The sequence below is a fragment of the Schistocerca gregaria genome, chromosome 10, assembly GCF_023897955.1.
Source record: "Schistocerca gregaria isolate iqSchGreg1 chromosome 10, iqSchGreg1.2, whole genome shotgun sequence".
NCBI classification, from domain to species: domain Eukaryota; kingdom Metazoa; phylum Arthropoda; class Insecta; order Orthoptera; family Acrididae; genus Schistocerca; species Schistocerca gregaria.
In genome coordinates, this window is record NC_064929.1 from 82,790,026 (window position 1) to 83,366,741 (window position 576,716).

The following is a 576,716-nucleotide window of genomic DNA, read 5'->3' on the forward strand; positions in this document are numbered from 1 at the left end:
ATATGGGGGAGGGGACCAAACAGCGAGGTCATCAGACCCATCGGATTTGGGAAGGATGGGGAAGGAAATCAACCGTGCCCTTTGACAGGAAACATCCCGGAAAACCTAAATCAGGATAGCCAGACGCGGGGACCTCTCTCCGTGAACCGCCCTTGGCGAAGTAAAAAGAATTAAGTGTCTAAATCAACGTAGTAACAAGACGCAGCCATTTACGCCGCATATGTTGATATTCGCAACGTCACTCACCAAAACCTATAGATGAACTGTGTATATACATACTAAAGTTTCCACGGAGTCCTCAGAGCACGAGCCCTATCCGCATTTGTCCGGTTTTTTAAAGAGCAGAATAACTTCAACATTTTTCTGTGAGTCTGGAATTTCCTATTACTCGAGGCATTAATTTAAAATTCATTAAATCGCTTAAATGGTTCCTTCGAAATGAGGCGGCCGGTATCCTTCCCAATCGTACCCCAATACGGGCTGTACTCTCGTTCAGAGTGTAACATTACGGATACGGTATCGGTAGATTCATTAAATCTTTCTAGTTCAGCTTTACAATCTGTTCAAACTGTTCACACAGTATTTCGACGGATAACATTTGTAGACACCCCATATGTTCTGTAGAGAAGAAATATAGGAGGGATTTTACAGCTCATCGAAAAAGATCTGCAATGTAGACTTAGAACCATATTTACAAGTACACAGTTATCAAGAAAACATAAATTTTTGCAACAGACAAAATATCATATTACATGTAAAGAAACCTCTGAGCACTGACATCATAGAGACAGACATGTTAATTTCAATAACGAAACAAAAGACGAAAATTACAAATTGTGCAATATTGTTAAATAGTTAATTAAATCATCCTCTGGAACTTTATAGCTCATCCGAAAACTTAGGAGATAGACACACTGAAATACTTCCTGGTTTTTGTCAGTTGCATCCCAAATAGAAAACAGCTAAATTTGACATATGAAAATTGCGTCGTAATTTTGAATTTAAAACCATCTTTGATTCACGAAACTGTTCACACCAAAGTTACTTTTATTATTTGTAATTCCTGATATGGAACATAAAACAGATGTAACCAATTTGCAGAAAAAGACAGAACTGCAAAACATCTGTTTGTGCAAAACAAGCCGAAAACAATTAAAATATATCCAGAATGAGATTTTCACTGTGCAGCGGAGTGTGCGCTGATATGAAACTTCCTGGCAGATTAAAACTGTGTTCCCGACCGAGACTCGAACTCGGGACCTTTGCCTTTCGCGGGCAAGTGCTCTACCAACTTTTTTTTTTTTTTTATTATCAGATTGACTTGGTATATTTCACGAGAATTCAGACAACCATAGTCAAATCATCATGTAATATTAGCTGCAAAAAGAAAATCAACAAATTAGGTGAAACACAAATAAAACATTTCTTCTGAAGGGGAAGACCAACCCGTTACCCCACCCGTATGAATTTTGGGTGTATATATATACATGCAAAAGAGAGAGAGAAAAAAAAATTACGAAAAAATACAACAAGGGAGGGGACTCGAGCTCAGGGAAGAAACAGGAATCACAGGGGAACTTAACCAACCCCTTGACGGTTAAACACAAGAAAAAGCATATTCGCAAAAAGCGTTCGGTATTGTGGTAACCGCTGCCATTTCCAATGCGCAGTTGACAAATAATGGTGAAAAACGCGGGGATCTGGGTCATTACCGCCTTCAATGACGTAATGGACATAGTAACCCAAGAGCCAGACAATCGTGTTCGTTTTCGTCTGAGGAAAATAAGAGATGTCCGGATGTAAGAAGATATCGTCTGGAAATGCGGTTTCAGGCCCTCTAGTAAGAAAAGCTAATTGACGGCGGACCCAGAGCCAATGATCCCGTCCGCAAGCAACTAGCCTGTGAAGTAAGGTGTCAGTTTGATGACATTCCTCACACTGATCAGTCGGACGAAGGCCAATACGAAAAAGACGATCACCAGTAGGTATCAGATGGTAAATGACCTTATACCACGTTGAAACAATCTCCATCGGCAAAATGGGAAGACTAAGATGAGACCAGACCGTTTTCCATGACGTTGACGGGGAAGCAAGTTCAACAGAAGAAGGGAAACATGCTGTACCCCAACGGATTTGTAACATGTTGGTAGTAATATGCGTCATAGAAAGTATATCAGCACCCAGAATACCGACAAGTACAAAGTATTCACGAATGTGCCGCAATTTAGGATTAATCCGTCCAACATCAACAGGAGGGGTCGGACTGGCCGGCCGGAGGCGGAAAAGTAAACGAGAGGTGACTGAATGCGGAGCCCGCGTACAGGTTAAAACATTGCGGCGGGCAAATAAGATGGACGTCTTCACTTTGATATCTGAAAGACCCAATCCTCCAAGCTTCCGAGGCCTGGCCACAACTTCATACCGGACACGGAAGACATGGCGGCGCCACAGAAATCGACTAGACAGCTGTTTCAGCCTGCGGGCCATCATCGCGGGAAGCGGGAAGACCTGCGCAACGTAGTATATTTTACTGAAGACATAGGTCTCTAAAACCCGTGCCTTGTGAAGGAGGCTAAGGGAACGGCGGTCATGTTCAAGGATCGCCCCGTGAACACGAACCGTAACCTCACGCCAATTTAGTGCCGCCATTTTGATCGGATTACGATCCACTATGATCCCCAAGGTCTTATGGCGATCGACAGCCGTCGCCCAAGGAATGACGACATGATCAAAGCCTCTCAACGGCAGGAACGTGCATTTGCGATCATTAATGCGAGCACCAGCAAGACCACAAAATGAATCCAAGGTATCCTTAAGCCGCGGTATATCCTCGGCATGTCGTACTAATACCATGACGTCATCGGCGTATGCACGGACTGCAAAAATTTCCCCCAATATATTCCAGCCACGTAAGTGCATGGTGAGATGGCGAAGTAAGGGCTCTAAGGATAGAACAAAAAGTGACATGGATAAGGGGCTTCCCTGGGGTAACCCCCGTCTGATCGATATCCGGGGGGTAGGGTGACCGTTCACAATCACCGAGACACTGATACCGGTAAAAAGATTAGTTAAGACTTGTCGAGCATCATTATTAAAGCCGACAGCGGTGAGCACTCTCGATAAAAAATCATGGCTGACGCGATCGAACGCTTTTTGGAAATCAAGAAAAAGCAAAGCCCCTGGGATATTAGCGGCAGCCGCCACCGAGATTACATCGCGACATTCGAGAACGGAAGTCAGTATCGTGCGTCCAGGCACACAGCTTTGGTGGGCGGCAATAATGGTATCGAGCAGCTTAGAGAGACGGATATTAATTGCTCGAGCGACAAGTTTATAATCAAAGTTAAGGAGAGTAATAGGACGGAGGGAATCAATTGCAGGTCGACCTGTGGATTTCGGGAGGAGGACCATTCTGCCTTCCTGAAAAGGAGCAGGAAGTGAGACTCCCCGCATCACTTCATTTACCATTGACGTTAAGGTGTCACCAATGAGCGGCCAAAATTGAACATAGAACTCCTTAGGAATACCATCTAATCCAGGCGACTTGCGGGACTGCGATCCTGCAACAACATCATATATGTCATCCTTCTGAAAGGGACGCAGAAAGGCGTCGTTTAATTGAGGAGTGACGACGCGAGGCAGCAAGGAGGTAAAGTCGTCAAGAGAGGTTTCCGCCGGGACATGAGTATCGTACAGATCAGTAAAATATGTGTAAACGAAGTCAGAAATGTCACGGTGAGAGGTGAACACGCGGCCGTCAGCGGTTGTGAGGGAGGCAAGGCACCCACGTTTCCGGCGCGACTGTAAACGGACTAGATGGTAGAGTGACGTCAGTTCCTCTTGTAGAAGGGAACGTGGTTGAGACCTCGTCCGCAGGCCCTCCATTTGAATGCGTTTGAGCTGCAGCAATTTGGCTTTGATGCGCTGTATATCAGTAACCCGGAGGGGAGCATGCGTAGCACTATCGTACAGTTGACGTAAGACAGAATAGTAAAATTCTTGCGTTCGTCGATCTTCTGCCACCTTCGCAGCCCCAAAACGCATGAGAGCCCTACGGATGTGTGGTTTTGCATACAGTGTCCACCATGCCACGATAGACGGGTACCGGTCCATAGTACGAGAACAACGAGTCCAAATGTCCTCCAGGACGATACCAAGGGAGGTATCTTGCAAATACGCGATATTGAGCATCCAAGGAGGACGAAACAATTTCACCGGTTGTCGCTCGTAATTAAACGTAACGGCTACAGCGCAATGATCAGTAAAACAGGCTGGTATCACATCAACAGCCAGAAGTTGCCCACACAAGGAATCGGAAAGGTAAAAGCGATCGAGGCGACTGCTAGACGTGGGAGTAAAGTAGGTATGTCGCACAAGTGTAGGATACCGAGAAACCCACACGTCACGCAGGTGCAAGGAGCGCACAAGGTCGTCGAGTTCTTTACTGAAATTAAAATTAGGAGACTGATCTACCGGCCGTAGAACACAATTGAAGTCCCCACCTAAAATTATCTTTGTCGGGGATTTACGAAGGAGGTAAATGACTTCTTCTTTATAGAAACTCGAGCGTGCGGTAGTACAACCCGAACCAGAAGGGGCATAAAGAAGGAGTAAACTGAGATCATAAAACGTGCACCCGATCCCCCTTCCACTGTCGAGTACTTCGAAATTCATCAACGGAATGCCTTCTCTATAAAACAAGGCAGTGCCCGTAGAAAGTTCGGAAGCGACATTAAAAAACGTCGAGAACCCAGGAATGGAAAACTGGTCGAATAGAACTTCCTGTAAAAAAACAACATCTGCCCCAGACTGATAGATAAACTGTCGCAAAGCGGCGAGCCGAAGCTCAGAACATATTCTGTTAATATTCAGAGTAAGAAATGTATATGCTTGCATGGAACTTCAACCCAGAAAGAAGAACAAAGATCGGTAGAGAGCCGTCAGCTGACGGAGCAGCATACAAGTAATCATACCAGAAACAAGCGCTGAACCACAGAGAGAAAAACTACGAAACAGAACCCTCATCTTCCCACTGCTTTTTCTTCGGCCGTGACGCGGCTCTCCGTGGCTGTTTACGGATTCGACTGCGGCTCCGCGGTGCCGACGCTGCAGCGTTCGGCTGCGTAGGAGCATCATGTAGACATTCCGTGTCAGATTGCGAGAGAGAGGCCTCTACATCCCACTCGTCCGCAGACATGGGTTCACGGTGGGACAGTTGGTGAATAACAACGGGATCCACTGGCTCTGGAGAATCAATCGGTTGTTTGATGGGAGGAGGCTGTGACCCAGAGGGGGCGACAGAAATTCCAGAAGGGGGATGCGAAACAGAGTCAATAGGAGAAGTGTCAGAGAGAACCGGAGAAGACACGTGGCAACCAGAAGCAGGTTCCGTCACGGGCGTCTCCGAAGAGGCTGCCGCGGTAGCAGGAACAACGTCAGATAAGGTGTCAGGGAGCTTCTGCAAAGGCGTGACAGCACCTGTGGCTTCCTCATCCACGATTTCCGACTGGGAAAGAGAGTCCTTTACCGGAGACCCATCGGAAGGGCGAGCCAATAAGGAAGATTCATCAGCCGCATCATCCTGTGTTCGCCGACGCTTGTTGTGAGAAATCAGCGCGGGAACATCGGTTAAGGGCAGCAACATCCCTACTCAAGGACAACGGGGGAAAATCACGGCCGTTGTCGGGCAACGGATCACTGCGTCCCTCAGTAACAGTGAGCGATTCAGTCCGAGATCCTTGCGGGAGAAGATCAGCTAAAGTCAATTTTTTACGCTGTTCGTATGTAGGTTTTAATACCACCACACGCCGCGGACAATTAGTACGGAAATGACCAGTTTCATTACAATAATAACATGTTCCTTCCTGGCCACTGTACGTGATATGGACCCTATAACCACATACCTGTAGGTGAGAAGGAATAGGTTTTTTGACCACCATTTCCACCGACCGAATACCACTATATACCTGTAAGCGGTGCTGAGCAGACCAGCGTTCCTTTCGAATATGGCGTACGTCACCATAAGGAAGCAAAACGGACTTCAGAAAAGAGTCGTCAACCTCGGGCGGAAGGTTAAATACCCGAACATTCGTATATATCACTTCTGCATTTGCCAAGAGAACCATACTAGTGGAACCATCACGGTGCGTAAAGGGTACCTGAGAACCATGACGAGAAAGTAGCCTATCAACCTGGAGCGGGTCAAGAAACTTAACAAAAAACACATATAATTCGCTGTCGAAATATGCGGTATGCACCTGATCAGTAGTGACCTTAACTGTATCGACTAACCAGTCATGTATCTCCAAAGAACGCGTGGATTTGTCAAAGGTAAAACTGACTGTACCTGTACGCGGAACTTTCGTGGGAACCATGGTGGACATCACGGCGAGAGACGACGCCGCGACAGGAAGGGCCGCACGAACACCAAACACCAGCCGACAACCAGCGATGCGACGCGCACGGAGACCAACACGGCACTAAACTGACAGGAGGAAAACACGCTGCGCTACGGTAGAGGCGGAACTAAGAGCACGACCTAGTCGCCCGACGCGCGAAGCGAGAATGTCACAAACTGAGCTACCGAAGCACGACTCACGCCCGCTACTCACAGCTTGGAAGGTATGAGACGGATACTGGCAGAAGTAAAGCTGTGAGTACCGGGCGTGAGTCGTGCTTCGGTAGCTCAGTTGGTAGAGCACTTGCCCGCGAAAGGCAAAGGTCCCGAGTTCGAGTCTCGGTCGGGCACACAGTTTTAATCTGCCAGGAAGTTTAATTATAATATATCATTGTCAACACAATATAAACATCATATTCTCGTAAGTAATTGTAGTTGTAGTAAGAATTGTTTTCAGCCTATGAATTTTACATTTTTCTAGTTTTTATAGTAGTATTAACCTGTGCCAAAAGCTTGCAAACAAAATCCAGAGCAATACAACTCCAATCTGAACCAGGAGGTTTTATGAGGTCTTATATGTTCGAGGCAGACGACGCACTTGGTTGTGAGGGATCGTAGGAAGTGGACGTGTTTTGAGGGTGGTTCTAAAAACTCCTGTCACTAATACGTGTGACTATTGCAACCAGTAGTGAAAGTGTAATCAGAATTTGGAAGTAAACCGTCTGCTGGAAAATGAAATCATGGCCAAGACTTTTTATTTAAAGACGAATGCCAGATCTCTTACCAGAACCCACTTTTATTCAGCTTCCACAAGAAGCAGCAGCAGCAGCGTGGAAAACATCGTCCAAAACATAAACGACATGAAAAAGCTAAGTCGAAATTAATTCACCTACGCCTTCCTGAGTCTGTCCTAATTTAAATACCTTAGGGCAGAAGATGAGCATTGGAATCTGGTGAAACCCAAACGGGAAGGTGGATGAAGTGGCGTTAGAAGAGGTCGTTGTATGCTCGAGGAATCGCCCAGAGAGAAGTTTCAAAATATATCTTGAGGGTGGATTCCGACTGCAGGGGCGTTGCCGGCGGGCCACGTGCGACGACAAAGAACCCGCTAACGGAGGGTTTATCCCCGTACGTAGGTAGCAGCGGCAGATGGCCAGCCTGGTCTACAATGCGTGTCCGTTACAATGATGGCTTTCGCTACTGTACGAAACATCTACATCTACGTCTACGTGATTACTCTGCTATTCACAATGAAGAGGGTTCAGTGAACCACCATCAAGCTGTCTCTCTACCGTTCCACTCTGAAACGGCGCGCGGGAAAAACGAGCACTTAAATTTTTCTCTGTGAGCCCTGGTTTCTCTCATTTTATCGTGATGGTCATTTCTCCCTATGTAGATAGGTGCTAACAGAATCTTTTGGCAATCGGAGGAGAAAGCTGGTGACTGAAATTTCATGAGAAGATCCAGACGCAACGAAAAACGCCTTTGTTTTAATGATTACCACTGCGATTCACGTATCATGTCTGTGGCACTATCACCTCTATTTCGCGATAGTAAAAAACGAGCCGCCCTTCTTTGTACTTTTTCGATGTCCTCCGTCAGTCCCCCATGATGCGGATCCCAGTGGCACAGCAGTACTCCAGAACAGGGCGGACAAGCGTGGTTTAAGCAGTCTCTTTAGTAGACCTTTGCACCTTCTAAGTGTTCTGCCAGTGAATCGCAGTCTTTTCTTTTCTCTATCCACAACACTATTTGTGTGATCGTTCCAATTTAGGTTTTTGTAATTGTAATCCATAAGTATTTAGTCGAATTTACAGCCTTAAGGTTTGTGTGACTCATCACATAATCGAAATTTAGCGATTTTCTTTTAGTACTCATGCGAATAATTTCATACTTTTCTTTATTCAGGGTCAACTGGCACTTTTTGCACCATGCAGATACCTTATCTAAATCATTTTTCAATTCGTTTTGGTCATCTGATGACTTTACAAGACAGAAAATGACAGCATCATCTGCAAACAATCTAAGAGGGCTACTCAGATTGTCTCTTATGTCGTTAATATAGTTCAGGAACAATAGAGGGCCTATAACACTTCCTTGCGGAACGCCGGATACTACCTCTGTTTTACTCGATGACTTTCCGTCTATTACTACGAACTGTGACCTTACTGACAGCAAATCTCCAGTTCAGTCGCACAACTGAGTCGATATTCCATAGGCATGCAATTTGGATAGAAGACGCCTGTGAGGAACGGTGGCGAAAGCCTTCTGGAAATCTAAAAATAAGGAATGAATCTGACATCCCCTGTCGATAGCACTCATTACTTCACGAGTATAAAGAGCTATTTGTGGTTCACAAGAACGATATGTTCTGAATCCGTGCTGACTACGTGTCAATAAATCGTTTTCTTTTAGATACTTCATAATGTTCGAATACAGTATATGTTCCAAAACCCTACTGCAAATCGACATTAGTGATATGGGCCTGTAATTCAGCGGATTGCTTCTACTTCCCTTTTAGGGTATTGATATGACTTAGCAATTTTCGAGTCTTTAGGTGCGGATCTTTCTGTGGGCGAGCGGTTGTATGTAATCACTAAATATGGAGCTATTTTATCGGCATACTCTTAGAGGAACCTGACTGCTGTGCAATCTGGACAGGAGGCCCTGTCTTTATTAAGTGATTTAAGCTGCTTTGCTGCACCGAGGATATCTACTTCTATGTTTTTCATCTTGGCAGTTGTTCTTTACTGGAATTTAGGAATATTTACTTCGTCCTCTTTGGTGAAGGAGTTTCGGAAAAATGTGTCTAATAATTCTGCTTTAGTGGCACTGTCATCATTGACTTCACCGTTGTTATTGCGCAGTCAAGGTATTGATTGCGTCTTGCCACTGGTGTGCTTTATGTATGACCAGAATCTCTTTGGGTTTTCTGCCAGATTTCGAGACAGAATTTCGTTGTGAAAATTATTAAAAGCATTGAACCACGCGCTATATTTCTAACTTCTGCAAACTTTGCCAATCTTGCTGATTTGCGTTCTTTTAAATTTGGCAAGCCATTTTCTACAACAGCGATCTAACCCATCTGTGTACCATGGGGGACCAGTACAATCACTTATTAATTTATGCGGTATGTATCTCTCAATTGCCGTCGACACTATCTCTTTGAAATCACTCCACATCTTTTCTATGCTTACATGATCAGATCGGTAGGATTGGGACTGTTTAAATGGTTCAAATGGCTCTGAGCACTATGGGACTTAACTTCTGAGGTTATCAGTCCCCTAGAACGTAGAACTACTTAAACCTAACAAACCTAAGGACATCACACACATCCATGCCCGAGACAGGATTCGAACCTGCGACCGCAGCGGTCACGCGGTGCCTGACTGTAGCGCCTAGAACCGCTCAGCCACTCCAGCCGGCTGCGACTGTCTCTTAAAAAGACGTTAAGAGCATTTTATCTGCTTTTTTAAATATGTGTACTTTGGGTTTCCTTTTGATGGAGGAACGGAGCGAGCTGACTTTCGCACCATCCCTGGAGAATCCATGTTGATTTTTATACAGCAGATTTTCGTTCTACAAAGAGGTTTCGCGAGATGTTTGGGAATGTGTGGTTACAAGTCTTCGACATCAGTATAAAAATATTTTTCTGGTAACCGCAAATGTATTGTAAAGGTAAACTTTCTGATAAGGTCCACTACATTTGGGCTCAAATTTATCCAAAAGGTCCGGATGGCTGCGGAATGTCGTACATGCACAACGGACTGCTGGCACATTTTGCTTCTGATGTGAGACGACATCCAATGCGACACTGTGGCTGAACGTGGACAGGTCGAACAGAGTTACGACCAATGTGTGTGTGATGAGGCAGTGTAGCTCACGGCGTGCAAATTACCCAGATTGTATTCACCTAGTCTTTGACGATGAGAGCAATTAGCTACATGCAACAAACTTTACACATAACTTCAAACCTTCGCGAAACTTTTCCTCGCTGACACGACTCCGCTAAATAATGAAAGGAAAAACGTTCATCGCTTTTACATTTTCATGCAGTGAAACTTCGACATCAACATGATGTTTTAATCTACCACTTCTTTGCTATTAACTCTATTCGTGATAAATTTTACAGGAGTGGGGTGGTTGACAGGTATGTAGTAACTAGGACAGTATTCCATACTGAAGTCAGCGGCAGATCGTAATCAAACATTCGCAATTACCTCACGAAAGTCCAGTTTGTTGGACCATGCGTGTTGCATCGTTTTTATGTTTCTGCACCTCAATCTGTAAAAATGAAACCCTGAGAGGACGTCTGTTGTCCATCAGTTAAGACTCCTTTCTCTCAGGAACGGGTAGACATATCAAGTTGAAAATTCTGTCAGATACTAGTGTATAGTCCCCAGGCGATGTACAATATTTGACCTTCCAGATCAATGCAATCAAAAGATATGGCCTATTATTTAACATATTTTGATATCTTGCCAACAACGACATTGGTAACAGGCAGAAATAGACAAAATTCTCGATTCACGGGATGGGTAAACTATCTATATAGGCAATTACGTTTCTGCGAAATCCACTCACACTTATCCGGATTCTTTAATTTCTACACTCCTGGAAATGGAAGAAAGAACACATTGACCCCGGTGTGTCAGACCCACCATACTTGCTCCGGACACTGCGAAAGGGCTGTACAAACAATGATCACACGCACGGCACAGCGGACACACCAGGAACCGCGGTGTTGGCCGTCGAATGGCGCTAGCTGCGCAGCATTTGTGCACCGCCGCCGTCAGTGTCAGCCAGTTTGCCGTGGCATACGGAGCTCCATCGCAGTCTTTAACACTGCTAGCATGCCACGACAGCGTGGACGTGAACCGTATGTGCAGTTGACGGACTTTGAGCGAGGGCGTAAAGTGGGCATGCGGGAGGCCGGGTGGACGTACCGCCGAATTGCTCAACACGTGGGGCGTGAGGTCTCCACAGTACATCGATGTTGTCGCCAGTGGTCGGCGGAAGGTGCACGTGCCCGTCGACCTGGGACCGGACCGCAGCGACGCACGGATGCACGCCAACACCGTAGGATCCTACGCAGTGCCGTAGGGAACCGCACCGCCACTTCCCAGCAAATTAGGGACACTGTTGCTCCTGGGGTATCGGCGAGGACTATTCGCAACCGGCTCCATGAAGCTGGGTTCCGTTCCCGCACACCGTTAGGCCGTCTTCCGCTCACGCCCCAACATCGTGCAGCCCGCCTCCAGTGGTGTCGCGACAGGCGTGAATGGAGGGACGAATGGAGACGTGTCGTCTTCAGCGATGAGAGTCGCTTCTGCCTTGGTGTCAGTGACGGTCGTATGCGTGTTTGGCACCGTGCAGGTGAGCGCCACAATCAGGACTGCATACGACCGAGGCACACAGGGCCAACACCCGGCATCATGGTGTGGGGAGCGATCTCCTACACTGGCTGTACACCTCTGGTGATCGTCGAGGGGACACTGAATAGTGCACGGTACATCCAAACCGTCATCGAACCCATCGTTCTACCATTCCTAGACCGGCAAGGGAACTTGCTGTTCCAACAGGACAATGCACGTCCGCATGTATCCCGTGCCACCCAACGTGCTCTAGAAGGTGTAAGTCAACTACCCTGGCCAGCAAGATCTCCGGATCTGTCCCCCATTGAGCATGTTTGGGACTGGATGAAGCGTCGTCTCACGCGGTCTGCACGTCCAGCACAAACGCTGGTCCAACTGAGGCGCCAGGTGGAAATGGCATGGCAAGCCGTTCCACAGGACTACATCCAGCATCTCTACGATCGTCTCCATGGGAGAATAGCAGCCTGCATTGCTGCGAAAGGTGGATATACACTGTACTAGTGCCGACATTGTGCATGCTCTGTTGCCTGTGTCTATGTGCCTGTGGTTCTGACGCCAGGAATGTGTCAATAAAGTTTCCCCTTCCTGGGACAATGAATTCACGGTGTTCTTATTTCAATTTCCAGGAGTGTATTATCGTACCTTTCTTTCTCGTAAGTTTTCACCGTGCAATCCCGCATATCTTTTGTGTGTCTCGGCAGGGATAAAATAGCGAGACGAGCAGATAATGTAGCTGAGTGTCACCTCTTGGCAGGGTAGTTGTGGCGGCCACAGTAACATTTGCTCTGCTGGTCTGTGCGCTATCGGGTGGTGGGACAGCAGCACAAAGCGTCGGCCGCCTTTGTCCGGCGTCCATCAGGCGGCAGCTGGCCGCGATAGCAGCGCCTCTGCCGGCCGCGGCTGCAAGTGTCGCCCACAGTGCACGGACCGCGAGGCTTTTACAACCTCCCACGGACACTGTTGGCGTGGGCAAAGGCAGGCGACGCTCCAGGAAGGGGACTCGGCGCCTGACGTGTAGAGTATTTATTTTCGCAGATATTAATTTCCAAATTCCGCATCTAATTTTCCGGAAAATAAAGTAGACTGAAAAATAACAAGGGCAACAAAAATTTTATATCATGTAATTATTGACCCAGTTTATAAATTTTAAATGCTATCATAAACTGCTCATTAAGAGGGGAAATGTTTCCTTAAGGTTTAACACAGCAAATCACGTATTAAAATTAGAAACTGTATTTAACTTGAAGTGGCGATAGTCGTGCCTTGTAAGATACCGAACCCATACTCATACACTAACGAAGAATTAGCTCACTTTGCGAGGTTCCGGGGCTAGCAGTGTATTTAACACTAAATTCTTCTCGAATCTTCATATCGAAATGATGCTCTAACCCCACCCTTTTCTCTCCGACTTTTGCTGTTGCACATGGATTCAGAAGAAATGCGAACTGACTGTAATCGACCCTGCAAGTGGAGTAGAAAAGAGTTTGGCACCTGCAATAATTTAATTTGATACATAAGTTGAATAAAGGAAAGTTTCAGTAACGTAGTGAGAAACGAAAGGGTTGCTCTACCTGTAACACCATAGCTCTAATGCTGTACTGATTTATTTTGCTTTTGTTTCACTTAATGTTAAATCATTGAGCTTCTGTAAATGTGTTTGTTTGAATCGCTATCATAAATATCATAAAATTGTATACTTCTATCTTTGTAAGAACTTTGATGTCGTGATATGATTCGATGCAATGTAGTGTATCTGTCATTTAAATTCTTTGTTCCATTTGGAGGGAACAAAACTTACTGTATATAATTGTAATTTTTTTGTGAATAATTTTTGGTAGAAATGTTAATATGTGCAAATGTTCTGTTTTATTTATTGTATTTGTTTGCTGTTATGTAAACTGCTGGTCCTCACTTAGGGTTCCTAGTTTGGTTGTATGTGAAAGGTGTAGTGGTTCCCCTTGGGAACGGAACTGTGTAGCGTGCGCAAATTGTGGTTGGCCTAGGTAGGAAAGGTGGAACAAGAGTCAGTCGGGGACGTGCTACCAAACTGTGAACTGCAATGTAACAGTGCATATTGTGCTGGTTCTGGGAGAGGCATTTCCTGCTCCTTTCCAATGCCTCGGATGGACGGATAAATAGCTGGAACTATTCTGGAATTTGTATCTATCATCGCCACCAAGAAAGGCCAGAGTCCAGCAATTCTACCTGCAATTCCACCTACCGACATGCAATCGCCACCACATTGCACAATCACTGTAATGGAGCACTATAGCAATGTACTGTGAAGGATCAGCTTAATGGATGTGTTAGTGTGCTCAAATATAAGGTAATTTATAACTGAGTTTATGTACCTACCTTATTTTCCTCCATATCATAACACCTCTCAGGTTCCTCTCCGTTTGAACTAAAGTGATTTCCGGGTGTCTTTACTGAAAGAACATTAAAGCCCTGTGTTTTGCTAATTGATGCTTCTTGAACATAGCAAAAAGAAAGTTAAAGCGGCAAGAGAATGAATTAAAGTTAACGATGCTTGCTGAAAATAATTTTCCTAGTAAAACTGCTTATTAATGTGTGTTGCCAACTTCAAATTAAAAGTTCTTAAGACTGAGGCTTATAAAGTTTTCCTTAGTAAATGATCACATTACTGCCTGTTGTAAATCGCAGAAGGTGAGTCAGCATCTTACATGAAGGTTAATTTTGTGTCTCAATGTAGTAAAAGTGGAAAACTGCAGTGTGGAACGTTATATACTCATGTTTGCTAAGTGTTTCTCTCTTGTGTATTGGATGTGGATATTAATAATATAACAGAATCCACAGTTCGTCTATTGTGTTAATGCTAGATAACAAGCAATGGGAAGACCACTAATTATGAAAAACATTATTTCTTTATTCAAATGATAGTGAGAAGCAACCTGTTAGTGGATTCCAATTAGCTTTGATTTTAAATAGTAAAGTATTTAACTGAAAGAGACTTAACCTATATCCAGTTAATGATTCTGTAGTGAATAGTAATAATAACGTTATAAAGACAATTCAGTTCGTGTAAGCCCTGAAAGTAATAGTGTGTTTCGGTATCCATTATAGTTTTGCAAATAGTTTGTGCTGCTCTAGGTGTTAGCTACAATCTTAAAACATACGTATGTGTCAAGAGTTCACTGCACTCGCGTGTGACAAAGTATAGGTTGTGTTTATCCATTAAAGTTACTACTAACTATTTCTTGAACAAGAATGTTAATCATTCTCTTGTCTAGTTAGGCTGGCGACCGTTTTCTTTACCCGTTAAACAGTGCAGATAGGCAAAATTTTGTTTGTTACTGTTCAAATATTTCTGTAATTCTGACTTTCACTTCCGATAAGCCACCTCCGTTAGGTACAAGACGGTCAACACAACAAAATTCCTCTCAGAGGGTAACATTGCTCTGTTGCATTATACCATAATTGCTTTAATAAGATTGTTTTATTTCACAACCTGCTGTAAGGTTATGGTACAACCGCAGTAGCAAATTGCAGCAGACGGTAGTGTTATACACCGATTAACAGAATGAAAGTTCTGTCCAAAATAACAATTTGATTGATCATGACTGAACTCAAAATCATAAACAAAACACATGAAATATTTACAATGCATCAAATTGGCTCAAATTGGATACTCAAATGAATGCTGTGAAGGTGAAGTTGTCCATAAACTAGATTGTGACATTGATGACGAAGTGATATGTGGAGCCAATTCCTTGCAACTCAAATCTTAAGAGAGACACACAGCCAACCCAACATTAATTGCTGCTACAGTAGTGAGAACTCAGACAATGAACACCCAAGACACAACAAAGTTAGAAAAGACAAACAGGCGCGCCCTGCTGAGCTCTGATTATCACCTAGCCTGCTTTGCCGGTGCTGCGGACGAACATCACCAAGCTGTCTTCTTAACTGCACGGACACGATCTGGCATACCAGAGGCGATAGCTGGCTGCATCGACGTCCCGTCGTGGTGATGATAATGTCGCGAGTATAGTCCGAAACAAATCATCCTGGTCTGGTTGTTCCAGACTAAAGACTTCCTAGCAATACAAATGCGCCTCCGAGGGAGACGAAGAAGGCTCGCCACACAATCACTGATGGAACAGTGATTGATTTTAACAAGCGAAGCCACACGGTAGCGCTGATACAGTCAACTTTAGCCAAAACTGCCCAAGACAGATAAATAGGCCGCTTGTACGCAGAACGGTCAATTGCCTACTGTACTCGGAAAGTTACATTGAAGTCGAAACTTCAGCAACTTCGTTAAACAGTTACAATCAAATAACAGTATATTAGACAGCCAACAGAAGGCAGGCTGTCCAGAGCAGCGAGAGCTCAGTCTTGTAACCTACTCCGGCCGAAAGGCGAGAGCCGACCACCACAAGAGCACCCGTACAAACCGAACACAGAACATTCCCGCCCCCACGACAGTGGCCGTGGTTAAACGTTCCAATCAGCAACTCGAAAACCGGCGGAAAATTCCACCCTGTTGCCGAAGCACTACCGTTCCACCAATGGAGATACTTGGCGCCAATTTCCCCGCCGATTTTACTACGTCACGGAGCTATGCCCTGAGCAAGCCAATCACACTTACGATTTTGCAGGAAACGCGGGAATTTGCCCGCCAAGGCTGCCTTGGAACACGAGTCATTCCCACGCGTCGCTGGTAGCCCGCCAGAAAGTGTTTTCGCTAAGTTTCTGCGAAGTAACGGAACCTCTAGCCCACCCGCTCCTTCAGGCCCCTGGGCGTGTCTCCGCCGCTCTTATGACAATGTAGGCGTCTGGAAAGCATTTACTCGACTCCCTCACACCTGTCGGCTTAACCCTTTCAAGATCAGCAGAGCCCGCCTGTCACCGGACCACCCGGGTCACGGGAGACTCTGCGTGGGAAGTCCACGTGTGAAGGAATAGCGACTTTTCACAGCATGCAGTTAGAGAGGAAAATCGAATTACTCAGAGTAAGATAGAAATATGAGAGGGGGCTTCTGCCACCTATCAACTTAGTGACTTCCAACAAACTTTTCAGATAATTTCAAACTTTGCAAAACTTTTTCTCGCTAACAATCTATCACAAAATAATTAAGTCATTAAAGTTTATCCCTTACTCCATATTGCATGATGATGCAGTAAAACTTAACGATGAGGTAGACGTTTCAGTATGTTACATCTTTACTTTTGCGACACATTTGCAGACAACATCAAGCTGCCACTCCTGCAGTCGCTTTCCGCACCCCACAATATTATAGCTGGCCTTCACTTCACAAACAAAGCGCTAAGCTTTCATAATCTCTCGTTCGTCGCGCACAGCCTGTTCTACAGATAAAACAAGGAGAATCTTTTTGTAGGAAATGCAATGTAGTTAAATTTTCCACCGTACTGCTTAATTGTCACCAGTCGTGGTTTTCGAGTTCTCCAAGAAAAATGTTCGACAATCAACTTCAAACGAATCCCCACTCCCACACTCAGCTCCCACTGGTCAGTATTTCTAGCATGTTGTTCATGGCACACCCACAAACTTTTGCGAGTGCTCGAATTACTTCCCGTATTTTTTGGTCTCGACTGACTGGCCTTATTGTGTAAGCTTTATGTAACAGTGTTTTGAATTCTAACAGCATAAAATAAACAATTACATCGTCATATGTTTCAGGCCTTCTGACTACGAAACTAATGTGCTTGTGATGGTTAAGTTTTGATAGAATTGTCAACGTCACTAGTTTTAACAAAACATTTACAAAAGTCGATTTTCATTCATTACCCTCACAGGCACGTTTACATTAACAATGTTAAGGAAATATCTGCGTATGCTGGCGTCGTAGTAGCTCATTCAAGAGAGACAGGAAAAGATCGCATATTGGGAACAGTTGGTCTAGTCGAAAATTTTTGTATAATGGTAGCAGGGAGTGCCACGTACAGTATACTATAAAACCCCACAGGTGAGGAATGAGTGTAGGGTGGAGGTGCGCTTGAAGAACACTTTTATACGTTTTCTAGAATCAATCTAAAACAGTGACCTCCAGTGAAAACGTATCCCAGTACAAAATTTAGCTACATTAAATTTCCTACAAAAAGGTGCTGCTCATTTTTTTCTGAAGGACTAATAGTTTACGCGTAGCAAGAGAAAAAATATGAAAATTTCGCACGTGCCTTAAGCGAACTATAATGTTGTGGATTGCATAAAACGACGGCGGTAGGGGCTGCAGAATCACACTGTGAAGCACTTAGTTACACTACTGGCCATTAAGATTGCTACACGAGAAAGAAATGCAGATGATAAACGGGTATGCATTGGACAATATATATTATACTACAACTAACATGTGATTATATTTTCGCCCAATTGGGGTGCATAGATCCTGAGAAATCAGTACCCAGAACAACCACCTCTGGCCGTAATAACGGCCTTGTTACTCCTGGCCATTGACTCAAACAAAGCTTGGATGGCGTGTACAGGTACACCTGACCATGCAGCTTCAACGCGATACCACAGTTCAAGAGTAGTGATTGGCGTATTGTGACGAGCCAGTTGCTCGGCCACCATTGATCAGACGTTTTCAATTGGTGACAGATCTGGAGAATGTGCTGGCCAGGGCAGCAGTCGAATATTTTCTGTATGGAGAAAGCCTGTACAGGACCTGCAACATGCGGTCGTGCATTATCCTGCTGAAATGTAGGGTTTCGCAGGGATCGAATGAAGGGTAGAGCCACGGATCGCAACACATCTGAAATGTATCTTCCACTGTTGAAAGTGCCGTCAATGCGAACAAAATTTGACCGAAACTTGTAACCAATGGCACCCCATACCAGCACACCGGGTGATACGACAGTATGGCGATGGCGAATACACGCTTCCAGTGTGCGTTGACCGCATGTCGCGAAACACGGATGCGACCATCATGATGCTGTAAACAGAACCTGGATTCATCGGAAGAAAATGACGTTTTGCTATTTGTTGTTGGTTGGTCGTTTAGTACACCATCGCAGGCGCTCCTGTGTGTGATGCAGCGTCAACGGTAACCGCAGCCACGGTCTCCGAGCTGATAGTCCATGCTGCTGCAAACGTCGTCGAACTGTTCGTGCAGATGGTTGTTGTCTTGTAAACGTCCCCATCTGTGGACTTAGGTATCGACACGTGGCTGCGCGATCCGTTACAGCCATGCGGATAAGATGCCTGTCATCTCGACGAGGCCGTTGGGATCCAGCACAGCGTTCCGTATTACCCTCCTGAACCCACCGATTCCATATTCTGCTAACAGTCATTGCATCTCGACCAAAGCGAGCAGCAACGTCGCGATACGCTACAATCCGACCTTTATCAAAGTTAGAAACGTGATGGTACGCACTTCTCCTCCTTACACGAGGCATCACAACAACGATTCACCAGGCAACGCCGCTCAACTGCTGTTTGTGTATGAGAAATCAGTTGGAAACTTTCCTCATGTCAGCACGTTGTAGGTGTCGCCACCGGCGCCGACCTTGTGTGAATGCTCTGAAAAACTAATCATTTGCATATCACAGCATCTCCTTCCTGTCGGTTAAATTTCGCGTCTGTAACACGTCATCATGCGTATGAGTAGGAAGGACAAACCCCTAACGTTCGGATACAGCTTAGTACTGTGCTGCCTGGTAGACTCACGTTACTTAAATATCTAGGCGTAAGGTTGCAAAGCGATATGAAATGGTACGAGCGCCAGAGGATTGTGGTAGGGAAGACGTATTCTTGAGTACTCTTGGAGTGTTTGGGATCCTGCACCTGGTCGGATTGAAAGAAGACATCGAAGCAATTCAGAGGTGAGCTGCTAGATTTTCCTGGAGGAAAGATGACATTCATTTCGAAGAACACTACTGAGAAAGTTTAGGGAACCGGCATTTGAAGCTGACTGCAGAACGATCCAACTGCTACCAACATACATTTCGGATAAGGAGCACGAAGATAGATACGAGAAATTAGGGCTCTACCTGCAAGTGGAACAGGATAGGAAAGGACCAGTTGTGGTACAGGGTACCCTCCGCCAAGCTCTGTCGGTGGCTTGTGGAGTATGTATGTAGACGTAGATGTAGAACCGCATGCCGGACAAGCCGGTCTCGATAACGTGCAGACATCACAATATACCTGGCAGGTACTCTGGGTGTATTCTCTTCAAAACAGAATAGACCGAGGTAGGCGGCGCTGGATTAGCTGAGCGGTCTAGGGCGCTGCAGTCATCATGGACTGTGCGGCGTAGGTTCGAGTCCTCTCTCCGGCATGGGTGTGCGTGTTTGTCGTTAGGATAATTTAGGTTAAGTAGCGTGTAAGCTTAGGGACTGATGACCTTAGCAGTTAAGTCCCATAAGATTTCACATACATTTTTGGACCGAGGTGCCTGTGTATCCACTGCATACAGTAACATACGTGCACCAGCCGGTAGTAGAGATGGCACCTTCAGCTGCCTTAGCAGGATCTTATTTTATTTGTAGTCCAATTCGGTCTTATGTTACACCAGCTTCAGGCCCCTCAATCATCATTTGGTATAAGACATACTAATACAGCTGAATGTGTCACCCTACTACATAAAGCTACAGTAACTGCGCTGGTTCCATGAAGTATCGGATAGTGAATGTACGGAGAGACGTGAGGTCTGTCTTCCAACAAAGGCATAATTTGACATACACGTGAAACAGAAAACTGGACGTGTACATTGGGTTCACTGACAGGTACGCACAGGAGTAAATGTGTGTAACAAGCCAAACTGAGGTTTTGCCTGAAGTATGTGTTGTGTGTAATTGAAATGTAATTGCAATATTGCGCTAAACGTACGTACGATTACACGCCAAAGACGTTACAGGCTGCAGAAGTGAGTCAGTTATCCACCTTGTGGTCACATCTATCTACTACGCATGGAAGTCAACAAGTAATTCGAACTAAGTCACAAGCTTCTGCTGAGTCACTTGATCTGACTATGTCTGATCCAACACGTACGTTATGTGCGTTATTAACATTTCGCATTGCAGCGACTGCCACAGAGGTAATGTCACAAATAGCTCAAATGGCTCTGAGCACTATGGGACTTAACATCTGTGGTCATCAGTCCCCTAGAACTTAGAACTACTTAAACCCAACTAACCTAAGGACATCACACACATCCATGCCCGAGGCAGGATTCGAAACTGCGACCGTAGCGGTCACGCGGTTCCAGAACCGCACGGCCACACCGGCCGGCAATGTCACAAGATAGAATAATGCAACTCATCTTCGTATTCAATACAGGAATTAATTACTGTCCGCATGATATCACCGATTTCAATATCATTTTCATTTAGCACGAAAAAATTTGCAAAAAGAACGGGACTCTAGGATGCAGGATGTGGCGAAACGCATCAAGGCGAAATGGTTTGCAACGGTTTTACGGTTTTGCATTCAATTTCTACGTTTTACAGCACATTCTCGACTCTGCAGGTAAATAACCTGTAAAGAAAAGCTTAGCCGGACACCCTTTGCTTGAAAGAACAAATGGGGCCTATGTTGTATGGGATACAGAATAAACGTTATATCTTAACTCTGTGAGGTTTAGATATTCTCAAGCCTACTTGTAATTTTTTTAAGGGAATCTGATACTGTAGGGAGTACATTTTGCTCATGTGGGAGCGATGTAGATGCCTGTAAAACAATAAACTGGTAGCCAAGATCGCAGGAATTCTTTTCATTCCATGATTACCGGTTTCGGCGAAACTAAAGCCACCATCATCGGATCTTAGGACACGTACGGGTTACAACATCAAGGCAAACAATAGTGATATTAATAGTTGCCTGCGTGTTATAGGCAACTAGTAACATCACCATTGTTTGCCTTGATGTTGTAACCTGTATGTGTCTTAAGATTCGGTGATGGCGGCTTTAGTTTCGCCGAAACCGGTAATCATGGAATAAATCTTGGCTACCAGTTTATTGTTTTACAAGCAGTCTGATAATGTCGCAAACGTGGCTGACATTCCAGGCTGAGCTCTGTCTCTACGTGCCCTTTGCCGCTACTCTCTCATGGAAGGTCATTCGCTTTCGGGAGGACTGCCACGTGAGGTGGCCACGTGAGCCATGGCGGATGAAGGGAAAGGGGAGTACCTCCCCCGCACCCCGCTGGCGTTATTGATTTAATAAGCAGCTTACCCCGAGCAGCCTTCTCTAACTGAGAAGCAGGCAGCGAACAAGGGAGGGACGGATATTAGGGGCTGTCAGGAGAGACAGGAAAACGAAGGCATCGGGGAGAGGAGTGTGGTGGAAGACGTAACCGAGACTATGTGAAAAATACTCGTAGCATGCGGGGACTTAACGGACCAAGTCTCACAGGAGGCATGCAAGTCAGTAGCATGACGACCAGAACAATACATACGTGAAGGAAAAAATGAGGCATTCAATTCGCAGAATCAGTTGACGAGTTCTTGTATTATGGGAAGATGAAGACAACTGGACGAGAAAAGACATAACGCGAGCACGAAATAGGTGTGGAGTGGTTGTAGCAAACTAAATATGGCTTCCGAAACGTTCCTATCGATCTGTGTGAAGTGGAAAGTTTACAGTTATTGCGTACTGAAAATTTCTCCTTGTTGCATTGAAATATGAAATTTTTACGCGACAGCCATTAAAAAACACAGCGAGCTATGAGAGAAAACATTAGATACACGCTCCCCGGTAGATGCCATTTTCCTTGACTTCCGGAAGGTGTTCGATACAATTCCGCACTGTCGCCTGGTAAAGTAAGAGCCTACGGAATATTAGACCAGCTGTGTAGCTGGAGTGAAGAGCTTTTAGCAAACAGAACACAGCATGTTGTTCTCAATGGAGAGACGACGTTAAAGTAACCTCTGGCGTGCCACAGGGGGGTGTTATGGGACCATTGCTTTTCAAAATATATAGAAATGACCTAGTAGATAGTGTCGGAAGTTCCATGCGGCTTTTCGTGGATGATGCTGTAGTATACAGAGAAGTTGCAGTATTAGAAAATTGGAGCGAAAAGCAGGAAGATATGCAGCGGATAGGCACTTGGTGCAGGGAGTGGCAACTGACCTTTAACATAGACAAATGTAATGTATTGGGAATACATAGAAAGAAGGATCCTTTATTGTATGATTATATGATAGCGGAACAAACACTGGTAGCAGTTACTTCTGTAGAATATCTGAGAGTATGCGTACGGAACGATTTGAAGTGGAATGATCATATAAAATTGATTGTTGGTAAGGCGGGTGCCAGGTTGACATTCATTGGGAGAGTACTTAGAAAATGTAGTCCATCAACAAAGGAGGTGGAGTACAAAACACTCGTTCGACCTGTACTTGAGTATTGCTCATCAGTGTGGGATACGTACTATGTCGGGTTGACGGAGGAGATAGAGAAGATCCAAAGAAGAGCGGCGTGTTTCGTCACAGGGTTATTTGGTAACCGTGATAGCGTTACGGAGATGTTTAACAAACTCAAGTGGCAGACACTGCAAGAGAGGCGCTCTGCATCGCGGTGTAGATTGCTGTCCAGGATTCGAGAGGGTGCGTTTCTGGATGAGGTATCGAATATATTGCTTCCCGCTACTTATACCTCCCGAGAAGATCACGAATATAAAACTAGAGAGATTCGAGCGCGCACGGAGGCTTTCCGGCAGTCGTTCTTCCCGCGAACCATACGCGACTGGATCAGGAAAGGGAGGTAATGACAGTGGCACGTAAAGTGCCCTCCGCCACACACCGTTGGGTGGCTTGCGGGGACTTAACGGACCAAGTCTCACAGGAGGCATCAAAGTCAGTAGCAAGACGACCAGAACAATACATACGTGAAGGAAAAAATGAGGCATTCAATTCGCAGAATCAGTTGACGAGTTCTTGTATTATGGGAAGATGAAGACAACTGGACGAGAAAAGACATAACGCGAGTACGAAATAGGTGTGGAGTGGTTGTAGCAAACTAAATATGGCTTCCGAAACGTTCCTATCGATCTGTGTGAAGTGGAAAGTTTACAGTTATTGCGTACTGAAAATTTCTCCTTGTTGCATTGAGATATGAAATTTTTACGCGACAGCCATTAAAAAACACAGCGAGCTATGAGAGAAAACATTAGATACACGCTCCCCGGTAGATGCTATTTTCCTTGACTTCCGGAAGGTGTTCGATACAATTCGTCACTGTCGCCTGGTAAAGTAAGAGCCTACGGAATATTACACCAGCTGTGTAGCTGGAGTGAAGAGCTTTTAGCAAACAGAACACAGCATGTTGTTCTCAATGGAGAGACGTCTACAGACGTTAAAGTAACCTCTGGCGTGTCACAGGGGGGTGTTATGGGACCATTGCTTTTCAAAATATATAGAAATGACCTAGTAGATAGTGTCGGAAGTTCCATGCGGCTTTTCGTGGATGATGCTGTAGTATACAGAGAAGTTACAGTAATAGAAAATTGGAGCGAACTGCAGGAAGATCTGCCAGCGGATAGGCACTTGGTGCAGGGAGTGACAAGTGACCCTTAACATAGACAAATGTAATGTATTGCGAATACATAGAAAGAAGGATCCTTTATTGTACGATTGTATGATAGCGGAACAAACACTGGTAGCAGTTACTTCTGTAAAATATCTGGGAGTATGCGTACGGAACGATTTGAAGTGGAATGATCATACACAATTAATTGTTGGTAAGGCGGGTGCCAGGTTGAGATTCATTGGGAGAGTCCTTAGAAAATGTAGTCCATCAACAAAGGAAGTGGCGTACAAAACACTCGTTCGACCCATACTTGAGTATTGCTCATCAGTGTGGGATACGTACTATGTCGGGTTGACGGAGGAGATAGAGAAGATCCAAAGAAGAGCGGCGTGTTTCGTCACAGGGTTATTTGGTAACCGTGATAGCGTTACGGAGATGTTTAGCAAACTCGAGTAGCAGACTCTGCAAGAGGGGCGCTCTGCATCGCGATGTAGCTTGCTGTCCAGGTTTCGAGAGGGTGCGTTTCTGGATGAGGAATATATTGCTTCCCCCTACTTATACCGCCCGAGGAGATCACGAATACAAAGTAGAGAAATTCGAGCGCGCACGGAGGCTTTCCGGCAGTCGTTCTTCCCGCGAACCGTACGCGACTGGAACAGGAAAGGGAGGTAATGACAGTGGCACGAAAGTGCTCTCCGCCACACACCGTTGGGTGGCTTGCGGAGTATAAATGTAGATGTAGTTGTAGATGTGCTGGCATGTGGTAGGAGATAAGAGAACACAGCAGCGGATGAAGGAACGAACCCGATTAGTAAACGTAACTGGGATTGTAATAAAAATGAAATGTATATGGTCTGGAACGGTAGGCAGACAGACGAAGCATTTCTAGGCTGTCTACCTAGAGATAAGAAGCTGACTAACTAAACACAGACAGATGAGAGAAAAGGTGTGCGAGTGACATGGATAGGTGCAGATGAAGCTTGCAAATCATGGAGAAATCAGGATGAGGCCTTTATCCATCACTGGATGTTGAATGAATGGTGGTGTGGATTAAGCTTTCCTTTATTTTCATTTATGTGTAGATCGTGCGAAGAATGTTTGCGTATATGCTTTTCTGACTGTCTATGGGAAAGATCGTAAGCAGACTTCATAACAGTATTAGATTACATACAAGAAATCTTTTCCACCAATTTCTGAGTAGTTTTACAGCAGACGGTATGTCTTTGTCAGATCAGGATGTTTTAACACACAAATTCTGACTTTTGTCCTCTTAGGTGTGTAACTTTCTCTTCGTTCGAACAGGCCTCGAAAGACCCAACGGTAGCAACCGACCGCCATGTCATCCTCAGTAGACGTGTCAGTGTATGTCGATACAGACGGGCACATGGACAGCACACTGCTCACCCAGTCGTTGTCAGTTTTCTTGGCCGGAACCGCTACTTTTCCACCAAGTAGGTCCTCAGTTGATCTCACTACGGCTGAGTGCACCCCACTTGGCAACGCTCGGCGACTTGGACGGTCACCCATCCAAGATGTATCCAAACCCGTTAGCGCTTAACTTCGGTGATCTGATGTGAACCTGTGTTACCACTGCGACGCGGCCGTTGACTAAGATGTGTAAGGATGTGTGTTATCGTGGTGGAGGACGTAGGCCACGTGTGAAAGGACATACGATTTTTTTCGAATTAATGGGCTGTGAGAGTAGCTTAGTGCGCTTCGGAATTTGCAGCATGTGGAAACAACTGCAAACCGGGACGGAGGGCGCATCTGCTTTATTTTGCCCTAAGGCATTGGAGCCTCATTCCATCTCATTCTCATCTCATATGAGAAACCATACAGATGTTGACAGGAATACACTCTTTAGAATCCTAAAGTTATCAGGTATTAAATACAGAAGGAAGGGCAGGCGAAAGTTATAAAACACATGTACTGAAACCAGATTGCTGTTATAAGGGTCGAAGAATATGAAAATGAGACGATAGTTAACAAAGGAGTCAAACAGGTTTGTAATCGATCCCTCATCCTCGTAGGGTGTTACAATCGTGCTCCACGTACTGCAAGCAGTGAAGGTAACGAAGGACAAATTCGGAAAGGATTTACAGTCCACGGAGAAGAAATTAAATGTTTATGGTTTGCCAATAAGATAGTATTTCTTCCAGAATCGGCAAAAGATATGGAAGAGTAGCTGAAGGGAATGGACAGTGTCCTAAAATTAAGTTAAAAGACGAACAACAACAAAAGCAAAAGAAGGGTAATGGTGTGGCCTGCCGGAGTGGCCGTGCGGTTCTAGGCACTACAGTCTAGAACCGAGCGACCCCTACGGTCGCAGGTTTTAACCCTGGCTCGGGCATGGACGTGTGTGATGTCCTTAGGTTAGTTAGGTTTAAGTAGTTCTAAGTTGTAGGGTACTGATGACCTCAGAAGTTAAGTCGCATAGTGCTCAGAGCTATTTGAACCATTTGGCGTGCAGCAGAATTAAATCAGCCGATGCTGAGGGAATTAGATAAGGAAGTGAGACACTTGACGTAGTAGAGGAGTTTTGCTATTTGGGCTACAAAGTAGCTGACGAAAACACAAGTGAGGGGATATAAACGCATAATGGCAACAGCCCGATAAGGTTTCGTGAAAAAGAATAGTGTTAACACCTAATATGAGTTAAAGGGTTAGGTCATTTATTCTCAAAGACTGCTAAGCTCCTACGAACTACAGCCGTGTCTTTAGTTGTAAGGGGAACAGCGACGAATGGCTTAATACGTTTGACAGATCACAACAAATGGTTGTGAGTGAAGTTGTTGCCAGCCACAATACATTACTTGTGTTATGTGGCTTGCTTCTATTTGGCACGGTATTGATATGTCAGTCTGGCAGGGCAAGGGCGAATTCTGTCTGGTAATACCATTCTTTTTTGTGCAGGGTTGGTATTTGGGTTATCTGCCCATTCGTGTCCCTTAAAGGGTACGCCCTCGTTGCGGAATATATTTACTCACATCTGTTGCCCTGGCCATGCGAGTTGACGAGTGGATCATCGACAAGTTACCACGTTTAAGTATTCAGGGTACAGTATTAGATAAGGAGCGATTAAAGAAACACAGACTATTTCTGTGTATCTAAATGCACAACGTCAGGATAGAAAGTCCACATATACGCGACTGAAGGTCTATAAAGTAACAGATGTACCTGTTCTGCTCTACAGATGCGAAAACTGGGCCCTTAAGAAGAGAGGTGCTTGCTTACATACGTCGCTAGATATAGTTTACAGAATAAAAAAGAGAAACTATGGCATTCGACCTGAACTTTAATGAGCGATAGGCCTACATACAGGGTGTTTAAAAAATGACCGGTATATTTGAAACGGCAATACAAACTAAACGAGCAGCGATAGAAATACACCGTTTGTTGCAATATGCTTGGGACAACAGTACATTTTCAGGCAGACAAACTTTCGAAATTACAGCAGTTACAATTGTCAACAACAGATGGCGCTGCGGTCTGGGAAACTCTATAGTACGATATTTTCGACATATCCACCATGCGTAGCAATAATATGGCGTAGTCTCTGAATGAAATTACCCGAAACCTTTGACAACGTGTCTGGCGGAATGGCTTCACATGCAGATGAGATGTACTGCTTCAGCTGTTTAATTGTTTCTGGATTCTGGCGGTACACCTGGTCTTTCAAGTGTCCCCACAGAAAGAAGTCACAGGGGTTCATGTCTGGCGAATAGGGAGGCCAATCCACGCCGCCTCCTGTATGTTTCGGATAGCCCAAAGCAATCACACGATCATCGAAATATTCATTTAGGAAATTAAAGACGTTGGCCGTGCGATGTGGCCGGGTACCATCTTGCATAAACCGCGAGGTGTTCGCAGTGTCGTCTAAGGCAGTTTGTACCGCCACGAATTCACGAAGAATGTCCAGATACCGTGATGCATTAATCGTTTCCGATCTGAAAAATGGGCCAATGATTCCTTTGGAAGAAATGGCGGCCCAGACCAGTACTTTTTGAGGATGCAGGGACCATGGAACTGCAAAATGGGGCTTTTCGGTTCCCCATATGCGCCAGTTCTGTTTATTGACGAAGCCGTCCAGGTAAAAATAAGCTTCGTCAGTAAACCAAATGCTGCCCACATGCATATCGTCGTCATCAATACTGTGCACTATATCGTTAGCGAATGTCTCTCGTGCAGCAAGAACACATTGACTCCGGTGTGTCAGACCCACCATACTTGCTCCGGACACTGCGAGAGGGCTGTACAAGCAATGATCACACGCACGGCACAGCGGACACACCAGGAACCGCGGTGTTGGCCGTCGAATGGCGCTAGCTGCGCAGCATTTGTGCACCGCCGCCGTCAGTGTCAGCCAGTTTGCCGTGGCATACGGAGCTCCATCGCAGTCTTTAACACTGGTAGCATGCCGCGACAGCGTGGACGTGAACCGTATGTGCAGTTGACGGACTTTGAGCGAGGGCGTATAGTGGGCATGCGGGAGGCCGGGTGGACGTACCGCCGAATTGCTCAACACGTGGGGCGTGAGGTCTCCACAGTACATCGATGTTGTCGCCAGTGGTCGGCGGAAGGTGCACGTGCCCGTCGACCTGGGACCGGACCGCAGCGACGCACGGATGCACGCCAAGACCGTAGGATCCTAAGCAGTGCCGTAGGGGACCGCACCGCCACTTCCCAGCAAATTAGGGACACTGTTGCTCGTGGGGTATCGGCGAGGACCATTCGCAACCGTCTCCATGAAGCTGGGCTACGGTCCCGCACACCGTTAGGCCGTCTTCCGCTCACGCCCCAACATCGTGCAGCCCGCCTCCAGTGGTGTCGCGACAGGCGTGAATGGAGGGACGAATGGAGACGTGTCGTCTTCAGCGATGAGAGTCGCTTCGGCCTTGGTGCCAATGATGGTCGTATGCGTGTTTGGCGCCGTGCAGGTGAGCGCCACAATCAGGACTGCATACGACCGAGGCACACAGGGCCAACACCCGGCATCATGGTGTGGGGAGCGATCTCCTACACTGGCCGTACACCTCTGGTGATGGTCGAGGGGACACTGAATAGTGCACGGTACATCCAAACCGTCATCGAACCCATTGTTCTACCATTCCTAGACCGGCAAGGGAACTTGCTGTTCCAACAGGACAATGCACGTCCGCATGAATCCCGTGCCACCCAACGTGCTCTAGAAGGTGTAAGTCAACTACCCTGGCCAGCAAGATCTCCGGATCTGTCCCCCATTGAGCATGTTTGGGACTGGATGAAGCGTCGTCTCACGCGGTCTGCACGTCCAGCACGAACGCTGGTCCAACTGAGGCGCCAGGTGGAAATGGCATGGCAAGCCGTTCCACAGGACTACATCCAGCATCTCTACGATCGTCTCCATGGGAGAATAGCAACCTGCATTGCTGCGAAAGGTGGATATACACTGTACTAGTGCCGACATTGTTCATGCTCTGTTGCCTGTGTCTATGTGCCTGTGGTTCTGTCAGTGTGATCATGTGATGTATCTGACCCCAGGAATGTGTCATTAAAGTTTCCCCTTCCTGGGACAATGAATTCACGGTGTTCTTATTGGAGTGTATTTCCAATAACACTAAACATGTATCGCCGTTATATTTTAAATGTATTGAAAAGCATGTTATTATGACCGATCAAATCGCAACAAATCGCGCGGCGTGCGTTTTTAACGAAAGCTTTACACTCGCCCAGCCTTTATTCACGCAATATTATATATAAATATACATACAGGACCGGAAGATCGATCTCTCTGCCGTAACCAATAGAGGCAAATACGCTAATCCAGATCCGTTACATACATCTGCACTCGTATTGTTACACGTCGTCCTCCCGAATGCGAGCCCAGACTGTTTACCAGTGCACTGCCCCACTCGGTCGGAAGCGTTACAGGTCTCTGTGTTGTCTGCCCTCTGTCTGTCTGTCTGTTTGACATTTAACGGGGAAAGGACGTCAAACAGGCCGACTTTGAGCAGGAGAGGCACCACAGGACATTTTAATTTCCACTGTCTATACTTTTACAAATAAATTCATGAAACTTTAACGGCATGACCAGGAAGGATTCAGGACTCATACTCATAGCAGTGGGAGGTCAAAAACGTAACAACACACTTTTTTTTACATGTGAAATTTCATCATTTTTTCACTTACTACTGGCTGCATTTGTTGCTATAGGTACACTTTCCTTACTAAGTAACATGACTTTAGCACAGCATACAAACCATAATTACAGGTGTATGAAACTCTAGAAGTTATTTAATTTATGAAAAATTCAATGAACTGTTACATTTGAGTCGCTTAGATGCAAAACTGTCCATGTAAAAAAAAATTGAGTTGGCAACTCTGGATTGTAGAGCATGACATTTTACACATGCTTGAAATGCTATTTATGCTCAAAGCTCTCCATGTCCTATAGAAAACAGCTCACGAAAAGTGTGGTTAGATTCAAAACTGTCTATGTCCATCAGTAAGTTAGGTGCAAAACTTGCCTTGTCCCTTTTGACAAATCGCATTGAAGGCTGGGGTCATGTGACTGAAATGCAAGATCGGTACCATAAGCATGTAAACACTTTACTTGTGTGGTCTCTTACAGATGCTTATTCTGAAAGTTATACACATTTTTCATCCAAATAAATTATAAATTATGTAACATAATCAAGGCATGACAGAAAGACAAAAAAAAATGGCTCTGAGCACTATGCGACTTAACATCTGTGGTCATCAGTCGCCTAGAACTTAGAACTAATTAAACCTAACTAACCTAAGGACATCACACACATCCATGCCCGAGGCAGGATTCGAACCTGCGACCGTAGCAGTCCCGCGGTTGCGGACTGAGCGCCCAGAACCGCGAGACCACCGCGGCCGGCACAGAAAGACAATCTGACCGTTTTAGGAAGCAGGTACGCCGTGAAGACCAGTGGAAACGAAATATGGTATAACTGAAGATGATTCCAGTTTGTCAGTTGTTACACCATGTACCATCAGAAATATTAACAGAAATTAAAACTGAATACACAGTTTTATGTTCACCCCATATCTTCTTCTCATTTACAACTAGTCAGGTTCAGAACTGTCCATGCCATTTCAGTTGCATTGAAAAGTTGCCATCTGCAAAGTCAGGTGCAAAACTGTCCAAGTCCATTTTTATTTAGCTTATATCTTACATGCATTGAGTTCCTGATTTTTTTTTTCAATAGCCCAAATGGTTTTGTACTAATCCATACTTATGTATACAACATATAGTGTAGGGCAGTGTGTAATTACCCAGTGAAAACAGTTTTTCCACTTTTTCTCAAAACTGGTTATGGAGGACATGGTCAGTTTTGAATCCAGGCGACTCATTTTAAACTTCATGTTTAGAAACAAATTCAATTTTTTCCACAGGTTTTTAATAGATTTGGAAAATTCTAGAGTTTCATACACCTTTAACGACGGTTTCTATGCTATGAAAAATTCATCCAAAAATCTCTCTTTCGAAGAAAAGTGTACCTACAGCAACAAATGCAGCCAGTAATAAGTGAAAAAATGATGAAATTTCACATGTAAAAAAAAAGGTATTTTGCTACGTTGTTGAAATTCCACTGCGATGAGTGTGAGTTCTCAATTCTTCCTGGACATGATGACAAAGTTTTATGAATTTACTTGCAAAAGTACACACAGTAGAAATTAAAATGTCCTGTGGTCACTCTCCTGCTCCAAAGTCGGTCCGTTTGACGTCCTACCCCCCTTAAAAATAGTTTTTCTCAGGAACGGGTAGATGTATCAAGCTGAAATTTATGTCACGTACAAAGGCCTATGATGTGTTGGTGCTGTACCAAACTGAAGCATGTTCCAGAAAGTTTGGAAGGTAGGAGACCAGGTACTGGCAGAAGTAAAGCTGTGAGGACGGGGCGTGAGTCGTGCTTGGGTACCTCAGTTGGTAGAGCGCTTGCCGGCGAAAGGCAAAAGTCCCGAGTTCGAGTCTCGGTCCGGCACACAGTTTTAATCTGCCAGGAAGTTTCAAATTTACTACTTTAAGCGTCTCATTTCCTAATCTGCTAGGAAGTTTCACATCAGCGCACACTCCGCTGCAGAATGAAAATTCATTCTGAAGCTTCTAAGTCAGTGCAACCGCGAGAAACGGCCTTTTGTACAACATATTTTGTGTCTATATCCGAACCCCGCTCCAGCGACTGCCCGGTGCGGGTCGTTACTACGGAGTTTGCCAATGTTAGTTTGAGAGGGTGGCCGGATGCCCTCCCTGTCGCCACCCCGCACCCTCCAGCGTGGAAGGAGTGTACCCCAGCTGTCTGCGACTAGTGTAAAGCTTGAAATAGTGCGAACGGTTTTGCAAATGTCTGCGAGTCCTGTAAATGAGGTGGGGCGTGGGGCTCAGCCCCATATTCACCTACAGGGATGAGGAAAACCGCCTAAAAACCACAACCAGGCTGGGTGGCACAGCGGCCCCTTTTTTCTGTACTACTTGTTTTTTTTCTCCCCCTGGACAGGAAAGTGAAAACTACAATGAAATTCTACTTGCCACCACCATTTGTGTCCTAAAAAAAAAAAAAAGCTAAAATGCACCCCTTCAGACTTTGGCGCCTATTTAGGCCTGTCCCAAAACAACTACTACAAGGGTTGGGAAAGGATGAAAATAGGGGGAAGAACACAGAAAGTAGCGATGACAATGAAAGTAGCCGTGAAAGGGCTTTTGTTTTTTCTAGTTTTTGAGGCATTTTTTGCCTTTTTGTTTGTTTTTTTGCGTTTTTGTATATATGTATATATGTATTTTTATTTTCTTTTATTTAGTTATTTATTTATTACTTTTTTAATATCTTCATTTAAAAAAATTAAATTAAATTAGTGTATGTACCAGAATTCCAAGAATCTCTAGCGCTTTCCGATTGGCATAAGATCCAAACGTTTCTTCTCGAAACTTTAATGCAGATTACGTTTTTAGTGCGTTCAGAACGTGATGTCGGCAAAAAAGTATCGTCATGTCATGGTTTGGACGTTCCAGCTGCAAGGCATGTCACGAAAGGCGCTCCGTAGAAAATTGGAAAAGAACTGCTTGTACCTCGGATTGCGAACAAGTGCACAGTGTCGATCGCTAAGGTACGTCCAATAACCTACACTTCTGGCTACACCAAGAAGAAATGCAGACGATAAGCGGGTATTCGTTGGACAAATATATTATACCAGAACTGAAATGAAATGTTGTGTGACGAGGGCCTCCTGTCGGGTAGACCGTTCGCCTGGTGAAAGTCTTTCGATTTGACGCCACTTCGGCGACTTGAGCGTCGATGGGGATGAAATGATAATGATTAGGACAGCACAACACCCAGTCCCTGAGCGGAGAAAATCTCCTACCCAGCCGGAAATCGAACCCGGGCCCTTTGTATTGACAGTCTGTCGCGCTGACCACTCAGCTACCGGGGGCGGACACATACCAGAACTGACATGTTATTACACTTTCGCCGGCCGGAGTTGCCGAGAGCTTCTAGGCGCTACAGTATGGAGCCGCGCGACCGCTACGGTCGCAGGTTCGAATCCTGCCTCGGGCATGAATGTGTGTGATGTCCTTAGCTTAGTTAGATTTAAGTAGTTCTAAGTTTTAGGGGACTGATGACCTCAGAAGTTAGGTTCCATAGTGCTCAGAGCTATTTGATTACATTTTCACGCAATTTGGGTGCATAGGTCCTGAGATCTGAGCACTATGGGACTTAAATTATGAAGTCATCAGTCCCCTAGAACTTAGAACTACTTAAACTTAACTAACCTACGGACATCACACACATCCATGCTCGAGGCAGGATTCGAACCTACGACCGTAGCGGTCGCGCGGCTCCATACTGTAGCGCCTAGAAGCTCTCCGCCACTCCGGCCTGCCGATCCTTAGAAATCAGTACCCAGAACAACCACCTCTGGCCGTGATAACAGCCTTGATACGCCTGGGCACTGAGTTAAACAGAGCTTGGATGGCTTGTACAGGTACACCTGCCAAAGCAATTTGAACACTATACCACAGTTCACCAAGAGGAGTGACTGGCGTATTGTGACGAGACAGTTGCTCGGCCACCATTGACCAGACGTTTTCAATTGGTGAGAGATATGAAGGATGTGCTGGCCAGGGAAGCAGTTGAATATTTTCTGTATCCAGAAAGGCCCGTACAGGACCTGCAAAATGCGGTCGTGCATTATCCTGCTGAAATGTAGGGTTTCGCGGGGATCGAATGATGGGTAGAGCCACGGGTCGTAACGCAACGTCCAATATTGAAAGTGCAATCAATGAGAACAAGAGGTGATCGAGACGTGTAACCAATGGCACCCCATACCTTTAAGCCGGGTGATACGCCAGTATGGCGACGACGAATACACGCTTCCATGTGCGTTCACCGCGATGTCGCCAAACACGGATGCGACCATCATGATGCTGTAAACAGAACCTGGATTCATCCGAAAAATGACGTTTTGCCATTCGTGCATCCAGGTTCGTCGTCGAGTACACAATCGAGACGTGGCTGCACGATCCGTGACAGTCATGCGGATAAGATGCCTGCCATCTCAACTGCTAGTGATACGAGGCCGTTGGGATCCAGCACGGTGTTCCGTATTACCCTCCCGAACCCACCGATTCCATATTCTGCTATGAGTCATTGGATCTCGACCAACGCGAGCAGCAATGTCGCGATACGATAAACCGCAATCGCGATAGGCTACAATCCGACCTTTATCAAAGTCGGAAACGTGATGGTACGCATTTCTCCTCCTTACACGAGGTATCACAACAACGTTTCACCAGGCAACGCCGGTCCACTGCTGTAGGTGTCGCCACCGGCGCCAACCTTGTGTGATTGCTCTGAAAAGCTAATCATTTGCATATAACAGCATCTTCTTGCTGTCGCTGAAATTTCGCGTCTGTAGCACTTCATCTTTGTGGTGTAGCAATGGCCAGCAATGGCCAGTAGTGTAGTTCTGATTTCTCGTCGGGCCAAAAAGGTAGCGGACGGTATGACCACGTATCCAATTCACAGCATTAGTTATTTTGTGTGGGTTAATGAATGACATCCGGGAATAAACGCGTCAGGAAAGTGATCTGAGCAGGTGTGTGTCAGGTAAGGAAAGTCAACATATGCTGCGTGAGCCTCCAGATGTCAGACGACGGACCACATGAGAATCTATGAGTGTCCGTGTCCTCTACACCACAGCGGACACAAAGTGGTGTGTCAGCGAGGCGGATGCGGTGCAAACGAAACTGGTTGCCCTGTTTGCCATTGACGATGATATACCAGGTGGACTGGACGCTGGTGTCGAGATAACCAGCATGCACCGCTTTCCACACACGACGCCATATGATCTGGGAAAACGTGTGGTCGATGGGGTTGGAGATTCGACACATTTGAAATGTGTTGTGTACAGTCTTTGTCTGGAGTACACGTGAAAGGGGCAAGGACTGCAGGATGTAACGTAATTCAAGAAAGAAGTGCCGAAAGTGATAAAAGTGGGGTGGAATGTCTCATAACGTGACTGGGGCTGACTTGGAGACTGGTGCATATTCATGCAAAAGCAGTTCGGTCAGGTTCGTCGGGCATCGATGCCAGACTTTCGGTTGGGAGCTAACAAAAAGTGCCGTAACTCTGTCTGGTACATGCAATAAGTCCACTGCACCACGCTCCCGCGGGAAGGCAAGGGAGGAATATTGAATAATTAAATAACATCCCAGTACAGACAAAGGATCGCATCGCCATCAACATACTACAAGCGAGAGTAATCGCGAGTGGGAACACTTGTGCCACACGGGGGATGCGTGAGGCGTGGTAAACATTCACATATTGCACACACTGTACAACGTCGAGGCATCTAAGCTGGTGGTCCACAAGGCCAGCCCTGGTCGTTTGGAGGAGAAGTCTACTGTTGGTTGCCGCTGAACGACGGAGGGCATTCATAACATCAATGCCCAAACAGCAGATGCTGGTGGGCACACTTAGAGGAGCGACATATCTGAAACGTCCCCTTAGAAAAATTGTACACGACTGTGCTTAAACTGACACACAGTGCTTTTAGCGCAACGCAATCTGACTTTCAATAATCCCTACAAAAGAATGGCCCTGACTAACAATAACCTATACCTTTCATGAATCACTTACCTCACAAAAATCTTCGTTACTCGAACTACTGCAATACAGCGAGCGCCAATACTGCCAGCTGAATAAGAGATTCAAACTACTGAAGGCACTAACTACTGATAGGCATAGTTAGCAAATCAAAGATTTTGATAGCGAACAAACAATGTATTTACCTTAATAATGTTCAAAAGATCAGTTCATGATATCCAGTATTACAAATTTACTGTCTGTGTCCAGATCATCCGCTCTCAAAGCTCCGCCATCTCTCTCCCCACATCCACCACTGCTGGTGGCTCACCTCCAACTGCGCAACGCTACGCGCTTTAACAGCCAAGTGCCCAACACTACAATAGCGAACAAGAATTCAAACCAGCCACAGACTGCACACAGCACAGTCAGTGATTTTCATACAGAGCGCTACGTGGCGTTACCAGTATAAAAACCTAAACAGGCTACTTACATATCGCTCAAGTAGACCCTCACCAATGAGCATAACCTTATATTTGGAAATGTTAACTGCCCGATGACTCCCCATATGTCGCCACCCAAGTCAGAGATGCAAGAACATCGTCTTCATTGCAGAGGTAGTGGACTACATCGCCAGCATAGGCTATACAACACAAACGGTGCCCATGCAATGTCAGGCCCATCAGGCGTTGGCGAAGCCCCTGGAGTAGGGGCTCTTAATGCCAAAGCTTCCAGTATAGTGGAAAGTGGGAAACCCTGTCGGACCGAGCGCTCGATTGCTAGAGGTGCAGTGAGGCGACCATTACAGAGTATTCATGAAGTCACGCAGCATTATCACTGTTTCTATACGAGCCAGAAAACCCATGTGTAGGAGGACCGATTTCAGAAAGGCATGATCAACAAGGTCAACTGCCTGACTGAAGTCAAGCGATGCTAATGCGCCAGGCAAATGTTGCGAACACACGAGCGCGATCATGTCCTTGTAACGGCAAAGGGCCGTATGGATGTTGTTGTCAATGCCCAGGAAAGTCTGATCAAGGAGAGTGACGTATCTTGCTGCCTTCTTGAGTCATGAGTCCAGCAAATGGGTAAAAATTGAGCAGGGCGATGGGCCGGTAATCACAGATCCGTGATCGCCTATGTGGCTTAGGGACCAGGGGAAGACCGCATCAAGGAGCGTGGCTGGGATCGTCGTTGTGGATGACATCAGTTCGCGACAGATGAATGTCCAAGATGGTATCAAAAGACAGCTAAAACACCTGTAAAATTCGCGGGGGAGGCCGTCAGGCCCTGGGGACCCTGTTGGCAGCTCCCACCTTGATAGCATCTAGGACTTCATCGGAGGTCGCTTGTTCCTGAAGTTCTTGAGCCACATCCTCTGGCATGGTGTTGACAGTGCTGCTGTCTCCTGTATTAGGGTGAGAGGATGTGGGACGGCAGTGTACAGCCAGCGGAAATGAGAATAGAAAGCATGACCAATGGTGCACTGCATAGTGTATCGTCAACCTTCCGCATCAGTGAGATGATGGATGAGAGCTCGGCGACGACTTCAGCGTTCTGTGAGGTGGTGGTACATTGATGGCGTTCTGTGAGGCACGTGGTCACGGGTGCAGTTCTGACAAGGGCCCCTTCCAAGCGTCGTTGCACGAGTGAAGTGATCTGTGCTTTAGCGCGGTGCGCTATTGTCTGATGGACAGTGGGGATGCCATCGAAGTGCAGTCACGAAGCACTGCTCGCTTGCCAAGCTTTGAAGCCTTTACCATATCCCATCAGTGGCCTGTGTAGAGCTGGTTTCGTGCAGGATAGCCACCAGGACAAGGTGGATGTGTATGTGGGGCGACGTCGACGATAGGGAGCCCACGATCCGTCGGCAATCGGGGACAGTCAGGTGGGAAACGTTTAACTTCCACAGGCCATGGCTATGCCACACCTCTTTGCAGGCGAGTACGACATCGCAGATGTAGGTGTCGTGGTCAGAGAAAGCCAGAGGCCATACTTCGGCATGTCGAGTGTCAACAGCAAGTGAACGTGTGAGGTATATAAGGTTGAGGCGACTGGACGGGTGCGTTGTATAATACGTAAAACCTGCGTGGGTGCCATGAATCTTTGTCCATGTGTCAACAAGCTGAAGCCTGTGATGATGACAGAGAAGGCCGCACATGGGGAATGATGTGGGAGTTGGTCATCAGGCCCTTGTGTGGAGTTGAAATCGCCGCCGAGGACCAATTCATCCAGAGGACCCTTGAAAAGCGGCGTTACCTCGTCAGCAAAGAAGGAGTCTCGGTCGCGACGTCGCCTGGAGGCGGATAGCGCATATACACTCCTGGAAATGGAAAAAAGAACACATTGACACCGGTGTGTCAGACCCACCATACTTGCTCCGGACACTGCGAGAGGGCTGTACAAGCAATGATCACACGCACGGCACAGCGGACACACCAGGAACCGCGGTGTTGGCCGTCGAATGGCGCTAGCTGCGCAGCATTTGTGCACCGCCGCCGTCAGTGTCAGCCAGTTTGCCGTGGCATACGGAGCTCCATCGCAGTCTTTAACACTGGTAGCATGCCGCGACAGCGTGGACGTGAACCGTATGTGCAGTTGACGGACTTTGAGCGAGGGCGTATAGTGGGCATGCGGGAGGCCGGGTGGACGTACCGCCGAATTGCTCAACACGTGGGGCGTGAGGTCTCCACAGTACATCGATGTTGTCGCCAATGGTCGGCGGAAGGTGCACGTGCCCGTCGACCTGGGACCGGACCGCAGCGACGCACGGATGCACGCCAAGACCGTAGGATCCTACGCAGTGCCGTAGGGGACCGCACCGCCACTTCCCAGCAAATTAGTGACACTGTTGCTCCTGGGGTATCGGCGAGGACAATTCGCAACCGTCTCCATGAAGCTGGGCTACGGTCCCGCACACCGTTAGGCCGTCTTCCGCTCACGCCCCAACATCGTGCAGCCCGCCTCCAGTTGTGTCGCGACAGGCGTGAATGGAGGGACGAATGGAAACGTGTCGTCTTCAGCGATGAGAGTTGCTTCGGCCTTGGTGCCAATGATGGTCGTATGCGTGTTTGGCGCCGTGCAGGTGAGCGCCACAATCAGGACTGCATACGACCGAGGCACACAGGGCCAACACCCGGCATCATGGTGTGGGGAGCGATCTCCTACACTGGCCGTACACCTCTGGTGATCGTCGAGGGGACACTGAATAGTGCACGGTACATCCAAACCGTCATCGAACCCATCGTTCTACCATTCCTAGACCGGCAAGGGTACTTGCTGTTCCAACAGGACAATGCATGTCCGCATGTATCCCGTCCCACCCAACGTGCTCTAGAAGGTGTAAGTCAACTACCCTGGCCAGCAAGATCTCTGGATCTGTCACCCATTGTGCATGTTTGGGACTGGATGAAGCGTCGTCTCACGCGGTCTGCACGTGCAGCACGAACGCTGGTCCAACTGAGGCGCCAGGTGGAAATGGCATGGCAAGCCGTTCCACAGGACTACATCCAGCATCTCTACGATCGTCTCCATGGGAGAATAGCAGCCTGCATTGCTGCGAAAGGTGGATATACACTGTACTAGTGCCGACATTGTGCATGCTCTGTTGCCTGTGTCTATGTGCCTGTGGTTCTGTCAGTGTGATCATGTGATGTATCTGACCCCAGGAATGTGTCAATGAAGTTTCCTCTTCCTGGGACAAAGAATTCACGGTGTTCTTATTTCAATTTCCAGGAGTGTACACTGAAGATGCAGACGCCGAACAATACCTCTAGCATTAGGAAGGTACACTACATCTTCAGCAGGGAGTCCAGAATGGAGGACGATGACGACTCCACTACCTTTGTCAATGGCATGGGAGATGTGTGCCGCATAGCCAGTGGGGACGTCGAAATCAGCGACGAACATTTGTTGGAGGTGGGCAATGTCGACATCAGCAGCATATATGGTCTCTCGAAACAGTGCCAGTTTGTGGGAAGACCAAATGGTGGCCAGATTCATCATCGCGATGATTGCAGTAGTGTTGTGGGTGTGCTCCCGTCATCGGTACAGATGTTCCGGCAGAGACGTACGGCTGCCGTGTAACATCCGGCGCAGCCAGTTTTCGCTGGCTCTCAGCTTTGTTATTGCTTGCGTCACAACTAATATATGAGGTAAAATATGTTGCTACGAGAAGAGCCCTGAAATACTTTTAGGGATGCTGTGCTGTGACTTTCTCTGGATCATTAATTTTGAACAAAACAGAATATATTATGTTCTTATTATTCTGGACATGGCTTTCTATTAAAGGAACATTGTTTCGTTACTGTAACTCGCTCTGAAGTTCAAATTATCTTCCTTACTTTACAGTTATTGAAAAGGTTACTGAAAATTATTTTGTCACCAATACTGATGTTACAGTACGCAATGTTTGTTCAACATCAAAATTTTGCAGTGGATTTTTTATTAACAGTAAAATACCGGTAAGTACCACGCATAACACGAGAACATGAGACTATTATCAAAGAAAAATATGATTTTACTATAACATTTGCCAGACCAGAACTACGCACAGCAAGATTTCTTTTATGTTATGAAGGTAAATTATCTTTTCGCGCTGTTAATATTATCAGCGGCCAGCGTCTACCTGTAAAACACATCATAAAATCTGCTGCTCTGCCCTGCAATTCCGAAAGCTGAAAGAAATAATTTTAGCTCACTATTATATAGCGTCACAAGCTCATCCTACTCACGTAACTCGAAGAAGACGACGGAGAAATTAATGCTCGGTCACTAATATTAATACTCGTCGTGACATATTCTCAGCTTCGTTTGATGTTTAATAAGTATCGTCTGTGGCGGTTTCAGCACTCGCTGACACAGATATTGTATTTAAAAAAAATTGGTACATAATTATAGACAAGTGTAAAATATAACACATAATGCTTTCTCTTTATTACAAAAAGAGCCTCAAATGATGGATCTCTAAATTTCCTCAGTAGCGATTCACGAAAAGAACGCCTCCTTTCCTCCAGAGAAATCTCACCAGACTTCCTCAAGCATTTCCGTAACGCTCGCGTGATGACCAAACCTAATAGTAACAAATCTAGCAGCCCGCCTCTGAACTGCTTCTATGCCCTCCCTCAATGCGACCTGATAGGGATCCCAAACGCTCGAGCAGTACTCAAGAATAGGTGGTATTAGTGTTTCATAAACGGTCTCCTTTACAGATGAACCACATCTTCCCAAAATTCTACCAACGAACCGAAGACTATCTGCCTTCCCCAGAACTCCATTACATGCTTGTCCCACTTCATATCGCCCTGCAGTGTTACGCCCAAATATTTAATCGACGTGATGTGTCAAGCGCTACACTACTAATGGAGTATTCAGACATTACGGGATTCTTTTCCCTATTCATTTGCATCAATTTACATTTATCTATATTTAGAGTTAGCTGCCATTCTTTACACTCATCACAAATCCTGTCCAAGTCATCTGCAGTCACTCAACGACGACACCTTCCCATACACCACACCACAGCCGCACATTGCTATCCACCCTATCCAAAAGATCATTAATGTAGATAGAAAACAACACCGGACCTTCCACACTTCCCTGGGGCACTCCAGATGATACCCTCACCCCCGATGAACACTCACCATCGAGGACAACGTACTGGGTTCTATTACTCAAGAAGTCTTCGAGCCACTCACATACTTTGGAACCAATCCCATATGCTCGTACCTTAGTTAGGAGCCTGCAGTGGGACACCGAGTTAAACGCTTTCCGGAAGTCAAGGAATATGGCATCCGTCTGATCGTCTATGTTTCGTAAGACATCATGGGAAAAAAGGGTGAGTTGCGTTTCGCAGGAGCGAGGGTCGGAAAGCTTCGATGACCGCGTCTTGCGGTAGTTCGAAAGAGAGCTCAAAGACCAGAATTGTACGAAGACCGAAATCAGCGTGATCTGCCGTCACCTCTCCAATATGCCATTCAGAATCCTTGAACTTGAGTCCGTGTGCGTGCTGTCGAACTGCCTCAGCACGTGTGTCCTCCGTCGTCATTTCAATATAGACGATACTGCCAGTGATAGAGAAGTGAATACCTACCTGGGGGGTCTAGACGTAGCTCTTCGCGAATGAATTGTTCAGTTTCATAAGCGCGTGGGCGTGCAAGTTCGGCTTGCAGCCGGTCGTCGTTCAATACTTTGCACGATATTTCAACTGGGCACCTGCCAGCCATCTTCAGGTGAGCCGTCGCAGACTGGCGAAAACGTCCTCCGTTCCGCAGTATATACCGTACTGTAACAATTCTGCGCATGCGTGGAAAAGTTGATAGATGAACCAGACTGCCCGCCGGCAGCGCCCTCGCTGGTGGAATAGCGGAACTCAGTCGCCCTCTGCGCTGCTGTTTGCCACGGCCGTCGACGCACTCTGTCGTCTTCGATTTGATGAAATGGTGGAGATGGGATTCCGTGCACTGTCCAGCTGGTAGCCGCTGTCACGGTTTAACAGATTTTCCGCCAGTCGCATTTCTACGGATTCTTTAATAATGGTGTCCCAGAAAGACGTTGCTGTGGACAGAATCATTGTTTTCTCATACTCCATTGAATGCCCAGTAGAAATGCAATGTTCAGCAATAGCGGACTTGCTTGGCTGCAAAAGGCGGGTGTAACGTCGATGTTCAGTGCACCGTTCTTTCACGGTGCGCGTGGTTTGACCCGTGTAAGCCATACCACATTGGGACGGTATCTTGTAAATTCCGGCCTTTCGTAGTAACAGATTGTCCTTAACTGATCCCACAAGGTCCGCAATCTTCGATGGTGGGCGGAAAACCACTCTTACCTGAAATTTTCGGAGGATTCTTGGTATTTTAAACGAAGTGTTGCCAACGAAAGGAAGAAAAGCTAAAGATTCTTCCGGCATGTTCTCCTCTTTATTCACTTCCTGCTTCTTAGTTTTAACTTTTAGTGCCCTGTTAATCTGCCGGATGGAATACCCATTTTCGCTGAATATTGTCTTTAGATGGGCGAGTTCTTGAGGTAAGCTATATACATCTGAGACAGTATGAGCTCTATGAACAAGTGTTTTAAGCAAACTCATGGTTTGGGTGATGGCAACTCGATGCTTGCAGGTACAAATCAGTATGAGTCCGGTAAACTGAATGCCCTAGAGAACCATCATTCTTCCTTCGAACCAGGACATCCAAGAAAGGCAAACAACCAACTTTCTCTGTTTCCATGGTGAACAGGATGTTGCTATGAATGGAGTTGAGGTGATGTAGAAACTCCTTCAATTTATCTTCTCCATGAGGCCACACTTTCATCCACATACCGCCAAAAAACTGTTGGCTTCAGGGCAGCTAATTCAAGCGCTCTCTCTTCAAAATCCTCCATAAAAAGGTTGGCCACCAAAGGAGACAGGGAGCTACCCATGGCGACACCGTCAGTCTGTTCAAAATATTCTTGATTAAACATAAAATAAGTTGAGGAAAGTGCGTGCCTGAACAAAGCAGTGATATCAACAGGAAACATGTTACCAATCAGTGTCAAAGAATCTGCAAGAGGGACTTTTGTAAGAAGTGAGGCCACATCAAGACTTACTAGAAGGTCTACACTGCTAAGACGAAGAGCCCCCAGTCTATTGATAAAATCAGCTGAGTTACGTATGTGATGTGAGCACTTGCCTACGGAAGTTACTTTAAGTGTCGCTCGGCGGTAACAATGCGCCATGGGGTGCAGTAGTAATCGACGCTACACAACACGAAATACCGCGACGCGGAAGTAAACAACTGCGGTAGGCTGCCCGGCGTGCAGAGCCGGTCCGTGACCGAGCATGGCCGAAATTCGACTATTTTTATTTAACTTAAACTAACTTACGCTAAGGACGACACACACACACACACACACACACACACACACACACACACACACAAAATCACACGCATGCCCAAGGGAGGACTCGAACCTCCGAAGGGGGGAGCCGTGTGAACCGTGACAAGACACCTAAGACCGCGCGGTTACCCGGCGCGGCCTTTCTAAAATAAACGTCGTTAATCCGCCTGGCGGATTCGACCCGGGGCTGGCGCGCCTACCCCAGACCAGGAAGCAGCGCGTTGCCGCTTTCGGCTAACCTGCCAGTTCGTATCACATACTTTGATACTCGCGAAGTGACTTGTCGAAACCTGTAACGTACTACACGTTGACATAAATTTGGCCATAAGCAAGATTTCGCAGTATAGGTAACGGAAAAAAAATCAGGAAATAGTTTGTCTGTAATTATATAATGTTGTTGTTGTCTTCAGTCCTGAGACTGGTTTTATGCAGCTCTCCATGCAACCCTATCCTGTGCAAACTTCTTCATCTCCCAGTACCACCTGCAACCTACATCCTTCTGAATCTGCTTAGTGTATTCATCTCTTGCTCTCCCTCTACGATTTTTACCCTCCACGCTGCCCTCCAATGCTAACTTTGTGATCCCTTGAAGCCTCAGAACATGTCCTACCAACCGATCCCTTCTTCTAGTCAAGTTGTGCCACAAGCTTCTCTTCTCTCCAATCCGATTCAATACCTCCTCATTAGCTAGGTGATCTACCCGCCTAATCTTCAGCATTCTTCTGTAGCACCACATTTCGGAAGCTTCTGTTCTCTTCTTGTCCAAACTACTTATCGTCCATGCTTCACTTCCATACATGGCTACACTCCATACAAATACTTTCAGAAACGACTTCCTGACACTTAAATCTATGCTCGATATTAACAAATTTATCTTCTTCAGAAACGCTTTTCTTGCCATTGCCAGTCTACATTTTATATCCTCTCTACTTCGACCATCATCAGTTATTTTGCTCCCCAAATAGCAAAACTCCTTTACTACTTTAAGTCTCTCATTTCCTAATCTAATTCCCTCAATCCCCGGACTTAATTCGACTACATTCCATTCATCTTATACCTTCCTTTCAAGACACTGTACGTTCCGTTCACCTGCTCTTTCAAGTCCTTTGCTGTCTCTGACAGAATTACTATGTCATCGGCGAATCTCAACGTTTTTATTTCTTCTCAATGGATTTTAATACCTACACCGAATTTTATTTTATTTTTTTTTTTTTTTTTGTTTCCTTTACTGCTTGCTCAATATACAGATTGAATAACATCGGGGAGAGGCTACAACCCTGTCTCACTCCCTTCCCAACCGCTGCTTCCCTTTCATCTGTCTCGACTCTTATAACTGCCACCTGGTTTCTGTACGAATTGTAAATAACCTTTCGCTCGCTGTATTTTACCCCAGCCACTTTCAGAATTTGAAAGAGAGTATTCCAGTCAACATTGTCAAAAGCTTTCTCTAAGTCTACAATTGCTAGAAACGTAGGTTTGCTCTCCTTAATCTTTCTTCTGAGATAAGTCGTAGGGTCAGTATTGCCTCACGTGTTCCAATATTTCTACGAAGTCCAAACTGATCTTCCTCGAGGTGGGCTTCTACTAGTTTTTCCATTCGTCTGTAAAGAATTCGCGTTAGTATTTTGCAGCTGTGACTTAGCAAACTGATAGTTCGGCAATTTTCACATCTGTCAACACCTGCTTTCTTTGGGATTGGAATTATTATATTCTTCTTGAAGTCTGAGGGTATTTGACCTGTCACATACATCTTCCTCACCAGATGGTAGAGTTTTGTCAGGACTGGCTCTCCCAAGGCCGTCAGTAGTTCTAATGGAATGTTGTCTACTCCGGGGGCCTTGTTTCGACTCAGGTCTTTCAGTGCTCTGTCAAACTCTTCACGCAGTATCGTATCTCCCATTTCGTCTTCATCTACATCCTCTTCCATTTCCATGATATTGTACTCAAGTACATCGTCCTTGTATAGACCCTCTATGTACTCCTTCCACCTTTCTGCTTTCCCCTCTTTGCTTAGAACTGGGTTTCCATCTGAGCTCTTGATATTCATACAAGTGGTTCTCTTTTCTCCAAACGTCTCTTTAATTTTCCTGCAGGCAGTATCTATCTTACCCCTAGTGAGATAAGCCTCTAAATCCTTACATTTGTCCTCTAGCCGTCCCTGCTTAACCATTTTGCACTTCCTGTCGATCTCATTTTTGAGAAGTTTGTATTCCTTGTTGACTGCTTCATTTACTGCATTTTTATATTTTCTCCTTTCATCAATTATATTCAATATTTCTACTGTTACCCAAGGATTTCTACTAGCCCTCGTCTTTTTACCTACTTGATCCTCTGCTGCCTTCACTACTTCATCTCTCAGAGCTACCCATTCTTCTTCTACTGTATTTCTTTCCCCCATTTGTGACAGTTATATAATACGAAAAAAAATTTCTTTTGTTATATGACTGCATTTATAATTGCGTAGGCTTCGGCGGCCAGAGTCAGTCGACATAAAAGTTTTCTGGGTATAGTACCGCGTCATAATGTAAAAACTACTGCTGGTGGATAAAAACCATGTTTCGGCCACGACTGCAGCGGTCTTCTTCTGGGTGTAATGGTGCGTTTTAGCTACGCAGTGTCCTTTATATTTTGTTGTTAGTGTTCACTGTGCATGCCATTACGTCATAATAAAGTTCCCTGTCCTTCTTCCGTGAGTGATCAATTAAGCTACCTTTTTAAAGGTAGTTAGTTTAATTGTTCACTTAAGGAAGAAGGAGAGGGAACTTATTTTGATAGCTTATTGCGGTGGACGGAGAACGTGGCCTCTGTTGTCTATTGGCTCTTGTGTTATGTACCATGATCGGTGGTCACCGTCGAATGAGAAGTTGGCTGCTGTTTACCAACTGCTGGACGTCGGCAGCTACTCGCCGGTGGCGCTCGTACCTCGTGTTGACAGCTCGGTCTGTTGGGCTCTGATTGCTGGCAGCCGAGATGGGGCAAGCCTGAGCCCATCCTCCCTGTTCATGTTGTTAGGGCGTTTCAGTATTTAGATGGTCTCTCTGATTTTGAGTTTCGTCATAATTGGGTGCTTGGCCAACACACAGGCTTCGCCGGATTTTATTTCTTTTCCGCAGTCTTGCTGGTGTTCTGCCACTGCATATTTGTTGTGTTGCCCTAGACGGATACAGCGCTCGTGTTCCCGAGTGCACGTTGCTACTGGCCTACCAGTCTCGCCGATGTGCGCCTCTCCACATTCGCATTCCGCCTTGTAAACGCCTGCAGTGTGTAAAGCATTCACCTTGTCCAGAAGAAGGCCGCTGCAATCGTGGCCGAAACGTTGGTTTTTCTCCAGCAGCAGTAGTTTTATACATCATGACGCGGTACCATACCCAGAAAACTTTTACATATTCAGGCATTTATGTCACATATTTTGCTACTTGCAAACTCACTCGTCGAACTCCATAGGGTACACTTCCTGTTGACCTAAAGTCATGAAAGTTGCCGAGAAGCAACGTTCCACAGTACAAGTAGAGGAAAAAGAATCAGTAAATTTAAAACTTTGAACATAGCTGCTAAGGTTCAGTGACCATGTCAGAGTTATATTGTAACAAATAAGCCCTCGGTCACAAATATTAAGTAAAAAATTGACCTGGTTTCGACGTTACTATGAGCGTCATCTTCAGAATTAGACTAACTGTACTAAAAACAAGAAAAAAAGACTCTGTGCACTATGGGACTTCTCAGGTCATCAGTTCCCTAGAACTTTAAACTACTTAACCTAACTAAACTAACTACATCACACACATCCATGCCCGAGGCAGGCTTCCAACCTGCGACTGTTGCGGTCGCACGGTTGCAGACTGTAGCGCCTAGAACCGCTTCGCCACAGAACGAGCAGCCCGTAGCGTCTCGCCATCTGACAACTGTTCATGACGTCGCCTTTCCGACTGAGATCTTTTTTAACATGTCACTCGTAAGTACTGCATCTTTTCGAGTCAGCACAAACTTTAATTTTATTAATGTACTATATACATAATGTTTTAGTCTAATTCTGAAGACGACGCTCATAGTAGCGTCGAAACCAGGTCAATTATTTACTTAATATTTGCGACCGAGGGCTCATTTGTTGCAATATAATCAGTAAATTGTTAATTTGTAATTATATCATACTAAAAAAAATATTCCGTCATTTGTTGTCCTATTTCGAACATGAAATAAAAACATTCTTTACAGTCTTGTCAGCATCAGTACTGATAACAGGCATAAATAGTAAAGAATTTCGATTCCTGGAATGGATGAACTGTCTATATCAATAATTAAATTAGTACGCAACCCTCGCAGTACGAATCTTTATTTTTTTTTAAATAGATCATGACAGCAGATAAAATAAACATGTTGGAAACACCAACTTAAAGAAAAATAAAACACTGTTAAACGACAACACTATACAAAAAATTGTGAAATAACAGCATGTAAACAAATATTACAGAGCACGATGTCTTTCTTTGGGAAGAGGCGATACGCTTCTTGGGACAGCGTATGCGGGGAGATAATGGCTGCAGCGTCTCTTTCTTTCCTCGATACTCCTCTGGATCGACTTCAAGAACACAGCGACGAGGCCGAATGATCGACAGTCGCAAAAATTACGACCGCGACTGCAGCGCTCGTTGCTGCCACAGCAAGAAGCGCGCACAGCGGAGCCTCGCGCTAGCGCCCCTCGCAGCAGACGCCAGAACTACGTGCGCTCGGCCGGCTCCGCGCTGCGCTGACGGATCAGTGGCGACCGGGCGCAGGTGGAAGAAGCTGACCGCCCGCTCCCTATTTCCGTCGGTGCGCGGTGCTGCAGGCGCACACACCCCCGTCTGTTCCCAAGCGCGACAGGATGCGCCCGTCCCTGCTCTAGGAGACCGCGTCGCGTCTACACCAGTTACCCCGTCGCCTCGACAGCGCGCATCCCGTCTGCACACGGAATTTCCGTCACCTTTCCCCGTTTGACACCTTTTCCGCCGATTCTCAGCCATGTCGAAGCCGGAGAAGCTGATCATCATGTCGTCCGACGAGGAGGAAGTGGACGAGTAAGTACTGCCCCTGGCCGTACCTGTTTTGTTTGCCGCCTTTGCTTTCAGATCGCAGAGCGTTTCGGCGCTCCCGCCCCCATGGAAACGACGGTATCGACCCAGCAGAAACAAGCGGAAATTACTCAGCCTTCGTCCAAAGAGGAATCAGGAATATTGATATCTCGCAGTGGATCGTGTGAATTCGGATTCCGAAGTATGAGAAAGAAAAGAAGGATATCGTTGCTCCTGTGAGGTGGGCGGGGCTTACACTTTGTGTGTGTGTGTGTGTGTGTGTGTGTGTGTGTGTGTAAATACGTGCCCGCATTTTGAAGTGGCGGACATCTGTAACTCTAACTTAAAACCGGCTGAACGTCTTTTTTTTGTAAATTACTCTACTTGCACTTTCAAGCAACCAACGTTTTATGGATTGTGTGTCACATTCTGTTGATTAATAGCTGAGTTCCGTGGTTGTTCAGCCGTTTCACCCAACCTCGCTGTTAGACAGGAAGAGCGATTGAAGTTAACATCGCGTAGACGACGAAGTCATTAGAGTTGAGTCAGAAGTTCGGATAGCGGAGAGAAATCGGTCCCTTTGAAAGCAATCATTCCAGCACTCGCCTTACAAATTTTAGTGAAACCTTGAAAAACCTAAAAATAATTGACTGCGCGAGAATTCGAACCGCGGAGCCAGTGACTTACCACTGCTCCACATCGCTTGGTTATTGATTTCAAAAAGGAATTACATCTGCTTATAGTCTAAAAGCAAGCTGACTTTATCCACACGTTTCCAAAAAGAGTACTTGACGCTTCTTTTCTATGTAGTAAGTCATAAGCATACCATGTTCGGCTGAAATTGTTGGAAGCGTTCCAGACTTATTCTTTGCTTTTCACGCTCCCTACTGCCACACCCACTCCCACGAATTAAATGCCGTGATTTACCAAGAAACGTAGCCGCAAAACTATAGACTCGGCATGCATTCTTTTTCCTAGACAGTAAGCTGTATATGTACTAAGTTGGTTGACATTTTTCGATGGATTTGGCAATTATTGTGTTTTGTTCCGTAACACACAGATGTTTGTTAACAAAGTACGACTAAATGGGATTGCGGACGAGATTTGTTACCCGATTGAGGATTTCTTGGTATGGGTGATGCAGCATATTTTCTCGTATGGAGAATCGTTGACAGAAATGGAAGACACTTTAGTCGTGTCCTAAGGGAGTGTGTTGTCGCCGTTGTTCTTATTAATCACATGGCAGTCAATATTAATTACTAACAACAGACTTTTTCCAAATGATATTTATCTCTATATACCAAATGACATGTTTTGACTGATTCAGTCTCTCATCATCGCCCACCCCAAACTGCTGAGGGAAGAAACTTAAGATTTCGGAAGGGTATTGAACTTGTTTTGTAAGATTTTTCGAAATTCCACCAGTAAGGGGGTGAAATAGGGGATAAAGATTTTTCGAAAATATGTTGCTATTGAGGCAATTTTGAAGTTCGAACTATGGAAAATGGTATTTGGTTTTTTGGCCAGAAAAGAAAATACGTGTTTCAGTGTCTTTGGAGAAAAACTACGTCTATAAAAACTGGTATTTGACTTCTCGTTTATAAATTTAAAAAATACATGTTTCAGAGTTTTTTGCAAATTCAACCCGTAAGGGAGTGAAATAAACGATAAACAGAGTTATGAAAGCAGAATCGCTTTTTGGTCAGAAGTGCGTTCGGAAAAGAGGAAGTTCTATGCGCTTAATTAGTGTGAAAAATTTAGAAGATGCAATTTGTAAATTGAATCAAAGGAATCTGTTCAACAGTCACCGCGACAAATCGGCTTTTTTAGGAAGTGCTTAGAAAAAGAAACGGATCTTTAATACGCTGATTTTTCAGTACGTCTAACATCTAAAGTAGTAACTGTAAAGTCAAGAAAATTAATTATTTTGCGTAAAGAAAACTTATGTTAAAGTGACACGTTCCACATCATTACGAAATGTCGTATTCATTATCTATGTAACAAGGATTGATGTATGTATATATAGCTCCAAAATAATTATTGTTGAATAATACGGAAACTAATTATTACTGATGACAAAACGGGTGACATATTTAAATGCTATTCCATGTACAGGAATATCCGTTTGAGATGAGAGAATTCAGTACCAGCTGGAAGACTGGTTCTATTAATTACGGAAGCACTTATCCAGTTTGTCTCTTTTAACTCGCTGTATGAAAGTAAATTAAATCCATTGTAACGTTTTAATTGTGCAAATCCGCGTAAAGGATCACTAACTCTTTCACAGTGCACACGAGCAACAGGGATAACAACATACTAATTTGATTAAAGAAAAACAAAAAAGGTATGCACAGACCACACATCTACGCAAGTGAAGCAGCGGACGCTAACCTAGTCTATAGAAACGTACTAGCTGAGAACAGCTGCCCAAATATCCAGTCGGATCTAGGTAAGAATTGCACACAGTGCTCTGTGACATTCCTCAGAGTTTTTATCATTTATTTGATCAGTTAACATTTTGCAACAAGGTTTTATCATCAGGAGCACCGTGTGAGAAGTAGTGCAAAGGTTGGCGATTTGGTCCTGAGACTAAGACACCAGTGAGTCACAGCCTGGTTTCGGTCGACTCACAAATACCTGCGTGTAAGGAGGTCTGTAGGGATACGAAATGGAACACTCAGCTAGGCTCAACCGCAGGTAAAACAGGCTGCACGCCTCTCTGCTGGAAAAATGCGGTTGGTCTGCAACCCATGTCGCTAACACTTCACTCGAACGTGCCGTCTTATGATCTTGCTCTCATGAGTGTGGACCCCGTACCAAATAGGTGTAACAAGGAACTCTGAATACGTACAAAGGAGGACAGCACAGGTTGTCACAGCTTCGACTCACGGGAAAGTATAGCACACACGTTGAAGATGGTGAATTTTCTCACGAAAGCCTATGTACAAATCCTCGAGAACTAGAACTAAATGCAGAATCTAGAAACATTCTTCAACCTTGAATGTTTCAGTGACCACAAAGGCAAGGTTAGATTAACAGAGGCATTTAAATAATCATTCTTCTCGCGCTCCGTGCGCGACCGGAGAATGCAGAAAGTTGTACTTAATAGCTCAACCAATGTAGTCTGAGAATATCTAATATACACTATCGGGAAAAAAATTAATGCCCACCTCTAGAGCTTTTCAATGAACTCGAGCTTTATTGTAGCAACAGCTCATATGGAGTATGTGAACTGATTACAGTTCAATAGCACAAGCGGTTACGAGGTACCAGGAATTGACAAAAGCTGAAACACCCATGTTCGCATGTGGTACAGCGTCAAATGGTTCAAATGGCTCTATGGGACTTAACATCTGTGGTCATCAGTCCCCTAGAACTTAGAACTACTTAAACCTAACTAACCTAAGAACATCACACACATCCATGCCCGAGGCAGGATTCGAACCTGCGACCGTAGCAGCAGCGCGGTTCCGGACTGAAGCTTCTAGAACCGCTCGGCCACAGCGGCCGGCCGGTACAGCTTTCATGGGCAGCAATGCAGGTATCCCGTCGATCGTACAGATGAACACTCTCCTGGGATACGCTACGCTACGCCTCTTCGACCTGTCCACGCAGTTCTGTAAGTCTTGTTGGCTGACGTGTCGGGCGACTCACTTCTCCTCCCGTCGTATCCGACACCTGCCCAACTGGGGACAAGTCTGCAGATCTTGATGGCCAGGGAAGTTTCTGCAAGCTGAGTTTCAGGGGCAGTGTGTGGACGAGCATTGTCCAGCTGGAACATACCATCACGTTGCTGTCGCAAAAGAACGTGTCTGACAACATTCTGCACCTACCGAGCGCTGGTTAGCGTCCCCTCCAGAAACACCAAAGGTGAACGAGGGCTGTAGCTTATCGCAGCGCAGACCATGAGGCCAAGTGCGGGGCCAGTGTGTCACAGACCAACGCACTCTACGGGGCAGCGCTCACCAGGGCTGCGTCATACAAGCGAAAGGTTATCAACTGCGTGCACGCAGTCGAACTCTACATAATTATACGAGAAGAAAAAGTTATATTCATGGCTCTACATTAAGGCTGTTTTACCACAAAAAGGGTGCACAATACTGTAACGAAAATTTCTGACCACCGATTCCATTTTATTTTACATTCCATATTCCACAGGACCATATTCACGAGCAAGTCTCATGGAACGAGTCAGTACATGAAGAATAACAAGAAGAAGAATAGTTACGTAAAATATCCGACAGAGAGAAAGGGAAAATTTGAAAAGAAATTTAGAAAGTTTCTCTGTAAGAACTCCTTCTATTCAGTACAAGAATTTCAGTTATTATCACGTGTGAAAGATAGTGGATAGGAGTTACTAACTCAGACCTGTATATTAAAAAAAAACTTAAAAGTTCAGCATGTAGCCACATTAACAAATTAATCTGAGATGCGAATGTTAAATCACAACTGCAGCATTCTGCATTACCATTTATTGTCCAGGTGGTCCATGGAACCTGAAATTAATGAACGAAACTCTGGTAAAAGGCGTTAACCGGCCGAAGTGACCGAGCTGTTCTAGGCGCTACAGCCTGGAACCGCCCGACCGCTACGGTGGCAGGTTGGATCCTGCCTCGGGTATGGATGTGTGTGATGCCCTTAGGTTCGTTAGGTTTAAGTAGTTTTAAGTTCAAGTGGACTGATGACATCAGAAGTTAAGTCCCATAGTGCTCAGAGCCATTTTAACCATTTGAACCAAAAGGCGTTCCAAAACAACCCAAAGGTGTTTCGTAGGATTCAGGCCAGGACTCTGTGCAGGCCAGTCCGTTACAGGGATGTTGTTATCGTGTAACAACTTACCCACAGGCCGTGCATTATGAACAGGTGCTCGATCGTGTTGAAAGATGCAGTCGCCACCCCGAATTGCTCTTCAAGAGCGAAAGCGCTTGAAACATCAATGTAGTCTTGCGCTGTGATAGTGCCACGCAAAACAACGAGGGGTGCAAGCCTCCTGCATGAAAAACACGACCACACCATAACACCACCGCCTCCGAATTTAACTGTTGGCACTACACGCTGGCAGATGACGTTCACCGGGCATTCGCCACACCCACACCCTGCCATCGGATCGCCAAATTGTGTACCGTGATTCGTCACTCCACACAACATTTTTCCACTGTTCAATCATCCAATGTTTACGCTCCTTACAACAAGTGAGGCGTTGTTTGGCATTTACCGGCATGGTGTGTGGCTTATGAGCAGCCGCTCGGCCATGAAATCCAAGTTTTCCCACCTCCCGCCTAACTGTCATAGTACTTGCAGTGAATGCTGATGCAGTTTGGAATTCCTGTGTGATGGTCTGGATAGATGTCCGCCTATTGCACGTTACGACCCTCTTCACGTGTCAGCTGTCTCCGTCAGTCGACATACGAGGTCGGCCTGTACGCTTTTGTGCTCTACGTGTCCCTTCACGTTTCCACTTCAGTATCACATCGGAAACAGTGGAGCTAGGGATGTTTATGAGTGTGGGAATCTCGTGTACAGAAATATGACAAGTGACACCCAATCACCTGACCACTTTCGAAGTTTGTGATTTCCGCGGAGCGCCCCATTCTGCTCTCTCACGATGTCTAATGAGTGCTGAGGTCGCTGATATGGAGTACCTGGCAGTAGGTGGCAGCACAATGCACCTAATATGAAAAGCTTATGTTTTTGGGGGTGTCCGGATACTATTGATCACGTAGTGTACGTGGGGCTAGATACAAGATTTCCTTGCATACAGAATCCAAGATGCACTCTTAATGGAACAAAATCGACAGATTTACAATTAATTCCCAGGAGTGTGGAGGACCGTTTCTGTGTACAGTGCATGTAAGTGATCTAGTAAAAAGCGTCGGACGGTGCTTAAGGATGTTCGCAGATGATGCGGTTGTTTACAACGAAGTAGCAAAGCCAGAAGACAGTTACGATTTGCGGAAGGATCTACAGAGGATTGATGAATGGTGCAGGCTGATGCATTTGTCGCTAAACGTAAATAAATGCAACATAACACGTGCACAAAGGAAAAGAAATCCACTACTGTACAATTGCACTTTTGACGACAAACCACTGGGAACAGTATCTATAAAAAAATGCCTAGGAGTATCTATTAGGATCGACCTTAACTGGAATGATCACACAAAACTGAAGGAAAAGCAGATACCAAACTGGGGTTCGTACGAAGAATCTTAAGAAAATGCAATTTGTCCACCATAAAAGTGGCTCACCAGAGGGGACTGATAGAAGACCTGTGCGTTTCGTCACGGCATCGTTTAGTCAGCGAGAGAACGTTACAGGGATGCTCGGCGAATTCCGGTGGCGGACATTTCAAGACGCGTGTTGTGCATCACGGACAGATTTGCTATTCAAATTTCGGGAGAGTACTTTCCGGGAAGTGTCGTGCAACATACTACTTAATCGCACATACACCTCGCAAAATGATCACTACGGGAAAATTTGAGAAATTAAAGCTAATACAGTGGTTTGTCGACAGCCGTTCTTCCCAGAGTGACAGGAGCGCTGATGTTCTTTGAATACATAAATTGTCTGGCGGTCAGAGTCAGCAGCAATTTACCGTTGTTGACTGACGACACTGCCGTGTACGAGAAATCGTCGTTCTTGAGCGATGTTCTAAATGAAGAAAAGTGTAAGTTATGCGAATGAGTAGGAAATACAACCCTGTAACGTTGCAGTACAGCGGTAGTGGTGTGCTGTTTGAGCCAGTCACATCGATTAAATATCCAGGCGTAACGTTGTAAAGCGATCTGAAATAGAATGAGCACGTCAGGTTGCTTGTAGGGAAGGTGAAGTCTCCACTTGTGTTTATTGGGAGAATTTTGGGAAAGTGTAGCTCATTTGTATAGGAGACAACATATGGGACACTAGTGCGACCCATTCTTGAGTATTATTCGAGAGTTTGGGAAGAAACTGAAGCGATTAAGAGGCGGGCTGTGACTGGTACGTCCGATAGGTTCGAAGGACACGCGAGTAGTACAGTCATGTTTCAGAACTTAAATGGCAATTGGTGTAGGGAAGGCGGCGTTCTTTACGCATAACACAACTGGGAAAATCTGAGAGAACCGGAACCTGACTGCAGAACGATCCTACTGCCGACCACGAAATAAGATGCGAAAAATTGGGGCAGTCGCTTTTCCCTCGCTCTCTTTGTGCGTGGAACACAAAAGAAAATGACTAGTAGAGGTGCGTGGTACCCTCCGCCATGGACCGTATGGTGCGTTTGATAGAATGTGTGTAGTTGTAGATCACATAGTGGTACCAGAAGTAGGCTCAGCCACACAGCGTCAGGTGGCGTGCGCAGTGTGGATGTAGATGCTGTAGCTAAAATCCAACCCACATTCTACACTTTGTTGCTTCCAAGCAGTATGGATGTAGATGCTTTAGCTACAATCCAACCTTCCACATTCTACGCATTGTTGCTTCCAAGCAGTATGGATGTAGATGCTTTAGCTACAATCCAACCTTCCACATTCTACTCTTTGTTGCTTCCAAGCAGTATGGATGTAGATGCTTTAGCTACAATCCAACCTTCCACATTCTACGCTTTGTTGCTTCCAAGCAGTATGGATGTAGATGCTTTACCTACAGTCCAACCTTCCACATTCTACGCTTTGTTGCTTCCAAGCAGTATGGATGTAGCTGCTTTAGCTACAGTCCAACCTTCCACATTCTACGCTTTGTTGCTTCCAAGCAGTATGGATGTAGCTGCTTTAGCTACAATCCAACCTTCCACATTCTACACATTGTTGCTTCCAAGCAGAATGGATGTAGATGCTTTAGCTACAGTCCAACCTTCCACATTCTACGCTTTGTTGCTTCCAAGCAGTATGGATGTAGCTGCTTTAGCTACAATCCAACGTTCCACATTCTATGCGTTGTTGCTTCCAAGCAGTATGGATGTAGATGCTTTAGCTACAGTCCAACGTTCCACATTCTACACGTTGTTGCTTCCAAGCAGTATGGTTGTAGATGCTTTAGCTACAATCCAACTTTCCACATTCTACACATTGTTGCTTCCAAGCAGTATGGATGTAGATGCTTTAGCTACAATCCGACCTTCCACATTCTACGCATTGTTGCTTCCAAGCAGTATGGATGTAGATGCTTTAGCTACAATCCAACCTTCCACATTTTATGCATTGTTGCTTCCAAGTAGTGCGGATGTAGAAGCAGTTAATTCCATAAATTATCTGGGAGTACGCTTTAGGAGTGATTTAAAATGGAATGTTCATATAAAGTTGATCGTCGGTAAAGGAGATGCCAGACTGAGATTTATTGGAAGAACCCTAAGGAAATTCAATTCGAAAATAAAGGAAGTAGGTTACAGTACGCTTGTTCGCCCACTGCTTGAATACTGCTCAGCAGTGTGGGATCCGTACCACATAGGGTTGATAGAAGAGAGAGAGAAGATCCAACGGAGAGCAGCGTGCTTCCTTACAGGATCATCTAGTAATCGCGAAAGCGTTACGGAGATGATAGATAAACTCCAATGGAAGGCTCTGCAGGAGAGACGCTCAGTAGCTCGGTACAGGCTTTTGTTAAAGTTTTGGAGAACATACCTTAACCGAGGAGTCAAGTAGTATATTGCTCCCTCGTACGTATATCTCGCGAAGAGCCCATGAGGATAAAATCAGAGAGATTAGAGCCTACACGGAGGCATACCGACACTCCTTCTTTCCACGAACAATACGAGACTGGAATAGAAGGGAGAACCGATAGAAGTACTCGAGGTACCCTCCGCCACACACCGTCAGTTGGCTTGCGGAGTATGGATGTAGATGTAGATGCTTTAGCTACAATCCAGACTTCCACATTCTACGCATTATTACTTCCAAATACAGTGGCGAGCAAAAAACATTTTGGTTATCTACTTAATATCTCGTTGGAAGGCAATACAGCAGCTGTTATGAGTAGTTTGGATTCAACAAATAAATAGTAGCAGTATGTGGCTCAGATATCTAAGCACAGTTCACTCAATAGCCTGCTTTGTGAATGCGGAACTGGCGCACGATGGAGTCTGGGATGTCTTCCATAGGGTACAGACCAGGCCAATTTGGTGGTCAAGACAACAACGTGAGTTAGCTGTCACGTCTCTCTAACCAGTGTTATCACGATTCTGGCCTTGGGACATGGAGAGTTATCCTGCTGGAAGGTACGCTTGCTGTCAGGGAAGACCTCAAGCATGAAGGAATGCAGTTCGTATGTAATAATTTTCATGCAGTCGACAGTTGCAATGATGCCGATTACCATCTCAGGTAGTAAACCCAAGTGAATGTCCCCCATAGCGTAATTCCCCCCCCCCCCCCCCCCCCCCCCCTCCATCCGCACCGGTCAGTATCTGACAGCTGTTCGCCTGGATATCGGCGTATCCGGACACGATAAACACTCTTGCTGATACCCCATTATCGTCGCTGTGTGACGAAGGCAGTGAAACAGCATGGCCGGCCGGGGTGGCCGAGCGGTTCTAGGCGCTACAGTCTGGAACCGCGTGACCGCTACGGTCGCAGGTTCGAATCGTGCCTCGGGCATGGATGTGTGTGATGCCCTTAGGTTAGTTAGGTTTAAGTAGTTCTTAGTTCTAGGGGACTGTTGACCTCAGCAGTTAAGTCCCATAGTGCTCAGAGCCATTTGAAACAGCATGAAGGGGAAAAAACTGGGATGTTTGCGAGTAGGACTTGCGCACCAAGGGTACCGTTCGAAGTACTAAACAGATGATCCCCCATCCCGCGAAATCGACAATTTCGACGATTTCTGCCTGTTATCGATGTCGAAACAGCCGACATATCAAACAATGTGACATAAATATCAGTATCTTCGGGCTGGATTGACTTACAGGTTTCAGTTTTTTTTCCCACAAAGCGACTGTACATGTCAGTATATGACAGTTTCGAAATTCGTCACCCATTGCTGAGAAAAAGACCTCCTTAAACGAAGACTCACGGACGGTCGGATAACATCTACATCTACAAGATTACTCTGCAATTCACATTTAAGTGATTGGCAGAGGGTTCATCGAACCACAATCATACTCTCTACCATTCCACTCCCGAACAGCGCGCGGGAAAAACGAACACCTAAACCTTTCTGTTCGAACTCTGATTTCTCTTATTTTATTTTGATGATCATTCCTAGCTATGTAGGTTGAGATCAACAAAATATTTTCGCATTCGGAAGAGAAAGTTGGTGACTGAAATTTCGTAAATAGATCTCGCCACGACGAAAAAGTCTTTGCTTTAATGACTTCCATCCCAACTCGCGTATCATATCTGCCACACTCTCTCCCCTATTACGTGATAATACAAAACGAGCTGCCCTTTTTTGCACCCTTTCGATGTCCTCCGTCAATCCCACCTGGTAAGGATCCCACACCGCGCAGCAATATTCTAACAGAGGACAAAAGAAATATTTTTCCGTGTGATGTAGCTACATATTAACAATTTGATTTTTTCCTTTACTTGTACTGTAAAACGTTGTTTCCTGTCAAATTTCATGTGTCAACGGGGAGGGCACTATAGGTTTTGGTGTGTGAGTTTGTGTCAGAATATGTGACATAATGACATTAAAAGATACCGCCGGTTGTCTTACATTCTTAAATTTTTTATTCCGCAAAGGGTGCCGTGCACCTTATTATGTGACATATATTTCAACTTGATATGTCCAACCGTTCCTGACCAAAATTGTTCTGTCAGGCAGACAGACGACAAAGTGATCCTGCAATGGTTCCGCTTTTACCGACCAAGGTACAGAGCCGTAGAAAGGTTACTTGGTCCAGCTTCCGTAACAGGCAGTCGCTTAACACCTCAACGATGTGACACGTGCCACTCTAATGCCTGTAAGATATCCACGAATCTGCTACAAGGTCCCGGCACAGCCGTATATCTGTCCAGCCGTTGTGATAAGCGCCTGCTACCTTATCACGTGCTGCGTTTTGAGCACACGTTGACGGAATCTGTTGTCTGTCTCCCATCTGGTTACCACAGAGGAAATTACTGTACGGACAATATGTCTTCCAGTGTGTAGCCAGGATATAGTTACATTAGTGCCCAAAAATACAGTGGAAATAGATTTTTTAAAGGGTTCTTCTAAAGTGCACTAAATCTGTTTTCGAAAGCGCATACGAAAGTATGTCCCTTTCAGAGTACGCTGACAAAATAGCCCCATACTTAGCAATCATATACAACCTCTTGCTCGACCAATGATCCATACAGAAAAGGACAAAAAAGCTGCACACGTTACATCAACACGCAAGAAAGCAAATAATAGTAATCCAGTGAATTATAGGCCTATATCACTAACGTCGATTTGCAGTAGGATTTTGGAACATACTGTGATTGTCAATTACTTCGAAGAAACTCGAACAAAACGATGTCTTCACAAGCAGTCAGCACGGATTCAGAAAATATCGATCTTACGAAATACAACTAGCTCATTATTCGCAAAAAGTAGTGACTGGAGGGGATCTCAAATCGATTCCATGTTTTTGTTTTTCCATAAAGCTGTCGATACCCTTCCACAGAAGCGAATTCTTGTCAAATTGCGTGCCTACTGAGTATCGCTTCAGTTGGGCGACTGGATTTCCTGTCAAAGAAGTCACACTTCGAAGTAACTGACGGAAAGTCGTCCAGTAAAACGGAAGTGATTTCTGGCGTCCCCGAAAGAGCTGTTGCAGGCCCTCTGTTGTGTCTAATCTGCATAAAAGATTTACGAGACAATCTGAGCAACTCTCTTACATTGTTTGCAGATGATGCTGTCATTCGCTGCCTCTTAAAGTCAGCAGAAGATTCAGACCAATTGGAAAATTTTTTAGCTATCTCATGGACTGAAAAGTCGCATTCCATTGCAATGCGAGATCATCCACAAAAGCACTAAAACGAATCCGCTGAATTTCGGTTACATGACAAATCATACACATCTAAAGGCTTTCAGATCAACTAAACGCCTGGGATTACAATTACAAATAACTTAAAGTGGAACGATCATATAGTTAATAATGTGAAGAAAGTGAACGAAAGACTGCGATTTAGTGGCAGAACACTTAGAAGACGCGGCAGGTCTACTAGAGAGAGTGCCTACACTAGCCCGCTATGCTCAATGGGATCCTTACAAGACTGCACTGGAGGAGGACATCGAAAAAGTCCAAAGAAGAGCAGCTTGTTCTGTAATTCTAGATTTCCAGAAGGCTTTTGACACTGTGCCACACAAGCGGCTTGTAGTAAAATTGCGTGTTTATTAAATATCATTTCACTTGTGTGACCGGATTCGTGATTTCCTGTCAGTTCGTACTAATTGACGGAAAGGCACCGAATAAAACAGAAGTCATTTATGCCGTTCCACGAGGTAGTGTCATACGCTCTCTGCTGTATCTTACGTATATAAACGATTTACGAGACAATCTGAGCAGCCGTCTTAGGTTGTTTGTAGACAATGCTGCCGTTTATCGTCTTGTAAAGTCATCAGAAGATCAAAACAAATTTGCAAAAGGAGTTAGAAAAGATAGTATGGTGTGAAAATTGTCAATTGAAAGAAAGTAATAAAAAGTGTGAGGCCATTCACATGAGTGCTACAAGGAATCAGTTAAACTTCGGTTACACGATAAATCAGTCAAATCTAAAGGCCGCAAATTCAACTAAATACCTAGGAATTACAATTACGAACAACTTAAATTGGAAAGAACACACAGAAAATGTTGTGGGGAAGGCAAACCAAATACTGCGTTTTATTGCCAGGACACTTAGAAAATGTAAGGTATTACTAAAGAGATTGCCTACACTATGCTTGTCCACTGTCTGTTCGAGTACTGCTGGGCGATGTGGGATCCTTACCAGATAAGATTGGCGGAGTACATCGAGAAAGTTAACAAATGAGCAGCATGTTTTCTATTATCGAAAACAGGGGAGAGATTGTCACTGACATGATACAGGATTTGGGCTAGGCATCATTAAAAGAAAGGCGTTTTTCGTTGCGAGGGAATCTCCTCAGGAAATTTCAACCGCCAACTTTGTCCGAATGCGACGGCGACCTACATAGGGAAATCAGAGCTCGCACGGAAAACACTTTAACTTACAGTCTTCTTCTAGTTCATGCAACTGAAATGTTAATTTCTTCATGGCTGTACTCATTTGCCCTCCTACTTGCCTTTTCCTGAGACTGTTAGACTCTGAAGGACACTATCTTTCAGCCTCAGATGAAGTACTCATCAACCAGTACAAATACACTCCAGGAAATGGAAAAAAGAACACATTGACACCGGTGTGTCAGACCCACCATACTTGCTCCGGACACTGCGAGAGGGCTGTACAAGCAATGATCACACGCACAGCACAGCGGACACACCAGGAACCGCGATGTTGGCCGTCGAATGGCGCTAGCTGCGCAGCATTTGTGCACCGCCGCCGTCAGTGTCAGCCAGTTTGCCGTGGCATACGGAGCTCCATCGCAGTCTTTAACACTGGTAGCATGCCGCGACAGCGTGGACGTGAACCGTATGTGCAGTTGACGGACTTTGAGCGAGGGCGTATAGTGGGCATGCGGGAGGCCGGGTGGACGTACCGCCGAATTGCTCAACACGTGGTGCGTGAGGTCTCCACAGTACATCGATGTTGTCGCCAGTGGTCGGCGGAAGGTGCACGTGCCCGTCGACCTGGGACCGGACCGCAGCGACACACGGATGCACGCTAAGACCGTAGGATCCTACGCAGTGCCGTGGGGGACCGCACCGCCACTTCCCAGCAAATTAGGTTCACTGTTGCTCCTGGGGTATCGGCGAGGACCATTCGCAACCGTCTCCATGAAGCTGGGCTACCGTCCCGCACACCGTTAGGCCGTCTTCCGCTCACGCCCCAACATCGTGCAGCCCGCCTCCAGTGGTGTCGCGACAGGCGTGAATGGAGGGACGTATGGAGACGTGTCGTCTTCAGCGATGAGAGTCGCTTCTGCCTTGGTGCCAATGATGATCGTATGCGTGTTTGGCGCCGTACAGGTGAGCGCCACAATCAGGACTGCATACGACCGAGGCACACAGGGCCAACACCCGGCATCATGGTGTGGGGAGCGATCTCCTACACTGGCTGTACACCTCTGGTGATTGTCGAGGGGACACTGAATAGTGCACCGTACATCCAAACCGTCATCGAACCCATCGTTCTACCATTCCTAGACCGGCAAGGGAACTTGCTGTTCCAACAGGACAATGCACGTCCGCATGTATCCCGTGCCACCCAACGTGCTCTAGAAGGTGTAAGTCAACTACCCTGGCCAGCAAGATCTCCGGATCTGTCCCCCATTGAGCATGTTTGGGACTGGATGAAGCGTCGTCTCACGCGGTCTGCACGTCCAGCACAAACGCTGGTCCAACTGAGGCGCCAGGTGGAAATGGCATGGCAAGCCGTTCCACAGGACTACATGCAGCATCTCTACGATCGCCTCCATGGGAGAATAGCAGCCTGCATTGCTGCGAAAGGTGGATATACACTGTACTAGTGCCGACATTGTGCATGCTCTGTTGCCTGTGTCTATGTGCCTGTGGTTCTGTCAGTGTGATCATGTGATGTATCTGACCCCAGGAATGTGTCAATAAAGTTTCCCCTTCCTGGGACAATGAATTCACGGTGTTCTTATTTCAGTTTCCAGGAGTGTAATAAACTATTCGAGATAATAAACTGTTCGAGATTGGAACAATAAGGAATTATTGTCAAGGTGGTTCGATGAACCCTTTGCCAGGCACTTAATTGTGAATTACGTAGTATGCATGTAGTGTATTGTATTGTATGGAACTGGGGACCTAGAAACGACGGAGAGGCTTCGTCCCCGCCGTAGCCCTCAGTGTCAGTGGTTCACAACCCCGCAACAGGCTCCAGCAGTCCACTTACCCCATCCGCCGACCCATACCCAACCCAGGGTTAATTTTCGGTTTTTCATGGAGGGGCCGTACACCCCTTCTTTTACGTGGCACTACCACAGCACAGGCCTACATTGATGTTTTAAGCATCGTCTTACTTCCCAATGTTGAAGAGCAATACGGGGATGGCGACTGCATCTTTCATCAACTCGATCGAGCACCTGTTCATAATGAGCGGCCTGTGGCGGAGTGGTTACACGACAATAACGTACCTGTAATGGACTGGCCTGCACAGAGTCCTGACCTGAATCCTACAGAACACCTTTGGGATGTTTCGGAACGCCAACTTCGTGCCGGGCCTCACCGACCGACATCGATACCTCTCCTCAGTGCAGCACTCCGTGAAGAATGGGCTGCCATTCCCCAAGAAACCTTGCAGCACCTGGTTGAACGTTTGCCTGAGAGAGTGGAAGCTGTCATCAAGGCTAAGGGTGCGCCAACACCATTCTGAATTCCACCATTGCCGGTGGAGGCAACCAGGAACTTGTAAGTCGTTTTCAGCCAGGCGACCGGATACTTTTGATCACACAGTCTATTTTTTAAAAATAAACCCCAACTTTTTCAGAGCTGTTCAATTAATTCTGTGAGATGGCAAGAACTATGGCCCTTACATGAAGTCATTCAAGATCACCTAACTCACGTTGAGCGAACAGTAGGGCTGAACAAAAATGACTGACAAGGCACAATGCATCATGTAGAGGGTATAGTATGGACGTATTGGAATAACTAATGTCGGGTGATGGTTTTAAAGTAAGTCGCACGACATGAAACTTTGTGGAAACGAGTCGATTTACTGGACGCTAGTTTACCCCAGGGAAGCGTTTAGAGTTGACCGTGGCCGGCTGGGGAACGGCGAAGGGAAGTGACAATAGGTGGCTTAGGGCAGCTCAAGTTCTGAGAAAGCGGTAAAGCGGCGCCACCTCCAGCCACCTTAAGATGAGTGACAGTGAGTGGGTGGTTGAACACAACTCCATGCTGGTGTACCGGGAAACAAACGGAGAACTTGTACGCCTGTTGATAAATGTCTGTCGTCCCATTTTCTGTGAAACATGCGAGAAAGCCGCGCAAAGCTACTGTGGAGCGGTCAACAGAGGTCAAAATATGCGTGTTCGTGACTATGGCAACTTCACGCTGAATTCACAATCTGCAGAGTCTGAAGTAAATCAGGTGAAGAGCAACAGAATGAAATACGCCAGCCTCCGATGGGAACGTAGGACCGAGGAATTTGAAGTACTCTTCTGGGAGTCGGAATTTCGGAAAATATGTTTTATGCAGATGCTAACCTTGATGGGTTGGCCTAGGAGGAGCTAAATAGCAGAATTTGAGAGGAAGGGAAATTTTGTGGGAATTTGTTTACTTCCCAGAGCAGGCATTGGTCGGCGCTGGGAAGCAACGCAAAATTAACGCGACTTGCGCTGGAATTGGCGTAAGTGATTTTGCTGGAGGGGAAAGCGAGGCGAAGAGCGGACTGTGAGAAGTCTCCGTAGTGGTCTTCCGTTCCCAGCTTGCCTAGAGTGCGGACGTGGCGTTCTTTACTCAGCTTGCCTGAGAAAGAGTGAGCATCTCTGCAGTTTAGGACTTAGCAAATGGAACGATTGAGCTTGGAGATAGGAAGTTTCGGTTCAGCTACGTAATAAGCAGGATAGCTAGGAGTGAATAGACGAGCGCTGCCTTGCAGCACCACGAGGTCGGCCGACGTCCACACAGCGACGCCGCGCCGCCACGCTGTATTCGGTGATATTGCGCCCGCTCCGGCCACTCATTAATTTGTTGGATCACGTGGGCAAGGTTTCCTTGAGGGGTTCATGGGCTATGTATTGTAGAATTCTTCTCGCACTTCGCATTACACCTGGGTCTGTCGATAGGAATTGCTTTTGATTTATCGCGCTTTACTCCACGCAAACGCAATTTATTACCACTGCCTGTTAGGAGAGTCATGTAATGTGATGATTGAAGGTCGTGAGTTAAAATAAATCTGTGCTAATCGACTGCATCTGTTTTCAATCAAGTAGTTGAAATTCCAAGTCGCTTTCTTAATTAATTTTATGTTCAACTTTTGCATCTGGTGTTCAATAGCTGAATATAACATCAATGTGCACCCCTTTTTAATTAAAAGGGATAATTTCTGAATCAATTAATGTCAACACTGCCACCGCAGTTCAATCAGGAGTCACAGGGCCGTATTACTTTCTTTCCGTTATCCGACATTGCGGCAGTTTTGCACTCTCTGTTGATCTGTTAGTCAATTAGCTGGGGTGAACACACACCAAAAGCAGATAAGTGACGGGTGGTGTGTTACAATTCAGCAATGACACGTTGGTCTGTCGAGAAAGAAATTGGGATGTGGGTGAGAGAGCGTGTTGTTATTGTTTCCCTGTCGGCAACGCGCTATCTGGCCAGCTTCCTCCCCGCAGCTTTAAATCACGCAGCTGCCAGCGGCTACTTCCTCTTCCCCCTCCGCCAACTGTGCGAGTCTCTTCCTCATACGGCGCGATCCGCTCGTGCGAGGCGCAGCAATTAGTGCAACGGCCCTTGCCGACTCACGAACGACAAGTGTTGCCTTTCGTGACCTTCGGTTTCGAAAGAGAGTGCTGCTTGCTAAAGGAAACCAATAAGCAAGAGATGACGTCGCATTTTGAGGCACAACACCGTGATTTTCTAATTGCCTAGCACTAGTTACGTGCGTGATGAATCGAAATTTCGTTTGAATGTACACAATGTGTACGAAATATCCAGGTTATCTAGTGTTCTTCTTTCGGATGACTAAAAGTTGTCAACTACATTGAGTTCAGAATCTAAGATGACAACATATTTGCCAAAATTAATACGATTTCAAATATGATAGAGAGTAGGGAGACGCTATGTGTGTTCCACGTAAAGAACCGTACAACATATTTAAATTTAAAACTATCGAGGCACAAAATTAAACACCATCGTCATCATCTGCATGTAGCGGTGCACAACCACTGCCGTCGCCGTCGTCGTCGGCATAATCATTGTTATCATTCATACAATGTAAGCTTTCACGGCCGTTATTGACTTCACTTAAAACTTCCGGGCTGATAGGCCGTGGTCGAAGTATAAAACTCTCTCCTGACGTTTCGTCTCCGACTGCGGGAGACATCCTCGTAGGTAAAGCGGCGAACTGCTACGAGAACTCGAGGCAGCACTGGTTATATAGGCAGTACAGAGGGCTCCACTGTGGATCACATGGCGTCGCTATGATGTTGTCTCTGGTAATGCCAACATTCTCGATTGAAAGTAATCGATCGTCACGCTTGCGGTGCAACGCTGACATTCAAATTTTATCCAGTTTAACACCTTCGTCTTTCCTGTTAAAATTATTACGATGTTTATCAATCTCGATAGCCTCTCTATACAAGCGTGCATAATAATTTGAGGTTCTTGGTATGACGCTCGTCTCGCTGAATTTTATTTCATGATCACCTTCCTGGTAAACATGTTCCGCTACGGCCGATTTATCCATGAGACCCAGGCGGCCATTCCTCTTATGTTCAACAAGACGGGTGTTCACACTTCTCTTTGTGGTACCGATGTAAACTTGTCCAGAACTACAAGGAATGTTATATACCCCCGGTGTAGGCAAATTAAATTTTCCTGGTGGGTCTGAAAATAGTTTCCACTCCATACTTGCCTAAAATTTTCCCAATGCGATGCGTGACCTTACTAACGAACGGAAGAAAAACTTTGCCCTTGGGCGACTGTTGTTCGTCGTAACTCCTGATTTTGTGCCTAGAGCGAAGTGCTCGATCTATATCCTTGCTAGAATAGCCATTCATCACGAAAGTTGACCGTAGATGTTCAATCTCATCCTTTAAATAAACAGGTTCACAAAGTTTGTGAGCCCTGTCTACCAAAGTTTTCATTACACCTCTTTCTTGTCTAGGGTGGTGGTTTGAATCTTCGTGTAGATAACGATCAGTATGTGTGGCCTTTCTATACACCTTATGGCCCAACGTTCCGTCCCGTCGTTTAATCACAGACACATCCAGGAAGTTCAATTGCCCATTCCTTTCCGTCTCCATAGTGAACTGGATTTTCGGATTAATGCCGTTTAAATGTGCCAGGAAGGCATCCAATTCCTCTGCTTCGTGTGTCCATACTACGAACGTGTCATCGACATAGCGATACCATCCGGCTGGTCTCTTATCGACAGTCTGCAACGCCCGTTGTTCAAAAGCCTCCATAAATACGTTAGCCACAGCAGGACTGAGAGGACTGCCCATAGCCATCCAGTCAATCTGTTCATAAAAGTTATTATTGTACTGAAAGCAGGTTGTGGTGAGACAGTGTCGGAATAATGCCACATTATCGGTAGGAAAAATATGCGCTATGCATCAGACAGCTTCGTTTACCGGAATCATGGTAAATAACGACACAACGTCAAAACTGACAAGGATATCATCCAGGCCCACGCTCGTTTCCTTTAACTTGTCAATGAAATGAGCTGAAATTTTAATATGACTGTCTGTCCTACCAACAATAATGACTTTTCGATTGCTTTCAATCGAGAATGTTGGTATTACCAGAGACAGCCTCATAGCAGACGCCACGTGATGGACAGTGGCGCCCTCTGTGCTGCCTCGAGTTCTCTTCGCAGTTCGCCGCTTTACCTCCGAGGATGTCTCCCGCAGTCGGAGACGAAACGTCAGGAGAGTTTTATACTTCGACCACGACCTATCAACCCGGAAGTTTTAAGTGAAGACATTGTTATCATTGTTGGTCTTATTACACTCTCCGATCACAATGTGACCACCTGCCAGAAGCCCTTTGCAGCACGGAATGCTGCGAGACCCGTACGGAGTGTCAGAGCGGTTCAGCGGTGTGGACGCATGGCGACTCCAGGTTTCTCGTGGCGCGACCAGTCCGATAACCGTCGTCTCACCGACTCGCGATTGGGTTTAACCCTTCATTTGGCAAATGGTGAAAATAAAAACAAAACAAAATTTCAGTGCCTGAAGAAATACAATTAGTCAGTTTTAGACATTTTTGACAAAAATTATGATAACAATGAAATGCTGCTTACAAACACACATTTATATATATATAACAGAAAAAAAGTGTTTGCCAATAACCTCAAGCAAAAGGTTTCCTGTTCGTGAATAACTTAATTTATAACCACATTTATGTATTCCTGCTGTGTAATAGAACTGTTTCATTTTCCCTTCTAGTTCTTCTTGCAATGGAATTTTTGGAAACAGTTCCTCTTTGGCACGAAGCACAATACTAAACTAGATTGCATTTCGAACACATGACTGCAGAATATCCAGATGTTCAATAATGACGATCTTTGGGACCGTATACAGGCCAATGCTCCATATTATACAAATCGGACATCTTGTGTAACAGTCGGAGCTGTTGGCTTCCTCCTCTTCTTTTGTGATGGAGTTACGTCTGTTGGGGGCCTTCCTACTTTCCTTTTCCCTGAAAACATCAAACCATTGGCAATATCTGCCCTGAATGACTTCAATGAGGTCATCTTGTCCAGAGATTTTCTTCGAAATACCAGCCAGGCATTTACAACACTCAGATCTAGCACAAATCGGAACAAGCTCATGTACCAACGCCTAGTTTTCATTGGTACTCTGTAGAGTATGTCGACATACCAGCAAGATCAACTCCTCCCATACGCTGCCACTTGCACTACAAGGATTCACTGCAGAAGGTCCTTGCACGTGTTCAGCTTCTGAGATCAGAATCAGTTTCTGCTATAACTAGGTTATGGAACTGAGATTGACGATCTGGAATGTAGTCTGGATCATCATCACTACAGTCTGTCAAAACAGAGTTCAGAGTCTTCAGATTCGCTTAGATCAGACAAAGCCGGGTTTTCTCGTGGAACTACTATTCCTCTCGCTTTTTTTTAATTCCATAAAATATTCTGGAATCCATAGCTAAAAAGCCCATGAAAATAAAAATGTCTACTCTGTCACGCCGTAAGCATATGTAATATACTAATGGCACATGTCCCAACTATGGGCAATGTTGCTCACAGGCAACATAAAAGTTTTATACTATTTACGTAATTCAAAACAATATTAGATTGAAATATTTCTGCTGTAAACTCACGTCTGGGTATTTCTTGAAGAAAATCTGCTAATTTATTGAAATCCACTCTTTCAGAACCAAAATAAGACACCCCTGCTGCTCACACGAGGAGATCTCTGTAACACCGCTGCACAGACTGCCATCTTGTGTGGAAAACCTTGAACTACACTTGGCCACTGTTTCTATGTTTCGATACAGTGTATCGATACGTGGAACTGTTTCAGTGTTTCGGAACGGCTGTAATTCACTGTTTCGCAACAGTGGTGTTTCATTCCGCCCCTGTCCCGGATAACCGGAGCAGATTCGATCGAGGCCCAGACACAGAAACTGTATCGTTGTTTCTAAATAAGGCTGTTTCAGTCCACCTGTGCTTGGAACGGACTAATTGTATTGAAACAGTGGTGTTTCATTCCGCTCTGTGTCGGACGAGGCGTAGAGTGACAGTTATTAGACATATATACAAATTTGATGTAGGTATAATTGCAAGCAATCTGTTTGATGTATCATTGATAGTGTACTGGTGAACGGGAAGAGCTGGGAAGCATGGTGAATTTATAGTAACGGTTCGAAACACCTTGAAAGACAAAAATTTTTTCTGTTATATTTTGTTATTTATTCGAATTATTTGGCATCATTTGTGAGGCTATACTCACTGTGCCTATTATCCACAATGATTCCCTTTGTGTGCATGGAAATTAGCAGGATGGGTATATTACCCATACGGAATGTTGGAATCCCGGAAGCATATCCGTTGTTTCTGCAGTTTGCTCCCACCTCCAGTTCCGTTCGTGGTGGTTCTTCTGTCTTCAGCTATGGCTGTCCTCAGCCAATTGAAAAGTATGAAAGTCACACGACACGAAAGCAGCGCATTTGCTGCATGAAATACGAAACTGCCAAGACGCCTAAGTGATAGTTTCATACTTTCTGCGATATGATTAGCGCTCTCGCACCTCATTCGTGTTTATATGGACATACTTATACAGTAGACATTCAAGATGATAAAATGTGTAGGTTTATTAAATTACAAAACACAAACTGTTTCACTGTTTCGAAACAGTTACGTGTTTCAGTTTGCCCATCTCTACCTTCAACTATTACAACAACTGACATTCGCAGTGTGTAAAGGAACGTTGCCTGGAGGCAACAATACCAGTAAAAGGCACTGGGAAATTTGTTGTTGCTTGAGATCAACACTGCCAAATAAAGGGTTAAATATGGGCAGTTTTGTGGCCACAGGAATACACAAATTCGCTCATGTGTTTGCAGTACATCACCTCTGAGCTTTAACATTACTCCTTTTACCATTAACGAAAACATTACTTCACACAAAGACCACGCAGCACGTAACTCGAGGATCTTCCTCTCGTTGCATCGGCAACTGATTTCCTTCCAGACGAATGTGGAACGAAACGAAAGCTCATTCCTCCATTATGACCCTCCAGTTTCGTCGTTGTCAGCTCCTCAACAAACAGCGCTGCCTCTGCAATCGCGTGAGTATGGTTTACAGGCCGTTTGTCACAGCCTCTGGTAGACAAGACTGTGGGGAAACAACAGTTCCTCAGACGTACAAATTTGGAAATTTTTGGTAAGTTGCTATGGGTCCAAACAGCTGAGGTCATCGGTCACTAGGCTTACACACTACTTCATCTAAGTCAAACGAACTTCCTCTAAGGACAACACACACACACACATACACGCCCTAGGGGGGACTCCAACCTCCGACGCGGGCAGCCGAGCGAACCGCGGCAAGGCGCCTTGGACCACGCGGCTACGCCGCACGGCCTTGAGTCGTACACTGATAACCTAAGATACTGTGGTCATCTGCTTAGGAGCGCAATATATCAGCATTCTGTCTGGCGTGGATTTAACAAGTACGTTGCCGGTTTGCGGAGGTATGTGGCCCAAGATGGTTACGCATATATCACGAATTCTATGTCTGCCAGCTATACCGCGCAAGCCAACTTACGGTGTGTGGCGGTGGATACTGTATGTAAAAGCGTCTGTTCTACTTTTGCTGTTCCAGTCGCGAATAGTTCGCGAGAAATAACGATTACTAGTAACCCTCTGCGTGGACTAGAATGTCTATAAAACTTCCTGGCAGATTAAAACTGTGTGCCTGACCGAGACTCGAACTCGGGGCCTTTGCCTTTCGCGGGCAAGTGCTCTACCATCTGAGCTACCCAAGCACGACTCACGCCCCGTCCCAACAGCTTTACTTCTGCCAGTACCTCGTCTCCTACCTTTCAAACTTTACAGAAGATATTCTGCTCAGTTGGTAGAGCACTTGCCCGCGAAAGGCAAAGGTCCTGAGTTCGAGTCTCGGTCCGACACAGTGTTTTAAACTGCCAGGAAGTTTCATATAAGGGCACACTCCGCTGCAGAGTGAATATCTCATTCTAGAATGTCTGTAGTTGTATCCTCACGGTGTAGTCGAGAGGTATACCTAGGGGAGAGCAATACACTAACTGACTCTCTGACTCTTCGAGGAACGTGCGCTGTGTAACTTTAACAGCAGACCATACCGTGATGCAGAACGCCTCTCCTGTAGCGTCTGCCACTCGAGTTGGCTGAGCATCTGCGTGACTCTTTAGCTCTTACTAAATAAACCTGTAACGAAACGCACTGCTCTTCTTCGGACCTTCTCTATTTCCTCTATCTCTCCTAACTAATGCGAATCGACACATTGACGAGCAATATTCCACTATTGGTCGAACTCCCATTGTTGACGCACTACATTTCCTGAGGCTTCTTCCAGCGAATCTCAGTGTGGCATCTACCTCACACGCGATTAATTTTATCCGGCCATTCCACTTCAAATAGCTCCATCCGCAGACTTGTAGATATTTTATGAAATTAGCTAGTAGAAGCCGACCTCGGGGAAGATCAGTTTGGATTCTGTAGAAATGTTTGAACACGTGAGGCAATACTGACGCTAAGATTTATCTTAGAAAATAGATTAAGGAAAGATAAACCTACGTTTCTAGGATTTGTAGACTTAGAGAAAGCTTTTGGTAATGTTGAGTGGACTACTCTCTTTCAAATCCTGAAGGTGGCAGGGGTACAAAACAGGGAGCGAAAGGCTATTTACAGTTTGTACAGAAACCCGATGGCAGTTATAAGAGTCGAGGGGCATGAAAGGGAAGCAGTGGTTGGGAAGGGAGTGAGACAGGGTTGTAGCCTATCCCCGATGTTATTCAATCTGTATATTGAGCAAGCATTAAAGGAAACAAAAGACAAATACGTAGTAGGTGTTAAAATCCATTGAGAAGAAATAAAAACTTTGAGGTTCAAAAAATGTTTCAAATGGCTCTGAGCATTATAGGACTTAACATCTCAGGTCATCAGTCCCCTAGAACTTACAACTACTTAAACCTAACTAACCTAAAGACATCACACACATCCATGCCCGAGCAGCATCGAAGCTGCGACCGTAGCGGTCGCGCGGTTCCAGACTGAAGCGCCTAGAACCGCCGGCCTTTGAGGTTCACAGATGACATTGTAATTCCGTCAGAGACAGCAAAGGACCTGGAAGAGCAGTTGAACGGAATGGACAATGTCTTGAAAGGAGGATATAAGATGAACATCAACAAAAGCATAACGAGGATAATGGAATGTTATAGAATTAAGTCGGGTGATGCTGAGGGAATTAGACTGGGAAATCAGACACTTACAGTAGTAAAGGAGTTTTGCTATTTGGAGAGCAAAATAACTGAGCATTGTCGAAGCAGGGAGGATATAAAACGTAGACTGGCAATGGCAAGGAAAGCGTTTCTGAAGAAGAGAAATTTGTTAACACTGAATATAGATTTAAATGCCAGGAACTCGTTTCTGAAAGTATTTGTATTTTTACCTCTATGTCTACATTATTCCGTGGTTTATTAAGTTTGAAAATTTATTCTGACTTTTGATCATCCGGTACATTGCGGTCGGAGTTTAGAAATTCCCGTAGATTTCAGATGGGTAACCAGGGGGCAAGTTGCAAGGGATCCATAGCGTCCATTGGGTACAGATTAGAGGAATATAGCCGGCCGCGGTGGTCTCGCGGTTCTAGGCGCGCAATCCGGAACCGTGCGACTGCTACGGTCGCAGGTTCGAATCCTGCCTCAGGCATGGATGTCTGTGATGTCCTTAGTTAGGTTTAAGTAGTTCTAAGTTCTAGGGGACTGATGACCAGAGCAGTTGAGTCCCATAGTGCTCAGAGCCATTTTTTTGGAGGAATATAATGGGTGCCTTCCATTACTACTTCGGTACTCAGGGAAGTCCAGATCAATATCTGCCTAATAATTATCCAGCTCCCACCGGCCTGCGTCTGTGGCGTTAACCAGATGTTCATCTGCATGACGGCGCACCCAGACGCGATTTGATGTAACGAGAACCAGGTGACAACTTTCCATTGATCCACGGACCAACTTCCACGATCGTGTGCGACACTGCAATCTTAATCGGCATTGTTGTTGTGTCAACATCCGAAAGGGTCGACTGCTGCGCAGAACCGTGTTCAACAATATACACTGAACGGTGTGCACAAGGACTGTACTCTATGGCTAGGCGCAAATTGAGACGCGTGTGGCGCGACGCAGCGCAGCGCGCCTCTTTGTGACATCGCAGGTTCAAATGGGGCCACAGCGCAAACTGCGACGCGACGCGACCGGGACGCGACACGCGCCTGCGCCAGGTCGCGCGCCGTTGAGGTTGAGGCACAGTTTCTCGCGCCGCGCGTCGCGGTTACCTCGCTAGCACCGTGGGAAATTTGAGGCGGGGAGCGGAAAACTAGCCCGGCCATATGCTCACATCGGAACGGCGCATACCAGCAGTGGTAGCATTGCCTATACGATAAATATTGCCTTACTGTGGACTAAATTTTATTGCCTCTGGGTAGTGTTTCGTTTTTCGCCATTTTAACGCTCCATCTTTTTTCGTTAGTACATTATACTTTTCCGTTATTTATATCTGTGTAGTTTTGTTTTGTTTTGCCAAGAAAAATGCATATTTCAGTAACTGATGAGCCATTGGCCGCAGGAATTGTATCAAATGCCTCCGCGATGTTTTTAGATCGCAAGAAAGGACAGAGGGTAGTGAATAAGGGAGCAAGGAATATTGTAAAATCATGTGATCAAGAATCAAGGTAGGAAAGTAAAACAAGGTTATCTTCTCGCTGACCAGTACGCTGGTGTATCTGTACGATCTGTTACAAAAATTTAGAAAGGGATAATCTCTACAGGTATGATACCTTTCTGCTCCTGCTAAATGCGTCCAAGATCTGAAGTATAGAAGTCTCACTGTGATTACTCTGATATGGATGTAATAATTTAATACGACACACTGTACTACATGCATGTGAACATCACATTTCCACTGCAAGCTAGAAACAGTCGAAAAACAGTCACAAGTAACAATGCTTTAATTGGTTCGCCGTGATGAGAAAAAGCATTTCAATTGTTGCATGGAGATTATCAGCATTAATAAACTAATTATACAACAAGAGGCTACAAAAATGAAGAAAATGGTCGGTATTATTACGAAAGTAGGAATATCCTAAAAGAGTTTTATTATTAGATATATTTAATTTGTTGATATGTACTACTGACAAAAGGCAGATCTACTTTCATGACAATATTTTTCGAACTCCAAATCACAAGGCACACACGGCTAGCTTGTGCATCCCTGTCGCGTGCATTATCCTCTGCTGCTGACAATACACTGACCATTGTGTTGTGGGACAGATCAGTTTTTTATTTTTCTCAGTAACAACTATTTTATTCGCGATCTCACATTGTCAGTTCGGCTAGCCGTAGGTGAGTAACCAGTATCTGGCATGTGCCTATCATTCCGCCTGAAGGATCGTTCGTCGTTATTTTAATACTGCTCAGATCAAGAGAAGGAATAAAATCCTTTGGTAAGTTTCCATTCCAGTCGCTCAGTGTTAAAAATACGATGGGTTACGTGGATTCCACCAACATCCCAACGGAATTGGCAATCTGTTTTTGTGTGACTTGCTAATCTTTCCTCATTCGAAGAAGCATCACCGTTTGTAACAGCCACATTTCTCTTAGTGAATGGTTTAATTGTACTTACTTTGTATTTGCCAAACTCATCTCACAGCAGCTATTGAGATGGAACTCTGAAACAGACTGCCTCATTAAACTAGTAATTGGGAATTACAGAGCTCAATAGCTTACGAAAAACCTCATAGTGTCGGTTTGCAGTAACATAAAAGGAGAAATTTCATGTTTATTATCATACTAGGAAGCTCTTGTTTCGCTAGCTGTCGATAACTCCTAAAAAATTTACAGTCACTGGAGTGAAATAAATAAATAAAAGAAGTGTAAGTAGTGAGATATCGCCTTAGATAAGAAAGTTCCGTGTGTTTAAGAATTGGCAAAACACACTCCTCCTTGTGTGCAATCATTCGCCAAACTTTCGTTTCGATGTCTCGGGCGGTTTAGGAGATGCGAGAGATGCTGCGAGTATTTCATTCTCGCGGGCGTGAGATCGTAAGTGAGCGCGCTACATGGGATCCATTTTCTCGATATCGGAGGCAGGTAGAGATCTCCCAAGTCTAAACAAAAATTCAGCATGTTAGCTAAATTTCATATGGTGTAATACGCACCAAACGCAAAATCATAGTGACCCCTAATTTTCGTTGCAAACGTTTTGAGTTTTGCGTAGTGTCTTACTAAAGTGTGTACATCACAATAAGAATGATCATTAGCGAGGTGATGGGCAGTTTGTCACGAAGCTGACATATAACGCTACAAGTAAGGCAAAAATCAGAGAATAGTTTCCGTAAAATCGTTTGAGAAAGATAACATGTTGCGCGCGCGCTTCGGTTTATCAGAGCAGAGCGTCGCCAGTTGGCGCGTGCGAAGTACGGTGTACGCGTCGCAATATGCGCTGCACCTGCGCGACTCGTTTTCACGTGCGTGTTGCGGTGTAGTCTCGTGTCACGTCACACGTGCTATACGCGTCTCAAGTTGCGCCTGGCCTGTGTCACGAATCACCACCTTTCCTGCTCTACAGAGCGAGCAGGCCTCTGACCTCCACGATCTGTAATGAGACGTGCACGTCCAACCCCTTGTCGTCTGATCGTGATTTCACCGTCCTTGATCAACTTCGCACACGTGCTCAGGAGAGGTAACATGCGGTCAGCCGACGAGATTCGGCGTCTCCGAGATGTTGATTCGCAGACGCCGCGCCGTACAATCTTCCTTTTACCAAAGTCGCTAATGTTACTGAGTTTCCTCACTTGCGGCTCGTATCGCCGCCAGAGTGATTGGTCACTCGTCTTTGCTCCTCTTCTGCACTCTTAATTTTTTTTTACCGCGTCATGTGCCTACAACATCGCCAGACGGCAATTGGGAGCACTGCTCGTAACGTTTTGGCTCATCAATGCGTGTAAGCTTCATGCAGACATCGTTGAATTTCAGCCTCTTCTCCTCAGTATCGCCGTGTTGCGTTTGTAACCTCTGAAACAGTATGCCGTTCCAACACTCTGACATGAACCTTGCTTTTCAGGTTTTTTCGTTTTTACCGAGCTGCCCCGGCACACCTCGCAACCCACCATCTCGGCTTCACTTCTGCGAGTAACTCTGTCTCATTTCCAAATTTTGGTTCTCATGTGGTATTACGTCACCATCTACTGATGGCTTTAAGACGCACAGGAACCCGATTTTCTCTGCACATTCTGGTTAAGCTGCATTAGGAGCCTAGCTCTGATGACCTTGATACTACGGGACACTTTAATTCCAAACTACTTGTTCTCTTACGTCCTCTCCATTTCCTGGACCCGGACAGAGACTTGCGGTCTCTGAGTGGGCTGGGTCAAGTGGCCGCGAAGGGCAGTACTCGCACAGTTACTACCGGATGATGCAAGCAGCCGCGGATGACATCAGGTTACGTGTTCAGTTGCATTAGTTAGCTTTGCATGGCGTAGCGTAAGGCGCAAAGTTGCTGCTCCCTAGCTCGTGGTACACGAGACAGCCAAACCACCCACAAACTCGCTATAATCAACTGCTACGCCGTAAATAAAAAGTAACTTACTTGACCTTTGACTTTGACACAGATAAGACAGGTACTGCGTTTAAACTCTTGATTTTTTGCCTAGATACACTCCTGGAAATGGAAAAAAAAAACAAATTGACACCGGTGTGTCAGACCCACCATACTTGCTCCGGACACTGCGAGAGGGCTGTACAAGCAATGATCACACGCACGGCACAGCGGACACACCAGGAACCGCGGTGTTGGCCGTCGAATGGCGCTAGCTGCGCAGCATTTATGCACCGCCGCCGTCAGTGTCAGCCAGTTTTCCGTGACATACGGAGCTCCATCGCAGTCTTTAACACTGGTAGCATGCCGCGGCAGCGTGGACATGAACCGTATGTGCAGTTGACGGACTTTGAGCGAGGGCGTATAGTGGGCATGCGGGAGGCCGGGTGGACGTACCGCCGAATTGCTCAACACGTGGGGCGTGAGGTCTCCACAGTACATCGATGTTGTCGCCAGTGGTCGGCGGAAGGTGCACGTGCCCGTCGACCTGGGACCGGACCCCAGCAACGCACGGATGCACGCAAAGACCGTAGGATCCTACGCAGTGCCGTAGGGGACCGCACCGCCACTTCCCAGCAAATTAGGGACACTGTTGCTCCTGGGGTATCGGCGAGAACCATTCGCAACCGTCTCCATAAAGCTGGGCTACGGTCCCGCACACCGTTAGGCCGTCTCCCGCTCACGCCCCAACATCGTGCAGCCCGCCTCCAGTGGTGTCGCGACAGGCGTGAATGGAGGGACGAATGGAGACGTGTCGTCTTCAGCGATGAGAATCGCTTCTGCCTTGGTGTCAATGATGGTCGTATGCGTGTTTGGCGCCGTGCAGGTGAGCGCCACAATCAGGACTGCATACGACCGAGGCACACAGGGCCAACACCCGGCATCATGGTGTGGGGAGCGATCTCCTACACTGGCCGTACACCTCTGGTGATCGTCGAGGGGACACTGAATAGTGCACGGTACATCCAAACCGTCATCGAACCCATCGTTCTACCATTCCTAGACTGGCAAGAGAACTTACTGTTCCAACAGAACAATGGACGTCCGCATGTATCCCGTGCCACCCAACGTGCTCTAGAAGGTGTAAGTCAACTACCCTGGCCAGCAAGATCTCCGGATCTGTCCCCCATTGAGCATGTTTGGGACTGGATGAAGCGTCGTCTCACGCGGTCTGCACGTCCAGCACGAACGCTGGTCCAACTGAGGCGCCAGGTGGAAATGGCATGGCAAGCCGTTCCACAGGACTACATCCAGCATCTCTACGATCGTCTCCATGGGAGAATAGCAGCCTGCATTGCTGCGAAAGGTGGATATACACTGTACTAGTGCCGACATTGTGCATGCTCTGTTGCCTGTGTCTATGTGGCTGTGGTTCTGTCAGTGTGTTCATGTGATGTATCTGACGCCAGGAATGTGTCAATAAAGTTTCCCCTTCCTGGGACAATGAATTGACGGTGTTCTTATTTCAATTTCCAGGAGTGTATTAAAATTTTGATCTGTCTAATATAAAATGTGAAAAAGTTTCCTATAGATGAATATGTTTTCTTCGTGGCTGCTGTAAGGAGAGAATGGATGAGGTTTCCTTTTTTCCGATTCTCAGAGAACGCCAGGCAAATTCGGAGGGAACTGCTCTAACTCGCGATGAAGACTCCGTCTCTCGTGGCAGCCGAAGTATTCACAGTCGCCGTAAGATTTTCTGGAAACACTTTCAGATTGAGAACTTTGAACAACAGTGGCAGTATGATATCTTCTTACTACCAAACTGGTCGCATAGGGACCGTCTTTAACACACAAGCTGACGGCGAAATATTGCGCGTCGCTTGAACCGTGATGGTAGCAGATTCCCCCCAGTATTGTTAATGTGCGAAGAAATCACCATGCACTGGATTGCTAAAACACTAATCGTTTTATGAAGGTCCGGGGTCCAACATCGAATAAAAGGTCGTAGACGATATTTCCTTTAATGTTCACAAAATAAATTTTTTATTCTTCATTACTAAGATTACAATTTCTCCTCTGCACTTCAAATTACGTCTATAGCAAACTACGTATCTGACTCCAAAAAAACAATACCCAATAGCCATTCCTGATCTCCAAAATAACCAAAAGCCATAGGTTCTCCTTTTACACAGCAAAGAACGTTGTCGTCTCAATTACGTTAGGGCATCATCGCTGGTACACGCAGCCGGAATATTAGAATAATATTACTTAATCGCTACGCTGCGGTATTAAGATTCCCGTAAAATTTTCCATTCACAACTGAATGTGTATTACATGCCTACTTTCCCTGAATTAACATAAGCAGAAAGCTACACATCATAAAGCCGACAGTTCACATTACGTAAGGACGTGACATCAGCGTGTTGTATTGTCTGATGAAAAAGCCTTCTTGCAAAGTAATCTGAGGCGCAAGCTCGATTTATGCGACGTAAAACTAGATCTTTGCAACTGTGCCCTTCACAACCTTTGCGTAGTGTTTGTCTTCTTTCTTTCCTCTTTCTAGCTTTCGGTAGTAGCGTTGTAGTCTCTCTCTTTCCAAGCATTGATCGCGACGTTGCGGGGTCCGCTGTTAAGGTTAAACGGACGTGTCATGTTTATTTAAGGGGTCGCCAATAGCACGGTAGTGTAAGATAATCTTATTTCCCAGTGTCGCTATCGTCTTGTCACGTCTAAGGATCCAGCTACTGGGCTTCCTCGTTTTGATCTCTCTCCCGCTTTCTCTCCTACAAGACCAGTGCACCAAGAGTTCTTTCCATTTTCATTTAGGTTTGTCCCTCTTCCAATATCCTCCAGGGCATGCGCAGGATCAGCGCATGTTTCAGATCTGCACTACCCCCAGCTGTTGTTGTGTGGTACGAAACTTTTTTTTTCGTTGGGTGTGCCAGTGACGTTATGATTTAAAATACTGTTGCCTATATTGCGGTATATGTTTATCTGACGCAGGAACAGTTCACACTCCGAATGTGTCCTACTACTTTCTCCCTCGATAATCTATTTGCCGCAGTAATGGAGATTCTATCGCTGGGTAATTTTCCATACTGATATTTTATTTGTATGTAACCTATAAGTCGGAGTCTATTTTCCATTGATACTGGAGGGTACGAAAGTATAGATGGAATCGACCAATATCTCTGTGAAGTGATACACACGCATTTGCCTTCTGCCGTCACTACTTGTAATTTTACAGTTCGTGTTCCTATATTTGCCTCTGTACTCTGCAAGCCAACTTACGGTGCGCGAGAGAGGCTATCTCTGTTACCACTTTTATTCCTTCACCGTCTCATTCGAGAACTGAAAGTAGGAAGAACCATTGTGTATCATCCCCCCTATGAGCTCTAATTCCTCTGATTTTCTGGTCGTTGTTATTTCGCGAGACATATGGGGGAGGAAGTAACGTGTTGCCCGACTCTTGTCCGAAAAATATGACTTACAGGGTCGTGGCGTCCTCCATCGGCAATGCTGGAATTCAAAATGGTGTTGGCCCATCCTTAGCCTTGACGACAACTTCCACTCTCGTAGGCAAACGTTCACTCAGGTGCTGGAAGGTTTCTTGGGGAATAGTTGCCAATTCTTCACGGAGTGCTGCATTGAGGAGAAGCAACGATGTCGGTCGGTGAGGCCTGGCGCGCAGACGGCGTTCCAAAACATCCCAGAGGTGTTCTCTAGGATTCGTGTCACCTCTTACGGGGATGTTATCGTCGTGTAACCACTCTGCCACAGGCCGTGCATTATGAGCAGGTGCTCGATCATGTTGAAAGATGCAGTCGCCATCTCCGAATTGCTCTTCAACAGTGGGATGCAATAAGGTGCTTCAAACATCAGTGTAGTCCTGTGATAGTGCCACGCAAAAAAACAAGGGGTGCAAGCCCCCTCCATGAAAAACAGGGCCACACTATAACACCACAGCCTCCGAATATTACTGTCGGCACTACACACGCTGGCAGATGACGTTCACCGGGCATTCGCCACACCCACACCCTGCCATCGGATCGCCGCATTCTGTACCGTGATTCATCACTCTACACAAAGTTGATTCACTGTTCAATCGTCCAATGTTTATGGCCCTTACACCAAGCGAGGCGCCGTTTGGCATTTACCCGCGTGATGTGTGAATTATGAGCAGCCGCTCGGCCATGAAATCCTAGTTCCCTCACCTCCCGCCCAACTGTCACAGTACTTGCTGTGGATCATGATGCAGTTTGCAATTCCCCTGTGATGGCCTGGATAGATGTCTGCCTATTACACATTACGACCCTCTTCAACTGTTGGCGGTGTCTGTCAGTCAACAGACGAGATCGGCCTGTACGCTTTTGTGTTGTACGTGTCCCTTCACGTTTCCACTTCACTATCAGATCGGAAACAGTGGACCTAGGGATGTTTAGAAGTGTAGAAGTCTCGCGTACAGACTTTTGATACAAGTGACGCCCAGTCACCTGACCACATTTTAAGTTCGTGAGTTCCGCGGAGCTTCTATTCTGCTCTCTCACGATGTTTAACTGAGGTCGGTGATATGGAGTACCTGGCAGTAGGTGCCAGTACAATGCACCTAATGTGGAAAATGCATGTTTTGCGGGACGTCCGGATACTTTTGATCACATCGTGTATATTCTCGGAATTTTGAATTGCGCCCTCCTCAGTGACGCATAGCGCGTCCTTTGTAGCATCTGTCATTGCACGGTGTTGGCTATCTCCGTAACGCTCCTACAAAACGATCCAGCGACTAAACTCTCCGCTACTCTTAGCTTCTTCTTTCAATCGTACACGATAAGAGTCGCAAACCGACACAGTACTCAAGATTAGCTGGAAGAGGTTCTTTGTAAGCCACTTCCTTCGTGAGTGAATCGGATTTCCTTTAGACTTTTCCTGTTAATCTCAGCATGATATTCGCTTTCACGACAATTAGTTTTACGTGGTCATTCCGCTTACGTACCTATCTATGGTGATGTTGTGTACAGAGTTTCGCGTAGTCAGCGCGTACACAACTCTCCCACTAGAGCGCGCCCCGCTAAGCACAACAGTGCAGGCGCAGCGCTCGTCCGTCTCCGCACAACGAGATGGCGCTGCCTTAGAGACGGACCAAATTCTGCTTCCGCCGATCCACGTATTAATATTTAACGCAGCCAATGAGATTGCTGCTAACGTAGAACCTTTTCTCCTCGCGGATAACACGCAGTGATACCTGAACGCTCGAGGTATTATAAGTAGTGTACAGACCTCCGATTAGTCAGTCTGCATTAGTCTATAGTCAAGTTTCAGTCTGCGCCTAATAAGATTACCATATTCCTGTACATAACCATGAAGAGAAACGTGTAGACACTTTGTTAAGTATCAGAGATATGTAAGAATAAGACTAACGAACGAAGACCAAAGGAACTTCAGATTGTCAATTGTAAATAGCATCCAGAATCAAGTTAAGTAAGGTTTATGATTATTATTATTTTAATAAATGTGTGTGGAAATTAATCAAGTTCTGTTTAAAGTTGGTCACCGTCAATCTGCTACTCTAAGCGTGCAAGTGGCATTTCTATCGTCTGACCTAACGGCAGAAGATAAACACGCCACGATAAGACCACGAGACATATTGCTGACACTCGCCTACTTCGTTAGAGCGACAAGTCAAATAATCTGAGGGTGTGTGTACCAAAGGTCTTATAGTACGCACACCACAGGCAGTTACTCCTAGACATTTGACACTTGTTATTTCTAGTGAGTTTTCGTCAATACCGAAATTGAATAGCGACGTTAACATTTATTTGCGTTTAGTGTCGAGCGAGTCGCTGATATTCCTCCGTTTAGCTGCAGTCTTTGGCGAACGTTCCCACCTTCCTGTAGACAACGGAACTATCAGCAAAAAGTTTCATGCAGCTTCCGACGTTATCCACTATATTCACGTTCGTTTGGTCAAAATCTTGAATGTCTAATGCTTTGTTATTCCAGTCTCTGATCACAAATGAATTCTTTAGACGATGGCCGGTTTCAGTCTGTAATGACCATCTTCAGATCTTTTTTACACCATGTCCTAAAGTGATGTCTGATAGCTCTACACCGACTACTTTGTAATTTTCACACAACGTTGCATGTGAACATGCCCGTGTACCTATTTTTAGTGTATGTAATATGTAAATAAATGTAACATACAGAACGGGAACGTTGTTACCAAAACGTTCTTGTCTGATTTACTTAATTTTACACGAAATTCTAATAACATTCAGGCGGACAGTAGGTAACATACTTTTTAAATATGTATGAATAATCGCTATATATCGTTAATCTATGAAGGGGATCAGTGCTACAAAGAATCTAAAAACGATCTTGCGCGATTTACGTCAAAATTTAAACGAGATTCTGTTAAACATTATGACGGGCGGAGACTAGATATTTGTGTAAACAGCAATGTACAGATTTTGTTAAAACCGATTGCCACGAAGAAAGTGCTCTGCTGTAAAAATATCAGGTTTTGTTTTATTTGTCGCAGGAAGTTTTAACTACGATAGAGGGCATTCAAACCATTAGACAGATTATTTTTCCCCATCTGTGTTCTTCCTCATTATACACATTTTTAAACATAAATTTTATACACAACAATGTGCTGCTTTGACGGCCGGAGTGGCCGAGCGGTTCTAGACGCTACAGTCTGGAACCGCGAGACCGATACGGTCGCAGGTTCGAATCCTGCCTCCGGCATGGGTGTGTGTGATGTCCTTAGGTTAGTTAGCTTTAAGTAGTTCTAAGTTCCAGGGGACTGATGACCCTAGCAGTTAAGTCCCATAGTGCTCAGAACCATTAATTTTTTTGATGCTGTTTTGTTTTCTTCCTGGCAGCCGGTTTTCCGCAGAAAATAAGACTGTTGTGTTGCTGGATCACCTGCTTTGTATTTAAATATTACTATAGCTGAATATGGATTTGCAACAACAACGAAGAAGGCTGGAGGTAAGACAGGGGTGAGGAGAAAGAGAAAGAAGGGTAGAGATAGAAAAACCGGTGGGAGGAAATGAACATGTAGAACGCGAAGGAGGAGATGAACAAAGGCAGGGAGCAGGAGGAGAGGGAGATGGACGGAAGGAAGGAGGAGAAGATGGACAAAGACAGAGGGAGGAGAAGATGGATATAGACTGGGGAGAGGAGGATGTTAGGAGATTTTAGGACGTATATCCAATTTCCAGGCATGTCAGAAACATGTCGTCTCTTTTCTTTCTTTTCCATTTAACCAGACTCAGCCATAGCAACACATGGTGGAGTAGAGCTAGTATATGTACACTCCTGGAAATGGAAAAAAGAACACATTGACACCTGTGTGTCAGACCCACCATACTTGCTCCGGACACTGCGAGAGGGCTGTACAAGCAATGATCACACGCACGGCACAGCGGACACACCAGGAACCGCGGTGTTGGCCGTCGAATGGTGCTAGCTGCGCAGCATTTGTGCACCGCCGTCGTCAGTGTCAGCCAGTTTGCCGTGGCATACGGAGCTCCATCGCAGTCTTTAACACTGGTAGCATGCCGCGACAGCGTGGACGTGAACCGTATGTGCAGTTGACGGACTTTGAGCGAGGGCATATAGTGGGCATGCGGGAGGCCGGGTGGACGTACAGCCGAATTGCTCAACACGTGGGGCGTGAGGTCTCCACAGTACATCGATGTTGTCGCCAGTGGTCGGCGGAAGGTGCACGTGCCCGTCGACCTGGGACCGGACCGTAGCAACGCACGGATGCACGCCAAGACCGTAGGATCCTACGCAGTGCTGTAGGGGACCGCACCGCCACTTCCCAGCAAATTAGGGACACTGTTGCTCCTGGGGTATCGGCGAGGACCATTCGCAACCGTCTCCATGAAGCTGGGCTACGGTCCCGCACACCGTTAGGCCGTCTTCCGCTCACGCCCCAACATCGTGCAGCCCGCCTCCAGTGGTGTCGCGACAGGTGTGAATGGAGGGATGAATGGAGACGTGTCGTCTTCAGCGATGGGAGTCGCTTCTGCCTTGGTGCCAATGATGGTCGTATGCGTGTTTGGCGCCGTGCAGGTGAGCGCCACAATCAGGACTGCATACGACCGAGGCACACAGGGCCAACACCCGGCATTATGGTGTGGGGAGCGATCTCCTACACTGGCCGTACACCTCTGGTGATCGTCGAGGGGACACTGAATAGTGCACGGTACATCCAAACCGTCATCGAACCCATCGTTCTACCATTCCTAGACCGGCAAGGGAACTTGCTGTTCCAACAGGACAATGCACGTCCGCATGTATCCCGTGCCACCCAACGTGCTCTAGAAGGTGTAAGTCAACTACCCTGGCCAGCAAGATCTCCAGATCTGTCCCCCATTGAGCATGTTTGGGACTGGATGAAGCGTCGTCTCACGCGGTCTGCACGTCCAGCACGAACGCTGGTCCAACTGAGGCGCCAGGTGGAAATGGCATGGCAAGCCGTTCCACAGGACTACATCCAGCATCTCTACGATCGTCTCCATGGGACAATAGCAACCTGCATTGCTGCGAAAGGTGGATATACACTGTACTAGTGCCGACATTGTGCATGCTTTGTTGCCTGTGTCTACGTGCCTGTGGTTCTGTCAGTGTGATCATGTGATGTATCTGACCCCAGGAATGTGTCACTAAAGTTTCCCCTTCCTGGGACAATGAATGCACGGTGTTCTTATTTCAATTTCCAGGAGTGTATTTGTAAACAATAATGCTGTTATAACACTCGCATGGAGTACTTCAGAATTACCTTTACATCTGCCGACTTCGTCACGCACCATGTCCTCTCTCTCAGGGAGTCCTGAATCCTGACGCTTCTATTTTATTCACTAGTCGACAGTGCGGAACTGCAGCGAATACCTTCGGCAGTCACGGAACACGGCATCAGCGAGGCCGCTTTGCCTACGTGGCTGCGCACTTCATGGATGAACGCAGTGAGGTGTATTTCGCAAGGCCTCCTCTGTTTACATAATCCGTCTTGCTTTTTGTAGAGGAGAGTTTCTTTCTCCAGAGACGTCCTATACCAGGAGCATAGAAGATGTTCGATAGTTCTACAACAGGTTGACGGCAGCGATACTGGGACTATACCTAATGCATCAATTCGACGGCACTTCTTGATTGGTTGGTTGATTCGGGGGAGGGACAGATGTCATCGGTCCCGTCGGCTTAGCGATGGATGGAGGAGGAAGTCAGCCGTGCCCTTTTATAGGAACCACCCCGGCATTTGCCTGAAGCGATTTAGAGAAATGACGGATAACCTAAATCAGGTTGGCCGGACGCGGGTTTGAACCGTCGTCCTCCCGAATGGGAATCCAATATAGTAACCACTGCGCCACCTCGCGGTGACACTTCTTGACAACGGTTATGACTTGCCTTTTTTTCATACGCTTCGTTCCGTCTGTTGTTCCGGCAATCTTCGATAAACTTCTGCTGAAAGACGGTCTAGTTGTTTCGCAGAATCTGTGTACAATTTCGCAGGTATCTCATCCGTTCCAAATGCCTTTCCGCTGTTGAGTGATGTTACTCTACTGGCCATTAAAATTGCTGCACCACGAAGATGACGTGCTACAGACGCGAAATTTAACCGACGATGCTGTCATATGCAAATGATTAGCTTTTCGGAGCATTCACACAAGGTTGGCGCCGGTGGCGACACCTACAACTTGCTGACATGAGGAAAGTTTCCAACCGATTTCTCATACACAAACAGCAGTTGACAGGCGTTGCCTGGTGAAACGTTCTTATGATGCCTCGTGTAAGGAGGAGAAATGCGTACCATCACGTTTCCGACTTTGATAAAGGTCGGATTCTAGCCTATCGCCATTGCGGTTCATCATATCGCGACATTGCTGCTCGCTTTGGTCGAGATCCAATGACTGTTAGTCCCGTTAATATATGCTAAGCAGTGCTGCATAGTGGATCTGTGGAAAAAGCGCCATTTTTGGTTCGATTCGTCATAATAAAATGGCGGGAAACGAAATATTGGTAGTTAAAGGCTGCCGGAATTTGTTGTTTGGTTTAAGGGGGGGGTGGGGGGGGGGGGGGGGGAGAGACATTACTGCTTGGTCGTCCGTCCCTTGTTCCTATGAAGCAAGTCCACAAGGAAAAGAATATAACCAACGAGGCTTACTGCATAAAACCATGAGAAAAAAAGAACCAGAAGAACACGCTACGGTCGCAGGTTCGAATCGTGCCTCGGGCATGGATGTGTGTGATGTCCTTAGGTTTAATTAGTTCTAAGTCGAATTGTGTTCAGAGCCATTTGAACTATTTTGAACCATAAGAACAACAGAAGAGCAACAAACACTACAGTGAACAAAACAGGACAAGAAAACCGGAGAGAGACGCAAGAAGCAGTCAGAAGATGTTAACACAAGAGAGCAGATGACCGTGGCTGGCTGATCACGAAAATAAAAAAGGATTTGGTGCTATTCGTATTATCGCTAGTGCGTTATGAAAGTATGTCGTATGAAAGCTGTTGTTTGTTGAGGATTTATAAGTCACTGCGTCGTTTTTGGCAAGTGGTCTTCATAATTAAATGTCCCTTAATAACACAGAGGCAGTTTAAGCCTTCAGGATGTTATAGATCAGACACCGACACGAGGAACAATTCTGAACAATAGTGTACTATGTAGAAGTGTGAATGGCTAACAGAAAGGATGCTGGTTCCCGTTGTACTTTTTGCAAATGAATTTTTTCACTTTCTTCTTTTCTAAAAGATTTTAGGTCTGACTTACTAATTTGATATAAGTATTTTAGGGAATATTCATCCTTCAAGTCTATTACGATAACTGTCTGTGTTGCAAAGTCAGAATCGTACTACAGTGTTTTGACAAGTATTATAGTGAACTCACATTGATGTCTTGGCGAGCAAATGTGATAATCTGTACCTGATGGAGCACACATCACCGTACATCCCCACCTCGTCATTTGCGGGAATTGCTTCACCTGTGCGTAGACATCTGGTGCCACATGCTTCAGGACTCCTGTCAAGGACTTGTAGAATCCATGCCAAGCAGAATCTCTGCCATATTGTGTTTGCATAGTGAACCAACACGCTATTAAACGGGTGGTCATAATACTTTGGCTCATGGGTGTATATGGCCTGTGCAAATACTGGCCTTAGGTACGTCTGCAACTTCTTCTACGAGAAACGAGGGCACTTTACGTGCCACTGTCATTACCTCCCTTTCCTGTTCCAGTCGCGTATGGTTCGCGGGAAGAACGACTGCCGGAAAGCCTCCGTGCGCGCTCGAATCTCTCTAATTGTACATTCGTGATCTCCTCGGGAGGTATAAGTAGGGGGAAGTAATATATTCGATACCTCATCCAAAAACGCACCCTCTCGAAACCTGGACAGCAAGCTAGACCGCGATGCAGAGCGCCTCTCTTGCAGAGTCTGCCACTCGACTTTGCTACACATCTCCGTAACGCTATCACACTTACCAAATAACCCTGTGACGAAACGCGCCGCTCTTATTTGGATCTTCTCTATCTCCTCTGTCAACCCGATCTGGTACGGATCCGACACTGATGAGCAATACTCGAGTATAGGTCGAACGAGTGTTTTGTAAGGCACCTCCTTTCTTGATGGACTACATTTTCTAAGTACTGTCCCAATGAATCTCAACCTGGCACCCGCCTTACCAACAATTAATGATCATTCCACTTCAAATCGTTCCGCACGCATACTCCCAGATATTTAGCAGAAGTAACTGATACCAGTGTTTGTACCGCTATCATATAATCATACAATAAAGGATCCTTCTTTCTATGTATTCGCAATACATTGCATTTGTCTATGTTAAGGGTCAGTTGCCACATCCTGCACCAAGTGCCTATCCGCTGCAGATCTTCCTGCATTTCGCTGCAATTTTCTAATACTGCAACTTCCGTTGGGACTGCTTGTGCGAAATTCGAAACTACGATGCTACCTCATAGCGAATTGCGTTGTTGCAGTCCTCGAAGTTTCAACACCAGCTGCGTAGAAAGGCAAAGCGTGAACTTCGCTGCAGCAGGCGCCCTGGGCGCGAATGTAACAGTACCAGTCTGGCAATGATCGGAAAATCGGCAGGCAGGTTCGCGGTCGCTCTTTCACGACAACGCCCCAGCGCACAAGGAGAAGATCGAGCGCAAACGAATCGCAAGTCCTGGCTCACGCGCCATATTTGGTCACAGTCGGCATCTGCTTCTTCTCGAAATTAAAGTTCGCTATAAAAGGACATCGTTGGGACGCAGCTAAGAACATCCATAAAAACTTCTGTAGTAGTAAATGAAATTCTAAAAAAAGAGGACTGCTTTGACTGTTTCGTAACACATAAAACTGATTCGGGGGGGGGGGGGGGGGATATTACACTACTGACCATTAAAATTGCTACACCAAGAAATGGAGATGATAAACGGGTAATCATTGGACAAATATATTATACTAGAACTGACATGTCAATACATTTTCACACAATTTGGGTGCATAGATCGTGAGGAATCAGTACCCCGGACAACCACCTCTGCCATAATAACAGCCTTGATACGTCTGGGCATTGAGTCAAACAGACCTTGGATGGCGTGTACAGGTACAGCTGCTCATCCAGCTTCAACACGACGCCACAGTTCATCAAGAGTAGTGACTGGCGTATTGAGACGAGCCAGTTGCTCGGCCACCATTCACCAGACGTTTTCAATTGGCGAGAGATGTGGAGAATGGGGTGACCAGGGCAGCAGTCGAACATTTTCTGTATCCAGAAAGGCCCGTACAGAACTTGCAACATGCGGTCGTGCATTATCCTGCTGAAATGTACGGTATCGCAGCGATCGAATGAATGGTAGAAATGGCCGCGGTGGTCTAGCGGTTCTAGGCGCGCAGTCCGGAACCGCGCGACTCCTACGATCGCAGGTTCGAATCCTGCCTCGGGGATGGATGTGTGTGATGTCCTTAGATAAGTTAGGTTTAAGTAGTTCTAAGTTCTATGGGACTGATGGCCACAGTAGTTAAGTCCCATAGTGCTCAGAGCCATTTTTTGAACGGTAGAGCCTCGGGTCGTAACACATGTGAAATGTAACGTCCACTGTTCAATGTGAGGTCAATGCCAACAAGAGGTGACCGAGACCTGTAACCAATGGCACTCCATACCATCAAGCCATCGCCAGTATGGCGATAACGAATACACGGTTCCAATGTGAGTTCGCCGCTATGTCGCCAAACACGGATGCGGCCATCATTATGCTGTGAACACAACCTGGATTCATCCGAAAAAATGACGTTTTGCCATTCGTGCACCCAGGTTCGTCGTCGAGTACACCATCGCAGGCGCTCCTGTCTGTGATGCAGCGTCGAGGGTGACCACAGCCACGGTCTCCGAGCTGATAGTCCGTGCAGCTGCAAACGTCGTCGAACTGTTCGTGCACATGGTTGTTGTCTTGCAAACGTCCCCATCTGTTGACTCAGGGATCGAGACGTGGCTGCACGATCCGTTACAGCCATGAGGATAAGATGCCTGTCATCTCTACTGCTAGTGATACGAGGCCGTTGGGATCCAGCACGGCGTTCTGTATTACCCTCCTCAACCCACCGATTCCATATTCTGCTAACAGTCATTGGATGTCGACCAACGCGAGCAGCAATGTCGCGATGGGATAAACCGCAATCGCGATAGGCTACAATCCGACCTTTATCAAAGTCGGAAACGTGACGGTACTCATTTCTTGTCCTTACACGAGGCATCACAATAACGTTTCACCAGGCAACGCCGGTCAACTGCTGTATGGCAAATCGGTTGGAAAATTCCCTCATGTCAGCGCGTTGTAGGAGTCGCCACCGGCGCCAACCTTGTGTGAATGCTCTGAAAAGCTAATCATTTGCATATCACAGCATCTTCTTCCTGTCGGTTAAATTTCGCGTCTGTAGCACTTCACCTTCGTGGTGTAGCAATTTTAGTAGCCAGTAATATATTTTCAATAGATCCGGTGCTTTTGTGAACACTACTCAACTTTCACAGCCACAGTCCAGAAGTGGGTCGCACTGCATAAGTCAAAATGGAGAAACCACAATCGTCATAAATTATTTTTTCAGCGCTTCTGCCATGTTTGACCTCAAGATACTTTAATGTCTTCCAAATACTTGGCACCCTTGGTTGATGCGTCGAACGACCTCCGATCTTGTCTAGCTAGCTCTAAATATCGATAAATGTAAATTATTGCAGATGAATAGGAAAAGGAATCCAGTAATGTATCAACATTCCATTTGTAGTGAAGCGCTTGACACAGTCACGTCGATTAAATATTTGGGCGTAACATTGCAGAGAGATATGAAGTGGGACAAGCATGTAATGGCAGTTGTGGGGAAGGCGGATAGTCGTCTTCGGTTCATTGGTAGAATTTTGGGAAGATGTGGTTCACCTGTAAAGGAGACCGCTTATAAAACACGTATTCTTGAGTACTGCTCGAGCGTTTGGGATCCCTATCAAGTCGGATTGAGGGAGGACATAGAAGCAATTCAGAGGCGGGCTGCTAGATTTGTTAGTATTAGGTTTGATCATCACGCGAGTGTTACGGAAATGCTTGAGGAACTCTGGTGAGATTTCTCTGGAGGAAAGGAGGCGTTCTTTTCGTGGATCGCTACTGAGGAAATTTAGAGAACCAGCATTTGAGGCTGACTGTAGTACAATTTTACTGCCGCCAACTTATATTCCGCGGAAAGATCACAAAGATAAGAGAGATTAGGGCTCGCACAGAGGCATATAGGCCGTCATTTTTCCCTCGTTGTGTTTGGGAGTGGAACAGGGAGAGAAGATGCTAGTTGTGGTACGAGGTACCCTCCGCCACGCACCGTATGGTGTATTGCGGAGCATGTATGTAGATGTAGAAGTACTGTCGTCGCAAGCTGGGGGAAACTTCCAGCAGGGCCGCAGCACGTTGCGAAAAGCGCAACAGCGGTACCGTGGCAGGCAGCCAAAGAGGACGCGTGGAGGGGATGTGCCCTTGGCGTGCGTATCTGGCTGGCAGTAGCTCAGTGCGAAACGCTCTCCTCTGGCCTACGCCAGCCGCGCTTACGTCACACTCTGAGCGCAGCCGCAGACAAGCAAGCAGCACGAGGTCAGTTCCGGCGGCCGCGCAGACAGCGGGTAAAGTCCCAGCTGGAGCTGTGTGCGGTCAGCACGGCGCTCCCTCGGCCGTCGCCGTCGCCGGCTTCACGGGTCTCCACGTCACAGCTTCTCACTCAAGTTGCTTCTCGGCCGGCATCACTTGTCTGGGTGGACCACCCTCCAGCCCTCGTACCAACGAAACATCCCTGCCGCTACCGGTAATTGCACGCGGATCCCCCGACTGTAGCCATGCACACACCGGCCATTCAGGCACGGAGGATGACAGACTAGAGGCCCAAGTGCTAAATCTCTTTTTCTAAAACCGTTTCACAGAGGAAGACTGCACTGAAGTTCCTTTTCTAGATTGTCGCACAGATTACAAAATGGTAGATATCGAAATAGATGACAGAGGGATAGAAAAACAATTAAAATCTATGTTCTTGGACCACAGCCCACATGTTTGTATGTAAACATAGTGTATTTCACGAGTGCACGTCATAATAGTGTAATATACAGCTATTCTTGGTTCAAATGGCTCTGAGCACTATGGGACTTAACTACTGTGGCCATCAGTCCCCTAGAAATTAGAACTACTTAAACCTAACTAACCTAAGGACATCACACACATCCGTGCCCGAGGCAGGATTCGAACCTGCGACCGTAGCAGTCGCGCGGTTCCGGACTGCGCGCCTAGAACCGCTAGACCACCGCGGCCGGCATCTATTCTTGTTAAAACTGATATGTGGACGTGAAAATGACCATAAGTGTGTAACTAAGTGGTAAAGCCGTCACCACAGCATAACTGTAATAATGGTGCTTCATCTTTTTGTAAGTACTGACATATTTCCGTCAAATGCTGCCTTACCACTTACAACTGTCTCACTTGTATTTGTGTAGTCACTAGCAAATAATTTTTTTTGTATTTATACAGTGATCTCCAAAAGTACAAACATGTACATCACCGTATAAACACCTGAAGATGGGCGCAAGCCCGAAACCGGTCGTGTAACGAATAAACAACCTTTTATTGTAACTGGTAGCGGATATTTTTCTACAACACCATAAAGAAACAGTCACGGAGTACAGCATCCAGTATGGATAAAATTCAATTAAAAGCACTCAAAAGAGGAAAGGCCGCTGGAACTGATGGGATACCAGTTCGATTTTACACAGAGTACGCGAAGGAACTTGTCCCCCTTCTTGCAGCGGTGTACCTTAGGTCTCCAGAAGAGCGTAGCGTTCCAAAAGATTGGAAAAGGGCACAGGTCATCCCCGTTTTCAAGAAGAACGTCGAACAGATGTGCAGAACTGCAGACCTACATCTCTAACGTCGATCTGTTGTAGAATTTTAGAACACGTATTATAATCCAGTTGGTTCAAATGGCTCTGAGCAATGTGGGACTTAACTTGTGAGGTCATCAGTCCCCTAGAACTTAGAACTACTTAAACCTAACTAACCTAAGGACATCACACACATCCATGCCCCAGGCAGGATTCGAACCTGCGACCTTACCGGTCGCGCGGTTCCAGACTGTAGCGCCTACAACCGGTATGTTTTTTGGAGACTAGTACTCTGTAGGAATCAGCATGTGTTTCGAGAAAGACGGTCGTGTGAAACCCAGCTCGCGCTATTGGTCCACGAGACTCAGAGGGCCATAGACACGGGTTCGCACGTAGATGCCGTGTTTCTCGACTTCCGCAAGGCGTTTGATACAGTTCCCCACAATCGTTTAACGAACAAAGTAAGAGCATATGGACTATCAGACCAATTGTGAGATTGTATTGAAGAGTTCCTGGATAACAGAACGCAGCGTGTCATTCTCAATGGAGAGAAATCTTCCGAAGCAAGAGTGATTTCAAGTGTGCCGCAGGGAAATGTAGTAGGACCGTTGCTGCTCACAATATATATAAATGACCATGTGAATAACATCGGAAGTTGACTGAGGCTTTTTGCCGATGATGCTGTGGTGTATCGAGAGGCTGTATCAATGGAAAATTGTACTGAAATGCTGGAGGATCTGCAACGAATTGACGCATGGTGCAGGGAATGGCAATTGAATCTCAATGTAGACAAGTGTAATGTGCTGCAAATACATAATAAGAAAGATCCCTTAGCATTTAACTGCAATATAGCAGGTCAGCAGCTGGAAGCAGTTAATTGCATAAATTATCTGGGAGTAGACGTTAGGAGTGATTTAAAATGGAATGACCATATAAAATTAATCGTGGGTGAAGCTGATGCCAGACTGAGACTCATTGGACGCATCCTAGGGAAATGCAATCCGAAAACAAAGGAAGTAGGTTACAGTACGCTTGTTGGACCACTGCTCGAATACTGCTCAGCAGTGTGGGTTCCGTACCAGATAGGGTTGATAGAAGAGATAGAGAAGATCCAACGGAGAGCAGCGCGCTTCGTTACAGGATCATTTAGCAATCACGAAAGTGTTACGGAGATGATAGATAAACTCCAGTGGAAGACTCTTCAAGAGAGACGCTCAGTAGCTCGGTACGGGCTTTTGTTGAAGTTTCGAGAACATACCTTCACCGAGGAGTCGAGCAGCATATTGCTCCCTCCTACGTATATCTCGCGAAGAGAGCACGAGGATAAAATCAGAGCCCACACCGAGGCATACCGACAATATTTCGTTCCACGAACAATACGAGACTGGAATAGAAGGGAGAACCGATAGAGGTACTCAGGGTACCGTCCGCCACACACCGTCAGGTGGCTTGCAGAGTATGTATGTAGATGCAGATGTAGATCTCTTCACTGCCGGATGGAGTATTTTGGTGTTGGAGTGTGGCTGCAGATTTCTGTCGCCTGCATCGTCAGTGTGTGGTGGGAGCCCTCGAACGAGCTACTCGCCTGACTGAAGGCACGGTGCAGCCTTTGTTCGCCGTGAGCTCGGATGGAAAGGGGTGTCAGGTCTACACATGGAGGTAAAAATGAGTTCTCATGACGTCACAAACTTGAATCCGACCCAACTGATTCCGTGTAGTCGTGAAGTGTTTTGATAAAAAATATGCCGGCTTGCTTCGCTTACGGGTGTACTAATCATTCTGATTGTAGTCTAAAGTGTAAACAAAACACATTTCATTCGTAATTGGACTTATTTAAGCGCTATTGTCTTATATATACATGAAATTCTGATGTACTATAAAGTTTTACTGTATGGTTTTATTTCTGTGATTTGACTTTAGATTTCCTATCGATCCAACGTGAAGAGCTCTCTGGGTGAACGCCTGTTACAGTGATTGAATTATAAGTACTAAAAGCTTTACGTATTTGCTAACGGAAAGTGCCCTATCTAAGTCCAGGCTATTTAGATTATGACATTAATGACTGTGCTGTCGTGTTACCCTGTAAATTGCTGTTATCTGCCACACTGAATGTCAATTGGTAGGTACAATTTAAAAACAAAGCAGATGTGTAAACTACAATGTACCTGACAATCTTAAATTCAGTTCTTTTCCTTCGTAATTCAACGAATCTTTCACATTGTTGACATGAAAGCTGGCTTGTTTATATCATCCCTGCATATATTTACGGGACACCAAAGGAAATAAGGTAAGTTTCTTGCACACTTGAACATTTAAAATTTGCATTTGACTTGAAAAGGCAACGAATGCAAATCGGTTCCTCTGAACTATCAATCACTGCTTTTGGAGTTCTGCCTTTATCAATTATCGACACGAACACAATGAAAGCGAATAGAAATGGATTGCGAAAGCACGCTTTTCATAGGACATACTTCTCTTCTAGGTTATTCCAAGTGTATAAACAAAAAGGATTTAAAGTACTGAGGCGAGAGGCGTCATTCTTCCTGTTGTATTACTGTATCGAATACGCACTGGGAAAAACGTTTCAAGTTGCGTTTCTTATGCTGTGTTGTTCACTAAAACATTGTAATATTTACTATATAAAACAAATATCGTGTGCACACGACAGAAGTAACGAACAAGAAGCAATTGTAATGTTTTGGGGGATCCAAGATGGCGGGAGACCCCGGCCAATGGCTTCAAAACAACGTGCAGCGTATGTCTGTAGCGCCGTCTCCCCTTATTCTACCTCCATGGGTCTACAGCCCCGGCCGCCCTTTACCTGCAGGGAAAGTCCAAGGCACTTGACTTGACAGCAGGTTAAGTGGACTGGGGGCAATCCTGGGGGGACTGAAACGATGAAACACTCCCGTGCGGTATGGAGCCGGGAACCTCCAAGTCCGGACTCTAGGGGTCTGTTCGCTAGACAATCACGGCCGCCTGCAGTGTTGCAGTTAGGCAAGAAGATTAAGGCGGCCTACACGTGATTAATGATTATTTACTCAACGCTCATTATAAATCTCACTTCACTGACACTAGCAAAGTGTAAAGCAGGAAACAATTAAAAAAATGGTTCAAATGGCTCTGAGCACCATGGGACTTAACATCTGTGGTCATCAGTCCCCTAGAACTTAGGACTACTTAAACCTGACTAACCTAAGGATATCACACACATCCATGCCCGAGGCAGGATTCGAACCTGCGACCGTAGCGGTCAAGCGGTTCCAGACTGAAGCGCCTAGAACCGCTCGGCCACACAGGCCGGCAGGAAACAATCATTTCACTATAAAATTGCAGTAATCCATTATAATATGGCCGCATAATGAGAGTAACTCCTTCATTCAGGCGCAGTTTCTCAAACTCTCTTGCGATTTTCTTTTTCCAGAAAACGGTAACAGATAATTTAGTTCTCCATAACTGTTGAGTGCAACGTGTAACACTACAGTACGAAGCGGGGGTGTCACTAACTTCTGTAATTTTAAAATGGAAAGGGGTAACGTGTAATATCAGACAGAGAAAGTAGTGAGAAAGACCCTTTCACTTCAGAATAGCTTTATGCGTTGACAGGTTACGCCATATTTAGTGCAGAACAAAGAAAATATACTCTATGTGGTGTTCAGCCTGTTATAAGGTATTTTATCCATTTCATTCATTTCTGACACACTCCAAGCAGCTGACATGTAATTAATAGTGTGCTTCTAGGTGTTCAACATTTTGCAAAACATGGAAACAACTGAGTTGATCACTCAGTAGAAGACTATTTATCAGTCACGCCAAGACAATCTAAGAGAGATCAACGCACGTACCAGACTGCGAGTACATGCATCAACAGTCTTCTCCCTGGTGTGTTTAAGGTTTCTGATCTTCACCACATACTGAATTATCTTCGCATGATCGCGCAGATAGAAATTTAATGACTTGAATCCTCGATATTTCTGCCTCTGAGAACATGTGAGGGCAGCTGTATGTCTGAAACCTTGCCCAAATCAGGCAGCGGACTATTGACGCTTGCTCTCGAATTCAGTTACATGTTTTGTTCACAGTACGTGACTAATCGGTGAAGCGCATAACAACGTGCTGAAGAACACGTCAAGCACAATCTTCAGCCATTGTGTGTAATCACGAAAACTTAGTTTTTTTAATTTCGTGGCTGATAAAAAGAGTGTACTGGAGTAGGACCCGAACTTGGGGCCCTTACTGTTCGTGGGCTGGTGCACTGTAGAGGTAGCTACCCGAGCACCACTCACCACACACCACCACAGCATTACTCCTGCCATCACCTCTTTTCCTACCTTCCCAACTTCACAGGAGTTCTCCTGCGTACCTTGTGAGACTTTCACACCTCAAAGAAAGAATATCAATGAGAAATAACGTAGCAATTCCGTAGGAGGCTGCTTCCAGGATAAATTTTCTCCACAGCTGAAGGTACAGTAATCAAAGCATGCAGGAGAAATTTGGAAATTAGTGGTAAGTTCCTGTGGGACCAAACTGCTGAAGTCATCGGTTCCTAGGTGTTGTGTACATAGTTCCGCGTAGTCAGCGCGTACACAACTTTCCCACTAGAACGCGCCCCGCTAAGCTCAACAGTGCAGGCGCAGCGCTCGTCCGTCTACACACTACGAGATGGCGCTGCCTTAGAGACGGACCAAATTCTGCTTCCGCCGATCCGCGTATTAATATGTAACGCAGCCAATGAGATTGCTGCTAATGTAGAACCTTTTCTCCTTGCGGATAACACTTGCGCGGTGATACCTGAATGTGCGAGGTATTACGACAAGTGCCAGTCTGCATTAGTCTGCACCAGTCTGTACAAGTCTGCCTTAGTCTGTACCAGTCTATAGTCAGGTTTCAGTCTGCGCCTAATAAGATTATCATATTCCTGTACATAGCCTTGAAGATAAATGTATAGACAGTTTCTCAAGTATCAGAGATATGTGAGAATAAGACTAACGTACCAAGACCAAAGGAACTTCAGATTGTCAATTGTAAATAGCATCCAGAATCAAGTTAAGTAAGGTCTATGCTTTTTATTATTTTAATAAATGTGTGAGAAAATTAATCAAGTTCTGTTTAAAGTTGGTCACCGTCAAACTGCTACTCTAAGCGTGCAAGTGGCACTTCTATCGTCCGACCTAAGGGCAGAAGATAAACACGCCACGATAAGACACGAGACATATTGCTGACACTCGCCTACTTGGTTAGAGCGACAAGTCAAATAATCTGAGGGTGTGTGTACCGAAGGTCTTACAGTACACACACCACACTAGGCTTACACACTAAATCTAACTTAAAGTAACTTTTGCTAAGGACAACACACACAACTGTACCCGAACCTCCGACGGGGGGAGCCGCGCGAACCGTGGCAAAGCGCCTAAGACCGCGCGGCAGTAGAACTTCTTTGAAGTCCGGAAGGTAGGAAGAGAGGTGATGGCGGAAGTACAGCTGTGAGGCCCGGTCGTGAATCGTACCTGGGTAGCTCAGTCCTACAGTGGATTTCTGCAGGAGAGGCGAAAGTCACAGTGCAGTATACATTTTTGATCTGCCATTAAGTTCCAAAGAATCCTACACTCCGACGCAGAGTAAGAATTCGTTCCTAAGCATTTCCCCTTCTTCTGCACAAAATGCGACATAACGCGGGAATCAATAAAGCGGTGCTCGAGAGAAAGTCACCATGGTTTTCCTCGTGTAACACTGTGTGAAAACCACAGATCGCGTCCAATGTGGCGGCTTCAAATTGGCCGCCATACTACATCACTTTAAATTTCTGTTCGTGCATCTCTTCTTATTTTGTAAGAGTGGTTGCACGCTTATGGGCGCCTAATGGCGTTTGTGGTGAGGGGCACCCACATGCCTTTCTCATACTGTGGCATCAAGCAGTCAGGCCTGCAAGGTGAGTGGTCTGCCAAGCGAGTGGACTCATTCTTATTTATTAGGTAACATGAACTCTAGTACTCACAATTAAGCTGCAAATTATTCTAATGTTTGAATATTACGCAACCGAAACGGATAACGCACATCTGACTAGTAGTAATTTACACAACTCTGACTGTTCACTACGCACTGGCAATACCACATTTTCTTTCTTACCCAACGGCTTTGATCAACACGTGGCCATCGCACTGAATATGAATGGCGCACACATTATACATTCTGGGTATCATGATAACATACTATTCGAAGGAAAAGGCCACCAATATTTTTCTTTTTACTATCTTATTTATTCTGATAAATTCTATAACCTAAACACACAAATTCTATAACCCATAACAATAACACATGATAAATCCCACCCAGTGGGCATGGCTTTACATTGGTGATTCTCTATCTTATGGTCTCGTAATTATCTAACGCTACATTGCACTTTCTGGATAGGATGGTGGATCTTTTGCTGTATCTCACACTTCGACTCTCACAACCATCATCACGAAACCTACCTCCAGACCGAGCGGTACAAAAGGAACACGCATAACCCACTGCCTCTGGAACTATCTTGCTACTCTCCCATGAAAACCACACATACTTAAATTACATTACATACCCCACACTGTAACATGGAATACAACACAAGGAATAGTCACAACATTATAATCACATCACTTTCAGCTTTCCCACTTCAGTTAGTATTCATCCCAGTTTCACACGACACTGACCCACTTCGTAACTTTTCTTTCCTACTACGAACTCTGGAGCATATATGCGCGTCTTTCTTTGCGATGCAAGCCAAGTGCCGTTGCTGGATAGACGGCTTGCTTCACTCTCAAAGTATTATAGTTTGAATCAAGCGTCACATGGAAATATAACACGCAAAGTAATATTAACAACATATTCATCACACACGCGAGTCCTCAACTGATACCATGGACGAGTACTTCTCTTTATCCTTTATCTCACACACAGATTGAGATTTACACAGTACTCACCTCGTGGAAGCACTCGTCTCTAATTTCAAGTCCTGCACACGGAAATATTTCAACTTAGTGCTAGACGTGGTTTCATTGTGACCGTTGGTCACTTCCGTAGATTACTACGATCTCCTTACTATTACCTGCCTGTCATTTAATTCTCCCCACAAAAGTTCCTCAAATAGAGAAATAATTATTCGAAACTACTCTTAAGTATTTCACATGCATACCATGTCTCCACTATTTTGTCTTTATGGAGCACACCTAAGACAGGTCTTACCAACACAAGATCCATCGGCAGAGTGGTGAAACAAGGCCGTTCTTCAGGTCATCTCACACCTCTGTCGAAGTGGGGGAGCACCTTGCTACCGTATTGGTCAGCCACATTTCAGGCGCTCAAAGCTCCGGTAAATTTCATCTCTTTGGTTATACCAAAGGCGGCCAAAGGACCGGCTGAAAGATGATCATATATTGCACATTCACTATCTGTGGTTAGCACACGACCATACATTCATTCATTTCACAGATCTCACCAAATTGGATGTAGGGATTTATTTTGTGGGAGTGCGCATGTATCAATTAAATAAATAAATTGTCATTCTTTGCTACACTGGTATCTGGCTTCGGTGTATTAAGTGAAACTGAGTTATTATTACAAAAAATTTGTTGTTCTGACAAGAATAACGAAGAATGTTGTACCTATTTTCAGTGTCGGGCGGTACTGTACCCTTTCAGTGGAGAATCGTATTCGTGTTAGAGGCCACTCGGTGCGCTGCTGCCACAGTGTGTAACAGACGTGGGCAGAGATGTACGTGCTGGATTGCACTTGGAAGCGGCAGGCGGCGTCTGTGTCGGCCGCTGACGTCACGGCTCCCGCCGCCCTCATCTGGCACGGACCGGCGCGGCGCTAGCTGCCAACCCTCGCCGCTAACGGCCCTCTCCGGCCCCCGGTGGAGCAGGGCGCCCCCTCTAAAAGGGACGCGGCTCCCGTTACCGCACCCGTGCCACCTCGTTACTCTCGCAGAAGCACCGGTCTGGTTACCGAGTCGCTCAGCCGGAAACCGCCGAAGGCAGCCACGTCACTGTTGTGCCGTTCAGTCCGAAGAGTGGTCAGGTGCAGTTCTCCCTGCTCGGCCGAGCTTTCAAAGTATCTCAATTTCACGTAACTCCACTTCAGCAAGATTACTGTATTCGAGACTTGGTCTCCCTCTAAAATTTTTACCCCCCAGACTTCTTGCATTACCAACCTGATGATTCCTCGTATCCCACAACCAGTCCCTTCCGTTACTCAAGTTGCACCACATTGTCGCTAGTTCTATTCAGTGCCCCCACATTAGTTATTAGATCGACATATCTCAAATTCAGCATTCTCCTGTAGCCCCAAGTCAAAAGTTCCTTACTTTCTTGTCTCAATACCAGAGAAGGAAAGTTGGTTCCAAAATGGTTCAAATGACTCTGAGCACCATGCCATTTAACTTCTGAGGTCATCAGTCGCCTAGAACTTGGAACTAATTAAATCTAACTAACCTAATGACATCACACACAACCATGCGCGAGGCAGGATTCGGACGTGTAACCCTAGTGGTCGTTCGGTTCCATACTGCAGCGCCTAGAACCGCACAGCCACACTGTTTCGGCCATTAAGGCCTTTGTCAGCAGTAGACACACACACACAGACACACACACACACACACACACACACACACACACACACACACACACACAAACGCGCGCGCGCGCGCGCGCACATACACATGTAAACGCAACTTGTACACACATCTACAGCCTCAGAGAGCTGAAACCACACTGCGGACAGCAGCACCAGTGCATGGTGGGAGTGGCGACTGGGTGGGGGTAAGGAGGAGGCTGGGAGGGGAGGGGGAGGGATGGTAAGGTAGGAGTGGCGGACAGTGAAGTGTTGCAGTTTAGACGGAGGGCAGGAGAGAAGGTGCAGGCAGGGAGGCGGTAAGTAGTGGAAAGGAGAGAAGTAAAAGAAAGAAAATGAAATTAAAGACTGGGTGTGGCAGTGTGTAGTGCTGGAACAGGGAGGAGACTGGATAGGTGAAGATAGTGACTAACGAATGTTGAGGCCAGTACGGTTACGGGAACATAGGTTGTATTGCAGGGAAAGTTCCCACCTGCGCAATTCAGAAAAGCTGCTGTTGGTGGGAAGGATCCATATGGCACACTGGATTCTTTTACTTCTCTCCTTTCCGCTACCTACCCCCTCCCCCCTCTGCACCTTCTCTCCTGCCCTCCGTCTAAACTGCAACACTTCACTGTCCGCCACTCACACCTTACCATCCCTCCCCCTCCCCACCCCAGCCTCCTCCTTATCCCCACCCAGTCGCCACTCCCATCATGCACTGGTGCTGCTGTTCACATAGTGGTTTCAGCTCTCTGAGACTGCAGATAAGTGTGTGTGTGTGTGTCTACTGTTGGCAAAGGCCTTAATGGCCGAAAGCTTTAATTCTGTGAATCTTTTCGTTGTGCCTATCGTGACTCAGCATCTCCGCTAGATGATGAGTTGCAACTTTCCTTCTGTGGTATTATTACATTCCATCCTGGATTTCCCATTATTTGATTACTTTCTTGTCTGAACCATATATCGCCCACGTTCTACCGCTGTACAATGCTACAGTCCACAGAAATACCTTCACAAAAGGCTTCCGACAGTTGATGATGCTTTGTAGGGTCCTCAACATTGTGGTCGTCCAAGCCTGTACTAGTTCCAATATTCCCATTTCCAATTCCGCCACTAACCGAATGATGATGATGATGATGTTGATATGATAAGGACGACACAAACACCCAATCCCTGGGCGGAGAAAATCCCCTAACCGGCCAGGAACCGACGCTAGGACCCCGTGGTCCAGAGGTAGCAACGCTATCCACTATACCACGAGATGCGGACTTCCTAACAGTCATACTCTGTGTCAACTAATTTCTCTTTTTCAGGAATACTTTTCAGGTACTCCCAGTCGGCATTTTAAGTTATCTCAGCCTCGCCCATCGTCACTTATTTATCTATCCAAATAGGAAAATGCATCTATTACTTACCTTATAAATCCTTCAGCATGCTTGACTTAATTCGACTACAATGCGTTACCATTGTTTTGGTTATGTTGATGCTCATCTTATGACCTCCTTTCATATCTAACAGTTCCTTTCAAATGCTCTCCCAGGTCTGACTGCCCGTAAGACAAATGTCATCGGCAAACCTCAAAGTTTTTATTTCTTTTCTCTCAACTGTCTTTCTCCCTTACTGCTTGTTCAGCGCACAGATTGAAAAACATCGAGGATGGGCTACAGCCCTTCTCAAGCACTGCTTCACTTTGGTGCCTCTTGACTCGAGTAACTGCAGTCTGGTTCCTGTGTAATTTGTGAACAACCTTTTGCTCCGCGCTTTTTATCCGAGTTACCTTCAAAATTTGCAAGAAGGTAGTCCAGTCGACATTGACAAAAGTTTTCTCTAAGTGTACATGTTCCTACATTTCTCTAGGACACAAAATTATCTTAATCGAGGTCGGCTTCTACCGGACTTCCCATTCTCCTGTAAAGAATTCCTGTCAGCATTTTGCATGACGGACATAGTAAACTGATGCAATGCTAATGTTCACACCCTACCTCTCTTTGATTTGCGATTATTAGATTCTTCTTTATGTCTAACGATATTTCGTCTCTCTCTTACATCTTGACTTTCAGGTGGAATACTTTTTGATGACTGGCTCTGATAAATATCTCAGCTGTTTTGAGGAAATGTCGCCTATTTCGCAGCTATTAGAGCCAAAGTAACAAGTAATATATCATTCTGAATTACTTAGTATGTGAAACTATCATCAACACGAAGGCTGAGCAGTGCTCTACTGGGCATAGTCCCAGTACAGGTGTTATGCATTGACTGAGTCCTACCTTTGATCTGGCTCACCCAGCCAGTTGTAGGGACACTTACGTTTCTACATGAACTTCAAACCGTGGTGCAATTTGAGATTTCCCACATTCACAGACCATCGCCACAAAAAAAATCCTAGCAACCACTATTTCCCTCATGGCTGCTGGAGGTGTGTAGCAGCGGAAACTGCACCTGTTTTGGTACTAAAACTTGAGCCGTCTAGAAAAAGGATACATAGATCTTCTTGAAAGACTAAAAATCTTTCATATCAGCTTCTAATAATTCTACTTCGTAAGTAAACAACGAAAGTTATCTTGAAAACTAAAAATCTGCGAATAACAGAATTCTGCAGCCAGAATCGTGCAACCCCGTTTTTAACTCCTCAAATGGTTCAAATGGCTCTGAGCACTATGGGACTCAACTGCTGTGGTCATCAGTCCCCTAGAACTTAGAACTACTTAAACCTCAGGACATCACACACATCCATGCCCGAGGCAGGATTCGAACCTGCGACCGTAGCAGTCGCACGGTTCCGGACTGCGCGCGTAGAACCGCGAGACCACCGCGGCCGGCTTTAACTCCTCTTCTCATTGCTGTTTTTGTATATTTTCCTGGACACCAGGAGTTAGTCCGTAAATTGTAGCTCTTGCTGCACATAGAAGAACATGTTCTCGTAACAAGATTCTAGAACTACAAGTTTTGTTGAAACGAAATGTCAAAAGAAATCTCAAATGAAACATGCGCTGGCCCCCTGTACGCTTATTGGCGAAAGCAAACTTGGCAGAGCACGTGATATAGACCATTCTAATTTAAAATAAAATTCCGGCTCCCTAAAAAGCTGACGATGCAGAAGTATTACACCTATTACCACCACGGTTTGCGTAAACTAGGGCAACTGCACACTGGGGATAAGATTTACCAATAGGCCCCGTTATAGTAAAATGGTGGACGCTTTCGCGATTGATAATATAACAAAAGGCCGTTCCAGTGCACTGCTCTGATTGCGCTTTTTTAATTATGAAACTTGCTGAAGAGGAAGACGGGTGGAAGACGCTTTTTGCCAAATTTCAGCCTGTCTTCCTATGGTACCTATAGTTTTATGAAATGAATGTTAGCAAACGCCACATTCCATTCATCACCATCGTGCACATGGGATACGTATGTTACCAAAGTTAAGACTTAGCTCTTCAGATAGGACCATGCTTAATTGAGAAACTTTTCAAACCTCGGATCTCAGTTACATTACTCTGGAATGTAGGAAATGTAGGAAAGAACGCGAATAACTGGGCAAACAGCCAGGCATACAATGACTCATATTCCCCCACCTTAGTGTTTGGTTTTGTTCATAGAAACAATAGCACCACGTATCAAACATCCTAAGTGTCTAAGCCAAACATAGTTTTATAAATTCGTAAATGACCAAGGCACTACTCAAATATGCAACCATGTAAAGTGAATGTAAAGGAGCATGGAACACAATGTTTTAGCAAATCTCTCTCTTCTAACATACCGTCTGTCCACTATAGAGCTACTGTTATATTTCATGTGTACTACATCAGTAATTGCAATTCTAGTGGCTATCAGTGTACTATGCGAATATTGTTAGTCACAGTTCAGAGAAAATTTGAGTCTTGTAACAAATAAATACCCCACTCATACGGTTATAGTTGGTGGGGACTTCATCCTACCATCGGTATATTGGCAAAAATACTTGTTCAAAACCGGTGGTAGGCACAAAACGTCTTCCGAGATTGTCCTAAATGCTTTCTCCGAAAATTATTTCGAGCAGTTAGTCCACGAACCCACGCGAATTGTAAATGGTTGCGAAAACACACTTGACCTCTTAGCCACAAACAATCCAGAGCTGATAGAGAGCATCATGACTGATACAGGGATTAGTGATCACAAGGTCGTTGTAGCTAGGCTCAATACCATTTCTTCCAAATCCATCAGAAACAAACGCAAAATAATTTTATTTAAAAAAGCGGATAAAGTGTCACTAGAAGCCTTCCTAAAAGACAATTTCCATTCCTTCCGAACTGACTATGCGAATGTAGACGAGATGTGGCTCAAATTCAAAGATTTAGTAGCAACAGCAATTGAGATATTCATACCTCATAAATTGCTAAGAGATGGAACGGATCCCCCGTGGTACACAAAAAAGGTCCGAACGCTGTTTCAGAGGCAACGGAAAAAGCATGCGAAGTTCAGAAGAACGCGAAATCCCGAAGATGGGCTAAAATTTACAGACGCGCGAAATTTGGCACGTACTTCGATGCGAAATGCCTTTAATAGGTTCCACAACGAAACATTGTCTCGAAATTTGGTAGAAAATCCGAAGAAATTCTGGTCGTATGTAAAGTACACAAGCGGCAAGACGCATTCAATACCTTCGCTGTGCAGTGCCCATGGTACTGTTATCGACGACTGTGCCGCTAAAGCGGAGTTATTGAACGCAGTTTTCCGAAATTCCTTCACCAGGGAAGGCGAATGGAATATTCCAGAATTTGAAACATGAACATCTGCTAGCATGAGTTTCTTAGAAGTAGATACCTTAGGGGTTGCGAAGCAACTCAAATCGCTTGATACGGGTAAGTCTTCAGGTCCAGATTGTATACCGATTAGGTTCCTTTCAGATTACGCTGATACTATAGCTCCCTACTTAGCACTCATACACAACCGCTCGCTCACCGATAGATCTGTACCTACAGATTGGAAAATTGCGCAGGTCGCACCAGTGTTCAAGTAGGGTAGTAGGAGTAATCCATTTAACTACAGACCTATATCATTGACGTCGGTTTGCAGTAGGGTTTTGGAGCATATACTGTATTCAAACATTATGAATCACCTCGAAGGGAACGATCTATTGACACGTAATCAGCATGGCTTCAGAAAACATAGCTCTTGTGCAACGCAGCTAGCTCTTCATTCGCACGAAGTAATGGACGCTATCGACAGGGGATCTCAAGTTGATTCCGTATTTCTAGATTTCCGGAAAGCTTTTGACACCGTTCCTCAGAAGCGACTTCTAATCAAGCTGCGGAGCTATGGGGTATCGTCTCAGTTGTGCGACTGGATTCGTGATTTCCTGTCAGGAAGGTCGCAGTTCGTAGTAATAGACGGCAAATCGTCGAGTAAAACTGAAGTGATATCAGGTGTTCCCCAGGGAAGCGTCCTGGGACCTCTGCTGTTCCTGATCTATATAAATGACCTGGGTGACAATCTGAGCAGTTCTCTTAGATAGTTCGCAGATGATGCTGTAATTTACCGTCTAGTAAGGTCATCCGAAGACCAGTATCAGTTGCAAAGCGATTTAGAAAGGATTGCTGTATGGTGTGTCAGGTGGCAGTTGACGCTAAATAACGAAAAGTGTGAGATGATCCACATGAGTTCCAAAAGAAATCCGTTGGAATTCGATTACTCGATAAACAGTACAATTCTCAAGGCTGTCAATTCAACTAAGTACCTGGGTGTTAAAATTACGAACAACCTCAGTTGGAAGGACCACATAGATAATATTGTCGGGAAGGCGAGCCAAAGGTTGCGTTTCATTGGCAGGACACTTAGAAGATGCAACAAGTCCACTAAAGAGACAGCTTACACTACACTCGTTCGTCCTCTGTTAGAATATTGATGCGCGGTGTGGGATCCTTACCAGGTGGGATTGACGGAGGACATCGAAAGGGTGCAAAAAAGGGCACCTCGTTTTGTATTATCACGTAATAGGGGAGAGAGAGTGGCAGATATGATACACAAGTTGGGATGGAAGTCATTACAGCATAGACGTTTTTCGTCGCGGCGAGATGTATTTACGAAATTTCAGTCACCAACTTTCTCTTCCGAATGCGAAAATATTTTGTTGAGCCCAATCTACATAGGTAGGAATGATCATCAAACTAAAATAAGATAAATCAGAGCTCGAACAGAAAGGTTTAGGTGTTCGTTTTTCCCTCTCGCTGTTCGGGAGTGGAATAGTAGAGAGATAGTACGATTGTGGTTCGATGAACCCTCTGCCAAGCACTTAAATGTGACCTGCAGAGTAGTCATGTAGATGTAGATGTAGATTACACTTCCTCGGAGCATGGCCGATGTTAGTTTCCTTTGCGATGAACGTCACCCGTGCAATGAAATCACGGAGCCTGCCACACGCTTGTGAACGTCGTCGGTGTGCGCACGTCTTTCATATGTATTTGTTTTTCGGATTCGTCCTTTACGACGATCAATTATTTTTTGTCCATAACTTGGTGTCAATTATTGTTTACTGAAACAGTAACAACTGTTCTGTTCGTTTCGACCATCCCGTAAAAGTAACGGTGTTCAGCGTGTAAAACAATCCTGACACGTTACTCAAAACTAATTAGGCGGTGTACCAGTCACCCCATCCTCTGTAAAGAACACTACAACCATATCACCGTCCTTCTTCTTCTTCTTCTTCTTCTTCTCCTGCTCCTCGTCCTCCTCCGACTTTCCCAGTTCCTCCACGGGGTCGTCTTTCTTATATGAATTTTGCAGTGTTACCGATAGCTGGTGCCAAGATGCCCTTCCTGACTCATCCAGGATAGGATTTTTGTACTTCATCTCCGTCTGGTGTATATCTCATGCTCCGGATGAGAACTACTTTTCCGAAACGTTTCCGTAGCGTCTATGTGGGGAGGCACGTGGGTACCGTATGTCGGTATGCACCTAGTGTGGTGTGGAAAACGCCAGTCTGGACGCCTCAGCAACCCTCGCCGTTAAATCGCGGGGCGGACTTGAGCCGGGGCAGGATGACCTCCCCGAATCCCTGAAGCGACCTGTTAACGCTCTCGGCTATACAGGTGGATCACAAATTTTGCTATTGTATACTCTGTTATTGTTTAGGAAGCGATATGATTTACGAGTAGCGGGCTCACGTCAGCAGATCGCATTTGTCGCTAACAATTATCGTTTGTCTTTACACGTTCGATCACGGTTTGATTTCCTGAGTCGCGTATTATCAAAATCTTATAATAAAAACGGCTTAAGTACGGAATTTCAATGTTCCTCGAGTTTATTTTGCAAATAGACTCCTGTGTGGTCCATAACTCGCGACGTCAAACTACTAGTCAAAATGGCTCTTAGCACTATCTATATCTACATCTACATGATTACTCTGCAATTCACATTTAAGTGCTTGGCAGAGGGTTCATCGAACCAGAATCATACTATCTCTCTACCATTCTACTCCCGAATAGCGCACGGAAAAAGGAACCCCTAAACGTTTCTCTTCGAGCTCTGATTTCTCTTATTTTATTTTCATGATCATTCATACCTTTGTAGGTTGGGCTCAACAAAATATTTTCCCATTCGGAAGAGAAAGTTGGTGACTGAAATTTCGTAAATACATCTCGCCGCGACGAAAAACTTCTTTGCTTTAATGACTTCCATCCCAACTCGCGTATCATATCTGCCACACTCTCTCCCCTATTACGTGGTAATACAAAACGAGCTGCCCTTTTTTGCACCCTTTCGATGTGCTCCGTCAGCCCCACCTGGTAAGGATCCCACACCGCGCAGCAGTATTCTAACAGAGGACGAACGAGTGTAGTGAAAGCTGTCTCTTTAGTGGACTTGTTGCATCTTCTAAGTGTCCTGCCAATGAAACGCAACCTTTGGCTCGCCTTCCCCACAATATTATCTATGTGGTCTTTCCAACTGAAGTTGTTCGTAATTTTAACACCCAGGTGTTTACTTGAATTGACAGCCTTGAGAATTCTACTATTTATCGAGTAATCGAATTCCAACGGATTTCTTTTGGAATTCAAGTGGATCATCTCACACTTTTCGTTATTTAGCGTCAACTGCCACCTGCCACACCATAGAGAAATCTTTTCTAAATCGCTTTGCAACTGATACTGGTCTTCAGATGACCATACTAGACGGTAAATTACAGCATCATCTGCCAACAACCTAAGAGAACTGCTCAGATTGTCACCCAGGTCATTTATGCAGATCAGGAACAGCAGAGGTCCCAGGACGCTTCCCTGAGGAACACCTGATATCACTTCAGTTTTACTCGACGATTTGCCGTCTATTACTACGAACTACGACCTTCCTGACAGGAAATCACGAATCCAGTCGCACAACAGATACCCCATAGCTCCGCAGCTTGATTAGAAGTCGCTTGTGAGGAACGGTGTCAAAAGCTTTCCGGAAATCTAGAAATACGGAATCAACTTGAGATCCCCTGTCGATAGCGGCCATTACTTCGTGGGAATAAAGAGCTAGCTGCGTTGCACAAGAACGATGTTTTCTGAAACCGTGCTGATTACGTATCAATAGATCGTTCCCTTCGAGGTGATTCATAATGTTTGAATACAGTATGAGACTCAACTGCTGATGTCATCAGTGCCCTAGAACTTAGAACTACTGGAACCTAACTAACCTACGGACATTACATACATCCATGTCCGAGGCAGGATTCGAACCTGCGTCCGTAGCGCCTAGAACTGCTCGGCCACTCCGGCTGGCGACTAGTAGTCCGCCCAGAGTTAAAGTGAGTTCGGTTTGCTGCTCCAGTCACTCGCTGTCACAAACCTTTTGTAGTCAACGTCCTAATCCTTTGACGCCCAACATTCACAAAATTGGTCTTTATCGTCATAGCAAGCAATTAGTAGAACAAAATACTGCAAAAAGTAAACAATCGACTGTTTTGAAACTGTGGTTTCATTCTGAAACCACTGGGACCTACAGTGTTCAACCACCAATTACTTCATAACTTGTATTTGTAAGCAATTATTGTTAGACACAATCCTATATCTCAAAATTTACGTAAACTCGTAGTGCCAACGCCACTGATACTTAAAAAAAATATATAAATAAAGTATTCTAAAACTTAAAAAAAGGTTGTTTCAGGCAGAAGTCACAATCAATATAGCGCTTTTATAAGAGTGCACGAATCAATGAGAAGTTTCAATTAAATCCACTGAAACTCCTCTAAGTGTGATACACTCGAAGTCATCGTAAGATAAACTTTCAGCACGATCAAATCACGGTAAAAATCCTTACGACTTACTCCCCGCATCTCACGTACACCGACCTCACATTTCAAGAAATAAGGTGACGGCCTTACCGCTCTAATGCTACCACGTGCCTCCCTCTCAATGGAATGCGACAAATGGAACGTAACATTGTCGTCATTCCGCAACCTCGCTTGCTCCAGCCATGAGGCAGCTCGAAGGCAATCACCAGCTGGAGAAAAGTAGACCGTCACGGTTAGGTACGACCGTACACGCCACACTTACGAGCCATTGAACCAGAAAGAGAGAACCACCAAGAGCAAAGTGATCGGATTAAAATGGGCACAAGGCAAAGATACATGTAACTTCCTAGCAGATTAAAACTGTGTGCCCGACCGAGACTCGAACTCGGGATCTTTGCCTTTCGCGGGCAAGACGAGATACTCGCAGAAGTAAAGCTGTGAGGACCAGGGGTGAGTCGTGCTTCGGTAGCTCAGTTGGTAGAGCACTTGCCCGCTAAAGGCAAAGGTCCCGAGTGCGAGTCTCAATCCGGAACACAGTTTTAATCTGCCAGGAAGTTTCATATCAGCGCACACTCCGCTGCAGAGTGAAAATCTCATTCTGGAAACATCCCCCAGTCTGTGGATAAGCAATGTCTGCGCAATATCCTTTCTTTCAGGAATGCTAGTTCTGCAAGGTTCGCAGGAGAGAGCTTCTGTAAAGTTTGAAAGGTAGGAGACGAGGCACTGGCAGAAGTAAAGCTGTGAGGACGGGGCGTGAGTCGTGCTTCGGTAGCTCAGTTGGTAGAGCACTTGCCCGCTAAAGGCAAAGGTCCCGAGTGCGAGTCTCAATCCGGAACACAGTTTTAATCTGCCAGGAAGTTTCATATCAGCGCACACTCCGCTGCAGAGTGAAAATCTCATTCTGGAAACATCCCCCAGTCTGTGGATAAGCAATGTCTGCGCAATATCCTTTCTTTCAGGAATGCTAGTTCTGCAAGGTTCGCAGGAGAGAGCTTCTGTAAAGTTTGAAAGGTAGGAGACGAGGCACTGGCAGAAGTAAAGCTGTGAGGACGGGGCGTGAGTCGTGCTTCGGTAGCTCAGATGGTAGAGCACTTGCCCCCGAAAGGCAAAGGTCTCGATTTCGAGTCTGGGTCCGGTACACAGTTTTAACCTTCCAGGAAGTTTCATGTCAGCGCACACTCCGCTGCAGAGTGAAAATCTCATTCCCAAAAATACATGCGCTGCCCACCCTGTACATCGAAAATACAAAGGCGAAAATAAAAGCAAGGATGAGGAGTGGGATTAAAACTCCAAGTGAATGATTACATTCCTGAAATTTCGCCTTACCATCTGAGAAGTTACATAGATTCAGAAATGAGGTTAAAATTTAGGATGAAACAGTATCAGTGATAAAGATTCGCTGATGGCATTGCTATCGTCAGTGAAAGTAAGCAAGAAATGCAGGATGTGTTGAATGGTTAACGGTGTAATGAGCGCAGTATAGGGGTTTCGAGTAAAACTGAAGGAAGACGAATGATACTAGGAACGGCAGAGAATATTATCAAAATTAGCGTCATAAGTAGACTAAGTGAAGGAATTTTGCTACCTCTGAAGCAAAACAATGGACGAAGGAAGGAAGGAAGAAGTAAGAAGCAGACCAGCGTAGACAGAGAGAAGAAACGAGGGTATTGTCAGGAGTGTCCCAGGGAAGTGTGATAGCATCGCCATTATTTTCTGTATACATAAGTGACCTGGCGGACAGGGTTGATTGTACTGCGCGGTTGTTTGCTGCTGCTCCTGATGATGCCTGATGATGATGATGACATGTGGTGTACGGGAAGGTGCCTAAGTTCAGTGAGTGTAGGAAGAATCAAGTAGACTCAGGGAGAGTTTCTAGTTGATGTGATCAATGAAATGATGTATGGTTAGCGGGTAGACCTGAGTGTCTGGTGCAAGTCTTTTGGGGGGACTCCACTTCGGAGAAGTGTGCGTCGATGAGGATGAAATGATGATCATGATTAAGACGACACAAACAGCCAGTCGCTGAGCGGAGAAAACCTCCAGCCCAGACGGGGATCGAACCCGGGTCCCCCGGCATGACGAGCCGGCGCGCTCGCCACACAGCTACGTTGGCGGACAGTTGATGTGATGAATGACAGCTTGCTCCAAGAGTAGAAGAATGCAACTTAATGTGAATGAGTAGGAAAAACTATCTTATAACGTTCGAATAAGCTTTAACTATGTGCTGCCTGACACGTCTTCTAAATATCAGGGCGTGTAACGTTCCAAAGCATGTGAGAATTATGGTAGGGAAGGCGAATGGTCAACTTCAGTCTTTTCAGAGAATTTTGGGGAGATGTGGTTCTTATGTGGGCAGTTCAGAGCAATTCTGTCGTAACTACCATATCGTAAACTTCATCGTATGGCAAAATGAATGTGTCCAGGATTACCCATAAATCACCCAGGAAACGACCACTTGCGGATGCTGCTTAGAATGCCCTGTTGTTCCACTGTTGTTATGTACTTACAGCAAAAATGTTCCACAAGTTATTTTAGAGAAGGACTTACTAATCAAGGCATTGATATCTGACATTAATGTCACTTATGATCATATTTCACTGAAACTGTACAACATCAGCGTGCGGCTACAAATGTGAATATTATTAAGTTCTATTGGCAGAAAAAATTCTTATTTACAGAACTTTCTAGCCCATGAATATGAATGTAACCACAACACAACAACATAAAAATAGTTCCCAGAAAAAAGTAAAGACTGTATGTTGAAATTGGTATTAACACTTCATTCATCTTCCTCTACAATATTATGAGCTTCCTCACGCCTCAGATTGTAATACAATTCATGGTAAACTTTACGAATAATATTGTTCTGGGAGAAGAGCATGAGATCAGAAAATTTTTCCTCTGTAATTGGCTTTGAGGAATATGCATGCGGTAAGTCTTCTGCAGTATGTTGTACATACAATAAAGGATCCTTCTTTCTATGTATTCGCAATACATTACATTTGTCTATGTCCAGGGTTACTTGCCACTCCCTGCACCAACTGCCTATCCGCTGCAGATCTTCCTGCATTTCGCTGCAATTTTGTAATGCTGCAACTTCTCTGTATACTACAGCATCATCCGCGAAAAGCCGCATGGAACTTCCGGCACTATCTACTAGGTCATATATATATATTGTGAAAAGCAATGAGCCGGCCACGGTGGTCTCGCGGTTCTAGGCGCTCAGTCCGGAACCGCGCGACTGCTGCGGTCGCAGGTTCGAATCCTGCCTCCGACATGGATGTGATTGATGTCCTTAGGTTAGTTAGGTTTAAGTAGTTCTAAGTTCTAGGGGACTGATGACCACAGATGTTAAGTCCCATAGTGCTCAGAGCTATTTGAACAATTTTTTGAAAAGCAATGGTCCCATAACACTCCCCTGTGGCACGCCAGAGGTTACATTAACGTCTGTAAACGTCTCTGCATTGAGAACCACATGCTGTGTTCTGTTTGCTAAAAGCTCTTCAATCCAGCCACACAACTGGTCTGATATTCTGTAAGCTCTTACTTTGTTTATCAGGCGACGGTGTGGAACTGTATCGCACTGTATCTTGATGTCCTTAGATTAGTTAGGTGTAAGTAGTTCTAAGTTCTAGGGGATTGATGACCTCAGATGATAAGCCATTTGAGCCATAGACCTCAATCTGAGGAGGAAATTTATGTGATTCTACGTGTGAAGCACAGCATTGCATGGTAGTGAATCATGGAACCGCAAAAGAAGAGAAACGAAGCATTTGAGATGTTGTGCGCAGAAGGATATCGAAAATTAGGTAGACTGGTATGGTAAGGAATGAAGAGGTCCTCTCCCTTCTGCAAAGAAAGACCATATGGAAAACTCTGACGAGGAGTAGAGACAGAGTGATAGGTTAGTTTTAAGATATGAAGGAATAGCTTCCATGGTATCAAAAGGAGTTGCAGAGGGTAAAAACGAAGGAAGAGACAGAGTTTGGAATATACAGGGTGTTACAAAAAGGTACGGCGAAACTTTCAGGAAAAATTGCTCACACACAAATAAAGAAAAGATGTTATGTGGGCATGTGTCCGGAAACGCTTACTTTCCATGTTAGAGCTCATTTTATTACTTCTCTTCAAATCACATTAATCATGGAATGGAAACACACAGCAGCAGAACTTCAAACACTTTGTTACAGGAAATGTTCAAAATGGCCTCCGTTAGCGAGAATACTTGCATCCACCCTCCGTCGCATGGAAACCCTGATGCGCTAATGCAGCCCTGGAGAATGGCATATTGTATCACAGCCGTACACAATACGAACACGAAGAGTCTCTACATTTGGTACCGGGGTTGCGTAGACAAGAGCTTTCAAATACCCCCATAAATGAAAGTCAAGAGGGTTGAGGTCAGGAGAGCGTGGAGGCCACGGAATTAGTCCGCCTCTACCAATCCATCGCTCACCGAATCTGTTGTTGAGAAGCGTACGAACACTTCGACAGAAATGTGCAGGAGCTCTATCGTGCATGAACCACATGTTGTGTCGTACTTGTAAAGGCACATGTTCTAGCAGCACAGGTAGAGTATCCCGTATGAGATCATGATAACGTGCTCCACTGAGCGTAGGTGGAAGAACATGGGGCCCAATCGAGACATCACCAACAATGCCTGCCCAAACGTTCACAGAAAATCTGTGTCGATGACGTGATTGCACAATTGCATGCGAATTCTCGTCAGCCCACACATGTGGCGGTGAATCGGGAAGTACAGTACATACTGAGGAAACTAAAATGAGCTCCAACATTGGAATTAAGCGTTTCCGGACACATGTCCACATAACATCTTTTCTTTATTTGTGTGTGAGGAATGTTTCCTGAAAGTCTGGCCGTATCTTTTTGTAACACCCTGTATTCGTCAAATAACTGAGGACTTTGAATGTAAACGCTACTCTGAACGGATTGTTACAGAAGATAAATTCGTGCAGGCCAGAAGGCTGATGAAAGATTACTGTGTGTGTATGTGTGTGTGTGTGTGTGAGAGAGAGAGAGAGAGGGAGAGAGAGAGAGAGAGAGGGAGGGAGGGAGAGGGAGCCAGTAGGGTTAACGTCATTACGTGCTGCCTCGTCCGGCAGCCGGCAGAGTCCATCTTGCGGCCTTTTGCTCCTCCACGCGCGATCCCATTCCATCTCGCCACCACCGCCGCCGCCTGGCATTCCGCCCGATATGAGCATAGCTGCAGAGAGAGGGGAAGTCCCTCTCTTCATAACGGCGGGGCGAGTGAGTGCGGTAGCGGGCGAGGTATCGACCGCGCCCGCAGTCGATTCGGAACGCAATTAATGGGGGCGCGGGAACAGCTGGTGCGGCGCGTCGCAGTCTGCTGCCGCGGCTGACCTGCCAGTCGCCACGGAAAGCGAGTCGTCGGCGCCAGCTGGGACCCAGACTCAAACGGCGCAACAGCTGCGACCCAGTGATGAATCACACCCGCAGTTAACACTGCGGGCTATCTGGGACCGCACTACGAAAATCAATACATAAAAATGGATGCACCTGTTTATATCTGTATGGGTGTACGTTTGTCCCACCTCTTCTCCTAAACCACTGTACCGATTTCAACCTTGGTATACATATCACTTGCTGAAACTTCCTGGCAGATTAAAACTGTGTGCCGGACCGAGACTCGAACTCGGGACCTTGGCCTTTCGCGGGCAAGTGCTCTACCAGGAGGAGAGCTTCCGTAAAGTTTGGAAAGTAGGAGACGAGGTACTGGCAGAAGTAAGGCTGTGAGGAGGGGGCGTGAGTCCTGCCTCGGTAGCTCAGTTGGTAGAGCACTTGCCCGCGAAAGGCAAAGGTCCCGTGTACGAGTCTCGGTCCGGCACACAGTTTTAATCTGCCAGGGAGTTTCATATCAGCGCACACTCCGCTGTAGAGCGAAAATTTCATTCTAGTAATATCACTTGCCGTCTGCAAATCACAGCTGCGGAGGAAGGGGGATGGTGTGCGGACGGTAAAGACCATATACACATGAAAGTGGCTGGGGTTGAGGTGAGAAAGAATATCCGGAATAGCCGGAGAATGAGAGCACTTCGTGATTTGCGACAAGCTTTACGCGTAGTTTCAAACGTTTACGAACCATTTTGCCGCTGACAGCCCGCACAAAATGTTGAAGGGAAAGAAAATCTTCCGACATTTTCGCCGCATGAAGTACACTACTGGCCATTAAAATTGCTACACCAAGATGAAATGCAGATGATAAACGGGTATTCATTGGACAAATATATTATACTAGAACTGACATGTGATTACATTTTCACGCAGTTTGGGTGCATAGATCCTGAGAAATTAGTACCCAGAACAACCACCTCTGGCCGCAACAACGGCCTTCGTACGCCTGGCCATTGAGTCAAACAGAGCTTGGATGGCGTGTACAGGTACATCTGCCCATGCAACTTCAACACGATACAACACTTCATCAAGAGTAGAGACTGGCGTATTGTGACGAGCCAGTTGCTCGGCCACCATTGACCAGACGTTTTCAGTTGGTGAGAGATCTGGAGAATGTGCTGGCCAGGGCAGCAGTCGAACATTTTCTGTATCCAGAAAGGCCCGTACAGGACCTGCAACATGCGGTCGTGCATTATCCTCCTGAAATGTAGGGTTTCGCAGGTACCGAATCAAGGGTAGAGCCACGGGTCGCAACACATGTGAAATGTAACGTCCACTGTTCAAAGTGCCGTCAGTGTGAACAAGAGGTGACCGAGACGTGTAACCGATGGCACCCCATACCACCACGCCGGGTGATACGCCAGTATGGCGATGACGAATAAACGCTACCAATGTGAGTTCACCGCGATGTCGCGGATGCGACCGTCGTGATGCTGTAAACAGAACCTGGATTCATCCGAAAAAATGACGTTTTGCCATTCGTGCACCCAGGTTCGTCGTCGAATACACCATCGCAGGTGGTCCTGTGTGTGATGCAGCGTCGGGGGTAACCGCCGCCACGGTCTCCGAGCTGATAGTCCGTGATGCTGCAAACGTCGTCGAACTGTTCGTGCAGATGGTTGTTGTCTTGCGAACATCCCATCTGTTGACTCAGGGATCGAGACGTGGCTGCACGATCCGTTACAGCCACGCTGATAAGATGCCTGTCATCTCGACTGCTAGTGATGCGAGGCCGTTGGGATCCAGCACGGTGTTCCGTATTACCCTCCTGAACCCACCGATTCGATATTCTGCTAACAGTCTCTGTATCTTGACCAAAGAGGGCAGTAATGTCGCGATACGATAAACCGCAATCGCGATAGGCTACAATCCGACCTTTTTCAAAGTCGGAAACGTGATGGTACTCACTTCTCCTCCTTAGAAGAGGCATTGCAACAACCTTTCACCAGGCAACGCCGGTCACCTGCTGTTTGTGTATGAGAAATCAGTCGGAAACTTTCCTCATGTCAGCACGCTGTAGGTGTCGCCAACGGCGCCATCCTTGTGGGAATGCTCTGAAAAGCTAATCATTTGCATATCACGGCGTCTTCTTCCTGTCGGTTAAATTTCGAGTCTGTAGCACGTCATCTTCGTGGTAGTGCAATTCTTTACTGCTAACTCTATCCACGATACATTTTGCAGACAGCATTCATATGTGCCCCAGAATTTAGCAAAAAATTATGTCATCATGCAACACAGGATATATGGAATCAAATACTGAGATGAAAACTCGCATCATGCACGACATTTTAATTCCGTACTTCTTCACTCCTAATTCTAATCTCAAACTGGTGCCACATATACCACTGAATGAGTCGAGAAAATTGTATCGTAGTACGAGACATAGTTCAGGAGATAGGCGTCATAAAAACTGAGCTGCGTGAAAATGAAAGTATAGGACAGGATCGAGTTGTGGTAGAGGTGAAATATGGGTACAAATACATGTGTTATATTTTAAATGTATGTGGAATATAAGTGGCATGTGCGTATGGGGCCGCTCCTTCTAAACCCGTGAATAGATTTCAGTCAACCCTGCTACACATATTTGTTAATATTTGGAAAGAAACACTGTTGGCGTAAGAACCTCGAGCCTGGTACTGTGGCTAGTCTGACAACATGGAGAGAGAAGGTGAAGTAGTAGATGGACAGACAGATAAGGTGAGAAGGAGGAGATGGACAGACAGATAAGGTGAGAAGGAGTAGATGGACAGACAGATAAGGTGAGAAGGAGGAGATGGACAGACAGATAAGGTGAGAAGGAGGAGATGGACAGACAGATAAGGTGAGAAGGAGTAGATGGACAGACAGATAAGGTGAGAAGGAGTAGATAGACAGACAGATAAGGTGAGAAGGAGGAGATGGACAGATAGATAAGGTGAGGAGGAGGAGACGGACAGACAGATAAGGTGAGAAGAAGGAGATGGACAGACAGATAAGGTGAGAAGGAGGAGATGGACAGACAGATAAGGTGAGGAGGAGGAGACGGACAGACAGATAAGGTGAGAAGGAGGAGATGGACAGACAGATAAGGTGAGAAGGAGGAGATGGACAGACAGATAAGGTGAGAAGGAGGAGATGGACAGACAGATAAGGTGAGAAGGAGGAGATGGACAGACAGATAAGGTGAGAAGGAGGAGATGGACAGACAGATAAGGTGAGAAGGAGTAGATGGACAGACAGATAAGGTGAGAAGGAGGAGATGGACAGACAGATAAGGTGAGAAGGAGGAGATGGACAGACAGATAAGGTGAGAAGGAGGAGATGGACAGACAGATAAGGTGAGAAGGAGGAGATGGACAGACAGATAAGGTGAGAAGGAGGAGACGGACAGACAGATAAGGTGAGAAGGAGGAGATGGACAGACAGATAAGGTGAGAAGGAGGAGATGGACAGACAGATAAGGTGAGAAGGAGGAGACGGACAGACAGATAAGGTGAGAAGGAGGAGATGGACAGACAGATAAGGTGAGAAGGAGGAGATGGACAGACAGATAAGGTGAGAAGGAGTAGATGGACAGACAGATAAGGTGAGAAGGAGTAGATGGACAGACAGATAAGGTGAGAAGGAGGAGACGGACAGACAGATGAGGTGAGGAGGAGGAGACGGGCAGACAGATAAGGTGAGAAGGAGGAGACGGTCAGACAGATAAGGTGAGAAGGAGGAGATGGACAGACAGATAAGGTGAGAAGGAGGAGATGGACAGACAGATAAGGTGAGAAGGAGGAGATGGACAGACAGATAAGGTGAGAAGGAGGAGATGGACAGACAGATAAGGTGAGAAGGAGGAGACGGACAGACAGATAAGGTGAGAAGGAGGAGATGGACAGACAGATAAGGTGAGAAGGAGGAGATGGACAGACAGATAAGGTGAGAAGGAGGAGATGGACAGACAGATAAGGTGAGAAGGAGTAGATGGACAGACAGATAAGGTGAGAAGGAGGAGATGGACAGACAGATGAGGTGAGGAGGAGGAGACGGGCAGACAGATAAGGTGAGAAGGAGGAGACGGTCAGACAGATAAGGTGAGAAGGAGGAGATGGACAGACAGATAAGGTGAGAAGGAGGAGATGGACAGACAGATAAGGTGAGAAGGAGGAGATGGACAGACAGATAAGGTGAGAAGGAGGAGATGGACAGACAGATAAGGTGAGAAGATGGACAGACAGATAAGGTGAGAAGGAGGAGATGGACAGACAGACAAGGTGAGAAGGAGTAGATGGATAGACAGATAAGGTGAGAAGGAGGAGATGGACCAATCCGAGAATGGAATACTTACCTACCCGGTTAACGCCGGGTACTCTGCTAGTTTAAAATAAAAAAAGGCTGTTTTATTGCGGTGGTGCGCACGCCATTACAATCTTAAAAGACATAGAAATAATTTATACGGCCTTATATTGTTCACCAAACAGTTGACATGAATTGAGTCAGCATTCACCCTCCAAATGAAATGCCAACTCGTGGCAAGTTACTAATAACGTTCGGTTAAATGCGTGCTACTTCATATGGCAAAACCGTTAACGCTGTTTTGGCAGTTTGAACTAAGTTTAAGTCCACAGGAAACTGATTTCCTCCATACCTCGTCTATATTACTAAAAGGCTAACCTAGGGCAAGATCAGTTGCAGGGTGGATCCAGGAGCAACCAATATTTGACTTTCAGGATTATTCATCCACAATTTTTGTATGACAACACGTAACGATTTGCAGCAAACTTTACACATAATTTTAAACAATCACGGAAATTTTTCTCCCTGACATCCTCGTCATATGATGAAAAGAGAAGAAAATACGAGTAGTTCATCACTTACTACATTATCCGCTGTTCACGCAGCAAAAAGGCATTGTTCAGAACAATCTTCGGACTTATGACTGCATTACTGTCACTTTATAGAACATGTAAAAACAAGCGAAATAAATGAGGATTGAGGTAATCTTTTGGAACAGTACCTAATATGTATAAATAAGTATAATTAATCGCTTCAGACGTCCTAGGGTGGGAGAATGTGGTGACACAAATTTGCTTTTCGCGGAGCAGACGCACAGTCCCAGTCACAAGCTCACACTGCTCCACTTGATCGCTCACAACCTTTTATCCTTCCTTAACCGTGGTCCGTATTATTTTTCTCCGAGGTATGAAAGCTTCTCACCAGATGACAGCACCACACGGATATGGGACATACATCTCGCAACTCCTAAAACTACATAGTACTTTCGTGGAGCGTATGTGTCCCATCAACCGCCAAGGGGTTAGGATCCATTGGGTCTGACAGACAGCTTACGGATTTGTAACGTTATAGAAAGTTTAGGCATCCACAGTGAGTGCTTCCGCTAAATTTCCCCTGATGGGGCACGTAACACAGGCTCAACCTAGAGGTATATAGATAGTAAATACGCCGCTGGTCCGCGTATGTTCATCTTGAAGTCTCGGCGGATGTGCATGCTTTGTTTAGAGGAAAGCTCCTCTAAACGGACAAGAAATGATCTACTCAATTATTTAAAAACCGGCACATGGTAGCCACTCATTAAAAATTAGGGACTAATTACGAATCCCTCATTTGGTGTAACGTTTGCAGTCCGTTAATAGCGAACCTGATCTTGACAATCCCTGTAGTATCTAAAGTCCTCCTAGACGCACAGTTAGAAACCTCTTTCGTGGATGTATGTTCCGTCTACGCAACTAATTGCACTTTGTTTACTGCCATATGCGTTACGCTTGATTTATTTGTGTAGCATTCTCAGTGGCTTGACGTGAAATGACTGACGCGCCTGTATTATCATCATACTGCCTTCAATTAGTTGCATAGACAGAACATATTCCCACGAATTTTAAAGCAACTAAGGAAAGACAGAAAACCGAAAAAGTTACGAGAAGCATCTTCGTTTGTCTGTCATTAGCGACTCGCTTCTTTTATTTTGGCACCACCTTTGCTCTGTAACAGCTATGTTGTTTTTAAACTCTGTATATCGCAAATGTAACTTATATACACTGAAGAGCCAAAGCAGGTCCGTCAGAATGCACAATGAACACGAATGGATGCAGGTGATCAGACAGGACGCTTACCTACGTGTCACCTTCCAGAGTCGTATCTAGACGTATCAGGGGTCCCATATCATTCCAACTGCACACGACGCCACCATTACAGAGGCTCCACCAGCTTGAACAGTCCCCTGCTGACTTGCAGGATCCATGGATTCAGGAGCTTGTCTCCATACCTGTACACGTCCATCCGCTCGATACAATTTTAAACGAGACTCGTCCGACCAGGCAACATGTTTCCAGTCATCAACAGTCCAACGTCGGTGTTGACGGGCCCAGACAAGGCGCAAATCTTTGTGTCACACAGTCATCAATGGTACACGAGAGTGCCTTCGGCTTCGAAAGCCCACATCGATGATGTTTCGTAGAATGGTTCGCACGCTGACACTTGTTGATGGCCCAGCACTGAAATCTGCATTATTTTGCGGAAGGGTTGCACTTCCCGATTCTCTTCAGGCGTCGTTGTTCCGGTTCTTGCAGGAACTTTTTCCGGCCGTAGCGATGTCGGAGATTTGATATTTTACCGGATTCCTGATATTCGCGGTGCACTCGCGAAATCGTCGTACGGGAAAATCCCCACTTATCGCTACCTAGGAAATGCAGTTCTCCATCGCTCGTGCACCAACTATAACACCACTCTAGAACTCGCTTAAATCTTGATAACCTCCCTTGTAGCAGCAGTAACCGATCTAAACACTGTACCAGACACTTGTATAGGCCGTAGTCTGCCTGTTTACATATCTCTGTATTTGAATACGCTTCAGTGTATCTGTTGGTAATTTAGCTCAGCAAGAAGTTGTTTTTCACCTGACGATAATAGGCCAGCAACACGAAAAACACCTGCAATATGCACTGCACAACAGAATGAAAGTGTCACTTTTTCGAAACCAATTAATTGTTTTTCATTGTTACGACGCATAAGATTGATTCAAAATGGTTCAAATGAACTATGGGACTTAACAGCTATGGTCATCAGTCCCCTTGAACTTAGAACTACTTAAACCTAACTAACCTAAGGACATCACACAACACCCAGTCATCACGAGGCAGAGAAAATCCCTGACCCCGCCGGGAATCAAACCCGGGCGCGGGAAGCGAGAACGCTACCGCACGACCACGAGCTGAGGACGCATAAGATTTAAATTTGGCTCCAAGGTGCCTACATCCTTCCTCTGTAACGGTGCAAAAGCACGGCACCGTGCGACGTCACCATCGGGCACGACGCTTCGCACAGCAAGGCGAGTCTCGGGCGCAAAACAGGCCACAGCTGAGAAGTTCAGAACTGGAGCCAAAACTCACCACTACTCTGCCCGACGCCATCGCGCACGTGTCAAGCGATACGAAGGTCGTCACAGCCGCTCTTATCGACATTCCGCACTTTGTTTCGACACCGCTTCGATGGAGGACAGAACCGCGACGCCCAGCGCTAAAATCACGCCGTTTTCTTTTGGGTGGCCGAGGAAAGCACTCCACACAAACGGCCAGAGTTGACACAAAAAGGCAACTGGAATCTAGGCAGACACCTGGAACTACTTCGCAGGTCATATACACTCCTGGAAATTGAAATAAGAACACCGTGAATTCATTGTCCCAGGAAGGGGAAACTTTATTGACACATTCCTCGGGTCAGATACATCACATGATCACACTGACAGAACCATAGGCACATAGACACAGGCAACAGAGCATGCACAATGTCGGCACTAGTACAGTGTATATCCACCTTTCGCAGCAATGGAGGCTGCTATTCTCCCATGGAGACGATCGTAGAGATGCTGGATGTAGTCCTGTGGAACGGCTTGCCATGCCATTTCCACCTGGCGCCTCAGTTGGACCAGCGTTCGTGCTGGACGTGCAGACCGCGTGAGACGACGCTTCATACAGTCCCAAACATGCTCAATGGGGGACAGATCCGGAGATCTTGCTGGCCAGGGTAGTTGACTTACACCTTCTAGAGCACGTTGGGTGGCACGGGATACATGCGGACGTGCATTGTCCTGTTGGAACAGCAAGTTCCCTTGCCGGTCTAGGAATGGTAGAACGATGGGTTCCATGACGGTTTCGATGTACCGTGCACTATTCAGTGTCCCCTCGACGATCACCAGAGGTGTACGGCCAGTGTAGGAGATCGCTCCCCACACCATGATGCCGGGTGTTGGCCCTGTGTGCCTCGGTCGTATACAGTCCTGATTGTGGCGCTCACCTGCACGGCGCCAAACACGCATACGACCATCATTGGCACCAAGGCAGAAGCGACTCTCATCGCTGAAGACGACACGTCTCCATTCGTCCCTCCATTCACGCCTGTCGCGACACCACTGGAGGCGGGCTGCACGATGTTGGGGCGTGAGCGGAAGACGGCCTAACGGTGTGCGGGACCGTAGCCCAGCTTCATGGAGACGGTTGCGAATGGTCCTCGCCGATACCCCAGGAGCAACAGTGTCCCTAATTGACTGGAAAGTGCCGGTGCGGTCCCCTACGGCACTGCGTAGGATCCTACGGTCTTAGCGTGCATCCGTGCGTCGCTGCGGTCCGGTCCCAGGTCGACGGGCACGTGCACCTTCCGCCGACCACTGGCGACAACATCGATGTACTGTGGAGACCTCACGCCCCACGTGTTGAGCAATTCGGCGGTACGTCCACCCGGCCTCCCGCATGCCCACTATACGCCCTCACTCAAAGTCCGTCAACTGCACATGCGGTTCACGTCCACGCTGTCGCGGCATACTACCAGTGTTAAAGACTGCGATGGAGCTCCGTATGCCACGTCAAACTGGCTGAGACTGACGGCGGCGGTGCACAAATGCTGCGCAGCTAGCGCCATTCGACGGCCAACACCGCGGTTCCTGGTGTGTCCGCTGTGCCGTGCGTGTGATCATTGCTTGTACAGCCCTCTCGCAGTGTCCGGAGCAAGTATGGTGGGTCGGACACACCGGTGTCAATGTGTTCTTTTTTCCATTTCCAGGAGTGTATGTTCATTTCTAAAATTTTCAGTAAAAGTGGGCGGCTGCCACCGAGTGTTTCGCCCATTTGGAGCGTCTTCGAGGGACCCTTTGCCATTTTATTCAGGCGTGTGTCAGTGTCGCGAAGCGCAGGATCACGCCACAGGAGAAGCGGAACAGGAGTGCTTCCAGTCTGTACACGAGATCAAAAACTGCGGTTCAATCTGGATGCTGCCCCATGGCGCCCTAAAAAAAGGGTTGAAGCTTTGGAGATGTCAGCAGTGTCAAAGGTCGTTTACGCCACCCCTTGAAGTTTTCCTCGGCCTCCCACAAGGAAAGCACAGTACGTCAAACCTGTGCATCGCGGCCAGTAGAAGGGATGGAATTTGGGTAAGAGGGGTTGCGACGCTTTTTTTCGCATGTGTCGACACATTTCTGTTTGAAACGTCGCAGAACGCCACGCTGCCACACTTTTGCACAATTGCAGATAAGGATATATGCACCTTTGAGCCAAATCGCAAACCTGTGCGAGAAATTACTGGGTACAAACACGTTCAAAAGTATCGCTTGAGTATACGAGCATACCAGATGCAGAAGTACGAAACAGGACTTTGGTTGCAATAATTACACTTCTGTTGCTTGAAACTCATAAACAATTTTTATTCAAAATAATCTCAATTACTATTTATATATTTCTCCCATCTCTCCGGCAGGCTATGAATGCCGCGCCAAAAATACACTTGCTCTTTCGAAGCGAACCAGAGAGCCATTTTCGTACATGTTCACACGAATTAAGCGTTATTCAGCAAGAGCGTGTCCCAGTGATGCAAATAGTTAATAATCGGACGGAGCCAAGCAGCATGCCCTAGTATTTCCTAACTGAAATCCTCTTTCCTTCCCCTGACCCGTTTTGCTGTGTGTGGTGGGGCGTTATGACGGAGCAATATGACTTCGTGTTGCCTTTTTCCATACTCCGGTCGTTATTCACGTAATGCTTGATTTAAATCGGTCACTTGCTGTTGGTAGCGGTGTTAATGTTTCACCAGGTTTTCGCACCTCATAATAGATGACACCCTTCTGATTCCACCAAACACAGGGCAGTGGATATCGATGGTATGCCTGGATTCACCCATGATTTACGACGCTTAGGATTCTCAAAATACATCCATTTTTCATCACCTGTCACTAACCGATGGAGAAACTGCTTTCTTTTGTATCCGGTGAGCAGCATTTCACAAGTGGTCTTTCGAATTGCTTGTTCATGCGGAACCCATTTTTCCCACTTTCTGCCCCTTTCCCATAGCTTTCAAACGAAGAGAAAAGACCTTCTGCGTCACATTCAATTGTTCCGCGAGTTCCTGTTGACTCTGGGTAACATCTTCATGTGAGTATCATCTTCATCCAATAAGGCTTGCAGTTCGTTGTTTTGGAACTTTTTCGGTGGTTTCCCGCGCACTAAACACAGTATTTAGAATGGTTAAAAACATTCAAAAGTGGTGATTTTGACGTCACAAGTGTTTACCACTCTAAACATTGTGTTTTCCCAAAAGCATGTTCGCCGAAAGCTTCGACCAGCATTCGATGGGATTCTGCAGTTTTCTTCAAATGATTGTAGTTCGCAGGCTCAAAAGTCGTCATGTTTACGGATTTGAAACAGATACCGATGTACGGAACTTGGGTTACTGTGTGTTGACATTCGTCGTCAGCCGTTACAGGAAGCAGATGGCGCCGCAGACACGGTCTCACGGGCACTACACTTACGGCTAGCACCGTCTACAGGGAAATTCCGGTTTCATACTTCTACACCTGCGTGGCGAAAAGACGTGGTTGCATGTCAACGTAACTCCCCACACGTACACACCATCGGCGAGTACGTAAATCAGCAGAATGTCAATTCTCTGCGACTAGTAGACCCCCAGAGAGCATTAGTGTGGTTCGTGTTTATAGTGTTGCTACCCGGCCTGAGAGGGTGGTCACTGTTAAAAACAGAGATGTCATTCGCCCATTTGAGACAGCATTATCAGCACCTCACAGAGTTCAAAAGTGGCCTGATTGTGGGTCTCCATTCGGCTGGCTGATCGCATCTTGCGATATCCAAATTTTTGACAGTGGCCGGATGTTTCTGTGCACGGAAACGCGAGGGCAGACATACTCATCGTCAAGTTACTAGTTGATCACATCTGACCACCATAAGGGAAGGACCCGGGAATAGACAACATTCCATCAGAACTACTGACGGCCTTGGGAGAGCCAGTCCTGACAAAACTCTACCATCTGGTGAGCAAGATGTATGAGACACGTGAAATACCCTCAGACTTCAAGAAGAATATAATAATTCCAATCCCAAAGAAAGCAGCTGTTGACAGATTACCGAACAATCAGTTTAATAACTCACGGATGCAATATACTAATGCGAATTCTTTACAGACGAGTGCATAAACTGCTAGAAGCCGACCTCGGGGAAGATCAGTTTGGATTCCGTAGAAATGTTAGAACACGTGAGGCAATACTGACCCTAGACTTATCTTAGAAAATAGATTAAGGAAAGACAAACCTACGTTTCTAACATTTGTAGACTTAGAGAAAGCTTTTGACAATGTTGACTGGAATACTTTCTTTCAAATTCTGAAGGTGGCAGGTGTAAAATGCAGGGAATGAAAGGCTATTTACAATTTCTACACAAACCAGATGGCAGTTATAAGAGTCGAGGGACATGAAAGGGAAGCAGTGGTTGGGAAGAGCGGGAGACAGGGTTGTAGCCTCTCCCCAATGTAATTCAATCTGTATATTGAGCAAGCAGTGAAGGAAACAGAAGAAAAATTCGGAGTAGGTATTAAAATCCATGGAGAAGAAATAAAAACTTTGAGGTTCGCCGATGACATTGTAATTCTGTCAGAGACAGCAAAGGACTTGGAAGAGCAGTTGAACGGAATGGCCAGTGTCTTGAAGGAAGGATATAAGATGAACATCAACAAAAGCAAAACGAGGATAATGAAATGTAGTCGAATTAAGCCGGTGATGCAGAGGGAATCAGATTAGGAAATGAGACACTTGAAGTAGTAAAGGAGTTTTGCTATTTGGGGAGCAAAATAACTAATGATCGTCGAAGTAGAGAGGATATAAAATGTAGACTGGCAATGGCAAGGAAATCGTTTCTGAGGACGAGAAATTTGTTAACATCCAGTATTGATTTAAGTGTCAAGAAGTCGTTTCTGAAAGTATTTGTATGGAGTGTAGCCATGTTTGGAAGCGAAAAATGGACAATAAATAGTTTGGACAAGAAGAGAATAGAAGCTTTCGAAATGTGGTGCTACAGAAGAATGCTGAAGATTAGGTGGGTAGATCATATAACTAATGAGGAGGTATTGAATCGGATTGGGGAGAAGAGAAGCTTGTGGCACAACTTGACTAGAAGAAAGGATCGGTTGGTAGGACATGTTCTGAGGTATCAAGAGATCACCAATTTGGTATTGGAGGGCAGCGTGGAGGGTAAAAATCGTAGAGGGAGGCCAAGAGATGAATACAATAAACAGATACAGAAGGATGTAGGTTGCAGTAGGTTCTGGGAGATGAAGAAGCTTGCACAGGCTAGAGTAGCATGGAGAGCTGCATCAAACCAGTCTCAAGACTGAAGACCACAACAACAACAACAACAACAAGGGAAGCCGGCCGCGGTGGTCTAGCGGTTCTAGGCGCTCAGTCCGGAGCCGCTCGACTGCTACGGTCGCAGGTTCGAATCCTGCCTCGGGCATGGATGTGTGTGATGTCCTTAGGTTAGTTAGGTTTAAGTAGTTCCAAGTTCTAGAGGACTGATGACCACAAGGTCCCATAGTGCTCAGAGCCATGTGAACCATTTTTGAACAGGGGAAGATCGCGGTATTGTGCACCAAAGATACGGTAACCTTTTCAAGTCGGCGTCAACCACTCGAGAAGAACTAAGGAACTCCTTGCAATATTCTGCGTCCGGAGATTAGCAGCAGTCAGACTAGGAAATTACCGTTCCATGTGTAGGCTGCCACTAACACTACAACACAAGCGGCTGAGTTTAGAGTGGTGCCGTAACCGGGAAGCATGGACTGCTGACGAATGCCAGCACACTGTGTTCAGCGATAAATCGCTGTTCTCCACCACCGAGACGCATAGCAATCATGGTGTGCTGAGCCATCGGCTACGATACTGGGCCACGAAAAGAGTGGCTCTGAGCACTATGGGACTTAACATCTATGGTCATCAGTCCCCTAGAACTTAGAACTACTTAAACCTAACTAACCTAAGGACAAGACACAACACCCAGCCATCACGAGGCAGAGAAAATCCCTGACCCCGCCGAGAATCGAACCCGGGAACCCGGGCGCGGGAATACTGGACCACGGCCGGTAGTGACTGAGGTATGTATGTATCTATTGAACTGGGGATGTAGAAAAGATGGAGAGGCTTCGACCCGCCGCATCTCTCAGTGGTTCACAACAGGCCACAGCAGTCCACCCACCCCACCGCCGCACCAAGCCGAGCGCAGTGTTATTGTGCGGTTCGGCCCCCAGTGGAGCCCCCCCCCCCCTCCCATCCCCACCCGGAGACGTCTCATACCAGACGAGTGTAAATCCAATGGGTGCGTGGTAGAATAATTATACGTCGAAACGGTGTTTGTGCTGCAATCGCTGACACAGTGTAACTGAGGCGGAATAAGGGGAAGCAGCCAGCATTCGCCGAGGTAGATGGGAAATCGCCTGAAAAACCATCCACAGGCTGGCCTGCACACCGGACCTCGACACCAATCCGCAGGGCGGATTCGCACCGGGGACTTGCATGCCGTCCCGCTCGGTTAGCAGCGCGTTGGACCGCACGGCTAAAGCCGTCGGCACACAGTCCGTGCTGCCGAACGTTAACGCTGAGCATGCCGAGTTCAGCGTGCTGCTGAACGCTCAGGAGCGATGCGACTCGTTCACACGGTACGTGGGCCCCAACGTGGTGTACGCGATCGCAACACTTTCCAGCGGCAGTTGAGGGATGTTTCTGGTTCGTAAATCGCACCGTTCACTCAACTGGCGCGCGTAAAATTCCCACGTTAGCTCTATCAATACGCACATTTCCTCCATCGTCGACGAAGAGGAAAGTACCATGTCCAACCAATAAGGACACAGGCTCATAAAAATTCCATTGCAAACAGTGCGGTACAAATTTGGAATACTTCTCCGCATAAGATAAACTTTTCTTTCATGATTCCCACATTTTAGTGAAACCCCAAGGTTGGCCGTCATTCATAAGCAAAACTTGTAGTCGAGGGACAATGTTGTGAACATACCATACAGTATACCAGCAGATATTGAGAAATTGCCATTGAATGTTTTGTCTTTTGGCATCCATAATGAAGCCGACGACTGCAGTAGACTTTTGACTTCAAAGTAATCCCACACTCAATAATCATACGGATTGAGATCTGGGGACCTGGGAGGCCAAGCATAATGCAAGCAATTGCTCAGCGCGCGATCCTCGTCAAAAATGTTCAGAAGACATCTTTCGCAGGTGTACCAACATAGGGTGGAGCACCATCCATTATAAAAATTCGTGATTTCCAGTGTTCATCGCCCATGCTAATGATGATCTGACTCCCTTTCTAACAGCTGCCTATTTTATACACGATTATCATGCGGCATTACTGACGTGTTGCTGTCCGGCGCCATCCGGTGGCCATTTTTTGTTTCAGTGAAGGTCCGTATTATTTCAGGCATGTGTGTCAATTTTTACCTCTCTACCTACATTATTCCGTGCATTGGGCATTGTAGAATGCTAACGGTCGTTTGGGTTACCTTATATTGCACATACACATTATATAGTGTTACGTGTATAGGCATAGATACAGTGATCATTCGTACCATAATATGTAACCATTTCATTCTGTTCGATGTGCCTCTCTCAGTCTTCCGGTAAGCAAGTCACATAATTTACTACCTGATATTTTCTGGATACTCTAACTGCGCAGCGAAGTGGACTGCGCCTGTCTGTGTAGACCTCCCGTTTTACGTCGACGCGTTACACTTCCGTACCTGATTGCTGATCAGGGGAAAATGAACATTAACTGCAGCGATCCCAATTTTGGGATCGACTAAAACATAACGTTTTACTTCAAGGTTATTTCATTTTTTTGTTTCATTTTCATTTTCTCAGTCTCTATGTCAATCACGTAACTCAAAAATAAATGCAGGCACGTAATAGGTTAATGGCCAGCTTGTGTCACATGTACTCGGACGCACTAACCAATGTAAGAACGTGCTACTCGTAATAGCTACAACTATTAGTCAGCAAATGAAGTAAATAGTGATGTAATGTTGTTGAATACATTATACTCTCTCAGCAGTAGAAATATCTGCACTTATACCCCTAACACCCGGTACATACAGGGTGGTCCATTGACCGTGACCGGGCCAAATATCTCACAAAATAAGCATCAAACGAAAAGAAACTATAAAGAACGAAACTCGTCTAGCTTGAAGAGGGAAACCAGATGACGCTATGGTTGGCCTGCTAGATGGCGCTGCCATAGGTCAAACGGATATCAATTGCGTTTTTTTAAAATAGGAATCCCCATTTTCACTACATATTAACGTCTTTCATCTACAATCGTGCTTTGGTGTAAAGAACAAAGCAATATCACACTTTTGTCCCATTTTGCCACACAGCATACAATTGCTAAATTGTTTTTCATACCAAAATCATGGTTGTCAATCTCCTCTGGACGTGAAAATCTTCATTTGGAGTTCAATGTTCTTTTTGGTTTATTACACTACCTCTTACTGGACGAGGCGGGATTTTCATAATATTACGTGCTCGTATCCTGCTTATTGGTAACAGTGATTTATTGTATTAAGTGACAACATGACCAATAACGAAACCAGCAGTTCTCTAGTGTGTATCATTTATTTCTTGGCTGCGTGATTCATTTGGCATGTTAGTACACGTGGGTTCGTTATCTGGAGACCATCAGTGTCTCGATATGCACTATCTTCGTGATGAGAGAGAGTGTCACATTCAAGCGATTCAGTTGATTTAGAATTTTGGCCACTTGCGCTGACAATAGCTAATGTTCTTTTATCACTTACAGGTAGTTCGCCACCTTACTTACTACCTCTATTTATGAAACGAAACGTGGTCATCTGATTACTGTGTTTTTGCTTTTTCAGTACTTCTGAGCTGTCACCAAAGAGTGAAATTGTGCCAAACTGATAACGGTTCTCAGTAATGTAGCTGCTTAAACGTACCATGCAGATTAAAGATAAATAAACTGATTCGCTAAAGGATGTGTTATGCATTAAACGTTTAGAATTACAAAACTAATAAAACAAAATAATTAATTGGACCTGCAATAAATCTTTCTCTTGAGAAGAAAGTCTCTTGTGTTTCCAAGGACTACACAAGACGTCAACTAAAAACAAACAACTTTTAGGACAAATTACTGAGAAAATTAAATGTTGTGGGGCCTAAAAAGAACATTAGCAGTCTTATTATCCTTCCTTGCTGCACGCTCGATGTTACTTTCACTTTTATCCGTGCAGGATAACGGACTGGGTTCTGTTAGTGAAAAACCAGTGAACTCAGATTATGTAAAGAATCTAACTCCCATAAAGAAATAAGCTTCCAACGTCTAATTACACTACAAATGAGTTAATGTGTTAAATATTTGCAGTTAAGCATAAAACCGACAAATCGTTTAGCAAAAGATTTGAAACTGTGCTTAATGTTTGTTGGAAGTCGCTCTCATGATATAAACTGGATAATTTGAACTTATCCATTAATTTGAAGTTATCCATTATGGATGACGAACACTGCGACTGCGATGAGAAAATGTTTCTTGAAATTACTGCAAGCAGTCGCCTTTTGTTTTGTTCTTCAGTTTTTTTTAAATATTTGATTACCGATTTCCAACCGCCTAGCGTTTCATCATCAGATGGTACATATATTAATTGTGTGCAGCAGTGTGGGAGACCTGTAGAGTGTTAGTGTACACAGTATTCTGGAAAACATAATGAAACTTTTCCAGTGACGTTAATTGTACTGCATTTTACACAATCAGCCACAAACATGTGGAATGTGTTACCTGTGGCTAACTGTGTAAAGTGCAGTACAATTAACATCACTGGAAAAGTTTCATTATGTTTTCCAGAATACTGTGTACACCAACATCCAACCAACGGATTCTAATCACTCTACGTTTTTCCCACACTGCTGGAGACAATTAATGAATGTACCATCTGATGATTAATCGCTAGGTGGTTCGAAACCTGTAATCAAATAATAAAAAGATTGAAGAACAAAACGAAAGGAGACTGGTTGCAGTAATTTCAAGAAAAATTGGACAATTTGACCTTTATTTCGTGCAAAAGCTCATTTGTCACGTATGTGAATGTTTAAGACGTCGTATCTTCTGAACTACGTCTTGTACATCGAGAAAATTTTGCAGCTACATTAAATGATACATGTAGATACTGTGTGCTAACTGTGTAGTGAAGGGGGTCGGTACTAAAGAAGTAATAAATCAAAACGTCATGCCTGATACAGGCGATTTACTGCATGAACAGAGAAAATGTACTAAATGATTATATTTCTTCCTTTCATCGTTTTGTGGGGGGATGTCAGCGACAAAATGTTTCGTAAAATTTCAGACTAAACTTTGTTGGAAGACATTAAGTGCTCTCAGTTTCAAATTCTGGGTAATTTGGTGCCGCGAGTTACGCTGCCTCCAGATATATAGAAAGTCTCTAACTGTAATCCTAGTATTACTGTATGTGAAAACTCTTCATGTAGGATTACAGCACTTAATCACAATATTATGATAGCATTTCAACTGTAAATTCGGTCAATAATCACGCAAATTTTGAAAATCTAATTTTTGTTGTCCCTACGGTGCAAATTCTTCCGGGTTCCGGGGTAGCGTAGTAGTAATATAGATTAACCGAACATATAACATTCACGTTAACATTCATACGATCTTACTTTAGCAGTCGGCGATACGGCACGCTGACAAGAGCCTGTCTGAAGTATTTGATTTTCGCATTAGTTCTTTAAAATACGCGATTCTTTTGTTGCGCATAACATGGTATTAACTGTTTTGTACCGAAACGTCGCATTACTTTCCTGTTACGTTTCGTCCATCCTCTCGAATTCATTTCGTTCATCGAGAAAACCAATCCTGAATACATTAGCCAACATTACTTTGGGGGACTGGTGGAACCCCCTGTGCAATGAACTCGACAATTAATTTGCTGCTGAAAATTGTCACCATTTGCATAGCTTTCCGCGTGCGAGATTGTAAGTGCGCGCGCGCGAATCGTTACGGGGGCGAAAAAAACCGCTTGAAACGGAAGCCCTCGAAGAATTAAAATTTGGAGCGCTGAAATGAGATTAAAGCAGCAGTACAGTGGATACTAAACTGTGTCAGTTTGATTTTTATGTGTGGCGAGATTTGCACTAATTTGTAATACGAACGCATACAAGAGTCGTTAAACCATGAGGGCTCACAGTTGCGCCACGATTTATGCAACCTACCAGCAGTCTCCGTCACGCGGGTTGCGACGTCGGCAGGGGCTGCAAGGCACGCCCTGCGCTGCGCGGGCTATTTGCATAATTAATACGACACTTGTCCGGCTAAACGTTCCTGGAAGTCATTAACTACCACCAGAGGACGTTGTACTCGGCGTGGCCATGAATAATTTTCTCCGCTCTTCTACAAAACTGTCGTCATCGAAACAGACACTGAACGATGATATCTTGGAAAGGTAAACTGAGCTGGGAGGAAATTCGGATGCTTAATTTGCCAACATTTCTAAACCATATGAATTAGTGTATTAGTTTTTGACTAGTCTTGCGAAGGACGAATCAAAAGAGCTATCACTACGATCAACTTTTAATATACTTTACATTTTTTGATTGTTCCTTGAACATAGTACAAAGGAGGCGGGGGGGGGGGGGGGGGGGGTATTCAGACAGCACACTATAAAGGTAACAAACTCTAAAAGAAATCAAATGGAAATATGGGAAAATTTAAAGTTTGCCAATGAAATTTTAATTTTGTCAGATACTGCGTTGGACACGGGAGAATATTTGAACGGAATGTATAGTTTCTTGAGAGTATGTTTTAAGATGAATATCTTTAAACAAGGTTACACTATGAACATCAACAAAAGTAGGCGTAATGAAATTTAATCGAATTAAATCAACTGATGCTGAGCCGGCCGAGGTGGCCGAGCGGTTCTAGGCGCTACAGTCTCTAACCGCGCGACCGCTACGGTCGCAGGTTCGAATGCTGCCTCGGGCATGGATGTGTGTGATGTCCTTAGGTTAGTTAGGTTTACGTAGTTCTAAGTATAGGGGACCGATGGCCTCAGAAGTTAAGTCCCATAGTGCTTAGAGCCATTTGAACGATTTTGATCTGATGATGAGGGAATTTTAGTATGAAATGAGACATTGACAATACTTACTAAATGATTTGCAAATTGCAATTACGGTTCTGCTTCAGCTCTGGAATATTTAAAACAAATAAAAACTTGTGCCGAACCCAGATTCCGAAGGAGCACTGCTTCGTAATATATGGTATAACACAGATACTGCACTACAGTATAAAATAGTCTACTGACAATAGTTGCCGAGTTTTGCTATTCTGGGGGCAAAAAAAAAAAAAAATGATGGCAGAAGTAGAAGCGGGTCATGTCTCTAAGTAAGCTGATTCAGAAGCATGTAGGTTGCAGTAGGTACTGGGAGATGATGAAGCTTACACAGGACAGAGTAGCGTGGAGAGCTGCATCAAAGCAGTCTCTGGACTGAAGACCACAACAAGAACAACTGAAAACTAAATGTGTAGGTTGCAAAGCACATTTCAATAGGGATTTTGTTGGAGTGCATTTTCTACCATGTATACAGGTTATTTGTCTATAAACCAAGGAGACACACCGTTACAAATGTTGTCCCAGTTAATGTTCGAATATTTTCCGTGCATTCTGTTTCGTCTTACTTCCTCTATCTCCTCTGCGTGGCAGGTCGTCGCGTACCTCTGGTATCCAAGGATGAAAATGGTAGATGATCCGAAACAGATTACTGCCAAATGAGGACCTAATGATCGGTAATCAATAGTGTTTAATGACATACCGTACAGCAACAAGCTCGTCGCAAGAGTTCTAAGTGACTACAAAGGCACAACATCGGCACATAAAATATTGCCGGACACTTTCAAATATCCCTCTTGTCTTCTGCACATCTACATTTATGCTCCGCAAGCCACCTTATGGTGCGTGACAGAGGGCACTTCGTGTACCATTGTCGCTCTATGCCCCTCTTTTTCTTGTCACATTTATGGTCTGCGAGAGGAATGATTATTAGTAAGACTCCGTGTGAACTCGAAATTCACCACTTTTACCTGGATGGTCTTTCTGTGAGATACTCTTAGATTCTTGTAGGAATCTTCTCTATTTTCTTCATCAATACGGTCTCGTTCGGATCCCAAGATAACGAGCAATATTCAACTATTTGTCGAACAATGTCTTTGCAAGCCACCTTGTTTGTGAGTGTGCTACACTTCCTGAGGATTCATCATTTGACTGTCAGCCTGACATCTGCATTACCTGTGATTAGTTCTATAGGCCGCTCCACATTGAATCCCTCCGTACCCATACTACCAGACTGGTGGAAACATCCGGACATTGCTCAGTAACATTTTGATCATACGATAATGGGTCTCTTTGCTTATTTGAAGGCAATACACTACACTTGTTTAAGTGAAGGGTCAATTGCCAGTCCCTTCACCTAGCATCCGTCCTTTGCAGATCTTCCAGCACTTCGCTGCAATCTTGTCTGTATAAAACAACATCATCGATGAAAAGCCTCAGAGTTCCCGGCGCTATTCACTAGGTCGTTCGCGTACACACATCAAAAAAGTTTTGCATCACCCCAGTTCCCAGAACTCCTGAAGATAGACGTTCACTGTGGACATTGTACCACAGACACAGTCTCTTTGTCTGCCCAGAGATGTCACTAAACCCTCCCAAATATGTAAACGACCATGCTTGCAGCTCCTATTAGACGAAGGAGGTCCCACAGCCGGTCAGTTCCAGTCATTCCACCAGGAAGGAGGTACACGGCTCGTGCTGTCTGTAGTTCACCCATGCCTAGGCAGTCAATACCGCGGTTCGATCGCGTCCGCATTGTTACTCTGTGCCAGGAAGGGCTCTCTAGCGTCCAGGCATCTCGGAGCGAACCAAAGCGATGGTGTTCGGACATGGAGGAGATACAGAGAGACAGGAACTGTCGATGACATGCCTCGCTCAGGCCGCCCAAGGGCTACTACTGCAGTGGATGACCGCTACCTACGGATTATGGCTCAAAGGAACCCTGACAGCAACGCCACCATGTTGAATAATGCTTTTCGTGCAGTCGCAGGACATCGTGTTACGACTCAAACTATGCAAAATATGCTACGTGATGCGCAACTTCACTCCCGACGTCCATGGCGAGGTCCATCTTCGCAACCTAGACACCATGCAGCGCGGTACAGATGGGCCCAACAATGGACCGCTCAGAATTGGCAGCACGTTCTCTTCACCGATGAGTGCCGCATATGCCTTCAACCAGACAATCGTCGGAGACTTTGGAGGCAACTCGGTCAAGCTGAACGCCTTAGACACACTGTCAAGCGAGTGCAGGAAAGTGGAGGTTCCCTGTTGTTTTGGGGTGGCATTATGTGTGGCCGATGTACGCCGCTGGTGGTAATGGAAGGAGCCGTAACGTCTGTACGATACATGAATGCCATCCTCCGACCGATAGTGCAACCATATCGGCAGCATATTGGCGAGGCATTCGTCTTCATGGACGACAATTTGCACCCCCATCGTGCACATCTTGTGAATGACTTCCTTCAGGATAACGACATCGCTCGACTAGAGTGGCCAGCATGTTCTCCAGACATGAACCCTATCGAACATGCCTGGGATAGATTGAAAAGGTTTATGGATGACGTGACCCACCAACCACTCTGAGCGATCTACGCCGAATCGCTGTTGAGGAGTGGGACAGTCTGGACCAACAGTACCTAGATAGTATGCCACGACGAATACAGGCATGCACCGATGCAAGAGGACATGCTACCGGGTATTAGAGGTACCGGTGTGTACAGCAATCTGGACGACCGCCTCTGAAGGTCTCGCTGTATGGTGGTTCAACATGCAATGTGTGGTTTTCATGAGCACTAAAAAGGGCATGTTTATGTTGATCTCTATTGTAATTTTCTGTACAGGTTACGGAACTCACGGAAGCGACATCATGCAAAACTTTTTTTTCTCATGTGTGTATATTGTGAAAAGCAGTGGCCGCATACGCACTCCACTGGGGCATTCCCGAAGTTACTTTAAAGTCTGACGAATTCTCTCCGTTATAAACCCCACCAACGAAATACTGGTTAGTCTCTTAATTAGATTCATACACCAAGTACTGTATGTAACTCGACAGGAAAAATGTCCTTGAACACAGCATACACGATTGAGAACTGTGTTTCAAAGTAGCACAACGAAAGTCGATTCAAAATCATAATCAGTTACAGACATGGCACCAAATGAAATATTCATTTCTTAACACTGATTCCTCAAAATACCCAGTTCAGCATCCTCTACCGCCAGTATGATTTTGATGCTGTAGATACTAAGGACCGTATAAACCATAGATACGAAGGACCGTATAAACCATAGTGCAGAGAGTTCTTTTTTCTGGGTGGTTTTAAGCAGGTAGCCACGAATTCCTATTCTGCATTATTCTCTTTATTTTCAGGTAGCACGTGTATCATTCGTCCTCAATTATTTATCGGACGCTGTCCAATCAACTTGTTCTACAGCTTTTCTTCTTCCTCTAGTCTCATCGACGTTATCGCCCGATATCTTAATAATATATCCCTTGTTTCCGGGCAGTAATTTCTACGTATTACCTTTCATCGCCGAGTCTCCAGAGAACCACCTCATTTTCCAAAAAATGGTCTACCTCAGGGAGGCGTCTTGGCTCCACTTCTCTTCAACATTTATACCAGTGACCCCAGGCACAAGGAGATTCTTATATGCAGATGACCTAGCCCTTGCTACGCAGATCTCAAGGTCTTTTGAAAGAGTGGAAAGAAACCTGACAACAGCACTGTCAAGCTACTACAATCGGAACCAACTCAGACCAAACCCTTCGAAGACACAAGTGTGTGCCTTTCATTTAAGGAACAGGGAAGCTAATCGCGAGCTACATACTGCATGGTCAGGCATCCAACTCCAGCATCATCACGCACCTAAATACTTGGGAGTCATTCTCGATGGAAGTCTGACATTCAAAACTCACAGCAAGAACACCAAAATGAAAATCTCCGCTCGAAACAACCTAATTCGCAAACTAGTGGGGACACAGTGGGGATCACACCCACAAACTGTTCGATTTTCTGCAATGGCACTGTGCTTTTCTACTGCCGAATACGCTTCTCCAGTCTGGTACAGGTCATCTCATGCCAGACAAGTAGACACTGCTCTCAACGAAACCTGCAGGTTGATCACAGGTTGCTTAAGACCTACCCAACTGATTAGCTCTACTGCCTGGCTGGAACAGCGCCACCGTGGGTACGCAGAACAGTGGCTGCCAACGAGGAGAGACTGAAAGTGGAACAGGACAGCGCCCATCCACTGCACGGACATAATCCACCACAGCAACGGCTGAGATCGCGAAAGAGCTTCCTGAGAACATCCGAGAAGCTCACCATTTTACCAGAGAAGGCGAGGCTGGAGTTATGGAAGAAGTCGACGCCTGACCTGCAGACGACAGAAGCTGAAGAACTACCACCTGGACACGACGAGAGCTGGCTGGTGTGGAAATCTTTAAACAGATTACGATCAGGAGTTGGACGATCCAGAGACAACTTGGAGAGATGGGGCTTACTAACAGAAGACACGACCTGTGATTGTGGACAAGAACAAACCACACGCTCCAGTGCCTTTTGTGCCCTACATCCTGCATGAAGATTGATCTCCTGCAAGCCATTCCAAGCGCCTTGGAGATTGCAAAGTACTTGGTACAAGTAATATAAATACAATTTGTGTATATATATGTACATATTTATTGATGTGTATGGCTACTGTAAATCTGTATGTTTTTGACTCGAGAATAAATAAATTTTCAACATTATTCTGTGACAGTACATCTGAATGGGGACGTTTTTCTGTTTCTTTGTTCGGTTTCCTCACAGTCTTGTAACCCAAAACGTAAATTCTCAGATGTTTCTTCCTCAAATTGTTTATGTTTGATACCAACAGACTTCTTTTGGCTAGGAATGAGCTCTTTCCCTGCTCTAGTCGGCTTCTTATGTTCTCTTTGCTTCGTTCGTCGCGTGTTATTCTGCTTCCAACGTAGCGCGGTTATTTAAATACAATTACGAGGTGGGAGCTAAATTTTATGTTAAGTTTGTCGCTAATTTCATTTGTGTTGTTTCTGAGAAATTTCGTCCTTTTTCTGTTTACTCTCAATCCAACTTCCGTGGTCAGTAAACTGTTCGTTTCTTTCAACAAGTCCTGCAATCATTCACAAAGGATATCGATGTTTTAGTATAAGGAGCAGTGAAACAAAAACGATCGAAAAAAGTAAGAAAACTTCATTATTTCAAAATTATCGCCATAATTGTTAATACATCTATTACAGTGTGAGAGAAGACAGTTAGTGCCTCCACGGAAAATCTTTGCAGGGGCACGTCGCCAAGATTTTTGGACTACGATACACAAGTTTCGCTGGGAAGCCCTACACATCCTCCGTAAAGTCCCGATCTTTCCCCACGCGATTTTCGTATTTTTGGTACCCTGTGGAGAGACGTCCGTGGCTGTCGATTTATTTCGGAACCAAATTTGTACGGGCAGGTAACTCATGGTTCCACAACCACCCACAAACATTTTTTCATGAAGACAGTAACCGTCATGTCTCACAGTGGGGTAAACGTATTAACAGGTACGGCGATTGCTTCCGAAATAGGCGGCCGCGGTGGCCGAGCGGTTCTAGGCGCTTCAGTCCGGAACCACGCGGCTGCTACGGTCGCAGGTTCGAATCCTGCTTCGGGCATGGATGTGTGTGATGTCCTTAGGTTAGTGAGGTTCACTTAGTTCTAAACCTAGGGGACTGATGACCTCAGATGTTAAGTTCCATAATTCTTAGAGCCAGTTGAACCATTTGAGCTTCTGAAATAATAAATAGTTTACTTACTTTTTCCATCTATATTTTATTTGATTGCCCCTTATACATCACATAACTCATATCCGTCCGCAATGAATTTTGGTATCCGTTCCGAAACTTTCGTTTATTTCCTCGATTGCTTTTTAGGTACGTATGTTGAACAGTAGAGGCCTTGCGCCCTTTTGAATCCGAGAACTTCTCTCTCGGTCTTCCATTCGCTGATTAAACTGTAGCAAATACACGCTGGAAAGGCTCCGACAGAGTATCTCCAGCGAAAAAATTGCTCTCGGAATGGTGAGGTACATTGTGCGTTGCACAGATTGAAATATTCTGCAACAGTGCGTTACACAGACAAATACGCACCCTTTTTCACACTATGAGAACGTTCCCGTTTGCTTTGATGACATTTCACAGTGAACTACCTCGGCGAATGCGATGGAATGATATGTTTAAGTTCTGACGAGACCGAAATAGATGGAAGTGAACTTGTGTGTTCAGTGTCTGTACTCCAAGTAATGGCTCCTGCGGAAGCGGTACGAGCCAATATTCATTTAGGCCATGCGATACTCTCGCTGGCAACTGCAGTAGCGTTTGAAATGGAAACAGCGGCAGCGCGGTCGGACAGTAATCAGCTAATGGAAACGCCGCCGCGCTAACGAAAGCCCGGCTCCAGTCTCCCGTGTATGAGGCACATGGAAACCCGCGGGCTGGCATTTAGCGGACTGCCGCGCTAATGCACGGTGTTCAGCGAAGCGCGGTGCCATTCTCCACTGCGGTATTTAGTCTGTACGTGGGTTTTTCCCGAGAATTTTAAGTAAACTCCAAGTCGGTATGTTGAACTTTCTCCAAGAATTAAATTACCATGAAATGAACACCCTTAGCTGCTTAAAGCCGTTGACATACGTCAACGGGGACAGATAAAAATGTGTGCTCCGACCGGCACTCGAACCTGGGATCTCCTGCTTACGTGGCAGACGCTCTATCCATCTGAGCCACCATTCTCCAAGAATGACTGTGGTTTACAGATGCTCGAAACGTCGTGCCGACTTCAATTCGAGAGGCTTTTTTTTTTTTTTTTTTTTACTGTCCACAATGAAACTCTGTCTCCAAATCTGACAGCAATCCCAGAGGGGTACTGATCGCGTGTAAAATATATCAGGCGCAGCTAGTCAATACAGTCACTACATGACACAAATGGTTTTGCCACCGACTGCACTTACACTCAAGTGGACTTACTAAACACAGTCTTCCGAAATTTTTCCACCAACTAAGATTCAATAAGTATTCCAGGATTCGAAACAGCAACAACTACCGGCATAAGTAACTTGAAAGTAGCTAAACAAGTAAGGGGAGTAGGACGTCAAAAGTATTTTAAAAAAATCGAGTTTTGAAGAATATGCTTATTTTGTAGCACAAATCTTCCTGAATAGTTTGATGTATAAAACTTATATTTGAGAGATTATAAGGCACGTTGTTCGGTCTTCAGCGTACCAAGATGCATCGCCACTCCCCTTTTCATAGCATTCTTCTGTCATATGTAAGTAAAGAATACCATCACAGGAATTCTCTACCAACTGCTGTCATGGAAGCCATCAAACCTATATTCAGGGACCTTGCAAATGAAAACTTACTTATTGAAGAAATGTCCTCATGGGGATACCCCAAACCCAAATTAAAGTTTTAACCAATGTGTATCAGAAAAATTGCCAAAAAGCATTTTTTTTTAAAATAAATGCACTTGCAATTGGTGTTTATGATACAGTTTCGTTTTTTCATGATGGTGTGCAAAGCAGGAAATAAGTTATAGAGAAAATGGGAATTAAGCCCGGAGTGAGCTGTATCACTGTTTTGTATGCAATAGACAGATCTGGTAGTGAAAGCAGATAAATAATTTTTCGTGGTGATAAAATCAATAACAGTGCATCATAGGAATGTGAAAAGGAAAAAAAACTGATTAAGAAAATGAAAAAGCACCTGCTTATGGTGCTGGACACTTTTTAAAAAATGCCGAATACAAGCAGAAACTTTAACGGCCATTTTCCGCAAAACACAAATTTCCATACTTAGCTACATGTAACGTTCAAAATGAATATCCTATTACTTTCAAACTTAGTATGCTTATTAGACACAAACTCCTTAATGCAAAACTCTAGAATTTTCCAATTCTATTCAAAACTATGTTGAAAATTGAAATAACTAACTACAAAATTTAAGTTTTTTCTAAACATGAAGTGTAAAATTTAACAGGTCAATCATTTTTTCATAAATTAAATATAATATAGAGTTTCATACACCTGTCAGTGTGGTTTGTGTGCTGTGCAAAATACACCGAAAAATCTCTTTTACATATGAAAAAAAGTACCTATAACAACAAATGCAGCCAATAGTAAGTGAAAAAAAAGGATTAAATGTCACATGTAGGAAAAAATTATTTTGTTATGTTTTTGAACTTTTACTGCGAAGAGTGTGAATCCTGATTCCTTCCTGGTCATGCTGACAACGTTATATGAATTTATTTGTATAGACAGTGGAAATTAAAATGTCCTGTGGTACCTCTCCTGCTCCAAGGCGGCCCGTTTGACGTCCTACCCCCCCCCCCCCCCCCCCCCCCCACCCCACCCTTCCAGTCGCTTGATAAAGGAAATGACTGAGCGAGGTTGCGCAGTGGATACCACACTGGACTCACATTCGGGAGGACGACGGTTCAAACCCCCGTCCGACCGTTCTGACAGGTTTTCCGCGATTTCCCTAAAACGCTTCATACAAATGCCGGAATGGTTTATTCGAAATAGCCGAGCCGACGTCCTTGTCCATCCTTCCCTTCTCCGTTGGGACCGATGACCGAGTGTTTGGTCCACCTCCCTCAAATCGACTAACCAAACTAGAGGAAAGACTGGACGTAGACGCAGAGGCAGAGCATTGCACGGTCTGATGAACCCCGATAGCTTCTTAGCGTGCCGATGGGAGGGCGTGAATCCGTCGCCTTCCTGGGGAACAGCTCCTTGACACCTGTGCTGCGGGACAGAGACAAGCTGGCGCCGGCCGGTGTGACCGAGCGGTTCCAGGCGCTTCAGCCTAGAACTGCGCGACCGCTACGGTCGCAGGTTTGAATCCTGCATCGGGATGTCCTTAGGTTACTTAGGTTTAAGTAGTTCTAAGTTCTAGGGGACTGATGACCTCAGATGTTAAATCCCATAATGCTCAGAGCCATTTGAACAAGGAGGCGGCGGCTCCAGTATGCTCTGGTGAACATTCACGTGGGCATCCATGAGTCCAATGGAGCTCGTGCGAGACATCATGATGGCCACGGATTATCATACACTGGTTGCAGATCTCATACACCGCTTCATGGCGATCGTGTTTCCCGAAGGCAGTGGCGTTTTTCAGCAAGATGACGCTCATGTCACAAGGCCCGGAGTGTGACAGAGTCGCTTGTTGAACACAGTGGCGAGTTCCAATTGATGTGCTGACCCGCCAACTCGTCAGATCTGAACCCGATCGAACACATCTTGGATGTGACTGAACGTGACGTCAGAGCTCACCGCCCCCCTCCCCGGAATTTACGGGAATCGGGTGACTTGTGTGTGCAGATGCGGTACCAACTCCATCCACGGGTCCGCAGTTCGTGGTCTCGCGGTCGCGATCTCGCTTCCCGAGCACGGGGTCGCGGGTTCGATTCGCGGCGGGGTCAGCGATTTTCACCTGCCTCGAGATGACTGGGTGTTTGTGTTGTCCTCATCATTTCGTCATCATTCAAGAAAGTGGCGAGATTGGACGGAGCAAAGGTTGGGAATATGTACGCGCGCTCATAACTGCGCAGTTGAGCGCCCCACGAACCAAACATCATCATCATCATCATCATCATTATCCATACAGGGACCTACCAAGGCCCGTTGCTTCCATGCCGCGACGCGTCGCCGCTGTTATCTGTCCCAAAGGTAGACATACCGGCTACTACGTAAGTGGTCATAATGTTTCGTGGTGCTTTATTCCCCGCAAGTTAGCTGGAAATTGGTGTATACGTAAAGCTATAAAATCTTGTAGTAAAATTTTCTTTGGGGGGTGGACGAAGGTAGGGAGGCCTCAAGACTCCCACGAACACACCCACGTATAAGCGTCTATGTGTTCGTCAATAAGACCCAGGAGTCACTAGATACCGGAAGACAGTTTGAAGTGCAGTTACTTGACTTCCAGAAGACGTTCGCTACTGTTCCGCACTCTCACGAAATATCAGAGCACTTTTATCCTAGCGGATAGAATATACACTACTGACCATTAAAATTCCTACACCACGAAGATGTGCTACAGACGCGAAATTTAACCGACAGGAAGAAGATCCTGTGATATATGCAAATGATTAGCTTTTCAGAGCATTCACACAAGGTTAGCGCCGGTGGCGACACCTACAACGTGCTCACATGAAGAAAGTTTCCAACCGATTTTTCATTCACAAACAGCAGTTGACCGGCGTTACCTGGTGAAACGTTGTGTAAGGAAGAGAAATGCGTACCGTCACGTTTCCGGCTTTGATAGAGGTCGGATTGTAACCTATGGCGATTGCGGTTTGTCGTATCGCGACATTGCTGCTCGCGTTGGTCGACATCAAATGACTGTTAGCAGAATATGGAATCGGTGGGTTCAGGAGGGTAATACGGAACGCCGTGCTGAATCCCAACGGCCTCGTATCACTAGCAGTCGAGATGACAGGCATCTTATCCGAATGGCTGTAACGGATCGTGCAGCCACGTCTCGATACCTGAGTCAACAGATGGGGACGTTCGAAAGACAACAACCATCTGCACGAACAGTTTGACGACGTTTACAGCAGCATGGACTATCAGCTCGGAGACCGTGGCTGCGGTTACCCTTAACGCTGCATCACAGACAGGAGCGCCTGCGATGGTGTACTCAAAGACGAACCTGGGTGCAAGAATGGCAAAAAGTCATTTTTTCCGATGAATCCAGGTTCTGTTTACAGTATCATGATGGTCTCAACCATGTTTGGCGACATCGCGGTGTACGGACCTTGGAAGCGTGTATTCGTCGCCATACTGGCGTATCACCCCGGCGTGATGGTATGAGGTGCCATTGGTTACACGTCTCGGTCACCTCTTGTTCGCACTGACGGCACTTTGAACAGTGGACATTACATTTCACATGTGTTGCGACCCGTGGCTCTACCCTTCATTCGATACCTGCGAAACCTTACATTTCAGCAGGATAACGCACGACCGCATGTTGCAGGTCCTGTACGGGCCTTTCTCCATACAGAAAATGTTCGACTGCTGCCCTGGCCAGCACATTCTCCAGATCTCTCACCAACTGAAAACGGCTGGTCAATGGTGGCCGAGCAACTGGCACGTCACAATACGCCAGTCTCTACTCTTGATGAACTGTGGTATAGTGTTGAAGTTGCATGGGCAGCTGTACCTGTACACGCCATCCAAGCTCTGTTTGACTCAATGGCCAGGCGTACCAAGGCCGTTATTACAGCCAGAGGTGGTTGTTCTGGGTACTGATTTCTCAGGATCTATGCACCCAAATTGCGTGAAAATGTAATCACATGTCAGTTCTAGTATAATATATTTTTCCAATGAATGCCCGTATATCATCTGCATTTCTTCTTGGTGTAGCAATTTTAATGGCCAGTAGTGTACTATGTTACTCTTAACAGAATAAAATCTTGAGACGGACGTTACACACAGGGAAATGTACGGATACCTGTTATAGATCGACACTTGCTACAGGTACTGGCAATTACCCTCTACATCTAAAAAAAAAGTAACGTAGTGCGCGTGAGTAGGCACCAAGACCCATTACTGGTTACACGACTGCCGGAGAATCAGTAGTTTGCCTACTGAGAGTTTTAAAGTGGGACGGCTATATAAAACTAATGCCAGTCGAAGATCAGTCCTCAGGACGTGCAGTCCATCCACGTAGGAGGTACATGTAAAGAAAACCGTTCAACGGATACCATTACTGGATTAGACTGACAGAGGAAACAGGAAAAGAAGACCAGCACGTTGCGTCCCATACGCTATGGTTTACAGTTAAAATTGCGAGAGCGTACGTTCCTAGAAGAAACATCCAACGCATTGCTTCCTCTTACGTATTCATCGGAAAATGATTGTGCAAATAAATTTAGAGTTTCGAGCTCACACGGAGGCTTACCAACAACCCTGCCTCACGCAACCCATTCGCGGCTGGAAAAGGAAGGAGGGGGGGGGGGGGGGGGGGGGGAAGAGGGCAAGAGGTCACACAGGTTCACGAAGAACTCCTCGCCACGCTCCGTAACGTGGCTTGCGGAATATAGGTGCAGATTTTTGAACAGATCTCGGTGGGAGGAGACAGGTCACGGTTAAGAGAGCTGCCACGGGGCGTCGTGTACGGCCACCAGGGGTCCAGTATTTCACTGCATAGTCCCTTACTCACCATATATGTCTCCTTGTCCCAACAAAATACATACGGAACCTGTATTGTCCCGTTCTTCATTACCGTCCGGTTTGTTTTGCAATTGTGTATTATTAAGTAACCACAGTAGCATAACCAAATGGAGAACAAATCTACATCTACATCCATACTCCGCAAGCCACCTGACGGTGTGTAGCGGAGGGTACCTTGAGTACCTCTATCGGTTCTCCCTTCTATTCCAGTCTCGTATTGTTCGTGGAAAGAAGGATTGTCGGTATGCCTCTGTGTGGGCTCTAATCTCTCTGATTTTATCCTCACGGTCTCTTCGGGAGATATGCGTAGAAGGGAGCAATACACTGCTCGACTCTTCGGTGAAGGTATGTTCTCGAAACTTCAACAAAAGTCCGTACCGATCTGCTGTGGTCATTCGCAAAAGAAACTGAACGACGTTCATCACTTTTAACTTTCCTGCATACCACGATATCTGCTGCACGAATTTGTACCTCATTATTGCGTTTGCCCAAGCTCTACCTGCCACTAATGCTTATGCAGAAAGTGTTCTCTATTATAAATGCTTTATGGACTCATGAAAACTACACGTTTAGTGTCGGAACTGTTAAGGAAATAATTATAGCTAAGACCCTTTTTCAGGAGACTTTGTTGATTTTTATAAAATCCTGTTTGAAAATGCCAAACTCCTGAATGACATATTCTTCTTACTTACTTACTTACTTACTGGTCATACTGGACTCCAGAGTCCATGACCGCAGCAGCGTATTTTCGCCACCTGTTCCTGTCTTGGGCTATTTCCTTCAATACCTAGGCTCCTCAAATCGGCCTTCACATTGTCCTCCCATCTACGCCTCGGTCTCCCCACAGGACGTTTTCCCTCTAAGTGCCCTACCAGTACTCTGCGCGCTGCCCTACCCTCATCCATTCGAGCTACGTGACCCGCCCATAGCAGCCTACGTGATTTAATAATACTGATTATGTCAGGGCTCGAATAGAGTTCGTGAAACTCTTCGTTATGCAGTTTTCGCCACTCTCCGCTAATGTCATCCCTTTTTGCTCCGAAAATTTTCCTGAAAATTTTGTTTTCAAATGTTCGAAACGGCTTTTCATTTTGCACAGTGAGAGACCAAGCACGACTCTTATAATAATAGTTTTGTATATTCTAATATTTAAATTCCTAGACAATATCCGTGATGAAAGTGATCTATTCAGTGAGAAGTAGCACGCATTTCCCGCCCTTAAACTCTTCTTCAGTTCGGAATCAATCTCATTTCTCGAAGTGATGTCCACGCCTAGATACTTAAATGTGTTCACTTTTTCAAACTGCGTGTCTCCAACTCTCAACTTTTCCTGATCTACTGCTGTTGGCATTCTAGTAGTATCCAGGTATTTAGTTTTGTCTTCACTTATCCTTAGACCTACATCTTCACTAGCCTTGATTAACGCATTCGCATTTGCTGTTGTAGATCATTCCTATCGCTAATGATGTTTAGATCATCTGCATACCCTAATATCTTAATATTTCCATTTAACTCCACACCGACTGAACTATCTGCTGCCATTCGTACAATATATTCTAGGACTAAATTAAAAAGTAGCGGAGACAGGGCATCTCCGTGCTTAAGTCCGTTCTTTATTACATATTATTCTGCAAAACGTAATAAAGATTTTTCAGAAACTACTCACTGTGAACTTCCTGGTAAATTTAAAGCGAGAAATTAGTAAGCTAGGTAAATAATAATCATTTTCTATCCTAGTTAAAGACCTAATGATGTATTGTGTTTCCATGTGGCAACAACAAAAATTATTTACACGGTTAGTAATGCAAGTTCTTGTACTTTTTTTTTTTTTTTTTTTTTTTTTTTACAGCGAGTACTAGCGAAAACATGCACCGATCTCTGTAATTGTAACATAAACCACATAACCCGATACTTTAACTCGGGACCTTTGCCGTTTGCAAGCAAGTCCTCTACCGACCGGGTTACGCAAGCACACTCACGACCCGTCCTCACAGCTTTACTTCCAAACTTCACAGAAGTTCTCCTGCGAAACTTACAGGACTAGCACATCTGGCCCGGCACACAGCTTTAATCTGCCGGGAACTTTCATATCAGCGCACACCCCGCGCTCTTTCTGGAAACATCCCGCAGGCTGTGGCCAAGCTGTGTGTCCCCAGTATTCTCTCTTCCGGCATCGCTAGTCTGGAAGTTTCACAGGAGAGCTTCTGTGAAGTCTGCAAAGTAGGAGACGAGGTACTGGCAAAGTAAGGCTGTGAGGACGGGTCATGAACAGTGCTTGGGTAGTTCAGTTAGTAGGGCACTCGCCCGCCAAAGGCAAAAGCTGCGAGTTCAAATGTCGGTCTGGCACACGGTTTTAATCTGCCTAGCCGTTTTATAAATCCAATACTTTAACACAAATCTACTATATAGATGTAACATTAATGAAAGTTTCCGCTGTTATGTCTTCCTTATACGCTGTGTGTTTCTTTAGTGGTTATAGGAACGAGGAACAGATACCGTTCCTGAACAGAGAATTCAGATATTAATTTCAGCTATATCAAATAATAAAAATAATACATCTACACCTACATCGATACTCCGCAAATCAAATTTAAGTGCCTGGCAGAGCGTTCATCGAACCACCTTCACAATTTTCTTTTATTCCAATCTCGTATAGCGCGCGGAAAGAACGAACGCCTATATCTTTCCGTGCCATCTCTGATTTCTCTTATTCCTATGTAGCTCGGTGTCAACAAAATATTTTCGGATTCGGAGGAGAAAGTTGGTAATCGGAATTTCGTGAGGAGATTCCGTCGCAACGAAAAACACCTTTCTTTCAATGATTTCCAGCCCAAATCTTGTACCATTTCAGTGACGCTCTCTCCCAGATTTAGTGACACAGCAAAACTTCTTCGAGTGCTCCGTCAGCCCTATCTGGTAAGGATCCCACACCGCGCAGCAGTATTCTAAAAGAGGACGGACAAGATTAGTGTAGGCAGTCTCCTTAGTAGATCTGTTACATTTTTCTAAGTGTCCTGCAAGTAAAACGCAGTCTTTGGTTAGCTTTGTCCACAACATTTACTATGTGTTCCTTCCAATTTAAGTTTTTCGTAATTGTAATCCACAGGTATTTAGTTGAATTTACGGCCTTTAGATTTGACTGATTTATCTTATAACCGAAGTTTAACAGATTATCTTATAACCGAAGTTAAACAGATTCATTTTTTCTGTTATGTGGATGACCTCACACTTTTCGTTATTTAGGGTCAAATGCCAATTTTCTGACCATTCTGATATCTTTCCTAAATCGTTTTGCAATTTGTTTTGATCTTCTGATAACTTTATTAGTCGATAAATGACAGACGGCTGATTAGATTGTCTCCCCAATCGTTTATATAGGTAAGGAACAGCAAAGGACCTAAAACACTACGCCAGAAATCATTTCTGTTTTACTCGATGACTTTTCGTCAATTACTACGAATTGCGACCTCTCTGACAGGAAATCACAAATCTAGTTACATAACTAAGACGATATTCCATGGGCATGCAAGTTCAGTACAAGCCGCTTGTCTGGTACAGTGTGAAAGGCCTACTGGAAGCCCAGAAATACAGAATTGATCTGAAATAGCACTTAACACTTCATGCGAATAAATAGCTACTTGTGTTTCACAAGAACAATGTTTTCTAAACCCATGTTGACTGTGTGTCAATACACCGTTTTCTTCGAGGTAATTCATAATGTTCGAACACAATATATGTTCCAGAATCCTGCTGCATATCGACGTTAATGATATGGGATTACTCCTACCTTCCTTGAATATTCATGTGACCTGTGTAAGTTTCCAGTCGTTGGGTAGGGATCATTCGTCGAGCGAACGGTTGTAAATGATTGTTAAGTATGGAGCTAATGCACTAGATTGCTCTGAAAGGAACCTAATTGGTGTACGATCTGGACCAGAAGACTTGCTTTTATTAAGTGATTTAAGTTGCTTCACTACTCCGAGGATATTTACTTCTACGTTTCTCATGTTGGCAGCTGTTCTTGAATCGACTTCTGGAATATTACACGTCTTCTTTTGTGAAGGCATTCCGGAAGACTCTATTTAGCAACTCTGCTTTGGCAGCAATGTCTTCGACAGTATCTCCCCGCTAACATACTTCACATACGACCAGAATCTCTTTGGATTTTCTGCCAGGTTTCGAGACAAAGTTTCGTTGGAGTCTGCGCTAAATTTCGTGCGTCTGTAAAAGATCGTCAGTCTTGGGGATTTTGCGTCTGTTTAAATGTGGCATGTTTGTTTCGTTGTTTCCGCAACAGTGTTCTGACCCGTTTTGCCGACCGCTGTGGCCGAGCGGTTCTAGGCGCTTCAGTACGGAATCGCGCGAGTGCTACGGTCGCAGGTTCGAATCCTGCCTCGGGCATGGATGAGAGTGATGTCCTTAGGTTAGTTAGGTTTAAGTAGTTCTAAGTTCTAGGGGACTGATGACCTCAGATGTTAAGTCCCATAGTGCTCAGAGGCATTTAAACCATTTCTGACCCGTTTTGTGTACCAAGGAGGATCGGCTCCGTCGTTTGTCAAATTATTTGGTATAAATATTTCAAATGCTGCATATACTAATTCTCTGAATTCAAACCGCATCTGGTCTACACTTATATTATTAATTAGGAAAGAGTGGAGACCGTCTCTCAGGAAGGCGTCAAGTGAATTTTTATTTGCTTTTTTGAATAGGTATATTTTTGGTTTATTTTTGAACGAGTTGGGGGTTACAATATTCAATACATAACGTTGTTGTTGTATTGGCAGCGTCAGTTGCTAACAGTAGTTTTGAATACAGAAATATACACAGACGTAAAGGATTTTTAAATCTTCACTGTTCGATACAGTGTCTAGAAGACGTCGCGCCCTGGCCACAATGGAAGTACGTAAATGTTATTCAGCTGGCACACACGCCCGTGCACGAATGTTCGAACTTTTAGTACAGCCGCCGCTATGCTTTTATGTCATTAGCAGCGGAGTAATCGTTCGTGGCAGGCAGCGCCCTGGTGCCGCGGTGGCGGCCGTAGGAAACACGGCGGCATAACTGGAAGCGAGCGCATTTGAAAGTGCGGCCGACCGTGTATCAGTCGACACCACACCCACAACATTCATTGTAACGCAACTTAGGACCCCTCCGGAGGGGTGAAGTGGATCACTGCGGCTGCGGCGGGGACGGAGCCTCTCCGTCGTTTCTACAACGTACAACATTGGCCTGACACAGATGAAACGTTTCTGCTGCTTCATCGACGGGTCACTCCGTTTCCTTGTGCCTCCTCTAGAGCCGCGGGGATTTCATTGTGAACCATTGCTGAAGAAAGGTAAACAAAAATGTACTTACATAACTCCGTCCTCTGGAGTTGACAATTTATACTCTCATAAGGTGTGGGCACAAGATGACGCTGCCTGTAGAGCAGCGATCGTCACTTTTTTCCGAGAGACAATACTGACATCGAGGAGCGAAGCCGCGGGCCACATACTTTTTTTTTGGGGGGGGGGGGGGCGGTCATCAGTCTATTGACTGGTTTGATGCGGCCCGCCACTAATTCCTTTCCTGTGCTAACCTCTTCGTCTCACAGCAGCACTTACAACCTTTTTGCTTGACGTATTCCAATCTCTGTCTTCCTCTACAGTTTTTGCCCTCTACAGCTCCCTCTAGTACAATGGAAGTCATTCCCTCATGTCTTAGCAGATGTCCTATCATCCTGTCCCTTCTCCTTATCAGTGTTTTCCACATATTCCTTTCCTCTCCGATTCTGCGCAGAACCTCCTCATTCCATACCTTATCAGTCCGCCTAATTTTCAACATTCGTCTATAGCACCACATCTCAAATGCTTCGATTCTCTTCTGTTCCGGTTTTCCCACAGTCCATGTTTCACTACCATAGAATACATCCTCAGAAATTTCTTCCTCAGATTAAGGCCGGTATCTGATATTAGTAGACTTCTCTTGGCCAGAAATGCCTTTTTTGCCATGGCGAGTCTGCTGTTGATGTCCTCCTTGCTCCGTCCGTCATTGGTTATTTTACTGCCTAAGTAGCAGAATTCCTTAACTTCATTGACTTCGTGACCATCAATCCTGATGTTAAGTTTCTCGATGTTCTCATTTCTACCACTTCTCATTACCTTCGTCTTTCTCCGATTTACTCTCAAAGCATACTGTGTACTCATTAGACTGTTCATTCCGTTCAGCAGATCATTTAATTCTTCTTCACTTTCACTCAGGATAGCAATGTCATCAGCGAATCGTATCATTGATATCCTTTCACCTTGTATTTTAATTCCAGTCCTGAAACTTTCTTTTATTTCCATCAATGCTTCCTCCCTCCCCATGAACCATGGACCTTGCCGTTGGTGGGGAGGCTTGCGTGCCTCAGCGATACAGATGGCCGTACCGTAGGTGCAACCACAACGGAGGGGTATCTGTTGAGAGGCCAGACAAACGTGTGGTTCCTGAAAAGGGGCAGCAGCCTTTTCAGTAGTTGCAGGGGCAACAGTCTGGATGATTGACTGATCTGGCCTTGCAACATTAACCAAAACGGCCTTGCTGTGCTGGTACTGCGAACGGCTGAAAGCAAGGGGAAACTACAGCCGTAATTCTTCCCGAGGACATGCAGCTTTACTGTATGATTAAATGATGATGGCATCCTCTTGGGTAAAATACTCCGGAGGTAAAATAGTCCCCCATTCGGATCTCCGGGCGGGGACTACTCAGGAGGATGTCGTTATCAGGAGAAAGAAAACTGGCGTTCTACGGATCGGAGCGTGGAATGTCAGATCCCTTAATCGGGCAGGTAGGTTAGAAAATTTAAAAAGGGAAATGGATAGGTTAAAGTTAGATATAGTGGGAATTAGTGAAGTTCGGTGGCAGGAGGAACAAGACTTCTGGTCAGGTGACTACAGGGTTATAAACACAAAATCAAATAGGGGTAATGCAGGAGTAGGTTTAATAATGAATAGGAAAATAGGAATGCGGGTAAGCTACTACAAACAGCATAGTGAACGCATTATTGTGGCCAAGATAGATACGAAGCCCACACCTACTACAGTAGTACAAGTTTATATGCCAACTAGCTCTGCAGATGATGAAGAAATAGAAGAAAAGTACGATGAAATAAAAGAAATTGTTCAGATAGTGAAGGGAGACGAAAATTTAATAGTAATGGGTGACTGGAATTCGAGTGTAGGAAAAGGGAGAGAAGGAAACATAGTAGGTAAATATGGATTGGGGCTAAGAAATGAAAGAGGAAGCCGCCTAGTAGAATTTTGCACAGAGCACAGCTTAATCATAGCTAACACTTGGTTTAAAAATCATGAAAGAAGGTTGTATACGTGGAAGAACCCTGGAGATACTAAAAGGTATCAGATAGATTATATAATGGTAAGACAGAGATTTAGGAACCAGGTTTTAAGTTGTAAGACATTTCCAGGGGCAGATGTGGACTCTGACCACAATCTATTGGTTATGACCTGTAGATTAAAACTGAAGAAACTGCAAAAATGTGGGAAATTAAGGAGATGGGACCTGGATAAACTGAAAGAACCAGAGGTTGTACAGAGTTTCAGGGAGAGCATAGGGGAACAATTGACAGGAATAGGGGAAAGAAATACAGTAGAAGAAGAATGGGTAGCTCTGAGGGATGTAGTAGTGAAGGCAGCAGAGGATAAAGTAGGTACAAAGACGAGGGCTGCTAGAAATCCTTGGGTAACAGAAGAAATATTGAATTTAATTGATGAAAGGAGAAAATATAAAAATGCAGTAAATGAAGCAGGCAAAAAGGAATACAAACGTCTCAAAAATGAGATCGACAGGAAGTGCAAAATGGCTAAGCAGGGATGGCTAGAGGACAAATGTAAGGATGTAGAAGCTTATCTCACTAGGGGTAAGATAGATACTGCCTACAGGAAAATCAAAGAGACCTTTGGAGAGAAGAGAACCAAGTGTATGAATATCAAGAGCTCAGATGGCAGCCCAGTTCTAAGCAAAGAAGGGAAGGCAGAAAGGTGGAAGGAGTATATAGAAGGTTTATACAAGGGTGATGTACTTGAGGACAATATTATGGAAATGGAAGAGGATGTAGATGAAGACGAAATGGGAGATACGATACTGCGTGAAGAGTTTGACAGAGCACTGAAAGACCTGAGTCGAAACAAGGCCCCCGGAGTAGACAACATTCCATTAGAACTACTGACGGCCTTGGGAGAGCCAGTCCTCACTACACTCTTCCATCTGGTGAGCAAGATGTATGAGACAGGCGAAATACCCTCAGACTTCAAGAAGAATATAATAATTCCAATCCCAAAGAAAGCAGGTGCTGACAGATGTGAAAATTACCGAACTATCAGTTTAATAAGCCACGGCTGCAAAATACTAACGCGAATTCTTTACAGACGAATGGAAAAACTGGTAGATGCAGACCTCGGGGAGGATCAGTTTGGATTCCGTCGAAATGTTGGAACACGTGAGGCAATACTGACCTTACGACTTATCTTAGAAGAAAGATTAAGAAAAGGCAAACCTACGTTTCTAGCATTTGTAGACTTAGAGAAAGCTTTTGACAATGTTGACTGGAATACTCTTTTTCAAATTCTAAAGGTGGCAGGGGTAAAATACAGGGAGCGAAAGGCTATTTATAATTTGTACAGAAACCAGATGGCAGTCATAAGAGTCGAGGGGCATGAAAGGGAAGCAGTGGTTGGGAAAGGAGTGAGACAGGGTTGTAGCCTCTCCCCGATGTTATTCAATCTGTATATTGAGCAAGCAGTAAAGGAAACAAAAGAAAAATTTGGAGTAGGTATTAAAATTCATGGAGACGAAGTAAAAACTTTGAGGTTCGCCGATGACATTGTAATTCTGTCAGAGACGGCAAAGGACTTGGAAGAGCAGTTGAACGGAATGGACAGTGTCTTGAAAGGAGGATATAAGATGAACATTAACAAAAGCAAAACGAGGATAATGGAATGTAGTCAAATTAAATCGGGTGATGCTGAGGGAATTAGATTAGGAAATGAGACACTTAAAGTAGTAAAGGAGTTTTGCTATTTAGGAAGTAAAATAACTGATGATGGTCGAAGTAGAGAGGATATAAAATGTAGACTGGCAATGGCAAGGAAAGCGTTTCTGAAGAAGAGAAATTTGTTAACATCGAATATAGATTTATGTATCAGGAAGTCGTTTCTGAAAGTATTTGTTTGGAGTGTAGCCATGTATGGAAGTGAAACATGGACGATAACTAGTTTGGACAAGAAGAGAATAGAAGCTTTCGAAATGTGGTGCTACAGAAGAATACTGAAGATAAGGTGGATAGATCACGTAACTAATGAGGAGGTATTGAATAGGATTGGGGAGAAGAGAAGTTTGTGGCACAACTTGACTAGAAGAAGGGATCGGTTGGTAGGACATGTTTTGATGCATCAAGGGATCACAAATTTAGCATTGGAGGGCAGCGTGGAGGGTAAAAATCGTAGAGGGAGAACGAGAGATGAGTACACTAAGCAGATTCAGAAGGATGTAGGTTGCAGTAGGTACTGGGAGATGAAGCAGCTTGCACAGGATAGAGTAGCATGGAGAGCTGCATCAAACCAGTCTCAGGACTGAAGACAACAACAACAACAATGCTTCCTCGATGTACAGATTGAAGAGTAGGGGCGAAAGGCTACAGCCTTGTCTTACTCCTTAATACGAGCACTTCGTTCTTGATCGTCCACTCTTATTATTCCCTCTTGGTTGTTGTACATATTGTATATGACCCGTCTCTCCCTATAGCTTACCCCTACTTTTTTCACTGTCTCGAACAGCTTGCACCATTTTATATTGTCGAACGCTTTTTCCAGGTCGACAAATCCTATGAACGTGTCTTGATTTTTCTTTAGCCTTGCTTCCAATATTAGCCGTAACTTCAGAACTGCCTCTCTCGTGCCTTTACTTTTCCTAAAGCCAAACTGATCGTCACCTAGCGCATTCGCAATTTTATTTTCCATTGTGCGATAATTCTCGCACTTGTCAGCTCTTGCCCTCTTCGGAATTGTGCGGATGATGCTTTTCCGAAAGTCAGATATGTCGCCAGACTCATATATTCTACACACCAACGTGAATAATCGTTTTGTTTCCACTTCCCCTAATGATTTTAGAAATTCTGATGGAATGTTATCTATCCCTTCTGCCTTATTTCACCGTAAGTCCACGAAAGCTCTTTTAAATTCCGATTCTAATACTGGATCTATCACATCAGACAAATCTTCACCCTCATAGAGGATTTTAATGTATTCTTTCCACCTATCTGCTCTCTCCTCTGCATTTAACAGTGGAATTCCCGTTGCTCTCTTAATGTTACCACTGTTGCTTTTAGTGTCACCAAAGGTTGTTTTGACTTCCCTGTATGCTGAGTCTGTCCTTCCGACAATCATATCTTTTTCGATGTCTTCACATTTTTCTGCAGCCATTTCGTCTTAGCTTCCCTGCACTTCTTATTTATTTCATTCCTCAGCGACTTGTATTTCTGTATTCCTGATTTTCCCGGAACATGTTTGTACTTCCTCCTTTCATCAACCAACTGAAGTATTTCTTCTGTTACCCATGGCTTCTTCGCAGCTACCTTCTTTGTACCTATGTTTTCCTTCCCAACTTCTGTGATGGCCCTTTTTAGAGACGTCCATTCCTCTTCAACTGTGCTGCCTACTGCGCTATTCCTTATTGCTGTATCTATAGCGTTAGAGAACTTCAAACGTATCTCGTCATTCCTTAGAACTTCCGTATCCCACTTCTTAGCGTATTGATTCTTCCTGACTAATGTCTTGAACTTCAGCCTACTCTTCATCACTACTATATTGTGATCTGAGTCTATATCTGCTCCTGGGTACGCCTTACAATCCAGCATCTGATTTCGGAATCATGTCTGACCATGATGTAATCTAATTGAAATCTTCCTGTATCTCCCGGCCTTTTCCAAGTATACCTCCTCCTCTTGTGATTCTTGTACAGAGTATTCGCTATTACTAGCTGAAACTTGTTACAGAACTCAATTAGTCTTTCTCCTCTTTCAATCCTTGTCTGAAGCCCATATTCTCCTGTAACCTTTTCTTCTACTCCATCCCCTACAACTGCATTCCAGTCGCCCATGACTATTAGATTTTCGTCCCCCTTTACATACTACATTACCCTTTCAATATCCTCATACACTTTCTCTATCTGTTCATCTTCAGCTTGTCTTTAATGCAGTGGTTTCCATTGCCTTCTGCATCCTCATGTCGTTGATCATTGCTGATTCTTCCGCCTTTAGGGGCCATTTCCCACCCCTAGGACAAGAGAGTGCCCTGAACCTCTATCCGCTCCTCCGCCCTCTTTGACAAGGCCGTTGGCAGAATGAGGCCACTCCTTATGCCGGAAGTCTTCGGCCGCCGCCAATGCTGATTATTTATCAAAATTTAGGCACTGGCGGGGATTGAACCCGGGACCGAAGGCGTTTTGATTATGAATCAAAGACGCATACCTACAGATTTTATTATTAATATCGTGAACTAAAAAAGTTCATCGTTTACAATATTCTCGTTAGTCATGCAGTAAAAGTTCAGCATAGAGCTTGACGCTTTAGTTTTTTGCTCCTTCATTACTAACTCTACGCACACCGTTTTTTCCAGACAGTACCCACTGAATACCAATTATGTCATTACACGACACACAGTTCAGGAAATACGACGCTGTAAACGTTGACATGCGTGAGAAAATAGCTTGCTTAAAAGTGATTGCAAATTATGTAGACTGCACTCTTCCAGTGTTTCATAATGAGAGCACTTAAGAGATTTCCAATAAACTTCAAACGTTGATGGTGTTAGGACAGCAACCAGCCACAAACTTACTTTGAGTTCCTTTATTCAAAGGAAACCGTTACCGGTTTCGAATCGTTGTGATTCATCATCAGACGGTTTACACGCTTTCTTTATGACATTCGGTGTGTTTTTATAGGTTAATTGTCCTAAAATATAAATAAAACATATTTATAAACACGCCACCCACAGATGGTTGCGTTACAGATTTTCGTTGCATGTGACTTACGTGAAACGTCGGTTTCGAGTGTTCGTTTTCATAACGTTCATCCAATCGATGTAAATGGAATCCCACTGCATCCTAGTTGTTGCACACGTAAATAGTTCTCACTGTACACTTTAGATTTGTCGCTGAGATCATTTCAACCACGCACCACATGTTTTGATACATACACTACGGTCGCAGGTTCGAATCCTGCCTCGGGCATGGATGTGTGTGATGTCCTTAAGTTAGCTAGGTTTCAGTAGTTCTAAGTTCTAGGGGACTTATGACCACAGATGTTGAATCCCATTGTGCTCAGAGCCACTTTTTTTATACATACAAAGAGCTTACAAACATATGGGTATCACAGATGCTTTTACTAATGTAAAAGGCATTACAGTTTTGTAATTGAATATATGTTGCTTTCCAAGCGTAGGACATCATCGTCAAATGTTACGATATATCATAGCATCTGTGATACTTATATGTTTGTAAGTTCGTTATATGTATCAAAACATGTGGTGCGTGGTTGAAATGATCTCAGCGACAAATCTAAAGTGTACAGTGAGAACTATTTACGTATGCAACTACGAGGATGCAGTGGGAATGCATTTACATCGGTTGGGCGAATGTTATGAAAACGAACAGTCGAAACCGACGTTTCACGCAAGTCACATCCAACGAAAATCTGTAACGCAACCATCTGTGTGTGGCGTGTTTATAATTATGTTTTATTTATATTTTAAGACAATTAATCTATAAAAGCACGCCAAATGTCATAAAGAAACCGTGTAAACCGTCTGATGATGAATCACAACGATTCGAAACCGGTAACGGTACCCTTTGAAAAAAAGGTACTGAAAGTAAATTTGTGGCTGGTTGCTGTCCTAACACCATTTGTCTTCAAACAACAGCCACGGTCTCGATCATGTCATCATGTGACAAAACTGCAACTTCAAACGTAATTTCACACCATTGCTTAACTTTTCCTCGCCTGCATGCTCAACGTGATATACTGAGCACATTAACTCATTAGGAGTGTGAGAGAGTGTTGTGCTCGGGAGCTGAATTCCGTACAGAACCGGGTGTTCTCCGGTTAGCAGATTGACGGCCGGCGCTCTGGAGCCGGGCGTGCTGTCTGTCTGGCCGGGTGGTATCGGTAAGCCCGCCCCCACAGCCGCCCCCGGCGTATTGATCTCCGCCGATGCCCGCGGGCGGCGCGCATTGCTCCCTGTGACGTCACCGGGGGGCGTGCCGCATCGAGACAGCCTAGCGGTCGCCCAGGCGACGGGGGGAACACAGCACGCTGCAGCCCTAGGGAACGCGCTAACACAGTTTGGCTTCACATCGAAAAACTATTTCTCTCACAAGCTGCAAATAAAACAGTGATCCGTGTACACAATAACTTTAATTTACGTCTATGGTCACAAACTTTTTGTTTAGCGGTTTCGGTCTATAGTGACCATCATCAGATCTGCAGCAAAAAATGGGAAAAAACATAAATACACTCGCAGAGTGTCTTGAAAGGAGTATACAAGATGAACATCGACAAAAGCAAAACCAGGATAATGGAATGTAGTTGAATTAAGTCGGGTGATGCTGAGGGAATTAGATTAGGAAATGAGACACTTAAAGTAGTAAAGGAGTTTTGCTATTTGGGGAGCAAAATAACTAATGATGGTCGAAGTAGAGAGGATATAAAATGTAGACTGGCAATGGCAAGGAAAGCGTTTCTGAAGAAGAGAAATTTGTTAACATTTTTGTATGTAAACACAGTGTATTTCACGAGTGCACATCGTAACAGTGAAATATGCAGCTAAACTTTATAAAACTGAAATATGGACGTGAAAATGATAATAAATGTGTAACTAAGTGGAAAAACTGTCACCACAGCGTAACTATAATAATGATGCTTCATCTTTATTGATCTCCAGCAATATAAACATGTACATGAATGTACAAACATCTGAGGATGGGCGCAAGCCCGAAACCGGTCGGCCGGCCGGAGTGGTCGAGCGGTTCTAGGCGCTACAGTCTGGAACCGCGCGACGGCTGCGGTCGCAGGTTCGAATCCTGCCTCGGGCATGAATGTGTGTGATGTCCTTAGGTTAGTTAGGTTTAAGTAGTTCTAAGTTCTAGGGGACTGATGACCTCAGAAGTTAAGTCCCATAGTGCTCAGAGCCGTATATATGAAACCGAACGTGTGACAAATAACCTTGTGACTGATAGCGGAAATTTTTCTAAAGCCTATTCCACCAGAGACTGATTCATATTGTAGTCATAGGTGCTACGTTCTTTCGCTTTCCGAAGTACACAATGTTACATTTCTGCTGAATTAAAACCAGTTGGCAGTCTTCGTACAATTGTGAAATCTCACAGAATACTAATGCACGATCCGTCAGACGTATTTATTATAGAACTGCATCATCTACAGTCTGAGGTTATTGTTAGTGTGACGTAACACCAGCTGCCTAGCGCGACACACACCGTGAACGCTCGGTTTCGTCCGAGGTCAGGCAGAAATCAATATGTCAATGAAAAGATACCCATTCATAACCATATGTTATTTACAGCATGCGTCTACGTAAACGCACAGCTACGAAGCACATACAGGGCTAAAATACTAACTCACTCCCCACTGGAGATGGTTGCTGCAGCTCATAAGACATTTAGTGTCACGTGCTGTGTGTGACATCCGCCACATTTTAGGGTTCGGTACCTTAATCGGTAAAAACGGAGCCCTTTTAAGATCACTTTTGACACGTTATTCCTTAGTCGTACAACACTTACATACCACATCTTAAATACCATGAAAGAGGAAGCGGGATGGCATCGTGGTTGGTAGTCACAATTTATAATTAAGACAGCTTATTGACATTGCCCCTTTAAAAAATTTGACAATTACGAATTGTGGACGAGCCACTAGATAAAACTTTGCAGTTACAAACCCAACGTACTCAGTACTCCTACAAACAACTCCAAATTAAGAAAACAGGGTTACTAGCAAACTTCAAACTCCCATATAAGACTTCCCTCAAAATAGATAGAATGAAACAGTTACAAGTGAAGGGTGACTTAATAACATTTGAACACTAGTGCTAAGTTAAGATGCCATTACATAACTTGATAGAATCACTTATATAAAAAAAACTACAACAGAGACACTGATCTTTAAAAAATAAACGTTTTCTTGATCAGACGTGTTAATAAAAAATTACTGCACAAGGAAATCAGCAGACGCCATGCACTTTAAGGTTTAGCCAGTTCCCAGACCCTAATATTTAAGAAAACAAGTTCATATACAAACAGGTTACATACAATTTATGTATCTACCAGCTTGACGGAAGGAAGATAATACTAAACTTTGGGAGGCGATATGTGAACAATCCCAGTACTGGCCAGGTTCTTAAACACTGACAGCCCTAGACCTCGGATGATATTTCACTCCCCGCCAAAGCGGTGGCACAGTCAAAAGTTTCTGCCCGAATCACAAAGACATTCCGATAACTCTGAAACATACAAATACTCGGCAGAACCTTTGACTCACTCACGCATGGACCACTGTATTAATAGAGTACAGGCTTTAAAAACGGCAACATAAAATCATTTGATTGCTAGAGACACAAAGCACTAGTAAAACACCTGAGAAAATTTTCAAATAACGTCCACCATTTAACTAAGGCAACTGAACTCTTCCACACAGTCTTATGGTTCGACTATGACAGTTGAAAATACCTGAGTGCGTCGGTGAACAAAGAATTACGACTTACTCCATATCATGTACACAATACGAGGCAGCGGGTTCCACAGCTTCACCGCTTAGCTTCAAACTTCGTTCCCAGCGAAGTCACGGAACTTTTATCTCCAAGCTGCTCATGACGGCGAAACTCCCAACCACTTTCACACCACAACGTGTTACCGTCATCACGCTCGTTCGGCAGCCGTTGAAACTCGTCTCCCCCGCGAATGATACCAGATCTAGAGGGTTCCCGTCGAAGACTTACAACCAACTCGCTTCGCCTGCGAAGCCGCAAGATAAGACACGCGAAAAGCAAAGATAGCTTAGCTCAACCACAATCGATCTCAACGATTGTCCGTCGATCTGTCTGTCTGTCTGTCCGGCTGTTAAAAAACGTTTTCCTCAAGAACGGACAGACATACAAAGCTCAACTTTGTGTCATGTATTACTGTCCGCGGTCCCTTGGCGGTGCATTTACCGTTGCCCCAGAATCATGAAATTTGGGAAGAAGCAAGATTTAACAGTACAAATAAAGGGAAAAAACCGGAAAGTTAATTTGTGATTATTGTTGTTGTTGTGGTCTTCAGTCTTGAGACTGGTTTGATGCAGCTCTCCATGCTACTCTACCCTGTTCAAGCTTCTTCATATCCCCAGTACCTACTCCAACCTACATCCTTCTGAATCTACTTATTGTATTCATCTCCTGGTCTTCCTCTACGATTTTTACCCTCCACACTGCCCTCCAATACTAAATTTTCATCCCTGGATGCCTCAGAACATGTCCTACGAACCTATCCCTTCTTCTAGTCAAGTTGCGCCACAAACTCCTCTTCTCCCCAATCCTATTCAATACCTCCTCATTAGTTATGTGATCTACCCATCTAACCTTTAGCATTCTTCTGTAGCATCACATTTCGAAAGCTTCTGTTCTCTTCCTGTCCAAACTATTTATCGTCCACATTTCACTTCCATACATGGCTACACTCCATACAAATCCTTTCAGGGACGACTTCCAGACACTTAAATCTATACTCGATGTTAACCAATTTCTCTTCTTCAGAAAAGCTTTCCTTGCCATTGCCAGTCTACATTTTATATCCTCTCTACTTCGACCATCATCAGTTATTTTTCTCCCCAAATAGCAAAACTCCTTTACTACTTTAAGTGTCTCATTTCCTAATCTAATTCCCACAGCATCACCCGACTTAGTTCCACTACATTCCATTATCCTCGTTTTGCTTTTGTTGATATTCATCTTATATCCTCCTTTCAAGACACTGTCCATTCCGTTCAACTGCTCTTCCAAGTCCTTTGCTGTCTCTGATAGAATTACAATGTCATCGGCGAACCTCAAAGTTTTTATTTCTTCTCCATGGATTTTAAAACCTACACCAAATTTTTCTTTTGTTTCCTTTACTGCTTGCTCAATATACAGATTGAATAACATCGGGGAGAGGCTACAACGCTGTCTCACTCCCTTCCCAACCACTGCTTCCCTCTCATGTCCCTCGACTCTTATAACTGCCTTCTGGTTTCTGTACAAATTGTAAATAGCCTTTCGCTCCCTGTATTTTACCCCTGCCACCTTCAGAATTTGAAACAGAGTATTACATTCAACATTGTCAAACACAAAAAAATATTTTTTGTCATGTGTTATCGGACTTTAAACTTAAAATTAACACATTCTCAAAGTTTACGCGTGAGCAATATCTTGCCAGTATCAGCGTCGATGACAGGCAGAAATCGTCAAACATTCTGGGGATGGGTGAACAGTTTATATAGGTACGTAATTATGTTTTTACCGAATGGTCGGTGCGCATCTGATCAGCTATTATTCTACGATGTCGGGTTTTGAAACCAGTTAGTCCACTTCGCGCGACGTCACTGAACCTCTGAAGGCAGAGCAAATTTAACATTTCCAGTTGGCGAGCGAGCATGTGTGAGTACCAGGCGCCGGGCTCGGTTCCAATTTCCAGTACTAGCGCGAAATGTTCCTTGGTAAACGGTCTAGAATGTTACATATTCCTGATGTGTTTACTCTGGGGACGATCTGCCATATATGGTAAGTAAGGAACACTTCACAAACCAAGATCGCTAAGAAAGCATTTTACTGGATGAGCGGTTTCGGCAGAGCTATGGTATCATCATCGGACCTTATAGTTGGATGAAGAACAGATCGAAAAAAAATTTAAACCATAAGGGGCGACGATGTGTATCAGACGGATGTCATATTTCTTGACTTCCGGGAAGCGTTTGACTCGGTGCCCCACTGCAGACTCCTAACTAAGGTACGAGCATATGGGATTGGTTCCCAAGTATGTGAGTGGCTCGAAGACTTCTTAAGTAACAGAACCCAGTACGTTGTCTTCGATGATGAGTGTTCATCGGGGGTGATGGTATCATCTGGAGTACCCCAGGGAAGTGTGGTAGGTCCGCTGTTGTTTTCTATCTACATAAATGATCTTTTGGATAGGGTGGATAGCAATGTGCCGCTGTTTGCTGATGATGCTGTGGTGTACGGGAAGGTGTCGTCGGTGAGTGACTGTAGGAGGATACAACATGACTCCGACAGGATTTGTGATTGGTGTAAAGAATGGCAGCTAACTCTAAATATAGATAAATGTAAAATAATGCAGATGAATAGGATAAAGAATCGCGTAATGTTTGAATACTCCATTAGTAGTGCAGTCACGTCGATTAAATATTTGGGCGTAACATTGGAGAGCGATATGAAGTGGGACAAGCATGTAATGGCAGTTGTGCGGAAGGCGGATAGTCGTCTTCGGTTCATTGGCAGAATTTTGGGAAGATGTGGTTCATCTGTAAAGGAGACCGCTTATAAAACACTAATACGACCTATTCTTGAGTACTGCTCGAGCGTTTGGGATCCCTATCGGGTCGGATTGAGGGAGGACATAGAAGCAATTCAGAAGCAGGCTGCTAGGTTTGTTACTGGTAGGTTTGATCATCACGCGAGTGTTACGGAAATGCTTCAGGAACTCGGGTGGGAGTCTCTGGAGGAAAGGAGGCGTTCTTTTCGTGAATCGCTAATGAGGAAATTCAGACAACCAGCATTTGAGGCTGACTGCAGTACAATTTTACTGCCGCCTACTTCCATTTCACTGAATGACCGCAAAGATAAGATAAGAGAGACTAGGGCTCGTACAGAGGCATATAGGTAGTCATTTTTCCCTCGTTCTGTTTGGGAGTGGAACAGGGAGAGAAGATGCTAGTTGTGGTACGAGGTACCCTCCGCCACGCACCGTATGGTGGATTGTTGAGTATGTATGTAGATGTAGCACAAAGCTCTGTCGAAACCGGCCTTCCAACAAAGTGATTTTTAGCGATCTTTGCTTGCGAAGTTTTCTTCGCTCATCGGACGAGAATGTGGTGGAGTCAGTCCCTTGCAGCCAAGAGGGGAGCTACCTCTCTGAGAGGTAACGGCTGCGAGGCCTAGAAAGCCAGCAACGGCCGGGACAGCTGTGTGCTGCCCCCTGTGTCCTTCCAGTGGCGTGGCAGTGAACGACACGGCAGCCGCGCTCCATCATGATAGCGGAATTTCTCTTCTTTAAAAAAAAAAAAAAAAACAATCCGGCCGTTCTGTTTTCCTCCGAACGGTCTCCGTGTACTGCTGGTCAGTGCAGACTCGTTTTGTCTCTTTTAAATACGGATTGCGTTGTGCTGCCTTTCATAATTCCGGCGCGATCGACTATTTTCTGGTAGATGAAAAACAAACGCACGAAACCAGAATGAATTTTAGCTCTGCATCGGGGCGTGTGCTGATATGAAACTTCCTAGCAGATTAGAACTGTGTGCCGGAGCAGAATTGGTGCTGGCTGAAGTAGAGCTGTGAGGCGGGTCGTGAGTTATGCTTGCATAGCACTACACCACGTCTACATCTACATCCATACTCCGCAAGCCACCTGACGGTGTGTGGCAGAGGGTACCTTGAGTACCTCTATCGGTTTCCCTTCTAGTCCAGTCTCGTATTGTTCGTGGAAAGGACTGTCGATATGCCTCTGTGTGGGCTCTAATCTCTCTCATTTTATCCTCATGGTCTCTTCGCGAGGTATTCGTAGGAGGGAGCAATATACTGCTTGACGGTTAAGGTATGTTCTCGAAACTTCAACAAAAGCCCGTACCGAGCTATTGAGCGTCTCTCCTGCAGAGTCTTCCACTGGAGCTTATCTATCATCTCCGTAACGCTTTAGCGATTACTAAATGATCCTGTAACGAAGCGCGCTGCTCTCCGTTGGATCTTCTCTCTTCCATCAACCCTATCTGGTAAGGATCCCACACTGCTGAGCAGTATTCAAGCAAAGGCGAACAAGCGTACTGTAACCTACTTCCTTTGTTTTCGGATTGCGTTTCCTTGGGATTCTTCTGGCATCTCCTTTACCGACGATCAACTTTATATGCGCATTCCATTTTAAATCACTCCTAATGCATATGTCGTTTGCTTCTGAAGGACTGTCCTCAAAAGCAGGATATGTATGCTCCCTGTCAACAACGCAACAGACTGGAGGCGAAATTTCTCTTAAAAATTACACTTTTATAGCCTGTATACAGAAAGTTTTGGGATATGTAATGTTAAGTATTGCTGCGCTTTTTAATTAACTAGCGAACCCAACCGTGCTCCACAACTGCTAAATATGTATGGGAATCGTACGTACGTGCTAACCTCTGTTACCACCTCTCTCTGCCCATTTTCTCCGTCCCAGTCTCCATTTCCTCTACTCCCCTCTGTCTGACTTTGAGCCTTGTTTATTGTTGTTACACACTCGACCGTGATGAAAAATCTAAGCCGCTTAAGATGAGTGGTTAAATCGGTCCGAATCATTGTATGAGAGCTGCTGGATCTGTGTAGACAGCAGCTTCAGTGACAGTATTTTCCATAGTTTTAATTTGCGAATTTCTCACGTTTCAGATTCCGTAGTAGTGTTCTAAAATAAGCCGGTAAGTTGTAAATACTGCAGTCCTGTTTTCTGTTAAAACGGGCTGCAGTGAATAAACCGGAAGAACACATAGTTATGCATGCAAATTTTGTTTAAAATTATAAGGAGAAAGAATGTATACTTTTTTGAGTCATGTCTTCTGACGGACTTGATGGAACCTACCATGAAACAATCAGTCTACTTACTTAAATGTACAAACATGATATTTAGAATTCGCTGCAAAAAAGAAAAGTAAACCAAAAATTTTCGCAGCACGACAAAATACATCAGTCACTTTTAACGTGAAACCTTGTAAGTTGGCTGTTAAGGTTTTCTTATTGGTAACGCCACATACCGCTCGGTATGAAAAATGACTGGCTGCGCTGTGCGCAGTCTGTGTTTAGTTTTCATTGTTGTAATACTCGCCATTGTAGTATTGGGCAGTTAGCTGTTAACAGCTCGTAGCGTTGCGCAGTTGGAGGTGAGTCGCCAGCAGTGGTGGATGTGCGGAGAGAGATGGCGGAGTTTTCAAATTTGTAAGAATTGGTGTCATGAACTGCTATATATATTATGACTAGTGAGGTAAATACATTGTTTGTTCTCTATTAAAATCTTTCATTTGCTAACTATGCCTATCAGTAGTTAGTGCCTTCAGTCGTTTGAATCTTTCATTTAGCTGGCAGTAGTGGCGCTCGCTGTATTGCAGTAGCTTGAGTAACGAAGATTTTTGTGAGGTAAGTGATTTGTGAAACGTATAGGTTAATGTTAGTCAGGGCCATTCTTTCGTAGGGATTTTTGGAAGTCAGATTGCGTTGCGCCAAAAATATTGTGTTTCAGTTTAAGCACAATCGTGTATAATTTTTCTAAGGGGACGTTTCAACCAGTACAGTGTTCCTCAAAAAACGTACAGTCTATGTTCGTCTGAATGGTTAATAGACGTTTTCGATACTTTTGCCAACAACTTATCCCCTTTTAAAGTATACCGATATTTACGTATCACATATTAAAAGATATAGGCGGCCGGGGTGACCGAGCGGTTCTAGGCGCTACTGTCTGGAGCCGCGCTGTACTGTAAACAACACACTACGCCAATCCTGAAGCGTCCACTCTGCATGATCTCTTGCCCACCGCCGGCCGCGGTTGTCTCGCGGTTCCAGGCGCGCAGTCCGGAACCGTGCGACTGCTAAGGTCGCAGGTTCGAATCCTGCCTCGGGCATGGATGTGTGTGATGTCCTTAGGTTTAAGTAGTTCTAAGTTGTAGGGGACTGATGACCACAGCAGTTGAGTCCCATAGTGCTCAGAGCCATTTGAACCATTTTGCCCACCTGTAACCAAGTCCGGGGTGTGGCGTGCGACGTGGTGTTCACCATCGTCGTCGGGAATGGAGATTCGCGTCATGCAACCATCTCATAATAGTTTGATGCGATACAAGACGTCTTGCCGCTCTTTCGAACGGCGAATTCGGTTCTGGAGCACTCAGCCCACGGTTCCTTTCACTCAAAAGTCGTACCTATCGTACTGGTTCAAAAATGGTTCAAATGGCTCTGAGCACTATGGGACTCAACTGCTCTGGTCATCAGTCCCCTAGAACTTAGAACTACTTAAACCTAACTAACCTAAAGACATCACACACATCCATGCCCGAGGCAGGATTCGAACCTGCGACCGTAGCAGTCGCACGGTTCCGGACTGCGCGCCTAGAACCGCGAGACCACCGCGGCCGGCAATATCTATCATACTGTGCAGCTGACGAGCGTAGACGGCTTGTGGAGTCCTCAACACTACCTGACAACTGAAACCGATTCCGTGTCTGCTCCACATCACTTTGACTCCAGTCTAGCAGCCTCCATGGTTGACAAGCCTGCTTCGCCTAACGTGTGGATGCGGACCCGATGAATGGTTGCGACTGTCTCTCGTGACATGACGTATGTTGACCCTAGTGTTGTTTTACAGATGTCCCTGGTGAGTCCCTAATGGTGCTTTACTTTCAATTACAATGCTGCAGACCATTCGAGTGCAGCTTTCTGCCCGTAGGTGGCGTTTATGGTGTACTTGTGGATGTTTACGAACATCAGGAGTGAGCTACCTATCGGGACAGGAACAGTCACAATAGCAGCACACCTGTATAACGCAGCCGAGTGATGCAGAACTTTTGTTGATGTGTGTACAACAGCGCTCAAGTAGTTGAATCGTACGGTTCGAAGTAACTATGGGTGCTTAGGTTCGTTACGTCAGTAACATCCGGCTGTTTGGCTCGGCCACGCCAGCAGTTCGCACGCCCGGTTAGGCCGACGGCTTACGTGGCCCGCCGCCGTACACCGTGCCTACCACCACGCCGTCTCCTCAGCGTGCACGCAGCCCATTATTTCGCATCACTGACCAAGCTGCTATGAGTATCATCTCCTGATAATCGCGAAACAGTGTTTCCCTTACCAAGAATCAAAGCTGTGCCTGTCCCCCCCAAAAAAAGAATATTGTCAATGCACTTCTTAATTGCTGCTTTTCTCCTATTCCTGCACAATACGCACAATGCAGTAAGCGTATTAGGAATTAAGAAAAATATGAAGCACTTTGCATTGCCTTCTTCATAGCTTTATCTCTAAAAAATAATATCCAGAATGAGATTTTCACTCTGCAGCGGAGTGTGCGCTGATATGGAACTTCCTGGCAGATTAAAACTGTGTGCCCGACCGAGACTCGAACTCGGGACCTTTGCCTTTCGCGGGCAAGTGCTCTACCATCTGAGCTACCGAAGCACGACTCACGCCCGGTAGAGCACTTGCCCGCGAAAGGCAAAGGTCCCGAGTTCGAGTCTCGGTCGGGCACACAGTTTTAATCTGCCAGGAAGTTTCATATCAGCGCACACTCCGCTGTAGAGTGAAAATCTCATTCTGGAAACATCCCCCAGGCTGTGGCTAAGCCATGTCTCCGCAATATCCTTTCTTTCAGGAGTGTTAGTTCTGCAAGGTTCGCAGGAGAGCTTCTGTAAAGTTTGGAAGGTAGGAGGCGGATACTGGCAGAATTAAAGCTGTGAGTACCGGGCGTGAGTCGTGCTTCGGTAGCTCAGATGGTAGAGCACTTGCCCGCGAAAGGCAAAGGTCCCGAGTTCGAGTCTCGGTCGGGCACACAGTTTTAATCTGCCAGGAAGTTTCATATCAGCGCACACTCCGCTGCAGAGTGAAAATCTCATTCTGGAAACATCCCCCAGGCTGTGGCTAAGCCATGTCTCCGCTATATCCATTCTTTCAGGAGTGTTAGTTCTGCAAGGTTCGCAGGAGAGCTTCTGTAAAGTTTGGAAGGTAGGAGACGAGGTACTGGCAGAAGTAAAGCTGTGAGTACCGGGCGTGAGTCGTGCTTCGGTAGCTCAGATGGTAGAGCACTTGCCCGCGAAAGACAAAGGTCCCGAGTTCGAGTCTCGGTCGGGTACACAGTTTTAATCTGCCAGGAAGTTTCATATCAGCGCACACTCCGCTGCAGAGTGAAAATCTCATTCTGGAAACATCCCCAGGCTGTGGCTAAGCCATGTCTCCGCAATATCCTTTCTTTCAGGAGTGCTAGTTCTGCAAGGTTCGCAGGAGAGCTTCTGTAAAGTTTGGAAGGTAGGAAGCGGATACTGGCAGAAGTAAAGCTGTGAGTACCGGGCGTGAGTCGTGCTTCGGTAGCTCAGATGGTAGAGCACTTGCCTGTGAAAGGCAAAGGTCCCGAGTTCGAGTCTCGGTCGGGCACACAGTTTTAATCTGCCAGTAAGTTTCAAAAAATAGTATGTAAATCCATCTTTCTCACTCACACACTGAAGAAAGTACTTACTTCGCTCAGTTACGCTGCTTCCTACAATAATTTATTACTTCAAGATCGCTTAATAATTGGAATGTTCACATCACCAGTTTCCGCAAATGATTGCTATCTTCAGATGTGATTAATCCACTAACAGCTTCGTTATTATGTACACGATAGTTCCGTAATGATGATACAAAACTTCACGAACGATGGAAAAGGGTAAATTCCTCAATTTTATGTAAGGGGCACTGGTCAGGAAACGATCTAGTCTGAAGTTTTCAGTGAAAATCATTCTGATACCTTTGACGGTGCACCGCTTCTACCGCAAGCTGTTTGCTTGCACATTTTGGGAGGAGGTAGTATGGACCAAAACAATAAAAAGTTGCCTGGTAAATATGGACTCTAAAATCCATATGTTAAGAGCTATGAGCAGTGTTGACAGGGGTTTCACAGTAGCGGAGGTGAACAAGTGCTCATAGCTCATTAACGTATGGATTTGACAGCCAATGTTTACTTGAGAATTTTTCTTGTTTCCAGAATGAAATTTTCACTCTGCCTTTCGAAAGGCAAAAGTCCCGATTTCGAGAATCGGTCCGCCACACAGTTTTAATCTGACAGGAAGTTTCGTTTTCTTGTTTTGGTCCATACCACCACCTCTCAAAATATGGGCATCAGCCTGCAATAGAAGTATTCCATTGTCTGGTGTATCAACGATTTTCGTTTATAAGTTTCTACTCTGTCGACTCAAGACCAAGGTCCCTTACCTCAAAACTGTACATTTACCCATTTTTTCATCCCTGAAAGCTTGTAACATCATCACGAAATCACCTGCTATAACAATTCCGTCTACGTACTCTGGACATTGCTAACTAGTATAAAATGTGTCAACTAATTACTGCACATCGTGTTGTTGCACAGTAAGAGAGACTGATATTAAAATATTGCATTGTGCTATTTATGTAGGGATTATCGCTACTTTCGGACGTCTATAAACGTCGAATTTTTGTAATGAGGGACATGGGAGCATTATAGCGAAAATCGGACAGATAGGTGGGTGCTGTGCGATCTCTGAAGCACTAGTGCCGACCTATGGACCCAAGACAACAGAGGACGAACAACAACAGGCACGGGCGCTCCCAGAAATATAACACCGCCAAAATATCGTTGGACTTTTCAGCTGTCTCTGACGGCTAGACAGATGACGACAACTGGAATTCGGAAAGATGAAACAGGCAGTGTGTTACCACGAACTGTCGACTAGAACATTGGAAGCTGGGCTGTGTCGTTCACCGCTGACACCATGCCGCAGACATCAGAGACTTGCATCGTGTGAAACCACAGTCAGCTGGGAAATTGAGTGACATTCTATGGTGTTCAGCGATGAGTCTCACTTTCGTTTGTCGCGCTGAGACATGTCCGCAGACGACGTAGTGAAGTGGCAGAGAAAGCAGCAACTGTAGAGACGTATGCCTCTCAAACTCTTGAAATCAATGTGTAGAGAGGTATTGGATGTAACGGGAGGACTGATTTACTACCTTTTGAAGAGAGGCTGTATTCCCGCCAGTATGTGGTAAACTTGCTGTTTAACACTTCATGACCAGGGTACTGTTGTGAATATACTAACTGAATCCTACTATTAATTCAGCCAGGCATCAAGAGTGAGCAGAAAACTACTATAGTTTGTGAAAGATAGCCATTGCACGCTTGCTACTTAAGATTTGTTTGAGAGAGCGCTCTCTAACAGAAATGTGGCAACGCAATATGAAATAACAAGTTCAAGTGGTTCAAATGGCTCTGAGCACTATGGGACTTAACATCTATGGTCATCAGTCCCCTAGAACTTAGAACTACTTAAACCTAACTAACCTAGGGACATCACACAACACCCAGCCATCACGAGGCAGAGAAAATCCCTGACACCGCAGGGAATCGAACCCAGGAACCCGGGCGTGGGAAGCGAGAACGCTACCGCACGACCACGAGATGCGGGCGAAGTAACAAGCAACATTTATTAAGAGTGTGTGAAAATTATACTTAACCGTGGTACAATTTGATGCATGGCACTTGAAGTCTTAAACCTAATATAGTAATACAGAATATAGGGTTTTTATAAATGAATTTAGGGGTTTTAACGCTTTATAATATTTATTTTATTAAACTTACAGTTATAAATGATATGTCAAATCAAAGAGCAACTCAGTTTAACCAAGAACGTTATAAATGTTCAATGTGAGCACCATTTGTCACACGGCACACAGCAAGTCTACAGCCTAGTTCTTCCCAAACATTGATAAGTGTGTCTTCAGTTATTGTAGCAACAGCTGCTTCAATCCAGTTTCGGGGAGGTCTGCTGGTGGCGGAGGCACGTACACACGATCCTCGATGAAGCCCCAAAGGAAAAAACCGCATGGCGTTAGGTCGGGCGAATGTGGAGGCCATGCACAGCAAGCCCTGCCATTGGGCCCCTTGCGGCCTGTCCAGTGCTTGGGTACACTGAAGTTCAACCAATCGCGTACTTCGCTATGCCAGTGAAGTGATGCACCATCTTGCTGGAAAATGAAGTTCTCTGGCTCATCTTCTTCCAACTGAGAGAAGAGCCATTGTTCTAGAGTGTCAAGGTACAGTGCCAGTGTAAGAAGTGCCAGTTACGGTAGGTTCACCAAAAAAGAAAGGCCCATAAACTTTCCGCCGGGATACGGCAAAAAAAAAAAGCCACTTTGAGGGAATCTCGTTGCATTTGTACCATCTCGTGAGGATTTTCTGAGCCCCAGATGCGCACATTGTGAGTGTTAACATGTCCACTAAGGTGAAAGGTCGATTCGTGATCCAGAAAATCTTCATCGTCATGAAACAACATTTCGTTTTCGAAGATGGCACATAATCCATGGTCTGCCGGCTTTAGAGTCTTTAATAACTAAATGGTAAGGACGTAGCTGTAGGCGTTTTCTTAGAGCTTTCCAAACAGTCGACGCGGGAAATTTTAATTCACAACTAGTCTTCTGAACTGATTTCTTTGGGCTACGAGTGAACGACTCTCTCACTCGCTCAACAGTCTCTTCACTAACTCTTGTTCGTCCTGTGTTGTTCCCTTTACAAACGCAGCCGGAATCTTCAAATTGATGATACCATCTACGAGCGTTGTTATCAATTGGAGGATCCCAACCGAACTTCACCCCGGACGCAGGTTGCACAGTAACTACAGATTCGAACAGCAAAACACAAAACGCTACTGCCGCTGTTTAGCGGATTCCGGCGGAAAGCGGCGGAAACGTTGCGCGCTGCACATGCGCACTGGTGCCAAACACAACCGTTTGCGTTGTTCTTTCATTTGAAATATCATTTATAACTGTAAGTTTAACGTAATAAATATTAAAAAGCGGTAAAACACCGATATTCGTTTGTAAAGACCCTGTACTTTGCTGTCTCTTGGCAGACTATTGTACTCACACAATAACAGAGTGGGCTAATACTGCAGAGACTCTGTTAACGGTTCAAGTTCTCAGTAAACAGAGACTGCTAAGTCGGAAGACATTCTTCAAACTACTGTGCTGATGCAATGGAACTGTACGAGCGTCCGCAGTGCGCCGAGATTGGCGCCTGTCGGTGGAGGGTTTCCAGGTCCAGCAGTACAAGGCAGAAGCAATGCGTCTGCACTTTGCAGCGTTTCCTGCACTATTGGTAGACATATATGACGTGCTGAAAGCAAGTGATGCGAAAGCGGGAAGGTCCGCACCTGCTACCACCACCTGGAGGCTAGTGTGCAAACTTGAGAGACGCCAGGCCGGTGTTTGTACCTGTGTAGTGGTGGCTCCTCGCTGTATTGGTTGGGTACCTGTTGTTTGGTACACAACACGTACCAAATGGCGTATTCCAGCAGGATAATGCAAGATCCCACACTAACTCACAACAAAAATGCCTTGAGGAGTATACGGATGGTTGATTGGCCTGCCAAATCTACTGGTTTGTCAGTCAATAGTATTTTTCTCGGATATGATGGGAAGATCTCTGATTTCATACCGGCCTCCTGCAACAGACCTTGATGAACTGATACAGTCATGTGTTTCAGGCACGGAAGAAATTCCTCAAGATGTCGTTCGGAATCTTGTTTTGTTCCATGACGCAACACTCTTGGTACCTGTGGGCATCACATCCTATACTGATGTATGTTCTGCAGAGAATAAACGTTATGTGATGAACATCTCAAAGTTTTAAAATGTCGTACTGCTATTTATTGGCGTAACACTTCCCATTTCGTCCGTCCCTGGTAGCTGAGTGGTCAGCGCAAAGAAATGCCATGCCTAACGGCCCGGGTTCTATACCCGGCTGGATCGGAGATTTTCTCCGCTCAGGGACTATTGTACTGTCCTAATCATCATCATTTCATCCCCATCGACACGTAAGTCGCCTAAGTAGCATCAAATCGAAAGACTTGCAGCAGGCGAACGGTCTACCCGACGGGAGGCCCTCGTCACACGACATTTCCATTTTTTCTTTCCATTTCCATCAGTGTATTGTATCCGGCATTTCTTCTGTCTCAGTTTTATAAATAGGGCGGAAACACATTTTCCATCATTCCAGGATCTATGTTTCTGTGCCTTGTGTGATTTAAACATCAGTCCTAAGGTAGGATTAATGTCGCTCCCGCCGGCGGCTGTGACCGAGTGGTTCTAGGCGCTTCATTCGGGAACCGCGCTGCTGCTACGGTCGCAGGATGTTTGTGATGTCCTTAGCTTGTTTAGGTTTAAGTAGTTCTAAGTCTAGGGGACTGATGACCTCAGATGTTGAGTCCCATAGTGCTTAGAGCCATTTGAACGATGTCGCTCCCCATTCCTCACCTTCCTACCTTTGTTCTTCTTCAGTGTAACTGCTGCATCGACAACGTGCCTTATGTACTCATGTCTAGGCCTGCACCAACGATTAGCTGGGTATTCGAACGGGGTTCTCGTCTTACTCTAAAATGTCAGAATACCTATATTTTACTTTATTCCATGGCCAGCGCAGTGGTAACATCGGTTCTCGTCAGGTCACCTAAATTAAGCGCTGTCGGTCTCTGCTAGCAATTGCATGGCTGACCGTGAGGGACGAGCGGTGTTGGCAAAGCGGGGTGCACTCAGTCCTTCACTGGTCATGAAAACTGACAACGACCGTTTGCGATGTGTTCGTTCAGACAAGAATATGGCAGAAACCTTGCTCCAACACGATAACGTCTGAGTACCCGGGAACACATCGCCAAATTGGGTTGGACATCATTGCCTCATGCACCCTACAGCCCAGACCTGGCACCGTCGTACTTCCATCTCTTTAGGCCGCTTAAAAATTCTCTACAGGGAACACACTTTGAAGATGACGAGTCGTGCAGTGAAAACATGGCTACCGCTACAGAGCAAGAGCTTTTACCAGCAGGAAATACATGCTCTTCCAGAACGCGTACTGCCATACAATGCGATGGAGTACGTAGAAAAATAGGACACGGACAAGACATGTTGGTGTACATTGTCACCACATCCTGATACTTAACAATAAATATGTACTGAGAAAATAAAATGGGGCATTAGTTATTGAACGACCCTCGTATATTTCACAGGCACACGTGCTGGTGAGTATTTCTGGAGACAGGCTGAGACAGACAGAGGATGGGACAAGGAGAGTGAGGGGGAGGACGAAATGGAGAGAGATGAGGGAGGAGAGGATGGTGCATGAGGCAAGCTGAAGGCTCAGAGAGGTATTGGGCAGGTGGAAAAGGAAGAGGGGGAGATGGAGAGAAAGGGGAAGGAGGATATAGCCAGAGGGAGAGTGGAGGAAGACGTGGTCAGAGAGTGGCGGTGGAGGAAATTGACAAAGGGAGGGTGTGTGGCGTGCCCCCGGACTCTAACCGCGTGCTGGTCCTGTCGACGCCGTAGAGCTGCTACTGCCACAGCTCTCGCGGCAGAGTACAGACACGATGACACGATGCGATATGACGTCAACCCCCGTAGATTAAGGGGAGAAAAAAAACCTGAAAAAATTCCGAAAAGGCGTTCCTCGCGTAGTCGTTGTATCTCGAATACAAGTCCGCAGCGTTTCCACTTATGCGAACTCGTATAATTGGTGCTTTTTATTATTAATATTGCATTGTTAATTGCCCGGATTTGCAGTAGTTATTAATTCTCCTCTCGTTCGCATAGCACACACCACTGATTGCGAAGAAATATTTTAGTTAACAGTTTTTTCTTTCGCTGTTGTCTCGTTGCTATGGAATTGTTGTGCTGGTATGCAGCGAGATCCAGAGATACTCTTTGATTCAGTCTTTGTAACATTGAGTCGTAATACGAAAATATTTTAAAGTTCACTGCTCAACTAATAACGTGAATATTTGCACTTCAATGGAATAGTCTTTCATGAGTAGTCGTTCATTTAGCCATTTATCAAACCGTTTATTGTTATTTTGTCACTAAATACTTATAACTCCCGCACCACACGCACACGGAATAGTTTAGTTAAGTCAGTCCGATTGAGTTATAGTTTCTTGGCAATTACCGCAACTCAGCACTTTGGCGTAATTGTTTTATCTTCATGATGTCGTCTACGTGGGTCCCACTCAAGACTAATTGCGTGTATTCTTTCACATGATGTTCACTTCTCCTGAAGGTCCAACTAATTTAAAGTCAAGTCCAATGTTCACTGATTCCGTTATTAGATTTCAATTAACCCGTAGTGCACGGTTAAATGAGTCTATCTGTTCCTGTCTCAGTTCATTGAATTAGTTTCTTAAGCCGTGAATCCCGTCACGCAACAAACACTTCTAAACTCGAAAACAATCTCGTTACGATTCGCAATCTCAATAATTCAGATCAGAACTGCTCTCGTACGTCTGCACTGGATGAGTTCTAGCAAGCGACTTCTTTTGTGGAAGAGCATCGTAGGCGCATTGAATTTCTGCGTTGCGCTTACAACTCTCTTCCACATAATAGTTACCTCTGATGACATTACTTTGGACTTAACTTTTGAGATATTAATTTCACATTCGTCACATGGATATTTGTCCATTGCTGAAATACGATGTTTCTTCTTTCTATTTCTCTAACAAATATGCTCACTGGTGTACAATGTCGTTGTTGACGAAACTCTTTCGTGTCAGCTCATCGGAAACTGCGAAGACAACTTTCTCTGCTTCATGTTCTTTCTTAATTGACTTTGAGGTGGTCGTTGGGGAGTTACAAGGGGGAAGAACTGAAGAGACAGAGTGGGTAAGAGGGTAAGGTGGACTGACAGGTAGGAAGAGGAGGAGGAGGTGTGTTAATTATACGGGTGAAGTGGTAAATAAAGGATGGGTTAATCCTAACAACAGCAGCCATTTCGGCATATTGGCACGATTCGAAAAAGACCTGTAACACATTTCGGAAGGAAACGTTAGCGACAGCCCTGGACGTTTGCACAAGCCCCGCCCATTTACCCCCCTCCACACCTCCCCCCCCCCCCCCGCCACACCCGCCAAGAGCGCATCATAATGATCTTTGGTAGCCCTCGTCGCTGTCGTGTTTTTGTTCGTCGTTTTTTGTTTTACCACAGTTGTTCATACTAGCAGTGTTGTGCTGTTAGTAATTCTTAGCAGTTTGTGTAATACTGTCAAAATGAAATATGAATATGCACTCTCAAAAAAGTTATCATACACAAAGTACCTAATCTTGACTGTTGTGGCCAACTGCTGTCAAAACTGATATCTAACAGACATTGAAGTACGATAAGATGTGTTGAAATGACACTGGCGAAATTATGTACATATGTTTAACAATAGGCAGCTCTAAAGCTCTCAAACACTGAAGAAGAACTCAAAGTAATCTCTTGTCTGATATAAGCAAGCAGTCACAAGAGTTGACAAGTAACAATTCACCCATTACACACGCAAATATTAATGAAGAATTTTACTGTATAAATATCTCACTGCTTGCACTAATCATTTCTACATTATCCCACTCTTAATGACGTAATCAGAAACAAACCAAGATATCGACTTTGCCTTGTTTATGCGCAACATTGACTTGAGACAATCGAGATAATGGACAACATCCTTGGCGATACTACCAATTAATATTTCCCAACTGAGTTTCTTACACAACGTGACGTGACGTGACGGAAATTTGCATTCATTGCAGTTAACAAATATCAGATTTTTTGATATAGTGCAGATGAAAGCTCATGAAACAAAAAAGACAGTGTGGATAACATTTTTATTTTTCATTCTTATTGATGTTTTTTCAACTCGCATATTCAATGAACATCTTTCTAATTCTTTTCACAATGGTACCGGAAAAACTGTATTTCATACTAACTACTGATTTCCTCTCTTGTTATGACTGGCATATCTGTGATACCAAGATACTATCTCACTAGAGGTAAGATAGATACTGTCTACAGGAAAATTAAAGAGACGTTTGGAGAAAAGAGAACCACTTGTATGAATATTAAGAGCTCAGATGGAAATCCAGTTGTAAGCAAAGAAGGGAAAGCAGAAAGGTGGAAGGAGTATATAGAGGGTCTATACAAGGGCGATGTACTTGAGGACAATATTGGAAATGGAAGAGGATGTAGATGAAGATGAAATGGGCGATAAGATACTGTGTGAAGAGTTTGAAAGAGCACTGAAAGACTTGAGTCGAAACAAGGCCCCGGGAGTAGACAACATTCCATTAGATCTACTGACGGCCTTGGGAGAGCCAGTCCTGACAAAACTCTACCATCTGGTGAGCAAGATGTATGAGACAGGGGAAATACCCTCAAACTCCAAGAAAAATATAATAATTCCAATCCCAAAGAAAGCAGGTGTTGACAGATGTGGAAATTATCGAATTATCTGTTTAATAAGCCATGGCTGCAAAATACTAACGCGAATTCTTTACAGACGAATGGAAAAACTACTAGAAGCCGACCTAGGGGAAGATCAGTTTGGATTTTGTAGAAATATTGGAACACGTGAGGCAATACTGACCCTACGACTTATCTTAGAAGGTAGATTAAGACAGGGCAAACCTATGTTTCTAGCATTTGTAGACTTAGAGAAAGCTTTTGACAATGTTGACTGGAATACTCTCTTTCAAATTCTGAAGGTGAGAGGGGTAGAATACAAGGAGAGAAAGGCTATTTACAATTTGTACAGAAACCAGATGGCAGTTATAAGTGTTGAGGGACATGAAAGAGGAGCAGTGGTTGGGGAGGGAGTGAGACAGGGTTGCAGCCTCTCCCCGATGTTATTCAATCTGTATATTGAGCAAGCAGTGAGGGAAACAACAGAAAAATTCGGAGTAGGTATTAAAATCCATGGAGAAGAAATAAAAACTTTGAGGTTCGCCGATGAGATTGTAATTCTGTCAGAGACAGCAATGGACTTGGAAGAACAGTTGAACGGAATGGACAGTGCCTTGAAAGGAGGATATAAGATGAACATCAACAAAAGCAAAACCAGGATAATGGAATATAGTCGATTTAGTCGGGTGATGCTGAGGGAATTAGACAAAGTAGTAAAGGAGTTTTGCTATTTAGGGAGCAAAATAACTGATGATGGTCGAAGTAGAGAGGATATAAATTGTAGACTGGCAATGGCAAGGAAAGCGTTTCTGAAGAGGAGAAATTTGTTAACATCGAGTATAGATGTAAGTGTCAGGAAGTCATTTCTGAAAGTATATTTATGGAGTGTATATGTATGGAAGTGAAACATGGACGATAACTAGTTTGGACAAGATGAGAATAGAAGCTATCGAATTGTGGTGCTACAGAAGAATGCTGAAGATTAGATGGGTAAACTAATGTGGAGGATTGAAGAGAATAGGAGCTTGTGGCACAACTTGACTGGTAGAAGGGATCGGTTGGTAGGATATGTACTAAGACATCAAGGGAGCACCAATTTAGTATTGGAGGGTAGCGTGGAGGGTAAAATCGTAGAGGGAGACCGAGAGACGAATACAGCTAGCAGATTCAGAAGGATGTAGGTAGCAGTAGGTACTGGGAGGTGAAGAAGCTGGCACAGGATAGAGTAGCATGGAGAGCTGCATCAAACCAGTCTCAGGACTGAAGATCACAACAACAACATCTGTGCTACGAACAGCTATGATGTTGGAACATGCGGCAGAACATGGGCGGAGCTTAGGATATGGATTGGTGTGGAGGGGAGTGATTGGGCGGGACTTGTGCACCGTCCGGGGCTGTCGCTAACGTTACGTCATTTCGGAGGATCTTAATCGTTAAATTTCTGTCTTCGCCGATGTCATGTACATACATTGCGCCAGACCTATCGATAAATTGGCCATGCGGGCGAACAGTTCCCGCCTGCCTCCCCCCCCCCCCCTCCCCCCCGTCCTTGGGACGGCAGGCGAGTGTGGCAGCTGTCTGCTGTCGGCTGGCAGCTGGTGGTGGCTGGGGCCGAGCGGCCTACATCGACCCGCTGGGTTGGCCTGCGGCGAGGCTCGGCGCGCCCCCGTATTGAACGACGGGACGCCGCGGCTGCACGAGACGCGTGCGTGCCGAGCAGACACACGCGTGCACCTCACCCCTCCTCCCGTCCCAGCCGGCAACCCGTACACTGCTCACGGCTGCCAACTGCGTGCCACACTACTAGACTTTTATTCTCGAATCAGAAACGTACAAATTTACACTAGCCACACACATCAATAAATATGTACATATATATATACACAAATTGTATTTATATTACTTGTGACCAGTACTTTGCAACCTCCAAGGCGCTTGGAGTGGCTTGCAGGAGATCAATCTTCGTGCATCATGTACATCTACATGACTACTCTGCAATTCACATTTAAGTGCTTGGCAGAGAGTTCATCGAACCACAATCATACTATCTCTCTACTATTCCACTCCCGAACAGCGATCGGGAAAAACGAACACCTAAACCTTTCTGTTCGTGCTCTGATTTCTCTTATTTTATTCTGATGATCATTCCTACCTATGTAGGTTGGGCTCAACAAAATATTTTCGCATTCGGAAGAGAGAGTTGGTGACTGAAATTTCGTAAAAAGGTCTCGCCGCGACGAAAAGCGTCTTTGCTGTAATGACTTCCATCCCAACTCGTGTATCATATCTGACACACTCTCTCCCGTATAACGTGATAATACAAAACGAGCTGCCCTTTTTTGCACCCTTTCGATGTCCTCCGTCAATCCCACCTGGTAAGGATCCCACACCGCGTAGCAATATTCTAACAGAGGACGAACGACTGTAGTGTAAGCTGTCTCTTTAGTGGACTTGTTGCATCTTCTAAGTGTCCTCCCAATGAAACGCAACCTTTGGCTCGCCTTCCCCACAATATTATCTATGTGGTCCTTCCAACTGAAGTTGTTCGTAATTTTAACACCCAGGTACTTAGTTGAATTGACAGCCTTGAGAATTGTACTGTTTATCGAGTAATCGAATTCCAACGGATTTCTTTTGGAACTCATGTGGATCATCTCACACTTTTCGTTATTTAGCGTCAACTGCCACCTGACACACCACACAGCAATCTTTTCTAAATCGCTTTGCAACTGATACTGGTCTTCGGATGAGCTTACTAGACGGTAAATTACAGCATCATCTGCGAACAATCTAAGAGAACTGCTCAGATTGTCACCCAGGTCATTTATATAGATCACGAACAGCAGAGGTCCCAGGACGCTTCCCTGGGGAACACCTGATATCTTCAGTTTTACTCGATGATTTGCCGTCTATTACTACGAACTGCGATCTTCCTGACAGGAAATCACGAATCCAGTCGCACAACTGAGACGATACCCCATAGCTCCGCAGCTTGATTAGAAGTCGCTTGTGAGGAACGGTGTCAAAAGCTTTCCGGAAATCTAGAAATACGGAATCAACTTGAGATCCCCTGTCGATAGCGGCCATTACTTCGTGCGAATAAAGAGCTAGCTGCGTTGCACAAGAGCGATGTTTTCTGAAGCCATGCTGATTACGTGTCAATAGATCGTTCCCTTCGAGGTGATTCATAATGTTTGAATACAGTATATGCTCCAAAGGTATTGGAGCATGTGGCTTGTGGTTTGTTCTTGTCCACAATCACAGGACGTGTCTTCTGTTACGAAGCCCCATCTCTCCAAGTTGTCTCTGGATCGTCCAACTCCTGATCGTAATCTATTTACACATTTCCACAGCAGCCAACTCTCGTTGTATCCAGGTGGTAGTTCTTCAGCTTCTGGTGTCTGCAGGTGGGGCGTCGACCTCTTCCATAGCTCCAGCATCGCCTTCTCTGGTGAAATGGTGAGCTTCTCGGATGTTCTCAGGAAGCTCTTTCGCGGTCTCAGCCGTTGCTGTGGTGGATTATGTCCGAGCAGTGGATGGGCACTGTCCTGTTCCACTTTCAATCTCTCCTTGTTTCCCGCGCCCGCGTTCCCGGGATCGATTCCCGGCGGGGTCAGGGATTTTCTCTGCCTCGTGATGACTGGGTGTTGTGTGATGTCCTTAGGTTAGTTGGGTTTAAGTAGTTCTAAGTTCTAGGTGACTGATGACCTCAGAAGTTAAGTTCCATAGTGATCAGAGCCATTGGAACCATTTTTCTCTCCCTGTTAGGAGCCACTGTTCTGCGTACCCACGGTGGCGCTATTCCAGCCAGGCAGTAGAGCTTATCAGTTGGGGTAGGTCTTAAGCAACCTGTGATCAAGCAGCAGGTTTCGTTGAGAGCAGTGTCTACTTGTCTGGCATGAGATGACCTGTACCAGACTGGAGAAGCATATTCAGCAGTAGAAAAGCACAGTGCCATTGCAGAACAGCGAATAGTTCGTGGATGTGATCCCCACTGTGTTCCCGCTAGTTTGCGAATTAGGGTGTTTCGAGCGGAGATTTTCATTTTGGTGTTCTTGCAGTGACTTTTGAATGTAAGAGTTCTATCGAGAGTGACTCCCAAGTATTTAGGTGCGTGATGATGCTGGAGTTGGGTGCGTCACAATGCAATATGTAGCTCACAATTAGCTTCTCTGTTCCTTAAATGAAAGGCACACACTTGTGTCTTCGAAGGGTTTGGTCCGAGTTGGTTCCGATTGTAGTAGCTTGACAGTGTTCTAAGTGCTGTTGTCAGGTTTCTCTCCACTCTTTCAAAGCATAAGCTCTGTGTAGCAAGGGCTAGGTCATCTGCATATAAGAATCTCCTTGTGCCTGGAGTCAATTAGATGGAGCACGGGAACAATAGCTGTTTGGCGCCCTGTGTCTAACTTCGTCACCGCAGTACCTGTAGGAGCGATACTTAGATCGCCTCTAGTATATTCCTATACTCCTCACTGAACACCGGATCTCGGAATGATGTAAGCAGGCTTTCGCGCAGTGCGTCGGCGTTAATTTTCCGGCGTCTGCCAGTTCAGTTTCTTCAGCATCTGCTTGACGCTCCCACCGTGGATCAGGAAAAACCTGCTAGCATTCGTATTGCCGTTCTCTGCGTATGTCCAATGTCCCCTGTCGGACCTATCTGCAACGCATCAACCATATGTGAATAGTATTCTAGAATCGGCTGCACGCGCATTTGTAAACGATCTCCTATGCAGACTCATCGCATTTCCTCAGTATTCTCCAATACAGCAATGTTTGCCACTTGCCTTACCCACGACTGAGCGTATATGAGTATTCCGTTGTGTTGGGAGAAGAGCCAACACCGTGTTGGTAATGGAGGCCGAAATGCACGCGTTGCAGCTCACGCAGGCTGGTGTGAGGAGGGAAGAACTATACTGACGTGAGGTCTGGAAATGACAAGGAATTAGAATTCAGGAAGAGCACGTAATTAGTTTGATACTTAACTTTATTCCTTTAATGATGAACGTCGCTCTTGACGGTACACGATTCAGAATTTTATCTGTTCAGAATTCATTCTAATTACTGAATATGGCGCCTGGCTGCGTCGTAGCAAATGACGTAGCTGAAGGCTATGCTAAACTGTCGTCTCTGAAAATGAGAGCGTATGTAGTCAGTGAACTATCGCTAGCAAAGTCGGCTGTACAACTGGGGCGAGTGCTCGGGAGTCTCTCTAGACCTGCCGTGTGGCGGCGCTCGGTCTGCAATCACTGATAGTGGCGACACGCGGGTCCGACGTATACTAACGGACCGCGGCCGATTTAAAGGCTACCACCTAGCAAGTGTGATGTCTGGCGGTGACACCACACAGTCCATTTCAAATCTTGTGTATAAATAACATAAAAACACTAGACGAGTCCGTCATCATCACCATCAGTCTACGTCTACATACATACTCCGCAATCCACCTTACGGTGCGTGGTGGAGAGTATCCCGTACCAATACTAATCATTTCCTTTCCTATTTCACTCGCATATAGAGCGAGGGATAAACGTCTATGTGTATGCCTCCGTATGAGCTCTAAATTCCCATATCTTACCTGCGTTGTCCTTACGCGCAATGTATTTTGGAGGCAACAGAATCATTCTGCAATCAACTTCAAAGGCCGGTCCCCTAAATTTTCTTAACACTTGTTCCTCAGTAGTTAGAATCTTTTATTCTGCTGGCAGTATTGGCGCTCGCTGTATTGCAGTAGTTCGAGTAACGAAGATTTTCGTGAGGTAAGGGATTCACGTCAGGTATAGGTTATTGTTAGTCAGGGCCATTCTTTTGTGGGGATTATTGAAAGTCAGATTTCGTTGGGCTAAAAATATTGTGTCAATTTAGTGAATGTCTGAGTACGTTCAGTTTTGCTTAGCTGTATGAAAATCAAGTAACGTAGAGGTTTACCAGCACAGTAAGTCGTAAATTTTCCAAAGGGGACTTTTCAAAGACAGTATACAGAAAATGGAAGATGATCTTCACATTGTACAGCTTGCAAATTCAAAATAAACGAGTCAGAAAGAGGCCTCAAATAATAACGAATTAAGCAACACAAGTCCTGAAGGGAAACAAGTAAGTAACGAGTTGCTCAGAACACGGATCACAGCACCACAGCTGGCGACGCTTGTATTTCCATTGATGCCGGCGTGCATCAGTCGGCACCAGACGGCAGCTACAGATCGTTCCCTCTCAACAACAGCCTGGAGACCAATCATCGGGATCTACCTTCACAGCCCTTCTGTGTCTGTATTCAAGCTTTTAGCAGTTACATGTTCCAACATTTTACATGCATCGACAGGTTGGATGCATTGCATCGTTGATGCATGACACCTTCCGAACAATGCTCCTCCGCCGGTCAGGAGGTTTGCGCCAAGTGTGGCGGTATGGTGAATATTCAATCAGATAACCAGCCCTCCTAAAACTCTGTCATCTGGTGAGCTAGATGTATGAGACAGGCAAAGTGCCATCAGCCTACTGCTTTTACCAGTAATATTGACCCTTAGACAATGTGTCTAATAGTGTAGTTTAAATACGACAGTATGTCATCTTAAGCACTGTATAACATTAAAACACTTGATAATGGCACTTTAAAGCCAAAACCATGATCGTGTGAATGTAACACTGCAAACAAAAAACAGTCTAATGGCGGTACTGAGTTTAAAGAAATGCATCAAGCCAGTCTGTGGACCGGAGACCACAACAACAACAAGAATATCAATAATAATAATCACCACTAAAATTCTGGAGGGAATGCAACCATCTTCCTCACACTGACCAGGTGGTGCTGTTATTTCCCAAACTTCGATGTTCATGCGGAAAAGGTAAAAATGTCGAACAGAATCATTCTCTAGGACGGGCAATGGCAGCACAGTAGCCCCTGTCTTCGGCAATGCTAAGCGTCGGCTCTGCCGACAAAAGCATGGAGCAGGTAGCAGCCTCACTTCCGTGATGACTGCCAATCTGCCTGAGGAGGCTCGCCTCTCCTAACGAGATTCAGTGACTGCCTTCTGCCAGCCGGCCGGAGTGGCCGTGCGGTTCTAGGCGCTTCAGTCTGGAACCGCGTGACCGCTACGGTCGCAGGTTAGAATCCTGCCTCGGGCATGGGTGTGTGTGATGTCCTTAGGTTAGGTTAGGTTTAAATAGTTCTAGGGGACTGATGACCACAGATGTTAGGTCCAATAGTGCTCAGAACCATTTTAACCATTTTTGCCCTCTGCCAACCAACAGGACCCTGATACCATACCGAGAGCACAGCCTCCCAGCGCGTAAACGAAACGTTTTTCTCTGAAGCACACAAGTCCAGTACTCACAACATGGTAACCACAACGTAGTGGCAGGAAATGTAACAATATGGCTTAATGGTGTTTGGCAGTAATGTCACAAATCTGAATTTGAGTTCAGTGTGAGCAACTCGGAAAGCATTCGCTTTAAAAAGTTTGTTTCTTGCGTGTGGAATACGTTCGTTGTGGAATATGAGTTACATAAGCGAAGGAGAGATTAGAGGTGAATTTAAGGTTATAATAGAAGAATATAAATGAGATAGCAAGGGTCTAATTAGTTTCCGACACAAGCTGTAGAACAGTCAGCAGTGATTCAAGCTTCTAGCAGTTACGTGTTCCAACATTTTACAAGTATCCAGAGGGTGGATGCGTTGTATTATTGATACATCACACCTTCTGAATAATTTTAAACTTTTATGTATCGGCTTGTGACAATTTTGCGTTTATGACCTTATGTACTGTGTGTTTCAGTTTCTCATATGTACCCACCAGAAAAAACGAGGTGTAGGTCTCTTATTTATTTTTGTCTTCTTGGGAAGCGTTAAGAACTCATAAGTTACTTGGTATTGGCAGACGGTCTTTGAATAATAATATCAGTCGCTAGCGAAATATGCATCATACTGCACGGACTTTTACTGTATTCGCCACTCGTTGCTAGGCGACATTATGCTTGGTTACAGTGAAAACAGTTTTATAACAAATTTTCGGAAGCATGTACGTTGCGGACGAAGTTCCCTCTAATTTTTTTTGTATATACAGTGAGTAAGTAGGAAACACGGAGGATATGATATAGAGAACGTGTACTCACCGTACAGCCAAGCCCCTGGACCGAGCGGCAGAGATGCATTGAGCTGCAGCCTGACCTTATGGCGTCCCTTTGCGGCCACATCGCATTTGACCTGTTGGCAGTTAATGTCACTGGTTAATTAGACAGGTATCAGCATTGTTTAGGAAAGTTATCATCCTGCATACACACTACCACTGTAGTCTCTATCCTGTGCAAATCTCATCATGTCCATAGTCAAGCTACGATTTCGCTCTACAATTTTTATCTTCCCCCTTTGTTCCCCATCATTATTCAATTAAGTATTCACAGACACTTCAGGATGTATCCTTTCAATTTATATCCAAATCGGGTCAAATTCTCTTTATCCTCAGTATATCTTCGTTAATTACCCAATCTACTCATTCTATATTCGGCATTCTTCTGTAGAACCACATTTCGAAGCCTTTTGTTCTAGTCTAAAGTTTATTGTCCATGTTTCCAGAGTCTCATTTCGTTATCTAATTCCCTGAGATTCACTCTATTTAATTCGAATATATAACGTACACGTTAGCCTTACTTTACTTGATGTTCGTCTTAGAATCTGTGTTTAGGACACTACCCATTTCGTTCAACTGGTCATCCAAGGCCTTTGCCTTCTCTGCCAAATTGTGTGTCGTCGCAAGGAGTATAGGTTTCCATTCACCTACTTTAATATAGGTTTCAGCCCTTTCTCCGCTTCACAGCTACTTCCTACCTTTCCTATCCTTACATTCTTGTAACTGTCGTCTGTTTTCTGTACACAATAGGTACGGCCAAATTGTAAGTTCGGTCTGTATTTATTTCCGTGGCAGCGCGGCATTAGCGGTTCGGCGCCCAGCGAAGCTGACTCAGAGTCTCGTCAGTTGTTGTATCAGATCTGTAATACCTTTTCTGAACGCGAAGAACACTAAACCAGCAGACACCCATAGACAGATTTGGGAGATTAACGGAGAAAATACGATGAACAATTTAGTGGTAAAGAGGTGACTCCGACAATTAAATGACGGGCAGTATCAGACTGAACGATGACGTACGATGTGTGTGTCCACGTTAAGTTAATAAAGAATTGGTTCGTGCAGTTAAGGAATATAAGTAGTAGTGCTATCTTTGATGCTATGACAGTGATATTTTACTCCCTCCCCATCGCTGAGTTCCCGAATTTTCTGAGCTGAGAGCGCTTTTTTTCCTGGAGGGGGGACCACTGTCTTGCTTCTAACGTCGCCAACCCCCAAGCGGTGTTAGTAAGGAGCGGTGGCGCGGAGCCGTTTGCACATAAATGGTTGTAACAACGTGTTAGAAAGTATGATTAAAAGTTGAGAACATTTAGTCGGTTCAGACCGTTGGTTAGTAGTCCTTTCAGTAATCCGGCTTATTTATATATAAATAAAATAATACATTGTCCATTGTAGGCTGTATTGAGCTTCATTAAAATCTTGCTACTAACTAATTTCGGCCGTGAGACATTATCAAGCACATTTGCTACGTCATGTATTACATATCGTGCTCATCACATTCTTTTATGTCACATGTATGTAACCACAAGTCGTACCACTCCTGGTTTTGTGTATATGACATAAAAGAATATGATGAGACGATATGTAATACATGACATTGCAAATGTACTTGATTATGTTTATCGTTCGAAATGAGATAATACGGACATTTTAATAAAGCACAATACGGCCTACAACGGGCAATGTATTCTTTTACTAAACACTTAGAAGCTGTGGGGCATCACGGAGGCAAAATATTTATAAAATTTGTGGACGAAATATCATCCTGCTTACGAATTTCCAGCATGCTGGAACAGCTGCACGTCAGCAACTTCTGTTAATCAGTAGCACGAAATATCAGTCCAAAGTTCCAAATTTTACTTTTTTGTTTACTCGATGACTAGTTTCGGGCCCAGACCCTATTTTCAAATCAACCTACAGAGCAGAAAACCAAATTTACACTCACGTATAATACGGGTATTACCAAAGTTTTAACCATACGCCAAAAATACGGAACATATCGTTTCAAGACTTACATAACATCGTCGAAAATGGCATCTATGTCAAAAATATGCAACGAACTGTTACAGTGCATACAGATAACTGGCAGTTTAACTCCTTCTGCTGCCGTAAGGAAACCTCGGGAAGGTGGCGCCCTGTCAGGCAGTAGGAACCGTTCTTTTATTTTTTATAATGTTCTCCAAACATCAATAATACAATAAACGTACAAGTCAACGATAAAATTAATATCTTTTATAGTCGTTACCAAAAACAAATGCTTAAAAATCACTTCACAGTAATACACAGCAGCGCCACATACGGCGTGTATTACAAAGTTGTATCCCGTGTTGGAACGTAAAAAATCATTACATGTGAACTGCAACATCAGAATTAAAAGAAAAGTAGTACGACGATTTAGAAGGATAAAACCTTTATCACAACAATCTTTACAACTTTTTCCAACACGTCTCACGGAAACACAGATTTTAAACCAAAGCACCGAAAAAGTATTTGCCATCCTGAGGAAGACTTATGATAACCATACTCATGGGCATATAGGGTGGAGAGTGGTTGTAGCGGGGTGGGGGAGGGGCCAGGATGAAGGGCTAGGAAATGGGAAAGGGGGTTAGGAAAGCATCTTTGAAAAATATCCCAGAAATTTTACCATGCGAACGCATTAGCGCTTTTCTATGCTGAGAGAGAGGAGGAGACAGTGGCAATGGGAAAGATATGGAAAAGTAATAAATACTGCAACATAGACGGCGGTTGTGGCACAGAAAGAGCGAAAGAGAGAATGGCAGTGTGAGAGAACGCAGTGGCAGTGAAACACAGCTGATGTGAGCGACAGAGCAGTGCTAGGAAAAGAGTAAAAGAGATAGTGCACGGGGAGGAATAAGCGGGAGGAAAGTGGAAGTAGGTGAGAGCCAGTGACAATGAGAGTGTCTTCAGCCTTTGACAATGAAAACAAGGGGAGAGAGAGAGAGAGAGAGAGAGAGAGAGAGAGAGCAGCAGCAGTGAGAAGGAATAAATGACATAAAGGAGACTGGCTGTGATCGAGGAGACAATGAGAGGCACAGAGAGATAATGACGATGAGTTGGGCTTAATAAGCGAGTGACAGTGGAGAAGAGGGAGTATGAACGATGTACAGTTATGGACCAGTGAGTTACAGTGAGAGGAGCTTGCAGGAACCAGAGGTGGGTTGCGTCTTAAAACGAGGGCGAGTATGCATGGATACCAACAAAAAGAGGGCTAGTATGCATGCATACCAATATTTTTGGGAAAATTTTTAATGCTGCCGAAGAACATAGAATCAGTCGGCTGTTATCCCGCTTTTCAGCCAGTGTGTTTTAAACAGCAGCATATTCGCCTTTTTTCTGCTCCGATAGGGCATTTTTTTGTGAATATAATCTTCCACACAGCTGTTAAAATATTTGTATCGGGAAGCCACGATCGGTTTCCAAAATATTTTTATTAGAAGGTCGCGACCGGTTTTGATCATTGGAGATGGAGTGATAAGTTTATTTTTTCGAACAGTCATGGCACGGCAAAGTAAATGCTACGGACTGAGTCCCGTCGTTCATCGTCAAGATAAAACCAATAGCCCGCTAAAAGCGGTTGTCTGTGATGAAACGGGCTGGTATCGCGCAACACCATGCCGTAGACATCACAGAAGCGTGCACGGCACCAGCCTAAACAATAAATACTGCGTTGGTTAGTACACAATTGAAAAAGGCCACCGTGATCAGAGAGTACCTGTTAAATTAACGTGGAAGATGTAAAGCAGCAGTGGTTACTTCAGTATAAGTATGAAACGAGCATAATTGTTAAAAGGTGTGGACTCACCTAGACTATCTTCGGGAGTGATTTGTACTGTTGTCATTTCTGAGTGGCATGTACGTCTTTTTACTGAGAGACTTTAACATAAGGAAAGCGTATGAGGTACGCACGTCTGTTAGGTACGTGATCAGGTCTCTGACTCTCTCTCTCTCTCTCTCTCTCTCTCTCTCTCTCCCCCTTTCTTGTTGTGATTGTCATAGGCTGTCTCTTTATCACTGGCTCTCACCCACTTCCACTTTGTTTCCGTTTATACCTCTCCCCTGCACTAACTCTTTCATTCTTTTCCTAGCACTATTCCGTCAATTTCGTGTCGCTGTGAGACGGAGAGACATCTAACAGAACTGGCAAAGGGAAGCCGTAAGTGTACAATTTCGGGTCCTTCTAAGAACTTTCCAAAAATATTCATATCACTTCCTAATGAAATTGTTTCTGAAAAACAGAATTTTCGAAAACGGTGCGCTCGTTGGTCGCCAGAGATTCTTACAGAACAACACAAAAACAGTGTCTGCAAAATAAGCTTGACTGTATGACACATCACAAAAAAGCTGCTGATTATCTTCTTAGGTCATTCATGACATCTCTGAGTCGATACGACAGTCAATCGGATGGGGACACACTGCGTCACGGGTGAAAGCTAAAGCCAAGCAGATCTTGGCACCTCGGAAACTCATGTGCACAGTCTTCTGCAATTCGTTCTTCGAACGGATGACACTATTGCTCAAGCGGCCGTCACTCGAAACACAAACTGCAGGGCGGGAGAAGGCTGGTGTTAAGTGGATTCAACGTGTTGTGCGTTTAAGTCTTTGTAACTTCTTAGCTAAAAAGAGTAGTTTAACGACTGAAAAGGCACTCTTCCAGGAGTTGGAGGGCATATTTCACGCTCAGCAGAGTTTCCTTCGTCCTTTGCAAGAAGGAAGACTTGCTATGAATGATATTTGTGAACATAGATGTGAAGAGCTGTAGGGGTAACGAAGTACTGACATTCAGGAAAAGGCAGTGACAGTAAATATTACCGATATGTATCAATAAGCCGCAGTGGATAAAAGAATTAAGTAAGAGAGTTGTACTGCAGGTGCATGTAAAACCCATTGCTGCAAGCACGCAATGGCAGTGATGAGCACTTGTAGAGGTAGGAGCCACTGCTTATTCTTAACTGATTTACCCTCGAAATGGGTTCACGATAAGTTTAAGTGGTGTCTCTCTGTGTTGTAGAAGGAAGATAGAAATTCCCACATTGACTGAAATTTGAAGAAGATTTGATCCTGCTCCTGTCACAGTTTTGCCACTCCCCTAGAACCACCATTGTTTACCGGCGACGCGTAAGTGATGTTAGTGACGAAATGGCTTTTTCGCTCCAGGACCGGTCACAATTATAGGTAACAATACTTTAGAGCGGGCAGAAAGAGCACACGACTACTCGTTCAGTGGAATGGGCAGGCCAGATCCTATAAATATTGATTTCTACAAGGGCGCTGGAAATAACCCTCATCATCTCATCAGGAAATTCCCCAGCTAAGCCAGGAGCTCTAGCCACTCGAGTATTATGGCAATAAAATCGTGGTGTCTGCAAGTGACGCCCAGCAGTTTGGGCAGCGAAGGGCAAGGTAATGATATTTGGGATGGGGCTCGGTTTGGAAGGATAACTGGTAGCTTATATTAGCAGCTGTTCGCTGAGGAACACAGTGTTTCCTTCTGAGGTTCTAGGCCACGTGACAGTCACGATCTAATCCTGTCTTCGCAAATTAAACAAGTTTTTACACACTTTCTACGTTTTGTTTCATACCTCAAAGGCAAAGTTCCCATCGCACCCCCTCATATTTAGTGGTAAGAGGGCCCAGTGGACAGCCCGTCAAAGACTGAACACAGATCAAGCATGAAAACAGGAAGAAGGTGTACTGAAGCGTGGAGAATATCATCAACGTAAAAACCTTGGTGAACTCCCAGGGGGAAGCGGCACGCCTGTGAATTTTTTTTCACACGTGAAGTGTTTCTCTTTATCTCCTCTGAACACTCTAAAATTTCATATATGTAGTTTAGTTTCTACGCTGTATAGCGGTGTGTGGTGGGGAGGGGGCACGGAGGGGGGAGGGGGGAGGGGAGGCTGAGTGCCCTCACACCTTCCAGTCCCGGCGTGACGACACGGTCGCTGCCTCAGAGGCACAGGCTGGGTTACACGCTGCTGGTCCGGATGCGCGGAGTCACGCAAGGCCAAGGAGACAGCCTACAGCAGGCAAGCCTAAGTGACAAAGTCGCGCTGTAAAGCGTGTGACGTCACACATGTCGTCATATCGTGACTCGCATACACCAGCATCAAACGGTGGACGAAGAGCAGAAGGCAGACTGCCCACTCCTAGAATGTCCGATGGTGATGATGATGATGATGATGATGATGATGATGATGATGATGATTGGTTTGTGGGGCGCTCAACTGCGCCGTCATCAGCGCCCGTACAAAATCCCCATTTTCTTACAGTCAAATTTGACACAGTCTGTCAAGAATGATGATGATGAAATTCTGGGGACAACAGAAACACTCAGTCTCTGGGCAGAGAAAGTCACAAACCCGGCCGGGAATCGAACCCGGGACCCCGTGATCCAGAGGCAGCAACGCTAGCCACAAGACCACGAGCTGCGGACACGAATCTCCGGGTATCCGGAAAAGGTTCAGAGATATGTGAGTGGCTTGAAGGCTCAACTAACAGAACTCCGTAAGTTGTCGTCGACGGCGAGTGTTGCTCGGGCCGAGGGTATCGTCAAGAGCGCCCCAGAGAAGTGTGGTAGCGTCGCTCTTGTCCTTCATATGCATAAACGATTTGACGGACTGCGTGAGAAATAATCTGCTGCTCTTTTCTGATGAAGCTGCAGTGTACGGCAAAATGCCGTCGATGAGTGACTAAGAGGATATAAGGCGACTCCAGAGTATCTGTTTGGTATGATGAGCAACAACTTGCTGTACTACTACTACCACCACTACTACAACGTGATCAGGCCCAGTGGACCGCACGCATCTACAAGTTTCCTCCTCCACTGTATTCTGTCCATTGCTGCTATCCGCCATCCGTTCACATCTATTGACACTCCCTCCAACGCTTCTTGGGTCTCCCTGGGGGTCTCTTTTCTGTGGGTGTGAAATCCAGCCGTCTGTGATCCTCCATCCGGGCTACATGGCCGGCCCGCAGCATTCGTTTGGCTTTGCCAGCTCCTGCTATGTTGGGCTGCTGGTGTAGTGCCTCAAGCTCCTGGTTGTATCTGATCCTCAATTCCGCTGTATCAACCGGTCCGAAGACCTTCGAAGCACTTTTCTCACAAAAACCAGGAGCTTATGGAAGTCCTGTTTCCGGATACTCCATGTCTCACAGCCATATAGAACAACAGGCTGGATCAGCGTTTTGTACAGTCGAATCTTGAGCTGTCTGGAGAGAGATTTGGACCGAAGCAGTTGTGCTAAGGCCGTGGTGAAATCGGTTTCGTGCTTGTATTCTGCCATTGACCTCTGCTTCACATGACGAGTTCTCAGTGAAATATGCGTCTAGGTATTTGAATTCTTGCACTCTCTTGTAGGACTGGTCCCCAACCTGCAGTGATTGTAGATGATCAGCAGTGTGACAAAGATCACGCATCATAACGAGGTACTCTGTCTTGGCTTCGTTTATGTTTAGCTGTAAATGTAGAAAAGTGTGAATGCAATTCAGTAGGCAAGACAATCCTGTAATATTTCAATACAGCATTGGTGGTGTGCTGCTTGAAATAGTAACGTCAATTAAATTTCAGGGCGTAACGTTGCGAAGTGACGTGAATTGGACTAAGCACGTAAGGTCGATAGTAGGAAAGACGAACGCTCCACTCCACTTTATTGAGAGAATTATAGGAAAGTGTGACTCGTCTATAAGGGAGACCGCCTGAGGAACATTTGTGCGACCGTTTGCTGAATAGTGCTCGAGTGTTCGGCATCTACCTCAGCACAGATTGAAGTATGACATCGAGCCAGTTCAGAGGCGCGCTGCTACATATGTTACCGCTAGCTTCGATCAACGCGCGAAATCGTAAACTCAAGCGAGAATGCCCGTAGGAGAGACTGATTTCTTTTTGTGAAACAATATTGGGAACGTTTAGACAACCGGCATCTGCGACGGGCAACAGAATGATTCTACGCTCACCAAGGTACATCTTGTAAGGACCGCGAAACCAAGGTGAGAGAACTCAGGGTTGTTACGGAAGCATACAGACAAATGATCGACCATCTGCGGCCCGAGTATTCGTGCGCCTCGCGGCTTTCAGCCACTTTTATAACGACATGCATCTAGTCAAACACGTCTGCTGGGTGTTTTTATTTACATTTCTGGAATTTGTACATACTTCGGAAGTCACTAACGCTAAGCAACAACTCTGAATTGTTTATTATTCGGGCGCAGCCTTTGGTCAGAGTAGCTGTGTCGCTGCAAGATGTGCTTGCTTTTGTCATCGCTGTTTGGCAACAATGAGCGCGATATTTCTACCGTTAGAGGAGTAGGGAGTCGGACCCCGAGCTGAGGACGCGTAGCAATGTAGACGTAAATGATTTGTGTTTGAATATTGTGAAACAGGGCAGAAAGATTCAATTAGTGATTTAAAATAAAATGAGATTAGTAAAGCGTATGAAGAAGAAAGAAGTAATTTTTTTTTTCTTGCATTGCAGTCGCGCGTAGTGCAGGCATCCACATCAAGGAACTTAAGATTCTTCATTGCGTGATGTTCACTGCAGGGTATATTTCACGTTTATTAATTATTTGTCTAGCATTTGTAAGAGTAATAGTTAGATATCAATGCCGCCGTTTGTCAACGTTAATGAGTGCCGTAACGTGAATTTCATACAAGTAATAATACGAGGGCTGTTCAAAAAGTAAAGCGACTTTTCGAATTGCACGGGCAACGTAGTTCGATTATCGATCTTTTTTCAATTATATTCGTACACATGTCCCGAACATATGTTCACAGTTTCAAGTGTACAGCATACTTCCTTTATTTTTTACACAAAGATTAGACGTGTTTTAGTGTGCTCGGCGATTTTCGATTATTATAAAGATGGAGAAAAGATTTCGCGTCAAATTTTGTGTGAAAAATGGAATCAAGTGCTCTAAAACACAGTCTGCTCTAAGCAAAAAAAAAGTTTACAAGTGGTACAAGCTCTTCCAGGATGGCAGAGGAGATGCCAATGACGGACCTCGTTCTGGACACCACAGCACAGCAACAACAGATGGCAACGCCGAAGCTGTGAAGAAATCTTTTGGAAAATCGTCGAATTACCGTAAGAAAAGTTGCTGAGGATGTTGGCGTATCGGTCGGCTCGTATCACGCAATTGTATCAGATGTTTGCAGCATGAGACGTGTGTTAGCGAAGTTTGTTCCAAAACTTCTCAATTTTGATCAGAAGAACCGTCGCATGAGCTCAGGAGCTCTTCAATGACGTCAGTGATTCGCCTCATTTGCTCAAAATGCTCATGATGACAAGACGTGGGTTTACAATCATGACGTCCAAACCAAAGCCCAATCGTCCGAATTATCATGACGTAGTGATTCATAAATTTTTGCCTCAAGCTCGTACCGTCAATAAGGAGTATTACCTTGACGTTATGCGCCGTTTGCGAGAAGCAGTACTCCAAAAAACTTCCGGAATTGTGGAAAAACAATTCATGGCTTTTGTATCACGACAATGCTCCTTCATTGTTGCTTGTGAGCAATTTTTTGGGCAAGAACAACACAATCATGGCGCAGCCACCATATTCACCGGATTTGGCCGCCGGCGACGTTTTCCTGTAACCAAAACTGCAGAGACCTATGAAAGGACGAAGATTTTCAACGATTGAGGAAATAGAAAATGCATCGCTGGAAGTACTCAAGGCCGTACCAAAAAGTGCTTACGAGAAGTGATTCGAAGCTCGGAGGAAGCGTTGGCATAAGTGTATTGTATCTGAGGAGGATTAATTTGAATGGGACAACATGAATATTGATGAATAAAGAAATATTTTTTCGTAAAAATATAGGGTCACCTTACTTTTTGAACACACCTCGTACATCAGATAATTTAAAAACTGTTTGTTAAAGAAATACTGCAGTTAAGAGCATTGTCCACATCCTCGATCCAACCCATTTCTATTTAAGGAGTGTCACAGTCGATGACGTGTATAAAGTAGCTTACTTGTTCTACATCTACATCCATACTCCGCAAGCCACCTGACGGAGGGTACCTTGAGTACCTCTATCGGTTCTCCCTTCTATTCCAGTCTCGTTCGTGGAAAGAAGGATTCTCGGTATGCCTCTGTGTGGGCTCTAATCTCTCTGATTTTATCCTCATGGTATCTTCGCGAGATATACGTAGGAGGGAGCAATATACTGCTTGACGGTTAAGGTATGTTCTCGAAACTTTAACAAAAGCCCGTACCGAGCTACTGAGCGTCTCTCCTGCAGAGTCTTCCACTGGAGTTTATCTATCATCTCCGTAACGCTTTCGCGATTACTAAATGATTCTGTAACGAAGCGCGCTGCTCTCCGTTGGATCTTCTCCATCTCCTCTATCAAACCCTATCTGGTACGGATCCAACACTGCTGAGCAATATTCAAGCAGTGCAGTGTTGTCCGGATTTGGAGCACTGCACACTGCAGCAAGCACCGCGTTTCCTAGAATTGGGACACGAGATTAGATTTTTCATTTCAGGATCAGTTCGCTCCTACGAAAATTAACAGCGCACTGCGACCATTTCGTGAATTGCACTATTAAGCAGACCATTAATGCACAGGGACAATTTTGTTTAATTAAAGAGATTAATAATTAAGTTCAGCATTTAATGAATAACAGGCAAATTCATGTTGTATTCCTGTAGAAAGATACATTTGTTTTCTCTCGCTGTTGGAATCCACAAAGCCACCGCCAGCCGTTGTGACCGTTCGGTTCTAGGCGCTTCAGTCAGGAACCGCGCTGCTGCTACGGTCGCAGGTTCGAATCCTGCCTCGGGCATGGATGTCTGTGACGTCCTTAGGTTAGTTAGGTTTAAGTAGCTCTAAGTCTAGGGGACTGATTTCATCAGATGTTAAGTCCCATAGTGCTTAGAGCCATTTGAAGCACAAAGCCACCCAAAGCTAACCAGCAGCAACGTTACAACCGAGTACGAGTTCAAAACCTAATGAAAATAAAATTTTTAACGGAAACTTTCGCTAGAAACTAACAGCCGAATCCAAATAGTGAATAGCCTCAGAAAATGAATTAAACAAGAGTTGCGAACAAAATACCTTTAGTGGCCTACAGAGTAATCAGCTTTACCTACAACATACTTCTGAGATTTTTTTTTAATGTGGACAAACGCCTCTCGTGCTATCGGTCGAAGCACGGTGGCCACGCCTTGCCTGATACCCGCCACGACTGCGCGCACCGCTTTCTCAGTCAGCGCAAGGTCACTGCTCTTCGCCACTCCCCTTATTCTCTAGATTTGGTGGCGGCAGACTTGGCCGCCCCAAAATTAGCCGTGGAAGGCTTACACTCCGCAGGCTCTGCGCGTGATCACGGTGCTTCGAGCAACTCCACAAGAATAGTTTTCTGGCATTCTACTTCACAGCCGATGTCAGATCAGTGGCGTCCTGGGACCTCTGCTGTTCCTGATCTATATAAATGACCTGGGTGACAATCTGAGCAGTTCTCTTAGACTGTTCGCAGATGCTGCTGTAATTTACCGTCTAGTAAGGTCATCCGAAGACCAGTATCAGCTGCAAAGCGATATAGAAAAGATTGCTGTATGGTGTGGCAGGTGGCAGTTGACGCTAAATAACGAAAAGTGTGAGGTGATCCACATGAGTTCCAAAAGAAATCCGTTGGAATTCGATTACTCGATAAATAGTACAATTCTCAAGGCTGTCAATTCAACTAAGTACCTGGGTGTTAAAATTACGAACAACTTCAGTTGGAAGGACCACATAGATAATACTGTCGGGAAGGCGAGCCAAAGGCTGCGTTTCATTGGCAGGACGCTTAGAAGATGCAACAAGTCCACTAAAGAGACAGCTTACACTACACTCGTTCGTCCTCTGTTAGAATATTGCTGCGCGATGTGGGATCCTTACCAGGTGGGATTGACGGAGGACATCGAAAGGGTGCAAAAAAGGGCAGCTCGTTTTGTATTATCGCGTTATAGGGGAGAGAGTGTGGCAGATATGATACCCGAGTTGGGATGGAAGTCATTACAGCATAGACATTATTCGTCGCGGCGAGACCTTTTTACGAAATTTCAGTCACCAACTTTCTCTTCCGAATGCGAAAATATTTTGTTGAGCCCAACCTACATAGGTAGGAATGATCATCAAAATAAAATAAGAGAAATCAGAGCTCGAACAGAAAGGTTTAGGTGTTCGTTTTTCCCGCTCGCTGTTCGGGAGTGGAATAGTAGAGAGATAGTATGATTGTGGTTCGATGAACCCTCTGCCAAGCACTTAAATGTGAATTGCAGAGTAGTCATGTAGATGTAGATGTAGATGGTATGAAATTTGGCATGGAAGTAATATGTTGATGGTGTTGGGACAGCAACCAGACACAAATTTACTTTCAGTTCCATTACTCAAAGGGTACCGTTCCCGGTTTCGAATCGTTGTGATTCATCCTTAGACGGTTTACACGCTTTCTTTATGACACGTGGTGCGTCTTTTTACAGATTAATTGTCGTGACACGTCGGTTTGGAGTGTTTGTTTTCATAACATTCGTCCAACAGATTCCCGCGTGGTGCCTGGTAAAAATCTTCTCAGTGACAAATCTAAAGTGTTCAGTGAGAACAATGTACGTGTGCAACAATAAGTATGCAGAGGGAATGTATTCACATCTGTTGGAGGAATGTTATGAAAACAAACACTCCAAACCGACGTGTCATGACAACTAATCTATAAAAAACACACCACGTGTCATAAAGAAAGCGTGTAAACCGTCTAAGGGTGAATCACAACGATTCCAAACCGGTAACGGTACCCTTTGAGTAAAGGAGCTGAAAGTAAATTTGTGGCTGGTTGCTGTCCTAACACCATCAACATTTGTCTTCAAACAACAGCCACGGTCTCCATCGTGGCATCATCTGACAAAATTGCATGAAGTAATACGGTTTCGTGAACGGGCATTACAGAGGCGCTCGTCTTCAAATACGGTACCTTTTTGTAGCGACGAAAGTGAAATTACATTAATGCTGTTGCAATATAACGGAATGCGTAGGAAAAAAGACATTCAGAACATTTACAAAAACATATAAATCATTTAAATACAGGGTGACAATTATCCAAGTATACGAAAGGAAATCGTAATAACTTCTGAACGGTTTGCGTTGTGACGTTCAAACTGCACCGTTGGCCGCGGGGCGTGATGGCATTGTTAATGGAGTTTTTTGCTTTGAATGGTCGTTCGTGTCACATACCAGAATGTTGGTCCTTTCTCAAATGGTTCAAATGGCTCTGAGCACTATGGGACTTAACATCTGAGGTCATCAGTCCCCTAGACTTAAAAATACTTAAACCTAACTAACCTAAGGACATCACACACATCGCCGCGCGGGATTAGCCGAGCGGTCTAGGGCGCTGCAGTCATAGACTGTGCGGCTGGTCCCTGCAGAGGTTCGAGTCCTCCCTCGGGCATGGGAGTGTGTGTTTATCCTTAGGGTAGTTTAGGTTAAGTAGTGTGTAAGCTTAGGGACTGATGACCTTAGCAGGTAAGTCCCATAAGATTTCACACACATTTGAATATTTCTGCACATCACACACATTCATGCCCGAGGCAGGATTCTAACCTGCTACCGTAACAGCAGCGCGGTTCCGCACCAAAGCGCCTAGAACCGCTAGGCCACAGCGGCCGATGATCATTCGTCCTAGAACACCCAACATACTAGCGTGATATAACGTTAGCCATGTTTACATCGTTGCACCGTCTTATCGCGGTCCAGACTAAAACCGTGTCGATCACCCCCGTTGATGGTGTGCTTATTTTGTGGTTAGGAGCTGAAGAGGTTCATGGACCACGACCTTACATCCCGGAAGGTTTACCAGAAGATATGCCATCCGGCCGTGAAAGCCTTCATACTATGATATGGTAACTATAGTTGCGTTCCGTTGGCGATCGGTAAGAATACTGCCACCTGAAATGCACTGAGGGATTTTCTGCCGCATCATTCCGTCGACACGAGTGATGCACTGAATGTTTCGCCGTTCCGTTTCGATTATTTCATTCTGTAGAGTGTGCCCTTGCGGTGTGCAGAAGTGGCACAGCGTCACCGTTGGGTGAGCCGGCGCGCGGTGCGGCAGTACCTGTGCCGAGTCACGCACGCCACGTGTTCCCCGGACTCTCCAGCTGGAGTACGAGCTGCCGGTCACGTGCGCGCTCCTCCAGGGTGGCTCAGGCTGGGCTGCCTTTCCTCGGCTCGCCCCGGCCGCTACGTGACTCTCCGCCTCTCGTGCCGCCTGAGTCTCCGCTGCCGCCTTTTCCTTCTGCACCAGGCGAGCGCGGCGGTGTGCGGACATTTGCCACGCCGGACGTTTGCCACGGGTTTGCCTGCTCCGAAGGGCTGGGTCCCTTGTCTCTCCCCCCCCTCCTCATCACTGCCGCGCAGTAAAGGTGCTTACTGAGCCTTTCCGCTGGTTTACTTAACATAGGACCAGAATCTCTATCGATTTTCCGCCACATTCCTAGAGAGAGTTTCGTTTTGGAAACTATTAAATGCATCTCGCATTCAAATCCGCTCCAAATTTCGAGCCGCAGTAAAACTTCACCAGTCTTGGAGATTTTGCGCTCGTCTAAATTATGCGTGCCTTTTTTCGGTGCTCCTGCAGCAGCTTTCTGTCGTGTTTTGTGTACCATGGGGTATCAGTTCCGTCTTTTATTAATTTATTTGGTATGAATCTTTCGAATGCTGTTGATACTATTTCTTTGAACTTAAGCCGCATATGGTCTTCGGAAGGATTGGAGACGGTCTCTTAGAAGGAAGTCAACCGAATTTTTAGTTGCTTTTATAAATAGATATATTTCGCGTTTAGTTTAATTGAATTTCTCTGTTACGGAATTGAGCCTCGTTACGACTGTGTGTTCACTAATCCCTGTATCCGTCGTGATGCTAAGGGTTATTTGTGGCTAAGAGGTCAAGTGTGTTTTCGTAACCATTTACAATTTGAATGGCCTCGTGAACTAATTGTTCAAAATAATTTAAGAAAAGGATTTAGAACAATTACGGAAGTTGCTTCTTTTGTGTTAGCAGAACAGCCAACACCGTGTTACTAATGGAGGCCGAAATGCACGCGTTTTCGCTCACGCAGGCTGGCGTGAGGAGGGAAGAACTATACTGACGTGAGGTCTGGAACATGACAAGGAATGAGAATTCAGAAAGCGGACGTAATTAGTTTGATACTTAACTTTCATCCATTAATGATGAACGTCGCTCTTGACGGCACATGAGTCACAATATTATCTGTTCAGGATACATAGTAACTGAATATGGCGCCTTGCAAGGTCGTAGCAAATGACGTAGCTGAAGGCTATGGTAAACTGTCTTCTCTGCAAATGAGAGCGTATGTAGACAGTGAACCATCGCTAGCAAAGTCGGCTGTACAACTGGGGCGAGTGCTAGGGAGTCTCTCTAGACTAGACCTGCCGTGTGGCGGCGCTCGGTCTGCAATCACTGATAGTGGCGACACGCGGGTCCGACGTATACTAACGGACCGCGGCCGATTTAAAGGCTACTACCTAGCAAATGTGGTGTCTGGCGGTGACACCAAACTTTCTATCTACAATAGGGTGTGAAAATGTATTTTTGACAACATACGGAACGTACATTGAAGTCACTGACGATTATAATTGTATGAGTAGCGTACCTATTTGTGATGAGACTCAAGTTTTCTTTGAACTGTTCAGCAACTGTTTCATCTGAGACGGGGGGTCGGTAAAAGGAACCAGTTATTAATTTATTCCGGTTGTCGAATATAACCTCTGCCCATAGTAAGTCACAGGAAATATCTGCTTCAATGTCGCTTGTGAGCTGGAACACACATTACATTATTTTTCCTTAAGTTGTGCTTCTTGTTTCTGTTGTAGTGTAAATCATTACAATTAGGGCTTTTCCCTCCGAAACCTAGGATGCTTTCTCTGGAACCCCGTAAATACCAAAGCTAAACAATGTAGAACAACAACGTACGTTACATGCATAGTATTCTGTATTACTTCACTTCGTTATTTCTAACATTTTCAAATTATACGTCGATACGTCGACTTTAGACGACATGTCAATCATAGATGTTCTTATCTCTATTAAGTCAACGTATTTTCAGTCATGTTTTGAACATTGTCCCGCTACACTTTATTAACTAATTTTTAGCCGCAAGGGATATCGGATTTTAGAGAGTAAATTAATATCGAGTATGTCGTTCTTCTTTTCAAACATTCACATTTCCGTTTCTTCTTTCGTTATTGTCTTTTGGGCATGCAGTTTTAGCAATTAAAGTAGGCACAAATGCAGTGATCAAAAAGAAATGATTAGCGTACATTCGCATTCTCTTTACATCGTTCCTATCTCGTTTCTCCCATGGCGATCGACTGTTTCTATCGCAATCAGTAAGCGTGAAAGGAAGCTACCGTACAGATAGAGGGATCTATATTTATAAGTGACAGAACTAATTACATACTCACATAATTGTCGGTATTGCTCTCGTTTCCCAAAAGGTATAAATATTTCGATTTCGAAAAAGAATCTATGTATTTCGCCAAGATGTCGAAGAGGAAGTTCTCTTACGTACTGGTTGTATCGAGTAGGATGTGGAGACGGCGACTTGAAAGCGGACAGAAGTAGTACGAGGAAGGTCGTCCCTTACCTGAGGGATCGCTACTCAAGCTACTTGGCGAAGGGGCAAGTGTGGCGAATGTCCGGCGTGGCAAATGTCCGGCATTCGAGCGTGGCACTGCCTCTCCGCTCTGACGTAGCCCGGAGAAAGAAGTAGGAAGGGAAAGAGTCCTGCTGTTAGGCAGCGATCACGGGAGAGGTGTCGGCGGAATGCGACAGGAAGCAGCCAGGTGTAGAGTAGCAGGTCATAAGCATCGTGAAAGGTAGTGTGAGGCTTAACCAGGTGACAAAGAACATATGATGAAAAAGTTCAGGTACTTGTAGGAGGAGCAGGAAACAGCCTAGCTAGCAACTTCTAGTATTGTAAAGGATTTCAGTATGTCGCATCATGCAGGTCTCAAATATTGAAGGAAAGACTTCTTAAAGCTGCTAATTATTTACTGGCTGACTAATTTTAGTCTTTGCTCATTTTTACAGCTCACGTATTTTGTATTTGGGAAAAGTTTGGCGTGGACAGCTCTATTTGCGTCACCCCACTTAAATGTGTTGTGGACTACTTCCTTTTTTTCCGGGTCATCAGTCATCTGGTTTGATGCGGCCCGTCACGAGTTCCTCTCCTGTGCTAACCTCTTCATCTCAGACTAGCAACCTACGTCCTCAATTATTTGCTTGACGTATTCCAATCTCTGTCTTCCTCTACAGTTTTTGCCCTCTACAGCTCCCTCTAGTACCATGGAAGTCATTCCCTCATGTCTTAGCAGATGTCCTATCATCCTACCCCTTCTCCTTAACAGTGTTTTCCACATATTCCTTTCCTCTCCGATTCTGTGCAGAATCTCCTCATTCCCTACCTTATCAGTCCACTAATTTTCAACATTCCTCTGTAGCACCGCATCTCTACTCCTTCTATTCTGTTCCAGTTTCCCCACAGCCCATGTTTAAATACCATACAATGCTGTACTCCAGACGAAGGTTCTCAGAAATTTCTCCTCAAATTAAGGCCTATGTTTGATACTAGGAGGGTTCTCTTGACCAAGACAGTTCTTTTTGCCATTGCTAGTCTACTTTTAATGCCCTCCTTACTCCGTCCATCATTAGTTATTTTACTGCCTAGGTAGCTGAGTTCCTTAACTTCATCGACTTCGTGACCATCAATCCTGAGGGGTCGGCGGCACGTTTCAAACAGCCGCTCCAGCCTCCCTACAACCGCCGAGCCTTCGTCGTTTATTTCTTTCGACGTCGAAAGCCCTCACCGATGCCCTACTGAATAAGTAACCCTGGTGTCTGTTAAAACTGATGCTGTTTATCCATATTTCGTTCGTTCGTTTTATAACAGCATCCCAATATTAATGCTGGGACCTAAGGAAGGGGGGGGGAGGGGGGTTGGGTTGTTTGGGGGAAGAGACCAAACAGCGAGATCATCGGTCTCATCGGATGAGGGAAGGATGAGGTAGAAAGTCGGCCGTGCCCTTCCAAAGGAACCATCCCTGAATTTGCCTGGAGCCATTTAGGGAAATCACGGAAAACCTGAATCAGGATGGGATTGAATCGTCAGGAAGGGACTGGCAAAGTGTTTTATATGGAGTGTGGCATTATACGGAGCTGAGACATGGGCGCTGAGGAAAGAAGAAGAATAAAAACATTTGAGACGTGTATTTGGAAGAGAATCGAAGAGATAAAGTGAGCAGACAACGAATTTAGGAGGTATTCAGGAGAGTGGGAGAAGAAAGAGACATTTCAGACGTAATCAGAAAAACAGAACACAATTGGATACTGAGAGAAGAGAAGAGACTGTTTAGTGATGGATGCTATGGAAGGAACGGCGAATGGAAGAGGACGTAGGAGATACGAGGTGGTGGATAGTAAAAGGATAGCAAACAATTCCGAGGAAACGAAGACAGTGACAAACGACTGGTATGCATTGGGAGCTGCATGTGAAGATCTGTCCTAGGGCAGATCACTGATGCTGATAAATACGATTACGTCTGTGGCATAACTCTCGTCTTTTCAAAATGCATTTCATGCTCTCTTCCCTTTACTTAATATGTCGTGTGTGCTCTGCAGAACGCTCAGCAGCATTGCGAATAGTTTGACCTATCTACATGCTGCCGCAGTCACAGGGGCACCGTGTGTGGTGTCCCACACACGCCAGGAACTCTAAGAGCTACGTTGTCTTTAACGGGACGAAACACGTCTCTTCTCATGGAAACGGGGCCGGTACTCTGGCCTGTCCGTGTCTCTTCAGCACACGCTCCATTTGCTCCACAGCAGTATGCAACTGGCTTGGCCTCTTCCGCCGATTCTCGAGGTGTCTTTCGTCGGCTGCACATTGATTTGAAGCTTTTGTGATTTCTCCCTTCCTGCAACCTTTTTCCGTGAACACGTGCTTCAAATGCTGAAATTCAGACTGTAGACTGTCGTCGTCAGAAATAATTTTTTCCCTGTGCGAAAAGTGTTCGAGACCACTTTCTTGTCTACAGGGCTGGGAAACGTGTTGGCGTTCAAGTACCGGCCAGTGGGCCAGGTTTCCTGTACACTGAATGACGAAGCCGACGTCCTTCATTCCGGTCAAGTGAAACATCCAAGAAAGCAAGCTTGCCATCTCCCTCCATTTCGATAGTAAATTTAATGATGCTGCCACTCCATACACGGGGGGCCCCCGTAACAGTCACGTGTATTTTCGTTGGCGTTTCGGCAGATGTGTCTAATTTCTTTTCTGTAATGCATAACTCGAGAGTCAGCCCAAGCAATACTGCTAATCACATCTTCCATACGACGGCGAGTTCCGACGGAAAGCGTCGGTCTGTTTCCCTTTACAGACACAGTTATTTTTAAGGCGCAATTTAACGTGCCCATTCGATAGAGTCAAGTGCGATATTCGTTTTATCGCTGTCTCTTAATAGAGACAGCAAAACGCAGAGAATCATCTGTACTCCAGTAGCGTCTGAGTTGTGCTGCTGCAGGCACTGGTAGTCTGGATAGGGCAGGGCGGCTCTGGAGTACACGTTATTCCACTGTCAGGTTGACTTTGTTTGGAACGAGAGACAAACCGACGTTTTCTTTCGACACTCGGCGTCGTGTGAAAAACGTGATGCGCAGTATTATTTTTATGATTCTAACATCCCTGTGAAACCAAATTGCAGATAGCTGCCGAAACACCAGAGAGAATGCGATTGACGACTCTAGGGTGAACGTCCAATATACTGGGTGATCAAAAAGAATCATTCGATTTGGCATATCTATCTTACTGAAACTAATGAACATATACAATGAATTTTGTTTTGTGATGAACGGTGTAATGGTACTTGAATTACGTAAACATTACGGCACCTCACATGAACCTCTCGATACCAACAACATTCTACTGTGTTTCTGTAAAGCAGTTGACATATTTTTGAGACAACATTCAGATTTGATTTGATTAATGTAGAGGTACTTTGATAGATCGATATGTTTATATTGCAATGATATTATTCTTATGTGTATTCTTTCTTTTGCCACTATGATCTTTGTCGTACTTGTAACTCTGATTTTTGGGCGCGTAAGCGATTGTTAGTGAGTTAGTGTCGGACCTCGAGAAAGTCGAGTCTTGGACGTCATGTTGGAAAGACGCGTATTGTAGTCAGCTTATAAAATATGAACTTTAACAGTGAGGAAGATGTTTTCAAGTATGTTTTGTATTGTGAAGTGGTGTTTTGTGTGTTACGTGATATTGAAACAAAAGTAATATAAAGGAAGCGTAACTTAAATTCGGAGTGCTGATTACTTTTTTACATCACCATTGTCCTGCAAAAGTGTAATCATCAAGAATGGTTTGTGAAGCGCATCTACATAACTTTTGAATATCGCAGAATAAAACCCAGGCCTCTCTGCATCCGAGCTCGGAATCATCACCACCTAGATTTTCGACGATTGAGCCTTCATAACGATACCAGCGTCGGAAATACGAAAATATGGGTGCCTAGTTTATTTATTATTACATGAAATGACTTTATTAACTGTACTCTAATGACACCTGCCACATAATAACTTTGTTGTTGCCCGAAAATGCAGTATTTAGCAGCGTGAGCAACACCACAATCATTATTAAATTTTGATCTTTGTTGTGGTGGGGTTGTTAGAACGGGAAACTCAAGAAATTTTTTTTTATAGCTTTTCATAGGTGTTCAATATGCTCCCATTCAGATGCACGGCATATGTCAATGCGGTATTGCAATTGTTCCCGCGCTGCAGCGAGCAAGTCTTGAGTTACAGCCTCCACAGCTGCTGTCATGCCATGTCCCAGATCATTGTTGGTAACAGAGGCACGTAAACAGAGTCTTCCATAAACCCCCACAAGAAATAATGACTTACAGTCGGGTCCGGTGACCTGGAAGCTAGTAACGTAAGGCTGAATCATTTGGTCCAGTGCGACCGATCCATCGTTCAGTAATCCTTTGATTTAGAAATTCCCACATTTCTAGATGCCAGTATGGCGGTGGCCCATACTGGAAAGGCGTATGCAAAGATAACCCTGAAGAGACTGGAAAGCTTGGCTGCTCGAATCTAACCCGAGTCACAGTGTGGATTTCGAACTGGCAGATCCACAAGTGACATGATATTCACCTCGCGCCAACTACAAGAGAAGTGCCGCGAACACAGAGTGCCATTACACGTGGCTTTTGTTGACCTCGACAAAGCCTTTGACACCGTCAGTAGGGAGGGACTCTACAGCATACTGGAAAAAATTGGATGTCCCCCAAGTCTGCTGTCCTTAATAAGATCTTTTCACGACAATATGCGTGGCTCTGTAATCTTTGATGGGACTACATCTAAACCATTCAGTATGAACTGTGGCCTAAGACAAGGCTGTGTGTTGGCACTAACACTTTTTGGAATTTTCCTCTCGGGTCTGCTCCAAGTGGCTTTCGAGAATTGAAATGTTGGAGTACATCTGCCAACTAGGAAAAATGGAAGGCTTTTCAATGTCAGTCTTCTGAAGAGTAAGACAAAGCGCTACGAGATAGTCGCTCGTGAACGCCTGTATCCTGATGATGCTGCAATTGTTGCTAACTGCGCAGAAGAGCTGCAGGAGCTAGTATCAAGATTTAGTCATGTATGCCACCTGTTCTCGATGAGTGTAAACAGAAGTAAGACCGTAATTATGGTCCAGGGTGCTAACACAAAGCCGAATATCACACTAGATGGCACTACTCTGCAAGTCGTAGATAACTTCTGCTATCTTGGATCTACTATTGTCTGTTGACAAGGAAATTGATGCTCGCTTTGGAAGAGCTGCGACAACTTTTGGCAAAAGTTGGAAAAACAACCAACTCTCTTTGACCACCAGAATTCTTGTATATCAAACTTGCGTCCTCAGCATCCTTTTGTCTGCATCGGAAACATGGACTACGTGTGCCAAACAAGAACGTCGCCTTAATGCTTTCCACATGCGGTGCCTGAGATCCATCCTCGGAGTAACGTAGAAGGACCGAGTGACCAACGAAGCAGTGCTATCTAAAACTAACTGCAACAGTATTTCAGCTATCTTGAAGCAGAGGCGACTCCGCTGGCTGGGACACGTCCACCGTATGGATCCTGACAGATTACCACGTGAGGTGATGCTCGCAGAGATCTCTACAGCCAAAAGGCCTGTAGGACGTCCTGTATTGAGGTTCGAGGACTCCTGTAAACGAGATACGGAGAGCTTCGGAATCGACACAAACAGTTGGGAGGCACGGGCTAGCATGAGACCAGCGTGGCGTGACGATATATCATCTGGAATGTCGAAGCGCGATGAAGGCTCGTTAGACAGATTGAGGCAGAAAAAGCATCGCAATGCTACCACTTCTCCTGCCTCAGCAGCCAGATAAACTTGTGACAATTGCAGCAACAGATGCCGTGCTGCCATTGGCTTGACAAGTCTTATGAAAAAATGCAACCCATAAACACACACACACTGCAACAGTCATCTACCAAGATGTCGTTGCCAATATATATATTGTTGGTAAATGAAGTTGTTCGAATCTGTCTCCAGCTGTGGGAAAAGAAAGTTATCAAGCATATTGTGGTCTCGGCAAACAAAAATAGACCATACACCTTTTGTTGTAAAATTGCACAAAACACATTAAATTTTGGAGAGTCCCTCTCACCTTGTACAACCTCATGCGGTTGTTCCATACCTCACAGTCTCACATTATGACGGTTCGCCTTTCCATTTAAACGCAATGTTGCCTCGTCGCTAAACACTAAGCGTCGAGGAAATCTCTCATCATCCATATAATTTCTAAGACTTTCCCGGCGATTTGTTGTCATCTCGTAGAATCGGGAATATTACCGGACTACCGCCACTACACCCGATTCTACGAGGTCTCATCATCCATCTTTAGAAGGACGAAATTACAGAACTGCACGCGTTGATGTTTGTCACCTTCAAGAGGAGCTTGCACTACCTGAATTTTATGTGGTTTCACGTGTAAACTTCGATGCAACACACGCCAGACGGACACCAGAGGTACGTTAAGGCGCCGAGCTGCACGGCGAACGGATTTCTGCGGACTCCTTGTGAAAGTGTAGCGGATGCGTTCGACGTCTGTGTCAGGCCCTCGTGGACAGCCTAGCGATTTGCCTTTATAGTCCAGTGGCTCCCAACAGGTGGCCAGAGGTGTCCGCAAGATGATATCAGAATAAAAAAGGTCTTAAATATATTTCGTATGGCAACAGAGTTTCTGTTTTGGCCGCTTCCTGTATGAGCAGAGCGAACGCTAACTTCTGCGACTATCGTCTTGCTCGAGCCGACTGCCACGATCACACTCTAGCGCAAAACTAGAACTAGACAGAGGCAAATACACTCCTGGAAATGGAAAAAAGAACACATTGACACCGGTGTGTCAGACCCACCACACTTGCTCCGGACACTGCGAGAGGGCTGTACAAGCAATGATCACACGCACGGCACAGCGGACACACCAGGAACCGCGGTGTTGGCCGTCGAATGGCGCTAGCTGCGCAGCATTTGTGCACCGCCGCCGTCAGTGTCAGCCAGTTTGCCGTGGCATACGGAGCTCCATCGCAGTCTTTAACACTGGTAGCATGCCGCGACAGCGTGGACGTGAACCGTATGTGCAGTTGACGGACTTTGAGCGAGGGCGTATAGTGGGCATGCGGGAGGCCGGGTGGACGTACCGCCGAATTGCTCAACACGTGGGGCGTGAGGTCTCCACAGTACATCGATGTTGTCGCCAGTGGTCGGCGGAAGGTGCACGCGCCCGTCGACCTGGGACCGGACCGCAGCGACGCACGGATGCACGCCAAGACCGTAGGATCCTACACAGTGCCGTAGGGGACCGCACCGCCACTTCCCAGCAAATTAGGGACACTGTTGCTCCTGGGGTATCGGCGAGGACCATTCGCAACCGTCTCCATGAAGCTGGGCTACGGTCCCGCACACCGTTAGGCCGTCTTCCGCTCACGCCCCAACATCGTGCAGCCCGCCTCCAGTGGTGTCGCGACAGGTGTGAATGGACGAATGGAGACGTGTCGTCTTCAGCGATGAGAGTCGCTTCTGCCTTGGCGCCAATGATGGTCGTATGCGTGTTTGGCGCCGTGCAGGTGAGCGCCACAATCAGGACTGCATACGACCAAGGCACACAGGGCCAACACCCGGCATCATGGTGTGGGGAGCGATCTCCTACACTGGCCGTACACCTCTGGTGATCGTCGAGGGGACACTGAATAGTGCACGGTACATCCAAACCGTCATCGAACCCATCGTTCTAAGATTCCTAGACCAACAAGAGAACTTGCTGTTCCAACAGGACAATGCACGTCCGCATGTATCCCGTGCCACCCAACGTGCTCTAGAAGGTGTAAGTCAACTACCCTGGCCAGCAAGATCTCCGGATCTGTCCCCCATTGAGCATGTTTGGGACTGGATGAAGCGTCGTCTCACGCGGTCTGCACGTCCAGCACCAACGCTGGTCCAACTGAGGCGCCAGGTGGAAATGGCATGGCAAGCCGTTCCACAGGACTACATCCAGCATCTCTACGATCGTCTCCATGGGAGAATAGCAGCCTGCATTGCTGCGAAAGGTGGATATACACTGTACTAGTGCCGACATTGTGCATGCTCTGTTGCCTGTGTCTATGTGCCTGTGGTTCTGTCAGTGTGATCATGTGATGTATCTGACCCCAGGAATGTGTCAATAAAGTGTCCCCTTCCTGGGACAATGAATTCACGGTGTTCTTATTTCAATTTCCAGGAGTGTAGTTTCTGCTGTATGGCCGTTACACTGCGCGCGCTGCCTCTTTGCGGCTGACAGCTGACAGTCACTTTAAACAGAAACTCGCATTGCAGACGACAATCAGCCATTTTTTAGGTACTTGATACTGTACAAGGTACTAATCATGCTCGATGAGGGGGTCCTCGAGAAAAATTTTGTTGGGAACCCGTACTTTATGCAAAAAAATCGGTTCTTGGAATTGTTCATGCCATCGTGTAATTCTCTGCGCTTTAGGAGGATCCAAACCATACTCAGTACGAAAGACACGCTGAACCGTTACTGCTGACATGTTCTGCGCAAAACGTAGAATACAAAACGCTCTTTGTTGTAAAACTTTGAACATAGCTGCTAAGGTTCAATGACCGTGTCAGAATTGTATTAGAACAAATAAGCCCTCGGTCACACATATATTAAGTCAAAATTGACCAGGTTTAGACGCTACTATGAGCGTCGTCTTCACAATTAAACTAACTGTTCTAAAACATACTAGGTATATAATACATTAATAAAATTAAAGTTTGTATTGACTGGGAAGAGATGCAGTACTTACAAGTCACATTTAAAAAAAAATGTAAGGCGGAAAGGCGACGTCATGAATAGTTGGCGGGCCGGTAAGGGCTGCTCGTACTTAAGTGAACAAGGTTTGCAACTAGACTAGTCTGCTGCTCGTCACCTTATTTAGTACTATTCATGACGTCGCCTTTCCGGTGTAGATTTTTTTTTAAATGTGACTTGGAAGTACTGTATCTCTTCCCAGTCAGTACAAACTTTAATTTTATTAAACTTCCTGGCAAATTAAAACTGTGTGCCCGACCGAGACTCGAACTGGGGACCTTTGTCTTTCGCGGGCAAGTGCTCTACCATCTGAGCTACCCAAGCACGACTCAAGCCCGGTACTCACAGCTTCACTTCTGCCAGTACCTCGTCTCCTACCTTCCAAACTTTACAGAAGCTCTCCTGCTAACCTTGCAGAACTAGCACTCCTGAAAGAAAGGATATTGCGGAGACATGGCTTAGCCACAGCCTGGGGGATGTTTCCAGAATGAGATTTTCACTCTGCAGCGGAGTGTGCGCTGATATGAAACTTCCTGTGAAAATCTCATTCTGGAAACATCCCCCAGGCTGTGGCTAAGTCATGTCTCCGCAGCATCCTTTCTTTCAGGAGTGCTAGTTCTGCAAGGTTAGCAGGAGAGCTTCAGTAAAGTTTGGAAGGTAGGACACGAGGTACTGGCAGAAGTAAAGCTGTGAAGACGGGGCGTGAGTCGTGCTTGGGTAGCTCAGATGGTAGAGCACTAGCCCCCGAAAGGCTATGGTCCCGAGTTCGAGTCTCGGTCGGGCACACAGTTTTAACCTGCCAGGAAGTTTCATATCAGCGCACACTCCGCTGCAGAGTGAAAATCTCATTCTTTAATTTTATTAATGTATTACATACCTAATATGTTTTAGAACAGTGAGTTTAATTCTGAAGACGACGCTCATAGTAGCGTCGAAAGCTGGTCAATTTTGACTTAGTATTTGTGACCGAGGGCTTTCTGTTGTCTCGATGCCATATTCGAGAGTTTGCTCTTTCCAACAGTACATTGTTCACGTACGTATCTCAGATAAAATAATAGTTATGATTTTTTTTTAAATCGGATGTTTCTTTTTGATACGGTCTCCATAAGCAAAACACCGCGCCAGCCCCGGCTGTGAGTGATTTTTACACCCGATGACGATGGCAGAGACAGCTGTTGAAGGCTCGAGTGTTATATTCGAAGTGACGGACGCGGCTTGTGAACCGAGAAAATTTTATTGAAGTTCGTATTTCGTTCACTAAACGACAGTGCGGAACAGTATCCATTACTTGTACGACTGTCTGTACCTACGTGCATCGTCGTCTCTTTGGTGTAGCTGTGTAGGGGGGCGGGAGAATTTGGACACTTCCTTCCCCGGAACACTTCCACAATTTAACGGGACCTCCACCGCCAGAGAAAGTGGGAACGCCACTCCGCGACCAGCTCAAATGGTTCAAATGGCTCTGAGCACTATGGGACTTAACACCTGAGGTCATCAGTCGGACTGAAGCGTCTAGAACCGCTCGGTCACAGCGGCCGACCAGCCATGGTTCCTCGTAAGAGCGGTTCCACCTCTAATACAACGACTACCGACATCAGATGAAATACAGGATAGATGTCCGGCGCCTCTCCGTCGTTTAGCGCTGCGCAGCCAAATGGAGCTCCCTGCCGCAGACGCGTGGCGCTACCATCGCAGCTGCGGCGTGCTGTGCTACACACACACACACACACACACACACATTACTAGGGTGCACTGGGACACGGGCCGTTCGGCCGACTGCAATAACCGCAGAGCCGCCGTCAGGCGCGCTCTATCTGCGAACGTTAACGACTGCTTTTATTGCCCGTTTCACTCTCGCCACCCGGTCCGCTGTGGCTCGTAACTCGGTCTACAAACCCGACAACCTGCGATCTGGATGGCCGTTAGCTGGTACATATAAGCTGTAGCGAGCAGAAAGCCCTTCTGGCGATGCACAGACCATTTGGGCCGATGTACGTACATAACCGTAGGACTAAATACTATGAGTATCCTGATACAGAGTCATACCGATAGGGGCAGAGATTGTAAAATGGCTGAAACTGGTAGTCTGTTTAGCGTGCAAGTTAGTAATGACATAAATATACAGCTAGAATCAACCCAAAGCTCCGTTTGAAAATCGCATTGGTTCATTACGCGTTCTTAATTTTTTAACAGCTGACTAGCCGCCGTTACCCGGTACGTTGTTGTTGTTGTTGTGGTCTTCAGTCCTGAGACTGGTTTGATGCAGCTCTCCATGCTACTCTATCCTGTGCAAGCTTCTTCATCTCCCAGTCCCTACTGCAGCCTACATCCTTCTGAATCTGCTAAGTGTATTCATCTCTTCGTCTCCCTCTACGATTTTTACCCTCTACATTGCCCTCCAGTACCAAATTGGTGATCCCTTGATGCCTCAGAAGGTCAAGTTGTGCCACAAGCTCCTCTTCTCCCCAAGTCTATTCAATACCTCTTCATTAGTTATGTGATCTACCCATCTAATCTTCAGCACCTCATTTCGAAAGCTTCTATTCTCTTCTTGTCTAAACTATTTATTGTCCATGTTTCTCTTCCATACATGACTACACTACATACAAATACTTTCAGAAACGAATTCCTGACACTTAAATCTATACTCGATGTTAACAAATTTCTCTTCTGCAGAAACACTTTCCTTGCAATTGCCACTCTACATTTTATATCCTCTCTACTTCAACCATCATCAGTTATTTTGCTCCCCAAATAGCAAAACTCCTTTACTACTTTAAGTGTCTCATTTCTTAATCTAATTCCCTCAGCATCACCCGAATTAATTCGACTACATTCCATTATCCTCGTTTTGCTTTTGTTGATGTTCATCTTATATCCTCCTTTCAAGACCTTCAATTACAGCCGAAGGCATCAAGGGATCACCAATTTGGTACTGGAGGGCAATGTAGAGGGTAAAAATCGTAGAGGGAGACCAAGAGATGAATACACTAAACAGCAGATTCAGAAGTATGTAGGTTGCAGTAGGTACTGGGAGATGAAGAAGCTTGTACAGGATAGAGTAGCATGGAGAGCTGCATCAAACCAGTCTCAGGACTGAAGACCACAACAACAACAATTTCATTTGTAGTCAAATTAGGTGTTACATTATACCATTATCAGGCCTGTTCTGAAGTGAGTTGATAGCTGAAGGTGTCATCTCTACTACAACTAGTAACAACTGTCGTCCCATGATCCATAGGAAGATAGATTAACGGAAATGTTAATAAGTATTACTGCTGATATTATAAAAATGTACGAGAATAGAATGGTGAATTGAGTTCGCGTAATTAAATGCTGAGAGAGGAAACAATTAATGAAGACAATGGTGTTGACGAAAAAGGAATTGTAATTGTTGAGGAAGAACTTATGAGGTCTAGGAAGAGATTGCCAGGACGGTGGAAAAGGTCTGAAAATAAAGCGAGTTGAAGAATGAAAAGAACCTATAAACTGACTGACAAAGATCTAATGATTATTTGATTCTGAGATAGTGATGAATTGGTGCGGCATCGGTCTGTTAGCATAATTTTGTGTCTAGTTCATTGAGAGGAGGAGGATATGAGGTCAACAGAACGGTCACTTCCTTCGTCCTGTTTCGTTTCCGATACCAACCGAATGATTTCACCAAAAATTCATCTTCCGGCGCTCGGATTAAAACCTCAGATGGAAGGTGGTTCTCATGCATGTATGAAGAATACACCCCAACTTTTACAAAAAAAAAAAAATGGTTCAAATGGCTCTGAGCATTATGGGAACTAACATCTGAGGTCATCAGTTCCCTAGATCTACTTAAACCTAACTAACCTAAGGACATCACACGCATCCATGCCCGAGGCAGGATTCGAACCTGCGATCGTAGCGGTCTCGCGGATCCAGACTGAAGCGCCTAGAACCAAACTTTTAAAAGCAACCAGATCGCGTGTGGCAGAATAATTTCTTATTACGACATGTCTGTCAGTTCTGTAAAAAGAACATCCAACATAGATAACCCCAGAATTGAGTACTCTGTTCGGTTTACCCAGAAGGAAAGGAAATGCAGTCTAAAATGTTCGGATGTGTAGGGCAGAATTTTTGAGCATTCTTCAAATTGGTAGAGGCAGACTAGCATAGACTGTGTCAAAAGTATTCTGAAACTGGTACATCTCTTACTAAAACAAGACTAGCCGGCAGGCCAAAACACAAATATACAGATAAAAAAAGACTCTGTAATTCAGCACATCAAATGGTTCAAACCTACACAAAGCTAGTGTTCCAGGGGCAAGAATTGTAACAGACGGTACCTACATAGGGAAATCTGTGTATACGAAATGTGGTCTACGTACAAGGAACGAACTCAGAGGAACTCCATGCTAAATATGACTAGTACAAGACAGTACTGAGTAATAGTTTTAATATTGGCTTTGGAAAACGGTGAAACAAATGTTGCACATGTTCATCCCTTGAGAACAGGATCGCAGGCAGGGAGAGCGCCTCAGAAAAAAATGAATTACAACTCCAACTGAAAGTTCACAAGCTCTTTAGTAATCAGTTTCACAAGAAACTAGAAGAAAAGATTGAGGCCCACTTTACCCTTAGCTACACCTCTCAAGAAGATCTGGTGCTTCCGAAGATAGTTAACCATGGTACATACTATGCACGGCAGCTACATCTGCACAAATTTACGACCTGTGAAGATCACTCAGGGTCTCCATAAGCCAAGGACAAAACGTTTGCTTATGTTTGTACTAAAATGAGTATGCAAATGGATGTAATGAAATTGCGTCTGCTGTACATCACAATTTGATCCACACAAACATGGATGTTTTCAGTTCTGTTCGCTTATTGTCTGATGAACATGAGTGTCGGAACAAGATTACATCAATAATGGGAATGGTTCTCGACTGGTTTCAATACGAAGCAGCTGAGAACATTGAGAAAATTGAGATCTGGTTCTTCAATGTGGGCACTCATTATTCCCCCTAACAGGGTATATCAATATATAAAAGACAAAGTGCTCACTGACTGACTCACCGCCCAGCCCAAAACGCTAAGGATAGAAACTTTAAATATGAAAAGGGTGTCGGTATCATACTGTAGGAATGGTTTAAGAAGGGACTGTTGAAATTCCACTCCTAATGTGGTGAAATAGAGGATGAATGGCTTTTTGAAAGTATGTCGCTATTAAGGCAATGTTGAAGCTGGAATTACGAAAATACTGTTTCAGTATTTTTGGAAATTCAACCACTAAGGGGTCAAATGGTGGGTGAAAGGTTTTTGAAAATAAATAATTAGGTCCCTACTTAAAGCATTTTTGAAGGTCTATCTATAAAAATTAGATATGACTTCTCGATTAGAAATAAAAAATACATATTCCAGTGTTTTTGGAAAATGAAAATTAGTATGGAAATATCACCACAAGAACAGAAAAGGCATGATTAACAAAAACCTTTGACTCCAGCTACCAGAATCGCTTTCCGGTTAGACGTACATTTAGAAAATGCCATGATTCTATGGCTTTAACTAGCGTGAAAAGTTTAGAAGGGGTTACAATTTGTGAGCAACATAAAAATTCGATTAAAGGAAAACGAAAAAAAATCAGTTCAGACCATTTAGTCTTCAGCAGTGGGCGCTAAGCTTGTTTGGTAATATACAGGTGTTTCACAGTTCATATTACACACTTCTAGAGCTTGTAGAGGAGATTTCGTAGATCTAGTTACACATAGGAACCCATGTCCGGAATGGTCATCCAACATCGCTACAGAGCGTCAAAGCAATAGACTCCAGCGTCTGTAAATATATATACACAGCGTGATTGTGTGATGATGTTGTCAACCTTCTAAAAGGATGTAGAATAAATGCATCAATATGAGGCAAGAGTCCCTGTACAGGAATCGAACGAATCTAAAGTTGTAAGCGAAAATCGTTGCGTTCGTTCTGTCAGTGCAGTACATGAACTGTTGTTAGGATTGTAGGATAGGCAACTTTAAGACTTTTCACCTTCGCCAGTCTGAAACACATCTCCCCTATTGAGCAAGAGCTCATAGCTTATAAGTTTACTGGACATTTTTCTTGTTGTAGTCCATACTGCCACCTGTGAAAGTTGCCTAACCTACAGTCCTAGCAACAACTGTACCAGTCCATGTATTCCACTGACAGAAGTAACGGAACGGCTTTCGCTTACAACTTTCGACTCGTTCGTTTTCCGTACTGGGAACCTTATTTCAGATTGATGCATTTATACCGTCATACCAGAAAGTTTGTAACATCATCACAGAATCATCTTTTATATAAGTACACTTACGCCCATTACTTTGACGTCCTGTAGCGTCGTTGGATGACGTTATCGGACGTGGGCTCCTATATAAAACTTACTACATCAAGTCCCCTCTACAACCTCTAGAAGTGTGTAACATGAATTGTTAAACTGCCTTTAGAGAGAGATATCTGGAGCCACAGTCTCATTGAAAACACTTCCAGGCATGTTTAAATGTCAGTAACTTTGCTACGATTATTGCTTTGGCGAAAGACTGTGCAGCACATGACTGAAAGTATTGTGCAGGCCAAGTTACAAAGAAAGCTCGAGTACGAGGATTCTATATACATTGATTTTAGTGGTGACGTTGTGAAGGAAAAATATGCCTCCACTATTTTATGTGTGTATTTGCTAATACAGCTATGCAAGCCTGTTATACGTGCTCTTTGTTTGACACGTTTCAGAAAAGTAAGATAACTTTCATTACAAACAATGCAAGAAAATGAGGTTGTGAAGCTCGAGGAGAAGCTTTACCCAATTTTGAGTGATGTGACCTAAAAGGCTTGGAAAGAAAAAACAGGGAGAAATTTAAAAAAGGACCCACACTCCGCATTTTGTTCCTAGGTACGTAAACAGTAAGAAAACTAAAACTGAAGCCGTCAAAAGACTTGTGGAATTGCACTTTTGCTGACCTGAGTTTCGAGTCAGTAACAAGACAAATGAGGATGAAAGTGCAGATAAATTCGACTTTGAACTGACGGATGAGAAGATGTTGGACGTTTTATATAGTTTTTCTGTTGTAAAAATACCTACAAATTTTTGTACTATTCATTACGTTATGCTGCACAAATGGAATATGTCGTAGGCCAATGTTTGTTTGTTTTCATGCCATGAGAAGCTACACTCCTGGAAATGTAAAAAAGAACACATTGACACCGGTGTGTCAGACCCACCATACTTGCTCCGGACACTGCGAGAGGGCTGTACAAGCAATGATCACACGCACGGCACAGCGGACACACCAGGAACCGCGGTGTTGGCCGTAGAATGGCGCTAGCTGAGCAGCATTTGTGCACCGCCGCCGTCAGTGTCAGCCAGTTTGCCGTGGCATACGGAGCTCCATCGCAGTCTTTAACAGTGGTAGCATACCGCCACAGCGTGGACGTGAACCGTATGTGCAGTTGACGGACTTTGAGCGGGGGCGTATAGTGGGCATGCGGGAGGCCGGGTGGACGTACAGCCGAATTGCTCAACACGTGGGGCGTGAGGTCTCCACAGTACATCGATGTTGTCGCCAGTGGTCGGCGGAAGGTGCACGTGCCCGTCGACCTGGGACCGGACCGCAGCGACGCACGGATGCACGCCAAGACCGTAGGATCCTACGCAGTGCCGTAGGGGACCGCACCGCCACTTCCCAGCAAATTAGGGACACTGTTGCTCCTGGGATATCGGCGAGGACCATTCGCAACCGTCTCCATGAAGCTGGGCTACGGTCCCGCACACCGTTAGGCCGTCTTCCGCTCACGCCCCAACATCGTGCAGCCCGCCTCCAGTGGTGTCGCGACAGGCGTGAATGGAGGGACGTATGGAGACGTGTCGTCTTCAGCGATGAGAGTCGCTTCTGCCTTGGTGCCAATGATGATCGTATGCGTGTTTGGCGCCGTACAGGTGAGCGCCACAATCAGGACTGCATACGACCGAGGCACACAGGGCCAACACCCGGCTTCATGGTGTGGGGAGCGATCTCTTACACTGGCCGTACACCTCTGGTGATCGTCGAGGGGACATTGAATAGTGCACGGTACATCCAAACCGTCATCGAACCCATCGTTCTACCATTCCTAGACCGGCAAGGGAACTTGCTGTTCCAACAGGACAATGCACGTCCGCATGTATCCCGTGCCACCCAACGTGCTCTAGAAGGTGTAAGTCAACTACCCTGTCCAGCAAGATCTCCGGATCTGTCCCCCATTGAGCATGTTTGGGACTGGATGAAGCGTCGTCTCACGCGGTCTGCACGTCCAGCACGAACGCTGGTCCAACTGAGGCGCCAGGTGGAAATGGCATGGCAAGCCGTTCCACAGGACTACATCCAGCATCTCTACGATCGTCTCCATAGGAGAATAGCAGCCTGCATTGCTGCGAAAGGTGGATATACACTGTACTAGTGCCGACATTGTGCATGCTCTGTTGCATGTGTCTATGTGCCTGTGGTTCTGTCAGTGTGATCATGTGATGTATCTGACCCCAGGAATGTGTCAATAAAGTTTCCCCTTCCTGGGACAATGAATTCACGGTGTTCTTATTTCAATTTCCAGGAGTGTATAAACGCCTGGCAGATATCAGGTTTTGCAAATTATTGCATTTTCAAAATGGCTGCCCTTAAGAGTTGCAAACTCTACCAATTGCTCTATTGTTACAGAAGCCATCATCTGTAAATTTTAATTCATAATTAATTATCCAGTAATGTCAGATCTCTGACCTATATGAACTGAAACGGAATGTTTTTTCCTATTCTTCAAACGAGAAACCACCATATTTTGTTTTCCCTCATTTCCCATAATAATTACGACATGCAAACGGCTGGTTTTGGGAATGGTCCACTCATAGATGCTCGAGAACGGCCGTCCAGTTTCGGCATTTCCGAGATGCTCGTTCCCAGGCATCGGGCCACGTCTTACACGTCAGTGGATTTCCCATTTGGTGGCCAGACTGGTCCCCCATTCGTCTCCGCTCAGGGTATGCAGGGTGAATCACCTAAAGCTTGCATGACAACAATTGCAGGAATGTAAAGGGCTGGTGATGTGCAGTTTTCAGAGAATGCGTTGATAGCGAGTCGACAGATTGAAATAATACTTAGCAAGTGCATTGTTTGTGCAAACATACACTTTTTTAAATGGACAATGCGTTTTGACATCAACAAACTAAACGCAGAGTGCATTAGAATGTGAGTCGTATTTCTTGCAGTATTCTAGTGCGAGTCGTTTACCATACATCATATTTTTAAAGTTTACCACACCGACACTTGTGGTAGCAAACATTAAAGAAGACTAGTTACCAGCATTCTGATCAGTAGCCTGCCACTGGTTGTGTTCAGAATGACCACCGAGAGCGGCAGTACACGCTTCCGCGGAGATGTCCGAGCAGGCTGCACTAACACGACATTGAATATCATCAGATGTACTCTACTGGCCACTAAAATTGCTACACCAAGAACCAATGCAGATGATAAACGGGTGTTCATTCGAGAAATATATTATACTACAACTGACATGTGATTACATTTTCAAGCAATTTGGATCCATAGATACTGAGAAATCAGTACCCAGAACAACTACCTCTGGCCGTAATAACGGACTTGATACCTCTGGGCATTGAATCAGACAGAGTTTGGATGGCGTGGACAGGTACAGCTGACCATCCAGCTCCAACACGATACCACAGTTCCTCAAGAGTAGTGACTGGCGTATTGTGACGAGCCAGTTGCTCGGCCACCATTGACCAGACGTTTTCAATTGGTGAGAGATCTGGAAAATGGGCTGGCCAAGGCAGCAGTTGAACATTTTCTGTATCCAGAAAGGCCCGCACAGGACCTGCAACATGCGGCCGTGCATTATCCTGCTGAAATGTAGGGTTTCGCACGGATCGAATGAAGCGTAGAGCCACGGGTCGTAACACATCTGAAATGTATTGTCCACTGTTCAAAGTGCCGTCAATGCGAACAAGAGGTGACGGAGGCGTGTAACCAATGGCACCCCTACCATCATGCCGGGTGATACGCCGGTATGGCGATGACGAATACACGCTTCCAATGTGCGTTCACCGCGATGTCGCCAAACACGGATGCGACCATCATGATGCTGTAAACAGAACCTGGATTCTTCAAAAAAAAAAGAAATGACGTTTTCCCATACGTGCACCCAGGTTCGTCGTTGGGTACACCATCGCAGGCGCTCCTGTCTATGATGCAGCGCCAAGGGTAACCGCAGCCTAGCTGATAGTCCGTGCTGCTGCAGACGTCGTCGAATTGTTCGTGCAGATGGTTGTTGTCTTGCAAACGTCCCCATCTGTTGACTCAGGGATCGAGATGTGGCTGCTCGATCTGTTACAGCCATGCGGATACGATGCCTGTCATCTCGACTGCTAGTGATACGAGGTCGTTGGGATCCAGCACGGCATTCCGTATTACCCTCCTGAACCCACCGATTTCATATTCTGCTAACAGTCATTGGATCTCGACCAACGCGAGCAGCAATGTCGCGATACGACAAACCGCAATCACGATAGGCTACAATACGACATTTATCAAAGTCGGAAACGCATTGCTAGGCATTTCTCCTCGGCGGTCAACTGCTGTTTGTGAATGAGAAATCGGTTCGAAACTTCCCTCATGTCAGCGCGTTGTAGGTGTCGCCATCGGTGTCAACATTGTGTGAATGCTCTGAAAAGCTAATAATTTGCATATCTCAGCATCTTCTTCCTGACGGTTAAATTTCGCGTCTGTAGCACGTCATCTTGGTGGTGTAGCAATTTTAATGACCAGTAGTGTAGTTAGTATGTCCTTGTAGACAGCGTCTTTCAGCTCTCCCCACAGAAAAATGTCAACAGGCCTCCAATCCGAGGCACAAGTCCTCAACATTCAACCCCACGATCTGGGAACAGTTCGTGCAGACCTGTCACCGCTGTTCGTGCACCGTGGGCCGGACAGTCGTCATGTTGGTACGACAGGTTGCTCGCAGTCTACACAGCAACGTCTTGTAGCATCTGTGGAAGAGGCTCTGTTACGACACCGGTGCGCGTTCTGTGTTTCGTGTATGAGGCACTGCAAAAATGTATGTAAATTCCTAAGGGACCAAACAGCTGAGGTCATGGGTCCCTAGAGTTACACAGTACTGAAACTAACTTATGCTAACAACAACACACACAACACCCAAGCCCGAGGAAGGACTCGAACCTCCGGCATGAGGGGCCGCGCAGTCCGTGACGTGGCGCCTCGAACCGCGCTTGCGCACTGGAGTTGGTGAGATGATACTTCACTACCCCACACCACACGTTCACACCTCATGGGCGCTGACGTTCCACCTGACGAAACCAACGGGGATTGTCAACAGACTAATACTGCATGTTTCGGCGTTTTACCTGGCCATGATTGGTAAATGTGGCTTCGTAACTAAAGAAGATACCTCTGGAGTATCCTGTCCAATATCCATGTACAGAAGTTAACACGATTCCCATAATCGTTTTAATGCAGCTCTTGAGGGGGAGAGATGTGATATGGATGAAATCTGTGTCGATGGAGGATTGCAATTTACTTGCCTGACTCATGCCGCTTTCTAATCCAATTGCGCGGAAAGTAGCGTGCAAATCGAGTGCAGCAGCAGCAGCAAGAACATTAATTCCCCCCACTTCTGTCGTTTCTTTTTTCCTTCTGTTACGTTCTATAGGTGTTACGCTACCACTTTCACGTAAGTGACTGAAGAGGTGGATAAATAACTGGCGAGATTCTACAATGAAATTTTCACTCTACAGCGGAGTGTGCGCTGATATGAAATTTCCTGGCAGATTAAAACTGTATGCCGGACCGAGACTCGAATTCGGGACCGTTGCCTTTCGCGGGCAAGTCCGGCACACAGTTTTAATCCGCCAGGAAGTTTCATATCAGCGCACACTCCGCTGTAGAGTGAAAATTTCATTCTAGAAACATCCCCTAGGCTGTGGCTAAGATAGGTCTCCGCAATATCCTTTCTTCCAGGAGTGCTAGTTCTGCAAGGTTCGCAGAAGAGCATCTGTGAAGTTTGGAAGGTAGGAGACGAGGTACTGGCAGAAGTAAAGCTGTGAGGACGGAGCGTGAGCCGTGCTTGGGTAGCTCAATCGGTAGAACACTTGCCCGCGAAAGGCAAAGGTCCCGAGTTCGACTCTCGCTCCGGCACACAGTTTTAATGGTTCAAATGGCTCTGAGCACTATGGGAGTTAGCTTCTGAGGTCATCAGTCCCCTAGAACTTAGGACTACTTAAACCTAAGGACATCACACACATCCATCCCCTAGACAGGATTCGAACCTGCGACCGTAGCAGTCGCGCGGTTCCAGACTGTAGCGGCTAGAACCGCTGGGCCACTCCGGCCGGCCACAGTTTTAATCTGCCAGGAAGTTTCAACTGGCGAGACGGTTGACATCTACTGGGATATCTTGCCGTACAAGAACGAACTGCATTCTTCCTACAATTTCGATACACCATGAGTATGTCGGCTTTTTCTGCACTGGTAAATCCCAGCCACACAGGACATACTGCCTGAATTGTTTAGCAAGTCGCAATGCACTCAAGGAACACACAAGCACACTGCAAGCAAACATAACAACATCGTACCTGGCAACTGTAAGAAGGCTGTTTAGGTTTTTATATTGGTGAGGAGCCAGCAGTGGTGGATGTGGGGGGAGAGATGCCAGAGTTTTGAGAGGTTACTGTGAGCGGACGATCTGGACGTGTGTCCGTCAGAAAAAGGAAATCTGTTAAGACTGCGCCGCGCGGGATTAGCCGAGCGGTCTTGGCGCTGCAGTCATAAACTGTGCGGCTGGTCCAGGTGGAGGTTCGAGTCCTCCCTCGGGAATGGGTGTGTGTGTTTGTCATTACGATAATTTAGGTTAAGTAGTGTGTAAGCTTAGGGACTGGTGATCTTAGCAGTTAAGTCCGATACGATTTCACATACATTTGAACATTTGTAAGACTGGATGTCATGAACTGATGTATATATTACGACGAGTGAACGCTATTAAGGTAAATGCACTGTTTGTTCTCTAACTATGCCTATCAGTAGTTAGTGCCTTCAGTAGTTAGAAACTTTTATTTAGCTGCGAGCTAATCAGTATTTTATTTAGCTGGCAGTATTGGCGCTCGCTGTATTGCAGAAGTTACAGTCACGAAGTGATTCATCAAAGGTATAGGTTATTGTTAGTCAGATCTATTACTTTATAGGGATTATTGAAAGTCACATTGCGTTGTGCTAAATATTCTGTCTCGGTTTAGTGATGATCAAAATAAATACAGAGATAAGTGTCTGAGTACGTTCAGTTTTGCTGAGCTGTTTGAATGTCAAATAACGTAAGAGTTTTTCCAGCACTGTCATTCCTTACACAGTAAGGGGAAGTTTCACAACTACACAGGCTGAAGGGGGCAAACAAGAGCCGGTGTGGGATATTTTCAGACTACGGTATCTCGTAAACGACTCGTACTAGAATCCAGCAACAAAGACCACTGACATTCTAGTTTACCCCACTTTCAGACTGTCAATGTCAATAGGCATTGTTGAATTTAAAAACGTGAGTGTTTGCACAAAAAATACAGTTTCTAAGTGTTACTAAAATCTGTTGATCCGCTACCAATGCTAGTCCCCGACTAGCAACCCATAATGAGAGAACCACACAACGGCAGTACTTTCCGGTTGCGCAATATTTGCGGTGCAAGATTTTGATGATTCACCTTATATACGTGCGCTCAGAGCCACCAAGTGGCTTCCGATCTCGCAGCGGGCAGCGGCCGCTATGTCGTGTCTCAACAGGGTGTGTGGCCGCATCAGTAACAGCAATGGCGACGCTGGTGGTACTTGCTGTTGTTGTTGTTGTTGTTGTTGTTGTTGTTGTCTTCAGTCCTGAGACTGGTTTGATGGAGCTCTCCATGCTACTCTAGCCTGTGCAAGGTTCTTCATCTGCCAGTACCTACTGCAGCCTACATCCTTCTGAATCTGCTTAGTGTACTCATCTCTTGGTCTCCCTCTACAATTTTTACCCTCCACGCTGCCCTCTAATGCTAAATTTGTGACCCCTTGATGCCTCAACACATGCCCTACCAACCAATCCCTTCTTCTTGTCAAGTTGTGCCACAAACTCTTCTTCCCAACTCTATTCAATATCTCCTCATTAGTTATGTGATCTACCTATCTAATCTTCAGGATTCTTCTGTAGCACCACATTTCGAAAGCTTCTATTCTCTTCTTGTCTAAACTATTTATCGTCCATGTTTCACTTCCATACATGGCTACACTCCATTCAAATACTTTCAGAAACGACTTCCTGACCCTTAAGTCTATACTCGATGTTAACAAATTTCTCTTCTTCAGAAACGCTTTCCTTGCCATTGCGAGTCTACATTTTATATGCTCTCTGCTTCGACAATCATCAGTTATTTTGCTCCCAAAATAGCAAAACTCCTTTACTACTTTAATTGTCTCGTTTCCTAATCTAATTCCCTCAGTATCACTCGACTTAATTCGACTACATTTCATTATCCTCGTTTTGATTTTGTTGATGTTCGTTTTATATCCTCGTTTCAACACACTATCCATCCCGTTCAACTGCTCTTCCAAGAACTTTGCTGTCTCTGACAGGATTACAATGTCATCTGCGAACCTCTAAGTTTTCATTTCTTCTTCATGGACTTTAATACCTACTCCGAATTTTTCTTTTGTTTCCCTCACTGCGTGCTCAATATACAGATTGAATAACATCGGGGAGAGGCTGCAACCCTGTCTCACTCCCTTCCCAACCACTGCTCCCCTTTCATGTTCCTCGACTCTTATAACTGCCATGTGGTTTCTGTACAAATTGTAAATAGCCTTTCTCTCCTTGTATTCTACTTCTGTCACCTTCAGAATTTGAAAGAGAGTATTCCAGTCAACATTGTCAAAAGCTTTCTCTAAGTCTACAAATGCTAGAAACGTAGGTTTCCCTTCCTGACTCTAGCTTCTAAGATAAGTCGTAGGGTCAGTATTGCCTCACGTGTTCCAACATTTCTACGGAATCCAAACTGATCTTCCCCGAGGTCGGCTTCTACTAGATTTTCCATTCGTCTGTAAAGAACTCGCGTTAGTATTTTGCAGCTGTGACTTATTAAACTGATAGTTCGGTAATTTTCACATCTGTCAACACCTGCTTTCTTTGGGATTGGAATTATTATATTCTTCTTGAAGTCTGCGGGTATTTCGCCTGTCTCATACATCTTGCCCACCAGATGGTAGAGTTTTGTCTGGACTGCCTCTCCCAAGGCCGTCAGTAGTTCTAATGGAATGATGTGTACTCCGGGAGCCTTGTTTCGACTCAGGTCTTTCAGTGCTCTGTCAAACTCTTCACGCAGTATCGCATCTCCCATTCATCTACATCTTCTTCCATTTCCATAATATTCATCTCAAGTACATCGCCCTTGTATAGACCCTCTATATACTCCTTCCACCTTTCTGCTTTCCCTTATTTTGCTTAGAACTGGGTTTCCATCTGAGCTCTTGATATTCATACAAGTGGTTCTCTTATCTCCACAGGTCTCTTTAATTTTCCTGTAAGCAGTGAAACATGGACTGTGGGAAAACCGGAACAGAAGAGAATCGAAGCATTTGAGATGTGATGCTATAGACGAATGTTGAAAATTAGGTGGACTGATAAGGTAAGGAATGAGGAGGTTCTACGCAGAATCGGAGAGGAAAGGAATATGTGGAAAACACTGATAAACAGAAGGGACAGGATGATAGGACTTCTGCTAAGACATGAGGGAATGACTTCCATGGTACTAGAGGGAACTGTAGAGGGCAAAAACTGTAGAGGAAGACACAGATTAAAATACGTCAAGCAAATAATTGAGGACGTAGGTTGCAAATGCTACTCTGAGATGAAGAGGTTAGCACAGGAAAGGAATTCGTGGCGGGCCCCATCAAACCATTCAGTAGACTGATGACCAAAAAAAAAGGCAGTATCTCTCTTACCCCCAGTGAGATAAGCCTCTACATCCTTACATTTGTCCTCTAGCCATCCCTGCTTAGCCATTTTGCACTTCCTGTCGATCTCATTTTTGAGACGTTTGTATTCCTTTTCGCCTGCTTCATTTACTGCATTTTTATGTTTTCTCCTTTTATCAATTAATTTCAATATTTCTTCTGTTACCCAAGGATTTGTACTAGCCCTCGTCTTTTTACCTACTTGATCCTCTGCCGCCTTCACTACGTCATCCCTCAGAGCTACCCATTCTTCTTCTACCGTACTTCTTTCCCCCATTCCTGTCAATTGTTCCCTTCTGCTCTCCCTGAAGCTCTGTACAACCTCTGGTTTAGTCAGTTTATCCAGATCTCATCTCCTGAAGTTCCCACCTTTTTGCAGTTTCTTCTCGGCAGCGGAGAAGCCTCCCACTGCCCTTCCTCTACTGCGAGGCGCCGTCGCTACGCAGGCTGTCGGCAGCCTGCTGTGGCCCGCGGAGTTTCCCGAGTAAACAGAGCTCTCGGAAGCCCGGGGCGTGCTCCTCGAGAGCCGGTGTCAGCGGAGACCGCACGCCGCCCACACAACGGCCAACACACTCTCGCTCCGAGCTTCGCCACAGGGCCACCCGCTACTTCACCTCCCGCTTGCTTGTTTCGCTTTAAACGTGCATCCGTGCGAGGCACGATTACTGAAATGTCTCTGTTGAATTCCTTTCATGTTAATTTCTTAAATGTCTTGTCATTTACGGCAGACATTTCACTTCTACATTTACTGTGGTGTTTCCGACTATCTGGGAGGAGACTGAGCAGTGGAACGTGTTACTTTTATACATAAACAAGATCGATCTGTCACACTACTACACTTTAAAACACAGTTTATATGTAATTCGTGTCACACAGTCTCATACGGAACCTACATCGCCTCTTTTTATATAGTGTATATGATTCTGAAGGTGGCAGCGGTAAAATACAGGGAGCGAAAGGCTATTTACAATTTGTACAGAAACCAGATGGCAGTTATAAGGGTCGAGGGGCATGAAAGGGGGGCAGTGGTTGGGAAGGGAGTGAGACAGGGTTGTAGCCTCTCCCCGATGTTATTCAATCCGTATATTGAGCAAGCAGTGAAGGAAACAAAAGAAAAATTCGGAGTTGGTATTAAAGTCCATGGAGAAGAAATAAAAACTTTGAGGTTCGCCAGTGACATTGTAATTCTGTCAGAGACAGCAAAGGACTTGGAGGAGCAGTTGAATGGAATGAACAGTGTCTTGAAAGGAGCATATATAAGATGGACATCAACAAAAGCAAAACAAGGATAATGGAATCTAGTCGAGTTAACTAGGGTGATGCTGAGGGAATCAGATTAGGAAATGAGACACTTAAAGTAGTAAAGGAGTTTTGCTACTTGGGGAGCAAAATAACTGATGATCGTCGAATTAGAGAGAATATAAAATGTGGATTGGCAATGGCAAGGAAAGCGTTTGTGAAGAAGAGAAATTTGTTAGCATCGAGTATAGATTTAAGTGCCAGGAAGTCGTTTCTGAAAGTATTTGTATGGAGTGTAGCCATGCATGGAAGTGAAACATGGACGATAACTAGTTTGGACAAGAAGAGAATAGAAGCTTTCCAAATGTGGTGCTACAGAAGAATACTGAAGATAAGGTGGATAGATCACGTAACTAATGAGGAGGTATTGAATAGGATTGGGGAGAAGAGAAGTTTGTGGCACAACTTGACTAGAAGAAGGGATCGGTTGGTAGGACATGTTCTGAGGCATCAAGGGATCACCAATTTAGTATTGTAGGGCAGCGCGGAGGGTAAAAATTGTAGAGGGAGACCAAGAGATGAATACACTAAGCAGATTCAGAAGGATGTAGGTTGCAGTAGGTACTGGGAGATGAAGAAGCTTGCACAGGATAGAGTAGCATGGAGAGCTGCATCAAACCAGTCTCTGGACCACAACAACAACAACATTGTATATCCCCGTTCCCTTCTGTGTGAAAGGATGAATGCGCAAATGTACTTCTACTTGCATGCTTGATGGTAGCAGACAAGCCTGTCTGCCAGAGAACAGTAGGACCAACGTCGGAACAGGTAGCTACGCTTTCTAAAAGCAAAGAGGTTTCTTATTCTTAGTATGGTCCTGTCCGTCCCTTGTCATGTTGGTACAGGAAGCTGCCCCTCTGGTCACTTCCGTTTGTATGTGTGAAGCACCCTCGGTAGGGGCCCACGGCAGCCTGTCCGCGGTGAGCGTCTGAAGTGGTAAGATCTCTGGCTAAGTGCGTCTTTGCTAAGTCCGTAGGACAATGGATATCTCAAGTTCTGCCTAACTGAAAATTTAATTACGTTTATTTCAGGTTTAGCTCTAAAAATGTAATGTTATCTTAAATTGCAACGCAGTGTAATTCGAGTGTGAAGTTCAGAATATCTTCCAGTAGTTGCTTTGTCACTACTTTGTGAGTAAAGTGGAACCACGTGTTGATCAGTAACTCTAAGATCATCAATCTTAAATGCGAATGTCCCTGATATTATAACGTCTCGTCTTGACAATATTTTTCAATATTGCAACTTTCTTTTATGTTCAACCACGTGGGGTGTACTTTGTGAGACCAGTACCACGTGCTTATACAATTGTTTGACCCATCAAGTTAATACTAAGACGATAGTAACCAGTACGAGGTTTTTCATTTGTAATTTGTGTTTCGATGTAATTTATTTTAATTATCAAAATTATTGCGGAGTTACACTCTTTGCGTAAACCAAGGTGACCACGTGAAGCATGTGGTGTAATCATCAAAGTAGCCCTCACCTCTTCTTTTCGGGAAAATTTCACAGAGAGTTAGTATGAATTTAGTATAGCAGTGTGTGGTAATTACACGACGGACAGGATTGCGCTACGAACGTAACTTATTTGGGTGAAAATTGAATCGGTTGGTTGTGGTTAATTTCCTCTTGCATATGTTTCAACGTTCTTCGTGTGTTATTTCATGAATGCAGTGTTGTATGCAGGCTCCCAATCTTGGCTCCATATTTGATGTGTTCCGCAATATTACAAACTCACAGTCCGCAGCTCTTGGTCTTGCAGTAGCGTTCTCGCTTGCTGCGCACGGGGTCCCGGGTTCGATTCCCGGTGGGGTCAGGGATTTTCTCTACCTCGTGATGACTGGATGTTATGTGTCTTTCATCATCACAGACTCGCAAGTCGCCGAAATGGCGTCAACTAAAAAGAACTTGTGATACGGCGGCCGAACTTCCCCTGCATGGGGCCTCCCGGCCAACAAAGCTATACGATCATTTCATTTCACAGACTTACTTGTATGATAATATTTGCTTCTTTGGATGTTCTGAAAAACCATGTTTTATTAGATTCACCAGACCAATAACAACGAAATAAATGGAAATCGTGCTTTACTTCAACCTCGTACAGTTTTGCGATGGCTTCATATTAGCGAAGTTGCTAAATTTCATGCAAAATCTTACGAGCCGCAACTCTGTTACTAAACATTTGCGGATCTATGTTTATATGAACTTTCTTTTTTATTTCGAGTTGTGGAATAACATATCAAAATATTTACATCTCTTCGTGAATCAGCCTGTATGCATGTTCCAATGTCCTCTTAAATCACTAAACCGATTTCAAACAAACTTGGTACACATATTACTTACGGCCCGTAAAGAACCACTGTGGGAGTGAGAAACACCTCCTCAAAACGGTGCAGCTGTGGAGGAGGGGGGAGGGGGGGGGGGCAAAAGCTCACGGCTCTCAAATAGGCAAACTTTATTCATCCGGTATTTGAGAATGAGAGCACTTAGTGACTTGCGACAAATTTTACACACAATTTCAAACCTTTAAGATACACTCAGAAAGATAAAAGGAAAAAAAGTTTATCGCTTCCTACATTTTCGGCATACATGCAGTGAAACTGCCGCCTCACGCTCACCGTTTTAATTTATTACTTCTTTACTGCTAACTCTCTTTCCAACAGATTTTGCAGACAATATACACATATATCACTGAATGTTCTTGCAAAAATATATTATTGTATGACAATTGACAAGACATGACGGCATGAACACTGAGCTCCGTGAAAACTGCTGCATCATTCAGGATGATTTAATTTATTACTTACTTATATCTAATTATTTTGCAGACAGTATGCACATACACCACTGGATATACTTGCAAAATTATATCATTCTACGACACATAGTTCAGGAGATATGACGCCATGACCTACATGAAAACGAAATTACAGGGCGATATTCCCTAGAGATAGAGGTGAAATATGTGTAAAACTATGAGTGAAATATGCTAAACAAATGTGAAACATATGTGCGTATACTGGTAACAGAGGTAAAAACCTTCCTTTCAACCCCTGGATCGATTTCAGCCAAACGTGGCATGCATATTACTGACTGTACCGAAAAAAAAATACTGTGTGGGGTAAGAACCAGCTCAGGCTCATAACGTGGAGAGAAAAAAAGGATGAGATTGACAGACAGAGAGCGGGGTAGAAGAGACAGACATAGAAAAGGGGGAAGAAGAGATGGATAGAGAGAGGGGGAGTGGAAAAGAACAGAAATGGAAGAGGAGGGAGAGGGACAGAGAGAGGAGGGGATGGACAGAGAGAGGAGGGAAGAGGAGATGGACGTAGAGAAGCAAAGGACAGAGAGAGGAGGAAATAGACGAAATGAGGGGCAGAGAGAGGGGGAGGAGGTAGAGTGGGCGAGGAGAATGTAGAGGAAGAGGAGATGCGTTTTGTGTGCGGAGGATGAGGAGATAGATGAAGAAAGAAGTAGTACACTGACAGCAACAGGGGTAAGGAGGAGGAGGAGGAGAAGAATGATGGAAGTGAGAGGAAGAGATGGTCAGAGCGAGGTGTAGGAGAAAATGGAGTTATAGGAAATGAGGAGTAGCTAGACTTGGAGGGTAGAGGGATGTGAACAGAGAGGGAAGGAGGAGGTGGACAACGAGACAGGGGAAGATGAGATGGACTAATTGGAATAAGTACATCCTGGGCAATGCCGAGTACGTAACTAGTCGTAAGTAAATTAAAAAAAAAAAACTTTAAATGTAGTGACTACTTACGTGACGGTTTTTAATATACTGACATTCCTCATTCCTTTTTTTACCTTAGCGTCGTTCCTAGTTCAGTAGGGAACCGTGTTAACTTATTCTCTACGTGTGGAGACGACGTCCTACGACACAACAGCGTGCAAAGTTTCGCGACGCGCACATTTTTGTTACGGCTCAGGCGAGTGGAAAACTCGTTGTCGCTGATGAATATTCATCAGCTTTTAGTCCATGTCTCGCCTCCGGAGGCTGTCGGCAGCCTGCAGCGGGCTCCAATTACGGTCTGGAAGCGCGGATCGTAAATCCGAGTTTCCAATTAGTCGCAGCCAATTAGACGCGATCTTCGCACACTCCACCGCCGCCGATGCGATTACAGAAATTACGCCTGGCTGGAGAGCGGAGCGACACCCGGGCTGGGTGCGTTCCCAACAGAAGCGAACACAGATTAATTTACTGTCCACCTGATTACCTTGCACGGACGACGGAGTAGGGGATTTCAGACGGTGGCTTCTCCACTGACGGCAAGGCTTTCAAGGTTTTGCGTACGACTTGGTCGGCGTCTGGACTGTGCCGGCCAATTCATCTAAATTTATCACTGCCAGTTAGTTAGTTACGTGCTGCATAGATCATATCCACGATAAACTGTGAGATGTGGGATGTGTCAAGAGTGCCGGCCGCTGTGACCGAGCGGTTGTAGGCGCTTCAGTCCGAAACCGCGCTGCTGCTACGGTCGCATGTTCGAATCCTGCCTCGGGCATGGATGTGTGTGACGTCCTTAGGTTGGTTAGCTGTAAGTAGTTCTAAGTCGAGGGGACTGATGACCCGGTTTCCCGGGTTCGATTCCCGGCGGAGTCAGGGATTTTCTCTGGCTCGTGATGACTGGGTGTTGCGTGATGTCCTTAGGTTAGTTAGGTTTAAGTAGTTCTATGTTCTAGGGGACTGATGACCATAGCTGTTAAGTCCCATAGTGCTCAGAACCATTTGAACCATTTGACTGATGACCTCAGATGTTAAGTTCCAAAGTGCTTAGAGCCATTTTTTTGTGTCAGGAGTGCAAACATAGAACACGCGTTAAAAAAAATTAAAGCAAACCTCCTGCATCAACCGTTCGAAGGGCACAAGACGGAGGACGTTCCCTGTGTGACGCGTCATTCTGGAGGACTCAGTGGATCAGCAGAAGTACACATCTAACCTTGGGGCTCATGTCCACCTCTACCTCTAGTTTGTTTTTCCTCAGCACGATGGCATCTACCAACAGGACACTGCAGCGTGCCACAGACCTCGCAGTACCAGGATGGGTTTACCGTACTCCTCTGGCCATCAACGCCCCCCCCCCCCCCCCCCGAGATTAAAACCCAAACTATAATCTGTTCGTACCCCAGGTCCTCAACACATCGCTGTCGGTACCTTTTTACAAGTCTCGCAGCGGCCCACGCTGTAAAAGGTGGTTATTCAGACCTTTGACAGGAGACCACATAAATGTGACTGGACAGTGTATTTGTGGTCAAGAATTCACTTATAAGACCAGTTGTTAAGTGTAGTGTGCTGCAATTATGAACACAGGTTATTGAATATGCCGCACATACAAAGCATATGCAAACTGTTAAGCCAGGGGGTCTACCTGATATATACACAATATCGGCATATTAATGAGCAGCTGGACCACCACTGGCTTCGAGAACAGGTGCAATTTTTCGCGGAATAGATTCGTAGAGTGTCTGAATAGTTTACGACTGAATGTTCTCCAGTTCTTGTACCACAATATCCACCAACTGCTTCAGTGACGATGGCGGTGGAAATATGCTCCTCACCTCTCTGTTCTGAAACTGAGGTCTGGCAGTGTTTGGCGGCAACGCGCTAGTCTCTTTTTTTTTTAAATCATAGTAAGCTCTTCATTGTCAAGGATGTCGAGATATTCTTTCTCAGTAATCCAGGCAATGAGGTTTATGAAAGGACCAGCTGAATACCACGAGGCAGCCGCACAAATCGTAATACAACCGCCCTCATGATTGGCTGTAGGAAACAGGTTCAAATGGCTCTGAGCACTATGCGACTTAAGTTCTGAAGTCATCAGTCGCCTAGAACCTAGAAATAATTAAACATAACTAACCTAAGGACATCACACACATCCACGCCCGATGCAGGATTTGAACCTGCGACTGTTGCGGTCGCTCGGTTCCAGACTGTAGCGCCTAGAACCGCACGGCCACTCCGGCCGGCAAGAAGCAGGCAGGCCGGATTTGTTTGCTGATGATGCTGTGGTGTACGGGAAGGTGTCGTCGTTGAGTGACTGTAGGAGGATACAACATGACTTGAACAGGATTTGTAATTGGTGGAAAGAATGGCAGCTAACTCTAAATATAGATGAATGTAAATTAATGCACATGAATAGGAAAAAGAATCCCGTAATGTTTGAATACTCCATTAGTAGTGTAGCGCTTGACACAGTCACGTCGATTAAATATTTGGGCGTAACATTGCAGAGCGATATGAAGTGGGACAAGCATGTAATGGCAGTTGTGGGGAAGGCGGATAGTCGTCTTCGGTTCATTGGTAGAATTTTGGGAAGATGTGGTTCATCTGTAAAGGAGACACTAATACGACCTATTCTTGAGTACTGCTCGAGCGTCTGGAATCCCTATCAGGTCGGATTGAGGGAGGAAATAGAAGCAATTCAGAGGCGGGCTGCTAGATTTGTTACTGGTAGGTTTGATCATCACTCGAGTGTTACGGAAATGCTTCAGGAACTCGGGTGGGAGTCTCTAGAGGAAGGGAGTAGTTCTTTTCGTGAATCGCTACTGACGAAATTTAGAGAACCAGCATTTGAGGCTGACTGCAGTACAATTTTACTGCCGCCAACTTACATTTCGCGGAAAGACTACAAAAGATAAGAGAGATTAGGGCTCGTACAGAGGCATATAGGCAGTCATGTTTACCTCGTTCTGTTTGGGAGTGGAACAGGGAGAGAAGATGCTAGTTGTGGTATGAGGTACCCTCCGCCACGCACCGTATGGTGGATTGCGGAGTATGTATGTAGACATAGATGTAGATCGTAGGCTTCCTTTGGGGAACAGAGACATCAATGACAAGACAAACAGTTCATAAATTTGTGAAAAAAATGGGCCACGTGGAAGTTTGAACACGGGTTTCCCACTTTGCAAACAAGTACCGTGACCAAACAAAAATGGTTCAAATGGCTCTGAGCACTATGGGACTTAGCATCTGAGGTCTTCAGTCCCCTAGAGCTTAGAACTACTTAAACCTAATTAACCTAAAGACATCACACACAGCCATGCCCGTGGCAGGATTCGAACCTGCGACCGTAGCGGTCCCGCGGTTCCAGACTGAAGCGCCTAGAACCGCACGACCACACCGGCCGGCGTGACCACACAACCGCGATGCCATGATTCTGGCTAGTCGCTCGATGTTGCACATCTTGAGCTTGGAGCGTTCACTGTCTCTATTTTGCTTCTTTTTTCATAGTTCATTACAGGTTCTTCTTGTTTTCATGCTTGATCTGTGTTCATATTCTGACGGGTTTGTTTTGGAATAACCGTGATGATGGGAGGCAGCGCAACAGCTAACTCAAAGAGAATGAATTATCATGAAATTTACGTAAAGAGAAATAATTAGTCGGCCGGGGTGGCCGAGCGGTTCTAGGCAATTCAGTCTGGAACCGCGCGACCTCTACGGTTACAGGTTCGAATCCTGCCTCGGGCATGGATTTGTGTGATGTCCTTGGGTTAGTTAGGTTTAAGTAGTTCTAAGTTCTAAGGGACTGATGACCTCAGATGTTAAGTCCCATAGTGCTCAGAACCATATGAACCACAGATAATTACTACTTGCAGTACCGGAATTACTGGATTCTTTTTGAAACTAAATTGGTGCCATGAACAATCTTTCTTGCAGCATAGGAAAAACAGAATGCAGCTTATAAATACCGAAGGCGCAAAAACGAATAATGTATCGAGGATCATTTCTCTTACTCTGTCAACGTAGATTTTTAGACTGTCTCATTTCGCAGCAAACTTGATGCTTAACAAAAATTCAATTTTTCAATTATTACACACATATTTATATTTAATACACGTCACTATTAAGTTAGTTGACTTCATTAATTTAGCTCCAATTTTCTGTGGTCGCCGATCATACAGTCCATCCACTAAATCTTGATGATAAGCTCATATATATTTTAAGATGTCTTGCTAGATGGAAGAAATACTGCCTCTTCTTATGATTGCACGCAGAAGTCATGCTTACGAACGATTCAAATAAAAACATTCTTGAGGCTATGATGATTTTTTAATTATAAAGATATGCAATTTTTTCAACTTTTTTCGCTTGAGAGTACTTATGTTTAAGACCTCTCACAAAAAAGACGTGTAATTTTTACTTGTGCGTCAACAACGTGTGTAGTAAATGCTGTGTCGGTATAAAAATGTAAGACTATATATGAATATTCTCCGGATATGGCTCTTCTGTTACAAAGATAATTTTAAAACCAATCGTAGCCGATTTCTGCAGCAATATACAAATTTCTAATTACTAATGACGAAAATAAAACATTCATATAAATTATGAGGACTGTTCAGTAAAGAATGACCACTTTTTTTTTTTTTTTTACGCGTACCTCTACTCGTCGTCATAATTTTGATGGTTCTTCTCAAGGAAGTCTCCCATGAATGCGATGCACTTGTCCCAGCGTTTCTGACAGTCTTCAAATACAAGCTGGAAACCTTTTTCTGAGAGGCCGTTCAAAATAGCCTCCGCAGTCTTCACCACTGCTTCTGATGATTGATAATGCCTCCCACGATGGCGTTTCATCATTTTAGAGAATAGAAAGTCACGTGGGGCTAAATCCGGGCTATAGGGAGAGTGGGCGATGCACTTCACGTTGATTTTTGCAAGGTATTCGGCGACAACATTGCCAATATGCGGCCGCGCATTATCGCCTTGCAGCATCCAGCCTGCTTCGCAGAAATGTGATCTTTTGCGCCTGATATGGACGTGCAATCTCTTCAGGACATCCCTGTAGTATTGTCCAGTTACTGGTGTGTGTGCAGGTACAACATACTTATAAACAATTCCAGGAACATCATAACTTTCCCAGCAGAAGCAACCACCTTTGCTTTTTTGGGGATTCGTGATGAAGGAGATTTCCACACTGAGCTATGCTGTTTGCTCTCAGGATCAAAGTATCAAAGTGATGTAGCCAAGTTTCATCAGCAGTGATTACATTTGAAAGAAACTCCGGATCTCTCTTTAACATCAACTTTAACTGCGTACAGACCTGCAAGCGAATGTCCTTTTGTTCGGGTAACGACAGTCTTTGAACCCATCGCGCACGAAAACGTGTCATAAGCAATTTTTCTGTCACCAACGTGTGGATGGCACGCAATGAAAGCGATCTTAAGGTAACTCGGCGATCCTCTCTCACAATGATAGTAGCAGTGTTGATGTTTTCTTCCCATTGGTTGCGTCCCTTCTTTAGTTATTTTAAACTACCTTCGAGCTGTGCTGTAGGGTAGAACAGACTCTTCATAGGCCTCGGGTAACACTGTATAGGACTCAGCTGAAGATTTGTTGAGACGAAAGCAGAATGTCAAAGCCTCATACTGTTCCCCGCATGTTACCTCCATTGCGGCTGTAAGCGATACTGAACGTGTCTGACCTTGCCTGCCTCTCACAGCCGGGAACCAATGAAACTACTACGGCGTGTTTCTTGCACATTAAGCTAACAGAATATCATAAGATTAAATTTTAGCGCGAGAAATTATTACCATAAGAAAATTATGATCATTCTTTATAGAGCAGCCCTCGTAATAACGATAAAAAATTAAAAATAAAAAGTATGATATTGGGAGCTAGTTGTTTGGGTATTACACACGTTATATCCACTGCGCCACTTTACCACTAAATCTGAGGATTTCCCCGTACTATTCTTGTCGACACAGCGTTACTTAAGTGAATGTTGACTTCTGCAGTCCCTTTTGACACGTTAGTTCTATGTTATCTGGCCACAATTCTCTTCATGCTCGTCGGCCGCTGTCAGTTAACTTCTGAACGCTATTCCTCCTCGCCGATGATGTTTCACCATATTTTGTGTATGCTGTCATTACCTTGGATATTGTCGCACGTGCAGCAAAAAATTCAGCAGTTTGCCCTCATAAATGCTCCCACTAAATGCGAACCAATGAGTTGCCAACTACTTAAACCTGACTAACATAAGGACGTCACACACATCTATGCCCGAGGCAGGATTCGAACCTGCGACCGCAGCAGTAGCGCGGTTCCGGACTGAAGCGCCTAGAACCGCTCGGCCACACGGCCGGCGCAGTGGTGCCAACTTGCAACAAGATGTACTATATTACATGATTTTCATATTATTCTGTGGACACCCAGTATCTATTTCACTCTTGAAAACAATTGTGCTGTGCCAGGCGCTTCATTTCCATGGGAGATTGTCAAAGCATTTCATCGTTACATATTTCTGATATTTCTGCCTTTTCTGTGCTAAAGCTAAATTCATTAAAGGGTGCCGGCCAGGGTGGCCGAGCGGTTCTAGGCGCTACAGTGGAACCGCGCGACCGCTACGGTCACAGGTTCGAATCCTGCCTCGGGCATGGATGTGTGTGATGTCCTTAGGTTAGTTAAGTAGTTCTAAGTTCTAGGGGACTGATGACCTCAGATATTAACTCCCATAGTGCTCAGGGCCATTTGAACAATTATGAACTGCACACTTCTAAGGTGACCAGACGGAAACTGTGGTGTCACCGCCAGACACCACACTTGCTAGGCGATAGCCTTTAAATCGGCCGCGGTCCGTTGGTATACGTCGGACCCGCGTGTCGCCACTATCAGTGATTGCAGACGGAGCGCCGCCACACGGCAGGTCTAGTCTACAGAGACTCCCGAGCACTCGCCCCAGTTGTACAGCCGACTTTGCTAGCGATGGTTCACTGCCTACATACGCTCTCATTTGCAGAGACGACAGTTTAGCATAGCCTTCAGCTACGTCATTTGCTACGACCTAGCAAGGCGCCATATTCAGTTACTACTGAACAGACAATATTGCGAATCATGTACCGTCAAGAGCGACGTTCCTCATTAATGGATTAAAGTTAATTATCTAACTAATTATGTCCGCTTTCTGAACTCTCATTCCTTGTCATGTTCCAGACCTCACGTCAGTATAGTTCTTCCCTCCTCACGCCAGCCTGCGTGAGGCAAAACGCGTGCATTTCGGCCTCGCCTCGTAACACGGTGTTGGCTCTTCTGCCAACACAACAGAAGTCATAAAATTCTCTTGTTCTCCCCTAACCTAGCAAACGAGAGTGATGAAAACTCCTAGCTCAAAACACAGCGTATTTTTTCTGAGCGAGCTGTGTGTGACGCAGAAGCATGTTCCAGGGACTTCACGGTACTGTTGAATGGTGAACCGTCATCTGCTACGCTGATAACGAGTCGATCATCAACTGAATCCACGAAGCCACCCAAGCGCCGTATTTTCTCTTCTTTTGTGACCTGCCGTTCTATATCTTGCCATCGTTCCGCAGTGACATGCGAAGAAGCTTCGTGAGTTAGCTCCAGTACATATGGCAGCATAGCAGTCTTGTTTCTCGCTAAAAATCCCGTAACTTGGCTCCAGATCAGTTCTGTTGGGTTCATATTGCAATGGTACAATAGCAAATGTAAATATGTAGCGTTTTGCTCGATGCTGTGAAAATTATTGTTTTTCATGTTTCCACGACACTTACCACTCTCGTTCGTGTGAGACTTTGTCTGTGGTATAAAACAATGGTCAGAGTCAAAATGAAGAGTATTTGGTTTTTCGTTTTTGTCCTAAGAAATTAAACTGTCATGTTTCTTAATTTAGGCAGTCTTTATTAACAATAAAATATTTGAAATGAACACAGGAATTTTGCGTGCCTTACGTAACTGGAAGCAAACTGGCGTGCATAATTCATAAAAAATGATGATGACTCTTACAATTACGAGACGTAGTATTGCAAATTGAACGAAAAAGAGTAGGATGACCAAGGCGAGACTTGAACCAGCGATCCATGAAATGCACCAAATTATCAATGTACTACGCTACCGATCCCGCTAAACATCCAGTTTGTACCTCAATAAATTAAATACGGTTCCTCGGAAAACTTAGAAGCCGATTTTTTCTGTAAATTTATGAAAAACATTAAGAACAACCTATCTGTCGGCACTTTATAACTGAGCAGCAAGCAGCGTCAGACATTCTGCGTGTTAACAGCGCGACAATCAGAGCACAACAGTACGGAGATTGTGACTCTACACTATTTCTGAAATAAAAACTATATAACTAAAGCGTGATTAAGAAAAACGCTGTTAATACATTGGAATATCTTAGAGTTTCATTTAACGTAACTTAGTAATAAGGTATCTAATACATAACCTACTTCCAAGAGCGTGATAGTTATAATAAATTACATTGAAACGCAATTTACAAAAGAAAAACCTCGAACTGGTTACTATCGTCTTACTATTAACCTGATGGGTCAAACAACTGTATAAGCACGTGGTACTGGTCTCACAAAGTACACCCCCCGTGGGTTGAACATAAAGAAAAGTTGCTATATTGAAAAATATTGTCAAGACGAGACGTTGTAATGTCACGCACATTCCCATTAAAGATTGATGATCTTAGAGTTACTGATCAACACGTGGTTCCACTTTACTCACAAAGTAGTGACAAAGCAACTACTGGAAGATATTCTGAACTTCACACTCGAATTACACTGCGTTGCAATTTAAGATAACATTACATTTTTAGAGCTAAACCTGAAATAAAGGTGATTAAATTTTCAGTTAGGCTGAACTTAAGAAATCCATTGTCCTACGGACTTAGCAGAGACGCGCTTAGCCGGAGATCTTACCACTTCAGATGCTCGCCGCGGACAGACTGACCTGGGATCCTTCCGAGCGTGCAAGTGACCAGAGGGGCTGCTTCCTATACCAACATGTCAAGGGACGGACAGGACTATACTAAGAATAGAAACCTCTCTGCTTTTAGAAAGCGTAGCTACCTGTTCCGACGTTGGTCCTACTGTTCTCTAGCAGACAGGCTTGTCTGCTACCATCAACCATGCAAGTAGAAGTACATTTGCTCATTCATCCTCTCACACAGAAGGGAAGGGAGATGATAGTATCTTATCATATACAGTACATAAAAGAAAGCGGATGTAGGTTCCGTATGAGACTGTGTGACATGAATTACATATAAGCTGTATTTTAAAGTGTAGTAGTGTGACAGATCGTTGTTGTTTATGTGTAAAAGTAACACGTTTCACTGCTCAGTCTCCTCCCAGATAGTCAGAAACACCACAGTAAATTTAGAAGAGGAATTTATGCCGTAAATGACAACAGGTTTAAGAAATTAACATGAAAGAAATCCAACAGAGACCTTTCACCACCCCTCTTACTTACAGATTGTGCTGTAATTAAATATACGGGAGCGTGTGTGGCGTAGGGACTTTATCGAAAGGGTATTAGCTAAAATCAACTACAACGCTTTTTCCTTAACAACAATGCATGTCAGACGAAGCCCACTTCCACCTTAACAAACCATTTTCTTTGCTGAGCACGGAAAAATCCTTATGAGTTTTACGAGCGTCCATTACACAGAGCCAACGTTACTGACTGGAGTGCTGTTTGTCACACTTGCACTTACTTTCGTGAGTGTGAGGATGTCATTACAACAACTGTAACACCCGGTCGGTATGTTGATTGTTTGAAATACTCTTTACACCGAGACTGCACGATGTTAACATTGATGATGATGATGATGATGTTTGGTTTCTGGGGCGCTTAACTGCGCGGTCATGAGCGTCCGTACAAAGTCCCAATTCGTACGCAGTCCAATTTTTACGCGGACAGATCTAACCACTGAAACTTCCTGGCAGATTAAAACTGTGTGCCGGACCGAGACTCGAACTCGGGACCTTTGCCTTTCGCGGGCAAGGTTCTGCAAAATTTGGAAGGTAGGGGACGAGGTGATGGCAGAACTAAAGCTGTGAGGACGGGGCGTGAGTCGTGCTTGGGTAGCTCAGTCGGTAGAGCACTTGCCCGCGATAGGCAAAGGTCCCGAGTTCGAGTCTCGGTAGTGCACACAGTTTGAATCTGCCAGAAAGTTTCATATCAGCGCACACTCCGCTGCAGAGTGAAAATCTCATTCTAGTTCTAACCACTGTCACAAATGATAAGGATGAAATGATTAGGACAACACGAACACCCAGTCCTCGGGCAGAGAAAATCCCCAGCCGGGGCGGGAATCGAACCCCGGACCCCTTCACCCAGAGGCAGCAACGCTAGTTAACATCGCAAAAACGTCGTTTCAGCCACGTCACATACTGCTCGACAACCGATGGAAGGCGTTGGCCGATTGTTTCGAAGGTGACTCGTTTCACGTAACGGTGACGATCAACGGCCTGCGGGATCACCTGATCTTAATGTGCGGGGTTATCTTAAAAGGAAATGTGTCCGCACACGGCCTGCAACTATCCGAGATGTGAAACAGAAGAATGAAGTTTACATCACTGCCACTCGCGAGACAAGGTTCACCGAGCATTCTCGTGTTACCCATAACAGGCTATCAGAATGTGAACGCGGAAAGGCACCATTTTTAAGGACTAGAGGCATTTGTACTGCACGCATGTTGTACAGTATGCGTGCACTTTCGACAGTAAAAATACTTTTCCTGCGTTTTTTCGTGTAAATCATGATACTTCCAGAATCTCTCTTTTCTTTGCACCACCTTCTACGTTAACTCACTGATTTTTTATATTGCTCAACATGACAATTCTTCTTACGGCAAAAGTAGGAGAGCCTAAACGTTTTTGCGGTGTCGGATATTAGCAGGTACACTTGGATCACAGTTTCTACGCTACTTGTTATTTATTGTTTATACACTAGGTTGATGGAAGACGTGGAGCTTTTGATAGCACAAAACTGAATGATGTACTTTTCTTTTTTCTTTTTTTTTCTTCCTTGCAAAGTCTACAGCTAGCGAAGGACTTTCACAGAAACAACATTTACTATTTTGTCTGTTGGTGCTTCTTTGCTTGGATTCACAACATTGCATGTATCATCTGCAAACAGGACTAATTCTGCCTCTTGATTCAAGTTAATTCGCTCGTCATTAACATAAATCAAGAACAGTAATGGGACAATGATCGAGCCCTGTAATTTCTTCCGTCGCAGTTGAAGTGACGTTCCTCTTTGTGCTACTCGATCAGCTTAGAGTAACTTTGTTTCTTAATCAAGTACTAAACAAGATGGAATTCTTCTGAAACGAAACGTATGACGCATGTGCAGTCCCCGCATCAGGGAAGTGCAGACAGGATCTCAAACATCGAATTGCAATGTTCCAGTGACTATGCAGCACAAAGCTAACGTAGTGCGTATGAGAGGAATATAGTACAAGATCAGATGTGACTCTGTTGAAGAAATACACTCCTGCAAATGGAAAAAAGAACACATTGACACCGGTGTGTCAGACCCACCATACTTGCTCCGGACACTGCGAGAGGGCTGTACAAGCAATGATCACACGCACGGCACAGCGGACACACCAGGAACCGCGGTGTTGGCCGTCGAATGGCGCTAGCTGCGCAGCATTTGTGCACCGCCGCCGTCAGTGTCAGCCAGTTTGCCGTGGCATACGGAGCTCCATCGCAGTCTTTAACACTGGTAGCACGCCGCGACAGTGTGGACGTGAACCGTATGTGCAGGTGACGGAATTTGAGCGAGGGCGTATAGTGGGCATGCGGGAGGCCAGGTGGACGTACCGCCGAATTGCTCAACACGTGGGGCGTGAGGTCTCCACAGTACATCGATGTTGTCGCCAGTGGTCGGCGGAAGGTGTACGTGCCCGTCGACTTGGGACCGGACCGCAGCGACGCACGGATGCACGCCAAGACCGTAGGATCCTACGCAGTGCCGTAGGGGACCGCACCGCCACTTCCCAGCAAATTAGGGACACTGTTGCTCCTGGGGTATCGGCGAGGACCATTCGCAACCGTCTCCATGAAGCTGGGCTACGGTCCCGCACACCGTTAGGCCGTCTTCCGCTCACGCCCCAACATCGTGCAGCCCGCCTCCGGTGGTGTCGCGACAGGCGTGAATGGAAGGACGAATGGAGACGTGTCGTCTTCAGCGATGTCAGTCGCTTCTGCCTTGGTGCCAATGATGGTCGTATGCGTGTTTGGCGCCGTGCAGGTGAGCGCCACAATCAGGACTGCATATGACCGAGGCACACAGGGCCAACACCCGGCATCATGGTGTGGTGAGCGATCTCCTACACTGGCCGTACACCTCTGGTGATCGTCGAGGGGACACTGAATAGTGCACGGTACATCCAAACCGTCATCGAACCACCATTCCTAGACCGGCACGGGAACTTGCTGTTCCAACAGGACAATGCACGTCCGCATGTATCCCGTGCCACCCAACGTGCTCTAGAAGGTGTAAGTCAACTACCCTGGCCAGCAAGATCTCCGGATCTGTCCCCCATTGAGCATGTTAGGGACTGGATGAAGCGTCGTCTCACGCGGTCTGCACGTCCAGCACCAACGCTGGTCCAACTGAGGCGCCAGGTGGAAATGGCATGGCAAGCCGTTCCACAGGACTACATCCAGCATCTCTACGATCGTCTCCATAGGAGAATAGCAGCCTGCATTGCTGCGAAAGGTGGATATACACTGTATTAGTGCCGACATTGTGCATGCTCTGCTGCCTGTGTCTATGTGCCTGTGGTTCTGTCAGGGTGATCATGTGATGTATCTGACCCCAGGAATGTGTCAATAAAGTTTCCCCTTCCTAGGACAATGAATTCACGGTGTTCTTATTTCAATTTCCAGGAGTGTAGTTTAGTACGGACTTACACTAAAACATCACAAGATTTCTGCCGAGAGACTGTCATGTTATTAAACGTGCAATAAAATGGCCAGTGGTGATTTATTGCCACCGAACACTGTTAAGATCCGTAAATCGTTTCCATATAATTCCAAAAATAAATCTAGCTATTTGTTTCCCAAAAGCACAAACCTTTTACTCTCTTGTTTATTTCCTTTGTTGTCCATCCCGTCGTTCTCTACAACTGCACTAAACAGTAAAATCAGTTAACTGGGAGTATGTTTGAATTGTTGATTATTCTCATTTTCGTTTTGATACTTTAATCAAACGTCGTATAGCCGTGTTGGAATTGATTGCTGTTTGGTTACAGGTTATCTTTACTAGAAGCAAATGCCAACAACAAAACAAAAGATGATTCAGATATATTCCATTGTCCTTTCACGAGTTGCCAGTTTAAGTATTTTAAAGCTTAATGTAATGCTGCCGATAATATATTTAGTAACCTGTCCTGACACCTCCTCCTAATCTGAATTTACCAGAGGAAGTCAAATGGAAGCTGTGACGGTGTTAGGTCTAAGTTCAATCAAAACACACACACACACCGGAATCGTGAGAGCACTGCAGCCACTAACACGAAACTTACCAGCACCACCGGACTTAAACGTACAGTAAGAGGCCAGTATCATAGTGTCCATCACTGACCAGACAGCCGTAAGTAGACCTAAATGCAGTACCTCAGAAAAAGGAGCCATACAAACTATCGCATCGCATTCGTAGCATGTAGATGCAGTATCCAAAAAATGCATACCGTTAAACTGTTAATCCCAAAATCACCCGTTCCCACATCACTTAACTAAATGTTTGAAAACCTCCATGAAGACCTGTTGAATGGAATGGACAATGTCTTCAGAGGATAATGAAATCTAGTTGAATTAGATGGTGCTGTGAATTAGATTAGGAAATGAGACACTAAGAAATAGCCGAAGTAGAGAGGAAATGTGATGTAGACTGGCAATGGCAAGAAGAGTGTTGTAAGGAAGGGAAATGTGGTATCATCAAACGTAGATTTAAGTGTTATGAAGTGTGGAGTGCAGCCATGTATGGAAGTGAAACATGGACGATAAAAAGTTTACATAAGAAGAGAATAGAAGCTTTTGAAATGTGGTGCTACAGACGAATGCTTAAGATTAGATAGGTAGGTCCAACAAAGAGGAGGTACTGAATATAACAAGGAAGACAACAAATTTGTTTCACAACTTGACTGAAAGAAGACATCTATTGTTAGGTGACATTCTGAGATGTCAAGCGGTCACAAATTTACGAATGGAGGTAAGTGTGTGTGTGTGTGTGTGTGTGTTTGCGTGAGCGAGCGAGCGTGTGCACGCGTTTTTTGTTGTTTTTTTGTGGTGGTGGTGGGGGGAGGGGGGGGGGAAGGTTGATAAAAATCTTAGAGAGAGACGATAAATACAGTAAGCACTTTTAGAAGGATGTAGGTTGCAGAAGTTATTCGGGGCTGAAGAGGCTTGCGCGAGATGGAGTAGCGTGGAGAGCTGCATCAAATCAACAACAAACAGTTCTACGTCAGATAGATTTCCTATGTCTGTCTTTGTCTATACGCATAAATTCTGTGTTTGTAAAGTTATCCATGTTCTATTCATGTGTGTTTATCTCCGCTTGGTTCAAATGGTTCAAATGGCTCTCAGCACTATGGGCGTTAACATCTGCGGGCATCAGTCGCCTAGAACTTAGAACTACTTAAGCCTAACTAACCTAAAGACATCACACACATCCATGCCCGAGGCAGGATTCGAACCTGCGACCGTAGCGGTCACGCGGTTCCAGACTGAGGCGCCTAGAACCGCACGGCCACAACGGCCGGCCTATCTCCGCTTGCTCATAAAGTAGCTCTGCTCACATCTACCTAATGCATCCATTTGTTATAGAATATTGCACAAAACCTTAAAAACATACACAAAAAACATACGCACATACTAGCAAATTCACTAACAAATCTAAATACAGTAAAATAATTTTATCAAAAAGCCGAAGAACCAGTATTGTATTAACTTATAAAAACTGAATTACTCTTAAGCTATAAAACTGTAAAATAAACAGAAACTGCAGCTGTGTTTAATTTGTAAGCCATATGAATTTTTATTTAATTTTAGATTCTTTCTCGTCTTATCCATATTAAAATAACGATCTCGTTTTTCCTGTACCGGTACGAACAGAAAATCTCACGAACTGTGCCCACTGTATAATATTTATCCCAGTGGGAGAGACAAGACTGTTAATTCCTGTTTCGTAAATTGCGGTCGGTCGCTGACGGCTCCACAACAATACCCATTCCTGCATTTCCTCGTTCGAAAGAAACGAACGTCCGCGCATGAAATAACCGGCTTGCACAGAGGATGTTGCGGTGTTTCCCAAGCAAATCGCTGAAGCGTAGCCTTCATCCGATTCGGCCGGGCGTTATCAGGCAACAGCATTTCGACAGCCCGAGAGCAAACGGCGGAGCTAACAGTGGAAACATCGCACATCTTCCCCGCCAAAGAACTCCAAAGCTGCTCACGCAAAGCCTACCCCGACTGCAAACGCCCTTTGCTCGTCGAGTTAGCCGCGCGTGGAACCGCAATCAGTGCTCAGCGCTGCGAAGTCATTATGCAGAAACTGCGACGAGCCATGAGATTAAATTTCGCGGGAATGCTGTCGGACTGAATCATGCTGCTCTAAGGTAACATCCGCCGCCACACTACACAGTGGACAGTCCGCAGGTCGTGGTCGTGCGGTAGTGTTATCGCTTCCCGCGCCCGGGTTCCCGGGTTCGATTCCCGGCGGGGTCAGGGATTTTCTCTGCCTCGTGGTGACTGGGTGTTGTGTGATGTCCAGGTTAGTTAGGTTTAAGTAGTTCTATGTTCTAGGGGACTGATGACCATAGATGTTATGTCCCATAGTGCTCAGAGCCATTTTTTTTTTTTAACTGAGTGGACAAAGGGCACGCTTCAGCGACTTCTTTGGGGGATCACTGCAACATCGCCCATACAACCCGGAGTTTCCACCGTGTGATTTTCACCTCCTTGGCCGTATGAAGAAAGAGATGCGTGGAAGTCGGTTTCAGTCGGACGGGGAAGCGTAAGATTGGGTGCGGTTATGGATCCGTCAGCGGCCGACTGCCTTCCGTGAAAGGGGAATTGGTCGTCTTTCCCCAAATCTCTTAAAGCGTGTGGTGATTACTTTTGAAAGGGACCATTCCATGGTCCTGTTGTGGCATGTGCTCAGTTTTCAAAAAAAAAATGTTCAAATGTGTGTGAAATCTTATGGGACTCAACTGCTAAGGTCATCAGTCCCTAAGCTTACACACCACTTAACTTAAATTAGCCTAAGGACAAACACACACCCATGCCCGAGGGAGGACTCGAACCTCCGCCGGGACCAGCCGCACAGTCCATGACTGCAGCGCTATAGACCGCTCGGCTAATCCCGCGTGGCAGTTTTCATTTGACGGCCCTCATACAGGGTGATTCAAAAGTAATTGTGCGCATGTCGTGGATGTACCGTGTGCACCAAAATAAGAGTAAAACGTTAAATAAAATTGCGTCTGAAACTGCATTATTTCAGAGTTATGCAGTAGACTAGGGAATTCACGTGCAACACAAACAACACAAAATTAATTCTTCTCAAAAGGCAATCACAAGAAATTCAACTCGGCTATGCACTGTACGTTTCCTCCAAGACACGTCCAAAATGCTGTCCGTGTAGACGCAGAAATTGACGTGTACGAAATCTTACCGCTCTCGGAAAGTTGAATGCTCCGTTCATCTCATTCTGAACAGTTTCACAGCTACTTTCAGTTCGCTGCTGTAACCGTGCTACGTCCTCAGTTGCGACACCATTCACCAGCTCTTTGAGACGACACAAACGGTACAAGTCCAGGCGGTTAAGATCCGGAGATCTGGCGGGCCAAGCAACTGGTCCTGCACGGGATAAGCAACACAGATACGATTGAAACGTGCAGGGGCTCCGTCGACAAAAGAACATTAGTCGACATGCAGGCGAACACAAGCTAAAAAGCTCTACTGATGTAATGCTTAGCAAAAAAACATTATGCATCATAACACGGAAATACAGTAGTTTCGGACAAAACTTTATTTAACATTTTACTCTCATTTTGATCCACACATGTCACGAAGTACGTACAGTTACTTTTCAGTCACCCCACACAAAAAATATTGGTCATATTCGTCAGATTTCTAGATTTCTTGCTACAGTTGAGAAAACTTTTAGTGGTGCAATTTATAATATCAATGGTACAGTTTGAAAGACCTGCTTCGAAATTGTTTCCTCCGTCTGCTCTTTTATCTTCTAGTAAACGTTTTATCGAAACTTTGGCCATGTGTGTTAGAGAATGGAGAACACATTATGAGCCATTACATTTATATAATGTATTTTAGATTTCAATAAAATTTGACAAATACTGAAAGTTGTGCCCTATTTCGTATGCAAGTTGCATTTCAAGGTTGCATTTCAAGGTTTTGTTACGCTTCTGTTGTTGTCGTGCATAGTGGAACTTTAATGGTAGCAACTATTTATTTACAGCTCGTACAAAATAGATACGTGTTTCAAAGTTTTACTGACCTTCAAAGTAGCCACAAGCATTATGTATAACCCGTTGTCAGCGATGTGGAGTGCCAGTTGTGTTTACCGAGCAGCGCGGTCTATTGCCCGACTAATTTGTAGCAGTTCTGAAGCGAATGCCGTGAAGTTTTTCCTTTAGTTTAGAAATCGAGTTGAACTTACGAGGCCTTTGACAAATACTGAAAGTTGTGCCCTATTTCGTATGCAAGTTGCATTTCAAGGTTGCATTTCAAGGTTTTGTTACGCTTCTGTTGTTGTCGTGCATAGTGGAACTTTAATGGTGGCAACTATTTATTTACAGCTCGTACAAAATAGATACGTGTTTCAAAGTTTTACTGACCTTCAAAGTAGTCACCAGCATTGTGTATAACCCGTTGTCAGCGATGTGGAGTGCCAGTTGTGTTGACCGAGCAGCGCGGTCTATTGCCCGACTAATTTGTAGCAGTTGTGAAGTGAATGCCGTGAAGTTTTTCCTTTAGTTTAGAAATCGAGTTGAAGTCATGAGGCTTAAGTCAGGGGAGTGCAGTAGGTGGTACGGCACTTAGCAGCCCCATCCGTCAAACATATCAGTAACGTCTTGCACTGTACGTGATCGAGCATTGTCCTGCAAAATGATGGTCAGGTTCTGCAGAACGTGTCATCACTTCTGTCTCTAAGCTGGTCATAGGTTGTGTTCCAAACATGAACAGCGCAGAAGTGATGACACTTTCTGTAGGACCTAACCATCATTTTCCAGGACAACGCTCAAGCACGTACAGTGCAAGCTGTTACTGATTTGCTTGACTGATGGGGCTGCTAAGTGCTATACCACCTGCTGCACTCCCTTGACTTAAGCCCTCGTTTGCTTCAGATCTGCTACAAATTTCTCGGGCAAACTAAACAGTCTACTTACAGTTGCCAGGTATGATGTTGTTATGTTTGCTTACAGTGTGCTTGTGTGTACCTTGAGTGAGTGCCAGCCAGGGTGGCCGAGCGGTTCTAGGCGCTTCAGTCTGGTACCGCACTACCGCTACGGTCACAGGTTCGAATCCTGCCTCGGGCATGAATGTGTGTGATATCCTTAGGTTAGTTAGGTTTAAGTAGTTCTGAGTTCTAGGGGACTGATGACCTCAGAAGTTAAGTCCCATAGCGCTCAGAGCCCACATGGCGCCGCTCGAACTGTCAACAGAACTGCCACTGCTAAGAGTATCTTACGAGTGCTGCAGATCAACAAAGTCTTCATCCGTCATTTTAGTAACAACAAATTTTCGACTTGCTGCAGCAGCCAGATTCATCCAGTCTTCTGATATATAAATGTCACGTTGGTTCCCCTTTCTTTTAAGGTCAGTGATCCCGAAGTCCTGGTCACATTCATTGTATGAATGTCCAGAAACGAGGAAATACTGATCAACAGTTTCAATTTGGGTGTTCTAACAATATAACACCAAAATTTTACTATTAGATGGCTCTTGTTCTGGCCTCCACAGTTGTCACTGAAGGCTAAGATGTGCTTGACAGTGTGAGGAAGACTCTGGATACACTTCAACAGGCAAAATGCTGTCTCCTGGCAACACCTACTTGCCTGTCCTTCATGCCACATAAACATACGGGCAGTACTAATGGTTAAGTTGTGTATATTGAGGTTGTATGTCCACAACTGTCATATTGTAGTAGATACTGCACGACCGCTACGGTCACAGGTTCGAATCCTGCCTCGGGCATGAATGTGTGTGATATCCTTAGATTAGTTAGGTTTAAGTAGTTCTGAGTTCTAGGGGACTGATGACCTCAGAAGTTAAGTCCCATAGCGCTCAGAGCCCAATACATGGCGCCGCTCGAACTGTGAACACAACTGCCACTGCTAAGAGTGTCCTACGACTTCCACATCGCTGGCAACGTGTTATACACAATTCTGGTGACTACTTTGAAGGTCAGTAAAACTTTGAAAGTCGTATCTATTTTGTACGAGCTGTAAAGAAATAGTTGCCACTATTAATGTTCCAACCATCGTAGTTAGTGGGCAGCCCAGTAAAATAGAACTAGTTGCAGTAGTTTTACGACTGAAGGCGCACTGCGGCATCTTTCACGGCGGGAAGCGATGAAACCGACTTCCCTAATGGCCGTGGAGCAATGCATTCTGCCTTCCGTCTGTGGTTCTTTGTTGCAGCTAGACATCCCTTCAGAGTCTATTCAAAGTCGTCAATAGTTTTATGCGCTCCAGAGCACGCTAACCTCATTCCATAATAAGACTGGCTCTACTCCAGAAGCGTTTCGTCCTCCTTAACGGCGGCAACTTCGGCAACACTGCTAGCCGTGGCTGTTTGCCAAGATCTGCGGGGTGTGTTCTCGCTGTCGGGGCGGCAGTGGAGGGGTTGCAGAGCGCAGTACGGAGTACCAGGGGGAGGAGAGCTGCACGTTTTCCCTCGGAGCTCTCCGTGTAGAGCCGCACACATCGTTAGTGCTTCGGCGGCGCGCGTTCCGCATAGCTTGCTGCTCTGATACCGCGACTAGAGGGTGAGTCCGCTACCGTCGCCGCATTTCAGTTGCTAGAGCACACGTGAGAGATCGCAACTCGTTGCCTACGTAGTTAGCAAGTTCGTGAATCTTGTAGATGGACTAGCAACTGCTCCGACGGGTTTTTGCACCGGTATAGTTTCGCTTGCTGATAAGGAAAGAAAAAGAACTGGCCAAGTCGAAGAGGACTCTCACACTGACGGCTCCGTACAAACGTAGTTGTGTATACAGATGGTTCAGCCATCCCAGGAATCGAGAATCTATCAGTACTGATACTGGTAAGATAACGGTAGTGGGAATCCCAACACTGTCGAGGATGTTTTAATTTTATTAATATTGAATGCATTATGGGAGTGAACAGTGATCAATGTGTTATGAATATTTACTATCAAAAACACTCTTGATCACACTTCATTTATTACGGTGACCGGTTTCGACCACTCCTGTGGTCATCTTCAGACCAATAAGTAAGAACCTCCTCCTGCTGGAGAATTGAGTGATTTTTAATTTTATGTTTGAAGTCGGATGCCAAATGACTAAAGAAATATTTCTTTCGTGTGATGTAATTACGAATCAACCATTTTCTGATTTCTGTGAAACTTTGCTTCTCGCCAAATTTCATGATTCTAGGTCAACGGGAAGTACCCTATAGGTTCTGATGAGCGAGTTGTCGTGTGTCAAAATTTTCGAGTAAGGGTCGTATCTTTTAGTTGCATTGACTTAGAAGCTTAAATGTTTTACACCGACAAAGCATCGTCGACATTAATATGTGGCGTTAATCTCGACCTGATACGTCCACCTATTCCATGAGAAAAACGGTCTTCAGTAGTCGGACAGGCAGAGACAGAGAGACAGACGGGCAACGGGTTCGGTTTTAAGTATTGAGGTGGGGCACCCGAAGAAACACACACTCAGGGTTGCATACTTCGTTCATCATATAGTCGACATTGTCTTGCGTATAGGCATTAGGCCTTTCTGTCTGTTTCGTCTTCAAAAGCTTATATCCGCCGTTTGCTTGTCCAACCTAGGTCTCGCTTTAATTTCAGATTATCTGGAAGGAAAGGAAATTTAGGGGTCAATCTGGTGTCGACAATGAGGTAATTACGGACAGAACACAAGCCCCGATTTGTTAACGACGGGGAAGGAAATCGGCCGACCCTAACAAAGGAACCACCCCGGCTTTTCCGCGAGCGACTTAGGGAAACCACGAAAAGCTTTGTTCTGGACTGTACAAAGCTGATTAAACAATTCTGACCAGGCGACATTAATGTCTTCATTTGTGTGCCCATATTGCCCGTAGTTGCTTTACAATTCTCGAGGGTATTTTAGTTCTGTCGTTGCAAATACAAAATTGCGTTATTTTTTTCCCCCCACCAAACGCGTTCCTCTTTATTGAGGTAAAGCATCATCAGTGGCCTGTAATTATGTTATTTACATTTTGATTTGCTTTAAGATCGACAAAAAGTTCGTTACGTATATGTTGATTTGTACTAACGGTGACTTTCGCTTGATTTCTCGCTTACATCGGGAAACGCCGTCTGCTAGCACGTCGTCGTTTTTCTGCATTACACACTCATAATTTTGGTCTAATTTTTAGTTGTTGTGCAGCACTCCGCATTTCTTATTTTTTCACAGCACGCTTTCCCGCGCACGACTGTTATACTCAGAAGTCCAAAAACAAATATACATATGTACGACTGTGCTTGTCTTGTCCTGTCGCATTACGTTCTTCCACGGCAGACCCTCAATGCACAGTATTGCTGTTCGTTTTTGGAGCACCACCTGCGGCCAGCTATGCGGAGGAAGCGGCGACACTTTCTGCGCAAAACACCCATCATTTGGACGACAATGCGCGGGCGCATACAGCGCAAGCTGTGGCTGCTCTGTTCGGTCGATGGGACTGGGAAGAACTGTACCATCCACCATACTCCCCGGACTTATGTCCTTGTGACTTTGATTTGATTCCGAAGGTAAAGGACTGTTCCAGAGATTCGACAGGCAGTAGACCGCTCCATTCGAACCATCCACAGAACAGGCTCTGCTAACGGTGTACTACGCCTTCCACATCGATGGCAACGGGTTCTACACAGCGCTGGTGAGGACAGCAACAGGTGCAAACATGTAACTCTTTTGTATCGGCTGTGCAGCTGTGAATAAATGGTTGCCACTGCTTAAGTTCCAACCCTCGTGTATTACAAAATTGTTTCCAAATACACTCCTGGAAATTGAAATAAGAACACCGTGAATTCATTGTCCAAGGAAGGGGAAACTTTATTGACACACTCCTGGGGTCAGATACATCACATGATCACATTGACAGAACCACAGGCAACAGAGCAAACACAATGTCGGCACTAGTACAGTGTATATCCACCTTTCGCAGCAATGCAGGCTGCTATTCTCCCATGGAGACGATCGTAGAGATGCTGGATGTAGTCCTATGGAACGGCTTGCCATGCCATTTCCACCTGGCGCCTCAGTTGGACCAGCGTTCGTGCTGGACGTGCAGACCGCGGGAGACGACGCTTCATCCAGTCCCAAACATGCTCAATGGGGGACAGATCCGGAGATCTTGCTAGCCAGGGTAGTTCACTTACACCTTCTAGAGCACGTCGGGTGGCACGGGATACATGCGGACGTGCATTGTCCTGTTGGAACAGCAAGTTCCCTTGCCGGTCTAGGAATGGTAGAACGATGGGTTCGATGACGGTTTGGATGTACCGTGCACTATTCAGTGTCCCCTCGACGATCACCAGAGGTGTACGGCCAGTGTAAGAGATCGCTCCCCACACCATGATGCCGGGTGTTGGCCCTGTGTGCCTCGGTCGTATGCAGTCCTGATTGTGGCGCTCACCTGCACGGCGCCAAACACGCATACGACCATCATTGGCACCAAAGCAGAAGCGAGTCTCATCGCTGAAGACGACACGTCTCCATTCGTCCCTCCATTCACGCCTGTCGCGACACCACTGGATGCGGGCTGCACGATGTTGGGGCGTGAGTGGAAGACGGCCTAACGGTGTGCGGGACCGTAGCCCAGCTTCATGGAGACGGTTGCGAATGGTCCTCGCCGATACCCGAGGTGCAACAGTGTCCCTAATTTGTTGGGAAGTGGCGGTGCGGTCCCCTACGGCACTGCGTAGGATCCTACGGTCTTGGCGTGCATCCGTCCGTCGCTGCGGTCCGGTCCCAGGTCGACGGACACGTACACCTTCCGCCGACCACTGGCGACAACATCGATGTACTGTGGAGACCTCACGCCCCACGTGTTGAGCAATTCGGCGGTACGTCCACCCGGCCTCCCGCATGCCCACTATACGCCCTCGCTCAAAGTCCGTCAAGTGCACATACGGTTTACGTCCACGCTGTCGCGGCATGCTACCAGTGTTAAAGACTGCGATGGAGCTCCGTATGCCACGGCAAACTGGCTGACACTGACGGCGGCGGTGCACAAATGCTGCGCAGCTAGCGCCATTCGACGGCCAACAGCGCGGTTCCTGGTGTGTCCGCTGTGCCGTGCGTGTGATCATTGCTTGTACAGCCCTCTCGCAGTGTCCGGAGCAAGTATGGTGGGTCTGACACACCGGTGTCAATGTGTTCTTTTTTCCATTTCCAGGAGTGTATTTAATTGTGTAAAATAATGTATCTCGCGTCAAAGATTGCGATGTTGAAAAGAGTAATACCTCGCATTCTCATACTCGCAACTCTAGCGGCTAGCTGAACATGATCCTGAAATTTATATGTCTTTAATGCTCTAATGATCAGTCTGCCGTGGTTCGAAAACTAGTCATACAATGAACCACCGCACGAAATTCAAAAATGGATTGCTTGCATATCATACCTACAGAAGGCGCCAGTGTCACCCATCGTTTGAGCGGAGATCACTATAGCCTGTCGAAATATAGTAACTTGCCAAAGACTATAATTATATCAACTTGATTTCTAAGTTGCTTTTTCCTTTGATAAGAAGACTTTGCCACCATACACTCAGTCTGTTGAGGAGCCGTTTCAAAAACTAGTGGCTGTTATTCCGAAATCCTAAACTAATGGCTGGGAGAGCGACATGCTATCCAAATGATCCACCAAATCTAGGTACGCCTAATGTCGGCTTTAATAGAAGCATAACCAGTGCTGAGTCGCCTTCACATGGTCCGCTGTCACTCATCGTGGAATTTTTGTTTTTAATCAAACCACAATTCAGTTGAAGAAAGTCCATCTCTTCTTATATAGCGTTGTTTAGTAGCTACAGTGACTAATATCCGATTATTTATCCATTATGCGTGTTATTTTCTCGTTAAGCGTCGATTTTTCGAGTGTGTGCTATCTTTTTCCCAGTCCGATAGATAACAGGTGACAGGCTGCTTTGAGTGTTTTCTCTGTGGTGATCAGCTGATAATGAAAATAAAATCTGAATGCAACCTTCCGTTTGATAACACCACTTAGCGGTCAAATCTCGTTGCATCAACTTGCACCACAAGCGTTATATTCGAGCTAATTACAGTGGCGAAGATTTCTACGAAGATACCTAACGTCCTGGGTGAAAATAAGATGAGTCGACTGCTGTCATCTGCAACACAAACAGTTTGGCATCTCTGTATCTACGATACCTATCTCCAAAGATGCGCAGCTGTAAGAGTACTTACGTAACAGAAACGGACCTCTCTAATTAATAAACACATCACCCGTGACTGTTGCTAACGAGCTTGAGAATAAGATCATACTTTCACCACGGATGGGGCTGGCGTTAAGGGTACCTCTAATGTAACTGTCATTTTCGACTGTGGAAAGTGTGGGAATCGACGCCTCAAGGAAAGGGGTGGTTTCAGTGACACCCTTTATGTCGCCTCTTGAGACATTTTCTTGTCGATTCTACGCGCCGGTGTCTCTGGAATGTTTCCCTAGACCACCTCTTAAGAAAATGTTTGGGTGTCGCGGTTTCGACCTCCATTGCAGAGACCTCAAACGTAGGAGTGAAATGTGGGTAAGAGGGACTGTGACGACCCTCCCATCGTGTGACACAACCACTGTGGTGAAATGTGGCGCAGTTGTGACGTCATTAACCAACATTACATGTCACGTGAACTTGAGCTGAGCGTTGTCATTTAGTGAACAAAATTCAAACTTACCGATTACCCGGCCAGATTTGTGACTGGATTCAGAACTTAACTGCAGATAGAATTCAGCACGTCGCTCTTTAAAGGAACAAAATAGGGCGACGTAAAGACATTTAGATATCACCTCAAGGGAGTGTTATAGGAGTGTTACTGTTTACAACTTGTATAAATGATCTAGTACATAATGTTGGGGGCTCCTTAAGGCTGTTTCGGGCTGAAATGAAAATTAAGAAGACCTGCAGCCGTCTCTCTTGCGTTTAATTTATTTACGCAGCCAGTTTCGGTGTTGGATCACAGAATCTTCGGGCCTCTTGACCACCATTAACTGAGAGGAATGTAACGCCGTGTGCAGTCAAAACAGGAGCCAATATTAACTCGCACATCTCTGGTCTACAAGACACCATCAGTTCGTTCAAACGACGACGAAAGGTTGAAAAAGCCACAAGACTGTGGTGAAATGAAGGAAGACATATAGTGGATCGACGATTGCTGGAGGACTCACAGCCGTACCTGAATGGAAATCAAAATGGTTCAAATGGCTCTTAGCACTATGAGATTTAACTTCTGAGGTTATCAGTCCCCTAGAACTTACAACTACTTAAACCTAGCTAACCTAACGACATCACACACATCCATGCCCGGAGGCAGGATCCGAACCTGCGACCGTAGCAGTCGCGCGGTTCCATACTGTAGCGCCTAGAACCACTCGGCCACCCCGGCCGGCTGAACGGAAATCAACGTCACGTATTGAGGGTAATTACGTGAACAGATCCACTACTGTTGGAGTATACAACTGGCAGCAAATCATTGGAAACAGTAACTATCGTGAAAAAAAACCTAGCGGTAAGCCACTGAAGGTACACTATGTGATCATAAGTATTCGGACACCTGACTGAAAGTGACTTAGAAGTTCGTGGCGAAATCTGTCGGTAATACTGGAATTCAATATGGTGCTGTCCCACCCTTAGTCTTGATGACAGCTTCCACTCTCGTAGGCATACGTTCAGTCAGGTGCTGCAAGGTTTCTTGCAGAAAGGCAGCCCGTTCTTCACGGAGTGCTGCACTGAGGAAAGGTATCGATGTTGGTCGGTGAGGCCTGGCACGAAGTCGGCCTTTCAAAACATCCCAAAGGTGTTCTATCGGATTCGGTGCATTATGAACAGGTGCTCGATCGTGTTGAAAGATGCAATCGCCATACCCGAATTGCTCTTCATCAGAGGGAAGCAAGAATGTTCTTAAAACATCAATGTAGGCCTGCGCTGTGCTAGTGGCACGCATAAAAATAAAGAGTGAAAGCCCCCTCCATGAATAAGCGGTCACGCCATAACACCACCGCATCCGAAGTTTACTGTTGGCACTACACCCGCTGGCAGATGACGTTCACCGTGCATTCGCCATACCCACACCCTGACGTCGGATCTCAACATTGTGTACCGTGATTCGTCACTCCACACAATGTTTTTTCCACTTAAGTCGTCCAATGTTTACGCTCCTTACACCAAGCACGACGTCGTTTGGTATTTACCGGCGTGATATGTATCTTATGAGCAGCCGCTCGACCTTGAAATTTAAGTTTTCTCTCCTCCCGTCTAACTGTCATAGTACTTGCAGTGGATCCGGATGCAGTTTTGGATTCCTGTGTGATGGTCTGGGTAGATGTCTGCCTGTTACACATTACGACCCCCTTCAACTGTCGGCGGTCGGCCTGTACGCTTTTGTGCTGTACGTTTCCACTTCACTATTACATCTGGAACAGTGGACCTAGTGATGTTTAGGAGTGTTGAAATATAGCGTACAGACGTATGACACAAGTGACACCCAATCACCTGACCACGTTCGTGGTCCGTGAGTTCCGTGGAGCGTCTCATTCCGCTCTCTCACGATGTTCAATGACTCCTGGGGCCGCTGATATGGAGTAGCTGGCAGCAAAATGCATCTCATATGAAAAACTTATGTTTTGGGGGGCGTTCGGATACTTTTGTTCACATAGTGCACGTAAAGGCTTCGTAAAACAAATAGCAGCAAAAAACTGCTTCGAAGATTCTTAAGGAAATTTAATAAGTAGCTTTCGAAACACTTGTTCGACTGATTGAGTATTGTTGGTGAGTCAGGGGCAGGTGCAGAAGATCCAACAGAGGCGCGTTGTGTCATGCTACCGACGGCATGCTTAACAAACTTAAGAGGCAGACGCTACAAGAGAGGCGAGGTTTAATGTTGACACACCGAGTGCGCATGTTCCAAGAGCAGCAGAGTAATATATCACATTACTGTCTGGCGAAATGGTCATGGCGTTGGCGACAATATTAGAGAAATTGTATGTCACACGGGAGTTAAGCCTCAGTCGTTCTTTTGACATACAATTCGTGAAGCATATGTGTCCGAAGTAGGGGGGCCAGGGGAGGGGGAAGGGCGTAGCCAAGGGGGCACTTGTCCCGTCCTGAAATCTGTGTGCAGGCTTTTTATTCAATACAGAACTCTTTGCAATTTGTAGTAGTCATTGTCTGCAACCTGGTAGTCATGGAAGGGAGGATTCGGTTACGATTGTGGACGGGGCCGTAACCAGTTACTTTTCGTTCCCTTTTGCAATTACACACATTTATTTTCAAACAGTAATTCCAGACTCAGCAATAAATAAAGATATCACACGTTATTAATGAAGGAATAAACAACTGTGTAATTAATAGTGCTTTCAGTGCGTTACAATTTGCCACATGGGCATAAAATACAGACACAGCAAATAATGTTTTGAAAACAGTAATTCCAGACTCAGCAATAAATAAAGATATCACACGTTATTAATGAAGGAATAAACAACTGTGTAATTAATAGTGTTTTCAGTGCGTTACAATTTGCCAAATCAGCATAAAATACAGACACAGCAAACAATGTTTTGAAAACAAGCCAATGTGATCCCAATTATAATTTTAAGGCAAGTGATCACAGCCTTTAACGCTAAAAATGGCAAGTATAAAAAAAATTAACAAACATACTGTAAAACAGCAATGCAATAGCAAGGTTCATTTAAAAGCACAGGCAACTGATCACCAATCAGGATAGACAAAATGATGGTCAACTTGGCAGTACAACGATTTAAACCTGCTGTAACGCCAAGAATGGCAATTATATAAAAAATTTAAAAAACATACAGTAAAACAGCTAATAGATCAGCAAAGGTTAATTTAAAAGGACAAACAACTGATCACCAAACAGGTGAGACAAAACGATGGTAAACTTGGAAGCCCAATCATTTACAGTTGCTGTAACGCCAAGAACGGCAATTATATAAACAAATTTAGAAACATACAGTGAAACAGCAAGTGCAATAATAAAACACAAAACACAGACGGTGCACCAGGAATCGACCTCTGAGTAGGTCCAGCAAAAACAAAACTTTTGAGAGCGATGAGATAGGCAGCCAAGAGTCGCATTCACTTCACAAGATGGTAACTCAGACTGATGGCAGTCTAACGGATGACTAATGATTATCTTTCTGAGGCTACCTGACGTCCAATAAACCAAATGCAAAGATGTAAAAATACGCCAAAGCCGGAACCGGCGGTCTGGACTCTGTCCGCAGAATACTGTGCTTTCAAGGGAACCCCCCCCCCCCCCCCAGATTTAGTTATAAGTTGGCACAGTGGTTAGGCCTTGAAAAACTGAACACAGATCAATCGAAAATAGAGGAAGAAGTTGTGTGGAACTATGAAAAAAATAAGAAAAAATACAAACAGAGTAGTCGATGTGCAAGATATGTAACATCGAGGATAGTGTCAGCTCAGGAGCGCGGTGGTCCCGTGGTTAGCGTGAGCAGCTGCAAAACGAGAGGTCCTTGGTTCAAGTCTTCCTTCGAGTAAAAAGTTTACTTACTTTATTTACGCAAAGTTATGATCTGTCCGCTCGTTCATGTAGTAAGTTTAGTGTCTGTGTTTTTCGACCGCACCGCAAAACGGTGCGATTAGTAGACGAAAGGACGTGCCTCTCCAATGGGAACCGAAAACATTTGATCGCAAGATGATAGGTCAACCGATTGCTCCACAGGAACACATGTATGATATATTCTATACGACACTGGTGACGACATGTGCGTCACGTGAGAGGAATATGTTGTCGACCCATCTAACTTGTACACTCGGTGAATGGGTAAAAAGATTCTTCTACCTTGCCCGATTTAGGTTTTCTTGTGGATGTGATGATCACTCCCAAAAAAGTGATGAAAACATAAGAGTTTGTCACATAAACTGAAAATAAAATATTAAACATTTCACTCGAGGAAAGGCTTGAACCAAGGACGTCTCGTTCCGCAGCTCTTCACGCTAACCACGGGACCACGGCGCTCCTGAGCTCATATTATACTTGATGTTGCATATCTTGCACACGGACTACTCAGTTTGTATATTTTTCTTATTTTTTTCGTAGTTCCACACAACTACTTCCTCTTTTTCTTGATTGATCTGTGTTCAGTTTTTCAAGGCCTATCCACTGTGCCAACTTATAACTAAATCTGATGGGGGTGCGATGGGGTGGTTCCCTTGTTAGAGCGCCCTGAACGAGAAAGGAATCACTACCGCGAGAGTAGAAAAGTCGCCAGCCAACCTATAATCAGGAACGCTGTCCAAACTACACGCCTCACCGGACAGCAGCGGAAAGGCGATGAAACGTACACTGCCGTTACATGCACTAACCCCCCCCCCCCCCCCCCCCAAGGGCAGGTAAAATGGTTCAAATGGCTCTGAGCACTATGGGACTCAACTGCTGTGGTCATCAGTCCTCTAGAACTTAGAACTACTTAAACCTCACTAACCTAAGTACATCACACACATCCATGCCCGCGGCAGGATTCGAACCTGCTACAGTAGCAGTCGCACGGTTCCGGACTGCGCGCCTAGAACCGCGAGACCACCGCGGCCGGAAGGGCAGGTAACTGGGGCGTTAGCTGCCACTAGGCAAGAAAATTTACCGCCGGTTGAACTTAAAAAACACTAACAAACTGAACGCAATAGATAGTAATTAGAAGTCCAGGAAAGGTAATCAGGTTCGCCTTCCCCAACCACTCCACTCGCTGCTCTTCGCCATGGCAACACGACAAGCAGCAAAACGAACCCAAGTCACAGGAGAAGGTGGAGGTTTCTCTACTTGAATCGAAATGCACCCAAAACTTGCCGTGTCCGTTTTACGACGAGGCCGTGCACCCCGTGACCACAGGCTTTCCATCCGGCAGGCCCTGCGCACCGCCAGCGGTGCCGGCGCGTCCTGCCACTGCACGGACATGGCTCCGCCTCTTCCCCAACCGAACTGCTCACTCACACGACCCAGGAGCAGAGCGACGTCGCCCCAAAGATAGGGCAACAGTGACTACATATCGATAACCGCCGCTGCTGCCACTAGCGGACAGGCAACGCTTGTTGAACCATGTGGCGCCAGTAAACACGAGAAGAAGACAAACAACCGCAACCGTGTCAACCAAACTACACCGTCTGGCCTCCAACAGAGGACAGAAACCTACAAAACAGCACGAACGCGAGTCGCAGCACGGCTCGTTATCTGCGATTCCACAAAAATGCTAATTTAACACTGACTAGCGGGACAGGAAGAGTTGCAGCTTCAGCGGTGATTATACACTGCCCAGTAGCATTAACGGAAGCCTAAATAATCACCTTTTGCAGCGCGGGTTGCTGAGGTTCTGCAAGGTACCGACATGGATGTAGAGGCATGCCGACTCCACTGCTATTGTGGCCAGCTCCGCTAGGAATCTCGGATCAGGATCTACGGCGTGAGCACTGCAATCGAGCTGGTTCCAAAGCTTCTGAATTGTATTTAAATACGGGGAGTTTGGTGACCAGGAAAGTAATATTGATCTCGTATCTGTCTCATATAATATTTTTGCCTGAATGTATCAGAGTATTGTTAGTAAATGGCGCAACCAACCACAAATACTTATAAAATGTTTTATTTCAGTGTTATAACGGATTTCAGACTACCATGCCCATCTTCAGATGTCTAACATTTGCAATTGCATTGATGTTTTGGTCAGCAACATGTCTGCTCCGGCACTTGACAAAAATATTTCATTGTTTAGCAGCTCTTTATGTTTCTTTAATAAAAGCATACTAATATGGCTGAATTTATTTAGATATAGGTTGAAACTTGTATTCACTCACGTATATTCAGTGGATGGTGACGTGCTCCCCGCTTTCCGCGCTATGCGCGATTTTATCATCGCTACACTGCTCGCCTGTGCAGACAAATGGTGTTCCGAGTGCTTTGACACACTTTATCATTCGATTTCACAAAAACTATTTGGCCCCAAAATTACAAAAGCCGAAAAGTTATAATGATTATCATGAAGAGACAAAGCACTAGAAATTTCAAAAAAATTACATTCAAGCGAATAAAATTCATCAAGTAAGACAGTTCGATATTGTTTTTATGTAAAGAAAATGTTGAGCAGCAAACAATGTTTGAACTCGGAGCCATTCACTTTAGCAGCCACTAACACAGCTCGTCATTCAATAGGATTCATGGAGAACTCTAAAATATCACCCAAAATACACTGTTGGTATAACTATTTTCGTCGAAGTACAATAGGAAATAAACAATTACCGCTGTTTTTTATTACGAAAAAGCGGTTCGGGAGAATGATACGAACACCTTTCCTTGCTATCACCTGAATTAGGAGGCTTATTGCTTGTTTGGTTTAATTAATTAATAGAACATGAAGCAACTGGTATAAAGAACGCTTTTTCCAAACTTTCTACAAAAGAAAGTCTGCTATCAAGACATTGGTTTTGTTCACTTACTTTATTTATGACTGAACGTTTCTAAAACTGAAGACACTCGTCCGTGCTCTGCACTGCAGTGGAGCTCTGGCAACGCCGTCCTCTGTTCATTGGCTGACTGGGTTTTGTGACGTCAGATGCGCAGAACGAACCTAAACTCGGCCGCCGTCGTAAATGACGCTCATTGTAGTGCCTCGTTTCCTACGTTCCCCAAAATCACTGTTCTCCTGTTAGACTTCTGTGAGCTTTGGGAGGTAGAAGATGAGGTACTGACGGAAGTAAAGTTGTGAGGAGGAAGTAAAGTTGTAAGGAGGGGCCGTGAGTCGTACTTCTGCAGTACACTTGGTAGAGCACTTGCCCGAGAAAGGGAAAGTTGCGCAGATCGAGTCTCGGTCCGGCACACAGTTTAATCTACCAGGAAGTTTCACTTTAAGAGATAGAGAAGATTCAACGAAGAGCTGCGCATTGGGATTAGTCGGTGCGAGAGCTTTATCGAGATGCTCAAGAAACTTCGTTGACAGACGTCACAAGATAGGCATTGCGCATCACGGAGAGCTTTACTAATGAAATTTTGAGAGAGCGCTTTCCGGGGAGGATCTGACAACATGTTACTTCCTTTCGCATACATCCCGCGTAATGGCCACGGAGTGAAAATTCGAGAAATTAGAGCTTATAAAAAAGGCTTACCGACAATCATTCTTCCCACGCATCACTTGCGAGAGGAACAGGGAAAGGGGTGGTCAGCTAGTGGTATCAGAAGTACCCTCCGCTGCACACCATTAAGTGACTACCTGAGCGTGATGTAGTTAAGAAGCGCTTATAGCTGTTTGTCACATTCACCAACAATCATTAACGGCCGCGTGGTTCACAAGATTCAGCATGGATAAAATGGCATCACAATATCTTCACCAATTCCCAATTGTTCTGATTAATGAAGAAATGATACCAGTTGATTCTTTTTTAAGGTTCCGAGCCTCAGAAGGTAAAAAGGAACTCTTGCAAGATGACTTTGTTGTCTGTATATCTAATCTATCTATGTATCTATCTGTCTGTCTGTCTATTGTCAAGATTCGTTTTTCTGGGGAACGGGTAGATGCATCAAGTTGAAATTTATGTCAAGTGCTACGGTTTACGGTTCATTGCTGATATAAAAAGTTTAAGTAAGTCAGCGCATCAAAACATACGGCTATGTATGTCACATATGTTAATTCTCTCAAATTCTCAGAACCTAAGTAACATCATGACGTGTGCGACATCTTCCATGCACTGTTTCCACAATGATCTTGCTGTCGGCGACTTTTCTAATTCTCGTCTTCAGTATTTCGCTTCTTTCATTGGAACCACCTATCCCAGAGTCAGGGAAGGAAGTGGTCGGCCTTTACTGAGGAAATGGCACGCAGCAGATAAAACAACCTCTGTACTAACCTCGCGTTCCGCGTCCTGGTCTACCTTGGGTACTACTTTCTGTCTCGCTTAGGGCTGCACCGAGCCATGTTTCACAAGCAAGCTCGGTTCATCAAAAGCGACGAAGACACTTCGTCATATGGGTCGGCCAGACCTTCGCGGAAGTGCAAACACGCAACTCAGTGATTTGTCCCAAAACTTTTTGATCCAGAATTGAGTTGTTGTTGTGGTCTTCAGTCCTGAGACTGGTTTGATGCAGCTCTCCATGCTACTCTATCCTGTGCAAGCCTCTTCATCTCCCAGTACTTATTGCAACCTATATCCTTCTGAATCTGCTTAGTGTATTCATCTCTTGGTCTCCCTCTACAATTTTTACCCTCTACACTGCCCTCTAATGCTAAATTTGTGATCCCTTGATGCCTCAGAACATGCCCTACCAACCAATCCCTTCTTCTTGTCAAGTTGTGCCACAAACTCTTCTCCCCAATTCTATTCAATATCTCCTCATTAGTTATGTGATCTACCCATCTAAATCTTCAGCACTCTTCTGTAGCACCGCATTTCGAAAGATTCTATTTTCTTCTTATCCAAACTATTTATCGTCCATGTTTCATCACTTTCATACATGGCTACACTCCATACAAATACTTTCAGAAACGACTTCCTAACATTTAAATGTTAACAAATTTCTCTTCTTCAGAAACGCTTTCCTTGCCATTGCCAGTCTACATTTTATATCCTCTCTACTTCGAACCATCATCAGATATTTTGCTCCCCAAATAGCAAAACTCCTTTACTACATTAAGGGTCTCACATTTCCTAATCTTATTCCCTCAGCATCTTATATCCTCCTTTCAAGACACTGTCCATTCCGTTCTAAGTCCTTTGCTGTCTCTGACAGAATTACAATGTCATCGGCGAACTTCAAAGTTTTTGTTTCTATTAATGACAATAAAGGAGGGAGGCAGGAATATTATCTTGGCGATCAGGCCTTGTAGATCACGCCATGTTGCCCTCTACGACTGACGTCATTGCATGGGGCCAACACACCTGTTCACAGCTTTCAGAACACAAGAACCGCTACTTCCAATTCAGGCAGCTCTTAACCAACCTCGTGAAGCTCAGAGCACCACATTTCGGTCCCTGGTAGGAATGGGACCCCGAGTACTCCGCATCGAAAACCCGACTCGCTCACCTCTCAGTTAAGCAGATGGACAACTACTACTCACAATCGTTATAGCGCGGAACCACATTAACGAATATGTCTCAAAAGGCTGCGTGCATGTTAAATGAGCGAATGGTATCGTTGGCCGGGAGGCCCCATTCGGGGAAGTTCGGTCACCAAGTGCAAGTCTCATTTCATTCGTCGTCACATTGGGCGACTTGCGCGACTTTGGGCGACTTGCGCGCCGGTGATGAAGATGAATGATGATGAGGACAACACTCAGTCCACGAGCGGAGAAAATCTCCAAGCTGGACGGGAATCGAACCGAGGCCTTTGCATGGGAGGTACGTTACCAACGAGCTAAGCAAGCGGACGGCTGCGTGCAGTATTCCTGTTTTCGAGGGGGAGGAGTGTCTTGGTGCTCGGTTCCTATCTGAGCTATAAACATGGTGAACAAAATTTTTGGTATAGGCCGAACCAGGGGTCACTTGTATAGCCATTCGAACATCTTACGGTAGACATGTTACGGTATATTAAGCAAGCTTTGAACGACGAACCGGAGTTAACGCATAGGCAAATTGTACGAACCGATTAATTCCTTTTGTAAAGATTTTAATTGCGCCAGAAATATTGCTCAGCTAATGGTGCCATTTTTATACGCACGGATCGAATTTTACGTGCCTAAAGCGAATTTTTCTCTGGAGATTTTCTTACACGCGCAACGTCTATGTTTCAAATTTGAGAGAAAGGGTTCAAGTTTTGTAAGAAGGTACACATATAAATGTAATTAATGGTTGTACTGTTTTTTTAAAGCTTTATCTGTTACCACGATATAAGAAACATACTTCAAAAGACAGAAAGGAACTTATATCGAATCCGTCGTCGCCCGAGTCTACAAAACTCTGCATCGCCTGCAAACGCTATGCCGTTCTAATGTGAAAATGTAATGTATGGCTAATAACTAAAGTTTTGACTGGGAGGATAAAGTTTTTACTGGGAGCATAAAATTTCTGTGGGTGGATTTGTGCCTGGAGAGACGCTAAAAAAATTTCTTGATTTCTGGGAGGGGGAGAGGAGCAGGCCCGGATGTAGCGGCGGCGGCAGACTGTGGTCTCTGCCCCGGCCAGCAGTTTCAGGGGCGCCAAATTCACATTCCCGAAGCAAAAAAACCTTGTTTCACAAAACGCCTGGCATCCAGCGCTTGTTGGTCTATCGATTATTCTTAAGACTTTGCAAAACATCACGGTTGGTTTTTGTACATTTTTGACACATTCTAAGTAAATTTCTAAATGAATCAAAAGTTCATTTTTGAAAAGTGTACGTCAAACTCACAAACATAATCGTGATTTTGTATGTAAGAACGATACCTCAGTGTTAAAATATATTTGTTTATATTTTTAGACAGTAAAGAGCAACGATGAGCGCACAAAGAAAGAAACTTTCTGTGGCTCCAAACAGAAAAAGAACTAAGGATAAAATTGAAGAAATACACTCCTGGAAACGGAAAAAAGAACACATTGACACCGGTGTGTCAGACCCACCATACTTGCTCCGGACACTGCGAGAGGGCTGTACAAGCAATGATCACACGCACGGCACAGCGGACACACCAGGAACCGCGCTAGCTGAGCAGCATTTGTGCACCGCCGCCGTCAGTGTCAGCCAGTTTGCCGTGGCATACGGAGCTCCATCGCAGTCTTTAACACTGGTAGCATGCCGCGACAGCGTGGACGTGAACCGTATGTGCAGTTGACGGACTTTGAGCGAGGGCGTATAGTGGGCATGCGGGAGGCCGGGTGGACGTACCGCCGAATTGCTCAACACGTGGGGCGTGAGGTCTCCACAGTACATCGATGTTGTCGCCAGTGGTCGGCGGAAGGTGCACGTGCCCGTCGACGTGGGACCGGACCGCAGCGACGCACGGATGCACGCCAAGACCGTAGGATCCTACTCAATGCCGTAGGGGACCGCACCGCCACTTCCCAGCAAATTAGGGACACTGTTGCTCCTGGGGTATCGGCGAGGACCATTCGCAACCGTCTCCATGAAGCTGGGCTACGGTCCCGCACACCGTTAGGCCGTCTTCCGCTTACGCCCCAACATCGTGCAGCCCGCCTCCAGTGGTGTCGCGATAGGCGTCAATGGAGGAACGAATGGAGACGTGTCGTCTTCAGCGATGAGAGTCGCTTCTGCCTTGGTGCCAATGATGGTCGTATGCGTGTTTGGCGCCGTGCAGGTGAGCGCCACAATCAGGACTGCATACGACCGAGGCACACAGGGCCAACACCCGGCTTCATGGTGTGGGGAGCAATCTCCTACACTGGCCGTACACCTCTGGTGATCGTCGAGGGGACACTGTATAATGCACGGTACATCCAAACCGTCATCGAACCCATCGTTCTACCATTCCTAGACCGGCAAGGGAACTTGCTGTTCCAACAGGACAATGCACGTCCGCATGTATCCCGTGCCACCCAACGTGCTCTAGAAGGTGTAAGTCAACTACCCTGGCCAGCAAGATCTCCGGATCTGTTCCCCATTGAGCATGTTTGGGACTGGATGAAGCGTCGCCTCACGCGGTCTGCACGTCCAGCACGAACGCTGGTCCAACTGAGGCGCCAGGTGGAAATGGCATGGCAAGCCGTTCCACAGGACTACATCCAGCATCTCTACGATCGTCTCCATGGGAGAATAGCAACCTGCATTGCTGCGAAAGGTGGATATACACTGTACTAGTGCCGACATTGTGCATGCTCTGTTGCCTGTGTCTATGTGCCTGTGGTTCTGTCAGTGTAATCATGTGATGTATCTGACCCCAGGAATGTGACAATAAAGTTTCCCCTTCCTGGGACAATGAATTCACGGTGTTCTTATTTCAATTTCCAGGAGGGTACATAAATCGGCTTCTAAGATGAGAAACGGCTGCACGAAGAAGATGCATCATTTAGCTCCACTGATTCTTCTGATATCATTTCAGGTATTTCGAACATTTCTGGTAATTTGGACCGTCAAGATAATTCGATTGGACAGTCGAAGGTGCAAATCTCAGATGATGGTTAAACAGTTTTCATCGTCGGTATTATCACAGTAGCAAGATGACGTTGAGCTAGCGTCAACCGACTGTCTGCAGACGGGTAGCGAAGACTAAATTGCAGATCTAATGGACCCAGGTAGAAGGCCCGACCACAGAAAAATTATAGATCAGCTTAGGTCATTCTTCAGCAAACAAGCTGTATTACTAAATGATAAACATCCAGGTAACATAGTTTAGATCCACTGAACGCAACGGTTGGCATTTGACATATCACATGTGGTTCGGAACAATGGCACACCAGAAAATTTTTAGAAATATACTGGCTTGTTTATTCGAAAGCAAAAAACGCAATTTACTGTATTGCCTGCAAGCTATACAACAGTTCTCCTACATCAGCCTTGTGTAGAGTGTCCCATTAACTGGAAAAAAGCTTCAGAGAGGTTATCTGCACATTAAGCATCACAAACACATAAATAATGTTTTATCACACGGAAAACCCGTTTGCAGCAAATGAAATCGCGTCAGGGAATCGATTTAAAGATTGAGAGATTAATTCATCTGAGAAAGAAAAATGGAGAGATATACTGCATGTAGTAATGGACGCTGTCATGTATCTTGCTTTTAGAGGTTTTAAAGAAACACCGAGTAATCTCACTGAAGATTTTCCTCATTCTAGTCAGGGAACTTTTTTCTTAATTTGATAATTCTGCTCGCCAAGTACAATGCGACTCTCAAGTATCAGATAGATCGCGGAAAAGAGGGACAGCTATCGTATTTGTTGAAGACAATGCAGAATGAAATGATCGATATAATGGCAAACAAAGTTCGAAACATGATTATCAAAGAGATCAAAGAGACCAACTATTTCACCATCATGTTTTACTGCACTCCAGATGTATCGCACACAGAACAGACTTTCCAAGTGATTAGTTATAATAAATTTGATGTGAAATAAAGGAAAGCTTTATTTATTGTTTCGAAGTTGACGGTAAGACTGGAGAATATAACACTCAGTGAATAGTACAGAAACTAGAAGCTGATGATTTGGTTGTGCAAAAATGTCGTGGTCACTCTTACAATAATGGATCTATTATAACTGGCCTATATAACGGTCTTCAATCCAGAATTATGGAAATGAAAGAGTTTGTTCCACGTCTAGCATATTCTTTCAATCTTGTGGGCGAAACAGCGTGGTTTGAGGCGTCATAAACGGACTGCGCGGCCTCTTCCGCTGGAGGTTCGAGCCCTCCCTCGGAGAGCATAAGTTAGTTTAAGCACACACATCCATGCCCGAGGCAGGATTCGAACCTGCGACCGTAGCGGCCGCGCGGTTCCGGACTGTAGCGCATTAATAGAATGAACTTCGAAATACAGAAACAGGACGTTATTAGGAGGGCTGAACAATAAAGATTGATCGTAATTTTTGTGTCAACATACCTTTACTCATCCTCATAATTTTGATGGTCCTTCTCAGTCTCCCATGAATGCGACGCAATTGTCTCAGCGTTTCTGCCAGTCTTCATATACATGGTGGAAACCATTTTCTGAGAGGTTGTTCAAAATTGAGTCCGCAGCGTTCACCGCTGCTTTTGATGATTGATAATGCGTCCACGAACGCGTTTCTTCATGTTAGAGAATACAAAAAAAGTCAAAGGGGCTAAATCCGGACTATAATGAGTGTGAGGGATGCACTTCGCGTTGATATTCAGCGACAACATTGCCAATATGCGGTCGCCCATTATCGTGATGCAGCATCCTCCTACCTGCTTCGCAGATACATCGTCTTTTGCAATGTTTTCAGGACATCCCTGTAGCATTGTCCAGTTACTGATGTGTGTGCGGGTACAACATACTGACACACTACTGGCCATTAAAATTGATACATCAAGAAGAAATGCAGATGATAAACGGGTATTCATTGGACAAATATATTATTCTAGAACTGACATTACATTTTCACGCAATTTGTGTGCATAGATCCTGAGAAATCACTACCCAGAACAACCACCTGTGGCATAATAACGGCCTTGACACGCCTGGGCATTGAGTCAAACACAGCTTGGATGGCGTGTAGAGGTACAGCTGCCCATGCAGCCTCAACACGATACCACAGTTCATCAAGAGTAGTGACTGGCGTATTGTGACGAGCCAGTTGCTTGGCCACCATTGACTAGACGTTTTCAATTGGTCAGGAATCTGTAGAATGGGCTGGCCAGCGCAGCAGTCGAACATTTTCTGTATCCAGAAATGACCGTACAGGACCTGCAACATGCGGTCGTCCATTATCCTGCTGAAATGTAGGGTTTCGCAGGTATCGAATGAAGGGTAGAGCCACGGGTCGTAACACATCTGAAATGTAACGTCCACTGTTCAAAGTGCCATCAATGCGAACAAGAGGTGACCGGGACGTGTAACTAATGGGACCCCATACCATCACGCTGGGTGATACGCCAGTATGGCGATGACGAATACACGCTTCCAGTGTGCGTTCACCGCGATGTCGCCGAACACGGATGCGACCATCACGATGCTGTAAACCGAACCCGCATTCATCGGAAAAAATGACGTTTTGCCATTCGTGCACCCAGGTTCGTTGTTGAGTACACCATCGCAGGCGCTCCTGTCTATGATGCAGAGTCAGGGGTAACCGCAGCCGTGGTCTCCGAGCTGATAGTCCATGCTGCTGCAAACGTCGTCAAATTGTTCGTGCAGATGGTTGTTGTCTTGCAAACGCTCCCATCTGTTGACTCAGGGATCGAGACGTGGCTGCACGATCCGTTACAGCCGTGCGGATAAGATGCCTGTCATCTCGACTGCTAGTGATACGAGGTCGTTGGGATCAAGCACGCCGTTCCGTATTACCCTCCTGAAGCCACCGATTCCATATTCTGCTAACAGTCATTGGATACGATAAACCGCCATCGCGATAGGCTACAATCCGACCTTTATCAAAGTCGGAAAAGTGATGGTATGCATTTCTCCTCCTTACACGGGGCATCAAAACAGCGTTGTACCAGGCAACGCCGGTCAGCTGCTGTTTGTGTATGAGAAATCGGTTGGAAACTTTCCTCATGTCAGCACGTTGTAGGTGTCGCCACCGGCACCAACCTTGTGCGAATGCTCTGACAAGCTAATCATTTGCATACCACAGCATCTTCTTCCTGTCGGTTAAATTCCGTGTCTCTAGCACGTCATCTCCGTGGTGTAGCAATTTTAATGGCCAGTAGTGTAACTCATTCCATGAATATCATAACTTTCCTAGCAGAAGCAACCACTTTTGCTTTTTTTGGGAATTAGTGACTAAGGAGTTTGCCACACTCAGTTTTGCTGATTGCTCTCAGGATCAAAAAGATGTAGCCAAGTTGCATCAGCAGAGATTACATTTGAAAGAAACACCAGATCTTCCTCAAACATCAACTTTAACTCCATGCAGACCTGTACGCGAATGTCCTTTGTTCGGGAACCCATCGCGCACAAAACACGTGCCATGTGTAATTTTTATGTCGCCAACGTGTGGGTGGCACCCAATGTAATTTTCAGTATTTCAGAAGGTGAACTTAAGGTAATCCGGCGATCCTCTCTCACAATGACAGCAGAAGTGTTGATGTTTCCTTCCGTAAGAGCAGTAACTGGAGCATCAGGTCCACATTCCTTTGAAATCTGTTGTCTCCCCACTTTAAACATTTTAAACCAACTTCGAGCGCTGTGCTGTAGGGAAGAACAGACTCTCGATAGGCCTCCTGTAACGCTGCACGGGCCTCAGCTGAAGATTTGTGGACACGAAATCAGAATTTCATTGCCGCATGTTCTTCCCCGAGTGTTACCTCCATTGCAGCGGTAGGCGTTACTGGACGTGTCTGTCCTTGCCTGCCTCTCACAGGCGGGAACCTTGAGTCCCAACAATGAAATTACTATGGCGTGTTTGTTGCACATTAAGCTAACAGAATATCATAAGATTAAATTTTAGCGCGAGAAGTTATGACCATAAAAAAAAAGATCATTCTTTATTGACCAGCCCTCGTATTTTGCACTCTGTGGCACTAATGCAGGGCCTTGTTAAGGTGTGACAAGAAATGAGAGAGAAACTAATAGAAAAGTGTATCGAAGAAACTATACCTATTTCAGAAAAGTTAGAACTTGAGCCTATGCTCAAAGCAAACGAACTTCCAAAAAGAGAAGGCAACACGACGAGATCCGCGAGGATGAATGAAGAACAGTACACACGACCAAGCTGTTTTCCAAAGATATAAATGTAATATTTGGCAAAATTTTAAAACATATTGAAGAAAGTGTAGGGAGCGCAAAGAGTCTACACGAAAATTCCGCATTCGTCAGTGGCCATACATTTTTAAATGTTTCGACAGAGGAACTGCAGAAAAATGCAGGCGATATAGTATGAAGATATTTGAAAGACTTGAATGCAGTTGATTTTTGCCTGGAACTCGCCGTATTCAAAACGTTAGTAGCCGAAATTAATGAAAAATCAAGTGCGTTCGACCTGTTACAGCAGGGCAGTACAAAGCTATAGCAAGATTAGAGAGAAAATAATTCTGGGACCTAAGGACTGAAGAAATGTGTACTGTCTCGCTTGTCTCTTGTCTTTGCTGGTTTTATGTTTCCTATATTTAATTTTATGTCACAGAAATGAGAAATTTATTAGCGTGATTAGAGTGATTTCAGGTGTGCCGCAGGGGAGTGTAATAGGACCGTTGCTATTCACAATATACATAAATGACCTGGTGGATGACATCGGAAGTTCACTGAGGCTTTTTGCAGATGATGCTGTGGTGTATCGAGAGGTTGCAACAATGGGAAATTGTACTGAAATGCAGGAGGGTCTGCAGCGAATTGACGCATGGTGCACGGAATGGCAATTGAATCTCAATGTAGACAAGTGTAATGTGCTGCGAATACATAGAAAGATAGGTCCCTTATCATTTAGCTACAAAATAGCAGGTCAGCAACTGGAAGCAGTTAATTCCATAAATTATCTGGGAGTACTCATTAGGAGTGATTTAAAATGGAATGATCATATAAAGTTGATCGTCGGTAAAGCAGATGCCAGACTGAGATTCATTGGAAGAATCCTAAGGAAATGCAATCCGACAACAAAGGAAGTAGGTTACAGTACGCTTGTTCGCCCAATGCTTGAATACTGCTCAGCAGTGTGGGATCCGCACCAGGTAGGGTTGATAGAAGAGATAGAGAAGATCCAACGGAGAGCAGCGCGCTTCGTTACAGGATCATTTAGTAATTGCGAAAGCGTTACGGAGATGATAGATAAACTCCAGTGGAAGACTCTGCAGGAGAGACGCTCAGTAGCTCGGTACGGGCTTTTGTTAAAGTTTCGAGAACATACCTTCACCGAAGAGTCAAGCAGTATATTGCTCCCTCCTACGTATATCTCGCGAAGAGACCATGAGGATAAAATCAGAGAGATTAGAGCCCACACAGAAGCATACCGACAATCCTTCTTTCCACGTACAATACGAGACTGGAATAGAAGGGAGAACCGATAGAGGTACTCAGGGTACCCTCCGCCACACACCGTCAGGTGGCTTGCGGAGTATGGATGTAGATGTAGATGTAGATGTAGATAATAGGCAATAAAGAGTGCAAATTTTCAGAATTTTTATTCTCCTGGTTACAAATAATCCCACCCACTATTAATGGTGTGGGGTTTTAAAAGAAGCTAGGATGTCAAACAGTCCGACTAGGAATAGGAGAGGCACCTCAGCACACTGTCCTGAAAATAGGTTAGATGGCTTCCGTTACTAGATTTACACGTTTGAAATCAACAGAGCGAAATACAGTGACGTACTATGGAAGAGTGATATGTGAAGAGGCGTGGCACTCCACTTTGGCACACTCCAGGCTAAATGACTTGTTTTCTACACTCCTGGAAATTGAAATAAGAACACCGTGAATTCATTGCCCCAGGAAGGGGAAACTTTATTGACACATTCCTGGGGTCAGATACATCACATTATCACACTAACAGAACCACAGGCACATAGACACAGGCAACAGAGCGTGCACAATGTCGGCACTAGTACAGTGTATATCCACCTTTCGCAGCAATGCAGGCTGCTATTCTCCCATGGAGACGATCGTAGAGATGCTGGATGTAGTCCTGTGGAACGGCTTCCCATGCCATTTCCACCTGGCGCCTCAGTTGGACCAGCGTTCATGCTGGAAGTACAGACCGCGTGAGACGACGCTTCATCCAGTCCCAAACATGCTCAATGGGGGACAGATCCGGAGATCTTGGTGGCCAGGGTAGTTGACTTACACCTTCTAGAGCACGTTGGGTGGCACGGGATACATGCGGACGTGCATTGTCCTGTTGGAACAGCAAGTTCCCTTGCCGGTCTAGGAATGGTAGAACGATGGGTTCGATGACGGTTTGGATGTACCGTGCACTATTCAGTGTCCCCTCGACGATCACCAGAGGTGTACGGCCAGTGTAGGAGATCGCTCCCCACACCATGATGCCGGGTGTTGGCCCTGTGTGCCTCGGTCGTATGCAGTCCTGATTGTGGCGCTCACCTGCACGGCGCCAAACACGCATACGACCATCATTGGCACCAAGGCAGAAGCGACTCTCATCGCTGAAGACGACACGTTTCCATTCGTCCCTCCATTCACGCCTGTCGCGACACCACTGGAGGCGGGCTGCACGATGTTGGGGCGTGAGCGGAAGACGGCCTAACGGTGTGCGGGACCGTAGCCCAGCTTCATGGAGACGGTTGCGAATGGTCCTCGCCGATACCCCAGGAGCAACAGTGTCCCAAATTTGCTGGGAAGTGGCGGTGCGGTCCCATACGGTACTGCGTAGGATCCTACGGACTTGGCGTGCATCCGTGCGTCGCTGCGGTCCGGTCCCAGGTCGACGGGCACGTGCACCTTCCGCCGACCACTGGCGACAACATCGATGTACTGTGGAGACCTCACGCCCCACGTGTTGAGCAATTCGGCGGTACGTCCACCCGGCCTCCCGCATGCCCACTATACGCCCTCGCTCAAAGTCCGTCAACTGCACATACGGTTCACGTCCACGCTGTCGCGGCATGCTACCAGTGTTAAAGACTGCGATGGAGCTCCGTATGCCACGGCAAACTGGCTGACACTGACGGCGGCGGTGCACAAGTGCTGCGCAGCTAGCGCCATTCGACGGCCAACACCGCGGTTCCTGGTGTGTCCGCTGTGCCGTGCGTGTGATCATTGCTTGTACAGCCCTCTCGCAGTGTCCGGAGCAAGTATGGTGGGTCTGACACACCGGTGTCAATGTGTTCTTTTTTACATTTCCAGGAGTTTGATATATAAAATTTCAGAAAGATGTGTGTACAAAATGAACATGCTTTTGAAAAATCAATTTTCTGTTAAAATTTTGACTTATTATCTCAAACCCTCGAGGGGGAGAGGGGAAGGAGGGAGACCGCCATTGTCATTTTCACCCCAAGGGGACCATTCTTCCCCCAGATCCAACGCCTGGTACATGAATGGCGAGTGGTTTAAGAACAAGCAGACACAAATTTATCTGCTCCTAGAGACGCATCTACATGAGGAGGTATCCTAGAGTTGGCCTTCACCTATAATAACAAGTATCCCTAAATGGGGATATATGCATTCTAAACCTTAATAACACGTTCAAATGGCTCTGAGCCAGGCAGGATTCGAACCTGCGACCGTACCAGTCACGCGGTTCCGGACTGAAGCGCCTAGAACCGCACGGCCACCGCGGCCGGCTTAATAACACATGGTGTCATATTGCACGAAATGATAAATGGCATGTCGGATGACATGATGGCGTGTGTCATGTTAAACGGCATGACATCCTGCATCATGTTACTTTAATTGACACGGCCCTTTACATTACATGACGTGGGAAACTAACACGTAAGACGTTTTGATTCATATGTCTTTGAAGTTGCCAGATCTTTTACATCTATAACTCCGCCCAGGACATATTCGCTTTCTTTTGCGCTGTGATAAAAGCAGTTTTCATTCTGGTAATTTCTTATTGACATAAAGAAAGACTAATATTATAGCTTCTAAAGAAAAAGCTCCTGTAAGTTTCAAAACAGTGCTAAATGATCATGTTGCAAAACAAGTTTCCCATTTTAATTTGTTAAGGTGCGAGGTAGATTTGAAAATAACATGCAGAATAAATTAAATAAATATCAGGTGGTGTGTGGTGCAATATAAAAAACAGAAGGCAACAAACCGCGTAAATAAGCGAAAAAATGTGTAATGGAACGGCTACACCTGTTTTGACATGCGGTCGAGGGTCGTGAACAATACGAAAGCAAGACGAAACACGAATACAGCTACTGACAAGGAGTTCGTGAGACGCACGAAAGGTTAGTGTTACAGACGATATTAAAAATGCATTCATTAAACGAGTTAATAAAGCTAGTAGACTGGTTAGTATATATCGATAGAATGTCATAAATTTGAACTTTGAACCAAGGAGACAGCGATAAGATGGCTAGAGTGTGATTCCTACAGGACAGGAAGTCATAGCAACTGTTGAAGACCTCACGTCAGATATTACAACTACGCCTAGAAATTTTTAGCATTTTCACAAATATTCCTATTATATTGAGCAGTGATTCATAAATTTAAAGGAAATGTTACTTTATCTCCGAAAAACGCAACCATAACCTAATTCCGAACTGTAACGAAACAACGTCGTTGTCCAGGCACAGGTTAAAAGGAGTGATTTCGCTTCCCAGTGAGAAGCCCCATCTATACTAGCAGATTTACGTTACTTGCAGAACCTCAGAACAAAAAGCATTTCGATTTTAATGGAGTGTAAAAGCTTGCTGCAAGCATGTGGACATCTGCCGTTCGCGGGAGAACCCATCCACTGGTAGAGGACATTATGAAAGCCACCAAGGAAATTAAAGTCCGGGGAAGAAAGTAAAATTTAAGTGTTTAGGGACACGCTAACATTAAAAATAAAGACTGTCGTTTGAAACTGCTCTTTCTGAAACGTCTTAATACCGCCATCAGATCTGAAGACTACGCCATAAAGAAGAGCTAGGAGTCCATGGGAAGACGACTATGAACCGGCGACATGCAGAGAAGGAAAGTATTATGGACAAGTACAGCTAATAGTTCCCTCGATGACCTGGTTTCACAAAATTAAAGGGAATTAAAAGTTTACAAGCTCCAAAATTTACATGGGGTCTAATAACTTTTCACCGAATACACGTTCCAGGTAATCCTTGGTGTGAATGTGATGTAGTAACCTTGATCAACTTTAATCAAACCAGCAAACTGATTTCACACAACAGCTAATCAGACTGTTAACGACTAACATAGTAGTTCTCCTTCATCAGATTAATATTACATTAGATTTCAAAAGTAATTACGAAAAATTTAAGAATGTAACATCCTGTAATACATTAGAAAATTTGGAAAGCTCATAAACGTTCGAATGACCTTGCAGGCTTTCAAATAATAAAAAAAGGTGGCCCTCAACTACATACCCTCAGGCTCAGAGTTGAAATATTAAAAGCTTTGGCTGGTTTCGTTGTCTAGGGGCTGGGATTCGTAGTTGCCGCATTACAAGCCAAATACTGCCCAGTCTACAGAATACAATATGAATATAGACAGACATGAATCGAATAGGCGAAGGTTCCTATCACTGGGCAATTGCGAATGAAAGATTGCAATTACGTAAAATTTGCAGGTACTATTTTTAACGAGTTGAAATGATGGGTACGATAGCAGAAGTACGAGGGTCAGTCAAAAAGTAATGCCTCCTATTTTTTTTCTACGTTTAATTGTCAGGAAATTTAAATGCAATTACATAGGTTGAAAACCACAACATTGAGGATCATTTTGTCATTTTTCAATGTAATCTCCGCCCATCTCTACAGTTTTGGTCCATCTTTGAACAAGGGCATGTATCCCAGCACGGTAAAAATCACAGCTCTGCTTCCTAAGCCATTGACGTACGGATGTTTTGACGGCCTCCTCATCTTCAAAATGAATCCCACGATGAGCTTCTTTTAGTGGCCCGAACAGATGGAAGTCTGATGGTGCAAGGTCAGGGCTGTATGGGGGATGAGGCAAAACTTCCCATCCAATTTTGACAATTTCGTCAGAGGTGTGACGACTGGTGTGTGGTCTTGCATTGTCATGCAAAAGAAGAACATCTGCCATTGATTTTGTTGGGCGAACTCGCTGAAGACGTGCTTTAAGTTTTTTGAGGGTTGTGACGTATTGAACAGAATTTATTGTGCATCCCTGCTCCAAAAAATCAACCAGAATCACACCCTCTGTATCCCAGAAAACTGTTGCCATAACTTTCCCTGCCGATCGCACCGTTTTGAATTTTTTCTTCCTCGGCGAGCTTGTGTGACGCCACTCATTGACTGCCTCTTTGATTCGGGTTCAAAAAAATGCACCCATGTTTCGTCCCCGGTCACAATTTTTTTCAGAAACTCATCTCCCTCCAAACGGAAGCGCTGCAAGTGTTGGGAGGCTATTTGTTTTCCTTGCCTCTTTATTCTGATCGGTTAACATTCTTGGAACCCACCGTGCACAAACTTTTGAGTACCCCAATTGTTTAATAATCGTGATCACACTGCCTTTACTAAGAGAAATAATGCGACACACTTCATCTGCAGTCACCCGACGGTCACCACGAATGATGTCATCAACTTGCTGAATGTTGTGTGGAGTCACTGCACTCACCGGCCTGCCGCTCCGCTTTTCGTCAGTCAACGGTGTTTGCCCTTCAGCTTCCTTACAACGACGAACCCATCGTCTAACAGTGCTGACATCCACTGTCACAACACCATACACCTTCTTCAGTCTTTCATGAATGCGTATGGGCGTTTCACCTTCTGCATTCAAGAATTCAATCACACAACGCTGTCTCAAACGAACATCGATGTCGGCCATCTTACAAACTTCTGCTGTGCTGCCACCTGTTGACACAGAAAGTTACTACTGCAGTGGATTGCAGAAGGTTTGAGGAATGGCGCCAAATTCAAATTTTTCACTTAACTTAATTTTTTTAAGTAGAAAAAAAATGGGAGGCATTACTTTTTGACCGACCCTCGTACTTATAAGAAAGCCGTTTATTGCTGCAAAACACTTATTGGTGTCGATGGTCCAGCAACTAAATAAAATATAAGTTGAGTAACAGGGAAACAATAGATTCTTACTTGACGTAATTAGTTATGAACAACGACATAGCTCACGAGATATTCACTTCTAAACGCTTATTACGCCTTCACTGCAAAAGGCGTGGAAATCTCAATAGTGCAGAAGTCGGCACTACGAAATATTTGTATCTCCGCGACCACGCGCAAATAGCGCAACAGTCTCCAAATATTTCCTGCAACCGTCTGTTCCAGCACTCGCCCGTGTCCTGTGTGATCCGATGCTCCTCCCCCACTTCCCTCCAGTCTACCCATTGACTTCGGTAGTCACCTACTGTAGTAACTAGCGCTGTGACTGGATAGAGCACTCCCGCCACGTCTCCAAGCCAACGCATACTCACAAACATATTGAAACACATACGAAATACTGGATTTACATTTAAATAAACTGAAATTAAATGGCTGGGCCATAAACATGCTCTACCACACATTATTAAATACATAAACAAATTAAATAAACATATATCAAAGTAATAGAAACAAAAGTAGGCCAGTAGCCTAATGTCTCTGTGCTCTCTAAAACACAGGATATATTTGACCAGTTTCCTCATGAATAGTATGTATCGGATATAAACAAAGACATAGACCAATAAATATATTTATAAGCATACTGCTACCGTTTTTTCGTAACTGTGGAGTGCTTATGGCCTGTGTGATCAATAGTAATCGACCACTTTGACCTCCAATAACTCATGTACTATTCAAGTTACATGCCTGTGATTCATAAAAATTTAGGTTTACACTAATAGCTTTCTAAAGACACGTCGATCGACCAAGTCGGATGAAACGTTTAGATTTAGGAAATTCGTCGCTGGGTGTTACTTGTATAATTTACAGTCAGATACTAAACTTTACACTAATAAAGTTATTGAATATCTGATAACACCATGGGGATAGTCGCCAGCTGGCTGATACGTCCCCAGAGGAAGAAATCCAGCCACGTGAGGTCAGGTGACCTGGCTGGCCAGAGTACAGGGCCGCGTCGGGCGATCCATTGATCCCCGACAATGGCTCTCGTACGACCCGTCAGAGCAATGATGAAATGGGCTGGCGCCCCATCGTCCTGGAAGTACATCCTTTACCTAGCATTCAGAGGTACATCCTCCAGCGGTTCTAGCAAAACATATTCCACGAAGATGAGATATCTTCGTCCGCTGAGGCGGAAGAACGAACGGGCCATTCAGCCTACCACTGGGAGAGCTGGCCTGCAGATTAACACCGAATCCCTCTTGATGAGCACAGGGTCTAGTACATCGTGGATTCACACGTGCCCAAACATGCGAACTGTGGATGTTTGAATGTCAGCACACATTCCCACTCACACAATAACGTCAGCATCAAAAATGGTTCAAATGGCTCTGAGCACTATGGGACTTAACATCTGAGGTCATCAGTCCCCTACAACTCATAATTACGTAAACCTAACTAGCCTAAGAACATGACACACATCCATGCCCGAGGCAGGATTCGAACCTGCGGCCGTAGCGTCAGCATCATTAACAAAATGTTCCCTAACATTACAAGCTGATATCAGAGATGGTATCTTCCTTACAGAAATATATTTGTTTTCATGTTCTCTACATCCTGCAAGAATTTCAGCGACTAGTTTCGGAACATCCCATGCAAACAATGTGGGAGACGCAACAAGTTCTCATTCATTTTCTATCGGGTTTCCAGAACCGACGACTCCGTGCTACATTGTAGGGAAGTAATCCACGTGAATGATATTCGGCGATAGCGCCTCCCATGGGTCAATATCTCCAATCCAGTGGCTAGGGCGCCGGTGTTGTAGTGCTTAGGACGCTAATAGCGAAGTGGGCCGCTGCATCGTCGTGTGGAACGCACACTATATCGCGGACAACAAGAGCTACCGTCTTCAACTCATAGGGGACACCTCGAATAAACTCTAAGGAAAGCGCATATTCTAGTCGAGGTATCTACATATACGGCCCTAGTACTTGATCTTTTACCATTTAACCCAACGAGTTGATAAACAACTGTTACTGACCATCTCAGACAAGCATGGTGGTATGAATTTTCACACACGGCTATTGCGTCTGTTGACGGAAGGGAGGAATATTAAGAGTTGAACGTCGTGATGACGATGAGTTCATCAGAAACGGAACACAAGCTCCGATCGGGAAAGAGAATCTTTCGGGTCAAGGTGATAAAAATTTTGGATGTCTGGAAGGATATCGTTGCCGAATACGACTCAAGTGTCTCAACTACTGCGTGATCCTGCTCTTGAGGAAGCCACTGCGTTGTCCTCGATGGTGAGTGTTCATCGGAGGTGGGGGTATCATCAGGAGTGCCCCAGGGAAGTGTGGTAGGTCCGCTGTTGTTTTCTATCTACATAAATGATCTTTTGGATAGGGTGGATAGCAATGTGCGTCTGTTTGCTGATGATGCTGTGGTGTACGGGAAGGTGTCGTCGTTGAGTGACTGTAGGAGGATACAAGATGACTTGGACAGGATTTGTGATTGGTGTAAAGAATGGCAGCTAACTCTAAATATAGATAATAAAATGTAAATTAATGTAGATGAATAGGAAAAAGAATCCCGTAATGTTTGGATACTCCATTAGTAGTGTAGATCTTGACACAGTCACGTCGATTAAATATTTGGGCGTAACATTGCAGAGCGATATGAAGTGGGACAAGCATGTAATGGCAGTTGTGGGGAAGGCGGATAGCCGTCTTCGGTTCATTGGTAGAATTTTGGGAAGATGCGGTTCATCTGTAAAGGAGACCGCTTATAAAACGCTAATACGTCTTATTCTTGAGTACTGCTCGAGCGTTTGCGATCCCTATCGGGTCGGATTGAGGGAAGACATCGAAGCAATTCAGAGGCGGGCTGCTAGATTTGTTACTGGTAGGTTTGATCATCATGCGAGTGTTACGGAAATGCTTCAGAAACTCGGGTGGGAGTCTCTAGAGGAAAGGAGGCGTTCTTTTCGTGAATCGCTACTGAGGAAATTTAGAGAACCAGCATTTGAGGCTGACTGCAGTACAATTTTACTGCCGTCAATTTACATTTCGCGGAAAGACCACAAAGATAAGATAAGAGAGATTAGTGCTCCTACAGAGGCATATAGGCAGTCATGTTTCCCTCGTTCTGTTTGGCAGTGGAACAGTGAGAGAAGATGCTAGTTGTGGTACGAGGTACCCTCCGCCACGCACAGTATGGTAGATTGCGGAGTATGTATGTAGATGTAGATGTAGATGGAAGAGACCTCATCTTTGAACGATCCAGACTGCATTAAGTTTGGCATTGAAATCCTGTGTTGCCTAACCCAGTGGCAGAACTGATCTCTACATTCAAAATCAATTGGCCTCCTTGCTTTACGACAGGAATGCTACTTCTGCCCCACCACTATTCTGCATGCTAAATTATTTGAAACGGGCATTTCACGAGCAAGGTGAGGTGTTCATATCCATGATCTTCCACGCGAACTAAAGGGCCCCCTCAAACGCTTAATATTTATTGCACAACAATGTTTACTGTGCAATAATACTGACCGATTGAGATCAGTATTGACGGTTTGTGCAACACGCTGAAGAAAACCGCAGGGTTTTGAAAATATTGAAGCTCGTTCAATATACCGCGTAAGGGCTGTATTGCGCAATGCACGTCAGTTCCTGCCGTGACCGAGAGAAAATCAATTCGGTCCAGGAATTTCCACGAAGAACTGAAGAAATAAATGGAAAGAGAGCATGTTGTGGGCTGTGAAGCCCTTTCTCTTTCTTATGTAATGACTGATACGTTTTAAATAAAAGTTATCTCAGTAAGTCGCCACAGTAAGGGGACATCAACCTTAAGAACTTTCTTATAACCATAACACCGTGACAAGAAAGAGAAACCTCCAATGACCATGAACCAGATCAAAATTTTTAGATAAAAGAAACTGTCAAATGGAAATGGACCGTCTGTATTGTCTCGTGGGTCAGTGATATCAAGTCAATGAAGTACCTGACGACGCCATTGTCCAGTGACAGTTGACCGATCAACCTAACAAAATTCTTACGTAAAAGATGTACGTAAAAACTAAAAGAAATGTTCGGTCAATCGATCTCAGGGCGGTTCTCCTTATTAATGACGGAAGAACTGCTGAAGTATATGAAAACTTACTGTATCAACATGGGAATGAAACAATCCAAGTATTACGAAATAAATACAACCTAGATATTACAATATTATGTTCTGCTTAAGTGACAGCACAATGAAACGTTCATTATCACGGTGCAAGAGCAGGTTGGAAAAAGACTCGTAACTGTGGCAAGAAATAGTGAAATGAAATCCTCCTCATGTTGAAACAGAAAACTACTCGGAATTCTTTTCGCATCTAGAAGATGCATGATAACATGGAGTATTTGACTCACAACTCGGAAAATAAATTGACAATGCATTTCAGTAATGATACAATTACACGAGCCTTTTTTCCCTTAATGTTTTCATACAGTTTCGTGAATGACGTTCAAGTATTTCTCATGGGTATCACAGTGGAAAGCACAATACGGAACTTGAAGTTATGTTTGTGACTGTTCAAGAAACGCCGGATACATAGTTGTTCGCAATAGCAGAAGAAACTGAAGATCACGGTGTCATGACAGTAAAAGAAACGTTTATTTTACCTGTACCTCAGAATTGACAAATAAGATCAAGTTAGCTGTCGAGCGAGCGCATAAGTTTAATTTTCTTGGAACAGTTACCCCAGTACACACATGGGATCATGTCAGATTTCAATCAGAACAATAGTTTTTTCCCTCCAGTAACAGTTATTATAGTAGATCAATACACACTAAATAGAGCATGTGTACTATAAATCATGCAGTACACTCGTTTCATTTTGAATTAGTTCTCGCCTTGAATTACGATTTTATGCTGCTACGAAAAAGCCCCTGGTCCATTCAAATACACTCTAAGACAAAAAAGACTGCAATTTCAAAAAAGTGGATGATTTATGCATCTCTGGCTCCTATGGAAGCAGTTACTCGGCTTGACATTGATCGACAGAGTTTTTGTATATCGTCCTAGAGGATATCATGCCACATTCTGTGAAACTAGCGCGTAAGATCGTCAAATTTCCGACATGGTTGTAAGGCCCCGCCCACAATACTCCAAACTTCTTCGCCGTGTGTGGGCAGGCATTATTTTCCTGAAAGGTAAACCCAGGACGGCTTGCAATGAAGAGCAATGAAACGAAGCGTAGAATATCGTCGAAGTATCGCTGTGCTGTGAGGGTGACACCGAAATGGGTCCTACTACGAAATAAAGTGGCACCGTGGACTAATCGCTCTTGGTTGTCAGATCGTGTAGCGGGCGACAATCATGTTGGTAATCCACCGCTATTCCGGACCTCTCAGGACACGTCTTCGGCTTGGAATCTCGTTGACTGGAACAGAATTGTCTTCAAACGTAAAAACTGAAATTAATGTTCGGTAAATCGATCTCAGGGCTGTTCTGCTTAAGAATGACGAACAAATAACGAAAGAACTTGAAATGTGTGTGTTCGCTGGAGAAGGTCTGGACAGCTATGGACTCTGGAATAGATTATCCAGTTTTTCCAAAAAGCATAATCATTTGTCTATAAGTGTACATCACGTCTATCGATTTCCGTCTCATTCGGGTAATGTTTGCACAATTTCTGTTTGCGTCTTGAACGTCATGCAACTCACTCGCAATACATGAGAGTCCCACATCGTCACGCGCCGACTTGTTCACTATGTAGCCGTTCCGAAAGTACAATGCTGGCCTTTAAAATTGCTACACCACGAAGATGACGTGCTACAGGCGCGCAATTTAACCGACAGGAAGAAGATGCTGTGATATGCAAATTATTTGTGTATTATTATACACAAACAGCAGTTGACCGGCGTTGCCTGGTGAAACGATGTTGTGATGCCTCGTGTAAGGAGGAGAAATGCGTACCATCACGCTTCCGACTTTGATAAAGGTCGGATTGTAGCCTATTGCGATTGCGGTTTATCGTATTGCGGCATTGCTGCTCGCGTTGGTCGAAATATAATGACTGTTACCGGAATATGGAATCGGTGAGTTCAGGATGGTAATACGGAACGCCGTGCTGGATCCCAACGGCCTCGTATCACTAGCAGTCGAGATGACAGGCATCTTATCCGCACGGCTGTAACGGATCGTGCAGCCACGTCTCGGTCCGTGAGTCAACAGATGGGGACGTTTGCAAGACAACAACCATCTGCACGAACAGTTCGACGACGTTTGCAGCAGCATGGACTATCAGCTCGGAGACCATAGGTGCGGTTACCCCTGACTCCGCATAACAGACAGGAGCGCCTGCGATGGTGTACTCAACGACGAACCTGGGTGCACGAATGGCAAAACGTCATTTTTTCGGATGAATCCAGGTTGTGTTTACAGCATCACGATGGTCGCATCCGTGTTTGGCGACATCGCGGTGAAGGCACATTGGAAGCGTGTATTCGTCATCGCCATACTGGCGTATCACCCGGCGTGATGGTATGGGGTGCCATTGGTTACACGTCTCGGTCACCTCTTGTTCGCTTTTACGGCACTCTGAACAGTGGACGTTACGTTTCAGATGTGTTACGACCTGTAGCTCTACCCTACTTTTCCCTCAGAAACCCTACATTTCAGCAGGATAATGCACGACCGCATGTTGCAGGTCCTGTACAGGCCTTTCTGGATACAGAAAATGTTCGACTGCTACCCTGGCCAGCACATTCTCCAGATCTCTCACCAACTCAAAACGTCTGGTCAATGGTGGCCGAGCAACTGGCTCCTCAGAATAGGCCAGTCACTACTCTTGATGAACTGTGGTATCGTGTTGAAGCTGCATGGGCAGCTGTACCTGTACACGACATCCAAGCTCTATCTGTCTCAATGCCCAGGCGTACCAAGGCCGTTATTACGGCCAGAGGTGGTTGTTCTGGGTATTGATTTCTCAGGATCTATGCACCCAAATTGCGTGAAAATGCGATCACATGTCAGTTCTAGTATAATATATTTGTCTAATGAATACCCGTTTATCAGCTGCATTTCTTCTTGGTGTAGCAATTTTAATGGCCAGTAGTGTAAATATTGCGTAATAATAATCTGCCGTCCTCTAAGCCGAACGTGTGCCGCGGCTCGAATGGCAGCACCATTATTCCTGGCAGCACAGAAGCCAGAGTGAGTAGAAGTGACAGAAGATCAAGTGATACAGTAGAGAATTCTAAGACCCTCGCCGATTTCTCGCAGCCCATACGTTATAGCTGTAACCATCATTACGTTTTATTCTTTCTCCTTTTCTTGATAATAGCGACTCTTGTCAGTTCCACCGAATCGTGCCCAGTGGTCTTCACTAATTAGCGAAAAATTACGTAAACAGCAGTAACTCGAGGAAACTAACAGCATTTGGCACAATAAATGAGTAGCTATACTGTACAAGACTCTTGTATGTGCACCATCGGTGTTGCAGGCCTCTTGTCACCCCTGTGGGTACAGGGTTGAAAACTGAATGGCTGCTCCTAGAATACGAAGTACCAAATGCTGTCCAATAGCGAGGAGGCAATATTTTCTGGACAATCCTCTACGGAGGGGAGGGGGGTCGTGTCAAGGAGACTGTGAGAAAACGGTAAGACTATTACCGGTACCTGAACAGTATGTAAATATTTCCTTGGGCAGGTATGTGTCAGGAGCCCGGCTCGGCCGTTGGAAGTTCCGATGTAAATGTCAGGGTCCAAAAGACCTTGCAGCAGTTGAGCAAACCGTTAGTAAGTGCTGTAATGTGTATCAGTACGTCTAAATAACGTTTCACGCAGTGCAATTTCGTCACCATTACACCCAGCAGACCCGGTGACAATGTCTACATCTGCATCTACATGATTACTGTGCAATTCACATTTAAGTGCTTGGCAGAGGGTTCATCGAACCACAATCATACTATCTCTCTACCATTCCACTCCGGAACAGCGCGCGGGAAAATCGAACACCTAAACCTTTCTGTTCGAGCTCTGATTTCTCTTATTTTATTTTGATGATCATTCCGAGCTATGAAGGTTGGGCTCAACAAAATATTTTCGCATTCGGAAGAGAAAGGTGGTGACTGAAATTTCGTAAATAGATCTCGCCGCGACGAAAAACGTCTTTGCTTTTGACTTCCATCCCAACTCGCGTATCATATCTGCCACACTCTCTCCCCTATTACGTGATAATACAAAACGAGCTCCCCTTTTTTGTACCATTTCGATGTCCTCCGTCAATCCCACCTGGTAAGGATCCCACACCGCGCAGCAATATTCTAACAGAGGACGAACGAGTGTAGTGTAAGCTGTCTCTTTAGTGGACTTGTTGCATCTTCTAAGTGTCCTGCCAATGAAACGCAACCTTTGGCTCGCCTTCCCCACAGTATTATCTATGTGGTCTTTCCAACTGAAGTTGTTCGTAATTTTAATACGCAGGTACTTAGTTGAATTCACAGCCTTGAGAATTGTACTATTTATCGAGTAATCGAATTCCAACGGATTTCTTTTGGAACTCATGTGGATCATCTCACACTTTTCGTTATTTAGCGTCAACTGCCACCTGCCACACCATACACCAATCTTTTCTAAATCGCTTTGCAACTGATACTGGTCTTCGGATGGCCTTACTACACGGTAAATTACAGCATCATACGAGAACAATCTAAGAGAACTGCTCAGATTGTCACCCACCTCATTTATATAGATCAGGAACAGCAGAGGTCCCAGGACGCTTCCCTGCGGAACACCTGATATCACTTCCAGCTTGACAAAATCACAATAACGAGAATTAGCAAAAATAAATATCGTGAATCAGTAACATCAGACGACGGAGCTTACAGATGTAGGTGTTCCTGCTTGTTGACAATATATTCGCGTTAACGACACATGCTAATTAAAGTTGTGCGCTTAGGTGAGGAGTCACCTTGCCCGTTTGTTACACAAATCTCCACTCGCCGCTTACTATAGAGTAGTGTCCCCCTTCTATGACTCTTCTCCGCTCGCAGCCGTACTGTGTTGCCGTGAGACGTCGAACAACAGGGTGAGGCCAGGGAGTTGGACCACTTTGTACAACGGACCAGAGGCACATTCCGCAAATGCGTCGCCAGTGAGCAGCTCTCGCAATTTGTTCAATGGTTCAAATGGCTCCGAGCACTTCTGAGGTCATCAGTCCCCTAAAACTTAGAACTACTTAAACCTAACTAACCTAAGGACATCACACACATCCATGCCGAGGCAGGATTCGAACCTGCGACCGTAGCGCTCTCGCGGTTCCAGATTGTAGCGCCTAGAACCGCACGGCCATTACGGCCGGCTTCGCAAACATATTTGTAAGCGAATGTCGTGCAAACGTGTTGCTGTTATTTTCGCGTTAGTTCTGGAAAGGGGTAATTTTTCATTGTTAGTTAAGTAATTTAAATCGTAAGGTTTACTTTGCACAGTTCGATGCAGCCTTTTATATTGCAACGATGACAAATTTGTAGACATGAAACTAACGTAAAATGACCACCGAGTTCGCTAAGATGGACCGTGTCACTTGGGAGTGATGCACCACAATTACTCGTAAATTTAGCTTAGGTGAGACTTTAAATATAATTTACATTTTGAAAAGGTCCCATTAACACTTATTTTTTCAAATTCGGTAATGGTTCGAAACCCATTTCATGCATAGGAAAGCAGCTGGTACAGTATTGCTTGTACTTGGTAGACAAACGTCTCACAATAGCTGTTTGAAGGTATTAAGAGTTGGCTGAGGAACAAGGGATTATTGTAATGAATCTACCACCACATACATCACTCTGGTAGCAGCCGCTGCGACGCGCGTTTTTCAGATAAACTCTAAAGCTATTTTTACAACTTCTGCAGTACTTTTATGACAAATAATCCAGCGATGAAAATTCACCCCCTGCAGTTTCTACAACTGCTCAACTCAGCATTTTAAATGGTACATGTGGCTTCAAGTCAAGTTGAATAATACCACCGAATACTGCCGTATTTCCAGATCATGCTCACTTGTCGAAAGATGCGCATCTGCCAACAAACTGAACAACAGAATCTCACGCAAAGGCCAGCGAGACACTTCAAAACTCATCAAAAATGAATTCTAGCACATGAACAGAGCACAGTCATCTGCACAAATCAAATTCCTTCACTGACAAAACTTCGGACACCACACCTGATGCTGTTGTTTGTTGTTGCTGTTGTGGTCTTCAGTCCAGAGACCGCTTTGATGCAGCTCTGCACGCTACTCTATCCTGTGCAAGCTTCTTTATCTCCCAGTACTTACTGCAACCTACATCCTTCTGAATCTGCTTAGTGTATTCATCTCTTGGTCTCCCTCAACGATTTGTGCCCTCGACGTTGCCCTCCAATACTAAATTGGTGATCCCTTGATGCCTCAGAACAAGTCCTACCAACCGATCCCTTCTTCTAACCAAGCTGTGCCACAAACGTCTCTTCTCCCCAATTCTATTCAGTACCTCCTCATTAGTTATGTGATCTATCCATCCAATCTTCAGCATTCTTCTGTAGCATCACATTTCGAAAGCTTTTATTCTCTTCTTGTCCAAACTATTTATCGTCCATGTTTCACTTCCATACATGGCCACACTTTCAGAAACGACTTCCTGACGCTTAGTTCTATACTCGATGTTAACAAATTTCTCTTCTTCAGAAACGCTTTCCTTGCCATTGCCAGTCTACATTTTATATCCTCTCTACTTCGACTATCACCAGTTATGTTGCTTTCCAAATAGCAAAAACCATCTGCAACACCACACCTACGAAACCTAAAACTTCCAAGATGACCACTTCGAAACAGACTACTTCTAAGTGACGGCCTACAAAACGTTTGAACAAAACAATCAGTTTGTTAGAAAAGCTGATGTTCAGTGAAGCTCTATAATAAACTGATAAAGCTCTTCTGGGCTGAACCCTTTAATGCCGGCCGCTGTGGCCGAGCGGCTCTAGGCGCTTCAGCCGGAAGCGCACTGCTGTTACGGTCGTAGGTTCGAATCCTGCCTCGGGCATGGATGTGTGTGATGTCCTTAGGTTAGTTAGGTTTAAGTAGTTCTAAATCTAGGGGACTGATGACCTCAGATAGTCCCATAGTGCTTAGAGCCTTTTGAATTGTTTAATAATATTATTCTGTAGTTATTACAACATATTCCAAATAGAAATCGTAATTTATTTGAAGAATGGAAAATCCATGATGGAATCTAACAATATTGTGAAGAGAAAAGTTGCCATTCGCCATGTAGCGGTGATGCTTGTATTTTTAGTGGCAGTAATACATTGTACATAAGTTTAGATGACACGCTACACGAACATGCTTTCCACATGTCAAAAAAGGATAAAGAAACATACAAACTTTATGCTCAAGAAAAAAGAGTGGTCCATCTTTGCCGGGCTTGCCCTATTGTACAGATACATCTCATCTACATCTACAGCATACTCCGCAAGCCAACAGGTGTGTGGAGGAGGGTACTTTAGGTACCTCTATATGATCCCTCCAACCAGTTCCACTCGCGAATAGTGCTTGGGTAGAATGATTGTCGAGAAGCCTCTGCACTTTCTCTAATCTCTCGAATTATCTCCTCGTCATCGATATGTGAGATGTCTATGGGGAGAAGTAATAAGTTGTGCGACTCCTTCTGAAAAGTGCTGTCCCGAAATTTAAATAGTAAACCTCTCCGTGATGCACAACGCCTCTCTTGTAATGTGTGCCCGTGGAGTTTGTTTAGCATCTCCGTAACGCTCTCTAGCCAGCTAAACGATCCCGAGAAGAAACGCGCCGCTCTTCATCGGATATTCTCTATCTCCTCTATCAGTCCTACCTGATTGGGATCCCAAATAGATGAATAGCACTCCAGAATCAGGCGACTAAACGCCTTATAAGCCACTTCATTCGTGGGTGAGTTACATTTCCTTAAGATTTTTCCGATCAATCTGAGTCGTATCTGCTTTTCCCACTATCTGTTTTATATGGTTATTCCACTTAAGATCGTTCTGGATTGTTAAGCCTAGATACACTAGTGGCCATTAAAATTGCTACACAACGAAGATGACGTGCTACAGACGGGAAATTTAACCGACAGGAAGAAGATGCTGTGATATGCAAATGATTAGCTCTTCAGAGCATTCACACAAGGTTGGCGCCGGTGGCGACACGTACAACGTGCTGACATGAGGAAAATTTCCAACCGATTTCTCATACACAAACAGCAGCTGACCGTCGTTGCCTGGTGAAACGATGTTGTGATGCCTCGTGTAAGCAGGAGAAATGCGTGCCGTCACGTTTCCGACTATGGTAAAGGTCGGATTGTAGCCTATTGCGGTTTATCGTATCGCGACATTGCTGCTCGCAATGCACGAGATCCAATGACTGTTAGCAGAATATGCAATCCGTGGGTTCAGGAGGGTCATACGGAACGCCGTGCTGGATCTCAACGACCTCGTATCACTAGCAGTCGAGATGACAGGCATCTTATCCGCATAGCTGTAACGGATCGTGCAGCCACGTCTCGATCCCTGAGTCAACAGATGGGAGCGTTTGCAAGACAACAACCATCTGCACGAACAGTTCGACGACGTTTTCAGCACCACGGACTATCAGCTCGGAGACCGTGGCTGCGGTTATCCTCGACGCTGCATCACAGACAGGAGCGCTGCGATGGTGTACTCAACAACGAACCTGGGTGCACGAATGCCAAAATGTCATTGTTTCGGATGAATCCAGGTCCTGTTTACAACATCATGATGTTCTCATCCGTGTTTGGCGACATCGCGGTGAACGCACATTGGAAGCGTGTATTCGTCATCGCCATACTGGCGTATCACCCGGCTTGATGGTATGGCGTGCCATTGGTTACACGTCTCGGTCACCTCTTGTTCACATTGACGGCACTTTGAACAGTGGACTTTACATATCAGATGTGTTACGACCCGTGGCTCTACCCTTCATCCGATCCCTGCGAAACCCTACGTTTCGGCAGGATACTGCGCGGCCGAATGTTGCAGATCCTGAATGGGCCTTTCTGGATACAGAAAATGTTCGACTGCTGCCCTGGACAGCACATTCTCCAGATCGCTCACAAATTGAAAACGTCTGATCAATGGTGGCCGAGCAACAGGCTCATCACAATACGCCAGTCACTACTCTTGATGAACTGTGGTATCGTGTTGAAGCTGCATGGACAGCTGTACCTGCACACGCCATGCAAGCTCTGTCTGACTCAGTGCCCAGGCCGTTATTGCGGCCAGATGTGGTTTTTTCTGGGTACTCATTTCTCTGGATCTATGCATCCCAGTTCGGTAAAGTAGTAATCACATGTCAGTTCTAGTATAATATATTTGTCCAGTGAATACCCGTTCATCACCTGCATTTCTTCTTGGTGTAGCAATTTTAATGGCCAGTAGTGTATTTTACAGCTGACGATGTTTCCAGCTGTAATCTGCACTGAAAGATCGATATGTCATCAGGCGCACATACGTACGTATCATGTATGTTCTTTCAGACATTCATTGTACAGAAACCACATGGCAGTTATAAGAGTCGTGGGACATCAAAGGGAAGCAGTGGTTGGGAAGGGAGTGAGACTGGGTTGTAGTCTCTCCCCGACGTTATTCAATCTCTATATTGAGCAAGCAGTGAAGGAAACAAAAGAAAAATCCGGAGTAGGTATTAAAATCCATGGAGAAGAAATAAAAGCTTTGAGGTTCGCCGATGACATTGTAATTCTGTCAGAGACAGCTAAGGACTTGGAAGAGCAATTGAACAGAATGGATAGTGTCTTGAAAGAACAATATAAGATGAACATCAACAAAAGCAAAACGAGGATAATGGAATGTAGTCGAATTAAGTCGGGTGATGCTGAGGAAATTAGATTAGGAAATGAGACATTTAGAGTAGTATAGGAGTTTTGCTATTTGGGGAGCAAAATAAGTTATGATGGTCGAAGTAGAGGGGATATAAAATGTAGACTGGCAAGGGCAAGGAAAGCATTTCTAAAGAAGAGAAATTTGTTAACATCGAGTATAGGTTTAAGTGTCAGGAAGTTGTGTCTGGAAGTATTTGTATGGAGTGTAGTCATGTATGGAAGTGAAACATGGACGATAACTAGTTTGGACAAGAAAAGAGTAGAAGCTTTCGAAATGTAGTGCTACAGAAGAATGCTGAAGATTAAGTGGGTAGATCACATAACTAATGAAGTATTGAATAGGATTGGGGAGAAGAGAAGTTTGTGGCACAACGTGACTAGAAGAAGGGATCGGTTGATATGCCATGTTCTGAGGCATCAAGGGATCACAAATGTAGCATTGGAGGGCAGCATGGAGGGTAAAAATCGTAGAGGGAGACCAAGAGATGAATACACTAAGCAGTAGGTACTGGGAGATGAAGAAGCTTGCATAGGATAGAGTAGCGTGGAGAGCTTCATCTCAGGACTGAAGACCACAAAAACAACGAGGAAAACAAAAATCTAAAGGATTCCCAAAAATAAGAAGCGCGGAGAGTAGCAGGAACCGTAATGGCGTGCGCGAATGGTACGTCAGATACCGAAATTGCGGACTTGGGGGGGGGGGGGGGTGTAACCCTATGCACTCCTGTACCGCAGCTCTTGTGATTGTGAGGCATTCCTTTGTGGGGCGACCGTTGGTGTTGGCGTGGAACGCCGGCCCAGCTGTCAGAGCTGGTGACGTAGCGGGCGGTGCGGTGGTGGGGGCAGGGGGCTCGCCGAGGGCCGGTGGTGGGGGAAGCTCGGGAAGTGTCCCGCGTGCAGTTTTTAGCCGCGGACCCGGCGTGCCCAACCGGCGCAGTGTTGTGTGCTCCGTGCCGCAGGTAGGCAGCCCGGGGGTCTCTACGTCTCGTCCCGTGTTGTGTCGTGTGTGGAAGCGCGTCCGATTCGCGATGGCTGCGACCAGGGTCGTGGGCTCTATGGTGGGATTCGCGGGCAGCGCCGCGGGCAACGGCTTCACGCCCGAAAAGCGACAGCAACCGCAGCAGCAGCAGCAAAAGGAAGAAGACGCCACGAGGTGAGTTAACGCTTCATGGTGCGCTGCGCCATGCTTTCGTCGCCATGCCGTCGCGTCGGCCAAGCTTACATTAGCTTTCGCTGTGACCATATCTTCGTAAACGGAATACGCAGCGGTACTCACGTGGTAGATCTCAGTGATGAGCCTACTAAAACAGTTTTGAATAATAGTAATGGAAGTAATCATCTCATTGTACCGATTCCATGATTGCCGGTTAAAATACCAGGTGATCAAAAGTCAGTATAAATTTGAAAACTTGATAAACCACGGAATAATGTAGACAGAGAGGTAAAATTGACACACATTCTTGGAATGACATGGGGTTTCATTAAACAAAACAACAAAAAAAACAACAAAGTGTTCATAGAAGCGTGAAAGATCACTTGCGCGCGTCGTTTGGTGATGATCGTGTGCTCAGCTACCACTTTCGTCATGCTTGGCCTCCCAGGTCCCCAGACCTCAGTCCGTGCGATTATTGGCTTTGGGGTTACCTGAAATCGCAAGTGTATCGTGATCGACCGACATCTCTAGGGATGCTGAAAGACAACATCCGACGCCAATGCCTCACTACAACTCCGCACATGCTTTACAGTGCTGTTCACAACATTATTCCTCGACTACAACTATTGTTGAGGAATGATGCTGGACATATTGAGCATTTCCTGTAAAGAACATCATCTTTGCTTTGTCTTACTTTGTTATGCTAATTATTGTTATTCTGATCAGATGAAGCGCCATCTGTCGGACATTTTGTGAACTTTTGTATTTTTTTTTTTTGTTCTAATTAAACCTCATGTCATTCCAAGCATGTGTGTCAATTTGTACCTCTCTATCTACATTATCCCGTGATTTATTCAGTTTTCAAATTTATACTGACTTTTTGATCACCCAGTGGTATATTTGTAGAGTAGTAATCTTAGACATTAAACTTCGAAGAGCTCTGGATTAAAGTTAACTGGTGGACCCCCTTTCAGTTTTCGTTCTGTATTTACAATATAAAATTATGTATATAATATGCAGCAAAATACTCACCAGAATTTTTCCATAATCTAAAACAAATTTCCAGATTTTATTTTGCCGTTTTAGTCTTTACGACACAAAGGTTGCGTCAAATATGGCAAACTCTTGACGAAAGTGAACATTATTATACGCTACAGGTCATTGTGTTACCACAACGATCATAATTTGGCATTCACATTCGTTGGCTTCACCACGTCTCAAACCCAATTATCACCTTCCCACCTAACACAGACCTGGCGCTACGCTACAAGCCAATCTGTCATCACAGACACGGTGGAGGCCCGACTGCAACATGACGATGATGATATGTACAATTATTGAGACGAAAAGGCAACGAGGATTGTTCCCGTCCTCTCTAGCTTTTTTCACCTTTTTTCGTTGAATAAATGTTACTTAGAAGTTAATGCTATTTTTTTTGTAAAACATCCGAAGATAGTTGGTTGGCCGAAACGCACGGAATGGAAGTAATTAAAAATATTGTGACAAAGACGTAGGAAATTATATTCGCAGATCATTCTGCAATAAAAAATAGTCTTTAAATATTTCTTATGTCCTTAACACGTTACGGCGCAGTAGTTTTATCTTCAGTGGGTCTCACATAGTTGTTTATCTTAAATACACAGTGCTTTACGAACAAAACTGCCGATGAAAAGCCATGTTAAAAGAAACTAGTATTTTAATTTTGACCCAAAATGTGTTTTTGTCTAACGAAATTTTTCGTAATACAAATTTGCAAGCAAACAACAAAGGTGATTACAGCGTCGGTTCAAGGCTCCAAGTAACAAAACCCACCGCTGGGGGCATGAAGTTGAGAGGAGCGCCAAAGAGAAACATTTGTATACAGTGCCTTATCACAGTAATTGGTCGCGGAAACTGCACGAGAGGAAAAACGGAATGGGGGCGCCAACAGATAAGTCGCATGGGTGGGAAAAATGTTCTTATACATTACTCTCGTTAGTGTCACAAGAATATGTAGCAAGGAAAATCATGTTGCACTGCCCTGAGCTGCTACAAAAATCAGCGTACGCTATTGCTAAAGTACCGACATTATATATATATATATATATATATATATATATATATATATATATAATGTGTGTGTGTGTGTGTGTGTGTGTGCGCGCGCGCGCCAATATTTTTATGACGTTGCATCTGACTGAATCGGGTTGAAACATGTAGTCGACGGTATATAGATCACATACATATTCCGTAAAACCGCGTGGAGTGCATGACAGACGGTTGTACGACATGTCAATCATTGACACACTATAATCGGCTGCAAATCTTCGTTATGCGAAATTTCAGGAATATGCCTATTAATAGGATTGCAAATGTTCCGCTACAACAACCAGCAATGGATGAAGGAATAACTGTACTCCAGTACACAGTCTACAAAAACTATTTCAAGCCAAACATAGAACGAAAGTTAAATAGAGAAAAAAAAGCGTAACTCACGAACCAACCAATATACAGTGATATAACAGTGAGAAACCCCAACCAAACAGAAAATCACATGCCAGTAGTCTACATGGGGAAACTGTCAAACAAGATGAACAATATACCAAAATATACACCCATAAAGCTAGAATTCAGAACTATTGATAGCCTAAACCCGAAAATCCATTCTGTAAGAGCCAATCCACGCATAACAGAGTTACATGTGACAATTTTAACAAATTTTACAATGGACAAAGATTTGAAGTACGTACTAGACACCGTGATAACAGTCGATCGAGTCTCTTCATGCATTTAAAAAACCAAACATTATTATTTTTGATCAAAGGACAGTTGCTGCTCACCATGTAGGGGAGATGCTGAGTCGCAGATAGGGATAAGAAAAGATCTGTCACTCAATAAGCTTTCAGCTAAAAAGATCTCTCTCTCTCTCTCTCTCTCTCTCTCTCTCTCTCTCTCTCTCTCTCACACACACACACACACACACACACACACACACACACACACACAAGCTCAAACACAAATAATACCAAAAGAACTTGCCATGAACGTAGTGGAGGAATTGGAAATTTATATACACATGAAAAATTATTCGCACGACGTATTAACCGAACAGGGTACAAAATTCCACTGACATTCTGGAACCTCACAACGAATAAAAAATAAACTACCACAGATTCCACAAAGAACAAAATTATTTGACAATACGGCAGACTACCTCTAAACGCTTTGTGAACACACAACATCCTTGAGAATTGTCAACAGCTGTAAAATTACTGAATTACTATTTTACCATCATAAAAACAGCGATCCTGACGAAAGGCTTCATGAATGATACAACATATACGTCTCCCCAGCTAAACGTAAGTATACATGTACAATTAACTATCGCGAAAGTAAATGGAATTTACCAACTGTAATATTCACAGTTGTACTTGATAATGGTAAGACTGCTAAGTAGATTTATTGTACGAAATATAATAAAACTATATTACCAGCTAACTTGGAAGATTCAGTTTAAAATATGTTACGGCCTGTTTCCTGTTGCGGGCCCAGGTATTAAAAGTGAAAAGAAAAAAAAAGTCAAATGACTTACGGCAATGCATCCGTAATATGTCGTCGAAAACAGCCGATATTTCGACAGGAGACCACCCTGTCATTTTAAAGGCGAAAATGCAGCAAGTAACCTCTGTGCAAGGAAACTTAAAACCTAGGTTTGCGTAGCTATTCTTTCTGTTTCTCCGACATACGTTCCGAATGTTTCTTCATTCTCCTTGCGAATCTATACAGGATACGCCAGCAGAATTGTGAAGGAAGTAATGTAAACGGTCTCCGGTTTCTTTGCCAGTACCTTCGAACAAAGGAACTTCGGAACAAGCAAAGTAATTTTCGACCAAATGGCAGTTTTCCGAATGTAACAGTGCTGAAAAAAAAGGTGCTTGCACTAAAGATTCTTTAAATCATTATCTACAGGGTGTTTCAAAAATGACCGGTATATTTGAAACGGCAATACAAACTAAACGAGCAGCGATAGAAATACACCGTTTGTTGCAATATGCTTGGGACAACAGTACATTTTCAGGCAGACAATCTTTCGAAATTACAGTAGTTACAATTGTCAACAACAGATGGCACTGCGGTCTGGGAAACTCTATAGTACGATATATTCCACATATCCACCATGCGTAGCAATAATATGGCGTAGTCTCTGAATGAAATTACCCGAAACCTTTGACAACGTGTCTGGCGGAATGGTTTTTCATGCAGATGAGATGTACTGCTTCAACTGTTCAATTGTTTCTGGATTCTGGCGGTACACCTGGTCTTTCAAGTGTCCCCACAGAAGTCACAGGGGTTCATGTTTGGCGAATAGGGAGGCCAATCCACGCCGCCTCCTGTATGTTTCGGATAGCCCAAAGCAATCACACGATCATCGAAATATTCATTCAGGAAATTAAAGACGTCGGCCGTGCGATGTGGCCGGGCACCATCTTGCATAAACCACGAGGTGTTCGCAGTGTCGTCTAAGGCAGTTTGTGCCGCCACAAATTCACGAAGAATGTCCAGATAGCGTGATGCAGTAATCGTTTCGGATCTGAAAAATGGGCCAATGATTCCTTTGGAAGAAATGGCGGCCCAGACCAGTACTTTTTGAGGATGCAGGGACGATGGGACTGCAACATGGGGCTTTTCGGTTCCCCATGTGCGCCAGTTCTGTTTATTGACGAAGCCGTCCAGGTAAAAATAAGCTTCGTCAGTAAACCAAATGCTGCCCACATGCATATCGCCGTCATCAATCCTGTGCACTATATCGTTAGCGAATGTCTCTCGTGCAGCAATGGTAGCGGCGCTGAGGGGTTGCCGCGTTTGAATTTTGTACGGATAGAGGTGTAAACTCTGGCGCATGAGACGATACGTGGACGTTGGCATCATTTGGACCGCAGCTGCAACACGGCGAACGGAAACCCGAGGCCGCTGTTGGATCACCTGCTGCACTAGCTGCGCGGTGCCCTCTGTGGTTGCCGTACGCGGTCGCCCTACCTTTCCAGCACGTTCATCCGTCACGTTCCCAGTCCGTTGAAATTTTTCAAACAGATCCTTTATTGTATCGCTTTTGGGTCCTTTGGTTACATTAAACCTCCGTTGAAAACTTCGTCTTGTTGCAACAACACTGTGGAATTTCAACACCAGAAAAATCCTCTGTTCTAAGGAATAAACCATGTTGTCCACAGCACACTTGCACTTTGTGAACAGCATACGCTTACAGCAGAAAGACGACGTACAGAATGGCGCACCCACAGACTGCGTTGTCTTCTATATCTTTCACATCACTTGCAGCGCCATCTGTTGTTGAAAATTGTAACTACTGTAATTTCGAAAGTTTGTCCGCCTGAAAATGTACTGTTCTCCCAAGCAGATTGCAACAAACGGTGTATTTCTATCGCTGCTCGTTTGGTTTTTATTGCCGTTTCAAATATACCGGTCATTTTTGAAACATCCTGTATATGTGTGTCTTATTGACAGTCCTAGTTTTCTTTCGATAGACATCTTGCAGCCAACACCACTAGGACTCAAGCTGCACATGCGCGCAAAGGCTGCCCTGTCGCAATGTGGTGTCCTGGACAGTCGCAGGCAGCGGTCAAAACGTGGGAAACGCATTTAACTTCGAAAAGTGTATACCAGCTTCAATTTCACTAATTTTTATCTATGAGGAGATAAGGAATTGCCACCGCAGTTTTTAGGTTTTGTGCTGCATTGTGTCGCATTATACACACACTGTTGTGCTAATGTAAAGGTATTTCGAAAAGCTTCAAATAAGGACCAGTGACACTCAGCACGGAAGCTGTTTATGCCACTTTCAAACCCTTTTAGGAGCGAAATACTGTAGGGAGGGATCCACAATAACATTGTCGTGGGAGGAGCTTGTGTAGTACGCATTTCTGCCGCTAGGCGGGTATATGCGACTCATTGTCAGCTCAGTGCCGCCTGTGTTGTGCATGTGGCTTATTCCGTAGTCTGCAGCGACTGTTGTTGTTTGCGCTGTTTTGTTCTTGTTTTGGTTTTTATGATGGCAAGTTTAAGTGAACAATGTGCAGGCGTGAAATTTTGCTTTCTACTCGATACAAATGTTGCTGAAAGTGTTTTAATGTTGAACACAAATGGGTCTGAGCACTATGGGAGTTAACATCTGAGGTCATCAGTCCCCTAGAACTTAGAACTACTTAAACGTAACTAACCTAAAGACATCACACACATCCATGTCCGAGGCAGGATTCGAACCTGCGACAGCAGTTGCGCGGTTCCAGACTGAAGCGCCTAGAACCGCTCGGTCAAGGCGGCCGGCAATGTTGAAAGCAGTTCGGCAAGATGACGCCACGGGAAAAAAAAATCGAGTGTACGAGTTGTTTGCTCGATTTCAAAATGGCGACATGCCGATCGATGACAAATCTCGTCCTGGACGTAAGTCAGCAGCAGGAATCGACGAAACTATTGAAAAACTTCGCGAGCTTGTACTCACAGACTGTCGACAGACAGTTGATCAACTGTCAGAGATTAGTGGATTATCTTGGAGCTGTTCAGGGAATTTCAACGGAAGATATGGCAGTAAAAAGGGTTGCTGCCAAGTTTTGTCCTCGAGTTTTGATTGACAATGAAAAGGAACATAGAGTTGAAACGTGCTTCGAGACAACAGCTTGAAACTGATCCAGATTTTCTATCAAAGGTCATTCATTACTGGTGACATGGTTACGACCCAGAAACAAAACAACAGTCAAGCCAATGGAATATGTCATCATGTCCAAAACATGCCAAGTCAAATCAAATACCAAAACACTGCTTAAAAAAAAAATACCAAGGGCGTAGCTCACTCAGTTTCTTCCCCCAGGTCAGACCGTCCGTCAGACCTTTTATGTGAAAGTTTTAAGAGGATTGCGCGTCAGGATTCGTCACAAAAGACCAGATTTGTGGCAGACAGAACACTGGTTCTTCCACCACGACAACGCACATCTCTGTTAATCAGTTTTTGGCTAAAAATGGCACGGTTCTGCTGTCCCATACATCTTACTCGCTTGACCTGGCTCCCTGCAACTTATTTCCACAGATGGAAAGGGGCAAATGTAGTAACTGTAACGGTGAGTATTTGGAAGGACTTAACGTTGTTTTGTAAACAATTTGAAAATATATTACTTTTAAAAATAAGTGCAGTTTTATTGGGTACTGCCTCGTATTTATATTGTGGTAAAATACATTTAACCTTCGTTCCTCCTTAATGAAACTGAAGTAATAATTGCACATAGTAATTCCCCACGAGTTCTATTAGTGCAGTTCCCTAGTATGCTTTCAACAGACTGACTAACAGCACACTGCCAAATTTATCTAGGTCTTGTATTGTACACACCATCGATGTCTAAACAAGCGAAGCATCCAGAAGGGAGGAGGAAACGAAATAAAACTTTGTGGTTTAGGAAGATATGATGTGCTAATTCAGTGTTTACAGATTCTAATCAAATTTACAAAGAACTTAGCAGTATGAGACCTCTAATCAATGCGATGTTGCGCTGCATCTGGTGTGGATGCCTGCACTGGTTCGGTTGGGGAGGGTGTTACAAAGTCGTCGTATCATATCGCTGATCCAGAACTCTTCTAACTGCTCCTCTAGCGTGCACGCTGCCTCTGAGACGCAGTTGGCGTCCAAGCTGGTCCCACACATGTTGTATCGGGGGCTGGTCTGGAGATGTTGCTGGCCACTGGAGTAGTTCAACAACATAGAGTTCACAGACTGACGTGCCACATGTTTATGGGGATTGCCCTGTTGAAATATGGCACCGCAATACTGCCGCATGGGAGATACCACATGGCGACACAGTATTCCCACTGTGGCACCGACAACAATCGTCAGACGCTGTCATCAGAGGTCGCCCGATATCGGCCGACAGCGTTGTCACAATGCGTCCGATCTCCTCCACCAATTTTTGGTTGGATGAAGGAAGCTAGTTTAAGTCAGAATCTATTTTACGTGTAGGGTAGGTTAGGTTTTAACCTTAAATGATGATATGAATACGACAACGCCTCTGTGCTTGGAGACGAGTGCTACAATGCGACTTTTGTTATTATAGAGATGCCGAATTCGTGTGAATGATCTATATCGTTTTCTGTATTTTCTGACCTGAGTTAATTGGAATTGACTGACAAGTTTTACGAATATATGGGTTCAAGGGAGAAACGTTGTGTTACACGCTGGAGATGATTCGTAGTGTTCTTGGAAATCAAGATTAAAAAAACTATATTTTCCTGAATTTATTTGAAGTCGTCCAGGCATAAATCTATACCCTTCAATGACTGACATGCAGAATTCGTGAGAAAGGCAAACCTAGTTTATAATAAGATACTACGAACACCTAAAGCACTGAGAAGTGGAAACACAGAAGGCACATTTGCAAACAGAGACGCCACCCTACTGTCTTAAATCACCAGTGAGCGGTAATAATTTATATGTAGGTAATGTCCACCGACTATAACCCAAAATAGATTCACTGCGGTAACTTTAACGATAAGATACGCCATCCTTCTCAATTGAGCACTTTTTTTTGTTATGATTTACGCCTAAAATGTTGGATAAAGATTTTAGGTTTCCAGTAAAGGTACGGTTCCGAAATATATCATCCTTAGAATGCCTCGAATTTCTCCGTTTACTAAACGTAGCGATCTCCCGCAGTCCATGTTCCGTGTCGTGTTGGTCTATCTTACCGTATAAAACTAACTGATCTGAATTTCACCGGTTGTCGCCAGAACTCCGTACGTTGGGGCGATGAGATCGGGTACTTTGTGACCGCGTACATAGCGGCGTACTGGCTAAGAGATCGGCCGTCTTCGGCCGATGTCGGCCGTCTTCGGCATCCACCGATATCGGTCCAGGTCTGTGCACAGCCTCGGTGTTCGTGGATAGGGGACTGCCAAGCCACGCCACGTAACTGAAATCAGGAAAATTATTTATTTCAAGTTTCTGCTACCAGTCACTTTTTATTTTATGTTTAGTCTAACATAACGCAACGCGTTTCGAACATATTTTGTTCATTTTCAAGCGTTTGTACATACATATATACATCGAGAAATGTTACTTACAATAAACAATTTCAAATTAGATTAATCTAGAACACTTTGTTTTTTACTGTAGCTGCTGGTGTGGCATTTGGGGGGAAGTAGGGGGGCAGTGTATATATAGAGATCGAAGTCAGTGATGTCTTCTGCTGGTTTTCTTCTCTGTTGTTGGTTATGTATCTCACAGCAGTTACATCCTCTTGCTGCTTCACTTGTATCACTGGTGTAATGGCGGAGCTGTTGATAGACATCACACTATTGCACATTATTTTGTCACTGAATGTCACTGCACAAATTGCATCGAAGTCACGGTATACAAACATAAGCCATTATGGCTGAAGATAATTATGAAATCAGGAAATTGCTTGTTTGCAGTAATGCACATGTCCACACACTGCGACGGCGCCTTGAGCACCACAGACTTCCGGCACGGCGCCCATTGTCACGGTTTCCCTTGACGAAGCAGCAGGGAATGGGGATGGCGGTTATCGCTGAAACAACTGGTTTTCGGTTATATCAGTATACTAGCTGTCCCGGCGAACTATGTTCCGTCTTCTTGTTGTTGTGGTCTTCAGTCCAGAGACTGGTTTGATGCTGCTCTCCATGCTACTCTATCCTGTGCAAACTTCTTCATCTCCCAGTACCTACTGCAGCCTAACCCTTTTGGATTTGCTTAGTGTATTCATCTCTTGGTCTCCCTCTACGATTTTTACCCACCACGCTGCCCTCCAACACTAAATCGGTGATCCATCGATGTCTCAGAACATGTCCTAGCAACCAATCCCTTCTTCTTGTCAAGTTGTGCCACAAACTTCTCTTCTCCCCAATCCAATTCAATACTTCCTCATTAGTTATGTGATCTACCCATCTAATCTTCAGCATTCTTCTGTAGCACCACATTTCGAAAGCTTCTATTCTCTTCTTGACCAAACTTCCATACATGGCTAAACTGCATACAAATACTTTCAGAAACGACTTCCTGACATCTAAATCTATACTCGATGTTAACAAATGTTTCTTCTTCAGAAACGCTTTCCTTGCCATTGCCAGTCTACATTTTATATCCTGTATACTTCAACCATCATTAGTTATTTTGCTCCCCAAATAGCAAAACTCCTTTACTACTGTAAGTGTCTCATTTCTTAATCTAATTCCCTCAGCATCACCTGACTTAATTCGACTACATTCCATTATCCTCGTTTTGCTTTTGTTGATGTTCATCTTATATCCTCCTTTCAAGACACTGTCCATTCCGTTCAGCTGCTCTTCCAAGTCCTTTGCTGTCCCTGACAGATTTACAATGCCATCGGCAAACCTCAAACTTTTTATTTCTTCTCCATGGATTTTAATACCTAATCCAAATTTTTCTTTTGTTTCCTTTACTGCTTGCTCGATACACAGATTGAATAACATCAGGGAGAGGCTACAACACTGTCTCATTCCTTTCCCAAAGACAAATAAAAAATTTAAGTATTTTAATGATTATTCTTTATGTTTTTTGGTTCATAGCTTCTACTCTTCAATTAAGTACCTTGCGATACACTTCATTTTTTGTTTTATTAGCAGGCGCAAGTACAAACAACGCAGATGGTCTTCCGACCTGTGAACATGCCACATATGGTTCAAATGGCTCGGAGCACTATGGCACTGAACTGCTGAGGTCATCAGCCCCCTAGAACTTTGAACTACTTGAACCTAACTAACCTAAGGACATCACACACACCCGTGCCCGAGGTAGGATTCGAACCTCCGACCGTAGGGGTCGCGCAGATCCAGACTGTAGCGCCACCCCGGCCGGCATGGCACATATAATTGGCCATGTGAAAAACATGGATATTCCATGTTTAAACCAAAAACTTTCAAGGAGTGCCCTTGTAATTTGTTAATGGTCATGGCGAATGCAAGACGGATCGGAAATTGAAGACATTTAAACTCAGACGGCATATCGGTTGCGATCATCGAGATCCTCGGAATGAGAACTTCCTCACCATCGAATTTTCCTTTGAGTATCGTCGCGTAAAAAACATTGTTCATCAAGTTACTTACCACCAAACGCGCATCGTTGCACAGTTTTGGTTGGTTTATGTTTCGAAGCATCTTTTAGGCGTAAATTGTGCGGTGGTAAGCCAGGCACATCCATGGAGATTAAAAATTCAATTGGATAGTTAGTCGGTGGCTTCATCTTCATTTGTTACACAGTCAATAGATTTGAGCCGGCTGGTGTGGCCGAGCGGTTCCAGGTGCTTCAGTCTGGAACCTCGCAACCGCTACGGACGCAGGTTCGAATCCTGCCTCGGGCATGGATGTGTGTGACGTCTTTAGCTTAGTTAGGTTTAAGTAGTTCTAAGTTCTAGGGGACTGATGACCTCAGAAGTTAAGTTCCATAGTGCTCAGAGCCAGTTGAACCATTTTTGAATAGATTTGAATGAATGCATTTTACCAATGGTCTCATCTGAATTATGTAGTTTAGGTCATCTACATCTTTATTCTTAGCCGCTAAAATTTCTCGCTCACTAAACCATTCATTACTTCTGTAGTTAGTAATGATGTTTGGGAACACTTTGTTGATAAGCTCGTCTTTCGATGAGACAAAGTTGCAGAAATTACGTCGCCACTCGGGAGGACGACGGTTCAATCCCGCGTCCGGCCATCCTGATTTACGTTTTCCGTGATTTCCCTAAATCACTCCAGGCAAATGCCGGGATGGTTCCTCTGAAAGGGCACGGCCGACTTCCTTCCCCATCCTTCCCTAATCCGATGAGACCGATAACCACGCTGTCTGGTCTCCTTCCCCAAATCAACCAACCAACCTTCACTTTCCCACTAAGGCAGCACAATCCGTGCGTTTCTTCGGAAAACATCAATGCGCCACAATACTCGCAAACAACGTCCATCGGCCCAATGCAAACGCCAGGATGCAAGCAGTAATCAGTGCTGCAATCGTATCTAAACGCTGCTCGATTCAAATCATCACGTGATAAATCTCTTCTTGTGCGTCGAAAATTATCTACATGTTGATCTCTGTTGTTCGCTCGACGAGTTCACATTGTCAGCCGAGCCGTTTCCCGGGCTGCCTCACTTTGCTCTTGTGATTGAGAAGCACGAAGTCGAGCCATACTAATGAGGCGCTCTTTCGCGGGCAATTTGTTGTTCTTCTTCAGTCGTTTCATTCGCAATGTTTTGTATCCTTCTTGCATTACGGCTTTGTCGAGAAATAATCGATCGTCTTGGTCGCGGCATTGTTAGTGATGATTCAAAGAAAATACAAATTATTTCTTTAAATTTTTAATTATTGATATATAGTGATACTTGAATGCCGAAGATTAATTGGGTAGATCACATAACTAATGAGGAAGTATTGAATAGGATTGGGAGAACAGAAGTTTGTGGCACAACTTGACCAGAAGAAGGGATCGGTTGGTAGGACATGTTCTGAGGCATCAAGGGATCACCAATTTAGTATTGGAGGGCAGCGTGGAGTGTAAAAATCGTAGAGGGAGACCAAGAGATGAATACAGTACGCAGATTCAGAAAGATGTAGGTTGCAGTAGGTACTGGGAGATGAAGCTTGCACAGGATAGAGTAGCATGGAGAGCTGCATCTCAGGACTGAAGACCCCAACAACAACAACAACAACAACTAATACTTAACCATAGAGGTTTAGCTGTCATTTGCGTTTTCTTATTCCATGCCAGATTCGTTTTTGTTATACCCCTTTCTATAGCGCTCGAACGGGATAAAAAGTATCCTATGTCTGTCCCCTGGTTCTAAGCTACCTCTCCATCAATTTTCAGCCAAATCGGTCGAGCCATTCTTGAGTTATAGATAGTGTAGATAGTGTATATACACTCCTGGAAATGGAAAAAAGAACACATTGACACCGGTGTGTCAGACCCACCATACTTGCTCCGGACACTGCGAGAGGGCTGTACAAGCAATGATCACACGCACGGCACAGCGGACACACCAGGAACCGCGGTGTTGGCCGTCGAATGGCGCTAGCTGCGCAGCATTTGTGCACCGCCGCCGTCAGTGTCAGCCAGTTTGCCGTGGCATACGTAGCTCCATCGCAGTCTTTAACACTGGTAGCATGCCGCGACAGCGTGGACGTGAACCGTATGTGCACTTGACGGACTTTGAGCGAGGGCGTATAGTGGGCATGCGGGAGGCCGGGTGGACGTACCGCCGAATTGCTCAACACGTGGGGCGTGAGGTCTCCACAGTACATCGATGTTGTCGCCAGTGGTCGGCGGAAGGTGCACGTGCCCGTCGACCTGGGACCGGACCGCAGCGACGCACGGATGCACGCCAAGACCGTAGGATCCTACGCAGTGCCGTAGAGGACCGCACCGCCACTTCCCTGCAAATTAGGGACACTGTTGCTCCTGGGGTATCGGCGAGGACCATTCGCAACCGTCTCCATGAAGCTGGGCTACGGTTCCGCACACCGTTAGGCCGTCTTCCGCTCACGCCCCAACATGGTGCAGCCCGCCTCCAGTGGTGTCGCGACAGGCGTGAATGGAGGGACGAATGGAGACGTGTCGTCTTCAGCGGTGAGAGTCGCTTCTGCCTTGGTGCCAATGATGGTCGTATGCGTGTTTGGCGCCGTGCAGGTGAGCGCCACAATCAGGACTGCATACGACCGAGGCACACAGGGCCAACACCCGGCATCATGGTGTGGGGAGCGATCTCCTACACTGGCCGTACACCTCTGGTGATCGTCGAGGGGACACTGAATAGTGCACGGTACATCCAAACCGTCATCGAACCCATCGTTCTACCATTCCTAGACCGGCAAGGGAACTTGCTGTTCCAACAGGACAATGCACGTCCGCATGTATCCCGTGCCATCCAACGTGCTCTATAAGGTGTAAGTCAACTACCCTGGCCAGCAAGATCTCCAGATCTGTCTCCCATTGAACATGTTTGGGACTGGATGAAGCGTCGTCTCACGCGGTCTGCACGTCCAGCACGAACGCTGGTCCAACTGAGGCGCCAGGTGGAAATGGCATGGCAAGCCGTTCCACAGGACTACATCCAGCATATCTACGATCGTCTCCATGGGAGAATAGCAGCCTGCATTGCTGCGAAAGGTGGATATACACTGTACTAGTGCCGACATTGTGCATGCACTGTTGCCTGTGTCTATGTGCCTGTGGTTCTGTCAGGGTGATCATGTGATGTATCTGACCCCAGGAATGTGTCAATAAAGTTTCCCCTTCCTGGGACAATGAATTCACGGTGTTCTTATTTCAATTTCCAGGAGTGTATATACATACAGGGTGGTCTACTGATCGTGACCGGGCCACATATCTCACCAAATAAGCGTCAAACGAAAAAACTACAAAGTACGAAACTTGTCTAGCTTGAAGGGGGGAACCAGATGACGCTATGGTTGGCCGCCTAGATGGCGCTGCCATAGGTCAAAGGGATATAAACTGTGTTTTTAAAAATAGGAACCCCTATTTTTATTACTTATTCATGTAGTACGTAAAGAAATATGAATGTTTTAGTTGGACCATTTTTTTCGCTTTGTGATAGATGTCGCTGTAATAGTCTCAAACATATGGCTCACAATTTTAGACGATTAGTTGGTTACAGGTAGGTTTTTTAAAATTAAAATACATAACGTACGTACGTTTGAACATTTTATTTCGGTTGTTCTAATGTGATACATGTACCTTTGTGAACTTATCATTTCTGAGATCGCATGCTGTTACAGCGTGATTACATTAATGCAATAACTGCTCAAAATGATGTCCGTCAACCTCAATGCATTTGGCAATATGTGTAACGACTTTCCTCTCAACAGCGAGTAGTTCGCCTTCCGTAATGTTCGCACATGCACTGACAATGCGCAGATACATGTTGTCAGGCGTTGTCGGTGGATCACGATAGCAAACATCCATCAACTTTCCCCACAGAAAGAATTCCGGGGACGTCAGATCCGGTGAACGTGCGAGCCATGGTATGCTGCTTCGACGACCAATCCACGTGTCATGAAATATGCTATTCAATACCGCTTCAACCGCACGCGAGCTATGTGCCGGACATCCATCATGTTGGAAGTACATCGTCATTTTGTCATGCAGTGAAACATCTTGTAGTAACATCGGTAGAACATTACCTAGGAAATCAGCATACATTGCACCATTTAGATTTCCATCGATAAAATGGGGGCCAATTATCCTTCCTCCCATAATGCCGCACTATACATTAACCCGCCAAGGTCGCTGATATTCCACTTGCCGCAGCCATCGTGGATTTTCCGTTGCCCAATAGTGCATACTACGCCGGTTTACGTTGGTGAATGATGCTTCGTCGCTAAAAAGGACGCGTGCAAAAAAAGTCATCGTCCGGTAATTTGTCTTGTGCCCAGTGGCAGAACTGTACACGACGTTCAATGTCGTCGCCAAGAAATTCCTGGTGCTTAGAAATATGGTACGGCTGCAATCGATGTTGATACAGCATTCTCAACACCGACGTTTTTGAGATTCCCGATTCTCGCGCAATTCGTCTGCAACTGATGTGCGAATTAGCCTGCGACAGCAGCTAAAACGCCTGCTTGGGCATCGCCATTTGTTGCAGGTCGTAGTTGAAGTTTTCACATGCGGCTGAACACTTCCTGTTTCCTTAAATAACGTCCGGACACTTTGATGATTTTGTCGAGGATACCGAGCAGCATACATATCACATGCCCGTTGGGCATATTGATCACAATAGCCATACATCAACACCTTATCCACTTTTAAGGCAATTGGTAAACGGTCCTTTTTAACACGGGTAATGTATCACGAAGCAAATACCATCTGTACTGGCGGAATTTTACGCGATACCACGTACTTATACGTTTGCGACTATTACAGCGCCATCTACCAAAAAACGAAAAAGTGGTCCAACTAAAACATTCATATTTCTTTACGTACTACACGAATATGTAATAAAAAATGGGGGTTCCTATTTAAAAAAAAACACAGTTGACATCCGTTTGACCTATGGCAGCGCCATCTAGCGGCCAACCATAGCGCCATCTGGTTGCCCCCTGTATATAATAAACCGTAATGCGTAAGAATATTTCTGAGTGGTAGGTTTCGCTTTACATCCGTATTCACCATCCGCTTTCCCCGTGTAAGTAACAAAGCGAAGGCTGGACGATAGAGAACGGTCGATATTTTCATGGCGTGGCATCATATGTCGAGAACGGCTCGAAATCTTATCTGTCTGCCTGACGCCAAGAAAATGAAGAAACCGTAAGTATAATCAGCTGATGTGTGTTTCTGTCTGCTCATTCGTCTCATGTGGAATGTTTTCCGTCTGCGACCCTTGTTGCAGAAATAAGTTTTGCTGCATAGTTTGCTTTTTTTTTTTTTTTCTAGCGAATTCGTTCGTATATCTGCGGAGAACCTTGGGAAATATTGATTGCGATTGCATCATATGGTTTTAGAAGTCTCCAGGGGAAGAAAAAAGAAAACTTCGGGACCGCTGACGACATGTTTATATTATATGCCCTTCGTGCAAGGCATACGCAGGCGCTGGGCAACTGCCGCCCGTGGTTCTGAAGGGCAGTCTGCGATGTTGCAATGTTTCAACTAAAAGGAACATTCTCTACATTCAGTTGTCACAAGTTACTGCATGTTGTATGGTTTGACAGCTAAATGAACACAAACTACTATGCTTTTGTGTATGCAGTGATGAAAAACTTTAACAGTTGTTAGAAACTGCATCATGTAATACCACACAGCAGTGTTAATTATATATATATATATATATATATATATATATATATATATATATATATATATATATATAGATTTAATCGAAATTCAGAAAATTTTCGGTATACGAAAGATATATTTTCAACTGGGAATTCTACGGTTGCAATGATGAATCAATCTTTAAATGTTTGATGGACGTGTGGTATGTGTTGTAACATTGGTTCCCTACCTTTCTGCGACGATTAACACTGAGTGTTGCCAGACGTTAGCCAGTATACTCCTCCTCCCTATCATCATCATCATCATCAGTAGCAGCAGCATCTAACTAACTACACACTTTCATTTTGAAGATGATGAATGGTAAATAATATTTAGTTCTCAGAGATGTTTTATTAACCAACGATGTAACGCATCAATGAAACACTAATGAATCAATTGTCAGCAGTCGCGAGTGCTACTTACACACCTCCCCCGAAAATAAAGTTACTTTTCCACATTGAGGACTAGACACGTGCTACAAAACATGCTTCCTCTACTCCACTCTTCACCCTCACTCTGCGGCCCCATTAAAAATCAACCCAGTGTGTGCAACTGACCTGGCAATACTGTCCGTAAACAACTGGATATCTGGACTCCTTAATTCTGAACCAGCAGAAATTTGAGACTTTTGGGTATCACTGGTTTGTGTCTGACAACTGCCACTAATGATGAAGATGATCATCACCATCATGATTATGATGGTAAGTCGGTGTATGCTCTAAAGCACCATTGCAGGGTTTCTGTTCTGTAGCGATGTCAGTTTGTGTATTGTAGCGAAATGAATAATGAAGCAATTTCTGGTGTATTGCGTGAAGTAGGTACAACATGAAGAAGGCACTTTCATCAAGTTTTTAAGCACAGGTAATGCATATGTGTCAGTTTTATTGTCATGGATGCATTGCGCAATGTATGTATGTACGAGGGTAAGTCAATTATTACCCGCAATTTACACTCATGCTCATAAATTATGGATAATTGCAGTAAGTGGTGCCACACGATGTGGCACTACAGAAAACTGGCGCTAACAGCATAGGCACATAGGGAACACACACAACACAGATCTGTAAATCCACGGTATTGGTGATAAGTTTGGAAAACCGTCCCGAAATACATGTGCTACAAAACGCTACTGTTTCCTGCGCATGTACCCCCGACATCAATAAGGGATATGATCACCATACACGCGTACACAGGCCGCACAACGGGTTGGCATACTCTGGATCAGGTGGTCGAGCAGCTGCTGGGGTATAGCCTCCCATTCTTGCACCAGTGCCTGTCGGTGCTCCTCTAGTGTCCTAGGGGTTGGAAGACATGCAACGATATATGGACCGAGAGCATCCCAGCCATCCTCGATGGGATTTAGGTCTGGAGAGCAGGCAGGCCACTCCATTCGCCTGATATCTTCTGTTTCAAGGTACTCCTCCACGATGGCAGCTCAGGAGGAAGGTGGAACTCACTGCACCCCTGAAAAGGCGGACATACCGGTGCAAAATGACGTCCCGATACACCTGACCTGTCACAGTTCCTCTGTCTAAGACATGCAGGGGTGTACGTGCACCAATCATAATCCCTCCCCACACCATTAAAACACCACCTCCATACAGGTCCTTTGAAGAGCATTAAGGGGTTGGTATCTGGTTCTTGGTTCACGCCAGATTAAAACCCGGCGAGAATCACTGTTCAGACTATGCCTGGACCTCCGTGAACATAACCTGGGACCACTGTTCCAACGACCACGTACTGTGTTCTTGACACCAGGCTTTACGGGCTCTCCTGTGCCCAGGGGCCAGTGGAATGCACCTTGCAGGCCTCTAGGCTAAAACTATATCTGTTCAGTCGTCTGTAGACTGTGTGTCTGGAGACAACTGTTCCAGTGGCTGCGTTAGATCCTGAGTAAGGCTACGTGCAGTACTCCGTGGCTGTCTGCGGGCACATATGGTGAGATATCGGTCTTCTTGTGGTGTTGTACACTGTGGACGTCCCATACTGTAGCGCCTGGACACGTTTCCTGTCTGCTGGAACCGTTGCCATAATCTTGAGATCACACTTCGTGGCACACAGAGGGCCCGTGCTACGACCTGCTGTGTTTGACCAGCCTCCAGTCGCCCTAGTATTCTACCCCTCGTAACGTCATCAATATGTGTTCTTTGAGCCCTTTTCAATAGACAGTCACCACTAGCACATCTGAAAACGTCTGCACACTTAATCGCTGCACCATACTCTGACATGCACCAACAAACCTCAGCGTATGTGGACTGCTGCCAGCGCCAACGTGCGACGATCGCAGGTCAAATGCAGCGCATGGTCATACCCCTAGGTGATATAATTTTGTGCAAAAAGCCGACCAGAGCGTTGTTTCACCATGTATCATGTTTCACCATGTATCAGGATTCTCCTTAATTTATGAGCATGAGTACAGTTATATTTTTGTTTATTTTGGTAGTACTCTAGATTCACGTTGATGCCGCATGCTTTGTTTATTTGTTCTTTATCGTTGCAATTTTGAAACTGCTAGGTAAGTTTCGATATCGCTGCCGTGCTGTTAATCATGGCTGCTCCGTTGTATGTCTGCACCAAAGAAGAGCAACGTTCAGTGATTCGTTTTTTGTGGTCGGAAGGCGTATCAGGGGCCGAAATTGATCGAAGACTTTCGATACTGTACGGGAACAGTGTTTTGCCACAACGGAGTGTCTACGAATGGATTGAAAACTTCCGAAATGGTCGTACAAGTGTAACGCACAAGTGAAGGAGCCGGACGGCCGTTTACCGCCACAAATGAAGAAACCATTGAGCGTTCACGTGAAATGATTCTCTTAGACAGACTACTAACTATTGACGAAGTGGCACATCGTCTGCAAACAACAGACTTGGGTTTCATAAAGTTTGTTCAAGATGGGCCTTAAAACAACTCACACGGTTGGATAAGCAAATACGCTTGGACACCTGGAAAAAAAAATAACGCTATGGTAACGAAGGGAACAACTTCTTAGACAGGATCATTACTGATAACGAAACATGTATCCATCATTACGAGCCGGAGAGTAAACGGCAGAGTATGGAATGGAAACATCCAAATTCGCCGTGCAAGGAAAAGTTCAAGACCTAACCGTCCGCAGGAAAACTGATGCTTGTGATTTTTTGGGAAGCACAAGGAACCAGTAGTGGAACGTTATAGGGAAAGGGGCACAACAGTAAACAGTTGTTTGGTCCACTCAAAAATTATGTTCTTGTATGTTTCCTATTTGATTACAATAAAATTTTATAACTACTTTGCGGATAATGATTGACTTACCCTCGTAAATTTGTTACACAGACTGTACCCCATCACATGAAGTCACATATTAATGCCAGCATTTGGAAAAAAGTAACTGTAGGCAACTTTTGTGATCAGCTTTACGGATTATGAAACAGTGATAATTGTAACGCTCTGTTAAACATAATTTAATTCACGACAAATACAGTCGAATTCTCTTGTTTTTACCCTTCAGAAAATTGTATTTTACTCCTCAGGGGGCAATTTGGACCAGGTAGGGAACCACTGTGTTAGAACAAACGTGTATTGTCTTGTAACACAACGTAAAGCTTTAACATAAGCCTGAAAATTAATTATAGTACGACCGGTATGTTGTTACTTTTTTCAGTCCGAAGACTATTTTGATGCAGTTGTCCGCGCTAATCTCTCCTGTGCAAGTATCATCATGTGTGTTATAACAACCGATTCATTCTTTTCGTCAGTCTGTGCCATTATTTTTTTTCTTTCCCCTCTTTGGTTGAATGCCTCGACATTATCTTCATCTTTTTCCTTAGAACCGCAATTGAAAAGCTACTATTTTATTCTTGTCTGAGCTCTATAACCTACGGTTCACTTGAGTGTAAGGCTACAGTCAGGACAAACAGCGCCAAGAACGACTTCCTAACGCTGAAATTCATATTCGATACTAACAAACTTCTCTTCTTAAGGAAAGATTATTTTGTATTGCCAGTCCGCGCCCTGTATGCTTCTTCACAACATGACAAAGATTACAGTGTTAGTGCTGTCTCAGAAGAAGAAGAAGAAGAAGAGAACAAATCTAAGGGTTAACGACGTCATAAAAGACGGAGCACGAACTTCGGTTGGTGAAGCAGAGTGAAGGAAATCGTCTTGATCTCTCAGTGCAACCATTCCTGCCGGGTAAGAGCAACGTGGGATAAGTTAAAACTGGATAGCCGAGAGTTGATTTGAACCGTCGCATTGTGAGCCAACTCGCTTCAAAACGTGAACACGATAAAAAAAATGGCTATGAAATGTGTTCTTTTTAGATTCTTTGCGTCGCTGATTAGGAATTCGACGTCGGAATTATGAAATTTAAAATGGGGAATCCAATTTCATGGACCAAAAATTATAAATTTAGCTGATTCGAGTAAAGCTTCAAGCATAAATTATTCTGAAGTCTCTCATTACGACTTAGAAATCTGAATTGCCGTATAGAAATGTTTCATTCGATATTTTTCATTTTCCAGTCGAAATCGTACTCATGAATCATTATCGCCGAATGAAGGGTCGTTGTCGGGTTGTCCATTGGGAAATGGAGCGAACAGCAGACTCAGGTGTCGTCTCTTTATCTTTTTCAGTTGTAACTTTCTGGAATCTCGAGATTAGCGGATCCGAAGATGGCAGAGCGCCGTGGAAGACGTCATGCATCGGTCTCTAACTGGAAAGTTTGCGCGTAAAATGTTTTCGGTGACGCCGGATATCCTTATTCTGAGTTTCCTGACCATCTTCAGGTAGCCGACCAATCGGCAACGAAGCAGCTTCGATTATGGCTTTTCCGTACATCAGAACTGCATGGACGGTTGTCGGCACCGAGGATATAGCGGAATATTATCGATCAGGTGAGGATGGCTTCCGATTTTCAAGAGATATACATTTTTTCCTCGGAGTTCTTGATAGATGCGCTATACTTTTAGAGTTCTCTGTACAAAATTTGAGTACTTCCGCAGAATTTTGCAAAAAGAGACACTCGGGAAAATTTCAATCTTGTAAAAAAAATAATTTGCCACATTTAGCGAAAAAAATTGTGATAACAGTTATGAATAGCTCCCAAAGAGGTACGCAGAAAATCCTAACGACATTTTTGTCTCAAGATACTACATTGGAGCGCAAAAGACACTGGTGTAGTAGCCGCTCGGAGTGGTCGAGAGGTTGTAGGCGCTACAGTCTGGAACCGCGCGACCGCTACGGTCGCAGGTTCGAACCCTGCCTCGGGCATGGATGTGTGTGATGTCCTTAGGTTAGTTAGGTTTAAGTAGTTCTAATTTCTAGGGGACTGATGACCTGACAAGTTAAGTCCCACAGTGCTCAGAGCCATTTGAACCATTTGAACACTGGTGTAGGCATCCGTATTCAAATGGAGAAAGATGTGTAAACAGGCAGAATATAGAGCTGCGGTCGGCAGTGCCTTTATAATACAAGTGTCTGGCGCTGTTGATGGTTGGTTACTTCTGCTACAATGGCAGGCTATAATGATTTAAGTGAGTTTGGACGTGTTGTTATAATCGGTGGACGAGCGATGGGACACAGCATCTCCGAGGTAGCTATGAAGTGGGGATTTTCTCGTACGACCATTTCACGAGTGTACCGTGAATATCATGAATCTGGTAAAGCATCAAACATCCGACATCGATGCAGCCGGAAAAAGTTCCTGCAGGAATGGGACCAACGACGACTGAAGAGAATCGTTCAACGTGACAGAAGTGCAACTCTTCCACAAATTGCTGCAGATTTTAGTGCTGGGCCATCAAGTGTCAGCGTGCGAACCATTCAATGAAACATCACCGACATGGGATTTCGGAGCAGAAGGCCCACTCGTGTATCCTTGATGGGTGCACCACACTAAGGTTTAAGCCGCGCCTGGACCCGTCAACACCGACATTGGACTGTAGATGACTGGAAACATGTTGCCTGGTCGGATGAGTCTCGTTTCACACTGTATCGATCGGATGGACGTGTACGGGTATGGAGACAACGTCATGAATCGATGAACCCTGCATGTCGACGGGGGACTGTTCAAGCTGGTAGAGGCTCTGTGATGGTGTGGGGCGTGTGCAGTTGGAGACGTGGGACCCCTGGTACGCTAGATACGACTCTGACAAGATGACACTTACATAGGCACCCTGTCTGACCACCTGCATCCATTCGTGTCCATTGTGCATTCCGACAGACTTGCGCAATTCCAGCAGGACAATGCGACACTCCACAAATACAGAACTGCTACATAGTGGCTCCAGGAACACTCTTCTTAGTTTAAACACTTCCGCTGGCCACCAAACTCCCCAGACATGAACATCATATTTGGTATACCTGGCACCAAGCTGTCCACAAGAGATCTCGATCCCTTTTACTCTCACGGATTTATGGACAACCCTGCAGGATTCATGCTATCAGTTCCCTCCAGCACCACTTCAGACATTAGTCGCGTCCATGCTACGTCGTGTTGTGGCGCTACTGCGTGCTCGCGGGGAACCTACACCATATTAAGTAGGTCTGTCAGTTTCTTTGGGTCTTCAGCGTAGTTTATGGGAAAATTGCGATTATGAGGAGCCAATTTTACTGTGCGACACCTACCGCACGGTAGAAAACTGGCCGTCCACTAAAAAGTGCAAACATGTGCACGCAAATATATTTCAGCTTCTTAACTATACTGTTAAGGCAGTTGAAGAGCCAGTTACAAAAGTGGAGCTATGCTGAGGGAATTTTGAAACCAACGATTTAGGGTAATATCGCTAGTAGTTTAAAGTCGATATACGTCATTACACGGGTCGAGATTGTCATAAACATACCCTTTGGAATGCTACCCATCTAATTTTACACTACTGGCCATTAAAAGTGCTACACCAAGAAGAAATGCAGATGATAAGCGGGTATTGACAAATATATTATACTAGAACTCACATGTGATTACATTTTCACGCAATTTGGATGCATAAATCCTGAGAAATCAGTACCCAGACCAACCACCCCTGGCCGTAATAACGCCCTTGATACACCTGGGTATCGAGTCAAACAGAGCTTGGATGGCGTGTAAAGGTACAGTTGCCCATACAGCTTCAACACGATACCACAGTTCGTCAAGAGTAGTGACTGGCGTATTGTGACGAGCCAGTTGCTCGGCCACCATTGACGAGACGTTTTCAATTGTCGAGAAATCTGGAGAATGTGCCGGCCAGGGCAGCAGTCGAACATTTTCTGTATCCAGAAAGATCCATTCAGGATCTGCAACATTCGGTCGTGCAGTATCCTGCTGAAATGTAGGGTTTTGCAGGGATCGAATTAAGGGTAGAGCCACGGGTCGTAACACATCTGAAATGTAACGTCCACTGTTCAAAGTGCCGTCAATGCGAACAAGAGGTGACCGAGATGTGTAACCAATGACACCCCATACCATCACGCCGGGTGATACGCCAGTATGGCGATGACGAATACACGCTTCCAATGTGCGTTCATCGCGATGTCGCCAAACACGGATGTGACCATCATGATGGCTAAACAGAACCCGGATTCATCCGAAAAAATGACGTTTTGCCATTCGTGCACCCAGGTTCATCGTCGAGTACACCATCGCAGGCGCTCCCGTCTGTGATGCAGCGTCAAGGGTAACCGCAGACATGGTCTCCGATCTGATAGTCCACGCTGCTGCAAACGTCGTCGAACTGTTCGTGCAGACTGCTGTTGTCTTGCGAACGTCCCTATCTGTTGACTCAGGGATCGAGGCGTGGCTGCACGATCCGTTACAGCCGTGCGGATAAGATGCCCGTCATCTCGACTGCTAGTGATACGAGGCCGTTGGGATCCAGCACGGCGTTCCGTATTACCCTCCTGAACCCACAGATACCATATTCTGCTAAAAGTCATTGGATCTCGACCAACGCGAGCAGCAGTGTCGCGATACGATAAACCGCAGTCGCGAAGGATACAATCGGAAACGTGATGGTACGCATTTCTCCTCCTTACACGAGGCATCTCAACAACGTTTCACCTGGCAACGCTGGTCAACTGCTGTTTGTGTATGAGAAATCGGTTGGAAACTTTCCTCATGTAAGCACGTTGTAGGTGTCAACACCGGCGCCAAACTTGTGTGAATGCTCTGAAAAACTAATCGTTTGCATATCACAGCATCTTCTTCCTGTCGGTTTAATTTCGCGTCTGTAGCACGTCATCTTGGTGGTGTAGCAATTTTAATGGCCAGTGGTGTACCCTGATAGCTGGAGAGGGTCGCTGTCATATTAAACAGGCCACACAAACGATACCCGGAAAACGTGTCGTTGCCCTGTTTACTGTTTACCGGTAACTGTCATGGCATGAATCATACTGATTGGAGGCGAATGCCACCGCAGCATAGGACAAGTACGCGCCAGTGCAGTCTACACAAGATTTCGCGGGACAAAAGATGGAACGGTTCTAAAGCGACAGGGCTAACAGTACGCCGTCCTCCCGATTATAGTCCACTGTGTTGGCACGTCACGGTGCTATGTAGCATCTCATTTCACGCCCAGCCATGCCATTATAGGAAAGGGAAAAGAAGGATATGTGGGTTTCAGAAATCGGTAAAAAGGCTCCGTGAAGAAGGAGTGTTTTATAGCAGGCAGTGTACAAAGATCGTGACGATGTCCTCCAGAGATGGGAAGAATATATAAAAGAGCTATATGACACAAATAGCAAACCAGAAACTCTGGAACTTGGATCACACAACAGTGTAAGTGCTGACGAGAAAGGACCGACCTTTATAATGGAAGAAGTAGGCTGCCATAGCTGCAATGAAAAATGGCAAAGCGGTAGGTACAGATACAATACCGGTAGAAATACATAAAAGCTTGAACCACGATGGAATAAGAGAAATATTGAGGTTGTGTAATAAAATATATGACAATGGTGAATGGCCTGAGGACTTTCTGACAACAGTAATGATCCTGTGGGGCGGCGGGTGGAAATAATTGTTTTTGAAATGTTCCTATGATTCAATTAATGCTGTTGTTTGCCTTTTCAACACTGGTTCTCTAACTGCAATATTGGCAACCAGAAAGTGATTAGCAAAACGTGAAGCCTGTAATTAGAATTCCTAGTGCCCAATTCAACTGAGAAATACACTTATAGCTATAGCTTATAGCTCTGAGGAATTAGGAGATTGTCTGGGTTTCATAATCAAAAAAGATTCTTTCTAAAATGTTCACTATATTCTGAAAGTCACAGACCAAAAAGAATCCACACAATCCAACTACCAGAGCAGTTTAGAGTCTAATGCGCTGATGCAACTATAACTGTTCCAGTTATATGTTTAAGTGAATGCTCGCTAAATAATGGTAGAATGTCTGTCCCGCACCGGCACGTGAAAATACGACGTACGCGAACTGTAGATAGATCATCAAAGTCATCCCAGAATTAACACTTCAATCGAAAATGATTTCTTGGCTACGCGTATCCCGAGTAACTTATTACCCCGGCACAGGTGGTGCACAGATCAGCGTCTGGAGAGAACTGGGGCCTTGTTTCCTCGTGCAGCGTTCTTCTATATAAAGCCGCGGTGCGGACGGCTAAGAGAACGCCTGATTAAATTCGCTGTCCCGACTAGCCGCTGGGCTAGTAATGCACCACTTTAAGTTATCGAATAAATCATTGCTTCCTTTGCTGATGGCCAATGAAGCTCTCAATTTAAATGTGGAATCAGCACACAGGTAAGTAATCATAATAAAAGTCTGACGTGGCTAAGTCAAATATTTTGGGCGAGAGAATTAATTTAATTACACTACACACAGTGGACGAGCTCTGAACTTGCCATTTGGAGATACGCTATCGCTATAGTTTTATAGTTATTCAGTTGAAACTTGTCATATCTTTATGATTATAGTGGATCTCCCTTCTACTTAAATTTAAACATCCTAGCTTTATTTATTCGCCTACTTAATCTATCTTGCTTCCTTAATTTTTAAGACAAAAACCAGAAAATCATGAATTTTAATTTGTGAGATCCAGAACACTGTTTCTACTAATTGTTATGCAAAAGGAATCGAAATATAAACTTTTAAGTTACTAGCTCTTTTCTGTTGCGCCAATGATTTTTACAGAAAAACGTCCAAATTTCGAAAGTGGTTAAAGTTATTACACTGATATTCAACACATACTGATTTAGTATCACTCCTGACGTGCTAGCAACGTTTCAGGTTATTTACTTGATTTTTAAAGTATTGCGCAACATTTATGACGTCCGAGCTAGTTACAGCGGACTGGCTGGCACACAATGAAAAGACTGATGTGAATTTTATACGGCTTGAGTAGGCTGCTTCCCTACATCACCCTCTACTTAATTTTTTTGAATTTAAATGAAAAAAAATTACAATAAGGGAAGCAAGAGTACAGCTTAACTCCCTATGAAAAATTAAAATTTTAATGTAAGCATATAGAAATATTAAAAGAAAACTTATTACCTACTTCAATTATTTAAATTGCTGGGATATTCACTGCTTAATAAGCAACATTAGCACTCAAAATTTAAGTAAAATCAATGAAACACTTTGGCATACATATTGCCTTAGACAAACAAACACATAAAAATATGTAAAATTATGAAAATCTTGTACATTTTTACATACACAAATTCAAAGAAAATAACACAGTTATTCATGATACATAACCAGATAATTATATCTTAGCAGTCTTTTCTAAACCTGAAAGAGAATTTCACAAATCATAACAGTTTCATTTTTACACACGTGGTTGTAGCCGCTTTGGCTGGCGTTCTACACTTCCATTCACAAGGGTAGAGGAGGGGAAGTTGCTATGGTGTGTGTCCTTCACGTTCACTCTAAATTACATGGGGAAGGGAAGGGGTCACTGTGAGTTGTGTCCAAGTCACTCCACGCTTTCGCGCAGCTACCAGCTACTAGGCTGCCTTTATCTGGTTTGTCCTGTACAACAAACAAAAAGAGGGCCTCAGACTCTGTTCACTTAATATCTAACGGTGGGTCACAATGAAATGGGGATATATATATATATATATATATATATATATATATATATATATATATATATATATATATATTATCTTTGAATATGTTACTGGAACAAAGTTAACAGAACTTTTTCAATTTTACTCCCTTGGTTACTTAACTGTCATAAAATCGGTAAACAAATGGCTCAGAACGCTGTTAGTCACATATTAGAGAAAATTTATGCTCAAGGCATACAATCATAAACCCTATTTAAATTCAATTTATTATCTCTGGGCCGGAACAATGAACCAATGCTCGGTACATTCCTGACAAATCTGTACTTTATTTACTTAACTGACTCATCTTCGATTACCTTATTCTTAGAGATAGTATGAGTATATTTGATTAGTAGTTGTCTTTTCAGCTTCTTTGTACATCTGAGTAACTTGTGGTAATAGTACAGTTCTGAGTGTTCAAAACACACTACGTTTAGTTGACTACTAAATCCACTTATTGGTCCTCTGCTGCTGTGTCAGTTCCACAGCTGCAATATGTACTTACTTCATCGAAATGTGTTTATGCTGAGCTATAAATACACTTCATCGAAGTGTGTTTATGCTGAGCTATAAATAATGTTTCACGTCTGCCATTATGTTACTCAATTATGTTGCTAGTGTATGTACTTATTTAACACTCACTCTATTAACATTTGAAGCATAGGATAGCACATTTATTTCATATTTATAGTGTATTGCAGCTAATCAATTTGCTCACGTGGCAATCCATTTCCACTCGATCAGACGCTGAAACCACAGGTAGACTCTCTCGACCTACCACTAAAGTGCATTAAGTAATTATGGACGAGCGTAATGTTAAATTCCTTAAACCTATAGGACACCATGAACTGCTCTGTCTCATCTAGGGTACCTATTGTCGCATTCACGCCTCCAACTCATAACCTCAATACGTGTCGGTGTGTCCTGTCACACACTACACCAAAATAAGGGCCAGCTCCAACCTTATAAATATTTCAGGGACGTGTCCTTCACGTCTCAACCACAAACACTGTTCAATTCTATTACACTGCCATTCCTTGCTACACAAGGTGAGTTCATTCTTACAACTTATCTGCATATTTTTCATAACACTAAACAATCTTTCTTACAATTTATTACAGCATGGAATAGGTTTCACTGCCACTTCAGATACTGCTTGTACATGAATTTGTACATCATTTTTTAAATATTATTAAAACAACAACTTTGTACTTATAATATTACAAGGGTTCTATACATACTTGTTACTCAAATACATGTGTATCTTAATTACATCATACTTCTCTGTTGTTTGTGTCACTGTTAGGTTTGTCACATTAGGAATTTTCTTCACTAATCATTGGATAGAATGGTTACAGAACTCATGGCTTGATATCCATGACGAAAATTTTCGTATTGGAAAGAAGGAGTCGAAATTTTTGTAGATAGGAAAGATGAAGAATGAGTGAGACCTGAAAAGGAAAAAAGATCTCACACAGCTGGGACTGCACAGCTGCCACACTGTGTAGAGGTTACAGAACAACGTCCTCCCTACATAATTCATTCACTACCTCTGAACTTCTTTAGGTCGATCACGTTCCTGAGACTGAACAGCTTTTTACTCTTACGGTACTCTAGCCTATATGCATTGGCATGTGGTTTTCCTATGATCCTGAAATGTCCTTGGTATACGAACATGAATTTCTTTGTTTCTGCATTTACTTTCTTTGATTTTTCCTTGGTTTTGACAAGGACTAATTGACCTGTTTCAAAACTGGTGGGTACAGCTTTTGCGTCATGACGCTTCTTCCTTTCCAATGCTCTTTTTCTTACATTTGCCCTAGCCTTTAACTTCTTCTCGTCTGTGTTTAGCTTACTTTTACTAAGATTAAAACGTTCGTCCCGATATCTCCTGTTTTTCAGAACTCGTATAGGCAGCTCCCAAGTTTCATCATTAGTTACTACATGATTATCAATAAAAGGTACCGTAATTAATCCGGTTATAGGCGAGACCATATTTAACTGGCTTCCTTCAAAGTCAACAACACTCGGATATTTCGACAAGAAATCTATGCCAATTAAAACCTCAACACAATTAAGCATGGATGATCAATTACATTACCATTAATGTCAAAGGGCAGCAAAGCTTCTTGTTTTACTGTTTTTGACACCTTGCCGGTAGCACCAATTATTCTTAGTCCTGATACCCTCATTACGGTAAGCTTGTCTTTACCAGGTAATGCATCAAAGAAGGACTGAGATATCGCACTCACCTCACTTACACTGTCTAAGAGACAACGTACATTGGTACCCAACATATTCACTATTATTATAGGGTGGTTTATTCTAGTTTGTACAGGTGGTTCCTCAAGCTCATCCAATAGTTCCTTTTGGATCTGTCTCCAACTAAAGTGATCGACATCTGTCTTCATTACATTTAGGTCAAAGTGTGTAGGGGTTTCCTGAATGACATTTTCAGCTGCCTTTTCCAGTCGGTCTATTAATTTCAAATCTAAACACCGCACGACTTCATTACATTTAGTTTGCTGAACATGACCCAAATTACTGTAGTCTGAGCGATTCTGTGTCTCCAGACCGGGCATAACATTAGTTACAGCTAAACCACTTTCACTATTATCGTCGGGTTCCTTCTCAAGTGACAACTGGTCACAGCTACTGGGTTCATCGACCCCCAACAGGCTATCCTCCTTTCCTAAATCTATTAGTACAGTATCATCATCCTGTACAGGCACTTTAGATAAGAGCACATCATCCTCATCGTAAATATAAGCATGAATTTCTACTGCTTCTTCGCCTGACAATTCAGTATTTTGTAGCTCTTCCCTACCGTTCCACTGCTGCGCCTTCTCCTTCTCTTCCCACTTAGAAAGCGTCTCTAACACGGTATCTATCAAATACTGTGAGTGATCTAATATTTCTTCTGTATCCTTAGATGCTACCGACCCCTCATTCACATGTTCAGTCTGAGTATTCTGATCTGTCTTACCAATTACTGGCTTAGGAAAAGTAACCGCCTCGTGAGCGCCAGTGTTCTCATAGACGGGAACTAGTTTTCCTGCCTCGGCCTACTACTGTTTCCTTTATTTCCATTATAGTTAACTGGCACAGCATGGCTTTCCGCGCTGTTGCTTACCTGCATAATTTTGTTCGGAACAAAATTGCTATCATTTGGATGCCATTGTGGTTCTGATAATTATTTCTCCAATTCCTACCTCTCTTAGGATGGCGAACACCTACTGTTCTGATGTTTACATTGCCATTCTGCTCATTCTTAAAATTACTACTAGTGTTATTAACATTTCTGTTATTACGTGCTTGCTCCTCATTGGCAGCCACACGCTCTACACGTTCCAAATATTCAATGAAACGATCCAGATTGTCTCTAGGGCCAGATATATTTCTAGTTTGCCAATACCATGGCAGTTTGGCTTCACGACCTAGTATTATCATTTCAGGTTTTAGCTTTTCGGCCAAATGTGAGAAACGTGAGATCCGTGACCTGGCAAACTCTTTAATAGATTCCTTGCCTGCACTGAAGCGTTATCCCCTCCAAAATTCTCTCAACACTTCATTTTGCTTATTACTAGACCAATACTCATTAACGAAAGCTGTTTTAAATTCCGCTAATGTTTTACACTTCAACATAACATCAGCTGACCAACGCATGGCGTCACCTGCTAAATGGCTTCTAATAAATGAGATTTTCTCTCGTTCAGACCAAGTTGGTGGAATCACATCTTCAAAATCGTTCCAGAAATCTAGCGGGTGGATATTTTTATATGGATCGAACCGCAAGAACTGCCGACACCCGATAAAAGCGGCGTTTGCAGCTACAACTTGTTGCATACTACCATTACCAGAAGTTACTGAAGCTACTTTACTCTCAATGTTAGCAATGTTAGTACTAATATTTTCTACTCTCATTTCAACATTATCTACTCTTCGCACAATATGAGTAGTATCAGTCTTTACTGCGTCTACTTCTGCTTGACATATGTTTACTTTTATATTAACGATATTTCACTGAAAAAATACGGCAACCAGCCACTTTTTAATGCGTTTTTTTATTTACGCCAATATGCATTTCGGGTTTGCACCCATCTTCAGCTGGCAAATTACATGGATCTTCATTTACTACAGTAGTACAATCTCGACAGCTGTTTGGATGCTGCAGCAAGCCTGTGCAAAGCAACGACTCCAATCAGTTACTTCAATTTCGCGAGTTTAAAGTCACACACTATCAGCTGTTTGTAAGTAAAATGAACAGCTGATAGTGTGTGACTTTAAACTCGCGAAATTGAAGTAACTGATTGGAGTCGTTGCTTTGCACAGGCTTGCTGCAGCATCCAAACTGCTGTCGAGATTGTACTACTGTAGTAAATGAAGATCCATGTAATTTGCCAGCTGAAGATGGGTGCAAACCCGAAATGCATATTGGCGTAAATAAAAAAACGCATTAAAAAGTGGCTGGTTGCCGTATTTTTTCAGTGAAATATCATTATCCACGGCCACGGAGCTCAACAGTCCAAATAAAATGGACAAATTGTTATTTTATATTAACATCTTTAAACCTATCTGAACTCAGTTCAGATTCCACCTCGATCTTTTCTGTTAACTTGTGCTCCAGCTTCGCATCTTCCATTTGGAAGTCTTTGCGAACCTCAGCAACTTCGAATTTTACTGTTTTATACATTTCAGAAAATTTTTGGGCAAGCTTTCTCTTAATATCCTCATGATTGTAATCAATTTTATAATTCAAACTGTCCAGATTCTCTTCCAACTTATTGCAACGAGCCAGTCCATTACCTCCGGTCGTTTATTAAAATTAGTTTGGCTGGCCACAATCTCATACTTTAATTCAGCATTACTGTTTTTTAACCTCAGTTATTTCAGACTTTAATTCAACTGTCATTTTAGCATTACTGGCTGACATTTTTGCATTACTGGCAGCTATTGCTTGTAATATAACATTTAAATCAATAGCGCCAGTATCTTTGGGCTGCTCACTAGCTGGCTTTTTATCACACTCAGGTGACGAAAAACTAGCTCCAATACCAGAATCATCAGTAATAAATGAAACTTCTGATCGATCAGTCATATCTAACTTCTTCTGTTCCAACTCTACCACCTCTGATGACTGTTTCATCAGAGAAACTATCATCCAATAAATTAACAATTTCTGATTTCTGCTTTACTACAGGGGTCTCTATTATTGAATCGTTGCCCCTTTATACACTACTGTCAGGAGACAATACTTCATATTTCACTTCAACATTACTATTTTCATGCATATTTACACTTGAACCGCTGTCTGGATTTACAGTTCCCTCAACAGACATAGGTTCTGATTTAAGTTTAACCTCGGTTTCTTCTGGCAGTTCCATTGCGACAGTCTCTTAGTGCAGGTTGGTAAAAGATTTAACAGATTGTCACTTAACTTAGTTCCTTCTGCACGACGTATCTCGCTGCCGGCGCGGCGTACCAGGGTTACTGATGCGACGCGGCGCGTTGAACTGCAGACGGCACTTGGACGGCTGCTGTGTGTTTGCGTGGCCCGCAACTGCAGGCGCGGCGCCGGTTGCTGCGGTGAGGCGAAACTGGCTTCTCGCGATGCCGGCAGCGCCGCTAGACTCAGTGCCAGCTCCGTCAATCCAGATGCGTTGTTAATCCAGTTGCGTCGTCCACATGCACACGTAACACCTTCACTGTTCTATTGCCCAGGTGCGTGCCGCATTTCACTCCCGAATCCGAATATTTAAAAATCACTTTCACTTTTACTCTGTTTCTTTCCCGGCCGATGCACCATCTGTGGGGCGGCGTATGGTATTTTAATTGTATATTAAATGTTTTGTAATGTAGAAAAGATGCATTTCCCGGCCGATGCACCATATGTGGGGCGGTGGATGGAAATAATTGTTTTTGAAACGTTCCTATGATTTAATTAATGCTATTGTTTGCCGTTCTCAACACTGGCTCTCTAAGTACAATATTGGCAACCAGAAAGTGCCTAGCAAACCTTGAAGCCCATAATTAGAATTCCTAGTGCCCACTTCAACTGAGACATACACTTATAGCTACAGCTTATAGCTCTGAGGAATTAGGAGATTGTCTGGGTTTCATAATCAAAAAAGATTCTTTCTAAAATGTTCACTGTATTCTGAAAGTCACAGACCAAAAAGAATCCACACAATCCAACTACCAGAGCAGTTCAGAGTCTAATGCGCTGATGCAACAATAACTGTTCCAATTATACACTCCTGGAAATTGAAATAAGAACACCGTGAATTCATTGTCCCAGGAAGGGGAAACTTTATTGACACATTCCTGGGGTCAGATACATTACATGATCACACTGACAGAACCACAGGCACATAGACACAGGCAACAGAGCATGCACAATGTCGGCACTAGTACAGTGTATATCCACCTTTCGCAGCAATGCAGGCTGCTATTCTCCCATGGAGACGATCGTAGAGATGCTGGATGTAGTCCTGTGGAACGGCTTGCCATGCCATTTCCACCTGGCGCCTCAGTTGGACCAGCGTTCGTGCTGGACGTGCAGACCGCGTGAGACGACGCTTCATCCAGTCCCAAACATGCTCAATGGGGGACAGATCCGGAGATCTTGCTGGCCAGGGTAGTTGACTTACACCTTCTAGAGCACGTTGGGTGGCACGGGATACATGCGGACGTGCATTGTCCTGTTGGAACAGCAAGTTCCCTTGCCGGTGTAGGGATGGTAGAACGATGGGTTCGATGACGGTTTGGATGTACCATGCACTATTCAGTGTCCCCTCGACGATCACCAGAGATGTACGGCCAGTGTAGGAGATCGCTCCCCACACCATGATGCCGGGTGTTGGCCCTGTGTTCCTCGGTCGTATGCAGTCCTGATTGTGGCGCTCACCTGCACGGCGCCAAACACGCATACGATCATCATTGACACCAAGGCAGAAACGACTCTCATCGCTGAAGACGACACGTCTCCATTCGTCCCTCCATTCACGCCTGTCGCGACACCACTGGAGGCGGGCTGCACGATGTTGGGGCGTGAGCGGAAGACAGCCTAACGGTGTGCGGGACCGTAGCCCAGCTTCATGGAGGCGGTTGCGAATGGTCCTCGCCGATACCCCAGGAGCAACAGTGTCCCTAATTTGCTGGGAAGTGGCGGTGCGGTCCCCTACGGCACTGCGTAGGATCCTACGGTGTTGGCGTGCATCCGTGCGTCGCTGCGGTCCGGTCCCAGGTCGACGGGCACGTGCACCTTCCGCCGACCACTGGCGACAACATCGATGTACTGTGGAGACCTCACGCCCCACGTGTTGAGCAATTCGGCGGTACGTCCACCCGACCTCCCGCATGCCCACTATACGCCCTCGCTCAAAGTCCGTCAAGTGCACATACGGTTCACGTCCACGCTGTCGCGGCATGCTACCAGTGTTAAAGACTGCGATGGAGCTCCGTATGCCACGGCAAACTGGCTGACACTGACGGCGGCGGTGCACAAATGCTGCGCAGCTAGCGCCATTCGACGGCCAACACCGCGGTTCCTGGTGTGTCCGCTGTGCCGTGCGTGTGATCATTGCTTGTACAGCCCTCTCGCAGTGTCCGGAGCAAGTATGGTGGGTCTGACACACCGGTGTCAATGTGTTCTTTTTTCCATTTCCAGGAGTGTATGTTTAAGTGAATGCTCGCTAAATAATGGAATCGAAATATAAACTTTTAAGTTTCTAGCTGTTTTCTGTTGCGCCTATGATTTTTACAGAAAAACGTCCAAATTTCGAAAGTGGTTAAAGTTATTACACTGATATGCAACACATGCTGATTTAGTATCACTCCTGATATGCTAGAAACGTTTCAGGTTATTTATTTGATTTTTAAAGTATTGCGCAACTTTTATGACGTCCGAGCTAGTTACGGCGGACTGGCTGGCACACAATGAAAAGACTGATGTGAATTTTATACGGCTTGAGTAGGCTGCTTCCCTACAATCCCATTACCGAAACAACAAGGGACCAAGAAATGCAGCAAGCACAGGACAATCAGCCTCATTTCACATGCAGCCAAAGTGATGTTAAGAATAATTAATAAAAGTCTTGAAAAAGTAATGGAGGAGAATCTCGGCGAGGAGCAGTTTGGCTTTAGGCGGAATACGGGCACCAGAGATGCAATGGGGCTCCTACGAATCTTGGGAGAAAGGTTCATTGAGACCTATATATGTGCTTCATCGATCTAGAAAAGGCATTTGACAATGTGGTTTGGGACAAGCTGGCGACTATAATGAGGGAAAAGAGAGTGGACTGGAAAACCAGAAGACTTGTAAACTCATTATATCTTAATCAAAAAGTTTCAGTTAATGTGAGAGGACAAAGTACAGACTGGATCAGACTAGGAAAAGGAGTAAGACAAGGGTCTATCGCCTACTCTTTTCAACCTCTACTTGCAAAATACGACTGACCAATGCTCATCAGATGACGAAGGAGTAGAAACTGGAGGAAGAAGAGTAGGGTGTTAGTGGTTTGCTGATGACATGGTCCTTCTAGCCACAGGGGAAAAAGAACTACAGGATTTGGTGGACACCATTGCAACTAACGGAAAAATATAGAATGAAAATTAACACAAATAAAACAAAAGTATTGGCACTAGGAAGAAATAAGGAAATAAAAATTATGCTGAATGGAGAAACACTAGAACAGGTGCAGCACAGAAATTAAAACAAGGATAGCAAATGCAAAAGAGGCGTTTTATAAGAAAAGAGAATTTTCTGCAGCTATCTGGACAGAGAACTCAGAAATAGACTCATAAAATGTCTTGTTTGTAGTGTTTTTCTATATGGCGCTGAAACGTGGACTATGAGGAAGAAAGACAGAGAAAGGCTGGAGGCTTTTGAGATATAGACATGGCGGAAGGTGGAAAGAATAAGTTGGATGGACAGAGTAAAAAATGAAGAGGTACTGAGAAGAGTGTGAGAGGAAACACAGTTACTAGATGTAATAAAGAGAAGAAAAAGAAATTGGATTGGGCATTCATTAAGAAAGAATGACGGACTGATTAAAACAGTTTTAGAAGGTTATGTAGAAGGGAAAAGGAAGCGAGGAAGGAAGAGATTCCAGATACTGGATGACATGATGGACGGTACAACATACAGCAGCCTTAAGAAGGAAGCAATGGACCGCAGAAAATGGAGAGGCAAAGGAACTGCTAATATAGCAGAAAACTGATGATGATGATGATAGATGTTATTGTGTTTGAACGTTCTAACTGCGGATCCTCATCTACTACAGGCAGTTCTTGCAAGAACCGCGTGTCTCCACAAAAGGTGACATTCCCTGAACAACTAGAGAGCTCCATTCACGAGCGCGCACACATTGTGGACGAGGAAAGGAACTGTACAGGCTGGCCCCACCTTTCGGAATGTGTGTTCTGGTGTTCCCTATAGAGTCCCTTCTCCGGTACGCCACTTGTCTCCTGCGCATTCAGTTTTTGTACCGGCGTTTAGGAGAGTGTGTCCGCTACCAATCTATTCGTCAATTGTCGATTTAAAATAAGTTTCGAAAATATCGCTCGGTCGAAAATGCGTCATTTTGGAACTAGTCCATAACTGCACACGGAGAAAACCTGTATTTGTGGGGTGCAAGCGATGTTGAACCCGGAGAAAGTCGGTTCGGTTTTTGCTGGTTTTAGACATCATCAATAGCGTTTGGCCACGAAGGAGGTAAGAGGTGATGTGCAGTTGTGGTTTCTTGCTGATGTTTTGGGAACCTTTTCCTCATATCTTTTACCTATTAAGATTGTCGAATTCCTTTCGTGTGCGAGGGCTTCTCAAAAAGTAACGTGGCTTTTCAAATTGCGCGGGCAACGTAGTTTGATCATCGATCTTTTTTTTCGTTATGTTGGTACACATGTCCCGAGCAAATGTTCACAGTTTCAAGTGTACAGCACACTTCGGAATATTATCAGTCAGGTGAGGATGGCTTCCAATTTTCAAGAAATATACATTTTTTCCTCGGAATTCTAGATAGATACGCTATACTTTTAGAGTTCTCTTTAGGAAATTTGAGTACTTCCGCAGAATATTGCAAAAAAAGAGACTCGGGAAAATTTCAATCTTGTAAAGAAATTATTTGCCACATATTGCAAAAAAAATTGTGATAACAGTTATAAATAGCACTCAAAAAGTTATGCAAAAAACCCTAACGACATTTTTGTCTGAAGATACTAAATTGGAGTGCCAAAGACACTGGTGTAGGCGCGCATAAACGTGTTTTAGTGTGCTCGGCGATTTTCGATTATTATAAAAAATGGAGCACAGAATTTGCATCAAATTTTGAGTAAAAAATGGAATCAAGTGCTTTAAAACACATGAAATGTTGACAGTGCCATGCGGTGAGTCTGCTCTAAGTTAAAAAAAAAGTTTGCAAGTGGAACAAGCTCTTCCAAGATGTCCGAGAAGATGCCAATGATGAACCTCGCACTAAACGCCTCAGCACTCAACAACAGATGATTACGTCGAAGCTGTGAAGAAAATTGTTTAGGAAAATCGTCGAATTACCGTATGAGGAGCTGCTGAGGATGTTGGCATATCGGTCGGCTCGCATCATGCAGTTTTATAAGATGAAACTTATAAAATGGTAGAGCACTTGCCCGCGAAAGGCAAAGGTCCCGAGTTCGAGTCTCGGTCGGGCACACAGTTTTGATCTGCCAGGAAGTTTCATATCAGCGCACACTCCGCTGCAGAGTGAAAATCTCATTCTGGAATTTTGTAAGATGTATGGAGCATGAGGCGTGTGTCGGTGAAGTTTGTTTCAAAACATCTCAATTTTGATCAGAAGAAGCGTCGCATGAGCATCGCTGAGCTCTCCGACGTCAGTGATGATCCTGATTTGCTCAAAAGGGTCATAACTAATGACGGAACACGGGTTTACGGTTACGACGTCGAAATCAAAGCCCAATCGTCCCAATGGAAGCACCCCGGAGAGCCAAGACCGAAAAAAGCACGCCAAGTTCGATCAAATGTCAGAGTTTTGCTCACTGTTGTTTTTTTCCCTTCAGTTACCGTGCCGTAGTGCATCATGCACTTAAACCTCAAGATCGTGCGGTCAATAAGGAGTATTACCTTGACGTTATGCGCTGCGAGAAGCAATATTTAAAAAAAAAAATCGGAATTGTGGAAAAACAAATCCTGGCTTTTGCATCACAACAATGGACCTGCTCATTCATAGTTGCTTGTGACAGATTTTTTTGGCCAAAAACACACGACAAACCTGCCTCGGCCACCGGATTTGGCCCCCGGCGACGTTTTGCTGTTCCCAAAACTGAAGCGACCTATGAAAGGACGAAGATTTTCAACGATTGAGGAGATAAAAAAAAGCATCGCTGTAAGTACTCAAGGCTGTACCAAAAAGTGCTTATGAGAAGTGATTCGAGGATTTGAGGAAGCGTTGGCACGAGTATATTGTATCTGAAGGGAGATTTCTTTGAAGAGGACAGCACTGAATATTGATGAATAAATACTTTTTGAACACACCTCGTGCATCTGAAAAGTCTAAGTAGGTTTCAGCGTTGTATTCTCATGAAACTCGCTGGGAGACTAAAGCTGTCGCCCGGACCGGGTCTCAAACCTGGAACCTTAGCCTTTCATGGACAGTTGTTCTACAGACTGGGCTATTCGAACGCGGCCCACGACTCACCTTCACAGCTTTATCTTCACTATCGCCAGTACCTCATCTCCTCTCTTCCTGTTGTATTCTTCCTCAGTGATCGTAGAGCGAGCACCCGTGCGTGCATGCCCACACGTGTAGTCTGTTTCTAACTACACAGGGTGGTCACAAACAGTGTGAAAATGTTGTAAGGGTGTTGCCGGGTAGGTTGTGCTGAGAAATAACTGTAAATTAAAAAAAAAATTCGATACGTTTCACCTTCCCCTAGCTAATTAGCATTGAAGTTAGCCAATAACGCCATTGCGCGCGCAAATTCAAGCGACCCCCATACGATGTCGGGCAACGTGTTCTTCGTTCGGTTTCCTAAAGGTGAAGAAGACAGCGAAACAAAAATTGGACATGGGACGGTAGTAGGGATCGGACCAGAGCAAAAGGCTGAGCAGTCTCGTGCGCTAGCAGCTACGCTATGATAACAACTGAAACTAATTGTATCAGTTATTTGGAAAAGGGGTCGTGCCCAAGAAAGTACGAGGATCACTACAAAAAAAATTCACACTATTTTTATAAAAATACAGTTTTTATTCTGCATGTGTGAAAGTTTTGCAGTGTGTAGGTACATCCTTCCCGCTTGTTTTAGTTCAATCCGTTCCCGTGAGTGGCGCCGTCACACCATGCCTTCAAAGTGGCCTTCAAAGTGGCAGAAGCAACGTGCTGTCATAGAATTCCTGTGCTGTGAAAACGAGACAGTGGGAAACATCCACAGGAGGTTGAAAAAGGTGTATGGAGATGCTGCTGTCCATCGCAGTACAGTTAGTCGGTAGGCAAGCAGGTTACGTGATGAAAGCGGCCACACGTACTGCACACACTCCACACAATGTGCAGAGAGTTAACGAATTGGTGACTGCTGAGAGACGCACCACAGTGAACGAATTGTCACGCTGCTTTGAGATAGGGGAAGGAAGTGTTTGCAGAATACTGAAAGTGTTGGTGTTAATAAAGGTTTGTGCCAGGTGGGTTCCCAGGATGTTGACAGTGGCTCAAAAATAAAAAAAAAACAACCAAGAAAAACGGTATGCATCGAACTTTTTGCAGCAGTACGAGAATGGTGGAAATGAATTTCTTGGAAGAATTGTGACAGGTGATGAAACATGGCTCCATCATTTCACCAGAGACGAAGGGGCAATCAATAGAGTGGTACCACGCAAATTCACCCAAGAAAAAAAAAAAATTCAAAACCACATCTTCTGCTGGAAAAGTTATGGCTACTGTGTTTTCCGATTCCGAAGGACTCTTGCTTGTGGACGTCATGCCAAGTGGAACCACCATAAATTCTGATGCATTTGTGACGACACTGAAGAAACCTCAAGCTCTACTGAGTCGTGTTCGACCACATCGGCCAAAGCAGGATGTTTTGCTGTTGCACGACAATGCACGGCCACATGTCAGTCGAAAAACCATGGAAGCGATCACAAAACTGGGATGGACAACACCGAAACACACGCCTTACAGTTCTGACCTGGCTCCATGTGACTATCATCATCTCTTTGGGAAACTGAAAGACTCTCTTCGTGGTACAAGGTTTGAAGATGATGACTCCCTTGTGCACGCTGCCAAACAGTGGCTCCAACAGGTTCGTCCAGAATTTTGCCGCGCGGGTATACAGGCGCTGGTTCGAAGATGGCGAAAGGCTGTTGAGAGGGATGGAAATTATGTGGAGAAATGAAAATATTGTTCCTAAAGAATGTATCTACACACTGTAAAACTTTCAAACATGTAGAATAAAAGATGGATTTAAAAAAAAATGGTCATTTCTTTTGGAGTGACCTTGGCAAATTTTTCAGAAGACCCAAAGAACTGTTGTTATACAACTGATTTAAGCATGGTGTCATGTAGTTTCCTTGTAGCAGTTGACCCCAGGATGACACAATATAAGTCATTACAACATACCTTAGCCATAGACTTTGATCAGTGATCGAATTTGAATGTACTGGAGATGATCTATTTTTCGAACCTGATCATGTTTAGCAACTACCGGTCTCTGCAGCTGAAGGATTGTGTTATTAAAATTCGTATTCGTACTGCTCATGTTCTTTATAGCAATAAAACTATGCGTTTTGAGCTTGCAGATTTATTCGTAATGTACCCAAAATACAAACAAAAGCAAAATACAGTAAAGCAGACACTGGTGGATATGCTTCATCTTTATCTCGTCCATCCGTCACAAGCCACTGGCAAACACTGTAATAAAATTGATTGTATTCGTCAGGTGTGTATTGTAAAATTTTCTTTCATCGTTTAAGTTTTCTTCTTTTTTGATGCAAATTTCACTACGCGCTTGTTCATATGGACATGGTCCCTTCTCTGATTCATTACTCTTCAGACTAGCACTTTGTTGTTACACCAAACGATATGTACAGATATGACTATCATTTATCTCCGGTACATGTAATTTAAGAAAGAGAGGGCGTGATGCCTTTTACAGTTAATATATTCAATGTTATATCGCACACCGCTTGAATCTGCTCCCGCAACCGACTGTGTGACTAAATTCACTGCTAATTAACTCTGAAACGGTGCAACGTATCGAATTTTTTTTCTGAACAATTTTTTCTCAGCACAACCTTACAAGATTTTTACTATTTCTGGCAACCCTGTATATTGCCTGTGCGAAATATCCTCGCCGGCGGAAAACAATGGTAGCACTAATCGTGCGAAATGTCAAGTGTACGGAAGTAGAGACTTTTATGTCTTCTAGCGGGCGGTAGGTACACAGACTAAACTTCTTATTGCCTATTAAGTGGCTAAAATGTTTCTAGCCCTCATAGCAAACATTCTACAATATTCTTTTGTCAAGTAAATAGATTGGACACATCTGCAAAGAAATCGCTCCGTATTATACCACAGTGCAGAAAACACACGTACAATGTTTCATAACGGAAAAACTCAACGTTCTTCTTCAGGAAGCTATGGAGATGACTGCTGAAGTTGAAAATGTAAGAGGAAAAACTTTGCGGAATAATGCGAGGTAGTGTGAGAAAGCCAGAAACACGGTATGCGTTAATTCATACTCGCAACATAGTACAGAAGTGTTGCTGCATGATGAGATAACGCCTGTGAAAACACCTATTTTGGTGTGTGTCGGGAGCATTTTCACAATCTCAGTCACAAATAGGCGAGCGGTATACATTACATTACGTAGCTACAGCAACACCTTATTCCAAACACCTCAGGTACGTGAGCTGTTGTACTCGACAGTGATCCACATCACAACGAAATAAACCTCCCAAATCCTACGTTGTGCCCAAGCATTGTGTTTCTTGCATTCACTATTTTTGATTCCGTATTTTGTCAATTCGTTTGATCTTCAGCCGTTTCCAACAACACCGTTTTGAACACATTTATAATCTTTTCACGTCTGAATTCTCCATCGTCCATGTTCTGCATCACTGACGCATATACGTATCGTGAAACAGTCATAAAAACGCGAATGTTTCTCTAGAGGTCTCTGCAGGACATTGTAAAACGCCACATATAAATCTTCTATCAAGCTTCTGTGTTCTGCTACAGTTTCATCCATGTAAGTTAAGCTTTCCCTCCAAAAATATCGCCTTTGATTGTGATGAGACGTATTACAAAATGTTCCCGAAATAAGCGATATTTATAGTAGACGTATCGGAACAGGCGACGTCACCTCAGCATCACTTCGCTTAGCCCAGTATCGAACGGTTAACCATCTTTGGTTCCAATGGCTCTGAGCACTATGGGACTTAACTTCTGAGGTCATCAGTCCCCTAGAACTTAGAACTATTTAAACCTAACTAACCTAAGGGCATCACACACAACCATGTCCGAGGCAGGATTCGAACCTGCGACAGCAGTCGCGCGGTTCCAGACTGAAGCGCCTAGAACCGCTCGGTCACCCCGGCCGGCAAACCATCTTTATTGGCCTCTATATCGACGGCAGGTTAATCTCAATCTTGCCTCCTCCGCACCGAACGATAAAAGGTGTTATGAGACCCCCTTCGTTATACAAAAAGTCGGAATGTAATATCACAATTAACCAACGCAATGATGAAGTTTATTAATGGGCAAAAGCGAACCTCATGTTATTGATGAAGTTTATATGGTAAACCGCTGAAGAGTTGAACAGGGGACATATCGCCCAGTCAGTTCAAAATATCGACATTCATTTGTTGGCGAAAAGATATACATAATAGCAAACCGGCAATGCTGTGTAATTGGATATACGTAGTAATCTTCTACCCCTCTTTCCGTCCATTTCCTCGATCGCCCCCTCTGTCCATCTCCTGTTCCACCCCCTGCCCTCCTCCCGTCCCCTCTGACCGTGATAATTGCTTATAGTTACTGGAAACAAAATATTGATTGGGAATTAAAATCGCTTCAAATAAGTGGGTTAACCGGTTGGGATCATTGGTATGTAGCAATGAAGGATCGCAGAGGATAGGAGCTTCAGTGACAGTATTTCTCATACGACGGGTAGGAATATGAAGTTTCAGACGGTTCATATTCCAATGTAGTATTCTAGCCAAACGTGAAAAGCCATAAGCACGGTTATTTTCCTGTTTACCGGTAAAACCGACTGCGAAGAAGAAACCGAAACAGCAGATTTTTGTGTATATATAGGAAGAAGAATCGTTTTAATGCTCTGCTATTTTAATTTAAACTATCTGCGAGAAAGAACATTAAACCGCCGACTTTACAATACAAGACTTCCTTTTCGCTGTCTGATTTGACCGATAACATGTTCATTTTGATTTAAAAGCACGTACTCAATGTACATCCAAATGTTTAGTAGAGTTTAGTGTTGAAAAATTTGAAGCACATGGAGATTTTCGGTAATTACGTTGAAATGTTTCATACAGCAGTAACAGCTCATCGCCCGCCGCTACTCTCACGTAGACTGTGAGGTATGCACATATTTTTTTTCTTTAATCGAAGTTTTGTTATTCATAATTTGCATCACCTTCAAAACTTTCGGCGCTAATTAAGGACATGGACGCACAGTCTTTGCCGAATGCACTTCTGACCAAAAAGATATTGTGGTAGTTGGAGTCCAAGGTTTTTTTGTTAATCATGCCTTTTTGCCTCCTTGTGGTGGTTGTCCCATAGAAACTTTTATCCTCTAAGACATATTTCTTTATACCAACCGAGAAGTGAAATACCAGTTCCCACTGATTTAGCTTGAAAAAATTTCATATAACTAAATAAGTATTTTCTTAAAATTCTTCATCCCCTAAGAGAGGGAATTTCGAAAAATCGCTTCTTAAACGATGCGTACAGTATAAAATCAACACAATAAATTTCAAGTTTCTATCGTTAACGGTTTTGGCTCATTTGCCTTTTATATACGGAGATAAATAAACACATCAGACGACGTTCGATCATGTTTCGGGAGTGCATTTGGGATATTAACAACTCTTGTATCGATATTTCGGCTGACAACCTTTCAGCCATTCTCAAGACCGGTCACGAAATGGATTTTTAAAGCGCTTTACATTGTGAAGTAAACGCGCATACCTCAGATAACACTGTTGGTAATAAGAGCGTCAGACTTAGACAAAACTTTACGCCGGTAAAGAGTAAACAAAGCAAGCACAGTTATGTCGAAATGCCAGGCAGTGAAGGTAATGTAACAATATTTCCTCTGAGGGCGCAGCCGTGAAATGAGGTGTCTCCATGATTTGTCGAGCTGGAATCCCTCGTCACGGCTGAGCAGGTTGTCTGCTAATTCTGTTGCCACAACTTCCTTGACCACTAAATCCCACTAGGATGAGGCTGTGGCCAATATCTTACATTTGCCTTAACCAGAGGAATGGCCAGAGTAAATACAATGCTGAACCTCTGCAGATTTATTGAGCTGTAATAGGCGTCTGTTTCGCTTGTGGTCAATACAACGTTATATTAACTGCCTGGCATTCCAAGACATGGCATCCCTAATAATGAACCAAATACTCCATAAGCGCCGTGGGTTCGCTTACTCTGCACCTGCTTTGTTTTACTCTTAAAGGTGTACATTCTTGGCCCTGCGACTCACTTTGGGCATGGCTGAAAGATTTTCAGGCAAAATATCGGTACAAGAGTTAATAATATCCGAGATGCACTACTGAAAAACTTGGAAAAAAAAACGTTTGTAAGGTGATACATAGAGCGTGATTGTATTATTCTTTGACTGTTTTGTTTTTAAGTACCAAATGAGTTAAACTATTTTTCTGTTTCCTTTCATGATTTTTCAGTGTTAAAAACGGTTATTTAATGAAAATCATCCCACCAGTTTATATCCCTATTTACACACAGTGTATGTCATTTCTCCGTAGTGGTATCGTACAACCTGAAACAGTTTTCGCTTGCAGATATTTCGTCTTCTGTGGAAGAACAATCAGTAGAACATATGTCGAAGTTGCCATGGAACATTGGCATTGTGCTATGAAAACGAAGCAGAATAATAAAAATGAAGACTAAGAAAACGCAGAGGACGAATCCACTACTACACCATGACTTAGGCTTGTTAACGATATTCGACAACACCGCTTCTCGCTCCAACGACATCAACTCTTTCTTCCCGAGAAACCTTCACTCTGACGTCCCGTTCTGTTCCGTTGACTGCCTGTGTGAATGTCGCTTTTTGAAATGTATCGAGTCTTCTGCCGTTCCGTTCCGTCACGGTAGAATCTACTTTTAACGCGCTTAATTGATTCTAGGGAAAGGTTTCTCAGTTTAGGTTTTCTCTCCTTCTACAATCTTTAACCTTATCTGCTTGTTGTATTCTGTTATTGTTTGTGTAGACTACTTTTATAGCTGGCAGAGGTCCACGAGAAGTACTTAATTGTACGTACAATCTTGTCAAGATTTAATAGTAATCTAATTGCCTTGAATTTGCTGCTGTAATTAATAAAAAGTGTAACCTTTTTCACACAAATATGTTGTGTAACCTGTTGGCTCTTTAGGAGACGTGTTTTGCATTGACGTCAGTCGCCTGTGATCTCGACCTTGGATGCAGACTAATGGAGGGAGTAATATTCTGAACAGGTTACCCTGTCGCCAGGTAAGCAAGTTTACGTTCGCGAACCGTCAAACGGTCCTTAATGACGCATTCTCTCGCAAATATCCCTGCATTTCTGTGCTAACTATAGCTGGGCAAACGACTGACGTCTTTCGCCTGTGACCTCGACCTTGGATGCAGACTAATGGAGGGAATAATATTCTGAACAGGTTACAATGTCGCCAGGTAAGCAAGTTTACGTTCGCGAACCACCAACCGGTCCTTAATGGCGAATTCACTCGCAAATATCCCTGCTTTATTATGATAACGAGAGCTGGGCAAACGGTTGACGTCTTTCGCCTGTGACCTCGACTTTGGAAACAGCCCACAGGAGGGGATAATATTCGGAACTGGTTACCATGTCGCCAAGTAAGCAACTTTACGTCTGCGAACCATCAACCGGTCCTTAATGACGCCTTCACTCACAAATATCCTTGCTTTATTGTGCTAACTAGAGCTGGACAAACTACACTCGTAATCGAATGAGCTTGCAATTTCCCGATACGCCGCACAGCTCGAAGCAGTATCGAGATCTCCAGAATGAGATTTTCACTCTGCAGCGGAGTGTGCGCTGATATGAAACTTCCTGGCAGATTAAAACTGTGTGCCCGACCGAGACTCGAACTCGGGACCTTTGCCTTTCGCGGGCAAGTGCTCTACCAACTGAGCTACCGAAGCACGACTCACGACCGGTACTCACAGCTTCACTTCTGCCAGTATCCGTCTCCTACCTTCCAAACTTTACAGAAGCTCTTCTGCGAAACATGCAGAACTAGCACTCCTGAAAGAAACGTCCCGAGTTCGAGTCTCGGTCGGGCACACAGTTTTAATCTGCCAGGAAGTTTCATATCAGCGCACACTCCGCTGCAGAGTGAAAATCTCATTCTGGAAACATCCCCCAGGCTGTGGCTAAGCCATGTCTCCACACTATCCTTTCTTTCAGGAGTGCTAGTTCTGCATGTTTCGCAGAAGAGCTTCTGTAAAGTTTGGAAGGTAGGAGACGGATACTGGCAGAAGTGAAGCTGTGAGTACCGGTCGTGAGTCGTGCTTCGGTAGCTCAGTTGGTAGAGCACTTGCCCGCGAAAGGCAAAGGTCCCGAGTTCGAGTCTCGGTCGGGCACACAGTTTTAATCTGCCAGGAAGTTTCAGTATCGAGATCTGTTAGAACAACATTTGAATCATGCCGCACGAGAGCAAGCGATCACGAGAAACTAAAAAAAAATCGCTCCAAAAAGCAACTACAGCTCTGCTTGAAACTTCACAGTTTCGTGAAAGAGGGAGAAGTAATATTAATTCCTACAATTGCACAAACTCTTGTTATATTTCAGCTACTTTACAATAAGAGTTGTATCTATGCTGTATCCATATGGCGTTTATTGTGTCTTCTTTGTGAAGCTGACAGTCAAAGACACGAAGTATTGTCCTTCAAAAAGATTACTCGATTCTGAACTCCGTGCATTGTTTTATTAGGTTATTTGAGATTTACCCGCCGGCCGTGGTGGCCGTGCGGTTCTAGGCGCTTCAGTTTGGAACCGCGAGACCGCTACGGTCGCAGGTTCGAATTCTGCCTCGGGCATGGATGTGTGTGATGTCCTTACGTTAGTTAGGTTTAAGTAGTTCTAAGTTCTAGGGGACTGATGAGCTCAGATGTTAAGTCCCATAGTGCTCAGAGCCATTTGAACCATTTTTGAGATTTACCAACCGATACGCAAATGAGCATTTACATCCCTGTTCAAATTTTAGAATAACATGTAAAAGAAAGTGCCATTGTTTCAGATAAGGTGGTAGCATACATATGAAACAAAGAAAATAAATTGAAAATGTATGCTTAATATACGAAATACTTCACACTAAATTATTGTAACTAGAATTGCGAAAATAAACAAGTGGCAAAACTAGCTACAGAGATAGTGCCAACAGACAGGAGATACCAGTATAGGGAAAAGTTAGATAATGAGATTAAATAGTGATTGTGATTATTTACTGAGTGGATTGCATTACCCAACTATGTATTTATTCCTGTCTTCTACTATACTCTGTTCATTATAAGAATAACCCTGATGTGAACATCACTCCATATATTCTTCCACGTTTGCTTGAATCTCATTGGATTTCGATTCACGTGGAGCAGAAGCCAAGCTGTGACCAGTACAGTAGAGTACGGTCGTAGGGATACGTTTTATGCTGTGTTACGCGCGGGACAACAGCTCTACCGGCGCATTGAGCTTTGACGGCACTGGCCAACCAGCGATCCAACTAACCTGCAATGGTGTGAGCATTTGGAGCTCACTCGTAAAAAGTGAGCAAACAATATGATGCAAAAACGTACTGCAAGGATTTCACCATACATGTTGAATACTGAAGCCAGTGAAGATATTAATTACAGTCAGTCGTCAGATAATCCCTTAGCTCTTGCCTTATTCGAATCCGAGAAACACGTCTCAGTTCTGGAGCTGCCACCTGCTACGTTGATAAAGAATCGACCAACAACAGAAGCAACGAAGCCACCCAGGCGCCGCATTTTCTCCTCTTTTTTTATGAGGTGCTGTTCCTAATCCCACCAGTATTCGGCAGTGACACGTGAATAAGCTGTGTGCGTTACTTACGGCAGCTTAACAGTGTTGTTGTTTCTCGGGCCAAATCCATTAACTTGGCTCTAGATCAGTTCTATTGGGTTCATATTCTAATAGTACAGTGGCAAACGTAAAAATTCAGCATTTGTATCGTGTGCTCGATGCTATGAAAATGATTGTTTTCTGTGTTTCTACGACACGTACATACATTTGTGGTATAAAACAATGGACATAGTCCAAATAAGGAGTATTTAGTTTTTCATTTTTGCCTTCAAAAATTAGACATGTATTCTTAATTTAAGCAGCCTTTATTAACAGACTTTCATAAAATATCCATAATGAAGAATTTATACAGGGTGTTACAAAAAGGTACGGCCAAACTTTCAGGAAACATTCCTCACACACAAAGAAAGAAAACATGTTATGTGGACATGTGTCCGGAAACGCTTACTTTCCATGTTAGAGGTTGCACGTGCTGCTCTGAGATGAAGAGGTTAGCACAGGAAAGGAATTCGTGGTGGGCCGCATCAAACCAGTCAGTAGACTGATGACCAAAAAAAAAATAAATAAATAAATAAATGTTCTAAGTTCTAGGGGACTGAAGACCATAGATGTTAAGTCCCATAGTGCTCAGAGCCATTTGAACCATTTATGAAGTTCATGACGCGAAAATTCCCACACTTCATTGACTCCATATTTGAGAATGAGGGTTCCTAGTGACTTGCAACGTACTTTACACAAAATTTGAAAATTTTATGAAGTTTTCTCTCTGATGACTCCCACAAAATGAAGATAGGAAGCAGGTTACTGCTTACTATATTTTCGCTGTTCGTGCAGTAAAACTGCTCCATCACGCATAACGTTTTAACTTATTCCTTCTTTACTACTAACTCTATTCGCGAAACAATTCCCAGACACAGTTCACATGTAACACTGGATGTACTTCCAAAATTATATTGTGCAGAGTTCGCGAGATATGATATCATAAACATTGAAATACGTCAAAATGAAACTGCAGGGCAAAATTCGTTAGAGATATAGGTGAAACAAATGTGCAAATACGTGTGAAATGTGTTATGTTAATGAGAAGTAGGTGACGTGCGTACTTGGGAAAACACAGTTCCTGCGGTAGCTGGATCGATTTCAACGTAACTTGATATTCATATTACTATCTGGAAAGAAATACTGTTGGGGAGTCGAGGGGGAGGAGTAACAACGAGAATCCTCTTATTCGAGTGAGAGTGATAGCGTGGAGACAGAGCGGAGGAAGAGACAGAGTTAGAGGAGAGAGGAAGAGATGGACAAAGGTTGGGCGACGGAAGGGGGGGGGGGGGGGGGGGATTCTGAACTATAAAGTCCGTTCTTCATAAGAATAAACCAGACGTAAACATACACAAACCCGATGATTGGTCAGAAGCCGTAGCACACGTACACAGGTGTTGTTACGCTCTAGGAAGTAGGTTCTACTTTGTATCAAATATGTTGTTGCTAAGTTACGTTAAATGAATCTTTATTAAATTCAAATGTATTTACAGCCATCAACGTATTTCTTAATCACTGTTTAGCTGTGTAGCCTTTATTTTAAACACGTGTACTGTCACAGCCTCTGCACTGTTGTGCTCTGATTGTCACGCTGTTGATACGCAAAAAGAAAATGAATGGCGCTGCTTACTGTTTCGTAGTTAAACATGCGTTTGGAACACGGTTAAAAAGTGTCGAGAAGTAGGCTGTTCTTAATGTTTTTCATAAATTTACAGAGATAATCGGCTCTGAAGTTTATCGACGCGTATTACATACAGTTGAACGCCAACTTCTACATTGTGTTTATAGCGGTATCGGCAGCGTAGTAGATTGATTATAAACTGCAGGCCACGGTTCGCTGGTTCAAGTGTTCCCTGACTCATTTTTTTTCTCGTTCAATTTGAAATACCAACATCTCGTAATTGTAAAATTCGTCATCATTTGTTATGAATAATGCACGTCTTCCTGTTTCTAGTTACGTATTGCACGCGAAATTCTTGTTCTCATTTTAAATACAGGGTGTTACAAAAGGGTACGGCCAAACTTTCAGAAAACATTCCTCACATACACATAAAGAAAAGATGTTATGTGGACATGTGTCCGGAAACGCTAAATTTCCATGTTAGAGCTCATTTTAGTTTCGTCAGTATGTACTGTACTTCCTCGACTCACCGCCAGTTGGCCCAATTGAAGGAAGGTAGTGTTGATAAGCGACTCATTGCTCTACAGTACTAGCATCAAGCACATCAGTACGTAGCATCATCAGGTTAGTATTCATCACGAACGTGGTTTTGCAGTCAGTGCAATGTTTACAAATGCGGAGTTGGCAGATGCCCATTTGATGTACGGATTAGAACGGGGCAATAGCCGTGGCGTGGTACGTTTGTATCGAGACAGATTTTCAGAACGAAGATGTCCCGACAGAAAGACGTTCGAAGCAATTGATCGGCGTCTTAGGGAGCACGGAACATTCCAGCCTATGACTCGCGACTGGGGGAGACCTAGAACGACGAGGACACCTGCAACGGACGAGGCAATTCTTCGTGCAGTTGACGATAACCTTAATGTCAGCGTGAGAGAAGTTGCTGCTGCACAAGAACGTTGACCACGTCACTTTATGGAGAGTGCTACGGGAGAACCTGTTGTTTCCGTACCATGTACAGCGTGTGCAGGCACTATCAGCAGCTGATTGGCCTCCACGGGTACACTTCTGCGAATGGTTCATCCAACAATGTGTCAATCCTCATTTCAGTGCAAATGATCTCTTTACGGACGAGGCTTTATTCCAACGTGATCAAATTGTAAATTTTCACAATCAACATGTGTGGGCTGACGAGAATCCGCACGCAATTGTGCAATCACTTCATCAACACGGATTTTCTGTGAGCGTTTGGGCTGGCATTGTTGGTGATGTCTCGATTGGGCCCCATGTTCTTCCACCTACGCTCAATGGAGCACGTTATAATGATTTCATACGGGATACTCTACCTGTGCTGCTAGAACATGTGCCTTTACAAGTACACAACATGTGGTTCATGCACGATGGAGCTCCTGCACATTTCAGTCGAAGTGTCCGTACGCTTCTCAACAACAGATTCGGTGACTGATGGATTGGTAGAGGCGGACCAATTCCATGGCCTCCACCCTCTCCTGATTTCAACCCTCTTGACTTTCATTAATGGGTGCATTTGAAAGCTCTTGTCTACGCAACCCCGGTACCAAATGTAGAGACTCTTCGTGCTCGTATTGTGGACGGCTGTGATACAATACGCCATTCTCCAGGGCTGCAACAGCGCATCAGGGATTCCATGCAACGGAGGATGGATGCGTATATCCTCGTTGGCGGACATTTTGAACATTTCCTGTAACAAAGTGTTTGAAGTCACGCTGGTACGTTCTGTTGCTTTATGTTTCCATTCCATGATTAATGTGATTTGAAGAGAAGTAATAAAATGAGCTCTAACATGGAAAGTAAGCGTTTCCGGACACATGTCCACATAACATGTTTTCTTTCTTTGTGTGTGAGGAATGTTTCCTGAAAGTTTGGCCGTACCTTCTTGTAACACCCTGTATATGTGCCGGCACGGTAGCTCAGCGTGTTCGGTCAGTGTGTTAGCTATCCTTTCTATATAAAAAAAAAAAAAAAAAAAAAAAAAAAACCTGAGCGAACGGATCAACGAACAACTGTTTAGGGTGTCACCGGACGTCCGCCCTGACAAAATTTAACAAATAATGCAGAACAATTTTTTTTAAAGAAGTGTTTGGTGCTAAATCCGCTGGATCTAGTTCCTTTTTATTTTCGACACAGTCTTTTTTTTTTAGTATTTATATTACAGTTGATATAATGGAAAAAATGCGTGTAATGGGATGAACTTTTCTTAAATTTACAATGTTATTTAGCAGTCTACTTTTTATTATCACAAATAATATAATATTCATAACCACCCACTAGTAAACATCCAAACGCATAAAGTGATATCGAAAATGTGTGCTTGCCCGTGTCTTCAAAATTGTTCGTATTTAATCGAGAGAGAACGAGAAATTGCTTCTCGGAAGATGCTATTAAAATACACTCTGTACTGCATAACTAATTATCAGCGCCGATTTTTAAGGAAATACTGCGTCCTGCACGGTTTGCCTCCAAATTATCGTCTGAAAGAGAGGTTTTTTAAAATGTTAACGAAGCTTGTTTTTCCACGGCAAACGTCAAAAGACGTTGTGTATGCGGAAACATAGCATTTATTCAGTGCAGCTGGTGCCGTTTATGTTTTCCCTATTTTTACAAAAAATACCGTTCCTTAACTTGTACTAGTAATGTCGAAAGGGACATCATCTTTCGAAAGCCGTCTGTGCCGGTCAAAATTTGGAGGTAACAAGTCGTTTCGGGCTCCTTCCAGATATCAGGGATTTCTCAAATCACGGACAAGTATAAATTTTCAGTACCACTTCATGCATTTGGTTGTTTACTAGTCGATAGTTATGAATAATAAAAATTATAAGACTAACAAATAACATTGTTGTTGTTGTAGTGGTCTTCAGTCTTGAGACTGGTTTGATGCAGCTCTCCATGCTACTCTATCCTGTGCAAGCCTCTTCATCTCCCAGTACCTACTGCAACCTAAATCCTTCTGAATCTGCTTAGTGTATTCATCTCTTGGTCTCCCTCTACGATTTTTACCCTCCACACTGCCCTTCAATACTAAATTGGTGATCCCTATATGCCTTAGAACATGTCCTACCAACCGACCCCTTCTTCTAGTCAAGTTGTGCCACAAACTTCTCTTCTCCCCAATCCTATTCAGTACTTCCTCATTAGTTATGTGATCTACCCATCTAACCTTCAGCATTCTTCTGTAGCACCACATTTCGAAAGCTTCTATTCTCTTCTTGTCCAAACTATTTATCGTTCATGTTTCACTTCCATCCATGGCTACACTCCATACAAATACTTTCAGTAATGACTTCCTGACACTTAAATCTATACTCGATGTTAACAAACTTCTCTTCTTCAGAAACGCTTTCCTTGCCATACCAGTCTACATTTTAGATCGTCTCTACTTCGACCATCATCAGTTATTTTGCTCCCCAAATATCAGAACTCCTTTACTGTTTTAAGTGTATCATTTCCTAATCTTATTCCCTCAGCATCACCCGACTTTAAGCGACTACCTACATTCCATTATCCTCGTTTTGCTTTTGTTGATGGTCATCTTATATCCTCCTTTCAAGACACTGTCCATTTCGTTCAGCTGCTCTTCCAGGTTCTTTGCTGTCGCTGACAGAATTACATTGTCATCAGCGAACCTCAAAGTTTTTATTTCTTCTCCGTGGATTTTAATACCTACTCCGAATTTTTCTTTTGGTTCCTTTATTGCTTGCTCAATATACAAATTGAATAACATCGGGGATAGGCTACAGCCCTGTTTTCCCAACCACTGCTTTCCTTCCATGCCCCTCGACTCTTATAACTGCCATCTGGTTTTTGTACATATTGTAAATAGCCATTTGCTCACTGTATTTTACCCCTGCCACCTTCAGAATTTGAAAGAGCGTATTCGAGTCAACATTGTCAAACAAACATTATAAATTTAATGAAAGTTCATCAGATTACACGTATTTTCCCCATTGTATCCATTGTAATATAAATAGTAAAGAAAATCCCTGTGTTGAAAATAATAATAATAATAAAAAAAACAGACGAACGGGACTCGATCCAGCGGCTACGGGTCTTGAACGCTAACCACTCGGCTGCGCCGCTTCATGGTAAAAATGGCCACGCACAGGTATTTGACGACGGAAATTATCTTGCGATTTTCTCAGTCACGCTTGAGAAGTACGTGCTACTGCTTACACATTTTGTTGTCCTAATGGAGTACTAGAAGTGTACGAAGTTTGCAGTAACTCCTGCCCTTGTGAGTGTTCGCGGCAGTTCCCAGCTGTGTTAAAAGAATATTTTTAGTGCTGCCTGATCCAAAAGTCCTTCACAGATTGCGAAGCGAAGGTCTTGAGCCTTGGGATGATCTCGGCGACAACACGATGCATTCCAACATAGTGTGTCCGGGTTCACGACATAATCCAAATGAAATGTTTAGAATCTTCTGCAACCTCTTGGACAATCAGTTTTCGATTGGCAGGCACAGTTCCGTTGACGCTCCTATCAGGAGCGTCGTCGGTAAAGGTCAAAGGGCGCCCTGAACGAGGATCACCTTTAACTTCCGTCCGGCCATTTTTAATCCGTGTACACTATTCGTAACACCGAGCATGGCTTAAGCCAGGGGTCTCCAAACATTTTAGCGTAAGGGCCACACTGGCTTTTCCACCGAGCACCAAGGGCCACGACCTACCTGCAGTTTTCTCGTGGCCTGATACCCCAGTACAGCTGGGAACTTCTCGGTACAGTTCAGAAGTTTTTGTGGTGCTTAACGCTGTTGCCATTCTTTACTGAGTGGCACTGCAGTAGGCCTTAAGCAGTGAACTGTATTTTGTTTGACCTTGAGCTGTGGACATAATTTCATTTCAGTTACATTGGTACAAAGAAATACTATATTTTTTTTCGTTATGCGGTGCCACAGTCATAATGTATTTCATTAAAGCCAGTACCGCCATTAGACGGTTGTTTATTTACACTGTTACATTTACACTTACACAATCATGATTTCGGCTTCAAAGTGCCATTATCAAGTATTTTCTGAAGGCAGGTTAGACAATAATAGTGAAATACATAACAAGTGATATAATCGTATAACAATCCATGTTTGTAATGTTTGCTTACAACTGTTACAAATTGCCTAAGATGGCTTTCATATGTGGTAGCTGATTCAGTTGTTAACATTACTGTGTCATTTTTATGTCATATAAATAAGATGTCACTACTATAACATGTAAATAAGATTTATAGCACCAAGATTGGCTCTGAGCACTATGGGACTTAACAGCTATGGTCATCAGTCCCCTAGAACTTAGAACTACTTAAACCTAACAAACCTAAGGATATCACACAACGCCCAGTCATCACGAGGCAGAGAAAATCAATCCCTGACCCCGCCGGGAATCGAACCCGGGCGTGGGAAGCGAGAACGCTACCGCACCATGATTACAGCCATATGTATCAATACCACGGTGTACTCACGTCTGTAATTGTATCTCATCAACCATTAACAAATACTATGATATCCCCACTTTTTATTTATTTTTTATTTTTATTTTTATTTTTTATTTTTATTTTTATTTTTAAATTTCAATGTGCTGTTTAACTTGAAATTTTTTGATTCTTTTATTTACTTAAATGCTTTTATGTACATGACATGTTTCACAAACCTGTGTTATTTGCACTCGTTCCTAATTAATGTTCCTACACGTATAAGCCAGGAAGCTGTTTTTGAAATGATTATTCAAGACTGAAACAATAGCACTAAACAGATTTTTTACGCGAAATAACGTTCGTTAAGCAGGGCAGTTTCTTTCGTTTTTCCGCTGTGCTTATCACTCGTTATGGGATGTGCTCGATAAGCAAGGTTCGAAGGTAATAAAAAAATAAAATACGACGGGCCGGGTACCACACATGTCTGACCCTTTACCGCGGGCCGGATTGATGGTGTTCGCGGGCCGGTATTGGCCGTTGTTTGGAGACCCCTGGCTTAAGCATTCAACACCGTAGGCTTCCTGCATCACTTGGTGTGTCCGTGTAACGGGTTTCTTGAGTTTCACGCAAAATTTAACGCAGACGCGTTGCTCTGCCCTCTCGATAATCGGAATCCGTGCGACACAATCTTCTACTCAATACAGCACTGGACAATTAACTAACAGACAGACAACAATGAAACTTCCGACAGTTACACGTTAAACCAAAGACCTTGTAAGAAATAACTATGGCGCTGCAGTCGCGGGATTATTTGAACATTCGGCTGGACGCCATTATAGTGGTTGTAGTCTGATGCGTGGTGTAGTATTGTTGTTTATGAAGACTCTGATTCAACGTTGTATATTTGTTGGGGCGTACATACAGTATTTGTTACTCGTAATTCTACTGTCTGTACGTTCCAATCAAAAGAAGTACAATGGTGAAGAGTTGTGCAGCGATTAATTGTACAAATAAATTCGAGAAAGGAACGAATATTACATTTCACAGATATGTGGATATTTTAAGTGGTTTTGTATGTCAGTGCACTTACTTAGTAAATGTTTTTGTAACACGGTATTAGCATAATGTCTGTGCATCTATTTGCAGGTTTCCTTTCTCAAAACCACAGCTGTTACAAAAATGGTTACACGCTGTCAGGAGGCAATATTTCCGACCGACAGAATAATTTTCCATATGTTCTGATCATTTTGAAGAAAGTTGGCTGATCGGTAGTGTTTTCATGGTCTTGATAATTTGGTCATGAGTTGCCAAAGCACTATGCCATATATAACGCACTTCTCGTCATAAAATCTAAAGCAAGGTAGAGTCAGAAAATATCTATTAATATAGTGGGCAAATCTTCGAGTATTTTGATGCATTTTGCGTACATCTATCGTAAATGAACTTCTAAAACTGCTAGGGGTCCAGTACATAACTTTTAGCAACGGCAGATTCCATGTAGTACGTAAGATAAATTCATAAACAGTGACTAGTTGCTGTTTGTTCATAAATTAAAAAGTATATTGTAGTAACGTATTTAAAAGAGGCATTACGTTTGTGACCTAACTCAAGGGAAGGCATTTTGTGACCAAAAGCGATGTATAAACATTCGAACTCCGCGCCTCAGTTTACCACTTTAATGTCCGCCGCCCAGCTAATCAATTTGTCCGCTGTTCACAGTCGACCACTAGTGCCGTTGTGGGGGCCTGCGTTAAACAGTCACGTGCGGGGATGCCAACCGTATTTCGCCGCAACACACAATTGGTGCTAAGTTAGGAATGTTGCGGAATTTTCTGAACAGACCTACAATTGGTGCTAAGTTTGGAATGTTGCGGAATTTTTTGAACAGACATGGTATCTCGGGGATGACCATGGCATTAAAATCACCATTGACAACCACTGAGTGATTTTTGCTTCAGAACATACCCAGAGGACAATTAATATGGGAACGATTACTATTTACAGTTTTCGTATATAGGTGACCCTGAGCGAAGCGGAGATCTGCGTGTTATCTTGGGAGTGAGAAGTGGGGCATTTGCGTCCAGATGATGGAGTGGCGGTCAGCTGATAGGTGACGTAATGGCGGCTCTGACAGTGCTGGACGGGCTGCTGGCAGGGGGGGGGGGGGGGAGGAAGCAAGTGCAGCGCGGTGTTTGATAACTGTGGCGCTCACCCTGGGCGAGCTAGTCCTGCGTCGGAAGTTGGCGTAGCGAGGTTGTCGGCGAGAACCATGGCGGCAGTGGACGTTGTCGGTGTGAAGCCTGCCAAGATCGGCAGGGTCACGTTCAACGGCCAGGGCCAGGAGGAGCGCGACGGAGAAGAGTCCACACGGTAAGGCGAACGTATTGTCAGCTAAGTTTCACTATCGCAGTCCAGTTACGGTCAAAGAACTCGTCTAACACGGTGGCCTAACGCAGTGGCCATAGTTAATTAAAACAGAAATCCTCTTTCTCCGAGCGTAAAACATATTTGGCTTATTAAGGTATTCCTCCATAAATGACTGCTTAGTGTAACACGTTTGTAATCGAGAAGTTGTAGGAAGCAACTATTATTTTTATTTACAGTCCAAGCTTCTTAAGAAATTGGAATTTTAACTGCTGAAAACTTAATCATTCTGATAAGAATCAAAAATGCTCCTATCGTAGCACGAAAAAGGCTAATATTTTAGTTAGAGATGCAAAGGAGATAACTAGTTTTTCGACTTACCTGGCAGCTTCAAAGACATTAAAATGGAAACATCCTCCAGACATATTCGCGCATTTTTACTTGTTAGGAATAGTATCCATGTCATGTAATATAACGCATAGTGTCAAGTAAAGCAACACGATATCATGTCGTATAGCATGTCACACACGCCATCATGTGATCGAAAACGGCACTTGTTAAGTTGTGCAGTGTGACACAGCTTGTCATTACAGCTTAGGATGCACGCATCTTCGCTCTCGGATACTTCCTATTGTAAATGCATTCCACTCTGTAGAAGCATATAAATTTGTGTATTTGTCCGTGCTCCCCTCACCGTATATGTAACGGGCCGTGGGTCTAAGAGAGCTCACTCCGCTGGCGAAGTAAGGTTAACTTGTAAAAAAGCGCGAATATGTCAAGATGTTTTAAATATCTTTGAAGCCGCTAGTTCTCTTCTACATCCCCACTCTGTCAAGGATGTACTCGCCATTTTGTGACGCGATAGGAGCATTTCTCATTCTGGTTCCTTACTTTTACTCTGCCGTAATATTATATTAGGCCAGCAAAGCTCGGCAACCGATTTAGATTTTTGTTCACTTGGCAGTCGAATGATCAAATGGTTCAAATGGCTCTGAGCACTATGGGACTTAACTTCTGACGTCACTCCAGCCGGCGTCGAATAATCCGGTGTAGTTTTGTTATTATTTTTCGTACCAGAGGTCGGCGCTTCAAAAAATTCCAGAAAAACTTTTTTTATATAAACTCCGAACGGTGGTGCACTTGCAAATAGTGTCATTATCCGAACATTAATATCAGCCCAGTAGAATTCTTTGCAAACAAAATTAATCCATTCGTATAATTTGCCTGGGTGTCAGCTCTGGTTCACCTTCGAACTACAGTAAGACAGATATTCGAATGGCTACACAGATGGCGGTTGGTCAGACTGAAGCAAAAACTTTTTATCCCATGTTCCTACATCAGATAGGAACCGAACACCAAGATCCCCCCCCCCCCCCGCAAGTGCGATTTTGCGGCGCGGCCTTTTCAAATGTCTCTGAGCACTATGGGACTTAACATCTGTGGTCATCAGTCCCCTAGAACACGGCCGCGGTGGTCTCGCGGTTCTAGGCGCGCAGTCCGGAACCGTGCGACTGCTACGGTCGCAGGTTCGAATCTTGCCTCGGGCATGGATGTGTGTGATGTCCTTAGGTTAGTCAGGTTTAAGTAGTTCTAAGTTCTAGGGGACTGATGACCACAACAGTTGAGTCCCATAGTGCTCAGAGCCATTTTCCCCTAGAACTTAGAACTACTTAAACCTAAGGACATCACACACATCCATGCCCGAGGCAGGATTCGAACCTGGGACAGTAGGGGTCACGCGGTTCCAGACTGAAGCGCCTAGAACCGCACGGCCACACCGGCCGGCGCGCGCGGTCTTTTTTATGAATAATTACCCGCCCGGATAGCCGAGAGCGCTAAGCGCACTCTTCCGGGGCACAGGGAGTCGAGCCGTCCCTGCACCGAACAGGCTTCACGGATTAACGAGGAGGGTTTGGGAGCCGACTTGCCTGGTTGTGGCGGTTTCCCATATCCTTCTAGGACATAGGTGAATACCGGGCATGGTTCCCATGTTCCACCTCAGATACCCACTAGGGCAGGTTAACACTTGGAAAACGTTAACACGCTTGCGCATGAGATTCACACTAGATACAGACAGGTGGGGTATGCAGATTCCTTCCAAACATGGGGGTGGGGGAGCTGGGAGGGTAGGCGGTGAGACGATATCCGGTCACCAAATGCTACTATAACTGCCAAAACCAACGTAACAATGCCGACTCCCGACCCCGTAGAGAAACGGTCGTTTTACAGTGTTCGCCGATGGTTCTGGTGTTTACATTATGATAAAGCCATCGTAAGATCAAAACCAGTTGCAGAAAGATTTAGAAAAGGTGTCTGCGTGGTACGAAAATTGAGACCATGCACGTGAGTTCTAAAAGGAATCCGTCAAATTTTTGTCACAAGATAAATCACATAAATCTTAATGCAGTAAATTCAACTAAATACCTACGAATTACGAACAACTTAAATTGAAAAGAATATACAGAAAATTATATTATCGTAAGATCAAAACCAGTTGCAAAAAGATTTAGAAAAGGTGTCTGCGTGGTACGAAAATTTATACCATGCACACGAGTCCTAAAAGGAATCCGTCGAATTTCGGTCACAAGATAAATCACACAAATCTTAATGCAGTAAATTCAACTAAATACCTAGGAATTACGAACAACTTAAATTGAAAAGAATACATAGAAAATTATATTAGAACAAATAAGACCTCGGTCACAAATATTTAGTCAAAATTGACCAGGTTTCGACCCTACTATGAGCGTCGTCTTCAGAATTAAACTAACTGTTCTAAAAAATAATAGGTATAAAAGACATTAATAAACTAAAGCGTGTACTGACTGGAAAGAGATACAGTACTTACAAGTCACATTCTAAAAAATCTAAGCCGGAAAGACGTCGTCATGAGAAGTTGTACATAAGATAAGATGGCGATCCGCTAATGGCTGCTCGTACCTGAGTGAACACATGATGATGTGATGTACGAATGAATATTGTAAAAATGTTTATTTATATATTATTTGTAAACTTGTTTGCAGGTTGTATAAAACCGTGGACACAACATTTCAGAATTAACAACACTAGTTGTTAAGCTAGGCGTACACAAAATATATATATTTTTTCAATTAAGACGACATGGCTGATATAATCTTGTAAATGATGTATGGACGAATAAACAACTAACTGCTTAACATGGTTATTTTGAAATTACCTTCGGATCAAATTGGTCCTGCAAATGAAAGTCAAATTACGGCTAGAAGCAGTGCCGATAACAAAGAAGAACTTTTTCTCCATCTCTGATGTATCCGCACTACTAGTTTCCTAATAAACTTCGCAAACTGCAATGGAAATTTCTACGGAAAGGCATTTCGTTCCTCGACCCTTACTGCACGAAAGGAAAACTGAAGCAGATGTCTGCATCTGCCCCACCTGTGAAAGCTGGTGAAACTCACAATGTCACAATAGTGATTCTCAGTAACGGGACACAGGCCGGGCTGCTCGAGATTACCTCCTAAATATGAGCAGTCACCATTGATCGGTGATGCAATGCGGGGCAAGCTCGGTGTTACGCTTACTGACAAGCTGACGTTTCCCGGAGTGCTGACATTTCCCGGAAAGTGCGTAACGCAGCGGAACTTTTCCTCGAGGGGGTATACCCGTTTGTCACGCTGTCTTGCACCAACATATGACACATGGTTTGAGTGGCTGCCTATTATTACACGAAACGGCGCGCACCGTTTAACACCAGTACTCAATTCCGAAACGTGACATGCGGTAATTAAACCTTGCATAGTCATACTCGATTAACAACGTATCAAATAATTGAATCTGAAAATTTTCACAAGCTTATCGTAGTTTTTAAGCCGTAATACAACACACACGACAGTGCAGATTACCTGGACACTTATTTGTTTTACCTACTACACTAAGTTTAATTGAAAATATTCGGTTGAATTTATTTGGCAGCAACAATATCACAGTGGCGACACAGTCAAGAGACCACCCACAGTAATAAACAGCCGACGAAAGCCCTACAAATACAGCATCCAAGCAAGAACGGCCGCGCGCGATAAGCCGAGCGGTCTGAGGCGCTGCAAACGTGGATTATGCGGCTGGTCCCGGCGGAGGTTCGAGTCCTCCCTCGGGCATGGGTGTGTGTGTTTGTCCTTAGCATAATTTAGGTTAAGTAGTGTGTAAGCTTAGGGACTGTTGACATTAGCAGTTAAGTCCCATAAGGTTTCACAAATACACTCCTGGAAATGGAAAAAAGAACACATTGACACCGGTGTGTCAGACCCACCATACTTGCTCCGGACACTGCGAGAGGGCTGTACAAGCAATGATCACACGCACGGCACAGCGGACACACCAGGAACCGCGGTGTTGGCCGTCGAATGGCGCTATCTGGGCAGCATTGGTGCACCGCCGCCGTCAGTGTCAGCCAGTTTGCCGTGGCATACGGAGCTCCATCGCAGTCTTTAACACTGGTAGCATGCCGCGACAGCGTGGACGTGAACCGTATGTGCAGTTGACGGACTTTGAGCGAGGGCGTATAGTGGGCATGCGGGAGGCCGGGTGGACGTACCGCCGAATTGCTCAACACGTGGGGCGTGAGGTCTCCACAGTACATCGATGTTGTCGCCAGTGGTCGGCGGAAGGTGCACGTGCCCGTCGACCTGGGACCGGACCGCAGCGACGCACGGATGCACGCCAAGACCGTAGGATCCTACGCAGTGCCGTAGGGGAGCGCACCGCCACTTCCCAGCAAATTAGGGACACTTGCTCCTGGGGTATCGGCGAGGACCATTCGCAACCGTCTCCATGAAGCTGGGCTACGGTTCCGCACACCGTTAGGCCGTCTTCCGCTCACGCCCCAACATCGTGCAGACCGCCTCCAGCGGTGTCGCGACAGGCGTGAATGGAGGGACGAATGGAGACGTGTCGTCTTCAGCGATGAGAGTCGCTTCTGCCTTGGTGCCAATGATGGTCGTATGCGTGTTTGGCGCCGTGCAGGTGAGCGCCACAATCAGGACTGCATACGACCGAGGCACACAGGGCCAACACCTGGCATCATGGTGTGGGGAGCGATCTCCTACACTGGCCGTGCACCTCTGGTGATCGTCGAGGGCACACTGAATAGTGCACGGTACATCCAAACCGTCATCGAACCCATCGTTCTACCATTCCTAGACCGGCAAGGGAACTTGCTGTTCCAACAGGACAATGCAGGTCCGCATGTATCCCGTGCCACCCAATGTGCTCTAGAAGGTGTAAGTCAACTACCCTGGCCAGCAAGATCTCCGGATCTGTCCCCCAATGAGCATGTTTGGGACTGGATGAAGCGTCGTCTCACGCGGTCTGCACGTCCAGCACGAACGCTGGTGCAACTGAGGCGCCAGGTGGAAATGGCATGGCAAGCCGTTCCACAGGACTACATCCAGCATCTCTTCGATCGTCTCCATGGGAGAATAGCAGCCTGCATTGCTGCGAAAGGTGGATATACACTGTACTAGTGCCGACATTGTGCATGCTCTGTTGCCTGTGTCTATGTGCCTGTGGTTCTGTCAGTGTGATCATGTGATGTATCTGACCCCAGGAATGTGTCAATAAAGTTTCCCCTTTTGGACAATGAATTCACGGTGTTCTTATTTCAATTTCCAGGAGTGTATTTGAACATTTTTGAAGCAAGAACGAAGATTAATGCTGTTCCTCCTGGTTTTCAACCGAGCTGTTTTCTTCCTTTTGCGCATAAAATGAAGTAACAATGCGGCTAAACACCCAGTCTCGCCATTAATCAATCACGCAGAAAAAAACAGAGATGACAAGAAAGCGAGAGTTATAGATGTATTCGAAAAAATGGAAATATACAGGATGGTCAGAAGGAGTCCGAGAAGTTCGTAAGGGCGTTTCACCGGGCTTTGTACTGAGAAAAAATTGTTAAGAAAAAAAATTCGATGCGTTGCGCAGTTTGCAAGTTAATTAGTATTGAAGTTAGGGCGCAAATTCTAGCACATGCGCGCGCTAAAAGGAGGTAATGCACAAACATCTTTGGGTCCGTTAGTTACCACCTGTTGAAATGCTCATTAACAGTTTCACGGAAGTGATAAATTTAAGCTCGATGAGCAAAAGGTCTGTTTGTTCGGTTTGAGGACACCAAACGAAAAACACGTTTGGCAACAACGTCTGTGCAGGTACCTTGAATTTGCGCGCGTGACGACCTGATTGGCTAATTTCAATGAGAACTGGCTCTGAAATATCGCATCGTATCGATTTTTTAACAATTATTTCTTAGCATAAGCTACCCTGCAACACCCTTACAAGCTTTTCAGACTGTTTCTGTCCACCCTGCATACGCATGCTGGACGAGAACAGGACAATGTTGAATGCGCAGACGGATGTACATAGCACAAGCTTTCCGCCGAGTACTTAATGAAGTGGAGTACTGTAAGTCTAACGAGTAAGTGTCCCGGTACTTTGCTCTCACGTGTGTGGTGTTATACTACAGCTTGTAGCTTCAATAAGCATGTGGAAGTTTCTAATTTTTTGTGTTTCGAAAATTTTTCAGTTTTTTTACTTAAATTTCAAAGAATGACTCACCATATGAAACGACGTTAGCTTAAACGAATGTCAGAATGAGATTTTCACTCTGCAGCGGAGTGTGCGCTGATATGAAACTTCCTGGCAGGTTAAAACTGTGTTCCGGACCGAGACTCGAACTCGGGACCTTTGCCATTCGCGGGCAAGTGCTCTTGTTTTTGAACAAATTTGTTTGCACAATGTGAAAGACCCAAATGGTAATAATGGTAAACTCGTCGATAGAAGAAATGTAATAATTAGGCACCCTATCGATATGTCTGATCAGCTGGGTATTGGTGACAGTAGTCGGTAGATCTTTGAAATGCCGATGAATTGTAGACTGGACAGTGCCAAATCAGCCCGTGGACAGCCAAATTCTGTCCAGTATACAGTGTCCATTCACATTAATGTGACCACGTATGTCCGCATCTCGCGGTCGTGCGGTAGCGTTCTCGCTTCCCACGCCCGGGTTCCCTGGTTCGATTCCCGGGTCAGGGATGTTTTCTGCCTCGTGATGACTGGATGTTGTGTGATGTCCTTAGGTTTGTTAGGTTTAAGTAGTTCTAAGTTCTAGGGGACTGATGACCATAGATGTTAAGTCCCATAGTGCTCAGAGCCATTTGAACCATTTTTTTGACCCCGTATGAGGAGCTTGAATAGCCCGCCTTTTGCAGACCTCTGAGAGACGTACGGGAAGAGAGTCGGTGAGGTTCTGGAAGGTATCGACAGGGTTCTGGAGCCACAGCGACTCCAGTGCCGTGGCCAGCTGAGCTAGATTTCTGGGTTGAGTATCCCTTGGTGCGTACAGCCCGATAGAGGTGGTCCACAGAGTCTCGATTGGGTGTAAAACGGGGGGGGGGGGGGGGGGGGGGGGTAGGACGTCAAACGCGCCGACATGGAGTAGGAGAGGCACCACAGGACATTTTAATTTCCACTGTCTATACTTTCATAAATAAATTCATAAAACTTTGTCAGCATGACCAGGAAGGATACAGGATTCACACTCATAGCAGCGGAAGTTAAAAAACATAACAAATTAATTTTTTTTAACTGTAAAGTTTCATCTTTTTTCAGTAACTGTTGGCCGCATTTGTTGCTATGGGTACAATTTTCTTCATAAGTAAGGGAGACTTTGCGATGAATTTTGCATAGCATACGAAACATACTTACAGGCGTATGAAACTCCAGAATTTATTTAATTTATAAAAAATGAATGAGCTGTTACATTTTAACCTTCGTGTTTAGAAAAAAAACCTCAAATTTTATAGTTAATTATCCCAATTTTTACCATAATTTTAATAGATTTGGAAAATTGTAGTTTTGCATTAAGAAGTTTGGCTAGAGGATAGATGTAAGGATGTGGAGGCTTATCTCACTAGGGGTAAGATAGATACTGCCTACAGGAAAAGTAAAGAGACCTTTGGAGAAAAGAGAACTACTTGCATGAATATCAAGAGCTCAGATGGAAACCCAGTTCTAAGCAAAGAAGGGAAAGCAGAAAGGTGGAAGGAGTATATAGAGGGGCTATACAAGGGCGATGTACTTGAGGACAATATTAAAAAATGGAAAAGGATGTATATGAAGATGAAATGGGAGATACGATTCTGCGTGAGGAGTTTGGCAGAGCACTGAAAGACCTGAATCGAATCAAGGCCCCGGGAGTAGACAACATTCCATTAGAACTACTGACGGTTTTGGGAGAGGCAGTCCTGACAAAGCTCTACCATCTGGTGAGCAAGATGTATGAAACAGGCGAAATACCCTCAGACTTCAAGAAGAATATAATAATTCCAATCCCAAAGAAAGCAGGTGTTGACAGATGTGAAAATTACCGAACTATCAGTTTAATAAGTCACAGCCGCAAAATACTAACGCGAATTCTTTACAGAAGAATGGAAAAACTGGTAGATGCGGACCTCGGGGAGGATCAGTTTGGATTCCGTAGAAATGTTGGAACACGTGAGGCAATACTGATCCTACGACCTATCTTAGAAGAAAGATTAAGGAAAGGCAAACCTACGTTTCTAACATTTGTAGCCTTAGAGAAAGCTTTTGACAATGTTCACTGGAATACTCTCTTTCAAATTCTGAAGGTGGCAGGGGTCAAATACAGGGAGCGAAAGGCTATTTACATTTTTTACAGAAACCAGATGGCAGTTATAAGAGGGGCATGAAAGGAAAGCAGTGGTTGGGAAGGGAGTGAGACAGGGTTGTAGCCTCTCCCCGATGTTATTCAATCTGTATATTGAGCAAGCAGTAAAGGAAACAAAAGAAAAATTCGGAGTAGGTATTAAAATCCATGGAGAAGAAATAAAAATATTGAGGTTCGCCGATGACATCGTAATTCTGTCAGAGACAGCAAAGGACTTGGAAGAGCAGTTGAACGGAATGGATAGTGTCTTGAAAGGAGGATATAAGATGAACATCAACAAAAGCAAAACGAGCACAATGGAATGTAGTCGATTAAAGTCGGGTGATGCTGAGGGAATTAGATTATGAAATGAGACACTTAAAGTCGTAAAGGAGATTTGCTGTTTGGGGAGCAGAATAACTGATGATGGTCTACGTAGTAAGGGTAAGACCAAGACATGAATACACTAAGCAGACTCAGAAGGATGCAGGCTGCAGTAGATACTGGGAGATGAAGGAGCCTGCACAGGATAATAGCATGGAGAGCTGCACCAAACCAGTCTCAGGACTGACGACCACAACAACAGATGTGATCGTGCCAAACAAAAACAAACTGCATTTAAGGGTGGACATAGTCCCTCCCTAAGGATAAATGTATAGTTGTGGTGATCCAGTGTGCTTTCTAAAATGACAAAATCACCCAGAGAATGCCACGACAACATTCTCCAGACCGCACGACTCCTTACTGCAGCCTGAACCCTTCCGACAATTGTTGCTTTCAGACTTTTCATGGTTGATGTATCATAAAACGTGGCTCATCGGGAAAGGCCACCTGTCATCACTCACTGGACGTCGAGTTGCAGTACTGGCGTGTAAAGTCTAGCTGGCGTGCAAATTCCAGCCTTCGTCGCCGATGAACAGCAGTCGCATGGGCGCACGAACTAGGCGCCTGTTGCGGAGTTTGGTAAGCAGCAACGTTAGCTGAATGGTCGTCGAGGAGACGCTGTTGCTAGCAGCTTGGATTAACCTGGGCGGTCAGCTATTCAACAGCTGCATGTCTGTTCGCCTGTACACACCTCCACGGACATCATTCATCCTTGTCACCTACGATCCATCGCGCACCACAGTTGCCTCACTGCCAGTTTTGGATAGCGCCATTTTGCCATTGTAATGGTACTTGAATTAACGTAACCAGTACGGCAGCTCACCTGAACCTCTCGATACCGGCAATATTCTACTGTGTTTCTGTCAAGTCGTTGACATATTTCTGAGACAACATCCAGATTTGATTTCATTAATGTAGAGGTACTTTGATACATCGATATGTTTATGTTGCAATGATATTATTCTTACGTGTATTCTTTCTTTTGTCACTATGATCTTTGATGTACTTGTAACTCTGATTTTTGGGCGCGTAAGCGATTATTACTTAGTTGTTAGATAGTCGGACATTGAAAAATTCAAGTCTTGGACGTCATGTTGGAAAGACGCATAACGTAGTCAGCTTATAAAAAGTGAACTTTAACAGTGAGGAAGATGTTTTCAAGTATGTTTTGTATTGTGAAGTGACGTTTTGTGTGTAACTTAAATTCGGAGTGCTGTTTTTTTTTTTTTTACATCACTATTGTGCTAACTTTGAAAGGTTTAATCTTCAAGAATGGTCTGTGAAGCGCATCTACAAATCTTTTGAATATAGCAGAATAAAACCTAGGCCTCTTTGCATCCGAGCTTGGAATCATCACCACCTAGATTTTCGACGATAGAGCCATGATTATACAACGGGACCAGCGTTGGAAACACGAAAAGATGAGTGCCTGGTTTATTCATTATTACTTGAAATGACTTTATTAACTGTGCTCTAATGACACCTGCCACATAATAACTTTGTTGTTGCCAGAAAATGCAGTATTTAGCAGCGTCAGCAACACCACAATCAGTATTAAATTTTGACCTTTGTTGTGATAGGGTTGTTATACCATGCATGGTATACTTTAACTACGGCGGCACGCAAACAGTTTGCAAACATAGAAAATCAATGAGTGTGCAATTTTTGATATCACTTAAATCGCCCATCGTCAAAACCAATGAGCATGCCATTTTGGACATCAGATAAATTGCCCCATTGTAAAAACTAATGAGCGTGTCATTTTGGACATCATATAAATCGCCCCATTGTGAAAACCAATGAGTGTGCTGTTTTGGACATCAGATAAATCGCCCTGTTGTGAAAACCAATGAGCATGCCATTTCGGACATCAAATAAGTTGCCCTGTTGTAAAAACCAAGGAGTGTGCCATTTCGACATCAGATAAATCGCCCCGTTGTAAAAACCAATGAACATGCCATTTTGGATATCAGATAAATCGCCCTGTTGTAAAAACCAATGAGCACCTCGTTTTGTACATCAGATAAATCGCCCCATTGTGACAACCATGAGCATGTCATTTTGGACATCAATTAAATCGCCCCGTTGTGAAAACCAATGAGCATGCCGTTTTGGACATGGATAAATCGCCCCGTTGTGAAAAACAATGAGTATGACATTTTTGACATAAATTAAATCTCCCCATTGGGAAAACCAATGAGCGTGCCATTTTGGATCTCAAATAAATCACCCCGTTGTGAAAACCAATGAGCATGCCATTTCCAACATCAAATAAATTGCCCCGTTGTAAAAACCAATCAGCGTGCCATTTCGACATCAGATAAATCGCCCTATTGTGAAAACCAATGAGCGTGCCATTTCGGACATTAGATAAATTGCCCCATTGTAGAAACTAATGAGCGTGTCATTTTGGACATCATATAAATCGCCCCATTGCGAAAACCAATGAGCGTCCCGTTTTGGACATCAGATAAATCGCCCTGTTGTGAAAACCAATGAGCATGGCATTTCGGACATCAAATAAGTTGCCCTGTTGTAAAAACCAAGGAGTGTGCCATTTCGACATCAGATAAAGCGTCCCATTGTGAAAACCAATGAGCGTGCCATTTCGGACATGAGATAAATTGCCCCATTGTAAAAACCAATGAGCGTGCCATTCCGACATCAGATAAATCGCCCTGTTGTAAAAATCGATGAGCGTACCATTTCAACATCAGATAAATCGCCCCGTTGTGAAAACCAATGAGTGTGCTGTTTCAGGCATCAGATAAATCCCCCATTGTTGCCTTACGGAAACGAGTGTACTGTTTTTCGCATCCTCCGACGCGTTTTTTAATGTATATCCTTCACTGCTACTGATGACACCTGCCGCCTGTGAGTTGTTACTGCACATTGTTTTCGAATGGACGTGGTGTTCAAATTAATGTGACCGGCACAATTGCGTGCTCCACTGCAGCAGTTGTATTATTCAAATGGCTGACGAAGTGTTTTTCTCATTGGATTATTCTACTCCAGCAACTGTATATGTAAATGACAGACGTACATGGTATACGCAAAGAAAGCGTGACTGTGAGGCGGAACCGCCAGTATGTAAAGAGGTGGGGCGAATTGTGTTGTCAGTAAAGAAGCTGTAACAACAGAATATATTGAACATGGACTAGCCACTGGATATCACCTGAGTGACAAATCCATCTAGGTGCTTCAGTCTGGAACCGCGTGAATGCTACGGTCGCAGGTTCAAATCCTGCCTCGGGCATGGATGTGTGTGTTGCCCTTAGGTTAGTTAGGTTTAAGTAGTTCTAAGTTCTAGGGGAATGATAACCTGAGATGTTAAGTCCCATAGTGCTCAGAGCCATTTTTTGAACAAATTTATCAGGGACACTTGAACACTTCTAAAGCTGCCGCAGTCGATTGTTGGTGATGTGATTATGAACTGGAAATGTGAAGAAACAACCACAGCTGATCCAGTACCAGACACAGCTCTTGATTTGGCAGACAGAGACCATCGAGCATTGCGGAAGGCAGTTGTAAAAGAAACAGCACGAAATTAGCAGAAGGAATCACTCTCGAGTCCCAAAGCGCTGCGAACAGTACAGCTAGCATACTGTGCATAGGGAGTGAAAACGAATGGGGTGTAATGGCGACCGGCTCCGCATAAGCCACACACGGGGCCAACGACATATACAGTCCCTGCATCGTACTTGTGACGTCACACTAGTCGGCTTGTCCGCCACACTTCGCCACCGCTCGGTTCCACGCAGGACCCACGGGACATAAATTTTTAACAGAAAACGTACCCACTAAAGGTCTCAATTTTGTTTGTACTATCGAGAACTTGCATTCATTTAAATACGCAGTCAAGAATTATTAAACTCGTTCAAAATAGTTTGTTGCTCCTAGCGAGGCACGGCTGCTAGCCCTCTTAAGTCCTGCAGTGTCACATGTTGTGACATCGCGACGCGGGCTGTCTTTCTCCTGGACCTCGGCCACACATTTCTGTGGTCAGTGCTAAGCGACGCTTGACGCGGTGTATGAGCGTAAAGAGCAACGCCGCCGGACATTGGAGTGATGAATCGTGCAGTACTTTGTAGCTATCCGATGCAAGGTATACCTGCTATCACCTGAAGCTCAAACACTGAACACTGAAGTACGGAGTTGGTGGTGCTACCGTATGGGTGTGTTTCCAGGGGCTAGGGTGTGATCTGCTTTCTGCGCTTACGAAAACGCTAATTGCGGAAGCATATCAGACCATTTTACAGCAATGCGTATTGTGTACAGTGGAGGAACAGTTCGGAGACGATGGTCATATATGCATAACAACGCACCCAGACATCTGTCAGGCTATGTTTTGTAGACAATAACATTCCTAATGGACTGGCCTGTCCAGAGCTCCACCCAGAATGCAATGGACCACCTTTGGAACGAGTTAGAACATAGGCTTCCCTCTAGAACCCAGCGTCCAACCTTCTCTGGTTTAGGGTCTGGAGGAAGAATGGGCTGCCATTCCTCCATAGACATTTAGAGACAGTCTTGAAAGTGTCCCCAGCGGAGCTAAAACCGTCATAAAGGCGAAAGATGGACACACCTCATATTAACGTCCACCATCAGATGCCCAGATACTTTTGATAATGGAGTGTGTATGTACGAGTGTCATTTAATAATTAACAGACAAATTGGTCTGGAGAAGAAAAAACATTTACTTTTACAAAATAATACTTTTTCTGGTTTTCAACATAATCCCATTGAACATTTATGCACTCATAAATGATGACTAACTGAAACCCTCAGCTGCCGACAGGTGTTGTTGATATACCTCGATGTGGACAGTTGAAAATGTGTGCCCCGACCGGGACTTGAATCCAGGATTTCCTGCTTACATGGCAGACTCTCTATCCATCTGAGCTACCGAGGACACAGATGAATAGCGCGACTGCAGGGACTTATCCCTCTGTGGCTCAGATGGACAGAGCGTCTGCCATGTAAGCAAGAGATCCCGGGTTCGAGTCCCCGTCGGGGCACTCATTTTCTACTGTCCACATCGAGGTATATCAACAACACCTGTTGGCAGCTGAGGGTTTCAGTTAGTCATCATTTATTCCAGGGAAAAGCTGCACGGTCACCAACAGTATTCTGTTCTTTCGAGAACAGTTGCTGTCTTCACATATTTATGCACTTGTTCCAATGGGCTACAAGCTTTTTTTTATTCCAGCTGCGAAGGACACTTTATCTTGATGTTTGAACCAATTTCCTTCAATCTTTTTCACGTCCTCGTTATCCTGGAACCTCTTGTCATGTAAAGCCTCCAAAAATGATTCAAATGGCTCTGAGCACTATGGGACTTAACATCTGACGTCATCAGTTCCCTAGAACTTAGAACTACTTAAACCTAACCTAAGGACATCACACACATCCATGCCCGAGGATTCGATCCTGCGACCGTAGCGGTCGCGTGGCTCCAGACTGAAGCGCCTAGAACCGCTCGGCCACACCGGCCGGCTGTAATGACTCCTTCAGTGAACCAAACAAATGGTACAAATCAGTAGGTACTAAATCAGGACTCTAAGGGGGATGTGGTAGTACTTCCCAGCCCATTTTGTCGATGGTTTCACGAGTCGAGCAATATGAGGATGTGCGTTGCCTTGCTGGAAATGACACCCCTCCTCTGAGATCCAAGGCATCTCTCTCTCGTTTCTTGCTTCACCATGTTTAAAATCAAATCTGAGTGATATTAGGCTGTTGATTGTACGCTTGTCTTCGAGGTAATCCCAAAAAATAGACTTTCAGCATCCCAAAACACCGTCAATGCGACTTTTCCTGCTGATGCTTGGGTTCTGATCTTTTTTGACAGGTTAGGTGGTGTCCTTCCAGTCCATGCTTTGTCTTTTTGATTCTGGCTCGTAATAGTGAATACAAGTTTCATCACAAGTTAAAATTTCGTTGAGGAAGTGCTTACCTTCCCTTTCATAATGCTCCTTTAGCTCTGTTCTACATTGCTTCCTTGTGCAGCCGCGCCAATTCCTTTGGGACCCATCTTCCACATGTATTTGCGCACTTCAGCATGTTACAGATAATGTTTTGAACTATACCAGCACTAACCTGAACCTTATTAACTATCATTTCCACAGCCACACCGCGGTCGGCCCGAATAATGTCATCAATTCGACTTTCAAGCGAGGGAGTTGAAACTGCAACTGGTCGGTCAGAACGGTGTTCGTCAGCCACTGAGTCGCGACCATTTCTGAACTGCCCTAGCCATTTGTAAAAATTTGCACGGGTCATACAACCTTCTCCATAAATTTTAGACATTCTACAGTATATATTCACTGGTTTCTCGCCCGTTTCAAGCGGAGTCGCCATCTTGAAATGCATTTTTGAGGTTATAAACAAAACAATATTGATACATCAGCTGAGCAGGGATCATCCCAGTGATGCCAACTTAAAGCCATAAAAATACCAGACCTGCCCTACTAACATTTTTTCCCCCACGCGTATTTGTCTGCTTAATTAACGAATAACCCTCGTAAATGGAGGACGTATATTGTAGATTTGCGGACAATAAATGACTTTGTAAAAAAACGATTATACAGTGTGTACATGTAACACCGACTGGCCCACAGTAAGTATATGGCATTATATGATATAAGTAGTGTGTGTCGTACATTTGAACCAAAGTAAGCACTTGAAAATGCCAAAATCATTTGATACTGTGATCATTATTTCGAAACACTGATAAGATGAATCTAGTAATACCCGAAGACTCTGGGTGCTAATAAACGCTATCTGCTGGACCGATCCATCACTCTGATAGCATTACTGATAATAAATATTTATTACACGCAACAGTTCGCAGGTCTGTAGCATCAGAGTATTGCAACTTGGCTCAGCGAAGCGGGAAAATCGACCGAGCTGAGTAATAGTATCACATGTAATACCTATGCCAATATTGGGAACAAAATAAAAAATTCAAAGTCATTTCTTTTCAGCATGCCCCCACACAAGCGAAACACTCAGGGAAGAATCTAAAACATAAAACAACGGCAAAATGGAAGCAAGGGCCAGTAGAAGTAATCAGTACCTAGACACAAAATCCAAATCTGCATGAGACGTTTTCCGTTGGGACAATTTCGTCCGTAGAAACGACGATGATGTAGTGTGCTGGCAGCTGAGAGTGTTGAAACTCAGTTTCTGGACTTAAAAACGCAAAAAAAGTCAGCAAATGCCGGTGAAGCTACTTATTCTAACACATTCCACGGATTCGATTCAGTACAGGTTAGCCAGCGCACTACCGTAGAGTCATGTCTCCAACACTTCACAGGAATGATTCGCGCAATCGCAGTTGTCTCAGACCACTCCGAATCATCATTTGGTTCGGTCAGTTTCAAAATTAAATATTTAAAATTTATCCTAAACGCCGCTTGGCATTTGAAATTTTTGCCTGTCTTAGTACATACGTTGTTATCTCTTAAATACCTTTCAGATACATAATATTATTAAAGTCCTTTAAAACAAACAAAAATTACAATAAAATTTGAAATGTTTTACTTTTTGCACTCACGTGCTTGCCAGCATGTGTATAGGATGAATACCTTCTTTGAAGGATTTGTTGCGGTGTTGGATTGAATTCTTTAGTCATACATGTAGGTCGTCAGTTTGGATATTCATCCTAAAATAGCTGAAAATTTATCACCATCATTTGTCAAGTCCTCAAAAATTATAAGAAGTGCGGCAGCATCGTCTTTTCTCATTTTGATTGTATGAACCTCCCATACAGAGCATTTCTATTTCGATGAAAGTGCGCAGTTACTCGTTCAGAGGAATCCTTAATCTGGCGACCCTATTTTATGCTATTATTTCAATTAGCGAAATAAGCACAGACGGCGTCATGACGATAGTAGGCAATGAAAACCTCGTAACACCTCTGTTTATGAAACCTTAATCCCAGTAACCAGTACCCCCATAAACAAAGAGCCTTGAACGTGCATGGATTTCTCCAATCAGTCAGTAACTAGCCTTCTACTACACTCCTGGAAATGGAAAGAAGAACACATTGACACCGGTGTGTCAGACCCACCATACTTGCTCCGGACACTGCGAGAGGGCTGTACAAGCAATGATCACACGCACGGCACAGCGGACACACCAGGAACCGCGGTGTTGGCCGTCGAATGGCACTAGCTGCGCAGCATTTGTGCACCGCCGCCGTCAGTGTCAGCCAGTTTGCCTTGGCATACGGAGCTCCATCGCAGTCTTTAACACTGGTAGCATGCCGCGACGTGAACCGTATGTGCAGTTGACGGACTTTGAGCGAGGGCGTATAGTGGGCATGCGGGAGGCCGGGTGGACGTACCGCCGAATTGCTCAACACGTGGGGCGTGAGGTCTCCACAGTACATCGATGTTGTCGCCAGTGGTCGGCGGAAGGTGCACGTGCCCGTCGACCTGGGATCGGACCGCAGCGACGCACGGATGCACGCCAAGACCGTAGGATTCTACGCAGTGCCGTAGGGGACCGCACCGCCACTTCCCAGCAAATTAGGGACACTGTTGCTCCTGGGGTATCGGCGAGGACCATTCGCAACCGTCTCCATGAAGCTGGGCTACGGTCCCGCACACCTTTAGGCCGTCTTCCGCTCACGCCCCAACATCGTGCAGCCCGCCTCCAGTGGTGTCGCGACAGGCGTGAATGGAGGGACGAATGGAGATGTGTCGTCTTCAGCGGTGAGAGTCGCTTCTGCCTTGGTGCCAATGATGGTCGTATGCGTGTTTGGCGCCGTGCAGGTGAGCGCCACAATCAGGACTGCATACGACCGAGGCACACAGGGCCAACACCCGGCATCATGGTGTGGGGAGCGATCTCCTACACTGGCCGTACACCTCTGGTGATCGTCGAGGGGACACTGAATAGTGCACGGTACATCCAAACCGTCATCGAACCCATCGTTCTACCATTCCTAGACCGCAAGGGAACTTGCTGTTCCAACAGGACAATGCACGTCCGCATGTATCCCGTGCCACCCAACGTGCTCTAGAAGGTGTAAGTCAACTACCCTGGCCAGCAAGATCTCCGGATCTGTCCCCCATTGAGCATGTTTGGGACTGGATGAAGCGTCGTCTCACGCGGTCTGCACGTCCAGCACGAACGCTGGTCCAACTGAGGCGCCAGGTGGAAATGGCATGGCAAGCCGTTCCACAGGACTACATCCAGCATCTCTACGATCGTCTCCATGGGAGAATAGCAGCCTGCATTACTGCGAAAGGTGGATATACACTGTACTAGTGCCGACATTGTGCATGCTCTGTTGCCTGTGTCTATGTGCCTGTGGTTCTGTCAGTGTGATCACGTGATGTATCTGACCCCAGGAATGTGTCAATAAAGTTTCCCCTTCCTGGGACAATGAATTCACGGTTTTCTTATTTCAATTTTGAGGAGTGTATATTGTTGTACTTATAGCAAACATTCTGTATCACTTTATATTACTTTTTAAGAAACCGTTTCTGCCTCACCTGCAAAATGTAATAAAACAGTCACGAGGTTGTCATTGCCTACCATCGGCGAGTAATTAATTAATCTCAGGAAGGGACAGACGGAGAGGTATTACCAGAAGCTGTGGCTCGTCGGACCATCTATGTCTCTTCCATCTAACGTCGCATATGATATGAAACACTAACAGAAATCTGCACGTTTTCTATTGTATGCCAGTAATGACTTACGAACAATACGAATTCTTGATAGACCCATCTTGAAACACTTGAGGAGTGTCTTGTGGATACTACAACAGAGAGACCAAACTAGCTTGCCATACAGGCAACACACACACAGTTCTTGGTACTCTGAGTGGGCATTGAGCAGATCTGTCAAGTTTATATGGCGTTATCACTTTCTGTCGACCGCTTTTGTCTACATTTGCCACATTGCGTATCTTCTGGAACTTGTTCAGCAGCATGATACTGGTCTTTTTGGTGTATTATTACGATACTTTCTTGTGAAAACATTGTGTTCCTCAACACAACTTGTTCATATAATGGACAGGGTGATAGTGACTATTCTCTACTGCAGTGTTTTTGTAGCTGTGGGTCGCCACCCCCTGGGAGGGCCGCAAAGTCTTGCTCAGGGGCCGCGGTTGCAGGAGAAAGCAGAAACTTGTCCTTTTTATGCGCGAAGACAACAATGACGTCCGTACCTGCTGCCGTATTGTGACAACTGACTGTAGTGACCTAAAACGCGCGGCTATGAGCCCCCTCACCCCACGCCAGTATAATTAGACAGTATAATTAGACGAGGGTTAGAACTTCAATAGTGGCAACTATTTATTTACAGCTCGTACAAAATAGACACGTGTTTCAAAGTTTTACTGACCTTCAGAGTAGTCACCAGCATTGTGTATAACCCGTCGTCTGCGATGTGGAAGTCGTAGGACACTCTTGGCAGTGCCAGTTCTGTTGACAGTTCGAGCGGCGCGGTCTATTGCCCTACGAATTTGTAGCAGCTCTGAAGCGAATGCCGTGAAGTGTCTCCTTCAGTTTAGAAGTCTAGTTGAAGTTACGAGAGCTTAAGTTAGGGGAGTGCAGTAGGTGGTATAGCACTGTAGCAGCCCCATCAGTGAAACAAATCAGTAATAGCTGTACGTGATTGAACATTGTCCTGCAAAATGATGGTCAGGTCGTGCAGAAAGTGTCATCACTTCTGTCTCTATGCTGTTCATTTGTGGGAACACAACCTACGACCAGCTGACATACTTTTTGGGCCGCCCAGAGTGGCTGAGCGGTTCTAGGCGCTACAGTCCGGAACCGCCTGACCGCTACGGTCGCAGGTTCGAATCCTGCCTCGGGCATGGATGTGTGTGATGTTCTTAGGTTAGTTAGGTTTAAGTAGTTCTAAGTTCTAGGGGACTGATGACCACAGCAGTTGAGTCCCATAGTGCTCAGAGCCATTTGAACCGTTTGAACCATACTTTTGGGTCACCTATTTAAAAAACTTGAAAAAACACTGCTCTAATGTATGAGTACCCCATTTATTCTCAGTTAACCATCGCTCATTTTGTAACTGTTTTGATGCATCTCTCCACGCTACTCTAGCGTGTGCCTGTGCAAGTATCTTCATCTCTGGACAACTATACACATTTGTACCTGCTTAATGTACTCGAGCTATGGTTCCTGCTACAAGCTTTATCCCCTCACTTTTATCCATTGCCAGTTCGACGATTCCTGGATGCCTAAAAAGATTCTGTAAGGATGAGTCATCTTGAACACCCCGTACGTAAACATTCCAAGGGACTAGAATAACGGGCTGTCTCAAGGAATTGTTCCGTCGCCCATGTTGTACAATATACTCGAAGGTGTATCAAGTACTGTAGATTACTTATGTAATCACATTACCTTGACCGAAACAGAAAAAATGCTTAAGACAAGTTCAGTCTTAGTTTAACTGACACATTCTCTCTCTCTCTCTCTCTCTCTCTCTCTCTCTATCTATCTAATTCTTGACAGACAGACAAACAAAGCGATCCTATGAGGATTCCGTTTTTAAAGATTGACGCACGGAGCGCGAAAAACTTCTCGGTCGCATAACATGGTCTCTGTCATAAGACGAACGAATTCTGTGGATGAGCCTCAATGGTTTTTTCAGCTACGCAATTCAGGTAAGTCATCCAAAAGACGTAAGGCAAAAAAGGCTTTCTTTAAAAAAAAAAGAATTCTGTAATGCTTGCTAGTATACAAACATGGAGGCAATTTAGAAGAGCTTCAAGAGGCCGTTTTATCACCTGGGTACTACCGAAGGTCAGAGCAATGCGACGCGATACACTTACTGCAGATCGAAATATCCCAAAGGTCACGCCGCCCGACGCCTTATCGATCGGCACTACTCGTCAAGTGAAGCGCGTCCCCCCCCCCCCCCCCCCCCCGTGGCAACACAATCGAGATTACAGTAAACAAACATCTCTCATAAAACACTCAATCTGGTGATCTTTCGTAACACCGCGATCATAAATTCCCCCCAGCATCGCCGCATCCTGGCCTTTTCAGCTCCTCAGCACATGACGACCGCGTGAGTTCTCCCTCCCCTCTCGCGTCACCAGTATCGTCCAACCAACCTATTTCGAGTCTACATCGAGTAAAGTCACCACTACTCGAACCGAGGCACATCTCCAACTCGAGCCAGAAAAGTGGCAGAGTGCTAGAGAGTAAGCTGCTGCAAGGATCGAGACAATATCCTCACTCTCATTAACTGCTAGGCAGTGTTTCAGAGTAAACTTGAGATGCAGTACAGGAAGGAGAATTCCGCGGACAAGTTCATACAATCATTAGCTGTTCAATTAAATGGCATAACATAGAGCTCAGGGAACGAAAGGCTATTTACAGTTTGTACAGAAACCAAATGGCAGTTATAAGAGTTGAAGGGCATGAAAGGGAAGCAGTAGTTGGGAAGGGAGTGAGACAGGGTTGTAGCCTCTCCCCGAGGTTATTCAATCTGTATATTGAGCAAGCAGTGAAGGAAACAAAAGAAAAATTCGGAGTAGGTATTAAAGTCCATGAAGAAGAAATAAAAAGTTTGAGCTTCGCCAATGACATTGTAATTCTGTCAGAGACAGCAAAGGACTTGGAAGAGCAGTTGAATGGAATGCATAGTGTCTTGAAAGGAGGATATTAGATGAACATCAACATACCCAAAACGAGGATAATTGAATGTAGTCGAGTTAACTCGGGTGATGTTGAGGAATTAGATTTGGAAATAAGACACTTAAAGTAGTAAAGGAGTTTTGCTATTTAGGGAGCAAAATAACTAATGATGGTCGAGGTAGAGAGGATATAAAATGTAGACTGGCAATGGCAAGGAAAGCGTTTCTGAAGAAGAGAAATTTGTTAACATCGAGTATAGATTTAAGTGTCACGAAGTCTTTTCTGAATGTATTTGTATGGAGTGTAGCCATGTATGGAAGTGAAACATGGACGATAAATAGTCTGGACAAGAAGAGAAATGTGGTGCTACAGAAGAATGCTGAAGATAAGATGGATAGATCAGATAACTAATGAGGAGGTATTGAGTAGGATTGGGGAGAGGAGAAGTTTGTGGCACAACTTGACTAGAAGAAGGGATCGATTGGTAGGACATGTTCTGAGGCATCAAGGGATCACCAATTTAGCATTGGAGGGCAGCGTGGAGGGTAAAAATCGTAGAGGGAGACCAAGAGATGAATACACCAAGCAGATTCAGAAGGATGTAGGCTGCTGTAGGTACTGGGAGATGAAGCTTGCACAGGATAGAGTAGCATGGAGAGCTCCATCAAACCAGTCTCAGGACTGAAGACCACAACAACAACAACAGAGCTACCCTGAGAACTAACGCTGACTTACGAACGCTATTAGTGAACGGCATGAACAAAGATCTCTCTCTATAGTCGTTTAATCGATACTGACTCTCCATCACCCCATGACCTGGAGCACGCCAAATTGTTTCTGTCTTGCACTGTCTCCCCCATACTTACTTCTGTAATGGGATGGATCCATCCCATCCTTTAGCTCCTCCTCCTCGAATGTTCGATCGTGCCCAGTTTTAACGTGATCTCCAGCGAATTATTTCTTCTCATACGTGCCCAGAGTAGGTCAGTTTTTGTTTCAGTATCAGACCTCCCAAGCCGCAGTCTGGTTTGATTTGCTGTAATGCCGACCCAGTCGTTCTGTTGCAGTCCATGAAACTCTAAGGAGTTGGAGACAGCGAGCAATAAAAAACCTGGAACCACAAAATTTCGCCTGACATCTATTTCGGAGAAACAAGGATAAACTGAAACGTGTATTTAAGTGAAAACAGTTTCTTTCGGGTTCGATGAAGCCAAAGAATAGACAAGTACTTGCATATTGAGCAAACAAAGCACTCATTCTCAGCAAAATGCAACAACAGTCATTCCTTCAAAACGGAAAATACTGCTTTTTACAGCCGTACAGTAATGTCCGATGTATAAATAATTATTTTTCCCAACACACTTACAGTACAACATACTAAAGCACAGAAAAGAGTGTGGTGGAATCACTTTGTAGTACTCAACATACTCCGATCAATCTGCGATCAGAATACAACCTGGCAGGACTGAATGTACTTTCCTTGACCTACAATCATGAAATTCGGCAAGAAGCAAGGTTTCGCAGAAAAATAATAATTCGAAACTTCTTAAATTGTATCACATAAAAATATCTTTTTGCCACTTGAACGTACACTGAATTCACCATCCGTCAAGAACACAACAGATGAACATTACTGCATGCAGTCATAAAATGCAAGTTGCAGTCATGTTTTAGTAAGTACGTAAAAATGTTTTATTAAATCTTCCCACTCTAGATATATAAACTGAAGTCCCCAGCTCGCTCCTTTTTGGGCGCCCGGGGTAATTTGAGGAGCTATTTTAGAGAGTGTGGCACGGTCTTTAAATTCCCGGAAGCCATGTCTTGCCAGTATCGATATCGTTAACAGGCAAAAATCGTCGAGATTCTGGATTTCCAGAATAAATGAACTGTCTGTATACGTAATGAAGCTTCTACATGCACCTGGCATTTGTTTTTAGGTATGATATAGGCAGTATCATTTTTGTTATAAGAAACGAAATGTATGAAGCCGATTTTTGTGTACGAAAGGGAGTTCGATTCGAAGTACAACAAGAATGATTTGAGAAAACATTTTCTTAATTTTTCATTTATACGTGTTTCTATAATTTTTTAGAATCATCAGTGGACTCGCTTCCGTTTTTAAATCGAGTAAGAGATAAAAAGTTGTATGATAATATTTATGGTATTGGGATTGTGGTCATTACATACTAACACTTCATATAGGGTGGTTATAATACTTTCAGACGACACAAGAGTTCCTCCAAAACACATTTGGAGAAATGACCACAATGAAAAAATTCTAGAAGTTAAAACGTAAAATAAGAATTACAAATGTAAAACAGGTGTAACAAACAAGTTATTGGAAAAATAATGGATCAACTGGTTCAAATGGCTCTGAGCACTATGGGACTTAACTTCTGAGGCTGTCAGTCCCCTAGAACTTAGAACTACTTAAACCTATCTAACCTATGGACATCACACACATACAGGCCGGAGACAGGATTCGAACCTGCGGCCGTAGCGGTCGCGTGTTCCAGACTGTAGCGCCTAGAACCGCTGGGCCACCCCGGCCGGAGGAATAATAATGAATAGTTAGATATTTTAATTAGGTATGTTGAGAATACACCAACAGCGCATTGTGTATGGCTTATTTTCCAAAAACAGTTCACAAATCAGCTTTATTATACATGAATGGATGTGGCGTGAAAGCTTCTTTAATCTATGTCGTAACAAACGTTTAATTTTTTCAGAATGAATTAACGATTGTGGAATGTTTTGCCAAACTTAAAATTATTACAAAAGTGATTATACAGGTTTGAAGAATGTTAATTAGATTTCAACTCTTATATCAAACACATTTTTTCTATATCATGGTTTCGAAGATATTCGCTGTAAACCTAATACGTCAAATTACCTTTCGGGATGCATTTCCCTCCTTAAAAGTGAAACTGGGTAAAAATGGAAAAAATACGCATTGCATTAGTTTGACCACCCTACTATCAGCCAAGTTTCTTCAAGATCGTTTATGTACACCTAGGAATGTCCTCTTGTCACTCGTAATACATCGCATCTGGGAAACACTGGTTTTTGACTGTCTGTTAGGGTTGCTCTGTTTGCTTGTTCCATTGTCAAAACACGTTGTACACCTTAACAGTTCGTGTTGTTGTCTGTCATTTGCAGTAGAGCTGGTAATTTCGTACAACTTCTCACTTGCAAGTAAGAAGCATTTCTCTATGGTATAATGTTTATATAAAAAGAAAAAAAAGGCCGAAAATGGAATTATTTAAGTTTAGGTTATTCTCCTTTTGTTAAAGTTGTTTATCTTACAAGGGAACCTCCCCATCGCACCCCCTCAGATTTAGTTATAATTTGGCACAGTGGATAGGCCTTGAAAAACTGAACACAGATGTATCGAGAAAACAGGAAGAAGTTGTGTGGAACTATGAAAAAAATAAGCAAAACATACAAACTGAGTAGTCCATGTGCAAGATAGGCAGCATCAAGGAGACTGTGAGCTCAGGAGCGACGTGGTCCCGTGGTTAGCGTGAGCAGCTGCGGAACGAGAGGTCCATGGTTCATGTCTTCCCTCGAGTGAAAAGTTTACCTTCTTTATTTTCGCAAAGTTATGATCTGTCCGTTCGTTCATTGACGCATGTTTGGGACTGGATGAAGCGTCGTCTCACGCGGTCTGCACGTCCAGCACGAACGCTGGTCCAACTGAGGCGCCAGGTGGAAATGGCATGGCAAGCCGTTCCACAGGACTACATCCAGCATCTCTACGATCGTCTCCATGGGAGAATAGCAGCCTGCATTGCTGCGAAAGGTGGATATACACTGTACTAGTGCCGACATTGTGCATGCTCTGTTGCCTGTGTCTATGTGCCTGTGGTTCTGTAAGTGTGATCATGTGATGTATCTGACCCCAGGAATGTGTCAATAAAGTTTCCCCTTCCTGGGACAATGAATTCACTGTGTTCTTATTTCAATTTCCAGGAGTGTATGTGGTCGTACTTTAAAAACAATGTAAACAGGTAAATGAACCAATATTGGTATAGTGGAAACTCGTTTATCCAAAGTAGCTGGTACCATAGGGCATGCGAATTGTTGATAATCAGGATGATCCGAAAATTGAAAAGAAAATAATTGCTTGCGTTAAATGCTGTAAGACTAAACGTCAGATTAGTTTCACGTAGACAGTCAATTCATACGTTGTTTGTACGAGGTACTGAAAAAGTTTCATACACTGAAGTAATCAGTGAGCCACATACGTATGTCGTTTATGAACAGTACGATGACGTTTCAGCAGCATTAGTTCCGCCGAAGCTGTTTCCACCTCGCGTCTCAAATAAACCATTATTTTGTTGAGCTGCGTTGTTACCTCTGTATTTGGCACAGTTTCTTCAGCACCAGTTTCGTCAGATAATGCATCATGACTATCGTTATTGTCTGTAGACGAACGAACGGGGATAATTTCGTCATCAGGATTGACCACTTTGAAACGAGTCTTAAATTTCGTTCTGCTTATTCTTCCAACCGTTGAAGATCCAATACCAAATTCAGCAACACTTCTTCTCCCCCCCCCCCTCCCCCCACCCCCTGCCCTCGAACTATTCTCCTTCGGCCACCCTGCGAATTTCAATTAACAGCACCTTCTTGGTTTTCTTTGCCGTCATAGGACACTGCTGAGCAGTTCAAGAAAATAGATGTTTTTACTGGTCTCTCTGAACTAGCTGATAGTTTAATACAGTATTCATTTAGGGAAGAACGCAACTACTACAGTGCATTGACAATGTAAACAGATTAACTTGAATCATAAATAATGATGAAGCACTGCACTGTTTTTAAAACTAGTTTCATCTGTGTGGTGTTATACGTCTTGCCCCTTTCTACATCTCAGAACAAACACCTTCAAGGTATGTTACCTGGCATTTAACTCTGTACATAGCAAAATGTCCTGGCTGCCTGACTGACTGACTGACCATTACGCAGCGCAGCCCGCTACGGCCAGAAACTTGAAATTTGGAAAGGGTGTTGATCTTAAATACTGTAGACATCATTTATTAAGCGGTCGTTCGAAATTCTACCCCTAAGACGATGAAGAGAGAACGAAATGTTCTTTAGAAAATACGTCGCTATTAAATGAATTTTTGGAGCTAGAATTACGACAAATGGTATTTCGTTTTGTAACACCTCGGTTCAGTTTACAGTGATAAAAGCTATAGAAGGAATAATTTAAAATGAAGAATAGAAGTTTTATAGGGGAAAATAGTGTAGAATCAGAGTTCGGTAATTGCAGATCCAAATTATAGTACTCAGCAAGTAGCTTGACGTCGTCTAAGAACAGCAAAGCCAGGGAAGCTCCGTCATGGAGAAGGCAGTCGCGTTACACTCTTGTAATGAAAAACCTATAAAAAGTCCTGATCGTCATTATTGCCGCCTTTTTTCCTTGATTGTTTCGTTAAAGGGCGGGGAACCCGTGTCAGTCAGCGAGACAATAATTAGATTGGACTTTATCGTGTCAAGATTCACGATTAACTGTTAGATTATTACGGAGATTAAAAGTGATGTAGTGTACGATCTCTGGCTGTTGGTAGCAACGGAGTATTAAGGGGATTTTAGGACTTTACTGCTACATTGGAACTTTACGGACATATAGACGACAGAAACTCAAATTATCTGCTGATACGAGTGCATTCAGAGGTACCGGTATTCAGATACTAACGTGTGGAATTTTGAAAGTGTCGTGTGCTGTCAGTTGCGAATCTGGACGTAGAGCGCGTGCATATCGGCATTTGCGAACTATTTAGATTCCTCCAGGCTAGGAACCTTTTAAATAGGCCTTCATCCATCACCATCTTAATCCTTGAATACAGAGTGAAAGTGAAATGCAAGAGTGTTGTAATTATTTCATTTACCTAACACTAATCAGTGAAGGTTTTACGGAACCAAAGCTATTCAGCAGTATGTCAGCACCACCTAGCGGAAAGCGTAGGCATTAACTAACACGCTAACTGAAGTGAACATTTACGTGTTTCACAGACTGCTTAATATGAACTTTTGAGACTCTTTGACGTCTCCACTCTCCCCGAAAGGTGGCGCAGGCTGTCTTAATCATAAAAGGGGAGAGTTTTAGCCGGGCAAATTACTAAATAAAAGCGATATTTACAAGACTCGCAGTAATAGCAAAACACAAGGCCCGCACCTCATCGGAGGGTCGTCGGGAAGTAAAGCCGGAAAACCTACCGACGATATGTATCTACGAGCAGACGTCGTCGTGGAGCACCTAAAAAGGGAACCACAAGAGAGTTAGGGATGCTTCAGTTTCTCGGCCAGAAATAAAAAATACGTGGTTCCGTGTTTTTGGTAATTCAACCCCTAAGGGAGTGAAATAGGAGGTGAAACTTTTTTAGAAAATATCACATTAAAACATTTTTAAAACTGAACGTATGAAACCTGATATTCACCTTCTTGGTTAGAAATGTGTTAGGGGATGAAAGTTTCTATGTTAGTAGATTAGAGATTAGATTAGATTAATACTTGTTCCATAGATCATGAATACAACACTTCGTAATGATGTGGAACGTGTCAGGTTAATAAAAGACGTCTGTACAAGATATTACATTACACAAAATATTGCATGACACTTATTTTTAAGTTTTTTTTTCGTTAATTTATATCTAAAAATTCAGCCAATGAGTAGAAGGAGTTGTCATCTAGAAATTCTTTTAATTTATTTTTAAATGTTAGTTGGCTATCTGTCAGGCTTTTGATGCTGTTTGGTAGGTGCCCAAAGACTTTTGTGGCAGCATAATTTACCCCTTTCTGTGCCAAAGTCAGATTTAACCCTGCGTAGTGAAGATCATCCTTTCTCCTGGTGTTATAGGTATGCACACTGCTATTACTTTTGAATTGGGTTGGATTATTATCAACAAATGTCATAAGGGAATATATATACTGTGAGGTTACTGTGAGGATCCCTAGATCCTTAAATAGATGTCTGCAGGATGACCGTGGGTGGGCTCCAGCAATTATTCTGATTACACGTTTTTGTGCAATGAATACTTTTCTACTCAACGATGAATTACCCCAGTATCACCGCAAGAACGCAAACGGCAGGATTAAGAAAAACCTCCGACTCCATGTACCAAAATCGCCTTTTAGTCGGAAGTATATTCGGAAAAGACGGTGCTTCTGTGGCCTTAATTGACGTGAATAGTTTGGAAGGTATTGCAATTTGAGAACAACATAAAAACTGAATAAAGTAAAAACAGAAAAGAATCCGTGCAGGCCGTAATGTCTACGGGGCCGGGACAGAGGCCTTTGGGCTGGTAGAACAGAGCTGTTCCTGCAGAACCGTGACGGAGGAATCAGTATCGGTGCCGTTGACCTCCGGAGGATCAACATCGTTGACGAAACGGCGACTCAAGGCGAATTCCAAGAGCTTAGAAAGGACGCCACACTGCTCTGTAAGCTGCCTGACGAGGAAGGTTCGCCAATTTGTTGTCCTCGCCCCCGTTTCGTCCGCTGGGTCGACTGGCGTATTTGCTGACCTCAGCTCGCTGGGTAGAGAGGATTACACGCGCAAACAGATTAGGCGGCCGCGACAGTCGAAGCGGCCCACGCCTGTGGTGTCGTTGGTCTGGAGGGAAAATGCGCGTGACGTCACACGCTGCCTGATAGCCTCTCAAGCGCTGATTACATCACGGCGGTCCTGTGCCGGGTCGGCGGAAATAGCTGACCTCAAAATAGCTTCATAATAAACTCGGCGTATATGGGGAGCTGAAAGTGCGTCATAGCCCCCTCCCGGACAGGAGAGTTACACCAGGCGATGATGATGATTATTGGGTAGTCGTACATCTACACGATCAATCGCAATGATGTGGACCGAATCATAGTAAGTGATGAAATTTCTGCTTTCACCTAGAAAAAGTTTCGAAAAGATTTGAAATTATGTGAAAAGTTCGTCGGAAGTCTCTAAATGTTCTTATTCTCAAATACTGGATGAATATAATTTAGATAATTTCCACGTTTTGTGTTACGCTACAGCTAGATGTGCAGAACGATACTAATGGTGATTCTGAACAAAAAACTCCTGATAAACATATGCTCTTTTTTGTGTTGGCAGAAGAGCCAACACCGTGTTACGAGTGGAGGCCGAAATGCACGCGTTTTAGCTCACACAGTCTGGCGTGAGGAGGGAAGGACTATACTGACGTGAGGTCTGGAACATGACAAGGAATTAGAATTCAGAAAGCGGACGTAACTAGTTTGATACTGAATTTTAATCCATTAATCATGAACGTCGCTCTTGACAGTACATGATTCACAATATCAATATCAATAGTAACTTAATATGGCGCCTTGCTAGGTCGTAGCAAATGACGTAGCTGAAGGCTATGCTAAACTGTCGTCTGTGCAAATGAGAACGTATGTAGTCAGTGAACCATCGCTAGCAAAGTCGGCTGTACAACTGGGGCGAGTGCTCGGGAGTCTCTCTAGACCTGCCGTGTGGCGGCGCTCGGTCTGCAATCACTGATAGTGGCGACACGCGGGTCCGACGTATACTAACGGACCGCGGCAGATTTAAAGGCTGCCGCCTAACAAGTGTGGTGTCTGGCGGTGACACCGCACGTTTTATTACCGCTCCCGGGTAAACGAATGAAAACAGGTAGGAACGGGAAACGTGTAGCGTCGTCCTTACTGACCGTGGCAGTACGCAGTTCACTCGCGCGTGGTGCAGTTGTTTACCTCTCAGCCCGACAGTGCTTGTCGTAGTGAACAACGAATGCAGTTTTGAGCAGCGGGAATGCCACGGATCTTCACGGACGCAGAGTATGCTGACATGGTGTTCGTCCATGGGTTGTCCAGTGGGAATTCCAGAGCTGCTGTGAGAGAGCGCCGACAACAATTTCCGAATCGCAGAGTGCCACAGAACAGGGTGTTTCAAGGATTGTGTGAGCGTGGTACGCTTCCCAGCGGAAATGTTGTCTCTGACGTCCCGTACTACAAACTCTTGATGAAGCTGAGAACATTCTTCAAGTAGTGGGACGCAACCCAACTACTAGCTCTAGAAGAATTGCTGCCCAACTTGGTATTCCCCAAACACGAGTGATACGCACAGTACACGAGCACGGTCCGTAACCCTTTCATCTGCAGAGTGTCAATGGATCATTGCCAATGAGAAATTAATTCCACTTATTCTATTCACAGATGAATAAACATTTACTCGCAACGGCATCAACACCACGCGCAACTTTCACGTTTGCGCCACTGAAAATGTGCAAGCTACTGTGGAAAAGAATTTTCAACGACATTTCTCAGTGCGGTATTATTGACGACCAATTCATCGGTCCAGTTTTTTTTAGATAACCGTCTTACTGGGACACGGTATCTTGAGTTTCTTCTAAATGTGTCACCAGAATACGTGGTGAATATCCCTTTGCCAAGCACTAGCTCGTATATACACTACTGGCCATTAAAAGTGCTACACCACGAAGATGACGTGCTACAGGCGCGAAATTTAACCGACACGAAGAACATGCTCTGATATGCAAATGATTAGTTTTGCAGAGCATTCACACAAGGTTGGCGCCGGTGGAGACACCTAGAACGTGCTGACATGAGGAAAGTTTCCAACCGATTTCTCATACACAAACAGCAGTTGACCGACGTTGCCTGGTGAAACGATGTTGTGACGCCTCGTGTAACGAGCAGAAATACGTACCATGACGTTTCCGACTTTGATAGAGGTCGGATTGTAGGCTATCGCGATTGCGGTTTATCGTATCGAGACTGTTAGCAGAATATGGAATCGGTGGGTTCATGAGGGTAATACGGAACGCCGTGCTGGATGCCAACGGCCTCGTATCACTAGCAGTTGAGATGACAGGCATCTTATCCGCATGGCTGTAACGTATCGTGCAGCCACGTCTCAATCCCTGAGTCAACAGATGAGGACGTTTGCGGGACAACAACCATGTGCACAAACAGTTCAAATAGCTCATATGGATCTGAGCACTATGGCACTTAACTGCTGTAGTCATCAGTCCCCTAGAACTTAGAACTACTTAACGTAAGGGCATCACACACATCCATGCCCAAGGCAGGATTCGAACCTTCGACCGTAGTGGTCGCGTGGTTTCAGACTGTAGCGCCTAGAACAGTTCGACGACGTTTGCAGCAGCAGGGACAATCAGCTCGGAGACCGTGGCTGCGGTTACCCTTGAGGCTCCATCACAGATAGGAGCGCCTGCGAAGGTGTACTCAACGACGAACCTGGGTGCACGAATCGCAAAACGTCATTTTTTCTGATTAATATAGATTCTGTTTACAGCATCATGATGGTCGCATCCGTGTTTGGCGACATCTTGGTAAACGCACATTGGAAGCGTGTATTCCTCATCGCCATACTGGCATATTACCGGGCGTTATGGTATGGGGTGCCATTGGTTGAACGTCTCGATCACCTATTGTTCCCATTGACAGCACTTTGAACAGTGGACGTTACATTTCAGATGTGTTACGACCCGTGGCTCTACCCTTCATCCGATCCCTGCGAAACCCTACATTTCAGCAGGATAATGCACGATCGCATGTTGCAGGTCCTGTACGGACCTTTTTGGATACAGAAAATGTTCGACTGCTTCCCTGGCCAGCACATTCTCCAAATCTCTCACCAATTGAAAACGTCTGGTCAATGGTGGCCGAGCAAGTGACTCGTCACAATATACCACTCACTACTCTTGATGAACTGTGGTATCGTGTTGAAGCTGCATGGGCAGCTGTACCTGTACACGCCATCCAAGCTCTGTTTGACTCAATGTCCAGGCGTATCAAGGCCGTTATTACGGCCAGAGGTGGTTGTTCAGGGTACTGATTTCTCAGGATCTATGCACCCAAATTGCGTGAAAATGTAATCACATGTCAGTTCTAGTATAATATATTTGTCCAATCAATACCTGCTTATCACCTGCATTTCTTCTTGGTGTAGCAATTTTAATGGCCAGTAGTGTACTTACAGCATGACGGAGCTCCTACACATTCCGTACGGCCAGTGTCACAGTATCTCAACACAAAGTCAATTTTATTGGCCAGTAGTGTACTTTCAGCATGACGGAGCTCCTACACATTCCGTACGGCCAGTGTCACAGTATCTCAACACAAAGTATCCTGGACGTTGGATCGGCCGCCGTGGAGTCATTGCTCGGCCACCGACGTCACCCTATCTTACACCATTGGATTACTGTTTGTGGGGGCGGCTGAAGAGCTACGTCTACAAGCGCAGAGCGGACACAACAGAGGAACTTCTCGCTCGTATTTTCCACGCTTGTGCCCAGGTAAAGGTGTGCAAAACTGAGCTCCGATCGGCGACACAACACCTGTCTACAAGAGCAGCAACATGCATTGACGTTGACGGTGGACTGTTTGAACATCTTCTGTGAGGAAACATTCACAATTAAACGAACCGTAATATAGCTGTCTTACTTTACCGTCACCTGTACCTTTCCCGTTCCTAGCTGTTTTCATTGATTTACCCGGAGGCGTTTAAAAAAGGGTGCATTAGTTGTTAAGAAGCATGTACCTTTCCTCCTCACTCACCCTGTATACACAATTTTTAACATCAATAATTGACTTATTGTGTTAAACCTTTAACGTTGGTTTGTACCTGTGAATGAGTATATTAAATTTCCGTTATACATTTTTAAATTGAGCGATAAGTTATATAAAATACCGCAATCAAATTTTTGTCATCCCCTGGAAGACATTAGATAGGCAACTGGGACGGGGCGCCTGATTTATATACGGTTTGTCTGTTTCTTAGATTCCTTTAGAAACACGCACCGCTGGACACCGAAATTGCAAATTCCCACACACTACACTTCTCAACTAAAACATTATGACCACCGAACCTACTATCGCTACAAACTCGTGCAAGCGATAGTGAAACATCCCCTTAGAAAAATTTATGAATTACTGTGCTGGTAAACCTCTTACGTTATGTGATTTTCAAACAGCTGAGCAGAACTGAACCTACTCAGACATTTCTCTCTTTTTGTGGGGAGCCTGGGGGCTTTGTAAGTAGGCTGATTAGGTTTTTATGTCGGTAACGTCACGTAGCGCTCTGCATCAAAATCACTGCCTGTGCTGTGTGCAGTCTGTGGCTGGTTGGCATTGTTGGAATATTTGCTATTGTAGTGTTGTGCAGTTGGATGTGAACAGCGCGTAGCGTTGCGCAGTTGGAGGTAAGCCGCCAGCAGTGGTGGATGTGGGGAGAGAGATGGCGGAGTTTTGAAATTTGTAAGAATTGGTGTCATGAATTGCTATATACATTATGACTTTTGAACACTATTGAGGAAAATACATTGTTTGTTTTCTATCAAAATCTTTCATTTGCTGACTATGCCTATCAGTAGTTAGTGCCTTCCGTAGTTTGAATCTTTTATTTAGCTGGCAGTAGTGGCGCTCGCTGTGTTGCAGTAGTTCGAGTAACGAAGATTTTTGTGAAGTAACTGATTCATAAAAGGTATAGGTTATTGTCAGTCAGGGCAATTCTTTTGTAGGGATTATTGAAAGTCAGATTGTGTTGCGCTAAAAATATTGTGTGTCAGTTTAGTGTTGATCAGAGTAAGTAAAGAGAGAAATGTCTGAATACGTTCAGTTCTGCTCAACTGTTTCAAAATCAAATAACGTGAGAGGATTATCAGCACAGTAATTCATTAATTTTTCTAAGGGGAGGTTTCATAAAGCAAATATTCTAACAATGCTAATCAGCCACAGACTGCACACAGCACAGTCAGTGATTTTCATACAGAGCGCTACGTGGCGTTACCAACAGAAAAGCCTAAACAGCCTACTTACAATAGCAGCGAGGAATGACTGCTGTGCAGACACGTGCTGTGCTGTAGTGTGGTGAGTGTCCAACACCTGGCGAAACCAAGGTGAAACTACGCCGAGACGTCGTGGGGTTGGGGGGCCATCCCTCATTACAATTCTCCGAAGCTTTAGGCTGATCAGACTGGTATAACAGGACATGGGGGGGTGGAGGTAGGGGGGGGGGGCTGTGGCTGAACCTTAGACTTTAATGCTGGGCAGAGTATAAGTGTGTCTGAACACACAGTGCACCGAACACTCCCAAAGATGGGCCTTCGCAGCCAACGGCATATGCGTGTACCAATGTTGACACCACGTCATCGGCAACTACGGCTGAAATGGGTACGTGACCATCGTCGCTGGACGTAAGCTCAGTGGCAGAGCGCTGCACGGTCTGACGAATCCAGATACCTTCTTCATCGTGCCGCTGAGAGGCCGCCAATCCGTCGTCTTCCCGGGGAACACCTCCTTCACATCTACATCTACATGATTACTCTTCAATTCATATTTAAGTGCTTGGCAGAGGGTTCATCGAACCACAATCATACTATCTCTCTAGCATTCCACTCCCGAACAGCGCGCGGGAAAAACGAACACCTAAACCTTTCTGTTCGAGCTCTGATTTCTCTTATTTTATTTTGATGATCATTCCTACCTATGTAGGTTGGGCTCAATAAAATATTTTCGCATTCGGAAGAGAAAGGTGGTGACTGAAATTTCGTAAATAGATCTCGCCGCAACGATAAACGTCTTTGCTTTAATGACTTCCATCCCAACTCGCATACCATATCGGCCACACTCTCTCCCCTATCACGTGATAATACAAAACGAGCTGCCCTTTTTTGCACCCTTTCGATGTCCTCCGTCAATCCCACCTGGTAAGGATCCCACACCGCGCAGCAATATTCTAACAGAGGACGAACGAGTGTAGTGTAAGCTGTCTCTTTAGTGGACTTGTTGCATCTTCTAAGTGTCCTGCCACTGAAACGCAACCTTTGGCTCGCCTTCCCCACAATATTACCTATGTGTTCTTTCCAACTGAACTTGTTCGTAATTTTAACACCCAGGTACTTAGATGAATTGACAGCCTTGAGAATTGTACTATTTATCGAGTAATCGAATTCCAACGGATTTCTTTTGGAACTCGTGTGGATCACCTCACACTTTTCATTATTTAGCGTCAACTGCCACCTGCCACACCATACAGCAATCTTTTCTAAATCGCTTTTCAACTGATACCGGTCTTCGGATGTCCTTACTAGACGGTAAATTACAGCATCATCTGCGAACAACCTAAGAGAACTGCTCAGATTGTCACCCAGGTCATTTATATAGATCAGGAACAGCAGAGGTCCCAGAACGCTTCCCTAGGGAACACGTTATATAAGTTTTACTCGATGATTTGCCGTCTATTACTACGAACTGCGACCTTCCTGACAGGAAATCACGAATCCAGTCGCACAACTGAGACGATACCCCATAGGCCCGCAGCTCGGTTAGTAGTCGCTCGTGAGGAACAGCTTTCCGGAAATCTAGAAATCAACTTGAGATCCCCTGTCGATAGCGGCCATTACTTCGTGCGAATAAAGAGCTAGCTGCATTGCACAAGAACGATGTTTCCTGAAACCGTGCTGATTACGTATCAATAGATCGTTCCCTTCGAGGTGATTCATAATGTTTGAATACTATATGCTCCAAAACCCTACTGCAAACCGACGTCAGTGATATAGGTCTGTAGTTAAATGGATTACTCCTACTACCCTTCTTGAACACTGGTGCGACCTGCGCAATTTTCCAATCTGTAGGTACAGATCTATCGGTGAGCGAGCGGTTGTATATGATTGCTAAGAAGGGAGCTATTGTATCAGCGTAATCTGAAAGGAACCTAATCGTTATATAATCGAGAGCTGAAGACTTGCCCGTATCAAGCGATTTGTGTTGCTTCGCAACCCCTAAGGTATCTACTTCTAAGAAACTCATGCTAGCAGCTGTTCGTGTTTCAAATTCTGGAATACTCCATTCGTCTTCCCTGGTGAAGGAATTTCGGAAAACTGCGTTCAATAACTCCGCTTTAGCGGCACACTCGTCGGTAACAGTACCATCGGCACTGCGCAGCGAAGGTATTGACTGCGTCTTGCCGCTTGTGTACTTTACATACGACCAGAATTTCTTCGGATTTTCTACCAAATTTCGATACAATGTTTCGTTGTGGAACCTATTAAAGGCATCTCGCATTGACGTCCGTGCCAAATTTCGCGCGTCTGTAAATTTTAGCCAATCTTCGGGATTTCGCGTTCTTCTGAACTTTGCATGCTTTATCCGTTGCCTCTTCAACAGCGTTCGAACCTGTTCTGTGTACCATGGGGGATCAGTTCCATCTCTTACCAATTTATGAGGCATGAATCTCTCAACTGCTGTTGCTACTATATCTCTACTGCGGGGCGGAGACAAGCTGGCGGCGGCTCCATTAGGCTCTGGGGAATTTTCACATGGGCATCCATGGGGGTAGTCGAGCTCATACAAGGCACCGTGGGGCCAAAGGGTATCGTACATTGCTTGCAGGCTACGTACACCCCTTAATGAAGCGTACGTTTCCCGACGGCAGTGGTATTTTTCAACAAGATAATGCGCCATGTCACCATGCGAGGAGTGTGATGGAGTGGTTCAAGGAACATAATGGTGAGTTGCAATTCATGCGCTGACTCCGCAACTTGCCAGATCTGAAGGTGATCGAACACATCTGGGAAGTAACTTTCCATAACTAGGATTCACAGTAATGTGAAATTTCTTGAAAGACATCATGTTGACTGTTAAACTTTCTATTTCCACTGTTTCAATTACGGCCGTAGGTCATTATTAAGTGCAGATGTTTTGACTTTAAGCCATGTCTACTTTATACAAGCTATTTATGTGTCGTTGTCATTTGCTGTTATATACATTCGTAACGCTGCTCGCACGACTTAGCAGCGTTGCACAAGCATATTTGAGTATTTAGTGCTACTTCATAAGTTGTTTCATTAATAAAAGTACTCTTAAGTGCTTGCATTTGTTTAAATATCATGCGTATTAGTTGTGTCCACTTACATAATTTCCAGTGTGTTTGTTTTGCTGCGGTTAATATGTTTTTCCAGATCTATATGTATGTTGTTGACTTCCACATGCTTTGTAAACTAAAACATCAAGTGTACAGCACATGTGTGACGCTCAACTCTGACATTAAGAATATTATTAAGTGTGTCACAGTTATTTACAATGTGTGTGCTGCGTGGAATTCAACATTCACATCGATCTGGAAAACCACATGAACCCCAATAAAACAAATATTAGCCATCTACAGCTGGATATGGCAGCCCGAACCGGTTATGACAGTAAAACAAAACATTTAAAAAGTATTTGTGGCTTGTTGCATCATTCGCCAACTACACTCCTGGAAATTGAAATAAGAACACCGTGAATTCATTGTCCCAGGAAGGGGAAACTTTATTGACACATTCCTGGGGTCAGATACATCACATGATCACACTGACAGAACCACAGGCACATAGACACAGGCAACAGAGCATGCACAATGTCGGCACTAGTACAGTGTATATCCACCTTTCGCAGCAATGCAGGCTGCTATTCTCCCATGGAGACGATCGTAGAGATGCTGGATGTAGTCCTGTGGAACGGCTTGCCGTGCCATTTCCACCTGGCGCCTCAGTTGGACCAGCGTTCGTGCTGGACGTGCAGACCGCGTGAGACGACGCTTCATCCAGTCCCAAACATGCTCAATGGGGGACAGATCCGGAGATCTTGCTGGCCAGGGTAGTTGACTTACACCTTCTAGAGCACGTTGGGTGGCACGGGATACATGCAGACGTGCATTGTCCTGTTGGAACAGCAAGTTCTCTTGCCGGTCTAGGAATGGTAGAACGATGGGGTCGATGACGGTTTCGATGTACCGTGCACTATTCAATGTCCCCTCGACGATCACCAGAGGTGTACGGCCAGTGTAGGAGATCGCTCCCCACACCATGATGCCGGGTGTTGGCCCTGTGTGCCTCGGTCGTATGCAGTCCTGATTGTGGCGCTCACCTGCACGGCGCCAAACACGCATACGACCATCATTGGCACCAAGGCAGAAGCGACTCTCATCGCTGAAGACGACACGTCCCCATTCGTCCCTCCATTCACGCCTGTCGCGACACCACTGGAGGCGGGCTGCACGATGTTGGGGCGTGAGCGAAAGACGGCGTAACGGTGTGCGGGACCGTAGCCCAGCTTCATGGAAACGGTTGCGAATGGTCCTCGCCGATACCCCAGGAGCAACAGTGTCCCTAATTTGCTGGGAAGTGGCGGTGCGGTCCCCTACGGCACTGCGTAGGATCCTACGGTCTTGGCGTGCATCCGTGCGTCGCTGCGGTCCGGTCCCAGGTCGACGGGCACGTGCACCTTCCGCCGACCACTGGCGACAACATCGATGTACTGTGGAGACCTCACGCCCCACGTGTTGAGCAATCCGATGGTACGTGCACCCGGCCTCCCGCATGCCCACTATACGCCCTCGCTCAAAGTCCGTCAAGTGCACATACGGTTCACGTCCACGCTGTCGCGGCATGCTACCAGTGTTAAAGACTGCGATGGAGCTTCGTATGCAACGGAAAACTGGCTGACACTGACGGCGGCGGTGCACCAATGCTGCGCAGCTAGCGCTATTCGACGGCCAACACCGCGGTTCCTGGTGTGTCCGCTGTGCCGTGCGTGTGATCATTGCTTGTACAGCCCTCTCGCAGTGTCCGGAGCAAGTATGGTGGGTCTGACACACTGGTGTCAATGTGTTCTTTTTTCCATTTCCAGGAGTGTATTTCCTATTGGGTATCTGGTCACTTATGTGTGAGACCCTAGTGGATACGTAGATGGAATTAGCTGCCAGAATTGTAGCTTGTAGCTGCCTGCGATGTGATTGGAAACACACCAGGGATATTTGTCAGGGTGCGTCAGAATCTTGTTCGCCTATCTCATGCTTGCATTGAGGTTGATGACCGTCAGTTTCAGCACTTTTTGTGGGATACGGTATAAATGATATGTTCATTGTGTTAGTGCTGGTATTTGAAGAAACTGCAGAGTAATGTGATTTTATTCCTATCATATCCTTAATCTAACTTCTACTCCAGGTTCCCTGCCTCAACTGTGCCGTGGAGCATCCCCTACCGCCTGTTAAATTTTTCCACGTTTTCACGGAAACACCCTGTATGTGTGTCACAATTCCTAGTATAGGCTACGAGGGGCTGTAGAGGGAACTTTTGATAAGGAACCATATCCGTAACTGTACGGTTTGGGTGTAAAATAGGTTTCCAAATCTCCCATTTCACTGCACACAAACAGCGGAGATGAGCTGTGACCTGTGTGCTTTGCAGGAGCTCACGGCACTGTCAATGTTTCGTATACTCGCTGTTTCGTTCTCTCCCACAACAATTTTCAATTCTTGCAACACACGCAGTACGACATTGAAAAAAAGTTTGCGAGAACCAAATTATTCCGGAGATCAAGAATTCCCTTTTCAAACATAGTCAGGCGGAAGGAAAAGGAGTCGTTTAGAGTCAATGGCAATACCCAGATGAGGCCAGATCCAGAGTAAAAACAGAGCAATGTTCGGTCAGAGGGCAGTGATAATATTATTTGCTGTTAATGATTTAGCAATATCACACTGCTTGACACCAAGTGGGGCAAGCTCAAGTACGCAACCGAAGATAAATTGCAGCTCTCAACGGTAGGCCTTGCGGCGCATCTGTGCCGATGTATCTCGGGTTTCTCGCTTATCTTATCCGCCCTGCTCAGCGTTACCTGAGAACTTAATGCAGGCCCTCCACCGCCTGATCTCTACGAGATACGTGTGTTAAGAGTCCAGGGATTAATGAGTGCGCAGTTTCCGTTGGTCCACAGCAACAGCACGCACAAATATCTGCGAGGCGTGAAAAAAAAGTAACGAATTTTGCAGTATCGAGTGTTGTATTAGTAAGAGTTGTGTGATTTTGTTGTTGTTGTTGTTGTTGTGTTTGTAAACATGTGAAACGTATCAGTAAAAGGGTCGTCATATCGGACATTTAAATCTTCTCAAAAGTACTACATGTGTTTTTGCGCTATCGGGACTATTTATTTTGTATTTAAACAGGACAGAGAATTTGAATGAAATTTTGCTATAAGAGGAGACTTAAGTGGTGCAAAGTTTCATAAACATTGACTTGCTTTGATCAGTCTGCTACAACTAAGACAAGGGTTCTCAAGTGGTATAAGTGTTTTAAAGATGGCCATGAAGACACTGGAGATGTCGAGCGCTCTGAACACCCCGTACATCGTGGAAACCGCGGGAAAAGTGAAGGAAATGTTTATCAACGATCACAGAAACATAATCCGAGAAAAATTCGCTGATTATTGAACATCATGGCATAGGTTTTTCGTATTTTTTTAGATATGAAACGTGTGACAGCAATATTTGTTTCAAAACTTTAGTGAACAATATTACAGAACTACCTTAATAAAACGTATCATGTCATAAAAGATGATGAAGCATGGAATTACGGATCACATCGAACTATGCCTCAGTCGTCACAGTGATTATGGATAGCGAGGATCGAAAAACGCTCAACAAATAGAGTCAATTGGATAATTCGATTTTAACGACGTAGTGCACCCTGAGTTACCTCACAAGGTCGAACGAATTTTCGACCAAAAACGATACTGTAATGGCCGCGCGGGATTAGCCGAGCGGTCTGAGGCGCTGCAATCATGATCTGTGAGGCTGGTCCCGGCGGAGGTTCGAGTCCTCCCTCGGGCACGGCTGTGTGTGTTTGTCGTTAGGATAATTTATGTTAAGTAGTGTGTAAGCTAGGGACTGATGAATTTAGCAGTTAAGTCTCATATTACACACATTTTTTGATACTGTAATGAAGCTCTGGTCACCATATCCGATAGCCATGGTCCCATGTGACTTTCCTTACAACCATAGATCAGATTAAAAACCCATCGCAAAGATAGGGTTCAAGAAATGCTTCAGGAACTGGAAAAGCACTGGCAAAATATATAATACACTCCTGGAAATGGAAAAAAGAACACATTGACACCAGTGTGTCAGACCCACCATACTTGCTACGGACACTGCGAGAGGGCTGTACAAGCAATGATCACACGCACGGCACAGCGGACACACCAGGAACCGCGGTGTTGGCCGTCGAATGGCGCTAGCTGCGCAGCATTTGTGCACCGCCGCCGTCAGTGTCAGCCAGTTTGCCGTGGCATACGGAGCTCCATCGCAGTCTTTAACACTGGTAGCATGCCGCGACAGCGTGGACGTGAACCGTATGTGCAGTTGACGGACTTTGAGCGAGGGCGTATAGTGGGCATGCGGGAGGCCGGGTGGACGTACCGCCGAATTGCTCAACACGTGGGGCGTGAGGTCTCCACAGTACATCGATGTTGTCGCCAGAGGTCGGCGGAAGGTGCACGTGCCCGTCGACCTGGGACCGGACCGCAGCGACTCACGGATGCACGCCAAGACCGTAGGATCCTACGCAGTGCCGTAGGGGACCGCACCACCACTTCCCAGCAAATTAGGGACACTGTTGCTCCTGGGGCATCGGCGAGGACCATTCGCAACCGTCTCCATGAAGCTGGGCTACGGTTCCGCACACCGTTAGGCCGCCTTCCGCTCACGCCCCAACATCGTGCAGCCCGCCTCCAGTGGTGACGCGACAGGCGTGAATGGGGGGACGAATGGAGTCGTGTCGTCTTCAGCGATGAGAGTCGCTTCTGCCTTGGTGCCAATGATGGTCGTATGCGTGTTTGGCGCCGTGCAGGTGAGCGCCACAATCAGGACTGCATACGTCCGAGGCACACAGGGCCAACACCCGGCATCATGGTGTGGGGAGCGATCTCCTACACTGGCCGTACACCTCTGGTGATCGTCGAGGGGACACTGAATAGTGCACGGTACATCCAAACCGTCATCGAACCCATCGTTCTACCATTCCTAGACCGGCAAGGGAACTTGCTGTTCCAACAGGACAATGCACGTCCGCATGTATCCCGTGCCACCCAACGTGCTCTAGAAGGTGTAAGTCAACTACCCTGGCCAGCAAGATCTCCGGATCTGTCCCCCATTGAGCATGTTTGGGACTGGACGAAGCGTCGTCTCACGCGGTCTGCACGTCCAGCACGAACGCAGTTCCAACTGAGGCGCCAGGTGGAAATGGCATGGCAAGCCGTTCCACAGGACTACATCCAGCATCTCTACGATCGTCTCCATGGGAGAATAGCAGCCTGCATTGCTGCGAAAGGTGGATATACACTGTACTAGTGCCGACATTGTGCATGCTCTGTTGCCGGTGTCTATGTGCCTGTGGTTCTGTCAGTGTGATCATGTGATGTATCTGACCCCAGGAATGTGTCAATAAAGTTTCCCCTTCCTGGGACAATGAATTCACGGTGTTCTTATTTCAATTTGCAGGAGTGTAATTAAGGGGATTTAGTTCATGTGACCTCACAGGCCATGGAATAGGACCTACCCTCCCAAAGTCCGCCTGGTTAGTTGTGCGGTCTGACGCACTGCTTTCCGGGCGGGAAGGCTTGCCGGTCCGGGGCACGAATCCTCCCGGTGGATTACTGCCGAGGTCCGGTGCGCCGGCCAGCCTGTGGATGGTTTTTAAGGCGGTTTTCCATCTGTCTCGGCGAATGCCGGCTGCTTCTCCTTATTCCGGAGAACCCAGTACGTTGTCCTCGATGGTGAGTGTTCATCGGAGGTGAGGGTATCATCTGGAGTGCCCCAGGGAAGTGTGGTAGGTCCGCTGCTGTTTTCTATCTACATAAATGATCTTTTCGATAAGGTGTATAGCGATGTGCGGCTGTTTGCTGATGATGCTGTGGTGTGCGGGAAGGTGTCGTCGTTGAGTGACTGTAGGAAGACACAAGATGACTTGGACAGGATTTGTGATTGGTGTAAAGAATGGCAGCTAACTCTAAATATAGATAAATATAAATTAATGCAGATGAATACGAAAAAGAATCCTGTAATGTTTAAATACTCCATTAGTAGTGTAGCGCTTGACACAGTCACGTCGATTAAATATTTGGGCGTAACATTGCAGAGCGATATGAAGTGGGACAAGCATTTAATGGCAGTTGTGTGGAAGGCGGATTGTCGTCTTCGGTTCATTGGTAGAATTTTGGGAAGATGTGGTTCATCTGTAAAGAAGATCGCTTATAAAACACTAATACGACTTCTTGAGTACTGCTCGAGCGTTTGGGATCCCTATCAGATCGTATTGAGGGAGGACATAGAAGCAGTTCAGAGGCAGGCTGCTAGATTTGTTACTGGTAGGTTTGATCATCACGCGAGTGTTACGGAAATGCTTCAGGAACTCGGGTGGGAGTCTCTGGAGGAAAGGAGGCGTTCTTTTGGTGAATCGCTACTGAGGAAATTAAGAGAACCAGCATTTGAGGCTGAGTGCGGTACAGTTTTACTGCCACCAGCTTATATTTCGCGGATGACCACACAGATAAGAGAGATTAGGGCTCGTACAGAGGCATATAGGCAGTCATTTTTCCCAAGCATTGCATGGACTCGTTGTGGGTAATATGCGTGTAATTGTTGTTCGGGAGTACTCGCCACAGTTTAGTATGTGCAGCGCCCAATTCACGTGCTATACGACGAGTGGGATCCGTTGCAATAGGTTCCAGCACCTTTTCTTCAAAATCGTGTGCGAGTGGTCATCATGTTACCAGGTACCTCCATTCTTCTTTCCAATGAACCAATCTCCCGCGTTCGACGATCGAGAGAAATAAACACTCTTCGTGACGGATGGCTGTTAGGAAATTGTTCCCTGTTCAGCACTTCAGTAGCTAGAGCATTGCAACGTACTTATCCACACACAAGGTGCATGTCAGTTCCGCTAAACTGTACCGGTACTGCTCCATCATATTGTACTGTACGTCTTTGAATAGCACTGAATAATGAATGGGTCTGTCGTTGATTGCTAGCACGTTGTCGTGGCACAATGTAAATACTATACAAGAGAGCCACCTTATGGGCAGGTAAAAGAAACAAAACCTGCATCATGACTTCCTGGTAATCAGGTCCTTTCTCCTTGTTTGCCTGCAGGAAAAAAAAAGATGGTGCAAATGGCTCTGAGCACTATGGGACTTAACATCTGAGGTCATCAGTCCCCTAGACTTGGAACTACTTAAACCTAACTAAGGATATCACACACATCCATGCCCGAGGCAGGATTCCAACCTGCGACCGTAGCGGTCGCGCGGTTCCAGAGTGAAGCACCTAGAACCGCTCGGCCACAGCGGCCGGCGCAGGAAATAAGGAATTACATATAAATAAATAACACAACCTGTACGCATGTTAGCTGTAAATAAGCTGTAGAACAGTAATGCTACACAAAGCGGTAGGCAAGTCTGCTCCCATATCTCCTTAGCTGCATTCTCCGACCCCAGGTCCCCTACCTCAAATTTCTCTCTTTGTTCAACACGCTATAGCCTGATTAAAATTACTTGGTAATTTAAATTTCACACGATGGAGCTTTCTTCCTCCGAGAGCAATCAACGTCACATCCAAACTCTTCGCTGTTGACAAGCTGCCGCTTATGGTTTGTTCACGTCGACTGTTTGGCTAATGTTGTGTAAGGGGCATGCATATTTCGTAATAGTCGTAAGTTTGTGTATGTGTGTGTGTGTGTGTGTGTGTGTGTGTGTGTGTGTGTGTGTGTGTGTGTGTGGTTTTTCGTGAAATCCGAAGAAAAATGTTGAGATGTATGTAAAGTCTTCCTTTGGTCGTTCTCCCTCCTCATTCATTTCAACTGGAAACTTCCCTTGTTGTGAAGGAGATGGAGGAACTGCAGCCTTCTTCAATGATCCTGACTTCAGCCACCGATCCATGTCAGAAGTAATAAACTGGTCAAAAATCGACTTATGAAACAAGTAGTGCACTGACAAGACAAGTTTAACATATAATGATGCCTGGGGCCGCATACGTGCCAGCGAGAGATGTGATTGGTCAACAAAGCTCGCTCCGCGCATGCGTGAAAGGTTTCTGCGCATCTTGCGCCGTGAACCAGCGCACAAACGACCCCCGTATTGTTGCTTAGCAGTCGATCAGAGAAGCCGCATACGTTCTCACTTAGGAACCTCAAAGGCTGCTTGCGGATACGACCTGAAGTAAAAGTACACACGTTTTTCACACGAAAAAAACAGTAATAAATTTGACTTTCGCATTTTTATTCAATAATTTTACTCATTATTTTAGACGATTTGGTGAAGGGCGACCGCGGACCCCCTAAAAAGAGCCGGTCCTGGTCTAGTGGATAACGTTGGCAGTGACCTGCTGCTCCGGCCTTCGGTTCCAACGCCTGGAGACGATAGCGAAATGCAGGAAGACCTGCAGAGAATCGACGACTGGTACAGAAAATGGCGTACGACTCTGAAGCTAGGCAAGTGCGCCATACTGCACGTAAATAACCGAAGAAAATCACTACTGTTCGATTACTCGTTGTTGTTGTTGTCTTCAGTCTTGAGACTGGTTTGATGCAGCTCTCCATGGTACCCTATCCTGCGCAAGCTTCTTCATCTCCCAGTATCTACTGCAACCTACATCCTTCTGAATCTGCTTAGTGCATTCATCTCTTGGTCTCCCTCTACGATTTTTACCCTCCACGCTGCCCTCCAATGCTAAATTTGTGATCCCTTGATGCCTCGGAACATGTCCTACCAACCGATCCCTTCTTCTAGTCAAGTTGTGCCACAAACTTCTCTTCTCCCCAATCCTATTCGATTACTCTGTTGGTGAAAAATCACTGGAATCAGTAACAACCTAATAAGGGTGAGAGGGAGGGAGAAAAAGATAGATAGATAGAGAGAGAGAGAGAGAGAGAGAGAGAGAGAGAGAGAGAGCATAACCGTCCGGAACAACTTAAAATGGAATGGAAGCGACCACAAAAAAAACTGTAGGAGAACTTTGCAAAAACAGACATAATGTCTTATGGGACAACAGCAATCAGTGAAATTATACTGTTACTTAAAAATCGTCTTGATTGCAAATATTTTTATTCATATGACCGGTTTAGGTTCATTCAGAACCATCTTCAGATCTGATATTTCAGTTACAGGAGTAACCCGTCCAAATCCAGCAGTTTTCACATGCGTTTTATGTGATGGATTTGGACGGGTTACTCCTGTAACTCAAATATCAGATCTGAAGATGGTTCTGAATGAACCGAAACCGCTCATATGAATAAAAATATTTGCAATCAAGACGATTTTTAAGTAACTGTAGGAGAACTGTTGTGTTTAAGCCACTAATGATGAACGTTGCCCTTGACGGGAGCTATGATTCACAATATTATCTGTTCAGAAGACATAGTAACTGAATATGGCGCCTTGCTAGGTCGTAGCAAATGACGTAGCTGAAGACCATGCTAAGCTGTCGTCTCTGCAAATGAGAGCGAATGTAGACAGTGAGCCATCGCTACCAAAGTCGGCTGTACAACTGGGGCGAGTGCTAGGGAATCTCTCTAGACTAGACCTGCCGTGTGGCGGCGCTCGGTCTGCAATCACTGATAGTGGCGACACGCGGGTCCGACGTATACTAACGGACCGCGGCCGATTTAAAGGCTACCACGTAGCAAGTGTGGTGTCTGGCGGTGACACCACAAGAACCAAATGCCGGACCAATTTATCAGGAGAATCTCTTGGAAATGTAATTCGTCCACGAAAGAAATAGCTTACAAAATCCTTTTCCGGCCAATTATGAGTAACGGCCTTCAGTCTGGGATCGTTATGAAGATGGATTAACATAGGAGGTAGAAAAGATCCAGCGAAGAGCGGGCGCGCGTTTCCTCACCGGATCGTCTATACGGCGCGAGGTCGTTACGGAGATGCCTCACGAACTCGTGGGAGATGCTACAAGAGGCTTTGTGCACCACGGAGGGGATTACTGTTGAATTGCCCACAGCCTACGTTCGAAGGAGAGTCGGGCAGTATGTTACTTTTTCCTAGATATCTCGCGAAACAACGACGAGAAAATCAGAGCAATAAGAGTTTCGTACGGAAGTTGTTTTTCGCTCGCACGATTCGCAAGTAGAACAAGAAAGGAAGTAAGGAACTGGTGCTCGTATCGGAGGTATTCTCCCCCACAATCAGTACGGTGGCTTGCGCAGTATATAAGAGGGTCATTCAGCAATTACAGAGACAAATTGGTCTGGGGAAAAAACTGTTAGTAGGGCAAGTGTGGTACTTTCATGGCTTTAAGTTGGCATCACTGGGATGAGCCGTGATCAGCTGATGTATCAACATTCTTTTGTTCATAACCTCAAAAATGCATTTCAAGATGGCGATTCCGCTTGAAATGTCCGCATTAGTTGCACAACTTTCTGTTGTTCGTTTTTTACTTGTTGAAGACGACTAACAAGTGAATATATACTGTAGAATGTCTAAAGTTTATGGTGAAGGTGCAAAATTTTAGAAGTGAGAAGAGCAGTTCAAGGATGGTCGCGACTCAGTCACTGACGAAAATCCTTCTGGCCGACCAGTTGCAGTTTCAACTCCCTCACGTGAAAGTACAATTGGTGACTGTGGAAATGATAGTTGATAAGGTTCAAGTTACTACTGGTACAGTTAATAACATTATCTGTAGCAAGCTGAAGTACCGCAAAACATGTGCAAGATTGGTCCGAAAGGAATTGACGCGGCTACACAAGGAAACAAGGTTGAGAGTGTGCACAGAGCTACAGGAACGTTATGAAAGAGAAGGTGAGCACTTTCTCAACAAAATTTTAACTTGTCAATAAACTTGGGTTCACTATTATGAGGCAGAATCAAAAAGACAAAACATGCAGTGGCAGCACATCAACTCACCAGTCAAGAAAATATTCAAAACCCAAGCATCAGCAGGAAAAGTCATGTTGACGGTGTTTTGGGATGCTGAAGTTCCAGTTTTTTGTGATCATCTCGAAGAGCAGCGTACAATGAACAGCCAATACTACTCTGATTTGCATTTAAACTAGGTGGATCCGCCGAGAGAGAGAGAGAGAGACGTCTAGGATCTCAGAGGAGACGTGTGATTCTCCATCTTCGATAAAATGGGCTGGAAAGTACTGTCTCATCCCCCTTACAGTCCTGATTTAGCACCAAGTGATTTCCATTTGTTTGGTGCATTGAAAGAGGCATTACATGGTAAGAGGTTCCAGGACAAGGAGGACGTGAAAAAGATTGTGGGAAATTGGTGCAAACATAAAGAGGTGTTTGCAGCCAGAATAAAAACGCTTGTAGCCCGTTGGAACAACTGCATAAATGTTCAAGGGCATTATGTTGAAAAGTAGAAAAAGTATTGTTTTGTACAAATGAACGCATTTTTTCTCCAGACCAATTTGTCTCTTTAATTATTGAATGACCCTCGTATTTCTTAGATGTAGATGTAGAACAGCTGAAAACGAATGCCAGGATGGTCCCCCCTAAAGGAGACCTCACACGTTCAATAATGTTGCCTAACATCAATATTTTGACCGCCTGAGGGCGCGTATTGACGTTGTTAATAGCAGAAATATTGACGAGCAGTATAGTCAATACATATTAAAAGTGTGAGGTCATGTTGCATTGACTGTTTGACAGTATTCTTCTCCATTCATATGTTGACAGAGCTTCATGAACCAGTCACACGGCGGTATACACTGTTTATGTTCTCAGTTCACCTTTGTGGATATCGTACCTCAGATTCCATTTATCAAATACAAAAAACAAATTAAATAGGTCTATGCAAGGGTGACCCACAAGTTCGTAAACATTTACAATGCACTAATTCACGGAATAAGATAGATAAGATCATCCCTAGCCTGGGTGATAAAGATCTTGTGGAAGGTACGACTTATGCATAAAGGTTGTTGTTGTTGTGGTATTCAGTCCTGAGACTGGTTTGATGCAGCTCTCCATGCAACTCTATCCTGTGCAAGCTTCTTTATCTCCCAGTACCTACTGCAACCTACATCCTTCTGAATCTGCTTGGTGTATTCACCTCTTGGTCTCCCTCTACGATTTTTACCCTCCACGCTGCCCTCCAATGCTAAATTGGTGATCCCTTGATGCCTCAAAACATGTCCTTCTTCTAGTCAAGTTGTGCCACAAGTTGCTCCTCTTCTCCCCAATTCTATTCAATACCTCATTAGTTATGTGATCTACCCATCTAATCTTCAGCATTCTTCTGTAGCACCACATTTCGAAAGCTTCTATTCTCTTCTTGTCCAAACTATTTATCGTCCATGTTTCACTTCCATACGTGGCTACACTCCATACTTTCAGAAAAGGCTTCCTGACACTTAAATCTATGCTCGATGTTAACAAATTTCTCTTTTTCAGAAATGCTTTCCTTGCTATTTGCCAGTCTACATTTTATATCCTCTCTACTTCGACCATCATCAGTTATTTTGCTCCCCAAATAGCAAAACTCCTTTACTACTTTAAGTGTCTTGTTTCCTAATCTAATTCCCTCAGCATCACCCGACTTAATTCGACTACATTCCATTATCCTCGTTTTGCTTTTGTTGATGTTCATCTTATATCCTCCTTTCAAGACGCCATCCATTCCGTTCAACTGCTCTTCCAAGTCCTTTGCTGTCTCTGACAGAATTACAATGTCATCGGCGAACTTCAAAGTTTTTATGGTACTCCGCTCCATATTGCTACACGTGTGAAAGAGCTCTCGCGGACATTGTTTGGTGAAGATCACCTGCTGAGCCGCCATGAGCGTCATGTTTGGCTTCCTAGGTCCCCAGACCTCAGCCCCTGTGGTTATTGGTTGTGGGGTTACTTGGTGCCGCTAGTCTACCGTGAGCGTCGAAACTCAGTTATATTGATGGTGCATGGGTTGCTTTAATGCATTGACAATTTGACAAACTAGTATTGTCAATAAATACTGAACGTGTGCAGGCTCCTTACCTTCGCGATACGGCCTCGTGCTCTGTTGCTCGCAATCTCTTCGTAGACGGAACGTTATCTTGCTACTTCAGTGATAGGATATAGTCGCTGGAAATGCTGAATAAAGTGCATCGAGTTAAGAGTCCCACACCGATAGATGAGTGCAGTTTGTAACATCAATATATATATTTTTTATTTACTAGGCGAAGAATTTTCGCCGTACACTCGTAGAACAATATATGTACAACTGACTTTCACACGATTGCATTTGCCTATCTTGTAGCCCATTCACTAGCATTACACTAGTAGAACAATATATGTAAAACTGCCTTTCACACGACTGCATTTGCCTATCTTAGATTAGACTATGTAGTTCTTTTATCTAGCAACGGGAAAGTACGCCGGAAGAACAGTTACGCTTGTATCATGAAGCAAATACAGAAGTGTCAGGTAGCCGCGTAATCATCTTGCTGGAAACTAAGCTTAGCCAGTGACTCATCTTCGCTATCGTGAAACCAATCGCTAAATCGTGAAACTTCTGAGAAAACATTTTCAGTTTGAAGTTTTTGTATAATGATTGGAGAGAAAGGTCGGTTACTCATTTAAATGACATTCGGTAACTGACAAAGCAGTTATAACCGTAAAACATATAGTAGCATATGTAGAAAGCAAACCTATGTGAAACGCTTGGAAAAGGGGAAATTATGGAGTTGTCCTCTTTGATTTTCTTCATGCTTAAAGAATTTGAAACTCGTTGACTGTACACCAAAAAACTGTTGTACTCAATCTGTACAGCCGTACAATAAAAGGTTTAATACAGTAAGACGAGTATTAACAGGTAGAAACTGTATACTGCATATGGAACTTCGTGGCATATTGAAATTGTGTGCGGGACTGACAGTCTTACTCGGGGCCTTAGATTTTCGCGGAAAAGTGCTTTACCATCTTGGGGTAGGTCAGTCGGTGGAGCACATGGTCCACGAAAGGCTAAGGTCCAGAGTTCGAATCTGCGTCCGGCATGCAGTTTTAATGTAACAGTTTCACATCAGCGCACACACTGCTGCAGTGTGAAAATCTAATTCTGGAAACTGTGTGTGTGTGTGTGTGTGTGTGTGTGTGTGTGTGTGTGTCTCGACACAGTGTAGCTCATGGGCTTGCATATTACCCAATACTTGAGAATGAGAGGACTTTAATATAACTCCAACCCTGTACTTCGCTGACAACATGCTCCCCCCCTCCCCTTTACACACACACACACACACACACACACACACACACACACATACATACATACATACATACATATGATGAAAGGAAAATAGTTCATCTCTTACTGGATTTTCATTGCAGTTAAAGTTATTTCTTTACAATTAATACTCTTTGTAACACTTTTGCAGCGTGTCCTCGTACGCGGCTGGATGTACCGGCCAAGTTAAATTGTTGTACGACTCATAGTTCAGAAGATATGTCATAAACAGTGAGTTTTGCGAAGAACTAGATTTCGCTTGATGTGGATCGCACGCTACCCAGACTATACTCGAGCAGTGTCTCATAATGAATCTGCGACTTGCAACAAACTTCTAATTTAATTTCAAACAATTTTTAAACTACTTCTCGTTTACCTGCATAAAGTCAAATATTTGACGCATGAACTCATTTGCAAAGAAATCAAAAGTACGAAGCTACTTTATATGTACATGAGAGCTCGAATCTTTAAATAATCAGGGGTACGGAGATCCAATGCTCACGTGGAAAAAGATTTTACCCTGGCTCAGTTTCACAGTTTGAATGTTTTTAATCTTGTGTTTGCGATTTAGTATACGTATTTAACTGCAGCATTCAGTTCCAACAACCAGAGCGCAGATACATTAACATCGCGGCCGACTCGTCGGCCTGTTGAGTTGACGAGTTAGTACGCACTGTATTCAAGTACGTACAGCGGTGTGCAGAAATTAGCTTGAGTCGTAATTTACTTTCCTGCTATTTTAATATCACCTTTTTTCTTTCTTTGTAAACAGATCATCTGATGATTACTTGGTAATAAGCCAGAGTCGCCAATGACATATAATTAAACAAATGAACGTCGCTGAAATGTCCCTGTGTGCTTTTACTCCGAGAATCACACAGAAATTCAAATGCGAATCACGTATTTGTTGCCTCTTATCGGCGTGGTTCGAAATCGAAGGCGGTTCATTCGCCCCTCGCCTAACGCAACAGCTCTTGTTCCAGTAGAAAATCCACAAGACTTACCGTAAGTAATAGCCTTCTTTCGTACTGACGTGTTTGGTTCCGCGCAGTCCACCACGTTACGATGTATAGGTGATTTCTTAACATGTTATTTGACGAATAGGCCGTGGTTGCTGGATAAATGCAGCAGTGTTTATAGCCGCGTATTCTAAGGTCTGCGTCATTTCCAGTGCATATTGGATGTTCTGATGATCTGTACCGATATTAAATTGCTTTTATTTTTTTATTTTATTATTATTATTATTTTTGCTGCTTGTTTGCCAATTTTATTTGATAGTCATCAGTTGTGTATTTCTGATACTTTTGCATCTGTAGTGTTCAGTTTTGTATAATAATTCTAAAAACTTCAATCATTATTGGAAGCTCTTCAGACTTTGCGTTACTTGATTAAGGCACTACGCATATACTGATTACAAGTTAGTCATAACGCCATGTTTGCTGTTTGTTCCAGGTATCCTGATGGATCGGTCCGCCTTAGAAACCCAAACATTGAACTTATGGACCAGGACATTCTGTACCATATTGCTCTTGGTAGCGAATCGCATGACCTGGTCTCGATGTTTGGGGACGTGAAGGTAAGAAATTATTACTTTTCACAAGTTATTTAATTATCTATGGCCGGCCGGTGTGGCCGTGCGGTTCTAGGCGCTTCAGTCCGGAACCGCGCGACTGCTACGGTCGCAGGTTCGGATCCTGCCTCGAGCATGGATGTGTGCGACGTTAGGTTTAAGTAGTTCTACGTTCTAGGGGACTGATGACCTCATATGTTAAGTCCCATACTGCTCAGAGCGATTGTTTTTAATTATATATCTTGTGACATGGTAACTGAATTAAGCCTCCAGCTATCTTTATTATCAGTTAATGAGTTGCGCCGTATTTCTTGACAGGCTTAAGTCTCTACAGAATTAGAGATAAACTATTTTCAGTTACAGGCCTCACTCTTTTCAAAACTGTTTGAGGATGCGGTTTATGGTGCAATACTGACTCCATCTGAGCGGTTTTAGTTTTCGTTAAGTGTTCTTCCCACAGATACCGGAAAAAGACGTCACAAATGAAGTGGCAGTAGAGCTAAACAAGAGCAATTATTTGTTGCTCTAACCTTTGATTGTGTGGGTCACAAAATTCTACTTAGCAAACTAAAGTCGTGCGATATTATTGGCAGACCTCAACAGAATGTCTCAAAAAGAAACTTTATATTTGAAGAGCTCTCTGCGCATGTGCAACAAATCAGAGTAGAGAAGGGGGTACGTACATCGCTTGCTTGGCCTTTAAGAATTCTTTCGTTATGGAGCGCTTCTAGATAGTCGACTGCGCGTTCGGAAATTTTTGCATAAACGGTGATTCGGCGATTGTAGAACGGCGGAAATTTTGCAGTAAGCGTCAGCTACATAATTTAAATGGTGCTCGACGTGTTCTCCTTATCCAGAAATGGATCAAAACGTTTGAGGAGACCGTTTCAACACTGGCCAAACCGAAATCCGGGTGTCCAAGTTCATCAAGAACGGTCCAGTCCGCGGAGAGTGTAAATCCGCCTGTTCGAGACTATCCTAACTTCTCCATTCGTAAGCGTGCAAGTTCTTTAAATGTGCACAGATCATCATTGAACCGAATTCTGCAAAAATACCTTAAACTGCACCCTTAGAAAATTCAATTGGTGTAACAATTAAAGGATACCAGACAGAACGCTGCAGGTCTTTAATGATGTGGCTGACTGCCCTTCGTTTAACATCACCTTGTTTTTTGACGAGGCTCATTTTCACCTGAACGGTCACGAATCCTAAACAGAAGCATGAGGAACACCTTCACTATCGAAACATTACTACATGGACTGCGATGCTTTTTCGAAGACAAGAGCAGTCATGCAGCTACAGTAAATTCGGAACGTCATGTGGCGATGTTAAACGACTTTTCGGTACCTGAATTTTCAGCAAGACGGAGCCACACCACACCCATCCAATGCGGTTATAGTGAGAGTTCGTGAAATTTTCCCTTTAGGAGGGGTGGCATAAATTGGTCTTTACACGGTCCAGATTTGAGCTCCGTGAATTTTTTCTTATGTAGATATCGAATTTGTATCAATAATCCGACTCCTCCGGAATAACTGAAAGAAAATATCCGTAGCGAACTGAGAGCCGTCATACAAAATTTTATTCATCGCTTAGGCGTGATGGACTGCTTTTAAAAAGTAAATTTTCAAATTGTAATTTCAGTAATAAAGCATTATGTCGAATAGACTGCAAGCTCTATTTTATTTTGACACGTCAAATACAAACTTCGTTTAGAGAAACCCTGTATAAGACGAAACAGGGGTTCTCATCAACAGACTGTATGTCAGGCACAAAAATAACCTCAGATTGGGGAAATATTAAGTGTGAGGGCCACCGTCAGCGGTACTGGGTTCACGTTTGTTTCTAACCTACATAAATGACCTTCCAGTGACTTTAAAGAGCAGTTCAAAAACTGTAAGGTTTGATGTGATTAGCAGACACTGCTCAGGTGATAGCTGTGAGCTACTTGCCGTATTGTCCAGCTAATAGTTTGTCTTTACCTCACAACGACACATTTTGCAGTCTGAAACAACATTTCACCACCAGACGTAGACATTAATGATAATACACTGAATGAAGCACAGTGTGAAAACTTCCTTGTGGTGTAGCTGGGTAACAAGTTGAAATGGAGTGGAGCGTGTTCAAATAAATAAACCGAACACATAGATAAACAAATCAAGACGCACTGTTCAGCGTTTTTTGCCGTTAGAAGCGTCTGCCATTTTGTTGAGCGAAAAACAAAAGTGTTGGCCTATTTTGCCTATTTTCATTCCCCGTTGTCTGCTGGAATCATCATCTGGGCCAGTGCACCTAAAGTAAATTAAGTGTTGGTTCAGCAAGAGCGAGTAATAAGAACATTGTGTAAAGTAGATAACTGTCCATCTTGCAGAAGCCTTTTTAACCGTCTTGGGATCATTATACACAATACATTTACTTCTTAATTGTTTTGTTTCTGATAAAAAACAGAAGTTACAACTTAACTGTGCTATACAGTCACAAAAATAATATTCAAATAGACTTTGCTATGCACGCTGCCGCAAGATATTCAACAAGCGTGTGCCTAATATAAAGCAAGAAATACGGAATAGCTTAGCATTTCAAAGATAAATTAAAAACATGCTTTATTAGCCAGTTTGTCTAGAAATTGACAGTCTATATTCAGGGATTGAATAGGTCTGTTGTCTACATGGAGCGACGGTTTGTGTATGTGTGTTTTTTTTAAAATAATGTACCACGAATATGACTCAATTTTTATAGACGTAGAAGAATATTTTCTACTAGTCCATCTCCTCCTTCCCTACTCTGTCAGTCTGGTCCTCCTTCTGTCCGTTTTGCCTCCCCTTCTCTCTGCCCATCTCCTTTTCCCGCCGATCTGTGCCCTCCTCATCCTCCTCCCCCCCTCCCCCCTCCTTCTGGCCAAATAAACAGACTCCGCACCAGACATCCCCCACTCAGAACATCTAGCAACTTGGTAACCATTAAGTAGCTTGGACGCAAGAACGGTATAACAGCACGTCACCACAGCTCCATAGCTTTCTCCAAGCCAACAAAAAATCTGCTCTGAAGGATATGGCGTATCATCGACATGATCCAAACCGACCATGAGAGTTACGGTCACCTACTATACATATGGAGCAAGAGTATCACCGTGGAGTGCACCTGTGGCTTCCAAAGACAGACTATCAGACACATTGTTGAAGAGTGCCCTCAAAATTCGAACGCTGGAAACTCCTTGGATAACTTAGACACCACAGCAGATGTGACAGATTATACATTGAAGCGCCAAAGAAACTGGTATGGGCATGCGTATTCAAATACAGAGACATGTAAACAGGCAGAATACGGCGCTGTGGGCAACAACAAGTATCTGGCGCAGTTGTTAGATCGGTTACCGCTGCTACAACGGCAGGTTATCAAGATTTAAGTGAGTTTGGATCAAATGGTTCTAACAAGGGAACCTCCCCATCGCACCCCCCTCAGATTTAGTTATAAGTTGGCACAGTGGATAGGCCTTGAAAAACTGTACACAGATCAATCAAGAACCATGAAAAAAATGTGAAACCATGAAAAAAAAATTAGTAAAATATACAAACTGAGTGGTCCATGCGAAGATATGCAAAATCATGACACGCCGAATCAAGAAGCGCCGTGGTCCTGTGGTTAGCGAGAGCAGCTGCGGAGCGAGAGGTCCTTGCTTCAAGTCTTCCCTCGAGTGAACTGTTTAATTTTTTATTTTCAGTTTATGTGACAAACTCTTATGTATTCATCACTTTTTTGGGAGTGATGACCACATCCACAATAAAACCTAAATCGGGCAAGGTAGAAGAATCTTTTTACCCATTCGCCAAGTGTACAAGTTAGGTGGGTCGACAACATATTCCTGTCACCTGACGCACATGTCGTCACCAGTGTCGTATAGAATATATCAGACGTGTTTTCCCGTGGAGGAATCGGTTGACCTGTGACCTTGCAATCAAATGTTTTCGGTTCCCAATGGAGCGGCACGTCCTTTCGTCTACTAATCGCACGGTTTTTGCGGTGCGGTCGCAAAACACAGACACTAAACTTATTGCAGTGAACAGAGACGTGAATGAACGAACGGACAGATCATAACTTTGCGAAAATAAAGAAAGTAAAATTTTCAGTCGAGGGAAGACTTGAACAAAGGACCTCTTGTTTCACAATTGCACACGCTAACCACAGGACCACGGCGCTCCTGAGCTTACACCATTCTTGATGTTGGATATCTTGCGCATGGAGTACTCAGTTTGTATATTTTACTAATTTTTTGCACGGTTCCACACAACTTCTTCCTGTTTTCTCTATTGGCCTATGTTTAGTTTTTCAAGGCCTATGCACTGTGCCAACTTATAACTAAATCAGAGGAGGCACTATGGGACTTAACATCTGAGATCATCAGTACCCTGGACTTAGAACTACATAAATCTAACTAGCCTAAGGACATCACACATATTCATGCCCGAGGCAGGATTCGAAACTGCGACCGTAGCATCAGCGCGGTTGCAGACTGAAGCGCCTAGAACCGCTCGGCCACAGCGGCCCGCCAAATGAGTTTGACGTGGTGTTATAGTCGCCGCACGAGCCATGGGACACAGCATCTTCGAGGTAGCTCTGAAGTGGGAATTTTCCCATACGACCATTTTACGAGTGTACCGTGAATATCAGAAATCTGGTAAAAAATGAAATCTCAGACATTGCAGTGGCCGGAAAAAGACCTTGCAAGAACGGGACCAACGACGTCTGAAGACTATCGTTCAACGTGACAGAAGTGCAACCCTTCCGCAAATTGATGTAGATTTCAATGTTGGGCCATCAACAAGTGTCAGCGTGCGAACCATTCAATGAAACATTACCGATGTGAGCTTTCGGGGCAGAAGGCCCACTCGTGTACCCTTAATGACTGCTCGATTCTGGACTCGCCTGGGCCAGTTACCACCGACATTCAACTGTTGATGACTGGAAACATGTTAGCTGGTCGGACGAGTCTCGTTTCAAATTGTTTCGAGCTGATGGACGTCTGCGGATATTGAGACAACCTCATGAATTCATCGACCATGCATGTCAGCAGCTGACTGTTCGAGCTGGTAGATGCTCTGGAATGGTGTGGGGCATGAGCAGTTGGAGTGATATGGGACCCCTGATATGTCTAGATAGGACTCTGATAGGTGACACGTAACTAAGCGTCCTGTCTGATCACCTATATCTGTTCATGTCCAGTGTGCATTCCGACGGACTTGGGAAATTCTAGCAGGACAATGCGACACCCTCCATGTCCAGGATTGCTACAGAGTGGCTCCAGGAACTCTCTCCTGAGTTGAAACACTCCCACTGGCCATCATACTACCCAGATATGAACGTTATTCAGCATATGTGGGATGCCTTGCAACATGCTGTTCATAAGAGATCTCCACCCCCTCGTACTCTTACGGATTTATGAACAGCCCTACAGGATTCAAGGCGTCAATTCCCTCCAGTACTAATTCAGACATAAGTCGAGTCAATACTACGTCGTGTTGCGGCACTTCTGCGAGCTCATGGGGACCGTACATGATATTAGGCAGGTGTACCAATTTCTTTGGTTCTTCAGTGTACAAATAATGTCTGTGAATTTGTAAATAACATACACATATTTATCTCACAGTATCGCGAGTTTTCAAAGCTATGTAAACTACGATAGAGGATAAAAACAAAATAGCACTGACAATTAACAAAATGGTACAGGTATCACATCTTTCCCAGCCGTATATTACGCAGGAAGCGGTTAAGAACAAAGTCAGTATTTACACATGCCACACTAGCGGGATGCTATGAAATAAAAGGAATTGTTGTTCTCCGGTTCTTCCGCGGACGAAGTGGGCTAAATGTTCCCACGTTGTGATATGTTAATGAACTGGCATCAGAAGAGCCACTGGAAGTGAATAAATTTTGCAAACGTCTTATTTTTCAGTTTGAGGGCGAAGGAACTCTAAACAAGTTAATTAAACGTTTCACTGTCTATCTGCAGAGAACGGATGTAATAATCATGTTCTGAGGAACATTCCCATTAACAGGTTGTCAAATGTATATTTCTTACTTTAAACAATTACCAGGACCAGCGTCTTTTCTTTTTCTTCTTCTTCTTCTTCTTCTTCTTCTTCTTTAAACAATGCCACAGCCAATGTTAGAAATACTGTATCTGCATTTATAGCCATTCCCACTATCGCAAAAGTACAGCATACACGAAACGCGCCAGCTTCAAGAGTAAGATTACGTTGACAAGCTTTCTTGGTACGTTTACGGGCTTGTTTGACACATCCGTGGCTAGATAACAGCGAATTTGACAAACAAGTTTCATTGCCCATTCGAAGGAAGTTGATTTAATCATCGGGATCTTAGAGTAATATTTCCTTTAGCAGGTTTCCATGGGTAAATCCCTCCTTTTAAGCCACCCCGTGGACTAGCGTCTTCGTTTCTTCTTCTTCCTCTTCTGTAAACACAGTACGAAAGTGAGTGCCAGGACTGCTTTGTTTGCATTTGTGGTCATTCTCACTGCCTTCAAATTACTCACGAACAGGCACAGCGTTGCTTCAAAGTGAGGTTAAATTGAGAAACTCTCTGTACTTGTGTGAGCTTGTTTGACAAATCAGCGGCTAGACTTAGGCATGTTTGACAAACAAGCTTGCTTGCTCGTTTACGGGCGCCTTTACTTCGCACAAAAATCGCGCGCGTTTGAGTCAATGTGCAGGGTGGGTCATTATTCAGCTGTCTCAATCCTTAATTTGTTTTGCCTAGTGTAGTGGTGGTCAGTTGCAAACTTGACTTGTACGCGGTATCCGTATGTCAACTGTCACTAGCATTTTGAGGTTATGTCGCTTCTTCTTGACTGGGAACCGTGAGTAGAAAGTTCACTAGAGAAGAGCGTGTATTTGTTTCGCAGTCATAGTGGAAACATGAGCCTGCGTTACTATGTCTGCTTTTCTGTTTGTGGAACGTTTAGCAAACATCCGACCTTCCTCTTGACAAGATATTCGGAAATTAAATTTAAGATTCCAAGCGGCTTCGTCGTTCTGTCTGTTCCTACAGAATAGAATTACGTCGTAAATCTTTCGATGTGAAAGGGCCCTCAATAGCAAAAACTTAAAATAGTTCATAGTAGCTGTAATAATAACTTTTCCGCAGCAGAAGATCCATTCTCACAATCGAACAAAGTGCTTAAGAAAAATACTATTTTTATAGGTATTTCAGTTGTACATAGCAAACATTAACGAACTGTAATGAGAATTTAGCAGCCAATATAGAGCTGTTAAACAATTCCTCACTTCCACGAATCGACTGATGTTAACGATCTGTGTCTTTGTGTTGACAAATATTAACGACTGTGGATGTGTGGACTGGTGGAATATAGATTACAGCAATGTATTGGCTGTTAAATAAGCAATGCAGTTCATTAATGCTTATTTGCTATGCACGATTTCAAATATATTGTGTGTATCTGATATGCATTCATACTCTTTAACACAGCGATTGGTTTACAGGACCAGATAAAAGTTGTTTCGACGATGACATGTCATTTAGACACGTCAGACTTTTTTGAGATTTGAAATTGCACCTGAGAACTGTTAAAATGCCGAAATCGTGATTGTGTAACATTAATGAATTCAAATCTACAGTGAAATATTTTTGTAATTGATTATTATGGCTCGAATGCAAACCACCACCTTGTCAAACGTGAGGAATCTGATACGAACGCGGCGCGGTGAGCACAGTATATTCATTATGGTCGCACGAAAGAGATTTTAAATGGAAAACTTATCTTACGTGTCAAAGACTGAAGAAACATTGTCTACGACAAAGCAGTGAAACTAGTTTTGTGTGTTCTGAAATGCATATTCATGGAGAACTTCGTCATTTGTATAAACAGTTGAAATGTCAATCCTTGGTATTCAAGCAGTATGCTGGAATGTTACATACAACATTTGATTACATCGTTGATGCTGTAAAACTTTCGAAGTATTGATGGGTGAAACATTAATATAAAAACAAAAAATCTGTTTCCATATATTATTGCTACAGATCCTTCTCGATTTGATTATTAGCTGACACTAATTTAAATGATGGGTTTGTTGTGGCGATCGTGGTCTCCTGCGGCAAAGAAAACGACGCAGGTGTTTCTTGCTAAATGCGCCTTAACACATGCAACAAAAAATGGGAGGACCAAAAATATGCAAAGAAGATTTTTTGAAGCTCCAGATCAGCGGATCCGAAACAGCGATCGTGTGAGACCCAACTCGCTGTATTTGTTCATGAGACCCAGCAAATATTAGGTACAGGCTCCCAGGTAGGTGCAATTTTCCTTGACTTCCGGAAGGCGTTCGATACAGTTCTGCACTGTCGCCTGATAAAGTAAGAGCCTACGGAAGCGTCCTGGGACCTCTGCTGTTCCTGATCTATATAAATGACCTGGGTGACAATCTGAGCAGTTCTCTCAGGCTGTTCGCAGATGACGCTGTAATTTACTGTCTAGTAAGGTCACCCGAAGACCAGTATTAGTTGCAAAGCGATTTAGAAAAGATTGCTGTACGGTGTGGCAGGTAGCAGTTGACGCTAAATAATGAAAAGTGTCAGGTGATCCACACGAGATCCAAAAGAAATCCGTTGGAATTCGATTACTCGATAAATAGTACAATTCTCGAGGCTGTCAATTCAACTAAGTACCTGGGTGTTAAAATTACGAACAACTTCAGTTGGAAGGCGAGCCCAAGGTTGCGTTTCGTTGCTAGGACGCTTAGAAGATGCAACAAGTCCAGTAAAGAGACAGCTTACACTATACTCGTTCGTCCTCTGTTAGAATATTGCTGCGCGGTGTGGGATCCTTACCAGGTGGGATTGACGGAGGACATCGAAAGGGTGCAAAAAAGGGCAGCTCGTTTTGTATTATCACGTAATAGGGGAGAGAGTGGGGCAGATTTGATACGCGAGTTGGGATGGAAGTCATTAAAGCAAAGACGTTTTTCGTCGCAGCGAGATCTATTTACGAAATTTCAGTCACCAACTTTCTCCTCCGATTCCGAAAATATTTTGTTGAGCCCAACCTACATAGGTAGGAATGATCATCAAAATAAGATAAATCAGAGCTCGAACAGAAAGGTTCAGGTGTTCGTTTTTCCCGCGCGCTGTTCGGGAGTGGAATGGCAGAGAGATAGTATGATTGTGGTTCGATGAACCCTCTGCCAAGCACTTAAATGTGAATTGCAGAGTATTCATGTAGATGTAGAATATTAGACCAGCTGTGTGGCTAGATTGAAGAGTTTTTAGCAAACAGAACACAGCATGTTGTTCTCAATGGAGATATGTCTACAGACGTTAAAGTAACCTCTGGCGTGCCACAGGGGAGTGTTGTGAGACCATTGCATTTCACAATATATATAAATGACCTAGTAAATAGTGTCGGAAGTTCCATGCGGCTTTTCGCGGGGAGATGCTGTAGTATACAGAAAAGTTGCAGCATTAGAAAATTGCAGCGAAATGCAAGAAGATGTGCAGCGCATAGGCACTTGGTGCAGGGAGTGCCAACTGACCCTTAACATAGACAAATGTAATGTATTGTGAATACATAGAAAGAAGGATCCTTTATTGTATGATAGCTGAACAAACACTGGTAGCAGTTACTTCAAAAAATATGTGGGAGTATGCGTGCGGAACGATTTGAAGTGGAATGATCATATAAAATTAATGGTTGGTAAGGCGGGTACCAGGTTGAGATTCATTGGGAGATGGTGGTGGTTAGTGTTTAACGTCCCGTCGACAACGAGGTCATTACAGACGGAGCGCAAGCTCGGGTTAGGGAAGGATTGGGAAGGAAATCGGCCGTGCCCTTTCAAAGGAACCATCCCGGCATTTGCCTGAAACGATTTATGGAAATCACGGAAAACCTAAATCAGGATGGCTGGAGACGGGATTGAACCGTCGTTCTCCCGAATGCGAGTCCAGTGTGCTAACCACTGCGCCACCTCGCTCGGTTTCATTGGGAGAGTCCTTATAAAATGTAGTCCATCAACAAAGGAGGTGGCTTACAAAACACTCGTTCAACCTATACTTGAGTATTGCTGATCAATGTGGGATCCGTACCAGGACAGGTTGACAGAGGAGATAGAAAAGATCCAAAGAAGAGCAGCGCGTTTCGTCACAGGATTATTTGGTAACCGTGATAGCGTTAAGGAGCTGTTTAGCGAACTCAAGTGGCAGACTCTGCAAGAGAGGCGCTCTGCATCGCGGTGTAGCTTGCTCGCCAGGTTTCGAGAGGGTGCGTTTCTGGATGACGAGTGTGTGAAATCTTATGGGACGTCTAAGGTCATCAGTCCCTAAGCTTACATACTACTTAACATAAATTATCCTAAGGACAAACATACACACCCGTGCCCGAGGGAGGACTCGAACCTCCGCCGGGACCAGCCGCACAGTCCGTGACTGTAGCGCCCCAGACCGCTCGGCTAATCAAGCGCGGCTCTGGATGAGGTATCGAATATATTGCTTCCCTCTACTTATACCTCCAGAGGAGATCACGAATGTAAAATTAGAGCGGTTCGAGCGCTCACGGAGGCTTTCCGGCAGTCGTTCTTCCCGCGAAGCATACGCGACTGGAATAGGAAAGAAAGGTAATGACAGTGGCACGTAAAGTGCCCTCCGCCACACACCGTTGGGTGGCTTGCGGAGTATTAATGTAGATGTAGATCTAGATCTAGAGCACTAAGCGTTTTTCTACGGAACGAAGCATTTCCTCTAAAGGAATATTTAATTGTGCCTTTTCTCTAAGAAGAACGATGACTGTAAGTGACGCTAAAGACAGGTACAACTGTCGGTCGTCGAGGGCAAAAATAGTGGTAAAATGTTCATTTTATTCCATAATATCTCATTTTCGACTCCTGCAAAAACCAGACGAACCAGCGTAGAAAATGCAGTATATGTCGTGTAAGCTATAGCTTCATTAAACATCACGTGAGATCTCTCGTCAGTAAATTAGGCTGTGGTTGCTAATTCCTGGATGTGTTTCGAAAATTAACCAAAAAAGACTACAAAACAATTTGCAAGAGAGATACAGCCGTCAATAGAGGGAAAATCTAAAATTTTGAAGGAAATCATATACAAACACTAAACCACACTGCTTAATAAATGTTTTATATGTAGTACTTGCAATACCAAACAACGGAAAATCAATCCAGCTTGAAATAATGACAATATTATGAAAAAGATCGACTGCTACTCACCATATAGTTGCACTATTGAGTATGAGACAGGCACAACAAAGGACTGCTAAGCAAGTAAACCCTATTTGTTTAGCAGTCTTTTTGTTGTGTCTTTCTGCGACTCAACATTTCCACTGTATGGTGAGTAGCAATCTGTTGTTGTTGTTGTTGTCTTCAGTCCTGAGACTGGTTTGATGCAGCTCTCCATGCTACTCTATCCTCTTCAGGCTTCTTGATCTCCCAGTACCTACTGCAACCTACATCCTTCTGACTCTGCTTAGTGTATTCATCTCTTGGTCTCCCTCTACGATTTTTACCCTCCACGCTGCTCTCCAATGCTAAATTTGTGATCCCTTGATGCCTCAAAACATGTCCTACCAACAGATCCCTTCTAGTCAAGTTGTGCCACAAACTTCTCTTCTCCCCAATCCTATTCAATACCTCCTCATTAGTTACGTGATCTATCCACCTTATCTTCAGCATTCTTCTTAGCACCACATTTCGAAAGCTTCTATTCTCTTCTTGTCCAAACTAGTTATCGTCCATGTTTCACATCCATACATGGCTACACTCCATACAAATACTTTCAGAAACGACTTCCTGATACATAAATCTATATTCGATGTTAACAACTTCCTCTTCTTCAGAAACGCTTTCCTTGCCATTGCCAGTCTACATTTTATATCCTCTATGCTTCGACCATCATCAGTTATTTTGCTCCCAAAATAGCAAAACTCCTTTACTACTTTAATTGTCTCGTTTCCTAATCTAATTCCCTCAGCATCACTCGACTTAATTTGACTACATTCCATTATCCTCGTTTTGCTTTTGTTGATGTTCATCTTATATCCTCCTTTCAAGACACTGTCCATTCCGTTCAACTGCTCTTCCAAGTCCTTTGCCGTCTCTGACAGAGTTACAATGTAATCGGCAAACCTCAAAGTTTTTATTTCTACTCCCTGGATTTTAATACCTACTCCAAATTTTTCTTTTGTTTCCTTGACTGCTTGCTCAATATACAGATCGAATAGCATCGGGGAGAGGCTACAACCCTGTCTTACTCCCTTCCCAACCACTGCTTCCCTTTCATGTCCCTCAACTCTTATAACTGCCATCTAGTTTCTGTACAAATGGTAAATAGCCTTTCGTTCCCTGTAATTTACCCCTGCCACCTTCAGAATTTGAAAGAGAGTATTCCAGTCAACATTGTCAAAAGCTTTCTCTATGTCTACAAATGCTAGAAACGTAGGTTTGCCTTTCCTTAATCCTTCTTCTAAGATAAGTCGTAGAGTCAGTATTGCCTGACGTGTTCCAACATTTCTACGGAATCCCAACTGATCTTCCCCAAGGTCGGCTTCTACTAGTTTTTCCATTCGTCTGTAAAGAATTCGCGTTAGTATTTTGCAGCTGTGACTTATTAAACTGATAGTTCGGTAATTTTCACATCTGTCAGCACCTGCTTTCTTTGGGATTTGAATTATTATATTCTTCTTGAAGTCTGAGGGTATTTCGCCTGTCTCATACATCTTGCTCACCAGCTGGTAGAGTTTTGTCATGACTGGCTCTCCCAAGGCCGTCAGTAGTTCTAATGGAATGTTGTCTACTCCGGGGGCCTTGTTTCGACTCAGGTCTTTCAGTGCTCTGTCAATCTCTTCACGCAGTATCTTATCTCCCATTTCGTCTTCATCTACATCCTCTTTCATTTCCATAATATTGTCCTCAAGTTCATCGCCCTTGTATAAACCTTCTATAGCAATCTATCCTTTGCAAAATGCTCGTAATATCAAACACTTTGGCATCTTCCTCCCATACACGGAGTGCCATTAAACGGTTATTATAGTACGTATTTATTTCTCATGTTCCACAATACACAACGTTCTTGAAAAGCGCTGATCAAAATTTAAGACACTAACTTTAAAAACAAACCGCGTACACTTAGCGCGCAGATATCAATCCAACTGGCTGGTTAATTTCGTCTTCGCTCGCTGCTTCGCGTGTGTACGCTCACATAGGACAAATCAACCGCTGGCGATAGTTCGATGATTACGGGGGTCAAAGCGCCGCGTTACCAAGATTTTGCTCTCGTGAGGTGACGCCTCTACGCGAGAAATTGCTAAAGAACTGCAAGAAGCTATAGTTCTGCAAAAAATTCGTCAGTTTCGTGAAAGAGTATTGATTACTACCACTGTAGCATCTCAACAATTTCGCAGTAGTAATAAGTATTGATAATATGATCATTTAAAAGCTAACAGTCAGAGACGAAAATGATACCCATTAAAAGTATTGTCTTCGACCCCAGTGGAAGACGAAATAACATTTCATTTGGTAATTAGAAACTATTGTGATTAACAAGTGGTTGCAAATGAGCATTTCCATCCCTGTTTGTATGTTAGAATAATGGATATTAGAGTTACCAGCTTATAATGAGCTTGAAAAGAAGATGGTATAATATTCAAAAGAAAAATTAGAAATAAAATACCAAATACAAAAATAATTATATTAAGCTGACTGTAAATGTGACCACAAGAATAATTTTCAGCGGCAAAACGCTTCGTGACGATCATACAGACATCGCTAGAGAATTACAATCTTGTTTATTTACTAGCGAACCCAGCAATGCTTCGCAATTGATGTATGTGGCAGTTGGGAAATCAGTGGGTAAGTCCGTTAGGGTCATTGGTATGCGAGGTATGTAAACATCTGCATCTGTGAGAATAGTGACTTCACTGACAGTACCTCGCATAGTTTTAACTAGCGAACGGTAGGATTACAAAATCAGCCATTCTGTGATTAGCCATGTCGATGTTCCAACAACACCTCGTATATACTAAATACTGTAGAACAATAAAATTACTTAGCAGTGTATGCGTCTACATAAACCGGTGACCCAGTCACCCATAAAATCTTTATGGCGATTATAAATGTGATTTGCCGGCCGCGGTGGTCTCGCGGTTCTAGGCGCGCAGTCCGGAACCGTGAGACTGCTACGGTCGCAGGTTCGAATCCTGCCTCGTTATGGCTGGGTGTTGCGTGTTGTCCTGAGGTCAGTTAGGTTTAAGTAGTTCTAAGTTCTAGGGGACTGATGACCACAGCAGTTGAGTCCCATAGTGCTCAGAGCCATATAAATGTGATTTCGATCTAGAAACCCTGTGAATATTTAGAAATATGATTATAACCCTGTACGTAACCTTGCATACATCTGGTAAAAACAGTGTCCTACTTCTGCAGTACACAGATCGTCGCGAGTACATGTTATGAAACTGTAAAATGCTATATGGAATGCGAACAATCGTCTCGTAAAAGAAACAAAACACACAAAAAATGTCGTGTGACTAAAGCCTCCCGTCGGGTAGACCGTTCGCCGGGTGCAAGTCTTTCCATTTGATGACACTTGCGCGTCGATCTTTAAAATAATAGGTTCAGAGAACATGTTAATGTTATTGAGTTCTACCAGCAGCAATTAGTGCTCATTTAATAGAGTGCAAGCGTTCTGCTAATGATTGCAATAAGAACTTAGGAAGCATATTATCGTTGCTGATTTTCAACAGTATCGCCATGTTTCCATGCGGCGCAACACGAAATAACGGTAGTACCTCTTTGAACAACCTTCCTTTCATCATTTTTCACGTTTCAAACTGCAATTCTTACTTTTACACTATAGCTGGCGATTTTCTCTCGAACGACGTCATTATAGCAATCACTGACGGGTCTAAAGTAACTTTTTCCGTGTGTGAGTACCTCTTTCTATTGTCCTGATGTCCTAACGAAATAGTCAATTAACTTCCTCAGCTCTACAACGCATGAATTAGGCCTTTTCCCTAAGTAAGTAAACATGTTGCCGTGATACTAAATAGAAGGGGAAGAAATTGTGAGCTACGATATCAAACCGCAAACAAACAAAAACATCATCGTAAGATGCATTGTCCGCCCCCGGTAGCTGAGTGGTACAGCCGGCACGGTAGCTCAGCGTGTTCGGTCAGAGAGCTGATTGGCCTCAGTGATAAAAAAGAAAACTGAGTGGAAAGATCAACAAAACGCACGTGACCGGACGTCATGTGATAAAAATAAAAACCGTGGTCAGCGCGACAGAATGTCAATCCTAAGGGCCCGGGTTCGATTCCCGGCTGGGTCAGAGATTTTCTCCGCTCAGGGACTGGGTGTTGTGTTGCCCTAATCATCATCATTTCATCCCCCATCGATACGCAAGTCGCCGAAGTGGCGTCAGATCGAAAGACTTGCACCCGGCTAACGGTCTACCCGACGGGAGGCCCTCGTCACACGACATTTTTGCTGCATGTACAAAATAACAAATAAAAGCTTTGTGAAGAAAAGAACTTAGCTGAACAGGCTAACTACGTTTTCTCTGCACTTTGCACAGTTGCTTCAGTGATACTCTACGAGCAAGAAAACGTTATACGAAAGAATGAAGGGAATGTAAGTACCTTGCGCATTCTGAATTGAATTTAGTGCAGGTGCATTAGACCGTCAGTTACTGCTTCGTTTGGGCGATGTTTAACTGGTTGGTTGTCTTCAGCGTAGACAAAATTAACAACACAATGTCACTGATGATAACGTATCAGCCCACTTGATTCATTACAATGTTAAAAAGTTCAAGTCTACAGTTAACTACAAATTCCTACAGATTTAAAGAACTGTGTAAGAGCTTTTACTTACAAATTTTGCGAAACAGCATAGGCGGTGCTCGGCGTGAGATGCGGCGTTAGATACGAAAGACGCAGTGAGAGTTGATTTTAGGTAGCCGATGTGAACACTCAAGCAAGCGGCGTACTTTGTAGCAGTGAACTGAAGTTACATTTATGTCATAATCTGTCGAGATTCTCTTGCTGTTCGAAGTAAACAGAAAATGTTGATTAAGTACATTGAACTAATTTGGATGCTGTTGGCTGTTTGGGCGGCTATTTAAGCTATTATTTCCTAACCAAAAGCAACCACAACACAGATTCTAGGAGCAATCTGGAGCAGTTAATGCATACCTCTTAAAGGCACAGAGTAGCTACCGATACAGGTAACCTGTTCTGGCCAATCATTCTATCGATACAGTAAATATCCATAAGACTTACCTAACTCCTAAATACTGTCTTCTGCAGCACTGCCCGAGTTATTCAGGAATGTAGCCAAGATTTTTTCACTAAGAAATTCGATGGTTTCCCGATCTCCCAGTCAATATTACCCTCAACTAATCTACTCGTCTTCATTCCAGGTATGTACAGAGCAACTACAAAATAGCGCGTGTAGCAAGTTGCGTAGAACACTCCAAACATATTTTAAAATTCCACAACGAGATGAAACGAAGATTTCAATTTCAGCGGTACAAACACTTCGGCCGTCTTCTTGCTTCTCATTGGTCCCTTGAAACACTTTCTATTGGGCAGATGAGCTGGTGCGTTGTCAACTTTACGGACGGTAGCAGGGGAGTGATCCGAAGATAGGTTGATGGACAAGTATTTAGCGTTTTTTTTTGTACATATTGGTATTGCGGTTGCTGTGGGTTTGTTTATCGATTGTCATTTTTTAGTTGTAGTTTAATGTTGATATTTGAATGTACATATTGTCATTTAGAGACACTGAATAGTGAATTAAGTTCCGGGTGCTAGAAAATGGAGTACGAAGTGGAGAAATCGAAGCATTTCCGGCATGACAGCAGCAGAGGCAGCCAGAAACATTTGCGCCGTATATGGAGATATAGCCATTGGAGAAAGCACGACGACAAAAAAAAAAAAAAATATATATATATATAATATATATATAATAATATGCGATTTTTCGAAGTTTATGAAAGATTGGCTAAAACTTTCCACTTTAGCCTGTCGCTGCAAAACGAGTGTCGCCGTTCGCAAATAATTACGTCTGTTCAAAATCTGTACCAATACACGGCACTTGGATTTCAAAAACAGTTCAGTGATTGTATCCTGCGTGAGCGCACTACGCTTTGATGCCTTCATGTGACAGAGACGGGAACGTTTTCATCATGGTGACAAAAATCGCCCGTGCGCGGTAGTCCTTAGTCAACAAGAATTTGCAAACGCATATTCCTGACAATTAAGTGGATGAATATCTATTGAGATATTCCATAGTGTACTATCTGATTTTTGTTAGACATGCAATTTTATTGTTATTGTGTCTGAAGGCAGTGTGAAAAAATCGTGGACTTAAATTTAACTGCTGGTTTTGGGTATGTTTATTCCTAGTGGTTACAATCTGAAACTCTTATTAAAGCTTTCATTTATTATAGCGTATTTCAGGGTAACATTTTCAAAGTGAATCCTCATTGTTTGTGTTGCATTCTGCCTGGCTGGCCGTAGTGGCCGTGCGGTTCTAGGCGCTACAGTCTGGAACCGAGCGACCGCTACGGTCGCAGGTTCGAATCCTGCCTCGGGCATGGATGTGTGTGTGTGTGTGTGTGTGTGTGTCCTTAGGTTAGTTAGGTTTAATTAGTTCTAAGTTCTAGGCGACTGATGACCTCAGAAGTTTAGTCGCATAGCCATTGGAGCCATTCTGCCTGACTCCAAATAAACACATTTCATACTGTATACCATATTAATGTGGAACAGTATAGTCTTAATTTGTATTGTGATATTCTATATGGGCGTATTTTGAAACAATATTTATTTTTTAAAATTTGAAAATAATTTTTACATATTTTTATACTAGCACACTCAAGTAAATCACTACTCCAATAGTGGCTCCAAAAAAGATTGTATTTTTTTAAAAAAAGACTAAAAAATTTATTTAGCATTGTAACAAGGGTGAGCTTGGTTGTAAAGGAGGCGAGAAATGCTTAAAATATCTGAATTTGGGTAAGTTAGAGGTTAATAATTGCCATTGAAACATAAAAAGATCATTATTTATTGTTTGTGCTATTACAATACGTATAGATAAGGATACAAATGGTACATCAGGCAAAAACATAATTTTTCAAATTATCAAAGTAGTACTGTTGTGGGTTGTTGATGTTTATCAGATTTAAAACTATCATCATTTCTCATTGTTATACATGAGAGAGATCCCCTTTCTCAGGGAATACACACATATTGTCCAAAAAAATCTCAGGCCATAGCCCAAAACACAGCTGTGGGTGCAGTTAACAGCTTTGGAAACTAAAATATATTAGGCTATTATATGAAACATTAATATAAACCTATATATGTAAGCATATATAAGGTGCATAATTCTATCACTACTTTTTTAAGAAGTAAATAAAATAGGACCATTTTGATACACAAGGCTAACCTTTTAATATTTTGAAAATCATAAACCATCTTTTAAATCATAGACCATCTTTTAAAAAAGGTGAATGTGGCCATAGCTTTCCTAGATTGATGAATCAGAGAGCTTATTTTATCATTTAATCACTAACCAACACTGCATTACTACATTCTCGCTTCTGTGAGAGTCAGCTTTCACAGAGTAACGGAAGTGAGAAACATTCACAAAATTAGATGTTGAGATGCTTCTTTTGAGGTTACACTTTCCTTAGTGTTAATTTACAATTCATATGCAATCAGTTGATAAATGTAAACGTCGTGTGATTAGGGCCTCGCATCAGGTAGACCATTCGCCAGGTGCAAGTCTTTCGATTTGACGCCACTTCGGCGACTTGCGCGTCGATGGGGATGAAATGATGATGATTAGGACAACACAACACCCAGTCTCTGAGCAGAGAAAATCTCCGATCTAGCTGGGAATCGAACTCGGACACTTAGGATTGACATGCTGTCGCACTGACCACTCAGCTGCTGGGGGCAGACTATCAGTTGATAAAAATACAGATTAGATTAGATTAATACTTGTTCCATAGCTCATGAATACAACACTTTGTAATGATGTGGAACGTGTCAGGTTAATAAAAGATGACTGTACAAGATATTACATTATGCAAAAAATTGCATGACACTTATGTTTAAGTTGTCTTTTTTTCCCCTCAATTTATATCTAAAAATTCAGCCAATGAGTAGAAGGAGTTGTCATCTAGAAATTCTTTTAATTTATTTTTAAATGTTGGTTGACTATCTGTCAGGCTTTTGATGCTGTTTGGTAGGTGACCAAAGACTTTTGTGGCAGCATAATTTACCCCTTTCTGTGCCAAAGTCAGATTTAACCCTGCATAGTGAAGATCATCCTTTCTCCTGGTGTTATAGCTATGCACACTGCTATTACTTTTGAACTGGGCTTGATTATTAACAACAAATTTCATAAGTGAATATATATACTGTGAGGTTACCTAGATCCTTAAATAGATGTCTGCAGGATGACCGTGGGTGGGCTCCAGCAATTATTCTGATTACAGGTTTTTGAGCAATGAATACTTTTCTACTCAACGATGAATTACCCCAGAATATGACGCAATATGAAAGCTTTGAATGAAAGTAGGCATATAAGCTAATTTACAGAGATTCTGATCACCAAAATTTGCAATAACCCTAATAGCATACGTAGCTGAACTCAGACGTTTCAGCAGACCATCAATGTGTTGCTTCCAGTTTAACCTCTTATCAGTGAACACACCTAAAAATTTTGTAAATGCTACCTTAGCTACAGACTTCTGTTCAAAGTCTGTATTTATAACTGGAGTTGTGCCATTTACTGTACGGAACTGTATATACTGTGTTTTATCAAAATTTAAAGAGAATCACTGAATATGAAACTTCCTGGCAGATTAAAACTGTGTGCCCGACCGAGACTCGAACTCGGGACCTTTGCCTTTCGCGGGCAAGTGCTCTACCATCTGAGCTACCGAAGCACGACTCACGCCCGGTACTCACAGCTTTACTTCTGCCAGTATCTCGTCTCCTACCTTCCAAACTTTACAGAAGCTCTTCTGCGAAACTTGCAGAACTAGCACTCCTGAAAGAAAGGATATAGCGGAGACATGGCTTAGCCACAGCCTGGGGGATGTTTTTCTGGAATCACTGAATAATTTTGTAAAAAACCATCCTTTACAATTACATTACTTAGTTCTTGATTTTTGGATGTTATTACTATAATTGTATCATCAGCAAAAAGAACTAACTTTGCATCTTAATCAATGTGAAATGGTAAGTCATTAATATATATCAAGAACAGTAAAGGACCTAAGACCGAACCCTGTGGGACCCCGTACTTGATTAGCCCCCCCCCCCCCCCTTCCCCATTTTGAGGAATCAGCTGTTGTTTTAACATTACATGAACCACTTATTTCAACTTTCTGCATTCTTCCAGTTAAGTATGAATTAAACCATTTGTGCACTGCCCCCCCCCCCTCCCCCCCTCAAACCATAATGATTTAGCTTATCTAAAAGAATTCCATGATTTACACAATCAAAGGCCTTTGAGAGATCACAAAAAATATCAATGGGTGATGTCCGGTTATTCAGAGCATTTAATATTTGATCAGTGAAAGCGTATATAGCATTTTCTGTTGAAAAGCCTTTCTGAAAACCAAACTGACATTTTGTTAGTACTTTATTTTTACAAATATGGGAAGCTACTCTTGAATACATTACTTTTTCAAATTCGATAGAGCTGTCAGAAGAGACATTGGGCAGTAGTATAATTGATTAAAACTTACCCAAAACAACAAAGTAATGGTGCTTATGACCAGCATCAATGCCAATATTTATTCTTGGCATTGTAATAATTTAGCTCAAACTATACAAAGGCGTACTATAACAGCCCAAGAATCAAGACTGCTGTTTGCAGTTTTCTTTACATGAAGAAGAAAGCTACTAGAGCACTGCATGAGACATTTATTGAACTAATAACTCTTATTCACAGAGCCGAGGCTGAAGTGTGGGACTGTGTTTAATTAACTGTTAAAGAACTTTAGAAAAGTTGTTTTAACTAACAGTACAGTAATCTCTCATTGTTAAAAATTTTACAATTGTTAAACTGGTTAAAAATGAAAACTATTTATAATACATTGCACAATTTAATTGAATATAGTAAACATTTGTGTAGGGTCAAGTAACAGAGGTGAGATCTTGCATACCGTTACCCAAGTTTTAAGAATATTGAATAGTTTTATTTAAAAATAAATAGATTAATGGGTTAATATAGTTTCAAAGGAAATTCAAGATTTTTGAAAAAAAAAACCTTAAATGCTTTCAAGTAAAGCATACTAGGGCCTGGGGTCCAAATGTACCTGAATTTTGAGAATGACACATATCCATTCATCATTTCTTTAGATTCTATATGAATCTGACATGCTGTAAATTATTCCATCAAAATATAGTGAGTTAAATGCAGGCAAATCACATCATAATCCAAGTAGTTGATAATAAGTGTACTAGTTAAAACACCAAGAACAGGATACTACAACGACAGATCTGATGTGTACATCATTATTATAGTACAGCATATTTATAAACATCATGAGAGTACTCAGTGTGGGAGGCAGGTACCGCCACCCTTCCTGGAAGAAGAAGAAAAAAAAGAAGAAAATAATGGTCTTCACAGACTGAACTGGCCTGCTGCTTCGAGAGACAGAGAAACATATTGGTTCATCAGTTTTAAGCAAGGAGGAACATTTCAGGGATATTGACAAGTAGCGAATGTGTCCAGAACCAGTTGTCATAAAAATTCAAAACTTTTTCACCATTTGCAGCTTAGCTTTTATTAGGCAAAGCAAGAATCCCAGACTTTCTCTTGAAAGATGTGCTAATACTCAAGCATGAAATATGAAACTGTAACTATTCTGTTTGTAAGGAGATTCAAGTTTCCAGATAGACCTACTTTGATACTCACTGAAACACGTTTCTCAAACACAATAAACATAATTAGACATAGCAGTTTCCATTTCCATCATGGACTTGATCTCTCAGGTAGTTCATATTATGCATTTCTATTCCTCCACATTTTGTAATGAATTGTGAGATAAAATGGTTGGCTTTCTGGAGATGAAATGTCGTTCTGTCAATAGGCACATATAAAAGTAAAAATGATGCACTACATAGCTTCCAGAAAATGTAGCTAAGTATTTCACTCATAGTTCTATACATAATTGTGAAATAAGACTCAGTAAGGACTGACATTTACCACGGGAAAGAAAAAAAAATCGTTTTGGTACCAGAAAGTAAGATGAAAAGTGTTACTAAAATACATTTGCTTGAAAAGGTAACTAAAATATTTTTAGTAATTAATGCATACTACACAACTAGAGATTGCTTAGAGGACTCACGAGTAGTAATAGTAATGAATGAAGATAACCGCAAGACCCTGTCAGATTACAGTACATGATCATAATATAATGGTTTTAAAGAAAATCTCATGCCAAGATGTATAGTGCTTGAGAGTAATGACTTGTCATTCTCACAAGTCAACATCCAACACATCAAAGGTTGGGGGGGGGGGGGTTAATGCTCGCTGATTCAGTTTTCCAACAGACTAAGGGAAGAACAGGAAGAGGTGTGTGAGACATAGTTGCACATTTACAGGCCTGCAGTCTGTTTTCTGTTTTCCAAACAGACTCGAGACAACGCAAGGGGCATAGTAGTATGTTTATGGTCCAGGAGTCACCAGCAGATGTCCTTACTCTGTGCAGCAATGAAGTTTTATGGAGCAAATTGTGTATGAATCAAAATCATACACATTAACAACAAACCAAATGGGGCAGCACAGTTCTTAAGACAGCGACCTCTTATTCAGGAGAGTGGAATTTGCTCTGTCTGGTCATATTGATTTGGGTTTTCCTATATAATTTCAGGCAAATTCCCAGGATTGCTTCTTTATTACCCTCCCATCCAGAGGTTCAAGTGGTCTGGGCTTCCTTTTCAACCTTTTACCAGCCTATCTCTCTCTTTCCACTCTGAAGAAAGAACTATTGTATCTCAAAGATAGGTAGTATATTACTTCTACATGTACTTGTCTGTAATTCTATTTTATAATTTATTAGTGTTCCAAATTGAAATTTTCTTTGTTCTTCGTAAGTTGCTCATCTTTGTGTATTGTAAAAATTATAAAAAATCCAAGAATCCTTCTGGGTCTCAACACAAAATCGAAAGTTATATGTTATTGTGTTGAGACCCTGTAAGATGATACAAACCATTCTGCCTCATTTGCAAATTCTTTCTGATCTCCCATAATCCTCTTCTTTTTTTTCCTACATGGAGTCTCTGCATTAAGTCCATTTTGTCCCTAGTTTCTTCAGAACTTTGTTCTCTGAGCTCAAATTCTGTGTATATGTTTCTGTCTTCAGCTTTTGCGTTTATTTGTGATTTCTCTAGGACCTAATCTAGGTAAGTTTGGCTTTTCTGATACATGGTGTTGTTAACCTGACCCCTTGTATGTACGGTATGTATGTTGGAATTCAGTTGGTGAGCCTTGTGCGTGGTAACCTTCTTTTTCTGACATCTGCTGCTAAGTTTGACATCTTCCCTGTGGTTTTCTTAGAGTATAATTTGTACCCTCTTCTGTCAGCTTTGACCCAAGAATTTTTCTCATGATCTAAATTTCTTCCTTCAGTATGCTTTATGGCATTACATGTATCATTTGTGTGCAGTATTTCAGATTGGTCCGTGTGTTCTAGTATCTGATGTTTGTGTGAGTGGACATGCATTTCATATTAGATATGTCCTGTGTCTTGCTGTGTGCTCTATTAATTTTTTGTAATAAAGTCTACTGTGAGATCTCCATTCCTGTGGGGTGCAACAACTTCACCTAAATATTTGATATACCGAACTCTGTTTATCTTGCTGTATTTTATGTTTAATATTGAGTTGAATAATTCAGACTTATGGAAAGAAAGGTGCAGGTCAACATTTTTCTGCCCATTGTCTAGTATTTCTGTTTGTTTGGTTACTATTGCTTCACTACCTGAGAATATGACCAGATCATGTGCAAAAGCCGTGCCTGAAATTTTTGTGTTTTCCTGGGATTGTCCTAGTCATATTTCCAGTGTCCTTGAATATTCAGCTCTGCATCCATTCCTTCAGTACTTCATCCATGACTAGTTTGAATTATAGGGGGACTCTTGATGTTGTCAACCAGTGTGTCTGATTATTTATATTCAAAGAGCTCCATCATGTTTGTGTTCTAGGTTTCCCTTGGTTTTGAGGCAGTGATGTATCTGGTAATCTTCTACAAATGTTTGCAGATTGGAAACCACCTACACACATTTCCAGCTTTCTAGAAAGTATTTTATCATTTACAGAGCACCTTGAAACCAAGGATGTTGTGGACAAAGTGAGGCTGCAAAACTTAAAGGCAGCAGTACCAAACAGTACTTCTTGGACACTTAGGATACCACCTACATACATTTACAGCTTTTTAGAAAGTATTTTATCATTTACAGAGTACCTTGAAACCAAGGATGTTGTGGACAAAGTGAGGCTGCAAAACGTAAAGTCAGCAGTACCAAACAGTACTTCTTGGACAGTTTTCCAGAGATGTGTAGATCAGTTAAGTGTAGTCTGTATCACACAGCAGAATATCCAACACTACAGTTGAGTCTTAGCACTCCTGAATGGCAATAATACCTGCCTCCTGGTGCCAGAGTTATATTGATTTTGATTGGTGGTGGTGGTATCCTAAAATGTGTAATGATACACCAAGGTGACAGAAGTCATGGGATACCTCCTAATATTGTGTCGGGCCTCCTTTTGCCCAGGGTAGAGCAGCAACTTGAAAGGCATGGACTCGACAAGTCGTCGGAAGTCCCGTGCAGAAATATTGGGGCATGCTACCTGTAAAGTTGTCCATAATTGTGTAGGATTTTGTGCACGAACTGACTTCTCAATAATGTCCCATGAATGTTACATGGGATTCATGTCAGCCATGTGGTTGGCTATATCATTCGCCAGAATTGTCCAGAATGTTCTTCAAACAAATCGTGAACATCCAGAGACTGGCACATTGTCATCCATAAAAATTCCATCGTTGTTTGGAAATGTGATGTTCATGATTGGCTGCAGATGGTCCCCGAGTGGCTGGACATAATTTCCAGTCAATGATTGGTTCATTTTGACCAGAGGATGCAGTTCACTCCATGTAAACACAGGTCACATAATTATGGAGCCATAACCAGCTTGCACAATGCATTGTTGACAACTTGGGTCCGTAGCTTGGTGGGTTCTGCACCACATGCAAACCGTATCTCAGCTCTTACCAAATGAAATCGGGACTCATGACATGAAACTTTGTGCCAGACTAAGACTCGGGAGCTTTGTATTTCTCACGTAAGTGCTCTACCAACTGAGCTACCCAATCGTGACTCACGACCTGTCCGCATAGCTTTACTTTCACTGGTACCTGTGAAGTTTGGAAGGTACAAGATGAGGCACTGGTAAAAGTAAAGCTGATCATTCATGCTTTGTGAGCTCAGTCCGTAGAGTGCTTGCCCAAGAATGGCAAAGGTCCTGAGTTCGAGTCTCAGACTGGCACACAGTTTTCATCAGCCAGGAAGTTTCATAAAATATCCAGGTTGCAGTATAATATATTGACATGACATCTAGTCTTTGTCAGATGCTATGAATTTTTTGTTGTATCAATCCAAAGACTGTTAGTCCTTCTTGTACAAGATCGTTTAACCCCTCCATAGTTACTGTACCCTACATTCATTTCAACATTCTTACAGTATTCAAGCCTTGGTATCACTCTACAAATTGTAAACCCCCACATTTCTCTCCATTACTAAATTGACTATTCCGTGATAGCTAAGTATATGTCCTGTTGTCCTATCAAGAAATCCCTTCAGTCAAGTTGTGCCTCAAATATGTTTGTCCCTGATTTCATTTATTTCCTCCTCGTTAGCTATAAAGTCTAACCATGTGCTCTTCAGCAGCCTTATGTTAAACCACATTGCAAAAGCTTTTATTCCACCATTGTCTATTTCAGTATACTCCACACTGCACCTTGATATAAGACAACACTCCAGCCAAAGACTTAAAAACTGTCTTTTTTACTCTTAGGTGTAATATTCCTTCCAAATCTTTTATTTACATTTAACAAGCAACCCTTTGCAATTGCTAAATATGTATGAAAATTGAATACATGTCCTAATCTCTTCCTGCCCCTCTCTTTGTGCATTTCTGCTCCCTCTCCCTCTCAATGTTTCTCCTTTATATATAATATAAATATTGATACATTACACGTGCTAAATAAAATATGTACCCTATGTCCATCCAAATACACATTACAGAAACTTGTAAAAATATGTAGTAAATCAGTTAAGAACTAATCGAGATTTTTTTTAAAAAATTGTCTCGTATATATATTACATAAATATTTATATTTTTAAAAAAATACAGCATATTTATGTGAGTGTTTATTTCAGTTTCATGTAAAATTTTGAAGTAAATGTCTGAAGAGCTTTTTGGAAATTTTGGAACAATGTTTCCCCTTTACATATAACATATATATTTATATATATTAAAAATATACAGCCTATGTATGTCCGAATGTTCATTGGAGTATTGTGTTAAAAAATTTGAAGTAGATCAGTCAAAAACTTTTTGAAATTTTCTGTAACACCATTGAACAATGCCTTTTTATACATGTTCTTCAGAATTTTTTCCTTGCTATTGTCAGCCTCCTTATATTTATTTTTGTTTGTTCTGTTGTCAGTTATTTTGCTGCCGAAATAGAAAAATTCATTTCCAACTTGCACACTATTATTTCTTGATCAGGTTCCCTCAGCGTCATCTGATCTAATGTGATTACACTCTGTTACCTGTTTTTTACTTCATATACTGCTATAGAGGCAAATATGTCAGTTTCCTAGAAAACATGCAGTGCTGAAATTAATTTCGAGCCACAAAAGCATACTTTGTCTTCATTTTTCATAATGAGCATGATTTTTCAGAAGTACTCTTAGCTCTGTCTACCAATTCTTGTAAATGCTGTGTAAAAGTAAGCCGATTTTGTTATTACACAGCCCATTATTTAAATTTTTGACACTTCAACACCTCAAGAAACAAACCACATCACCTCAAGAAACAAACCTCATCATGGGATTTGTGAAGAAGGGAGATAATATCTGAAAGGAGAACTGTGTGAAAATTCTCACCTAAAGTTCAGAATCTTGTAGCTGCTGTAAATAACTGTGTGAGTGTGTATTGCCATGAATCAAGAAAATTTTGGAATTTTTAGATCATGTTGAGTGTGCATAAATCGTTAATTCCTGTATGTCTCATTTACGGAATGCTGTCCCACATTGCTCTAGGAAAGCAATTCTTTATATCATGATAGGGGAAAGATTCTGTTCATCTCTCTGCTACTGATAATGCATGTACAGTGAGACTGTTTTACAACCATTTTATCTCCCTGCACCAACCTTCTACTCCTGCACAAATGACCTTTTGAGTGCTACTGATCAGCACAAGTATGTCCTTGCAGACTTTCACAATTTATAGTCAGTTGACCTGTAGTTTTGATAAATGCCTATTATGTTAACTAATTTTTTAATTAATGTATTCCTTATACGCAGATGTTTTTTTCTAATGCTGGTGATGTGTGTTGTTTTATATTACTGTTTTAGTCTGTAATTGTCGGAATTTTTCAACTCGAGCATCTGTATTCCAGTTTGTGTGTATGGGAGGAACGCCAAAGCGCATGGAGCAGTTTGCGTTCTACATCATGAACGAGATCGGGCACAAGCTGCCGACGGGCACGACCCTGCAGGACATCAGCCAGTATTCGTACCGGTACTCCATGTACAAAGTGGGGCCCGTGCTTGCTGTCAGTGTAAGTATCCATTCATCAATACTAAATAACTTCTCATGTTAGTTAAGTGCGCTAATATTCAGATAGTAGATGCTGCAGATAGCAGCTTTGTTGTTGGTGTTGTGACTTTAAAACTGTGGCTTTATTGCTAATTTAGTAGGTTATATTTAGCAGTGTACGGATTAGGTTTCGGAGTTGCTTGCCTCTTGTTATGTATAGCTTGACTCACTTCACATTCCTGAGAAACTAGGCTGGATGGAGATATCTGGTGAAAGATTTGTCACTTCTATTGAGTGATTCTTTAGTGTGCCGTTAATGTTGTTTCCTCATTCAGTGTGATCGAATTTTGAAAATATTGGCAGCACGGCATGGGCATCCCTTCAGTCGGCATCCTGCTGCACGAGATGATAAAGCTGATGTACCACGCTAAAGTGCGAGACCCAGTATTTTTCCGCATTGGCACCTGTGGCGGCATCGGTGTCGAGGGTGGCACGGTCATCATATCGGAAGACGCAGTCGATGGCATGCTCAGACCTGTTTTGGAACTGGTAAGTAAAATAGTATTTGAGCTTACTCAAATTTTGTATAACAGTATTATGAAAAGGAAAGTTGCTACACACCATATAACGGAGATGCCCAGTTGCAAATAGGCCCAACAAATAGACTGTTGCAAATAAAGCTTTCGACCGATAAGGCCTTCGTAAAAAATACACGACGAACACACATGCACACACACACTCATGCAAATGCAACTCGCACACGAGACTGCTGTCTCGGGCAACTGTAGAGTGTGCGTGTGTGCGCGCCTATCTGCCACTCGGCATCTCCTCTATATAGTGAGTAGCAACTTTCCTTTTCATAATAGTGTTACATTTCATCTTGGATTTTCCATTGTTTGACAGATTTTCTGTAGATACTTGGTAACGTTTTTTACAGTGGTATGCAGCAATGGTTAGTGATCAGAATATACAGTATGTTAAAGATGAAAGCAGTCTATATCAACAACATATACACATTTAATCATAGAAAAAAATAATTTTATTTAAAATTGGATACTTTTTATAATTACAACAATTTAAAAATGATAATATATGTTGAAAATGGCCATCCTACACCTCTATTCGTTTTTGTATTTGCGAAATGACATCCAAACTCACATTCTGTAGGACTGTAACATTGATGTTGTAATGTAGTGGTTTAGGGTAGGCCTGGCCAAACAGCAGCCTGCAAGCCCTTCGGCCGTGCTCCCTCCAAGTACTCAGAGTGCAGCGGCAAGTGGGACCTAGGGGGCCTCACTTTCACATTTACGAGTTTTCCAAGGAAAGCTGTTTGTAACACTAGCAAAATAAACACTGGCAAAATATTGCAGTTCATGCTCTCCAAAGGCACAAGAGCATGTCAGAGATGTAAGACCATACTATCGTATGGAATAACTGAAACTTTGTAGTGTTGTCATTATAGCAGATAAAAAATAAATCGAAACTGTCTCCTACCAGTTGAAGTATTAGATCTGTAAAACAGTTTTGAATGCATACAATATAGTGACCATTGAAATTTGGCAGCATGGTATAGTAAAAGAGGCTTATCATGAGCAGGAAGACACCACATTGTTGTTGCTTTCAATGTTCCAATGGTACTTAAATGCCTGTGATGGAAGAATGCAGTAGACGGTTTGAGCTAATCAGCGTTGGTTTTGTGAAGGGGGTGTCTAATGCGTAATTATCCCTTAACCTGTGTGGCACTTAGCAGTCATTCTTTACTAATATCCTAATCTTGGAAGTTGCAACAGACTGATTAGAACAAATTACATTGGAGACTGTGTTGGTCTTCTACTTATCAATGACAACACTCCCACATTGGGCTCAAAATACAATTCTTTGTCTTATGGAAGGTCACTATCTACTCATCCCGTACAGAGTGTCGGTGCATTTGTGTGTGTGTGTGTGTGTGTGTGTGTGTGTGTGTGTTTGAGCATCTCTGCTATTTGGTGATTAGCAACTTCCCTTCTCAGAATATCGTTACATTCTATCCTGGATTGTCCATTGTTGAATTTCATTCTGTACAGGATTTCAAGAAATAAAATGTCTTGTGGATCCCAAATTGTTACAAACATTTTGATTTGATACTATCTCAACACCTTGTATGACAGCTTTGTTGCCTGTTTTTTTTGTGCAGTTTTCCACTTGGCCTCACATTTCTGAGTGGACCCATTCCACACATTTCTGCCACAGAAAAATCTGAGTTGATCATTAGGTATTGAAACCGAGACCTTGGCATGATTTGCTGACCCTGCTAACCAGCAGAGAGTAGAGACAGCCTAAGTGCAAAAGATGATCCTGTGATATGACACGGGTGTCTGGTCTAAAAGTAAATGTGCTGACAAGCACCTCAATAGTTGCCACAATTGTAGTAATAAATGTATCTGGGCAGATTAAGTTTTCCTTTTGTTTACAGCCTCAGGGAAGCATACTTTTTGAATAACTGTACTCCCTTTTTCGCTTCAGTCTTTATGAAGTTGGAATTATTCTTATGAATGGTATAGTTTTACCTGACACTTTTATTTTGTGCGACTACATGGAATTAAGTATTCTGAGTCTTGTTTGGCTGCAGCCTGTTCTAGGGAAAATGATACAGCGACCAGCAAGACTGGACAAGAAACTGGTGTCCCACCTCAAGAGCATGGCTGACCCTGATGACCCGTATGACACAATCACAGGCAGAACAATGTGCACTTATGACTTCTATGAAGGTAAGAGTCTCAGATATTGTTTTGCATCAAATCCAACTCTGTTTATCATCAGGGCCTGTATTTTAATGATCTCAAAAACAGCCAAATATTCATGCGTTTATGACCTAAAACTTATGTAAATATGACCTTAAAAATAACATTTAACTTTATATAATTTTATTTAAAACATTCCTTTTAATTTTTTTATATATCATATAATATAAAATCCACTTCTGAACAAATTGTGGGTATAGTACTTGCTTTTTGCAGTATTTCAAACTATCTAGCAGCTGTTTTTTAAATGTCTGCATGTGCTTGGAAGAAAAAATAATGAGGGCACTGAAAACACCCATCAGAACAATAATACTATGTTTTTACTACTGCGAAACACTTGTGGAAAGTATTCCAAATTAATTAACATTTCCTGTCAGTCTTCGTTATCTGCACAGCTGCACTGGATTATAAAGCACATTTTCGTTTTCCATTTTCATTGATCTATGGTTGTCATCGAGGATAGTTTTGTACCTGGAAAAGCTCCTCTCCACATCACAGAATGTCACAGGAGCACATTTGAAGGTGGTGAGGTCACTGCAGACCAGTTATGGCTGCGCATATTGCACAATAACCAGGGCATTCCACAGTTCGGAACCAGCAGCTTCGAGTTTTATGATGGCTTTTGGTACTACTGAAAAATTGGTGTTGGTGTATGCCAAGTTTCCAGAAAAGGTATCTGTAAAGACCACCTTCACAGCTAAAATAGCATAGCACTCAATTCGTCGCCATCAGGCTCACAAAAGATTGTTGTTATTTTGGTGTAGTTGCTGCAGTAATACTCAGCAGCATTAAGTCAACCCCCCCCCACCTCATCCCCTTCAGGGACTCAGCATTCATTTGCTGAGAATGAGCTTGGCGACACCGAGGTACCTGGTAAGCGTTGCCAGCTCTCTGTCACCATAAGCTCTGGTCATACTTTAGCAACCACCGTGTGGTGGAGCGGTGGAATGTTGTGTGTTTGGGAGAACGGGGGTCTTGGCTTCACCACCTGCGCTTCGAGGAAGGTACACATCTCTATAAAAAGGAAATCCCTCAACTTCAGGGTGTGCTATGTGCTGATGAGGTGAATGGCTGCCGAGGTAAAACAGTCTTTAATGAGCAACTTTTGGCGCACCTGCTGCCTCCAGTTATATAAGGCTTGCTCAAGTATTCAGGGCTCTGCCTGGGTCAATGGTTGTTTCCGTAGTGTCTAATGGGATCCCTATGGAGTGATCTCATCAAACTGCTACTCCTGGTGGGACAGGTGTACCATCGGCTAGTACCTATTCCCACTCCTCAAAGAGAGCTCGGTCCATCGGCCCTCCCGAAAAGAAGTACCAGAATCATAGTAACAGGGCAGTAGCGTGTCGTAACACATTCAGTGTAATCGAGCAAATAGGGAGAACCTTTGAGAAGGTCTGCCCTTTCTATATTCACAAGGCATTGGAAGATATTGCTGGGTCTCTAAAAAATGTCAAAAAACTTCGTAATGAAACACTTCTAGTTGAAACCAAATATCTAAACTTCTGGGATGTAAGGTCTTAGCTGACTACCCAGTAGAGGTTCAGTTGCACAACACCCTTAACTTTAGTAAGGGTGTGGTTACTTCTTCCGATATAATGGAGGTGGACCACATGGAGTTAAGTGAAGAATGGAAAAATATGGGCATCATGGAGGTGCTGAACTACATGAGTCAATGGCAAATTGGAAAAATTGGCAACATTTATTCTAATGTTTAGTACTCCACGAATACCTGAACATGTCCTTGAAGGCTGTATCCATCTTAATGTTCACCTGTTTGTTCCTAACCCAATGCGGTGCTACAAATGTTCAAGATTTGGCCATAACACTATGGATAGAGGTCTGCGCGGATAAGAAAAGTGCTATCCGCACCGCATCCGCAAGGTCCTAATCCACATCCACATCCGCAGCAATTAATCCACATCTGCAAGTTCCTTATCCGCATCTGCATATATTTAAGTTTTGAATGAGTAATTAATATTAATAAACAGTAGTACTTATAATTATGGTATGTAATGACATAGTTATTGTTAGGGTGCCATTTCTGTGACAACTTAACTACTTTTTATATATACTAAGATGGTATCTGTTCTTTAGGACATGTCTGAAAGAACAGATACCACGGTGACCATGCAGCTCGTTAGAATGAAATTACAATGAAATGAACACCCTTAGTTGCTTACAGGCATTGCGTTGACATACGCCAACGAGGGAGGATGAAAATCTGTGCCCCAACCGGGACTCGTACCCGGGATCTCCAGCTTACATGGCAGTCGCTCTATCCATCTGATGGTAGACAGTGGGCACGTTTTGCCACCCAGAGAGCACTTCACAGGCCACACAAAAGACACGGTTGCGGAAACGGATTAGGCGCAGGTCTCTTGGGTTCAGCTACGTCGGTCGTAGCCAGGGGCTGAGGACAACAGACATCCGCTCTACCCGGACCCTGCAAGATTCTAAGAATGTCAACAGACTTGAAGTTTTCAACTAACATTGCAACGTAGGTACTGGGCAGATGCCTTGCTCTTTATCCGCAGATGACCCGCAGATATCCGTGCCAGTCGCGATTTTATCTGCCAAGTAACAAATACCGCAGATATCTGCTGATATATCCGCATCCGCACAGACCTCTAACTATGGGATGTAAGGGGAGGGCTATGTGGGTCAATTGTGGAGGCTCAGCTCACAAATCGGGCAATTCTTATACACTTCCTCCGAAATGTGTAAACTGCTCTGGGGATCACCAAGTGTGGAGCAGAAAGTGTGAGATTTACAGTGAGGAAAGGAATATTCGACATACTCATACCCTACAGTGAAGCTAAAAAAGCTTTCAAAGCCGTATAACCTTCAGTTTTTGCATTAGCCCTTAAGACACCAGTCACCAAGTGTGATGTCTCCGCACATACACAAACCACAGACTCAAGTGCAAGCACATCCACTTGTTGGAGTACCTGTGGGGAAAACACTCAACCTGAAACAGAAGTCCTTTGGAAGCTGTCAGCTACGGGTTTACCATCGAAGTCACTTACCACTACCCACCATCAGAAGCCAACTAAGCCGTCCCCACAACCCGAGCAACCACCACCTCCTATAAGGAAAGAAAAATCCTTTGAAAAGTAGTTCCAAGTCCAAGAAAGTGGTGGTTAAACCTTCAGATTGGCGAGCTCTCTCCCTCTCTGATGGGGATTATGCTGTTGGGGATATGGACTTTCAATCAGAGGAACTGGAGAGCAGTTAACCAGCTAACATTCCCCTGGCCTCCCCAGTAAATCATCTCCTTTGAGGGAGAAAGACAAGAGCAACCTTTGCTAAACAGTGGCTTTGTGAGGGACTTCTGTGTCGCAGTGTAATTTAAATGGATATCGCTCACACTTGGAAGAATTGCAGCTCTCGGTCCAGGAGAAACTGTTCTGCATCTGTTTACAAGAAACACATCTTTAATGTCACCGACACACCTGCGGCATGGGGTTACCACCTGTGCAGGAAGGACGATCCTACTGGAGACAGGGCTAAAGGTGGAGTGGCTGTTTTCATTGATGACAGATACCATTCCTCCTGTCCCTGTTAAAACAACCTTACAAGCAATTGCTGTGTAAGTTACCACACCATTTAATATCATGGTGTGTTCTTTGTGCCTTCCACCTGATGATGCTTTGGACACAGACGCACTGGCAGACTCTTCCGGGCACTTCCATGCCTGTTCCTCCTTGTGAGGGACTTCAGTGCACACAGTGTGCTGTGGGGCTCGGGTACCACTTGCTCCAGGGGTCAGAAGATTGAACAACTCGTCCATTCTGAGAATATCTGCCTCCTGAATGTGGGTTGGATGACACACTTTCCCACAGCTACAGTGTCTTTCTCAGCCATTGACCTTTGTTTTTGTTCCCCAGCTATTCAAGATTCATTTCAGTGGGAAGTGGCCACAGATTTACATTCTAGTGGCCACTTCCCAGATAGGATCCATCTGCTGACTTGGCTGACAGGTTGTCGTGCAGGTGGATGATACAAAGGGCAAATTGGATGAGGTACAGTCAACAGGCTATAATTGAACAACAGGATTTTGCACATCACTTGTGTGATCCAACGGGCTGCTGCAGAGTCCACCCCTAGGTGTAGTAACCACCTCAAACGATAGCCTGTACCTCGGTGGAATGGCGACTGTCCTTTGGCAATCAGAGCCAGACAAACAGCTGTGCAGAACTTCAAACACTGTCCGACTACAGAAAACCTTGATGCCTTCAGATCTGCGTGAGCACATGTGAGGCGGTGATAAAAGAATGGAAGAGGGCTTCCTTGAAGGAGTTCGTGACTGCCATTAATCGGTACACTTCCACTGCACAAGTTTGGGACTCAATACGATGGATTTCCGGCAAGGGCAGTACGCGTCCCATTACGACCTTGTCAAGTAATGGTGCCTTGGTAGACACGCCAGAAGACTTGGCTCAGGTTTTAGCTGAACGCTTCTTTATTGTCACTGTGTCATCCACACAAGCTCCTGCTTTTTGGGTGTTCCGTAGGACTGCGGAAATGATGAAGTCTACAACATTCTGTTCTCCGTGTGAGAACTGCAATCAGCTTTGTCTGCAGCCTGAGCCACTGCTCCGGGACCTGACGGGATCCATTATGCTTTATCATCTGTACCCTGAAGCAAAAGGACAGCTCCTACCTTGTTTCAGTCAGATCTGGTTTGATGGACAGTACCCCATGACTCGGAAGAAGGCTATATTAATTCCATCCTGCAAACCAGGCAGAGACTGTAGTGCCCCCTAACAGTTACCGGAATGTAGATCTCCAGTTGTATGGTCCGCTGCCGCCTCGTCTGGCTGCTTGAATCCCGAGGTCTCCTGAGCTGTTTCAAGTGCGATTTCAGGTGCTACCGTTCCACCCTAAAAAACTTAATTGTACTGGGGACAGTGATACAGAAGGCCTTCTTACATCAAAATTGTTTGTTTTGTGTGTTTTTTGGCCATGAAAAATCATATGACACTACTTGGAGGTACAACATCTTTTGCCAACTTCATGAATGGGGACTACATGGATGCCTGCCACTTCTTATCCAGTCCTTTCTCAACGTCAGTGTTTTCGATATAGCGTTGGGGATGCCTTGTCTGACTGTTATGTTCAAGAGAATGGGATTCCCGAAGGCAGTGTTCTCAGTGTCACATTGTTTGCCATTAGTACCAATTGCATTTCCTCTGCAGTCAGCAGCCCTGTCAAAATGATCTTTGTTTGTGGATGACTTTGGAATCTTCTACTCTTCCTCTCATCTGACAACAATGAGGCAGATACTGTTGACCGTGGCTGGAAACCTGCGCCAGTACAACTGGTTGTCAGTTCTCACTAGAGAAGACTACATGTGTCAATTGTAACCATGCTTACGGAAGTTTTAACAAACCTGCCTTGTGCAGTTTTATAGGGCATTTGTTTGGTCATGTTTAGATTATGACAGTGTGGTCTACAGATTAGCCCCTACTTCCTACCTCAAGATGTTAGATGCTGTCCATGAAGAGGGCATACAAATATCAAGTGGAGTCTTTTGGACCAGTCTAGGTCAGAGTCTGCGAACAGAGGCTGGTGAACCACCATTCTGTATTGGGCGACAGGTGCCGAAAATCTCAGCGTCACCTCAGTCTTGGCGTTGAGTGCAGTGGTCCAACCCACCTTTGAACGGCAGTTCAGGAATAGGCCCAGTGTGAGCCAGACTTTTGGGATAGTTGCAGGGACCTGGATCTACCAGGCCGCTAGAGATGGAACACATTGGTGCCTTGGTGTCTTCAGAGGCCCAAAGTGATTTTAAGCTTGTCACAGTACAAGAAATCTCGTACTCGATATTATGTTTTTACAACTTCATTTTCATCCATTTTAAGTACGTGACAGTTTTATTATTGTTTATACAGACGGATCCCAGCAAGAGAATGTCCTCTGTTATTCTGCTGTTTTCCCTGATAGGGTTTTTAAAGTGTCTCTTCTGGAACAATTTACAAATTACGTTGTGGAATTATATCGCATCCCGATGGCTCTGGAGAGGGTTGACAGACATCATCGTGCAATGTTTCTTGTCTGTTCCAACTCTCTTAATGCACTGCAAACACTTCACTCCTTACAGTGGCCCCAACCTCATGGCAATGAGGTGATCTCGTGCTGGGTAGCTGGCCATGTTGGGATACAGGGAAATGACAGGGCTGCCAGGGGAGCATGTCGGGATGTTGCTGGCCATCAATGTCCCATCCCGTTACACACCACCATCTCATTTTCTGACACATGCGTCCTGTGTTAGTGGGAGACTGAATGGTTGCAGTTGACGGAAAACAAACTGCTGTCACTCAAATCAACCACAAAGACATGACGGACCGTGTCAGCCTCATTGCTGGAAAGAGGTTCTGCTTAGCAGTCTGCACATTGGACATAGCCTTTTAACACATGCCTTCTCTGGCTGGAGGATCCACCAATCTGTGAAGTTTGCCACTTTCAGTGCAGCATATTTTGGCAATGTGTGTCCTGTGTACTGTTATTAGGGCAGCCCTCAGTCTCGATGGATATCTGCCTACCATTCCTGGTGATACTGATTCTAGTGTTACAAGAGTGGTGACAATTTTTGAAATGTCAGGCCTCATCCCTAAATTGGCGTGGAAGGGAGGCAGACTTTAAAACATTGTAAACTGCTCTGAGGAAAGCCTTCATCCCCATCCACAAGATTAGCCTGCTGACTTTTCGTCAGGGCACTGATGACCGTGATGTTGAGTGTCCCTCCCCTCAAATCATCATCATCATCATCATCATCATCATCAAAATCCCCATTGTGTAAGAACAGACTGGGTGGGGGCAGTGTAAATACGTGTTCCTTGTTTTCTGGACCTGTAGCAGAGCTTTCACATAGCTTTTATTGCCACAGTAAATTAATTTGTCAAAATCAGGGTAATGTGATCACATCTCTTCTACAGCTTGTGTAACATGTGTGCAAGGTAAGTGTTGTAAACCATACTGGGTTAGTGAATATGAAACCCTTTGGCTGCTTTAGCCATGCATCATCTATCACTATAGTTCAATTCTTTTATCTTGGCAGCTCGCGGTTGCCCGCGCAGACATGGGAGATTGCTGCGTTACCAGTTGAAAACGATGCACGCGCCAAGAGAAGCAGCGCTATAGCATACTATAGTTGGCAAACTTACGTTTAGGGGGGAGCGCATAGTTTATGAGATGAAGCCGCCACGTCCGCATGAACCCTTTCGCTACTACAGTGACGTGCTCCCGGCATTGCGCGCTGTACGCTATTTTGTCATCACTGCACTGCTCGCCTGTGCAAAGACATGGCGTTAGACTGCTTTGACACACTTATCATTCGATTTCACAAAAACTATTTGGCACAAAAATTTGATTTTTACACGTCTTCTTGACTGATACCTTCCCCCCCCTAAATGACTTAATTTTGTTTACATGTTCAACGCAGTTAAATGTAGTAAACCATTGCATGAAATTTTGGAGAGTTTGCAGAGATAAAAGTCGATAGCGTATACTTTCCGTATGGTCGATTTTAGTTGCCACAATGTTGAGAATGAAATGTGGACAAGATACCTGAATTTCATATAAAATTTACTGTGTAACACTATTTCATTTAATTTAAGTACCAGATAGGTGTCATATGTAATAATGAGAAATATTCCATCTTTCGCGACTGTAACAAAGGTTTTATTTACACCGGGTGCGTTTGGCTTTATTTTAAAGCCCTTCAGTCAATCAAAAGGAAATAGACAAAATACATTAAACAAAACTGTGGACTTACAAAAACATTAGGACTTGAATATATTGAATATCAGTGGAATTCTCTGAGCTATGTCAAATATAATTTTTGTGTGTGGCACACACAAACATTGAATATTGTGTTACTACAGCACAAAACTACGGAAGGTGACATGGCTAAGGAAGAGACAAAAATACTGGCCACTGAAGATGCTTCAAAAGAGAAAAAGCATCTTCCCTAAATAAGACGCTCATTACAGTTGCAGAAGACGAATATATTTCAGTACCATTAGTAAAACTGCGACTGTGGAACAAAAACAATAAAGAGAATATGAGTACGATTGTGTATGTGCCTTACCTTTCATTGATTGAAGTGCTTTAAAATGAAGCCAAACGCGCCCATTGTAAATAAAACTTTTATTACAGTCGTGAAATACGGAATATTTCTCAATATTACATATGACACCTATCTGGTACTTAAATTAAATGAGCTATTATTATACAGTAAATTTTATATGAAATTTAGGTATCTTGTCCACATTTCATTCTCAACATTGTGGCAACTAAAATCAACCATATGGAAAGTATACGCTATGGACTTTTACCTCTGCAAACGCTTCAAAATTTCGTGCAATGATTTACTACATTTAATGCTGCACAATAAACACATTGAACATCGAGACAAAATTAAGTCATTTATGGGGGGAAGGTATCAGTGAAGAAGATGTGTAAAAATCAAATTTTTGGGCCAAATAGTTTTTGTGAAATTGAATAAGTGTGTCATACCAGTCGGAACACCGTGTGTCTGCACAGGCGAGCAGTGCAGTGATGACAAAATCACGCACAGTGCGGAATGCGGGGAGCACTTCTCTGTAGCAGCGAAAGGGATAATGAAGAGACAAAGCACTAGAAATTTCAAAAAATTACATTCAAACGAATAAAATTCATGAATTAAGACACTTTGATATTGTTTTTACGTCAATAAAATATTAAAAGCACGTTTGAACTCAGAACCTTTCGCTAAGCAGCCCAACACCTTAACCATTACACTAGTGTAGATCTTTGCTTAGTGCAACTGCTGGAGGATTCTAACACGTCACGCAAAATACCGACAAACACTATTGGTATGATTATGAATTATGCTTTGTCAAAGTACAATAGGAAATAAACAATTACCGCTGTTCTTTATCGTGAAAAAGTGGTTCGTGAGAATGATATAAATACCTTTCCTTGCTATCGCCTGAATTTGGAGCCGTATTGCTTGTTTGGTTCAACTAATTAAAAGAATATGAAGCAATTGGTATAAAGAATGCTTTTTCCAAACTTTCTATAAGAGAAAGTCTGCTATCAAGACATTGCTTTGGTTCTGTTACTTTATTTATGACTGAACGTTTCTAAACCTGCACAGCAGTCAAGCTCTGGCAAACGTCGTTCTCTGTTCATTGGCTGACTGTGTTTTGTGACATCAGATGCGCAGAACGAACCTAAACTCAGCTGCCGTCATAAATGACGTGCACTTTAGCAGCAAAACATTCTCTGTTCACATCATCCGGCCAACATAGCTTCATAGAGTTGTCATACAAAAATTACAGTTATCGAGCTGTTTACTATCTTGAGAGCTTCACATGTTAGGAGGAACATATCTCCATGCCTGTTAACTTTTAGAACACCAACAACAAAATTTGCAACACAACATCCACCCACATTTATGATTTCACCTGTGGACACCCAGACCTTTTGGTCAGTGACACTAATTCAAATTTTGTTGACACTTCCTCATAGCACACAGATTCATCTGGAACTGGATGTGTTGTGTACTTCTCCAAGAACTGTTTGAGGTGTGGATTCTTCTGCTTCTCCAACGCAAAGTTGTAAGACTCCATTATCTCACAAAAGTCCTTGGAGAATGACTGCACAGTTAAAAGATGGACCTGTCTATCCAATTAAAAGCAATTGTCTGTTGTCATTTTCATAACTTCTCGCTACTGTGCTTGGTAGTATTACAGTGTCGTTGCACATTAAAGTACTTTTCTCCGCTAACTTTAACTTCACACAGTTTACAAAATAATAGCCCTCCCTCCCTCCTCCCCCTCCCACCACCACCACCACCAGTGCTGAAGCACTTTGCATGTTGAACCAGACTCAGTTTGTATTCAGACAGAATAGTATGACCATGTGTGTGATGTTTATTATGTCAGAAGCTGCCTTTTTTCGTTTTGAGAGCATTTTGTTGACCCTGTGCAACAATGTTGGTGAACTGACTAGGGTGTTAATACTGCTTGTATAGTAGTTCTAAAAAATAAATCTTATCACCTGACATGTAGTCACTGAGCAACATTTCCATGTTTTTATTCAACTGTTGTTAAACGTATGATAAGGCAAACATTGGCTGAAACATGACCCTACTGCTGAAGAAGATGTAAATATGACTTTATACGCACAATAAAAATACATTTTTTACACTACTGTATCTGGATTCATGCATAACTTGTTGCAAAATTCACCCTAAAGTTAAGGAAAAAAATACGACATGTCATTAATATACGGGCCATAGTTATCACGTACCAAGACTTTATTTAATACAGTGTAGACTCTTCAGGTTTCTACACAAAAGAAAAAGTGCGTTTTTAAACTAGAGATACCTTTATTTAATGGAAAAATAAGGAAGAATTGTAGTAGGTCAGCGTATACAGTGATTTGTATAGGAGAATTACCCACAAGTGACATTCAAGGTAGAAGTAATATGAAAGTAAAAGAGAAAAATCCACAACACTACACCAGTAGCATATGCTATTTAAAAAACTTATTTCTCAGTACCAGTATGATGATCTTGCACATAACAACATCCAACATTCTACTGAATTAAAATGCTCATTATTGACTTTTTTCCAAATCCAGAGTCTCTTATCTGTGCAATGTAGAATATTCCTGCAATGCTCTTTTGTTCCAAATAATTTGAATCGTGGTCACAGGCTATTTGTTTGATTGGGCTTCTGTGTTGCAGGTCAAGGCAGACTGGATGGTGCCTTCTGTGACTTCACAGAAAAGGACAAGATGGACTTCCTGAGTCGAATCCATAAGGCAGGAGTTGTTAACATTGAGATGGAATCTCTCTCCTTCGCTGCCCTCACTCACCACGCCGGGATCAAGGCAGCGGTCATATGCGTCGCCCTCATGGACAGATTCAAGGGCGATCAGGTAAGTGTGGCAATTCGTTTGTGTCTGTAGATGCCTGGAATGTGGACTGACAGAAATGCCCAGGTACCTACACTCACACGTGCACATCCACACGTGCGCCGGTGTGCATATGCAAGCGCACGTTTTGTTTATCTTCACCTACATCCACTTTAAAATGTTTGCTATATTCAGGTTTTGGTGTCCCTCTATTTTTATGCATTACATTTCCCATCATTACCAAACTAAAAGTTCCTCAGTGCCTCAAGATTTGTTCTGTCAATCTACCCATTCATATAGTGAAATTGTTCTATAAAACTCTTTTCTCCACAGTGCAATGCAGGACCTTTCATTAGTCACCCAATCTACTCCTACCCTTTTAATCTTGACAATTCTTCTGTAAGACTGGACATGGAAAGCTCCTTTGTTATTCTTGTTGGTACTGTTTTTCATCCACTTCTGTGCAAGATTACACTCCAAATGAATACTTTCAGCAAAGATTTCATAGTAATATATGTGTTCAATGTTTACATGTTTCACTATTTCTGAACTCCCCCATCCCCCTCTTCCTCCCCATTGTCAGAATGTGTCTTTTACACTTTTACATTCAGGATCTGATTTCCTAGCCTAATTCCTCCATCATCACCTGATTTAATTAGACTGTTCTTCATTATTCTCGTTTTACTTTTGTTGATGTTCGCCCTGTGATCTCTTTTAACAAACATTATGCATTCTATTCATGTCCTGTGCCATCTGTAAGAGAATTAAAATGTCATCAGGAAGCACAAATGTGTTTGTTTCTTCTCCTTAACCTTAATTCATATTTTTTTTTAAAAAATTATTAGTTTCCTTTGATAACTGTTGCATTTGCATATTGAATAACATGGATACAACCTTACCTGTCCTTTCTGATTTGTTGCCTCCCTTCTTTGACACTTGTAAGCACAGCCTGGTTTCTGTACAAGTTGGAGATAACAATTGGCTGTCTGTATTTCGTCCTTGATTTTTTCAGAATTTAAGAGTGCACTCCAGTCTCCACTGTCCAAAGTCATGTCTAAATCTACACACACACACACACACACACACACACACACACACACACACACACACCGGGTTCATGGTGCTATCTACTCTTTTTAATATTTAAAATATCAAAAGGCAGTGTTCTAATGTTTTTATTTTACACAGATGAAATCTTCATACCATAGGAGGATGGCTTCCTTCTGGTCAGTATGATGCTGAGGTTTGTGAAACTAATACCAGACTAGTAGCTTTGGTACAGTGTAGGAGATGGGTGAAAATACTGCTTTAAAATGATTGCAGGGAACATGATTATTGACCAAATGTTATCCCTTAGTTATTTGGACTGTAATGATTAATAAGAAAACTATACGAGAGGTAAATAGAAAATTTTATAAATCAATAAAAAACTATGACTCTGGTAGTGCTTCTTCATTGAAGCAGATGCTTTTTGCCAACAGATAGAACTTTCAACAAAGAACTAAGTGCAGACTTGAAATTTGTATAACAACATTGATAATATGGTAGCCTGCTCATGGCAGAAATATATTGTATATTGGAGGATGTCTTTATAGACCTGACATCTTTGAGGATGTCTGCATTTAAACTGATATGCTCATGATAGCTGTGTACCTAGTAGAAAAATCCATGATGGGAGAGAACCTACATCTCCATAAACAAACTTCTAAAGAAACTGAGACTACTGCATAAGAGGTGTAAAATAAAACATAGGACTTTATGTAAAAAGATTTTAAGTAAAACATGTTTAGCTGTCAAAAGGGAAATGAATGAAGACTTTAATTATGTCTGTAGCAGCACAGAGTCCAGATGTTTCTGGATGACACAGGAATAGAAGCTGAGGGTAACAAAGCAATAACAGAAATGCTGAACTATGCAATGAAATATTCCTATGCAAAGGCAGGTCCAAGAGTACTAATCCACTTCAAGTTTCGCACAGTTAGAAACATTAGTGATAAAGAAAACAGTATTAGTGGCATTGCGACACAACTAAAAACACTAATAATGAACAGTGCCCTTAGGACTTGATGGAACCATTATCAATTCTATACAGAATGTAAGGATGGTTTAACCCACCATCTGACAATAATATGCCGGCCAGGGTGGCCGAGCGGTTCTAGGTGCTACAGTCTGGAACTGCGCGACCGCTACGGTCGCAGGTTTGAATCCTGCCTCGGGCATGGATGTGTGTGATGTCCTTAGGTTAGTTAGGTTTAAGTAGTTCTAAGTTCAAGGGGACTGATGACCTCAGAAGTTAAGTCCCACAGTGCTCAGAGCCATTTTTTTACCATAATATGCTGTAAATCCCTCAAGCAAAAAACTGTGTGCTGTGGTTGGAAGAAAGCAGAAGTCACAAAGCCATAAGAAGTGACCCACAAAACTGTGAGGCAGTATAATTGCTAGTCTTCTAATCTAGAAACTTAGAACAAATTTGGGCTCACACATAACCAGAATGGATTCTGGAAACATCAGTTATGCAAAACTTGAGCTTTTCTTACATGACAACGCGAATGCCATGGATCAAGTACATCATATGGATAGTGTTTCTTGATTTAAAAAAAAAAAAAATGTCTGAGTCTCACATCAATGCTCATTATTGTATAATGTAACAGAATATCAAATGATCTGCCTGGGTAGCTGAGTGCATTAAAGTACCCACTTTAGGGACATGCAGAAGCACACTGAACCCAGATTGGATCCACCTTGTTGATTAATAGTGTCCCAGCCCGCCTGGCTGTGGTTTTTGCACACCCAGTTAGGTAAATACTGGAGAGGTTCCCATATGCCTTTCCACCCCGAACACCTTTTTTTCTGAAAATGGTGAATAAAGTTGAATTCTCTGTATACTTAGGCATAGTAGACACTGGGAAAAATAATAAAAAAACTCTTCCATAAAAAATGTTGTGGGAAAACAACTAGCACAATCGTGACGGTCAGGTGTTATTTCACCAAAATTATTCTCTGACTTCCTGCTATTTGTCTGATATTATAAGTTACCTGAGGAACAGTTATGAAAAAAAAATTATTCTTTCATTACTTTTATTTATTAGTTATTATAAAAAATGTTACATAGATTGCAAATCATATTCTGTGACAAAAAAATTAATAATAAATTTTATTTATTTATTTTGTAACACAAAGTCATGGTTCAGACTGCTTCACTTTTCATGAAATACTTTGAAACAATCCTTTCCTTTTGCAAGATATAAGTACTGATTGCATTTTATGCACTTTGTTTGTTCTGGAACTGCAGCACTCATACTGACATGTTCGTGGTGACAAAATATCATCCACTGTCGGCCAGTGATCATACCCATCATATTGCTTGTCCAAACCTGGTTTCGGATGTGGTTTGTAAATGTTTGCCTTTGTGGAGGTACTTAACGTATTGTCTAACAGTGTTTCAAACTCTTTAGCTCTCCTCCTCTTTCTGTCTGGACATGACAGAAGAGCCTCGGCTAGAGACATTCTAAATTTCAACAGATCCATAATGTTCTTTTTGGCAGTCTGGTTTTCACGACAGTGCTGTCTGTAGAGAAACCAGCAGTTGACCACTGAAAGGTCTACAAAATGCAGCAAGCACTTGAGTGTCCATTTTCTGGTTCTGAACAACATTTGGTAACACTCAACCTTTTGGTCATGAACGTCTACGCCACCCATATTCGCATTGTGCTGCTGAATTAGAAAAGAGCAATCTACATCAAGATAGTGACCCTCCTGCTTACACCACCTTTGAACTTTACATTTTGGCTCAATGCCAGCACAAGTGGATGCTATCTTGACCCTCTGACTGTCCTGCCACTCAGTAATTACTGCAGCTTCATCCGCTCTAACATATGAATGACACTCTTCTCTTTTCATTCTTCCTTCTTTCAAATTAATATTCTTAATTCTGTTTACCATTATTGTGCCAGTAGCCTCAATTCCTTTCTCCTTAAGCTTTACTAAGAGAGGAATTGTGGTAAAGTACCTATCAAAATAAACAAAACTTCCTTGCGGGAGAGTCTGTGTTAGTCGTAAAATAACAGAAGGGTCTAATCCTAATGACTTATCACCCAGAGGTGTAGTAGCCCCCTGATAAATTTCAAAATCCAACACTATACCTGATGCTGAGGTCATGATAAAGTTTTTAAGACCTACAGGCCTTGGTTTTCCTTCAATATATTGCTTCAGTTTGCAACGCCCAGTAAAAGGGATCATTTGCTCATCAGTACTGTAGTAGTTAAAGCTACGAGGCAAACTGTGACAACTTCTTCTTACTGTGTCGACCACTGGCTGAACTTTCCACAGTCTATTAGTTTTAGATTCTTCAGGTGGTTTTTTAGTATAAACAAAGTGCACATTATTCCTGAGTGCAAGGAACCAGTCTCTAGACACAGTGTCACTAATAGCTGATAAAGAAATATATTTCTTCCAGTACATGGGTAGCCTAAGATACATTATGCACCCTATCATTAAATTTATCCCAAAAAAACACCTTCAGTTCATGAGCTGCAGTCCCTAGGGATTTCCCTGTCTTTGCAATGCTATACATATTTGTATATTTCGCTGCCTCTTCAAAAAACTTTTCACTGAAATATTCACAGAAATATTCAGCAGGAGTTCCAGTTGGTGAAGGACTCTAGAATTAAAAAGAAGATATTTTAGTAAGAAAATGGGAATGATACACGAAATAGGTAACTCAGTTTGCACCTCTTTGTCACTGACCTCAACAGCACTGTAATTAATGTTCTGAACAAAATTTGATCTCCGAAAAAGCAGAGGTCTGACACCTTCTGTGACAGTGTGTGAACTCCTGCGCTCTTCAGGAACTTCTTCGGCACTCAAATCATCATCAGACGAGTCGTCTGCCTGCTGAATATATGGAGGAGAAGGAACAAACTCGTCGTCTTCATCTGACTAAATGCCACTCAAATCCGAGACCTCTAATAGAGAACGGATTTGTTTGTCCGATAAACCTGCATACAATAATGGGAAGTGCATAAAAACTTTCCCATTCAGAACTGTTTGAAAAGCAGTAATATAGGGAGGCTAATGGCACAATCAACAACACCCGCTCGAGGATAAAGTTACTCAGTCAACACCCGACCCACACAATGGTGCTAGCACAAATTTAACGCACAATTACTGTGCAAAGATATAAAATTACTAATAATTATCAATATCACAACGTCGTAACAAATAACCAGCTACAGCAAATCGCCAAAACAATTCAATTTAACTTAATTATGAGCTACTAACCAGGCGCCGGTATAATGCTCACCTCTCGATCAACTTAAACAACATGTGCTGCAATCTGCTGGTGCTGAATGGCAACATAAACATGAGAAACGCGTAGCACACAACCTGCAAGATCGTTGCAGGTTGGTTGGAAGCGAGGCGAGAGATTGAGTTTGTCGTTAAAAAAATAAAAACCGAACCCACACGATCGTGTGGGTTCGGGTGGAAACGGATATATTGCCTGAGCTAAACAACATGCAGTCACTTTGAAAAATGATGTCATGTTTGACCATTCAATTACAGTTGGCACTGAAAGAAGGGGTACACGGATTTCTCCCCAGAGGAGGAGCTGGCAGTAGCTTCAAAATGCCTCTAGGAGTGGAAACCCGTCTTAATAACAGGCATTACAGAGATCTGGTTGCTTCTCCGTGTAAATACTATACAAGTCCTCATTGGCTGGGTAAAGGGCATCAGAAGGGATGGAGGATGTAGAACATCCAATCAAGTTTGTGATTGGGTTGAAGATTTCTTGGAATGGAGGACAGCATGTTATCTTGGATTGAGTCTTTAACGGATGTAGAAGTAACTTAAGGATTTCCAGGGAAATTCATTGAGGCCCTTGCCATCCATGTGATATATAATGAACTGTCAGACAATATTAACACTAGCCACAGACTTTTTGCAGGTGCAGTTACCTATTGTGAAGTCGTATATAATCTCCAGTCAGTTATTCGTAAATGAAATCCAACTGGCACAAAAAATTAAGCCAAACAACCACGAAAAGTTTCAGGCATTTTTCTATTAGGTGCTTGCAAAACACAGAATGGACAACAGTTCCTTCAAGAAGATACTATTCCCTGATGAGGCATACTTTCTGTTGAAAGGCTTTGTGAACAAGCGAAACTGAAATATTTGGTGTACAAAAACGTGAATATAATCTATGGAGAAGATACTGCAGCTGCAACAAGTTAGTATGTAATATGACCTTCAGACTGAGGGCATAACTGTGATATACTATTCACAAAGATGGTGCAAATGCATTAACAGTGGACGGTGAATGTCAATGTGATATGTTGAGAGGCTTTATGGTCTGAATTGGCTTGTGTGAATGCTGAAGAGGTTTGGTTTCAATGAAGATGGTGCAATCTGTTCCACATCAATTGCAGCAATGGATTTGTTATGAGAGATTTCTCACAACAGTGAATTGGCTACCCAGCTCTTGTGACTGTAGACACCATTGTTTCTTTGCTTTTTTTCCACACGCGTTTGAAATCTTCTGTGCATGACTACAAACCATGATCACTCACAGAGGCTGAGATTAAGCACGGAGTTTCAGTATTAAAAGTGCAAGTATGCCGAAAAGTTACAGAAAATTTCATCGAAAGACTGAGACTGTCTCTCCTTAGTCATGGAGGGCATTTAAGTAACATCATATTTCATGCATAGTCACAGGTAACTTACACTGAAATAACATGTAAATTACTTAATTGCATCAATAAATTTGTGTTTTCTTACGCACTCAAAATATGCTTTTTCCGTGGACACCTTACGTGTCCTACTAAAGTGACAACTACCCAGTGAAACAACCTGCAATACAGTATAATTTATTTATTGACACCAAAAATACAAGCACTGGCAAACATTAATCCAAAGAGAGTCATCCAAACAAACTCCAGTAGTAGATCCAAGATGGTTGTAGCCTAGAGTACAAGAACAGGCAGATTTCGGTGCAGCTAGTGAAATGATGTGTGAAGCTCAAGCATGGGCCTAAGTAAGCCACCGTAGCTCAGATGGGCACCAGTTGGTGCACTGTGAGCATTGAAACGTGCATTTGTGTCACTGACTCGATACAAGGAAGCGGCTGCAGTTGCTAATGCCCGATTCTGTAACAGACACTACGGACTAGCAGATGAGCCTCGATCACATAAAATGGTGAGGTAGAAGATGGAAATAGTACAATGCTGTTTGCACAGTTACATGTCAACCACATGTCCTTCAACTGACAGCTGGTTGAGCAGTGGTAGCCACTGCAGGGGGGGGGGGGGGGGGGGGGGGATACCCAGCAATGTGGAAACATTTGGGAGTTATCTCAAATATGACTACAGTATCAGTGAGTTGTGACAAGTATGAATCAACTGCTGTAGGTTCTTGAATGTAGCAGTTTGCAGGAGCATTAAAAATATGGATCAGATAGGCTCGGTTGTAGAGCAGGCAGTTAGCAGATATTGGTTCATTGAAAGGATAGTGTGGAAATGCAGTATACAATTGGGTATCTGCAAAGAAGGGCTGCACAGATGGTGACAGGTTTGTGTCACTCATGTGAGAATGGTATAGAAATTATGTAAACCTTGAACTGGCAGACACTTGAAAATAGACGTCAATTATCCTGTGAAAAGCTTACTTTAAAAAGTAGCAATAATTATCATTGAGGGAGGAATCTAGAATTGTACTACAGCCCCTATGCATTGCCCCTGTATGGACTGTGAAGACAAGATTAGAGCCCTCCCCCCGCCCCCCTCCCCCAAACAAACACACACACACACACACACACACACACACACACACACACACACACACACACACATTGATTTTTATGTATGTAGGTGGAAATAAAAATAAATGAATAAATAAATGTTGTAGGTGCTGGCTCCAAAGGAAGTTCTTGACGAATGGCAGTTGCGACCACAGAAGCTGGTGACCCGCTTCATCAAGAAATACCTGACAATGAAGGGTCGGCTGTCACTCGAGGGGTTTGGAGGGTCCATATGTGTGAAGAGCCCCCGCCGCTTCAAGCTGGTGCAGCAGGAGTCTGAGAATTACGACTAGTTGCTGTCAGTAGATCAGAGTCCCGTCTGTGGCTGCAGCACAAAATACGTGGCGCAGGAATCTTCCTCCGCTTCTGGAATGACTCGACGGGGCTACATTCTGGATCGGAGGGGATAACATTCCGGCTGCAGCTGAATTCTTGCAGGACTGACATCAGAGAAAAAAATAAAAGTAAAAATAAAAATGCAGCATCCTTTTTGTGGATGCTTTGCTTTTTAATTCCAAAGATTTATGTTCATTCGATAGTGGCATATTTTATTTTCTTGAAACTGGACAGAGACCAGTAAGTGAAGTGTGAGCCTGAATCTTGTGGTCACATGTGCTGTTAGCCTTAGGGAAAAATGTTTGTGTTTGTTTGTAGCGGTCATCTGACTTATTTATATGCCATTGTTTAATGTATAGTGTAGACTGTAGGATAACTATAAAAAATATGAGACAAGTAAGATGTTAATGCTTTCCTTTAAAAGGCTGTGTTTCAAAACTGGGTGATTGTTTTAGACTAGTGCATAATTTCACTTTTTATACTGTTATCTGCACGGTGTACAGTAGTTTGTATATTACTGTCACCGTGTGTTCAGTGCGAGATGAGCTACAGCATTCCCACTCATTTATATGAGGAGTTTCATAAGTTGGTGTTAAATAAAGTTGTTTGTTGTTTGTCATATGTTGTTATAAAGTAGTTTTTGCAAGCTAGATGCTTATAGGATTTACACTTCTTGTTAAAACTGGAGAGTATTAATGTTACAATAGGTAACAAAAAAAACTGTGGCTCATGAGATGTCTGTGTGTGCTCTGGTGTATGCAATTTCTCTGGATGACGTTATATAAAACTGCCATATACATGCATAGATGTACTAAATGCCTTAAATCTGCTCACTGGTGCACAATAAGCCCAGGGTCGATTGCCAGAGTGATCAAAAAATAAATCTTTCGTTTTTATCAACCCCAGTTGTTCTAATGGTTTCTAATTGTACAGCATTTTTATATGTGCAAGTGCATTATTTAGAGACTGAAAAAATGTATTTATTAGATTTGTTCGAAATGTGTAAATTTTGTGTCATGAAGGATGTAAATAGACAGTTTCAGTATTTAAACCTGTGAAGAAATAGAAAGAAAGAATCAGTTGTTTGTACTTAGTGACACGAATATGCTGCTTGGTTGATAGTCCACTTGTGTCTCGAATTAATAAGCTCCTTTTTGTAAATGGCAATTACCAGAATATGCGGGAAAAACAAATTTCTTTGAAATCTAAAGAAAATATTGTCTCCATTTATCATTTCTGTTTGTAGTTTACAGCTCTATGTCAGAAGTAATTGAAAATATGCATATCCTAAAAAAATGTGAGTCCTGTCCTCTGATTTCAGTTGCAGCACAGATTAGGAAAAGTACCTCCATTTTCCAAACGTGCTTTCTGCTACTCTAGAGATGTATCAGTTAAATTACTGCCCATAAAACAGCTTAAGACCATGTTTGAGAATCTTGTGGACACAATTTTCAATTTTGTCACTATTCTGACATTTTGGGACTATTAGTAGGTACTCAGATACGAACAGATAAAACTAGTTGCGATAGTGGTGAATGCGTGAAATAAGAAACACGACCTCCAAGTATTACTTAGGTTGGTGTTTACCTATAGAAAAATATGATTTTATTTTGTTCCACCTAAGTACAGATGTGCATAGGTGTTGCCAGATTCCAATTTTGTTTACTTACAAGAGAACATCACCAATTTGACCTCATATTTTACAGAGAAAAAAAGCACACTTGCAAGGTATCAGCCCATCGGTCGATTCCACGTGAAAATTAGGCCCTTAATTTGTATAGCACTCAGTTACGACCTGACTGTGCGGCTTTTAAGAATTCATGCACACCCGTTGTTTCACACTCATTCGATCTCACTGCAACCATACAATGCCCAAGAGTGAAGTACTACACAGTGGACTGACGGCAAGCCTCACACTTTAGCACTCTGAACAAAGCACACATCAATGTCGCAACAGTATTTCATTGGATGTTGAAAGTGCTCTGATTGGTCACTGTGCAACTGCTTCGATACCAAACCTAGCGAAAGACTTGCCACAATACTGGTGCACATAACTGCCTGTAAAGCAGAGACTACATTTGCAGAAACTTGTTACGCTGGTCATAATTAACATCAATGCAGAGTTGTTGGTAAACCTACGGACAAAATCTTCAATACGCGAAAGCCACATACATCCAGTGGGTGAAAATATCTTGTTCCACACAGTGGTAATGTCAGTACAGAAACTGCACTATCTTTAGTTCAGTGCTCTTAATTCATAGCTGTACTACTGTAATTTGTTCATTGCCATTATGAATGCAAACCTCTTAACTCACTCCACTGCACAGTACTCGAGCATTAAGCAGCTGCAGGTCAGCTGCTTACAATCGAAATTATGGCCCAAATTTTTCCATGGGACTGATTGCTGTGGCAGATATCTTGCAGGTGTGTTTTCTTTCTTGCCAAAATATGAGGCAAAGTTGCTGTTGTTCCCTTGTAAGCAGAGGAAAATTATGGCATTTATTTGATTCAACCAGACTTTGACTTATGATTAAGTGGAATTATTGTTTTATGAAAGTAACAAAACTACAGTCACCTGAGCACAATGTATTTTGCTGTCAATTTCTCTTCAGCTGCCCCAGTGATATTGATTAAATTATATAGTCTGATATGCCCCACACCCCTTTTAAAAAATTGTTTCATTATGTCATTACGTTAATGTTTATAGTCTATTGAACCACTGGTTTCATTGTTCCAGCAACAGTAAAGAACATTTCACCTCCACACTTGATCCCACATTGCAAACCAAGAGTCAAAAAGAGTCTGGCCCCATTTCAAAAACGTTGTATTGCTCAGTGTAATCTATTATTTATCATGGGGGCATCTAAAGATAGCACAAAAATTATAAAAATGAGTGACTGAAAGAGGAAAGTATAGTTTTGTAAATGCCATTATTTAAATTACATCCAAACATAAGAGTAGCAAGTTTACAGCTTTGATTACATTTGTTATTTTTTGTGATCACAAATAGCTATTAATAATATTATGAAATGTGTACATGCTTTTGACTAAGAGCCTGTCTGTGATCCAAAACAATGGAATTTTTTGCAATTGGGTTTTTTAATTTGCTACACATAACATGAAATAAAAGTTGAGTTGAATGTGACATTTCTTACAGTATAATACAGAATTCACAAGAGTCTGATGTCCATATGGAATACCTTTGCATCGAGGAATATCCCCAGCCAAAACTTCCGAGGGACCATGTTTCATGTGTCACATATCATTTGTAATATGTCTTTCACTAAATAGTTTTTATTGAAAGTGAATGTGAACTTACATGAGAGATGCATGTAATTTTCAGCATTATTTTTAAAGAAATACGTCCATATAACGCTTGTAATTTAATATATACTTTCTCCTTTTGGGTCCACGTCTTTCAACTGTATGGCTGTTGGATTTTCTTCTGTGGAAGGTACACAGGGTCTGGAATTCAGGCATGTTATATTGTCAATCATATCTGCAGTAGAAAATCACAAACTTAGATGATGAGAACTAATTATTGTGTATAAGCCTAACAGACAAATGTGGGTGATAAGAAGTCTTCCTGGTTTTACATTACAGAAAAGCTTTTGAAAGCACGGAATATTTGATTCCAAATATGTCTGCCTTCAGGGCTGGTAAACTGTTTTCATTCCAGTCATTAAGAGAGAGAGTTAATCCTTCACTTAACAACATGCTGTATTGCAGTACTAGGTATGTCCAGTCAGTGGGAAATTCTAGAAAGATTCCTTGCAATGAAATACTAAAAATTTTGGTAACTGCAGTCTGTTACATTGGTAGTGGAAAAATTATGTTCCAACTCTGTGGCCTTTCTAACAACATAAAGTCTGTTACTTGGTGAACATTCTACAGTGTTCAATTTCATGATCACCATTGGCAAAATTTTTGCTTCATAAAACCTTTTCCCCATGACATTTCCTTGGATCTATGTACTCTTGATTTCCATTCACTGTTTCTTATTCATTTATGTTTACCATTTTTTGTGGTTTCTGTTGTAATTCATTTTACCTGCCTATTTCTGACAATAGTTTATGCACTGTGTGAAACAGGAAGGGGAAAAAGAAACTTAAATGAGGGTGGGAACACGTCTTATGTTATACAAGGATGATTACATGAATTAAATTTTCATACAAAGTCTATGCTTGTGTGATAAAACTTGTTCACAGGTAGGTAAATTGTTCCACGTGAAAGCGAGTCAAACACCAGTAATACGAATCGGAGGAGTTGGTTAGTTAATTCAGTCACAAGAAAGATTAATTTTAATTTCTCCAGAGTAAGGAATATTTCTGCACATTAAAACGTAGCCCATGATGCAAAATTCTTAAATTGGGATAGGATATTTTCTCAGGTGATAGCACTAGTGATTCATTACATCCACTTCCAGTTTTGCTTGGTGTACATAAAATTTTCGAATGCAGAGAGGGAAAGCCCTGAACAGCACAACCCGGGTATAACCAAAAACTGTACATCCTACTTGCCCTCATGCAGATGTGCATTAGAGACCCAAAGTTCACAGAACTATTCACTCAGCAGTGAGCACATATTAGAAATAAATTTGGATGAAAAACATTAAATTCTGACGAGAACACATTTTTCCAGGAAGAAGTAGGCAACGAAATTATGCAGTGTTTTTCATCACTCCTTTGGAAATAATTTACATAGAGCAATTTAAAAGTGATGTTGGTGATTTGTCAGTATGTATTTATATTTTAACACAGGAAGTAGAACTAGTGACAAGCTGAATTCTGTGAATTTCACACCACTTTGTCATCCCATCTCCCTCCTTAATCCATTTATTGTGGCTGTAGAAAATACATACTGATAAGCTCATTTATTTGGGTGAAATGGAGTCCATGTTGGGACAGTTGAGGTTTGTGCATGTGGAATGTGGTCAGCTGTTTTGTTTAGAGCTGTTGCTATATCAGGTTTGGTGGGTATGGATTTAAAAGGAACTGGTGATAAATTTCTTTAAATGTGCACAGGTAGGCTGCTGAAAATTACACTAACTTCACACTATTTTTTCTACATAGGGCTGAACACTGAGAGGGGGTTCTTGGCCGTGAGGGAGCAAGCAGAAGCATAAAATGAAATCTCTGCCACAGAAACAAATGATAAAAGCTTTTGCATCCATGTTCCAACATTCTGTGAACTAACTTCCACAAAGCTATGATGACTTATAACATATTCCATATTTTTTGTAATCCAACAGATGGTAAAATGTGGCTACAGAAGTTTTCTGATTTGTTTGTTATAAGAAAGGGCATGTTTCTTGACAAATTAGTTTGGTCTCTTCAGTGTATTCCTGATGTGAATAATTGCTTGTGGTGTGCTAATTTCTCAGCAGTATCCGATAAAGATTAAATCCGAAAAAGAAATGAAGGGTAATCTCTCTGTAAATTAGGTAATTACAACTTTGGACAGTTGATGTTAAGCATGAAGTATTACAACCTGAGATGGGAATACATATGTTTCGAAAGACTTTCTTCGTTTTACATGTATTCCCCTTAGTGACAGTCAGAACATACTCTCAATGAAGCAGTACTGGGTTATTGTGAGGATCCAAATACGAAGTAAATAAATTTCCACTCTGTAACATATCTTTAGGAGGAAAAAAGTAACAAATCAATGATTTTTAAAGTGAAGAGCCTATTTTAGTAATTACAAAGGCCAAATATTGATTGAAACTCTGATAAGTATTTCTTAAAACACACAGTAAATTAAATTGTCTTTTCAGTCCAAAAAAATACCAACAGAAGCAGCTTTTGATGTAATATTTCTCTGTGTGAAAGTGCATTTGTATGGGCATAATTTAAAAAGAAGACATTTATAGACAACGACATATCTACTAGACACTTTAGTACGAGAGCTGATTGTATGATACTAGAGTATATGATTTTTGTACCCAACATACACTTTTGTTAGCGCACATAAGTTTTTTGTGTCTCTAAGAAAAAAAAGTATTAATGGCTATTTAAAAATAGTGCAGGCTGCCTTAAATTTAATAAGCAGGCAATTAAAGGAGTAAACTGTGAGCATAAAAGTTCTGTTGGAGCATACTGACTACATTGGTTTCAGATGTGAAATAAAGAGATTATGCTTTGGAGCTGTGACATTGCACAGGTAGTAAATAGAATTAAAAGGCAGAGTTCATTAATGGAAACTCAGCTGAAAGTCATGAGAGTACTCATTCAGCCACATATAAGTACATGATCGTAGAGGAGACTTAAATTCAAAAACTCTGTGGATGATTCTTAAAAAATATTACCAGCTTCAATTTGTTTTGAGTTAACAGGTAGAGAAATGTGGAGATCCAAATTCTGCACGATGCTATGCAACTTGTGCTGTTTTTGAACACTGCCATTATTGGATTTTCAAGACTTTAAAGAAACAGGAAGAGAAAAACTTGTGCTGTCACTTATGAGCAAACTGACAATAAGAATTTTGTAATATCCCAATACTCCAGCAACTATACCGTGCCCAATCCTTTTGTCTCAGAACTGCACACCCGAGACAATGAGGGAATGGAAAAACTACAGTCATAACTTGATTAAATCTATGATACATCACATGTACGGTCCGTGCATACTTCACGATGCAATAATCTTCTGGAGGAGAAAACTCACTGAAATCCCTTCTGATGTCATTTACTACTTTAACTGAGAGTTGATTAGCATTAATCTCTGCGTGGCAATAACTACACACAGTCACCCAGTTTACTCAAATTTATGTTTCATGTATTGTCACTCTGCTTTTTCTACTTCATGACTTAACTGCAAACATCATGAGTTTTGAGCAATTAGTGTCAAATGCACCTGACTGTATGCGACATACATTTTGAGGCATAATGTTTCATCTCGAGGTATGTATTTTGCATATTCTAATCTTCTGGCTGTTCTCGTGATATCGCTGCAGTTTGAAGGGGAACTTGGAACTACTTAATGTGAGGAAATGAAATGAATACTGCACATTTTAACATTTCACACCAATTGTGATGTTAATACTTTGTTTTCTCTTGCTAAGTGGTCACATTTATGTAATTGCAGTAGTTGTGTAGTAGTGGAAAAGTGATTACAGTGGCACCTCAGTTTATTCAGAATATAATTTATCATAAATCCATGTAATCTGAATATTTAGAAAAAACTGGAATAACGTGGACAAAATGCGACCGTATATTAAAAAATGTGTATACAGTCATTTATATACAGCATGATCACGTAGGCTATTCAGCAGTATTAGTGTTGCCATCCCAAAGAGAATGTTATTGTGTCCAGCCATGTCTTCACAGTGAGTGCCAACTTCATCAACTACTCCATAAATTGTCTTTGTCGGCAGAGGAACAAGCGGGGTAATTCCATAATCAGAAATCATCATTTTGATACATAAATCTTCAATTTATTCTCACTTATTCTGTCAAAACCCTACTGCTGAATTTCCAATGCCAAATTCAGTTGCAACGTTTTGCAACAATTCTCATTTATCGATCTTACGCAGTGCATCAAACTTTTTTTGTTCATGGACACAATCACCTTCTTTCTCTCTGATGACATTTTAAACTCGTAACTAATGAGGTCATTGCAATGCTGTATAACTCTATGTTAGCTGACACACTTTTACAATATTGTATTGCATATTGACTTCAGGTCTAAACTTAGGAACAACTGAGTCCATTTTATTTTCTGTATTTCTTGTTCTCTATTTTTGCAGTAAAGCATCCTCTGAATGAAGGTAATCAAGCACCTGATTTTCTTCTGCCTGTTTCTAGATTTATCACTGGATAGCTGGCACATCAGACACATGTGACACTCATTTTTCTCTCATATTTGTATAATACCTGACATCAGTAGCTGTCTTGTAACTCCTCTTCTCTCACAGCTATTCTTTAAATCCTCACATACTGATACTGAGTCTTCTGTTACTTTTGCCTGTTAAAAGCACAGTTAAAGATGAAAACCCAATATACTTTCTAAATGTGCTACTTCAATTTGATTAAGCTATAAGCTGCTTATGTGTGGTGAAAACTATCCCATGAGTTAAATTAGAGCAAAACATTCACATCACGATTGGTGTATGTTTCTTGACACCATAATTACATTCTGTACTTTAGATAAGTGCTGATACATAGTGCCCAAAATAAATCATATCTGGCTGTTCACAACATAAGGAGAGTCTTGTACCAAACATTGTCATTGTACTTTGGCTGGTGATGTGACTCACTTGGCATCAGGATGTAAACTGAGATGTTACATGAACAAAACAGATACACTGACAAAGAATACATGAAGTGCTGTCAGTAAAAAACAATTCCATCTCACTATAGGCCACACATGAACATCTTTTGTGCTTATTGCATTTTGTAAGTTCCTGAACCCAATTCCCTTGTCTATTTTTGACTTATAAAATAGAAACATTTTTACTCAGAATAGTTATTTTTAATTTGTGTTCTTTCTCTATTTTTTACAATTTCGTTCACAGTGTCACTAGTTTAAACCTTATGTGCCTTTTTTCTATCAAGATTGAATACTTCGCAGTAACGTGCGACACCATACAAGATTTACTTTTGAGACTAGCTTATCTGGAGTTTAAAAGTGTCAACAGTTGTTTTGCCACTGTCAAGAGATCTCTTCCTTTCATAGGCAATGTTCAAGATAATGAGTACTAGAGCCTGTACAATGTCATAGCTTGTACCTGCTGTGTGTTATCAGGTTACATTACAGTCCCTTGGCTCCAACTTGAGACTTTCACTGGCAAAGGTCTTTGAAAGGTTACTCTGTACTTGATTAAAACTTATTCACTTTCATAGCATAAAACTGGCAGCAGAGATAGTTAAAATTTGATAAAATTTGGCAAATGAACAATTATTGTCTTCTAGAGTGTAGTTGTATGTGTAATTTTCATCATCTTTTTCCATATCGTGTGAATTTCTCATCCAGTAGTAGAGTGCAGCAAATGCCATTGCAGCCGCTTTCTCAAAAGATTTAAAAAAATGTGCTGTTATATTTCAGTGCAAATATGAACTTGAGTATATAAATTCCGTCGAAAGTGATTGACAGAAACAACTCAAATGCTTCTGGTCATATAAATTTGTGGCTTATCATAGTGTAGCAGACTTTCATTTGAGAAAATATATATGCAGTAATAAAATATTACAATTTTAGATATAAGTATTTCATCTGATAACTTGTAGCTGTTGAATCCATAATGAACTCTAAAAGTCATAAGATGTTTTCAAATTCATATTGTAAAAATAATAAGATATTTACCTTTTCTTTTTAGACAAGTGCAATTTCATATTTTGTTCTGGATTCTTCTGTTACCTAAAGAAGTCATGAAGAAACATTTGTTATAAAGTTGAAAATTTTAATAGGTGAGAGCTGTGGGTAGTTATTTTACCACGTTAAGTTTGAAATGTTGTGTATATAACGATTTAACAAAAAAATTTCATGTAAAATAGAGACATTGGTCACAACAAAGAATTGTGTGATATGCCCGAAATGTAGAAATTGTTGGTAGTATTAGTATTGTTCCTTTGTATAGAGTGAGTGTTGGCATAGTGAAAGTAAATTTAATGTAGACTAATTTTTTTTGCATATTTCTGTATAGTTTTTCTTGGCTGCCCATTTGTATGACAAGTACTCACGGCAAATGGAAAAACTGCCAGAGGAAGCAGCAACATCACAGTTCTTACAGCTTGCGATTTTCATGTAATAAAGCCAAAGGATGTTTGTCCTTTCTAATTTTCACATAAATAATTCTGTTTTCATGAAAGTTATTGAAAGTATACTAAGCAGACATAATTTTTTGTTTCTGTGACTTTGTAAAGCACTCTAGGGTGTACAAATTTACTTTATTTTCTTACACTTCATTTCACCATCACATTTTATTTGAAATATTTGAAATGATGACACTAAGTAGGTACTTGTAGAGTATTGCTTCTGTAATTACAGCTGTGTACCTATAATTTAACACTGTCAGACATGGAAATACATCTTTATGTGATAGTGCTGTTGTGGATTGTGATGTGTAAGTGTGGCTCAAATGTTATTTTTTGTGAGAAGAAAATTCTTTGAATTTGTCCTTTTCAAAAGTTGTACAGGATTACAGTTGATATAATATCTGTGAATTATGCCTTTAATTGTTGATATTGACTGATGTCCTAATGGCGGAAGGAACTGTCACAATAATCACCACATTTACACATTGTAGTTGGAAATTTGAAGTTTTCGGTAGTGATCTTTACTCATCTTCAACATATTACAAAACTATGTGAGAAAGATGTACATATATTATATACATTGTATACAAGATAACAAAAATAAATAAAGAAGAAGTGATCAGCTTCCTGTTATTTGTTTTATTTACAAATGACCCATATGGTACTTTTCCTTCCATGAAATAACAAAAAAGAAAATGGCAGTTGCTTTTAACACAGTAGTGCTTCAGTATCCATCATCCTATGGGAGATAATATGCCCTTTACATCCTCCAATCTTTGAACTAACTCACACAGCCAGTTATAATGGGACCTACAGTTTAATGTTGTCACCGAGCCATGGGTTAAAGCTGGAACAGATGTAAATTTGTGTGCTTACAGTGGAATTCATTGCATACTTTTAAATGTTAATTGCTGACACTGCTTACAAAAGCTGTAATTTTTCTGATCTTTCATTTTACAGTGCAGTAATTCAGTCTGTTATTAAGAGAAGTTTAATGTCTTATTGGTATGCTGCATCATTTTAACTGTCAATGATGACTTTATGTCACTCTGAATTGAAGTTCTTTTGCGCATTTACAAAACTACATAGAGGGAAATGAGGTTAAAAAAAAAGAGATTAAAATGTTCCAGTGAATATTCATGTATAAAACAATCATAAACTTTTAGAGATGCTGGAGAGAAATGAATGTGTTAATTTCAGACGTGATCTTGAAATGTCTGGTTTGAAAGTTATAAGTGAAAATTTCAGATTTATCATAGACACCTTTCTTCAAACATTTTATTTATTTGCTTGACTTGCATTCTGAACATGGCATGGTGTTAAATTCACAATAGCTATTGAAACTGAGGTTTTGCAAACCATCAATGTATTTAAGAATAACATGATAAAAAGTTGCTGTATGTGTATGTATTTGTGAATAACCAGTCTTATCTATACCTGCACCCATTACCTTGTTTAGATTTCTGTTATCCATTAAGTGCACAACTTGAAGAGGCTTATGCCACTGTTAAATAGGCCACTAGAATGAGTTTATCACTTGTTCAAATTTTTTTTATTGTGTTACTGCGTTTTGGGGAGCAGTTTATCATCACAATATATGCCAAACAAAAGTACAGAGTTATAAGCACAAGTGTAATTGGCAAAAGTCATAAAGAGTAAATATACAAAAGGTATTATAAAGAACATTCCAAAAGTAGAGGTACCAAAAAGAAAAGGTGTCATAGAGAGTGTGGGGTCAGATGTGTCAGCACTCAGTTGCTGGAGAGACAGTGTTACCAAACTTAAATTCCAGGAACTGCCACCCCATGGCAAGACTGTACTGGTACAGTGGCATTATTTGTGCCCACAGAAATAAATGATCAACTTGATAGTGAAATAAAAATAGGATCAAAATCTCAATTGTGAATCTAAATATATGAGTGTAATTTATAAAGTCCTGCACAGTGTGAGTTAGAAACGAAGGAAATAATTTATTTTACAAAATACCTTTACAGTCATTCGATGTTATCTCCATTCTTGCTTATGACAGCTTTCTAACATTTTGGAAAGTTCTCTATTCTAGATAGGAACCTTCGTTGTTGAACCATCTGATTACTTGGGTCATCTCACTGGAAACTTCTTCAGAGTTGTTCCTTCAATTTGGGAAACACATCTAAGCCTGGCAGGCTCATATCAGTACTGTATGATGGGTGGGGAAGTATTTACCATCCCTATTTGTTGAGAATTTCTGTCACTGGTAAGGCAGTTGCATTCTTGTACTATTGTGCAAAATGAGGGCACCAGCTGTAAGCCTGTCAGGCCTTCCTTGATTAATTTTCTGGTGTGAAATATTTTGCAGAAATGAGTTGTAGTTCGTGCCTATTCCAGACTCTACTGAGGTATTCTATTTGTAGTTATGACTCCATTCATGTAATATGCGAAGATCATTGTCAGTTTCATCTTTGTTGGCACTGGAATTTTTTCCGATTTGAGAGCCTTAACTTTTCTGTTGTGATGAATGATACTTCACTTCTGGCTCAAAAACTCATATTCATGTTTCATCAATTGCAACAATCCTTTTCAGGAACTGTTCTCCTTCTCTTCAATAATGTTGAAGCAATTTTCCTGTGATTCTTTAGTGATCTGCTTTCTGATTGATGCAGATCATGTGGAACCCATCAACCAACAACTTTTCTTGAAACTTCCTGGCAGATTAAAACTGTGTGCCCGACCGAGACTCGAACTCGGGACCTTTGCCTTTCGCGGGCAAGTGCTCTACCAACTGAGCTACCGAAGCACGACTCACGACCGGTACTCACAGCTTTACTTCTGCCAGTATCCGTCTCCTACCTTCCAAACTTGGTAGAGCACTTGCCCGCGAAAGGCAAAGGTCCCGAGTTCGAGTCTCGGTCGGGCACACAGTTTTAATCTGCCAGGAAGTTTCATATCAGCGCATACTCCGCTGCAGAGTGAAAATCTCATTCTGGGAACAACTTTTCTTATCTTTAACTTTTCAGTTATGAATCAGTAAATGACAGACAGATATTCTGGTCTCACATGCAATTTCTTCACATATGTTTTTGTCATTCCTCTCTCAAAATACCATTAACAATAACCTAAGAGGTGGTGTCTGTTGCAGCTTCCACGTCTTTGGTTGTCCTCAGTACTCATCCAACCTGCACAGAAGTGATACTGTGCTATGATCCACTACACTATTCCCACACATCTCTCTCAAAGAATTGTAAATTTTTGTTGGGTTCTTTCCACATTGGGATTCGATTTTGATGCAGGAACACTGGTAACTATGTGGAATGTGACCTGACTCGATTTCAGCTTCATTTTAAAACTGAATTACTCACGACAGCTGTATGAACCAGCAAACACATATACGACTGTCACACCTAAAGTCTCGCTCACAACTGACACGAATTTCAACTTGATCGTGCCACTTTTAGAGTCCCCTATGTGCAGTTTGCAGAACTATTGAAATGACCTTTTGCATTATAAACAATAATATGTATGTCAGTGGACTATAGAGACAAGATTCAATTAGGGCCTGCAGAAGTGGGGAAGAAAGAATAACAGAGGAGAGAAAGAGGGAACAGGGGCAATAATGCAATAAAATAACAGAACTCTCACGATACAAGATTTGTACAAAGAACAAAAATGTAAAGCAGCAACAGTATTCTTAGTGTCAGATGACAACCACTTAAACAGGGTGGTAGATAGGAAAGGAAACTGGGATGAGGAAGGATGCCTTTATTACATGAGTGGTACCACCTTCTATGTGTTTTTGCACTGTTGGGCATAGTCTTATTTTTTGTAATGTATATTTAGATTCATACAAGGTGTACAACTTGGCTTCCGCCATTTTTTCCCCCAACATTTGCAGCATTAATGAAACAAATTGGTTACACGTGTACCATTAAAAGTATTTTCCATCACTGGCCACTACTTTCTGCCATCTTTTGGGCAGTGTACGAATCCTGCATTGAAAAAATTGTTCATCTTTTGAAGTGATCCATGAATCGATCCAATTTGTAATTTCTTCACATTATAAATCACAATGTTTGGCATAGAATATTAATCCACTATTATTCAATTTGAGTGTAAAGGGTAGCTCAGGTGTATCATAATTTTTACATGTATGAGATGCATTCAAGTTCTAAGGCCTCTGATTTTTTTTCTCCGGACTGGAAAGAGATAGAAACATGCGCATTGTTTTAAAATGAGGCCGCATTCATTGTTAATACGTCCCAGAGATGGCAGCACCATACGGCAGATGGAATTTTACCGCCAGCGGCGAGAATGAGACCTGTTTTAAATACTTAAAATGGCGATGTTTTCCTTACTTGAACAGCGTGCAATCATTTGTTTTCTGAATTTGTGTGGTGTGAAACCAATTGAAATTCATCATCAGTTGAAGGAGACATGTGGTGATGGAGTTATGGATGTGTCGAAAGTGCGTTCATGGGTGCGACAGTTTAATGAAGGCAGAACATCGTGTGACAACAAACCGAAACAACCTCGGGCTCGCACAAGCCGGTCTGACGAAATGATCCAGAAAGTGGAGAGAATTGTTTTGGGGGATTGCCGAATGACTGTTGAACAGATCGCATCCAGAGTTGGCATTTCTGTGGGTTCTATGCACACAATCCTGCATGACGACCTGAAAATGCGAAAAGTGTCATCCAGGTGGGTGCCATGAATGCTGACAGACGACCACATGGCTGCCAAGCAATGTTGACGCGCAACGACAGCATGAATGGGACTTTCTTTTCGTCGGTTGTGGCAATGGATGAGACTTGAATGCCATTTTTCAATCCAGAAACAAAGCGCCAGTCAGCTCGATGGAAGCACACAGATTCACCGCCACCGAAAAAAAAATCGGGTAACCGCCAGTGCTGAAAAAATGATGGTGTCCATGTTCTTGGAAAGAGAGGGCGTAATCCTTACCCATGGAGTTCCAAAGGGCACTACGGTAACAGGTGCATCCTACGAAAATGTTTTGAAGAACAAATTCCTTCCTGCACTGCAACAAAAACGTCCTGGAAAGGCTGTGCGTGTGTTGTTTCACCAAGACAACGCACCCGCACATTGAGCTAACTTTACGCAACAGTTTCTTCGTGATAACAACTTTGAAGTGATTCCTCATGCTCCCTACTCACCTGACCTGGCTCCTAGTCACTTTTGGCTTTTTCCAACAATGAAAGACACTCTCCGTGGCCGCACATTCACCAGCCGTGCTGCTATTGCCTCAGCGATTTTCCAGTGGTCAAAACAGACTCCTAAAGAAGCCTTCGCCGCTTCCATGGAATCATGGCGTCAATGTTGTGAAAAATGTGTACGTCTGCAGGGCGATTACGTCGAGAAGTAACGCCAGTTTCATCGATTTCGGGTGAGTAGTTAATTAGAAAAAAAAATCGGAGGCCTTAGAACTTGAATGCACCTCGTAAATGTGACATCAAGGGTGGAGTTAAATGAGAAAATTATACCTTCAGAACATTGTTTAAGAAATGGATGAAAAAGATGTGTTAAAATTCTAGGGCAATCATCTCTTGGGAGATGATTCATAAACAATTCTTACTCACAGCTGTACACACTACTGTCTAAGAATACTGCCAATTCAGGGCAAATTAACTTATGACTATGTTTACACATATGCAAATCATTTTCATTTAGGGACACAAATTATCTTCAATCCTTGCTGATCAGTAGATAACCATTCAGTACATACTTTACTGCTGGTCTCCATTTCACAGGGTAAGTATAAATCTTATACATTTCAAAATTATGCTTTGATATAGCAATGTGTATAGAAACAATAACAGTTAATTCATCTTTGATCATTAAAGAGTGTGTGGTGGTTAACTTGTAGTAAACATAAATTCTAAGAGTTAACAAGGTAAATCATAGTATAGGTTGCATCTAGCTTTCACACAATTGATAGTACAATCTGTAAAACAAAACACCTGTACTCTTTGGCACTATTACTACAGCATTAGTAGAATATGCTATCATATCAAACATTAGAATAAAAGTGAACATGGTCAATTAGTTCTAACTACTAGAGTTAACAACGAACATAAAATAAATGAGTTTCTTGTGGTAACCTGTGGAATAAAAGGTTTAGTTTCACTTGTGCACTCGTATAATAGCTTCAATATTAAATTCTCACAACATATTCAGATAAGCACATGGTTGGGATAAACACATGCATTGCCCTCTCACATACTACACACGTTTATGGCCAGAAAGTGGTGATGCCTCGGCCTCGAAGTCTGGACTGCGACCTCGCAATTCTCGCTTCTTCGGTTTGAGAACAGCAGGTCTGCCTCTCGGTCGGTCCTCGTAGTCTTGTGATACTACAGGAAATCTACCCAGAAATGGCTTTACACGATTGACACGAATGACAATCAAATGAAAGGGCAGTTGGAGCTTAAGAGTGACTGGCGACAACACCTCCAAGAAGGGATATGGTCCTTTCCAAATCTTCTTAAACTTTTTGCCTTGACTCTCCTTTAACACCACATTGCTCAGATGCATAAGATTTCTAACTTGATACTGTGGCACTGACACTTGGCAGTTGTGTTGTCTTGCTTGCTGAAGAAAGGATTGATGATTTTGCTGTTTCACTTCCCTAAATACTTCCTTTAGCTCGTGTGCTGGATCCCTTACATGTTCATTGCTGATTCCAGCAGTAGATCGTGCAAAGTCCAAGGGTGAATGTATTCTTCTTCCCTAGACGATCTCATATGGACTTAGGTCAGCTGAGCTGTGCATTTTGGCATTGTAACAACTTACCAAGTACGGTAAACTTACATCCCAATTGTCATGTTTGCTACTCACATAATGGTAACCATTTTAATAATTGTTCTGTGGACTCGCTCAACTCTTCCATTTCCTTCAGGGTCTGCTGGTGTAGTCCTCAACTGGGTTATTTGCATGAACTTACAAGTCTGTTTAAGTAATTCACTCATAAAATGTGTTCCTTGATCACTAATTATACTTAATGGTGATCCAAATTATAATCCATTCTTTTACAAAAACTTTTGCTGTAGTCTCAGCACTCTGATCATGAGAAGGTTTTGTCAATATGTATTTCTTTCCATCTTAGGCAATGGTCCTATGACATCTGATCCTACTCGTTCAAATGGTTCACTTGTCTCTGGCAGTTCTTTCAATGGTGCTCTACTTTTTCTACATTATTCTGTCTGTAACAGGATTCACATTGTGAAACAAAGTCGAAAATGTCAGTTTTGCGGCTCGGCCACCGAAACATTTGAGCTATTTCAATGTTTGTTGCTTTTTTTACCGCAAAGTTCTGATAATAAAGAATCACGTTGTCCTCCCATGATTTGCTCTTTAATGGTTTCTGGAGGAACTAGGCAGTTTCCTTTACTAGTGATTTTGTACAATAATCCATCTATTTTGACGATACGTTGTTAATCTGGAACTTGGGTCCTTTATGCTCAATAACCATTTAAGTGTGGCATGATCTGTAATAACTGTAAATTATCTTCCTGTTAAGGAACATCTGTTATGTGTTACACCAAAAATCAAAGCACAAAGCTCCTTCTAAGTAGTAGTATAATTACATTCTGCTTTGTTTCATTGTCTGAAAGCAAATGAGATTGGATGTTCATGACCATCAACTTCTTGAGACGAGATTGCACCTATGGCAAAATTGGATGCATCTGTTGAAAGAATAAAAAGTTTACCGAAATCTGGATAAGCTAACACTGGTGCTGTGGTTAGAGCAGTTTTAAGTTCTTCCATTGCCTTTTTGAATTGTGTTGACCAATTAAATGTGGCTCCTTTCGTCAGTAACTGTGTCATTGGATGTGCTATATTCTCGTAACTGGCTATAAAATGTCTGTAGAAATTTGACAATCCCAAGAATGATTATACTTCCTTCAATTTCCATGGTTCAGGAAAACTCTTTAAACTTCAATTAATTTTGGATCAAGTCAAACATCTTTACTAGTTATAACATGACCAAGATAGTTAACTTTACTTTGTGCAAAATAACATTTATCTACTGATAAAGACAGGTTTGCACTTCTTATTTGCTGAAAAACAGCTTGTAGTCTTCCAGTATGCTGCTTCATATTTTCACCAAAATTATTACATCATCAAGGTAAACAAGTGCTTGTGTTGGGGTGAGCATCATAAAACTGAATCCATCAGGAGTTGAAATGTAGCCGAAGCATTACAAAGTCCAAATGGCATACGGAGATACTTGTATACTCCTTTTGTTGTTACAATTTAAGTTTTGCATTGGTTATTTGGATGCACTGTTAACCAGTGATAACCACTTGTTAAATCACATACTGAAAAAATTCGACATCTGCCCAAGTAATCCAAGGTTTCCACTAAAGTTGGTAAGGGGTAAATGTTGGGTGTGGTCACATCATTCAAAGATCAGTAATCAACACAAAAACAGAACTGTGGTTCTCCAGAAATCGATTTCTTCTTTATAATTACAACAAGCGAACACCACGGTGGGTCTGAAGGATCTTTTGGTTTTATAATTCTTGCTTCTAATTGTTCTTTAACCATGTCTTCTACCAACTCTCTTTGACTAAATGGTATTCGGTAAGGTTTCTGTGTGATTTGGGCTGCATTCCCTTTATGAATACGTTGCTGTGCAGGTAAATTTGTACATTCTTGGAATAAATCTGCATACTCCAACAAAACAGACACTAAAATCTTCTAGTCATCAGCTGTTAAATGTTCTATCTTTTTCCAAATCTTGCACTTCAGTTCATTATTAACTTTGTCTCCTCATTGCAATTTTGCGTAGTTACCAAAATCTGTGTTTATAACTGCGACATTTCTTACGTCATCTGGAATCTGTATTACGTCACTTTTACTTACGCTCGACACTTAAGCAAATTTCATTCCTTGTGGCAAAACGACATTCTCATTGCTCATATTCATTATTGTAACTGGGACTTTTGTGACATTCTGTCTCACCATTGTAGTGACACCTACACTACTAGCAACATAACAATGCATTTTATACAGTAACTCACTTTCCTTGGATTGCTCAATTAATAACACAGTTCCTTCCTTACAATGGGGTGACTTAACTTCAACATAGATTGATTGTCTTCCCTGCTCCCTTGTGAATTTGCTGAGGCTGATCAATTTGAACAACGGCTCTGACAGTTTGAATTGATACATCATTTGGGCGGTCCATTCCCACATCATCAGTATTGCTGCTCCTTTGAGTATGATCTGAAGAATGATTTCCTAGTCTGATCTTTTGTTCTGCAACAAATATCTCTGCCTGGTTAGCGGACAAGATATCAAATCCAAGTACCCCATCATAATGTATTTCGTTATTTGAAACTACTTGCTCCCTTGCTATGTATTCATCTTTATTTTCACCTTCATATTGGCCTTGGCCAAGAATTAATTCTATGTAAACTTCTCCACAGTCGTGTAGCTTTCCTCCGTTTAACCCTCACACTTTTAATAGCGGCAGTTTCAATTTATCCCGTTTATCTATGCAACACCACATTAATGAGGTCTGTGCTCCTGTGTCAATAAGTAGTTTGATGTTTCTCCCACGATATACAGCACCTATCACAAAGTCATTTTCGGCCTGATTTTTGCTGGAACTAACAGGAAATCTGTCTGTGACAAGGGGTGGATGGAGTGGTGGCCCGTACATCCCCGTACTGGTTTAAAGATCTGGCAGATTGTCTGTTGTTCGCATTACCTTTCTTATTGTTGCGACAATCTCTCGAAACATGATCTTGCATCCCACAATGATAGCAGATTCAATTCTCTTTACAATTCTTATGCTTGTGACCCAGCTTATTGCATATGTAGCATTGTACTGTTGTGTTGAAAAATCTGTGTTCTTATTTCTGCATCTCATTCGGTCATCTTCAATGAAACTGTAAGCTGATTCTACTACTTCCTGAAACATTTTACATTGTGCCAATCTAACAGCTTTGCTTACTTCCTCTCCGTGCAACCATGAACAAATGTGTCCAAGGCTCTCTGATTGGCTTCAAACAACTGAATGCGATTTTCATTTTCATCTTCTACTAACTCATACATTTGAGTGTTGACGTTTTGAATTCTGTCGACAAACTGCTTGATAGATTTGCATTTGCAAACTGTAAAGCTGCTCTCTGTAAAAACTGATTGTGTTTTTATGTTTAAATCTCTGAACAACAGTCATTCTAAATTAATCATAATCTTCTGTTTTCACACAAGTAGGCTCCGTGCTAATGAAATCTTGTGCTGCTCACTGAATTCATAATTTGGCAACCACTAGTTTATGGGAATCTGTCCAGGATCCTAACATGGTGGCACCTTCAAGTTTACGAAAAAACACCTTCGCATCATCTTCGGGTTTCCCGCTAAACACTGGTACTGATGGCAATAATGAAAAATTCCTTATTGTAGTTGTACCTTTACTGCATGATCTATGATTTGCCAAGTCTTTCAGAATGTTACGCTTACTTCTTTCTGCTTTTAACTGCCGAATATCTTCTTGCAGTTCATTAACGCACAAAAGATGGCGCCGATAGGTCAGCGTAATAGTGCAGCTCTCTCAAAAAAGCAATCGTTTAGCAGTGCAATGTGCAAGAAATGTAAAAAACGTGTTGTAAAAGGAATTCTGTGCGTAAAGTGTCGCTTCTGGCTACATGAAAAGTGTGCAAAATTGAACTTAAAATTCATAAATGATGATTTCTTGTGGTGCTGCCAGGATTGTTTACGGACCTGTTTAAGTGAAGAAAAGGCTGATCTCCAAAGTGAAATGTCTGCAAAAGAAAATGTTATTCAAGTGCTGCGGAAAGAAATTGAATCCCTCAAGGACAACTTGTTAGCGTTACAAAACGAAAACAGCGAACTTCTGCGCCAAATGTCTGTGACTGCGGGGACTACATCGCCAGAAACGATGAAAATCGGCGGATGCGGAGTGATACAAGTTGTCTTTCAATAAACGGAAATAAGGCACCCTGTGAAACAATAAAAGGGCAACCAGAAGTATTGACGCTTAGAAACGAATATGTGGATCTTATTCGTGAAGAAAACTGCGATCCGAACAAATCCCGAAAAATGATCGATGCAAACAACGAAGCACGCCATTTGCGGAGGGATACAAATACGAGTTCCCTGCAAGACAAGCGCTTCACGTCACGTAAATTAAAGCAAAGTGCAGACTCAGTAGGCATAAATACTACGTACAAATGGACAAGTGAAAAGTTCGAGAACAAAAGATGTCATAATAATAAAAATGTAGCTGAAAAGGAATTTCTCATATTTGGCCATTCCATATTGAAGAATGTCGTAGTGCCAGCCTGTGAAGTTGAAGTGCGCCCAGGAATTAGGTCCCTTCAGCTCAGTAACTATTTTAAAAACATTACAAATTCAAGAGAAAACATCGAAAAAGAAGCGAACAAAAATTACAAAGCCGTTTTCATCCATGTTGGGACAAACTCCCTCCGAGGATACAGCGAAGAGGAAATCATTAACGAATCAAGAAATATAATCCGATCAGCCAGAAAAATTTACCCCGCTACCAGGATAGTGGTCAGCGGAATCGTAAACAGGAGGTCGGTGAGTGACAGTTATATCAGCCGAATCAACTGCAGAATAAATGAGTGCTGTGACAGACTAGGTGCTATATTTATAGACTCAAATAAGTTTTTGGGCAAGGAATGCCTAGCCAAGGATGGACTGCATCTAAATAGACTAGGATCGATGACCCTAAGCAAAATGTTTATGGATGTTTGCAAAATCATTAAAACTAAGGGAAACTAATATTTACTGGAGGGGATGTAAAAGAAAAATGCGTGTTAGCTGAAAAGAAAACTGCTGAAGTATGTCTTCGAAAATGTATGCTTAATACCATTAAAACAAGCGAAAATCCTTATTTGATGCACTGGAATATAAATGGCTTAAATTCTAAATCTTCCAGTAGCCTAGGCTACAAACTCGATGAGTTACAAATCCTTCTCTCAGAATGTAAAAACATAAAAATTATTTGTTTAAATGAGCATTGGCTTAGCTCTAATACAATAAATATTTTAAATAAAATTGAAAATTTCAATGTTGCAAGCAGCTATTGCAGGAGGAAAAAAATCTCACGGAGGTTGCTGCATACTCCTGGACTCTTCTATAAGCTATGAAGCGAAAACAGATTTTAATTTTTTAAATGAAGATTGTATATTCGAAAGTTGTTGCATAGAACTTAAAGACCTTAATATGTTAATTATTTCAATTTATAGGATTCCAGACAGGGCTTTAGTGACACCATTCCTCTCTAAATTCCAGTGCTTGCTAAACAAACTAAAGAAAGAAAAGAAGAAAAAAATTGTAATAGCAGCAGATTTTAATATAAACATTGCAAATGACAATAAAGAATCAACAAAATTTATTGATTCAATTAAAAAGTCTGGTTTTAAACTAAATTTTTCGGAGTCCACCAGAGAAAATATTCACTCAGCAACATGCATCGACAACATTGTAACAAATTATAACTTTGATAATGTAAATAAATTCTGTCTAGACTTAGGTCTTTCTGATCACTCTGCCTTGTTTGTGTCACTACCAAAAACTGACAAACATAATATAAAGAAGACTTGTATCAAAAGGAGTTTCAATAAAACAAATATTGAAATATTCTATGAAAAACTAAGTAAAGTTAAGTGGTGTTTCAGGGATGGTGATTCAACAAATGAAAACTTTAGTACATTCTTAAACAGTTTTATTGAAGTATTTAATGAAACTTTCCCGCCAAGATCATATTGCAACAAAACATCAAGTAAGATAAAATGGATCACACCAGGAATAAAAATATCGAGTGAGAGGAAAAGGAAGCTACACAATCAACTGAAGTACAACAAAGATCCTGATTTTGTAAAATATGTTAGAAACTATAAAACAATTTTCAAAAAAGTTGTGAAAGCTTCAAAACAAATGGCAAATAACAAATTCATTCTAGGGCAGAAAAATAAAACAAGGGCAGTATGGTCTGTAGTTAAGTCTGAATTAGGTGTCCAAAACCATAAACAAGATATCTTAGAAATCAAACTTAAGGAAAAATTGGTTGTAAATCCACCTCAAATATCTGAGTGCTTCAATGAATACTTTATAAATGTAGCACAATCTGATTTAGACATAGCAAATTATGAGCAGAAAGTAAATAGTTTTGGGTTAAAAGACAATACCACTGAATGTCTTAAAAAATTCAACACAGTCTCAGCAAAACTTGTTGAAAATATCATACTTTCCTTGAAAGACAAAAACTCGGCTGGCTGGGATGGGATACCCACCAAAATAATTAAAAAAGTTTACAACGTAATAGCTCATCCTCTCTCTCTCATAATAAACAAATCCTTTGAAGACGGTTACTTCCCTGATCTCTTGAAATATGCGGAAGTAAAACAATTGTATAAAAAAGGTTCAAAAGATGATATGGGAAATTATCGCCCCATCTCTATACTTCCTGTCATATCAAAAATATTTGAAAAAATTGCTGCTTTACAGATACAAAGCTTCATCACACAGAATGATATCATTTCACCATACCAATTTGGCTTCCAACAAGGCAAAAACACAGTAGATGCAATAAATGAGTTTATTGAAAAAATTACTTCATCACTAGATAGGAAAGCTAAGGTCGCAGGAATATTTTGTGATCTTACAAAAGCATTCGACTCTGTAAACCATGCCCTCATGCTTTTCAAACTCAACAGGTATGGAATAAGGGATATTGCTTTGAAATGGTTTGAATCATACCTCTCGGAGAGGAAGCAAAGGGTAATAATCACATCAAATGGAGCAGATTACTTCTCAGAGTGGAAAACTGTCACACAAGGTGTTCCTCAAGGCTCAATTCTTGGACCCATTTTATTCTTGTTCTATGTAAATGACTTGCCTCTCAATATAAATACTCATTTAACTTTGTTTGCAGATGATACTTCTGCCCTAATTGAAAATGAAAATTCTGAAAATGTACCACATTGTGTCATGAATACGTTAAGAAACCTGGAAACATGGTTCAGTCTAAATGGCTTAAGGCTAAACATTTCAAAAACCCACATGATGAGTTTTAAATCCAAAAAGTCAAAAACTGAAGAAATCTGTATCACTCACAACAATCAAAAAATGAAAGAACTTGACTCAGTCAGGTTCCTGGGAATAAACTTAGACAAAACTTTGAGCTGGAATTCTCATATAGAATATCTAGCAAATAAATTAAACAGCCTTGCTTTTGCAATGGAAATTTTAGCATGTGCCACTGATATGGCCACCAGGAAAATAGCGTATTATAGCTACTTCGAATCAGTTATTCGATATGGCATAATTTTTTGGGGAAACTCTGGAAACGTTACACGGATCTTAAAATTGCAAAAAAGAATCGTTCGCAACATGTGCTCTGCACAGCCGAGGGCATCATGTAGACCATTATTTAGAGATCTAAAAATATTAACTGTTCCCTCTCTATACATCCTTGAGGTGATTCTTTTCCTACGCAGGAGAGCTGATCTATTAAAAAAAAATCATTTTGAACACTCGTATGACACGAGACATAAAGAAAACTTTATGCTCACCTCTCATCGCTTAAAACTGCGTGCTCAGACTCCTCAGTATATAGCCATGAAAATTCACAACTCTATAAAAGGGTGTGGCATGATGAGTATGAAGGTAAATATTTTAAAAAGCAAGTTACATAATTTTCTAATTTAACGATGCTACTACTCTGTGGAAGATTTCATGAAGGATGAAGTGATACTTTGAGCTGGATCCCTAAAATGGAATAAAAATTTCTGATAGTTATAGTAGATGTAAATGCTATAAGTTTGACAAATTTTAAGTAAGTAAATTCTTCACAAAGTATTACTGTAAGTATGACAAAATTGTAAATAAGCTAATTGTAACCTTGACGTGTCTCCTGTACATCAGACATATGTTCTGAAATATTGTACGTTATGAGATAAATAAAACACATTTAACACATTTTAACATTTAACATTAATAACAGTTTGTAGATAGTTACTCTGACTGGATTGCAACATTTCATCTAATTTCTAATTTAACGCCAATAAGTCATTCAAATGCAAAATAAAAATCCATCACTGCCTTTCATATTATAGCCAGACTGGAGTAGAGCAACCTGAATTCCAGCGTTGGATGTCCCCGCGTAGGCAGAAGATGTTCACGCTGCTGCTGATCGAAGTTCACATTGTGCTGCACCTCTTCAGGACTGTAGATTTTCCATAATTATCCCCATTCTGACACCACTTCTCTAAGTGGGTAGTATGTGTTACCACGGATGATAATTAGGTGAAAAATTTGTCAGGATTTGTAAGTGGTGGGTCCTCGAGGTACGCCGACATTTGAACACCGAGAAGTAAGTTTAAACAGTTTTATTAACAAAGGCCGATTATAAAACACACACAATATGTGTACCCCTCATCACTGTGTCTGACATTCTAATTACGGTCGTATCGAAAGGCTCCGTGGTGAGCTAAGAAAAGAGACATATTCGTGCCCGAGGCCGAACTAGTTAATAAGGCATACTCCCTGCGTTGCACTCACCTGGATGCACGTGTACTGACCGAGAAAATTGTTAGCATTCCCGATAGGCCGGCTGGTGGGCACATGTTACGTACCGTGCAACCGGCTGACCCTTACAACACCTTGTATTTAGTTTTCGACCCTTCTTCTGTGCTATTTTTAATTTCATTAATGTTGTTCATTTATTTGTGTGAGTGAAAATAGTGTTACTGTACCAATATGGTCGAGCCACCTCGTGGCAGTTTCCGGTAGTTAAGTTTTGTGATGTCGCCTCTCCATCAGTTGAGTCCTTAGGCTGAGGGCTGGCACATGTGGCTCCATAACTTGTATGAGGGCTTTTCTTTTTGGAACATCTACTTTTGGAACATTCTTTATAATACCTTTTGTACATTTACACTTGATGACTTTCAGCAATTACACTTGTGGTTATGTCTCTGTACTTTTATTCAGCAGACATTCCGCTGATGGACTGCAGCTACAATATGGCAGTATAAAAAAAAATTTTAGCAGCAAGTGACCAGTCCATTCTAGTGACCTATTCAGCATTGACATAAGTCTTCTCAAGTTTGTCATGGTCACTTCCTGCTGTGTTACTTTATGTCGCACCTGAAACTAAATGCACATATTGACGGTTCATTGTACTGTTCAGTATATTGTCTCATCAAAGTCATAACATAAATGAGTTTATGTGTGTATACAGGATGTTCAAATGGTTCAAATGGCTCTGAGCACTATGGGACTTAACATCTCAGTTCATCAGTCCCCTAGAACTTAGAAGTACTTAAACCTAAATAAGGACATCACACACATCCTTGCCCAAGGCAGGATTCAAACCTGTGACCGTAGCAGTCTTACAGTTCCAGACTGTAGCGCCTAGAACCTCTCGGCCACACCGGCCGGCTACAGGATGTCACGAGAGTAATGGTCAGTACTCAGGAATATGACAGGAACGATTATTCAAAGCAAGAAAGTCTAGAAATACATCTACATCTACATTTATACTCCACAAGCCACCCAATGGTGTGTGGTGCAGGGCACTTTACGTGCCACTGTCATTACCTCCCTTTCTTATTCCAGTCGCGTATGGTTCGCAGGAAGAATGACTGCCGGAAAGCCTCCGTATGTGCTCGAATCTCTTTAATTTTACATTCGTGATCTCCTCGGGAGGTATAAGTTGGGGGAAGCAATATATTCTATACCTCATCCAGAAATGCACCCTCTCGAAACCTGGACAGCAAGCTACACCACAATGCAGAGCTCCTCTCTTGCAGAGTCTGCCACTCGAGTTTGCTAAACATCTCCGTAACGCTATCACGCTTACCAAATAACCCTGTGACGAAGCGCACCGCTCTTCTTTGGATCTTCTCTATCTCCTCCGTCAACCCGACCTAGTACGTATCCCACACTGATGAGCAATACTCAAGTATAGGTCGAACAAGTGTTTTGTACACCATCTCCTTTGTTGACGGACTACATTTTCTAAGGACTCTCCCAATGAATCTCAACCTGGCACCCGCCTTACCAACAATTAATTTTATATGATCATTCCACTTCAAATCATTCCGCATGCATGCTCCCAGATATTTTACAGAAGTAACTGCTACCAGTGTTTGTTCTGCTATCACATAATCATACAATAAGGGCTCCTTCTTTCTATGTATTCGCAATACATTAGATTTGTCTATGTTAAGGGTCAGTTGCCACTCTGCTGCAGATCTTCCTACATTTTGCTGCAATTTTCTAATGCTACAACTTCTCTGTATACTACAGCATCATCCGCGAAAAGCCGCATGGAACTTCCGACACTATCTACTAGGTCATTTATATACATTGTGTAAAGCAATGGTCCCATAACACTCCCCTGTGGCACGCCAGAGGTTACTTTAACGTCTGTAGATGTCTCTCCATTGAGAACAACATGCTGTGTTATGTTTGCTAAAAACTCTTCAATCCAGCCACACAGCTGGTCTGATATTCCGTAGGCTCTTACTTTGTTTATCAGGCAACAGTGTGGAACCGTATCGAATGCCTTCCGGAAGTCAAGGAAAATGGCATCTACCTGGGAGCCTGTATCTAATATTTTCTGGGTCTCATGAACAAATAAAGCGAGTTGGCTCTCACACGATCGCTGTTTACCGAATCCGTGTTGATTCCTACAGAGTAGATTTTGGGTTTCCAGAAATGACATGATACGCGAGCAAAAAACATGGTCTAAAATTCTACAACAGATCAATGTCAGAGATATAGGCCTATAATTTTGCGCATCTGCTCGACGACCCTTCTTGAAGACTGGGACTACCTGTGCTCTTTTCCAATCATTTGGAACCTTCCATTTCTCTAGACACTTGCGGTACACGGCTGTTGGAAGGGGGGGCAAGTTCTTTCGCGTACTCTGTGTAGAATCGAATTGGTATCCCATCAGGTCCAATGGACCTTCCTCTGTAGAGTGATTTCAGTTGCTTTTCTATTCCTTGGACACTTATTTTGATGCCAGCCATTTTTTCGTTCATGCAAGGATTTAGAGAAGGAACTGCAGTGTGGTCTTCCCCTGTGAAACAGCTTTGGAAAAAGGTGTTTAGTATTTCAGCTTTACATGTGTCATCCTCTGTTTCAATGCCATTACCATCCCTGAGTGTCTGGATATGCTGTTTTGATCCACTTACTGATTTAACGTAAGACCAGAACTTCCTAGGATTTTGTGTCAAGTCAGTACATAGAATTTTACTTTAGAATTCACTGAACGCTTCACACATAGCCCTCCTTACACTAACTTTGACATTGTTTAGCTTCTGTTTGTCTGAGAGGTTTTGGCTGCGTTTAAACTTGAAGTGAAGCTCTCTTTGCTTTCGCAGTAGTTTCCTAACTTTGTTGTTGAACCACGGTGGGTTTTTCCTGTCCCTCACAGTTTTACTCGGCACATACCCATCTAAAACACATTTCACAATTGCCTTTAACTTTTTCCATAAACACTCAACATTGTCAGTGTCGAAACAGAAATTTTCATTTTGATCTGTTAGGTAGTCTGAAATCTGCCTTCTATTACTCTTGCTAAACAGATAAACCTTCCACCCTTTTTTTATGTCCATATTTACTTCAATATTCAGGGATGCTGCAATGGCCTTATGATCACTGATTCCCTGTTCTGCACTTACAGAGTCGAAAAGTTCGGGTTTGTTTGTTATCAGTAGGTCCAAGATGTTATCTCCATGAGTTGGTTCTCTGTTTAATTGCTCGAGGTAATTTTCGGATAGTGCACTCAGTATAATGTCACTCGATGCTCTGTCCCTACCGCCCGTCCTAAACATCTGAGTGTCCCAGTCTATATCTGGTAAACTGAAATCTCCACCTAAGACTATAACATGCTGAGGAAATTTATGTGAAATGTATTTCAGATTCTCTCTCAGTTGTTCTGCCTCTAATGTTGCTGAGTTGGGATGTCGGTAAAAGGAGCCAATTATTAACCTAGCTCGGTTGTTGAGTATAACCTCCACCCATAATAATTTACAGGAACTATCCATTTCTATTTCACTACAGGATAAACTACTACTAACAGCGGCAAACATGCCACCACCGGTTGCTAGCAATCTACCCTTTCTAAACACTGTCTGTGCCTTTGTAAAAATTTCGGCACCTATAGTGATTTCAACTTCAGCGCTTGAAGTTCTGGTACTTTACCAACGCAGCTTCGACAGTTTACAATTACAATACCGATTGCTGCTTGGTCCCTGGATGTCCTGACTCGGCCCCACACCCATTGAGGCTGTTGCCCTTTCTGTAGTTGCCTGAGGCCATCTAACCTAAAAAACTGCCCAGTCCACGCCACACAACCCCTGCTACCCGTGTAGTCGCCTGCTGTGCATAGTGGACTCCTGACCTATCCAGAGGAACCCAAAACCCCACCACCCTATGGCGCAAGTCGAGGAATCTGCAGCCCACACGGTCGCAGAACCGTCTCAGCCTCTGATTCAGACCCTCCACTCGGCTCTGTACCAGGGGTCCGCAGTCAGTCCTGTCAATGACGCTGTAGACGGTGCGCTCTGCTTTCATCCCGCTAGCAAGACTGGCAGTGTTCAGCAAATCAGATAGCTGCCAGATGCCAGAGATGATTTCCTCCAATCCATAGCGACACACATCATTGGTGCCGACATGAGTGACTACCTGCAGATGGGTGCACCCTGTACCCTTCATGGCATCCGGAAAGACCCTTTCCACATCTGGAATGATTCCCCCCAATATGCACATGGAATGCACATTGCGTCTCTAGGCCCTAAAATCCATGCCTTAAGAGTTATGACCACTTTGTCTTCAATACTGTGCAACAAATCTCTTCTTCTACAAGTTCTTTGCTTTCCATATATTGAGAGGTGATATTATGGACCAAAAAACTGTCCGCTCAGCATGGGCTCCAAAAAGCATACTTTAAGAGCCACGAAACACATTTATTATACTGAACAAGTGCTTGTAGCACTTTAAGGTATGCATTTTACAACCCATTTTACAACCAACTATTTTACAACCAATTTGTTTCTTGTATTGGCCCACAATATCTCCTCCCAAAATACATAAATCAAAGCAAGAGTAGAAGATACTTGGTTCACAGTATCAGGGATGAAGAAGTCACCATAGCTCTTAAGGTATGCATTTTACAGCCTACATTTACCAGACTTTTTGTTTCAGACAATCATTCCTGTGATATCCCTGAATATTGTAGTGTTGGGAACAATCAACTGAAAACAATCGATTCAGTTGGTTGTTGAAAAACAATTGACTCATTCAGTTGTAGCTTTACATTCAGATGAATTATTCATTCAATCTTTTGAGTGAAACCAGTCTGTGGGAGCAAGTGAATGGGAACGAGCAAATCAGTCGGTTGTAGCTTTACATATCAGTTGGATTATTGTATATTCATTTCTTTAGAGTGAAACCAGTCTGTGGAAACAACCAAATGAAAACAGTCGACACAATCCGGTGGTGTTTTGCATACTGACTGAATTATTCATTTTTACTTTTCAAATGAAACAAATCTTTAATTTTTCTGTTGGTTGAAGCATGTGTTAATTTGTTCATTCCACGGAAACCACTGTTTAGTGGTTTATTTAACTGAATTATTCAGTTATACTTCTGAGTGAAAACAGTCTGTAGTGCTTTCATTAGGTGAAGTAAAGCAGTGGTATGCAATACAAACTGGGGATCTGTATACCCCCAGAGGGTAGCCACAACCCCAGGTATATGTGAAGACATCTCAGCAGCTATGCCAATGTTACAATAAGCAATACAAATACTTATTTAATTATGTACTGAAAGACTAATTTTTCTTTTCACCATTTAAAACTGATACATAAACAGTTGTGCATTAAACTGTTCCAGGTGCAATTAACAACATCACATAACTAATAAGGCTTCATTGGGAGAACAAAGTTGAGCAAGCATAAAACTTCTGTTAAGGGTATGTGAAGAAGAAAGGATACATGCCAGATTTTTGTGGCACTGTGTGTGTGTCTTGCTGCTTCTCTGCAACTGGTTGTCTATAAATAAATAGATTTACAATCTACAGTAGCTTTTTGTGGTTTCATGACACAGTTATGTACAGATATTTAAATCAGCTCTGATCCAACACTGTCACAAGTGAGGATTTGTGCTAGGACATGCTCATCAGTTTAAAGGGTTGTCTTGTGCAAGATCTTCCATGTGTTCCCAGAACAAGAAATCATGTGGGTCATGCAAGGGGAATGATCTGATCACAGAATTAGACTTCCTATTTCTGGGAATGTGTGATGCAAGTATTCACAAACAAGATGTGCAATCCGATGTGGGATTCTATCAAGTTTGAAAAACAGGCAGTCAATAATTAAAAAGACAAAGTGATGCAGAAATGAAGCTGTATGTAGGAGGAGTTTCATATTATCATGAATTTAGATTGGCATCACTGGGACACACTGAGAACAGAAAATGGACAAAAATTGTTTTGTTTATAACTTCAGTGTTACATTTAATGATGGCATGTCCACTTAAAATTTCAACATTAGTTGAACAATGTTCAGTCCTTTTCTGAAGGTGAAAAATAAGATAAAATCTTTTCTCGAATGATTTTGTAGTATGGAAAAAGTTGTGCAAATAGCAGAAATTTTTATGAGTCGGTAGGACAGTTTGGAAATGGTCCAACCTCAGTAACAGATGAGCAGTGTCGTGACCGGCCAGTTGATGTGTCAACTCCTTCACTTGAAACCTGCACTGATGACATTAGTTGTGCAGTCCAACATTTTACATGGTACATATAGCAAAAACAGCTTCAGTAAGTGTTGGAACTGTTCAAATGCCTTAGTTAAATAAAAAAAAAATATGCCTAGCATTCAAAGCCTTTTGTTTAACCCATCCAGTACCTCAGAGGGAAAAGAGAATTTTCAGTTGTTAAATGACTTCTAAAGCCGAACTGTACATTTGATAGCAAATTCTGTGATATAAAATGATCAATTATCCTTACATTCACTGCCTTTTCAATAACTTTAGTAAACACCGATGACATAGAAATAGGTCTACAATATCCCTCTTTATAAAGTGGCTTTACTACTGTGTACCTTAAATGTTCAGGAAACTGACCATTCCTAAAGGAAAAATTACAAATACTGCAAAATTCAGGGCTAACATATGCAGCACAGTACTTTAATATTCTGCCAGGCACTCCATCATATCCATGAGAATCCTTAGTCTTCAGAGATTTAATTATTGACTCTCTCCCCATTGTCTGTATCACCGAGGGGTATTTCAGATCTCACTCTCAGTCAGTTAGGCATTTTCCAAGAGACACATATGATTTCCTGCAGAAACGAAGTACTTATTTAATTCACCAGCAATGCTCAGAAAATGATTGTTAAATACTGTACACATATCTGATTTATCGGTAACAGAAATAAACTTGACAAGAAGAATGGACTGTTTGGTAGGACATGTTCTGAGGCACCAAGGGATCACAAATTTAGCATTGGAGGGCAGCCTGGAGGGTAAAAATCGTAGAGGGAGACCAAGAGATGAATACACTAAGCAGATTCAGAAGGATGTGGGTTGCAGTAGGTACTGGAGATGAAGAAGCTTGCCCAGGATAGATAGCATGGAGAGCTGCATCAAACCAGTCTCAGGACTGAAGACCACAACAACAACATGAACTGACTTCATATCGTCATCCTTGTGCTGCTGACCAGACATTTCCTTCACAACTGACCATATGGTTTTAATTTTGTCCTGTAAATGAGCTATTCTATTTGCATACCACATACTTTTTGCCTTCCTAACAACATTTTAAGCACCTTACAGTACTGTTTGTAATGGGCTACTGTAGCTTGATTGTGATTACTTCTAACATTTTGATATAATTCCCGCTTTGTTCCACATGATATCCTTATCCCACTAGTCATCCACCCAGGCTGCCTTTTACTGCTAGTACCCCATTTAGAACATTCTAATGGAAAGCAGCTCTCAAAGAGCATGAGAAATATGTTAAGGAAAGCATTATATTTGTCATCTATGTTATTGGCACTATAAACATACTGCCACTCTTGTTCCCTGGCGAGGTTTAAGAAATTCTCTGTTGCCATTGGATTAACTTTCCTATGTAGTTTGTAATTATATGTGACATTTGTTTGAGAACAGAAGCCTTTTAGTGTTAAAAATTGTGCACCATGGTCTGAAAGGCCATTCAACCTCTTACTAACAGAATGCCCATCTAGTAATGAAGAATGAATAAAAATATTGTTTGGGCAATGCTACTGTTTCCCTGCACCCTAGTTGGAAAAAAAGTCTGCATCAGATCATATGAATTTAGGAGATCTACCAACATCCTTTTTCTTGCACCATCATATACAAAATTAATGTTGAAGTCACCACATATAGCTCTAATTTCTGATATGTCCTAGCTCAAGCAGAAATGATCTGAAGTCAGAGTTGGGGGACCTATAAACAACTGCCCAGCACGACATTCAAATACCTGTTCAGTGCAGTGCCATCATACATCTATGGACTCAAATGGAACACCGTTTTTTATGTACGTGGCCATTCCCCCACTCCACAAGGAACACTTTGAAAAACAACCAGCTAATCTATACCCTGGTGAAGGAAGTCTCTGAATTGTAAAATTGTTTAAGTGGTGCTCCAATATAACAATAATTTCAGAGTCAACATCTATAAGCAGTTCACTAACTGCATCTCTAATACCTCTTATATTTTGATGAAATATGCTAATTCCTTCTCTACTTGGAAACATTACATCCTCTGAATGTGATCCCTTAGTTAGAGGGACTTCCTTTAATCAGGTATACCTATCAGCTGACTTAAATATAAATAACGTGCTGCTCTTATCACCAACTACTACAGGAATTTTTCCATGAGCAGCATTAAGATGAGGCCAATCTTCGTACGGGTGGAAACTTCTACAAACAGATGGAGCCACCCTGAGAGCCCCTCTAGTGTCCAGCACCAGTAACCTTTTGTATGGAACACATCAAAGGGATAGCCCTCGACATCATGTGCCTGAAACTAAAGACATTCAACACATATGTAGAAGACACATTTGAAGTTCATATGCTGAAGGAAACCTACAAGAATTCCCGTGTTACTTTAAGAGTATATACGACTATGTCAAATTAACCATGGAAGTGGAAGAAAATGGATGCCCACCATTTGCAAATTTTCTGATAAAGGAGAATCTTGATGGCAAGCTGATATGTTTTGTCATTCTGCCTATCTGGTGGTAGAACTTTCCATCACATTGGATGTAGGTGGTAGTGAACATCTGTTGAAACAGTTCCACCATGCTTTTGTTGAAGTGACTCTCCAATAATTCCATGGAAACTGCCTACAGCCGAGATTGCCAGGATAATGGAGAAGCACAAGTATGAGCTGTGGCTATAAAATAACAGGACTGTTGCTATAAAACATTTAATTTCTAAATCATGCATATTCAGTTGCTGTCACCCTCAATATACTCCACTCCTCTATCCATATGAGTCTGAAGTGTTTCAGTTTGGCTTGGGCTGTGTGCTGGTTTGTTATACTTCACCCCATGCACCAAACACTTCAATAAGTTGCTATCTGATCACTCCTTTTATATACAATGAATGTTGCTTAGTGAATATTCAGTCACCATTAAGTATTATTAATCAGGTTCCAGTTGTGACTTTTCATGCTTTCCCGACAGATCTGCTGCAAATACTCTTCTCGGGTTTGCCGCCGGCACCTTGCAGCAGTGATAACAGCAGCTACTACCACCTGATGATGTCGAGCAGTTGCATCGACGAAATATTGTGCGAGTTACACAATACAATCCGGCGGCAAACCCGAGAAGAGTATTTGCAGGTTCCAGTTATTTCTTGCCTTGAATCCATGTGCCTGCTTCCTCCAACCTGGCTCAGACTTAGCCTCCTTACAGGCTGCAGACAAAGGTGCTGAAAATTAAGTTCTCGTTCTCATTTACTTCACCACATAACTAAAAAGTGAGATTCAATTCAACTTCATATATTACCTTCAAAATTACGACTTGATACATGATAAATGAGGACAGGACTCCTGTACTGCCTCTCTGTACCACGTACATAACAGATCTGATATTCAACTTGATTATTAACAATTACAATACATTTATTATCTTTGAGAATTTGTGTTCTACGATTTCTTGGAGCTCTTTCGTCTGCATCGCCAACACCGTGGAACTCCTATCTCCATCTCAGCAGGAGGGGTAGCCTGACTGCTACTACTTTCGTACAGCCACTGGATCGTTAACTCCGGTATCGACACCTACGATTTAAGGCACTTCCCAATAGTGGGATGCTCACCACTTATAGACTACTCTCAGTGACAAACATCTTTTCTCTGACATATGTATTTAAGGACACATCTTATTCAAGGAATGGGACGTATCATTACATATCTGTCCACTACGAGAAAAGATGCCATGGTCACACACTCAATTTGAATTATTATACAAGTGTTACATAAATAGACACAATAACTTTGCTGTCACTTTGAGTTTTTCTTTAAGTTAACCATTGTGGTAATTACTTCTTTGTTGATTTTACCATTAACACATATTTGATTATACCTCAACATGAAAATCTCTTTCATTCTTGGAGAAGGTAAACATTACCTACAATTCTAGGCTCAAACATCAGAGGACTCTGAGATTAGATTAGATTGTGTCCACAGAAAAAGGTACATTATTTAACTTTAATAATTTTATTTAATCAGTATGAAGGAAATGCTCCCTTATCTCTCCCTCATCCAAATAATAATACTCATAAACATTTCTCAACACTGCCCTTCCAGGGATTAAGTACTCTTTCCTCTAACGTCATATTGTCACTAACATGCTGTACCTCTCTTCCCGCAGAGTGGTTGGGGTTGTTCTGTCCTTGGTTCCACCCAAATGTGGTATAAGTTCCCTTCTCTGGGGTAACTTATCCATAAACTTCCATAAAGTGCATCACATACCCACTGCTTGAGATCATGTGCATGATTGTACACTGTTTGGACGTGTGTGTGTGTGTGTGTGTGTGTGTGTGTGTGTGTGTGTGTGTGTGTGTGTGTGTGTGTGTGTAACTTGTAATGTCTGCAAATCCCACACCTCCCCTGTAAAATAAAATCAAACCCACCAGCAACATAATCATACATATTTAAGTTAAAAAATTACCCAATTCACATTGTTCGGAGTAAAAAACAATGCTTGCCTGGGTTTCGAATTGGATATTCTATTGTTTAAATCTCTCTAACATCTCTCCGTTGTGTAGTCCTTTTTCTTTTCCCATACTAGAAATAATGCTTTAGGATGGAGAACTTGCACAGTTCTGTAGGGTCCAACATACTTAGGAAAAAAATTGCTGGTCTCTTTCTTAATATTCAAGCTCACATGATGATCATTAAGCAACAATAGGTCTCCAATATTAAACTGTGGTACTTGTGCTAGCTCACTGTACAGTAGGACTTGTAGGTATGCACTGTCTATTAGGTTTTCTGTTACTTGTTATATTTCTTCAATTGGTAAGGTGTTTCGGCTAACTAAAGAGTTTTAACAAAGGTTCTCCCATAAACTGTTCATCCATTATTTCTACAAGTGATACGCCTGTAGTTAGATGTGGCAGTTCATTAATAATCAGCACACTGGACTCGCAAATGGGAGGATGATGGTTCAATCCGTGTCCGGGCATCCTAATTTAGATTTTCTGTGATTTCCCTACATTTCTTCAGTCAAATGCCAGGATGGTTCCTTTGAAAGGGCATGGACAACTCCCTTCTCCAACCTTCCCTAGTCCAATGAGACCGATGACCTCCATGTTTAGTTCCCACCCCCATTCAAGACCGGGATGTATCGCTACGAGTTTACCACTGATGGAAACAGTGCTGGAAGTCTTCCTCTGTGAGCTCCTTCATCATATGTGCCACTTTTTCTTATGCTGCTTCAACAGACTGAAATCTTGTTCATTTTGGTGAAGATTTGTCCTTGGGGGTATATAAAAGTCACATGGTGCTAGGACAGGTGAATATAGTGCCTGGTTTAACACTAAGATGCTGCACTTCGCTAAATCTCTTTGCAGACAATGCAATATGAGCTGGTGCATTGTCTCGTTGCCGAACCCATGACTTTTTTTCAACAATTTGGGTCTTTTTTTCCTTATTTTCTCATGGAGTTCATCATGAATTCAACATAGTAATGTTGATTGGTAGTTTGATCTTCATGAATCCAATGTAGTTACTCTATTCTGTGAATACTGGAAAAGACAATAATCCTTACTTTGAATCTAGTTCTGCTCATTTGAGTTTTCTTCACTCTTGGTAAATGGATTGGCACTTTGTTTCTGGATAGCAAAAAACCAAGATTTGCCACATGTTATCACTATTTCCAAGGAATTAGGATAATTTTCATAGTTATTCAAATGTCAAAACAAACATTTTCATGTCATTCTTTTTGTATGGTTCTGTGAATTTTCAGCACTAGTTCTGCACACACACTCCTCAATGTTAATTTGTTTATGTAATATTTGCCTTACACATTCTTTGACAATTCATACAGTTTTGGCAATCAATTGAAAGTTCAACTGATGGTCAGATCTAATCAGATTACCTACTTTTACAATATTTTTTTCCTTTTTTGGTGTTGAATGCCATTCTGGGTGTGAGTCATCTTCAGCCTCTTCTTGGCCATTTTGGAAATAGCTGAACTACTCAAAAACTTGGGTACATGATAAAGTCTTTGCCATACACTTCTTTTAGTAGAAGATAGATTTTAGTACCAGTTTTTCCAAGTTTCATGTAAAACTCCACAACAGTTCATTGCTCTGTTATTGCACTTATCATTTTTTCCAGCAAAACATAATAACAGCTCTTCCACAAACACAGTCCACACCCACATTAATTTGTCTACAGACATCAGAGAGGCCATATTCGATTGAGAAGGTGTCATGTTTCACAGCCATTGGCCATTCATCTTTGGCACATGCCAGAATAAGTTCCATTGTTTTATAACCATACCTCATGAAATCCATTTTTAGTGCAATGCTTAAAATCTAGAATTTGCTACAGTCAGTCAAGGATCAACTAGGGCTGCAGGTACTTAGTATCTACAGCAGCAACTATGAGAGTTTCATCAGCCAGATGCAGCACTGTTCAGAACATGTGGGGGCCATTTGCCTCGATCAAACTGACAAGTCTTCAGTGGCAGAGCACGGCATCAATGGAAACCACTTGTTGGTTTTGAACAGACAAAGGTCCTGTGACACACAATGGCTTCTGGGCTTCATTCGTGAAAGAGGCAGTGAAAATAAAGAGTACACAGTGATCTTGTCAAACAGGAGAGCAGTTGTCTGTTGGGTTCTGCTCCGTGGGAATGCCCTGAAAAATAAACAGCAGGAGTAGTGCAGTAAACAGGAAGTTCCAGGACTCAACACATGGACCCATATCCGATAAGAAGACTTCAAGGGACTGGAATGAGTCCATTGAAACATCTCCAGAGGTTATTACATGCTTAAGTTCCCAGGTCATTGAGGTACAATGGAACTGTGACATTAACTATGTCTCTACTTGTGAAAAATGTGAAAATGAAAAACACCATCTCAAAAGTGGTAACAGATTTGTAAACAAATGTAACAGTAAAAACTCGCAAATAGACTACACCCAGTTTACAGAATCTTCTAGCTGTGCTATATGGGTAAAAGATGAAAGTGAAACTCAAAAAACTTGCTTGCAATGCAGAAACAGTGTGGTAAGCAAACTTAATCGTGAAAACTTGCAAAATGATGATATCCAGTTTACTGGATCATTAAGTTCCAAGGTTTGTGATGGTCATATTGAAATTGTAAAATCTTCTATCAAAAGCAGGAAAGGTGTTGTAAGCAATCTTAACAGTGAAAACTCACGACGTGACGATACTCATTTTTCTGAACCTTTAATATCCACTGTTTGTGAAGAAGTGCAAAGTGAAAACACATATTCAAGAGACAAATATCACTGGAACAACGTCACATACAGAAAAAAATGAATTAGTCATCCCAGTACTGAAAAGGAAAATATTATAGGTGACTCACTACTAAAAAATGTTTATGTGCCAAAATCGAGACTCGATGTCTGCCTTGGTATCGGGATCCATCAATTAAATAATCACTTAATAAATATTCAAATTTCAAATCAGGGATCTTCAGGTGAAGCAACAAGAATCTACAAACGTGTTTACATGCACGTAGGAACAAATTCACTATGTAACACCACCGAGGAAGAAATTGTCAGTGGAATTAGAAACTTAATCCAATAAGCAAGAAACTTATACAGGTCTTAAAGAAATGTAATCAGCGGAATAATCTACAGAAGGTCTTACATAGAGAGGATAAATTGTAATATTCATGATCTGTAATAATCTAGGAGCAATATTTATCAATCCAAGTAAATTTTTAAGCAACAACTGTCTGGGGAAAAATGGTACTCACTTAAACAGGTTAGGCTCCAAGACCTTCACTAAGATAATTACTGATATTTGCAACATTATAAATAATAAGGGAAACTAAAAAGTGGAAGAAGGGATGATCATGCGCAAAATGTGCCTGAAGAAAGCAATATTTCTTTCCTACATTATAACGTAGAGGGATTAAGTAATAAGATTGATGCTTTCGACCACTATCTTACAGATATTATACCCTACATACTAGTTGCCAGTGAACACCAAAACTCTGCAGATAACATACACCAGTTTAAAATCCAAAATTATTCTTTAACTGATTTTTACTGTCATTCTAACCATAAAGGTGGAGGAGTGGCTATCTACCTGAGAACAAATAACTTAGTAGAAACTTAAAAAGATATCGCTTGGGTAAAAGAGTATTCCTCTGATTTGCATTTTGAAATTGTAGCAATAAAGTTAAAATTCTTGTCTGTTGTATACTTATCTTGTATAGATCACCAAATGGAAATTTTGAATTATTTCTTAATTCCCTTGATACAGTATTATGTAAATTAATGTCCAAGCAAGAACATATAAACGTTAAAAAATAGGGGATATTAATGTCAACACTTTACAAGATTCCCAAGAAAGCAAACACTTGAAAAGCTGTATCTATTTTTCTGGCGCAAATATCTGTTGGGAGACATACCCACTAGAATCACTCTAACTAGTATAAGCTCTATAGACCATGTTATTACTAATTGTGAAAATATTGCTACAGCTGCTGTTGTAAATGGTCACATCTAGGCCAACTATTAGTGCTAAAGGGAGATCCTTGTATAAAATCAAAGAAAATTTAGGAATACAAAAGAAATCTCTCTGTTATAAACATTGCCAAACTGAGAGAGAGCCTCGGTCATGAATCTTGGCATCTAGTATTTCAAGCCGAAGGAGTGAATAATAAATAAGAATAATTGGGAATGTTCTAAGATAAAAATGAAATCTACATCTTAGCCATTCAAGAGAGATGATTTCTAGATGAAAATCTGATAAAAAACAGAAGAATAAAGAATTTTTAAGAGTACCAGCAATCAAAATTTTGAAAGGAATGCCACTACTAGGTATACACTTTTATGTATATAAAAAAATAGTTTATAATGTAGAGATTTTGAATCTTGTTCAGAAAGGTTATCTCTTCTCACAATCAAATATGAGAGCAAAAAGTATATATTTGTTAACTGTCATGTACTAACAGATATAGGTAACAGGAACAACTGCAAATAAAGCTGAAGAATTCTGCAATCTTCAGGACTCTAAAATGTCAAAAATTCCACAACAATATGTTATTGTTTCTAGCTGACTTTACTGCACAAACAGGCAAAGAAAAGATTTCTGCGAGACCAAAATGAAAACAATGACATGAAAGTAATAAACCCTGTACATATTTTCATCTGAATTTAATGTTGACTTTCTTTAACAAACTCCCAAAAAAGCTAAAATATGGTTAGGTGAATTCCAATTGGATCATGTAGCTGTTTCTCAAAGATGTATTAAGGAAATTAACAATGCAGGAGGAGACATATTGCTACTTACCATAAAGAAGACCCATCAAGTCCAAGACAGTCACAACATAAAAGACACTCACATATAGCTTTTGGCCACAGCCTTCATCAGCCAAAGACACACACACACAAGCTAGCATATTTCAAGGTCACACGACCGCCAACTCCAGCATCTCGGGCCAGAGATACTGGAGTTGGTAGTCATGTGTGATGACACACAGTCGGTGCTTGCTGTTTGTGGTGTGGACACCATTTATCACACATGGCCCTGTCAACAAGGCACTAATCAGTCTATAACTTTTGAACACACTCGTGCTGCTCTATGTAACTAAGACAAATATGTCAGCATGTAGCTATAGCCAGATTGGGTACACACAGTGTTACAGTGACAACAATACATTATTGTGTACTCATAATATGAGAGGACTTGGATTAAGTGGCCACTGGTGAATATCCTCTGAGCTTTATCGTGAGTGACAGAAACATTACAATCAAGTACTCTTACTACAGTAATGAGGCAAATAGTGTGCTATCTGTGAGGTTACAGTACATACTAACACTGTAACATACACGAGACACAAAGGATACAGGCAGGTGAAAGGATAAACTAGTGTGACTTTATAATAATTACAACACGAATAAGGCAATGCAGCTAAACCCTCTCACTACCACAGGGAAGGAACTGACTGGTTATCACTGGAAGGACAGTCCCTTGCTGGCACACACATGCAGTTCCTTGATAATATGCGTGGCAAGAGTGATACGCTCCATCAGACTGTAGATATTAATACAAGGGACTATGTGAGTGGAGGTAGAAAGCTGCAAAATGAAGCTACTTCATGATGTGTAAGGACTGATTGCAAAACTTGGGCTGTATAAGGAGTAAATGAAACACTCTGCCACTAGCTCACAATAAGATGTCAGCTATTACATTTCAGCCAAGGAATGTGGCATTGCCTCATCAACATTGTCTTCAGTTCAGTCATACCTATGTGAAGTACTGCTACAGAAAGCTGTCAAAATTCATTCTTCTAGCACAAAACACTCTGCAATTAATGCCCAGAAAAACTTTATCTTGTTTAAACAAAAGTGCAAATTGCTCGGTGTCGGCATGGGAAGGACTGTCAGGAAGCAGTTCCTGTCTTGTGCCTTTCTGGGAAAAACCATTGAACGGCAGCAATGCTTTTGCTCATCGCCCGATCTAGCACTGTGTAACATGGCATCTGCTGTCGACATCTGTTGGAGCAGGAGGGTGGTAGATGCATACACACTGTAGTGCATTGCCATACAAACTTTCAAAATAAATATAGTTTTCATGCCAGGAGGCAGTTTACCTCCACTTCTTTTCAACTGTGTCATGGAGAAAATTGTAAGAATTTGGAATGAAAAAGTTAAAGAATCCAACTGATGCTAGGGCTCCAAAATATTTAACAACAGATACTGAGCAAAGAGAGAAGGTAAAAAAATTCTTAAAAAATTTGGAGGAGACTATTCAAGAAAATGGATTAGAAAAATCTGCTTTAGAGGAAAGGATACACAAGACTGGAAAAGCATGTGGTATAACTAAGACTATCCACAGTAAAAAGTGGTTATCTTAAAAACTTAAAATAAAACACTGCAGCACAGAAGTGAAACCGGAATGCCTGAATGACAATGAATACCTAGTATTCAGTTATATGCTTGATAAATTAGAAATATTTGAAAGAAGAATTATGTCGAAAATATTAGGTCCTCTGGCAAATGCTACATTTTCAAAATTAAGAAGTAATGATGAAATTTATTAGAACACTGAAAACATAGTAGCAACAATAAGGAAAATGAGATTACTATTTCTTTATGTATTTACAGTATGGATGACAATACATTCACCAATAAGATACTCAAGCATCTTACGGAAAAGAAATTAACAACCACATTTATTCAAGAGGGTAGGAGAGGCTTGAGAAGAGAAGAAGAAGCATTCCAAAGAGGTTTTTAGGGGAAAAGTTTGAAAACTGGAAGGATTCCAAGGCCGAAGGTAAAGAAAACTTGCATAAAGTTGTTTGAAGACAAGAAAAATTACCATAGTGAAACAGTGACGTAATACTGGAAGAACAGAAAAGAATAATAAAAGTTCATGAACTGGAATTGGAATGTGGTTCCTAGGATGCCTTAACACAAGAAGAAAAATAAAAAAAAAACTGTACATGTTCAGAAACCTAATGATTGAATGAGATTTGATGCCATACCAGGATTCAGATACAAGCAGTTGGCTAACAATTAAGCTATATGAACAAACCTCCAGGTTTGATTCGAACTTTAATTGTCACTTATGTTTTCTCAAATTCCTTCTAAATACAACCATCAGAGGGTCTCTCATGGGGTATGCTGAAATAGCAGCACTGAGGAATGAACCTGCTGGAGGAGCACAGTTTACCTTTTCAGAAGAGATATACATGGTCCAGTCACATTAACGTGACCACGGTCTACTGACAACATCATTGTTGTGAAACATAACTAGTTTCTTTACACACATGAAGTGCCGTGTGCTATCAAAAAGGGATTTCAAATTGATTCTGTATTTGTAGATTTCCAGAAGGCTTTGGCACTGTACCACACAAGCAGCTTGTAGTGAAATTGTGTGCTTATGGGATATTGTCTCTGTTATGCAACTGGATTTGTGATTTCCTGTCAGAGAGGTCTCAGTTTGTAGTAACTGACAGAAAGTCTTTGAGTAAAACAGAAGTGATTTCTGGCATTCCCTGGCATTATAGGCCCTCTGCTGTTCCTTATCTATATAAATGATTCAGGAAACAACCTGAGCAGCCATCTTAGGTTGTACGCAGATGATGCTCTAGTTTATCATCTAGGGAAGTAATCATAAGATCAAAACCAATTGAAAAATGATATAAAAGGTATCTGTATGGTCTTGGCAATTGACCCTAAAAAGTGGAAAGTGTGAGGTCATCCACATGAGTGCTAAAAGAAATATGTTAAAGTTTGGTTACACGATGAATCAGTCAAATCAAAAGGCTACAAATTCAACTAAATGCCTAGGAATTATAATTACAAACAATGTAGTTTGGAAAGAACACATAGAAAATATTGTGGGGAAGCCAAAACAAAGACTGTGTTGTATTGGGAGAATACTTAATACTGAGGAGACTGTCTACACTACACTCGTCCGCCCTCTTTTGGAGCACTGTTGCATAGTCTGGAATCCTTACCAGACAGGATTAACTGAGTACATCGAAAAAGTTCAGAGAGGCAGCAGAACATTTTGTATTATCGTGAAATAGGGGAGAGAGTGTCACTGACACAATAGAGGATTTGGGGTGGACATCATTAAAACAAAGGCATTTTTCTTTGTGATCAAATTTTCTGATGAGATTTCAATCACCGACTTTCTCCTCAGAATGTGAAAATATTTTGTTGGCGCTGACTTACATAGGAAGAAATGATCATCTTAATAAAGTAAGGAAAATCAGAGCTCACTCAGAAAGATATAGGTTTGTTTTTTCCACACGCTGTTCGAGATTGGAATGTTGTTGTTGTGGTCTTCAGCCCTGAGACTGGTTTGATGCAGCTCTCCATGCTACTCTGTCCTGTGCAAGCTTCATCATCTCCCAGTACCTACTGCAACCTACATCCTTCTGAATCTGCTTAGTGTATTCATCTCTTGGTCTCCCTCTATGATTTTTACCCTCTACACTGGCCTCCAATACAAAAATTGGTGATCCCTTGATGCCTCAGAACATCTCCTACCAACCGATCCCTTCTTCTTGTCAAGTTGTGCCACAAACTTCTCTTCTCCCCAATCCTATTCAATACCTCCACATTAGTTATGTGATCTACCCATCTAATCTTCAGCATTCTTCTGTAACACCACATTTTGAAAGCTTCTATTCTCTTCTTGTCCAAATTATTTATCATCCATGTTTCACTTCCATACATGGCTAGCTACACTCCATACAAACACTTTCAGAAATGACTTCCTGACACTTAAACCTATACTCGATGTTAACAAATTTCTCTTCTTCAGAAACACTTTCCTTGCCATTGCCAGTCTACATTTTATATCCTCTCTACTTCGACCATTATCAGTTATTTTGCTCCCCAAAAAGCAAAACTCCTTTACTACTTTAAGTGTCTCACTTCCTAATCTAATTCCCTCAGCATCACCCGAGTTAACTCGGCTACATTCCATTATCCTCGATTTGTTTTTGTTGATGTTCATCTTATATCCTCCTTTCAAGACACTGTCCATTCCATTCAACTGCTCTTCCAAGTCCTTTGCTGTCTCTGACAGAATTACAATGTCATCGGCGCACCTCAAATTTTTTGTTTCTTCTCCATGGATTTTAATACCTACTCCGAATTTTTCTTTTGTTTCCTTTACTGCTTGCTCAATATACAGATTGAATAACTTTGGGGAGAGGCTACAACCCTGTCTTACTCCCTTCCCAACCACTGCTTCCCTTTCATGTCCCTCGACTCTTATAACTGCCATCTGGTTTCTGTACGAATTGTAAATAGCCTTTCGCTCCCTGTATTTTACCCCTGCCACCTTTAGAATTTGAAAGAGAGTATTCCAGTCAACATTGTCAAAAGCTTTCTCTAAGTCTACAAATGCTAGAAATGTAGGTTTGCCTTTCCTTAATCTTTCTTCTAAGATAAGTCGTAAGGTCAGTATTGCCTCACGTGTTCCAGTATTTCTACGGAATCCAAACTGATCTTCCCCGAGGTCGGCTTCTACTAGTTTTTCCATTCATCTGTAAAGAATTCGATTTGTGTCAGTATTTTGCAGCTGTGACTTATTAAACTGATAGTTCGGTAATTTTCACATCTGTCAACACTTCCTTTCTTTGGGATTAGAATTATTATATTCTTCTTGAAGTCTGAGGGTATTTCACCTGTTTCATACATCTTGTTCACCAGATGGTAGAGTTTTGTCAGGACTGGCTCTCCCAAGGCCGTCAGTAGTTCCAATGGAATGTTGTCTACTTCGGGGGCCTTGTTTTGACTCAGGAGATTGGAATAATAGAGGATTATCGAGTAGGTGGTATGATAAATGCTCTGCAGGCATGTAAGTGCAATTTGCAGAGTATCCTAGTAGATGTAGATATAGGTGTAGATCATTGGTGTTTGAGCCAATGGTGGACACTTGTCCAAAATCGCTAAGTTTGTAAACTGACGGTGGACTGCCATGGCAGAATGGTGCACCATGAGGCATAGATGACATGGCTTAAATTATGGCTGTGGAGATATGTACAGGTGAATAGATGTGCTACGGTTGAGCAACTGATGGTGCAGATGATGCAGTAGTTTATCATCTAGTAAAGTAATCAGATAAAAACAAATTGCAAAATGATATGAGGGGCTACCAGCAGTGTCTCCTGAATGACTGTTCAGCAAACATTGGTATGTATGGGCCTCCACAGCAGGAGTGCAGCTCATGCACCCATGCTGACTGCTATTTATTGGTGATGAAGGGTGGGGTTTGCACGTGTGTACCACAAATGGACATCCAGTGAGTGGTGGCAAATGACCTTTTCAGTTGGGTCACATTTTATGCTCCATTGGACAGATGGCCGTTTGTGTGTACGGCATGCGATGTTTGAAAGCAAACGCCCTGTGCAACAATCTCTGGAAGAGTTCAGTATGGAAAGAGAACATTATGGTCTCAGGAATGTTTTTGTAGCATTCCCTGGGTAGATCTCATCATTCTGGAATGCACAATGGATCAGCACAGATATGCATCTATCCTTGGGCACCGTGTCCTCCCTCACATACTGTTTGTTTTTCCTCAGCATGATAGTATCTACCAATAGGATAATGCAAGATGTGATACAGCTCGCAGCATATATATGTGGTTCATAGAGCATTAGGATGAGTTTACCATACCCCATTATCCACCACACTTCCTGTATTTAAATCCAATTGAGAATCTGTGGGGCCACCTCGAATGGGCTGTTTGTGTCACGGATCCTCAACCGAGAAACCTAGTGCAGCTGGCCCTGACACTGCAGTCAGTGTTTCTTCACATCTCTGTTGGTACCTTCCAGAACCTCATTTACTCTCTTCCTCAATGTCTCAGAGCAGCCCGCACTGGAAACATGATTATTCAAGCTTTTGACAGGTGATTACATTAACGTGACTGGACAATGTATATGAACTGAATTAAAAGCACTGGAATGAAATGAGTGGATCAATGGGGTTGAAATCAATGATTATGTCATTCTTCTTCTTCTTCTTCTTCTTGCGTTTCGGCCTCTGTAGGACCACGGGTAGCCCCTTCGTGGACTGCATTTTCCTCTTCTTCTCCCAAAACCTCTTCATTCTTTCTCTTCTCCTTTCCCGCTCTTCTTCCGAGATTTTCAATTTCTGTTTCTCCTGGCGTCTCCACTGGTGGCATTCTAATCTCTTCCTGAATTTTTCTCTGTCATTGATCTCCCTCATATATGTCAGAGTATATTTGTTCCTCCAATTTTCCTATCCTTCGACCTCGATCACCAATTCCAACCAGTCCTTCCGAAGTTCCACAATCCACTTGGTTCCTGTCTTTCCCCTTGTCCTCCCTGTTGTTTCCCACACTCTCTTCGTCATTCTGTCCTTACTCATCCTAACTACATGCCCAGAAAACCTTGCCCTTTTGAGTCTGATTTCCCCTGATATTGTTCTAATGTTCCGGTACAATTCTTCCCTAGGTCTTCGCATCCACCTCTTTTGGGACGTAGTATTTTTCTCAGTGTTTTCCTCTCTTCTTCTTTTAATTGCTCTGCCCCATTTCTTCCTAGTATCATTGCCTCAGCAGCATATAATACTGCATTCCTCACCGTTGCCTTGTAGTGGCTTATCTTTGCCTCTGTGGATATATTCTTTTTATTGTATACCTCTCTCATCATGCAGAAGGCTGACCTCATCTTCTTTATCCTCTCTGTTATTCTCTCCTTGCTCCTGTTCCTTTCTGTTATAAATTATCCCAGGTATTTAAATTTGTCCACCATCTGCACAGTGCCTTCCGGTGTTTCCCAGTTTGCAGTGGTGTTTAATATCTTTGTCTTGTTATAGGCGATCTTCAGTCCCACCTTTCTGGCTACCTTACTTAAGTTGCCGAGTTGTGTCTTTGTGTCTTCTTCTGTCTCGCTTACTATTGCTATGTCATCCGCAGAGGCTAGGCAGTCCACTTGAGCCCTGTTGTCCTTTTTTCCCCCGCATGGGTCTCTGGTATTCCCATTTCCTCGTTTATTGCTCTCCACTGCCTGATCACTTCGTCCAGAACTATATTGAACAACAATGGTGACAATCCATTTCCCTGTTTAACATGTCTTGATCTAAAATTCTTCTGACAGTGATCCTCTGAATCTCACCTTTGCTTTCGTGTCTGTCAGAATTTCTTTTATGAGTTCTTGTGTAGTTCCATCAAGTCCTCTGTTCTTCAGGATCCTAACAAGAGTCTGTCTGTTGATGGAGTCATATGCCTTTGTGAAGTCCATGAAGGCTATTACTGTCTTTTTGTTTTTTAAGACCGTATGTTCTATCAGTTGCTTCAGGATAAATATCTGTTCTACACAATCTCTTCCCTTCCTGAATCCCACTTGGCAGTCGGCAACTGTACTTTCTACCTGTTCTTCTGCTCTCTTATGCCATTATATCAGTGCAAACCATTCAGAAATGCTGAAACAGAGGTGTAATCAATATGTCATGCCAATTCGTATTGCTACTCTTAACACCCCCTGGTGAAACCTCTGGTTCCACTTATAGATGGAAACATCAGTTCCAATCAAGCCTGGAGGTGTGTTCAGATAGGCTAATGGTTAACATGAGTGCTTGCATAAAGCAGGAAATCGTGTTTTGGGTCCTGGTCTAGCACACGTTTTCAGCGGTAACCAGATATTCATTGCATTACAGGTTCAACAGATCTGAATTGTTTGCTCTGGTCTCACTTGTGTCACTGCATCTTCATTGATTTCATCCTCACTGATCCAGCTTTAATTCAAAAAATCCAGTTGTTGTACGAAAGCTGTGAAGGCAATGTATGGGCAGGAAATGATAAATGAGAATGATTCGGAACAAAGAGAGGCGTACAACAAGACAGTGGACTGGCTCCACTGATTTTCATTGCACTCGTGGATGTAATTAGTAAAGAAACTAAAGCTCCACAACCTGGGTATTTAAATGCATTAGTTTCTTCAGATTATGCTGCCACATGTGGAAAGACAGACAAAGAGATTCAGAGAAAACTAGATTGCCGTACTAACAAATTTGATGAGTAGAAGTTAACTATGAGCAAGAAGAAAATAGTAGCAATGACATTGAACAGAACACCCTACCAATGTAGTCTCATGCTTCGTGGAGAAATTATCGAATGTGTAGACAGCTTCAGTTATCTTGGAAGTATTATATCAAACCAAGGGCCAAGGGAATGCTAGAGTGGCAAAAGGCCCCAAGGTCTTGTACAAGTTCAAAATCTCATGTGCAGTAAAGCAGTTCCCATACAATCTAAACAAAGGATATTCAAGTCATACTTTCTGCCAGTGATGATGTACACATTGGAGACCTGTAAGTTATTGAAAAGAGACATCAGCAAACTACAAGCATGGAAAATAATTTTTTCTGAGCTGCTATGCAAAAGACAAGACAAGTCCAATTAGAAATGAGTGTATTAGGAATGACAGGCAAGTGACTTGCACAGTGGAGGAAATGTCACTCAGTGCATTACTGAAATGGTTTGGGCATGTGTAAAGGATGCAAGGAACTAGGACCCCTAGACATTACTTGTAAATGACAGTACATGGAAGGAAACCTGAACTCATTTTGGAAACAATACCCTAGGCTCTGCAACATATTTTCTTCCACAGACTGTATGAACAGGCTTGCATGCTATCTCTTCTCCACAGTAAGAACTTTCATGTTGACGAATTTTATTATGTGGTTAGTCTCACATAGAATGTGCTCTACCTCAGTTGATTTCTATACTGGTCAGAACTTGTGTTACTGTTTATGTTATTTGATCCTGGTGTTGGTGGATGATCTACTCATTCCCACCTTCACTCTTCCACGTGCACCAGGTATGAAGTATATTCCTGACATTGGAAGTGAGTTCCTTTTGTCCTTTACCAATATGAGACTCCCTCTGATCATCTTGGTTGGTTTATAAATAGTCTCTAGCCAAGGAAATGCCAGTGGACAATATGTCAACAAGTGGCCACGAAAGTCTCAATGATACAATTCACATCAGCTGCCGACAGAAACAGCCAAAAAAACCATGAAAACCAATTATGCCTAAGTCTTAACAATCGTAAGAGGGTTGTGTCACAGTTTTAAAATAAAGACATTTTTCATCTTTAATTTTTGTCGTGTGTGCCACTTTGTGGTGAGAGTCCTCAGGCTGTGGCCTGGATAGCTTACACCTAAGGGGACTGGTTCACTAGTGTGGTCACAGCCACAGTCAGACTTGCGGCTGATCTGATGTGAACAAGTTTACGTGGAAGACAAACGTGCAATGTGTACGCAGTGAACTTTGACCAGCCACTCTGTCTGACAATACTTTGTCAAGTGACCAGCCTCCAGCCAGTGAGCTGCTGTGGCCAAACTTGTATGCAGTAACAAGGGGTAATGCGCACATTAGACTGCCCATGAGTGGTCACCTGTCGACACTGGTCCACCTGTGTGGATATTTTATATTTGATTATTTATTTGTTGCTGCATTTCAACAGAAGAATCTTTCTGTCATTATGAACTTTGGTATCAAGAAACCAGCTACAAAATTTAGGAAGAGGTCTGCGTTGTGGGACTTCTCATCAAGAGTCATCATTAGTGTTCTGCCCTGGGGCAGGTCTTCAGATGTAGCTCTCCATGCAGTCCTGTCATTTGATTCCCTCTTTATTTCCTTATAACTGTTTCCTATCTTTATATTATCCACCATCTAGTATCTTCTGTGTCCTCTTCTTCTTTGTTCCACCATTCCTTCCATAGCATCCATCGGTAAACAATCCCTTCTCATCCATTGTCCAAGCCAACTGTATTTCCCTATTCCTGATTACCAATAAAATTTCTCTCTTCCCTCACTCTTCTCAACACCTTCTCATTTCATACTCTGTTCATCCACTTTATCCCTTCCATCCTCCTCCAAATCCACATCTCAAATGCTGCTATTTTTCTTTCTTCTTCTTTTCTGTGTTCTTGCCTTAGCTCCACATAATGCAATGCTCCAAATATCCATGCACCCACATGGAAGCTTCCTCTTCTTATTAAATCCGTCCTTGGCACTTGCTATACTTGTTTGCAACTCCTTATTACACCTCAAGTCATCCGTAATAAGTCATGCAGAGAATGCACATTAAAAACCTGAAAAAGAAAATGTGGGAGGCAATAACTTTGATATTCAGTGGCAAGAAATGTACAACACCCCTGGACCAAAACAGATTGTGTACATCCTTTTATCTGTATTTATTCTTTATTAACACAACATGTGCTTATATTTCAGTAAATGTATCCAGCTGCCATGGAGAGTGCCTTCACCCACAAAGTAAGTAATAAATACATTTCTGTTCTGAATCAGTGTCTCTGTATTCATTGTGGAATAGTGTTGAATTTAAAGATATCCATGGCTGGGAAGGCAGTGTATTGACCACATGCTCCTCTATCCTCACATCCAGTGACGCCTATAGGCTGAGGATGACATGGCATTCAAGGCTTCGGTTTTTTAAGTTTTGCGGATATCCATTCAATGTGTCTATAAACTGTACATCATCTCTGTTTTGTATGTAGTTATGTAGAATACAGCATGCCTTAACAATGTCTACAGTGAAATTAATGTTTACATTCAGAGGCTTGTGTAATATCCCACACTGAAATGGAAATGAAATAAGCCTATGGCATCTTTGGCCGGGAGGCCCTATCTAGGTAAGTAAGGCCGCCAAGTACAAGTCTTATTTCAATTGATACCTCACTGGGCGACTTGCACATCAATGAAGAGGATGAAATGATGATGAGGACAACACAACACCCAGTCCCTTAGCGGAGAAAATCTCCAACCTGGCCAGGAATCGAACCCAGGCCTGTGTGCATGGGAGGTGAGCATGTCACGACCAAGCTAAGCAGGATTCCAGCACTTATTTGCCATTATCCAACATGTACTCTGGGTAACATCTACCTCAAATGCGACAACAGTGAACTACTTTTTATTTACAAAAAAAAAAAAAAAAAAAAAAAAAAAACGAAGAGGGTGGAATTGCAACATAGGATGTACCATACCCACTATCTTCTCTTCTTTTGTTTCCTGTCATGATTCCAGAGGTATACAGCTGTAACCATCCGCATAACTCCCATCATACGACAGAGCTGCGGCCAATCGACTACCAACCGTACTGGCCAGCTGCAGTCCTGGTTGTAGTAGCTGAGGCCTTGGCCAGCCTTTGTTAATGCACATGATACAGCTGCAATATTATTTTAAAATGCAGCATGTGGTAAGGATGAAAAGAATGCTAAATATTTTAACATGAAATATCTTCCTTTCAAGTAAATACTTCAAAAGGCCAAAAAACATACTTAGCCCATACAATTCCAGCCTTCAATTGCAGTGAGGTGTAACAAAACAATGCAGATACTTCATTGGTTTCTTAGTAACTGCTGTCTTCACACACCTAACTTTACATGCCAGTATCCAATACTTATCATCATCCATAATAGTAATAGCAGATTAGAGACATTGCTTTGCACAACACTTAATTTTTCTCCATCTCCTTCATTTCAGTCATAAAACAGTGGAACAAATTACCTTGCAGCCTGCATCCTACTCAAAACCACTTTGCTTGCAATATGAGATAAAAGCTTTACCTTTCATCATCAGCATTGCTTCGTGATGTGCATATCCCAGCTGTTTACCTACATTGCAGTACTGTAAGGCCGTTCGCACACAGAGCAAATGGAAACTAACACAACGAGCATGTGATCTCCATTGGCAGCTGGTTGCCTACTAGCTGGCAAAGCAGTTCAGCACATTGGGCAACAAAGAAATGAAAACTGCTGCTGCTGAGTGCAAGGTTGGAGGAGTGGGAGTACTGCTTGTCAAATCCCAGCATCGTTTGGTTACACAAGGCATGTCAAACAATGATTCAAGCTCAGGGGAAGAAGTGATTCTCTGTTATTATTATACAAAAATCAAAAACGAAAAAATCATGTATTCATTACTACATCAAAAGAAATCAAAACTGTGTGTAGCAGCAAAGGACCTGCAACAGGCAGATTCGAAATTCATAGCTTTTTTCACCTAACAACTTCTACACCTACACACAACACTGCTACTGTGATCTGGCGCAGTTGATTTCTTCCGCCCTATCCCTGACACATCGTTACTTTTATCTTAAAAACACAAATATCTTGAAATTTATATACACAGAAATGAATGTGATGATGGTGGTTTGTACTCGTTAAATCATTTGTATGTGAACACCACTATATTTCCAGAATGAGATTTTCACTCTGCAGCGGAGTGTGCGCTGATATGAAACTTCCTGGCAGATTAAAACTGTGTGCCCGACCGAGACTCGAACTCGGGACCTTTGCCTTTCGCGGGCAAGTGCTCTACCAACTGAGCTACCGAAGCACGACTCACGTCCGGTACTCACAGCTTCTGTAAAGTTTGGAAGGTAGGAGACGGATACTGGCAGAAGTAAAGCTGTGAGTACCGGACGTGAGTCGTGCTTCGGTAGCTCAGTTGATAGAGCACTTGCCCGCGAAAGGTAAAGGTCCCTAGTTGGAGTCTCGGTCGGGCACACAGTTTTAATCTGCCAGGAAGTTTCATATCAGCGCACACTCCGCTGCAGAGTGAAAATCTCATTCTGGAAACATCCCCCAGGCTGTGGCTAAGCCATGTCTCCGCAGTATCCTTTCTTTCAGGAGTGCTAGTTCTGCAAGGTTCGCAGAAGAGCTTCTGTAAAGTTTGGAAGGTAGGAGACGGATACTGGCAGAAGTAAAGCTGTGAGTACCGGACGTGAGTTGTGCTTCGGTAGCTCAGTTGGTAGAGCACTTGCCCGCGAAAGGCAAAGGTCCCGAGTTCGAGTCTCGGTCGGGCACACAGTTTTAATCTGCCAGGAAGTTTCATATCAGCGCACACTCCACTGCAGAGTGAAAATCTCATTCTGGAAACATCCCCCAGGCTGTGGCTAAGCCATGTCTCTGCAGTATCCTTTCTTTCAGGAGTGCTAGTTCTGCAAGGTTCGCAGAAGAGCTTCTGTGAAGTTTGGAAGGTAGGAGACGGATACTGGCAGAAGTAAAGCTGTGAGTACCGGACGTGAGTCGTGCTTCGGTAGCTCAGTTGATAGAGCACTTGCCCGCGAAAGGCAAAGGTCCCGAGTTCGAGTCTCGGTCGGGCACACAGTTTTAATCTGCCAGGAAGTTTCATATCAGCGCACACTCCGCTGCAGAGTGAAAATCTCATTCTGGAAACATCCCCCAGGCTGTGGCTAAGCCATGTCTCTGCAGTATCTTTTCTTTCAGGAGTGCTAGTTCTGCAAGGTTCGCAGAAGAGCTTCTGTAAAGTTTGGAAGGTAGGAGACGGATACTGGCAGAAGTAAAGCTGTGAGTACCGGACGTGAGTCGTGCTTCGGTAGCTCAGTTGGACTCAAATTTCGTCACTCTGATGGACATGTTGGAGAAGTAACTATTGATCATGCAGGACTGGGCTTACGAAACATACGCATTTTCGAACTTCCCTTCGAGGTTCCGTCTGACTTGGTCATTGACGCCTTACGCCCGTATGGAAGAGTGCTCAGCCACGTTCAGGAAAAATGGTCCAACTTCACGACTTACCCCGTTCTCAATGGGGTGCGTCAAATCAGAATAGAACTGACACAACATGTACCCTCGTACTTGTTCATCGGCGGATGCAGAGCTATAGTCATCTACGATGGACAACCCAAAACATGCTCAGGATGCGGGAAAGAGGGCCACGTGCGTTCCGAATGTATGCAGCGGAGGATAGTGCAAGTTCCAAATGGCGAACCTGTACCTACGTCCACGTTGACGCCGCTGCCACTAACGTATGCGGACGCATTCCGAACAGATCCCATCCCGAAGAATGACCAGGTACAGAATCCTGACAGTTTACGGCAACCGACTGCAGCAGAGACCGCCTCCAGTGACGAAACGACGCACACTTCTGCCGCTCCGGCGCCGACGACGCCCTTAACCGAGCGGAAAGGATCGGTAGGAGATATGGAAATTGATCCTGCGGTTGTGCCGACAGCTGCTTTCGTCCCTGAGCACCGGGAGTCACTTCCGCACTCGGATACGGAGGCGCACACGCGCAAACAACGGTCGCCGAAGCGCCACAAGAAACGACGGCTAGCGCCGACGGATACCTGCTTACTGCAGTCCATGTCAGACGATCTTGGGTGTAACGTCGATACAGTGCATCCGGAGGCGCAACGGGAGGTTCTACCCCCCACACAGCAGTACGACTCCAATCACGCTAGACAGGAGTTGAATACAGACACACCGGACGGAAAGCCGACGGAAGGAGACCCTCCACCCACCGCAGCAACGCCACCGCCTTCGGTCAGCCCGACCGGAGAGACGCGACGGGAGCTGGACCTCCAGCACAGTAACTGGGCCGACGAATCCGATGCTGACCCACACACTGACGACGCACCCGCAATGGCGAGTGCTGCGTCCACCGGATGTTAACCGCGCAGAAGATGCAGATTGACGCACAGACAGCAGGTCACCGGGCAGCAGCACACAAATTAACATGAGCGTTCGTGTGCGCTTTACGTACTGAGGAACAGCGGCAGGCATATCGAACAGCCTCTATTAATATTAATACGATCAGAACGCCTGTAAAATTGCAGTTATTACGAGACATGTTGCATGCGTCAGACGTCGACATCGTTCTGCTGCAGGAAGTATGTGTTGAGAGCTTCCCCGACCTCTATGAGTACGATACGTACATTACACCTACTACCGACGGCGGCAGCGGAACAGCGATACTTCTACGTAGTGGCATAGTAGCCGAGGACGTGGTGTACCTGCCGTCAGCGCGGGGACTGGCTCTCACAGTGCTGGGAGTACGGGTCGTTAACATTTACGCACCGTCGGGGTCCGACAGACGGCGCGACCGATCCCGATTTTACGCAGAGGAGATTGCAACACTATTCTTAGGTCGGTATGAAAATGTCTTATTTGGAGGCGACTTCAACTGCGTGCTCGCACCAAAGGATCAACACCCACGTTATACTTCATGCCCGGAGCTGCGACAACTCATACAGGACATGAATCTCATTGATACATGGGAGAAGATACATGGCGACAGACGTGGATACACCTACGTCACGAGTCACTCTGCAAGTCGGCTCGATCGCATTTACGTAACACGTCGTCTCGAACCTGCGATCCTCGATGCGGAATTGTGGCCTGTCGCCTTTTCAGATCACATAGCATATATTTGCACGGTCTCCCTGAGTCGCCAACAAGTTTGGAGGAGTCGCAGTGTTTGGAAGCTGAATACAGCACACCTCAGGGAACCTGAGTGCAGACGCATAGTCGAAGATGCTTGGCACGTGTGTGAACGACGCCTCCCGACATATCCGACGACGTTGCAGTGGTGGCTGGAATGCGTTAAGCCTGCATTGCGCCGAGCGTTAATTGCATACGGAAGAGAGCAGATGATGTGGAGGCGACACACGACGGAATTTTATTTCACGATGCTCCGCGAACTTTCTGTACAAGCACCTTCACAAGAGCGTCGAGCCGGTATAAAACGAGCACAGGCCCAAATAATTTCCATAACGCGCCGCCGTCTGGAGGGAGTCGCAATCCGTGCAAGGGCCTTTGAACGAGTCCGTGGAGAATCACCGTCGATGTATCACGTTATCAGAGAAAAACAACGTAGCCGCAGAACCTTAATACAGACGGTCGTACTGCCAGATGGTCGCCGCATGACAACGCAAAAAGACATTGCCAACGCTTTCGTGGAACACTACGGTCATCTCTATGAAGAAGCGGAACACGATCAGCCAGCCTTTCAGGAGGTCCGTCGAACGCTCTCCGCGTGTCTCGACGAGCCGGCCAACCTGGAGTTAACAGGTGAAATCACAGTTGACGACGTAATGGGAGCGATTGATAAGGGAGCGTCGCACAAGTCGCCGGGGCCCGACGGGTTTCCGTTAGAGTTCTATCGTACATTTAAAGATCTCATGATTCCACGATGGACTGCCATGTACTGCGAATTGATGTCTCCCAACGTGCCTCTTCCACCCGCCTTCGTGGAAGGAATGATCATCCCCATCCACAAACCATCTGGCGGCACAGGGATACAGGCCTACCGGCCACTGACCCTTCTTAATTGCGACTACAAGATCTACGCCAGGATACTTGCAGCACGTTTTAAACGCGTAATACGTCAAGTGATTTCACTCGACCAAACCCAGCTAGGAGGAGACAGTAATATACAAACGGCACTCAGTGACTACCGCGATGTTATCGCACTGGCATCAACATGTCGTCTCCGGGGTGTATTGGTATCGATAGACTTCGATCGCGCATTTGACAGGCTGAGTCATGCTTATCTCACGGACGTTATGACAAAAATGAAGTTTCCGGAAAGTTTTGTCACCGTCGTTATGAGACTACTCCACGGAGCTGCATCCAAAGTGCTCATCAATGGACGCTTGGTGGGGCCCATCACCATCTCACGATCGGTCAGACAAGGGTGCCCGCTGTCAACAATATTGTATGCCATCGCTGTCGAGCCCCTGCTGTGCGGGCTCCGGAATCGACTCCAAGGAATGACGATAAGGCACAACAAGTTTATATGCCGAACATACGCAGATGATCTAGTGTTTTTAGCACGGTCAGGAGACGAGGCAAGAGCATCCTTGCATTGGATTAATTTGTATTGTATGGCTACGGGAAGTCGCCTGAACATGGCAAAGTCGGGAGCGATGAACATCGGGAGAGGACTCCCGACAGCAAGTGTAGCACCATTACAGCCGATCAACAAGATGAAATGCCTAGGAATTATCTTCACTACAGACGTTCGACGCACGGCGGCACTAAGTTACAGACATCTTCTGCAAACAATTCGTGCGAGTGTCCGAAGTCACAGGTTAAGGGCACTGGATATGATACAACGGGTCACCTTTGCCAACACTTATCTAGCCTCTCGCATCCCCCACCTGGCACAAGTTCTTCCTATGCCGGTGGTGCTGGCCCGCCGAATCCTGGCGGCACTAGGATATTTTGTGAGCACGGGTCTGCTTTTTAAGGTAGGATACGAAACCCTCACCCTTCCTCGTAGTCGTGGAGGTCTTGGACTAGTCCACGTACGCGACCGAGCAGTGGCTATTTATGTAACCACAATGATAAAGATGTGGACACGACACCAGACAAGTCTGACGGGCACCTTGATAGACGTACTCGCTCCACCTTCTCGTTCGGCTCCGGTAGCGGTGGCTCACATCTCACCATCGCTTACCCATATGCGAACCTTTTTTGTGGAACACAGTTATGTACATATGGAACTACCGACTACCAGGACGGCAACGGCACGTGATATATATCACATCTTAACTCGACGACGGCCGAACAATGCCGTAGAGCGCCGCCAACCAACAGTTACGTGGTCAGTGGTATGGCGTACAGTGCACCATCCACACCTTGATACAGGAACGCGCGCACTGTGGTATCAGGTGGTAAATGGGAAATACGTGACTCGTTCCAGGTTGCATACAATTCATATGGCGGACGAGCCACTGTGTCCGCAGTGCAATGTTATAGACACAGAGGAGCATCGCCTGATATGCGGTCCTTCGGCGGAGGTATGGTGTTTGGTCAAAAAAATGATCGCCTTCCTCCTTCGGGTGGGACCGCAAACAGTAGAACCACGCACATTACTTCTCCCAGATAGGACATATTATCCCCGAACAAAGACAAACGCCGTGATTTGGATTCGAGGTTTGACTGTACGTTATCTTTTCCGAGACGGCAGTAAGAATGTGCTTGACTTCTGGGCCTTATTACAGGAACATCACTCACAGGTTATGAGACATCCGAGATATAGAACATATTACGCAAATTTTTTAGGGAGTGCCTTGCTTGATCCCCCACCCAGTTCGGGTGTCCCGGGTAGGAGAATGTAATTATTACCTATAAGTATTAGAACAAGAAAGGACCAGGACAGTGGAGAGGATCCACAAACACACGTGAAGACGTACCCGACACCAACGCGAGGTATGACGGGATTAGCGAGGTACGCGCCTGAAAGAGGAACGTAGACCGTTGTTGTTTTGTCCTGACGGAAGCAGGATTTTTTTTTATTTTTTTTTTTTTTTCACACTTATGTAAAAAAAAGGTGGACAGTCCACTTATTTACGTTTCCCAGAAAAAATTTATGTTATGAAGTCATCGTCTTCTATATTAAAAAAAATGCTAGAAGCAGTTTATGTTTGTTATGGCAAAAAAAAAAGTCCGGAACCGCGTGACAAAAAAAAAAAAGTGGTCAGCGTGGCGGACTGCCGTCCTACTGGCCCGGGTTCGATTCCCGGATGGGTCGGCGATTTAAAAAAAAAATAAAAAAAATAAAAAATAAAAAAAAATAAAAAAATAAAAAAACGTTGGTAGAGCACTTGAGGGAAAAAAAAAGTTGGTAGAGCACTTGCCCGCGAAAGGCAAAGGTCCCGAGTTCGAGTCTCGGTCGGGCACACAGTTTTAATCTGCCAGGAAGTTTCATATCAGCGCACACTCCGCTGCAGAGTGAAAATCTCATTCTGGAAACATCCCCCAGGCTGTGGCTAAGCCATGTCTCTGCAGTATCCTTTCTTTCAGGAGTGCTAGTTCTGCAAGGTTCGCAGAAGAGCTTCTGTAAAGTTTGGAAGGTAGGAGACGGATACTGGCAGAAGTAAAGCTGTGAGTACCGGACGTGAGTCGTGCTTCGGTAGCTAGTTGATAGAGCATTTGCCCGCGAAAGGCAAAGGTCCCGAGTTCGAGTCTCGGTTGGGCACACAGTTTTAATCTGCCAGGAAGTTTCACCATTATATTTATTCGTATCGGATACTTATGGCTTTTCACTGTTCGTTTCCACTTGACAATGTAATTTTACAGAACGAGAGAGGCTGATAGTCACACAAAATAATACTATCAGTATGATTTACAATTTTTTGTACATTTGTTTCAATTGATGTACCAGTAATATTATTTTAAAAATTAGATGTAAGGCCTTCAGTACACAACACATGAACATCTTTTCCCTCTTCACACCTCACTTTTTGTCAAATATCTCCTGCAGTAGCCTGGGAGCGTATTTAGAACGGGATGTTTTCAGACGTCCTGTACAACGCTAATGTTAGCAACCTGCTCGTTCATTTCCAAATTAAGCCAATACAGAGCTGTGATCGACGACTCCACGCAGTTCATACCGTTTGGCAACGCGGGCGCCGAGTCGCTGTCAGCTGGCTGGCAACGCGATTTACTGATTACAGGTGAGTCATTCTGCAGTCGCGGAGCCATATTTAACTACACAGGAAGTGATTCGCTGCCGACTCGTTACCAACTCATGTCTGCGACGAGTTCCTTTTAAGTTGCTCTATGTGGCGGAGGGCCCAAGTGTACAGCCAAAACCCGTATGATTGGCAACAATGAATCTGTGTAGTATTCTTACCTCTTTGTCGAACGTACACAAAATGTTGGTTCATTTTAGTCTTGTGCTCAAGGGAAGACGCCGAACTGCAGTTTCTTTTTTGCAGCTCGTCGATATACTGATTTCTTTTTAATTTGTTCTCCATCCGGATAGCAAGAATTTTGTACGCTATGCTTCACCTATTTATCTGTTTTTGTTACTCCATCATTATTGTCAGTTTTGAACTGTTTGAAGTTGTTTGCAGCAAGATCAAGAGTTAAGCTATTGTATTTCGTTTCTTTTTAGAGAAGTTGGCTGCTTTGGATACTTTCGTTATTACGTTCTATGGTGAGTTTTGATTTTCATCGATCTACATCTACATCTACATGACTATTCTGCAATTCACATTTAAGTGCTTGGCAGAGGGTTCATCGAACCACAATCATACTATCTCTCTACTATTCCACTCCCGAACAGCGAGCGGGAAAAACGAACACCTAAACCTTTCTGTTCGAGCTCTGATTTCTCTTATTTTATTTTGATGATCATTCCTACCTATGTAGGTTGGGCTCAACAAAATATTTTCGCATTCGGAAGAGAAAGTTGGTGACTGAAATTTCGTAAAAAGGTCTCGCCACGACGAAAAACGTCTATGCTGTAATGACTTCCATCCCAACTCGTGTATCATATCTGCCACACTCTCTCCCCTATAACGTGATAATACAAAACGAGCTGCCCTTTTTTGCACCCTTTCGATGTCCTCCGTCAATCCCATCTGGTAAGGATCCCACACCGCGCAGAAATATTGTAACAGAGGACGAACGAGTGTAGTGTAAGCTGTCTCTTTAGTGGACTTGTTGCATCTTCTAAGTGTCCTGCCAATGAAACGCAACCTTTGGCTCGCCTTCCCGACAATATTATCTATGTGGTCCTTCCAACTGAAGTTGTTCGTAATTTTAACACCCAGGTACTTAGTTGAATTGACAGCCTCGAGAATTGTACTATTTATCGAGTAATCGAATTCCAACGGATTTCTTTTGGAACTCATGTGGATCATCTCACACTTTTCGTTATTTAGCGTCAACTGCCATCTGACACACCAACAGCAATCTTTTCTAAATCGCTTTGCAACTGATACTGGTCTTCGGATGACCTTACTAGACGGTAAATTACAGCATCATCTGCTAACAATCTAAGAGAACTGCTCAGATTGTCACCCAGGTCATTTATATAGATCAGGAACAGCAGAGGTCCCAGGACGCTTCCCTGGGGAACACCTGATATCACTTCAGTTTTACTCGATGATTTGCCGTGTATTACTACGAACTGCGACCTTCCTGACAGGAAATCACGAATCCAGTCGCACAACTGAGACGATACCCCATAGCTCCGCAGCTTGATTAGAAGTCGCTTGTGAGGAACGGTGTCGAAAGCTTTCCGGAAATCTAGAAATACGGAATCAACTTGAGATCCCCTGTCGATAGCGGTCATTACTTCGTGCGAATAAAGAGCTAGCTGCGTTGCACAAGAACGATGTTTTCTGAAGCCATGCTGATTACGTGTCAATTGATCGTTCCCTTCGAGGTGATTCATAATGTTTGAATACAGTATATGCTCCCAAACCCTACTGCAAACCGACGTCAATGATATAGGTCTGTAGTTAAATGGATTACTCCCACTACCCTTCTTGAACACTGGTGCGACCTGCGCAATTTTCCAATCTGTAGGTACAGATCTATCGGTGAGCCAGCGGTTGTATATGAGTGCTAAGTAGGGAGCTATAGTATCAGCGTAATCTGAAAGGAAACTAATCGGTATACAATCTGGACCTGAAGACTTGCCCATATCAAGCGATTTGAGTTGCTTCGCAACCCTTAAGGTATCTACTTCTAAGAAACTCTTGCTAGCAGATGTTCGTGTTTCAAATTCTAGAATATTCCATTCGTCTTCCCAGGTGAAGGAATTTCGGAAAACTGCGTTCAATAACTCCGCTTTAGCGGCACAGTCGTCGATAACAGTACCATCGGCACTGCGCAGCGAAGGTATTGACTGCGTCTTGCCGCTTGTGTACTTTACATACGACCAGAATTTCTTCGGATTTTCTACCAAATTTCGAGACAATGTTTCGTTGTGGAACCTATTAAAGGCATCTCGCATCGAAGTACGTGCCAAATTTCGCGCGTCTGTAAATTTTAGCCCATCTTCGGGATTTCGCGTTCTTCTGAACTTCCCATGCTTTTTCCGTTGCCTCTGCAACAGCGTTCGGACCTTTTTTGTGTACCACGGGGGATCAGTTCCATCTCTTACCAATTTATGAGGTATGAATATCTCAATTGCTGTTGCTACTATATCTTTGAATTTGAGCCACATCTCGTCTACATTCGCATAGTCAGTTCGGAAGGAATGGAAATTGTCTTTTAGGAAGGCTTCTAGTGACACTTTATCCGCTTTTTTAAATAAAATTATTTTGCGTTTGTTTCTGATGGATTTGGAAGAAATGGTATTGAGCCTAGCTACAACGACCTTGTGATCCCTGTATCAGTCATGATGCTCTCTATCAGCTCTGGATTGTTTGTGGCTAAGAGGTCAAGTGTGTTTTCGCAACCATTTACAATTCGCGTGGGTTCGTGGACTAACTGCTCGAAATAATTTTCGGAGAAAGCATTTAGGACAATCTCGGATGACGTTTTCTGCCTACCACCAGTTTTGAACAAGTATTTTTGCCAACATACCGAGGGTAGGTTGAAGTACCCACCAACTATAACCGTATAAGTGGGGTATTTATTTGTTACGAGACTCAAACTTTCTCTGAACTGATCCGCAGCTGTATCATCGGAGTCTGGGGGTCGGTAGAAGGAGCCAATTATTAACTTAATTCGGCTGTTAAGTATAACCTCCACCCATACCAATTCGCACGGAGTATCTACTTCGACTTCACTACAAGATAAACCACTACTGACAGACACAAACTCTGCCTATCTTTCCTGAACACCGTCTGAGACTTCGTAAAAATTTCTGCAGAACTTATTTCAGGCTTTAGCCAGCTTTCTGTACCTATAACGATATCAGCTTCTGTGCTTTCTATTAGCGCTTGAAGCTCAGGGACTTTTCCAGCGCAACTACAACAATTTACAACTATAATTCCGACTGTTCCTTGATCCAAGTACGTCCTGTAATTGCCAAGCACCCTTTGACACTGCAGCCCATCCCGCACTTTCCCGAGGCCTTCTAACCTAAAAAACCGCCCAGTCCACGTTACACAGCCTCCGCTACCCGTGTAGCCGCCAGCTGAGTGTAGTGAGCTCCTGACCTATTCAGCGGAACCCGAAACCCCACCACCCTATGGCGCAAGTCAAGGAATCTGCAGCCAATACGGTGGCAAACCGTATGAGCCTCTGATTCAGACCCTCCACCCGGCTCTGCACCAAAGGTCCGCAGTCGGTTCTGTCAACGATGCTGCAGATGGTGAGCTCTTCCCTCATCTCTTAAGCAAGACCGGCAGCCTTCACCAAATCAGGTAACCGCTGGAATCCAGAGAGAATTTCCTCAGATCCAAAGCGACACACGTCATTAGTGCCGACATGTGCCACCACCTGCAGCTGGCTGCACCCTGTGCTCTTCATGGCATCTGGAAGGACCCTTTCTACATGAGGAATGACTCCTCCCGGAATGCACACGGAGTGCACACTGGATTTCTTCCCCTCCTTAGTCGCCGTATCCCTAAGGGGCCCCATTACGCGCCTAACATTGGAGCTCCCAACTACCAGTAAGCCCACCCTCTGCGATTGCCCGGACCTTGAAGGCTGAGAATGATCCTCTGAAACAGGGCAGGCAGCAGCGTCTGGCTCAGCCAGAGACAGTGCCTGAAACTGGTTTGTCAGACGCACCGGGGAGGCTTTCTGATCAGCCTCCGGGGACGCCTTTCGCTGCCTGCCACGCCTTGGAACGACCTCCCAATCAACCACAGGCGAGGGCTCAGCCCCACTGCGGGCAGCAACCGGGGCAACCACAGCGGCAGACCGATCTGGGGACAGACGGGACGAGGTTGACATCCCCGTGATACCCGAGTCCGGCTCCCCACAGTGGTGCCCATTGGCAACAGCCTCAAGCTGCGCGACCGAAGTCAGCGCCGATTGCAGCTGTGAGCGAAGGGATGCCAAGTCAGCCCTCATCCGAACACAGCAATCGCAGTCCCTGTCCATTCTAATCGATGTTGAACAACAGTTACCGAAACACGAGTCCGTGCCTAGATAACGCAAGCGAAACACGCAAAGAATGTATCAACTAACCTGTACAAATGCCTAACGACTGCGCTACAATCTGCTGAATTTACGATTACAGTAACTAAAACTCGAAATTGCACCTCCTATACGAAACTCACACGCAATTTAAATAAGAATCTACCAAGTAAACACTAAAGCGCGATGCTACAACTGTCAAATACTATAATACGCCCGAAATATATGAATTAAACAATGCAAGTGCCCAAAAACACGCAAAGAAATTAATTAAACTATCTAACAAATAAGTAAGCTAGGGTTATACGACTTACTGCTGCAGCTGCTTATCTGAATAAAGATTTGTCATTCTGATTTTATATATATAAATATATGCCTTCTATATCAACGAATTTTCGCTCTTAAGTGCTGTAGAACAAGCAACAATTTAAAATAAGCTTTAATGTATGCTTTCCGTGAATGCAAACTTGCTTTATTTCTTTTGCATCATTAATCACATTTACTTCATCCTCATTGAGGATTACAGTGGCTGTTTTACCACAATTTTACTTCTCCGATGTTACTCAGTTTTCATTTAATAAACGGCATCGCCTTTTCCGAGGTTCTTATGTTAGATAAGACTCGATCACTGTTTGCGTCATTTCAAACTTGGTGGCAGGACGTGACGTAATGACTGCCAGATTTCTGCAAACCGAAGTTTCCCATGATATATTTTTCAATTATTATTGTTTACTAAGTATCAGTAATAATTATCTGCTTGTGTGGTAATTTTGGGGATATTCAGTTACCGTTCTTTATTTATTATTCAACAAACTCGTTAGTGTATTCTTTTGGAAATAAGTCGAGCCAGCTAGGCGTTGACAAAGTCTATAGCGTTGCCTTGCCCTGCGATAATACATCACTTTGACCCTCTGTAGTCAAAAAACAAATGTTTGACAGGAGCGAGTAACGTTTTTAAATGCAAATGCAGGTTGATTCCAGACAACTCCGCTTTGTTACAATACTGTATAGAGCAAAGGTTTAGCAATAAAAATACCGGTGTATATTTCCGTAAGAGACGCATGTGGAACTTCCGTTAACTTTTTTGAGTCCATGACGATAATCGTAAATATGATCTGTATGATACAGAACCAACAGATATAAGTTAAACTTTAGAAGCATGTTTCTGTATTCGATTTGTAGTGCATGTTTATGTTTTATGTGCTTAGCATTAAATTAATTAAAAATATACAACTGTTACGCCTTATATATAGGCTACAGACTATGTATTGTCCCGAAGATATGATGTAATGCTATGATCCTTGCGCAAAACTGATACTTGTACCGTAAAATGTAACAGGGTGTATACGACCCGGGACAACTGGGAGATCCGGGAAGAACCCGGGATTTTTTTTCATCCGGGAGAAAACCGAGAAAAACATGGGAATTTTTAAAATTCTGGGAATTTTTCATTGTTTTAGTTTTAAGTTAAATTTTAGTGATTTTGACCGGTAAGAACCAATACTAAAGGATATTACTGTATCTCGCTTCTGCAGAATAATGCTGCAGCAACAAAACATGAACGAAAAAAAAAAAAAAAAATAAAGGAAATACACCATATACAACAATAAAACACAGTGCTCATACAAGCGTCTGCCAACATCAAAGTGTGTCTAAGGCTTTAGGAAGGCTATGCAATGCTTCCTAAGAACAAGTTGCCTCTGATGAGCGTGACGTGACAGCTGTTTATATTAGTTTCGTTTGAGCAGTTGCGGGCAAGCTCTTGTGCATGCGCAGTTGAGTCGGGTATGACTACTACCTTTTCCCGATTCTGGCTACAGATGTGTGGCTGGGCACCACTATCTGGTATTGCCGCCGTTCGGAAATATCGTAGATCCGGGGCTGATGCACAGAGGAGTCTGAGTTGTAGTGGGGATGTGGGTAGTCTCCACGTGACCCGTGTTTACGTTTAGTGATTTTGCTGTTAAAAAAAAAAAAAAAAGGTTCAAATGGCCCTGAACACTATGGGACTTAACATCTATGGTCATCAGTCCCCTAGAACTTAGAACTACTTAAACCTAACTAACTTAAGGACATCACTCACACCCATGCCCGAGGCAGGATTCGAACCTGCGACCGTAGCAGTCGCACGGTTCCGGATTGAGCGCCTAGAACCGCTAGACCACCGCGGCCGGTTTTTACTGTTTCCTCTTCATTTATTGCTCTCACATCAAATGAAAACCAAACGGCTTTCTGTGGCCGGGAGCTATCGAATGAATTAAAATACATTCACATAATTACGGAAGGCTAAAATATGTTATTAGTTTCAGGTTTTATTTCCACCTTTCTGACAGTCATGGCTTAATCGTCATTCAGAACAATGAAGTTATTTTTGTCGGTTTGCTAAAGAGATTTGGCTTTTATTAATCTTTTGCTCTGATGCAGTCAATTTACTTGAAACGAAGTGTTTAATTTCACACTGTTGGCCAGTTTCAACTGTTCGCTGCATTTCAAGTGCACGTTTTCCATCTTCTAGCTCGTGTGGCATTATGCCATAATAAAGAACCAATCGTGAGATAATACGGGACTGGTACTCAAGAAAATGTACATCCGATTCTGGATATACGAATGTGCACTTTAAGCCGAATTCTGCATTTTAGTATGGTTCACGAAATTACGATGCCCTTGAAATATCCTCTGATGCAAGATCTTTTAATGTTCTACACGTACGAACATGCGGGCTTCCTGCATCATCGTAGCTGCGTAAGCGCAGTGATGCCTGTTACCTGGTGCTCTCTGGCAACTGCTGAAACAAACCTATTTCTGACAGGTCTCGGGCAAACATTGCGACTGGTGGTTTGAAAAGCATTACTTTATAAGTAAATTTCCTTTCACCCAAGATGTACTGTGTGCGAGAATGTACGATGAATTTATTAAATCACACAGCGTTTGACTCTCCTTTCGAGCCCGGAAGATCAGAAATTTACGCCGTTGTTAAAAATTTTACTGGCACATTTGTGTGATGTATCTTAAAGTGTAACACCCGCAAAAAGATCAACATTATATGTGAAAGCTTAGCCTCTCTTGCAGCATATTAATCTTAGAGACCAGTATTGTATGTCAAAGCTTTTTTTTTTCTTGTAGCAACACTACGTATATTAATTTAAACCATTAACTTTTCTTATTTGTGTGTTCGCGCTTCTTAAGAGTGATCTTGCTATTGGCTGTCTACATCATGTGTACTGTGCTGTCATTAGCTGACGAGATCACGTGACATGAGCTATGACTGATATCGATACCGGTTTGAATTACCGCGATCGACGGGTTAACATCTGCGTGTGCTTGTAGGCTGATTAAGAGAAGTAGGCTTGTCACAGCTTGATGGAATAATTTCTTTACGAACCCTGCTGTCGGAACAGATAATAACACACTTCGACCGATAACTCGTGAGAAGTATCTAACACACTTGGATTTACGCTTTCACCAAGGAGTAGAACGTGTAACAGAAATCAACAATCAAAGAATAAAACAAGGAACAAATGTTGCTTGTGTATATCGTTTCTGGCGTCCAGCGGGAAAGTTTCGCGGCACTGTACTTTCAAACACCCGAGCATGTCACGGCGCTGGACGATTACAGAAGACGCCACAACTGGCTTACAAAATCGCGCCGCAATCTCAATTTCTATGCTTCATAAAGTAACATGCATTGTTTAGTGAAATTCGAATTTATACCTTTGTAACACGAAAATAAGTAGCGTCCATTCTGCTGACATTAAAAATCTTTCGTAGAGGTGTTTTTTCCCCCCTGAGTTTATTTTTATAAAGTGCTCGGAAATTCTATATTGGTGTATAAAACCATAAACATCCAAAGGATTCATAAGTTTCACAGTGCCGAGGAAACGTATACTGTCACTTAACACGGAAAATCAGTATTCTCACCCGAGAGAAAGTGTATTTTCAACCGGGAAATCCGTTTTTTTTATTATTATTATTTTGACCATGTAAACACATGTGTAAGGACGTACCACCCCAGACAGTCACCATCACAAATGGTTGAAACTGCTGCACTAGTTGAAATATTCTGTGGTTATTTTATTGCTTATAGCAACACTGTCAGGAAAATAGTTATGCAGAGAACAGATATTACGCCAAATGTTCACTTTTGATCATGATCAGCGTACTGTATACCATTCTCTTGATGCCATAAGAATGAAAGTAAATTGGGTTTCCAGTTACGAGTATTTGGAAGCCACACACCACTGATTTTCCTCTTGCCACCCACTACACCTGTCATGTTCTGCTAAGTTACTAGACTCGAGTTGGGTGGCTGCCCATAGTTCTTGGAACACATATGCTAGGGAGTATATAGATCTGTAATCTCCAGCAGAACAAGTAGTATGCCATTTAAACAGTGTTAATGAAAGACTGGTGGTTGAATGGGAAGAACAGATGTGGGATGTGCAGGGTGCCCATAAATTAACAGGTGACATAACAGTATGGTGGTATCCAATAGTTTCATTCAGATTTATGCCAAATTGTTGATACTATTTCTGATGCTCATTAACTATTTTATATATTGTGTCATAGACTATTGGTTATCAGCTGTTGTGAATCAGGTAATACAATACTGTGTATGTTTGATGTGTTCTGTTTGCTGCGATTAATTAGGTATGCATCTTTGATCATTTAAAGCAAAAATGTTCACAAAGCCATATGATTTTAAATGGTTTCAAAAATAAATTGTTGGTCATCATTGTTTAATATCTGCCTCCAACGAGTCACTCTTCCTTCCTCCATTATTTAGTAGCTTGAAAGACAAGAACATTTACACCAGAATTATATGTCTGCATAGAATATTTTATTTTCATTCGTTAATTCATTTAACTCATTACTGGTCAATTGTGGCTATATAAATGCTTTCAAGTGTGCTGTTCATTAATACATTTTGCAGAACCAGGTGTGAATCCAGAGTTTGTTTTTAGAGAAGTTCCACTTCGTTACTTTCTCTCAATCCGCCCCCTCCCCCCCCCCCCCCCCCCCTCCTACGTCCGAATATTACGTGCCCACACTTTATAATTTACCACAAATGGCTAGTATTTAATTGAAAATAATAATATAGTATGTGTATAAATGTTTTAATATGATAACAGAGTGTTTAATTACAGTAATGTATATAAAATACTTTAATGTAACAATAATAAGTTATTGTTATTTTATTGTTATTACTGTTATTTTCATTTCACCTGACTTGAGTATGTGAAATCAATCAATTTTTGGTGTTCTGTGCCTGTCAATTAGCCAGTCTTGTTTCATGCTTTCTGATATTGCTTTCCTTTCATCTTCAGATATTTTGAATGTTCATTTTGTTTGATTTTGTCTGGGAATCTCTCTTTCTTGTGTTTGGTTACGAGTTTTATCTATGAGTGTATTTTCTATAATTTGGAGTTCTCTTAAATCCTTCTCTATTTCCTTAAACTAGTTAGTTTTTTCTGTGAAGTACTTTTTATATCCACAGAGTGATCATTAATAACACAGACAAACTGCAGGAAATGGTTTGTTGACTGGAAATTGGCCAAGCAGGTGGAAACAGTCGAGAAGCAGCCTGTCTATACTAAAACAAGTACCCTTACAAATAGCAACCACATCACACATTTCAAGTCCTTTTTGTTGTTGAGGTTTTAATAATAACGATAATAATAATAATAATAATAAAGGGTGAACATTAATAAAACTGACAAACTGCAGGGCTGGATTCCCAGAAATGGATGGTGTGCGTGTAATAACAAAAAATTGTCCTGGAACACGGTACAGAGCTGCCATACATCCATGTCACAACAGATTGACGATGCCAGTTCTGGTAAATATTGCTTCATCAGTAAAGAGGACTGAGGACAGAATTTCTATAATTGTGATAGTCTGGTGCAAAAACCATTGACAAAATCCTTCATGTAGAGGGAAATTCTCTGCTGCTGATAATCCTTGCACTCATTGCAACTGACAGGGGTAGCAGCAGTTACACATAATCGTACTTTGGCTTACACCATGTTGGTACGCCACTTGCCTGGCAGTTATACTAGGGTTCTTCCCAATATCCTGGAGAATCCGGTCTTCCAAATCTGGTGTATGTACAGTCTGCCACTTGCGTGCACATTTATCTGTCTGAAAGGACCATGATCACACAAACACTCCAAAAGGGCTTGAAATGTTGTGTGATGTGGTGGCTGTATCGTTATGCAACAACTCTTGGTGGCCAGGCGACAGTCTGTGTCATCTGGCCACCAAGAGCTGTTGCATAATGATTTGATTCACAGATCCAGTTATACGGCTCCTTCTGTGTATAGCGATTTTACAACTATGACTGGTGGGGCCTGAAGATTGCATGTATGTAATGCCAAAACTGGTAGCACCTAAGAAGTTAAAAAAAATCTCTACAATACATATGGCTGTTGGTAAATTATTGCATCAAGAAAATGCTTGCAATTTGTTGATTTTATTAATGTTCACCTTGTATATATGTAAAAAGAACTTTTTAGAAGAAAAAACCAACCAAATTGTTTTAAGGAAATGGATAAGAACTTAAAAGAACTTCAAATCACAGAAAATATGCTCACAGATAGTAGGAAAAGGAAGAGAAAGAAAAGTAGTAGGTGAATATGGAATGGGGGTAAGGAATGAAAGAGGAAGCTGCCTGGTAGAATTTTGCACAGAGCATAACTTAATCATGGCTAACACTTGGTTCAAGAATCATGAAAGAAGATTGTGTACATAGAAGCGGCCTGGAGACACAGGAAGGTTTCAGATAGATTATAGAATGGTAAGACAGAGAATTAGAACCAGGTTTTAAATTGTAAGACATTTCCAGGGGCAGATGTGGACTCTGACGACAATCTATTGGTTATTAACTGTAGATTGAAAATGAAAACTGCAAAAAGGTGGAATTTAAGGAGATGGGACCTGAATAAACTGACTGAACCAGAGGTTGTACAGAGTTTCAGGGAGAGGATAAGGGAACAATTGACAGGAATGGGGGACAGAAATACAGTAGAAGAAGACTGGGTAGCTTTGATAGATGAAATTGTGAAGGCAGCAGAAGATCAAGCAGGTAAAAAGACGAGGGCTAGTAGAAATCCTTGGGTAACAGAAGAAATATTGAATTTAATTGATGAAAGGAGAAAATATGAAATTGCATTGAATGAAGCAGGCAAAAAGTAATACAAATGTCTCAAAAATGAGATCAACAGGAAGTGCATAATGGCTAAGCAGGGATGACTAGAGGACAAATGTAAGAATGTAGAGGCATATATCACTAGGTGTAAGATAGATACATCCTAGAGGAAAATTAAAGAGATCTTTGGAGAAAAGAGAACCACTTGTATGGATATCAAGATCTCAGATGGAAAACCAGTTCTGAGCAAAGAAGGGAAGGCAGAAAGGTGGAAGGAGTATATAGAGGGACTATACAAGGGTGATGTACTTGAAGGCAATATTATTGAAATGGAAGAGGACATAGATGAAGATCAGATGGGAGATACAATACTGCATAGAGAATTTGACAGAGCAATGAAAGACCTAAGTTGAAACAAGGCCTTGGGAGTAGATAACATTCCATTAGAGCTACTGATAGCTTCGGGAGAGCCAGTCCTGACAAAACTCTACCTTCTGGTGAGCAAGATGTATGAGACAAGGGAAATATGCTCAGACTTCAAGAAGAATATAATAATTCCAATCCCAAAGAAAGCAGGTGGTTACAGATATGAAAATTACCAAACTATCAGTTTAATAAGTCATGGCTGCAAAATACTAACACAAATTCTTTACGGACGAATGGAAAAACTAGTAGAAGCCGACTTCAGGGAAGATCAGTTTGGATTCTGTAGAAGTGTTGCAACACATGATCCAGTACTGACCCTATCTTAGAAGATAGATTAAGGAAAGGCAAACCTACTTTTCTAGCATTTGTTGACTTAGAGAAAGCTTTTGACAATGTTGACTGGAATACTCTCTTTCAAATTCTGAAGGTGGCAGGGGTCAAATACAGGGAGCAAAAGTCTATTTACAATTTTTACAGAAGCCAGATGGCAGTTATAAGAGTCGAGGGGCATGACAGGGAAGCAGTGATTGGGAAGGGAGTAAGACAGGATTGTAGCATATCCCCAATGTTATTCAATCTATATATTGAGCAAGCAGTAAAGGGAAAAAAAGAAAAAGAATTGAAGCAGGAATTAAGATCCATGGAGAAGAAATAAAAACTTTTTAGGTTTGCCGATGACATAATTGTGTTGGAGTCAGCGAAGCACGTGGAAGAGCAGTTGAATGGAATGGTCAGTGTCTTGAAAGGAGGATATAAGATGATCAACAAAAATAAAATAAGGATAATGGAATATAGTCAAATTAATTCAGTTGATGCTGAGGGAATTGCATTAGGATATGAGACACTTAAAGTAGTAGATGAGTTTTGCTATTTGGGGAGCAAAATAACCGATGACGGTCAAAGTAGAGGGGAAATAAAATGTAGACTGGCAATGGAGTGGAAAGTGTTTTTGAAGAAGAGAAGTTTCTTAACATCGAGTATAGACTTAAGCATCAGGAAGTCTTTTCTGAAAGTATTTGTATGGAGTGTAGCCATGTATGGCAGTGAAACATGGACGATAAATAGTGTAGACAAGAAGAGAATAGAAGCTTTCGAAATGTGGTGCTACAGAAGAATGCCAAAGATCGGATGGGTAGTTCACTTAACTAATGAGGAGGTATTGATTAGAATTGGGGAGGAGAGGAATTTGTGGCACAAGGGATCGGTTGGTAGGACATGTTTTGAGGCATCAAGGGATCACAAATTTAGCATTGGAGGGCAGTGTGGAGGGTAAAAATCATAGAGGGAGACCAAGAGATGAATACACTAAGCAGGCTCAGAAGGATGTAGGTTGCAGTAGGTACTTGGAGATAAAGAAGCTTGCACAGGATAGAGTAGCACAGAGAGCTGCATCAAACCAGTCTCTGGACTGAAGATCACAATAACAACAACAACAACAACAGACAAAACTACAAAATAAAGTACCAAAACACAAGAAAGAGAGATTCCTAGACAAAATCAAAACGAAATGAACAATTCAAATATCTGAGGATGGAGATGAAAGGAAAGCAAGGTGAGAAAGTATGAAACAGGAGTTGGCTAATAGAAAGTCACAGAACATTAAAAACTGATTTATTTAACGTGGATCAAAGTCAGGTGAAATGAAATAATAATAATAATTTGTTTACATATTGCCTCATAAATTAGTTTAGCATGACTTCCAATGAATTTCAGTTCATATAAATATAGCATTTGAAAAACATTCATCCAGAAAATTTAAAAATACTTGTGTTACGCAATCAGTTTAAGAACCTGCACAATATAAAATTATAGTGTGTGCTTACCATAATTATTTTTTCCTTTGGCAGCACAGTTGTGGACATGGGTCTGCTGGCTAGGGCTATAAACAAGAGTACTCTATTGTTTTCTGTTGTTTCTGCCTATCACTGGGACACAAGACAGCTTCCCATGGTTTGCCAGGTCTATCAGTGGACTCACAAACTATATCATATTTGTTATTGGCACCAGGCATGGCAAGTCTGTGAAATTGTAGCTTTACCTGGCTGGAATGTTTCGTGCAGGTGTCCTGAAGGCAAACCCACTTATGAGGTCAAAAAACTGCAGAGAGTCCTGGCGTAAATGTAGCTCATAATTTCTAGAATTCCTTGCCATTTTCGACTTTCAGTTTTCATTCTGCTTTACTCTCCTAACAATTGTTGAAAAATTTGGAAATTTATGAATTTCTAATTATAACCACTTTTACTAAAATGCTTTTGGGTGCGGATCATAATTGTCATGGATGTGCACCTGCATACCACATCTGAGCGACAACTTAGGCATCTAATTGTGTAGCATATTGAATCATCAAGCAATCGACTGGGAAAATTACAGTTTTGTTAGCTGTGGGTGTGATAAGACACCCTGTGAAACAGTACCAAATGCCTTCTCTAAAAATGACCTAGAACAGATAGTTCAGAATCCCAGTTGCAATGAGTAGCCAAGCTGTCTGAGGCATCTTGTCACAGTCCACGCGGCTCCTTCTGTCGAGGTTCGAGTCCTCCCTTGGGGGTGGGTGGTGTGTCGTCTTTGGCATAAATTAGTTTAAGTTAGATTACGTAGTGTGTAAGCTTAGGAACTGCTGACCTCAGTAGTTTGGTCGCATAAGACCTTATCACAAATTTCCAATTTCAGAATCCCATTGATAATAGAAGTATATTGGATCTAATGGCAACAAACATACCTGACCTCTTTGACGACGTCCACATTGAAACTGGCATCAATCACCACGATGTGTGTTGACAGGCAGAAAGATACATACGTTCAGAAAACTTGAAAAAAATCAGTGGTCTCATACCTCTGTGAGGAATGTGAAACTTTCAGCACTGGGTGGGAGGATTTAGAGCAACTACAGCTCAGATTAAACAGAATAGTTGACAATGCTCTGGACAGATATGTACCCAGTAGAACAGTTCTTATTGGTAGTGACCCTCCATGGGAAACTTGTAAAGACACAGAGACTACTGTATAATAGGTGTAAAACAAAGCATAGGACTGTAGAGAGATGTTGAATGAAACTCGGTTGGCTGTCAAGCGAGCAATGTGGGAAACCTTCAGTGATTACCACAGCAGAATATTGTCCAATGATCTTTCACAAAAACCAAAGTAATTCTGATCATTTGTAAAGACTGTTAGTGGCACCAAATCTAATGTCCAGTCCCTTGTGGATGAGACAAGAACTGGAGGCTAGCAAAGCAAAATCTGAAACCCTGAACTCTGGTTTCAAATGTTCCTTTACAAAGGAGAACCCATGAGAATTTCACCAATTTAATCCTCATACCACTGAAAGATAACTGAAAACAGTATTAATGCCAGTGATGTTGAGATGCAGCTGAAATTGTTAAAACTAAATGTATCTCCAGAACCTGATGGCATCCTTATCAGATTCTAAACTGAATTAGCCCAGCTACTAACTATAATCTGTTGTAGATCCTTCAAATGAAAATCTGTACCTGTAGTTGGAAGAAAGCACAGGTAATCCTTGTCTACAAGAAGGATAGTAGAAGTGATTCAAAAAAAGTTATCCTTGACATTGATTTATTATACTATCTTAGAACATATTCTGAGCTCAAACAATAATGAGGTATCTCAGAGTGACCTCCTCCATGCCAAACAGCATGGATTCTGAAAACATCAGGCACATGAAACCCAACTCCCACTTTTCTCACATGAATTACTGAAAGCTTTATATGAAGGCAGTCAGGCAGTATTTCTTGATTTCCAAAAAGCATTTGACTCAGTACCTCAGCTATGCTTATTGCTTAAAGTGGGATCATATGGGGCATCAAATGAAAGTTTGACTGGATTGAGAACTTTTTGATAGGGAAGATGAGCATGTTATCTTAGATGGAGACTCATCATTAGATGTAGAAGTGACTTCAGGCGTGCCCCAGGGAAGTGTGTTGGGATCCTTGCTGTTCATGTCATTTAGTAGTGATCTTATATTAATAGTAACCTGAGACTTTCTGCAGATGATGCAATTATCTGTCATGATGCACTGTCTGAAAGAATGTGCATAAATACTCCATCAGATCTTGGTAAGATTTCAAAGTGGTACAAAGATTGACAACTTACTTTAAAAGTTCAGGAACGTAAAATTGTGCAGTTCACAAAACAAATAAATGCTGTGTCCTATGGATATAGTGTCAGTGAGTCACAGTTGAATTCTGCCAACTCATACTAATACATGGGTGTAGCGCTATGTAGAGTTATGAAATAGAATGTTCGCATAGGCTCAGTTGTGGATAAAGCAGGGTAGACTTCAGTTTATTGGTAGACTACTGGGGTAATGTAATCAGTCTACAAAGGACATTGCTTACAAATCGCTTGTGTGACTCTTACTAGAATATTGTTCAAGTAGAGGATATTGAACATATACATAGAAGAGCAGCACATATGGTCACAGGTTTGTCTGACCCGTGGCAGTGCCACAGAGGTGCTGAAGAAATTGAACTGGCTTACTCTTGAAGATAGAGGTAAACTATGCCAGGAAACATCTACTGTCGAAGTTCTAAGAACTGGCTTTAAATGATGACTCTGGGAATATGCTACAATCCCCTATGTATCACTCACATAGTGTTTGTGAGGATAAGATTACAGAGGCTTTCAAACAGTCATTCTTCCCATGGACCATATGTGAACTGAACAAAAAGAAATGAGACGTACCTTCTGCCATGCACTTCTCAGTGATTTGCAGATTATGAATGTGGATGTAGGTGTAGACATTTCCTGCAGGTGGTCAAGAAACTGAAAAGAATCCTGTGTTAAACATAGCTCATAGTTTCTAGAATTCCATGTCCTTTTCGTGCTGCTTTACTCTCCAAATATTAATTGAAAAATTTGGAAATTTAGGTATTTCAAAGTATATACACTTGTACTGAAATGCTTTTTGATGAGGGTCTTAAACACCATGGATCTGCACCTGCATACCACATCTGAGCAACAACCTAGGCATCTAATTGTGTGACATTTTGTATGACAAGATGTCCTTCTTGTTGTTCGTATGTTGTATGACATAGAATTGTCTATTTGTGAATGTTGATATAGATAAAAGTAGCCAAAATGGCTTAAATAAACATTGTACTATGCAAATATCCAGTCTTACAAACAATGTCCTCTTTTAAGAACTGTTAAATGACAATGAATTTAAACCTGAAAAAACTTACAAAATATGTTATTCTAAAGTGTTACAAATCCGCAGTTTTCCCATTGTACTAAAAACTATAGTTAATTTTCAAAAAGTCCACCATCAACCTTAAGGCATGTAGCGGTTCTGCCTGCTTTATTTATTTCTTCATTTGTTGTCCTTGGTGTCGACTTACTGACTGAAAGAATTTGGGGTGGACATGAAGTACTGTCTACTGTAAATGATGAAGCCAACAGATGCACAGTTGCGTTTCACAGTCTTTTACTGTCACAACCCCCCAATAATAAACATTTATATATGGCCAGTGCATTATTGTTCTAATTTCCTATAAGCCTCATTAATAGTTAGTACGCAAACCATCCACATACTGCTACAATAGTTTACTGTTGAACATCTACGAGCAGTAAAAGCCTAACCACGAAGTTCACAGTTCTTGAAGAATAGAAAGGTACAAGTGGAGCAGACACTGCCACTGTTTTAACACACGGCCTAATTATGGAACACTTATTACACTATTAAGTTGACGCATTGTTGTCATTCTGACCAACACAGGTTCCTCGTCTGAAACTCAAGCGTGGACTGACTGTCTTGGGACCAAAAATTGGGCCCTTATATAGCCTCGCAATAATAGGTATTCAATTTACACATTGTTTGAAGTTAAATGTATAGAAATTACAATTAAAACTTAACTCATTAAATTAACTGAATACATTGAAAAATTACATCTTTTTAACAGTTCCTTCTACTCCAAATAATTTGTTTAAATCATGAACGTAACAAATATAAGTACGCAAACAATACTTCTGACAAAACTGCTAATTACTTTGGAATTAAACTGGCATTGCTAACATGTATTCAAATAGAGCCAAATAGATACTTTAAGGTTATTAGCATTTCGTCTTCCAAATGGTTACAATTGTTACAGAATTTATATTTGTGTGTATATCAACAATAGAATTTAAGTTATGAAACAATTACTGATTTCGCCAGCTGTTGTGGCTGAGTGGTTCTAGGCACTTCATTCCGGAACCGTGCTGTCGCAGCTTCGAATCCTGCCTCGGGTGTGGATGTGTGTGCTGTCCTTAGGTTATTTAGGTTTAAGTAGTCCTAAGTCTAAGGGACTGATGACCTCAGATTTTAAGTCCCATAGTGCTCAGAGCCATTTGAACCATTTGAATTACTTATTTCACCCTATAACAAACAACACTAACTAAGAATAGTCAAAATAAATTAGAAAATCAATTACATATGCAGTGTGGTCCATTGGTAGTGAATGGGGCAAATATCTCACAAAATAAGCATCAAACGAAAAAAGTACAAAGAATGAAACATGTCTGGTTGGAAGGGGTAAACCAGATGGCGCTATGGTTGGTCCGCTAGATGGTGCTGCCATGGGTCACATGGATATCAACTGCGTTTTTTAAAATAGGAACCTCAATTTTTAATTACATATTCGTATAGTATGTAAATAAATATGAATGTTTTAATTGGACCACTTTTTTTGCATTGTGATAGATAGCGCTGTAATAGTCACAAATGTATACGTACGTGATATCACGTAACATTCCGCCAGTGTGGATGGTATTTGCTTTGTGATCCATGATCTGTGTTAAAATGGCCCACTTACCAATTGTGTAAAAGGTCGATATTGTGTTGATGTATGGCTATTGTGACCAAAATGCCCAATGGGCGTGTGCTATGTATTCTGCTTGGTGTCCTAGGATATCATCCAAGTGCCCGGACCGTTCGCCTGATGGTTACGTTATTTAAGGAAACAGGAAGTGTTCAGCCACATGTGAAACATCAACCACGACTTGCAACAAATGATGATGCCCAAGTAGGTGTTTTAGCTGCTGTGGCAGCTAATACGCACATCAGTAACTGACAAATTGCACAAGATTCAGTAATCTCAAAAATGTCGGTGTTGAGAATGCTACATCAACATCGATTGCACCCATACCATATTTCTATGCACCAGAAATTGCATGGCGATGACTTTCAACATTGTGTACAGTTATGCCTCTGGCCACAAGAGAAATTACGGGATGATTACACATTTTTTGTGCGCATTCTATTTAGTGACAAAGTATCATTCACCAACAGGCGTAGTATGAACTATTGGGCAACGGAAAATCCACGATGGCTGCGACAAGTGGAACATCAGCGACCTTTGCGGGTTAATGTATGGTGCGGCATTATGGGAGGAAAGATAGTTGGCCCCCATTTTATAGATGGAAATCTAAATGGTGCAATGTATGCTGATTTCCTACGTAATGTTCTACCGACATTACTACAAGATGTTTCACTGCATGACAGAATGGCGATGTACTTCCAAAATGATGGATGTCCGGCACATAGCTCATGTGCAGTTGAAGGGGTATTGAATAGCGCGTTTCATGACAAGTGGATTGCTCGTCGAAGCACCACATCTGGCCCGCACGTTCACTGGATCAGTCGTCCCCGTATTTCTTTATGTGGGGAAAATTGAAGGATATTTGCTATCGTGATCCACCGACAATGCCTGACAACATGCGTCAGAGCATTGTCAATGCATGTGCGAACATTATGGAAGGCGAACTACTCACTGTTGAGACGAATGTCGTTACACGTATTGTCAAATGTACAAAGGTTGACAGACATCATTTTGAGTATTTATTGCATTAATGTGGTATTTACAGGTAATCATGCTGTAACAGCATGCGTTCTCAGAAATGATAAGTTCACAAAGGTACCTGTATCACATTGGAACAACCAACATAAAATGTTCAAATGTACCTACATTCTGTATTTTAATTTTAAAAACCTATCTGTTACCAACTGTTTGTCTAAAATTGTGAGCCATATGTTTGTGACTATTGCAGTGCAATCTATCACAAAGCGAAAAAAGTGGTCCAACTAAAACGTTCATATTTTTTTACGTACTACACATATATGTAAATAAAAATGGGGGTTCCTCTTTAAAAAAACGTAGTTGATATCTGTTTGACCTATGGTAGCGCCATCTAGCGGGCCAACCGTAGTGCCATCTGGTTTCCTCCTTCATGCTAGACAAGTTTCGTTCTTTGTAGTTTTTTCGTTTGATGCTTATTTCGTGAGATATTTGGCTCAGTCACGATCAGTGGACCACCCTGTATAAAGCTAAGCACGAAATTAGATCTGGTGTTATATTCTTTAAAACTGAGGGCCAATCTGTCTCTTTTATGGACATGCAGATTATATTCACGTGTGTTAATGGTGATTAGTTAAAATTAAAAAACATTAATCATACTGCCTACAGGAAAATGAAAGAGACCTTTGGAGATGAGAGAACCACTTGTATGAATATCAAGAGCTCAGATGGAAAGCCAGTTCTAAGCAAAGAAGGGAAAGCAGAAAGGTGGAAGGAGTATATAGAGGGTCTATACAAGGGCAATGTACTTGAGGACAATATTATGGAAATGGAAGAGGATGTAGATGAAGATGAAATGGGAGATATGATATTGCGTGAAGAGTTTGACAGAGCACTGAAAGACCTGAGTCGAAACAAGGCCCCGGGAGTAGACAACATTCCATTGGAACTACTGACGGCCTTGGGGGAGCCAGTCCTGACAAAACTCTACCATCTGGTGAGCAAGCAGGTGTTGACAGATGTGAAAATTACCGAACAGTCAGTTTAATAAGCCACAGCTGCAAAATACTAACACGAATTCTTTACAGACGAATGGAAAAAATTGGAGAAGCCAACCTCGGGGAAGATCAGTTTGGATTCCGTAGAAACACTGGAACACGGGAGACAATACTGACCCTACGACTTATCTTAGAAGAAAGATTAAGGAAAGGCAAACCTACGTTTCTAGCATTTATAGACTTAGAGAAAGCTTTTGACAATGTTGACTGGAATACTCTCTTTCAAATTCTAAAGGTGGCAGGGGTAAAATACAGGGAGCGAAAGGCTATTTACAATTTGTACAGAAAGCAGATGGCAGTTATAAGAGTCGAGGGACATGAAAGGGAAGCAGTGGTTGGGAAGGGAGTAAGACAGGGTTGTAGCCTCTCCCCGATGTTATTCAATCTGTATATTGAGCAAGCAGTAAAGGAAACAAAAGAAAAATTCGGAGGATTGGGGAGAAGAGATGTTTGTGGCACAACTTGACCAGAAGAAGGGATCGGTTGGTAGGACATGTTCTGAGGCATCAAGGGATCACCAATTTGGTATTGGAGGGCAGTGTGGAGGGTAAAAATCGTAGAGGGAGACCAAGACATGAATACACTAAGCAGATGCAGAAGGATGTAGGTTGCAGTAGGTACTGGGAGATGAAGAAGCTTGCACATGATAGAGAAGTATGGAGAGCTGCATCAAACCAGTCTCAGGACTGAAGACTTGAACAACAACAACAATCAATGTAGCAGGTGGTAAAACAAGATGGGAAGTAAAAACATCCCAGATTGGTTTGCGTGCATAGTACTTGCCTTTACCTTTTTGAGGACAGCTGTGCCCATGATGTATCAAGCAACCGCACAGCCAAAAGGACACTGTTGAGCCAAAGAAATTGGTACACGTGCCTAATATACTCTAGGGCCCGCGTGAGGACACAGAAGTGCTGCAACATGATGTGGCATGGACTTGACTAGTGTCTGAAGTAGTGCTGGAGGGAACTGACACCATGAATCCTGTCATCAACAGTCCAATGTTGGTGTTGATGAGCCCAGGCGAGGTGTAAAGCTTTGTGTCATGCAGTCATAATGTCATCAAGGATATATGAGTGGGCCTTCGGCTCAGAAAGCCCATATTGATGATGTTTCATTGAATGGTATGCAAACTGACATTTGTTGATGGCCCAGTTTTAAATCTCCATCAATCTGTGGAAGTGTTGCACTTCTGTCACACTGAACAATTCTCTTCAGTTGTCATTGGTCCCATTGCAGGATTTTTTTCTGGCTGCAGCGATGTTGGAGATTTGATGTTTTACTGGATTCCTGATATCCACAGTACACTCATGAAATGGTCATACGGGAAAATCCCCACTTAATCAGTACCTCGGAGTTGCTATGTCTTATCGCTTATGCGCTGACTATAAAACCACGTTAAAGCTCACTTAAATCTTGATAAGCTGCCATTGTAGCAGCAGTAACCTATCTAACAAGTAAGCCAGACACTTGTTGTCTTATGTAGGTGTTGCTGACTGCAGTGCTGTAGTCTGCCTGTTTACAAATATCTGTATTTAAATACCCATGCCTGTAGCAGTTTATTTGGTGCTTCAGTGTATAATGGTGGTTAATTCTATAGATCTTGGTCACCAAATACCATGAAAAATTCAATGATTTGTGAAATTGTGTTTCACACTAGCCTCACATGTCTAATAGAACATTCAGAGGTTACTTCGTGATAGAAGTTAGTTGCATTTTGTGTGACCAACAGAATTTTCTGTAGTTGTGCAGCTAACTTACTTTCAGATGGTTTGACAAAAATTGATAACTTCATGCTATTAAATTGTGATACACATACTAAGATTCAGGGCAGTCTGGACATCTATTGTTCAGTTGCTTTGCTGCTGCAGTTGTGTAAAACGGCAACATCAACTTGAACAGTACAGTTATGTATCTATTATTTATTTTCTACTGCTGTCTGATTTTGGCTGGTTTCACTAGTTGACACCTACATTTGCATAACTACTCTGGAATTCACACTTAAGTGCCTGGGAGAGGGTTCATGGAACTGCATTCACATTATTTCTATACCGTTCCACTGTACAACTGCATGTGGGAAAAACAGACACTTAAATCCTTACAAGCTATCGTTGGTATCTCTGATTTTATTACACCAATCATTTCTCCTTATGTAGATGGGTGTCAACAAAATATTCTCGGATTCAGAGAAGAATGTTGGGGACTGCATTCACATTATTTCTATACCGTTCCACTGTACAACTGCATGTGGGAAAAACAGACACTTAAATCCTTACATGCTATCTTTGGTATCTCTGATTGTATTACACCAGTCATTTCTCCATATGTAGATGGGCGTCAACAAAATATTCTCGGATTCAGAGAAGAATGTTGGGGATTGAAATGTTGAAATAGAGCTCACTGCAATGAAAAACTCATTTGTTTTGGATGACCACTCCATCTCATGTGTCACATCTTGATACTCCCACTCCTATTTCATGATAACACAAAACGAGCTGCCCTCCTGTGAACTTTTTCGAAGTCCTGTCAATTTTTTCGATGTCCTGTCAATCCTACCTGCTAATTATACCCTATTGCACAGCAGTACTCTCACAGAGGAGGGGCAAGCATAGTGCAGTCTCTTTAGTAGACCTGTTGCATCTTCTAAGTATTCTACCAATAAAGCACAGTCTTTGGTTTGCCTTCACCATAATATCGTCTATGTGATCATTCCAATATAAGTCATTCATAATTGTAATTCACAGGTATTTAGTTGAATTGACAGCCTTTGAATTTGTGTGATCTGTCATATATCCAAAATTCGATGTATTCAGTTCAGTATTCATGTGGATGACCTACTACTTTTTATTATTTATAGTTAACTGGCACATTCTGCATCAGACCTCTATCTTACCTAAAACATTTTGTAACAATCTAATGGAGATGCAGAGTTGCAGATAGACACGACAAAAAGACTTGAGAAAGTGAGCTTTTGGCCAACAAGGCCTTTGTTGAAAATAGTCAAGAGAAATTTGTTAACATCGAGTATAAATTTAAGTGTCAGGAAGTCTTTTCTGAAAGTATTTGTATGGAGTGTAGCCATGTATGGTAGTGAAACATGGACAATAAATAGTTTGGACAAGAAGAGAATATAAGCTTTTGAAATGTGGTGCTACAGAAGCAGATTCAGGAGGATGTTGGTTGCAGTAGGTACTGGGAGATGAAGAGGCTTGTACAGGATAGAGTAGCATGGAGAGCTGCATCAAACCAGTCTCGGGACGGAAGACCACAATAACAACACACACATACACACTCAAATGACCACAGTATCTGGCAGCAGGCAGCTGGCTCCGTAATGGTTTGAGCTGTATTTATACGGAATGGATTGGATCCTCTGGTCCATCTTCTACTTTGAGACTATTTGCAGTCATTCACAGACTACATGTTCCCAAACAACTATGGAATTTTTATGGATGTCAGTGTGCCATGTCATGGAGTCCACAGCTGTTTGTGATTGGTTTGAAGGACATTGTGGACAATTTCAACAAATGATTTGGCCACACAGATTGTCTGACGTGAATCCTATTGAACATTTATGAGACATAACCAAGAGGTCAGTTTGTCCTCAAAATCGCACACTTGCAACACTTTCACAGTTACGGACAGCTATAGAGGCACAATAGCTCACTATGTCTGCAGGGGATGCCCAATGACTTGCTGAGTCCATGCCACACTGGTAAAACAGAATTGGAATAATAATTGAAATGAGATGAAGGAACAATATGGTCACCATGTAAACAAACAATGTAATTTGTTTTTGATGTAATCTTAGACACTTGTTCTTGAATTGTTAAAGTAGCTTATTTTACTTATGGATGTTGAAATTTACACAAAAAATATAACAGAAAACCTGTTCCATATTAAATATACAGGGTGATTTTTTTGCTTTGTACAAACTCTAGGGATTGATCGATTAAAGGCAATGGAACATAAAAGGACTAATGAACGTATGTCTGGAAATGCATGGCTTCAACACTAGAGAGCATTTATTTGATCCTACTTTGTTACAGAGACTGCAGTTTAATACGTGCTGTACCATGCACCCACAGTTACAGCACAAGGGGCATTTGAAAAGTCCGCGCAAAAAAAAAAAAAAAAAAAAAAAAAAACCCTACTTGTGTGTTTGGGGTAAATCTTTTTTATTTTTTGACACAGTCTCCTTTTAGACTTATATGCTTTGTCCAACGCTGTTCTAATTTGTTGATTCCTTCTGAATAATAGGAATTGTCCAAGTCTGCAAAATAGCTATTAGTTGTTCCATTCTCCTCCTCATTTGGATAAAATTTTGTCCCACCCGCCATTTCTTCAACTTGGGGAACAAATAGTAGCCCGAGGGAGCCAAGTCTGGAGAATAGTTGGGATGTGAAATGAGTTGGAATCCTATTTCGATTAATTTTGGGACCACAACTGCTGTGTGTGGTGGTGCACCATCATGATGGAAAAGGATTTTTTTTGTGGTCCAATCGCCGGCATTTTTATTGCATCTCAGTTTTCAAACAGTCCAATAATGATGAATAACATGCACCTGTAATAGTTGTACACTTTTCCAGATAGTCGATGAGGATTACCCTTTGCGAATCCCAAAAGACAGTCGCCATAACCTTTCCAACCGAAGGACTGGTCTTCACCCTCTTTATTGCAGATTCTCCCTTGGTAACCAATTGTTTAGAGTGTTGTTTGGTCTCAGAAGTATAGTAATGTATCCATATTTCATCCACAGTGACGAAACAATGCTTAAAGTCCTGCGGATTCTTCCTGAACAGCTGCAAACCATCCTTGCAACATTTCATACGATTCCATTTCTGGTCAAGCGTGAGCAATCACCGAACCCATCTTGCGGATAGCTTTCTTGTGTCCAAATGTTTATGCAAAATATTATGTACCCATTCATTCGAGATGTCCACAGCACTAACAATCTCATGCACCTTAACCCTTCTGTCATCCATCGCCATATCATGGATTTTATCAATGATTTCTGGAGTCTTAACCTCCACAGAAAGTTCAGCATAACCTTGCCCGTATGCCCACTCTGAAAATTTTGAAACCACTTATAAACTGTTCTAATCGAAGGTGCAGAGTCACTGTAATGTGTATCAAGCTTCTCTTTAGTCTCCTGAGGCGTTTTGCCTTTCATAAAGCAATGTTTAATCACCACACGAAATTGTTCTTCGGCCATTTTTTTGACAATCTCTCGACTTCCTTGATTCACACGAATGCCAACCACAAAGAAATAGACCAATATGGCTGAAACTTGGTGTGCGTTCTTTCAAAAAATGGTACTAACTAAACATGATACAGATAGTCATCAGTGGTACCATCTCTCGGACCTTGCATGGACTTTTCAAACACCCCTCATATGTGTTGAAAATGGTTTCCATGGGTGTCAACACATGCATGTACATGTTGTAGCATGATCTGTCTCACTCATTCATATTGGCCAAGCTGCATCTGAATAGTGACAAAGACAGCATGAATACAGTGCTCCAGTCTCTCCACCTCTGTAATGGGCTCTGCATACATGATAATTTGAGGTGGCCCCATAACCAGTAATTGCATGGGTTGAGATCTGGTGAATGAGCATGCCATGCAAATGGAGCCCCTTGCCAAACCCATCGACCAGGGAAGACACGATTGAGAAGCATCTGTACTTTAATGGCGAAGTAGACTTCAGCACCATAATACATAACCCTTTGAATCATCAATGGCACTTCTTCCATCAGGCAAGGCAATAGTTCCACCATGTTAGGCAGCATGTTGGAAGACTGGTTCCAAAATATGGTTGCCAATTATCCTGACTCACACATTCCAGCTGCACCGATGCTGACGATTTGCTGTCACTATACCATGGGGGTTCTGTATTCTATCCCACAGATGAGTGTTATGAAAGTTGAAGATGACACTCTGTGCAAAGGTGGCCTCAACTGTGAATAGGATGGACGACACAGATCCCGGGATCGTGGTTGCTTGGTGAAGAAACCAGCAGAAAAAACTGCTCCTGATGTGGAAAATCTGTTGCTAGCAAGCTATGCACATACTGTAAGTGATAAGGGTAGCAACAATTGTCACAGAGAATGTTCCACAAGGTTGTCTAGCTTACCCAATACTGGCAGACCAACTGCCTGGTACTTGCACAGTGGTCGTCTTCCACAGTGTTAATCACATTTTCCTCCAAATCTGGTGTCTGAACGTTTCGGGTACATTTGTGGTTTTCTACTTGCTGAAATGACGCTGTCTCAGACAAATGGCGAAATACTGTTGCAGACATTGACTGCTCTGGTTGCTGTCAGTGGGGATAGATGTCCTGATACAACTTTGCTGCCCATTGCCATTTGGCTTTTCATAGGTAACCGTGCCAGCAAATAACACCATATCTGCAAGCTCTCGATTCGAATATGGAGTTATTGTGTACAATGCTGTATCACATCCACTAAAGGGTGAGTTGCAAGAAAAGTGAATCAGACACAACTTTACCAAGTACTATGGCAGGAGAGGGCACTAGGGTATGCCGTAAGAGGGACAGTACCACCCTCTAGGAGGAAACCACCCATACTGTAACTGTGAGCACATGGTACAGTGCACATTAGACAACAGTCTCTATAACAAAGTATGATTGAATAAATAGCCACTGGTATGGAAACCATGCATTTCTGGATATAAGTTCATTAGTTCTTTTTTGTTCCATATCTTCTCATCAATGGATCCCTAGAGTTTGGAAAAAAGCGCCATGTATAATTGTGTTAGCGAAAAATCCAGGACTTTTGCTGTGAAACATAATGAAGAATTATAACGATCAACAACAGCATCAATATATTCAAATTATGTACAATATTTAAGAATTTCTGTTTCATTTCATGCTTAAAAACTGTTGAAGATATTCCAAAAACCTGATTTAACTATAAGAACATTACATATGGGCGAAGAATACTGTGGCGAACATCCAATAATGGCAGCATCTGAGGATCCTGTATCCTTCATATCATACTTAACTGCCAAATGTAATATATTTTTTGCTTATTCTTTTGTCTGAACAGCCATAGATTGTCAAAAGTCACTGGTTAAATAAATTGTTCAAAAAGGATTTCATATTCTTTTTCTTTGTAATCTCATTCTCAGTACTCTTTAGAGCATAAGAAATCATTTTATATAGCAGCCTATTTAATGGAAATAAAGGTAAACATGCATTCTCAGTACAGTAGCATAAATCATCATATTACTCCAATCACAAGTGGAACAAAGCTGCTGCTTCTTTATGGTGGTCAGCCTGTCAAGATGTTTCAAAGGATCCTTTGCTGTTCTGATAAACTAAGTTGACACTTGGTGTCATGGCTGAAGGGTTTGCCCATAAAGGCATTCTCCATTTATGGTCACTTCCACTGGACAATGCACTGAGTATCAAATTAGTTTGCCCAAATAGTAATGCTTAGTAGGAGGGTTGCCAGCATTGGAAGTTGCAGTTCAAATTGTTTTACACAATAGCAAACTCATTCAAAGACTTAACCACTATTGTGAGGCACAAAACAGTGAAGATCTGCTCGGTAGTGACTGTATGTGGCCGGAAACACCTGATGGTGACTGTCTACAAATTATGGCCCACAGGTACTCAGAGGAGAATGCAACCGAACTCTGTGGAGCCTTTGTGGAGCCAACTGCAAGGACAGTGTCCATGTAAACAGCATACAACCATCTTCATATGATCAATTTGGCTCTCAGGAGTTCTCTGACAACAGTGTGTTCCATCTTTGATGACAACATTGCAGGTGGAATGTTAAATCTTGTTCTCACTTCCTTTGTGCAAAACATTCCAGAAATATTTTGGTGAAGAACCTGATACTGATGCACAGAACCAAATGCACAAAAGTAGTGTTAGCATTCCTGCAGAAGTACCAAAATGATTATGATGAGTTATTGGATGGCATTATCATGACAGTTAACTGTGTTTTTGTCCATTTTAGACCAAGAAACAAATAAAAGTCAAAGTCCTGAACAATACCATTAATTCTGCTGCAACTCTATATTTCTGTTTATTTAAATTACCATTGGCCACTTTGATTATGTAATTATTTTCAAGTGGAGAAGTACAACAATATGCAAGGTGAGCAGTTCAAACAGGCCACTCAAATTTATCAAGAATGAATTAATATATCAAGGTGCAGTCTTCACCAAGCTCTAGCACACACTGGTGAATTTCCTGATGTTTGCAAATAATTTTTATCATTTGTAGTAGCCAAATTGTGACACTGGCTTTGTTTATATGTCTTCTGTGGCATTTGAAAGAATTTATCAAGAGAACTTCAATCACATAATGTAAATGGGACTTGATTAAATAGTATCAATATAACAGCACCTCAAACCACTGTCTTACTGCCGGAAAGAGAGGAGCCACAAACGTCTGCCCTATTACCAAATGTAAACAAAGACATAAGTTAGTTATGGTTATGGTGTACTTGCAGCCCATCAGTCTGTGTTCTTTTAGCATTCAGATAACGTGCTCGTAAAGCTATGGAGACTTTCACAATTTATACGACAGGTACAAAAGTGAATATCGTTTATGGTGTATGTCACCAAACTATTAGAGCAGTGGTGTGGTTGTATGCTGAAGAGTACTCACATTGTCTCAGTCACTCATGGTCTGCCTTTGCAAACATTATAAAAAAGTTCTAGAAACTGGAAATGTGGAGAATAAAATAGGCCAAGGAGAAAGAATAGGAACTGATGAAAGAAATGAAACTAACATTTTAGCAGCAGTAACACACAATCCAAATGTCCTTATAGGCGTTTTGGAAATAGGAGAGGGGATCAACCAAATGAGTGTTCTGTGGACACTACATTCCACTTCATCTCATCTCCTTCACATTTCACTGCAACTACAGCTTTATGGCAATGACTTCCAAAATAGATTACAGTTCTGTTTATTAAAAGTGCAGAGTGAGGTGGTATAGTTATGACAATTTTGTTTAAGGAAGAAGCATTCTTTACAACTCATGGGCAGTTCAATCTTTGCACACTGGACTCGCATTCGGGAGGATGACGGTTCAATCCCATCTCCAGCCATCCTGACTTAGGTTTTCCGTGATTTCCCTAAATCATTTCAGGCAAATGCCAGGATGGTTCCTTTGAAAGGGCACGGCCGATTTCCTTCCCAATTCTTCCCTAACCTGAGCTTGCGCTCCGTCTCTAATGACCTTGTTGTCGACAGGACGTTAAACAATACTAACCTAACCTTCAATCTTTGCAGTACACGCTAATCGTCAGCTGAAAATCCACGCTGACTCAAAGTGGATAAAAACACCACTCTTGGTCTCTCAATCTGTAGTGCATGTTTTTCATGGCCCGCATCATTGATCCCCATTTTACTGATGGGAATCAAAATACAGTCAAGTATCTCGAGTTCGTAAGATATGCCGCCACCGTTATTGGAAGACATCCGCTGGATGTAAGGCAGTCAGTGTGGCACCAACATATCAGATGTCCCTCCCATTCTGCACATGTAATGACAGACTGTGTTACAAGAACATTTGGAAAGTATTGGAATAGTTGTTGAGGAAACACAAAATGGTCTGCACATTCACCAAACTTAATGCTTCATACTTTTATGTGTGGTAAAAATAAAAACAAGAAGCCTATTAGGGAACACCAACGATTCTCAAAGGCATCAAATGCCTTTTAACACAGACCTATGCTGCATTTAACTGCAGGTGATATTCAACATGTAGTATTGTTTCTCCAGAATCACTTTACAACATGCCGCAATGGCCAAGATCAAGATTTGAGCACCTGGTATGACAACTGTGATAATAAACATATGAACTGTGCCTGAATGACGTATTTGCTTACATTTGGTGTAATAGGGCAGACATTGGTCAAACCTATTCTTGTGATGGTGGGACAGTCGTTTGCAGTGCTGTTACCTTGATGCTAATTGATCAAGTCCCATTCATGTTACGTCATCAAAGTTTTCTCAGAAGATTCTATCAAATGCTACAGAAAAAGTATAAAGTTCCGTTAGGGGGGAAAAAGAAGAAGAAGAAGAAGAAAAAAATAGTTGGTGTTGTAATTTGGCGAGTATAAATGATAAAAATTACTTGCAAACAATAGGAAATTTGCCGTACTGTCTGCTATAACGTGATTAAAACTGCATATCGATGTATTTATTCATACTGGACATATTTGAAGTTACCTGTCTAGGGTGCCTCATCCTGTATCTAACTTGTTTATAGGCACAAAAGAGAACATTTACTGTGGTCAGTTTCGTAAGAATCAAGTTTAACAGTTGTGTCGTTAAATGCCATGGTTGTTTTTTGAATGCTGTATGGCATATGTCTGTGGACTTCCCCCACTTGAAAATGCCTCTATAGCTGAAATAGGTCAATAGTGGTTTACATGAATAGAAACACTGGTACAGTCTTGTTGGAAACCTATTAAGAAATTTCAAAAGATTGTGGAACAAAAGCTGAAAAGATTAAAAACAAATCAAAGTTCTGGTGGCACAATGGATCATTCTGCAAGAGCAAATTCAAGCAACCCATGTCAGTGTGCAGTCTGATGTTAGAGGTTTGTGAGACAGAAAAGACATTCCACTCATCAAAATCTTGCTCAGAGATGAAATGGTGACTTCTAACTGTTGCATGCAAAATTTTATGTTAATTGGCACAAGCATCTTAAAATGAGAGGTGCGGCACACTCAGTGAATTTGCTGGGCTGTATGTGGGCAAGCTTTGTCAGTTATCAGCAGCAGTTGCTGTGCTAATTTTCCTCCATTTCTTACACTTAAACAATATTTTGTTCTGTCAACATTTTCACAGATTGTTGTCTGTCTCAAGCGCCAACCTTTGATGACACAAGAATACAGATGTACAATGTGACAAATTAATTGATCAATCAAGCTATTTAGTCACTCTCAAACTACATTCAATAAATACTCTTTTGAAGAAGAACACACAGAAATGTGTAGTGAGACAAGTTACGCATTAACAAGTTATTGGGATTGCTAGCCAAAATTTGCCTTCAGGAGGCGAAGTATTTAGCACTGCTGATGGACAAATATGAATGTGTTACTAGGCAAGGCAAACTGGTAATCCAGTCTTTGTAGGATCTAACTTCGGTTATGTGAAGGGATACAGTGACCTTCCAATTCAAAGTAGCATGTGTCATTACTTTACAGTGCAAATATGGAAAGTGAATGTGAAAAGCGACCACAGAAAGTACCTAAGTGGGAAGCTATGACAACTTGGTGTTAGTTCCATTAATTTTTCTCACAATGAAACCTAGAAAGGTGCAAAAGTGCTTACTGACCGGCGACAGAAGGTGCAGGCAAATGTTGATGAACAAAATTAAGTCAGTGATGAGCAAATGATGGATGGAGTGATTTTGGATTCAAGTATATGACCCAAAAGAGAATGAATAAAATGCATGTGATAAATATTTCATTGACAGTATGGGTAAATGTACTAGTAGACAGCTATTTCTGCCAGCTCTACAAAAACTTCACAGTTTTTATTGCATAGGACTAGCCTTCCCAGCTAGCAAATGAACTCTGAGGAAAGCTTTTTGACTATGGAATTTGGTTTTAAAAGGTGCCAGAATAAACAAGTCATTATATACAAATGAGAACATACCTGCAAAAAGAGCATGGTATGTTAGCTTTTTTGATGAAAAATGAAGCATCAGAATTACAGTGATCAATGATTTATTTATTTTTCATGTACTCTATCTGTGAGTAAATGTTACATGCTAACAGTGTCTGATAATTATTGTCAAATGACAGTGCAAGAGAATGTTTGATTTTTGTGAATGCAGAGTTTTGATTTGTTGCCATTTTTTTCTCTTAGTCTATAATAAGAAAACTTTGGACTACCATGCAGAAATATACAGAAAAAATTAAAATTATTAGAGACAAGTAACCTTATAATTTAGGCATTAATTGAGGAACACCAACCTTCTCCTCTTTATTCCATTCTTTCTTATGTTGCGGCACTATGGGCTTTATTTGTGAACTTTGCCACATACCTCAAACATCATGGAATGTGTAATCGTGACCCTGTGTTATCTCTGTCTACTTAAAATGTTTTTAGTCGACTCTCATAAGGTACAACAAAGTGATTTGTCTGATAAAATACTTACTTACTCTTGTTCTGATGCTCATTATTAAAGGTATGATATAATATGTTCTCAGTAATAAATTGAGTGTTATGTAAATTCAACTTTCATTCATGTAGACTGATGGTCTTCCTTCTATCTAATGATAATGAATAATTTATGGCAAATAGCAATTTTCATCACTATATGTGTGGAAGTTAAACTATCTCTCTTTGTGGTAGGTAAATATTAAAACAGGTACTGTTTAATAACTTGTCTGGTGTATTCCAGTAACAAACTCTAGCGTTTGTAATAATTAGTTGCCTAGATAGAACTCACACTCAATTTTTTCTGATTTTTGCCCAGTATCCATGGTCATAATATTGCTGAACATAGAGATTCTCGGTAATATATATTGCCAACACAGGATGAGATGGGCAGAGTACTGCACTCGTTCATTCCACTTACAAAATAAGCAGAAACTTACTTTAAGTCCCTGTGGCAAAGATGTCATCAAACTATCTAAACCAAACTAGGGGCTGAAGGCTTACGGATTCCAGGAAAGTCTGCTCCCTCTGTTCCGTACTAGTCATTTATATAACTTAAGTGCTTTTGTAGATCACTATGAGCTATCTACAGAGGTGTACATAAAAGTGTTGACACTCCTTAATAGTCAATATTAATAGAACAAAATGGCATATCATTACAAATCTTGCATGGGAGGCAAGGTTATTCTGTGTGTTCAAAGTGATCTCCATTAGCAGCCAAATAATGCTGATGCCGCTGAACTGTTGATCAGACTACCCCTGTCACTGTTGCCTGTGTGATAGCTGAACAGGACACCTCGATGGTTCCTCATAGCTTGTTCAGTGCAGCTGGACTGTGTTGATAAACTTCATTTTTCAGTGTCCGCCATAGGTAGAAGTCAAGAGGTGTAACGTCTAGAGATCATTGTGGGACTTCAGCAGCTCCTCTTTTACCTATTCATTGTCCAGGTGGATTTTCACCCAAGTAGGTAGCGAGGCAGAGCACCATCTTTATATATGTAAAATCTTTCATTTCCGAACACCTGTCAGACGTCAGATGGCAGGTAAAATTGATGTTTGGAGTACACAAAGATACACCTCGCCAGTTACGGTACCTTCAAAGAAGAATGGGCTGAGTACTCCATCTTTCTCTCATTCATAACATGAAGCAATCTTGGAATGTCCACTTTCCACTCTTCAATCTTCAGAATTCATTATATGTTTGATCGGCCTACCCTGCTTACAAGTGCATGGTTTCACAGATTTTTGTAGTGACCTAGTAAAATGTTGCAACACAGCTGGATTTGTTGAAGTTTTGGTCAGCCAGACCTTCGCTTCTGCACATCCAACAGTACTGTTGGCTTCTAATTTAACGCAAATACTACAAATTGTACGCATTGGTGGCTGAGTTCCATACACATTACGCTATTGCCGCTGTATCTCCATCATGTTTTCGTACTTCCAGTAACACTTCAATACAACCTTGCATCACTCAAGTGAAAACCTTACTTCATTCATTGCTGCTCTGTCGCCTGTTGGAAAATGCGACACTAGATCTGTTGAGAAAACAGTGGACCGCATTATCGCACAAAATTGCAACAATATCTCATTTTGTTCCAAAGAAATGAACTATCAAATAGTGTCTACAGTTCTCTGGACCCCTCTGTATATACTGCAAAAATTGAAACCCCTCTTTAATATGAACAATAATTAATGTTAACCATAGTTTGTTTACTGAAATACAAATATTCTGACAAACTGGAGAACAAGTGGCTAGTATAGTACCATTTTGTTTGTTTTTGATTGTGTGCCAGTTTTTAGTTCTGTCAACCAGCGACCTGCTTTAAACTTTTGCACCAGAGCATTGTACTCTGTTCTGAACTCTACATTAGAATGCACAGTCTGTGTGTAAATTACTTTTACTTAATATTACGGTTGTGAGATTCAGCTGAGCCATGGTTCACACAGTCACTATACAGAATGAAATTTTTTACTCTGGTAGCAACAGGGGTAAAAAGTTAGAAAGGCCCAAGAGCCTGCAAATTACTTAAAAGCCACAGAGAGTGCCTTTTCCAAAACAGCAGACCATCTTCCAAGGCAAGCATAACAGTTGATGCTCATTGAACACACAAGATTAACACTGAATTTTAGAGTAGAACTTAAGAGTTTACATTTCCATCCCTCCCCACATCACTCCGTCCACAACTGCAGTGACTTTTAAATACTACCAATGTGCAGACAGCAGATAAGCATAGAACACTGTTAGACTGTTACCCAGGTATTTTTGATGACAACACAGCTGTTGACTCACAAACATTTTTATGGAGTGCTGATGGATTCTCGTATTTTGTCATTAATTTTGCTAGTATTCTTTTCATTTTCTTTTTTGTTGACTATACAAGACATTTCAGAATTCCTATTACAGGCTAATAAGGATTGCAGAGTGGTCTGAGTGTGAGTAGATGAAGTTTTGATAAGGAGCCCATGTCCAGAAATGTAGAGTTTGGATAGTTTGAAGATCCCTTTCAAATCTCCTGCTTCAAAGGATGCTATGTAATGCTAGAGCAGCACAGTGCATGACTCGGGAACTTTTGCTAGATCGCCTCAGTCCATCACAGACCATTTCCATCTGATTACAACAATGGCTGCAAGGAACTGGTACATTCACAGCTTTTATTGAGGGGTTGAGTGTGGTGTTCCAAGGACATGCCCCGGGTTTGTGGATTGTGTGTATGAAGACATTCATTATTGATACATCTTGTGTGATGAGCAGCAAAGTTATCATATAGCAGCTACTGTGGAGGACACAAGCCAGAACTCATTGTCTCCTGTGTGTGCATACTGTGAAGTGGGAGTTTAGAAAGCGATCCAATCTTCAAACGTATTTTACATCTAAATTGAACATTTTTAGATATGGGTTCCTTCTCAAAACTTTAAAGTTCCCTCTACAACCCCAGAAACTGGTTATAGGAATTGTGGAACACTCTTCATGTATGATGCAAGAGGATACTGAAGTAGTATGAAGCCGATTATTAGTTAATTTGTTTATTTTATTAAGTTTACATTGAATAAATCTATATAACATATAACAAAACAAAACACATGTATAAATTGACTAGATCTGTATAATACTACATAAAGTTAGCCTTTCTCTCATCCAGCATAGGCTAGCTAAATAGAAACAACATATCTTTACAGTTTTTATAAACCAATAAATCCACTTACCACAATATCACAGATAACAATACTGTTCACAAATGAATAATATTCTTCCAACATTTGTTCAGCTGCAAAATTCTTCCCCTAGGGGCTAATCTCTGACCATCTGTTGGATGATACCAATTCTAATGACAGATGGTGAACACTAATTGCATTAACTTCATGCTTGACTTTATCATCCACAAATTTGCTTTCTATGCTGCACAAATGCTTCAAATTTCCTGTGATAATGGATGTGTTCATCTATGTCCCTCTCTCACTTTTAACACTTGTTTAAAATGTTCATATTTGTAGTCCACAAAATAAAAATGTTTATCAAAATACTTTTGATAAAAGTTACAATACTAAAAACACTCTGCTACATTATTGAGCTCATTGCGGCTGCTTCTTCGTGCACTGGAAATATTTATTTTGCATCACAAATATTAGTAAGGCACACATCAAGTTTCATTCCTCGTATAAATCCTTTTGCTATGTTATGAATAAAATACATTTAAGAAACCATTTCCTGGAATAATAGCATACTATATGCTTATTGTATTAAAATGAACAAATTTTTTCTAAAAATTATATATCAAGCAAAATTCCACTATTACTGTCATCTTACTTTTCTTTGACTCCTGACAAATAAAATATTTTTGTCAGTAAATGAAAATTCCAAATGAGAAAAATAAAGTTTCATACAAATAATTATAATATTTAAAAACTGTTACTTTAATGCCTGAAGTATTTCACAATTTTTACAATCTGTCAGCTGATGCTGGAAACAGGAAATATTTTTATTTTGATCATACTTCTCTGACTGTGTCTATAAAAGTGTTCAATGTACTTTTCCCTCTATTTATGACAGATTTTGAAAAAAGATATTGATTCTCATAACACTTGTGGAGAAAAAGGAAAATGTTTCGTGAGGTAAATCATGTCCATTTTCTGTAAGACTTAGTTTGTGGGATGTTATGTTAATGCCATTGCTTAATATATACAACAGACATGAAGTGAGATTTTCATTTATATCTTTGCAAGTTTGGTCTGGAAATAAGTTCTTCCCCTGTTGTAGTAATTGTTTTTGTGGATTTAATGTATTCATGCAACTAATAAAGAAGTACTGAATAAATTGGGGAGAAGAGGACTTTGTGGCACAACTAGATTAGAAGAAGGGATCAGTTGGTAGGACACATTTGGAGGCATCAAGGGATCACCAGTCTAGTATTGGAGGGAACTGTGGAGGGTAAATATTGTAGAGGGAGACCAAGAGATGAATACACTAAGCAGATTCAGAAGGATGTAGGTTGCGGTAATTACTCGGAGATGAAGAGGTTGCACAAGATAGAGTAGCATGGAGAGGTGCATCAAACCAGTCTTCGGGCTGAAGACAACAACAGCAACATGAACTCAAATTTGAAATTGAGTAGCCTCTTAAAAAGAGGAACAAAACACTGAATTAGATAACTGGAAAGTTAAAATAAGCAGGAAAATGAAACCAAATTATCCTATTTCAGTATTGTTTTTGGATGATCTGGAAAATCCTGACAGCTGAAATAAAAAAATCAAGCTGCTTAAATGACTTTTTTTGTTTGCAGACCCCACAAAAGCCTTTGTGATTAGTTTTGAGTCAAGTATTGGAAAACTGATATGACAGGATCGGCTTAATAATACCCTAGTGTGAAAATCATATCAGCAAGTCATTAATTAGAGTTTGGAAAAGTGGAAGAGAGACTTTGGTTATTGATATGCTGTGGGAGCACGTTTGGCTTGCTCAGATAGCTCACTTGGTTGAGGGTTGCCTGTACACATGTTTAAGTTTCACTACTTAGCAGGATGTTTCACAAAATTGAATTAGTTTTGCTCTTTCAAAATTAGTGTGTAGTGAGTAGTGAACAGTGTAGTTGTGACACAGTATCTCCTATTCTGGAGCCATCAGTACTTTTTGGAATTTGTATTGAAAGTTCCATGCAGAGGTGCTTAATAACATGTTGAAACACACAGAGCCCATCCACAAAAGCCATTAGTACACTGTTTAAACAGCGTTTCAGAAGGGGTGTATTTATAAGGCAGCTATAGCATCTAATATTATAAGACCAATATAATTTGCAGCCAGAGGTAAGAATTGAGATGTCTGTGCAACCTGTTAAAAAATGAGCTAGTAACATCAAGCAGTGAGCCCCTCGGCATTGCTTTTAATAGGTCTTTTTCTCCCACTTTTTCCTGAGGTAGTTAACATGACAACTTAAAATTTTTTTCTTCCTTCCTTATGTGAAGTAATGTGCTATTTTGTTTTGGAAGCACTGATCCTACAGCTGCATGTGGCGAATGAGGCATTCTACAGGAAACTCAGAGGAAATGTAAATTTTTAGAGACGATAAATCTCTATAAACAGCTTTTATAGTGTGCTGTTTTGTGGTGTGGGCCTCTAGCAAATGCATATTAATGTGAGAGGCAAGAGGCCTGTAGGGCCAATTTGATAGAAGGAGAAGAAGATAAGGATGAAGAGGAAGGTCATGATGGTAGTGGGGTGATGATGTTGCTGGTGATGATGATGGTAATCTAGAAGACGAAGAAGAAGAAGAAAAAGGAGAAGAAGAAGATTAAAGTTAAAATATTCTAAGATTTTAGGCCGCATTTTGTTAAATTTCTTCTAGATTATTGATGTATATCAGCTAGCTGTGAAAACCATATGACCCTGAAGGAGATCCCAGCAGAAGGATCAAAATGTTGATCCTGTAGAAGAAACTGAACATGACTTGGCATAATATCCTAGAATATCATCAGTGACAATGGTCACAGAAGCCTACAGACTCAAATGAAGAAAATGTTGAAGAAGGAGACAATGATAATGGATGACAAGGAGATGGCAGTTAAGGACAATAAAATGTTGAGAATGAAGGAGAAGGTGAGGACGGTGAAGAACAATAAGAAAGATTTAGTTGTACGAGTGCATATCGGTAAGCTAGAGTTCTTTGTCATCTTTTTTGTCTGTTTGTTTGTGCAGTGACGACGGTGCAGGTCGTCGAGCGTGTGGTACGAAACGCTTACAACTGCAGACCAGCAGTTTGTCATGCAGCCACCACGAGGTATTGTCATCTCCCTTGTGACGAGACTTGTAATGGTTGAGGACTGTCGACAGGCTGCGGAAAATGCTGCCGCACGGGCATTCGTATCTCCTGTTTGGCAGTAAGTGTAGTAACTTGCTGCATTTTTCCTTCAACTCTTCGTGAATGAGTAGTGATTTGTGATGACAGCGGGTCTGGTGCTGGTGGAGACCACGCAAGGTCATGAACCGTCTCTGACAGTGGCATATTTGTGTTTCTTTGGTAGTCTTGCTGCGTACGAAGTTGGTGGGTGTAGTTTTTCTTGGAATGCGCACTCGTGTCTGCTGTGTCGATGCCAGCAAGAAATAAGGGTCCACCCAGTTGCGTTCTGTGTTCGCCGATACAGTTCCTCCGATAGCTGTACCGCCACTCGTGGCACTGGATTGAACTCGCACTACCTTTGCACCTTGTACACTTGTCTGTGGCAGTTGATTTCTCTGGATGGCATAGATATTGTTTGCATTTCTTGAATCAAACTGACTTTTATTAAACAGCTGTGGGGTGTAACTTACTGTAGATACCTGACACTGACTTTTCTCAGTGTACTGATAATTGTGAGAGAGATCACTGATCTGGAAATCTGGTGAGCCCTCAGCTACCTCCTGAGGTGATCTCAGCCCGAGTGGCAAGATTTCTCCCACTTCAAGAATTTTATTTTGTTTCCCATTAGAGATGTCTGTCAGATTTCCTTTCCGTGCCATTGCTTCTCTATTGAATTTCTTCGTCACTCTCTCAGTGTCCCCGCAGACAGCAGACTGAACTTCCTCAGTGGCCATCTGGGACAAAATCGCATTGCCAATATTTAGTTCACCAGTTTCAGGAAGGCTCAATTCTGCTGTGGGATTTTCAGCAGTATTGAGTGATTTTGATATTACAGCTACTTCAGCTTTATCGTGTTGTTTGTGTGCAGTGAGCACGTCTTTCTTGTGCTCGGTCCCTTGTTGAATACGGGGATTTAGGATCCGAATCAGACTAGTTGACCCATTATTGGGCAACAAAGTAACAGGTTGTCTAGCTTGTGTCAGCCCCTGTGGTGTTGTTGTTGGGACTCTTAGCAAGCAGTCAGAATTAACTGCTGTGGAGGAATTTCCCAGCAATGCTAGTAATGAAACATTTTTTGGAGCCAGAATGGTGATCTTATGCTGCACTGGAATGTTAGAAGTAGCCATCAGATTGACCAGAATTGTCTGCTCTGGCTTCCCCGTACCGTACTTCTGCAGGGTTAACAGTTTTTCGTCAGTTGTGACTTCATTTGTAGCATTAGGAAGAGACATTTGCACCGTAGTGTGCCCAGTCGCATCTTGTCGCTCTTTTTGAGGTGTGACCGTAGGTACTGCAATGTTTACATGTGGAGGGTTACTATTTGTACCCTGAAACAAATTTGAAAGTTGATCAGCAACTACAGGATTGAGTGCATTAGACTGTGTTTTGTAAGGAAGGCCATGAGAGGATACAGGCATTTGGAGCACTTCATAGGAATTCTGTTGACTGCTTTGCTGGATAATGTTTACATCCACAGATGTGCTATGTCCCATCTCTGGTGTACTCTTGCTCAAGTTTACCTGTTCAGAGACACCAGCAGTGGAGTGTAGGGTGTGTGCTCCTAGAAGGTAGCTACACATTGCTTTGTTTTGAATATTATTTTCAGTCACCGCACCTGTTCCTGCTTCAAATGTAATGCTATTACTGGAGGGCATGCTTTCACAAAGGACTGGATTTTCTTTGTTTTCACTGACAGCACAGCACGAAGCACTGTCAGATCCCTTTTTGTACTGACTAGTGCTGCAGGATGGAGTAGAGGCGGCCAGACCAACCGATACATTATCAGTTGCCGATTTCATAGTTCCCTGATCTGGAGGAGCCGTGTCCATTTCCTTTTTACGTTGTGAACTCTCAGTAGAGGTTATTTCAGAATGTGTAACTCCTGTTTTATTTGGGGACTGAGTTCCTGTTGGTGAACATTCTGGCCCCTCTGTAATGATTTCAGTGGCTTCAGGATTGCAGTGTTTCAAATTTTTACTGTCTACTTCTGTTGAACCAATAAATTGCTTTGTGTAATTTGCAACATCTGCTAGTTCAATGGGGCTACTGTGAGCTGCGTTATTACATGTAAACATGTTAGATTTTCCTGTTGGGCACACAATACCATTAACAGTCTCTGTGTTACTTATCTTGGGAGGTGTGTAGCTTTCTTCTTTAGAGCCTAGAATTTTATTACGGTCTGTCATACAGTATTCTGGATTATGAACAGAATCAGCTTCTATTTGCTCTTCTGCAATATTCATTTCTGGACAAAAAATCTGTTTACTGTAATCAGGGGGGGAAGCTACCAGTAGATCAAAATCTAAAGCTTCAAAATGTGTGTGTTCAGTGTCAGTGGCAACCTCACCAGCTGACAGACTTTCGGCAAAGTCGTGGTCCACAAGGGAAGGGAAGCTCGTACGTATCAGTTCCCCGAAGGACTCTACGTCGACATTACTGCAGTCTTTCATACCTTCCGGCGATTCGAAAGTCAGATCGTCATTGTGGTCGGGCGAGTGACTCGTGTACAAATTGAGAGGTGAATCTGAGAACAGTGGAGGGTTATTGCATAACAGGGGCCAATCAGATTTTTGACATTTTGTCTGTAGCTGAGTGTCAGACATGGAGTCAGTTGCTAGATTTGAGATGCTCCCACTGTTGTTCAGAGATTCTAAGCTCTTTTCTGAGAAGGAATTACTCGTAGTTTGTGATTTGTCAGAGGAGATGTGTGTTTCTGTATCAGTACTCTCTGCCAACCGGTCAGAGACTTGGTTATCATTAGGGCTATACGATATCTCCGTTCCGTCGGTGATTAGATTTATAATGTTATGTGTTAAGTCTCCTTCTTCTTCAATCTCACTAGTGTCGGAGGATATCTGAACGATCCCCACATTTGATGACATTTCATAATTTACATCTGTCAGAACTGTACTGTTTATGAGCTCTACCTCATTGTGTTGATTACCTGAATTCACCATTTTGGACGTGTTTACTAACTGTGACTCATCAGAGGAGATGTGTATTCCTGTGTCAATACCCTCTGCCAACCAGCCAGAGACTTTGTTATTTTTTGGACTACACGATACCTCTGTTCCGTTATTGATTAGATTTATTGTGTTATGTGTTGAGTCTCCCCCTTTCTCAGTCTCAGTAATGTTGGAGGCTGTCAGACTGTTTCCGCCATTTGACAGCATTTCATAATTTCCATCTCTCAGAACTATACTGTTTATGATATCTACCTCACTGTGTCGATTATCTGAACTGAGCATTTTGGAAGCGGTTATTAATTGAGTGTCATCAGACGAGATGTGTATTTCTGTATCGGTACCCTCAACTAACCAGTCAGAGACTTCAGTATCGATAGAGCCACACGATATCTCAGTTCCGTCGGTGATTAGATTTATAATGTTATGTGTTAAGTCTCCTTCTTCTTCAATCTCACCAGTGTCGGAGGCTATCTGACCGATCCCCACATTTGATGACATTTCATAATTTAAATCTGTCAGAACTGTACTGTTTATGAGCTCTACCTCATTGTGTTGATTACCTGAATTGATCATTTTGGATGTGTTTATTAACTGTGATTCATCAGAGGAGATGTGTATTCCTGTGTCAATACCCTCTGCCAACCAGCCAGAGACTTTGTTATTTTTTGGACTACACGATACCTCTGTTCCGTTATTGATTAGATTTATTGTGTTATGTGTTGAGTCTCCCCCTTTCTCAGTCTCAGTAATGTTGGAGGCTGTCAGACTGTTTCCGCCATTTGACAGCATTTCATAATTTCCATCTCTCAGAACTATACTGTTTATGATATCTACCTCACTGTGTCGATTATCTGAACTGAGCATTTCGGAAGCGGTTATTAATTGAGCGTCATCAGACAAGATGTGCATTTCTGTATCAGTACCCTCAACTAACCAGTCAGAGACTTCATTATCGATAGAGCCACACGATATCTCAGTTCCGTCGGTGATTGCATTTCTCATGTTATGTGTTGATCCTGAGTCTCCCTCTACCTCCGTCCCACCAGTGTTAGAGGCCTTCTGAGTGCTCCCACCATTTGATGGCATTTCACAATGTCCATCTCTCACAACTGCACTGTTTATGACATCTATCCCACTGTGTTGATTGTCAGAGTTAACCATTTCGGTAGTGTTCATTAACTGGGATTTGGAAGACACACTTCTTTGGCTCAGGCAGGTTTCACCACTGCCATTTGAGTGTGAAGTAAACACTAGTGCTTCATCATCTTGTCCAGTCTCTGTACTAGAGGTTGTTTTTGTCTCACAGTCTCTGTAAGGAGATACCAAACTTGTCAATAGATTGTCAAGTTGTTGGCTGGAGGAAAACTCACTGTCACTGTTCAGTTCACAGTCACTAAATACATCAGACGGAAGTTGATTCATTGTTTCATTAAAAAGTTTTTTCAGATCCATTTCATCTTCATCAGATGTGGGTTGTGAGGTTCCAGTGACATAATTATCATCAAAAATAGGTGTTAAAATTTCTTTGTTTTGTGTTTCCTGAATTGAATGGGAATTATAGTATGTCTCTCCATCATTGTTTGTGCCATGTTCACCTGCGGGAAAAAGAGAATTTTCAGAAGTTTGTTCCAGTTGTGCTGTTCCCACATTGATGCACGATTCATTGTCGGTGCTGTGAAGTACAGTTTCTTCATTGTATGTGAAATGGTTCAGGTTATTTTTCTGTTCTCTTATCCGTTTGGATGATAGGTCGTAAGAATTGTCATTAATGTCACTAAAGGTAGATGACAGGAATAAATCGGGGAAGGCAGTGTTTGATGATGAAAGTTCATCAAAAAATTCACTGGTAATGATCTCTCTGTGAGTATCTGTGTCACACTGAGCAAGTGAATCAATAAAGGGGACTCTTTCTTGTTGCTCAGTCTCAATAGTATTGCTGTGATATGGAAATGAGTGAGAGATTGATGGACTGTGATTTGAAGCTGACTGCGTGATAGAATCTCTGAAACTCATAGTACTAGTGGCCAGCACCTCAGAATTGGTTGGTGTGTCTGTAGCAAGAAGCATTTCTGCATAAGGTGAAGCGTCACAAAATGGTAAGGTTTGGACACTACTATCTGTGGCAGTATGAGAGTATTGGAGAGAGATATCTGGATTACAACCTTCCAGTGGCTGTTCAGCTCGCTCTGTTGCTAATCCGGTAGATGGTTCATTATCCAGATTTGACTCATTAATACTATCTCCAGGGAACTGTCTGTTTTTGCAGTTGCTCATTGCATCCACAATATTGGTTACACTGTCAACAGGAGTGGAAATGTCAGTTTCTCTATTTGTATGCTGGAGTGTATTCTTCTTTACTGTGAAAGTGATGGATTCCTCTCGTGTATGTTGGATGCTGTCAGTTAACATTTGACTATCCGTATCTTTACTGCACTCAACTCTTGTTCCATCCATTGAAGTGGAGTCAGTAGCTTTGCTGTTTCCCGGTGAGGATTCAGAATTTGTTATACTCCTTCCTGCGCTAAGTGCTACTGGCGCAGAAAGATCGTTGACAGTGTCGATGCTTTTGTTCTGTGGCAAGCTTTCCCCAACTTTAGCTTCTTCATTTGCTACTAGTATGTGCGTCATGATGTTCTCTGCACTCAAATGTTGATCTTCATTACCACCAGTATCTTCTGCACCCTGACCACCACTGGAAGTGTCGCCGCTTTTGGTGCGCGGTGGTGAAGTGAGAGTGGCTTTGTTGCAGTTCGCATCTTGTCTCTCTCTGTTACCATGGGACTCCTCTATTTTTTCAGGTGCTGCCTGCACTGTCTGCCTTTTCATGTCAGGCAGACTGTGTTGCACTTCTATTGGACAAATGTCTGATAAAACTACGCTGCATTTTTTCAGTGGAAACTGTGACACTGCTGATGTGTTAATTATGTGTGCATGACCTGTTGCTGAGACAGTCTCATGCTTTCCCTCATACTTTCTCTTCATTACACTGCTGTCATTTTGCAAGTGTTGATCATTCTGTTTTCTTTTGTAGCAACGACCTAAATGATGGGGGTTATTCTGCTTGTAATTTCCACCATTTTCAAACAGTATTCCTTCTTCCGTGCGGTCACACTGGGGCAAGAATGACATGTCTACTTCACGATAGGAATTTGGTGCACTCTTGTCCCTTTCAAACAGCAGCAGACTTCTCAGCAGACTTAGTGAAAATCTTGGAGGGGAAGCTTTCTTAACTGTTTGCTCCGAAAGGATGCTCTCTGTATAAGGTGCCTGCTCTTTAAGTTTCTGCTCCATTGAAGACGGTCTTGGCAGTAGTCTTCTGTGCTTTGTGGGAAGGTGCTGTCTGTCATTTGGCGCCAGTATTGAAGCTGCTGGGACAGAAAAATGTGAGAAATCGCTGTGTATTGTTTCTATTAGAGCTTGCTTCTTATTAGCCTTTTTTGAGTGAGTTGGCCTGGAACTACTGAGCTTTCCTGTGTTTGTTTGGGTTTTACTCTCTTTACCACTGATGTTGCTCTGGCACTGCTCTATGGGCATTGAATTGTGTGGGGTGTTGTTACCTCCAACGATTTCTGATATGTCCCGTAGCTCTCTTGGACACTTATACCTGTAACAAACAAGAAAACAACATCATTGTTTGACACACAAACAAATCTGTGTCATCTGATACATGGTTTAATGAGGAGTTAACCTTAGCAGACACGGCTGAGTTGAAAGCTGAACAAGGCTAGGTTTGGTTCACAGTAGATAGTTTACATCTGTATTTCACAAACAATCCTATTAAGTAATCAATAATGAGATGGTATCACCAGAAGCAGACATTAATGGTTATACACTAAGTGAAACACACTGTGTAAAATTCTTTGGGGTTCAGTTGGATGACAAGTTAAAATGGAGTCAACATATGTACAAATTAATCAAAGGGTTCACTTTGATGTGTTACCTCCTTAGAAGCATCTGTCATTGTGTCTACTTAAAAGACACAGCACCAAAAAATAATGTAGAGTAATTTAGTAACATATTTAAGTTGCTACTCACCATATAGCGGAGGTGCTGAGTGACAGATAAGCACAACAAAATAACTGTCACAGTATCAGCTTTCAGCCACGAAGGCCTTTGTCGAAAATAGACAACAGAGACACAGACACACATGTACGCAAACACAACTCACGTGACTGCAGCCTCTGGCAGCTAAAGCCTCATTCTGTATTCTATATTGTTTCATTTTTAACATATTTAACTGATTAAGATTGTAAATCACAGATTAATGTAAGTGCAACATAAGCAATTGCAAATGTGCAATGCTGGTACATTAATAACCAGTGTAACAGCCAGAATGTTGAATGCAAGCATGCAAACAAGCATGCATTGTGTTGTGTGGGTGCTGGATGTCAGTTTGTGGGATGGAGTTCCATGCCTGTTGTACTTGTCCAGTCAATACAGGGATGAATAATGCTGTATGTGGATGACACTGTTGGAATCGAATTTGGTGATCGAGCAGGCCAAGTCAACATGTCGAAGCTCTGTAGAGTGTGTTGGGTTACAACAGCAGTGTGTGTGCAATTACTATCCCATTGGCAAACACTCCCTGGAATGCTGTTCATGAATGGCTGCACAAAATATTGAATTACCAGATTGACATATAAAGTTGCATTCACGGAGTGTGTGGTTACCATGAGAGTGCCCCTGCCGTCATACAAATTCACATCCCAGACCATCCAATGTGTCTAGAATGCAGACAAGTTGGTAGCCTTCTAATTGCCACAAGGCTATCACGGCACAACCAACTTTTATCAGAAAACTTAATAGACGTCTACCCTGCACTGCAGCGAGCTCTTGCTTAACGCCATTGAAGTCAAAAATGGCACTGGTTTGGAGTCAATGGAATGCATACTAGAGGTTGTCTGGCTCAGACCTGTTCTTGAAATGAACGATTTGTAACAGTCCATTGTGCCACTGTGGTGTACAGCTGCTGCTCAAATTGCTGCTGCAGATGCAATACGATGTGACAGAGCCATATGCTGAACACGATAGCCTTTCCTCTCGGTAGTGCCACGTGGCCATTTGGTGCCCGGTCTTGCGATTGTACATTCTCGTGTCCGCTGTTGGCAGCTACCGTGAACAGTGACTACATTCGTGCCCAGATCTGTCTGCAATATCACAGAAGGAACATCCAGTTTCTCGTAGCCCTGTTACACTCCCTCGTTCAGACTAAGTGAGATGTCAATAATGGCATCTTTGTTACCTTAAAGGCATTCTTGAGTAACATAAACTCACCTTGTCCAATCTCAGAGGTAATTAATGCTCATGACCATTACAGCATGTATTTAAAGCAAACTTGACTTGTATCCTCACAGTGGGGTAACCAGCACGACTCGTATGTGACTGATGTGAAATTTGAGTACACATAGTCCTTCACATGTAGAAACATACCTACCAAATTTCGTTTATATTGCAGAACTCCTCCTCAGTGTCGCGATTTTCTTTTTGTCAGTGTACCTTGCTTCTTTTGTGTGTATTTTCATGTTTGAATACCTTTTGCAGTATATGTATTGAGTATTATATTGTACATGGAATTTCCGATAGTCGTTTTACTGTCTGACTTTTGCCAGCATACTGAACTCATCGCTTGTAACGAACTGTGTACATTCGCACGTATTTTTATTAATATCTTTTGCTGAAAATAGCTGCATTAGTGTCTTATTTTGTGACACATGGGAAGACTTGACATCTCTGTGCTATGTCTCAGAAATGTCTTGAGTTGTTTTAAATTGCTGTTAGGTGATACTTGAGACAAATGTTTGTTTACATTTGCCTGACCTTTTAGAATAACCTCACATCTGATGTACTTGCAGTAGCAACAAATTTAACATATTAGTGGAGGTTACATCCTTTTAACAGTGAAATAAACGTAATACATATTTTGTTTGTTTAGAGTTTCATATTTAACCTTTTTTTTGTTACTATAGATATAATTTGACTATGAGTGGAAACTGTGGCAGCTGTCATATGAAATAGTGGAGTGCAATGTATGAGATGGTTTCACTGTGGGAAATTCAGTGGGGTGATCATTGAAGCGCTTTGCTGGAACTGCAAAATTTCGAGCAAAGCTAATAGAGGAATGGGGAGGGAAGATACGTGCCTTTCAGGCACAGTTGGGTTGAGGTAGGAGGGAACTGTGAGAATGAGAGAAGGTTGTGGTGAGATGGTGGTTGGGAATGGAAAGTCAGTAGGAGGGTTAGCAGGTGGAGGATACAGTTTTGTTGTGGATCCCAGCAACAGGTCTCAGCTGCCAGACTTGAGAGAAAGATATGCATGATTAGGAAACTTAGGAGTAACACTAATGTTAGGAAGAAGATAGTACTATGGGTAGGTAGCAGTTATGGCAAAGGTGTAGGTCCTCAATTACAGGAGAGGCCAGGGGAGGAGTATCAGGTCACCAGCACTTTCGAGTCGAGCGCTGGGCTGGATCAGGTGACTGAGGGTTTAGGCATTTGTAAAAGGATTTCATGAAAGGTGATCAGGTAGTAATAGTCAGTGAAGCAGGGCACAGTTTGGATAGGAACAGGGCATGAAACTGTTGTAACGTCAAGTTGAACACATATATTTCAGAACGACGCAACGCATATAAGTCACAGAGCAAGTTGACAAGCAATACATGTGAACACGGTAACATTCGAATGAGCACTGAGTCCAAGTCTAGCGGCTGCTGCCTGGCTGGCTGCTTAGGTGGCGCAGCTGCTGCATGGCTGGCAGACAGTGCCGCACGTAGAGGACGCGCGTAATTGCGCGCCGGCACTTTGAATGATCGGCAAGTCACAACAAAAACATAGGTGGTGACCCGAATAAGATAGCTTCCCTAACTGATAGCACCAATGTGAGCGTGGTAGGGCTGTTCCTGTGGCAAGATTGGCCTCGTGTCAGTAGTGCTGTGAGAGAGAGCATGTGGAGCTAGAGATGGCGCCAGTGACTGCTGGCTGGGTGCACACTGTGCTAGTGCCGACAGGGACCGTCGTGAGATGGAACTACACTAGGCAAAGTCTGCACCTCGACAGATTTTGGAAAGGAAGGTTGGTTAGTGTGAGTATAACTGTTGAGTGTGGGGCTGCACGGGGTCAAATACCTGTTGTCATGGCTAGGAGAAATGATAAATGATGACAACAGACTCCCTCCTGTTAAAAGTATCACAATCAGCTTAGAGACTTCTGCATCGCATATGAGGGAAATAGAATGTACTGCAAAAATTTGGAAATTTGTGGTAAGTTCCTATGGGACCAAACTGCTGAGGTCATCGGTCCCTAGGCTTACACACTACTTAATCTAACTTAAACTAACTTAGGCTAAGGACAGTGCACATACCCGTGCCCGAGAGAGGACTCGAACCTCCGATGGGGGGAGCCGCACAGACGGTGGGAAGGCGCCTCAGACCGCACAGCTACTCCGTACGAGAATGTACTGGACTGGAGTGCAGAAGCACCGTGAAAATATGCTCAGAATTATTTATTATTCATTCAAATGTGCAGTCCATTAAAAAGAAAATACATCAGCTCAAAGTTGAATTACAGTCTTTGAACAGCACAGAAGAATGCATTATAGACCACTAGTGTAGAGATGTTTGATGTACCTTCACTCGTGATGCGTGCTATTTCGGAGATCACACATCCATTCAGTTCACAGGCCTGGTTATAGAGGCCACCTGGGTCGGCCCCCTGGCACAGTCTGGTGAGCCACCAACGAAACCGTTTTATGTAAGTGATTGCAAACAAGTGCTTGGCCGATACTGTAACCTGTATTATTGTTGTCCAGTCAATGCGTTCAGTGCTGTGTGCAATCTGTACTTCATTTTACATTACGTATTGCTCTGTAGTGTACTGTGTTCCGTAAATTGTGTTTGTTCTTGCTGTAGCAAACTTGGCAACGAGTGAGGGCTGCATTTTCTCTGCGTGTTAATGTCAGTGGCAAGTCATCCGACAGACATCTTGATGGAACAAATACTCCAACATATCATTACTCAGTACCAAGCTTTTTTGGAACAACAGCAGACTCTCGCCATGATTCTGAATCTAGAGGCATCTGCACATTCGTGGAAGGCTACTCTCCCATCAGTGCAGCCACCACCATTTCCAGCATAGTATGAATTGGCTGAAGACTGGGTCTCCTATGAGACATGGCCAATGCTTCCTGGTTTTCTGCATAGGCAATGCAAACCTGTGTAGAGCTTTCTTCCTTTCCTAGCTTTTGCTGCGCAATTACCAGTTGTTTCGCCAACTTGCATCTTTGCAAGAATTGGCCACCTTATCATTTGATAAAATATGCAAGCTTCTCTCAACCTATTACTGTAACAGAATGCATGTCACTGTGATGTGTGTAGAATTTTACCATTGTCAGAAATGCCCAAACCAGTCTTCGAAGCCTTGGCTGCAGAATTACACATCTTGAGCCTAAGTTGTAAATTTGTCAGTAGTACAAATCCCGCATTGGGTATGTTTTATGTGATATTATTATTTGTCTTGCCCCTAAAGGGAAGTCCACAAAAAAGCACTTCACTGTGAGGATGTGACGTTTACAGGGTGTATACGACCCAGGGCAACCGGGAGATCCTGGAAAACCCCGGGAATTTTTTCATCCGGGAGAAAACCAGGAAAAAACCTGGAAATTGTTTAGAATTCCGGGAATCTTTCATGTTTTGGTTTTCAGTGAAATTTTTGTGATTTTGAGTGGTCAGAACAATACTCTAACAAAGGATATTACCGTATCCCGCTACTGCAGAATAATACTGCAGCAACAAAAACAGACCGTGCTCATAAAGGCATCTGCCAACAGCAAAGTGTGTCAAAGGCTGTAGGAAGACTGCAATGCTTCATAACAACAAATTGCCTCCGTTGAGCGTGATGTGACAACTGTTTAAATTCAATTCAATCGAATTGCCCCGGTTCAGAAATAATAGTAGATCTGGGGCTGATACACAGAGCAGTTTGAGTTGTGGTGGAGATGGGTCATCTCCACGTGACCTGTGTTTACGTTCAGTGATTTTGTTGTTTCCTCTTCTTTTGTTGCTCACACGTTAAATGATAGGAAAACGGATTTTTGTAGCCGGGAGCTATCAAATGAATTAAAATACGTTTGCATAATTACGGAAGGCCAAAATTTGTTATTAGTTTCAGATATTATTTCCAACTTTCTGACAGTCAAGCTTAATCGCCTTGCAGAACAATGAAGTTATTGTTGCCGATTTGCTAAAGAGATTTGGCTTTCATTAATCTTTTCTGCTGAGGCAATCAATTTATTTGAAACAAAGTATTTAATTTCGCACTATTGGCTAGTTTCAACTGTTCGCTGCATTTCAAGTGCACATATGGCATTATGCCATAATAAGGAACCAAACATGAGATAATAGAGTACTGGTACTCCAAGAAAGTTTACATACGAGTGTGCATTTTAAGCCAAATTATGCATTTTAGTATGGTTCATGAAATTATGACGCTCTTGAAGTATCCTCTGATGTCTCGTTCCTTTTATGACATAATGTAAGATCTCTTAATGTTTTACACGTACGAATATATACATGGGCTTTCTGCGTCATCGTAGCTGCGCAAGCGCGGTGACGTCTATTATCTGGCGCTCTCTTGCAACTGCTGAAATGAACCTATTTCTAACAGGTCACGAGAAAATATTGCGAATGGTGGTTTCAAAAGTGTTACATTCAAAGCAAATTTCCTTTTACGTAATATGAACTACGTGCGAGAATGTACGATGAATTTCTTAAATTACAAAGTGTTTGACTCTGATTTAAAAATCAACTCTTTGAGGACGGCCATTTAGAAGAATTTCGAGCCCAGAAGATCAGACATTTACGATGTAATTAAAAATTTTATTGGCACATTTGTGTGATGTATCTTAAAGTCTATCACGTGCAAAAAATATCAACATATGTGGAGGCTTAACTTCTCTTCCAGCTTATTAATCTTCATGACCAATATTATATGCGAATGTTATGTATATTAATTTAAATCATTAACTTTTCTTATTTGTGTGTTCGCGCTACTTAAGAGTGATCTTGCTATTGGCTGACTATATCACGTGTCCTATGTTGTCATCAGCTGGCGAGATAATGTGAAATGAGCTATGACTGGTCTACAAAAGCGCATCATAAACTCGATTTCAATGCTTCAGAAAGTGACATGCGTTGTTTGGCGGAATTCAAATTTATACCTTTGTAATACGAAAATATGTAGCGTACATATTTGTGCTCATCAAAGGTCTTAAAAAATGTCCGCCCCCCCCAACCCCCACCCACCCGAGCTTCGTTTTCTAAAGTGGCGGGAAATTCTACGTCGGTATATAAAACCATAAACATTTGACGAGGAATAACTTAACATGGAAAAAGTGTATTTTCATCAGGGAGAAAGTGTATTTTTAATCAGGAAATCTGGGAAATATCTGGGAATTTTTTTTCCTTGTCCACTCTGCGTTTACGGTTGTGCTCAATATAGCACAGCCCTTTGAAATGTGGCAGGCCACCGGCAATCAGATACAAGAAGCTGGTGAGTCGGACCCTGTTGGGTTCAAGGATGATGGGGAAGCTGTTGCAGCAGTACAACCTTTGACTCAGCATCACATGGGCCGTGTCGGCTATGCCCACAGCAGTAACAGGCCACTTCACAACAGCAGCTGAATGCCCACCTTCTGACTTGCCTGTACTGCTTCATCCAACACTAATATGCTGTGTACCCTAACCTTTGGGCTGTTTGCAACAAGTTCAAAAGAAAGACCACATTGCATCGGCATGTAACTCCTCTTCAAGCTCGATGGACACAGCGGTACCGATAGACAAAAACTGTATCTCTACAATTACTGCCTCCCCAAAGAAATTGTTTATTGGCTTGCATGTGTTAGATAAACTGCTGAAAACACAAGTGGACAGAGGAGCTACAGTAACTTCAGTGAATGAAAACATGTGCATGGTCTAGGGTTCCACCTCTCTCCACACAGATTTTGTGTAAGTTGGTTAGCTACAGTAAACAGCAGATTCTGATCTTAGGTCAGTTCTATGCTCCTGTCTCTTACAGATCTGCTGTTCAGCCTCTCACCTTCCTTTTTGTGGATCATTCCCATACCACAGACCGGTTTGGGTTAGATGTGTTTAATGCTTTCAGTTTCTCCACTGCTGATGAGGTAAATCTAGTGCCAGACCAAGTTCTGTATCAGCAACTCTGCTTTGAGTTTTCATCTCTGTATTCCCCGGGGCTCAGTTGTGCTACCAGCTTTCAGGCCCACATTACCGTGAAAGAGTCTGCCTGCACTTGTTTTTGTGTGGCAGGTGCCTGTTGCATTGCTTGACTCTGTCAGATTGTTTGATGTTACTCGATGTCATTCAATCTATTTCTTCCAGTGAATGAGCTACACCACTGGTCATCGTTAAGGATCCAATGGGTAAGCTTCGC

At 43.4% G+C, this 576,716-nt stretch overlaps 1 protein-coding gene and 1 long non-coding RNA gene across 5 annotated transcripts; both read left to right on the top strand.

The window, feature by feature from the left end:
• The first annotated feature begins 48,943 nt into the window (after positions 1 to 48,943).
• LOC126293741 (uridine phosphorylase 1) lies at positions 48,944 to 473,192 on the top strand. 4 transcript variants are annotated; one of them, XM_049987092.1, is made up of 8 exons: positions 412,111 to 412,224; positions 412,314 to 412,546; positions 412,994 to 413,117; positions 440,849 to 441,010; positions 441,352 to 441,537; positions 443,600 to 443,738; positions 454,513 to 454,706; positions 462,582 to 473,192. In XM_049987092.1, the coding sequence occupies exons 2-8, from the start codon at positions 412,431 to 412,433 to the stop codon at positions 462,765 to 462,767; spliced, it is 1,107 nt and encodes a 368-aa protein (XP_049843049.1). In that variant the 5' UTR covers positions 412,111 to 412,224; positions 412,314 to 412,430; the 3' UTR covers positions 462,768 to 473,192. The 4 variants fall into 4 exon arrangements, with proteins under 4 accessions (XP_049843051.1, XP_049843048.1, XP_049843050.1 ...); XM_049987094.1 differs by lacking the exons at positions 412,111 to 412,224; positions 412,314 to 412,546 and adding an exon at positions 48,944 to 49,244; XM_049987091.1 differs by lacking the exons at positions 412,111 to 412,224; positions 412,314 to 412,546 and adding an exon at positions 300,954 to 301,206.
• Positions 120,225 to 123,075, top strand: LOC126293745 (uncharacterized). Its single transcript, XR_007552354.1, has 3 exons — positions 120,225 to 121,369; positions 121,711 to 121,865; positions 122,108 to 123,075. It is a non-coding gene; the product is annotated as an uncharacterized LOC126293745 (long non-coding RNA).
• Positions 473,193 to 576,716: the final 103,524 nt, after the last annotated feature.

What these genes read in the sequence shown, in the direction of transcription:
- LOC126293741 (XM_049987091.1), top strand. Translation starts at nt 301,082, where the DNA reads ATGGCTGCGACCAGGGTCGTGGGCTCTATGGTGGGATTCGCGGGCAGC. An exon ending in CGATGTTTGGGGACGTGAAG is followed by an intron (nt 413,118 to 440,848) that starts GTAAGAAATTAT and finishes TCTGTATTCCAG; the next exon opens with TTTGTGTGTATGGGAGGAAC. An exon ending in GGCCCGTGCTTGCTGTCAGT is followed by an intron (nt 441,011 to 441,351) that starts GTAAGTATCCAT and finishes AAATATTGGCAG; the next exon opens with CACGGCATGGGCATCCCTTC.